Source organism: Podarcis muralis, chromosome 14, assembly GCF_964188315.1.
Source record: "Podarcis muralis chromosome 14, rPodMur119.hap1.1, whole genome shotgun sequence".
Taxonomy (NCBI): Eukaryota; Metazoa; Chordata; class Lepidosauria; order Squamata; family Lacertidae; genus Podarcis; species Podarcis muralis.
This window is the reverse complement of record NC_135668.1, coordinates 48,688,619-49,255,994: the sequence shown is the minus strand read 5'-3', so window position 1 is coordinate 49,255,994 and position 567,376 is coordinate 48,688,619. Positions and strand designations below refer to the sequence as shown.

The window sequence follows — 567,376 nt, the reverse complement described above, 5'->3', positions numbered from 1 at the left end:
CTATAGGCCGAGGGAGCCAGTGTTTGTCCGCAGACAGCTTCTGGTTCATGTGGCCAGCATGGCTAAGCCGTTTCTGGCGAACCAGAGCAGTGCACGGAAACGCTGTTTACCTTCCCACCGGAGCGGTACCTATTTATCTACTTGCACTTTGTGCTTTCGAACTGCTAGGTGGGCAGGAGCAGGGACCAAGCAACGGGAGCTCACCCTGTCACGGGGATTCGAACTGCCGACCTTCCGATCGGCAAGCCCTAGGCTCTGTGGTTTAGACCACAGCGCCACCCGCGTCCCTGGTCAATACTGTAGCAAGGGCTTAAACCTTTTGGGCAGGCAAAGCTATAGGGGATTCAGCCCCACAGTCTGATGAGGAAGCTACATCCTCGAGATGGGATGTTACTTCTTAATCCTTCTCGCTATGCTTGACCTACCTCACAGGATTGTTGTGAGAACTTAATGGGGGGTCATGTATACCATCCTGAACTGCTGGGGGACAGTGGGGAGGCAGGATAGAATGTCATTAGTAACTGTTCCCCTTGACTGTGCAAAGGATCACATCCTGAAAGTACCATCAGGTGCTGACTTAAACCAAGGCAACAAACTGGTTAAATTGATGTATTTTGTTTTCAGTTGACTTGTACCTAATCCTAAACACTTTTAGCTAGATTTAAGTCAGTCCAAGTACACTATACCCCAGGGGTCACGTTCCTGGCTCCCGCACACGTAAGTGAGATGTGCGCTAAGTGGGAGCCTGCAGAGGCCTTGTGGCTTGTGCAGAAACCCTTCCCAGGACCATGGTCACATTGAGGAACTCTTTATAAGCTTCAGAAGGAACGTCTGGCTTTCATAGAATACAGTTTTAAAATCCCTGTGGGAACTTATGTCAGGAGCTCGGCCTACACTCGAGTAGGACCCTGGCAGAGACACATGCCCGACTGGCATGTTCTCTCCCTCCTGGTCGATCGTTGGGGAGCTTCAAAAGCTTTCTTCAGCCCGAACAGCACAGCGACTGATGCCAACCGACACCGGCACACTTAGGGATCTGCAGAGTCTTTGCAGCTTGCGTCACAGACCTCAGCAACTCAGCATTTTGGCTAATCTATTTACATATAAATACACACGGAGCACTGCAACATGACTCCCTCTCTCTCTAGCATCAGACAGCAAAGAGAAAAAGAACAAGGACAATAGACCCACTTCACAGAACACAGTAACACAAACATCCTGTCTCCGTCACTTCCCACTTCCAAACATACACCGTCATGTGAAAGACAACAATCCTATGACTGCAATCATGGAGCAGGAATTCTAACAACTTAGTCACTGCTTCACATTCCCATTGTGTGCACCAGAGTATCACCACCACCACCAATAATGAATAAAATGAATTATTTCTGCCACGGGGCAACAGCTGCTAACCTTCTGTCTCTTGCTGAGCACACAGGTGATAGATACGATTCAGAACCTCAGCGACAACCAAGTTATAGAGATCAAACTGGCTGAATACAACTATGAAATCACAAAGCTCTCGGACGTGCTGATGAGTGAGGAGATGCTGCTGGTTGATCAGCTGGAGGTATGAACCTGGCAGAGCTGGACGTTCGGGTGTTGGGGACTCCAAGGCTGGATTACTGTACTGCACTCTGTGTGGGGCCTCCCTGTGCTGGATCAGAAGCTGCAGTTAGCGTGGTTGCTGGCAGGAGACCTGCACTGGCTTTGCCCATTTGATCCCAGCCCAAGTTCAAGGTGCTGCTGGTGGGCAAAAAGCCATTAATAGCGTGGGAGCAGTTTACTTGCAGGATCACTTTCCCCCATATGTACCTGCTCAACCACTTGGATCTGCGGAACTGGCGCTGTTAAAGGTGTCACGTAATACCTGTTCCATACTTGTAAGAAATCGATGTTTTGGTGTGATGGCAGCCTTGGAACTTCCTGCTGGTTGACATCAGGCAGGTGCCTTCACCATATTCTTTTTGGAGTCTACTTAAAACATTTTTTTTAGGTGAGCCTGTCCGGACATGTGGAAGTTACATGTGTTTTATGTCTTTTTAGCTAAAGCTGATTTTAGGCATCTTTTGAATGTTTTTAAATGCCTGCTGCAACCTGGTTTTTGCTGAGAATCTTAATGCTTCGTTTTCTATTTTTTGTAAACCGCTGTGAGTTTTTCTTATATTAAAGCGTTATCTATATATATATTTGGTTAACTACATTAATAAAAACAAATAAATTAAATAATCAGCAAAAATGACAGGCAAGTAGATTCTCCTGAGTGTTTCAGGCCCGATTTCCAAAAGTTGTGGGAGTCAAACTGTTTTGAGTCAAACTCAGCTTTGCCCTCTAACTTCCCACCCCTTTTCTTTTCTTGCTAAGGAAGTGATAAAGGATTTCGAAAGGAACATCGCTGACCTGGTGTCGAACTTTATAGAAAACGAACAAGGAATATATCCTTTTGTTGTCGCTTGCACAGAGCTGCAAATAATTGTGGCGGGCGCTTTGCTTCGGATCAACAGAGCTGGCTTGTCCACACTGTATGGCATTCGATTGCTTCTCAATACTGTGCGGTAGAGCCGGGATTGATTTCAGTTTTGGAAGCATTTCTCAGGCCCCTAAGAACCGCAGGGCTTTTCTCTCCATTCACTCTTTGTGCCAAGACCTGTCTGAAGAGCTGCTGCGGTATAATACTTGATGTAATAGCAGCATTTCCACCTAAAATCTTGGGCTAGCATTTTAGCTTTCCTGGAGGACAACCCTGAGAAGCAAGGGTGGTGAGCCTCTACACTTCCACCCCATAAAGGAAGTTCTGTTGTCGTGGGACCACTCCTGCCAACCAGAAGTACAAGAAGCTTGGAAACTGGGGCTGGGGTGTCCAAGCAGCATCCCTGGGGAGTGCATTTAACTCGAGGACCTTTGTTGGGCCATGAAGGGCTGAGTCCTTGCTATCACAATGAACACAAACTGAGGCTGGGTGCACATTCTCATGTGCTCCGCATCCAGTGTGCTCCCACCACTGGTTTGGGAATCAGTGCACTCACAATGTCATGATCCTTGTCTCTCCTGGACCTACCCGTCGCATCTTACGAAATACTGAATGGATCTACACTCATGGTTTTTAATGCTAAAAATGAGTTTTAAAATGGTTCTGATAACCGTATAGCCACATGACGTTCTTCTTAAACGTTAATAATGCATTATTAAAATGCGATACCATAGAGTATGGTAGAGTATACCATACCATAGAATATGTTGTTGTTTAGTCGTTTAGTCGTGTCCGACTTTTCGTGACCCCATGGACCAGAGCACACCAGGCACTCCTGTCTTCTCCATGGAGTTTCTTGGCAGGGATACTGGAGTGGCTTGCCGGTTCCTGATCCAGGTGGATCATGTTTGGTCAAAACTCTCCACTATGACCTGTCCATCTTGGGTGGCCCTGCATGGCATAGCTCATACCAGAGCTCTCCCCTTCCAGAAACCGGGTAGACCTTGCAGAAAAGGAAGCAGAGGAGAAACAAATATCTTGACGTTTTAGAACATGTTTAATATCGTTCAGATGACGTTTAAAAAGTGAGTGTAGATCCAGCCACTGTGTTTTGATGTGTTCTTCCCCCCAAGCCAGCTTAGATCTGAATTGAGAGAGCTGTTTTTTAAGCAGGCAATGTGTGCACAGCCTTAGTTTCCATCCTCTCGGCCAGCCTTCCCTGCCTCCTTTTGTTCAAACACTGGGCAGTAGGAAAGGGTTGCTGAGAGGCATCCCTGTTCTTTGCTTCTTAACCTTTTCTCCTACGATGGCTCAGTGCCGGGATCTAGAGAACCAGCACCACGAGAAGCTCCTGGAGATATCCGTCAACACACTGGAGAAAATAGTGAAGAGCGAGTTTGATGAGGAGATGCCGGATGACGTTCGTATGGTGAGATCCAACTCCACCTCTTCCTCCCCTTTCGCCAGAACAGGCAAAACCCTCTTGGCGTGACTCATCAGTAAGAGATGACCCTTTGTGGGATGGTGGTTTGTCTACAGCCAAAATAAATGGCCCTCCTCTCACCTGGTTTCCTTCCTAGCTTTTTGTGGACAAAGACACCATTGTCAATGCCGTCAACGCCTCTCACGACATTCACTTGCTGAAGATTGACAACCGAGAAGACGAAATTATCACTAAAGCCAATGGCTGGGCTTCCACACTGGTTGAGAATGTAAGTGAAGAGTCCCATTGCCCCTCTGCAGGAGGCCTTCTCACAGAAGGAAATAACCAGCATTAAGGACATGAGCGCTTTCATCTTATTGTTAACAAGGTAGCTGGTGGCAGTGGCATATTGGGGAGGGGGGGTCGGGGCAGTTGCCCCGGGTGCAAAATTGTTAGGGGCACAAAATTTCAACACCCGGTGCTGCCCGCTTCCATCACTGAGCTCTGTTGAAAATGGCTTCTCTATACAAACCAGGAAGTGACCTCTCCAGACAGCAACTATTTTTTTCTTATCCCTGTGCTTGCAATCTTCTGGGTGACGGGGACGTTATTAAGACAATTGAATGTGCATGCATACTCAGTCAGTTTCCTTCCCTCCCAGCCCTCTGTGTGGATTGGCGTTATGTGCAAACCCAACATCCTTCCTTAACCATGGTTTGTTTTAACATTCCCCCCAGGCACTCAACAAGCTACAAAGGCACGAGACCATAGCTGTCAACATTTCCCTTTTCTGAAGGGAAATTCCTTTATTCTGAATGGGATTCCTTGCAAGAAAAGGGAAACGTTGACAGCTGTGCACGAGGCAAGCACAGCTAGGGGGGGAAAACTCCAAAACAAAACACTTTGCAGAAACAAGCCATGATTCGTTTGACCGTCTGTGGGGCAATCTATGGCTAACTTGTGGTCTGTTAAACAAACCGCGGCTTAGCGCTAAGTGTGAACTGGACCAACTGTTTCAATCCCTGCAGGTTCACAAGACTGAAATTCAAAGAAACCGAAGTCGTGTGTTGGAAATTAACCAATACGTTGACCATCTCCGCAGTGAGCTGGACAACATGGACATTCTGGAGACGTAGCTGGCTTTCGACACTGAACTGCCCCTGCCCCCCCATTTGGGGATCTGTGACTTTCTGCTTGGGAAGGGAATCCGCCTGGAGGTCTCCTACCTACTGAAAAGACACCCTAAAAATATTCCTTCCTTACTGGAAGGAATCCTCTGCCCCTCCAACGTTTGATGATCAAAACAAGTAGACTAAAGCAGACAGTAAGGCATTTAAAAGCAAAATGAGTTGGCTTAAATTGGTGCCTTGTAGTTATAAAGCAATTATACAGGAAGTGGGTCAGTTCCATCTTTTGCATTAATTTCAATTACATAGGTAGTTGAACCTTCAAAAATTGTAGGCTAATGAACAAATTACCATATTTTTCGTCCTATAGGACACACCGGCCCATAGGACGCACCTCGTTTTTTGGGGGGGAAATGAATTAAAAAAATTATTTTCCCCCCCAGCCGCGGCTGCTGCCCCAAGCCTTGCGCACACCTGCCCGAAGCACGGGGCGCCCTCCGGAGGGCGCCCCTTGCTTCGGGCTGCAGCCCACAAGCCTTGTGAGCCCGCGGGAACTCCCGCCGGGCTTGCAAGGCTTGTGGATAGCTTCCTGAAGCTTGGAGAGCGAGAGGGGTCGGTGCGCACCGATGCTTCTCGCTCTCCAGGCTTCAGCGAAAGCCTGCATTCGCCCCATAGGACGCACACACATTTCCCCTTCATTTTTGGAGGGGAAAAAGTGCGTCCTATGGGGCGAAAGATATGGTAAAACCCTGATTAGAAGACCCAATTAGCATTGGCGCGCTGTCTAAAAAAATGGTTGGCTCTGACATTGATTGGACCCTCATTTCACAGCATGAATGGAACCCATAGATGGGGCAAGTGACTGGCCAGTGGTGAAAGGCCCAAGAAGAGGGGAGAGGGTCTACTCAGGGAGGGCAGAACATCTGCACTGCGCAGAGGAGCCTCTCCCCAGCCAGAACATTTCCAGATATAGTTCTTGGGCTTATGTGGGGCTTGCGCCAGCCCACTGAGCCTTACTGACGCTCCACTTGGAATGAAAGGATGACCTGGAACACACTGACACTCCTTTGGCAGCTGGGCATCTCAGGGGGAAATTAGGATTAGCATGCATGCTATGGTTTAGGAAGCGTGTTCAATGTATTCTTGCATAATGTATACAAAGGGAGAGCCCTCCTGTACTGCAGCTCCAAGCCCATCCCTGAGCAGAATCTCTCTCCATAAGACGCTCAGCTGTGAAATGAACGTGGGACCAGCTTCTCCAAATCTAGGCTCCTACAAAGGACATTTTCCACCTTCAGAAGGCAGATAACCAGCAGACAAAATAGGTAATAAGACCAGGAAACAATGTGAAGGAGGCTGCTTCAGGTGGCCAAAGTTCCCCTCCGTGAACAGAGAAAATGGATATGTCAGGCTACTGGCCGAGACTTCTTCTTGACATGCTAGCTTTCTGTGTGCAAGGAAGTTTGTTTCAAGATGAAGGAGCCCTTGGGAGAATGAGGGAGCTGGCCAAGGTACCACATATGGCCCCTACAAAACAGCTCACATCTTAAAACCGAGTCCAAGGCATTGCCAGAGATGGTTTAGTACTCTTGTTAGTTAAGGTTTGTTCCTATTTAAATTTCCCAGCTTTGCACCTGTGCCATGAATGTAAAAGGCAAAGAATCACAATTTTCCTTTCCACACCAACAGAGGGAATAAAGGGTGGTCGCAGCTATTTTAAACCCAGGCCAATTTGTAGGGGTGTGGAGTGCTTCTAACTTTTCATGTGGTTGACAGCCAACAAGGGGTACTGCTGTGTCTCCTGAAAAGCTCAGAATTCCCTCCCCAATGAAGAAGCAGACTGCAGAACAGCTGGGCAGAATCACAGCCCCAATTTTTTAGGGGTGACCTTGAACTTTTTCCTTAAAATTCATATCATCCTCGTTGTCATGTGCTTGGACTTTGCCATTATTTTTGTAAAATTCCCATTCCCGTTTTCCTAAAGGCAGGTGTATCCATCAACTAATGGACAAAGCTGATAACCCCCAGGTCTGAGAATGGCCAGAACCTACAGGGTTTTGACCACAGCTGCCTTGGCCGGCCCCCTCCACACAGTCCTGCTCTCTCACTGCATTCTCTTATAGGTCAACCTAAGCCCAGAAATCAGGTTCAGACCAGCTTTGCCTAGAATGGCCTTTACCCAGATTAGCTCTCCAGGGATCCAACTCTGCGACCCAAAATCTTTTCACTTTAGCTGAACTTGGAGCAGCTGCAAAGCAAATGTTTGGGCCAGAGAGATCTGGCACTGAAACCAACTCCTTTTAAACAAACAAATGCACACACACACACACAAATCCATACTGCATGTAGAGGCACCAAACAGGAATATTTAATCAAATTGTAAAGGAGGGGAGAAGAATGCTTTTTTTCTCTGCTGGGTACACAAAGGGGTGAAAACAACCGCCATAGCAGGCTCTGGCTTTCTTGGAGACATAGAGGCCAACTATGAAACTATGGGAGGACATGCAATGGTTAGGGGGATATAGGGAGACTTAATTCTGGTTCTGGCCTAGGTTCCAGCCCTCTCCAACTGCAGATAACTTGCTGCTGCAGCAAGGGGGGGGGGGAGGGAGGGAGCAAAGAGGGCAGGACAGTGAAAATGCACCAGATTAGCATCATACCACTTTTGCTATAAAAGCAGCCGTGATTCGCCTGCTGAGAGGTCAAATAGGTGCCTATGCCCCTCCATGCTGTCCAAAGTACCCAGCAGCCGTTTCACATCTTTGCCCCTTGTGCAACGGAGGCTGCCAAGACCCCACTTACTTCCAAATGGGGGAGCACTGATGCCCACAGTGGAAGCCATTCTCGTTTGGAGAGAAGCAAAGGGATTGACTGCTCTCTCTTGATTTGCCAGGAGCCCCTGGTGAGGCACCACCTTGGGTAAGAGGTGAGGCTGCGCCACAACCGCCCACCACTGACTGGTCCAGATTCCAATCAAGCTGGGTGGTGGGCAGCATCAGCCCAGCCGAAATGAACATCCTGCAGCAGCTGTGCTTGAGAGGCTTGCCTGCCTGTGGAAAATGTGCATCCTGCTGGAAAAGAAACTGGGCTGCTGCTAGTGAGCCTGGGAATCAAGGGGAATAGGGGCCACAATGGTACAAAATAGCCGCAGCTGGACGGTGCCTGTCACTTTCAGGAATGAACAGATTTCCTCCTTGGAATTCACAGCTTGGGGTCATCTAAGGGTCCTGGCAGAAGGCCAGGACTCTCAGCCTGGAAGGGTTAGAGCAGTGTTTCCCAACCTTGGGCCTCCAGCTGTTTTTGGACTACAACTCCCATCATCCCTAGCTAGCAAGACCAGTGGTCAGGGATGATGGGAATTGTAGTTCAAAAACAGCTGGAGGCCCAAGGTTGGGAAACACTGGGTTAGAGGACAGGGTGTGTAGTATAAGGAAGGGAAGTCTGCTTGGATGTGCCAAGGGCTAGGTTCAGGATGAACAGAAGGAAACGGATGCCAGGCATTCCTGCCCCCTCGTTCAGGGAGAATAGCCACACCCAGTCAGTCTTAGGGCTGTCAGCATCACCGCTATCACCAGGTCAGCCTTGGATGAGTAGTGCGATTCCATCACCCCACCAACACCAGCTCCCTCTCTTCTCCACCTGCCACTCAGTCGGTCCTGGATGTTCTACAGGTCTGCCCAGGGCCACCGGCGCCCGTTCCTTGTCCGCCCCAGAGTCTCAGTCCTGCAGCAGCTTGTGCTTGACCGTGGAATTCTCTAAGCAAAGCTGAACAAAAAGGGCAGCAGCAGCCGTGCGGGCCCGAAGTTCGTACATGTCATAGTCGTGGGCCCACTCAATGTTCCCCCAGTGCTGGATCTGAAGGAAGATGAGAAGAATAATCAGACCTGAAAAAATCACTGAAAATAGATCACAACACCATAGCTGGGGACAAAACAGGGCTTAGATTTGCCACATGTTTCTCTTTTTCTTTTCTCTCTCTTGCTGTTTTTGTTTTTATTTAGATTAGTTTATTTTATCTTACTGTATTATGAAAAAGCTTTAATAAAATCTTATTATTATTTTTTTAAAAATAGATTTGCCATGCTCTTGAGCAAACCCAGAATACCTTGATTTATTATGTAACTGCTGCTGTTTTCAGCCTCTGGGATCTTTTTTTAAAAATTATTTTTATTCAGTTTCCAATATAAAGTTTTAAACATACATTTTCAATATTGTCCCAGATACATATTTTGGCTTCCTTCAGCTCATCCGCAAATCTTCCGTTTCCTAATCTTCTATCCGCAATTCTAAATTTAACATTGCCTTTTATTTTAAATAAACCTATTCCCTTGTTCCCTTTTTTACGACGTTTCTAATACTTATTTCTTCACAAAGCTTCCTGTAAACCATTTTCAGCCTCTGGGATCTATTGCTGTGCTCAGTTTTGTTGCAACACTGATTTTATTGGGGGGGGGGGCCTTTATTTCATTAGGTATTTATTTTTAGAAAAGTCACCTTAGCTGTTTTTGTTAAAAGGTGCGATACAGAACTGAATCCATCAGTGTCATAAACATTTTTTCAGAGCCACAGGCAGGTCTTATCTGGCAGGCAAGCGCATAATGGGAGCAGACGGTCCCTAAATTAACTTGGCCCCAAAGCCCCAGATCTCTGTCACAACGAGGTTTACCTGGTATTCTTCCTCTAGACGAGATAGCAGGACAGCTTGCTCAACTGTGAGGTGTTTGTCAAGCAGGCTCATCGAGAGAACCAGGGACTTCAGCTGGGTGATCATGTATTCTATGCCTAGCAGGAGGGGGAAATGCCCCAAACCAGAAAGAAAGAGGGAAGGAAGCCTGTCATTTTCTTGTGCAAATCAATCTCGGGCGACAAGAAGAGCAGTCAAGAAAAGGTGAGGAGACACCTAATGCCCCATTATTCCTGCGTAAGAAAATAGGACCTATTCGGCTGCAGCATTCAGATTTCTCTCTTTCCTTTACTGGAGACCACGTAGGAAAACAAAGGTGGCTCAAATGGACACAGCAGACATTTTGTTAACATGCTGTGCTACCTGAAAAAAGATATCGTACTTTTCCGTGTATAAGACGAGGGTTTTTTTATTAAAGTATTATGTTTAAAATTTGGGGTTAGTGCATAGGGGGGACGTGGGATTGGTTGCTGCCGCGAGTCGGAGTTTGTCCGCGGCTATTTTGGCGTGTTATTGGTGGCTGCGGCAAGGGCTGGTGTGGATTGGCTGTCACTGCGTCAATAGGGTGGTGTGTTTGGTGGCTTCTGCCGGCGTGGGGACAGACTCTACAACTCTAAAAAAACTCTATAATCTGGGCAATCTCCCCCCGTTTTCTTAATTTTGAGTCCCCAAAATTAGGGGACGTCTTATACAGGGGGGCATGTTATACACGGGAAAATACGGTATTTTTTTTCTGCTTCCCTTGTAATACAGTGGTACCTTGGGTTACATACGCTTCAGGTTACAGACTCCGCTAACTCAGAAATAGTACCTCGGGTTAAGAACTTTGCTTCAGGATGAGAACAGAAATCACACAGCGACGGCACGGCAGCAGCGGGAGGCCCCATTAGCTAAAGTGGTGCTTCAGGTTAAGAACAGTTTCAGGTTAAGAATGGACCTCCGGAACAAATTAAGTACGTAACCAGAAGTACCACTGTACCAGGATTAAAATTGAGGGCTGTAGATTCAGGACCAGACAAAAGAAAGTTAATCCACGGGACACATAATTTAATCTATGGAATTTGCCTCCACAAAACATGCTGAGGGCCACCGCTGCTTAAACACAGAGCTGTCTTTCCTATTGGGCTTACTGGCGCGCTGCGCCAGGGCGCTGGCCTCTCAGGGGTGCCCCAGTGAGTGGGGGAGCTGCGTGGCTTTGCCGGTGGCCTCCCCTTTCTCTGCACGCCCGCCAGCTGTGGCCCATCAACCATAGGGCTGGCGGAAGTGCAGCTTCCTTCCCAAGCCTCCGCGGGAGGAGAGTGATCCCTGCAGAAGGCTTGGGAAAAGGTCGACAACTCTGGGAAACTGGGGGGCAGGGGGGGGCGGCCACGCCGGAGGGATCTTTGCACCTAGGCACCGGATATGCTTAAGACGGCCCTGCTTAAACAGCTTCAAAATAACAATTATTTTGTTTTTTTAGATTCGTATCCCACATTTTTTACTGTTGTGCTCACATCAGATTGGACATGGAGAAGGAAGAGGCCTGTCCACAGCCATCTAAATGCAACTTCCATATTCAGAGGCAATCTGTCCCTGAATACTCATTGCTGGGGATAAGCAGGAGGGGGCTGTTGTCTCTACATCCAGCTTGTGGGCTTCTCAGAGGCCACTAATTGGCCACTGTGGGAAGCAGGATGCTGAACCATATCCTGCAGGGCTCTTCTTTAAAAAAAAATTAAGTCTCTCTCTCTTAAAAATGCAGAAAGGTCCCCCAGTGTGCCTCCCCCGCTTGATCTCACATGGTGGGAAAGCAACCAAAGAATTCTTAACCTCAAAATACATTTCTAGCTAAAGCAGAAAACCGGCAGATGCAGGGTATGGCATAGGACTGACAGCAGACACAGTCCCAGGACACAGCCCTCCTTTTACCTTGAAGGGCCCAGCTGTTATATGATGCCAGGTGGCTGACAAAGGTGTCCTTCGTTCTCTGCGGGATGCTGGGACCCATGATGCTTGTTGATGAGCCAATCACAACATCGTACCTGCAAGCAGAGCAGAGCTTAGATAGGCCACACTCTTGAGCAAACCCAGAACGTCTTCATTGAGAAAAGTATCTCTGGCTGTTTTTTTAGCCTCTGGGTTTCTGGTCAATTTTGTTGCAAGGCTGATTTTTATTTATTTATTTGGAGGGGGCTCTGTATTTCATTTATATACATATACATATACATATACATATATATATGAAGTCACCATAAATACATTTGTAAAAAGTTGAGATATATACAAAGGAATCCTGTCACATCCAAGAACCTCAAAAACATCCCTCCAAAGCCACATGCAGCCTATGCAAAGTCTCTGTGTTTATGTAGATTTTTTGTGAGCACTCAAGATTAGGTACTCATACAGGAAACATGGGGATGGGTAGAAATGAACCCTCTAAAAAAATAAGCCTGTTGCCATTGTAAGAGCAAATGCACCTTCAGTTTTTATCTAGGACACACGCCCAAAAAATACCGTATTTTTTGCTCTATAAGACTCACTTTTTCCCTCCTAAAAAGTAAGGGGAAATGTGTGTGCGTCTTATGGAGCGAATGCAGGCTGCGCAGCTATCCCAGAAGCCAGAACAGCAAGAGGGATTGCTGCTTTCACTGCGCAGAGATCCCTCTTGCTGTTCTGGCTTCTGAGATTCAGAATATTTTTTTTCTTGTTTTCCTCCTCCAAAAACTAGGTGTTTCTTGTGGTCTGGTGCGTCTTATAGAGCGAAAAATACGGTACCTATCTAGCTAACAGAAGTTTAGAAAGTGATAGTCCTTCAACATACCTTTGGAGGAGGCAGTTGGCAGTCAAGAGTGTTGAATTCCTTTCTCCTCTCCACCTGTCTTCCCTAGGAAGGCTCAAAAATGGGCCTAAGAAATCTAAATGGCTCCGCAACCAACACAGTTTAACTTTCGTGCCCTGAGCCACAAGCATCCTCTGGGGACAAGGGTGTGTCTGTGCATCATCAGCAATTCCCTGGCACTGACTTCTTGCTTGAACTTACCTTTTCTCTGCCCACTCAATTATGGGATCCCACTCATTCTTCTGCAGTTCCACCAAGGCAGGCGGCTCTTCCACCCGGTAGCTGAAATACCATGGAAGCAAAGCAAAGCAAAAAAAAGGACCATCAAGCACAACAGGATTAGGTTCCACACAGCTAAGATTGCACATGTGCCTAACACCTCCCAAAATTCAATCCTGCTTTTCCAATTCCTGACAAAAAAAGCGGTGAATCCCAATTTTATTACGCACACAAATGCCCTCTAAAATTTTCAAGTTGACTATGCTGTCCCAACTGTGGCATGGTACTGTTACTCATGGTCCTTCCTGAGTAAAAGCAAGTTCTCCAATAATTCCCTTCCCGCTGCCAGCCAAGCCAAGGTGATGGTGGGTAGCAACATCGTGGGGCTCGGCTGATGAAGAGAAACCATCCTGCCCAGCCCAGCTTTGTGATGGATAAGATAGTTACTATCTGCTCTTCAGACTGATCATTGGAAGGACAGACAGTACAATTTTCCACCTCATGATGGGGAGAAAAGTATCCATCCCGCTTCTCTGCTGCTCTACATGGCTCAGCTGAGTAAAAATAATAATTTATTATTTCTACGCCGCCCATCCGGCTTCCAACAGGAGGTTAAAAATACATTAAAACATCAGTCATTAAAAACTTCCCTAAACAGGGCTGCCTTCAGATGTCTTCTAAATGTCAGATACTGTATTTTTCGCACGATTGGACGCACCGGACCATAGGATGCACCTAGTTTTTTGGGGGGGAAATAAAGGAAAAAATTTTCCCCTTTATTTCCCCCCCAAAAGCAGGTCAGGAAAACCGAACCAGGTCGAGGAACAGCGGGATAGTGGCGCTGCGCCTCCCTGCTGTCCCCCGAGCTTGTGGGGCTGGCTGATGTCTGCCTGGCGCGCGGGGCGCTCTGCTTCAGGGCGCCCTACCCGCCGGGCGGCAGGCTGCTATCCGCAGTGTGGGGAGCCCTGTGGGGAACTCCTGCAAGGCTCCCCATGCTGCGGATGTCTGCCCGGCGAGAGGGGCGCTCTGCCAGGCATACATCCGCAGCGTGGGGAGCCCTGCAGCAGTTCCCCACAGGGCTCCCCACGCTGCGGATAAGCCTGCTGCCTGGCGGGTGGGGCGCCCTGAAGCAGAGCGCCCCTCGCGCCAGGCAGACATCCGCAGCGTGGGGAGCCCTGCGGGGCTCTCCCAGGGCTAGCGAGATCTTGCCGGCACCCAGAAGCTTGGGGCGCGCTGAGCTCCGCACGCCCCAAGCTTCGGGATTAGCGCGGCGCTTCGCTAGCCCTGGGAGAGCCCCGCGACATCGCAGGGCTCTCCCAGGGCTAGCGAGACCTTGCCGGCACCCAGAAGCTTGGGGCGCGCTGAGCTCCGCACGCCCCAAGCTTCGGGATTAATGCAGCGCTCCGCTAGCCGTGGGAGAGCTGGGTCTCCCACGGCTAGCGGATAGCTTCCTGAAGCCTGGAGAGCGAGAGGGGTCGGTGCGCACCGACCCCTCTCACTCTCCAGGCTTCAGCGAAAGCCTGCATTCGCTCCATAGGACGCACACACATTTTCCCTTGCTTTTTAGGAGAGAAAAAGTGCGTCCTATGGTGCGAAAAATACGGTAGTATATTTCCTTGACATCTGATGGGAGGGCGTTCCACAGGGCAGACGCCACTACCGAGAAGGCCCTCTGTCTGCTTCCCTTTAACCTTACTTCTTGCAGTGAGGGAACTGCCAGAAGGCCCTCAAAGATGGACCTCAGTGTCCGGGTTGGACGATGGGGGTGGAGGCGCTCCTTCAGGTATACTGGACCAAGGCCATTTAGGGCTTTAAAGGTCAGCACCAACACTTTGAATTGTGCTTGGAAACGTACTAGGAGCAAATGCAGATCTCTATTATGTGTTATGTGGTCCCAGCGGCCACTCCCAGTCACCAGTCTAGTTGCCGCATTTTGGATTAGTTGCAGTTTCCGAATCACCTTCAAAGGTAGCCCCATGTAGAGTGCATTGCAGTAGTCCAAGTGGGAGATAACTGAGGAGAGCACACACCCTCTGGTGTGCTTGCACACTTGCGCATGTGAACATGCCACCACTTGGGTGATCACGTCTGGGATGTAATGGGGTGATGAGGCCCCATGGACCTAAAATGGTCAGCCAATCTTGTGTTAAGGAGATTATAACAATGAGGTAAAGGTAAAGGGACCCCTGACCATTAAGTCCAGTCATGGACGACTCTGGGGTTGCGGCGCTCATCTCGCTTTATTGGCCGAGGGAGCTGGCGTACAGCTTCCGGGTCAGCATGACTAAGCCGCTTCTGGCGAACCAGAGCAGAGCACGGAAACGCCGTTTACCTTCCCGCTGGAGCGGTTCCTATTTATCTACTTGCACTTTAACATGCTTTCGAACTGCTAGGTGGGCAGGAGCAGGGACTGAGCAACGGGAGCTCACCCTGTCGCAGGGATTCGAACCACCGACCTTCTGATCAGCAAGTCCTAGGCTCTGTGGTTTAAACCACAGCGCCAATGAGGATTTATCTGCACTAGGAGAGGTACTTCAGTTTCTACTTCAATGTGGCAGTGGATTTTTCATTCATACCCACTACACAGTGACTGCAGAAACACTGGTTTTCTCATTCCCTGATCAGATAATTTTTTAAGATCCAGCTTTTAAGGGAGCCCCTTCCCAGAATGCATTTCTACCAAACTGTGTCCGTCTCCAAGAATTTCACAGCTGCCTTGATGAGCTGATCTTTGCTTCGCTGCGACGGGTTGTCCAAAGCTGTGTTGCACAAGGTTGTCTGAAAGGCAAGAAAGAAGCTACAGAAATTGAGAGCTAGACTAGCAGAGTGACACAGCTGAAGCAATGAACAATGAGCAATTCCCCATTTAAGTCTCCCCACAAGCTTTGAAGTTGTAAAACAGCTTGTATCAATACAGTCATATTCCCTGTACAGAAGTCCTTGCAACGGCCGCCTTCTCCAACCTGTTGCCTTTCTGTTTTGGACCACAATTCCCATTAGCTCCAACCAGCACAACAATTTTGGTAGAGGCTGATGAACGCTATACAGTGGTACCTTGGTTTACAAACTTAATCTGTTCCGGAAGTCCGTTCTTAAACCAAGGCGCGCTTTCCCTAATGAGGCCTCTCGCTTGCCAGTGCCCTTCCACCATTCAGATTCCGTTGTTAGACCGAGGCAAATTTCGCAAACCGGGACACTACTTCTGGTCTTGCGGAGTTTGTAAACTGAATAGTTCGTAAACAGAGCTGTTCTTAAACCGAGGTACCACTGCAGTTCAAAATATCTGGAGGGCACCAGGTTGCAAAAGGTGAAACACAGAAAAATAGCACAATGTGGAGCTGGATGGGCCATCTATCCCGACATGCCACTTTGTAGGGTCTTAAAAAACACAAAGCAGAACATCCAGACATAGTTGAGTGGAGTACTCAAAACTGTATCTCCCACCTGCAATCTGATTTATACAGTTCAGTCAAACATTAGCCTGCATTAGCTACCAGGTGCACATCCTGCTCTGCCTAACAACTCAAAGAGAACAGATTGGCTGCAATCTCAACCCTCCATTTGCTTGTTCACATGCCCTACCCTCTCCTTCACACACCAGGTGCATTGTGTAGAACTTGATGGTGTCCTGCTGAGAGTCCCATTCGGTCGCCACAGCCAGAGCCAGAGTCTCGCTTGGCACCGTGAAGAGCTTGGCCTGGGGGGTTTTCAGTTTTCGGTGGTCCAAGTTGATTTCAAAGCCACCTGAAGAAGAAAGGTTAAGAAAAACCCACTAAGCCTGCAGCTTTTGAGATTCTTCTGGACACTATCTTCACACTGTCCAGTCACTCTTTGCAGTTTGAAGGACCAGTGTCTTGTGGTGGGTTTCATTTATTTGAGAAGTTGAGAGTCTCACAGTGACGAATTCTGCATCCAATATTAAATTCTTGAATGGTGCCGTGATGGAAGTTCTTACTCCAGTGTTTCTCAAACTTGGGTCCCCAGCTGTTGTTGGACTACCACTCCCATCATCCCAGACAACTGGTCTTGCTAGCTAGGGATGATGGGAGTTGTAGTCCAACAAGTTGGGGACCCAAGTTTGAGAAACACTGTCCTACTCATACCCTATCGCTGAAAACCAGTAAATAGCTTTCTTAACAATAACTAAACACTTCATTTATTGATTTAATTTCCCCCACCCTTCAATTTCAGCAAACAATACCAAGGTGGTCCAAAACAAACATAAGAAAAACAAAATGTTTCAATAAAAGAAGGTCAAGCAGTGACAGCAAAATTATATGAATGGTCAGAGAAATACCAGTGTAAACATGTGTGCTTTCAACTGCAGCGAAAACATCCTGACATTGGAGCCACATATGAAGGTATCAAAGTTTTCTACAGCCACCTCACAAACAGAACTCTCTTCCACCAAAGATTTGCCAAAGCCTGAGTAAAACTTTTCCTGAATGTGTTGCAATATCCCTCTTCTAGGTGCATTAGAATCCTTTGCAACACACAGGAGCCAGCGTGGAAGGTGTGGCTCTACCTGTTCCACTACAAAGCTCACCTTGGCAAAGTCTCTGCCTTTCACCTTAACATAACCTTGAGCTGGGATGGAGAAGAAGTCCAGATGAGCCTGTTCCAAACATCTGCATGACAGACAAACTACAGTACACAGAGGTGCTCACCTTCACCTTGGGAGATGCTGACATTCTGGTAGAACCTTTTCCTTTCTGCAAGAAAAATACATATCTATGTTTAAGAAATAAATAAAATATGTACATATCCAATGTTCACAATCCAGATAAATGTAGATATGTCTAGATCCATTGAAATCAATAAGGCCCAGGGGTAGTAATGTTTCTGAATACCAGTTGCTTGAGAACATAGGAAGAAAGAGTGCTCTTGGGATCAGATCATGCTTGAGGGTTTCCCATGGGCATCTGGTTGGCCACTGTGAGAACAGGATGCTGGGCTAGATGGGCTGTTGGCCTGATCCAGCACATTCTTCTTATGTTTTTTCTTTACATTGTATTGGTTTCTTTCCCCACTCCTGCAATTACTGAATCTAGATCAAGGGAAGTAATAGTGCCACTGTATTCTGCTCTGGTCAGACCTCACCTGGAGTACTGTGTCCAGTTCTGGGCACCACAGTTCAAGAAGGACACTGACAAACTGGAACGTGTCCAGAGGAGGGCAACCAAAATGGTCAAAGGCCTGGAAACGATGCCTTATGAGGAACGGCTAAGGGAGCTGGGCATGTTTAGCCTGGAGAAGAGGAGGTTAAGGGGTGATATGATAGCCATGTTCAAATATATAAAAGGATGTCATATAGAGGAGGGAGAAAGGTTGTTTTCTGCTGCTCCAGAGAAGCGGACACGGAGCAATGGATCCAAACTACAAGAAAGAAGATTCCACCTAAACATTAGGAAGAACTTCCTGACAGTAAGAGCTGTTCGACAGTGGAATTTGCTGCCAAGGAGTGTGGTGGAGTCTCCTTCTTTGGAGGTCTTTAAGCAGAGGCTTGACAACCATATGTCAGGAGTGCTCTGATGGTGTTTCCTGCTTGGCAGGGGGTTGGACTCGATGGCCCTTGTGGTCTATTCCAACTCTATGATTCTATGATTCTAATCAATATGAATCTTTCTGTTCAAAGATACACAACAGTCAGCGCTCTGGAATGCTTGACCCTCCCACCATGGTTTTCAACTATCTATGATGATCTTTACACAGTTAGGTTTTTCTTCTTTTCATCCATTGCTTAACTGCTAGCAATCTAATTTTTAATATGCATTTATATGTGCCAGTATATGTTTTGCAGAGGCAGTGAAGTACCACAGATAAAAGAAAAGGGGAGTGCAGGTAGCTCAAGAACCACCAATTTTAAATGTATCTCTTAGAAAACATCCTTTGGGATAAGATACTGTAATAAATGGTCAATGTATTTTACATACAGTACATGGTGTAGCTCACTGTCTAAAATGTAAGCGAGTGGAGCCAAGCACCCCAGAGGAGCTGCCACTCTTTCCATTGACTTTCTGCCTATCAGCTGCCAACCAACATCATTTTAATGACTTTGTCCAGCCCATTTTCTCAGTGAATTACATCTCCCAGAATGCACTGCCTGCAGATGTTAGATGCCATCAGATTGAAAGAGAGCTCCCTCTAGCTGCAAAAGAAAAAAAAGAACTTCTGCATCTCAAACCACTGATAGTAAGCTGCTGTTAATTGTTTGTAGAAAGCACATGCTGAGTTCTAAAGTCTTCTAAAGACATCATTTGTTATCAAGGAGGGTACATTTAAGCCTTCACGAAACAGAGAAACCAAACTTATAAGTAGCATGGCTCTGTCTTGAAGATCAATACAGCAGGATAATTGTCATCAGTGCGAAGGGAGATCAAAAAACCATCCAGGTCCTAAGACTTTATCAACTCTTAAGATTCTGTGAAAGGCTTAAAACCAGATCAGATCACACACTCGGCTTTATCACAACAGATACATCTATCAATGGATATGTGTAGAATGTGTGGTGCCAGAATGAAATCTGCAGGTTCTAAGGCAACATGGTGAATGGTAGCAGTTAAAACAGCAACAATGAGGGAAGCCTATTATCTTTATTATCTATTTTATGACCAACTTGTGGGCATCCTAGAGGCATTCTGTTTGCTACTGTGAGAAAATGACACCTGAAAACTATAACATACACTTTTTTCAGGGGGTGGGGGTGGAGAAAGATTTAAAGCTGGGGTAGCTAAATCCCCGTCTGAGGTTCTGTTGCAGCCTGCCCCCCCACAAAATTTTTCTTCGGGTGAAAATAAATTGCCGTCCAGTCACTCTTCCCTGTGTGGACTCTGCTGGGAAAAATGACCTGGCAGGATAGCAGAGTAGCAACAACGGTCCTGCTTCCGTGTGAGAATAGGGATAAATCACATCCAGAGACAGTTCGTTCTTATCTCTAGTAGCTTTATTTACAGAGTAATAAATCCATCAGACTCCATCGGAAACTTCGGCCATTTCTCTGTGCTTTCCAAAAGCACTCTCACAGCAGCTTCTAAACTGAGCTGCTTCTCTGTCCATTGCAGAGACAGATCTGAAGAGCGTCAGAACAACATCCTGTGACACACTTCTCTGCATCGAGCTCCTCCCAGCTCCTCCCAGATCCAGATACAGGACACCAGTGAGTTTTAACCCTGTCAGTTCCAAACTCCACAATTTTCTCCCCCACCAATCTTCAGTAGCAGTGATAAGAAAAAAGAATTAAAATAGGCATGGCACATAAAGTAGACTTCTGCATGGGTTAGCAGTTTGTTTGCACGCAGCCTCTTCTGGCCACCCCTACTTCTGGCATACAGGTCTGAGGGAACTGACCAAGGAGACCATGTAGCCCTTGGCCCAAAAACATTACCTGTTCCTAATTTAAGAAAGGCTATAGCTCCGAGGTAGAACACATGCCATACTTTAGATGCAAAATCTCATTCCATTTTGAATTCCCAGCAACTCCAGATAAAATTAAGAAAGACCCAACTGAAATACTTTATTGTTAGCAGCTGCCAGGCACCATAAATGGCACTGAGCTACATGTAACAATGCGCTGCCTCAATGCTGCGTTTCCTGCATTCCAATCCTAGCTATCAAAAAGTATGAATCCCAACCACATCAAACGCAGGATCAGCCTGCAACCTTAATTCTTACCTGCCTGCGGTGTGTAGGGTCGTCTTGACTCCACTTGCAATAACACTGGACCACGAACGAAGACAGATGGCCAGAGACGTCCGGCCACAAGGGAGTGTCTTGATGACAGGCGCTGTAAACCACCCCACCACATTCTGGTATTTGGTAAATTTAATAAATAATAATAATAATAATAATTTGGGGCAATGAGGTCAAAGAAAGGGACCAAGTAACTATGAGCGATTCTTCAGAAGTAGCTCCGCCTTTCCTTATGTGTTATGGATACAGGTATCATCATAAAAAGCTGACCTAAGTTTATAAACGTATATTTTAAGGACACAGCAAACTAGAGCTAGGCTCTCTAAACATGGGAAGAGGCCTGGAGGGTATTGTGGGGGGGTTGTTTTTAAAAGGGAGAGGATAAAAGGAGGTCTCGGCAGCAGGCTGCGCTAGGGGAAATTTATGTCGTGGGACCCAAGGACAGCCCCTAATGTAGACCCTCTCTTGGCTCCAAAGGAATTATAGTGAGATTTCCCTAGGCAGTACAAATGAGAAGCCTCCGAAGCCAACTCAATAAAGGTTAAAATAACAATAATTTAAAAAACCCTCTTCCTTTCCACCCTCAAAATCTTCCTTTTTTTTGCTCGCCCGCCCACTTCCTTATTCACCCACGCTCATGGGCGCCGCCATCTTTCTATGTCAGGGGGGAGCGCGGGGGAGGAGCTACCAGACGCGGCCAATCAGCATCACAAACGCGTTTTGTCCCCTGCGCCGCGCCATCTCCCCGCGACGCGGCGGAGCGAGCGAGGAGCGACTGAGGGAGTGGAAAGAGAAAAGCCCGGCGGCGTCTTGCCTTCCTTAAAAAAAAAAAACATCCCTTTCCCTCCCCCGCCCTCCTACCCCCCACGTGACGCCGGGCACCCAATGGGGTTCGAGCGCCGCCGCACGGCGGGCCAATCATGAGCGGCGGGAGGAAGAGGAGGCGGCGGCGACGCCGCTGAGGGGGAGGAAAGGGCTGTGAGGGGAAAACAGAGGCCGAGCCAGGCCGAGCCGCGTCGGAGGCAGGCCGGCCGGGCGAGGGGAGGAAGGCGAGGACGGTGCTCGCTGCCCGCGCCGCGCTGGCGCCGGGGGACCCGCCCGAGATGCCGGTGCGGAGCGCCTGCCGCTGCCCTCCGGAGGCCCCGGGAGGAGCCTCGTCCGCCGCCCGCCTCGAGCCGCCGCCGCCCATCAACACGGCGCAGCCCGGCGTCAGCACCAGCCGCCTCTACAGCGGCGCCAAGTTCCGCGGGCAGCAGCGCTCCAAGGGCAACGCCTACGAGGTGGAGGTGGTCGTCCAGGTCAGCAGCGCGGCCGGAGAGAGGCAGGCAGGCAGGCAGCGCCGCCCAAACCCCACACACCTCTCTCCCTCCCCACCCCCCACCCACACACTAGGACTGCGGAACTCCCTGCCTCAGGAGGCAGGGGCAGCCACCAGGCCGAGGACGGGGCTCGCTTCGCCAGCCCTGTGTGGTTGTTTGAGGAGAATGCCTAGGGGGCCGAGGTTCCTTCCCCCCCCGCCCCAATGAAATAGTTGAGGGAGCTAAGCCCCCCGAAATTCATTCAAATGGTGTGTGTGATGGGTTATGTGGGGCAAGGCTTACCTGGGAGGGGGACCCCCCCATTTATATTTTTTTCAAGTTGACAGCCCTGCCATAGTAGTCTCGCCCCCTGCACCTGCTTCCCTTCTCTGGCTTCGAAAGAAGGTCGGGCAGATTCACCAAGGAGAGGAGCCATCGGTGGCTACTAGCCACCATGGCTATCCGTGTCAGCAAATGCTTGCCAATACCAGCTGCAGGAGGGGCTCTTGCGCTGGGATCCTGCTTGTGGTCTTCCCTGTAATGGGCATCTACTTGGTCCATGGGATGCTGGAGACTTGGTGTGCCTCTGGCTCTTCTTCTGTACAAGGACAGGGCGCTGAGGACTAGCTGTGCTGCAGGCTCTTCTTGGCGTTCTTAGGACTTGGCAACCGGCTTCTTCAAATGGATGGCTTGTGGCAGATGGGAGGAAGGGTTTCTTCATGCAGCAGGAGCCGTAGAGTTTAGCTGGTGAACTCACTGCCACAGGTTGCCTTGACAGCTGACAGCCTGGGTGGCGTTTGAAAGGAGGCTAGGTGTACTTACGAAGGAGGATAAAGCTTGTCAATGGGCATTGTCCAAAATGTTCTGCCTCTGCTGTTGAAGGCAGTGTGTCTCAGTACGAGCGGCTGGGAATCGCCGATGGGGAGAGTGCTCTGGCATTTAGGCTCTCCTTGCAGGCTTCTTATAGACCTCTTCTTAGCTACTGCGAGAATAGGATGCTGGACTAGATGGGCCACTGGCCTGATGCATCCGTGCTTTGAGTTTTTGTCACTTTGCATGGCTTGCATATTATCAAGCTCGGCTGCCTCTAACAAATTTCTTCATGAGCAGCTTTCCTGCTCTCACTGCCTGGAGTAGCTTTTTCACAGAGGCAGAAGCAAAGCTGAGTGCTAAATAGAAATACGTTGGGACTGAGTGCGGTCCTCCGTTGGAGCGGAATGTTTGAAGATTCAGGACAGATGAAAGGAAGGACTTGGTCACACAGCGCATTGTTAGGCTGGGATCTGCTCCCACAAGATGTAGTGATTGCCACTATTTTGCATGGTTTAGGCAGTGGCTTGGATAAGTTGGTGGAGGTTAAGGCTGTCAGTGGCTATTGCTTATGACTGTGTACTATCTCCGGTATCAGAAGAGATGTGTCATTAAGTTCAGAGTGCTGAGGAACATGATTGGGGAGAGTGTACGGTTGTGCTCATTCTTGTGGGCTTCCAAGAGGTATCTGGTTGGTCACTGTGAGAAACAGGAGCCAGATACAATGCAACTTTGGTCTGATTCAGGAGGGCTGCTCACATGTCACTAGCGCAGCTGTGATGCACCTACTGCCCTCTGCCACATCTGAAAGAATGAAACCTCCCTCTCACCACAGCAGCTCTGCTGGTGTGGTGGTGGTTTATTTTTCAGTTTTTTAAAGCATTTTATTTTTATGCTGTCCATGTAGTATTGTAGTATTGTATTTATATGCCATTTTTCAGGGCAAAGCCCGTACCCCCAGTAGCTTACAAAAGACGATTACCCACATACATATTGTAATAATATACAGTGGTACCTTGGGTTACATACGCTTCAGGTTACAGACTCCGCTAACCCAGAAATAGTGCTTCAGGTTAAGAACTTTGCTTCAGGATGAGAACAGAAATCGTGCTCCGGCGGCGCTGCAGCAGCAGGAGGCCCATTAGCTAAAGTGGTGCTTCAGGTTAAGAACAGTTTCAGGTTAAGAACGGACCTCCGGAACGAATTAAGTACTTAACCCGAGGTACCACTGTAATATAGCTTCATATGCTAGCAAGAACATTGTGCTCCCAAATGACTTGCAGTTCAATCTGCCTATAATGCTTCCAGTTATCTTCCATTCAGGGTGGCTTGCAACATCTTATGATTTTGTTTTTTAAAAATCCCCCAAAGATGGGTTCAACAGTTTTAAAAATCCTAAAGCTTCATAAAATAAAATCCTGTCAGAATAAAAATGTCTTCAGTGGCTGACAAAAACAGGAAAGGAGGGCGGACACACTTTGCAAGATGAATTGCCCCATAATTTGGGTGTAGCCACTGAAGGACCCTTCTTCTGGCCCCACCCAGCTGTACTCACTCCTGCCCTCGCTGCATGAGATACAGAGCCTCTCCCTCTGATCTTAGGAGGTGGGCTGCCATCGTTCACAGACAGGCTTGCCCAGGAGCAGGTCTCAGTGGGAGTGCTTGCTCCCAAGCATACAGTTGTAGACCAGGTTTTTAAAGAAAGGTGTGTCAGCCCTATGTCTTCCTTCTGGAAATTCTACAGTATTTTGCTGCTACTAGGATGGGTAGAGGGGCAGTCTTCTCCCTCTCACTGAATTTGAGATTAATTAATCTCAGGGAGCTTGAAAAGGTCTTTGTCACTTGGTACTGCAAGAGGTAAACTGGGTGAGGAAGTAGTTGAAAGAGTAATGGGGCTGGAAGTGATGCTAGGGTACTCATTACACATTTAACTTGGAATATCTAAAGCACCGCCCAATAAATGCATTCTTCAAGGAAGCCACTCTAGTAGTCCTCCATGGCTTGGAGTTTTAATGGTTAATTTTATCTCTGTTCTGTTCTCTCTCTTTTTGGTAACCTTGTACCTCACCTGGAGATCGTGGTATTAGGCAATATATAAATTGTTGAAATAAAATAAATAAGCTCTCTGTTTCTCCAGTGACAAGATGTGTGAATAGCCCTTACCCATTCTCACTTTAGGCTATACTCACTGGCATGCGGCCCTGGCCACCCACCCACATACTGCCACATGTCACCTTTGGGTTCCAGTGAAGTCAGTGGAACTTAACTGCTGAGTAGATGTGTATAAGACTACATACACTGTGAGCTACAAATCTTTTGCCTTGCGTCTGGTTCTTGCTATATGCTCACTAGGTGGTGGTAAGTAAGAGCTGGTTCTCTCTGAGCCTGCAGCTAAGTGGCAGGGCACATGTTCTGTGTGTAAAGGCACCCAGATTCAATACCCAGCATCTCTAGGTAGGGCTGTGAAAACCCCCTGTCTGAAATCCTGGAGAGCCACACCCAGTCAGTGCAGATATTGCTGAGCTCGGTGGACGTGGACCAGATCTGACTTCCATACGTTCCATGAGGAATTAAATCTTCATTTCTAGAGGATGGGCCATAGTACGGTACAGTTAGCCCCCCCCCCCCATTTACACATGTTCAGTATGTGTGTCACCTGTGTATATGTTCATCACACCAAACCCAAAGTGACCCAGGCATGTTGTAAAGATGTCACTGAAACGTCACTTAAAAGGGCAGGGCATTTGCATACTTTTTCAGGGGGTTCCAGTTATACGTGATTTCACTGTTACACACAGAGCCTTGGAACATAGTAAATGGGGGGCTGCCTGTAATAAAGCTATGTTCTGCATGGAAGAGACCCCAGATTCAATCCCTGTAACTTCTTTACAGGGAAAGATCCCTGTTTCAAAAATGGGGATGATCCTGACCTATAATTTCTGGTTGTTGTAATAATTAATTCACAGTAATCACTTTGAATGCTCAAAAGTGGTGTGTAAATGAGTATTTATGAGAGTGGCTTTTGTTTTATTTCTCACCTTCCCAAATAATAAGATCCGGCCAGTAGCCCACCTAGTCCGGCATCCTGTTCTCACAGTGACCAACCAAATCTCCATGGGAAGCCTGAAAGCAGGAACTGAGTGTAACCCCCCTGTCCCTGCCTGTGATTTCTAACAGCTGGTATTCAGAGAAATGCTGCCTTCAACAGTGGAGGCAAAACCCAGCCATTGTGTCTAGTACCACTGATAGTCTTATGCTTCATTAATTTGTCTAATCCTCTTTTAAAACCATCCACAATGTGGCCCTCACTGCCTTTGTGTGAGTGAATTTCATAGTTTACTATGTGGAAAAATTACATCCTTTTGTCTGTCCTGAATCTCCCAACATTCGGCTTTCTTGGATATTCCTGGGTGTTAGTATTACCTCTATCTAATTTCTCAATGCCATGCATAATTTTATACGCTTCTGTCATGTCTCTTCTTAATCACCTTTTCTCAAAACTAAAGATCCCCTAGTGTTGGAACCATTCGTCAGAAGGGGGTCACTCCATCCCCTTGATCATTTTGGTTGTCCATTTCTGAACCTTTTCCAGTTCTACAATATCCTTCTTGAGGTGAGATGACCAGAACTGTACACAGTATTCCAAGTATGGCTGCATCATCATATATTTTGCGTAGTGGCACTGGCATTATATGTCAAATAAAGGGATTTTTGCCCCAATTTGCTTTTTTTACATGGAATTGCTTTTACTGTTTTACTGCCCATTCACTCAGTTTGGAAATATCCTATTGGAGTTATCTGCAATTCCTTCTTGTTTTAACCACCACAGACAATTTGGTATAATCTGCAAACTCACTTCTGATTCTAGATTTTTTCCTGAACAAATTAAAAATCACAGGTCCCAATAGCAATCCTTGAGGGATTCCATGTTATATATACCCCATTAGGAGATCTATCCATTTATTCCTACTCTCTGATTCCTATTTCTTAACCAGTTACTCATCCTCAAGAAGACCTCTTCTCTTCTAATTCAGTGCCTGCCAAGCTTACTCGAGTGTCTTTCGTGAAGTACTTTGTCAAAAGCTTTTTGAAAGTTTGCAGTGTCAACTGGATCATCTGTGTGCTTGTTGACACTCTTAAAGAACTCTAAAAGGTTAGTGAGACATGACTTAACCTTTGTAGAAGACACACTTGCTCATCTTGACTCAGAGGCACCTAGCATTATCTTATAAACACCTACATAGGAATGTGCTCCTCAAATTCTTTCCTCTTCTTTTGCATCCCTTATTATCTGCTTGTATTTATTTCGCCAAAGTTTGTATTCCTTTCTAGCCTCTTCATTTGAACAAAGCTTCCATGTTCTAAAGGACACGTTCCTGCCTCTACTAGCTTTTTTAGCATTGCTCATTAAACACGCAGGCATTCTCTTGGCCCTGGGTGATACATTTCTTGATCTGTGGTATAGATGAGCTTATAATATTGTGGTCTTAAACAACTCCCAAACATTTGGGGTAATTTGACCCTCTTGACTTTCCCATTCAGTTTCTTTTTCCCCAATCCCCTCATTTTGGGGAAGTTTCCTCTTTTGAAGTTGAATGATCAAGGGGACGGTAGCATGTTGCCAGGACAAAATTACTCTTAGGGCCCACAATGATTCTCTGGAAGAATCTACTTTGACCTTTCTGAATTTCTGTCACATATCCACAACTCCACACAGTTTGTGTCTCTGTACAAGCCATCAGGCTCAAACTGGGGATGGTCAAACTCTGCTTGTGAGTTTCCTAGAGTTCTCTGGCTTGCCGCTGTTAAAAATGGAATGCTAGGCCTAGTGATCCTTTGGTCTGATCCAGGAGATTCAGTTCTTCTGTTTTTAGATTACACATGTGCCGTTCTCTTCCTCCAAAGGGTTTGAAGTATGACTGTATGTGTCTCATGGGTAGTGCTTAGAACCAGACAAACAATGCTATTGTTTCAGCTAGAGAGCTGTGGTAGTGTGACTTCAGACTGCTGTCAAGGGGGTGGGGTGGGGGGCTAAGCACAGACAAACAATGTCACAGTCTTAAGGTCAGGCGCCGCTAATAGCACCCACTGGTCATTGTTTTTCATTGCATCCAGTGCTATATTTGTCGACAGGTCAAATTATGCTTTTATGCTTGGTACTTTCCAGTTCTGTTGCTGCTATGGCTTATTGATTTAAAAAAAATTATGAACTGCCCTCTCATATAACATCAAGGTGATGTACAACAACATATACAGGCAAAGTAAAACATTAAAAACAGTACAAAATGATTCATCATCTTGAAAACAATTAAGCTGAATAGACCTCTCAGTATAAAAAGGTCTGAAAGGGATGCCCAAAACGTCACAGCAATGATCCTTACTCCTCTATCATGTCCACCCAAACTTTTTTTTCTAAACTAAAAAGCTCCAAATATTGTAATATTTCATCACAGGAGGTCTGCTCCAGTCCCCTGTCCATTTTGAGAGGCAGAGACAAGGAGCAAAAAGCTGAATGGAAGGGTCAAGTTAATAGACACTTTCTAAGGCAAGAACCTGCAAGCTTGCAAGACTGAGTGGAGAGGACAGTGAAGTGTCTCAAGCTCTTGCCTTGACTCATCCTTTTCCTGAGCCATCTCAGTGAATCTGTGTAGTCAGCGTGGCAGCCTGTAAATCAGTAGAATGAGTCAGTTTCCTAACTCTGCTGCCATTCCCTTGGAAGCCAAAGAACCGTCCTCTACCCCAATCTCCTTTTCCAGATTAATGAAAGCCAGGGAGCGTGGGGAAGCAGTATAACTGGTTTTAGTGCTGTGGCATCTCAAAGTAGGGCTGGAATTTTCCTGGGTACCTAGAAAGCTGATGCTCATATTCAGAACACTTGGCCTCCCTGTCCTTGTAGGGATGGTTCCCAAGCAAATAAAAATGAATCCTAACCTGCTGTTGCTTGGAAACAAGTAGTATTGTTCAAAAATTGCCTTTAGAAAGCTGGCTGAGAGACTTCACTGTTCTCTCGTTCTGGAGGGTTCCTTTGAGTGGGGGATCCCAGTGGTTCTGTAGGAGCAGCCAGCAACTTGTATCCTATGACCCAAATTTGAATTGGATACATGCTTGGAATTAGATGTATCCATAGATGTTGGACATGAGAGCTGTGCAGGGGCAAGATACCTCTGAATACCAGCTGATGGAGAGTAACAATGGAGGAGGGATGTTGCCTGCAAGTGCTGTTTGTGGGCTTTCTGGAGATGGCCACTGTGGAAAATAGGGTGCATAGATAAAAGAAACTCCTATCACCTTCCCTCAGTTCCGATTAGTCTTCACATTGAGACACTAGGAACAGCAAGTGGTGCATTAGTACCACTTGAGTTTGTTGGTGTGCTGATTGTTCTTTAACTTGTCACAAAGTCATGGGTGGTTTTCTGCTTTGTCTTCCAGCACGTGGACATGGAGAACTCCTATCTCTGTGGATACTTGAAGATTAAAGGCCTTACGGAGGTATGTGCTTGAGGCAGAGTATTTTAGGCCAAAACTGATGTTCTGTGTGTTTCATTCCTTTACAAAGCCCTCTCCTAACTTCCTTGCAAAGGTAAGGAAACTTGCCTGGGACGGTTGTATGTGCTCATAATGCCCTTGCTTTGTTCACTTACAGGAATACCCAACCCTTACAACTTTCTTTGAAGGGGAAATAATTAGTAAAAAGCACCCGTTTTTAACGCGGAAGTGGGACGCAGATGAAGATGTGGATCGTAAACATTGGGTGAGTTCCTTGGGCCTAGCTATGTGCCTGGGCTGTGCCACTTCAGGCTGCAGGTGCAGGCTCACGTAGTTGGCAAATTCCCTCCATCTAGGCGCTGGAAAGAAGGGTTCTAATTTAGTCTTCTCCCTTATTTGTTCCCTTTCTACAAGAAGGAATGTGTTTTAAGGGTAGAGGAAGAGTCCCTGGTAGTCTGAGGTGGTATACTTCAAGCACAGGTTTACCAGCTCAGTGAGAACTACACCCATCTGGACAGCGTTGGGCCTTAGTTTAGCTGAATTAGGACTTCAAGTGAGGAACTACTCTTGGTGACTTTGGTTGGTGGTTTGTTGTTGTTTTTTTTGCCTCCGGTCTCTAGGGTAGGAATTGGCAGCAGGTTCTGGACAGCTTCTTACCAGATGTATCTGCGCTAGCCAAACACAGAAGGAAATTGACAAAGAACAACTCTTAAAAGAAATGACACATAATTACATAGCTCTCATTTTAGTGTTATTTTTTGTTCTTACTGGCTGCCTTCTTGAGGAAGGCTGTGATGTCGCTGCATCCCAGCTGTTTGGCGTGACTGAGGCTGAGTTTGTAGCTGCACGCCGAAGGCTGGGTTTTATGGGAAAGATTTCAATTCTGCCATGATCAGCAAATAGAGAGGGTGGACAGGGAAGAGGGAACTTTGGCATCCTTCTCTGGAAATTGATTCCTTTAGTGGGTGGCATCCAGGGTCTGGCTGGTGTCTGGAGTCATGCAGCACACATCTTTCCTCCGGAAGTGTAAGCACTGTGTGTCCCTTTTGCTTCTAGGGGAAGTTCCCAGCCTTTTACCAGTACGCAAAAACATTTAACTCTGATGACTTTGATTATGAGGATCTGAAGAACGATGACTTTGTCTTTATGAGGTGGAAGGTAAGTTCTTCATGTGCATTCACATAGGGTGTGTTGCTAGAGGGCCTGTGTGACAGTCTAACTGTCACTTAGCGCAGGCACACCCCTAGGAGGTATAGGGTAATCTATCTTAGTTGGTCTTGCTGCCTAATTGGGTTGCTGCAGGCAGGATGGAAGGATAACACAAGGTTTCCTTCCTCCTCCACATCCAGCAGGGAGGGCAAACATCTCTGAAATTCCTCAGTATAGTGTGCAGTGACAGCATGCAGTATAGAATTATAGAGTTGGAGAGGGAGAATCATCCAATCCAACCCTTTCAGTACAGGAATCAGCTTGTTTTAGACAGTCAGGCTTCCTGCACAGGACCCTACAAGGAAGGAAGAAGCCCCCTGCACCTCCAGTGTAGTCCTTGTTCTCTCTTGGCCCCAAGTCCAGAGCACTGCAGAAAACAAGAGCAGAGCAGCAGCACTCTTATGTCCCCTTTTATGCAGTCAGGCTGCAGGGTTGTAGTGTCCTGTGAAGAAAATTGGTGGAGTTTGATCCTGAAATTTCCCCAGAATTTTTCCGGACTTTTTTTGTGGAGTAAACAAAGCTACAAAAATACATTGTGCTTTCACTTGCTGTACCAATATCTCAAATTTTTGTTCATAGTTAAAAGTAGATGAACAGAAATATTTGATGAAAAAAATATAGTAAAGTAATACTTAATGTGTGTTAAATGCCATTTACTTTGAAATTATTTATATTGGAATATTTGTGAATATCTTTATTACTGGCAGTTCAGTGTGAGCTGTACTGTGTGTGCATGCAAACACTTAACTAGGGGCTGGTGCCCAATGAAAGCTATAGCAGACCAGTCCCGGGGGGGTTTCTATTTTTCTGTAGAAAAATTTCCAGCAGACGCTTGCTGCAGTGAAAAAAACTATCCCTTCTAGCTTTTCAAAATTTTGTTAACTCTTGTGCAGGAACAGTTCCTGGTCCCTGATCACACCATCAAAGACATCAGCGGTGCTTCCTTTGCTGGATTCTATTACATATGCTTCCAGAAATCTGCAGCATCTATAGAAGGCTATTACTATCACAGGAGTTCAGAATGGTAAGGGGCTGCCTCTGTGGAGCACTGGCTGGAGGACTTTCTTTTATTCTGCAGGGCAAGAGAAAAGGGCACTAAACTCAATAACTTTATTGTGGTAGCCGAAGGCCACGACACAGACAATATAAAATACAATATTGTTATTGCTTAAACAACTTTGCTTAAACAACTAGAATCGTGTATTGCAAGCGAGCCTATAAATGAGGAGCCTCCACAACCACATACAGTGCATTTCAATTTAGACCTCTGAATCTTCCTTACAAGTTACTGCTATTTTGTCCTATTCCTCCTCCTAAACTTTCTTGCTGCCAATGCAAAAAGAGTCACTTTATGCGACACTTAAGCATTAGACAACAGCCACTGAACCGTCTCCACCAAGGAGAGACTGCTTTCTTGAACAAACAGGGGAGTTAGAAACATCTCCTAGGTTCTGTGTATAACGGGAAGTATAATAAATAATAAAGAATGTCTTCTACCTGTGGTTGCCCACATACAGAGTCTATCTGCGTATGGGGTCTTGTTATAATGCCCATCCGGCACAGCTGAGGGCATTCCTTGTAAACGCAGCTCAGTAAAGGCAGATCTTAATGAAACAGGCAAGAGGAGAAAAGGGCAACAGGTTCTACTAGTGCTGGAAATGAAGAATTGGGAGTGCACTTGGAGAGTTCACCCAATTCTTCCTCTTCAGTGTGGCCCATGCTTAATTGGGGCTCACCAGCTGAAAGTTGCTCACTGCAACTTTACTGCTTTGCTCAGCTGAACTGGGACTGCTTAAGACACTGTGCCAAGGCAATCTACACGTTGGTCATGTTCAGACAATCCCATATTGGCCTAATAAGCTGGGATAGGAATGAGCCTCTTGCCTGCACTTGGTGCTCCTTCCTTCATGGTGCAAGCAGTGAAACCAGGAACCCATGGTTACCATCTTCTGAATAAGCCAGTATGTTAAAACTAGGCAAGAGTGCTGGGGCTGTTGAGCAGGGGTCTGCAGTGTGGCAACAAGTTCCCGGGTTTGAAAACTGTTGCCCTCATTAAGCAGAATAAGGGGTAGATTATATCATTAAAATCCTCTTTGCTTGTCCCCTCAGGTATCAGTCTCTGAATTTGACTCATGTCCCAGAGTACAGCGCACCCATTTACGAATTCCGGTGACAGCGATACCAAGAGTGGCGCCGAGAGATGGCCAGTGGGGCCAGGGGGAGAGAGAGAGAGAGAGAGCATGCTCTGTTAAGACAACTGCGATGTCCCTGTCAGGACAGGAGACTCCAGGCTCTTCTCCTGTCGGGCTACCGGACTGGTGTGAGAGCGTGAATGTGAAGCCTGAGGCTGCCGGAGCCTGACCCTTCCTCCAGCTGCGTGGCAAACTTGATACTTTAATCTGGTTTTAAAGCTACCATTCAAATGCACTTTTCTTATTGCACAGCTAGTCTCTTTACCACTGAAAACTCTTCTGCCCCTTTCGGAGGAGGAAATGGCTGCGCCCAGCTGGATTTCCTTAGAGTAGAGGAAACGTAAGCTGCTGCCGGCTTATGTCTCTCCGCACTTTGCTGCAGCTCATGGGTTCTACTTGAGAGCAAGTCATCCACAGATGCCCTTTCCTTTCAAGCCTCAGCATTGCATGAGGCTCTTGTGTGCATCACACCCAGCTGCGGCATCCACTACGGGAAGCAGTTGGCCAAGAGGAGGAGGGCCTAGCAAATTGCCCGTTCCTGTTGGCTAGCAAGGCTGCATCTCTCAGGAACGCTAGCCAGTCACAGAGGCGTAAGCCGTTGTCTTGGATTGCACCAAGGGGGGAATGGCTAACAGGCCATCATAGTGGGAAACATAATGATGCTTATGCAAAGTCTCAGATCTTAAAGGAAAAACTTTAAGGACTTCGTACAAAAAAAGAGAGACAGAGAGCTATTTTTATGGCCATCCCCCCTCAAAAAGACTCAATGGTATATGCAAATTGTCTCTCATTACATTTTTACCATGGCTGCTTTCCCTGAACCCCCTCATGGTGAAAGCAGTGAAAAGTCAGTGTTGGTTGATGGTGGTGATCTCTCTGTGCAACAATCCAGCAGTGTTGACACCCGCTCATCCCAGCGTAATTGCTTAGCGGTGGTGTGAATATTCAGCTCCATGCACATGCTCCCGTTTCTCATGCTACAGGAAACATTTGATGTTTGCTATGATTTCTATCAGGGAAAAACCTAACTCTCCATTAAAATAAACTGCTCTCCAAGGACTTGAAAATGTTCGGAAACATAAGGCTTGTGTGCCAAATTTTGTGTGGAGCTTGTGTGTTTGTGGTGGTCTAATACGTGTGAGAGTGAGTGAGTCTAAAAGTTGCTGGCCTGCTTAACATGGCACTCATCCACAGAGGGTTTTCCCAGAATCGTCTTGATTATATGTACCATTGGCTGGGCCAGGAGACGGAGGCAACTACCCTGTCACTTGGTAGATCAAGACTGTTGTGCAGCTGAGCCTTTTGCAGAAAAATGCCCAGCTCTTTTCAGTTTTTCCTTTATGCCTTTGTAGGCACTTGTAGGATTTACAAGGCAGCTTAAAGCAGGTCTGTGTGCAAGGAAGGTACTGGTACCTTTCCTGGGAGTCTGCCCAAAGTTAAGACTTACAGTGGCTGCCCCATTTGGGATCTGCTCTTGTCCTGTGGCATTGCTGTCATTCATAGTGGCTTGGATTTCAGAAAATAGTAATGGCACTTGGGGCTGAGAGATAATTTCTCTCCTCTCTACATGCAGGGCTCTGTGTGCTCTGCAATAATGAGGGAGCACAGGAGAAAGTGCAGATTGTTGTAAGCCATGTGGCTTTCAGTAGTTCAAGAGCGAATTTCTAGCCCCCATGGCTTTGATATGTTTGAAAGTGCGGGAAATGCCTAGGGACGGTTTGGAAGACAGAGTTGTATAAGGTTTCAGTGGTTGAGAGGAGGAGGGGGTGGATTTAGGGTAGGACTAGTGGTGGGGTAGTGCTATATGACTGTAGTTCCTTATTTCCTCCTCAGCCAACAAAGGCAGAATATATTGTGCAAAAGAAAAGAAATGGTGTGCATGCTTGCTCAATTGACATCTGCTGTGCAGACTGCAGAACTTTTGTCTGTCTTGGTGCAGAATTTAGATTGCCAGGATACAGAGTTCTAATACATTTAGAGCAGTGTACACATAGCCCTGCCTGTCCTGTATCTTCTGAAACAAGTTATTGAGCATTTTAAAGAGTATTTTTTGCATACAATGTACGGGAGAGAAAGCAAAGCCCCTTAACGGAATAGGGTTGAATCATTTTTCCCCCCTTAGTTCAGGCTTGCTCTCCCCCCCCCAACCATGTACTGTACATTGCAGTGGCAGATTTGCTAACTGAAGCCTTAACAGGAGTGTGTGGGAGTGCTCACATTAACCACGCAGGACACCCTTTCATGGAGACAAACATGGCAGAGAGGCCAATTTCTCCCTTCCCTCCCCTGCAAATCAGAGCAGTCTTAAGAAGCTGCCTGCTATTTTCTGGGGGACGGGAGAGATATGAAGAGCTTGAGGAAATGTGGCAAATGGGCTTTGGCTGGCACTGATCCTGTAGACTGAGGTTGGAAATGTATTCCAATGGATCTGAATGGCAGTGGGGGTTTTCCTCTTCACCTTCAAAGGAGACGGATCTGAAGTGCTTTGCATGGCCGCAGGACGTAATATGACATCCAGATACGTCTGTTAGCCTGACACAGAAGAGTGCAAGCTTGGATGCTGATAGGGAAGTGGATGGGGGAGAGTATGGCTGGGTTTGTGAACCTCTTCACTGCTTTTCCACCCTACCCCCCCTCCAGTTTTGATCCACGAGTTGACTGTCTATGCACAGTAATGGAGGTTCTTTGAGTGCTTTGGGGCAAATATCCCAGGCTGTACAAACAGCTGCTCCTTCGCTTAGGCTTCTCTCTCATCTTATGCCTAAGAAGATCTCGCACTTGGAGACTAGGAATTAACTGTGCCTTTGCTTTGCTTTAAGATAGGGGGGCACAACTTGCTTGGGAAAAGCAGTCCTTTCCTCAGCCTATTTCAGGAGGAAATAGAGTCTCCAGAGGTAACTCCAGGCCAATTGAAACCACCTTGTGTGTTAAGAACGCAGGAAGGCAAGGCATCTCCAGCATAGCCCACGAAGGGGTTAGGGTGAAGGAGAGCGTCTCCTGACAGCAAAGCACCATGGTCCTCATTTCACTTTTGCAAAGCTTTGCCTGCAAGAAGTACAGTGCAAGGCCAATACTAGCAATTTAATTCTGTCCCCTGTATTGTGATGCACAATCCACTGCAAGTGGCCAGGATCCAGCACATGCAATTGCCAGTTCCACATTCCCAGGAGGGCTTTGGGCCTATAGACTTATATTACTATAGATCTATAGGACAGTAGCGCTCTGTGCTGCATAGCAAAGTGGTCTTAAGTTGAAGGGAGTTGTCGAAAGCAGTTTAGGCTAATAGCACAAAACGGGAGAGGGAGGGCTTGGAGTCCAAAATCCATAAAGGGGTGTGTGTGAAGCACAGGTTCTCATCAGCTGGCAGACAGCTTGATTTTAATTGCAAGCTTCTTACCTTTTAAATGCTAAAATATTTATTCAGAGATGGACAGAAAGATTACCTGCTGTAATTCACCCTTCCAAAACAGGATTTCAAAATCATTTCAGAATAATAATGTACTGTAGTCCATGTTGTGTCAACAGTTTCTGCATTTGTGTTATGCAAACTTGGCATTTCATAGAAAACAGCCTTTAATTTGATACTTGGAAAGGGCTGCATTCGTTCTGAGGTCTACTCTTAATTTGGCAAATGCTTCTGTACAAGACCACCTACAAGTCCTTGCATTTTAAAAAGTGATGGGGAGTGGCTGCAGCACTACAACTCCCTTCATGCTTTGTTACTGGCTTTGCTGGCTGGGGTTGATGGGAGTTTGAATCCAGTAAAATCTGGAAGGCCACAGGTACCACGGGCAGCTTAAAAGGACACAGGAAGGAACAAGCATTTTAGAAATTGCTTTATTATTTAGCACTTAACACGCCCCCCGCCCCAGGTTGGCTTGACTTGCATTCTCCACACACACAAGCAAGCAACACACCTTTCCCTTATAAACTGTCAGATGCTAAAAGAAATGAGAGTATGAAGCATGGTTGCATTGTGCTTGTAGAGAAGACTAACAGGCTGGGGCTTGTCCCAGGCAGCGTGGCTTCCGAGGGTGGAATCTTCCAAGTCTTACTGAAAAGGTTTTATAAAGCTATCTTGTAAATCAGAGTATTAAAGAGTATTTATAGACAAATTGCAGAAAAGGAAGTTTTTCCAGAGTTATCAGTGTCCAAATTAAAAACATGAATTTAACAAGGATGTGTTGTGTGATGTTTCTCACTGTCCTCTCTTTGCTGCTGCTGCTGCAAGGGAACTATGGCAGGGCAGGGGTGTGGGGGTTGTGTGCTTTTTTAAGAAAGGCAAAAACTGACCAAGGAAAGCTAGAACCTGTATCTGCAGTTCTTGCGTAATTCTAATTCTGTAGGCAGGGAAGTATGTTGGGCCAAATCCTACCTTCAAAGGCAATCAGAAGTATGTTGGACACTGAAGCCTGTGATCATTTGCTCCTTAACTGCACCCTTTTCTTTCCCTGCCCATCTGTTGCATAGGTCTGTATCATAACTAAATTAGGTCACAGATCAACATGGGGCTCTCAGCAGAGCATTGCCTTTTGACCTACAGACACCTGCCAGGCCCTATCATGCCCTATACTGATGAGGCTTTGAAAATTAATAATTATGTTGCTAGCCTTAACTGATGTACAGTTGCTCTGGCCACAAACAAGCCCTTTGGTGACTGCTTCATTCTCACCAGTTTCCTGGCTGCCCATAAAGGACTCCCATCAGTGTTTATGGCCAACGTGCCATACTAGGGTGCGGTGGTGGGTTTCTTTGGAGGGGTGGAGGCGTAAAGGTCTTATAGGTGCTTCCTGGGTTAGAAAGGGATAAATAAATCCTATATAACTGTTACCTATGCCGCAGGTGAAGAGAGGTGAGCCTGAGAGGGTGGAGTGGGGTGGTTGTCTTACAACAGCCCAGGCCTTCCCAAGTGTCCCTATTTTCCAGGTATGTCTGTAATTTAGAGAAGCCATAACTGGTTTCTTATTTGATCCCGGAATGCCCCCCTTTTCTGTAGGATGGCCCTATTTTCATTGGATAAATGTTAGAGGGTATGGAGTTATCTAACCCCCGAGCCGTCTGAAGGTAATCCTGTACAGTATAGGGAAGGTTTTTTATGTTTAATGAAGTTTTATATATATGTTGGAAGCCGCCCAGAGTGGCTGGGACAACACAGATGTGTAGTAAATAGTAAAATTATCATTATGGAATGGGACATCCCTCTTTTCATTGGAGAAATGTTGGAGGGTATGACAGCCCCAGTCGGTGTTTTCTCTTTTTTTGCCGGGGGGCGGTGAGCTGATAATTGTACCACAGAATTGTAGAGTTGGAAGACACCACGAGGGGCATCTAGTCCAACCCTCCGCAATGCAGGAATCTCTTGCCCAGAGTGAGCCTCCAAACCACGACCTTGCGATTAGGAGTCTGATCCTCTACTGCAGCTTTTTAAAAAACTATGTTTTTGACACTCCCTCTTAGACTTTTTTCCCCGGAAGGTTTGGGAAAGTTTTCCACGAAGTCTGTCTCTCTCTTTGGTGAGTGGGGAGACAGGATCCTTCACCCACCCGGCCCTTTCGCCTAGCCCAGGGTGAGGGAGAGGACCAACAGCAGCCCTGAGATGCAGAGCAAGACCAGCTGAGGGAGAGGCAGCCAACAACAGCCCTGCAAGGTAGTCTTGGGCTCCGCAGCTCCTTCCACGCAGATACGGTGCCCTTCTCAGTTGTAAACCAGGGCTCAGCAAACTTTTCCAGCAGGGGGCTGGTCCACTGTCCCTCAGACCTTGTGGGGGGCTGGACTATATTTTGAAGGGGGGGGGGGGATGAACGAATAATAATGAACGAATTCCGATGCCCCACAAATAACCCAGAGATGCATTTTAAATAAAAACACACATTCTACTCATGTAGTGTAGGGTCCGGTAACAGTAGAAACACCAGGCAGTCCCCACAAATAACCGAGAGATGCATTTTAAATAAAAGGACAGAGTCTACTTATGTAAAAACACGCTGACTCCAGGACCGTCCGCGGGCCGGATTGAGAAGGCGATTGGGCCAGATCCGGCCCCCGGGCCTTAGTTTGCCTACCCATGGGATAGAGCAGGGGTCAGCAAACTTTTTCAGCAGGAGGGCCGGTCCACTGTCCCTCAGACCTTGTGGGGGGCCGGACTATATTTTGAAGGGGGGGGGGAATGAACGAATAATAATGAACGAATTCCTATGCCCCACAAATAACCCAGAGATACATTTTAAATAAAAGGACACATTCTACTCATGTAAGAACAGCTGATTCCCGGACCGTCCGCGGGCCGGATTGAGAAGGCGATTGGGCCGGATCCGGCCCCCGGGCCTTAGTTTGCCTACCCATGGTGTAAACTAACTATCGCCCTCTCTCTTCGACGCGCGGAACGGAAAAGCCGCCGGCTTCGGTTGCCGCAGGGGGCAAGAAGGCGCGTCGCACCGCTCCGGGATCACTTCCTGTGGGAGGGGCGGCTGACTGCAACCACTTCCGGGTTAGCGCTCCCTCTCTGCTCTCCCTGGCCAGCTGCGCTTCCCTTCCCGGAGTGCCACGATGGGGATCCTGGAGAAGATCGCGGAGATCGAGAAGGAGATCGCCCGGACGCAGAAGAACAAAGGTTTGCCTCCTCCTTAGGACGCGCCGGCTGAATGGAAGAGGCTACCCCTTGACTGGGGCCTTTGAAGCGCCTGCTCGGCAGGCAGAAGTTCGGCAGGTGTGGCTTTTCTCGGTGGAAAAGCTTCGCCTGCTGAGTTTTTGCCCCGAGGGGGTTAAAAACAATAATAGGAGCTCTAAGGCCCTGGGCTGGGCAATGGCAGAGGGTTGAGGCTGTTTTTGCGGGGACGGCAGGGTGTGGATTTATTTTATTTATTAGATTTATTAAGGGAGGGAATGAACTGCAGGGTTGGGGGCGGGCTGCTCTTCAGATGGGCTCCTACAGCACCTGCATGCAAAGTTTGTGTACCAAGTGTGTTGCATTTGTTTGCCCAGGACTGTCTTTTCGTTATCGCAATTTTGCTTAAGCACTTTCTGTGTCCCCCTTCGGTATAAATACATTTGGGGAGGGAAAACAAGTGCGGTTGCAAGGTAGTTAGGGGACTTTAAAAAGCGGGGGAATAGGACGGTGCATGGAGATTCGTAACATTGAAGAAGAAGAAGAAGAAGAAGAGTTTGGATTTGATATCCCGCCTTTCACTCCCCTTCAGGAGTCTCAAAGCGGCTAACATTCTCCTTTCCCTTCCTCCCCCACAACAAACACTCTGTGAGGTGAGTGGGGCTGAGAGACTTCAGAGAAGTGTGACTGGCCCAAGGTCACCCAGCAGCTGCAGGTGGAGGAGCGGAGACGCGAACCCGGTTCCCCAGATTACGTGACTACCGCTCTTAACCACTACACCACACTGGCTTGAAATTTTTTGTTACTGCTTTCAGGTCTCTTCACAACATAAAAACACAGAATAAGAACACAAAATACATAATAAAAGTAAACAAACCAGAAACTATCACAGGGGAACAGTTAAAAGCCTGAAGCTCTTCGTTTTCTTAAAGTTCATACCTAGTGTGTGGTGAAATCTGGCTCTTTATCCCTTTCCCCAGCCCAGCTGAGTAATTGACAGAAATACAGCCGGAGGTGCTTTTTGCCTTTAGAAAGGGGGAACGGTAGCTCTGGTTGACCAGGTTGGAGAGCTAGGCAAGAGGGACAGAGAAGGAGCCATTGGGAGAGTACAGGTGCACTAACTCATCGGTCACTTGATTTTGTTTCCTAGTTGTGTATGTGTGTGTTACTTTTTCTATTTCTGCTCTAGCCACCGAGTACCATCTTGGCTTGCTGAAGGCAAAGCTTGCAAAGTACAGAGCTCAGCTTTTGGAGCCTTCCAAATCGGCGGCGGGCAAAGGCGAAGGCTTCGATGTGATGAAATCTGGAGATGCCCGGGTGGCCCTGATTGGTTTCCCCTCTGTGGGTAAGGTCAGTGACACTTGGAGAATTCTTATTCCTGTGTCTGTTACTTGGTGTGCTTCCTTTTAAAGCAGGTGTGGTGAACCTGTGGCCTTCCAGATGTTGCTGGGCTGCACTTCCCATCAACCCCAGCCAGCATCGCCAGGATTCAGAAACGATGGGTGTCTGTAGTCTGGAGGGCCACAGGCTCCCCACCCTTGCTTTAAATGAAGTCTCACCCTCAAGTTTATAATTCAGGGCTCGGGATGTTGAGAGTCATTCTGCACAGAAACAGTAAAGATGTTTGTACGTTTAAGAACCGTTTTTGTGAGCTCTGGGCTGATTGGTTGCAGCTGGCCATGACTACAAAAGGAGAAAAGCTGCAGTTTGAACTTTGCCTGCAGGAAAAACACCCACAAGCTTTGCTGTTTGTTGTTTTGAAATAAAACCTTTATTTAATTTGGTTTTACACCTGTCTCATGGAGTCACAGTCTCTGTCATCTGCCACCAGTGGAAAATCTCCCTCTAGCATGGGAACCTTTATCCAGGGGCCAAATCTGTTCGAGCAGACCTCTCTGTCTAGCATTTGGGACTCTCCCCAGCAGTGTTAGAAACTCAGATATATAAGCTAGGCACCAAATGGCTCCTTAAACCAAGATTATAACCACCAAAACAGAATGTTTAGTTGCCATTTTGGGGCAAGACAGCTCTAAAGTCTTACTTTTCAAAGGATGGATGGATTGTGATTGATTTTCAGTGAAACAGCTGACTGGATTAAGAGCTTTGAGAATTTACAGAAGAAAAGGCACTTAATCCAGGGTCAGTCCACGCCTATTCTGACCTCTGTTTCTTTACGGTGACATTCATAACATAAGAATATTCTCCACAACTGTGAGCAGGGCAGTGGAGTGGGGTAAATGAAGACAAGCTACAACAATTAGCCATAATGTTGTTCACTACTCCTGCTCAGACTGCACTGTGAAAGTATCTGGGTTCCTGAAATTCATTCTGATTATGCAAATAAAGTATAACACAGGCATAGGCAAACTCGGGCCCTCCAGATGTTTTGAGACTACAATTCCCATCATCCCTGACCGCTGGTCCTGTTAGCTAGGGATGATGGGAATTGTAGTTCCAAAACATCTGGAGGGCCCGAGTTTGCCTATGCCTGATAGAACAAATAGAATGCTACAGGATAGGGTATTAGTGTATGAAAACAATCCAGATCCAATAATCCCCAGACATGCACCTCCAGATGTTATAATAATAATAATAATAATTTATTATTTATACCCCGCCCATCTGGCTGGGCCTCCCCAGCCACTCTGGGCGGCTTCCATAAAAACCAAAAATACAGTAAAATCACATGTTAAAAACTTCCCTGAACAGGGCTGCCTTAAGATGTCTTCTGAATGTTAGGTAGTTGTTTATCGCTTTGACATCTGCTGGAAGGGCGTTCCACAGGGCGGGCGCCACTACTGAGAAGGCCCTCTGCCTGGTTCCCTGTAGCTTTGCTTCTCGCAATGAGGGAACCGCCAGAAGGCCCTCGGCGCTGGACCTCAGCGTCCGGGCAGAATGATGGGGGTGGAGACGCTCCTTCAGGAGTTGTTGGAGTTGTCAGGCACCATCCTGGTACCCAGGCATCTTCACTTGGTTGCAAGTGGTCTAAAGCCAGGTGCAAAATGCGCCTGGCCATTTTCGAACACTGGTCACTGCCTCTCAGACTATCCTCCCTTGCAGGGTGATGGTGGGGATTAAATGGGAGAACCAAGCACACCACCTTGAGTTCTTTGGAGGAAAACTTGGGATGTAACTGCAAACAAGCAAACAAATAATACAATAAAATATGTTTTTACATGGAAGGTTCACGTCAGCACGGCTGCTGATTTGTCACAAGTGGGTGGCTTTCCTCTGCCACTGCTAACACACTCATCTTCCCTTTCAGTCCACCTTTCTGAGTTTGATGACTTCCACGGCGAGTGAGGCGGCTTCCTACGAATTCACCACATTGACATGTATTCCTGGAGTCATAGAGGTTAGCGCAGTTCCATTGGGTTACCATCTGCTGGGGCAGGAATGAAACCGCACTGCAGTTTTATGTGAATGCAAGGGTTGGGGGCTGTTGAATTCTGTTTCTTTTAGAATGGGAGGCTCCATGTATTTCAGAAGCAGTCCATGTTTGCCTTCTGAGGTTTGCCAGAAGTTAAAACTAGGAAGCCAATACATTAACGTTGGGTCCTCTCTCCAAGAATGCACCTAGAGTAGATTGGAGGCCCACCAGCTGTGTTCTGATAGCCACCAGGGACTTGATAAATGCCCTGGTTTAGCTGCTAGCTTGGGGCTGTGGAAATAGAAGGAAATAGAAGGTTGCCATGCTGACAGCAGGTCAGAATTTACAGCTACTCAGGGTGGTGGGTGACCTCAGGCTAAGGCCACACCCCCCTCTCCTCAGGACGTTCCCCCCCCCCCCCCCGTAGGTCCAGTTTCATACCCCCAATGTGCCCTTGAAGTCTCACATTGCCTCTTGCTCCTCTTTATGGAGGATAGAGTATAAAAACTAGGATGGAGTATAAAAACTAGGATAGAATATAAAAACTAGGATGGGTATAAAAACTAGTCTGCTGCAGAAAGGTAAAATTTACATTAATTGTTCTGTCTGTTTTTGTCTCTGGTCCCACTCGCTACTTTGGATTTTTTTTTTTTTTAAAAAAGCCTCTGGCATCAGAATCCAATTTTCTTTCTCATTTTTTTGGATGAACAAGTTTTAGATGATTGTTTTCACTCATCCAAGGAACTGTCCTTGTGGTCTCTGAGCAAAAAAAGCAGGCTGTGCAGTTCTAAATAAACCAGTAGATCCCCTGATGAAGTGTGTGTGTGTGTTTGTAATGATGATGATGATGATAATAATAATAATAATAATAATAATAATAATAAAATTTATTATTTATACCCCGCCCATCTAGCTGAGTTTCCCCAGCCACTCTGGGCGGCTCTCAATCGAGTGTTAAAAACAATACAGCATTCTATATTAAAAACTTCCCTCAACAGGGCTGCCTTCAGATGTCTTTTAAAAATAAGATCGCTGCTTATTTCCTTGACATCTGATGAGAGGGCATTCCACAGGGCGAGCACCACTACAAAGAAGGCCCTCTGTCTGGTTCCCTGTAACCTCACTTCTCTCAATGAGGGAACCACCAGAAAGCCCTCAGCGCTGGACCTCAGTGTCCGGGCTGAATGATAGGGGTGGAGACGCTCCTTCAGGTATACTGGACCGAGGCCGTTTAGGGCTTTAAAGGTCAGCACCAACACTTTGAATTGTGCTTGGAAACATACTGGGAGCCAATGCAGATCTCTCAGGACTGGTGTTATGTGGTCCCGGCGGCCACTCCCAGTCACCAGCCTAGCTGCTGCATTCTCTGAACATGCATGAAGTGGCCTGTAAGCTTAGGATATCAAAACATGGGCGAAGGGCGGGGTAGGGGCTGGAGGTGCTCTGTATCATTATAACCACTCCCTCCCTCCATGTGCCACTTCACGGTCTTCTCTTTCATCTTTTTCCAGTACAAAGGAGCTAACATCCAGCTTCTCGATCTGCCTGGGATCATTGAAGGAGCTGCTCAAGGTAGGTGGGATTGTCGCCTGTGTCTCATTCTGCCCAGAGCAGCATTGAGGTTCCCAGGACAGTCGCACTTTTGCACAGTGACAAGGGACCTTTTCTTCAGCTTGGTGGAGCACATTCGCTCCTGGGCAGCCTTCCAGAGGCTGTTCCCCCATGGTGTGTGGGGACTAGAGGCAAAGCAACACATCCTCGTTCTGTTTGTACAGCACCCTTCTGCAGTTAAGCCATGCCCAAGGTGGCTTAACAGCATCAAAATATGTACGTAGTTTATTCTGACAGTTACAAAATTGTAGCAGAATATAAATATCCCCGAACCCTAAGCTAATGGAAGCATCTCAGTAAGTCTTCAGAGAAATTAAGCAGTCCCAACACAAATAATAACAAGGCGTAACAATAAAAATACAAACAATAACAACAATACCCCCCCCCATCCTCTTGCGTATAGAAGGGGCGGGTTGGGACTAGAACAGGAGTTAAAACCCCTTTTTGATCTTGCCAGCTCCCCCTGCTTTTGACCCTGGCTCTGTGCAGCATCATCCCTTTGTATTAAGAACTGTTCCTCCCACCTTGATTGGCAGGCAGGTTAATCGTGCAGCTAGGCCTGCCTCCTCCCTCCCTGCCCTTGGACAGTGAAAAGTCTGGTGGTCCTTGGGGGATGCTCCTGGGAGAAGGATGCAGCCAAGCAGCGGGCTGCTGAATTGCAGGCATTTTCAGCGTGGGAAAGGGGTGTGTGTGAATAGTTGTCTAATGAGAACTGGCCTGGGGAGGGTGAGGAGAAGACGCTACCCGAGCACTACCCTGCGTTTGAAAGAGTGGGGAGCAGCACTAATGGAGCTGTATTTTTTAAAATAAGCCTCTTTGGGAAGCCTTCTGCATCAAAAGACAGGGTGGAAAGCAATTCCTTGTTTGCATGATGCAAAAAAGCAGAGATTCTGCTATTGCTTCTGCTACACAGCTTCTTGCTCTCCTGCTGTCACGGCAAGTAACTCCCATTTTCTCCTTTCCTTCACAGGAAAAGGCCGAGGGCGCCAGGTGATTGCCGTAGCCCGGACTTCTGACGTCGTTATCATGATGCTGGACGCTACAAAGGGGGAAGTGCAGAGGTTAGCACCTAGAGGGCAAAGCATCAATGTGTGGGTTGAATTATGTGCAGATCTGCCTGAGGATTTGGCACTTTCCTGGACTGGAAGAGAAAGGATCGTGGCTCAGTGGTTGAGTCTCTGCTTTTCATGCAGAAGGTCCTAGGTCAGTGGTTGGCAACGTGTGCTGCATGGGCCGGATGCGGCACACGGAGACCATTTTACCAGCCCATGAGCAAGCCCTGAACAGAGCCGCCTGCTTGGCGAGTCCTCCACGTGCTGCGCTAAACCGGTGCAGCGCAGCACGGGGACTCGTCAAGCAGCGCTGGAAATTGTGTCTGCGCATGCACAGATACTGGAAATCACGTCTGCGCATGTCCAGACCCCAAAATCGCTGCTGTGCAGGTGTGATTTCCAGTGTCTGGGCATGCGCAGAGACAATTTCTGGTGCAGCAGACATGCGCAGACACAATTTCCGGCGTCATGCTGTGCCAGTCCGGCCCACTGACGATCTCCGTGGGAGTGATCTGGCCTATGGCTGGTAAACCTTTGCTGACCCCTGTCCTAGGTGCAACCCCTGGCATTTTCGGGTAGGGCTGTATATGTCTCTTCCTGAAACCCTGGAAGAGGGTTTTTGGCGCTCATTTTACTGGGTTTATTTGGGTAATGGCTTGGCGGCTCTTTATGACCACATCCTCCCTCCCTCCTGCAGAGCTCTGTTAGAAAAGGAACTGGAATCAGTGGGAATCCGGCTGAATAAAGTCAAGCCCAACATCTACTTCAAGGTGAGGCACCGCAGGTGGGCGAATCGTAGGACTGACAGCTCCTCCTGTACAAAACACATAAATGCAGCAATCGCCAGCTTGGTGGCCTCCAGGTATTGCTGGGGTCCCCAAACCCATCAGCTGCATCCAGGTTGCCTGTGGTCAGAGATGACGGAGCTGTGGTCCAAGAACATTTGGGCACCAAGTTGACTTATTTGTGTCTCAATAAATAAACCTCACACATGGGAGACAGGACAGACGGTAGGGAAGACTAGCCTCCCACTCTTCTCCACCTTCCTTCCACCCCACAGGAAATGCTCCTTGGCTGTGTGTAGGAAGTATCCAGCTTTGTGAGATCACCCCCCGCTTCTCGAAATCGGCTCCTCAAATGGGTTGGGTCTGTCACTTGAAATGTGGTGGTGAAGCAGGCCGGGGAAACCGTTTGCAGGAGAGCCGCAAAGGTTCTTGCTTAAAATAAAGATGCTTTGGCTTATTTAAGTGTATTGCTGCTTAAGTGAGCAGCTGGGTCAAATTCTGCCCATGTGCTTTTCATTGTTTCTCTGCAAGCAGAGAGGACTGGAATAGGGTTGGTGGGGAACTTCAGGGCCAGCGGCCAAATGTGGCCTTCCAGGACTCTTTATGTGGCCCTCAGGTTTGTCCCCAGCCCATGCCCCTCACCAGTCCTGCTCTGCACCTCCTTGAGTGGTTTTGTATGGCTGGGATATGTCCTTGAGCTCTGATGATGCCTCTTGCTCAGAGGGGTGTGAGAGAAGAAGCCAGTAACATATTTGCATGGCTGGAATGTACACTAGTGCTGTACAAAGGTACGAATCTCACACTTGGCTCTTCTCGCTTTTACATCTGGTCCTGCCTGTCACTGGCATGCGGCCCCTGGAAGGTTGCATTTCAGAGAATAAGGCCCTTAGGCAAAAAAAAAAAAAAAAAAGGCTCTCCCTCTCTTTTAGAAATTAATAGTAAATAAAACAAAAGCTGGACCCAGGCTCCTTCGGGAGGAAGGACAGGGTAGAAATTGAATAAATCAATACATTGGTACCTCAGATTACATACGCTTCAGGTTACAGACTCCGCTAACCCAGAAATAGTGCCTCGGGTTAAGAACTTTGCTTCAGGATGAGAACAGAAATCGTGCTCCAGCTGCGCAGCGGCAGCAGGAGGCCCCATTAGCTAAAGTGGTGCTTCAGGTTAAGAACAGTTTCAGGTTAAGAACGGACCTCCAGAACGAATTAAGTACTTAACCCGAGGTACCACTGTATCCTGAAGCAGTCCAGGCCTCTTGCAAGTCGCTCTCTGACCATTGCTCTGAGTTGGATTTGAACCCAGAACAATTGTGTTCCAGTCTAGTGATTCACACATGCTAGTCTGCCACATCTGCCCCCATTTGGTCACGTAATGTAAAGGTCACCAAACTTTTTGGGCCCATGAGCATATCTGCAAACTGCAGGAACTGCTGAAGTCGCCATAAGGGCTTGCACTTTTGCTGCCCAGCCATTAATCACATCATCTATTATTATTATTATTATTATTATTATTATTACTGCTACTACTATTACTACTCTTACTAACACTCCAGGAATGTAGTTTCAAAGTACACAAACATCTGCAAATGTCAAAAGGATTTAGCCCATGCAAAATTGATGTGAGTGACCACTTTAGACCAAAATAAATATATCATGGGATATACCAAAGAGACATTCTCAGCAGTTCACCTTTCACCTCTGTCTGCATTAGGCAGTGCCATCCTATGCAAACGTTGTGGTGTCCAGTATACTCAAAATATTAATTTTTGCTGAATCATCTTGACAAAGCCTCTTTTCTGTCTTCCAGCCCAAAAAGGGAGGGGGCATCTCCTTCAATTCAATGGTGACGCTGACTCAGTGCTCTGAGAAGCTGGTCCAGCTCATCCTCCACGAGTACAGTATCCTTTTTCACGGAGATTCTTGGTGGCTACATTTCTCAGCAAAGCGATTCGGGGCACCAGCAGTAAAAGTGCCTTGTAGTGTTGTTGGTAACGCCCTGAGCAGTTGAGGGTGGGTGGTTTGGACCCAGGCGACCTGAAAGATCCTATCTCCCTGCCTGGGTGCTGAGATTCTCGGGTGAGCACCTTCTCTTGGTCCCATCAACATCAGAAGAACTGTTGGTTGTGACGCAGGAGACAGAGCCTTTTCTGTGGCTGCTCCCAAGTTACAGAATTCCCTCCCAAGAAAGCTTAGCCTGGCTCCTTCCTTGTTATCCTTCCGCTGGCAGGCTAAGACCTTCCTGCCCAGACAGGCATTTGGAAACTGAGATGCAGATGATGCTGATATCTAGGCTGCTGTCAGAGCTAATTGTGCTGTAATTGCTGGTTCTAAATGTGTTTTGATGTATTTGAATTTTGTTGTTGTTTAGCCGTTCAGTCGTGTCCGACTCTTCGTGACCCCCTGGACCAGAGCACGCCAGGCACTCCTGTCTTCCACTGCCTCCCACAGTTTGGTCAAACTCACGCTGGTAGCTTCGAGAACACTGTCCAACCATCTCGTCCTCTGTCATCCCCTTCTCCTTGTGCTCTCAATCTTTCCCAGCATCAGGGTCTTTTCCAGGGAGTCTTCTCTTCTCATGAGGTGGCCAAAGTATTGGAGCCTCAGCTTCACGATCTGTCCCTTCCAGTGAGCACTCAGGGCTGATTTCCTTCAGAATGGAGAGGTTTGATCTTCTTGCAGTCCATGGGACTCTCAAGAGTCTCCTCCAGCACCAGAATTCAAAAGCATCAATTCTTCGGCGATCGGCCTTCTTTATGGTCCAGCTCTCACTTCCATACATCACTACTGGGAAAACCAGTATTTGAATTAGTTTGTTTTTATTCTGCATTTTATAATTTTGCAAATGTTGTAAGCCACCTTGAATCCCAACTTGGGAGAAAGGCGGGATAGAAATATATTTAATCATCGTCATAATGTCCTGGTCCTGAGATATCGCTGGGCTCAGGAGCGAAGCAGTAGGCTCAGACCGAGAATGAGGGCGACCCTGGAAAGGCACTGTCAATCAATGTTGACAATACTGGACTCTATCAGGCGTATTTTCTTGCAGCAACCCTTCGGGGTAGGTTTGGCTGCAAGATTGTGCCTGGCCTAAGATTACCTGGCCAGCTTTGTTGCCGAATGGGGATTTGTCCTTGAGTTTCACCAACGCAAGCTGGATGCTCGTAACAGCACAACACACTGGCACTCTTAACAAACACAAAAGTGATTAACCTTGACTCTGCTCATCTAAGAAATATTTAATGCGGAGGTTCTGTTCAGGGAAGACTGCACACCTGACGAGTTCATTGACGTGATTGTTGGCAACCGGGTCTACATGCCCTGCCTTTATGTGAGTACCTTGTGAGAAGTTTTGTACTTTTAACAGAATGGGATGGGGGGGTGTATTTCACCATAAGCAAGGGGTTCTTTTCAGGGAACAAGTTTCTGAGGAACACAAGTGGCGGTGGGGGAGAGCGATTGCCTTCCCGCCCTGCTTGTGAGCTTCCCATGGGCATCTCTTTTACCACTGTGGGGACAGAATGCTGGACTAGATAGACCTTTGGTCTGACTCTCCAGGCTTTGCTTAAGTTCTCAAACACCCCTGTGGAACGCCCTCCCATCAGATGTCAAAGCAATAAACAACTACAGTGGTGCCTCGCAAGACGAAATTAATTCGTTCCGCGAGTTTCTTCGTCTTGCGATTTTTTCGTCTTGCGAGGCACGGTATCGGAAAAGTTTTGGGAAAGCTTCAAAAATCACCAAAGTCTTCAAAAACCTCAAAAAAGGCTACCACACCGCGTTCTATGAGTTGCTCCTCGAAGTCAAGTCGCAACTGTATTAACGGTGTTGAGAAAAAGGAAACAAACTTGCAAGACGTTTCCGTCTTGCGAAGCAAGCCCATAGGGAAAATCGTCTTGCGAAGCAACTCAAAAAACCAAAACCCCTTTCGTTTTGCGAGTTTTCCGTCTTGCGAGGCATTCGTCTTGCGAGGTACCACTGTATCTGACGTTTAGAAGACATCTGAAGGCAGCCCTGTTTAGGGAAGTTTTTAATGACTGATGTTTTAATGTATTTTAATGTGTTTTTAATCTTTTGTTGGAAGCTGCCCAGAGTGGCTGGGGAAACTCAGCCAGTTGGGCGGGTTATAAATAATAAATAATAATTATTATTATATGCTTCATATTGAGCGCGTTCAAGTTGCGCTCCGTGGCAACCCGGAAGTAACAGAGCACGTTACTTCCGGGTTTCACTTGCGCATGAGCAGACGCTCAAAATGATGTCATGCGCAGAAGCAGCGAGCGTGTGCACAGACGTGCCGTCACTAGTTACTTTTGCTTCTGGATGCGAACAGGGCTCCGGAACGGATCCTGTTCGCATTCTGAGGTACCACTGTATTATTATTATTATTATTATTATTATTATTATTTATTTCTACCTATAAGAGCTCTCATCTAGGTATTCTGAGTGAATTATGCATTGATTTGAATAAGCTTAATATCCAGATCTTTGGCATTCTAAGACAGAATCCCATATCCAGAAAGCATCCATTCCTCATGCAGTTAGGCCTGTTTGTTTATGGTATTTGTACTCCAACCTTTAGCCAGACAGGCTCTCAGAGGGTCACACAAAGATCAGTATTAAGATGCTCCCTGCTCTCCAGCCCACAATCAAAGCAAACTTGATGCACGAGGCAAAAAAGGGATAGGAGGAAGGCAAAAAAGGGATTGAGGAGGAAGCAAGCACAATATGCCTGCAGTCTGTACTGTGTGCAATCTGCATTTCCATGAAATTGTCAGTTAACCTGAGAATAAAGTTCATTCAAAAAATTGAACCAATCCAAGTTCATAGCCCCTATGGTCGTGGAGACATTGTCCAGACAGAGCCTTCTCTCTCTGAAAAGGGTGGCCAAAAACCATCTTGGGGGAAAGGGCTGTAAAGCTTTAGAAGAATTAGCCTGTTTTCCAAACAAATAAGCAAACCACCAGTTGCCTTCCCTGCCTTTTTGGATACTGGATTGGAGACGGATTACTGTTATAAACTTTTGCAGTGGAAACAAAATCGTCGGAAAGCTACAAAGGATAGCTGCTGCATGTAGTTTCTTATGAAGCCTGTTACTTTTTAATGTAGCACCATCAGGCATGTCCCTGCCCCAAGAGGCTTACGCTCCAAATGGGGCTTCCCCAACTTGGTGCCCTCCAGCTGTTTCAAACTACAACTCCTGTTAGCACCAGCCCTCAATTTAGCTGAACAGAGAAGGGGGAAACTGCCTCCTTGCACCATTAATATTCCTTTCCCCACCACCACATTTTGGATTAGGTTTATAACAAAGTCGATCAGATCTCCATGGAGGAGGTAGATCGCCTGGCTCGGAAACCCCACAGCGTTGTGATCAGGTAAGGTGAACCTCCCCAGCCCTGTGTCTTGTGGCCAGCATGCGGTTGGCTTAATCTCCAGAGCACGTGGTACGAAGAGCCCTTTGGAAGAAGAGTCATCTTTGGCTTCTGTTCTCCCTGTATACCTTTTGTAATTAATACTTACTAGATTTATTCTCGCTAGAAGCTGAAGCCTATGGGCAAGTGCATCTCTAATTATGTGATGGGATGAAGCAGTGTGTACCCCCCTCTCCCCACCCGGCCCAATGTGCCAGGAACCACTACCGTACTTGGTCCCTGAAGCAGCCCACCAACATCTTGCAGACAGACACCACTTTGAGCAGCACCACTCTAGAAAATGTGCACATTTTTTAAAAATCTCAGTGTGAACAAGACAACTATTTGCAGCAAGCCAAACAGGCTGAATATCTTCTCCCACCCCACCCCTAGTCTCCAAGAAAATGATCCCTGTTTGATTAACAGAGAAATGGGAACCAAAATAGAAAAAAGATGTTTCAAATGATGTAAAAGGTTTTAAAGGCCTGGGAGAGAGGAGGAAGGTATTTCCCTGGTTTTGAAATGACATTAAGGTGCCAGGCAAGCCTCTTTGAGGAGGAGATTCCACTGCCCAAGCCTTTTCTGTGTCCTTATCACCCTGCCACCCACTTTGTGTGTGTCCGCCTCTCTCTAGCTGCGGCATGAAATTGAACTTGGACTACCTGCTGGAGATGCTGTGGGAATACCTGGCCCTTACCTGCATCTACACCAAGAAAAGAGGCCGTGAGTAGCACAAGCAGGCCAGCAGGACTGGATGGAACTAGATCTGAAAATGAATACGGGCTTCAGGGGAGGAGGGAGGATCCGAAATTCTCATGCCTTAGTGACCTTGCTATTTTTTCTCTCTTTTCTCGGTCCCGGACAGAGAGACCAGACTTTTCAGATGCCATCATCGTACGGAAAGGGGCATCTGTGGAGCATGTGGTAAGCATTGAATTTTTGAGCTGCAGAAGTGCCCCCCCCCCCCGCTATTTTCTCCACACACTCTGCACTGCCAGCTCTTCCCAGGCTGAAACCATCCAGCCGGAGATTCAGTCTTCTTCTTTGAAAACACACTAGGGCAGGGGTGGCTAACCTGTGGCCCCCTGGATCAGCCCCCTGCCCATTGGCCCACTGACTGTACCGCCTGGGGCTTCATGGGAGATTGAGTCCAGGAAGATCGCACTGCCTTAGCTACCCTCTGCCTTTTGGCTACACCTCTTCTTCAGGAGCAGTTGTTGCCTTAATTGCTTCAATGTCCTGAGCTGGGAAATAGGATAGCCATTGTCCGGTGGTGCCTTCTGTTTGGGGACTGTGGGGAAGAGACCCATTTTGGGGGGAAGGGAGAAGCTGTTCTACAGACAGCTGTGAGCATGAAGTTGCCACTTTGGAATTGGGTATGTAATGCCAGGCTCATTTTTAAGAGCAGCTCCGCTTCAGAACCTCTGCGACATGACTTTGGAAGGGGATAAGGGGTGTCATCTGCAAGGAGTACAGTAAGTAAAACTTAGGGAGCTGAGATTGCAAAGCCTCACCTGATACATCTGAGCCTTTTTCTCCCTTCAGTGCCATCGAATTCACCGGACGTTAGCAAGCCAGTTCAAGTATGCGTTGGTTTGGGTAAGCATGCTATGACAAGAAAGTGGGGTGGAGCAGAGGCCTTGGGTGTCTTTGCCAAGTATTAGTGATATAGGCAGGAAACATGGGGGAAGCTTTTAGTGGCCTTTTTTAAAAGGAAGTTTGACAACTGCACTAAAAGGGACGGGAGAGCTATTAACAGCAGCTCTGTAGAACCTCCATGTACAGAGTAAGAATATCTCACGGCCAGCGAGGGCTGTTTCTTTTATGCCGCACTGGTGGGCTTCCCACAGGTATTGTCAAGTAATAATAATAATAATTTATTTGTACTCCACTAATAATTACCAACCTAGCAGTTTGGAAGCATGCAGTACAAGTAGATAAATAGGTACTGCTCCGACTAGAAAGTAAACGGCGTTTCCGTGCTCTGCTCTGGTTCGCCAGAAGCGGCTTAGTCATGCTGGCCACATGACCCGGAAGCTGTACGCCGGCTCCCTCGACCAATAAAGCGAGATGAGCACTGCAACCCCAGAGTCGTCCGCGACTGGACCTAACGGTCAGGGGTCCCTTTACCTTTACGTAAGCTGACTGGGTTGTGTCAGCCACTCTGGGTGGCTTCCAGCATATACGAAAATGCAATAAAACATTAAACATTAAAAAAACTTTCCTATACAGGGCTTCCTTCAGATGTTATAGTGCCCTCCAGGTGGTGGTGGACTTCAACTCCCATTAGCCCCTGCCAGCATAGCCAGGGATGATGGGAGTTGTGGTCGAGCAGCATCTAGAAGGCTCCTACAGGCTACTGAACTAATAGCTGGATCTTGTTGGCTCTGTAGTCTCCTCCAGCTGGGGTGTTCTTGCATAACCAGATTGGGGCTGACCTTCTTGCAACAGGTAGAGAACTGAGGTGGGGATGAATGCATGGAAAGATAGGGTGGCAGCCTCAAGGGGCAAGCTGAGGTGTCCATCACAGCATCCCATAGCTCCCAGGGGGATAACCTTCAGCTCCAGCTCAATTTCATGTGCTCTGATTACAACAAGGGGTGGGGGAACAGGGAAAAGAGGTGGCGGAAAGACGAAAGGAAAACAGGGGTGGTCTTCCCCACCTTCTCTCAACAGCAAAAAGAAGGCTCACCCCTGCTGCAGCTGTTGAATCCATTAGGCCCGGGATAGAGAACCCGTAGCCCTCCAGTTATTGCTGGACTCAAGCTCCCATCACCCCTGACCCTTGGCCATGCTGGCAGGGGCTGATGGGAGTTGGAGTCCCACAGCATCAGGAAGGCCATAGGTTTGCTTTCCCTGCCCGTCCCGGGGGCGGGAGTGCTCAGAAGGGACCCCTTTCTTGGAGACATTGGCAATCCATTGGCAAGTGGCATTGGGCAGTGGTAGGGGCACCTCCCTCTCTTCTTGCCAGAGAGACCCCCAAACCAGGGCTGGTGAAACTCTGTTGTTTTTTGGCTTTCAAGGGAACCAGCACCAAGTACAGCCCCCAACGAGTAGGACTCAGCCACTTGATGGAACATGAAGACGTCATCCAGGTTGTCAAGAAATAATCCTCGCCGCTGGTCCCTCGCCCTGCTCTGCTCTGCAGTATTTTCAACGCGACTCGGCAGAAAACTGTCTAAAAGCCAAAAAGAAGAAGAAAATCCTCTGTCTGTAATGGGAGGTTTTTCCTTCAGCTCCTCAGAAGCTTCCATGAAGCTTCCACGGAGGATAAGAGACTACTGTGGAACTTCTTGCAGGTTAGGGACATGGAGAAGAGAGGTTCTTGTCTTACACACTGACATGCTTAAGGGGCACCTTTCAATAGCATGGTCTTGGGTGCCTTTAAGATGCTCGGAGCGGGTTTGGTTGTGACTTGACAGCTGCCCAGAAAAGTGGCCTTGGATCCATGAGCTGAAAAACACAGGAAAAGAACCATCCATCCTCCTCCTGTTTCTTCCTCCCTTCCTTCCGTGTGTCTTGGTTCACGAGCAGAACAAACAGCCCTGTTCAAAAATCAGCACTTCCACTTGGACAAAAACGATTCCAGGCAACGCAAGGATTTGTTTACAGGTGGATCGCTTCGTCACGTTCACAGAGTGCCCCGTGGAAGTTCATTTCCACCCGTTTTCTGGCTAAGAGGGGTGGTGTTGATAACTTCCACTGGGGTTAATGGAAACAACGCCATCTCTTCCCTCTCCCATATCACCCGTTTGGCAAGACAGCAACCACGAAACAGCACACCTGCTGCTCCTGCAGCTCTGCTCGAGAAATTTACTCCAGACCCACCAGAAGCCATTTGTCCTTCAACTGAAATAAAGAATGATTCTCGTTTCTCTTTGGAACTCCTATAATGTCAAAGTTGTGAAGGATCATTTTCTAACTGCTGTGAAATATTTCCAGTGGTTCTCTTTATGCTCTTGTTCCTGAGGCTGCAGCTTTTCTTTTCCTCCACTGTAGGGCTGGTCCTGCCCGCTTTTAACAGCTTATTTTGAACTTCTATTTGGCTTTTCTTCTTAACAGTACGTTTTTACAATTTGGAAATCTGCCAGGGCTTAGGTGGTGTTCTGGCTGCTCCTGTTCAGCCCAGGGTTCTCTCATGCGTGGCTGGGCACACATGGCAGGGAGAAAAACTGTTGCATTAAGGGAGAGAGTTTATATTTCAAAACTTCCATGGTCTATATTTGTGGAATGTATTTGTAGGATATTGTAGAGTTGGAAGAGGTTCAGAAAAAGGCAACCAAAATGATCAAAGGGATGGAGAAACTCCCCTCTTAGGAGAGGTTGCGGCATTTGGGACTTTTTAGATGAGAGAAAAGTTGAGTAGGTGGTGACATGGTAGAGGTATGGTATAGGCATAGAGATTTATTTAACAACAATGTATACCAAGGAGGCCACAGATAATTAATGGCCAAAAGCCTGGCAAAAAGGAAATGTTTGTGGCTGGTGCTGAAAGCTATGTAATGAGGGCAAGAGGTGAGCCTCCCTGGGGAGAGCATTCCACAAGCAAGGGGCCACCACCAAAAAGGTCTGGTCTCATGTTTCCACCCTCTAGGTTTCCCGTGGAGGGGACCTACCAAGAAGGGCCTCAGATGACGATTGCAGAGTTTGGGTAGGATCATACGGGAAGAAGTTTCTGTCAATTGGGTTCCCTCCAGATAACCTCCCATCCAGCCAACACCAGGTTGGCAAGGCTTCTGTAGTTGCAAGTTTCTGACGGTAAGCAGGCACCCAGACTAGACCTCATAAAAAGCTTGCATCTGTCTTGTTACAGTCAGCCTTTTCAGTGGTAAGTGGGAATTTCTTCAGACTGTGAAATCTAACACGCCCAGGTTTATTTTTCTTTACCTTTATTACATTTAATATCACGAGTTTCCTCCAGAAAACTCCATGACTTTCTCCCTCCGTTCTATCCTCCTGACAACCCTGCGAGGTGGGCCAGCCTGAGAGCTAGTGATAGCTTTGCTATCTCTGATTTTCATGCAGAAAGATGCTACGCCTTCTCTTGCAGAAGTCTGAGAAGACTTCTGTGTAGACGCACACTACTTCTTCCCGAGTTGCTGATAGCTTGCAAATAATCCCTGGCCCCCTGTAGAAGAGAGCCGTTTCTTCCCCTCCCAGGCACAGGTGAGAAGAATAGGAGTCATCAAATATGCATGGGCCTATTGTAGCCGGCAAGAGCCTTGCAGCAAACATGGCGCTGTAGGCTCAGGAGAGGCATCACCTCGCCGTCAGCAGGCGCCAGCTGGAAGCTCAGCTTCCCCCAGGTTTTGGGGGACAGCGAGGGCATCCCCGCTGCAAAGGATGTCTCCAGGGTGCAGCTGCAGTACGAGTGGAGCTGCTGCCGTTCCGGCCCAGGTGAGCGACTCGAGGGGGTTATTCAATTGTGTCATCCAATCCATTTTTCACAGCAATGGGTCACTTTGCTAATGGAGGTGGGGCTCCGTCTTCTCGTTCGCTCCCAGCTTTTCTGATGCTCCAGGGCTTATGTTTAATTTTTGTTCCATTTCTAATGTTCTAGCTAGCTAGCTGCTCCTCCGAGAAGCTCAAAGCGGTTTGCAAGTCCTTCAAATTTGCCCTTGCTCTGTTTTGGCTCTGCACCAACTCTGTGAGGGAGGTTGAGGGAGCAGGGGTCTGAGTTATAGGATTTGGAGCTGAGGCTGGGTGCAATGTACCGTTTACTCCAGTTTCAGTGAAGCTCCCGCAGCTCGTGTTTGAGGCGGGGTGCACGTGACTTCAGCCACAATCCGTAAGTTCCCTGTACTTGCTTCGGAAATACTCCTGGGCGATGCATTTTCCCTCAAACCATTTAGTTTTAAAATGTAAGCCACAGCATAGGTATTCCTCACCCCCTTTGACCTGTGCAACAACCTTGCTTGGTAGCCTAGGCTGAGAGGATGTGACCAGCCTGAGATCGGCCGCTGAATGAGGATTTGAACCTGGGTCTCTGGGGTCAAAGTCCATAACTTTAATTGCTACACCACACTGGCTTGTAGCAAAAGCGTATCTGTTTCTCCAGAGTTTTCTGCAGAGATCTGTAGATGCCCTGAGCCCAGGCAGTTCCCAAAATAGCTTGACCTGGTAGCTGCTCTTACAGCTCAGGTGTCACTGTAACAAGTAGAAGATCCTGCTGAATTGTGTGCTGCTTTCCCAACCTAGCAGTTCGAAAGCACCCCCGGGTGCAAGTAGATAAATAGGGACCGCTTACTGGCGGGAAGGTAAACGGCGTTTCCGTGTGCGGCTCTGGCTCGCCAGAGCAGCGATGTCACGCTGGCCACGTGACCCGGAAGTGTCTGCGGACAGCGCTGGCCCCCGGCCTCTTAAGTGAGATGGGCGCACAACCCTAGAGTCTGTCAAGACTGGCCCGTACGGGCAGGGGTACCTTTGCCTTTGCTTCCAGTGTGATCTACACAGGGTTCTGGGATCCATAGATCTTCCTCAGTAGGACGTCTCCTAAGTGCAACTAGCTCTTCACAAAAGGGCATTGCCAATCTTATCTCGAAAACTATTGTGACATTGTTTTGCTCAGCAGGATATGTGGCCTTCTGGGCTCGCACTAGCAATTTTTCCATTTTTACTAGTTCTTTCCTGAAGAATTTCAGAATAGAATCATAGAATTGTAGAGCTGATGTTGAGCCAGAATCTCCTTTCTTGTAACTTGAAGCTACTGGTTCGGGTCCTAACCCCTGAGCGGGAGAAAACAAACTTGTTCGATCTTCCATGTGACAGCCCTTGAGATATTTGAAGGTGACTGGTTATTTTTGAAAAAAATCCTACTGAGTTCAATGAGTCCTAATGAGTTCAGTGGGGCTTTTGTTACCTAGGACACCTTTTCTTAAATAATACATTCCTGGAGCTGGTTCAAATGGGGGGGGGGGAGAGACACACCACATGGACATACGAGCAAGGAGGGAACTTTAAATAAAAAGATACAACAGCCTTGCAAAAAAAAAGCCTCAATAGTTCTTTGCCAGTCTGCACTGAACAAAGCGGTACTGGTGTTGCATTTTACCGCCAAAAAAATAGGATAAAAATTAACGGCATAAATTCACCACTAATTGGGCCTCGAGAAAGATGGAAAGAAACAAAGATTTAGCAACAGCTAAAAAGCAAGTGAGCAAAAAGATGGCCATTCCAGAGAAAGGGCCAGTGCTGGCACCACATTGGGGTGCTAAATCACCACCTCCTTCCCCAGTTTATGGGGACCGTCATCTCCAGCCTAGATGTTGTCCGGATGTGAAGTTCCATAATGAACCCAAGCAATTTGGCAACTCAATCTATATTTCTTAACCTACTAGAGCAGGAGTGGGGGTATCTCCCAGGCCCTGGGGGCCAAATGTGGCCCTCTGGGGATCTCTATCTGGTCCTCAGAACTGCCCCCAGCCCCTACCCCTCACCGGCCCAGTTTCACACCCTAAGTGGTTTTTGCCTGGCTGGAATGTGTCCTTGAACTCACGAGAACGGCCCTTGCTTATCTGGGCAGAGCATGGTCCGCTGTCCCAGTATGTATAGAAACTAAAAAGATAAAAGAGTTCACATTCATTGCTCCCCCCCCCCCCCCACTTTTGCCTCTGGTTCTGCTCTGGCATGCGGCCCCCAGACAGCTCCCCTGAAGGGAATGTGGCCCTCAAGATGGAAAAAACGGTCCCCCACCCCTGTAACTTGAGGAGTCGGGCAAGTCAGCTTCGGCAGGTTCTGTGGGTGGGGGACATGGCAGGTCGCGGTGGGCTTGTTTGGCCAAAAACATAGTGATTTGTGGGGCAGTAGGGATATTGAAAGGACGAGCAGTTGTTCAAAGGCTCTGCAGGGTGCTTGGCGGCCATTCCCTTATCGCGCACAATGCCTATTCTGAGGAGAAAAAAACCATGGCAACGGGCCTAGTCAGCCTGGCTTGCGTCAGTCGGTATCCATGGTGTGTGCCGAGATCTTCGCTTGCAACTTTTCTCTCTCTTGAATTTCGATATAAAACGAAGAAATAAAACAATTTAACACGAGAGAGGCAAAACCCTCTGAAAGGGGCCGAGTAGTGTTTTGGGTGCAGCTCAACCATTCTTCGAGCTATTACGTTTTATTCTGGGAAGACGATATTGTTCTTTTAGTTGGTTGGCTGTAAGACTCTTTGAGTCGCCTTGGGCAAAATTAAAGCTGCTACGATAAATTAGTGTTGCCGTATTTTAAAGAGCGAGAAAGAGAACTCATTTGCCGGCTTCTGCTTTTAACTATGGATCACTGTGACGACTCTACCTGTGAAAAAGAGGGCATGTGGCGATGCTGAAATAAATCATATTAAAACTGGTTTAAAAACAACCTATTATAAGGAGCGTCCTAAAACCAGCCACCTCAGGGCAAAAAAGTGTGCCATCCGTATTTGCCAGAAGCTGTATAGCAAAGGTGCCAGGCCTCTGTGGGGACTTAAACTGCTTAGGGGCCACCAAAGAGAAGGCCCTTTCCTGGGCCACCACAGATAAGCCTCTGAGGTGGAGGAACTGCCAAGAGGGGCCCCCCTGTTGACCTCAGCACCTGAGGGCTCTGTGGGGAAGGAGGTTGTATTTTGGGTATTTCAAGCCGGATTTCTGGCCACCCTAACTCGGTGGCAGGCCGGCATCTGTACAAGAAGCGATGCCAAAGAGGACCAAGAGGGATTTCTTCCAACCCTGTCAGGCTGCCTCATTGTCTCTCATTATTTACTGCTTGAGAGCTGGCACTGGCTGCGCCTGCCCAGCAGGGACTGAAGGGGAAGCAACAGTTGTCAAGAGAGTCTGGAGAGCAGCCATTGTTTTTCCAGGTGGGCCGGGGGGGGGGGGCAGACAGCACTCGATGCCGGTAGGCAGCATCAGACATCTTTAGCCCCACCACCACCACTCCCCACTCAGTTCAGACAAGGGGACTCAGGATGCTTAATGTAAGCTGCAATTTCTCCACCTGCCGACTCTGGGCTGGCGACTGGGTGGCAACAGCTCATCAGGAGACGCCACGTTTCTGGGGCTTTTGAGGCTTCGACTCCCAGATTTTCGGTTGTGTCCGGATGGCAGGCTTTCTGAAAGGTAAGCCATGCAAGGAGGACGGTCCCTCGCCCCCTGCTCCATATTTCTATTAGACACACACACACACACACACACACACACACACACACACACACTGCTTTTTTTCTTAAAAAAATGTTTAGGGGTGCTCTCATTTTGACTCAAGAAAACCACCGTTTTTTTAGTTCAAATCAGGAAAAATAAATACAACAAATGGACAATAGTCTGAAGATTCAAAAAATGTTTTGGGATATGTGTACCCCTGCGTACCCCCAGAAAAACACACACTGTGTGTAACAGTTTTCAGTGAGTGGTAAGCAACTAACTTTTACTCGGACCAAGACCCACTGAAATTAATGAACATGTTAGGCTCATTGATTTCAGTAGGTTACTCTGAGGGAACCTCAGTTGAATACCGCTCAGTATATTATAACCAAGAAGTATATAGCGATAGATGGATGAGCACGGGATGCTGCTTTCTACCAAGTCAGTCCACAAATTCATCTAGTTGAGTTTTGTTGACAATTGTTGGCAGCAGCAGCTTTCTGGGATTTCACGCAGGATTCGCTCCCGGCCCCTGGACTGTTCTTTGAGTCTGAAAATGCCTCTGTTGGCACATATTCACCACCCTGTTTATTGCTACCGTATCAGGGGTGCCAACAATAAAAAAATATTGGGGGGCCCAGGTAAGCCCCATCCTGCATAATGGGTCACATGATGTGGCGCTGGCGCGCGTGTGCACACACACATGTTAAAACTGGAGGAGGGAAAACACAATTACAAAAATAATAAAATAGTGTATAATCTCCTCTGCAAAGCTGGGTTCATTAGCTAGCACTGTGCAGAGATTGCGTTGTTTGATCGGGAAATTTAAATCTCTGCAGTGGACAAGCCAGAAAAGCGTTTTTCAGCCGTGATCCTCTCCCCACTATGTAATCATAAAACCACAGAACCATAGAATTGTAGAGTTGGAAGGGATCACGAGGGTCATCTAGCCCAACCCCCTTGTAAGGCAGGAATCTTTTTGTCCAATGTGGGGCTGGAGCTCAGACTTGAGATCAAGAGTCTCATGTTCTACCAGCTGAGCAATTGATCTCAGCTGCCTTGTTTTGGCTGTGTTTTATGAAATTGTGTGTTTCATTATTTGAAAGTGTGCTGTTTCTTCACCCATTCTTCACCCTCCTAGAGGTAAAAAATGGACAAGATGAAAGAAATACATCTGGGTAGCTAAGTACAGCTATGCATTGTTAGGAAACGCATTTCACAGACACTAGATGTCACTCCTTACTTTAGCCACTCAGGGCCAAACTGCAGGAGATGTTAAACAAGTCTTTGTAATTAGAGAACACCTTTTATTTTTAAATTTAAAAAACGTGTATATGAGTTCTTTCGAGGAAGGCTGATCACTGGGATTGCAGGAGGCAGGGAGGGGAGTTTAACCCTTTTCTCCTCTGACACAGTGCTGATGAAACTTGCTCCTTTGAAGCCACTCTTTGCATTTGTTGTTGTTTAGTCGTTTAGTTGCGTCCAACTCTTCATGCCCCATGGACCAGAGCATGCCAGGCACTCATGTCTTCCACTGCCTCCCGCAGTTTGGTCAAACTCACGCTGGTGGCTCCGAGAACACTGTCCAACCATCTCGTCCTCTGTCGTCCCCTTCTCCTTGTGCCCTCCATCTTTCCCAGCATCAGGGTCTTTTCCAGGGAGTCTTCTCTTCTCATGAGGTGGCCAAAGTATTGGAGCCTCAGCTTCAGGATCTGTCCTTCCAGTGAGCACTCAGGGCTGATTTCCTTCAGAATGGATAGGTTTGATCTTCTTGCAGTCCATGGGACTCTCAAGAGTCTCCTCCAGCACCACAATTCAAAAGCATCAATTCTTTGGCAATCAGCCTTTTTATGGTCCAGCTCTCACTTCCATACATCACTACTGGAAAACTCTTTGCATTAGGTAGGGGGGAAAACCCCTTCCCACTAAGCCAGGGTGGAAAGGGTTAAACCCCCTACCTGCCAGTTACAGTCCTGATAATTATAGGGCCCCTGCCCCCCCCCCATGACTGCTTTTTCCATTAAAAAAACAACAACACATGCACACTAATTGCAAAGACACATTTAACATCACAGGTAGTTTGGTTTGAACACAGGTGTCCCCCAAAAGACAAAAATGGGTGTGGTGATTTTCCAGAAACAGAAATTGAAACTGCCAATTGTAAACAGAAACACCTGGTGTTGCTGTGGGAACATAGTAACTCGCCTTATCCATGAGTCAGAGAGTTTGCCTATCTAGCCCACTATTCGCTGCAAACAGACTGGCAGTGGCTCTCCCAAGTTTTTGAGGTAAGGGACGTTCCCATCCCTACCTGGAGATGCTGGGGACTGAAGCTGGGACCTTCTCTATGCAAGGCAGATGCTCTCCCACTGCGCTTACGGCCCTATAAATGTTGCATAGAAGCACGGGGGAACAAGGGCTGACTTCACCCACAAGTAAATTTCCAAGGGCTGCATGCTGATTGCCTTAAGGGCCAGAGGCGAAAAGTAAGTGAAACAACCGAGGCAACTCTTGCCTTTGCACAGTAGATGACATTTGAGCCTTGCAGAATCCAGAGGTTTCTGTTTCTACACCCATGGATCTCTCTCCGTCTTCAGCCCAGGCAAGCGAGAGGTATTATCACAGGGCAAGGGCACACTCCAGTCAGACAAAACCAGTAGAGGAGGGTGTGAGGCAATGCAAAGGACGGATGTGTTCCCTGGTGAGAGTCCCAAGGGCCAGATTGAGATGCCTGGAGGGCCACATTCACCCACCCCTGCTGTACAGTGTATATTCTTTTTTTTCTTTTTGATACACCAAAAAAGAAAAAAAACAAGGCAAGAAATATACCAAACCATAATATGGACATTATTAATTACAAATCAATAAAACAAAAAGCGGTCCTTGGACTATAGATCCGACCTCCCGTCCATTCCTTATTTCAATTATCTATTGTTTGTTACCAATACACATTTTTGTCTTAAATTGACTAATTAACTAATTATTGATTTATCTAAGGTTTCAGGTCTTTCTTAAATCTACTACTAAAGTTATTCAAACGCTGCGACAGAGTTTAAACTACTGTGATTGTAGTTATATTCTAGTATGCTAATTATAATTTATAAATTATAAATTATAATTTATGTAGCTCTAAAACCCCATGGTTTTTCTGGTGGTTGGTTTTAGCGGATGTGTAAACTTTTATTCTTTATTACATATTGCTTTCAAATTTAAGGTTGCAGGTGGGCTTTCTGGTAGAGGAGTGGTGCAAGTCTGCCATTCTTTTTCCTCCTAATTTTATTGTTTTCAGAATCATTGCATATGTGTACCCAGGGGCAGAGGAAGGGGGTGCAGTGTGGGCGGGCTGCCCTGGGTGTCACCACTGAGGGGGGTGACAAAATATCCGGGACAGTTGATTGATATGATGTATGTATGTATGCATCTGTCCTGTTGAGGCAGTCTTGATGGAATGGCTGCTCTTAGGTAACAGCTGAGCAGAGAGGGAGCCTGATGGAGCTGATAGAGAGAGCTGCTCACCCTCATTACTGGAAGTAAAGGTAGCCCATAACCAGCCCAGCCCAGCCAACCCAACCCAACCCAGTTTTCCCTGGAGACCCCCAGAAAGTACCATATGTTATGAAAGCCTGTATTCCAGGACATACACCACAACTTATAAGAGTATCCATCTATAAAACATGTTCTTCTTATGTGATCTACAACAGTATAAATGGTTGGAACCGATACAGTGGTACCTTGGGTTAAGTACTTAATTCGTTCCAGAGGTCCGTTCTTAACCTGAAACTGTTCTTAACCTGAAGCACCACTTTAGCTAATGGGGCCTCCCGCTGCCTCCACGCCACCTCTGCGTGATTTCTGTTTTCATCCTGAAGCAAAGTTCTTAACCCGAGGTACTATTTCTGGGTTAGCGGAGTCTGTAACCTGAAGTGTATGTAACCTGAAGCGTATGTAACCCGAGGTACCACTGTATTTGGCTTTCAGGAGTATTTGTGAATGAAACAAGCTCTGCCATTCTCCAGCAATCGTCTCTTTGCTCTTTGTTCCTCTTGCCAGCCTCGATTTGTGCGCCAGCTTTTCTGTAAGGGCAATAGGCTAGGCTCTCTTGTATTCAAGTTTGTGCCTTCTAAGACCTTCCATGGTGTGGCTTATGTGCTGCCGCTAAGAGAAATCCAATGAGTGGTTTGGACATTGCCTTTCTAAAGGTCATTATAAATCCACTCTGAGGTCTGGTGGTAAAGCCCAAATTACGCAGTAACAAAAGGCAGGAACACGTCCCTTCGCCGGCCGTGGTGTGTAATTGTACCCAACATCCCTCACTTTATCTCGCTGCTTTGCTACCTCCTTCTCAGCGTCTTTCCCGGACTCCTTGCTGCTCTAAGATGCCCCGGGGTGGTTTGAGGAGGAGATAAGGTGTCAAATAGCAGAGAACTTTTCCCAAGATGCTGCATGTATCATACACACATGCACATAATGTAGGTATGTGTTAGAGAGTTTTGCTTTAAAGAACAGAATGGGCAGGCCCTTGGCTCAATTAGGCTGCATTTTTCAGAATCTAAATAAAGATTCCTGTCCCCTTGATGCAAAGAAGGCTACATTTTTGGTTCTGGACTGAGTGGATTCTTTTTTTTAAAAAAAACAACACATATTTTTTATTGATTTTCAAATTTTAACAATTATATAGTACCATAACATAACAGCCATTATCTCATTTGCTGTACCAAGCATACAACTTCCCCCTGTCCTTTTTCTGGTTTGTTTCTGTTACGTTTTATTTTGCACATTTGTAACATCTCCATCCTATATTTATCTTAACTTAACACTCTCTTTTATCTTAAATAGAGTGCTAATTCTTCTCACGAAGTGAGTCTTATCTCAGTCCTGCTAGTGTCTTTATATGTGTGCAATAAGTCTCTAAATACAGTGGTACCTTCGGTTAAGTACTTAATTCGTTCCGGAGGTCCATTCTTAACCTGAAACTGTTCTTAACCTGAAGCACCACTTTAGCTAATGGGGCCTCCTGCTGCCGCTGCGCCGCTGGAGCATGATTTCTGTTCTCATCCTGAAGCAAAGTTCTTAACCCGAGGTACTATTTCTGGGTTAGCGGAGTCTGTAACCTGAAGCGTATGTAACCTGAAGCGTATGTAACCCGAGGTACCACTGTATAGTATAAATTTAGTCAATTCTTTCTGGAACGCTTGGTCAGACTGGTTCCAGATACGTCCAGTCAGCCTTGCCATTTCCGCATATTCCATAACTTTCATCTGCCATTCTTCTATTGTTGGAAGTTCCGGCTGTTTCCATTTTTGGGCTAGCAAAATTCTTGCCACCCTTATAGTGTACATAAACAACTTCCAATCTATTTTTGGTATTTCCTCTCCAACCATTCCTAGTAGAAATGCTTCAGGACTCTTTGGAACGGTGTACCTGAACATTCTTTTTAACTCATCATATATATTATTCCAAAAGACTTTGACCTTGTCGCAGTGGACCGTGTGAATGCTTAATGCTGCAATCAATTATTCAGCATTCTGGGCTTTAACCTCTAAAGCTTAAGATGAGTGTGAGGGACCCGTGTCTCTCTAGATATTGTTAGCCTCCAACACTCAACACCCCGACTCATTGGCCATGCTGGCTGTGCATGGCAGTGCCCCTATTTTCCAGGGACAGCCCTAGATTTATGGAAACCTTCCAGGTTTCTGATTTGATCCCAGAATGTCCCGCTTTTCCTTAGGACGTCCCTATGCTCATTAGAGAAATGTTGGAGGGTATGCTCCATCTACTTCCCCCATAGTTTTATATACGTCTAGAGAAAAGGCATTTAAGCAGAGACAATAAACAAGAAGCCCCAAACGTCACAATGTTTTCTGCCTGTGCAGTTGCTCCATCCCTTGCAAGAAAATGGGCCTTTTTGTTTAGAGAAAAGGTGAGCAATAAGGGCAGATCCACACTATACATTTCAGGCTCATCCAGCATACATTTCAAACTTTCCCCAAAGCACCCTGGGAACTGTGGTTTGTTATGGGTGCTGGGGGTTGTAGCCCTTTGAGGAATAAATCCCAGCCCCCAGGGTCCTTTCGGGTGAGTCATGTGCCTGAAATGTGTTTCGGATGTGCTTGAAATGTATAGCGTGGATCTGGCCTAAGAGGGGACATGATAAAGGTGCCATACCTGTTGGCTGCAGTTGGATGGGGTTGAAAAAATGAAAAGAGTAGGGTTGGGGTTCTTTCCATTCTCTTCCCCAGTCCTTGCCCAACCTGGTGCCTTCTAGATATTGCTAGACTCCAATGCTCATCATCCCTGACCTTGGGCTGTGCTGCCCAGGGCTGATCGGCGGTGGGTCCAGCAATATCTGCAGGGCACCAGGTTGGGCAAGGCTGCTTTAAAAAAAAAAAAAGCTTTATTTCTCCTTTGGAAGGATGTATCCGTGGGGAGATGGAGCTGCCCAGTTACATTATTCATATGTATGTGAGCCCAGGAAGATACAGTTACATTCCAGCCTCTCAGTCAGTGACTATACCTTGACTTTTTAACTCCCGGCACCCTGGAGAAAACAGCAAATTGAAAAATCTCCTGACCGGCAGGTTGTTGTGGAAACCTGGAGAGGGGCTCTGAGGACAATTTCCCCACAGAACAATAAGGAGAAAGACTTCTGCAAGATAAGCCTCGGAAGCAACCTCTGCCATGGTCAGATCCTGCGTTAGTTCTTAACTTTCTTAGGGGGAATTAAAGAGGTCAACGTCACAGCATCCGAAGCATAGGAAAAAAACGCAGTGATACCTGCGGGGACTTGCCCAATCCGGTCAGAAGGTACAGTAAATTAAGAGAAGGCTGTTCTCTCTTTTTCTCTCTGCCTCTCCCCCTGAAGTTCTGAAGAGGGCAATTTTAATACGGGGGGAAATGTTCCCACTTTTGCTGCAAAGGTCTTGAGGCCGGGTTCCAGATCTGAAGAAGCACCATGCGCGTGTTGCCCTGAGAATTTCTTCCTTGCTTCTGTCTCCATGGGCATTCCTGTCTACCTCTGCCCAAGGGCAAACCCTGTGGCGAAGTGGCCGAGAGAAAGCAGAGGATGAGGCTCTTCCGACACCAAGAAAATGGTTAAGAAAGGGAAAGATGCCAAGAAGGGGAAGAAGGAGGTCGTCAGTGACTCTGAGGAGGTGTCGGAGGCTGACCAAAATGCCGAGGGGAGTGAGGTGGGCAGCGAGGTGGCGGAGGTAGCAGAGGTGGCAGAGGTGGCGGAGGTGGTGGAGGAAGAGGAGATCGAAGAAGACCCGAAGGCTAAAAAAGGGAAAGACAAGAAAGGGGGGTTGGCCAAATTTGGTAAGAAAGGGGCAGCCAAAGGCAAGAAAGGGGCAGCGGAAGAGGAGGCCGTGGTGGTGGAGGAAGAAGAAGATGCCTCTGGGAAGAAGAAAGGAAAGCCGCTGAAAGGCGCCTCCAAGCTGGTCATCGGCCTGGCGACTGACGATGCCAAGAAGAAGAAAGGGGCCAAGAAGGAGCAAGCCAAAGCCCAGCTGAAAGGGGCCACCAAGGCCATGACGATAGTCAAGAAGGAGGATCCGCCCCCTAGGAGGCGGAGCTTGAAGAGCACGTCCAAGTTCTTGATGGGCTTCAGAGGGCTGGGCCCAAAGAAGAGCCGCAAGAAAGGCCAGTTCAAGAACGCCTCCCGCTTCTTCTGGGGGCTGAAGAAGCACAGCACCACAAAGAAGTCCAAGAAGAACAAGGGCATCCTCAAGTCCACCTCCAACATCATGATGCGCTTTAAGTCCCTTGGGAAGAAGAAGAAGAAGGAGAGGAAGAAAGAGGCGCCACCTAAGACTGAGGGGAAGAAGTCGACCTTCATGCTGATACGCTTTGGCGGTGGGAAAGCTGCAGGCAAAGGGTTATTTGGCGGCCTGTGCCGGAAGAGGAAGGTGGGCAACTTCAAGCCCCGGGCAGAGATCGTCAGCAACGTTGCAGCTGCAACCAGCTGGCTGACCAGGAGATTCTTGGCCAAACACGGCCGGTGCACCTGCGACGGAAAGGTCACCAATGAATCCTGGCTGACCAAGATTGGAGCCAAGAAGTTGCCCTTCCCATCAGGGGATGAGGTTCTGAAGCACAAAGCTAACATGAGGAAGACCCCAGGAGGCAAGAGCACCCTCTATGGCCAAGCCCAGGAAGAGTTCGGCTACTGGGAAGATGTGGATTCTGCCACCCCACTGAATTTCTACGATGACTGCCAAGAGGAAGATTATTACGACCCAGAGGCGTGTGATGGTGAGCATGATGACAGGTGTCCAGCGGATGAAGAATCTGGACCATTTGAGGAGCCGGTGGAGTTCTATGAGCAAGAACAGTATGACTATCCTAACCGTGATGATCCTCATTATGAACCCTCTGCCAGCTATTCTCCGTACGAATCTTATGATGACTTCGGGAGTGGTTATGAAGAGGGTGAAGGGACACATAGGCCCCATTTTGCAGGGGAAGATGAACTATGCTATCCTGATGATGGCACCTACTCTCAGCACGAAGTCAGCTACAGTGAGCACGAATGGTCCCCTCAGACACAGTCTTCATACAACCCGTACGCCTATCCATTGGATGACATTGTGGAGACAGACGAAACAGAAGGAGCTGTGGAAGAACAGGGCCGCTACCCCACTGCGCTCTCCAATTCTTCCTTTTTTGATCAGCAAGGAATGGGAGAAAATTTGCCTTCCAAACTGTCTGTGAAAAGAGGCTTCCGGCTTTTCCCAAGGCCTCAGGTGAAACTCTTTGGCACAGACAAGCTTGATGTCTCCCTCCCTCCTTCGCCACACATTCCGCTTACCAGTTTTGATCTAGAGGAGGAGGAAGAGGAAGAAGAATCAGAGCCCTTGACATCTCCTTTTGCCCAGTTTGATGATCAGAATCTAGAGCCTCCCAGGTCACCGAGGACTTTCTCAAAGCTGCTCCCTGGCTGTTTCGTTCGGAAGCTTCAAAGGCCTCTCTCCCCAGACTCGCCCAGAAGGCATTTGATCCCAGCTGCGAATAATCCTAGCTTCTCCCCCAGAGAATTTGGAAGCCCTCTGGGGCAGTTCCTACAAAGATCTCTCTCACAACCAAAGCCCATACTCAAGCACCGCGGGAATGATGGACCAAGCAGGCCTACTACGCCATCTCCGACTAGGAGAACTCTGTCTTCACCATTAGGAGAGAGTAGGCGTATGGGGCCGCCTTCTCCTCAGCTGGGGGCAAGGCTCTCTCAGATGGTCAGTTTAGCATCTTCTCCTCAATCCATGAGGCGGTTTGGGGCTCCAGGGAGGCACGGCAGTGGCCTCGCTCCTTCTCACCCTGCAGCGAGACTACGAGATGCTCTTCAGGAAGAGCTGCACAACACACTTCCATTTGCCCAGTCATCTTTCCACACTAAGACACACCAAGAAGGCCCCAGCTCACCTCAGAGGGAATTCAGCCAAACAGCCAACTCTCCCTCTTCTCTAAAACAAAGTCCAAGGTCATATGGCTTAAATAGGCCTCAGACCGGCTTCCATGTTCCTGAGATAAGTAACCCTTATCAGCAGTTGTCTGGTGGCCACCAGCCCTCAAGGTCCTCCTCTTCTTCATGGTCAACAATCATGCATGGAAGTCCTTCCCTCCAGCGGAGGAACTCAGCTACTTCTGGGGCTCCTCCTCCTTTGAAGAGAGTCGTTTCACCGCCAGAAAATGCTACTCCATCATGGGGACATAGGCCGGCCGCCATGGGGAACCCATCAGAAAACGCCACCTTCCGCTCACCTTCATCCCCTAGACCAACAGCACGTAATCCTTTTATGAGCCAACGCACTCCATCCTCCTCTAGTTTAGGAGGAGTCAGTAGTCACAGGACTGAGGCCCCTTTGAGCCACCCTTCATTTCATGGCTCCGTCAAATCCATTACTTCCAAGTTCCAGGATGCTATGTCGAACAGGACCCCTGGAAGATTTGCCTCAGTGGGCTTCCATAATCCCACCACCGGGAGATTGAAAGCCCCTCCCTCACCTCAACCATCTCTCAGGAATTTTGGCTCGCCTCCCATCCAAAACCCTTTCCAGCCTCCAAGGAGAACGAGCCCCCCGCCCGTGGATGCTCAAGGCATGCTCCCCCAAGCTTGGAGCAGGCAGCAAGAGCCCCCGACCAAAGCTGTGAAACCGTTAATGAGAAACCAGTTCATGAGGCAGTTGGGCTCCCAGTCCCCCAATTTGTCTGCCAGGAGCTCCCCTCACATGTTTACGCAGCAAGGGAGCCGGAGGGTCACCATCAGGGAGTCTCCAAGAAACTCGTCTCCTCTCACCGAGGATTTTGATGGTGCCAATGGACCAGGAGAGGGTCAATGGCTACAGCAGCAGCAACAGCAACAGCAGCAGCAGAGGTGGGACCGTGTTTCTGGAAATGGAAGGCCGGCAGCCTGGAATCCCTCACCCAAGACAAGAGCCACTGGAAGCCTGAGGAGCCTTTCGAATCTGTCTGTGCCCTCAAGTCCTGTTCCCAGCACCCGGCAGGCCTACCTGCAGCGCGTCGGACAGCCATTAGCTGGGATGGCCCAGGCTGTTTCGTCCATCAGGCGTCCCCCTTCCCTGACAAAAAGCAGCACGAAAGATAGGAAGGCGTCCCAGGCACGGGCTGATCACATCCCTGGACAGTTGCCCCCCTTTTCCAGGAGTCTATTTTATGAGGATGTTCCTCCTCCACCGCCTCCACCACCGCCACCATCGAAGCAAGCAGGGTTGGCCGGCCACTCCCGGTCACCGACTCCTAAACTGGCCCGCAAGGCCTGGGATAGTAATTGGTCCTACGCCATTTCGGGGGGCAATCCTGGCCACTTGGGAGGGCCCAACCTCAGCCCCTTGTCCCAAAGGGCAGCTTCGTTTAAGGGGGCTGCCTACAACATGGGAAGGGGGAGCCCTCCCCTTCCCCGTTCCTCACCCTTTCGGAATAACCACCTGGGAAGCTGGGAAGCTGCCTATTCGCCCGCCGAGCTGCATGAAAACGACGCGGAGGACAGCTTTGGGAGGTACGCAGTCGTCATGCCCCAGATCCAGCGGATCGGCTCTTCCTTCAGGAGGAAATCCCGCATGCAAAACCAGAACAACCCCCGGCACCAGGCAGCCAACGATTGGGCCTCAGGGAGCTTGAACCCATCGACATCTTTCCAGGGAGGCAGTGGCTTGGCGTGGTACCTGACACGCGGGTCGACGATGCACCACACGGAATTTGGTGGGATGAGCAAGAGGTGGCGGTGCAAGGTAATTGAAGGGGAGCTATTTTGTGATGGGGAGGGGGAAGGGGAGTGGAGCGGAACAGGGCCGGCCCTATCGTTAGGCAGAGTGTGGTAACTGTCTCAGGCGGCGGATGTTCAGGGGAGGGCAGCTTCCCTAGCTGTCTCTTCTCTGGCCTCTTCTGGGAGGCAAGAGTTTGATTTGGCACAATACCTGTCTTGTCCCCCCATAACTAGCTGAGTGCCCTCAGGATCCTGTTGCCCCTGTAATTAAGTAAGATTCAACTGTCCATGAAATCTGTTTGTGTGGGGCGCATTTTGCCCTTCTCCTTGGGTTGGCCCTGGTCTGGGAACTAGGGGTGGATGGAAGTGGAAAGGTTATCCTGAACCGGACTTTTCTGTCCAGGTTCTCTTGGAATTCTGGATCAGTTTCACTCGCAAGGTCTCACTTCGGGATGGGAAGTAATTCAGTTAAGTTTGCAGTTATATGAGCCTGCTGGATGAGGCCAGTGGCTCCTGTTCTCACAGTGGCCAAACAGAACCCTCTATGGGAAGTTCACAAGCAGTGCCTGAACACAACAGCAGTCACCCCTCCTGCTTTTTCCAGCAACTGGAATTCAGAAACATTTGCTGCCTCTGACAGTGGAGGCAGACCACAGCCATCAGGGTTAGTAGCCCCTGTTAGAGGCACAAGCTGCCTGTCAGAGCAAGAGAGCGGTATGTAAATTTAGGGACCTGATCTCCGACATGGAGCTGGCGTGGAACAGGAGGAGAGTATTAATTAGAGCGAAGCTGACTCCTGCTGCCTTGAGCAGAGCTGCCTGAAGCGGATCATCGTTCACAGCCCAGCTTTGAGGAGCTTATCTTTTGATAAGTATTTGCTTACCAATCTTCTGCCGCTGCCTTTACAGACTCGATACCAACAAACAGGGCACCACGGCAGGCTTGAAAACGAGATGCTGCCTGTAAGCAAAGTCACTTAAATAACACAGAGCCCAGGGAGAAAAGTCTCGATAACACTTTACTGGGCGAAACTGAACAACAACAGTGTATGATTTGAGGAGAAAGGAATAGAGAGATTTTGTCTCTCTTAGTTTGGGCCTTGTGCATGGAGGGAGACATACAACCAAACATACGGAGGAAAACTCCCTCAGAAGTACTCAGCCAATCAGGGCACGTGTTACCTCAGTAAAGATCAGGCCACTCTGCGTGGTTGCTAAGCAACACCTCCTCCACCACCACTTTCTTGGGGATTATCCATACCTTTCCTAGAAGCAGTGGGAATGTTTATAGAGAGCCAGTATGGTATGAAGGTTAGAGCGTTGGTTCAGGACTTGAGATATCAGGGTTCAAATCCTTACTTTTCCATGAAGCTTACTAGGTGTTACAATGAAGCAGGAGGAAAATGATCTATGCTCCCTTGAGCTACTTGGAAAAGGGATAGGATAAAATTTTGCTTTTTAAAAAATTGTTTGGTGTTTCAAAAGCATCAGGGATAGAGCCAACTTGTGTCTAGGCTGGACTGGTGCAGGTGCGGGGCTCACATAATCATGTGAGTATATCTATCTATCTATCTATCTATCTATCTATCTATCTATCTATCTATCTATCTATATCTATCTATCATCTATCTATCTATCATCATCATTATCTATCTATCTATCTATCTATCTATCTATCTATCTATCTATCATCTATCTCTATCTATCTATCTATCTATATCTATCTATCTATCTATCATCTATCTATCATCTATCTATCTATCTATCTATCTATCTATCTATCTATCTATCTATCTATCTACCTATGCATAGAAATCTAGAATGTCAAGGAGGGGTCTAGGTCTGACATGCTAGTTTTCTATGGGTAGGGGTTTTTTGGGGGAGGGGGTTAGTGCATGCAAAATAATTCAGTCATGTTAATGGCTACCTGCAATCTGAAATGATTCAGCCGAGACACGGCATGACGACTTGAGTAAGAATTAGGACTTGGTAGCCCCTTACTCTACATACCTTTTAACCCTTTGTTGTTTTACTTACAGTCAAGGTGGCTAAAGGGTTAGGAATGGGGGGTTGGAGGGCACCCGGGGGTTCCTCAGGAGTTTCAATGCAACTATCAGTCACAGCAGGCTAATTTGCTCCTGCTCTTGGGACACATTCATGCCATACATTTAAAGCACTATAATACCACTCATGGCTTCCTCCAAAGAATTCTGGGAGATGTAGTTTGTGAAGTGTGCTGAGGGTTGTTAGGAGGCCCCTATTCCTGTCCCAGAGCTACAATTTCCAGAGTTCCCTGTGAAGAGAGGCTGGCTGTTAAACCACTCTGGCAATGTTCAGGCCACGAGGACGGGGCAGCTCCTGCCCCACAATTCTTCCCCCAGGCAGCTTATATACCCTCTCAGTCACTCTGTATGTCAGAACGGGTGTCAGGGTCAGGTCAGCAATATCTCACAAGATGTCGGTGAAGTTAACTCTTTATTCAAACAAACAAACAAACAAACAAACAAACAAACAGCTCAGGCCAAGTGAGCACCCCAACTCTTCCTGGTTGATCTTGTCCCAATGAGGCAGTTGTGAGGACTGAAGGTCCACAGCTCTCTAAGTCTATTTCTTCTTCAGTTCCTTTCCAAGCAATCTGAGACACCTACATCTTCTCTTTCTTTGCTCCACCCTCTTCATTCCTTTTTGTGTTCTGGGAGACAAGTGGGGATAGGAGCTTGTCACAGCAGGAGGGGAAGATTCCCTGGATTCTTCATCAGCCTGTCTCATCTCTGCCTCCTGGCCCCTCTCCTCTCCAGCCTCTGCTCCTGTGTCTGACTCTGGACTCCTCTCTACCACAGCCTCTTCCTGCTCATTAAACACTGTTACCTCTTCAGCTTCCAGCACATCCTCTTCCCAGTCTTCTCCCTCTTCTCCCTCTGACCACTCGTCATTGTCCCCTCACTCTGAGCCTTCTTCCTTTGGGGGTTCCCTTGCTGGTTCCTCCCACTGCTCCTTTGCATCCAACCAGCCCATGACAATATTCTATAAATCACTTTGTATATGGTGCCCTGTGTCTTGAACCAGCCACTGTCACAACCACCCCAGGTGCCTTATTCAGGAACAGTTTTGTAGTCTGTCTTTTCCCACCAGTTGTATAACTGCTCTCTTTTTTAATTGATAAGTTCCAATGCATTGATTGGAACTTAGGGACGCGGGTGGCGCTGTGGGTAAAAGCCTCAGCGCCTAGGGCTTGTCGATCGAAAGGTCGGCGGTTTGAATCTCCGCGGCGGGGTGCGCTCCCGTTGCTCGGTCCCAGCGCCTGCCAACCTAGCAGTTTGAAAGCACCCCCAGGTACAAGTAGATAAATAGGGACCGCTTACTGGCGGGAAGGTAAACGGCGTTTCCGTGTGCTGCGCTGGCTCGCCAGATGCAGCTTGTCACGCTGGCCACGTGACCCAGAAGTGTCTGCGGACAGCGCTGGCCCCCGGCCTCTTGAGTGAGATGGGTCCACAACCCCAGAGTCTGTCAAGACTGGCCCGTACGGGCAGGGGTACCTTTACCTTTACCTTTAATGCATTGATACTGTTTGCCATACAGGGGTACCTTGGTTTATGAACTTAATCCGTTCCGGAAGTCCGTTCTTAAACCAAAGCATTCTTAAACCAAGGTGTGCTTTCCCATAGCAGCGGGGGACTCAATTTACAAATGGAACACACTCAACAGGAAGTGGAACATGTTCTGCTTCCAAGACAAAGTTCACAATCCAAAACACCTACTTTCAGGTTTGCAGAGTTCTTAATCCAAGTTGTTCATATACTAAGCTGTGCTTAAACCAAGGTAACACTGTATTTTATTGCTGAAAGCCGCTTTGAGAACGGGCGTTACAAGCAATAAATAATACCCTGAATAATAAATGCATTGATCGCATGTATTTGCATACAAAAGATAGCCTGCATTTTCCTTGAGGGTCAAGTGCATGGGGCGTGGATCTGAGCATGTGCTGATTTTATTGCCTTTTCCTCTCTGCAAATATAGATGCACACCACCCACAGCTTGCAATGTCCAGCCCACCCACTGCAGCACGGGGATAATGCTGTGGAAGACATGACCCAGCTGGAGTAAGTTGACTGCTGTCAGATAATTTAATTTAAGGAACGCTTGGAATCTGGTGGCTTTCCAGGTGCAAATGCTGGGAATCCCAGACAAACATTGTGAATGTCCAAAACGATGAATGTGAATGTCCAAAACTCTCTGCCCCTCTGGACTAAAGATGTTGGGGAAATAGAGCGAAGTAGAAATTCCTGGTGCTTGCTTGTTTGCCCCATGTCCGCAATGGAAATTAATTCAGCGAATATGGTTGGTGTTTGCTCTTGTTGCTTTCTGTCTGCAAATGATATGCAATTGATTATGACTCAGGCTTCCTCAACCTCAGCCCTCCAGATGTTTTGAGACTACAATTCCCATCATCCCTGACCACTGGTCCTGCTAGCTAGGGATCATGGGAGTTGTAGGCAAAAAAACATCTGGAGGGCTGAGGTTGAGGAAGCCTGGATTTTGTCTTCCCCGACACCCCCCCCCCATGTGCACTGCATTTTCTTTGGGGTACAACAACCTAATGATAACATAACTAATACATAACAAATAGTCTTTGAAAGAACTCCTTTCTTTCTGTACACTGCAGAGACCTCCAGGAGAATGCGGTTCTTAACAACATCAGGTTGAGGTTTGACCGGGGACTAATTTATGTAAGTTGGTTGTTGTCCTTTCGCTTTTGCTTATTTCCGAAGCTTAATGAACTACTGGGAAAGAACCCAGCATGGTGCTGTGGATGCAGTGTTGGCCCATGGAGACCTGGGTTCAAATCCTCACTAAGCCACAAAGCACTCTGGGAGATCTTGGGATTGTTGTAGCAATAAATGTGGGAACTGGGGTTGGGAGGCAGAAAGTGAACTCTGTATACCAGCCATCCCCCAACCAACTAAGCTCCCATCAGTTCCAGCAACATATGGCTGTGTGCTGGCTGGGTCTGATGGGAGCTGTTGTCCAAAACATATGGAGGGCACCAGAAGGCGGGTGCATACCATCCAGCTCGTAGGGGCAGGGAAGGATGAAATAAAGATGCAATGATTAAAGTAAATTAAAAATATGGGATTTTTAAATTAACAAATGCATAAATGAAAGCAAAATATAGGAAGATGAAGGAAAAGGTTCTGGAGGAGTTCCAGATAAAGCTAAGGTTACATCCAGTAGGTTCCGTTCTTGCTTATTTGTGGTTTTGATACACAAAGCACCCAATTACTTTTGAGTAACCACCCAACCAAGTAAGTTGTGTTGTTTATGAATTAGTAACTGTGCTGCTTGGCAGGGTTCTACTTCACTTGACTGTGCTTGGTGTTCAATACACACAGAGAGAGAAGCCTGGTTTGCACGTAGTGCTAAACCATTACGGTTTGTTTAACAAACCAGGAGTTGTCCCACAGACGATCAAACAATCCATGACTTGTTTCTCCATAGTTTGTTTCGTTTTGCAGGATCTTTTGTCTTGTGCTTTTGTGGCTTTGTGAATGTCTTATCCAAACAAATCTTGGTTAAGGAAAGGTTCTGGGATTTCAAGCTGGACTTAAAACAAATCAAGGTTCATAAACCGACAGCAAACCATGGCTTCAGATCATGTTGTGGGGTTTTTTGTTGTTGTTTTTTGCAGTAAACAAATAATAGTTAAAGGTTCACGTGTAAAACTAAGCCATGGTTTAACAGGCAAGAATGGAATAAACCATGGCTTAGCATTATGTGTGAAGCAGGTCGTAGTGTCATGCATGCATTCAGAGCTTATCCCCTTCCGCCGAATTTCTCTCTTTCTCTTCCAGACCTATATAGGTAGCATCTTAGTGTCTGTGAATCCTTACAAAATGTACAACATCTACGGGACAGACCACGTGCTGCAATATGAAGGGAAAGCCTTGGGGGAGAACCCACCGTAAGTCTCTGCTGCTTACAGATTGGATCTGGAGGCAACAAGCTGTGTATTGTTAACTTCCAAAGAAGTGCATGCTTTATAAAAAGCATGGCTACAGAGGTATTCTGAAAAGTAATTGTATGTCTGCTGAAATCTCAGGAGCCAGAGCAGTGGCTAAGTAACACATAAAGCAGTCTTATCCTGAGTCAGACCATCACTCCATCTTGTCCAATCCAGCCTTCGCCAACCTGATGTTCTCTAGATGTTTTGGACTATAACCTCTATTAGCCCTGGTTACCATGGCAGTGCTAGCTGGGGCTGATAGGAGTTGTAGTCCAAAACCTCTGGACAACATCGGGTTGGTGAAGGTTGGTCTAATATGACATGAAGTGGCTCTCAAGGATCTTGGGTAGATAAATGTTCTTCCCAGCTGTTGAGGACTTGGAGGGGAAAGGTCAGTACAATAAAGGTACTTCCTGCATTTCAGTGTGTTGCCGGTGTCCTCTAGAACTGCTTCCCTCCAGGCACCCAGTCCCAGAAGACTGTGGTTCCTACTGTCAATGCAGGTGCGCTGAAATGTTAGCTTGGTGGAAGCACATCACTGATATCTGCATTGCAATTTACGCCAGATTTTTAAATCCTCTCTCTCTTTTCACAGGCACCTTTTCGCAATCACCAATATCGCCTACAGCAAACTGAGAGATGCCAAAATCAACCAGTGTATTATTATCAGGTGAGCTTTCAGTGCCACTTCTGAGTGCAACACCTTCCATCTTCCTGTTGGCAAGGCTGGTGCGTTCCGTTAAGGCGAGCTAGCCCATAACCTCCTCCAGTTCTGCAAGTGTTTGCAAGACTGATACATAACCTACAAGCATGTATGTTTTAGCATCGCAAGGAAGAGATGATAATAAATAACTAGGGCTGTCTTGTTCACCTGATTTCTTGTAGTGGCGAAAGTGGTTCGGGCAAAACGGAAGCCACCAAACTGATCCTCCGTTACCTGGCAGCGATAAATCAGAAGCACACTGCAACACAGCAGGTACAACAGCCCGACTGAAGGCAGCCAAGCCAGTCCAAGACCAGGGGCTCATTCTGACTTCCTTTTGCACCATGCTTCCCAGGCACAGATCTGGGCTTTAAAGCTTTGTGTCTGAATGCTGTTGAGGTTATCCTGTCCCGGTGTTTACCCAGGAAAACCCACGTTTCACTGCTGAACTGGAGCAAATGTCAATCTGTAGAAAACGTGACTGCTTTTTGCTCCAATTCACCAGTTTTCCCAGGGAAAGGACTGGGACCAAAAAACAAACCGCTTGGACGCAGAGCTTTGAAGGCCAGAAGGCCAAAGGTGCCTGAATACATGGCACAAAAGGAAGTCTGGATGAGCCCCTAAACTGATTAAAAGGTCTTGAGTCTCCATCTCCGGGGTGGCACTGCCAAGTTTGTTTGATGGGCAACTGCAAAGGGGATGGGTTGGAGAGTGTGAGCCATTCTGAGCTTTTTAAAAAACCTGATCAATTGCACGCTGATTGCCTCCCAACCTCTGCTTCCTTCATGCACTTCCGCAGATAGAGGTACAGAGAAGCCGTGTGCAGTGTGAATGTTTTGCCGTGATTTAACAGAGTGAAACCAAGGATGGATTAAATTGCATGCAGATTGGTCCCTCATTTGCCTTGGTCTAATCTGAGCTTAACCACTGAGGAGTTACTCTGCCCCTTCCCATTCCTCTGTGCTTGGGTTAGCTACCACTGATCTGGTCTGGATAATCAAGAATTGAGGGTCAGTTGCTCCTCAGAATGTGCTTGAAGGATGGTGACCCGTACGCAAGGGGTTGCATTGGAGGGTCCAACCTTCAAGTTCACTGTGAAAAGGCAGCTTCTAAGATTGCCCCATCTGTCCTACCCTATTTGTTTTGGGGTACTGGGGAATGATCTGAGTCAGCGCCAGATTTACGTATAAGCTAAACAAGCTATAGCTTTGGGCCCCACTCTCTTGCCCCCCCCCAAAAAAAAATGTAAAGGGGAAAAAACTGGATGTACATTTCCAAAATGTAAGAGAAAAACAAATAGAATAAAACCTACACACAGCAACAGTGTTTTGTGTTACGTAGGCTCCTATGATGTACATATTTTGTTATGTGCATAAATTGCCATATAGCATATATTCGACACAAAAAACAGTGGCAATTTGTTGTTGACAAAGGAGAGCTGGACATATAAAGGGCCCCATCACCTTCAGTAGCTTAGGGCCTCATCAAACCTAAATCCAGCCCTGATCTGAGTGACTAATGTGCACCCTACATTTCTTGTTGCAGGGTAGTTGGCCATAAAAATCGCACTCAGTCAAGGGTGGGTTGATTGTTCCAGGGGTTAAACTGCAAATGTGTGAGCCCTTAGCACATTGCATGTGTGCAGCCTTTGCCTTCCATGTGAATAGCCACATGTGCTGTACACCTGCAACCTTGCAGCTGATGGGTCAGTCTTCATTGCTGTGAAATGTGCGCATCTTGGCACCCTTGGCAGAGTTCTTGATCCTCAGATGCACCCAACTAAGCCCTGGAGCATAGACCACCTACACCTGGCCCTTGGGGTGCTCTTCAAGCCACTCCTTTGTCTGAGATGCACCCCTCACTTGCCCTACTGAGCACCCTCCTTGCATGATGGGTCTCCCTAGCATGGGGAGATGACCCCATTATTTGTTGTGGAGTTTGAGCTTTAAACGAAGGAAACAATATCCTCCCCCTCATTGTTGCATGCCGGTGTGCTTTTTCCTCCTGTTTTGTATTTCGCTTTATGCGGTGGTCGAGTCAGATCCTTGAAGCGACTCCTCTGCTGGAATCCTTCGGAAATGCCAAGACGGTGCGGAACGACAACTCCAGCAGGTTTGGGAAATTTGTGGAACTCTTTCTGGAGGAGTAAGTAAACCACATGCCCTGCGTCTTTCTGTAGTTTCTCTCCTCTGTCATGCCGCCTGCATACTTAATGCTCCCGTACGACCCTGCCTGAACTCTTAAAGGGCCCTGATCCTAATGCCCCTACCCTGGGAGTTGTAGCCAATGTCAGTCCCACTCAGAGTAGACCCATTGAAATTAATGGCCGTGGCTAACTTTGAACTACTAATTTCAATGTGTCTACTAACTTCAATGAAGCTACAACCCACTGGCAGACAATCCAGGCTTCCAGCCTGTGAGATATTGGGCTCATGTTAGGGGGTGGCCCAGAGGGCATGAGCCCAAGATCTTTTGCATCAGGACCCAGATCTCCTGCCCTTCTCCCTCCCATTTAAAACAGCTTTATTATTTCTTACTTGCTTGTAAGGCTGTTGTGTAAACTGCAAAGCACCATTCGCATTTGCCCAAAGGCACCTTATACAATATAAAATTAGCACATGCACAGGGGTCCTCTGCCCTGAGTAGGAATGAGCTGAGAAATTAAATTCAGTTCACATTTCAGTAATTCGCCCTTCCCAAAACGATCGGAGAACCAAAATGCAGCCATCCTTCAAAATGTGCACCTTTTCTAAATTTTGCAGTTCATTTCTCCACCATGTAGCCTATGCAAAAATGCATAGCGTAAATCTTTCTTGAAATCTTTCACACAAAAGTGAAAATAACGTATTAGGGGAAATTGCTTTGCAAAAAATGTGTAGTTTAGGGGAAATTGCATACAAATGCGTGTATTAAGAGAAATTTGCACTAAAATGTTGATTAATTTTCATGAGGACATACTTCTAAGGGGAAACATGCACAGGATTCTGCTGTTTAACCACTCCCGCCCCCCAAACCCAGTGCAGATGAAGGAATTGTAAGCCGTCCTACTACGCTGCCTTTGGGCTAGTTAATGGTGGTGCTTTGTAAGGCCAGTGGTGTCTCTAGAGCAGAAGCAGCCAATCTAGAGTCCTCCAGATGGTTAACTCCAAGTCCCATTATCCCCAGCCAGCTTGGCCAATTCTCAGGGATGATGGGAGTTGTAGTCCCAAACATCTGGAGAGCAACACGATGCCTATCCCTGCCCTAGAGTTGAGCATTACTTTCCCTTATTGATGTAAAGATGGGATTTTGTGATGTTTTAATGGTGGCATTGTGCTTTTTGGTATACCCAGCCACAATATTTTTCTCGTGAACTGGCAGTTAATTAGTTAATTAATTTTTTTAACAACTACATAAAATTGCCCAAAATGCTGTGGTCATCTTCTGAGACCCTTCTCCAGAGGTGAGGCAGTCAAAGAAAGGGCCTTTTCAGTAGTGGCTCCCTGCTTGGGAAATACTCTCCCCGATGGGGTTCACCTGGTACCAAGTCTCATGTCTCTCCAATGCCTGATCAGCAACTTTTTATTTACCCGGGCCTTTTTATAAAATCTCCTGCCAACCTAGCAGTTTGAAAGCACGTCAAAGTGCAAGTAGATCAATAGGTACCACTCCAGCGGGAAGGTAAACGGCGTTTCCGTGCGCTGCTCTGGTTCACCAGAAGCGGCTTAGTCATGCTGGCCACATGACGCTGGCTCCCTCAGCCAATAAAGCGAGATGAGCGCCGCAACCCCAGATTCGGTCACGACTGGACCTAATGGTCAGGGGTCCTTTTATAAAATAGCTATTAGATCTGCTTCAGCACTGCTGCTACTTATTTTACCTTGCTTTGCTGCTTAGCATCAGATTCTATAGTGTTTTGGGACGCGGGTGGCGCTGTGGCACCTATGCAAACCACAGTTTGTTGTTACAACTGACTCAGGCTTCTGGGAATTATGGAATTGGGCATGGCTGCCACAGCCCTGGGCTGGCCCTGTTGATATGTTGGTGCACAATATGCTCTTCCTTTCTCATGGCACCTCAAGTTTGAAATAATAGAAAGAACCTTCTACTGGGTCCAGGATCCTATAGTTGTAAAGCAGGCTGGATATTTATTTATTTTTCTATTATGTTTTTACTGTAATTTTACTGGTGTTAGCCGCCCTGAGCCCGGCTCTGACCGGGGAATAAATAAAATTATTATTATTATTATTATTATTATTGAGATTGTGTCTTGTCAGAATGTAGAAGTGTTGTAAGCCAAAAATAGCTGATCTCCTGAGTTTATGCCGATAAAACTCAGAAATGTGAGGAGTCAGGATTCCAACATTGTTTATTGCAAAGCAATAGGTTGCAGTCGGATCATTCCACAAAACTGCAACACCACCCGCTGGTCCAGGCAGTGGTGTTTATAAAGTTTCAAACAAAGTATTTCAATTTTCACCAGTCATATACATCATTACCTCATTTCATGATTAATATCCATGCGCAATAAGCATTGGCAATTTCTGCTGATTAAGTTCTGATTCCCACTGTGTTGTGTTACATTGTGTTTGTGTGCATGTTGGGAACCTGTGTTACGGGACGGAAAAGACCCAACACAAGTATTAAATTTTGTCTCTGCAGCAATGGGTTCATTTGTGGTGCCATTACTTCGCAGTACCTTCTGGAGAAATCAAGGGTCGTCTTTCAGGTGAGGCTCTGCACTTCTCCTTCATTTCCCCAGTAACCTTCTGTTGTAAGCAAGGGCCAGCTTTTAAAAAAGAAAGATGGTTCCTCCATCTACTTTGCAGGTGTCCTGTGGCCAAGCTACTGAGTCATTTCCCTGACTTGTAAAATGTTGCAAGCTGGGAGAGAACTCTTAGGAGAAAGACAAGCTTTTCTCAAGAGTTCTGCAAGAGAGTTAGGAAATAGCAGGCTAGTTCTAAATCTATCTTTTTATTTATTTATTGCATTTATATTCTTTTTTTTTTAATCCAAGGACCTCAATTTTTTTAAAAAATAATTGAATATGTATTGCACCCTTCATCTGAAGATCTCAGGGGGTGGTTCACAGTTGACATACATGGTTCTTCCTCCTTCCTCCTTCCAAGTCTTACACTCTAACCACTACACCACACTGGCTCCCATCAATCCAACAAAAGGACACCTGTCTCTTGGCTACATAAAATATTAGGCAGGCATTTTAAAACCATAGAATTGTAGAGTTGGAAGGGACCACGAGAGTCATCTAGTCCAGCCCCCTGCAATGCAGGAATCTTTTGGCCAAGGCAGGAATCAAACCCACAACCCTGAGATTAAGAGCCTCATGCTCTCTGGACTGAGCTATATTGTTTTCTATGCCTTCTAAAACATTTTTATTTAGGCAAGCCTACTGAGACATGTACTTTTATTTTGTGTTTGTGTGTGTACTGTTGATTTTTATCCATATTTTTATAATTTTTTGTTTGCTTTTTTATTTTTAAATGAATATTTTATACTATTATGTTAACCACTTAAGGTGCTTTTTTATTATTGTACTTTATTTCTGCATAAAAATATGTATATACTGCTATTCATTAAAAATATATGAGCAGCTTACAACAATTATGCATAAAACCATAGAATTAATATATATATATATATATATATATATATATATATATATATATATATATATATAAGTTTAAATTAGACATCAGCTATTCATACAAAAAAATTATGTATTGCTATTTAAAAATAAATAAATCAGCACATAAATTAAATCTGTCTCATGCTGTTTCTATGTCCATATTTGTCCTGGTAATGATTCCCTCTTGTATTCCCTGCCTTGCCGTGTAGTCCAATAACGAACGGAACTACCATATATTTTACGAGATGCTGGCTGGCCTCCCTGCTCAGCAGAAGCGGAAATTCGGCCTTCAAGAGGCAGAAACATACTATTACCTGAACCAGGTATGGGCCTCTCCTTCAAATGCCTATGGAACAGAAGGATAAAAGTGCTGGATATTATTCTTACAAATACCCAAACATTTAAATCAAGGAGGAATGGTGCTCTGTCCCAGGCGTTGGTCCCAATCAGACGAGGGTCTTGGCCAGGGGCAGAGAGCCTTTTTCACCCCAGGGTCTGCATTCCTTGGCGGGGAACAAATGCCTCCCTTTCATTGTATGTAGGGAGGTAACTGCGAGATTCCTGGCAAGGTGGACACTGAGGATTTTCACCGCTTGCTCGACGCCATGGAAATCCTGCACTTCACTGCCCACGATCAGGACAGCATCTTCCGCATGTTGTCTTCCATTCTACACTTGGGGAATGTCTACTTTGAAAAATACGAGGTTAGTTACTGGGATGGAAATGTATGTCTAGTGTGCATTCTAAGGAAAGGCTAAAAAAACCCCCAATAAACCACATAGTTGGCATTATGATATTGGCAGTTTTATTTTCAGTTCTTTTCCTAGTTAACCCCAGCATGGGATTTGCCTTTTTCACAGCAGCTTCAGGATGTAGTCTGGTTGGCTGCGTGGTGCCTTGATGTTTCCCCCCTGACTACGTGGTCCCTGACTGCCTGGATCATGTAGCCAGCAAGAACTTTTAATCGTATTGGTGCAAAGAGGGGGGAGCCAAGCAAGAGCGAACCAGTGTGAAAAATGTAAACTGGAGTGTGGGGAGGTCAGCTCCCATTTTCACACTGGTGATGTTGCCCCACGATAATTGGGCACAGCTGACCCAGTGTGCGGCTGCTGTGAGAAAGGCAAATCCCATGCTGGGGTTAACTAGGAAAGGAATTGAAAATAAAACTGCTGATATCATAATGCCGACTAAACAAATCAATGGGGCGGCTGCATTTGGAATACCGTGTACCGTTCTGGTCGCCTCATCTCAAAAAGGGTATTGTAGATGTATATTTTCAGGACCCACCTGGTTTTTATGAACATAGATTGCTTCAAACTGCTTTGAATATTGTTTTAATGTTGTAATCTGCCCTGGGACCTTAGGGTGAAGGGCAGGTAATAAACAGACAAATATACTAACTAACTAACTAACTAACTAACTAACTAACTAACTAACAAATATTACAATTGGAGAAGGTTCAGAAAAAGACAACTAAAACAATCAGGCAAATGGAGTGACTCTATGAAGAAATGTTGCAGGATTTGGGACTTCCAAGTATAGCAAAAGAGGTGGCATAATACTTACAAATTTATAAAATGATGCTTGTCATGGGGAAAAGGAATAGAGACAAGTTTTTCTCCTTCTCTTGTTGGACACAGTGCCAGATTGCCAAAGAGACAGAGTAGGCACCTGCCTATGGGCTCCAAACCTTTGGTGGGGCCCACGACAACAGATCAAAATAATATTGATTTGATTTTGAAACGGAGTTAAAAGTTCAAGCTTTCTTAGTTCAATGTTATCCCACTAGAACCTGCACACAAGGGCTCCCCTTGAGATTTCAACTGCCTAGGAGCCTCAACAGGGTTTGATCTGGCACTGGTTGGACGGCCAATGATGCTGACTGCTGAAAAATATAGGACAAATAAAGTAAACAAAGGACTTCTTATGCAATACAATGTTAAACTTTGGAACTCACTCCCACAGGAGGCAGTCGTGGTCACCAAATTGGATGGCTATAAAATAAGATTGGACAAATTAATGGAGGAGAGAGCTGTCAGTGGTTACTTGCCATGATGGCAAGAGGCAATAATGCTTCTGAATACCAGTTGCCACAAGAAGGGAATGTGCTGCTCTTGTGCTTGGTGCTCCTTGTGGGTTTCCCACAGGCACCTGGTTGGCTTCTGTGACAACCAGATGCTGGAGGAGGTGCTGCCTTATCCAGCAGCCTGTTTTTGCTGTATGTTCTTGAATGTCAACCATAAATAAATATAAGGTCGCCCAGCCTCTTTGCAAACATGCCTTGACTTGGTGCTTTGCAGACAGATTGCCAGGAGGTGGCTTCGGTGGTGAGCGCCCAGGAGATCCGCGTTGTGGCCGATCTGTTGAAAATCTCCCCCGAGGGCTTGCAGAAGTCCATCACCTTCAAAGTGACGGTAAAGGGGCAGGCAGCCCTGAGTGTGGAGCTGGGAGGATGGGCACCGAAGGGCAGGTGTCTGGTACTCTGCTTCTGGGCCAAGAACAGTTAAAGGGTTCAGGAGGCAGAGACCCTTTTATTCTGACCTGGAATTCTGAACTGTTTTTAAAAAAAACAAAAAAAATGTGGAGTGTTGAATATTTTGTGCTGCTTCTGTGCATTGCACCTATTTGTTGCCTTTAATTATAGAATCATATACAGTGGTACCTCGGGTTACATACACTTCAGGTTACATACGCTTCAGGTTACACACTCCGCTAACCTAGAAATAGTGCTTCAGGTTAAGAACTTTGCTTTAGGGTAAGAACAGAAATCGAGCTCCGGCGGCATGGCGGCAGCGGGAGGCCCCATTAGCTAAAGTGGTGCTTCAGGTTAAGAACAGTTTCAGGTTAAGAACGGACCTCCGGAACGAATTAAGTACTTAACCCGAGGTACCACTGTAATTTTAGAGTTGGAAGGGCCCCAAGGTTCATCTAGTCCAACTCCCTACAATGCAGGGCCTCCTGCTCAGAGCCGTTCCTGGGTTGGCTTGAACCACCAACATCTTGGTTAACAGCCAGATGCACTGACCCACAGGCGGGCTCTATTGTTTGCTGTTAGTTTTTAATTATTATTATAATAAATTGTGCTCTTAATATTTTGTTGTAAGCTGCCCAGGGAATGTTTGTTTATTATGGGCTTCTATATAAACGTCACCATAAATTATAGTAATAATAGGCATGGTTACTCAGCAGGTTGCTCAGGGAGGGACAAGTGCTTCCCTTTCCTTAGTGATGAATTGCTTAGACCAAAGAGTGTTGCTATGCCCTATATGTTACATTGCAGGAAGGAGAATGTGGTCACCTGACTTCTTGGTAAAAAGGTTCTGCCTAGAGGTATCTCATTGATTACTGCAGTCATCCTTGCCCCCCAGCCAGTTGACCTGGTGGGACAGTGGATGGACTCAAGAGCTTCCAGTTTGAGCCCAGCAGCACCTGTAGATTAGGACGGGGGATAGATAGATAAAACTTATTTGCATTAGCCAATGGCCATAGCAGCAATAAAACATTACAGTATACACAGAAAGGGAAACTTGATATTAAGAGCACAATTTAAAGTCCTGAATCAGCTGTCAGTTAGAGGCCCTTATTCTGATTGCCCCTGCTATGAACCTAGCAACCTTTGCTGTTATCTACTCATTTTGATCTGATAGCAGAAAGGACATTGTGGCAGTGGTTGAGCGCCCTGGGATGGTTAGTACGAGTGGGGTGATGATCTCGTTCCTCAGGTCTTTGTAGAGAGTGCAAGACAGGAGGACATGTGCCGCTGTTTCGGTGCTACCGTCTCCACAGGGGCAAAGACGTTTCTCAGGCAGGATCTTTTGGAATCGACCCTCAAGTACCGCAGATGGCAAAACATCCAGTCTTGCAAGTGTAAAAGCACATCTGTATTTTGGGATACAGTGGTGCCTCGCAAGACGAAAAGAATCCGTTCCGCGAGTCTCTTCGTCTTGCGGTTTTTTCGTCTTGCGAAGCAAGCCCATTAGCGGCTTAGCGGATTAGCGCTATTAGCGGCTTAGCGGGCTTAGTGGATCAGCTGAAAAGCGGCTTAGCGGCTTAGCGGATCAGCCGATAAGCGGCTTAGCGGCTTAGCGGATCAGCTGATAAGCAGCTTAGCGGCTTAGCGGATCAGCTGATAAGCGGCTTAGCGGCTTAGCGGATCAGCTGATAAGCAGCTTAGCGGCTTAGCGGATCAGCTGATAAGCGGCTTAGTGATCAGCTGTTAAACGGCTTAGCGATCAGCTGTTAAACGGCTTAGCGGCTTAGTGGATCAGCTGATAAGCGGCTTAGCGCCTTGGGAAAAGGGGGGGGGGAGGAAAAAAACCCTGCAGGAACTCGCAAGACATTTTCGTCTTGAGAAGCAAGCCCATAGGAAATTCGTTTTGCGAAGCACCTCCAAAACGGAAAACCCTTTCGTCTAGCGGGTTTTCCGTCTTGCGAGGCATTCGTCTTGCGGGGCACCACTGTAATAAGTTTGTGCAGATATGGGGCCAGAGAATCAAAATGGAAAGGTGTTAGGATGGGGGAGATTCCATGAGGTGGTGGTGGTGGGGACATGATAGTTTGTGTGACTGGCGCTAACCATCAGAGGGAAGCCATCTTTCTTCCTTCGCTTTCTCAACAGGAAACCATGAGAGAAAAGATATACACACCCCTCACTGTTGACAGTGCCGTTGATGCCAGGTAAACAGAAGCCCCATACATCTCCACAACCATAATGGAGAGAGAGCCATGTGTAAATACTGCCACTCACCCTCAGCACCCCTGCTTGTGGCCTTGTCTTCTTCCATTTCTTTGCCCACAGCGCTTGTGCATGTGTTCTTTCCTTTCCTCTTTCCCTCAGAGATGCCATTGCCAAGATCCTCTACTCCTTGCTCTTCAACTGGCTCATCGACAGGATTAACAGGCTCACCTACCCCAGGCAAGAAACCCTGTCCATCGCCGTCTTGGATATCTATGGCTTTGAGGTGAGGGAAGAAGCGTTCAGCCAATTACAACCGGGGCCTTCCCCAGAAACTGCTATTTGGTGCCCAACACAAATGTCCCTTGACAAAGGACCTAAGATACAGGGGAGGAGGAGGATAGGATAACACACACACAACCAGTGCCCCCAGAATGGTCCTTGTCACATCAAGGTGGCTGGTGCTCTCTGGAACTAACTGGGTGGAAGCAGGGCCAGATTGAGGTTTGAGGAGGCCCTAAGCTACTGAAGGTAATGGGACCCTTTCTATGTCCAGCTGTCCTTTGACAACAACAAATTGTCACTGTTTTTTATGTTGAATGTATGCTAGATGGTAATTTATGGACCTAATAGGTATCTAAAGACATTTGCACATAACAAAATATGTGTTTTATCAAAGCAATTTATTTTTTTCCTTATATTTTGGAGATGTACATCCAGGTTTTTTTCTTTAAGTTTTTTGGGGGGGGCCCTCAAGAGAGTGGGGCCCTAAGCTATAGCTTGTTTAGCTTATACGTAAATCCGGCACTGGGTGGAAGGCAGGGAGACTGACAGTAGATGGAGCCATAGTGAAAAACAGGCACAGGCAACTTATGCTCGTTTTGCATCCATCCTCCTCCTTGATGGTTTCTTCATGGGGCAGCACTGAGACTAAGAAGCCAGCAGGCAGGACCACTTACTGGACTTTAAGAAAGACAGGAGGCAGGTATGGGCTGGCAGAGGGCAGATAGAGACTAGTGGGGCCATGCCCTGCTTGCCCCTGATGGACCAGCCTCCAGTGCTGCAATGGCTGCTGCTTCTGATATTCCCGGAGGCAGGCTCAGTTCAAGAACGGCAGGCTGGGCTGTGGAGCTCTTCTTCTCAAGTAGCCTTTTGCTCTGCATGTACACATTTTTTTAACTTGCGGTCTGAATTTTGAATAGGATCTGGGCTTCAACAGCTTTGAGCAGTTGTGCATCAATTACGCAAATGAGTATCTCCAATTCTTCTTCAACAAGATCGTCTTCAAGGAGGAGCAGGTGAGGCCAGAATCCACTGTCAACCAGCATTCTTGGGATTTTAGAGCATCACATTTTTTGATAGATCTGCTGCTATGTTGCACTGTGTGTGTGTGTTTAATGCTGATACGTTTTATTTTCCTGTTTGCTCTTTTTGTTATAGCTTGCTATTTTTGGTCATTTGTTTTTAAATGATGTGTGCCCCCTTGGAAAATTGGTCATAGGCAGGATGCAAATATCAATAAATAAGTAAATGAAAGCAGCTGGAGCTGCAGGCGTCAGTTCATTTGGTGAGGGTGGAGGGGCAGCAGATACAAATCTAACTAATAAATACATTCTGTATTCAGGAGGAATATATCCGGGAGCATCTTGAGTGGAGAGAAATACCTTTCAATGACAACCAGCCTTGCATTGACCTCATTGCCCAAAGGCCTTATGGGATTTTAAGGATCCTGGATGACCAGAGCAGTTTCCCTCAGGTACCACTTGGTGCTGCATAGAATCCATGCATAATTTTTTTTTTTAAGTCTGTTCTAGTCGCAGGATGACAACTAACTGCTTTTGCTCAGAAGCACCTTCCCCATGTATTCATTTATGGAGGCAAGGGAAGCAATTAACCCCCTTTGAGGGGGTGACACTCTTTCTATGCTCAAAGACCCTTGGAATGAAAACACCAGAATTTCTGGAAGCAAGCACTGGCCAATGTTTCATGTCTTCATAAATACTGTGGTTGGATCATTCAATGACTCTCAGTGCAAAGGCACAGCGTAATGGCCTGTCTTTAAAAGAGTCTGACCCTTGCATCTCTGTTTGAGTCACCATTCTGGGCTCAAGCAGCTGAGGGACTCGTGCAGAACCATGGTGTTTGGCTCTAGAAGGTGGCCAATTCTTCCTCTTTCACACTCAGAAAGTATGCCTCGTCTGTCCCAATGGTAGACGCCACTGGCCTAAAATGGAAAGTGTTTGCAGCAATGGTGAACTTGAATGTCGTCCACTGGGTGGACGACATGGGGCACTGCTAGTCTGACCCAGTTATTTCTCCGCCTTGCCAGGCCACGGATCACACATTTCTCCAGAAGTGTCATTACCACCACGGCGCCAACCCGCTTTACTCCAAACCGAAGATGCCGCTACCTGAATTCTCCATCAAGCACTATGCTGGCAAAGTCACCTACCAGGTGAGACACCGGGTGGTTGGGAAGGAGCAACACAAAGAGGAAGAACAGGGTACATTCTGCACACATAAGGTGCTTGGTGCCCGGGACCCCCAGCCTCCAGCCCCTCCTATGCCACTGTCACCCTGTTTCCACTGCAAGCCTGGCAGACTGTGCTCTGTGCCTTCACAGCACCATCTGGGCTGCAGCTCCAGCCTGCCTAGGCATTGCATCAGCTGGCCCTGCCAAGATCAGGGTGGCACTGAGGAGCAGTTATTATCAGGGCAGCCGTTTCAGCCCCACGTAGCACAGAAAGTAAGGGCGCCTGGGCCAGACTTCTCCCTGCTTTGAATGGAGAGGTGCTGCACACATAGACTATATTTTGGCTCAGAAAATATAATGCATTTCTTAACCCCACTGCAGGTACACAAGTTCTTGGATAAAAACTACGATCAGGTTCGCCTGGACGTCCTGGAGCTTTTTGTCAACAGCAAAATCAAAGTAGGTGTTTTGGGATGGCCTCAGGTCGGCTGGCTCCAGTGAATCTGATGGCTTCTGTGTTTGGAAGAGTAGGGCGAAGCAGTGTGGTGTGGCTGTTGTTAGTAGCGTCATCCAAATAATACAGATGGAGTCCAGAGAGAAAAAAGACTGATAAAACTTAACTGGGTTAATTGAACTAACAAAACAACAACCACATAATATGAAGAGAAATAAACATAGAGGTAATGTCTTTCTTAATTCAGGCCTTGTTCATAGCGGGAAGACATACAACAACACAAACAGGAAGGAAAAAGCTTCCTCACAACTGCACAGCCAATGAGAGTATGAGTTACCTCAGCAAGCATCATGCCACGCTGCCTGGTTGCTAAGCAACACCTCCACCCATCCCTCTTCTTGTCTCTGTGACTTTAACCCTAACTGAATTAACCCATAAATTACACAGCAAATCAGAGCACAAGTTACCTCAGCAAGGCTTATGCCCCGCTGCCTGGTTGTTAAGCAACACCTCCACCTGTCCCCCCCCCCCCTGCTCATTGACTTTAACACTAATTGAATTAACCCTTAAGTTACACACAGAATGATCTCTGCTGTTGCACTTCCAACAGTGGTGGGGGAGCATAGGAATGGGGACTTGCAGTTACAGGTTGTCTAAATGGGTGATAATTAAAGGTCATTCCTGGCTTCAGTGATTGACCTTGGAGCAGTCACTATCTCTCTGCATAACCTACTCTGCAGGGCTGGTGTACATCCGGGTGATTGAACATTTTTTGTCCTGAGGGGCATATTGGCTGATCCATTCAGGGACCCCACACCAGGGGTAGGTATGGCCAAAATTGGCTATGGCCAACTCTCACACACAGACTTGCACTCATGCACACACAAACCCACACACCTAGGTCTCTCTGCTCAGCTGATCTGTGTATATTAGCTTAAGGAAACTTACTGCCATCTCTGTGCTCATCAAATTATGAATCCGATGACCAGGGAGGGGCAGATTTGCATGCCCATCAAGGTACAGTGCTGGATGGAGAGGTTTTAATGTCTCTGCACTCCCCAGGGGTGGCTTCCGTGTATTTGTGTGTGTATATATATATATATATATATATATATATATATATATATGACCCAGCTGCAAAAATAGATGAGGTATTAGGTAGGGGAGAAATATCAGACCTCTCAACCACTCCTGGTCTACACTATTCTCACCTAGGGATGGGGAAGGAATCCGTCCAATACAGCACTGATTCTAATGCTAACCTGTTTAATTAATACTTTCCAGACGAGTATGAGGATCAGAGCATAGCTTATCCTTTGAAAGTCACACTTCTCCTAACCTTGCAGTGCAGTTTTCCAGCCCCCAAAATGTGTGTATGCAGGGGAATAAATGCCTAGAAATACTGCACTGTACTACTTTATTGCAGTGTACTGAGGAAAATTGCTTGCTAATTGCACCTGCTAGACCGAATGGTGTATAAACACAGGTTTATCAGGAGAAATGCACAGGAAAATGAGTGCCAATGTTCATGCAAACTTTTTTTATATAAAAAAAATCACAGTCTGATCTTGAAATGGGGCGAACTGAAATTTAAGATGGGGTGGGGGGAAGAAACTAAGACGGACAGATCCATCCATCCTTATAATCTATCCCTGTTCTCATTTCATCCTCACGACAGCCATGCGAGGTAGGTTAGGCTGGCAGAGAGTGGCTTGCCCAAGATCCCCCAGCAAACATCCTCCATGCAGGGAGAGCTGGATCAAAACGGAATGAGTTGCGAATGTCCCACCGGCTCCCAAAATGCCCCCTACAAAATGTCTCCTCTGCTCTTGCCCCAGATGGTGGCCAACCTGTTCTACAGCCATGCCCAGCTGATAGCTCAGCAGAAGACCATGATGGGGAGAAGCAGCACCAGCAGGCGGAAATTTAAGTCCCACACGGTGGCAGCGAAATTCCAGCAGTCGCTTTCGGACCTCGTGGATAAAATGGAGAGGTGAGGAAGGTATAGGGGAAGCACTGTGTAAATAGCTTTTCAAATTGCCGACATGGAGGGCCCATGAACTGGATCAGGACCCTGGCAGGCTGGCAGGCAAGGGAGTCCAAAACCCTCTGTTCCGGGTTCTCTTCCAGCCCTGCCTGGAGATGTCAGGGATTGAACCTGGCACCTCTTGTTTGCAAAGCAAAGTCATTGAGCTATAGTCAATGACATAGGAACGTCAGAAGCTTAGCAATGTCTAACACTGACACACAGCAGCTGTCCAGGATTTCAGATGGTGTTTTCTCCCAGTCCTGCCTGGAAGTGCCAGGGATTGAACCTGCATTGAGCTAAGATCCTTCCCCTGAAAATTAAGTAAGATTCTAGTCCTCAGTGTTACAGGTTTTGTATAAAGGGACAGAACTGCCTCCTGTCAAAGCAGAACATTGGTACAGCTAGTCCAGAATGGTCCGTACTGTCTGGCAGCAGCTCTCTGTGGTTTCAGACAGGAGACATTCCCATTTCTACCTGGAGATGCTGAGGCTTTAACCTGCGTGCAAAGCTGGCGCTCTCCCACTAAGCTGCAGCCCTTCCCTAGAGGTGGCAAGGAATAGATTTAGGTCCTTTGCACATTTGTTGCTTCCCGTAGTGAAGCAGCGGTGATTTTGATACTGTATGCGGGTGGTTTTTTAATTGACCCATGACCTGGATCGGGACCATGGCTAGTTGTGGGGGGGAGCAAGGGGGTCCTGAACCTGCTGTTTGCATGAGCAGGATATTTCCCATTCGTGCCAGTGGGAGCTTCTTCCTTTATGCCAATAGCTGGCAATTCCATTCAATATGCACCACTTTCAGGATGAAGAAATTTTATAGTCCCATCGTACGTGTGTTTTTTCCTTCTTCTGCAGATGTAACCCTTTCTTCGTCCGCTGCATCAAACCCAACAATAAGAAGGTATGGACTTGCTGTGTCCTAAGGGGAAAGGGACATAGGAAGTGGCCTTTTTGCAGAGTCAGGCTGCTGGTCCATATAGCTCAATGTTGCTGTCACTGACTGGCAGCAGCTCTGCAGGATTTCAGGCAGAAGTCTTTCTTAGCCCTTCCTGGAACTGCCAGGGGTTGAACTTGAGACCTTTTGCATGCAAAAGCAGGTGCTCTACCACTGAATTATGGCCCTCCCTCAAGAGCGTTTTCATAGAATGGTAGGGTCATCTGGTACAATCCCCTGCAGTGCAGGAAATTTTGATCATGACATTTAATGGCTTCACTATCACCCCACCCACTTGCAGTGCCAACACAGCTGCAGCCAAGCCTCTCCCTCCTTGCAGCTTCTCCTGTAGAACCGCAGCTTCTACAATGCTGCCTTATGGTCTCTAAACTATTTCTCCTTCTACTGCCCTTCCATAACCCCCACTCATTTCCTTCCAATTGTCTCCTCAATAGTATTTTGGCACCTGCTGAGTCATCCAGAAATTGATGGATGCCGAGTCATCCATCACAGGTAAAGGAAGGCCTGTCACTAAATGGTGCTTCTTCTGGCCTGAAAACCCAGTGGTCTTGAGTCGTCCAGAGAACTCCTCTCTCACACTCTGTCAGGCTCGTTTCTCCTATCACGATATGAATCCTGAATCAGTCAGCTCATTTACTATCCTATCCAATGCTCTCCTTCGCTCTTCCTCAACCAGAAGCCAGGACTTTTTGAGCCGGACGTAGTCAGCAGCCAGCTGCGGTACTCGGGAATTCTGGAGACCATCCGCATCCGCAAAGAGGGCTTTCCCGTTCGCATCCCCTTCCAAACGTTCATTGAAAGGTATGGTCAACAAGGGCTCTGACCCAGGAAGGCAAGGAAGGGGAAGAGCAGTTTCAGGCTCTGACAGGCAGGCTTGGCTGCAGTATTCTTGCTAATTTTGCCCGGGAGCCTTTGGTGGGGAAGGACTTTGTCAAAAGCTTTATTTAGTGTCCCAGGTATACATTGTCTACCAGGGCTCCCCTAACCACATGCTTATTAGCAGAGCCAGCCCAAAACGCTTTCCTGCTGTGTTCGCCCCTGTTCCATAAGCTGACCAGGGTGGCAATTGACTTTTTGTTCAGTTGTGGCACTATCTTAGTATCCTTTGTTGGGTGAGAAGGAAAAATAAAACTGTACAGTGGTACCTTGGATTAAGTACTTAATTCGTTCTGGAGGTCCGTACTTAACCTGAAACTGTTCTTAACCTGAAGCACCACTTTAGCTAATGGGGCCTCCTGTTGCTGCCGTGCCGCCGGAGCACAATTTCTGTTCTCATTCTGAAGCAAAGTTCTTAACCTGAAGCACTATTTCTGGGTTAGCGGAGTCTGTAACCTGAAGCGTATGTAACCTGAAGCGTCTGTAATCTGAAGCGTATGTAACCCAAGGTACCACTGTATATAGAAAGGATTTTTGGACTTTGACTCCCATAAGCCCCAGCCAGCATAGCCAAGGATGAGGGATGATGGGAGTTATAGTCCGGCAACAGTTGGAGGGCACCTAATCACACCCTCAGCCTGTCTCTTTAGGTACCGCTGCCTTGTTGATATCAAACAAGGCATGATCCCTGATGCGTGGAACAGTGCGGTAGTGCTGAAGAAGCTATGCGCAGCCACCCCTGATATGTACTGCATTGGAGCCACCAAGGTACAGCCACCATTTTCCTTGATAATCATGGTTGTAAGTAACTGTTGGGCAGCTTGGAGCGTGGAAATTCCCACCCCTGGATTTTCTGTCTTGGGGTGATGAGCCATGGGGTCTCTCCACCTCTCAGCTGACCAAGGTGAATGGACAGTTCACCTGCCTGCATCTGAGGGAGAGGGGAGGCAGCAAGGCCACATCCATTGGCCAGGCTGGGAGAGCTAACTGCCACAGAGCTCCTCCTCTCTCAGAAGTGTCTCCATCTGTAGCCATTCCACTTGGTTGCATCTGAGGGAGAAATGAGATACCTAAGCCCCTTCCACCAGCAAGGCTTGGACACTGGCGAAGGAAGGGGGTGCGGTTGGTGCAACCCGCCCTGGGTGTCATCCCTGGGGGCGTGACATCACCCCCACCCCCCTGGGGTGCTCACCCCACCCCTGGGTGCTATCTCTGCCTCTGGGCTTGGACCAACTCCCATTAGGCCAAAGAACTGCCTCTCCCATCAGATGTCCAAGAGATAAACAATTATGCAACCTTCCATAGACATCTGAAGACAGCCCTTGGTAGGGAAGCTTTTAATGCTTGCTGTATCTTGTGTTTTCTTATATTCTGTTGGAAGCCGCTCAGGGTGGCTGGGGCAACCCAGTCAGAGGGGCAAGGTATGAGTAATAAATGATTGTGATTATTCCGCTTGCCCATTACCACTGACCTCATCACAAAACAGTATGAAAAAGTCTGTGGTATTCTCGTGGGGCCTACCTGAATGGATTTGTTTGGCTCTTCTTCTTTGCCATTCCTGTTTATTACTTTCACATGATGTCTCTTAGATTGTAATGTGTTATTGTAAAACAGAAACTACCCCCCAGTGTAGGAGCCAACTCCTAGGGGCCAAGGGGTCTTCAGCCCCCCCAAAATAAAATATTTGAGGAGGGTGCCCCCCAATTGATGGGCATTGCCAGTCAAATGGTGTGCGTGCACTTCATCATGTGATCAATTATACAGGGCAGGGCTTACTTGGGGCCCCCAATATTTTATTGAAGTTGGTCCTCCTGCCCCTCAAGTGCTTTGACGGGAAAGCTGTTGTATAAATGTCATGAATAACTGAATGCCAAGGAAAGTTGGGTGTGGGTAGCAGCCACCCAGAGACGCCGCAGTGGGTTGGTTAATAATAATAATAATAATAATAATAATAATAATAATAATAATAATAAAAAATTTTATTTATATCCCGCCCTCCCCAGCCGAAGCCGGGCTCAGGGCGGCTAACAACAATAAAACAGTACAAAAGTACAGCATAAACAACATTCTAAAATCATTCATTATAAAAATTAATTAATTCAAGCCACTGGCAACCATTGGGCCAGAGCTCCGCGAAGATTGCCGAGGGAGGGAGTCAGGCTGTGCCCTGGCCAAAGGCCTGGTGGAACAGCTCTGTCTTGCAGGCCCTGCGGAAAGATGTCAAGTCCCACAGGGCCCTGGTCTCTTGTGACAAGAGTGTTCCACCAGATCGGCGCCACAGCCAAAAAAGCCCTGGCTCTAGTTGAGGCCAGCCTAACTTCTCTGTGGCCTGGGACCTTCAAGATGTTTTTATTTGAAGACCGTAAGTTTCTCTGTGGGGCATACCAGGAGAGGCGGTCCCGTAGGTACGAGGGTCCTAAGCAGTATAGGGCTTTAAAGGTTAAAACCAGCACCTTAAACCTGATCCTGTACTCCACCGGGAGCCAGTGCAGCTGGTATAGCACCGGGTGAATGTGATCTCGCAGCGAAGACCTCGTAAGGAGTCTTGCTGCAGCATTCTGCACCCGCTGGAGTTTCTGGGTCAGTCTCAAGGGCAGCCCCTTGAGAGCACTGGACTAGGACCTAGGAGAGACCAGGGTTCAAATCCACACTTCAGCTGTGAAGCTCACTGGGTTACCTTGGAAGCTGCTTCTCGGCCTAATCCACCTCACAGGGTTGTTGTGAGAAAGAATCAGGAGAGGGAGGACTGTGTACGCCACCCTTGATCACCTTGGAGGAAAGTGCAATTAATTAATTAATGAGTTATTCTGATGCTCCCCTCCCCCTCCTCACCCCAGCTCTTCATGAAGGAGAATGTCTACCAGCACTTGGAAGGGAAGCGAGAACGGATTGTCCACATGGCAGCTCTAACGCTGCAGCGGTACACGCGCGGCTTCTTGATCAAGAAACGCTTCTTCGCCCTCCGCCACAAGATCATCCTCTTCCAGGCGCGGGCCCGAGGCTATCTTGTCAGGTGCACAGCTGCAACATGCTCTCCGCGCTAGAGATAGAGGAGGACAGGCATCTGTGTGCGCTTGGGGAGGGTGTGTGAGAACATCGGCCAGCATCAGCCATCGCCATTGTGGTTATGTCTGACATGGCGCACGTGGAGTAACCTCGCATCTTCATACGTCATCCCCACCCCTGCCTTGCACGATGGATTGTTGGGGCAGAGGAATAGGCAGCGTAATGACATCACATCTTACACTGCGCAACACGAGGCTAGGGACAGGGAGCCACTGGCCAGTGGGTCAGCCTCGGCCCATCACGGGGTTCGACCACAAAGCCTTTTTAAAAACCACGTCCACCTGCCAATCAGGTGACACCAGTGACCTGTGGGAGGTTGGCGTTCAATTCTGCATTGGTCCAACCAGCATTTGGCCCAACCTACTCCGCAGGATTTAGCCCCTGCTCACCAGCTGATGATCAGAGGTTGAATCCTGCGAAGTTCCCTGCAGAGAGTAGGACTCTGTTCATCAGGCAGCAGTTCTGCTGGGTGCTACTTCAAAGGGGAGTGTGGGGCTGTTTGAAAGCCCTTTTGCAAACAGACCTTCACTGCTCTTTGAAGTCCCATCAGGCTGCAAAGCACAGCACTACCTGATGTCATCTTGACAACAGGTGATTGACAAACTGACAGGTGAAGAACACTAGGTGTGTCTCAGCATCTGAATTTTGATTTGCCTGTTTCCTCTGCATGTTAAACGTGTGCCATTTGTGTCTGGTCTGTTTGTCCGTTATCGTCTTTTATTTTGGTTTTTTGCCTTGGGTAGGAGAAAGTGTTGTTGAGGCTGGGTGTGATCTTTCCCACCTCCGTACCGGGGGGTTTCCCGTCCTGCAGGCAAAGGTACCGGAGGCTGCGTCGAACCCTCATCAAGGTCAGGTGCCTGGTACGCATCTATGTGAATCGCAGGAGATACCTTAAGGTGAGTCCCGTCTTGTCTGGGCACTGGTAGAGAAGGTGTGGGAGCCTGGAGGGTGGCAAGGGAAGGGGATTTTGTAGCAGGCAAAATGAGACGAACGGGACACCTGCCAGCAGGACTTGAGTGCAACTGCATTCTCTCTTCCTGCCGTTAAATGGGGAATCTGGGCTGAGTTGAATGTGCAATTTCACCTGTGTGCTCCATCCAATTTTAAACATTGCATTTTGTGTCTAAGCGTCACGTAATGCACATCCTCCTCACCCCACCTCCAGTTGTTCAGAGGTTTGCATAATAAGGGCAGCAGCTTGGCTTGGCTTGATTGTTTGAAGCAGTTTAGACTCACAAAGATGCCCCGCTATCCCCGAATGAATAGATCCAAACCTGTGTTACCTGTCTGGCAGGAGACTCTGAAAGCCTGCTGTATCCCTGCCCCACCCTTAATTGATGAGATGCAGGTATATTGTGCTTTTTATAAACTTACAATTTTTCATTGTTGGGTTTTCAAAAATTAAATCTTCCAGTGCAGATTTAAACTTCCAGTGAAGTCCACAGCCTCCCACTGTTGAACAGTTCTTACTGTCAGAAATTTCTTCCTGATGTTTAGCTGGAATGCACCTTGTTCACTTTTTTTTGAGTAGGAGAACGACATTGCAAAATTCAGAGAAGTGCAAATTTCGAAGGATTGTTGTGTTTTGGTTCATGTCTTGTTTCGGGAATCAGGGATCATTTCCCCTCAACCTTAGTCAGAGCAACGAGAGAGGTGTTAGGAAGAAGTGAAAAAGTGAAAATAAAAGGAAGCCGTATTGGCCCCCAAGAAAAACGCCACATTCCATATTAGCACGATGCCTTTATTAGTTCGCACTGTTTTGTGACCTCTTGGTTGGCCCTTAAGGATACCTGTCCTGATGTGGGTAGAAGCAAAGAGGTTGAAGGGAGATGGTGGAGGACCAGATAAGAGAAGCATGCAGTAGTTGAGGGGGGTCTCTGTATTACTAGCTGATGGTCTCTCATATTTTCATCTGGGTTTCAGCACTTGCATGAGGTGCACTGGAGGCTGGACCATTAGGGTGAATGGGGCCCAGTCCGCCTTATCACTTACAACCAATTGGGAGGAGGGAGCTGCCTGTCATTGGCACTGGTTCCACCTATCATTGGTCTCCCTGCCTTCATCCATACCAGTTCTAATGGGCGCCAGCCACCACGGATGGGGCACTGAGCCTTGCCTAGGGATGGGGAAGAGATTAGATTCAGCTTGCATTTTAACTTACAAAATTTGCCCTTTCCAAAACAATCTATGAACTGCGACACAGCCGTCTTTCAAAATGTGCCGTGCAGTTCTCCAGCCAAATAACATGTACAAAAATGCACATGCTTCTGTAAAGCGTGCCTAAAAATGTGTACGTTAGTGAAAGTAACATGCAAATATGCCTTTTCGTTAGGTGGATTTGTTTTGCAAAGAATGTGCTTATTGGGTAAAATTGCATGCAAAAATGTGTACATTAGGAGAATCAGAATAAGAAGAATCTTCATTGGCATCAGCTGTTAGCCATAGCAATAAAATAAAATGTACTGAAGATAGAGGTAAATACTTAACTATACAAAATGTATTCTAGAGGTTTACATCAATGATCAGATAGATCTTGTTCTAATTGCCCCTGCGAAAAATGTGGCAGTTTTTGCTGTCACCTGGTTATCTTGATCTGCTAGGAGAAAGGACACAGTAGCAATGGTTGAGCGACCTGGTATGGTAGAGGGGCAATAAACTCAAATCTTTTATAAAGAGTGCAAGCTAAAAGCACACGAGCTACTGATTCAATACTGCCATCTCCGCATGGACATAAGCGTTTTCCCAGTGGGATTTGTTGAAATCGGAGAAATCTGTGCTAAAATGCTGGTGGGTTTCCATGAAGTCTTAAAAGCAGCAGCAACTATTTTTTTGCAAAGTGATGTGAAAATGTGGAGAACTGATCTTAAGACTGGAAAAATGGAAAACCCAAACCGGTGCATTCGCCCATCCCTAGCTTTACAGAGGGGATGCTGAGTGTCAGTTTCATGTGAAGGGTTAACGCGTGACTCAGCCGTATCCATAAGCAAACAACGGTAACTGGAGCAGCTGCCTGGCAGACAGGGTTATAGCTGGCACATGCCCCAGCGCTCAGGCACAGAGGCAGCAGCCCAACGGACACCATGAAGAGCGTCCGCTTCCAGGTGGATGGGGACGAAGAAGCAGTGAGTCATGGCAGGGTAAGGTTTCCCAGGTAGAGTGATGCAGGGGTTAGGAGCAGAGGCATGAAAGGCCACTTGTGGCATTGCAGCTGCCTGCAGACGTTTTTAAACGCAGGCGACTAGCCCTACCTTCGGCGCAGAAGGTCAACACACCTTTGGCAGCAGCGTGATAAATACTCATTTGTAGCAAGAAAGCCTGCTAAGAATCTCTTGGCACTTTGACAACTGCATGGAAGGGCCGTGGCTGAGTGGCAGAGCGGCTGCTGTGCGTGATGCTCGAGGTCCAATCCGCAGCATCTCTGTGCTCTCCCTCTACTGTCAGAGTCAGTACGCCTCTAAATGCCAGTTTGCTGGAGAGCATTCCTGTGCTTATATCCTGCTTGTGGGCTTCTCAGGGGCCTCTGGTGGGCCACGATGGGAGCAGAGGAATGGAATAGATGGGCCTTTGGCCTGATCTAGCAAAGGCTCTCTAGTTCTTACTGAATTGCTATGGCTTCCACTCATGGGCTTTCAAAATGAAGGGAGGCAAGAGAGTCTGAATCAAGTGGTGGACATGCAAATAGTCACCAGTCAAAATTGTTATGAGATTGTGGGTTTTGCGCCCAGGCTCCAAAATGCCTTGCACTTTCCCAGGAAAGTGTTGGATTTGGGCTAAGTGCTTCACTGACCATGGAAATGCCCTCTGCTTTCAGAGAAAGGAAGAGGAGCGCCGGAGAGCTGAGGAGGAGAGGAAAAAAAATGAACAGGTAACATGGTGGGCACTGCCCTCATGCCAGGCATGGATTGGAGTAGTTGCTCGGCTGAAGTAGATTCTGAACACACACAAGAATGTGTGTGCTTGGCACTTTGAAAAGAACCGAATTCTCCATGCAAATATAGTAATTTTGCATAATACAATGATTGCTGTTCCGTCCGGCCCCAGGAAGAAACAAGAAAGCATACAGAGCTCTGCAGTTCTGCCCATTCTGACCTCAGGTTAAGGTCCTATTCAGACACACTCTGTTTTCCAATGTTTTATCAGGCGTTGTTGCTTATAGGCTTTTTTTCTTGATATTTAGTCAGAATCTTATTTCTTATAACTTGAATCCATTGGTTCGCGTCCCACCCTCCGGAACAGAAGAAAACAAGTTTGCTGCACCATCCATGTGAAATCCTTTAGATATTTGAAGATGACTATCATATCTCCTCTTACTCGCCCCTTTCCCAGGCTAAACATACCCAGCTCCCTCAACCATTCCTCATAAGGCTTGGTTCCCAGACCTTTGATCATCTTGGTTGCCCTCCTCTGCACACCTTCCAGCTTGTTAATATCCTTCTTAAATTGTGACATCCAAAACTGGACACAGTACTCCAGATGTGGTCTGACCAATGAGTCTGAATAATGCCATAAACTCATTATTGTGCTAAGCGAAGAGGTCTAAGAGTGACTCTCTATTTCTCTGGGTCCCACCAGGTACTGAGCAGACGGGAAGTGATGAGAGTTGCAAACCTGGAAGTGCCTGCAGAGTTGGTTGGACTCTTAAACACCGTGGCTGGTACGCTAATACAATTGCTGGGATCCTTCCTCTAGGGGGAGTTAATCCAAACCGGTGGCAAGGTGGACAACTGGCCTTTAATTTCCTCTGGGATATTCCAGAACCTTTGCTTGAGATCCGTTGAAGGTATCTCACCGCAGTGGCGTAGCGTGGGGGGTGCAGGGGGGGCCAGCCGCACCAGGCACAACATCTGGGGTTAGGGCAAATCCATGGGTTAGGGGGCGCAAATCCACAGGTTAGGGGGCGCAAATCCACGGGTTAGGGGGCGCAAATTACTTGCCTTGCCCCGGGTGCTGACAACCCACACTACGCCACTGTCTCACCATAATAGGTATCTTTGCAATAGAAGGCTTAAACCCATCCAACCCTGCCTATATATGATGAAACAAAAAAAATTCCTTCCAGTAGCACCTTAAAGACCAACTAAGTTAGTTCTTGGTATGAGCTTTCGTGTGCATGCACACTTCTTCAGATACACAGATCATATATATATGATGAGCAATTCTTCAGATCATATATATATGATGAGCAATTCTTAACCCCACATCAAGTGATGGATGAGTATGTGGGGAGACTGTCACAAAACGAGCCGTACAGGGTTTCTACTCCATGCAAAATCCTGCCTGTCAGGCTACAGGGATATTAGGGCTCCATCTGCCCCATCCATTCTAAGTACTTTAAGCAGTCACAGCTTCCCCCAAAGAATTCAGGGAAGTGTAGTTTGTTAAGGGTGCTGAAAGACACCTCCCTGTTCTCCTCACTGATCTACAATTCCCTGGGTGGTTTAATAATCAATTCCTCTTTCCCCATAACAATACCCCTGCTTCTTAGGGTTTTATGAGAGGGGACGTGAGTAGCGCTGTGGTCTAAACCACGGAGCCCCTTGGGCTTGCCAATCGGAAGGTTGGCAGATCAAAGCCCCACAACAGGGTGAGCTCCCGTTGCTCTGTCTCAGCTCCTGCCAACCTAGCAGTTTGAAAGCACACCAGTGCAAGTAGATAAATAGGTACTGCTGAGGCGGGAAGGTAAATGGCATTTCCGTGCACGCTGGCACTCGTCACTGTCCTCCGTGCACCAGTAGCAGTTTAGTCATGCTGGCCACATGACCCAGAAAGCTGTCTGTGGACAAATGCCAGCTCCCTCAGCAAGATGAGTGCCACAACCCCATAGTTGCCTTTGATTGGACTTAACCATCCAGGGGTCCTTTACCTTTATGAGCCAGTCCTCTCATTTATAATGTGGGAATTCTGCACATCTCTTTCCTCTCTGTTTCCGGCAGTTCACAAGCAGATCAATGAAGACTGTGTCACTCCCATCCCCCCTCCAAAGCTACAGGCGGACCCCCAATTCACTCTGCCCCTTGACATCAACAATTACCCTATGAGCAAGTATGTGCAGACCCACTTCAAGGTAAGGGTTTGGGTGTGTGCATTGTGTTTCTTATATGTCTAGGGCAAGTGACGGCAACGTTCACATTCTCATAGAATCATAGAGTTGGAATAGACCACAAGGGTCATCGAGTCCAACCCCCTGCCAAGCAGGAAACACCATCAGAGCACTCCTGACATATGGTTGTCAAGCCTCTGCTTAAAGACCTCCAAAGAAGGAGACTCCACCACACTCCTTGGCAGCAAATTCCACTGTCAAACAGCTCTTACTGTCAGGAAGTTCTTCCTAATGTTTAGGTGGAATCTTCTTTCTTGTAGTTTGGATCCATTGCTCCGTGTCCGCTTCTCTGGAGCAGCAGAAAACAACCTTTCTCCCTCCTCTATATGACATCCTTTTATATATTTGAACATGGCTATCATATCACCCCTTAAGCTCCTCTTCTCCAGGCTAAACATGCCCAGCTCCCTTAGCCGTTCCTCATAAGGCATCGTTTCCAGGCCTTTGACCATTTTGGTTGCCCTCCTCTGGACACGTTCCAGTTTGTCAGTGTCCTTCTTGAACTGTGGTGCCCAGAACTGGACACAGTACTCCAGGTGAGGTCTGACCAGAGCAGAATACAGTGGCACTATCACTTCCCTTGATCTAGATGCTATACTCCTATTGATGCAGCCCAGAATTGCATTGGCTTTTTTAGCTGCCGCGTCACAGGTAGAATTCTACCTCAGTCAGGTAGAATGTCCAGTTCCTGCCAGTGCTGGGTGGTGTGGCTGGAAGAGCTGTCCAGCAAGGCAAAAGGTCAAGGCAAGGTGTGCCTGAAGCAGCAGGGGAGTCAGAAGGACACCGCAAGGGGCTTGCTAGCAGGAGCTGTTGCTTCAGCAACTGCCAGGCAGCAAACATAATGTTCTAATAGTTGCTCCTGCTGCCTGGTTGTAAGCTGCTTGTGCTTCCTTGAGCAGCCCCAGGGCCCCGATCAGGAGAGTGACGTGGTTCTTGTTTCCTCTGCTAATTTCCAGATTTAATCAACGTGCTCACCCAAAGCTAAAAAGTTTGAAGCAGTGGTGCACTGGGCGGGAATTGTCAGATAAATGCTAATGTTGATTGGACCCCCAAATTAACATCCTCCTCCTGAGTAGGCTTCATAGATGGAAGACCTTGTGCTATCAGAAATGCACAAGACCCTCTTGTTTGAGGTTCAGCTTGGGTTCCTTGCTATCTCTATTCCTGGGGCCTGGGAGTGGAGGATTTGGAGCTGAGATGTCAGTTGGGGGCCAACAAGTCTCTTGATTCTGCAGACAGCCCACCCAAGAGGTGACTTCTGGGTTGGCAGTTTCAGGGTTTGTTAAGCCCCCTCTGTCCAAATACAGGCCTTTGAAAATTAAGGTGCGGATGATGAAAATTGAAAGTGCAGAATTACTAGGCTGCTGTCAGAGTAAACTGTCTTTTAATTACTGGCTGTAGATGTATTCTGATGTATTTTAATTACTGTTTTTAACTGGTTTGTTTTTACTACTTTGTATTTTAGAATGTTGTTTTTAAATGCTGCAAGCTACTTTGAATCCCTACTTTGGAGAAAGACTGGCTATAACCTTAAATAATAATGATGATATTAGTCGTTTTATTTGCATGCCACCTTTCCATAGTTAAAACCATATTCAAGGTGGCTTACAACATAAAAAGAGTGATATAGTTACAAAAGTAGTCATAAACAATAAATAAAACAGCTCAAAAAGGACACAACAAAACTGATCGAGTTCCACAAAAAACCATAAATTATAATAAGATCTAAAAATAAAGAAACAAAGAATTATTATCAATAACAGAAGCAACCCCCTGCCCCAACAACAACCTCCCACTAAACAATACCCCAGGCCAGAAGACTCAGCTTTTGTAGCTGGAGTCAGTCAGGGCCCTGCCCTCCTAGGCCAGGTGGAAAAGGCTTGCAAGGCAGAGATCAGATCTTCTAGGAATCACAGCCAAGATGGTCTCTGGCCTCTTCAGTATCCTCAGCCTTTGTAACTGGAGTCAGCAGTAAAGTATTCCTTCTATAAGGAGGTCTCATCTGCTTCAGGGTGTGGTCCTGACACAGCCATTCCCCAGTCCTGATACCGGAGATCTTTTTTGCCCAGATAAAAAGTGGCAACTCTTCTAGTTGGTGGCTTGAGCACACCGTCATTCTTGTCAAAAGAATAAACTGGTCCTTCCCTTGACCTGCTTTTGTGGCTCTGCCAAAATACGTAGCTAATCAGTGAAGCAAGGCAGCTGTTCTTACTTAAAAGCATTTCCCCCTGCTCTTTGACTGAAAAAGCTTACAACAATCACTGCGAAGATGAGCCCTGCCCTCAGGCTTACAATCTGAAAGTCGTGGCATAAATGGAAAATGAATTGGGGGAGAGGGAGGGAGCAAACTCAGGTCCTACTTTTTAGTTACCCAGCAAATGTCTAGAATGGAGGGGCGAAGCAAACTCCCTGCAGTGCTTCCTCTCTGATTGACGGCTGGGGCAAGGCTGGCCTCCCCTTTGCCATGAGTTTCTTCCTGGGAGAGGGCAGGAGCAGCTTCTCAGTGGCCCTTGGTCTCTGGTCCAACGTCAGAGGCCAGAAAGTGCAGACATAGTTAACATTCACTTCCACTCTTGTCCCTCAGGAGCCACTCTTTGGGATGCTGACAAGGACTCTGGCATCCTCACTGACAATGATAGACGAGAGCCTGAGAGGAGAAGCGGTCTCCCTTTTCAAACTGGTAGGTGAAGAGGAATCTTCCTGATCAAATAAGGAGTGTGAGTGTCTGTGTCATCGTACCAGCGGAGGAGAGGGATAGGGAAGAAATATGGCTCAGTTCGCATGCAAACATGAACCTACATAATTCACCAGAACGATATGCAAAATTGAAAAACAGCCATTTGGAAATCTCTGGATTTGCACATCTCCAAATTTTGCAATGCAATTCTACAGCCAAGTAACACGTACAAAGATGCTGGAGCAAGGAGTCTGTAAAAATGCATCTATGTTCAATGAGCTAGTTAAGACTCATAATTTCTCAGTAGTTTCTGTTACATCATGTATATGAGAGCCAATTCTGACCCATTTGCATGCAAGAGCTTTAAGACTGCAGAGTAAGGAATGATGAGAACCTCAGGCTTATTGTAATAGTAGTAATAGTAGTAGTAGTAGTAGTAGTAGTAGTAGTAATACTATTAAAATTCCTATACCACTCTTCATCTGAGGATCACAGGGCAGCTGGCAATATAAAAACACAAAAATGCATAACATAGTAACAAAGAAAAAACAATGTCCCCCATGGTATTTATTATTTATTTATTGAACAACAAAAACAGGCAGTACGCACGTAGAGGAAAAAAAGAAACATTAACAACAAACGAATATAAACTAAGGCTTTCATAACTTTCTACTCCCCCCTCCACAGAAGTATAAGACTCCTCTAGACCAGTGTTTCCCAACCGGTGTTCCGCGGCACACTAGTGTGCCGCGAGATGTTGCCTGGAGGGAGGCGGGCGAGTCGGGCGGCGAGAGGCGGGGCGGCGGCGGCGAGGAGAGGCCGCCCAGCGCGGGGCTCTCGCCGTCTGCCTGCCTGGCTGCCTGCGTGGCGCTGACGTCACGGGGCTGTAACGTGCCCCACATAGGCACACGCGGGGTGGCGAGCGAGCTCCCTCCCACATCCCATCGCCGCTCGCTTTGGCTGGCCTACTGGGCTGTCGCAGGCGGAAGGCCTGCGCCTGCGCGAGGTTTTTGCGCCTTCGGGATTCCCTTCACGCCTTCCTCCTCCCGGGTCCTTGAGAGCGCGGGAAGCGGCAGCGCGAGACCGGCGTTGAGCCTGGTAGGTATTGCGCTTGCCAAGGCAGTCATTTGGGAAATGAAAACTTGCAAAGCAAGCAACCAGTTCAATCTGAAGTACGTGTATGCTTAATATCCTGTATCTGAAACCTGTTCTGCCCCCTCCCCCACACTTGGTGCCATTTTCATCTACACATGCAGCAGAGTAAGTTGACCCAGAATAGTACCAATTCAGATGGCAGATGGGAGAATGACAGTGCTGAATGCTTTCCCATGTAGAACAGTCCCTGCAAATAAAAACCTAGCATATTTGGAAGAGGGATGCTAGCCTAACCATTACCTTCTATGCTGTTACTATTTTTTTATTTTTTTTTTACATAAGTAAAAAGTGACCTTTCCCCATCTGGCATGGTGGTGTGCCTCGAGATTTTTTTCATGAAACAAGTGTGCCTTTGCCCAAAAAAGGTTGGGAAACACTGCTCTAGACCACAGTGAATTCTACCCCAGAGTTTTAAGCTGGAGTTTGGGAGCTTTCAGCCCATCCTTTCTAACCCAAAACAATGATAGATAAATAAATGATACAACTGTCGTAATTAAATGTTGCACATAATAAAGTCACTAAGCTATGCATAAACCATAGTAAAATACATCAGAGTACTGTAAAGAGCATATATAATCAGAAAGGTTTGTCGAGCTACATTTTTCATAGGGTGATGTGAGGTTAACATAAGAACATAAGAATGGAGAGGAAATCAGAGGTGGGGTAAAGAAGAAAGGAAAAGATGGGGTAGGAAAAAGTGGGGGGAAATAAATAACAACAGTAATAATATTTTGAAAGTAAGATGCAGGCTGACTGCATCTTGTGTCTTATCAGGGTTTCAGTTCTGTACTTCTGGAATTGTTTCTGGATAGGAATTCCAAAAGAGTGTTCTGAACTTCTTCTTGGAGGAAACTGAAGTGCTCAAATTGTAAGAGAACCCATACAAGTAACGCTGACACAAAACCCCACACATACACTTAATAGAAGACTAGAAACATAACCACCCGACCCCACCCCACTCACCTTTCCCTCCCCCTCTTTTCTTCCTAACCTAACATTGTATGTAACACTAATGCCTCACACCAGATGAAACTGAATTGTAGAAAACACAACTTGAAAAAAGAGACAACACACGTGTTTTGGTACACCAAGAATTCTATAATAATATATATACAGTGGTACCTCTGGTTACATACTTAATTCGTTTTGGAGGTCTGTTCTTAACCTGAAACTGTTCTTAACCTGAAGCACCACTTTAGCTAATGGGGCCTCCTGCTGCTGCTGCTGCTGTGCAGCAGCGGCTGCGCAATTTCTGTTCTCATCCTGAAGCAAAGTTCTTAACCCGAGGTACAATTTCTGGGTTAGTAGAGCAGACTTGTTTCCACTTCCGATGAGCCACATGGGCAAACACGTGACTCATATGTAACCTGAAGCGTATGTAACCTGAAGCGTGTGTAACCCAAGGTACCACTGTATATATATATATATATAAATTGCAGCACCTCTGATCCAAAATCTCAGCCTTTAATGACCCTCACAAGGAGAGGGAGGAAGAGGGTGGCGGTTCTGTTGTGGCATGTGGGGTGTGTGTTTCTGGTCACGTCCTCTCTCCCTGGCAGATCCTCCGCTTCATGGGCGACCCCCGCCTCAACGGCACACAGGAGGTCCTCTTCGGGAACTACATCGTGCAGAAGGGGCTGTCGATCCCAAGCCTGCGAGACGAGATCCTGGCCCAGATCGCCAACCAAGTGTGGCGCAACACCAACGTCAACAACGAGGAACGGGGCTGGCTCCTGTTGGCCTCCGCCTTCAGTGCCTTTGCCCCTTCCCACAGCCTGGATAAATACTTGCTGAAGTGAGTGGCACTGGCTGGGAAGAGCAGGGAGAGGAAGAGAAGAAGGCTACTGGGTGCATTGGCTGAGGTCTGCCTCCAGTGTGGAAGGCATTCTGCTAAGGTTACCAGACGTCCCCGTTTCCCAGGGAGAGTCCCCAGATTTACCGTATTTTCTACTCCATAAGACACACTTTTTTCCTCCTTAAAAATAAGGGGCAATTTCTGTGCGTCTTATGGAGCAAATGTACTGGACGGCAGAGGGATCCCTTGGCTGCCGCTGCAGTCGCAAGCTGAGGGATGCCTCTGAATTCGGAGCCATGGCTCCTGTCCGTTGCTCGCTGTAAAGCTCTGCGCAGCTCTCGCTTTTCTTGCTTTAAAGTAAGAGCAGCAGAGAGTGTGTCAGCGGCTCTTGCTCTGCTGGCTTTACAGCGAGGCGGGAAGAGGGACGGACGGGAGCCATGGCTCCCATCTGGCCCTCCTCCCACCTCGCTGTAAAGCAAGCAAAGCACCTGTCCCAGTGTCTCCTCCTCCTCTTCTTGCTCCGGCGTTGCTGTGCTTTACAGTGAGGCGGGAGGAGGGATGGGCAAGCAAAGCGAGAGCTGCGCAGAGCAGGACAGAAGCCATGTCAGCGGCTCTCGCTTTGCTTGCTTTAGCCTGGAGAAGAGGAGGTTAAGGGGTGATATGATAGCCATGTTCAAATATATAAAAGGATGTCATATAGAGGAGGGAGAAAGGTTGTTTTCTGCTGCTCCAGCGAAGCGGACACGGAGCAATGGATCCAAACTACAAGAAAGAAGATTCCACCTAAACATTAGGAAGAACTTCCTGACAGTGAGAGCTGTTCGACAGTGGAATTTGCTGCCAAGGAGTGTGGTGGAGTCTCCTTCTTTGGAGGTCTTTAAGCAGAGGCTTGACAACCATATGTCAGGAGTGCTCTAATGGTGTTTCCTGCTTGGCAGGGGGTTGGACTCGGTGGCCCTTGTGGTCTATTCCAACTCTATGATTCTATGATTATATGCTCTGTGCAGAATATTTTCCTCCTCTAAAAAGTAGGTGCGTCTTATGGTCGGGTGTGTCTTATGAAGCGAAAAATACAACGCAGATCAGTCCCCATACAAAATCCATTGAAGTTGAAAAGTGTCCCCAGATTCATTGAAAAAAAATCTGGTAACCTTACATTATGGCCCTGAATACCAGCTGCTAGAAATCAATCATAGTTGGGGAGAGTACTCTTGCACTCAGGTCCTGCTTGTTGTCTTTCGTCGAAGACATGTTGGAGGGTATGAACTTGTCATTCAGCTGGAAAAGCTTGTCGGAATAAAAATATATTCAGTTGTTCCTAGAAGGTACTAGCTTCTAGTGGGCTCCCAACATATCTCAGCCGGGGTTATGTTCCACAGAACAGGGGAGCCACACTGAAAGCCCTGCTCCATGTTACATTTGAGCACGCTTCTGATTTATTTATTTTATTTATTTATCATGATTGATTAAATCTGTTAGTCGCTTGAACTCTCCTTCCTTGGAGGGTTTTAAGTAGCGGTCGGATGGCCATCTGTTGTGTATTATCTCGTTGATAATTCCTACACTGCAGAGGGTTGGACGAGATGACACTCGGGGTCCCTTTCTGACTCTACAATTCCATGATTCTATTATTCAAACAAACAAACAAACAAACAAACAAACAACCCCACATAGATACATTAAAATCAATAGGGAAAAGAAATATGTTAAAAACATCCCGATTCACCACAGATAGTTAAAGGCCAAAGGCCTGCTTATAGAGGAAAGATTTTGCCTGGCATTACATTTTTTTGCCATTTTGCCATTACATTTAAGGAAATGTAATGAAGGTGCCAGGCAAGTCTTCCTGGGGAAAGCGCTCCACAAATGGGGAGCCACCACAGAAAAGGCCCCGTACTCATGTTGCCACCCTCCAGACCTGTCAGAAAGGGGACACACAAGGAAGGGGCACACAGATAGTGATTTTAGGCTTCAGTTCAGACTTGGCCAATCTAGCTCAGTATTGTCTACGTACCATCCTTCTCCAACCTGGTGCCCTCCAGATGTTTTGAACTACAACTCCCATCACACCTAGCCAGCATAATTGTGTGGTCGGGAGCCGTGGGCCCTGCCTGAAGGTGCAGGATCCTAGCACCAGGCTCTGCTCCCCGCTTGGCTTATTTATTCTCCCAGGATCTCTGTTTTTCCTCCCCTGCAGATTTGTTTCTGACTACGCTTTTGACGGCTACAAGCCCATCTGCCAGCACAAGCTCATGCAAGCCATGGCTCAGGCCCAGGACGGTGCTGAAGGCGCCCGGGCCTACCCACCCACCCTCCTGGAGTGGGAAACCAGCCGCGACAGAGTCAACATGGCCCTGGACGTTTACTGTTTCAATGGTGAGAGCCCTGGTTATCCAGGAATCAAGAAATAGGCTTGGATTATGAGGACAGGGAGGTGATAGCCCTGTCTAAGGCACTGAGCTCAGCCCCATTGTCTCTTTCGGCCTAATGGGAACCTAGGAGGCTGCCTTATGCCTAGCAATGAGGGAGAAACAAGGTCCTATCCTTTGAAACTCACACTTCCCTGGATATTGCAATGCTGGTTCCCAGCCAGGTAATGTTTACGAAAATGCGTATGTGCATAAAAACACACATATATTAGCAAAAAATAATAAAATACAAAGATGCATTATATTAGGGAATATTGTATTGCAAACGTGTCTACACTGGGAGAAATTTGCACTAAAATTCTGGTGAATTTTCAGGAGGGCTGAAGAAAAAGAAGAATTCAGAATCACCCACCCCTATTTATAATGAGTCAGGCCCTTGATTCATCTAACTCAGGGGTGGCCAACTTCCAGGAGACTGCGATCTACTCACAGAATTAAAAACTGGAAGTGATCTATCCCCGTTTTATTGGGGTTCAGGGGCGAGAGTTCTGTTTTGGGGGAATTCTGGCAACAATGAAAGGGGAGGGGGATTAGTTGCTCACTAGGAGCAATCTGCTTCACAGCAAAAACTCCATCTTACGTTCCAGAGATAATGCAAAAATGGAGGGAGGGGCCAGGGCCGGATCCTCTTACGCTAAAGCAAAGGAAAAGGAGCTTGCTGGACGTCCCTGATCTAGCTCAATATTGTCTACACTGATTGGCAGCAGCTCTCCAAGGTTTCAGATGGGACATTCGCAGCCCCACCTGGAGATGTTGAAGACTGAACCTGGGACATTCTTCATGCAAAGCAGATGCACTACCACCGACCTACACCCCTTCCCCAAATATTATTATTACAGTGGTACCTCGGGTTACATACGCTTCAGGTTACAAACGCTTCAGGTTACAGACTCTGCTAACCCCGAAATAGTACCTTGGGTTAAGAACTTTGCTTCAGGATGAGAACAGAAATCGTGCTCCGGCAGCACGGTGGAAGCAGGAGGCCCCATTAGCTAAAGTGGTGCTTCAGGTTAAGAACGGACCTCCGGAATGAATTAAGTACTTAACCCGAGGTACCACTGTATTATTATTAGTATTAGTATTTGAATTTATATACACAGGGGTCTCTCAGGGCGGTTCACAGAATAAAATCAAGATACAAAACCACACCCAACAAAAATAAAACCACAACCCAATAGCCCCCCCCAAAAAACCCACATTTTAAAAGGGCATAGGATGTAAATTGGATCAACCAAAGGCCTGGTTAAAAAGAAATGTAAATAATGAAGGTGCCAGGCAAACTTCCCTGGGGAGAGCATTCCACAGATGGGGAGCCACTGCAGAGAAGGCCCCGTTCTCGTGTTGCCACCCTCCAGACCTCTCGAGGAGGAGGCTCACAAAGGAGGGCCTCAGAAGATGATCTCAGGGTCCGGGTAGGTTCATATGGGAAGAAGGGGTCCTTGAGGTATTGTGGTTCGAAGATGGCGCCCCTTTATTGCTTCCCCTTATCTGCTTCTTTCTCTCTCTGGTTAACTGGGGGAAGGGAGAACAGAGGCATTTAGAGGAACACATTGATCCTTTGGTGTTAACACTGGATCACAGACTTGTGCCAGAGATTTCAAAAATTCTGCCACTTAAAGCCAGCAACCTCTGATCACGCGCAGAGTTCTTTTCTTTTTCTGATTAAAAAACCCCCATTTCCCATCAGAAAAGAAAAAGCACTCTGGACATGATCAGAGGACAGATTGGCTACAAACCCATGTGAATACAGTGATTCCTCTGAAAGGGATCTTCTTTTGAAAACAAAATAAAAACAATACTATCACAGTGCTATCCAAGGATCAATTTGTCCTGAGGATAGGAGCAATCCAGCTTTCAAAAAGTGTTTTTTCCTTTGCTGTTTGTCCCTACCGACTTACTAGATAGTTTAAATTGATGCTTATTTTTTAAAATGAAAACCACTTGCATTAAATAGCTCTTTGTTTTTACCGCGACAGGAGATCACTTCTGTTGCCCCATCCATTCCTGGACCACCGGAGAAAACCTTGCTGAAAATGTACTGAAATACAGGTACAGTAGAAGGAAATGAAAATCTTCTTGGGGGGGGGGGCGGTGGCAGGGTCTGCTTGTTGGTGTCCCCATTCCAGGGGAACTGTCTAGCAGAATCAGAAGCCAAAGGACCTGATACAAAACAGGAAAGGAGCTGTCCAGAAGGCAGCTAGACTAGGAGCAATTGCAACGAGAGTTGGAGGACTGTGCCTGGCTGCTCCAGGCTTCCTAGGGTCCTCATCCTGACCATTATTATGGCACCAGTTCCTCCTTCTGCACAGAACTAGGACAGAGGATGCCTTGTGCTGCCAAATGAGTACACACAGGTCCTGCTTTCTGAATGTAATCACTCGTTAGGCGAGCGTTCGCATAAAGAGCTGTCAATTTCCATTATTCCCTAAGGGAACATTTTGAATCCATTTGTCCAGTCTCTCTCCCCGCGCCCTGCTTGGTTTCCCCCCCAGAAATGGCTGAAGCCAACCAAAGAGAGACAAAGGGAAACCTGATTTGTCTGATCTCCCTCCTTCCTTGCATGGTTTCTGCCCAAAAATGGTTGCTGCCTACCAGCAAAATATAAGCAAGGCAGTAAGGAAGAGGGCAAACTCTGGCTGTTCAGATACCTGACTTAGCTGTTTGTGTAGCAAGGTTTGGGGCATAATTCTTTGCGTTCAGATAACTGAATTTGTGGCTATTGCGCCTTCTGATAGCAGGACCTGTATATACTGTACCAATGGTACTATGACCAATAGAATCTGGAGAGTCAAAAGTTGATGAATAAATCCAGGCTGGGGCACATTAGGTCCCCCGATCTGAATATTCGCTAAGTAGGGTATTGCCCTGGATTATGATGTCAGGGGTTCCCTCTCCCCACCCACCCCACCTCGGCCCTCTAATGGGGTCCTCCCATCAGGAGGTCTCGTCTGATTCCAGCTCTGGGAATGAACTGCTCCTGACAACTGGGCATTCAGTTGAAGTTACCTTTTGGGATTTTGATCTCTGCTGATCCCCAGTGCCCTACTCCTTCCTGGATTTTAAGCACCCAGGGCGGCTCAGGACTGATCCTTCTTCACAGGGGGCTTGCAGAGGGATGGCGAGGCTGGTCAGTCGCCATGAAGGACGGCACCCAGTGGGCTGAGCTGGCCGGCCACGACTACGTCTTAGATCTGGTGTCCGACCTGGAACTCATCCGTGGCTTCCCAAAGCATAAGTCCTACTTCATTGTTGCCTCAGAAGGGCCAGAGAGAAATATTGGCAGCAAAGCGTAAGTAGCAGAGGCGACTGGCTAGCTCTTTGTCTGAACAGTTCAGTGCAGTTTCAAGTGCACAATATAGTGGACACAGGTTGCGGAAGATTGTTGGAAGGGCAGGTCCTGCAGAGAACAAGACTGGGTGCCATCTTAGCATGGAAGTGCCAAACCCTTGTGCTTGGGATGCCAGAGATTAGGGACTGCACTGCTGACACAAGCTTGCTTTCTGTTTTCCCTGAGGGATAGCTAAGTTGGTAGAGCATGAGACTAAGGGCTGTGGGTCCGAGTCCCACGTTGGGTGAAAGATTCCTGCATTGCAGAGGAAGCACTATAGGATCCTTGCGGTCCCTTCCAGCTCTACGGTTCTGATTCAGTACAGATGTGAAACTGCCCTGATGTTATCCTGTTGTTGTTGTTGTTTAGTCGTTTAGTTGTGTCTGACTCTTCGTGACCCCATGGACCAGAGCACGCCAGGCACTCCTGCCTTTCACGGCCTCCCACAGCTTGGTCAAACTCATGTTCGTAGCTTTGAGAACACTGTCCAACCATCTCGTCCTCCATCGTCCCCTTCTCCTTGTGCCCTCCATCTTTCCCAACAGGGTCTTTTCCAGGGAGTCTTCTCTTCTCATGAGGTGGCCAAAGTATTGGAGCCTCAGCTTCACGATCTGTCCTTCCAGTGAGCACTCAGGTCTGATTTCCTTCCGAATGGAGAGGTTTGATCTTCTTGTAGTCCATGGGACTCTCAAGAGTCTCCTCCAGCACCATAATTCAAAAGCATCAATTCTTCGGCGATCGGCCTTCTTTATGGTCCAGCTCTCACTTCCATACATCACTACTATGGTAGAGATAACTATGATGTTATCCTAGTTGCTGCCATAAAGGATGTGGCTTTTGGTTTTGATGAATCTATGGCTTTACCTTGAATACCAGTCAGATCTGCACACCGTCAGGATCTTCCCATTTGCTAATCCAGTCTTAGGTAATATTTCAATATGCCCACTTCCAAAAATATAAACAATATTAGCAAAAAAGGGGGGGAAGGTACTAGTAATAAAGGCTGTTCAGCAACAACAAAACTATTTTAAACATGTCAGAAAAACAGAGAACCCTTTAAAATATGAGGCTCTTTTAAAATCAGTGGCACAGCCAACAACACTACCACTACTTTCAGCCCCCCAGGCACGCCCTTAGCAGCAGGGGTTAAAACCCCCCTATGCCACTCACAAGCTGATTTTGGAACACAACCCAAAATGGGAAGGAAAGGGATCCCAAAGAGCACAGCACCCACATAGTTCTCTGCAGAGTGTACCCACAGCTCTCCCTGGACAAGGGTTCATGACTTGCCCAGGGAGGGCAATAATCTTTTGCCAAGCAATGAAAGGGAGGGGCCACGACAGGCAAAACAAGGCAGCCCATTCCCTTGTGGAGAACCTTCCAGGGTGGTGGGTGGAGCCAGAGAGGAAAAAATGGGCGGAGCAACAGCTGTGACTCTTGCCTTCGTACAGGTTACATTTTAGCATGCAGAAAAGCAGAGGTTTTGACACGCACCCCTCCACTCAGGCATGCAAGAGGCATTATCCTAGTTTAGGGACATGCTCCTGCCATGCAAAAAACACTTAAGGGCACAAAGCAGGGCTCCTGATGGGGGCGCTCTCGGGTTGGGCTTAAGGAGAGTCCCCAGGGCTGGATAGAGAGGTGTGAAGGACCACAAGCAGCCCCTAGACTGGAGCTTCCCCACCCCTGTTTTAGAGTTTAGAAGAACAGTGTGCAAGCATGAAACTGCTGAATCCGCCCTGCAAATAATAAATATTTCCAGCTGGAGTTTTATTTTACCTTGACATTTCCTCCTCTGCTCACTCTCTCTTCTCTTCTTGGTGCCACCCCCAATTTGAAACATGGTATTGTCTGCCCTCTCTCTCCTCCTCCTCCTCCATCTCCCATTGCTCTCCTTCCCTTTTATCCTTAGAGTATTCAGACACAGTTTGGATTCTGGTGAGAAGGTTCCTCCTCCTCCACTTATGAAGGCCCCTACGGTGGCCCCCACCAACCTGCCAGACTCAGAAGGATATTGCAGCCATGGTAAGGACCAAGGGTTCGTCCACCCTTCACTGGTCCTGCGCCTAGAAAGCAGGTTTTCTTCTTGTTCTGTGCTTTCTAGGCATGGATCCAAGTGGTTTTACATTTGCCCTGCTGCTTTCATTGTGAAAACCTGCTCTTTAGCGCTGAATCGGAGCAAACATCAATCACAGAAAACTTGATTGACATTTGCTCCGATTCAGCAGTAAAGAGTAAGTTTTCCTGAAGAGAACTGGGAAGACGAATGACTGTATGGACAAGCCCTGAGCTTGCCTCTGTGTGTGTGTGTGTGCGCGCGCGCATGACAGAAGATCATAACATCGCTCATAGAAAAATGTCACACACACCCCCTGCCAGCCACCTGATGTCACCCATTTTTGTTAAATTATTTGAGGGCATTTGCCCCCTGCTCTTCAGCCAAAAGGACTCCCAGAGTGACTTCCATGCAGTCAATTAAAAACCAGGCAGTCCCTGCTTTGAAGACTTGCAAACCAAAAAAGAAAAGAAAAGCACAGTACACAAGGGTAAAAGCGATGGAGAGGGTAGATCGGGAATCAAACTCAGGCACCAATTCTTAAACAGGTGCTCTTATAAATGACCAGCTGGCATTGGGCAGGGGCAGGACCTAGGCTTTTGGCAAAGCTGAGTCTTCAGAGTCCCATCTCTCCCACTGAGGCAGCCTGATGGAATGGCTGCCCCCAGCTGGCAGCTGAGGGGAGAGGAGGCCAGATGGAACATTTTCCTTTGCCTGCATGGTTCAAACTTTTTGTGCTGCCTCTTTGCGAGCCACAACAATCAGCTGACGGCCACAACAGTGTCTGGGTGGCAGAAGCAGCATCTGTTGAAAGTCCCTCTTTGCCCACATCCCCCCTCCTTGCCCTGTGATATTTGTTTTATTGGATTTGTACAAACTAAATAGAACAATAAAAATAAAGAAATAACACTCAAACCCAAATGGGGGCAAACTCAGTTAGCCAAGACCCCTTTGCTTCCATTATGAAAGTATCGGTTATATAAAAGATGGGTTAACCCTGGAGGTCATTCCACCGTGATCTGTGTGGGGCAGGTGGTTGGTAATTACGTTCCTTCATCACAGCAGATGTTAAAAATATCTGCCTGTCCACATCAAAATGATCTGCTTGAATAGTGTTCACCTGTACCTTCCTTTGTGCAGTCAGTGTTCCATCAAAGCCACAGACCATAGTTGTGGGTGCAAAGTTTCAAACGCATTAGAAACCGGGGCTTGCCAACTCTTCTACCCAGCTTACAGGAGCCTCATCCTCCATTTCTGATTAATCACCCTGGCAACCCTGATTTTTGGGCTGAGGGACCCCACGGGAATCATCATATTATGAGGACTGCTTTTTGGCTAATTCCCTTTTATTTGTCTTTCTGAACCCGGAAGCAGATTCGGACACGTTCAGCGAGCCCCGAAGCCAGAAGGGGTTGGATCATTACCTGGACAGCCTTTTTGACCCTGTTCTGTCCTATGGGAATGGGGTAAGGAAAGTGCCGTCCCCTCCCCAATCCCCAGACGCAAAGTAGATGCTAGACAGTCAGGCCCAGTGTCCTGTTTCTCAAAGGACACCTAATTCTCAGTATGATGGGAGGGAGAATTCTTCTGGTGTTAGCGGCCAAAAAAAGGTCTCTGTCCCAAGTGGTAAAACAGATTGTTCTGAACCTCAGATTTTAAAGAAAGAAAAGAAAAACGAAGCAGGAGGTGAATGCACGAAATTCTGAGGTGTGCCAGGCAGCAGTGTTGTCTGGCTTCTCTGTCAAACGTGGCAGCAAAAAGGACAGCAATTTCCAGGCTCAACAGCTAGTGAGGGAACAGTTACCCAGAAGCAAGACAAACTCTCCCATACACAAACCATTGCACCAAATGTTGGCATGATGCAGGGACAACATTTGCAACAAGGCAGTATGAAAATACCTAGATAGGAAGACTGGTTCCCATTCAGATCTTGGATTTTGTCATGCTGGGAAAAAGCCTAGAATTTAGGCCTTATTTCATTTGCGCCACCCTCCCCCCCCCCCCAAGTGCCAACGCTTATTTGTTCTGTCCTGGCCCAGGAACTGGAGAAGCCGGCTGCCGTCTCCCACAGGATGAAGGGAGGAGGCCAGATCGGAGCAGGGAATGGAGGCCAGAACGATGGAGACGGTGTACCAGCTGAGGGACCCCAAACAGCTGGTGAGTGTAGGTAGAGCTACCTTCCATGGCCAAACAGTGATCAACCTAAGTGAGGTCAGCTGTGAAACAATGGATGTGGAATTGTTCCCTTGGAGAGAAATTGAGAGAAAGCTTCCTTTGGCGATTTCTTCAAAGTTTTCCTAGAGCAGGGGCAGCCAATCTGGTGCCTTCCGGAATCTTCCAGAAGCTGTTGGACTGTTTGTCCCAGTTGGCATCGCCAGTGGACAGGGGGCTGGGAGTTGTAGTCCAACAAGATCTGGAAGAGGCACATGTTGGCTACACCAATCCTAGGGAGGGGTGCTCTCTGTCCTCGGACACCTTTGAAACATCCAAGGAACATCAAAATGACAACGATTCGTTTCGTTTATGAATCACTTCCCATTAGGCTTCCCAAAGCAATGTACAATGCAATAAAAACTTATTTAGAATAATTGGATATAAAAGAAAAAGCTGAAACATTTACATATGCAAGACATTTAAAAACCACTTTGTTGTTGTTGTTGTTTAGTCGTTTAGTCGTGTCCGACTCTTCGTGACCCCATGGACCAGGGCACGCCAGGCACCCCTGTCTTCCACTGCCTCCCGCAGTTTGGTCAGACTCATGTCTGACCAAACCACTTTATGGATAAAAACCACTTTATGGATACAAAAACAACTTTAACCACACATATATAAAATCAATTCAAATTTGATCCAGATATTAGCTGGGATTAAACCTACGACCTTCTGCATGCCAAGCAGGTGTTTTTGCCCTGAGCTATATCTCTCCCTGACCACAGCACCTGTCACCCCACCTTTGTAAAAAAAAAGTCCTTATTAACAGTGTCTGTGTACCACACAATAACTGACCTTGTTTCTATTCCCTGCAGCAGCAACAAATGAGGCCTTGCTGTTGGCACAGCAAGCTTTCCGTAACCAGCAGGAGTTGCTTCTGGTAAGTAAAGGCAGGAATCAGGAGTCATACATGGGGGACGATGGCATCGTTCAAGGGTCTGGATAAGGAATGAGCTATCTAATAGAAGTGATGCTATAAAAGGGCCGTGCATTCCTACGTTTTATGAACCGTGCTTCCAGTTCTGACCCAGTGCCCTGTCCTGCTTTCTGTTTCCCCATGTACAGCATTCACAAGTGACATGCTCAGCAAACAAACAGTCTTCTTAACCTCATTTCTGTGACATCTAAGCGCACCCACAATGGTCCTTCCTTCCTTCCTTTTGCTTTTTCTCCCTGGGATCATAGGATGTGCCTTTTAAAATTGGCCACTCTCTCTTTTCCGTCAGGGTTCCTGCACCTTTAACTGCCACTTGGCGCCCTGCTGTTAAAAGCACAGGAGCCCTGCTGGAAAAAGAAGGGTGGCAATCCTAACCCCTGCCCTTTCTCTCTGGGGCAGGCTCAACACATGTCCCAAGTGGAGGCTCTCCGCCGACGGCAGCAGGCCGCTGTAGCAGCGTTGGCCGGTGCAACCTCACTCAGTGCAAACCAGTACTCCAGCCCCAGGTCTCCCCAGCACAGAAGCCCTTCCAGGACCCAGAAGAGCGGTACCTATGATGCCGGGCCTCAAGGGGGTCTGCCTCCCCAGGTGAGTCTCTTATGCGTACAGGTGATGAGACACGAAGAAGATGCCCGCGGTCCTCCGTTCTCTGGTCAGTGGTTAAATACGAGGTGGACGGCCCTCTGGGCCCCCTGTTACCCAGAGATGGTTGTTGAGCGCAAGACATAGCTGGCAGTGACACAGGGCTGCATTTCCCCCCAGTCCATCACTGGTTGCAGTGCCTCCTCCAAATGTTGGAGTGGCCCCCATCCTCTGTCCGTCTACCTCATCACTGCCATTATTAACAACTGCTGCCACCGCCGCTGCTCCCCCTCTTCATTTCTGCCACCTACTTCCTTACCAGACAGAGCCACTAAGGAAACAGGCAAGGACAGCTACTGTGCCTCTGTCTTGCCCACAGCTGTTTCTTCCTTCTTTTTATATTTTTTATTTATTTTTGTGTAATAATTTTTATTAGTTTTCAGTTACAATAACCCAATAAAAGCCTCATTGTCACAATACCAAATTATAATACAATTAATAATGCCAATTGTTCAGATGCCAAATTATATTATTTTGTTGGCCCCCTGCATGCTAGAATTGATTATTTGATAATTTACTTTTAACTCTGCATTCCAGTTACACACCAGTCAGAATAACAAACCCTTCTAACCTTCCTTTTTAAAAATAATAATAATACTGCTTTTATTTATTTTCTTAATACCGAAGATAAATTTTGAGAAAACAATTGTTACAACAGTAAACAACAAATAACCTGTCCTAATAAAATTACAGACTTTTATCATGCCATGTGTTAAAATTTCAATGGATTGGTCTAAAAGAACACGCCACGTTTTCCCATGAGTGCTGGGTGGATTCTTGCCACAGTCTGAACCATTTATGTATTCAATAAACCTTTGCCATGTGTTATAAAAGGAATATGGATTGTGTTTGCCCTTTGCTACTCTCAGCTGACATGTTAGTTTCTCAGCCATGCTATTGACCATACTCTATTACACCAAGAAGCAATCTTCAGCCCAACACCAGATTTCCAACACCAGTATGGAAACGGTCAATAGAAAGGTTAAGAGGTCATTTTTAGGATAGTCGTGAGCAGACGGGATCCTAAGCCCAAGTAGAGCCAGTGCAGGGGACATTTCAATTGTTTTGTTGTATATCAGGCTTATTTCTTTGAAGACAGCATTCTTCTTTGAAGATGTTACAACACCACCACATATGGTAATACGTACCTTTGACTGTGCATGACCTCCAACGATTGGGATTGACTTCCTTGCATGTTTGGGATAGCCGCACCGGTGCATAATGCCACCCTTCTAATCCCTGCCAAGCCAGAACAAGGGCCAGGGGAGCAAGCGGGTTGTAGTGGCGAAGAAGAAGAGCAGGCGCAGGGGGGGTCGTGCCAGTGGGTCCCCCTGCTCTGGTGCGTCTCCTCGACAGTTATGCCAGCCTTTGATGACAACCCTAGAAGGTTGCACAGGTCTGGCTTGTGCCCTGTCCTTGGTGCCCTCGCGGCCCAGAGGCTGCTTCCCTCACCTCTTCTGAGACACTGCGTGCTTTTGCTGAAATCTTTGTGCCCTCCTTTAGGTGACCTCGAGCTGCCCGACACTGGATATCTCTCTGCCCGTATTCATTTCACTCACCTCCAAAGCTGGCCTGGCCATCACCGCTGGGTTTTGTTTGTTTTTTCCAAGCTGCGTGCCCAGTCGGGAACGGCAGGTCTTCAAATCCACAGTTCTGTGGTAGAGCAATGGACCAGGTTTGGTGGAGCTGGGGAGGGGAGGGAGCAGTTTCAGGAGGGGCTCTGGGCACACCCAAATATTCAGGGAATGGCTTTTAAGTGTGGGGAGAAGACCCAAGAGAGAGGGCTTGGGAATGGTCTCAGTTTGGACTAGGTGGCTCAAGAGTACTGTTCTAGATTTTGTTCTAGCTCCCAGCTCCAGAATTCTGAGGCTGCGACTCATCCCAGTGTTCAATTTCACCCCCTCCGTGGCAGAGAGAAGCCGAGAAAGGGCTGGTAGACGGCACTGCAGCAGCACCGAGCCTTACACAAGACATGCCGTTCTTTCAGAAATCTGGTAAGGAGTTTCTGTTTTTGCCAGTGGGGGCTGGGGCCAGAGGCAAAAACAGGCAGAGCAACAAATGCCATTTTTACCATTGCACAGTAGACACTCACCCCCACCCCTGTTCAGGGAAGCAGAGAGGCATTCTCAGAGTTGAATGACGCATGCCAGCCAGGCAAAAATATGTGGGGTGCGTGGCATGGCTGGGTGTGGACTGGGGAGAGTTCAGAGAGCCAGAGAGAAAGGCCTGGAGGCCAACATGTGGCCCCTGGAGCCTGAAGTTCCCCAACCCACAACTTACACAAACAGGCCACTGTTGTCTCGCTTCTTTTTCTGTCCCTCCTTGCGCAGATCCCGCCTCCAGGCTGCGCGCTGGTGAGCTTGTCCGCCACTCCAAGCTGAACTCGGAGTACATTCCGGAGCCGACGCAGAACATCCGCAACATTATCAAGCAGTATCAGCAACCTGCACGCATCCCAGAACCCATCAGGTCAGATCCAGGCTCACGAAAGCTGGAACCTCTTCCAATCTTTAGGCCCCGGACAGACGCAGTTGTGCCAGCTCATGCTAACCTTTAACCTACATGTGCAAATAATGTCAGAGACTGGCAGGACACTGGAGGGTGCACACCAGGGGGAAGGGGGCTGGTGTCTGACTTGGGAAAGGGGGCCAGTGATTTGTGGGGATCTGTCCCGGCCAGGAGGCAAGAGTCAGAGGCAGGGGAAGCTTCAGAGCTGGAGGGTGGAGCGCAGGATGGGTCGGAAGAAGAGAAAGAGGAAGGTCAGGCAAGTGAAGGGCTGGGTGCTTCCTCACCCTCTCCCGCACCGCTGTCTCGCAGAACCAGGAGGGGATTGAAAAGGGCGGAGCAGAGGCAGCTACCACACAGGTGCGGTCTCCGGGTGTGTGCATGCAGCCCATCAGGGGAAGGTACATAAATTTGGTGGAGGGGGAGTGCTCCCCTGCTTTTGAAGCTGCTCCATAGAGCAAAGACCTGGGAATAGCTGCCAAGACACTAAACCGGTTTGCATGGGTATTCAGAGCTGCGGAAACCGCTGCAACTGTCAGCTTTGACAATAAATGCTGTGTGCATTTTCTTGGCTAGGGAGTGTACTTGAGAAATAATATTACCAATAAATAATAATAGCCGTACAAGTTACCATAGGCCCTCCAGGTGTCCAAATAAACACCCACCTGAAATGGATGCCTATATGAGATATGTCTGAATGTGGCCGGGAGCAGTGAGGTCCATGGTGTAATAGACGGCTGGTGTTTATTCTTCCAGCTTTGAAGTTCAAGTCTCTCAGTGCAGTCGCAAACCACCGGCTTGTTTCACAATCTTGAACTCTCAACACGGTGCTTGTGGGGGTTCTACAGGGTGAGTCCTTTAAAGCCCCATGGAACATGTGTACTCTGTATCCACAGGGCCTCTTTTAAAGGATTCACCCTGTATTAGGGAGCTGGAGATGAGTGCTTGCTTGCATGAATCCCTTGGTGGTTCTATACACCTCCATTTCTTTGCAGGAAGGAAGGCGGGAAAGTATTTGTGAAGAAAATGGATCCCCACGAGGAAGCCTTGATGATCCTGAAAGGACAGCTGGCAGCCACGGAGGCACCAGCGCGGCCTGCTCCGGTATGTTTGGGGATGACTGAGTACATGCATCACAGGAAGGCAGGGCCGCCTTGCGGATTAGGGAAACAGGATGCTCTTTGAGGAAGTATCAGTTGCCTGTATCTATGCAGTGCCAGACAGCCCAACTGGGCTGGACCCACCCTGAGGGTCTGTTTCAGGATGGGGATAGGAAAGCCAGCTGTGCTGCAGGCAGTGGCCTGGCCCGTGATGGGCCAACATCAGTGGAAGTCACCTCAAAGGTGAGACACCAAAGGGACGTATCCCTCTGCTGTCTCCCCTTCTGGGACGCCACTGAGGAGCCAAGGACTGCACCCACATGGAAGTGGTAGAGAGCTGCTGGAAGGACCGGGAGTGAAAGGCAGGGAAGCGGAGATCTCCCAGGGTGAGGAGACAAGGAGAGGAAAGCTCCCGGGGTGGGAGAGTGGGAGTCTCTGTCGTTTTCTGTAGGTGGCCAGGACTAAGAGCTCCCTTGAAGAGAAGATTCTGTACCTGTGTGCGGCCTTTATATTTTGGATACCCTGCTGCAGATTTTCTCCTACTTCTGTGCTGTTGCTGCCAAGAGAATTTGTATTTTGTTACATACTCCTTATTGTAATTGTTGCTGCTTTGGTTTTCCTTTTGCCCTACTTTTCTGACTGGGTTGCCCCAGTTGTAATTGTGCTTACGTAATTGTTTTTTGCTTTTATGTTGCATAGGTTTTACATTAAGCAGTATATTTCTGTTGTGGGTTCTAAACTGCCCTGTGGTCTACTGACAAAGGGTGGTATATAAAGTTTAATAATAATAATCATAGCTGTCAACCTTCCCTTTTTTGGTGGGAACATCCCTTATTCCAGCGCTGTTTCCTGCTGCTTCCCGCTGCTATCCCGGATTGTTATATATCCCGTAGACTGTCCCCGGGACAGGTGAGGCTGCTGGTCCCTTATTTTCAAATCTGAAAGTTGGCAGCTATGATAATAATAATAATTAATAATTCTTGTTGTGGATGTGCAAATGCAGCCCTCCAGTCCTCTCCATCTGGTTCTTGGGATTCTGTCTAGACTACCCCTCCACACACCAGTCACTGTCATAGATTTACATCCCGTTGAGTGTTTTAACCTGGCAGGAATGTATCTTGAACTCAGATAACAATGCCTTTTGCTTGCCGGGATGGAGAATAGAGAGCTGTGTGTGCAGAAACTACATCTACTGCACCAAGATGAAATTTGTATCCCTTGCTCCACCCACATTTGACTCTGGCCCCACCCACCACTGGCACCTAGCTCCTGGAAGGCTTCCCAGAAGGGAATGTTACCCAGTTCTGATTTAGGGACCCACCTACGAAAGAAGACAGTAAAAGTGCCAGCCCTGTGTGTGTTTCTTGTTAAGTGGCGAGTTCCTGACCCCCCCCAGGTGGAAATAATGACACATGACGCAGTTCTTAAGGTTAATGGGCTTAAAAAAGCCACAACTTTATTGGTTATAGGTGATGAGCGGTATTGGCTTAGGCATTGGTCCTAAACGACTAAATCTGACTCCAGCCCGTCTGCTTGAAGTCTGGGAAGGGTTAACCACCAGTAGGGGGAGTCCTGCTCAACTAGGAACTCCCCCGGGGTCACTGATAGGGGGCCTGCCTTAGGCCCTAACCTCCCTAGGCTTCGGACAGGGCCATGCCCCCCGGAATCCTTTAACGGACTACCCTTCAATATGTGGGGCAGGTGATGGTGCTACCTCCCCTCTTCCATCTACAGAACAATACCAATGCCTAACTGCCAATTCCCAGAAAGTTGTGACGATTTGCCACGAGGTAGGCGAAAACCAAGTGGCTGGTGCCAATTTGCCAAGTGGAAAAATTCCTACCAGGCCCCTCAACAGCGACCAACCAAGTTCTATAGCACCTTATAGGGTGGGAGGGTGGGAAACAGGAACAGCTGGCAGGCAGCAAAGAGGGAGATCCCCGGCCGCGTCCTGCCTTTATAGGGCAGGCCACGCCCCCGAACCAGCCGATTGGCTGGCTAGGGGGTGACTTGGGGAATCCCCCCAATCAAGCGGGGCTGGCCTCCACCCACTACGCATGTGGAGGGGCCATGAAGCCCGCAACCCCACCTCCTCCTTAAGGCGGAAGTGGCTTTGGCAAACCAGGACTGGCAGTGTTCCTGCTGAACATGCTCTGAGTGCCAACTCAGGTTTGCGGCTGTGTGATGTGGGGATTGGCTTGCTTGCAGGTCATCAGGGAGTTGGGAGCCAAGGAGGCAGTAGCCATGGTGAAGCCTGTGACTTGTGCCAAGGTGGCTGTGCCCTCTGCCATCCGCCTGCCACCCGCCATCACCAGATCTTTCCCTGAGGCCTCTCCAGGTAAAGAATGGCTTTGTGTTCTCTGTGCTTGATTCCTTGACTGCCTCTTGGGCTGCCTGAGGCCTGGTGTTCACATGCAGCAGAATGAGGTGGTGGACTCTGAAGTAAGTTCAGGTGGGAGGTGCCATCTTTTACTTCTCCCTCCTGCGTAAATGCTCTGTTTTTACTCATGCCTCTGTAGCTTGGAGAGCACCTGGAGTGGGGGTGGCCAAACAAACAGTGGTTAAGCAAGGCTATTGGTTTCAGACATAATGCTGAACCATAGTTAAAACAAACCGTGGTTTGTGAGCCAACAGTAAACCATGGCTTTGTTTGTTGCCAGAAAGCAAGCCATGGTTAGTCTACTGGGCTGGGTTTGGACATTCAAACAAACCATGCTTTGGCTAAACCAGGCCTCAGACATGATACTTGTGTGATCTACCATCGCTTCTTTGGTGTGGGATGTGGCCTTTCCTTAACAGAGAGCCCTGGGGGGCAGGCTGTTCCTTCTCCAGCACAGCTACTGACCAATTCCTCTTTTCTAGTGTCGGTCTCACGTGAACTATCATCTGAGGATGAACTTATCCAGACGCGGCTTCACCGTCGTTGCAGTGAGGAGTTCTATGCATACCGCAATGTCTCTTGGAAAATCTATCTCAGGAAAGAGGTATTCCCCCTGAGTAAGGCTGCTCTCTCCTTTTCCTCATTAACAAGGCGGGGTTGGAAGAGATATGATAAGGGAAGATACAGGGAACCAGGTAGAGAGCCTTCTCAGTAGTGGCACCTGCCCTGTGGAGCGCCCTCCCTCTACATAAGCTGCAACACGTTTGCTTGGGTGGAGAAGGGTGTATAAAGACTGGAGAAAAATAGAATGTGAATTTGTTCCTTCCCCACCCACTTTCTCTTCTGGCCCCATCCACCATTGCCATGTGGCCCTGTGAAGTTCCATCAGAAGGGAATGCAGCTCTCTGGCTGAAAATGTCTCCCCGCCCTTGGCTTAGATGAACGCACCTTGGTCAGTTCCAGCAGTTCTCTTAGGGTGGTTCTGGTCTCTCCCTGATCACCTTCTGCTCTCTTTCCTGGCAGGTTTTCTACCCAAAGGACAGCATCAACAACCCTCTTGTGCTAGATCTCCTTTTCCGGCAGGTGAGATTCTGGTTCTGCTTCCGGCTGCTTCGGCGGGGCTGTTCCTCAGATCTTTCCTTGCGCCAAGAGGTGCACCCCAGATCCCTTGCAATGCACACAGCCACACATGACCTGAGAGAGTTCTACCTCGGCATCCTCTCTGAGGATGTCCTTAATATTGTGCATTCATGGTTACTTGTGCTCATGATGGTATTGGGGCGGTGATGTGTGATCTCACGTTGTTGTTGTTTATTATTATTATTGTTATTGTTATTGTTATTATTAAATTTATATATTGCCCTTCATCCAAGGATCATAGGGCAGTTTGCAGTATAAAAACACAAAAATGCATAACGTAATAAAATACAAAACAATACCCCCCTGGTTTGAAAGGTAATACTTGATGGTTTACTCGGCAAAAGGTCTGGGAGAAGAGGAATGTTTTCGCCTGGCACCTAAAGAGATGCAATGAAAATGCCGGTCGAGCCTCCCTGGGGAGAGCATTCCACAGGCATCTGGTTGGCCACTGTGAGAACAGGATGCTGGAGTAGATGGGCCTTTGGCCTGATCCAGCACAGGGTTGTCTTGCGTTCTTACGAGCTTTAGTACTTCTAAAGGAGCCTTCCTGGTGCCCTTCAGATGTTTTGGGTGCCGGCTCATTGGGGCTGATGGGAGCCGGCGTCCAAAACATCTGGAGGGCACCAGATTGGGGAAGGCTTTCGCAATGCGTTTTTCCTTGCAGATCTTCAACGATACCTTGTCCGAGGCCTGCATACGCATCACTCAGGAGGAGAGACTCCGCATGAAGGCCCTTTTCGGTAAGCCTTGTTGTTTCAGTTGGGTGGCTCGTTATCTTTGGCTCCTCCCTCCCCAATCCTGCCCCAGGGCAACATAAAGCTATAGATCTGAAAGGAGTTCCAGAAAAAAAAGGTCAGGCCATGTATTCAAGAGGATCCATGGAGGGACAAGGGAATAAACATTTATATGCAGATAAATTATGTGTTTATAATAATTTGCATGGTGTGGAGGAAGTGGCGGGGGGTGGGGGAGAGAGAGAGAAATAAGAAGGAAGGAAAAGAAAGAAAGAAAGAAAGAAAGAAAGAAAGAAAGAAAGAAAGAGAAGTTATTTTCCATTTCTCATAATGCAATAGCTATGGGGTCATCCAGTGATTGGGTGTAGATTCAGGACAAACAAAGGTGTGTGTTGTTCCCACAACACCTACTTAATTTATGGAATTCACTGCCACAAGGTGTGCTGGTGTCTGCTTTAGAAGGACATGAAACAGATTCATAAAGTAGGGATGGTCCCCTGTGGCCTTCGAGAAATGGTTGAATTTTCTCGTCCCTGGCTGTATTGGCTTTGCTGGCCAGGGCAGATAAGAAGCAGAGCCCAACAACATCGGCAGGGCCAAAGTTTCTCTATCCCTGTCATAGAGGCTAGGTCTGTTAGTGGCAGCCAGCCACAAAGGCTAAATGGAGCCTCATGTTCAAGGGCAGTGTATCTTTGAATGGTAGTTGTTTTGGCCAGACTCTGGCCTCCCTGTGAACCTGTGGACTTCTGAAACCATCTGGTTGGCTGTTGTGGGAAGGATGTGTGGCTAGATTAAAAATGGGCCTCCTGTAGCCTGTTCCAACAGGGTTCTTCCTCAAAGGCAGGACTTATTCTTGCCAGCCAAAGTCCTGCCATTAACTTAGCCTTGCCCATTCTCTCACTCACAAGTAACTGAGGGATCCTGTGGGATCCGAGAGTGGTGTAAAGCCAGCCTCTGTTTCTTTCCTCAGCGGAAAACAAGCTGGACTCCTTTAGTCCGGTGGCCGATGAAAGCGTCAAGAAAGAGATCATCAGCGTTGCCCGGAATGGCTGGGAAGTATATTTCTCTCGCCTTTTCCCTGCTACGGTAAGAAGCATCCACATGTGCACCCTTATTGCAGAAAGAAAAAAAACACAAAAAAAAACAACTTCTGTGGGAGCTGGCAAACTGAGTAGACAAAACAGGGATGGGGAACCTGGTGCCTTCAGATGTTGTTGAACTCCAACTCCCATCATGCCTGGCCATTGGCCATGCTGACTGGGGCTGATGGGAACTGGAGTCCAACAACATCTGGGGGTCCATAAGGTTCCCCATCTCTGTCATAGGACAGGATCTGCTGCTTTAGCCACTGCTTGTCCTGCTCCCACCCAAGACATGCAGACAGACCCTCTTGTGAGCAAGAAATATATCTTTATTCAGTAACAGTACAGGCTCAGCATCAGAAACAGAGTCCAGAAGCCACAATTCAGGAGTTCAGAACCAGGCAGAAACTGGAAAGAGAATAAAACAATTTAAACATTCTGAAGAAATGTGCATGCACACGAAAGCTCATACCAATAACTTAGTTGGTCTCTAAGGTGCTACTGGAAGGATTTTTTTTAAAAAAATTATTTTTTATTTATTTTATTTCTACAACTTAAAAAGCCAGCATAAAGCCAAACTTTGGAGCTCACGGCACATTGAAACTGGGCAGGCACCTTTGCTGTACTGCTGTTGGTATCTGTTAAAAATAATTTTGTTTAAGCAGTCTAACCAGACATGTACATTAGACATAATATATTGTAATATTTTACTGCCTTGTGGGTGCTGTCATAACTGGCCCTTTCAGCCTTTGTTTCTTGATGGCTTATCCCCAGCCAGCTATGTCAAGATGGGCTGGCTTGTTATCCTTAAACCAGCAGTGTTTGCTGCAGTTTTAACCAAACCTTGATTAATTCTAACTTTGACTAATTCCAGAAATTATGGGTTTCCCGACACCCACAAACTCTGAGGGCCCAAACACATAACAAGGGAACAACCTGCTCTCTTTTTATTTCTTTTGGCTAACTTCTTTTTAACATCTGATTCCATCTGCAATTTTAGTGTATATTTTCTGTGCTTTTAAAATTATTTACTTAATTTATTATTAATTATTAAATTTGCATGTTGTCCTTCATCCGAGGCATTGCTCTCTCTTAGATGCCCCTCGCTCTCCAGGCTCACCCTCCCTCCGTAAGCTGAGCCATGCCACGCCTAACGGCTCTGTCTTGCTCCTTTCAGGGCAGTGTGGGCACCGGAGTGCAGATCCTGGCTGTGTCTGACACAGGGATCAAACTGCTGCGACTGGTCAAGGGCACCAACTTACCTGGGGAGCAGCTCCGGGTGCTGCGGGGCTACAGGTGAGGCTGCAGGATTGGCCAGGATCCCTGGGAGGAGATGGAAAGGTGAAGGACAGGGAAAGGCGAGTAGGTTTAGTGAGGAGTGGGTCTCATCAGCTGGCAGCATCAGGGAAGGGGCTGTAGCTTGGTGGTGGAGCACCTGGTTTGCATGCGAAAGGACCAATCCATGGCATCTCCAGGTAGGGATGGGAGACCCTCCTGTCTGAAACATCCTGGAGAGCTGCTGCCAATCAGTGTAGGCAGCACTGAGCCAGATGAACCAAAGGTCCAACTTGGCTTGGAGGGGAATAGCTATAGCTCATCGCTGTGGTCTAAACCACTGAGCCTCTTGGGCTTGCCAATCAGAAGGTCGGCGGTTCGAATCCCTGCGACGGGGTGAGCTCCCGTCGCTTGGTCCCAGCTCCTGCCAACCTAGCAGTTCGAAAGCACACCACTGCAAGTAGATAAATAGGTGCCACTGCGGCGGGAAGTTAAACGGCGTTTCCGTGCGCTCTGGTTTCCGTCATGGTGTCCCATTGCGCCAGAAGCAGTTTAGTCCTGCTGGCCACATGACCGGAAAGCTGCCTGTGGACAAATGCCAGCTCCCTTGGCCTGAAAGCGAGATGAGCGCAGCAACCCCATAGTCGCCTTTGACTGGACTTAACCGTCCAGGGGTCCTTTACCTTTTACCTTACCATTTAAGAGGTGGGTAGCTGGGGATCTCACCAGCAGTCCACACTGCAGTGCAGCCAGCTGCCCTGGGAGGAAAATGGTCAGGGCTTCTGGGGCCCCAGCACAAAAGGCCCTGGCCTTTCGCCCTGGGCCAGTCCCTGACAATGCCCTCAGTCCACAGACGGAGTCTCCCTTTGCGGCAGTGCCCCCCATATTCCCCTCTGAGAACCCTGGAGGAAGGGCATCAGTACCATCGTCCAAATGCGCTGTGTGTCCGCCTTTCCTGGATCCACTTTCAGCACCACTGACCTCCAAGCTTGGCAATGAACCCCATTTTCCTTTTTCCACAGCTACGGCGATATCCTCTTTGTGACCACCGGCTCGAAGAACATGCTGGAGGTCAACCTCACCAATGAGAAGCTCATCCTTTTCTCCCCCAAAGCTGCCCAGATTAAGGCACTGATTGACTATTTCCTCAACGAACTCAAGAAGGTAAAAAGACATAGCAGAGACCCTTTCTTTGGAGCACCTTGTACCCCTGCTCCCCCAGCCAGACACACTTTGTCTTTTCCCCCTTCTAGGATTCACAGTACATGGTTGCAATCAAGAACCATATTACAGACGATAAAAGCCTCTTACGGTTCCATAAAGGAGACATCATTTGCCTGCGGCCAATGGAAGGCTTGGATCAAGGTGAGAGACCATCATCAGGAAGTCTGTGGGGCGAGGATGGGAAGTAACACAAAAAATCTTGAGCATTTCAGTCTATGTTTCTCTTAACATACAGCCTTTTTCCATATGAAGTTTTGCACAATCTACACGTTTTTGCAAGCCATTTACCTGGCGCAATCCATTTTTTCTGCATTATTTTCACTAATATATGCAGACTTTCCCCGAATACATCCACATTTTTTTGTACACACCTTTTGGGACGGATAACCATTCCGCAAAATTTGGAGCAGCACAATCAGTTCAAAAGGATTTCAGTGCGTGTCTTCTCCCGTGTTGCCATCCGAGCCCAAGCCAAATTTCTCCTGGGATGCATGCAGCTACAACATATGAGGGGCTATTGCAGATTGCAGGTGGATAATAGCAGGTGCAACAGAGGATTAAGGCTGGTCCCCGGTTCACCTGCTCTGTGAATCCGGGAGCCTGCCCAGGGCTAGGTTAAGAGGGTCTTCCGTGCCCTCCTTTGACACCGCCGTGACTCTCCCGTCCCCACAGACCGCTATTTCGGCTGCGTGGTGCGGAAGAAAGTGATGCTCCTGGAGGATGTGAAGAAGGGCACCCAGGATTTTGGTGGGTGGCTCTTGCGTGTGGTGATGTGCCTTGTCCCCCTTTCTCCTGCGTGCAGTGGCCTTTCTCTCTCTCCTGTGCAAACAGACTCCTACAAGCTAAACAGCGGCCTATGCATGCTGCTCTTGCTCAGTGGCAGATCACAGACATGGTACAAGGCAACTTTGCATGTTCCTTCCCTCAAGAGCAGGGTCCCATCTGCACTATACATTTAAAGCACCCTCATGCCACTTTTAACAGCTGTGTCTTCCCCCAAGGATTCTGGGAGCTGTCAGTCATTAAGGGTGATGCGAGTTGGTAGGAGACCCCTATTCGACTTGCAGAGCTGCAGTTCCCAGCGTGGTTCACCAGTCAATCCCTCTTCCCAGGGAGCTGTGGGAATTGTAGCTCTGGAAGGGGAATAGGCATCTCCTAACAACTCACATCTCCCTTAAGGCACTCTACTTCCCAGGATACTTTGGGGAGGCCATGACTGTTTGCCAGTGCCGGATTTATGTATAAGCTAAACAAGCTATAGCTTAGGGCCCCACTCTCTTGAGAGCCACCAAAAAATTTAAAGGGGAAAAAACCTGGATGTACATTTCCAAAATATAAGATAAAAAACAAAATAAAACCTACATCATTTTAAGTTAGAGCTTATAATTATTTCACTATTAATATACTTCTTCTTAATTGTATTTCACTATTAATATACTTCTTAATTGAATTTCAGTTCAACAATTACTTTGATAAAATACATATTTTGTTATGTGCAAATGGCTTTAGATGCCTATTAGGTCCATAAATTACCATACAGCATATATTCAACACAAAAAACAGTGACAATTTGTTGTTGACAAAGGACAGCTGGACATATAAAGGGCCCCATTACTTTCAGTAGCTTAGGGCCTCATCAAACCTAAATCTGGCCCTGTTTACAATAGTGCTTTAAATGTATCGTGCAGACGGGGCTCCCAGTTGCTCAAACTAATCTGACCTGGAGCTCTGACCAGTGACTATCACATGACCTACTTTGGCCTATTTGATGCAGTTCTCTTCTTGACCAGAGGCAGTATAAAAGCTGTATGCCCACTTGCCATCCCTAAGGCTGGAGGTTCAAGACTCACTGCGAAAATCAAAATTAAAAGGGGGGGAGGGGGAGGAAGAAGAAGAAAAAGACCCACTGCAGACCTGAGCCCTGAAAAGAAGGCTTTCTTCTTCCACTGACTGTTAAGGGCATAGTTCTCCTCTGGCTCCTTCTATCTGTCTCCATTTTCTGTCATGATAGATGAAAGCCCTTGACCTGATGTTGCGAGGGAGCAGCAACAGCTCTACCACCATGAAAGGCGGGGGGGGGGGGGGAGAGAGAGAGATTGACAGCATATAACTCAATGCCTTCTTCCTGGTGTAGGCTGGAAGTTTGGTGCCATCTATGGGAAATCGGGCTTCTTCCCTGCCGATTGCGTCCAGCCGGTGGCAGCGCCAGATTTTACCCACCTTCCCGCGGAGAAGAAGGAGGAGCCCAAGGACAAGCAGGCCAAAGTGGCTGTCCCGGCCTCGGTGGCTGTGGCTGTTGCATCCGCAGCCGTGGCTCAGGAGCTTGACAAGACGACTGAGGCGAGTGCAACGTGGAGGGGGTGGCCATGTTTCTCATGCCAGGCCTCAAAGCGAGGTGGGAGTCAGGATTCGGGGCGAGGAAGGAAGCCCCGGGAACGTTGCAACGTCCACCACTCTCTCACCAAGGTGACCAGAGAGGGAAGACCGCCAGGAAGCTGTCCCTAAAGCACCACACTCTCTTCCTCCTCGCTGTTCATCTTGGGAGAAGAATTGCAGGGCAAGTCCAGCCCTACCATTAGACATTTGCCTCAGGTGGCAGATACTGGTGATGCAGCCACAGTAGCCCCTTGGCAGTTTCCCCTACGTGCCCTGGACATTCCTCTCCATTAGAGGGGTGCAGCCTGGAGAGAATTATGAGGGCCAGACAGAGAAGACAGGGTGGGAAGGGGGGGCTGCATCTGGGCCTCAGGTTTTAATTACCGTATTTTCCCATATATAAGACTAGATTTTTCCCCTTAATAAATTATGTCAAAAATTAGGGGGCGTCTTATACACAGATAGCGCCGAGGCCATTTTCTTAAATCTGAGTCCCCCAAAATAAGGGGCGTCTTATACATGGAGGCATCTTATAGATGGAAAAATACGGTAATTAATTTAATTAAACCTTGCTGTGCAGAGTGGATGCCTCTTCCTCTGAGCCACTGGACCCAAGGGGAAGTTGAACCACCCTGGCACCTGCGTTATAAGGACAACCGCACCTGTTATCTCCCTTGCGTGGCGAGTTCCTGCCCCCCCAGTGGAAATAATGACATGTGACACAATTATTAAGGTTAATGGGATAAATAAGGCCAAAACTTTATTGGTTACAGGTGATGAGCAGTATTGGCTTAGGCATTGGTCCTAACCGACTATATCCGACTTCAGCCTGTCTGCTTGAAGTCTGGGAAGGGTTAACCACCAGTAGGGGGAGCCCTGCTGATGCACATCAACTAGGAACTCCCCTGGGGTCACCGATAGGGGGCGTGCCTTAGGCCCTCACCTCCCCAGGCTTCGGACAGGACCACGCCCCCCGGTATCCATTATCTGACTACCCTTCAATATGCGGGGCAGGTGACGGCGCTTCCTCCCCTCTTCCATCTACAGAACTATACCAATGCCTAACCGCCAATACCCAGAAAGTTGTGACGATTTCCTACGAGGTAGGCGAAAACCAAGTGGCTGGTGCCAATTTGCCAAGTGGAAAAATTCCTACCAGGCCCCTCAACGGCGACCAACCAAGGTCCATAGCAAGGTCAAGGAACGAAAACCTTATAGGGCGGGAGGGTGGGAAAAGCAGGAACAGCTGGCAGGTGGCAAAGAGGGAGATTCCCAGCCGCGTCCTGCATTAAATAGGGCAGGCCATGCCCCCTGAGCCAGCTGATTGGCCGACCAGGGGGTGACGCGGCCGGGAATCCCCCCAATCGTGCAGAGGGGCCATGAAGCCCGCAACCCCACCTCCTCCGTAGGGCGGAAGTGGCATTCCTGCATGGGTATCCCCTCTTCGAAAGCCACCCAAGCCCTCTGCCACCAAACCCATTGCCACTGTATTCAGGGAACTGAGAACTGGAAGGAGCAGGCAGAGTCCCAGATCCACCTGGGCTGCAATAGGTCCTTGGCCTTATCAGAAAGACTGTGCCCGCACACTCCCGACAGAATCAAGAGACGAACACCCTGGGCCTCTCCTTTCTTTTCCCCCAGGTGTGTCTGGCAGGCAGCGAATTCGCAGAGAGCGCAGAGGGCTTTCAGGGCGCCAAGGACATCGGCCCACGAGGCGGCCCCTTCAACATGCTGGAGTTTTCCAAGAAGTATTTCCGAGAAGGGCAGAGGGCAAAGATGTGAGTGCGTGCGGACAGACGGAGCCCCCTAAGGGCTTGTTTGCCCTCGAGAAACGGAGGCCGTCATCTCAAGTTTGGTGTGTCAGAGTTGGTGTCCTGAGGCTGCAATCCCCCGTGTAAGGAAAGCAAAGGAATTATGGGGTGCTGCAACCGTGCCCCTCCACCCACCTCAGCATACCAGTTAGTTATAACACCCCTGCTAACGTTTACGGGGTGCGATCATCGCATGTCTTGGGATGACCAAGAGGTAAGTCAAGATGGCCCCCTCTTTGCCACGGGCAGTTGGCTCTCTTGCAGCATGTCAACCACCGCGATTCGCGCAAATCGTTTGCCTCTCAAAGAAGTAAATTGCATCAGAGGTTGAAGTGAGATAAGTTGGGGGGTCGCCTGAAGAGGAAAACAGACCCACAAGCTACTGCACCCTATAGCTGGATATGTGTATGTGTGGCAGGCAAGACAGCATGGGATGGGTTTTAACGGGTAGGAGAGGGTATATTAATTGCAATTTCATGTGCCCACATGTGTGGGTTAAGCAAAGTTTCAAAACCCCATCCTTGGCAGCAAAATTAAACGCATAGGAATTAGGCTGTGAATGTTAGGATATTTCCGTTCCACCTTAAAAGGGAGCAGGCTTTGTGAGTCACAGAGTCTGCGTATTTCCTGTTCACAGGATGTTTATGTTTTTGATAGAGCTGTTGTCTCTCTCTCGGTGCCTGAACACTGAAGCAGGTGGTCATGTTTTTTCTTTGTTCTGACCAATGCTGAATAAACTTAAATAAGGCTCTCCTGCGTGCATCTTTCGCTGTGCATTATCTGCTGATAAGAGCGTGCATCAGCTCTGGAATGTGGCAAGCTATTTCTGGAGCTCGTGTCGCTAATTGCTGATACTGCGTGTCTACGGGAGATCGATGGACGTCCGGAGGCCACGTGGGGCCATGATGGTCTTTGTCTCCCTGGCAGTATCCCAACAGTGAAACCTTGTTTTGAGCGAGACCAGCTATGGAGTAATCTGGCTTCCCCCTTCTTCCCCTGCTTAACAATGAATCAGGCAACAACTTGTAAAGTAATTTTTTTAAAAAAAAAAATAAAGATTGACTTACTTTATAATCATGCATTGGTTCACAGCAAAGGCAGCAGCAAATCCATGCAGGCAAAATGCTTATGGTATAACCAGCTTCAGGCACGGGAATAAGGGTTCTCCTAATAACTCTCAGAACCCTCAACAAACTACAGCTCCCATAACTCTTTGGGAGGAAGACCATGGCTGTTGAAAGTGGTATCATAGTGCTTTAAATGTATGCTGTGGTGGCGGCCACACACACACACCAATTGTCCCAGTTACAGCCCCTCCTGTTTACTCTATTTATTAGCATGTGGAAATGAGGTGCAATTTGGGAAATCTTTGTGAACGAAATGCCCCCACCCCTGACAAAAAGGGCAGGGAATGGTTTCCCCCCCGATGGGCTTGAGCTGGTCCCTAGGGGACCAGGCAGTCACAGATCCCAAGGGAAGAGGGAAAGACCTCGTCCGCCTGGAACCTTCCCTGAAAGGCAGGTTGTAATTCATGTCTGGAATTAATTTCAGGGATCCCAACAAGCAGAAATCCAAAAAAAGTGGTGAATCGAATGGCATGGCAGATATTCTGAAATTCACCAAGGTAATACAGATAGTTTTATTGAGCAATGATAGTTTTCTTCTGACTGGCTGCCTCTCTATATGTGCGTATTGTGGACTCTAATGGGACCCCACTGAAGGGTGCCCGGAGGTCTTAAACTTTGGTATGAATGGTAGGAGGGCCCATTCATTTTAAGGAATGAAACTTGATTTTTCAAATTTATTCAATGAGGGGGTCTTTAAAATATGTTTTTGGGTGTGAGGAATTCAAATCTGCTATTATTTTTGTGGCTGGACAACATTTAGCCTGGTAAACTGTTTGATGAAGAAGCACATAAACTGCTTCTGGAAAACCAAAGAATTTTAATTTTAAAACGTCAGGTAATGCCTAATAATAATAATAATAATAATAATAATAAACTGCAAGTACTTAGCAATCCGTTTTAATGATTTCTATGCAATTCTACACACATTTTACTTACCCGGCAAAACTAAATTATATTAATTTAACCAAAATATATTTTGAATTCCCAAGTCATATTTTTTTATTGCTTTCATTAAATATTTTCTTGAGTTACATGTTTCAACTTTTTAGTACCCCTCACTTGGGGGATTTGAAAGTTGAAAAATTCGACATGCCCCCATGTCACTGAGCCACTGATAATTGTTTGGCTTGCACCGGGGAAATCCCTGCCCACTGCATCCCCAAACAGTTATTTATGTTTAGCAACATTTATGCACCACTTCCTCCCCATCCAAAAAAAAGACCTCTAAATGGTTTACAAAAGGAAGTGTAAAATATACATTTTATAAATACATATAAAGACAAACATTAAAAACTAGTTGTATTTTTATAAAATTGGTTTGTATCCAGTATTAGTCATACTCAGAGTAAACCCATTGAAATTAATATCTAAAAAGCTGTCATGCAGCACGCTTGCTTTTTCCTTCTCTGGAGGGTAGCACTCGAACGAATGGATTCAAATTACAAGAAGGAAGATTCCCTTCCAACTCTATGATTCTATGACTTACTTAGGTCCATTATTTTAAATTGATCCACTTTAAGTACAGTGGTGCCTCACAAGACGAAATTAATCCGTTCCGCGAGTCTCTTCGTCTTGCGGTTTTTTCGTCTTGCGAAGCACGGCTATTAGCGGCTTAGCGCCTATTAGCGGCTTAGCGGCTATTAACGGCTTAGTGGCTGTTAATGGCTTAGCGGCTTAAAGAAAAAGGAAACAAACTCGCAAGAACTCACAAGACGTTTCGTCTTGCGAAGCAAGCCCATAGGGAAATTCGTCTTGCGGAACGACTCAAAAAACGGAAAACCCTTTCGTCTAGCGAGTTTTTCGTCTTGCGAGGCATTCGTCTTGTGGGGCACCACTGTAAAGCTTAGCTGGATACAACCCATTAAATAAAATGTCAGCCTCCACTTCTATGTTTCGTTAAACTAACGCAGTTCAGGTCCAAGGGGTTTTATTCAAGTGTGTAAAGCATTGTGTGCAACTGTCACACCCCTTTGCTTGCCCCAATTCCTTTGCCCATTGCCTATGGAACCAAACCTCTTCCTTCCTTCCCTGCACAGGCCCCCATCCAGGAGTCACTCATTGAATTCACGGACAGCAGCCTGAACAAAATAGCTGCAGAAACTTTCCAAGGTGAGGAGCCGGGAGGTCCACTTTAGGAAGGCACAAGCAGGACCCGGGCAGAACAGCACGCTTCTCTCCTGCAATTCCCAGCAGCTGGTAATCAGAAGTATCACTTCCTCTGATCGCATGAGGAGAAAAGTGATCAGGCATGATGGGGCAGGATCTTTTTCTCGTAAAGTTGTAGTTCCGTTCTGTGTGTGTGGCAAAGGGAAGACTCCAAATGACCTTGGAGCACATAGTGTGCTAAGGAATTCTCTCTCACAAGGTGGGTGGCTTTGAAAGAGAATTAGAAAAAAATCACAGAGGATAAAGCTGTCAGTGGCTACCAGCTACAATGTCTGGGCCAGGGGTCAGCAAACTTACCGCGCCTCGGGCCAGTGTCTCCAGCGCCGATCGTGCGGTGGGGGAGCGCGTGCCCATACGCATGCACACACACTATTTCCCGCACACTTCCGGGTTGGAGGAGCACCGGAAATAGCTTGCGCGCATGTGCAAATAACGCTTGCGCATGCGCGCAAGCTATTTCCGGTGCTCCTCTGACCTGGAAGTGGGCAGCTGCGCAGCGCAGCGCCGGTAAGAGCGGGCAGTGGGAGTTGCTGCGGGCCGGATAAACGAGTCCTTCAGGCCTTATCCGGCCCGCGCACCTTAGTTTGGGGACCCCTGGTCTAGGCTATTTCTCCACTATCAGAGATTGCATGTCTTTCTGAATACCAGTGGCTAAGAACTGCAAGTGCTTCTGTGCTCTGGTCTTGCTTTTGGGTGTCCCAGGGGCAATATGTGGGAAAGAGGACTCTGGGATAGATGGGCCACTGGCCTGATCCAACAGGTTCTTCTTAACTTCTTATCTGGAGTGTCTTTCTGTGTGTGTTTTATCTGCATCTGCTTTTCCAGCTGTGATGAAGTTTATGGGCGACCTCCCCCTCAAAGGACAAACTGAGCTAGAGGTGGTGTGTTCTCTTCTCAAGGTAATCAAGCTTCCTCTCTTCTTTTCAGGTTTTAAAACTGAATTTTAATAGCAACAAGCAAGTCACGGGGGGAAAGAAATGAAAGACAATTTCGTTTCAAAAAAAGGGATAAGTTGTCTCAATTGTCAGTAAGAAAGTGCAGGGTACAGAGTCAATAATTAAACATATCAAGAAGGAAAGGATGCGTGGTCTCTAATTACCAAAGGATTCCATGGTCTAAATTAAAACAATTACCGGTACATATTTCCCCCCCCAAAAAGGTTAAGAATTACATTCAACTGTGCTAAATCCAGACTCTCGCATAGACCCATTGGGCCTGGCATCTCTAAGCCACTTGTATTTGTATATAAGATAGGTAAAGGTAAAGGGGGCCCCAACCATTAGGTCCAGTCGTGGCCAACTCTGGGGTTGCGGCACTCATCTCGCTTTATTGGCCGAGGGAGATGGTGTACAGCTTCCGGGTCATGTGGCCAGCAGGACTAAGCAGCTTCTGGCGAACCAGAGCAGCGCACGGAAACGCCATTTACCTTCCCGCCGGAGCGGTACCTATTTATCTGCTTGCACTTTGATGTGCTTTCGAACTGCTAGGTGGGCAGGAGCAGGGACCGAGCAACGGGAGCTCACCCTGTCACGGGGATTCGAACCGCCGACCTTCTGATCGGCGAGCCCTAGGCTCTGTGGTTTAACCCACAGCGCCACCTGTGTCCCTTGTATATAAGATAAAATTAGGGCAAATGGCAAAAAGTGGTCTCAAGCACTGTGGCCCTTGGGCAATTTTGGCTTATGCAAGATTTTTTCAAGAGTAAGCTGTTTTCTGGCCCTTGTGGGGAATGGAACCTGTGGAGCCAACGCAGAAACAAGCTCCAGCGAAGTCTGGAGCTGATGGAACTCCCTCCTGGGCTTATATCTGCACCGGGGCTGCACTCGCCAAGCCAGCCTGGTTGCTCTGGCCTCTCCTAGTAAACATTCTCATTCTCGAGTGCAGCTGCTATAGTCCAGAGGTCACCATTGTGGCACCCGCAGGTGAACATGCACTCACAGCTTCACTTCCTTCCTCTGAAATCAGGCTTGCAAGAAGCCTTCTGTTGTAGCCAGTACAATAACATTACGTCTTGCACTCCATTGCAGCCTTGTGCGTGCATTGTGCGCACAAAGGTTTCTCCAATTTCCACATGTGCCCACAGGCCCCAACACGATGGTGACCCCCTTTTAAAATCCAACAACATATCAAGGACACAACATGGGCTGCCCCTTAGCCCTAGTGCAGCAGCCTTCAACCTTCTCTAACCTGATACCTGCTTTTAAGCCAAACATCATGCTGCTGCAACCGCCTTAGGCCAGGCTGTGACCAATTAACCAATTAATGACCTGTAGTCTAAAGCATGCTCTTCTGATTTGCAGAGCTGCTGAGCTTGTCAGAGCCATGGCGGGCTACAGGGCCAGATTTAGGTTTGATGAGGCCCTAAGCTACTGAAGTTAATGGGACCCTTTATTTGTCTAGCTGCCCTTTGTCAACAACAGATTGTCGCTGTTTTTTGTGTTGAATATATGCTATATGGCAATTTATGGAGCTAAGAGGTATCTAAAGCCATTTGCACATATTGCCATGCAACCAGCCCATGCAGAATGTTGTTGTTGAGTCGTTTAGTCATGTCCGACTCTTCATGACCCCATGGACCAGAGCACACCAGGCACTCCTGTATTCCACTGCCTTCCGCAGTTTGGTCAAACACATGCTGGTAGCTTCCTTCACGGATCACTGCCTTGCCATGGCGAAGGGGCTTGAATTACTCAGAGAAGCTATGAGCTATGCCGTGCAGGGCCACCCAAGATGGACAGGTCATAGTGGAGGGTTTTGACCAAACGTGATCCACCTGGAGCAGGAACCGGCAAGCCACTCCAGTATCCCTGCCAAGAAAACTCCATGGACAAAGACAATAGGCATGCAGAATGTAGGCACCCTATATATAGAAATGAGCAAACCAGTAATATTTTAGGGATCAGGCTAGCAGGCGGGGCCCATTACTTACATCATAGGAGCCTACACAACACAAAACACTGTTGCTGTATGTAGGGTTTATTTTATTTGTTTTTTATCTTATATTTTGGAAATGTACATCCAGGTGTTTTTTTCTTTAAAAATTTTGGGGTTCCCCAAGAGAGTGGGGCCCTAAGCTATAGCTTGTTTAGCTTATACGTAAATCTGGCAATGGCAGGCTACTATGGCAAACTCTTCCATCACTTCCCCAGGCCAGAAGTCTTTGTGGGGAGAGAGCAAGTGGTGGCTGCTACGAGAGCAGCCAGCAAGGGCTGGGACTCCCCTGAGGCATGTATAATTCCATACTTGTTCCTGGTTCTCCACTAGCTCTGCGGAGACCACGAGGTCATTAGGGACGAGGTGTTTTGCCAGATCATCAAACAGATCACAGACAACACCAGCACCAAGACGTACGTGAGTCTCTGGTAACAACTCGCAGGCCTGTGCACAGTGATGGCTGGGGCGGGGGGGAGGCTTCTATCCAGTAGAGGCACACAGCTTGTAAACCACCAGAAAAATGCAATTATCAATGTTTCTAACCTTAAATTCAGTTATCTTCCTTTCAACCTGTTTGAGATTGAAAGAATAATTATGTCCACATGTAAATTCATCATTTCCGTGCACATTTATCATAATTTACACCTTTTTGTATGCAACCTTCCCTAACGTAGCACATTTTTTAAATGTTCTTTTCCCCGATATTTGCATTTCTGTCTACAACTGTACCCTACTAAAGTGGTACCTCCGGTTATGAACGCTTCTGGCTACGAACGCTTCAGGTTACGAGCTCCGCTAACCCGGAAGTAGCTGCTCCTGGTTGCAAACTTTGCCCCAGGATGCGAATGGAAATTGCGCGCCACAGGCCCCATTAGCGAAAGCGCCCCTCGGGATAAAAACGGTGTCAGCTTAAGAACGGACCTCTGGAACGAATTACGTTCATAACCAGAGGTACCACTGTATATGCATTTTCACATAGCTGCAGAATTTGGAGTACTGCCAGTTTTGAAGGATGGCTACGTTTCAATTCGCACCTGGTTTCAGAAAGTGCAAATTGGGCAGGTTTGCTGTTAAAGGTGAACCGGATAGCATTTGTCCCGTCCCCATCCCCCCCCCCCCGTTCCTAGTGATGAGTGCCCACCCCACCCCCCGGCCCCCATTGCACCAGGAGTCTCCTCTGTCTGCTCTTCTGACGCTGCCACCCTCCCAACTCATGCTGATTCAGAAGTCCTCACATCAGGGATACAGTGTGCTTCCGATGTCAAAAGGTCCCTACATATTGTAGGAGGGGAGAGGAGGAAGGAAGGGGGAGGAGAGAGGGATAGTACCACTCTAAACTGCATCCCAAGTGAGGCATGTCTTTGGTACCCTGTTCCGTTTGTGCATTTCTTGCATACTATTTTAACAGCCCCCAATTCCCTTCTTTGGGGGGTTTCACACAGGGACAGCTGCCAGAAAGGTTGGAGGCTGCTCTACATCCTGAGTGCCTATTACAGATGCTCTGAAGTCCTCCGACCATATTTGCTGCAGTTCCTCCAAGAAATCTGCAACAGTCCCAGCTTGCATTTCCAAGGTGAGATATTGGGAGATTCGCCCCTGGAGACCATCCGGTCAACCAGTCACAAGGTTACGTATGCGCTGTCCTGGCTGAGAAAGAGCCACGCCTCAGTGGTGGAGCACCTGCTCTGCATGCAGAAGAACCCATGGAATCATAGAACTGTAGAGCTGTAAGGGATTCTGAGGGTCATCTAGTCCAACCCCCTGCAATGCAGCCCCAGATTTCAACCCCAAACATTTGCAGGTAGGATTGAGAAAGATTCCTGGTCTGAAACCCTGGAGAGTTGCTGCCAGCCGCTGTGGACAACATTAAGCTATATCAGCCTTTCTCAACCTTGGAGCCCCAATATTATTGGACTACAATTCCCATCATCCCTAATGAGAAGGATCCCCAGTCAGGGATGATGGGAGTTGTAGTCCAACAAATGCAAATTTTGCCTTTGTTCAGTAGACTAGTTTCTACACACACTTTCCCACTGGCTTCTCTGTCCTCCACCCAGGCAAGCACAATGCATGATCAGAGTTCAAGGATACATTCCTAGCCAGGCAAAAACGCTCAAGTGGGGTATGAACTAGGCCTGGTGAGGGGCGTGGCCTTATGAGGGGTGTGGCCTGCGGAGACCCTGTGTGGGGAATCCTCGGGGGGCTCCATTTGGCTCCTGGATCTCAGGTTCCCATCCCCCGCCCTACAGCCAGCTTTTCCCCTATTGAGAATGGCTGTGCTGGAGATTTGCAGAATTTTATTTACTTATTTACTTACTTATTTAGTAGCTTGCTTCCCAAGATAAAAAACTAGGTTTGTGTCAAATGCCTTGAGAGTGCTCCCGTTTTCCTCTAGCAAATGTTATAACCGTTTTCGCCTTAAACTGCTTTGCATCAGGACTGCTCATCCGAATTTAACATTTCACAACTCCTGGGGCAGGGAAAGGGGTTAGATCCCAGGAAGTAAACGGTGGCTGCTTCTGCCTGCCCTCATCCATCAGGCTGCCCTGTTTGGGACGCTTTCCTCGCCGCTGCCCATCGCTCATTAATGAATGGAAATGAGCCCATCTGCTCAGCTCTCAGAAGGCAGCTTCAGTCGGAAGGCAGCTCACCTGTCGCAGCCGGTGGTTATTTCCTCGTGAAAAGACGCAGGTTCCAAAACTGGCTCCAGTGGCTTCAGAGTGGAAAGGAATATTGGCAAAGATAGATGACTCCCCGCTCCCCAAACTAGGCTGTTAGCTAGGGATGCCAGCTCACTGCATGCCCCCTTAGAATGGTGTCTGCCCCACAGATGGTCTTTGTACCACAGAGGTTTGGGAGCTTGGAAGATGTGGAACATGAAAAACTAGGCAGAGAGTTTTTAATCCATCTGCCAGTGCACCAGGGTGAATTTCAGGTTGCGGTGGCCTGCCAAGTCTTGAATGCACCTGATGGTAGCAAATATATGCCATCAGCTCAGCACAAGCTGAATCAGCTAGAAGTTGGCACTGGGCAGGGTTTCCCCCTGGCTGCTCTATGCCAAAGCAATCATGTGCATCCACACTTACTGCTGAAATCGAGTCTTCCATATAATGAAGCGCAAATAGCCGTCCCAGGCTGCCCCCAAGCCAGCCTTCCCCCCTCCCTGCCATCTTTGTTCACTCACTCCAAGTGACAGCAATATCAGTTGCGCTTCAGTGTTTTCTGTGTTCTCCTCCGGCACGTTTTCTGATCTGCTTTGTAGCATTTGGGTCTGGTCAGTTCTATTGTATATAGCCAAAGGCCTTTACAGTGGACAACAGAGAAGAAAAGGAAATTTTTCCTCTAAGATCTTACAACGTAGCCTGTAGCAGCTTGCAACATAAAAAGAAATTCACAGCATTAAATATTAAAATTGGAATGCATTCCCATACCTGGAACGGAGCTTCTTGGCTGCCAGCGCAAATTTGGCTCCCTGGTGGGTAATATATAGATGTTTATCTGCTAGGAGTTCAACTATTGCTTCTGTGCGGATCGACCTGGAAGCCAATTAAGAATTGGCGATATAAATTTTCCTCTGGGCATTGTATACAGGGGGCAAATCAGCAGATACTGTGTGATGTCCTCTACCTGATTGCATTCATTTATGCATTTGCAACACATATGGGGAATTCCCCTCTAAATATAACAATGGCATCTGTTGGAATCTTAGTTCTGCAAAGGCCCTGCATAGTTGTGGGAAGGTCAGAGTCTCAAGGTAATGGAGCCTTGAGTGAGTGGTCTTAATTTGGGGGTACCAAGTAGAGTAACGGGCAGCAATGATGGATGCTCTGTCTTGGTTGGCAGCCTCATCAAAAATCCAGTTTCTAAGGTCACGTGGGCTAAGGGCTAAGTAGTTCTCCGTTTGAAGATTCTAAGCATTTGGGAGGCTCCTGAAGGAGCGTCTCCACCCCCATTGTTCTGCCTGGACACTGACGTCCAGCGCCGAGGGCCTTCTGGCGGTTCCCTCGCTGCAAGAAGCCAAGTTACAGGGAACCAGTCAGAGGGCCTTCTCGGTAGTGGCACCCGCCCTGTGGAACGCCCTCCCATCAGATGTCAAAGACAAAAACAACTACCAGACTTTCAGAAGACATCTGAAGGCAGCCATGTTTAGGGAAGCTTTTAATGTTTAATAGACTATTGTGTTTTAATATTCTGTTGGAAGCCGCCCAGAGTGGCTGGGGAAACCCAGCCAGATGCGCAGGGTATAAATAATACATTATGATGATGATGATGATGATGATGTGTGTGTGTAAATAAAATGCAGTTGCAGTGCCAGCCTCTCCAGTAAGCACGGGCAAAATGCTACTGAGGCTTTTCAGGGCTGCTGTACCTTTAACTAAAAGCTTCCTGTTCATTAGTTCTACCCATTTTATTTCTCCCTGTTCAGTATTATTATTATTATTATTATTATTATTATTATTATTATTATTTTATATTTAACGCTGTACTGTTTTTAACACTTGATTGGGAGCCGCCCAGAGTGGCTGGGGAAACTCAGCCAGATGGGCGGGGTATAAATAATAAATTAAATTATTATTATTATTATTATTATTATTATTATTATTATAGCATTTGAGAAATCTGGAGCCCCACATTTCACTTCTCCTCTCAGATACTTCCTCTCTCTCATATTTGTTTCATGGTCTCCATCAGGCATCGCCAAGGCATGTGAGCAGAACCTGCAGAAAACCTTTCAGTTTGGTGGCCGCTGCGAGTTCCCCAGTAACATGGAGCTCAAAGCCATGGTGGTGAGTGCCCTGCAAGTCCCACAAGGGCTTTGCTGGATATAATGGGGGGGGGGGGTCTACACCAGAAGAAGAATGGCTTCCAAACAGGGATGGGTGGTGCTGTGGTTTGTATTTAAGAACTGTTTTCTATTACAGTATTTGAATGCTGTAAATGTTGATGGGCCTTTTTTTAACATGCTGTTTCAGTTATTGGGCACACTGCTGGTGTGCCCTATGGACAGGTCTGCTGGTGGTGTGGTGGTGTGTTTTGGGAACTGGGAATGACCCACCAGGAGTCCGCTTTGGGGGCACATGCATTCAAATCGCAGTTCAAATCCATGTTGTGGTTCACAGCAGGTTCAGATCCCCAAGTAGTCAACTTTCAGGTCTGTTATCTGGCCTGAGTGGATGCCTAGCATAGTCTAGGGCAGGCATGGGTTCATTTCCAGAGGAAACACTCAGGTTCTTGACTGTCCGGGTTCTGGAACCTGAAGGGAGCTGGCTGTCAGCCCTAGCAGGAAAAAGCAAGTGTGGACATTATATCAGGAAAGAGCTGAGTTCCAGAGTAAGCACCAAATGAGCATTAGAGGGGCAGCCATGTAATCACAGCCAGGTACTGGAGCAGGAGCTGATGTCATGACCTCATACCAGCAATGAGTTGTTCTGACCAAGCAGGGAGCTCTAAGACCAGGGCTTTATAGGGCCTGGTGGGCAAGGATTGGCCCTGGAGCGTCAGCTGACAGATGGCTCAGGCAGGCTGGTACTGCAGTCCAGAGGGCACCCTTGAGGCACAGAGCTAAGATCTCCCAGATTTGCAGTGCTGATGGGATGCAAATACGTTTCTGGGGTTGAACCTCCTCTAAACATGGCTTATGATTAGGGGTGGGTTCACCAGCCTCTTTCCATTCCATGCCAATTTTGCATGCCCACAACAATTGTTAAGTCTGTTCCATCCTGTTTTCTCCTTAAAAAAAAAAAAAGATACACATTTTTAACCATTTTGGTATGCTTTCCTTAAAATATGTGTTTTGTATATTATTTTATATACATTTTCCTGCATTTCCCCCTATGCTTTTCAGCACATTTCCCTCTAAAATACACATCCCATCCCCAGTAAAATACGCGTTGTTGGGTGCACATTTCTGAAGCAAGAGTGCACCGCAGCATTCGGAAGAGTGTACGATCTGATGGTTAGCTGCTTCTCACTTTGCAGAGATAAATGCAGAGATTATGAAATAAGTTAGTTTACTTTAAAATGCAGAATTCTCCTCCATTTTTACTTATGACCCATGAACTTTGTCTTTCCTTCCTTCCTTCCTTTGCCAAGGCTGGAAGGAGCTCCAAGCGGCAGCTGTTCCTCTTACCAGGAGGCATTGAGAGGCACCTCAAGATCAAAACTTGTTCGGTGAGTGGAAGAGGAAGGATCTCTCATCCCCATAGATCAGGGAAAGGGAATTTCAGGCCCAGGAGCCAAATGTTGACCCTCCATGCCAACAGAACAGTTGTGACTTAATCAGCTTGCAAGAGCTTCCTTCATTACCATCTTCAAATGTTAAAACAATTCAAGGTGGGGATTAGTGTCTTGCCCTTTCTCAGAACCATCTTTTCCTTCCATCTTCTTAAAAAAAAAAATCTAGCTTGCAGAAGAGATCTGTATGGTTTCAAAGTTTGTATTCCTTGCTTATGAACTTTGGCATTATTTAAAGCTAGCAGAAAGTGCCCGGTGCCGCCCAGGAATTCTAATAAACCTATTGTTATTTTTAAATGGATAGTATAAATTAGAGTTTTGGGGCTGTATGTGCACACACTGTATCTCTCTCACATACAGCAATATATTGCATCTGAAGGCACCAAACATAGCTAAAAACTACCTCCTCCACCTCAGGAAACCTCATTTGTAACTGCCACGTCCGTTTGGGTGAAGTCATGGCGAAGTCATGTTTTGGTCCACCATCTTGTTTCAAAATGGTGTCCCGCATCCAAACACAGACAAAGACCGCATTGGGAAGCCACATGACAAGTTTGGCAATGATACGAGATACATAGCTGTCAACATTTCCTATTTTTTAAGGGAAATTCCCATATTCCGAATAGGATTCCTCACAAGAAAAGGGAAAAGTTGATAGCTATGACGAGATATCGTCTAACCAAAGACACTCTAACCCATAGCGAACAGGCAGGCAGACAAGCAGACAGGCGAACCACATTCCAGAATATGTACCTGGTCATTTGTGACTCAACTTCTCTGTTCCTCACCTGCATTTCCAGGTTGCGCTGGATGTGATAGAGGAGTTATGCTACGAGATGGGACTACGCCGCCCTGAGGCCTTTGACGAATACATCATTTTTGCTGTCGCCAACAGAAGTGAGTCCCGCTGGGCCCCAGAGGATGGAATCCCTCAGTCCAAAGACCAGGATTAAACGTATCGTTCCACTCCCTGTATTTTGTTCTGTAATAAACAAAAATCTGCACTTATTCCCTTATGGGGGACACAAGAGCCCTTATAGAGTCCTTTGTGGGTTCTCCATCGGTCGGAGAAAAGAACAGAGGCCAACCAGAGAATATTGAGAAGCAAAGCAGCTAATAAGCCTGATCTTTATTGAACTGTTGCAACAGGGTGCCCCCTTCACACGCAAGAGGAGGACCCAGAACCTAGGTGTGCCCCCCCCTTATATAGACATTTTAAATTGCCCGCCCTGGAGTCCAAAACCACCCCCATAAACATCATACATACATCACAGAAGGGGTGTAGCTCAAGACCACCCCCCAGACACATCATGCCTACATCACAGAAAGGGGTGGTCTACAACAGAAAATCTGAGTGCACTGTTTACCAGAAATCTGAGTTGTTTACCTCCTGTCTGGCAGGTTACCTGTTAATGCTTACTCGATTGGATACCGTGGGGAGCCTGGCCAGTCTTTTGTAATGATAAATACTTAGTTCCTGAGCCAGCTCACAGGCTCACCCTATTCAAACACAGACATGCCCTTAAGACAGGATTTGTGAAAGAAAAGACAATGGGGAGGCTTTTCCATTTTCCTTTGACTTTGCAGAGAAAACATTTGGTCAGCTTGGGAGCCAAAAATGGCTTCATGGCTGTTTTCCTGTGCTGTTTCAGACATGTGGTTTACCGTATTTTTTGCCCCATAGGGCGCACCTAGTTTTTTTTTGGGGGGGGGGGAAATAAAGGAAATTCCCCCCCTTTATCCCCCCCCAAACCAGGTCGGGGAATCCAAAGCAGGTCGGGGAACAGCGGGATGGCGGCGCTCCGCCTCCCCGCTGTCCCCCGAGCTTGTGGGGCTACCCGATATCTGCATGAAGCCCGGGGCGCATTGTGCAGCGCGCCCCAGGCTTCGGGATGCAGGCTGCTATCCGCAAGCCTTGGGAGCCCGACAGGAACTCCTGTGGAGCTCCCAAGGCTTGTGGAGAGCTTCCTGAAGCCTGGAGAGTGAGAGGGGTCCGTGCGCACCGACCCCTCTCGCTCTCCAGGCTTCAGTGAAAGCCTGCATTCACCCCATAGGACGCACACACATTTCCCCTTCATTCTTGGAGGGGGAAAAGTGCATCCTATAGGGCGAAAAATACGGTATAGATTTTTGTACGTGTTTGCGTGGTACATTTATGAACATTTATTACATATCTAAGACCTTAATTTTTTATTTCAGTTCAAACTACCGATGTCAGGATCGGATCACATTGCCGACTTAAACTAGGTTTACTAATCTCCTGGTGGACTATAAGCGCCTGAGAAGAGTCTGGCTGCTGGATCAGACCAAAGGCCAATCTGGTCCAGCACCCTCCTTTCATAGGAGCCAAGCAGACGCTTATGGGAGCCTGCAGATGGGATCTGAGTGCAACAATGCTCTCCCCCACTTGTGTTCCCTACAACTGGTATTCAGAGTCATACCACCTCCAACAGCAACAGCAGAGGTGGAACACAGTCTTATCTTCCATGAACACACCCCGAAATTACCCAACCCCCCGAAAACTGACCATTTCAATAACTTTGCTATGAGGCTTCCTAGCAGCACCCCAACAATATGTGCATTGGCTTTCGTGGGTGGATTTGCACAGACACCTGAGTTCTAAAGAGTCACTGCACAAAAATGACCAAATTCGGATAAATTTATTGCCTGTCATATGTTGTTTCAGTAGGACAACAGGCGTATAATTTTGTAGGCATTATTATCATTCTTGCTTGTGAAAATTCACCCGGTTGCACCTGAAATGTTATTTCTTTTTGAGATGCCGGACTTTATCTGGAAAGTGTCTACCACCACCTGTTGGTAGAGGGCTGTAAAACCATCCTTTTGGCTGTGTAGGAAAAGAGCAGTTTGCACACACACCCCTTTAGCAAATCACCAGTCTATATTTGGAAGCTGGGGGGCCAGACTGTACACCAGGTGAATGCAGCCATCCACTTCACCAGGAAAACCAGGCTGCTTTAAAAATCTGATCCGTGCCATTTCGCCCACGCAGATCAGAATGTCCGGCCTTTGAACAAAAAGGAGTACATCCTTGATGTTGCCTTGGAAATGGAGAACGTGGACAGCGGCTTCATGTTCTGGTATCGGCGCGTCATCTGGGCCCAGCCGCTAAAGTTTGACAATGAGCTCTATGTCACCATGCACTACAATCAGGTGAGACCTTTGCAGCAAAGAAAAGGGAAAGCTTTCAGAGCAGCCGAGTGCACGTCTTCTTCCTTCTCAAAATGACCCATAGGTAGGTTTCCTTCCAAGTCTTGGTGATGGTGACATTTGTTTGGGCAGGAAGACCTTTTTGACTAGGACAGGTCGACCAGTGACTCTGCAGCCTATTTTTACTTGGTTCGAGTTGGTCAGAGACTCTGAAGTGGCCTTTCTCCCCCCGCTAAGCCTTCTATAAAATGGGTGGTCACAAAAATAAGACAGGGTCTTAAAGACTGACAGGTTTCTTGTGTCAATAAGCTCTAGTGGAGTAGAGCCCAGATTATGAGAGCCAGGGTGGTGTAGTGGTTAGAGCAATGTTTCCCAACTTGTTTTTGGACTACAGTTCCCATCATCCCTAACCACTGCTCCTATTAGATAGGGATGATGGGAGTTGTAGTCCAAAAACAGCCGGAGACCCAAGTTTGGGAAACCCTGTATTTTTGTGTTTTGATATTCTAAACTGTCGGAACTGTGGGATGAAAAGCCAGCTGGCTTGACCCCAGCCGGAGCGTCTCCCTTCTCAGCCTTGCCGCTGCGGAGATCCATCAGTCATCCTCCCCCGACATGCATCTGCAACTCAAGCTGCTGTGCATGCAAGAGCACACATTACTCAGCAGAGTAAACACACAACAGATCAGCCTTGAGGCGTGGATACTGTACTATACTACGCATTTATTACACATAAATCAGGACAAAGAAAAACGTGGCTTCTCTCCTTGTCATTCTTCTCGGAGAGAAGGAAAACAAAAGCAATACAGAGCGGATGTTCCGCTCATGGGACTCCAGCAATCTGTGCTGGGATGTAAACAGACATGTGACATGTAACAATCCCACATATCTGCAGCACGGGAGGAGTGTAATCCCAACATAAACCACCCTGTGATCTTCGGATGAAGGGCAATATAGAAATCTAAATTAATAATAATAATAATAATAATAATAAATACACATAATGTATGCACACATGGCTATAGAGAGGAAGGAAGTATTTCAAACAGTGATTAGAAAGATTTATAACTCAATAAAATTCCCGAACTGGGTGCCATGTCAATGCAGGAAGTAGTCTCTGACATTTCTCAAGGTACATGCTAAGGAACAGCTCCTCTGCACGGTAGTGGAATCCATGAAGATTCCACCTTACGAGATCGTAGTATATACAGCATTTCAAATATTTGGAAGCTCCAAATGCTACTTAATTATTATTCGTATTTATGACTCCTCCTCTCGTTCCTTCAGGTTCTCCCTGATTATCTCAAGGGGCTCTTCAACACTCTCCCTCCCATGAGGCCGAGTGAGCAACAGTTCCAGCAAGTCTCCAAGCTGGCTGCTCTGCAGCACCGAGCAAAGGACAGCTTCTACCTGCCTACCGTGTAGGTGCCCTGTAGGTTAGGGGGCTGCGGGGACAGGGCAAAAAGGGGACATGTCCCCCCTCCAACCAGGAAGCAATTCTGAGCTGGCAGGTGCTAGGGGACTGCTTCCTATGCTCTGCCTCGATCACCAAGGCATAGCTGTCAACTTTCAGATTTGAAAATAAGGGACCAGCAGCCTCACCTGTCCCGGAGACAGTCTATGGGCTATCTAACAATCCGGGATAGCAGCGGGAAATGGCGCTGAAATAAGGGAATTTCCCGCAATAAAAGGGAAGGTTGACAGCTATGCACCGAGGCCCTCTTGGATGGCTCCCCAAGCCCCTGAGGTCTGGTCGGCCTTTACTCAGGATCAAGCCATGGTTGTGGCAGGTTCTGCCCTGTGGAACTTCCTGCCAGTAGAGGTTTGGCAAGATGCCTTCCCCTTCTCCTTTTAGACCTCCAGTGGAAGACAGGAGTGCCTGGCGTGCTCTGGTCCATGGAGTCACAAAGAGTCGGACACAACTAAACAACAACAACAACATAACTGCACAGGCCTTTGCAATATGCATTTCTTTTTACCAACCAGGCCACCCTGATATTTGTTGGACTCCAACTCCATCAGCCCCAGCAAACAAGACCAGCAGTAGTGGATGATGGGAGTTGGAGTCCAACAACTTCCGGAAGCCTCCGGGTTGGGGGAAACTGTCCTGACTGAAATAATTTTAATTGCATGAAGCATCTTGTTTTGAAGCTGTCTAAGACAACCTTCTCCATTCTGCTGTCCTCCAGATGTTGTTGGACTCCAAATCCCATTAGCCTCAGCCAGAATGGCCAGTAGTCAAGGATGGTGGGCGCTGTAGTCCAGTAACAGCAGGAGGGCTTCTGGTTCTGCAGTCCATCCGAGGTGGTTTATGACTTCTTCTCTTCTTCTGTTTCTGCTTCCCCATCCCAGGCGGGAGGTTCAGGACTACATCCCGCCGCAGTTCTACCATCTGCAGAAGGCCCAGTCCTGGCTGGACATGGTCATGCACCACCTGCAGCAAGCCCAGGCCTTGAGTGCCCACCAAGCTCGGGCGCAGTTCCTAGGTAAGATGTTGCCTTTCAAGGAAGTGGCATTAATTGACCCAGGGCATGGCACTGGGAAGGTCTTGCCCACGTAAACAGTGCCGACCGGCTAAAGTTAAAGAAATGAGCCATAATAAAAGGGACCGGCTGCCTTGGTTGAACCAGTGCAGTAGGGTGGAAGCTTTTTCGAGCCAAGGGCCACATCAGTCCAGTAGAAAGCTATCAGGGGCCACGTTCAATTAGTGGCAGGCCAGACCCACTCACATACACAAAGTTATTTCCCATTGTCACAGAGGCATTTATTTATTTATTACCTAGCAACTCCACTCAAGGTTCACCTTCCATTTTCTTCAATTCTTTCTACAAAGTTTGTTTGTTTAAAAAAAGCAAAATAAATAAAAAGCTCACCATTCATCTGCCCCGACTGCACAAAAGGCACAAAAAACTCAGCAATCCCAGCAGAACGCTGCACATCTGAGCTGCAAGCCCTGCCTTACAACTGTTTAAAGCCTCAAGCTTCAAAATGCACTTGCATCCCAAAAATCATGTGCATGCAATTGCAGAATGCATGAGCTCCTTTTTGCAAGGAGCACAAATCTGCTGGAATGATCTCCTTGCAACAGATCCTCCTGCAGAGAAAGAAGCTACAGTACAGTTAACTCACATAGTACAGCAGCAAAGCCCTTTTCTTGCCACACTGAACAGGTAGCATTAGGACCCAGAGAGCAGGTGGAATCTAGCTTAGAGCACCTTGCCTACTGGATGGGGTGCGGGTGGGGTTCTCCACTCCTGAACTTGAATAAAGAAAAGGCCCTGTTGGATTAGACCAAGGCAGGTCCATCTGACACAGCACCATTTCCAAGAGCAGCCAGTCAGATACTTCCAAGAAATCCCAGCCAGTCAGATACTTCCAAGATAGTATATGAAGGAGGCAACAAACTGAGTTTCACTGCACCCAAAAGTGAAAGTTCTATTTAGGGATCATGGTAAATAGGTGCTGTTAAATTTCTTCCTCCTTCATGGATTGTCTAATCTCCTTCTACAGTCGTACCTTGGAAGTTGAACGGAATCCGTTCCAGAAGCCCGTTCAACTTCCAAAACGTTCAAAAACCAAAGCGCGGCTTCTCATTGGCTGCAGTAAGTTCCTGTAGCCAATCGGAAGCTGTGGAAGCCCCGTCGGACGTTCAGCTTCCAAAAATCATTCGGAAACCGGAACAGTCACTTCCGGGTTTGCAGCGTTCGGGAGCCAAAATGTTCAAGAACTAAGCTGTTCGCAAACCAAGGTACAGCTGTAAAGCCATCTTAACTAGTGACAATCATTGGCACATCTTGCAGCAGTGAAAAAACACACATGCACGCACACACACACACACAACAAAGCTGCCCCTCCACTGGGAGAGCCAGTGTGGTGTAGTGCTTAAGAGCGGTAGTCTCGTAATCTGGGAAACCGGGTTCGCGTCTCTGCTCCTCCACATGCAGCTGCTGGGTGACCTTGGGCCAGTCACACTTCTCTGAAGTCTCTCAGCCCCACTCACCTCACAGAGTGTTTGTTGTGGGGGAGGAAGGGAAAGGAGAATGTTAGCCGCTTTGAGACTCCTTAAAGGGAGTGAAAGGCGGGGTATCAAATCCAAACTCTTCTTCTTCTATCAGGTGAGCAAAATCCTTCCTCTAAGGCAGCTGGTTTTGTTCCAGCACTGCCCAGAATGTGCTGGAAATGTTTATAGTAAAACATGCACATTCTGCTTTATAATTGAGGCAAGAAAAGTTACTGGCCCACAAGAAGTTATGTAGTCTAGCTGCAAATCTGGTTAGCCATCTGAGAGCAGGTCGCTGGGCTAGAAAGGCCATTGTCTGAATCCAACAGGCTTTTCTTACACTCTTAATTCCAGAAGGGGGGGAAAACCCTTTTCTCCAGTTCAATCTGAAGTTGAGCAAAGGACCCCTTTGTCTCTTGCCCCAGTAATACCGTATTTCACAATAATGGTGGTGTTGCAGTTCATTCCAATTCCGCTCCCCCCCCCCACCTCCAGGGCTCCTGAGCGCTTTCCCCATGTTCGGCTCGTCCTTCTTCTACATCCAGAGCTGCAGCAACAACACCATCATCTCCCCCTGCATCCTGGCAGTGAACCAGAATGGACTCAACTTCCTGAACAAGGAAACCCACGTAGGTTTTGTGGATTGTCCGGCCCCCTTTCAGGCTGCTGTTCAGCAGGCGAAGCTGACTCCTGGCCCACGACAGCAAGTCCTGTTGCAAGTCCTGATGCTGTCGGGGTCTGACTCTGAATCTGTGCGAGTCAAGGGAAGAGGCTGTGGGTTTTGCACAGCAACGTAAGCTAGCATGGTGACTGTTATGTACTGAAGTTCTCACCCTGGGCCAGCAGGGGGATACTGTAGATAGTTATGCAAATGAAGGATCGAAAAGTGACGTTCAGTGATTGGATAGTTTGTATGCAAATGAAGGATCGAAAAGTGACGTTCAGTGATTGGATAGCTTTAGAAAATGGCAACAGTTACATTGTTCTGGAGCTCTATATAAGCAGGCTGCATGAGCTCCTCAGTTAGTTCTGTTCCAGCTTACAATAAAGAGCTGCTTTGGAAGAATCGCTGTGTCGTCTGATATGTTCGCCCACCACTTAACAGTTGCAGTGTTAGTGGATCTCTGTACATATATGTGTCTTTACTTCAAAGACCAGAAGAACTGTTTATAGTAGATAGCAGGGTTCAGCTTTGTCTTGTGTCTGGATACAGAAAACAAAGCATTCCTTTGAACTGCAGGGGAAAGGAGTTTTTCTTTTTTAAAAAAAAAAAATGCGTTTTATTAAGTGTATATGAAGGGAAAGGAGTTTTTCCATTTACCAGGGACTCTGGAAGAAGCTGTGTTGCTGGGAGCAGGAAATCTCTGAAGACTCTGCTGGGGTTTCACATACTCTACTGGTTGAGGTGTGGCGAACTAACAGCTGACTTCCACAAGTCACTAGCAGCTACAACACGGCTCTTTCCTTCCTCTTCCAGGAACCCATTGTGACATTCTCTCTGAAAGAGATCCAGTCCACACGCACCCAACGGCCCTCGGCTGGATCCAGCTACCCCTACGTAGAGATCATGCTGGGGGGCTTGATGTCCCAAAGGATCACGCAGCTGCAGCTGGAGCAGGTAAAGCAGGGAAATGCCTGTCCTGATACAGCATAATTCCCCCGCGGCCAGTGGTTACTGGTACCCTTGGAACTGCCAGGGTGGAAGGCAGGGAGTCCAGGCAGTAGGCGGAACAACAGGAGGAGCCAATTATTTCTGGATTTGTCCCTATCCTCCTCCGTTCTGCAAAGGCAATACTGATGCCGAGGAATAACAACAACAACAACAACAACAACAACAACAATAAATTCTTATTTATACCCTGCCTATCTGGCTGGGTTTCCCCAGCCACTCTGGGCGGCTTCAAACAGAATATTAAAATACAATAGTCTATTAAACATTAAAAGCTTCCCTAAACAGGGCTGCCTTCAGATGTCGGCTGTTGTTCTCTTTGACATCTGGCGGGAGGGCGTTCCACAGGGCAGGCGCCACAACCGAGAAGGCCCTCTGCCTGGTTCCCTGTAAATTGGCTTCTTGCAGTGAGGGGACCGCCAGAAGGCCCTTGGCACTGGACCTCAGTGTCTGGGCAGAATGGTGGGGGTGGGGACACTCCTTCAGGTATACTGGAAGAAGCTGACAAGGAGATAGTCAAGGAGGTAGTCAAGTGGAGCTTGGCTGAGGGAAGCTGAGCTTGGTGGGGCCTCGGGTACCGAAATGTATTGGCCCCATTGGCCCAAAGAGATACGCCTGTACTGCATTCGTCCTAATGAGCCAGCCTCATGGCATGAGCCAAGCAAGATGCACTTAGACAGGCCTGAGGAGTTAGGGGCAACACCGAATTTTCACCTGAAGTTAGATCTGTGGTGACTTTGAGAATTCCACCTTGGGCAAAACATCCTAGGAATTTTGAGGGAATCTGGAGCTGATTTGGTGAGACTCATAGCATTTCTCAAGGGAGGGAGGGTGGCATCCATACATCCCCGAAGGTGTTACGGCAAAGCAGATTTTACCCCACAGCCGATTTTCAGGGTCCTCCTTTGCCTGAAATCCTTTGGAAAGTCCTGGAAAAAGCAAATAGTTGTGAGAATTCTAGCAAAATGTATCGGTGGGGTGACCTTGCATCTCACTTTGTGGATCTGTCGCCTTTAAATTCAGACTGGCAAGCTCATTTGTACAAAAATCTGATTGGGAAAATATTTGAGTAGGGTGTTTAGTTTTGTTCTTTGCATCCAGAAAGCATTTGTTCATTTGGATTTTATTTAGACTCCTGGCCTAAATAAAAACTCATGGCACCTTACAGTGCTGCGCACCAGAGCTTCTTGATCGACATTTTCAGAATCTAGCATAAGCTTTATAATTTATTATGAACATATAGACTTTGTTGGAAATATGATGCAACTCTGCAAATATGCTTAACTCACATCATTCTCCTCCCCTCCCCTCTCTTTCTGTCTCCTCTGTCTTCTCCTGTCTCCTTCCACTGGCTCTGTGAAGCTTAACCTTCCGATGGTAGGTAGCATGCAATTGGGATGATAAAACTTATTTTTTAAAAATACCAGTGTATTGCATTTTCATTTGTTCAAAGCACTCTGCACAAATTATTTTGTAATATTTACAACAGCCCTGCAAGGTAGGTAAATATATGCAAAAGATGGGATTCAAACGGGTGACTCGTAACTTCATCTGTTAGCCACCACAATTGCACCATGCAAAGTTGGTATTCAGATCTCGAAAAAGCCATACACAAGTTTGCTGAGCTCAGGTTGTTCCTTGGCCTTTTAAAGCTTGGGAGTAGTGAATGCCATTGGCAAGGAGGTATCAGGCTATTAGGGCAGAGACATAAGGGGAGGGCAAGGCCATGGAAGGCTTTGAAAAAGTAAAGATGAGGATCTGAAATGACTTTGTGCTTAAATTTCTCCAAAATAGATTGGATGGGCAGGACATGGTCAACGACACCCTCTGAACGCCTTCCTTATCATTTCAGCGTTATTAGAGTCTCTTAACAGAAAGATCAACTTGAATCTGTCTGGTTCCCTCATTTTAAATTTTGTAAACAGGCAGTTTCACTGTGCAGAGGTTTGATAACGCCAACAGATAGTGATGGCTAAGAAGGCGTCTTGCGCAAACCTTTAGTATCTATGCATCTCATAATTAGTATTGTTTTGGTTTCTATGGATCTACTGTTGAATTTCTTAGAATGAACTGCCTTGCTACCTTAGCGAGACCATGTTAGGGGACCAAAAAACCAAAAAGAATTAACGGGGAGCTTTTGCTGGATCTGACACCCATCTAATTCCTTCTAAGCCCTGCTTAGTGGAGCTAGTAGCTTTTATGGCAGCGTCTCAACTAACGTCAAATCACCATCCACCTTCTTGCTTTCCTTTCCTCTCCAGGGCCTGGAGCTTTGCCGAGTAATCGCCACCCACATGGAGAGCTTGCTGCACGCCCGCGAAAAGCGACTCACGCTCCCTCCGAGCGAGATCACGTTGTTGTGAATGGACTGGCCACACACCTTTTCCTCTCTCTCTCTCATTCTCTCTCTCAGGGCTGGCCCAATGCATTTTGGTACCTGAGGCAAGCCACAAAGTGGTGCTTCCCCCCAGGAAGAAGGTGTGAGTGAATAAGGGTGTGTGTGTGTAAAGATCTATGTTGGGAACAAGGGTGGGAGACCAGCAGCACCTCCTATTCACCAAGAGGTCGTGATAGAGGTGGCATTGGGGAGGGCTGCCGAGGAGGAGGCAGATATGGCCTGGGAAAATAACTGGTGAATACCAATTAATCCTGAACTCCCACATGCAAAAACTGCAAAAGGAAAATGGATGTCTGCCTGAATTCAAAAAGCATGCGGGCCTTGACTCACTCTCTAGCCAAAAACCCTTTCAGCAGAGTTTAAAACAGAAATACATGCAGTGTTTGTAATGTGTGGGGAAATCTAGGTTGTTAGACCTTTAAAATGTCCCAGTATTAAGTTTGCTTCTAGGAGTGAATAGACCACAAACTTAAGTAAGCTAAAATGCTTTATTTACAGTAATCAGCGGTTTCACTCAATGCTACAGCAGAAACAACACAGATAAAAACTTCATGAGTACAAAAATATGAAAAGTATCTTCAAACATGGAGTCTGGGCTTAGGAGCTCCAGCCTTATGCATCTGGTCAGTTATATGGTTCAAAAATAAGAGAGAGAGAAAGGACAGGAAACAACCTTTATTTTATCCCTTGCCATAGGACCAATCTGAAACTTCTTTAGCATTTAAGAACTCTGTGATCCTTAACACATTTCTTACTATTATGCACAATTTATGCAGATTTGGCTGCATAAATCTCCTACAAACATCTGGTGTGTGTGTGTGTGTGTGTGTGTGTGTGTGTGTGTGTGTGTGTGTATGCCAGGTTTGGGAAGACTGCACTCATCTATCCCTATAGGCTGCTATATATGAGAAGCCCTACTAGACCAGCAGTTGAAGCCTGAGCCCAGATTCTCCTAATAAGAAATTTGAGGTGGGTGGATAGAACCTATGGAAGAAATACTGAGCTGGACCAGATCAAGATGCCATCTGGCCTAGCACTCACTTTGCAACAGCTGTCAGCCAGATGTGTCTGGAAGCTTCCGAGCAAAGCATGATGATGAATCATCCGCTGTTTGTCCCCAGCCTCTGTCTGTTTACGTGCACAAGTTGTTTGCAAAGTTATTCACAAGTTCTGTTGTTTTTTTAACATACTTTGGTCCGGTTTCAAGAATATGGCTTTTTCTGCAACTTCGTTCTTTATTTTTTATAAAAGCAACCAGTCTTCAGAAGAACTGGTATTGTGCTATTGGGGGAGAGAGAGAAAGAGAGAGAGAAGAAACAATAGCTCACACCCTACCTGCTATATTTTGTAATATTTTTGCACTCAAAATTGCGCTTTTTTTGAGGGGGGTTATATTTGTTCACAATTTGAGCAAAATTAAAAGTGTCATTTTATGTCATACGTTCATGGGTACCTGGTCTTTTGCTCTTTACCTTTGAGGACAACAAAATCGCATTAGTCAACATTTGAAACACACAGGCCAGCAAGGGTGTGTGCCTGCCCCAGCATAAATGCAAAATAGTTATTGAAGATGCAATTCTACACAAGAGAGGTGGGAAACCTTTTTCAGACTTAGGGCCGCAATCCCTAGGAGTGTTCCTTTCCTTTTATTTGGTAATCCATCTCGCTCAAAAACATCTTGGAATACATGTTGACCTAACAGAGGAGCATGCCAGCAAAAAGCACAGGAGCTTGTAAACACTTCTAAGCCCCTAACATAGATGGGACAGGTAATTATATCAGGATGACTGCGTGGCTTATTCAACGGTTGGATCTTTCTGTGCCTCTGCCAGCATTTGGTGGCAGATGTTAGACAATCACTCTTACTTATTGCACCATCCGTGCCTCCAGGCCCTTACAATCTAGATATCATCAGAGATGAACAGTGTCTGTCGCAGATTTTGGGGGGCCCTTGGGCAAACCACCTTCTATGAACCACACCCCGCCTCAGTGAGACAAACTCCTCACTGCCGTTATCTGCCTCTCCTCTTCCTCATTTCTACCACCCATTGGCTTGCCAGGCAGAAAGCTGTTGAGCAAGCAGGCAACCTTTAGGTCCAGTCGTGGCCGACTCTGGGGTTGCGGCGCTCATCACACTTTATTGGCTGAGGGAGCAGGCATACAGCTTCCGGATCATGTGGCCAGCATGTCTAAGCGGCTTCTGGCGAACCAGAGCAGCACATGGAAACGCCGTTTACCTTCCCGTCGGAGTGGTACCTATTTATCTACTTGCACGCTGACATGCTTTCGAACTGCTAGGTTGGCAGGAGCTGGGACTGAGCAACGGGAGCTCATCCCGTTGCAAGGATTTGAACCGCTGACCTTCTGATCGGCAAGCCCTAGGCTCTGTGGTTTAACCCACAGCGCCACCCGTGTTCCTCGGGCAATGGTAGAACTCCGAAAATTTCTGAAGTGTTGATTTGTTGGTGAATTTTTTAAAAACAATAGCTCAAAAGCAAAAAAAAAGGTCAGCAGTTTTGACAAAAACACCCCCACCTGCAGGCAGCGGAATTTCCTGCACCTCCTCGCCACCCCTCATTTCCTGGGCCAAAAGGTAGGCAATTAAACAGGTGGGTTGCAATGATGCTGATGCAGAGGAGGTCCAAGAGGCTTTTGGCAGTGAGCATCCTCCTGGCATGTGGGACCTTGGCAGATGCCCAATCATTGTAGTGGTCCTTGATACCAACCATAGAGGCAACGGGAAGGAGAAGGAGGTGGAGATTAACAAGGTGTTGCAATCATTTTGGTTAAACTTAGTTATAATGCAGGGATGGGGAGCCTGTGGGGCCCTCCAGATGTTACTGGACTCCATCTCCCATCAACCAGTGCTCAGCAATGGTGGCAGATGGGTCCCTTTAAAAACACACACACCCTAATGGGGAAAGTTGTGTTGTCTGTTTAAAGGGATTGGAAGACAGCAAGAGAAGTGGCATCAGGCAGGCATTTTTCCATATGGAGACGACAAAATCCATTCCAATAACTTACCAAGTTCCAAAAAGGAATTGACTGGTCCCTTCATTAATTGACTTGGAAAAGGAGTAGGAAGGAAAGGAGATTGGCAGGGTTCAGTAAAGGCCTCCAGGAAGACATTAATGAGCCACTTATACCTGGCGCTTCCTGTTTTAAGGCCAAGGGCTCCCAAAGCGTAGGAAGAAAGTAGGTCAGAGAGCTTTGTCTTATTTGCTGGCTGACTTTCTATCCTCTTGCCTCGCACAGATTTTGCTGAACGAAATGCAGCTTGGGCACAAGACACCTAACAGCCCAATGCCATGATTTGCCTCCATGGGAATGTACTGTGGTGCATCCTCCAAAAGGGATGATCTCTCCAGCTGCTTCCCCCTCCCTTTCTTCTAATCTCCTTCCTCTTGTCTGCATGTTTTTGCCCCAGAAAGACAGCATAGGAAGAGAGCTAAAAAAAGGGTGGGAGAAGCCATGGCTGAAGGCAGTTAAAAGGAAAGCATGGCTATCCAGGTTGTGATTTGGTAGTTCTAGTATATTTATTTTTTTTAATTCAGTTTTAGAATTGAAAACAGCTGCTCACTTTTGGGTAAGGATTGCCTCCAGGTGAGCAGTGGGAGGAGCTTTGCAAATTTGCCTCTGCCCTCCCCACACTTTCAAAGTTACTAACACCACTACATATGGGCAGGCAGGCAGGCAGTAACTTTTTGCTAATAACTTGCAGGTTTGTGGAATAATAAAGACTTTTTCTTTATTATTCTGAATCGGAATTTTAAAAACCTCTGTCTTTGGTGTGTATCATAAACTCAGGCATTTGCTATACCAAGAGGCTGAGGAAAGCAGATTATCCCATGATGCACCAGTGCTGGCCCTGGTTGCGTCAAGGGGAAGCAGAGGCTCAAGGGAGATATTCTGAGGAAAGCAGATTATCCCATGATGCATCAGTGCTGGCCCTGGTTGTGTCAAGGGGAAGCCGAGGCTCAAGGGAGATATTCTGAGGAAAGCCAATTATCCCATGATGCACCAGTGCTGGCCCTGGTTGTGTCAAGGGGAAGCCGAGGCTCAAGGGGGATATTCTGAGGAAAGCCAATTATCCCATGATGCATCAGTGCTGGCCCTGGTTGTGTCAAGGGGAAGCCGAGGCTCAAGGGAGATATTCTGAGGAAAGCCAATTATCCCATGATGCACCAGTGCTGGCCCTGGTTGTGTCAAGGGGAAGCAGAGGCTCAAGGGATATATTCTGAGGAAAGCCAATTATCCCATGATGCATCAGTGCTGGCCCTGGTTGTGCCAATCAGTGGTTCCCTTGATGAACCCTGCCGTGTAATCTTTCTCCTTCAAAAATCACCACAGCAAATTTTAGAGTGAGACTCTTAAAAACCTCACGCTTCTGTTGTCATAGAAAATTTCACCATTGTCCGAGGCGTCTCATTAGCCACTCGCCCGCCGATCCTTGAAAGCGCCTGTTTCATTTCTGCAAATCAGCGGGCAGGCTTGTCATTTTGAGCCCGCCTCATAGGGTCAGCATGGCCAATCCGCGCTGAGGTAGGCGGTGAAGAAAGGAGGGGGAGACTGTTGAGTTGGCCACGCCCCCTACAGTAAACCAACACAAGCGTCTATGCATAAACCCCACCCTACGCTCGCGTACGTCATTGCGAATGACGGCGTGGAAATGGCGCTTCGTGTGCGCGTGCATGCGCAGAGAACATTAAAGGCCCTTAAGGAGTCCTTAATATAGAGGTAGAAAAACAAGAGTTTCACACGCACAGCTTTCACTTCCGGCTTCCATTCCAACGCCGTAATATAAAGGACATTGTTACATAACGGATAATGAGAGCGCCACTCCACCCTTCCACGTTCCAATCTCTATAGTGCCTTTTATAGCTACGCACTTTGTTCAGCGCATGCGCCATTAACTGCCGGAAGTGTATATTTTATATACGCCTATGACTTTCTTTTTTTCAAAAAAAAATTTTTACTGCGCCTGTATAATATTAGTTTGACCTCTCTTTTTTTTTATCCTTGTGAGAGAATCGAAAACAGCCAACGGCCTGTTCCGATGTTCACCGGAAGCAGCCGCTCTACCATTCCCCATCTCTATGGCGATGAAAAAAACAGGGAGCGGTAGAGGAGGAGTTGGAAAGAGCGTCGGCATGCGGCGCGTGCGCAGAAGCGGAGTCGCCGTGGCGAGGACGCTCTTTAGCTGCAAAACGAGAAGCCGCTCGGCTCTCGGAGAGCGGGGGCGGGGCGGGGCTACCACGCGCCTGCGCAGTGCGCGCCACTCCGAAGCGTGCGCCTGCGCAGTGGCCGACTCTTGCGCCGTGAGGAGGAGGAGGAGGAGGATGCCCCTGAAGTTATTTATAATGTCGGGCCGGCCGCTGGTGACGTAGCGAGGAGTTCGGGCAGCGGCGGCGGAGGAAGCGGCGGCAGCGGCGAGGCCTCTTCCCTTCCTGGTCTCCCTCCGTCCGCCCGTCCTTCCTCCTCGGCCCCCGGGCCTCCGCTGCCATGGAGGGAGCCGGGCCACCTCTGCCGCTGACGGAGCCGGACTCGGGCGGCGCGTGCTGAGGGGCCGGAGTCGGGCGGCGCGGTGAGCCGGGGCAGTTGGTTCCGGGGCGGACGCCCCCTCCCAGCGCTTTCCGTAAAGGGCGAGACCGGGGGAGGGGGGAAGCAGCCTCTCTCTGCCCCCTCGTGCCTCTCTGAGGGGGAGAGACCAAGAGGTTCGGGGGCGCCCGCCCTTGTCAAGTGGGATAGGTGCTCCCGGAGGGGGCCGGAATGCGGCCCTGAGGCTGCAGAAGGGCTTCCCAGCTCTCTCTAAGTTCGGCGGCGGAGATGCAGCGCCAATAGGCTCAGGGGCGGAGAAAAGGTGCCACTGGGTTCTGGCCCTGCCCTGTTAAGTGGGTAACTAACTACCTCTGCCTTTTCTCTCGCCTTCCTCCGAGGCAGTGATAAGCCGAGAGGTCAATAGGTTTGGGGGCGAGCCGCGGTCAGAGGCTTTTTCCTTCCTTCCTCTCTTGCTCTTTCTGCCTGTTTTGCTTGGGATAGTGTGCTGAGCATCAAGGCAAACATTTGGGGGCGGAGAGGCTTTCTTCCCCCTCCCTATGCCCTGTTACCTGGGAGGACACCATGGCTCCCTCTTCCCTTTTCTTGAGGGGAGAGGCAGGTTGCTCCCCTCCTGACCTCCTGCTGCCCATAGAGGGGGGCCTTGTGCCTCTTGGCGCTTTCTAAGAGGGGTCACAGAGATCAATAGGCTTGCAGTGGGGCCGAGACTTTTATTTTTAGCCCCTGCTTATATAATGGGCCTCCTGGCTTACCCCCCCTCCCCGTTTTCTTTCAGTTCGTGTGATTGGCTTTGAGAAGTGGGTTTGGGGATTGAGGAAAGAGGCTAGGCCTAGTTATAGAGGGGTCCTCATGTCTCCTCCTGAGTGGGAAGCCAAGAGCAGTACTCAATGCAGGAAAGAAGGTCTTTCTTTTCAAACTCTGACTAATTAGGTATTGGTACATCCCCCCCACACCCCCTTCTCTTCCTGCTGGAGAGGATAATGGATCCAGGTGCATAAAAATGGGCTCTCCTTCCTGTCTCTTTCCCCTTCTTCTGAGAGGGTAACAAAGAGAGAAAGAAGTATAGAGACAGGCAACATTTCCTCTGCCACCTTCCAACCTCTAGCTGTATGAGAATTTTCTGGACCTTCTGCCCTTTTGCTTGGGAGAAAGACAGCAATAGGTATGGGGGGCAAAGAAGGCAGTTATCCCCTCAGTGCCATACCTCTGTTTTTGGGGAGTGCTGCACCCCAGCCAGTAGGTAGGGGGGCAACGAGCAGCAGAAAAGCTGTAGAGGAAGGTTCTGGAAGGGGGGAGTGCCTTATTAGCCTCTCCTTTATGATGTGTGGGCCTGGTTCCTTTTCTCCTGGAAGGAGTAGGTGATGAACAAGGAGCAGGGGTGGAAGGGGGATGCACTCACCATTCCCACCTGTTAACACAGGTCACCTGCTGGCCTCTCCTGTATTTCTAGTTGATGAGTGAGTTAGGGAGGAGGCAATATGTATAGAGGGAACAAATAATGCAGCTAAGTGAACTTCTGGTCTGTTGATTGACCCTGTGCTTCTCCCTGCCTTTAATTGCAGCCACTTTTCCTGCTCTTATCCAGGTCAGGCTTGGCCTGGAGTGTTTCCAAGGATACAGCTTGGAGGGGGGGTTGACTCAGGTGGTTTGCATGCCTGGGAAAGGGGCTTCCCAGCTCTTGGTGTGGTGGGCTCAGATAATGTATCTTGCTTGTTTCTTTTATCTGCACTTTTCCTCCTTGCTCTTTGCTTACACCATTTTCTCCTCCCACAGATGGAGTGTGCTTAGTTGTCCCGGCACTCACCTGCAAAACAAGATTGGTACCACTGGACGAGGAGACCTTGCATTCATCTGTCCGTTCCGTATCAGTACTGGAATGAAACTGAATCTGTAACATTCTTCTCATTCTCGCAAGGATTTGTTTCCCCTTGCCCCTCCTGCAGGGACTTGGGGCGGGGTGTCTCGGAAGGGTGGAGTGCCTTACCCATCAGGAAGGGCACCTGGTTTGGTTTGCTCTCCACTTGTGGAAGCTCAGCTGTAGGATTTCTTGGGTTTTCCTCTGGGAGTTTATTCCACTAGGATAGACAATGCCTTGAACGGGGACAGCGCTTTCCCACTCACCAGCCCTACAAACCGTTCACCGGGGAGTTCAGCAGAGGTGGCGAAGGCGACTGGGGAACTCACCATGGCTGGGAGTGGCTACACAGACCTGCGAGAGAAGCTCAAATCCATGATGCCTTACCGGGACAATTACAAGGGGGGCGGCACTCGAGACCCTGCCGAATCTCCCTATGGAGGCGCAGGCGGAGCTGCAGAGCGCAAGCGGAAGTACCACGAGGATTCCGAGTCGGAGCCCAGCGACTGCGAGGAGCACCAGCGGGAGGAGGAGGAAGAGGCCCAGAAAGTCAAAAGCGGCATCCGGCAGCTCCGCCTCTTCACCCCTGAGGAATGCGCCAAGATCGAAGCTCGCATTGATGACGTGGTCTCCAGGGCTGAGAAGGGCCTTTATAAAGAGCACACGGTGGATAGGGCCCCTCTCCGGAACAAGTACTTCTTTGGGGAGGGTTATACGTACGGGTCTCAGCTGCAGAGGCGAGGTCCCGGTCAGGAACGGCTGTACCCACGTGGGGAAGTGGATTCCATTCCCGAGTGGGTCCATGACCTCGTCATCCGCAAGCTGGTGGAGCAACGGGTCATTCCCGAGGGCTTTGTGAACAGTGCGGTGATCAACGACTACCAGCCTGGGGGCTGCATAGTCTCCCACGTGGACCCCATCCACATCTTTGAGAGGCCTATTGTCTCGGTGTCGTTCTTCAGTGACTCGGCACTCTGCTTTGGCTGCAAGTTCCAGTTCAAGCCCATCAGGGTCTCCGAGCCGGTCTTCTTCCTGCCTGTGAGAAGAGGGAGTGTCACTGTGCTCAGGTAAGGAAAGTTGCAGGAGGCCTTTCCGAGTTGTTGGCCGGTTTCAGCTCTTGAATCGATAGCTGCACATCCAGACATTTGTGTATTGTTTGTTGATTTTGTATAGCATGTTCCAAGTGCTAAATGTTTTGTGATCCTTGCTTGTCTTTTACAGTTGCCGTTATTCCTTCCTTACAATTTCTGGAGCAGAACCTAAAAGAGCAGGTGATTTGTGTGTTGGGTCTGCAGGTGACCTTACAAAGCAACTTAAGTGATTCCCACTGACTACCAGCAGCTTTCAAACCTGTCTTCTAGTCAGCCCTAAAATGGTTTGAAATCCCATCCAGGACTCCTCACTGATAAGATCTGTAATGATAGGACAAGCATCTGAGTTTATCGTGCATTATTAATCTTCTCTGCTATATGCAGATGCAAGGACTTTGGGGTTCTACGAAAAATCCTCAGCTTGTGATCGGCAAAAGCAAACCATGACAGCACAGCCAGCACAAACAGAGCAGACAGTGCAGAATGCAGCCTGCAATGTGCATGGGTTCCTCAGCACACAAACTTGATGCAAGAATGCTTCCCAAGGAACTATTGAGGCAAGGTTCATAAGAGCTAGGAGGAGCTTAGCTGGAGAGCACATCAGCCGTAATAGCTTGTGATAAATGCCACCCAGTTTCAGGGGTTCTGCCAAAACAAGCCTCCGTGGTTGGAGAAACTGCTTCTCTGCATGCATTAACCAGGGATTGGGGGGAACCCCTGGCCCTCCAGGTTTGGCTGGACTACAAGTCCCATCAACCGTGACCAGACCATGCCATCTTGTAGTTAATGGGAGTTGGTGTCCAGCCATATTTGAAGGGCCACAGGTTCCTCACCCCTGCTAATTAATGTGAACTAAAGCAGGGCAGGTGGCTTTCCTTATGATGAAGAGTCTCCCTCTCATCCCAGAGAGAAGGAACTCCAGAGAAGGGCAATGACTGTGTGCTGGAAAAGATAGAAGGCTTCGCTTCAGACTCCTGACAACAGGAGTCCACACAAAAGAAGCAGCAAGTCTGATTGGAAGGAGTGCTTTTTTCACTCTGCCTTCCACTCCAGCTAGGGCACTCTCAAGCCACAGTTGGATGGCTTGCACCTTGTCTGGGAATTTTCTTTGACTCACTGGGGGCGCCTCTGCCCCCCTCACAGCTTGAGAAAAACGTGTTAGTGGAGCAGAGTAATTGTATCTCCCATGCAAACTGGCTTGAGAGCTCTCTGGCTGCAGTTAATTCTCCGTAGTAGTATCATTCTGAAAGTAAAAACCCAATACAAGCAGTAGCAATCCTCCTAGGAGTGAGTTAAGCCCTGCATGCAAAACCAGCAATTGACCTTTCCTGTCTGGAATTGGGCAGGGAGCCCTTGCTGACTGTACTCCTGAATTGCCGCTGGTGGTAGTGTTTTGTCATTTCTTGTCCACTGTCCTGATACCATACAATAAGGAAAGCTTTCATAAGGGGAAAGCTATCTCAAGCATGCCAACCCTTTAGGACTGAACTAAGTATTAGCGTACCCATTTTTCTACAGGTGTTTCCATGGGTTTCTCCAAGCCCGTTTTCTGTTGGCTGTAGAGCCAAGACTGTTACTTTGCAATATGCAGTGCTGATGTTTTCTGTAGCGTTCTCCTCTTCAATTCCTGGCTCTGCTTTTTTCTCTGAAACTGTGTTTACAGTGCAAATACTTGCAGGTAACCCTAGACAGCATTCCTTGTGGCGTTAGTGCCTGTGGAAGAGGAACTTCTCCAGGAGCAGAGTGTGAAAGGGCGCGAAATGTTGGGTCAGGATAAGCCTGTGACAAACTGTATTTATAGCCGTGTAAGCCAAAGCCAGCTCTCCACCAGGATGAGTCAAACATCCCTAATGGTTCCGCGTTGCCATGGCAAAAGGAGGGCAACCAACATTTTTTGGTCTGAGGAGTGAACACTTCTGCCAGTCTGAAAGGCTGCTTGAGGGGGTAACGTGATCCCCTGCTTACATTTGTAAAGCGATCTCCGCATGAGCCAGGAAGGAAAATCTCTCCTTCACATAAACACGGCCTTGCACAATAGTCCAGGTGCATCAATAATAAAGCAGCGTAAGGACTAAGCATTATCTCTAAAAGTGCGCACATTAACCAAGGCTCACGCAGAATTACATGTGGCAGGAACTTCCAGGAAGGGGCTGAGCAGCTGTGCACTCTGCAGCTGAAATGAAACTCTGCCTGATGCAGTTTCATCAAGCAAGGAAGTGCTAAACACGGGAAATAATTTTGTCAGTCTAACGAAAGGTCTGTTGCAAAATCTGGATGGCTCCCACCATGGTGTATGCAGTAAGAATTGTTGGCCCTACCCATTTTTAAGGGAGATATAATTTATGCATAATAATGGAGGCAGCCTGCAGCTTACACTGGTTGCTAAGCCTGCTGAAGCCACCCGCTTCTGCTATGGAGTTGCCATGTGTGACTAGCAAGACTAACAGGACTCTTGGCATGCACCTGCCTCCCTGGCTGTTTCAGATAGCTGAAGACAGTGGCATCCCTTCAAAAAGATGACTATCTCTTCTTACCTTGCTCATCTGTGGTAACATTGCAGGGATGCACCCCAAAAGGGGAAATTGGTACCCTAAGACTTGTCCCAGGTGAGCAGGCAAGTGGCTTTTCAGAAGCCTTGCTTTGTATTCATGAATTCTTTGCTTTAAGGGGGCAGTGGCTTTTCCTTTTGTCCAAAGCTTTCTGCTCCTGATTCTGATAGAGAACCAGCTGCCCTGTTACTTTTGCTTTGCGGCAACTATGTCAAATGTGAACCTAATTCATTAAGAAAGGAATGGCTGAAAGAACTTCACCTGTGCTTCAGAGTTGCCAAGTTGGAGGGAAGGAGTGGAATGGAATTCCAGATTATTTGACCATATGAGCTTTTCACGGATGGATGGGTGAAGTCCCCTCTGCATAGAGCAGCATGGGTCTACTGCAGCCTACAGTGTCTGAGTCAGTTCCTCACGGACAGAAACAGCATTTCCACAAGTCTTTTCTAGTAGCAGAAATCTTCTAGAATTTCAGTAAGCCTACGGGTGGGTCACCATGCAGCCCCTTCACTGTCCTGTTCCAGCTTGCCTGGTTTCCAAGAAAAGAAGGCAGCGTTAAGCAACTAGCACACTTTAAACGCAGAAGTTACTTCAGTTTGAGGGCAGCAGCTGCTAAGCTTTTGGGCATTAACTATAAAAGGGCACCTTTCCAAGGGAGGTTGGCCTGAGCAGAAAGTCAGCACTGCCAGTGCAGCGCCCAGCACTCCTAGATCTGCTTGGCACTTCCAGAATGGACTAGGCCAGTGCTCCAGTCACGTGGGCCAGCTGGGTATAAGAACCTGGTCAAGAAGGGAGGGAGTAGTTCTAAATACGGCTGCTGTCGAGAGGGCTGGCAGGGAGAACCTAGCCAAATAGAAGCAGCATGCTTGTTATGGCAACATGAGTCTTAATATCGCTTGGTCAGTGGCTTTTGCTGGTAGCGGAGAGGTTGATGCAACAGTTTGCTTTCTGTTTACAGGAGTTATGTGGGCAGGCACTTACGCTTTGCTCACCATCCTTGTTCTTGAGTGTCTTAAGAATCCAGCTTCCCAATTCTTGCCTCCTGATTCTTCAGCACATGACTGCTGTACCGCCCTAGCTGATATTTATATGCTTTTTGCATGGGAGGAGAGAATCTGTAAGGGCCACTTCAAATGTTACGAAGAAATGCAGGGAATGGGAAGCGCAGTCCGTTGTGCTTCCTGTTCTCTACAACCTGGTTGAGAGGGGGGAGTCACTTTGAACTCTCTTGAGAGGCCTTAAAACAAGTTGATGAGATGCCCTTTCACAGAGACAGTTTCTCCTTCCAGAAGACTTACCTGCTCCTAGTGTAAATGATCAGGGTTTTGCGGCCCTATTGGGAATTTCTACTCCTGTGAAATAGTGTGCAACTAGTTAGGTATGATGCTGTACGTAGTTTTTGTAACACTGAACAAGCAAAATCCCATTCTCTCCCCCCCCCCCCCATTTTGGCAACGATTGCTTTCAGGCATGGGCTGGTGGCCAACTGGGGGAGCCCACCATACCTGACAAAAAATTTTGAAATCCGTAGCTGTCTGAATTTGGTCGCTTTCGTACAGGTACTCTTTGGAACTCAGACGTCTGTGCAAATCCATTCATGAAAGCCAATGCACATATTGTTGCCGTGCTGCTAGGAAACTTCATAGCAAAGTTATTGAAATGGTCAGTTTGTGGGGGTTGGGTTGTGCAGGCAAGGTTCGAGGTGTATTAACAATACAAACTTAAACTGGTTTTAATAGTCAAGGGTTTCTCAGTGAACTCTGGGAATGATAGTCCTGTGAGGATGTTAAGAAACTACGTAGTCTGCTAATATCCAGAGGAGAAGACAAGCCAACCTGGACCCTGAGATCGTCATCTGAGGTCCATTTCTGAGTGTGTCTCATTTTCCAAGGCAAGGCAGATGTAGGCAGGGCCTTTTTCGTGGTGGCACTCAGTTTGCAGAATGCTGTTGCCCAGGTCTCTCGTATATCAGGGCTACTGATACTGGGATCTTCACAAACACATGGCTTCTGTTCGTGGCTAATGATAATGGTAGCCAGGGAATAGAAGACATTGCTTCAGTATTTCCTAACTGCAAGCAGTTCATTGTAGCCTTCTGCAAAGGATCTTGTTCACAGTCCCTCTGAATAGGAGATAGAGTGCTTTGAGTGCCATTAAGGTTTTCAGAATTACCCGGTAGTCATGGGTCTGGAACCAGGGAAGTGCTGTGTATTGAAATCTGGTTGAGCCCTCATGGTCTTTGCAGCTATGCTGTAATGCAGATCCTGTCAAGGAACTCAAATGGAACAAAAATGCCCCCCCCCCCTTTCCCTAGATCTTGGGCACAGTTGTCAGAATATAGTTATTGAGTTTGCTCACGTTGCTGCCCAAGCAAGCTAGACTTCGTCCTGTGTTCTCCTTTCCCCCACATCCACCTTCCTGCACCAGCATTCTACCTGTTCAGGTAGATGCTTACCTGAGCCACTGGTCTCTGCAGCCCGAAAAAGAACAAAGTTGACTCTTGGGGAGGGAAGGTGGGAAGTTTCTTACATTGGGAATTTGAAGACTCCAGCAAAGCTGGCCCATGCTACTGCATTTGATCTGTGGCTATGGGTGGCAGCGAGGGTTTGGAGTAGGTGGTGGAACCATGCAAGCAATGGTCTGTGTGGCAAATATTTTTACATGGCTTTCTCAAGAGCAGGGGTGGGGAAGCTGTGGCCTTCCTGGTGTTGTTGAGCTCTGACTGTCATCATTCCCTGCTGTTGGCCACACTAGCTACGGCTGTTGGGAGTTGGTGACCCCTGCTCTAGAGGATATCAGGGCAGGATGGTGTTCCCAGGTAATATGCAATCAAATCCCTGATATCTCGAGATAGGACTGGAAATGTTCTCTGTCTGAAATCCTGGAGAGCCACCACTAGTTAGCAATACTGAGCTACCTGGGCCAATGGTCTGTCTCTGTATAAGGCAGATTCCCACATGAACCTGAGAAAACGGCCTTGTCTGCTGTATTGATGGTGAGCCAGTGTGGCATAATGGTTAGAGTGCCCGCATAGGACCTGGGAGACCAGGGTTCAAATCCCCACTCCCAAAACTTGTTGGGTGAGCTTCGGCCAGTCCCTGTCTTAAAATACCTCACAGGGTTGTTGTTTGTATAAGCTGTGGAGGGAGAGAGCATTGCGCGCCACCCTGAGCTCCTTAGGAAAAATGGTGGAATATAAGTGAAATAAATTTAAACGGTGGGCAGAGATGTTATGAAGGGCTATAAGTTTTGGCTGAAGTTATAGACGGAGCTGTTTGATCACCAGTATGGCTGAACTGGGGCTGAAGAGAAGCGGGAACAGATACAGCCTTTTAAAACTTAAGTTGGCTTGGTTTGAAATCCCTCTTGGATCTTTCTCTTCCACAGTGGTTACGCAGCTGATGAAATTACACACTGCATTCGACCACAGGATATCAAGGAGAGGAGAGCAGTCATCATCCTTAGGAAGTAAGTGGTGAAGCATCTTTGAAGAGAATGTAATTTGTATATGTTTCTAAAGGGGAAAACATCCTTTCACATTCTTGCTGCTGCCAATACTCTGAGCAGCTAAAACTGGTAGCCGCTAACGCAGATGATTCTGTCCTGGCTAAGCAAAATCACTCTCGAACTTTGTGAGACATAGCTGTTTCCTTGCTCCCATTTATGAGGCCCATGGTTTGTTTGTTTTTAAAATGTTAAGCCGGGCCTCCTTGAGAAGATGCAGGGAGGAACCTGGGGCACCTCTTGATGACCCAGTAAATCCTGGGAAACCGTAACTCTGCTGGGAGGCCAAGGAAGTGTTTTCTTAGCATTCTCAAAACATCCTGCCCCTTCCTAGCACTTAACTGGTAAAACACATTGTGGTCTGTTTTGAAGGCACGCAGCCAGGAAAAGTGGAAAGAATGGACTAGCCCCACTAAATCTTTCTTAAAGTAACAGCGCTTCCTGCCCTTTCCATTGGCTCGCACACATACACCGGTAGGAAGCAGAGACTTGGCTTTGCAAATACAACTCAGAACAGCAGGCTTAAGAGGCCTCGAGCAGTTGTGTGCTCAATGTGGTTTTGGTGTGAGAGAGTTTGAACCCCACACAATTGGCTTAAAGCTGAAGGTAATCGCTGCACAATACAAATTTCGAGCTTCTCACGGTACATTCTATGCTACAGAGCAGGATCCCCAAATTTAGATCTCCAGGTGTTTTTGGACTACGGTTCCCATCATCCCTGACCCACTGGTCCTGCTAGCTAGGGATGTTGGGAGTTGTAGTCTAAAAGCAGCTGGAGACCCAAGTTTGGGAAACACTGTTTTAGAGTAATGGTGGGCAACCTGCAGTCTTCCAGGTGTTGTTGAACTCCAGTTCCATTAGCTCCAGCCAGCATGGCCTGCGGTCAGGGATTGATGGGAGTTGTGATCCAGTAACATCTGGAGGGCCCAGTTACAGTGTGTGCTGCTTTCCTTATAGAATCATAGAATTGTAGAGTTGGAAAGGAGCCCCGAGGGTCATCTAGGCAAAGCCCCTGCAATGCAGGAATCTCACCTTGATCATACATGACAGGTGGCCATCCAGCACCTGCTTTAAAAAGGAAGGAGAGCCCACCACCTCTTGTAGGAGTCTGTTCCACTGTCAGAAAGATCTTCTTGATGTTTAGTCGGAATCTCCTTTATTGTATCTTGAAGCCATTGGTTTGGATCCTAGCCTCCGTAGCAGGAGAAGACAAGATTGCTCTATCTCCCATGTGACAGCCCTTTAGATAACTGAAGATGGCTATCTTACTCCTCAATGGGACGCGGGTGGCGCTGTGGTCTAAACCACTGAGCCTCTTGGGCTTGCTGATCAGAAGATCGGTGGTTCGAATCCCCGCGACGGGGTGAGCTCCCGTTGCTCGGTCCCAGCTCCTGCCAACCTAGCAGTTCGAAAGCACATCAAAGTGCAAGTAGATAAATAGGTACCACTCCGGCGGGAAGGTAAACAGCGTTTCCATGCGCTGCTCTGGTTTCAGTGTTCCATTGCGCCAGAAGTGGTTTAGTCATGCTGGCCACATGACCCGGAAAAACAAATGCCGGCTCCCTCGGCCTGTAAAGCGAGATGAGCGCCGCAACCCCAGAGTTATCTGCGACTGGACTTAACTCTCAGGGGTCCATTACCTTTTACCATTTTACTTTACTCCTGTCAGTTTCCAACAACAATTCCTCATAAAGGCTTGGTTTCCAGACCCTTTCTTATCTTGGTCGCCCTCTCACAGGAGTAGATTAACCCCAATGCTGCCTTGCAGGCTGGGTTTGCATCTCCACTCGAGAGAGTTGGAATTGTATCCATGATTTGTGGAATCCTTGGCAGGGAAATGGGAGAGTGTCAGGTTGCTAGTCTGCTAGTGGCCCTGGTTGTGAGCGGTGTCTCCAGTAACGTGCATCGGACAGGGAGCTCAGGGGCTCCAACCCTTGCAAAACATGGCGGCTAGGGTCAAACAATCCTCCAGCAGTGTTCATAAGACTCTGGGGAAGGTTCTTTTTCATGTCTCGCACTTACACCTCTGATAACTCAGTACTTGCTTGAGAACAGAAGTGCGTAATGAGGAAACTAGCTCTGATGCACTTTGAGTGGAATTTTCCTGAACAGTCTGGTAACTGGCGTGGTCATAAAAACTTCAAGGCAGTGGAAGCATAGCAATATTTATGGATCCTTCCTGCATGCTCTGGGCTGCTGCGGAGGGTGGCTGCAGAACAGCCTGGCGATCTCCAAGGCGGAGTTGGTGGAGCAACCAAGAAAGAAATTGGCTTTCAGCTTAAGAGCAGATGGAAAAACACGAGGCTGTAGCTCAGCTCCCAGCTAGTTTCAGGAGCAGGTTGCAAGATTATTTTACCCCTGTCCTGTTAGTTTGGGACAACCTCCTGAGCTACTTTGCCAACAGTGTGACGCGGCAGCTAAAAAAGCCAATGCAATTCTGGGCTGCATCAATAGGAGTATAGCATCTAGATCAAGGGAAGTAATAGTGCCACTGTATTCTGCTCTGGTCAGACCTCACCTGGAGTACTGTGTCCAGTTCTGGGCACCACAGTTCAAGAAGGACACTGACAAACTGGAACGTGTCCAGAGGAGGGCAACCAAAATGGTCAAAGGCCTGGAAACGATGCCTTATGAGGAACGGCTAAGGGAGCTGGGCCTGTTTAGCCTGGAGAAGAGGAGGTTAAGGGGTGATATGATAGCCATGTTCAAATATATAAAAGGATGTCATATAGAGGAGGGAGAAAGGTTGTTTTCTGCTGCTCCAGAGAAGCGGACACAGAGCAATGGATCAAAACTACAAGAAAGAAGATTCCACCTAAACATTAGGAAGAACTTCCTGACAGTAAGAGCTGTTCGACAGTGGAATCTGCTGCCAAGGAGTGTGGTGGAGTCTCCTTCTTTGGAGGTCTTTAAGCAGAGGCTTGACAACCATATGTCAGGAGTGCTCTGATGGTGTTTCCTGCTTGGCAGGGGGTTGGACTCGATGGCCCTTGTGGTCTATTTCAACTCTATGATTCTATGATTCTACTTAGAACTTTAAGGCCTGATGAGAAATGTTACCTGGCAACGTGTTGAGGGGCAGGAGGTAAGCAGAGCTCCACCTCTGGTTTCTGAGCCTCCGTTAAATGCTGCCTGTAGATAACAGGGTTTGGTCCAGCTGAAGTAGATCAACTGACTGATCAAGAACTGGGCAAGTGTGTCAGAAGTGTTGGTTTTATTTGGGCAGTTAAAAAGATAATCTTCATCAGACTTGTTACTTATGCAAATTACTTATCAGTTTGGACAAGTAACTTCTAAGACATCTTTAGTTTTGGGAGTGTTTGGTAAGGTTGCTATAAACATCAACAAGTCTCTGGATGGTCCACCCCTTTTGGCTTTTCTCATGGAATTGCAATATCTCCGTTTAAAAATAATAATCATGAAATGCAAGCCAGAAGGAAGCAGAGCAGCAGCGGAATACTAAAACGCAAAACGTCTGTTTTGAAAAAGTAGTTGTGCTATGTTGACAGCAGGCAAGCATCCTCTGGCACTGAGACTTCTTGGAATATTTGACAGGCCTCTTGACTGGTGTGCCAATCCTACAAGCTTGGATGCTTTTTTCTTCTTATGGAAAGATTGCTTCACAAATGCTGGTTTCTGCTCCAGTGCCAAACGCTCTGCTTGGAATCATGCAGCGAGAGAGGCCAGCGGTCAGGGGTGCTGGGAACTGTAGTTCAGCAACATCTGGAGGGCCACAGGTTCCCCATCCCTGCCCTGCAACCTGCTATGGATAAAGGACATGGCTTCCTTTCTGCGAGCCTTGGACCACCTGTCCCCTACCAATTCCACTAGCCCATGTAGCCATTTGGCACCTGCCAATTCAGTTCAGCATGTGGCTTCTAAGACAAATGGGCAGAAGAAGCAGGGTGGGCCATGCAGAAAGCTCTAGTCCCATTCGTAGCCCCAGGAGCAGCGTTGCCCTCTGAGTGCATGTCTCAGGTCCCAGTCAAACTTGTGGCGGCAGAGGAGGGGTCCTGTGGGCAGGTGTAGCTGGGGAAATCCATAATTCTATCCTAGAAAGCAGCTTCTGCAGATCAATAAACAGACGGCTTCTGCACATGCATGCCAGAGTTCAAGCTGAAAGCATACACGCTGCTTTTTTTCTGTCATGTGGGCTATGGAAGTCTGCTATTCCTGGGGCATCTGGGGTTTCTTTCAGAAGAAAGCTGGGAAAATCCAACTAGTGTGTTCAACTGCATATATATCAGTGAACTGGCGTCAGATTCAATTTAGGTCAGCATTTCTGTAAATGTTAACTATCATGCTAGGCAGGAGCTCTGGTTGGTGCCCAGTCAAGATACATATGAAATACGGATTTCGGGGAGGGGAGAGGCACTTTTAAGTTTCTTCTAGCAACAGATAGGGAGGCCTGACTTTTGCTCATCAGATCACATGTGTGGCATGTGGCCGCCGCCTCTCGCCTGCACCCCGGGGCAAATGTTGAATGTTGGCACAGTGTCTCTTAACACAATGTTCCAATGCATGCGGTAGAATTAGATGAGCATCATTTTTGTGTCTTAACCCTTCCAGGACCAGGCTAGACGCTCCCCGGCTGGAGACGAGATCCCTGAGTAGTTCTGTGCTGGTGCCAGGGTACGCCTCTGACCGCCTGTCAGGAAGCAACAGGGACCCCATCCTGAAGCCAAAGAGGTCCCATCGCAAAGCAGACCCAGATGCTGCTCACCGGTAAGTGAATCCGCAATGGGACAGGGCAGGAGGATGGCAGCTGCGCATCATAGAGAGAGGCAGGAGAGCTGCTGAGTTGTGTGGATCTGTGGCATGAGGAAGGAGTGACCTCTTGCTTGGCTTCTGCTGGTTTTTGCATGTGACTGTAACCCAGCCCTGCGGGTGTCAGTCTTTGCACTCAAGTCCAAGTGCCACAATTAATGGAATTGTGCAGAAGCAGTGGCTGCTTCTGGTTGCAAAATGAGGCTTTGGTTTGGAATCTGTGAGTGGAGAGGCAGGGATTGGCACAAAAGAGGCAAACCTATTACCTCCACTCCTTCTGGGTGTGTGCTTTGCAGGTGGGGCTGTCTCTACCCTGGAAGTAAGGCTTAGATGCTTCCACAGAGACACCCATCCATAATTTCTGGCCAGTGTGTGTGGATATAATTGGGCTTAGGAGTGGTGTTGAACTCTTCCCATGTGGTGCAGGCATGTCAACCGCTGTTTGCAATACAGCGTTTTGGGGTTAGGTCAAGGGTTCAATGAAGGGGAGAGCCCAAAATGTTACTGGAGCTGCACGGCCTCCAGGTGTGCCTAAAGTATCTGTTTGGCTCTTCACATTGTTCATCTTCCCTTAGCCTTTGAGGTAGGGTAGACAGTGAGCCCCAGTGAAAAGGTCTTGGCGTACTGTGCACCTTGTCACTTGCATGGGGGAACCTGTGGCCCTTTAAATGTTCCTCGGCTCCTACTTCCATCATTCCCATCCAGTTGGGCAGTGGTCGGGGATGATGGGAGTTGGAGTCCAGCATCATGCAGAGAGCCACTGATCTCCCACCTCTGGTGTAACTGTTCCAGTGAAAAGCAGCAGTTATGAGGTAGTGCTAGATATATAATCTAATTCTCAATGGCACCTTAGACCAATGCTACAGTCGCCACAAGGGAATGTCTAGGTACTGTTTTCCCCCGATGTTGTTGTCGATTTCGTTTCAAACAATACACTAAAACATCAAATAAAACAAGCTGGAATAAAACAAATCGAAGCTTCAAGGAAAATATTTTAGATCCTTTTCTAAGTGACATTTTGCTTTCCCCAGTCGCCAGCCGGACATCCAGAGATCTCCACGAGGTCGCAGTTGGTCCAGCCCCAGTTGCAAAATGAGCCTGACTAATTTCTAACACTGCCCCGAATCCTCTCATTGGTCTGTCTGTCTGTTTTTCTTTCCTCTCCTCAGACCTCGGATTCTAGAAATGGATAAAGAGGAGAACAGGCGCTCGGTCCTCTTGCCCAAGCACAGGAGGCGGAGCCATTTCAGCTCTGAGAACTATTGGCGGAAGTCTTACGAGTACACGGAGGACTTTGACGAGGAAGAGGAGGACGGCAGTCCAGCTCGGAAAGTGAAGATGAGGCGGCACTGAGGGATTCTGTTCTTTCACCCCCCACCCCTTCCAACAGAGATATTTGAGCTGATGAGACTGGCCTTCAGGCTGTGAAATCGCATCTTCCCCCACCCCTCCTCCCTCCCACCCCCCTTGGCTATTTCTCATCTAGCTTCAAGGTTGTATTCTCCCTCGCCCTCACCCCCCACCCCTTTTACGCTGAAGAATGGATCTGGAACGGATCTGGCTTTTTTTCCCTTTTTCCTTAAAGAGAGGCAGCGGTGCTGACCAGGTTGTATCTGCAGCCACCTGCCCTCTTCCCCTCTGCTCCCCCACCCCCGGGCAGTCGCTCGCGCCCCTCGAAAGCGTGGGGCAGCAGCTTGTCTTTAAAGGGGCGGGGAGAAAGCTTATGTTGTTCTTTGAGGTGTTTGGGCTGGAGTGGTTTTTGAAGATGCCAAAAAAAAAAAAAAAAGTGGTGCGTTGAGTTTGCTGAAGGAGTTGAGAATATTCGTTTATGCTCTTGGCGCTGCTGCTTCTTGAAAACGTTACAAATACAGCGTTTCTCCTTCCCCACCCCAATCCTCACACTACCAACTGCGTGGTGAAATGCTCTCCGTATCGGCACCCTGCTCCGCTCCACACCAAAGGGCTCCTGATTTCTGAAGCCGACGGCCATGTGAATTTATTTTCCTCGCAGTCATTTCAAAAGCCGCCTCCCTCCGGCAACTGGAAATCTAAAGCTTTGCGAACACCTCTTCTTCTTCTTAATTTTGTTTTTTTGGTGACACCGGATGACAAAGCGTTTAGGACGTGTTGCACTTTAGTGTCAGGGTTTATCGCCCCCTCCCCTTGAAATGCCATATAATTCCCCCCCCCCCTTCCCCAAAACCCTTACTTGCTTGGGCTAGCAAGCACCTGTGTTTTCTGCGCTGCTAATGGAAAAAAAAGGATACAGTCGTGTTTTCTCTTTCTGTGAAGGATGCACAGTGGTTCCACATTGGGGCTGCTGCTTGAGGGCTCATTGAGGGGCGGGAGGGGGGCAACTCTTGGAGGGGGAGGAGCTGCTTGGCTGGAAACCTCAGATTCTGCTGAATCCCTCACACTAACAGCATAGGGCCCATACCTAGCATTTTCTGTATAAACATAGTTATTTTGAAGACATTTACCCGCTTTGTTTCGATTGAGGCTTTCCTTCTCCCCGCCCTCCTGGAAAACCAGACTTTCCGTCTCTCTTGACACTTGAAAACGATGCTTCTGTGGCGGTTGTCCATTCTTAAAGGTAGATGGCTCCGGGCAAACGCTCACCGTCAGGAATCCAGACTGGGCGGGAGCTGTGTCTGTGTGGGGCAGCCCTCCTCCCTTGGTTCTCAACATGGGCAGACTCCCAGTGACTTGGGTCTTGGGATCAGTGAAGCAGGAACGTTTAGGCTGCCCCATGCAGAAGGCGGGAATAGTGGGTGAATTGGCATCCTTTTCTGCTTCTTCAGTGACTTCAGGCGATGGGCTCCCCCGGCTCCTGGTCTTGCACCAAAAGCATCTTGCTAAAGGCATGTCAAGACCTCATGTTTGGAGCTGCCAGCTGGCCTCTTAACGTGCTTCATGCTTCTTTCCTGCTTGAGGCCACACCCAGAAAAGCACATCCTGTTGCCCCCAAAGAGTTCAGCTTTTAAATGTTAGGTCTTCTCCCCAATGGCTGTAACCTCTCTCTCTCTCTCTCTCTCTCTCTCTCTCTCTCTCTCTCTCTCTCTCTCTCCTTCCTGCTTTGTCCCAGCCTGGAAGAGTTTTCAGTGTTCAGGAACCAGGTCAGAACCTGGGTTCAAATCGCCTAAAAATCACCCTTATTTTTTTAAACTACACACGAGAAGCCCAGCTTTCTGAACCAAAAATCTGTGGTTCAAAACGTCCGCTCTTAAGTATCTTGAACTTCATTTGTTCTTCTCAATTCTCATACCTGAGGAATTCTCTTTCTCTCCCCGCCAACCAGGTCGCACGTGCCTTTTTGCTATGATCTATATACCTCATAACCATCAAATTACCTTATGCTTTTGACGGGCGAGGAGGTTTAGACCCCAAATCCCCAGACACTCATTGCCTCCTGTGCTTTATTCAACAGGGGCTGATGCTCACCTCCTCTAGAGCTTGCTCCGCTGGGATGGGGCAACCCACCATATTGCTACAACACGTAATATAATTATTATTTTTAATAATTTGTCTTCGCTCCTGACTTGCCACCAGAGTGGAACCTTTTTGCTTTCAAAGTTATGGCTTCATCATAACACCAGTTTTCCTTCAAAGTTCCTTTGGGTGTGTGGGCTGCTCCCGCTTGCTAGTTTGGTGGGGCAAATGTGTTGAGCTTGGCTGTTCCTTGCTCCTTTGCCACAGGTGAGGAGGAAGCAGGATGCAGGTGGGACGCCAGATTGCCAAAAGTTCCCAAAATACCCTGGTCTGCAATGCTAGGCTGTTTCTGCGACTGGCAGTGCAAGAAACATCAATGCTTTTTTTTGCCCCTGTGAAGGGAGCACATCAACCAAGAAAATGGATGTCGGTGCTTTGACTAATCTTAAGGACTGAAGGGCTTTAGTAGATTTGCAGCCTTATAACTTAGCATCCCTGTCAGTTTAGTGTGTTTCAGACCAGAATTTGGGTTTTATTTTACTGCAGAGTTTTTTGTCGACATCCCACACGACTAGGTTCGTTTGACCCGCTCCTCTTAAGTGTTAGAAAAGAGGTTTCAATTTTTGCTTTGTGATTTGCCATAACCGAGATGATGTTGACTCGTGGGTGAGCATTCCAGATCCGATTTTTCTCCCGTAAAGAAGGCCTTTTCTTCTCTGCGCCCCTGCTGCATCGGCACTGAACCGACCATACGGTGAGCAAGGAGGCAAATGGGTGAATCTTCTTTTCTCTTCTTCCCCGCATCCCACCTTTGGTGCCAAGCACCTGGTAACCTTGGCGGAAAGACATATAGGGGAAAATGACGCCGCAATAGTTCTGTTGGCACTTTCTGGTTCTTGCACCTGTTTTAAAAGTTCTGGATTTCCCTGTCCAGAAAAACCACTGAGGCCAGGGCACTTGCCAGCTGCCTCCCGAAAAGTTAGATTTTCCTGGAATGTCGCGAAGGAGGGTAAAAGCCAGGGGCTGGCAGGTACTTTCTCCCACTTCCCTGCAGTTTGCTTTTCTCAGGCACCATCTGCTGTGGCGATTGACCCAGTTCTAAGGCACAGTCTGATGGGATTAAACAAAAAAATGAAAAAAGCTACCCCGTTTCTGAGATTGAAAAGTGTTGACGGATGCCTTGGTTCCTTGTTTCTAATGCTGTTAGTGTGAGGTTTGATGGCAGCCAATCACTGGTAACAGGATCCAGCCACAGCCCCTCACCCAGGGTCAGGCTGCTTTTGAAATTTTGAGGTTTGTGTGGTTTGGGATCTGTTTCCAGTGATTAGCTGGGGGTTTTTTGTTTTGTTTTGTTATTTTAAAAAAGCACCAAGTACGGATGTGCTGGAGCCTGAAGGCAAAACTTGCTCCAGAGCGTTCCTGGGTTTCTCTCCTCCTTGCACCTCCACCCCCCTCTCTTCCCAAGCACACACTTAAAAAAGAAAAAGGAAAAAAAAAAGTTCTGGCTGACTTTTTTGTGTTTTTTTTAAATGGAAAAAAAATCTAATTTTTTGTTACAAATAAAATAAGTGGCAATATTTTTTTCTGTAATTTTTCATAGGAAAAAAGTGTGATTTGTAAAACCAATTGTACAGTTCTGAAGTTTGAAATACACAAAATCGCCGTACTGCGTGGCACGCTGTCAATGGGGGAGGGAGGGGAAGGGAGAGATTATTTTCCGTACAGTACAGTGTATTTGGGGAGAAATCTTTTAATTCGGGTTGATTTAGGAAGAGCTATAGTTCCCTGTCAGGGTTTGAAATTTTTTTTTTTTTCTTGTATAGAATGCTGCATTTAACTAAATAAAAGCCGAAAGCATCACTTGACTGAGTTAAGGTGTTTCCATATATATTTGCTTTTAAAAAACCGTAACGGTGCTTGCATAATGCTGCTGCTGTTGCAAGTGTCAAGAAGTTCTTCATATATTTTCAGTAATCCTTAACAGAACCCCAGAAGGTAAGAGCAGTTTTATCCCCACATTGCTGACGTGGGGGGGCGGGGCGGGTTTGAAATGTTTGGTTCGATGCCGTGAGAATAACGGTGTGCTTAACGGTGAAATTAGATGCAACGTTGGCTACTTAATGAGCATTCATTCTGATTTTCTTGCAGGATGATGTAGTAGAGCAGGCTTCCTCAGCCCTCCAGATGTTTTGAGACTACAATTCCCATCATCCCTGACCACTGGTCCTGCTAGCTAGGGATCATGGGAGTTGTAGGCCAAAAACATCTGGAGGGCTGAGGTTGAGGAAGCCTGTGTTAGAGCATGGCCCATCTCCCACTTTCCTTGCTGCAAGAAATCCAGTCTTTCCGGGAAATGGCCATGCTCCACAAAAGCACCCCACCAGCTGCAGCCAGGATTGGCCCATATGTGATTTAATCCCACCTAAAAATTGCAAAGAGACTTGGAAGTGCCCAAAGTCAATCAGAGCCGTGGGGCCACTTTCTGAGGGGGTTCTGATACCTATGGTGGGTTGTGGCAGGTTGAGTTAACACATCACAGCCTTAGGATGTTATGGTTTGAGGCAGGTCTGGGTTACAGCTGAGCTTTTTTGTCTTCACAAATGAGAGCGGCCATTGCTCTTTTATCCGCAAACCAACAGGCATGCAGCTTTCATGGCTTGCTTACCATATTTTTCACTCCATAAGACGCACCTGACCATAAGACACACCTAGTTTTTAGAGGAGGAAAACAAGAAAAAAAATATTCTGAAAGAAACCGTGGATGTATGATTTTTGTGGTTCATGCTGTGGCCACAGACATGTGATTTGACGGTGAATTTAGGGTAGCCAATGCAAAAATCCTGAGAATCCATGTGGATCCGTGCTTTGTAACCACGTTTGTGCGCCATTGTGGCCCCACGAAAGTGGATATGTGATTTTTTTGGTGCAGGCTGTAGCCATGGACATGCTATAGGATCTGATGGTGAATTTGGGGTGACCCAATGCAAAAATCCTGAGGATCCATGGGCTTTTACCTCCCCCCCTTCCAGGCAGCCTCTTTTATCGCTAGCCTCCCTTATCTCCCTCCTGATCACTTGCCGATCAGCTGCTCAGCAGCTTCGTTTCAACACCCCCTTCCCTCTTCCTAAATAAACCAAAAAAACACAATCTGATTTTTGCCCCTGGGCAATTCGGCTCCAGGGACCATGCATTCGCTCCATAAGACGTATAGACATTTCCCCTTACTTTTTAGGAGGAAAAAGGTGTGTCATGGAGCAAAAAATACGGTATGTTCTCTGCGGTCTGAGGTAGCAGTGCTTCTGAATGCCTGGTTCTGGCAACCACAGGAGAGCAGAGTGCTCTTGTGCTCAGGGTTTCTCACTAGTTGGCCACTGCGAGAACAGGATGCTGGACTAGGTGGGCCATTGGCCTGATTGGAACAGGCTGCCCTTATGTCATTATGCCCACGCACCTCCTGGCGAGTTCATGTCCGAGGCGGGATGCGAGCCAGATTCTTACTAGCTCGCAGCTGTAACCACTGTGCAACACTGCCTTGGTACACAGTACTGGCCTTGCTTTTGTGCCAGAGGCTTATTTCCAGACCATGGCCAACGCAGGGAATGGGCTCTCCTTTTCTATGGCATGTTCTATCGTTGAGTTGGGAAAGGTCAACCAAAACGATCAAGGGGCTGGAGCAATTCTCTTATGAGGAAAGGTTACAATATTTGGGGGATTCCCGGTTTAGCAGGGAGCGAAGTAAATATTTATTATGCCACCCATCTGACTGGGTTGCCCCAGCCATTCTTGGTGGCTTCCAACAAATTAAACACTATTAAGCACAGTAAAACCTCAAACATTAAAAACTTCCATATACTGGGCTGCCTTCAAATGTCCTGTGAAAATCAGGTGGTTGTTCATTTATTTGACATCTGGTGGGAGGGCGTTCCACAGGGCAGGTGCCACTACCGAGAAGGCCCTGTGCCTTCAATAAAGGTAGGAACCTGGGAAGATTCAGGACTGGTATACAGGAGGGTGGATAGTGCATAGCTAAACCACAGAAATGTTGTTGTTTAGTCATTTAGTCGTGTCCGACTCTTCGTGACCCCATGGACCAGAGCACGCCAAGCACTTCTGTCCTCCACTGCCTCCCGCAGTTTGATCAAACTCATGCTGGTAGCTTCAAGAACAGAAATGTAGCAACTACCAATAACCTGGGCAGTTATGGACGGATTCCTGGAGGATAAGATTGCCAGGGGCCACCACTGGGTCTCTTATCCCATCCAGCCGAGCTCCGATGTTTTTAATTGCCTGTTAGCAGCCTGGGGCTAGCAGAATTCATCAGCGCTACTCATTTGTGTCTCAATAGGGACAGCGGTTTCTTTTCCTGTTACAGATGTTAATTAGCTACGCATTGCCAAGTTGATTTGCTTTTATTACCTTTCACTACTGTTGTTTAAGGCGCCCACTGTGTAGCGCACATTTTATCTCTAATTAAATTGTCACTAGTTATCGGTAGGTAGCCGTGTTGGTCTGCCGTAGTCGAAACAAACAAACAAAAATTTCCTTCCAGTAGCGCCTTAGAGACCAACTAAGTTTGTTATTGGTGTGAGCTTTCGTGTGCATGCACACTTCTTCAGATACTATTTGTCACTATTTCTACTTCCTACATTTCATTTCCCCCTCCCCACTATTTATGCCTCTACACTCCTCGTGCCCCCTCTCCCGCCACCCTGTGTGTGTATACATAAAAATAAATTAAAAATAAATAGAAAATCTCCAGCTGCATGTAACCTGTCATGCATCTGTGGTGGCCTGGACCCTAGTCCACAAAAAGTATACCATAATAAAATTTTGTTCGTCTTTAAGGTGACATGGGATTTTCTGCTCCAGCTAGCGGCTGTTCCCCACCCTCCACTGCCTGCAACAAAGGCTACGAATGTGCAACTGAAATAAATGCATGCTGTTATCCTGCCTCTTGCCTCCTTCCCTTTACTGTCTATTTTGTATGTTAGACCGAAAGGCCCTCCATGCCGGAATCTGTCATCTTTGCAAACCACCCTCCGGCTTGATGGTGCTGTGTTAATAAGGGTCGTCACACTACCTCTCACTTTGTTTAAGCCAGGGCAGGCAATTTTATATTAGTTTTCCAATAAGAACATCCAATTAACAAATCCATCAAATCATAATCCAATTAAAAATTAAATAAAAAAGCCAATAAAAAATAAAAAAGCCAAATTAGAATCCAAATTATTAATTATTAATTTTTGGGGCTTCCCATACTCTGGACCTCTGAGGCATATCTCCAATATTTTCATTTCTGCCTTCCTTTTGTTTTCATATTTTCCACATTCCGATCTTAACACTTTAAAGTTCCCTGTCCCTGGCTGTGCGATTCTCAGTCATGTCAGAGATCATATATCTTTTCATCCATCGGGTACAGTTTTATTTGTCAGGGCAGGCAATTTTTGACACATGGTTCTTTTTGGAGGGCTGTGGGCTTAGAAAGTGAGAGCATGAGATCTATTGAAGTGAGTTGCCAGTAGGCTTGCCAGGGGCATCCTAGGTTCTGAGTTTTCAGGCCCCAAACTTGAGACTCAGGGGCAGGCCCTGGTGATGGGGGTTAATTGGGAGGGTGGAATGGAGGAGAGCAGACCCCCCCCCAAGCTACAATTTGGGCTGAAGCTTGCAAACTGCACAAATAATTGTCTTATTGTTATAATAAAAGGTACTCTTCCCCCCCCACCAGGAGATTCAACCCCCCCCCCTCCATGTCACTTGGAGGGGGCCAGGCAAATATGAAGATTTCATGTCAGACCTGGAGATCTTGCAACCCCTAGTTGTCAGTAGTTCTTAGCCAGCCTTACCCCTGTGTGGTGTTCTGAGTTGCAAGGAACAAAAAAAGATCTTGTCCTATGCATTGAAGGACTGATGGGTGCTGCAGGAAATCAGGGTTGAGTCCCTTCCAATTGATGTCCGGGGGGGGGGGTGAATTTCAGAAAAGCTCAACAACTTTTGTGGTGCCCTGGTTTTTGCTTTTTGAAATATGGTGACCCTACTTCCAACCCTTATGATTCTATATAAGACTCTTAAGGTCTGTTGCAATACCCTAGGAATCCACAAGATGGTACAGGTTGCAAAGTTAATTAAGTAAGGGAGCTACAGTAGGAAAGTTGGCTGGAAGGAAAGTGAAAGAGATGTTCAAATTTCAAGCTGCAAGGAAGATACAGGAGGCTGATGGGGGAAAGAAATGTATCCCACTGGTAGGTTTCATGCAAAAGCGCCAAAGGTTGGGATAGGAAAGACCTCTGCCCGAGACCCCGGCTTAGCTCAACGGGGTAGGGCAATCAGATTTATGTTCAGAACAAACCTGGTTCAATCCCACCATTTCCAGAGTAGGGCTGGGAAGGCCCTTTGTCTGAATTAGGTATCCTATGAACCTTTGAATGAGGGTGAAAGAGGAGAGCGCAAAATATGGTCTGAAGCTCAACATCAAAAAAACGAAGATCATGGCCACTGGTCCCATCACCTCCTGGCGAATAGAAGGGGAAGAAATGGAGGCAGTGAGAGATTTTACTTTCTTGGGCTCCATGATCACTGCAGATGGTGACAGCAGTCACGAAATTAAAAGATGCCTGCTTCTTGGGAGAAAAGCAATGACAAAACTAGACAGCATCTTAAAAAGCAGAGACATCACCTTGCCAACAAAGGTCCGTATAGTAAAAGCTATGGTTTTCCCAGTAGTGATGTATGGAAGTGAGAGCTGGACCATAAAGAAGGCTGATCGCTGAAGAATTGATGCTTTTGAATTCTGGTGCTGAGAGTCCCATGGGCTGCAAGAAGATTAAACCTATCTATTCTGAAGGAAATCAGCCCTGAGTGCTCACTGGAAGGACAGATCCTGAAGCTGAGGCTCCAAGACTTTGGCCACCTCATGAGAAGACAAGACTCCCTGGAAAAGACCCTGATGCTGGGAAAGATGGAGGGCACAAGGAGAAGGGGACGACAGAGGATGAGATGGTTGGACGGTGTTCTCGAAGGTACCAGCATGAGTTTGACCAAACTGCGGGAGGCAGTGGAAGACAGGAGTGCCTGGTGTGCTCTGGTCCACGAAGAGTCGGACACAACTAAACAACAACAAAGAATCTCACTTTAAAAAAGGAGGTCCTAGGCCTTAAGTCTTCCAAACATGAGCAATGCCTAGTGAATAAACTCAAGAGAATGGAGAAGAACTTCCAATGGATGTCCGCTGCGACAAGTGCAGTTAATTATGGAGATAAAGCAAAGATGCTAATAGGCTTAACTTTGCAAAATAGAAATAAAAATGGCAAGCAATTTATTTTTAAAATTACCTGTATCTTGCCTTTGGCTCCCAAGGTGACCGCTCTGCTTTTCCTCTCCAAATCTTCCTTTAATATTCGTCGTCAATAACTCACCGGTGAACTTCCAGGCTCTCGGATGTCATTAGCAGTCATTTGAGAAAGTGTTAAGCCTGCATTTTTAACCTGCCCATCTGCTGACCCAATGAGTGGTCAATGGGGCTGTGAGGAGCTGAAGGATTGATGGGTGCTGTGGGAAATGGGGCTGGGGGGCCGGGCCAAAGGTCAAGCGTCTTTGATTATGGCAATGGACTGCAAATTAATGAGGGCCGCTGGCCCTTCTCATCATGAGGAACAGAGCCTTGGGGGATTTAAAGCACATAGAGGTTGCCAATACCTGTTCTGTGGGAAGAGACAATTCTTGGAAGACCTGCTCCAGTGCCAAATTTACGTATAAGCTAAACAAGCTATAGCTTAGGGCCCCACTTTCTTGCAGGCCCCCCAAAAAATTAAAGGGAAAAAAATGTACATTTCCAAAATATGAGATAAAAAACAAGATAAAACCTACATACAGCAACAGTGTTTTGTGTTGTGTAGGCTCCTATGATAAGGTTACCAGATTTTTTTCAATGAATCTGGGGACGCTTTTCACCTTTAGTAGGAATGATAGGATTTTGTCAGGGGGCTGATTTATAAATCTGGGGACTGTCCCTGGGAAACGGTGACATCTTGTAACCTTATCCTATGATGTACATATTTTATTTATGTGCAAATGGCTTTAGATACCTATTAAAGGGACCCCTGACTGTTAGGTCCAGTCGTGGCCGACTCTGGGGTTGCGGCGCTCACCTCGCTTTATTGGCTGAGGGAGCCGGCGTACAGCTTCCGGGTCATGTGGCCGGCATGACTAAGCCGCTTCTGGAAAACCAGAGCAGTGCATGGAAACGCCGTTTACCTTCCCGCCGGAGCGGTACCTATTTATCTACTTGCACTTTGACATGCTTTCGAACTGCTAGGTTGGCAGGAGCAGGGACCGAGCAATGGGAGCTCACCTCGTCCCGGGGATTTGAACCGTCAACCTTCTGATCGGCAAGCCCTAGGCTCTGTGGTTTAACCCACAGCGCCACCTGCGTCCCAAACACCCATTAGGTCCATAAATTACCATATAGCATATATTCAACAGTGACAATTTGTTGTTGACAAAGGACAGCTGGACATAGAAAGGGCCCCATTGCCTTCAGTAGCTTAGGGCCTCCTCAAACCTAAATCCGGCCCTGGCCTGCTCCCTATCTTGTAGGCCTTCCCACCTGCAATGGAAAGTGATGGGAGCTGATTGACTCCAACCACAACAGCTGAGGCTTCTGAAGAGGCTAGAGGCCATCTTGGCTGTCTCTGAAAGCTCATCCACACTTCCTCTTGTCCCTTGCCTAGAAAGTACGGGTCTGAGCGGTTTCCCACTTGAACCACACTTTCTAGGCTGGGATCCAAGCAGTTTTCCCCTTGCCCTGCTCCTTTCCTAGGAAAAACCCGCTCTTTCGCTTTAAATCAGGGCAAATGTCAACCCAGAGACATTGTCAATTGCGCTCTGATTGAGTGCCAAAGTTCGGATTTCCCTGGGGGAATGCGCAGGGCAAACGAAGTCTGGATCAGTGCCGATTCAGGTCATTGAGGCTGAGCTTCCACGGCTGCCACTCGCCATGAACCACCGTTGGCATAAGTGGCAGCGACAACAGCAGATATTACCATACCTTTTGATAATATTTTGTTCTCTTGCTAATTATGCCATTTTAAATGTGCATTTTATCTTTGACTTCTTTTATGTTTTCTTTTTAGAGGAAAAAAGTTAGATTTGCTGCACTGAATGTGCATTCTGCACATTTGTACTGTTTTATTGTGACATCTTTTAAAATGTTTTGGTTTCCTGTTCATTGTGTTGCTTTGAATGTGTACTTTCTTCAGAAATGCTGGATTTTGTCTTATGTTTTTCATGTAGGGTGTAAACCGCTTTGAGGTTTTTCCCCCTTTTTAATTTTTTAAGCAGTATAGAAATGAAATGAATAGTAATAGTAAGGAATAGTGGTAGGCTTGTTCTGGAGGCTAATATGAGAAGCTTCTGCTGGGCACATCTAGTCCAGCTTCCTCTTCTGACAATGGCCTTGGGATGCAGGTGGTGCTGTGGTCTAAACCACTGAGCCTCTTGGGCATACCGATTGGAAGTTCTGCGGTTCGAATCCCCATGGTGGAGTGAGCTCCTGTTGCTCTCTCCCAGCTACTGCCAACCTAGCAGTTTGAAAGCACACCAGGGCAAGTAGATAATTAGATATTGCTGTGGCAGGAAGGTAAATGGCATTTCCGTGCACTCTGGTTTCCACCACAGTGTCCCGTTGCCCCAGAAGCGTTTTGGTCCTGCTGGCCACATGACCCAGAAAGCTGTCTGTGGACAAACGCCGGCTCCCTCCAGTTCAAATTATTTGTTCAGCAAATCCTTATCTCAAAGCATTACATATAAATCCCTATCTCAAAGCATTACATATAAAAACACCTTATTTTCTATCCAACATCTTAGGTTATTATAACCTTAAATTTTTACTTATAAAAAGCCATTTTTCCATATTCCTTTATACCATTACAGCTAGAAACCACTTAATTTCAATCCAACATCATTCAACATTCCTTAATTTTACAATATTTCTGTAAATAGTCCTTGAATTTTTTCCAATCTTCTTCTGCCGACTCTTCTCCCTGGTCACGGATTCTGCCAGTCATTTCTGCCAATCCCATACAGTCAATCAACTTCATCTGCCATTCTTCCAAAGTGGCTAAATCTTGCGTCTTCCAATACTTTGCAATAAGTATTCTTGCTGCTGTTGTAGCATAGGTAAATGGCATTTCTGTGTGCTCTGATTTCTGCCACAGTGTTGTGTTGTGCCAGAAATGGTTTAGTCCTGCTGGCCACATGTCAAATCATTTCAGGACGAGGTGGTTGGGAGCCAGGTTGCCCCGAAACATTTTGCTGACTGAGGTATACAGAAGACGACTAGACTGGCAACAGGATGATGTCTCTCACTACAGTGGTACCTTGGTTCTCAAACTTAATCCGTTCCGGAAGTCTGATCCAAAACCAAAGTTTTCCAAAACCAAGGTGCGCTTTCCCATAGAAAGTAATGCAAAATGGATTAATGAGTTCCAGACTTTTAAAAACAACCCCTAAAACAGCAATTTAACATGCATTTTATCGATCTGTCCAGACCACTGATCTATAAAATGAAAGCAATAAACAATGTACTGCAGTCACACAATCAATCAATCAATCAATCAATCAACAATCAGTAGCTGAACTGGGTTCCACATAGTCACAAAAACAAAACTAAACAAAAAGAGCCGCAAAATCAAAAGCGCAAAATAAATAGCAAAAACAGGCAGACCTCAGCGTAACACTCAAATCAGAAGCGTAACACTCAAAATGGAGCACATTCGGCTTCCCAAACTGGAACACTTACTTCCGGGTTTGCAGTGTTTGGGTTCCAAGTTGTTTGCGTACCAAGGCGTTTGCAAACCAATGCACCACTGTACTTCGCTTTATAGTGCAAGACTAGTGAGCAGGGTTGGGTCACGCTATGTGACGCATAAAACTCTGTCCTCCAACAGATGAAGGAACCAACCATGGTGCTGCTTCTGCTGCCCTCTCTCCGCCTGAGGCAGTTGCCTCATTCTGCCTAATGCCAAGGCCGGCTCTGAGACGGGTAGCTGTGTTCGTTTATCTAAACAGCTGAAAGGAATAACCTTCTGTTTTGTTTTGAGACTAAGGCCACCGAGGAGGAACGGACGGCTGGGCAATGCTACGTCAGAAGTTTGGCCACAAAGATGGAACACGGAGGAGGAATTGCTGCATTTAGCTCCCAGAAGTTTTTGTGTGTGCATGTGTGTGAGAGAGAAAGTTGCTGTTATCGTGGTGGCTGACCTAATCTCTCAAAACTGGCTGCAGCGAGAGAAGGTCACACCCTTGGCTCACGCCTGCTCCCAAGCCCAGATAATAATAATTATTACTACCATTATAGGGTTTTTTTCTTAGTTGCTTTACTCATAAAGATGACTCTATAAACATATAATGTATATGTATATTCAGTACCATAAAATATATCCTTATGCTATTTTTCCTTTTGCATTTTCATTTTCTCTCTCGTTTCTCCATTCTTTTAAAAAAGATATTTTTAAAAAATTGACTCAAACAGATTTATTTATACACCGCCCTCCATTCATAGATCTCAAGGCAGTTCACAAGATTAAAAACACAAGATGCAGAACAAGAAAACAAAACAAAAAGACCCCCTTACAAAGACAACAAGAATACTAACGGCAAAGACAGTAAACAAAAACAAGCAGAACACAGCTATACAAATAAAAGCGAGGTCTAGCGGATCCTGCTCCACCTTGGGAGGCCACAGATACTTATAAACCCTGCAAACTAAGGGCCAAAAGTCTGGCTGAAAAGAAAGTTTGTTTGCCTTGTGCTGAAAACTAGACAAAGAGGGTACCAGGTGAGCCTCCCTGGGGATAACATTCTGCTGGGAGCCACCACTGAAAAGGCCCTTATTGTGTTTCAACCCTCTAGAGCTGGCTTCCTCCACCTCAGCCCTCCAGATGTTTTTGGCCTACAACTCCCATGATCCCTAGCTAGCAGGACCAGTGGTCAGGGCTGATGGGAATTGTAGTCTCAAAACATCTGGAGGGCTGAGGTTGAGGAAGCCTGCTCTAGAGGAGAGGACACATAGAGAAGGACCTCCGATGACAATCACAAGGTCCGGGTCGGTTCATGTAGGGAGAGGTATTGGAGTCCTGAGCCACATAAGGCTTTATAGGTCACCACCAGCACTTGACTCCAAAGCAATTGATACTTCTGAATTCTGGTGCTGGAGGAGACTCTTGAGAGTCCCATGGACTGCAAGAAGATCAAACCTCTCCATTCTGAAGGAAATTAGCCCTTAGTGCTCACTGGAAGGACAGATCCTGAAGCTGAGGCTCCAATACTTTGGCCACCTCGTGAGAAGAGAAGACTCCCTGGAAAAGACCCTGATGTTGGGAAAGATGGAGGGCACAAGGAGAAGGGGACGGCAGAGGACGAGATGGTGGGACAGTGTTCTCGAAGCAACCAGCATGAGTTTGACCAAACTGCGGGAGGCAGTGGAAGACAGGAGTGCCTGGCGTGCTCTGGTCCAGGGGTCACGAAGAGTCGGACACGACTAAACGACTAAACAACAACAACAACCAGCACTTGAGCCTGGAAAATAAACGGCTTTTTGCAGAGGTCTTCAACCCCACCCAAGTTGCTGGGTTTTCCTGCTTCTTTCTCTCTGCCTGCCCCCTTCCTCCCCCAGCTGTCAAGCTTCATCCATCAGAGTCTGAGGCCAGCTGTGGCTGAATGTGGCTCAGCTCCTGCCATTGAAACAGAAACACTGGTCTTGAGAGACCTACATGGGCTCCTAGTACATTTCTGAGCACAATTTGAAGTGTTGGTGTTGACCTTTAAAGCCCCAAATGGCCTCAAAAGCCTAGTATACCTGAAGGAGCGTCTCCACCCCCATCGTTCAGCCTGGACACTGAGGTCCAGCTCCGAGGGCTTTCTGGCGGTTCCCTCCCTGCGAGAAGTGAGGTTAAAGGAAACCAGGCAGAGGGCCTTCTCGGTGGTGGCGCCTGCTCTGTGGAACGCACTCCCATCAGATGTCAAGGAAATAAGCAACTACCTGACATTCAGAAGACATCTGAAGAAAGCCCTGTTCAGGGAAGTTTTTAATGCATGACATTTTAGTGTATTTTTGGTCTTTGCTGGAAGCCTCCCAGAGTGGCTGGGGAAACAAATAATAAAATTATTATTATTATTATTATTAGGTATCATTTTGTGTTTGTTAAGACTGTGATGATTTTTAGCATCCACACTTTGACGAAACTCTGTAGGGTACTCAAAGATGATTCTCCAACTGTATGCAGTTGTTTTATCTTTGCTTTAAATAACATTTGAACAAAAGCCATTGTCCGATTCCAGTCCTGCTCTCCTGTGTAATGAAGTATGAGCCTCTCCCTCATCTCTGTGCCAAGTGAGGTCACGTGACCAAGAAAAAAGCCGCCTCTTCAGTTCACCACCTTGTCCATCTTCTCAGGCCAATGTGGGTGGGGTTGCCCCCCCCCAGGAGTAAAGAGGATGGAGAGGGTGCGATAGCGAAACAAAACAAAACAAAAAAACCCCACTAGGGCTCTGACCCGATCAGAAGGAACACCGGCAGCTGCCTTACAGTGAATCAGGTCATTGGTTCATCTAGGTCAGTAGTGCAGACACTGACTGGCAGCAGCTCTCCAGGATTTGAGAGTTGTCTCTCCTGGCCTGACTCGGAGACTGAGGGTTGAGCCTGAGACCTTCTGCATGCAAGGCACGTGTCCTAGTCCTTTCCCCACAACAAGAGCAGCACCCTGTCGCAGCTGCACTGCTAGGCCGGTCCTCCTGAACCTTCTTGCATGCAAGGCATGCTCTATACCACTCAGGTATGGTCCTTCTCTAAAGTTTCTAGTCCTCAGGGTCCTCAATAAGCAACTGGTTATGAGCAGGGACCTAGGAAGCAGCCTTCACCGAGTCAGACTGTTGGCCCAGCAAGCTCACCTAAGTGCTGCCTGGATAGAGTTCAGCTGGTTAGAGCATGGAGCTGATAATTGCCAAGGTTGAAGGTTCGACCCCCCTATGGGACATCTGCATATTCCCTGCCCTGCAGGGGGTTGGTCTAGATGCCCCTCAGGGTCCCTTTCAACTCTGCAATTCTACGATTCCTCTGGTGCCTTTCAGATGTCAGGTGAAGTCCTTTTCGTTCCCCAATGTCAGTCTTCAAAAGTCTGTTCTAAGCTACTTTCACTGCCTTTTGTCTCTGTTTTTCAAATGGCTTTTACTTTCGTACTGTCCGTAACGTACCCGTAAAGTAGGGAATAGTATCCTATTTCGTGTCTGTAATGTGGGAATAGCTGGAGCAAGGCAGCCAGTTAATGAATGAAGAGGGATCGGGCAGCTGTCCTGGAACTGGAGGTGGCTGCCATCCTTTTCCCTCATCTCTTGCCATAATGCACCATCCCTTTTTTATATATATAACAATTCATTAATTTTCCAAAAATAACAAAAATGAATAAACGATAACAACAATAATACATGGGGGGCGGGGAGGGAAAACAACAAGGGAAAAAATCAAACACATTTTTAAACCATAATTTTGTTTGACTTCCCTCCACTCCCCCTCTTGGTTCCATTGTTTAATGCTTGTTCATGCACGTCCATAAAACCTTATATTCTTAATAATTCAATTTTAAAGCTTCTTCATCTTATTTCAAGTGAGTTTTAAAAGTTATACCAATGTAAAAATCTATACACAAAGCTTAAAGGATATGCATTGAACGTTTACCTCCTTTTTAAAATTCAAAGTGCTCTTTCTTGCGTGGGTTTCAGGTTAACTAATTAGCCCTGCATAGTTCAAAAAAGCAGAGACATCACGACAAAGGTCCTTATAGTTAAAGCTATGGTTTTCCAAGTAGTGATGTATGGAAGTGAGAGCTGGACCATAAAGAAGGCTGATCGCCGAAGAATTGATGCTTTTGAATTATGGTGCTGGAGGAGACTCTTGAGAGTCCCATAGACTGCAAGAAGATCAAACGTATCCATTCTGAAGGAAATCAGCCCTGAGTGCTCACTGGAAGGACAAATCCTGAAGCTGAGGCTCCAGTACTTTGGCCACCTCATGAGAAGAGAAGACTCCCTGGAAAAGACCCTGATGTTGGGAAAGATGGAGGGCACAAGGAGAAGGGGATGTCAGAGGATGAGATGGTTGGGCAGTGTTCTAGAAGCTACCAACATGAGTTTGACCAAACTGCAGGAGGTAGTGGAAGACAGGAGTGCCTGGCGTGCTCTGGTCCATGGGGTCACGAAGAGTCGGACACAACTAAATGGCTAAACAACAACTGTTCAAAAATTTATTTTGCTAATCTTCTTCTTCTTTGACGGAGGCTTCTTCCTTCTGAAGGAGCTGGCTGGTCTAGGCCTGGCATCCACTCTCAAGCCAAAGTCTTTCACTCTCCATGATACATCGTCCTGATAAAGTCAGGGTGCAAGGAGCCCTAGGAATGAGGGGACAGAGAGGCGATTGTCACCCAGTCTTTCCCAGCTGCAGCATAACAAAAAAATAGCATCTCTGCATGTGCAGGCTGATGCCCGGTGCCGCCACGCAGCCGCTGGCTGTGCCAACGATCCCTGGCACTGCAGCATGACTGGGGATGTATGTGAGCTTATTTTGCTCTTGGGAGCAGCACCGCTGGGGCAAATTCAGAAGTGCAGGGTCCCCTTGTGATCGTCACAGCCAGACACCCGCCTCCTAAGATCACACAACCTTCTTGGATTATGCAATAATCTCATAATTATTCCAATAATAATAATAATAACAACAAGGGATGTAATGATCAGTGCAGATCTCCATGTGTTGGCTTTCAGCCCTTGTCTACTATTTTCTGTGCACATACATGGGCAAATCATAGAATTGTAGAGTTGGAAGGGACCCCTGAGGGTCATCTAGTCCAACCCGCTGCAATGCAGGAATCTCAGCTAAAGCATCCATGACAGACGGCCACCCAACCTCTGCTTAGAAACCTCCAAGGAAGGAGGGTCCACAATTTCCCAGGGAGGTCCGTTCCACTGTCAATCAGCTCCTACTGTCAGAAAGTTCTTCCTGGTCTTTAGTCGGAATCTCCTTTCTTGGAGCCTGAAGCCGTGGGTTCGAGTCCTACCCTTCGGAGCAGGAGAAAACAAACCTGCTCTATCCTCAAATAACCCTTTAGATTGTTGAAGATGGCTATTGTATCTCATCTGAGTCTCCTCTTTTCTAGGCTAAACATACTCAGCTCCAACAACAACAACAACAACAACAACAATTTATTATTTATACCCCGCCCATCTGGCTGGGCTTCCCCATCCACTCTGGGCAGCTTCCAACAAAATATTATAAAACAGTAATGCATCAAACATTAAAAGCTTCCCTAAAGAGGGCTGCCTTCAGATGTCTTCTAAAAGTCTGGTAGTTGTTTTTCTCTTTGACATCCGGTGGGAGGGTGTTCCACAGGGCGGGCGCCACTACCGAAAAGGCCCTCTGCCTAGTTCCCTGTAACCTCGCTTCTCACAGTGAGGGAACCACCAGAAGGCCCTCGGAGCTGGACCTCAGTGTCTGGGCAGAACGATGGGGGTGGAGACCCTCCTTCAGGTATACTGGGCTGAAATATACTCAGAGTCGCAAAGTGATTTCATGCTCTTTATTCAGCTCATAGTGGTGAGGAGGAATGAATGAAAGTCCCCTCAAAGTATCTGCTTTATATACGTTATTTACACAATGGGCTGCACACGATTGGCTAATTCCGGAATTCTACTGTAAGCCAATCAGGTTGTGGATTCACTTCTATCTGGAGCATGATTGGGTAGTTCCTGCCAACCAATCATACTGCTGCATTGTTCTAGGACCAATCAGACTGCCGCATTCTGAATCCTATTGTTCTAGGACCAATCAGACTGCTGCCTTTTGGATCCTATTGTTCTAGGACCAATCAGACTGCTGCAGTTTGGATCCTATTCAACTCAGTACATAACACCCCTCCCCTCTAAGTTCCAGTCCTGCCCGGGAGGTCGCATTCATAGTCCTTGAGGTATGCCGGCGGCCTACGTGTGCGTTGCGGCCTAGGGTGTTCCCTGGTCCGGGGTTCAGGTTCTGGCTCATGTTCCAAGGATGCTGGCTGTGATGGGGCTGTTTGGTCTGGCGCAACCGGCTCGCTCAGTCGTGGTTCTGGTTCCGGTGTCCTTTCGGCCTCGCAGGTCCTCTCTGTATTTACTGATTCTGCCTCTCCTGCTGGCCCCTCGTGCTCTATGGGCCTCACTGCCCCTCTGTTCCCTTGGGACTCCTCTGCCCTTTCCTCCTCCTGGTTTTCTCCCGGGAATCGTCGCCGTATCTGGTCGCAGTGGCGGCGCCAGCATTGTCCCCCATCCGTTAGCACCTCATACGACACGGGGCCAGTGACCCTGGTGACTGTGGCGGGTACCCATGCTGGGCCTGCCCCAAAATTCTTTGCGTACACTGGGTCCTGAGCCTCGAAGGTCCGGGGGTTCTTGCCTTCCCTCACCACTACCTCATCTTGAGCTCTATCGGGGTGAAGGCGGTCCAATCTGATTGCAAGGCGCCGACCCATTAGTAGTTCAGCGGGGCTCCGGCCAGTCGTTGAGCTGGGGGTGCTGTGCTGTGCTAGAAGGAATGTGGCAAGGCAGTACTCCCAATCCCCTTGCGTCATGCGGCGAAGGGTGTCCTTGGTGGTCCGCACCATGCGTTCTGCTTGGCCATTGGTGGCAGGGTGGAATGGCGCCGAACGGATGTGGCGGATGGCGTTCTGCGCTGTGAAGGTTTGGAATTCTCCTGACGTGAATGCAGTCCCGTTGTCTGAGACGAGAGTGTCAGGGAGCCCGTGGGTTGCAAACAGCCTGCGTAGTACCCGGATGGCTGCGGACGTAGAAGTGGACGGTACCAGTGCGACTTCCAGCCATTTGGTGTAGGAGTCCACCACTATGAAGAATGTTTTTCCCTGAAAGGGGCCAGCGAAGTCCACATGCAGGCGTGACCATGGTGCTCGGGGGGACTCCCAGGACTGGAACTGGGGCCCTTGGGGGATCCGGGCGGGATTCTTGGCAGGCCTGGCAGTGTTTGACCCAGGCCTCTATCTCTCCGTCGATCCCCGGCCACCACACATAACTCCTGGCAAGGGCCTTCATTCTTACTACCCCTGGGTGTGTCTCATGTAGGGCTGTGAGGACCCTTTTGCGGAGGGGCTGGGGAACAATGACCCTGCTTCCCCATAACAGGCACCCCTTGTGGGCCGACAGTTCATGTTTGCGGGTTGTGTAGCCGGCGAATTCTGGCCCGGGGCTGCTGCTGGGCCATCCCCTCCACACCCAGTCCAGGACCCGGGAGATGACCCTATCTTTCTTGGAATGGTGTGCAACTTCTTGTGCCTGAATGGGGCGGTCGGGAAGCAGCTCCAGGCTCATAACCTCTTGTGCAGGTGCTGGGTCGGGGCCTGTTTCCGGTAGTGGTAGCCTGCTGAGGGCGTCCGCATGGCCCATCGCCTTCCCCGGACGGTGAATCAGTGCATACTGGTAGCTGGCAAGGAAAATTGACCACCTGAGGACGCGAGGAGACAGCACTTGGGGGGTCTGCTTTTCAGGGGCAAACAAGCCAAGCAACGGCTTGTGGTCAGTCACCACGGTGAAGGGCCGCCCGTACAAGAAATCATGGAATTTTTTTTCTCCCTTCACGATTGCCAGACCCTCCTTGTCGATTTGCGAGTAGTTCCGCTCAGTTGCGTTGAGTGTCTGGGAAAAGTATGCCACTGGTACCTCTCTTCCATCCGGGAGTTGGTGTCCCAGGACAGCGCCAATTCCATAGGGCGAGGCGTCGCATGCTAGCACCACCGGCAGCCTCTCGTCGAAGTGTGCCAAGACCGAGTTTGAGACAAGCAAGTCCTTGACTGCCTGGAATGCGGCCTCCTGGCGCTGGCCCCACACCCAAGGGGCCCGCTTGTCCAGGAGTCTGTGTAGGGGCTCCGCTACCGCCGCCTTGTGGGGAAGGAAGGAATGGTAAAAGTTCAATAGTCCCAAGAAGGCCTGAAGTTCAGTCTTGTTCTTGGGCGCTGGGGCATCACAAATGGCCCGTACCTTGTCCCCAGTCGGGTGGACCCCTTCTGCGTCCACCATAAATCCCAGAAAGTCCACCTGAGGCACTCCTAGTAGACATTTTTCCCGCTTCACCTTGAGACCCGCCGTCTGGAAACGGTGCAGAACGGTGCGGAGGCGGTCCTCAAACTCCTCTGGTGTGGGCCCGGCAATCAACACATCATCAAAGAAGGGGGTGACGCCAGGGATCCCTTTAAGTAGAGAGTCCATTAGATTCTGGAATATGCCTGGTGCCACGCTGACACCGAATTGCAGCCGCTTTACCCTGAATGCTCCTCTGTGCGTCACAATCGTCTGTGCCTCTGCTGTGGCCTCATCTACTGGCAGCTGTTGATATGCTTGGGCCAAGTCCAGCTTGCCAAAAATTTTCGACCCAGCCAGGGTGGCAAGAACATGGCTGACCACTGGCACTGGGTATGCATGGGCCGTGAGGGCCTTGTTTATGGTACATTTGTAGTCTGCGCAGATGCGGACCGAACCATTAGGCTTGACGGGTGTGACGATTGGGGTTTCCCAGGGGGCATTAGGCACCGGCTCCAGCACTCCTTGCTCCACGAGCCGGTCCAATTCCTCGTCAATACGGGGTTTCAGGGCGAACGGGACCCGGCGGGCCTTGAGCCTGACCGGTCGTACTGCGGGGTCAAGCTGTAGAGCAATGGGGGGGCCGGTATACTGTCCCAATTTCCCATCGAAAACCCCCGGAAATTCCTTGCATATGGCGTCCACGTCCACTTGTAAGCTAGTGTGGTTCACCCCAGTGACGGCTAGTCCCAGTGGTCCAAACCATGCCAATCCCAGTAAGCTAATGTATGGGCCCTTGACCACCAGCAAGTCCAGTTGCCGCATCCGCCCTCGGTATTGCACCCTGAAGGTCCCCACCCCCATTGTGGGGACCTTACGTTTCTGGAAGTCCCGGAGGGTGAATGGGGCCGGCCTGAGTTTGGGACCCCCAGTAGGACACAGTTTCCTTAAGGTCCTTGCCGAGATTATGGATAGAGTTGAACCCGTGTCAAGCTCCATGCGGCATGGGGTCCCCTCTATCTGTACCTCTACATAAATTTTCTCTACGTTGGGGTGGGGCAACTGGTATACCTGGAAGTCCGTGAGCTCTGTCGAGTTGCCTTGGTGCGTTGGGCCCCGGGACCTGGGGCTCTTGGATTGGTCATCTGATGCCTGGCGTCGGGTGGGCCGAGCCCGACACACCCGGGCGATGTGTCCCAATTTTCTGCACTGCCTGCACTCTGCGTTGCGGAAACGGCAGGTCCTCCTCTCGTGACTTTCTCCACAGCTTGCGCAGTTCCCTCCTTCTCGTCGAGGCAGCTGTGGTGTGTGGGCTGCTTGAGTGCGCTGCTGTACTCGGTGCACCTCCTCCCTGTTGGATCCTGAGTCGTCGGTGAGGTCTTCATGGTGGACCCTCGGTTGGGACGGCTGGCTCGGCCGTGCCTCTTGCGTCAACCTCTCGGCAGCTTCCGTTGCCAGGGCCTCCTCCAGAGCGACCTGGAACGTTAGGTCCTTCTTAGCGCAGAGGCGTCGTTGAAGCCTCTCATCCTTCAGGCCACCGACGAGGCGGTCACGAAGCATGTTCTCCAGCTCTGAGAAGTTGCAGAACCGGGCGGCTTGGCGGAGAGAGGTCACGAACCCAGTTATGGTTTCCCCAGGGGCTTGCCGCTTTGCGTAGAAGGCATTTCGACGAGCCACCACTGAGGGCTGTGGCGAAAAGTGCCCCTTCAGCTGTTCCATTATTGTTTTGTATGGAACCGTAGCGACGTCTTCAGGTGCAAGGAGAGCCCGGGCGATTTCAAACGTCTCCTCTCCGCAGACGCTGAAGAATATCGCCCTCTTCTTGGCGTCTTCTTCGTCGGTGACCCCTTTGGCTTCTAGGAGGAAGGTGAAACGGGAGGCGTACGCTTCCCAGTCTCCAGATGCTGGGTTGAATGGCGAGAAGCTGTTGTCGGTTGCCATTCTGAGTTCCTTGTGTCCCGGAGCTGAAGCCTGGATACACGGTGCGAGGCAGCGGTGCGGCAGGTGGCGGTGCTGCGGTGCTGTGTGTGGCCGTCAGCTCAGCGGGATCCCACCTTCGTCGCCAGTGAAATATACTCAGAGTCGCAAAGTGATTTCATGCTCTTTATTCAGCTCATAGTGGTGAGGAGGAATGAATGAATGTCCCCTCAAAGTATCTGCTTTATATACATTATTTACACAATGGGCTGCACATGATTGGCTAATTCCGGAATTCTACTGTAAGCCAATCAGGTTGTGGATTCACTTCTATCTGGAGCATGATTGGGTAGTTCCTGCCAACCAATCATACTGCTGCATTGTTCTAGGACCAATCAGACTGCTGCATTCTGAATCCTATTGTTCTAGGACCAATCAGACTGCTGCCTTTTGGATCCTATTGTTCTAGGACCAATCAGACTGCTGCAGTTTGGATCCTATTCAACTCAGTACATAACATGGGCCAAGGCCTTTTAGGGCTTTAAAGGTCAACACCAACATACTCAGATGATTTGCAGTGCTCCGATGTTGGAGTGACTTGCTATGCCCCCCTTTCTTCCAGTACAGCCGCCATCCCCAACCCGGCATCTTCCTGATGTTGTTGGACTACAACTCCCAGCTAGACAGGGCAGGGAGGTTGGTAGGTCTAGCTCACGCCATCTGGAGGGCATCAAGTTGGGGAAAGCTACTCTCTCGGAAAGGTTGGCTGGGATTCTTTAGGGTTGCACCAATACAGGTTGGGTATGCAAAATCCCTAAATGGGAGATAGATTCCTAGCTGAAGGCTCTCCCTCTGTGCTTGCAAGAGGCTGGTGGCTGCAGTGGCAGTGTGCCTTGATCGCTGCCGGCCTGGGTGGCCTTGCGGGTGGTGTGGTTGCTGAAGGACACAGCCTTGGGGAAACAGCCTGAGTTTTTCTGGAGAAAAGCTCTCTCATGCCTTTCAATGCCGTTTTGGAAAGGAGAACGGCGGGTGTGCATTCCTGCTTCCGCCTACGCGGGCGGCACGTGGTTGCAAATAGGCGTCTCAAGTTTCTAGTCCTCTCTCCTCGAAATGAAACTGCTGGTGCAAAAGGCTGCCCTACCTAGGATTTCCAGTCGCCCGGGGAAGTTTGAAGCATGAAACAAGCTCCACAGTGACAATTTATTGAAAGGGTTCTTTTCCAGATAAGTATGGCTGACTCTCGCATCCTCATCTGGTCTGCAAGTGATTCCAGTCATCTTTCCGCTTCCCTTCAGAAAACACAAGGACCTTCCTTGCCGGATCAGACCAAGGCCGCTTTGACTCCATTCAGGCTGCAATCCTGTTCACTTTTATCGCTCAACATTTACCCAAACTCAGAAGCTTAACTGCTGAGTAGACAGGCAGAGGATTGCACTGTCACTTTCAAACAGCAGCCAGCTGAGTGTGTGCCTCTGAGAAAGTTCACAGGGAACACATGAAGGTGACCAATGTCCCCACTTGGCTTGCTGCAAGAATCTGGCATTTTAAGCTAGTCTGCCTCTGTCAATGGAGGTTCCAGACAAGCTGACAACCTATTTTTCCAAGCTAGGGTCATTTACAGGTGAAACTTGGAAAATTAGAATATCGTGGAAAAGTTCATTTATTTCAATAATTCGACATGGCTCCCCAAATCTCTTTTCTGATGGGAGCAGCTTTTGCATCTCATTTGGAAACCAAGGACCCAGAGTCTGGAGGAAGAATGGGGAGGCACACAATGCCAGATGCTTGAAGTCCAGTGTGAAGTTTCCACAGTCTGTGTTGGTTTGGGGAGCCATGTCATCAGCTGGTGTTGGTCCACTGTGCTTCATTAAATCCAGGGTCAATGCAGCCGTCGACCAGGAGATTTTGGAGCACTTCATGCTTCCTTCCGCAGACGAGCTTTATGGGGATGCTGACTTCACTTTCCAGCAGGACTTTGGCACCTGCCCACACTGCCAGAAGTACCAAAACCTGGTTCAATGCCCATGGGATTACTGTGCTTGATTGGCCAGCAAACTCACCTGACCTGAACTCCTTAGAGAATCTATGGGGCATTGCCAAGAGAAAGATGAGAGACATGAGACTGAGCAATGCAGAAGAGCTGAAGGCTGCTATTGAAGCTTCCTGGTCTTCCATAACATCTCAGCAGTGCCACAGGCTGATAGCATCCATGCCACGCTGCATTGAGGCAGTAATTGATGCAAAAGGGGCCCAAACCAAGTACTGAGTACATATGCATGCTTCTACTTCTCAGAGGTCCAATATTGCTCTATTTGCAATCCTTGTTTTGCTGATTTCATTTAATATTCTAATTTTCTGAGATTGTTAATTTGGGGTTTTCATCAGCTGTACGCCATAATCATCACAATGATAACAAATAAAGGCTTGACATATCTCGCTTTGCATGTCATGAGTCTATCTCATATATTAGTTTCACCTTTTCAGTTGAATTACTGAAATAAATGAACTTTTCCACGATATTCTAATTTTCCGAGTTTCACCTGTAAATAAGGATTGCTTTATCTCTTCCCTACCAGCCTCGTACCTGACTCCCTCGAGCTTGGTGTGTTTGCAGCACCTCAAAACTTCTGAAACTCTTACAGAGAGAAAGAGATTGGTCTCCCTCCTCGTTTTGGGGTCCCTGCTGCCAGTTCTGCGCAGGAGGCCTTGATCTGACCCCCAATGACACACGTTAGCAGTGTTGTCTCTTTATCTGACTGCTGACACAAAAGTCAAGCACATTTGTGAATCAGAAGCTGGAGTCTTGCTTTGCAAATGGGGAGGGAAAGGGAGTAGTGGCTTCGGGGGGAAATCAGGCGAAGCAGACATCCGACGGGAAAGTCAGATGGACTGGAGTAAACACAAGCCTGAGTCAGGCAAATGCCGCAATCTGGACCATGTTGAAACAGCCTGAAAATCAAGAATGATGCCGTGTTGATTAAATGCCCCTGCTATTTACTCTTTCGGGTTGACTCAGTGTTTGCAAAGCGGGGCCAGAGTTGCGCCATTTTAAGGCCGTTTATCGGGAAGGCTTTCGGAAATACTTGGAAAGCTGTGCCAATCCTGCTTTGATCTTTTTCGTTTTGTCTATTTGCATATTACGCATTTGTGCCTCGGCTTCCTGTAAGCAGCTCAGTTACAGTCTGAGGATGTCCCATTTTATTCTCACAACGTCCCTGCGAAGCCAAGTGCCCGAGAGAGGCGAACTTCAGGTCTCTCATCAGCCTTCAGGGTCGGAGCAACAATCTTAGTCTGTGTCTCCCTAGCCTTCATCTAACACCTTGCTTGCACTGTGCTGCACCTTTTTAATGGCTGCCCAAAAGGAAGAATGGGGACACGAGTGGTGCTGTGGTCTAAACCACAGAGCCTAGGGCATGCCAATCGGAAGGTCGGCGGTTCAAATCCCCGTGACAGGGTGAGCTCCCGTTGCTCGGTCCCTGCTCCTGCCAACGTAGCAGTTCAAAAGCATGTCAAAGTGCAAGTATATAAATAGGTACTGCTCCGGCGGGAAGGTAATCGGCATTTCCGTGATCTGCTCTGGTTTCACCAAAAGCGGCTTAGTCATATTGGCCACATCACCCGGAAGCTGTCTGCGGACAAACGCCGGCTCCCTCGGCCTATAGAGCGAGATGAGCGCTGCAACCCCACAGTCATCTGCTACTGGACCTAATGGTCAGGGGTACCTTTAAAGGTAAAGGTAAAGGGACCCCTGACCATTAGGTCCAGTCGTGACCGACTCTGGGGTTGCAGCGCTCATCTCGCTTTATTGGCCGAGGGAGCCGGCGTACAGCTTCCGGGTCATGTGGCCAGCATGACTAAGCCGCTTCTGGTGAACAAGAGCAGCACACGGAAACGCCGTTTACCTTCCCGCCGGAGCGGTACCTATTTATCTACTTGCACTGGCGTGCTTTTGAACTGCTAGGTTGGCAGGAGCTGGGACCGAGCAACGGGAGCTCACCCCGTCGCGGGGATTCGAACCACCGACCTTCTGATAAGCAAGTCCTAGGCTCTGTGGTTTAACCCACAGTGCCACCCGCGTCCCTAGGGGGTACCTTTACCTAAAAGGAAGAATTCCAACAGGTAAATTTTCACCCAGTTAGCATGATGGGGGAGTGCTGCACCTGTTGGGTGTCTGCCTCTGAGGCTTCTAAGCAGGCCATAGCAGAGCGTCGAAGGACCAGTGCTGGACCTTGAGTGGAGCATCATGGGTAGTTCAGTGGACAGGGGCAGGATATTCACCCAACAAACAGGTATCAGTTTGGTACCTGTTCCGCTGGCTCCCTCCACCCCACGAATCCCGGGAACTGTAGTTTTGACGAAGATGCTGAGATTTGCCGCTCAGAGTTCTTCAACTCTGATCTTGGACTACCATCATCCTGAGTCAGCCTAGCCAATTGCCAGGGATGATGGGAGTTGTAGTCCGGCAACATCTGGGACCCCAGCCTTCCGCAACCTGGTGCCCTCCACAACCCCATCTGACATGGCCATGCTAGTTGGGGGGCTGATGGGAACTGTACAATTGTGGGGAAGGATGCCCTAGTCCCTCCCCTATAACTCAGATTCCCTGGGAAGAAGAGGGAGCGACTCTTCAGCCTATATCCGTGGTGCAGATATACCCTTGAGAAATATGCTTCTCGGTTCTTTTTTGGCTTTAATTCCTTCCATGCCCGTGTTTTGTTTGGGCTGCATTCTTGCCTGGCGCAACCTCTCTGCGCCGGGCGGCCCTCCCTGCGCCAGAACGGCCGCGTCTCCCTTTGGAAAACCTCCGCTTGGGCTGAAGCCTGAACAGCTTGTTGTCAAACTGGTTGCTCCATCAATCCAGCCGCCTGAATCATTGCTTCCTGTCACCTCCTCCACACGCCATGTGACTCTCTTCCCTCCCTCATTAGGCGCTTGGCTAATTGCAAGCAGCTTGGGCCTTGGGGAAGACGGGCTGTAGGAAGAAGGGTGAGGGAGCTGAGAGGGATCAATGGAGGGGATGGAGGACTTTTTCGGTTTGGAGAAAACGCAAGCAAGAGGCGGCAGATAGAAGTTAACAAAATTATGGATGGCATAACAGAGAGATGTTTTTCTCCACTTCTCCTAACACTAGAACTCAGGGGGGATGTCCACTGAAGCTGAACGTTGCAAGCTTCGGGACCAAGAAATGACCTCTTCTTTTTTTAAAAAAATATTTTTTATTAAATTTCTGTTTTACATTTTAGAAAATTCGCTAAAACAACTTTAAAATATCAATGACTTCCCTTCCTCTCTTTCCATGGTTCATTTTGCACAACATAAATCCCTGCACATTTTATATAAACGAAACCATTCAGTATTCCATTATGACATCTGTCAAAACTTATTTACACTGTTGAATTTATCTTAATGCTGCCCACGTTTTCAAATATACACAATTCTTTTCTTACATTGCTTGAAAACTGTGTCAGAAATGACTGCTTCACCCAGGGCAGAGTTAAACTGTGGAACTCAGTCTCGACCACCAATTGGGATGGCTTGAAAAGAGAATTGGCCTCCTGCAGTTTGGTCAAACTCATGCTGGTAGCTTCAAGAACACTGTCCAACCATCTCGTCCTCTGTCGTCCCCTTCTCCTTGTGCCCTCCATCTTTCCCAACATCAGGGTCTTTTCCAGGGAGTCTTCTCTTCTCACGAGGTGGCCACAGTATTGGAGCCTCAGCTTCACGATCTGTCCTTCCAGTGATCACTCAGGGCTGATTTCCTTCAGAATGGAGAGGGTTGATCTTCTTGCAGTCCATGGGACTCTCAAGAGTCTCCTCCAGCACCGTAATTCAAAAGAATCAATTCTTCGGCAATCAGCCTTCTTTATGGTCCAGCTCTCACTTCCATACATCACTTCTGGGAAAACCATAGCTTTAACTATAGGACCTTTGTCAGCAAGGTGATGTCATTTTCCATCAATGGATGCATTTATTTAATGCACACTTCACCCTAATAAATGCATTTTTTGTACACGTTACAGTGGTACCTCGGGTTAAGTACTTAATTCGTTCCGGAGGTCCGTATTTAACCTGAAACTGTTCTTAACCTGAAGCACCACTTTAGCTAATAAGGCCTCCCGCTGCCGCTGCACTGCTGGAGCACAATTTCTGTTCTCATCCTGAAGCAAAGTTCTTAACCTGAAGCACTATTTCTGGGTTAGCGGAGTCTGTAACCTGAAGCGTATGTAACCCGAGGTACCACTGTACTTGACTGGAGAACTGGAGACGTGCAGATTTCAATCAACGGCTGTGCTTCGCTTGCACTGTTTGGGGAAAGCGAGAGTTATAGGTAGGCTGACCTTCATTTGTGAACTGACTCAAATTCCTCCCCTGCCCCAACTCTTTGCGTCAGCCAAGCCCTGCTCCCGCAGAAGCAACCCCCTTCATCAACATTTGCAATTTGCACCAGGTGTCGATTTGGCCTGCTGCAAAGAGCCGCACACCAGATGCTCGCCCGTCTCCGAATGCAAATGTTCCTAATTATACTTTTTTCCACTGCAAAGTAATTTAAATTCCTTCCCTCGCAACGGTGGCCTGCTGGTGCCAAGGAGCCTGGGAAAGAAGCCACAGGAACCCAGTGGAAATCGCGGGATGCCTGCAGGACTCAGCGGCTGCCAGATCTGAACTGAAGAATCCTGGGACTCCGGGGGTCAGTGGAAGAACGCTGAGGAACCCGGCAGGTTTCTGGGGGAGGGAGCCAGGATCAAATCTGAGAGCGCTGCAGAGGGGAAACTGCAGGATCCAGAAGACCAGGGGTGCCAGTGTGGTGTGGTTAAGAGCGGAGGACTCGTAATCTGGGGAACCGGGTTCGCTTCCCCGCTCCTCCACATGCAGCTGCTGGGTGACCTTGGGCCAGTCGCACTTCTTTGAAATCTCTCAGCCTCACTCACCTCACAGAGTGTTTGTTGTGGGGGAGGAAGGGAAAGGAGAATGTTAGCCGCTTTGAGACTCCTTCGGGTAGTGATAAAGCGGGATATCAAATCCAAACTCTTCTTCTTCATCATCTTGGCGTGGTCTGATTGCACCAATTGTGCAGGCTCTAATACCGGTCACTTTTGGAAAACTTGCAGTATTTCAAGAAGCTTCTAAATACACCATCAGACCAGTGGTAGGGGAACCTCTGGCTTGTGGGTCAAGCATGGCCTGTCAGGTCTCCCCCTTTGGCCTGCGAGGCCATTTTGGGCACCCCCCCAGGTCTCTCTATTCACCCCTGGCAAAACTGCCCAAACCACAGCCCTCGCTGGCCCTGCAGAGGCAGATTTAGGGTAGATCCACCACACTGGGTGCTGAGCCTAGGGGCACCGCAGGGCACAGCAACTATGACGTACTGAATTGAGCAGAAGGGAAGGCAAAAGGTGGGGGTATACACTGAATTTTGGCCTTGCCCTGGATGTCGATGAAATTTGAAAGACCAAAGTTTGCCCGTGTGTCCTGCTTTGCACCTAGAATGTTTTTCCCTGGCTGGGGCAAGTCCTTGAACTCTGATAATGCCTCTGGATGGAGACTACTGAACAGTGTGTGTGTGTGTGTGTGTGTGTGTGTGTGTGTGTGTGTGTGTGTTTAGAAACTAGCCTACTGTACAGAGGTGAACTTTGCATCCATCGCCCCACCCACTGCTGCCTCTGGCCCTGCCCACAAATGGTATGTGGCCCCTGGAAGGTTGTCTGCAAGGGCCCCTGGCTTGAAAAATGACCCCTTTGCTGCTGCCCTGCCTAACGTCTCTGAACAGCATCTTTTCCTGCTGCCTGTGTGTAGAACAGGAGGGTCAAAGCTGGGAGCTGGACCCTGAAGGCTGAGGTCCAAAACCAGCGGTGGAGCTTGGCACCTCAAATTCCAGCAGGGCCCTGTGCAATACCAAAATCTGGTCCCCGCCCCCTGCCTCTTGTATTCCGTTGGACTTCATAGTTGTGGCTCCCAGTGCTACCAAACCGGCCACGCTCCCCGAGATCTGCCTTTGCCAAAGCACACTTAACTTAGCAGCAAATCTCACTGGGTTCAGAAAAAGAAGACCTGCCTCTGAGTAAACCGGGTTCGGCTTGCTCTGTGACCAGCTCACATCTGCACAGAGAAATGAGCATCTCCCAAAGGCAAAAAAACCCAGAAGTTTGTCTTTACCAGAAATGGGGAACAAATGCATTCTGTCCCTGAAAGGTTGCCAACTTCTTCCAACCAGCCCGGCTTCTGTGCCTTTAATAGCAGGCTGGCCATAGATGCTTAGCAGGCGGAGAGTGCAAGAAATAGAATCATAGAATCATAGAGTTGGAATAGACCACAAGGGCCATCGAGTCCAACCCCCTGCCAAGCAGGAAACACCATCAGAGCACTCCTGACATATGGTTGTCAAGCCTCTGCTTAAAGACCTCCAAAGAAGGAGACTCCACCACACTCCTTGGCAGCAAATTCCACTGTCGAACAGCTCTTACTGTCAGGAAGTTCTTCCTAATGTTTAGGTGGAATCTTCTTTCTTGTAGTTTGGATCCATTGCTCCGTGTCCGCTTCTCTGGAGCAGCAGAAAACAACCTTTCTCCCTCCTCTATGTGACATCCTTTTATATATTTGAACATGGCTATCATATCACCCCTTAACCTCCTCTTCTCCAGGCTAAACATGCCCAGCTCCCTTAGCCGTTCCTCATAAGGCATCGTTTCCAGGCCTTTGACCATTTTGGTTGCCCTCCTCTGGACACGTTCCAGTTTGTCAGTGTCCTTCTTGAACTGTGGTGCCCAGAACTGGACACAGTACTCCAGGTGAGGTCTGAGCAGAGCAGAATACAGTGGCACTATTACTTCCCTTGATCTAGATGCTATACTCCTATTGATGAGGCCCAGAATTGCATTGGCTTTTTTAGCTGCCGCGTCACACTGTTGGCTCATGTCAAGTTTGTGGTCAACCAAGACTCCTAGATCCTTTTCACATGTACTGCTCTCAAGCCAGGTGTCCCCCATCTTGTATTTGTGCCTCTCATTTTTTTTGCCCAAGTGCAATACTTTACATTTCTCCCTGTTAAAGTTCATCTTGTTTGTTTTGGCCCAGTTCTCTAATCTGTCGCACCAGTGTCCCGTCCCCCCAGTAATTGGTTTTGTAGCCATTCCTTTTCCTCTACAGAGAATCCTGGGAACTGTAGGTTTGTGTGAGAAGCTAAGGGCTCAGCTGTTCTGCCTTTAATCACATAATCACAGGTGAAGCTTTTCCAGGTGTGAAGATAACCCTAGGTGGGAGCTACACCTCCAATTAAAGGTACATGAGCCATTCAGGTGGCATTACTGAGCGCCAGGCTGTTGTTTCTGTAGATGTCACCTAACCAGGAAAGGCGGCCTGGCACGCTCTTGATTTGCTGAAAATCAACAAGGGGAATCTTTTCCACAGCACCGAGATGGATGCGATCACCTCCTGCTCTCCTGCAGCCAAGCTTTTGTCGGCTGGTTGGAAAGATGGCAGCGCCTGTTGCCTCTAGTTTGCCCATTTCTGATCGCTCAGGAGGTTGGGAGCCTGGAAAAGCTGAAAAGGGAGACAACAAGAAGCTCTCCCTTACCAGTCGCAGAGGTTTTGGCAGAGCGGCAAACCTGTGATCGGCGTCAGAAACAGGGATCAGAGTTTGCAGAGGCAGGCCGCGTGGTAAATAAACAAAACGCCTACGGATTTTGCAAAACGGCAGCCGGTGCCAAGGCATTTTGGCAATTAATCCAAGGAGTCTCCCTGCCTGAACCAGTTCCCCACCTGCGGCCCTGATCCTTTAAATGCACACATTCAAAGAGTCGCCTTGCTTTCAAGGAGGTCTGGCTTGCCAGCTAAATCAGCTAAGTGCTACAAACGGTTGCCAAGATTTGTTTTCCTGGTAAGGCTCCTTCCCCTACGCTGGTGGCCTGTAGCAGGCAGAAGTTCAACAGGTTATGTATGCACTGTCTCCAGCTTTGCAGTGCTGGAGCCGGGCTGCGCCTGTCTCTGTGCTGCTGTGGTTGCCTACCTGAAATCGAATGATACTGTATATCTCAGCAAAGCGGTGAAGCTGTGTGCTTCCTCAGTCTGTGTTGATGAGCAACTTCAAGCCCCACCTTTATCTTTCAGACTTGGACCACCCAGCCCATCAAACAAAGGACAGTCTTCTGTGGTGTAATGGTGAAAGTGTCTGACTAGGACTTGGGAGACCAGGGTTCAAATCTCCACTCGGCCACGGAGCTCACTGGGCGCCAGCCTCGCAGCCTAACCTACCTCATAGGGTTGTTGTGGGGGATTAAATGAGGAAGAGAGAGAACCATGTTTGCCACCTGAAGCTCCTTGCAGGAAAAGGTGGAATATAGATGCAATGAATAAGACTGGACCGTCCTACCCCAAGCAAAAGGCTTGTAACCATTTGCACACTTATTTGCAAAGAAGCCCCATTTAACCCAGCGGGACTTCTTGGCACCCTGTGGCGGGATTTCCCCTAAGATATGTCCTGTTTCAAGGTGCCAGTCTTGTTTAACTCCTGAACCAGGCTTTTAAGAGAGAAACTCCTGCGTATTTTATCCAAGAGCAAAGGATTGTGCAAACATGTTGCATGTTTACTTGGAAATCAGTCTGACTGTATTCATTGGGATTGGCTCAAAGGCAAGAATGACTGTCCTTTTTTTTGGGGGGGGGGGAACCCTGCCCTATGCAGAGCCAGACTATTGGCTCCGTATTGTGTGCACCAGAGGCGAAATGGGGCTGGGCCGGAGTTGTGACGCTCATCTTTGTACAATAGGCAAGATTCAAGCCACATGAAAGCCAGGGCTTTTCTACAGGTGCCCACACCTAGCAAGAGGCACCATTCAATTTCAAAGGCACATTCCATTCCTGTGCACATGCCGAACCTTTAAAATGCATCCAAAGCACATCCTTTCCGCCAAATAATTCTGAGCGCTGCAGCTTTACCCCTCGCAGAGTTCCAGTTCCCAGCAACCTTTCACAAACTACAGCGCCCAGAATCCTTTGGGGGAACATACGTGCTTTAAATACATAGTGTGCGGACAGCCCAAAGCACTCAAGGAGGGGAGGGGAACAGGCTGGCTTGGAGAGCATTCCGGGGGCCAGGTAGAGAGCACCCTAGGGCCATATCTGGACTCTCCACCCTTTGTATATACTGACCAACTGCGTCTCTGCAAGGTTTTAGACCAGCAAACTTTTTCATCAGGGGTTCATCACTGTCCCTCAGACCTTGTGGGGGTTGGACTATATTTTGAAAAACATAAATACCCTGCAAGCTGGTCCTGCAGCTGACCTGGACCTGGAGGAGGAACGCATTCTGCACGCGCTCAGGAGTGTGTCTTGGCACTGCCCGCTCACCGGCATTGTTGACAAGCAGCAGCTGTTCCACTGGCCCGTCCGTGCAGAGCTCCCAGGTGGCATGCACCACGTGGGGACTGACCGAGCCTGGGGGGCCGCATCTGGCCCCTGGGCCTTAGTTTGCCGACCCCTGTTTTAGACAGAGGCTCTCACAGGCCGGGCTGGAGATGGCAGGACTTGAACCTGGAACCTCCCGTATACGCAAGCACATGTTCTGACGCTGAGCCACAGTCCTTCCTCTGCCCTGCCCAGTAGCAAAACAACTCCACACTCCAGAGATCTGGAACCTGCTCCTTTGACTCCCAGCTGGCTTTATCTGACGAATCTTGTTTATGAAAGCAATGCAGGATTACGCGGCAGACACGAAGAACCTGATTCAACCATTGCTCACTGCCAAAGTGCCGGATTGGCTGCTACATCCTGAAGGCCCAAACTTCCAGCGGGAGCTATTTCAGACGGACTTTATTGCAGGCTGCCTGGAGAACACTTTGTTACGGGTTCAGCATGCAGATGCCATAATACAGTGGTACCTCAGGTTACATATGCTTCAGGTTACATACGCTTCAGGTTACAGATTCCGCTAACCCAGAAATAGTGCTTCAGGTTAAGAACTTTGCTTCACAATGAGAACAAAAATCGTGCTCTGGCGGCGTTGCGGCAGCAGGAGGCCCCATTATCTAAAGTGGTGCTTCAGGTTAAGAACAGTTTCAGGTTAAGTATGGACCTCCGGAATGAATTAAGTACTTAACCCGAGGTACCACTGTATTTGCTGCTGAGTAAAAGTGAGCCTTCGGCAGAGGAGACAATCGATAAGCCCATTGCAAAGAAGTGGGCAACTGGTGGCCCTCAGGGCTAACCTGGCCACTGGAGCAGTTTCATTTACAATTTCCAGCACCCGTAACAAACTATGGTTCTGGAAGAACCGTATTTCAAGTGGCATAATTGTGCTTTGAATTTATGGTATGGATGTGGTTGTTTTAGTATTAATAGTAGAACCTCCAAGTGTCCCTATTTCCCAGGGACAGTTCCCAGATTGCAGAAGCCATCCCGGTTTCTGATTTGGTCCCGGAATGCCCCGCTTTTCCTTAGGACGCCCCTATTTTCACTGGAGAAATGTTGGAGGGTATGGAGTTATGCGACCCCCGAGCCAAGGAGCTAGGAAACTATGCAACCTTCAGAAGACATTTGAAGACAGCCCTGTATAGGAAGGTGTTTTTTTTAATGTTTAATGTTTTTATATATCTTTGAAGCTGCCTAGAGTGGTTGGGCAACCAAACAAGATGGGCAGGGTATAAATATTATTATTATTATTGAATAAGATGTCCCTATTTTCACTGCAGAAATGCTGGAGGGTATGGAGTTATGCGACCACTGAGCCAAGGAGATAAGTAATTATACAAGTTTCAGAAAACATCTGAAGGCAGTCCTGTTCAGGGAAGTTTTAAAATGTTTAATACTTTATTATATTTATGTATATATTGGAAGCTGCCTAGAGCAGCTGGCGCCACCCAGTCAGATGAGAGGGATATAAATATTGTTATTCTTATCAGTGCTTTGTTTTTTCCCCTGGGGGTACTCAGGGGCACGCAGTACCGGCACCGGTTTCCCCTAGAAGAAAAGCACCGGTTAAAATGTGGCATTTACTGTAAGCATTTCATGGTGAGTCCCGGCACCCCTCTTTTTCTAGAAGCACAGATTTTTATTTTTATTATCATTTTATTATCATCATAGGACATCCCTATTTTCACTGGATAAATGTTGGGGCTCGTCTGTACGCAACTTGATCTGCAAACAAGCCACACCCACCCACCCAAAAAACCCTCCCAACTTTTTTATATAAAAAAACTACATTTCCCAGCAGGCTTCGGTCCCGCCGCGCAGGCGCAGAGAGGCGGCGCGGGAGGGGTTCAGAGCAGCTGGCGAGCAGCCGCCCGGCCTTCCTTCGTCTGCTTTCCTCTGGGTCTCTCTCTCTCTCTCTCCCTCCAAGCCCATTGTCCAGCCGAGCTGCCCGCGGGGTCTCCTCTGATTGGCTGCGGCGGGCGTCGCTCGGGCGCCCCCTCCCCTGCCTGCCTCCCTCGCGCCCTCCCCGGCGGACCAGCCCTCTCTGCGCTGTTGCAACCTGGGCGCATCTGCCGCGCTCGCTCCTGCTGGATGCGGAGGGCGCCGCTGCCGCCGCTGCTGCCGCCGCCGCCGCCTCTGCTGCATGGGGGAAGCGCCGCCCGCGCGGCATTGTTCCCCCCTCGGCCCAGAGCCCCCCCGCCGCCGCCCCCCCCGGGCAAGATGATGAAGTTTCGCTTCCGCCGCCAGGGCCACGACCCCCAGCGGGAGAAGATCAAGCAGGACCTCTTCGCCTTCAACAAGGTAGAGACCCGAAAGACCCCCCCACCCCACCCATCCACGACCGATAGCCAGGGGTGCCTGGCCAGAGCTCCCCCCTCCCTCCCCCCCAAATGGGGCTGGGGTCCGCCTCGCTCGCCCCGCAACTTTTGCAAGCGGTCTCGGCCCTCTGCTGAAATGGGGTGGTGGTCCTCATCTCCCTGGGCTCAAATGACTTCAGTCTCTTTATTTTTTCCCCCTGGGTGGGGGTCCTCCCTGCCTCTTGGAAGCAGCGAGAGGAAGAACTGGGGGGTGTTTTATGATTTATTTCTTTGGGTGGAGGTCAGTTCTGTTGGTCACAGCTTGGTGTTTGGGAAACACCCCCCCTCTCAAAAAAACAAACCCCCAGAGTCTTTGGTGGTGCACATCAGTTTGGGGCGTCTTTTGGAAGCGGGGCTGTGTATTTGTGACCCACTTTTGTTGGTCACAGCTAGGTGTTTGGGAAACACCCCCCCAAACAACAATAACCCCGAGTGTGTCTTTGGTGGTGCACATCAGTTTGGGGCGTCTTTTGGAAGCGGGGTTGTGTATTTGTGACCCACTTTTGGGGGGAGGGGAGAGAGATTTCCCCCTGGGGAAGTAGCAATATTGGGGTGAGGGGCCAGCCCAACAAGCCATCCTTTGAAAATGGGGTGTGGGTGCCCGGTTTAGCTACCCCGCTTTTTGAAAGGCAGTGTTTGGGGCAGGCTGGTTGCTAGCTAACTTAAGAGTGGTGTGTGTGGGTTTGCACCTTCCCTCTCTGGGAGAGGAGAGAGAGAGAGAGAAATGTTTGAATGGAAACAGCTGCACCCCCCTTATACCTCTCCCCCCCCCCCAAATAATCTCATTTGCATCTGGATAAGGTGCTCTTGTAAGACAATGGAGCTTCTCCCTTTGAAGTGCAAACAGTTCCCAAAAGTAAGGACCAGGATGGATATCAGTGGTTGGGGGTTTTTTTGGGTGCGTGTTATGTGAAAAGAAGAGTCAGGTTAAAGAAGAAAGAATGGATGGGACACTTTTGTGGAGGAAATTTTGCTCTCCTTGGCGTGGAAGGAATTGCCAGAGGGGTCTCCCCTTTGGTGCAATTCGGGAACACCCAACAAAGACTCCGGATGGCACCTTGCAATTGTTTTGTGTGTGTTCCTGTGTGAGCACAGATTTCCTTTCCTCCCACGCTCACCCCCGGCAAAGATTAGGGTGCCTCTTCTTCTTCCTCCTCCTCCTCCTCCGAATGGGAGGAGTTGGCCAAAGAATGGATCTGCTTCTTGTTCCTTTTAAATGCCATTTATTTACTTCATGTTGCAAATACCACCATCCTTGCTTCAGCAGAGCTCCGGGAGTGTGATGTTGAGTTCGTATAGGAGAGAATGGTGTGTGTGTATTTGTAGACTTGGCAGGAGTTGTTCGCCGCACTGCTGGGTTGCATTTCATGCAAAATATCCCCTCCCTCCCACTGCACCCCACCACCCCTTCTCTCCTAGTCTCTAAAGATTGGTCTGGGATGAGAGAGGATTAAAAACAAAATCTTATTTCTGCCTCTCTCTCCTCTTCCCCTCCCTCCTCCCTTTTTTTATACTTTGCAGACCTAAATGATGCTTAATGCTTTGTAAACGGCTCCCTGCCTTTTCACCACCATTTGTCCTGCCCTCTGATTTTGGTCCAGGGAGAAACTGGGGGTTGGATTTGCTCTCTCCCTCCCCCCTTTGAGATGCTGTGGGGTTTCTCCCTTCCCCTCCCCTTGGCACCTGCAGTAACACACACAAACCCTTTAACATCTTCCTTATACAAGGATGGAAGCAATAAAACTCTTGCAAGGATAGTTCGTTGCAGTTCTGGGAAGCCAAACTTCCAAAAAGAATTAAGGTTCTTTTTGCAGTAAGTCTGCTGAAAAGCCCTTTGTGCGTGTGTGTGTCTTGTGGGTTTTAAAAAGCAGAATCTTTCCTCCTATTTAAATGACTTTCTCTCTCTCCCTCCCAACATCCTAATTCCTCCTTCGACTCTTTAAGTAAGACATCCATTGTATCTTGGAAGTTCACATTTTGAACTGTGTAGCCCTGGTTTCAGTGCTAAATACGCAGGAAGTGTGAAGAAACTGTACTCTGCTACCCTAGCTTTCCTGGAATTTTGACTTTTAATTTTGCACACCGCTCAGCTTTGTATGTGACACATGAGTTGTGCTTCCTTTTAAAGGAAATTTTACAGAATGTTTCATTATTATTATTAGTAAAACCATTGGATTTTTGTTACATTTAAGTGGATTTTTAAAACCCCCAAATAAATAAGAAGTAACAATTGCTTCTGATTGCAGGGATGGGGGGCTCCACACCCCTCCAGATGTTGGGCCTCTCATTCCCATCACCAGCCCTGATCGCTAGCCGTGCTGGCAGAGGCTGATGGGAGTTGTAGTCCAACAACACCGGGAGGGCCAAGTGTCCGCTTCCCCCGACTTAAGGGCCGGGAAGGGGAAAATGCTGTTCTCAATTTTATCTGCAAGCTGCCTTGGCTTCCTGTCAGGGTGGGGATATAAATAAATATATGATAATAATTAGATCATCTGGGGATCATGGATCTTCCAGCGGTTATGCCTGGGGTTCTTGCCCACCTTGTGGCGTAAATATTTGCATGCTCACTTGCAAATACCACCCGTAAGACTTGGGAACAAGCAGGGGTCATACAGGCCCCTTCTCTTTTAAAAATGCTAAATTATTCCCAGGCCTGCTAGCTTATAGGCTGTTAATAATTGCGCCAAACGACACAAATAAAGGCCAAGTTGGTTTTATAAGACAGAAGTCTGTTGCGCTCCTTATCGGGCGACCTCTCAATATTCTTTATTGGGTCCAACATTGTTCAGAACCAATGACCGTTCTAGCTTTAGATGCTGTCAAGGCATTTGATCGCCTTAAATTGGCAATACCTCTTTACTGTTCATTTGGTATAAGTGAATCCTGCAGTATTCATTCATTCATTCAAGATCCTGCGGTCTTCCTTTCTTTTCGCCGTATTCCAAAAAGCCATATCTAGGCCGGGGTGTCCGTTTCCGGTGGGTTTTATTACCTAGTTGCGCAGGAAACCGCCTTATCTCATTTATTTGCTTAGTAAATTTCATTCTGGGGTCGGAACTAAGCACTTTCCCCCCGATCATTTTATCCTCACGACAACCCTGTGAGGTAGGTTAGGCTGAGAGTGAGTGACCGGCCCCTGAGGTCACCTAGTGAGTTTGACGTCTGAGTGGAGATTTGAACCCAGGTCTTCCGGGCCCTAGTCCAGCACTTTCACCGCAGCAACACCACCCCTGGCTCTCTCTGTATCAAGCCGCCATTGCCCGCACTGGCTGGCAGCAGCTCCTGCAGGCGTTTTAGGCAGGTCTTTATTTATTATCTTTTCAAAACTTATTTATTGATACTTATTCACAAAAATACATGACCATTACAAAGTATCTTTTTGTAATAAAGAGAAAACAGCTACTTAGTCTAAAAAAGAGAGAGGTCAGAAAAGAGAGACCTGAGAAAGATGGAGAACAGCGGGAGAAAGGGCGAGAAAAAAACTAAAGAAATATAGAAAGAATAAAAGGACTTCTGGCTCTCTGTCCTGCAGCTACATATAATATTCATTCCTTAAAATCCAAGCATTCTGTCTTCTATAAACGATTATTTTTTCAGCCTTCAAATCCCGATATTACTTGGATGAACTTGAATGAACTTAGGTGGGGCTGGAAAGGTGTTGAGAATCAAACCTGGGGTCTCTGGCAGTTGCTGTAGTGCAGGAGTCAGCAAACTTTTTCAGCAGGGGGCCGGTCCACTGTCCCTCAGACCTTGTGGGGGGCTGGACTATATTTTGGAAAAGAAAAAAGAACGAATTCCTATGCCCCACAAATAACCCAGAGATGCATTTTAAATAAAAGCACACATTCTACCCATGTAGAAACACACTGATTCCTGGACCGTCTGCGGGCCGGATCCGGCCCCCGGGCCTTAGTTTGCTTACCCATGCTCTAGTCTAGCGCCACTGAGCTAGAGCAGTGGTTCGTTTACTCGCCTGAACTCCCAACTGGGCAACAAAGAGATCAAACCTCACTGTTCTTCTGCTTCACATCTCAAGCTCTGTCTGTTTCCAAGGGGAGGCTTTCGTCCCTCAATCCTTGATTTACAGTCTGTCTTTATCTTCCTTCTTTTGGTCTTCTTTGTTGTGCAGGCTTGATGAGTCTGCTGGCTGCCTCTGCTTGACTGTTTCAGTGCCTGAGTTAGGAGCCGGGGGAGAATTTAGCTTAACTGCGTCAAGCTGGTATCCCAGGCGCATCAATGTGCTTATGCTCTCTAGGTAAATATCTCGCAATCTCTTCTACCTTTGTGTCTACTTCTGTGTTCTGCCCTCCTGTATTTGCAGAGGATTTCGGAGCAGAGAAAGGCAGAGGGATATTAACTGTTTCAGGTTAACACTGAGTGCTGCATTTTCCATGGGAAATTTCCTCTCTTATCTCCTCTTTCCCCACCCCCCAATTCCCCCCTAAATTTCCTGATTTAGGGATGTGATGATAAGATTTCTCCCTTCTTGCATGAGGAAGAAACCGGGCATATTCCTGAAATGATTTTGCACCTGGGCTGGAAAATGCAAAATGCGCTGGGAATTTTTTATCTTGCCCTTCCTCCACAGCGCTCATGAGGGCATGCCCAGTTCTCTTCTCCCTTCATTTATGCTCGCAGTAACCTCCTGCAAGATAGGGTAATCTAGACAGTGGCTGGCCCATAGTTGCCTGACGATCTTCACAGCTGCGTGAGGATTCGAACCCAAGTCTCTCCAGTCCTAGTCTGACCACTGCATGCCACCACTGATAAGCTGTGTGGCTTGACCATTTCTTGCAAGGGAAGAATAAGTCCGTGATAAGTCCCTCTCTCATCATGCTATATTAATAATAATAATAATAGTAATAATAATGCCAAATGATTTCTCTTGTTTAAGGCCTCTACTCTTCTGTCTCTAACATAGCCTTGGATGTAAGAATTTATAAGGCAAAGCGATGGCAAAATCTCCAACCCAAGAAAAGTTTCACCTGTTAAATGCACAAGAAGCAAACTGTTTTATTTTTTAAAAGGTGGCAGGCAAACCTTACTTTTTTGCAGGTCTCTGAATCCTCCTGCATTTTTCTCTCTTTCTGTTTTGAACTTTGGCAAGGGAGGCAAAGCTTATTTAATTTGGATAGGCCCCCTGACTGGTCCCACGGGGAGGGGCTGCTTCTTCGGCATAAACATCTGTGTGGCGAGGAGAGCAGGCAGATGGCCCAGTGATGGAGGACAATGAGCTCTTCTTAATTTGGAGGCTCTGGGGGCCTCTCTGCGCATAAATTTAATCCTGGGTATGTGAGGTGACATGATAGAAGTTCATAAACGGAGGAGGCGGGGAGATGGAAGTTTTTCTCCCTCTCTCCTAACACCAGAACTCCGGGGGCATCCGAAGCACAGCTGAATGTTGGACGATTTGGGGCAGATAAAAACTGTGGAACTCCCTCCCACTTGAGGCAGAGATGGCCGCCAACTTGAATGGCTTTAAAAGAGAATTGGACCAATTCAGAGGGCTGTCGAGGACGGCTATGTTCTGAGCTCCAAAGTCAGAGGCAGTGGTGCTTCTGAATACCAGTTGCTGGAAACCACAGGAGGGAAGAGTTGTTCTTGCATTTGAATTTTATTTATTTACTATTTTTTATTCATTAGATTTATATACCGCCCTTCGGCACAAGATCTCCGGGTCGTTTGCAGGATAAAATACAAGATAAAAATACAAGTACAGTGGTACCTCTGGTTGCAGATGGGATCCGTTCCGAAGCTTTGGTCGGATCCTGAGGTTTCTGCCACCGGAGGTGCCTGTTCTGCATGCGACATGATAGAGCACTGCTGTGCATGCGCACGGCATGATAGAGCATTACAGTCATACCTCGTGTTGCGTTTGCTTCAGGTTGAGCGTTTTTAGGTTGCGACCCGCAAGTACTGGAAAGGGTTACTTTCAGGTTTCACCACTTGCGCATGCGCAGACACTCAAAATGACGTCACACGCATGCGCAGAAGAGGCAAATTGCGAGACGCAGGTTGCGTTCTGCTCAGGTTGCGAACGGGGCTCTGGAATGTATCCTGTTCGCAACCAGAGGTACCACTGTACTGCGCATGCACGCGTGACGAACCCCAGAAATATACTTCTGGGTTTGCTGCGTGCATATCCCAAAGGATACGTAACAAGAGGGTCACGTAAGTAGAGGTGCCACTGTAAATACAGTGCTACCTTGGGTTACATACGCTTCAGGTTCAGACGCTTCAGGTTACAGACTCCACTAACCCAGAAATAGTACCTCGGGTTAAGAACTTTGCTTCAGGACGAGAACAGAAATCGTGCTCCGACGGTGCAGCGGCAGTGGGAGGCCCCATTAGCTAAAGTGGTGCTTCAGGTTAAGAACAGTTTCAGGTTAAGAATGGACTTCCAGAACGAATTAAGTACTTAACCCGAGGTACCACTGTAGTTAAAAACGAAAGCGACAAAACAATAACCTCTGCTTCTCGCAAACACATTTAAAAGGCTGCAGAATATTAACCAGCTGTTTGGCCCCTGGATGCTGGTCCAAATGAGCCATGGGCCTGATCCACACGGCTCTTACGTACTTTAAGACGTTCAGTGTGGATGCAACCAGGAAGGGGTGTCTGCAGACGTGGATCAGGCAACCTTTTTGCTCCAAGGGCCGCATGGAAGCAGTCTGGGGGGCCACACAGCAGTGTGTGTGGCTGGGGTCTACAGTCTCCTTGCCCTGTTCACTCCTGAACACACACAAACAAACAAACATACTCTCTGCATAGACAGAAACATGATTTTGCCCTTCCCATACGCTGACGCCAACCCCCATGCCAACTGCGTTCAGATCAGTAAGAGTAGAAGCTTTGACTTTGCCCTTCTGACAATCCCCATGCAGCCAAGCTTTCTGTGCTGGTGTTGCTCAGCTGTGGAAGACCAGTGACCTTTCCCCAGTTACTGGCTGATCTCCTGGGGTGGGTGGGAGGGGGTGGAGGCTCCCCAGATCCTGGTGGGCTGCACAGAGAGTGCCTGTATGTTGCTCACATGTGGCAGGAAATATTAATTTTGGGAGGTAGGATGGGTTGCGGCTTTTCCAATGTGGGCAGCAATGCTGTCGGGAAGGCATGCTCATCGTGCAATCCTATGTGTGTGTTCTTCCGGAAATGGTGATGTCTGGTTTCTAGGACAATTTCGAATCTGGGGAGCAGGGAAAAACCGAAGGGCAAAGATTAGGTTTGGGGCACAGGCCGAAGAGGCAGCAGGGAAGAATTGGGCGGGTTCCTTTGGAAAGAACAGAATCTTTGGGTGGGTGAACAGAGTTAAAGGTAAAGGGACCCCTGACCGTTAGGTCCAGTCGTGGCTGACTCTGGGATTGCAGTGCTCATCTCATTTTACTGGCCGAGGGAGCCGGTGTACAGCTTCCAGGTGATGTGGCCAGCATGACTAAGCCGCTTCTGGCGAACCAGAGCAGCGCACGGAAATGCCGTTTACCTTCCTGCCGGAGTGGTACCTGTTTATCTACTTGTACTTTGATGTGCTTTCGAACTGCTAGATTGGCAGGAGCAGGGACCGAGCAACAGGAGCTCACCCCGTCGCGGGGATTTGAGCTTTGAAGGACGAGCTCTGAGTAAAGGTAAAGGGACCCCTGACCATTAGGTCCAGTCGTGGCCGACTCTGGGGTTGTGGCGCTCATCTCGCTTTATTGGCCGAGGGAGCCAGCGTTTGTCCGCAGACAGCTTCCGGGTCATGTGGCCAGTATGACTAAGCCGCTTCTGGTGAACCAGAGCAGCGCACGGAAACACCGTTTACCTTCCTGTCGGAGCGGTACCTATTTATCTACTTGCACTTTGACGTGCTTTCAAACTTCTAGGTTGGCAGGAAAGCTCTGAGTATAGAGATGGGCAATTCTGTGTTTGCTGATTGCATTTATATTCTGCCTTTTCTCCAAGTTGCTCAGGGTGACGTAGGGGGATCTCTTCCCTTACGTCATCCTCTCAACACCCCTGGAGGTGCGGGTAGCATAAGTTGATGGATGGTGGCTGGTTCAAGGAGTGGAGATCTGAACTCCAATCTTTCCCAGGTCCCAGTCTGACACCTTAACCCAGTGGCTCTCAAACCTTTTTCTCTGGGCTAAACTTTCAGAATAAAAAATTCTAAAATTTGCACTACATCAAATCTCATACAGTCGTCCCTTGGGTCTCGAACGCCTTGGCTCCTGAACAAATCGGCTCCTGGACAATCGAAACCCAGAAGTGAGTCTTCTGGTTTTCGAACGATTTTTGAAAGCCAAACATCATTTGGGGTTTCCATGGCTTCTGATTGGCTGCAGGAGCTTCCTGCAGCCAATCCGTACCCGCAATTTGGTTTCTGAACATTTTGGAAGTCGAGCGGACTTCCGGAATGGATTATGTTCAACTTCCAAGGTACGACTGTATTGGTAAGGAATACACTGGAGAACAAAAAGGAACAGGCACCTAGCGGTGCTTGATTTATAATGTAGGATAGAACTACTTTATAACATGATCATAGGACATGCAGAAGATATAAAACAATGCAGCTACGTAAGAACATGAGTCATTCCCAAGATATAATTATAAATGAGCTGCTTGCCTATGTGCCTTAAGTTTGTGTACAAACTCAGCGAGAGGCGTGGGCTTGATTTTGCCGGGTGATCTCATTCCTGCAAGGTCTAATTGGAGGCAAACAAACTCTCATCTCCTCATCCACACCAAGAAGCCTTTCTCTTTTCTGTTCTTTCATATTTGTCAGAGTTGACAATTGCTGTTCACAACAACATGCCGTGGAGAACTGCAGAAGAAGAGCCAGTGCTCTGGAATATCTAGCCGTATTCCGCAAATTAAAAGAAATGTTTTGATACTGTGGCTCATTTGGTTAGAGCGTGGGGCTGATAATGCCAAGGTTGCAGGTTCGATCCCCGGATGGGACAGCTGCGTATTCTCGCAATGCAGGGGGTTGGACTAGATCAGGTATCCCCAAACTCAGCCCTCCAGCTGTTTTGGGACTACAACTCCCATCATCCCTAGCTAACAGGACCAGTGGTCAGGGATGATGGGAATTGTAGTCCCAACACAGCTGGAGGGTTGGGTTTGGGGAAGTCTGGACTAGATGATTCTTAGGGTCCCGTCCAACTCTGTGACTCTATACTACACTGCACTGCACTGCACTGCACTGCACTGCACTGCACTGCACTGAAATGTTTAAATGATTCTTGGATTGTCCCTGAACCTTCTTGCCACATTGCCAACCTCTCCTGCCACACCAGTGTGGCGCGCCACACCTTTTGAGAACCACTGCTCTAACCACCAAACTGCTGGAGCGGTTCATGGTGTTTAGGAAGCCAGCGGAGGGAATTGAGAAGGAGGCATTGCCTGTCCTGAGCTGAAATGCATAATAATAATAATAATAATAATAATAATAATAATAATAATAATAATTTTTTATTTATACCCTGTCCTTCCTGGTTCAAAAACCGGGCTCAGGGCAGCTAACAACAAAAAAAAACAATTTAAAACACTTTAAAACACTTAATTATAAAAACAACATAAAATACAATATAAAAACATGAATGACAATAAAATTCAAAAATCAAAAATCAATTAGATAATCCTCAGGGCTAGCTGGCTGAATTGGTCCTACTTGGGCCAGTGAGGAGGCCAGGGGAGAATTAGCTGTGGGGTCTCAGAGTGGGTGATCTTCATAAAAGGGGAGGGGGAGGGAAGAGAAGGGAAATAAAAGATCAGGCTGAATTCAAATTAAAGGCTAGGCGGAATAGCTCTGTCTTACAGGCCCGACAGAAGGAGATTAAATCCTGAAGGGCCCTAGTCTCATGGGTCAGAGCATTCCACCAGGTCGGAGCCATCACTGAAAAGGCCCAGGTCCTGGTGGAGGATAGTTTGACTTCCTTAGGGCCTGGGACCTCTAAACTATGGTTATTCATGGACCTTAAGGTCCTCTGCCCTACCTCCCTATCTCTCTGTTGCTGCTTCTCCGATCAAGTTTGGGGGAGGCTGGATCTCAGAAGCAACATCCAAACGTTCTCAGGCACCCCGTCTCATTCAGACATCCCCAGGCTGTGTGCTGAGGAAGAATTGGTGGTGCCCTAGGAGAGCAAAAACTAGTTTAAAGAATGTGTGAGGCCCAAGTGCCCAGACCCAGAAGAGCTTTCCCGAGGTTGCTCTCTTGTTCTGCCCTGATGGATAAATTCCTGGCATCCCACCCTTGCCTTGGGGGTTGAGCGCATTGTTCAGTTCTATTGAGGCAGGGATGCAGCAGGGTTACCTGCTGAAATCGGGGCAATAGGTGTCTCCAGCCCATAATTCCGTTTCCTGCAGTGCCCAACAAGGTGCTTCCTGCGAAATGCAGTTGAGAGGCAGAATGCCTCTGGTCTTGGAGGTTCCGCTTAGCCAGGGGTCAGCAAACTTTTTCAACAGGGGGCCGATCCACTGTCCCTCAGACCTTGTGGGGGGCCGGACTAGATTTTTTTTGGGGGGGGGAATGAACTCATGTAAAAACACTAGGCAGGCCCCACAAATAACCCAGAGATGCATTTTAAATAAAAGGACACATTCTACTCATGTAAAAACACGCTCATTCCTGGACCTTCCGCGGGCCGGATTGAGAAGGCGATTGGGCCGGATCCGGCCCCCGGGCCTTAGTTTGCCTACCCATACGCTTAGCCACCCATAAAGAAGGCTGGTCGCCGAATAATTGATGCTTTTGAATTATGGTGCTGGAGGAGACTCTTGAGAGTCCCATGGACTGCAAGAAGATCAAACCTCTCCATTCTTAAGGAAATTAGCCCTGAGTGCTCACTGGAAGGACAGATCGTGAAGCTGAGGCTCCAATACTTTGGCCACCTCCTGAGAAGAGAAGACTCCCTGGAAAAGACCCTGATGTTGGGAAAGATGGAGGGCACAAGGAGAAGGGGACGACAGAGGACGAGATGGTTGGATAGTGTTCTGGAAGCTACAAACATGAGTTTGACCAAACTGTGGGAGACAGTGGAAGACAGGAGTGCCTGGCGTGCTCTGGTCCATCGGGTCACGAAGAGTCAGACACAGCTAAACAACAACAACAACGCTTCGCCATCATGGCTAATCAGTGTCTGTGCTGTGGGAAGCTGCCTTGACGCTGAGCCAGGCACATTGGTCCATCACTGCCTGGCAGCAGCTGACCAGGGTTTCAGGCGGGGGATATTCTGGGGATTCGAACCTGAGACTGCATTTCCTGCCCCTGAGCTGCAGCCCTTCCCCAAATACACCCGCTTAAAGCCACCCAAACCAATGGTCATCGCCATATCCTGTGGCAGGGAGTCCCACAGGCTATGCAGTGGTGCAGCTTCTTCACTTTGGAAACATCTGCCTGTTGATCCCACTGGGAGTCCTTGAGTTTTAGTGTTATATGAGAGGGAGAGAAGCTCTGCAGAATGAGGATATTAAAAAAAACACACCAGTCCTTTAAGAAGAAGTCTCTCTGGGATAGAGCAAAAACTCTCCTGGTTTTATCGTGAGCCAGGGCAGAACTCCAACTGGAGAGAATTAAATCAAAGCTAGGGGCAAGTGTGTGTTTGTCTTCTGATGCTAATTAATCCCGGAGATTGTTTCTGGAAGGCAAACTGAAGATTACCTGACAACAACAGTCCAAAGAGGCTTTTCTTACTGTAAGTCGCTGTAATTGGGAGCAGTTCCTATAGACACCTTCCCTAATGGGCCTTCTTCCAGGTGTTTGGGTCTCAGGGACATCCGGTGATAAACTTCACAGGGCTGAATTTTCCAGTGAAACTTTTCTCAGAATGTGTCCTTGGATTTCGATAAGGTCTCTCTCCCTTGCCTGGAGAGGTGTGTGTAGAAACTAGCCTTCTGTAGCAAGGGGGGGGGGGATTCCTTGTTTTGCCCACTTTTGCCTTTGCCCACTGTAAATTTGCTCAGAAGGAAAGGGGGGGGAGTCACCCCTAACCTAGAGCGTATCTCATCTAGCATGTTTGTTTAACTTGCATTTAGTAAACAGTTGGTAGATATTTATTTGCAGCCGTCACTCCTTCACGAACTCTGTGAAACGGGGATTCTTTTCCTGCGGAAAAATTAAGTGCTGGGGATTTTGCCGCCGCCTCATCTCTGCAAAGGGGCAACTGATGTGGTTTCTAGCGCTTCTCACCCCATTGCTATTGTTTTAAAGTTTTTAGAAGGGTTCTGATGAAATATATGCGCTATCGCCCCTGCGATTGCCCAGTCGTGATGACTTTGCGACACTTGGGACAACCTGTGTGGGTCCTGTATCCACGTGCCTCTATTTCTAAGTTTGCCTGATTCTTGCAGAATAGATGTACTTGGGGGGGAAATGTAGCTGTCTTAATCTGCCCTAGCCCGCTGCTCCCTTCCTTTAAAAATTTGGGAATGAGAGATTCCAAGATGAGATGCTTTAGACTAGGGGTCAGCAAACGTTTTGAGCAGGGGGCCGGTCCACTGTCCCTCAGACCTTGTGGGGGGCCGGACTATAGGGGGGAAATGAACACATTCCTATGCCCCACAAATAACCCAGAGATGCATTTTAAATAAAAGGGCACATTCTACTCATGTAAAAACACGCTGATTCCCAGACCGTCTGCGGGCCGGATTTAGAAGGCGATTGGGCTGGATCCGGCCCCTGAGCCTTAGTTTGCCTACCCATGCTTTAGACCAGTAGTGTCCAAACTTTGATTTGATGAAGTGAAGGGCCGTGAGGGCCGATCAAAGTTGTTAACCATTTTTTAGGGTTGAAGTTGTTGAGGGTTTTTTGTTTAGGATTTTAGCCCAGGAAATAAACTGCCACAGGGGCTGGATTAAACCGACCGGCGGGCCGGATTAGGCCCCCCAAACGGACTTTGGACATGCCTGCTTTAGACCCTCAAATGCCACCCTGCTCCGATGGCCTGGCACCCCACCAAGCCCAGGAAAAAAATCTGCGTCCATGTGTCAGATTACATCTCTGCTCCCTTGCTCAGAGAATCTCTCCCGCGTGGCTCTCCTGGTGCTGTTGATTCCTTCCGACTTTGTCTCTTGCAATGTGGAATGTAGAGGCTGATTGGAAAAGGCAAGCGATGTGCTGGCTTGGCCAAGCTCTCTTTCTAGGGCTTTCTGTTTCTGAAACTCCTTTTTCCAGTCCTGTTTGAAAGCTGTGCTGCTGCCTGTTCATTAAAGATGTTGTGCTCAACATTGTGTGTTGTGGTTCAAAGTAGGAGGAACGTCCCTGGCTTATTTTTAAATTTGTGGGGGGCTTTCCCCCTAGTGTTTATGTGTGAATAAACAAAAATAAATCAAAGATGAAGGCCATAAAGAAATGTTCAGAATGTTACAGCAGGTCAAAAACTTCATAAGGTTGGACATTAGCATTGAACTTGTTGTTATGAAACGAAACGCAAAATACCAATTATTCCATAAATCTCTTAGGCTGCTTCATATGTATTCTTTAGTAATAAGTTAGCTAAGCAATTTTATATGCATTCAGGTGGAGAAACGTCTCTTCTCTACCTCGTTGGGGAGGGGGTTGCTTTTCACTGCAGATGGTAGGGATTTAACCTGGGACGTTCTGTGTTACAGTCGAACCTTGGAAGTCAAATGGAATCTGTTCTGGAAGTCCGTTCAACTTCCAAAATGTTTGGAAACCCAAGTGCAGCTTCTGATTGGCTGCAGGAAACCCCTGCAGCCAATCGGGAGCCACGGAAGCCCCGTCAGACATTCAGCTTCCAAAAATCGTTCGAAAACCGGAACACTCACTTCCAGGTTTGTGGCGTTCGGGAGCCAAAACGTTCGAGAACTAAGCTGTTTGAAAACCAAGGTACGACTGTATTTCAATACACGATCACAGTGGCAAGACTTTTACAGTGGTACCTCGGGTTACATACGCTTCAGGTTACATGCACTTCAGGTTACAGACTCCGCTAACCCAGAAATAGTGCTTCAGGTTAAGAACTTTGCTTCAGGATGAGAACAGAAATTGTGCTCCGGCGGCGCGACAGCAGCAGGAGGCCCTATTGGCTAAAGTGGTGCTTCAGGTTAAGAACAGTTTCAGGTTAAATACGGACCTCCGGAACGAATTAAGTATTTAACCCGAGGTACCACTGTATATGGAAAGATACATAATTATCTACAATGGAGGACTGGTTGTTAAAATTATTGGACTTGGCTGAGATGGAGTTGACGTGTCTAATCAGAAAAAATCATTGTCAATATTTACTAAAGATTAGAAACTCCTTATAGACTTTTTGTGTGAAAAAGGAAATGAACTTATGATACCTGGATTGGAGGATTGGAGAAGATATTGGTTTATACAAAGTGGAATTGCTGGGTGCTGTATTGGGAGTGGATGTTTTGAATACTTTTCTATATATACCTGACAAACAAAGAATCAGAAGTCCCCCACTTGTTTTTCTTCTTTCTCCTCCCCCTTCCTCCTGTTGGTTTGTGTTTTTATTTAGATTAGGTCTTTTTTAATCTTCGATTTAAAAATTGGAATATTTTCTTTACAAGTTAAAATTTATTGGTGGTGGTGGGAGAACCTGGAACCTTCTGTATTCCAAGCAACTGCTCTTCCCTCGGGCTCCTCCACTTTTGTCCTCAAGAGTGGCAGAGTGGGCATATGAGACCATGCCACATATTGAGAACTGATTGAATTGGTGCCCTGTTTTCATCTAAACACGTGTGTGCATTTTGTCCCGGATCTGATGGATTGAAAGATCTGGACAGGTGCTTCTTGGAGGCTTAGAGTGGGCAGCAGGCCAGGCAGAGGGGCACTTCGTACAAGAAGGGGCAGCACAGATATTGACCTGCGTAATAGCCACCCATGAAGCTTGTGAGTCACCAGCCAAAATGGACTCTTGCCAGTTTTTTTAGCTTCGCAGGAGAAGCGGAATCCATTCATTGGTGGTCTCTCGCTTGGGACACTCTCCCCTGGAGAACAATATTAGATTTTCCCACCCTATAGAGCCCTCTCCAGGTGATTTGGATTGTACTAGGGCACCCTATTGGCAAAGGCTGGATTAGTTGGGGGTTTCTTACTGCCTCCGTACCTGCAGTACTGCAGGGTAAAAGCTCACAAAGGCATAGAATATTGGTGGTTGAGAGGCATGCTTGCAACTCTGGCTAGCTGCGTCTGGTCGAGCAGTAGAGCAGCAAGAGGCAGGAGCAGTCTATCTGAGTGGTTCGAAGTTTGGAGTCTTCAGCAGCTGGGGCGCCCATCTAAGACACACAGCAATTTCTGAGTTGTCCAGATCAAATGCATATTGGGGAACCAACACAGGGGACCATTTTCTCAAAGAAGTAGGGTGGTATGATCTGTTTCAGTGGGGCGGAGGCCTCTCGACAGCTCCCAAAGGAGCACATGTTATCCCGTTCCAAAACCTGAGTCAGATAACTCTTTGGAAGGCGAACTGCACTGCCCCCAACAGAGCAGGGTCCCATCCACACTATAGATTTAAAACAGGCATAGGCAAACTCGGCCCTCCAGATGTTTTGGGACTACAACTCCCATCATCCCTTGCTAACAGGACCAGTGGTCAGGAATGGTGGGAGTTGTAGTTCCAAAACATCTGGAGGGCCGAGTTTGTCTATGCCTGATTTAAAACATGTTACAGTGGTGCCCCGCAAGACGAATGCCTCGCAAGACGAAAAACTCGCTAGACGAAAGAGTTTTCCGTTTTTTGAGGTGCTTCGCAAGACGAATTTCCCTATGGGCTTGCGTTGCAAGACGAAACATCTTGCGAGTTCTTGGGAGTTTGTTTCCTTTTTCTTAAAGCCGCTAAGCCGTTAATAGCCGCTAAGCTGCTAATAGCCGTGCTTCGCAAGACGAAAAAACCGCAAGACGAAGAGACTCGCGGAACGGATTAATTTCGTCTTGCGAGGCACCACTGTATTCCTTTTGTTTTTAATGTAGTAATGGCTTCCCCCAAAGAAGCCTGGGAACTGTAGTTTTACCCCTCCCGGTGCTATAATTCCCGGCCCCTTTAACGAACTACAGATCCCAGGGTTCTTTGGGAGAAGCTTTGACAGTTAAAGAAGTGGGACAAATGACCTTTAGATGCATGAGGCTGGTGTGACCTAAGGAAGCAGCCATTTCTGACTGCTGGTCTTTCCTGATCCATAGGATCCTGGCTGGCTCTCCCTTGTTTGTTCAAAGCTTGCCTGGAGAAAAGCATGTCTGATATTGCCTCCTCTGCCTTCCCCTTTACTGTGATCCTCTCGTGGCGAGGGTTGACCCATCCTCTGAGGCCTTCCGCCCGGTCACAACCCTGGTGAGCTGACAAAACAGCCATGACTCGCCCGGTTGGCATTTGTAGCCCAGTTGCCAGGCTCTGTGTTCGAGAAGCATCTGAGAAAATAATAACAAACCCCACATGCAAAGATGGGTAAACACAGAAAGAAGCACAAACCACGGCTATCTCTCTTTTCCTGCGATGAACGAAGATCTCAAAGCTGTTCTGTCTGATCAATGGGTTTTCCTTTTTGGGCAGGGGCCCTATGAACACCTTCGAAACCATCCTTTCTCTCAAAGAATTCTGGGCGCCGTAGTTCACTGCCCATTTCTGGGAATAGTAAACTACAATGCCCAGAATTCTTTGCGGGAAAGAACGTGTTTTGGATGTGCTTTAAAGGGAGAGAGCGACACAAATGCAGCCCTGTGACTGATTCGCATGATATGTGTCTATATTTAAAAGTATTTCTTTTAGGTTCTGGTGAAGTGGGCCTTGGATTTGAAATGGGGGACAGTCTTCTTCACTTCTCTCCAGCAGATGGAAAAGGGGGAGAGAGATTGTAGCTCTGCGGCAGAATGTGCCAGCTTCAATCCCTGCAGTCTCCATTTAGAAAGAGACTGGGCTGCAACAGATGGGAATGATCCTGCCTCCCGATTTCCCAAAGAGCCACTGCCAGTCAGTGTAGACAAAACTAGCCTAAGTTGACATAAGCAGCTCCCTGAATCTGTTTGGACTTCCTGATTTGCCAGGATACAGCCTTTGGTAGAGAAGGTGGACTCTTTTTCTTTGCTCTTTCGTGGATGAGTTTCCAGGTGCCGTTTGCCAGCGGTGTCTGGGGCCAGAGGTAAAAAAGTGGGTGTGGCCAGATGCAAAAGTGGGCAGGGCAATGGGTGTGACTCCTCCCTTTGCACAGAAGGGTGCAATCCAGCTGTGCTTCTACACACTCACACAAGTCTATCTTCCATACAGGCAAACGAGGCATTTTCTCAGTTCAAGGACCCCCTCCTAGCCAGGCAAAGGGATAGAGGAGGGTGCAGAGCAGGGTCTGTGAGGGGGCGTGTCCTGGAGAGAGGGGGAGTGGCCTTGGGAGACCCTGGGGCCAAAGAGAGAAACCTAGGGGCCACCAGCTTCCCCACTCTTGTTTCAGAGCATCTAAGACTGCGAGCCGCTCAGCTTGGTTTCTCTGTTGGAAGCCGTACGCTGGGATTCGTAACTTGACAACCCGAGTGCTCTTGTTTCGTGCCAGTGCAGGACATTGGATCCTGCCCGTGATCTTAAGCCTGTGGCCCTTGCAACTTAAGAGAGATGAGCTGTGTTAAGTTGTGGGTGAACATATCAGACGACACAGAGATTCTTCAAACAGCTCTTGTTTATTCACAGGCCTGAACAGAACTGAACAGAAGGGTTCAGCCAGCCTGCTTATATAGAGCTCCACTACAACGCAACTGTAACCATTTTCTGTAACTATCCAATCACTGAACATCACTTTCAATCCCTTATTTGCATATGTGGACCTGAGTGAAAACTATCTACAGTATCCCCCTGCTGGCCCAGGGTGAGAACTTCAGTACATAACAAGCTGGACGAAAGGGCAGCATCGTGCTTGACCAAGGGGCGTTCTGATCCTGTGAGGCTTTAGTGCAAAGCAGGTTGTGTGCATGACTTGGAGCGATTGCAGGACACAGAGATGTGGGACTTGCTGTGTAGGGCTGATGGGAGTTGGAGTCCAGTATCGTTTGCAGAGACCCAGGTTCCCCATCCCTGCTAGGTAGTGTGGCCTGCTTGTATAAATCTGCTTCTTGAGGAATGTGTCTGTCTTGTGTGTATGTCTATCTGCAAATGCATACACACACACACAAAAACGTGCACACACAATGCAAAATCAGTCCCTAGTCGTCTTGTTTACAAATGCAATTTGCAGAGCTTGCAAGGCACTGTCTGGTGACCTAAGTGATAAGCTGTTTAGTTCTCTCAATTAATGGCTCTTTTTCTGCTGGTTTGGAACTGTGAGAAATGGTTGGCTGAGTGGTTTGTTAAATTATAGGTGTTGCAGTTTGCTTTTTGAAATCCCGATAATTGTATCCTGTGTTTTATTTTTAAACTGTGTCGTAATTGTGCGCAGCGTTGCCTTTGTCCTGAACGGCAGCCTGAAGATGCCCAAAGCAAAAATAAATTTGGAGGGAAGGAGGGGGCGAAAGTGTCGTAGCAATTATGGGAGCCAGAGGAGCAGCTGGACACGGCTTCCAGATTTTTGTTTTTCGCAGTCTCGTCTGAGGATGATCTTGCTGCCTCGTGACTCCCGAAAGCAAAAGAATTGGTAGCCTGTGTAGTGTCAGGAGACCTGGGTTCAAATCCTTACTCTGCCATTGGGCTCGTCGCCCTTTTCCTCTCTCTCTAATCTAATTCGCAGGGTTGTGGTGCTTTTAAAAATATTATTACCAATGTTCATTCAATTTATATACCGTCCTTCCTCCCAAAGGAGCCTGGCACAGCAAACACATAATTAAAACAACATCATTGAAAACATTCCGAAAGCAATCTAACATTCTAATTGCGTTATTTCAGCCAATGATTTCAAGGTACGGAGGGAACAGGTGACAAGCACTTTGTGACATGCTGAGCTCCTTGGGGGCAGAGGAGGATAAAAATCAATGCAGTCTTTTATGCTCGTTTCCCTTAATCCTGATTTCCTTGATGGCACGTTTTGAATTGCCTTTGTGTTCAGTTCTTCACTTTGTTATGCCAAATGCGGCCCCACAGAGCTCTAGCCAGGCCACGCCCCTTCAACATGTGTGTTTCTGTCCTTGAGCGTTTTTTGCCTGGCTGGGATGTGCCCTTATTTATTTATTTCATAAGATTTATACACCGATTGATTGTAAAAACCAAACAAAACTTCGAAGCGGTTTAGGTAAAGGTAAAGGTACCCCTGCCCGTACTGGCCAGTCTTGCCAGACTCTAGGGTTGTGCGCCCATCTCACTCTAGAGGCCGGGAGCCAGCGCTGTCCGGAGACACTTCCGGGTCACGTGGCCAGCGTGACGAAGCTGTATCTGGCGAGCCAGCGCAGCACACGGAAACGCCGTTTACCTTCCCGCTAGAAAGCGGTACCTATTTATCTACTTGCACCCGGGGGTGCTTTCGAACTGCTAGGTTGGCAGGCGCTGGGACCGAACAACGGGAGCGCACCCCGCCGCGGGGATTCGAACCACTGACCTTTCGATCGGCAAGTCCTAGGCACTGAGGCTTTAACCCACAGCGCCACCCGCGTCCCTCTTGAAGTGGTTTACAAGGAGCTAAAGCAGGGAAATCAAGGAAAATGCACACCCCTGCTTTAATACATACAAAAGTTAAAATGCTAAAAGAGATTAAAATTACCTCAGCTTCTGAATCATCTGGGCATCACAGAATTGTAGAGTTGGGACCCCGAGGGTCATCCAGTCCAACCCCTGCGATGCAGGAATCTTTTGCCCAACGTGGGGCTCAAACCCACAACCTTAAGATTAAGAGCCTCATGCTATGCACAGAGATAGGCTTGTCTGGGGAAGAAATGTTTTTAGCAGGCTCCAAAGAGCGTACAGTGGAGGTGCCTGCCTTATGTCAAAGTGCAGACGCCGAAGTTCTTACAAAGGTGGAATGGGTGTTACGTGGTGCTTATAGGAGTTCCAATTCCACCAGTCGAAGTGGTCGAGTGGGCACCTGTGGGGTAAGGCGATCTCGTAGGTAAACTGGTCCCAAGTTTGTTAAGCTCCGATCTGCTTGAGCTCTGAACACGGAACCCTAGAAATGTCATTTTTTGGGGGGGGGGACCTCAAGGGCCATGTAGTCCAACCCTCTGCAATGCAGGAATCACATGCCTTTTGCTTGCCTGGATAGAGGATAGAGCAGGGGTCAGCAAACTTTTTTTTTTTTTTAATAAATTTTTATTAGTTTTCCAAACACATAATAAAAACAAACAATACACAATACACAAACATACAAACATATAAATATGTATAATTTCATAATCTTATTTTCATACACCTTACTTCCCGGGCTTCCCCATACCTCCCCTTTTCTGCATCCTTGTTTTACATTTCTTCAGCAACTCCTCCATTTAACTAATTATTCAATTCACTTTCATTTAGGTTCTTTTTTTTTAACTTATTGATTACAGCTGCAATTCTCTATTTCCTAATTCCTTGACATCTTAACACTCCTCAATTTTACAGCAGTTTTTAAGATATATTTTAAATTTCTTCCAGTCTTCTTCCACTGTCTCTTTCCCCTGGTCCCGGATTCTGCCAGTCATCTCCGCCAGTCCCATATAGTCAATCACCTTCGTCTGCCATTCTTCCAGCGTGGGTAGTTCTTGTGTCTTCCAATACTTTGCTAAAAGGATCCTTGCTGCTGTGGTAGCATACATAAAAAACGTCCTATCCTTCCTTAACACCAATTGGCCGACCATGCCCAAGAGAAAAGCCTCTGGTTTGGTCAGCAAACTTTTTCATCAGGGAGCCGGTCCGCTGTCCCTCAGACTTTATGGGGGGGGCCGGACTATATTTTTTTTTGGGGGGGGGAATGAACAAATTCCTATGTCCGACAAATATCCCAGAGATGCATTTTAAATAAAAGGACACATTCTACTCGTGTAAAAACACGCTGATTCCCTGACCGTCTTCTACTCATGTAAAAACATGCTGAGTCCCGCTCCGTCCGCAGGCCAGATTTAGAAGGCGATTGGGCCAGATCCAGCCCCCGGGTCTTAGTTTGCCTACCCATGGGATAGAGTGCGTCTCTCTGTGTGTATAGAAGCTAGCTCAGGCATAGGCAAACTTGGCCATCCAGATGTTTTGGGACTACAGCTCCCATCATCCCTAGCTAAGAGGACCAGTGGTCAGGGATGATGGGAGTTGTAGTCCCAAAACATCTGGAGGGCCAAGTTTGCCTATGGCTGAGCTAGCAGCCTATTGTACGAAGGGAAAGCTAGCAATCATTGCCCTGGTCCCACCCACCACTCACATGTGGCCCCCAGTAGGCCGTGCGGCCCTCTGGCTGAAAAGGATTCCCTGCCCGCTTCTCCGTGAGCCAAGTCGGTGTGATTCTGCGGTTCTACCTGGGTGGAGAATGTGAAACACGAGCTTTGGTCAACCTCTTCGTTCTGGCTTCCTTTTTCCGGGTGGAAGGAAATGTAAGCCCCTCTTTGTTTTGCAAGCTGGCAGGTGTCCAGCATGGCCTCCCCGTTGCTCTGGGATCATTCCTTTGCTTAGCTCCTAAGCCAGGGCCATGTTGGATTTCTCTTTTCTGCCGCCTCCTGTTTTTGTGCCGTGAGGAGAGAGGCCTCCTTGTCAGGGCACCCTGGCTTCATTTTCTGTGTGGTCTGCTATGGGGGCTGAGCAAGGAGAAGAAGCTGGAAACTCAACTGCTCGATAGCCTTTTCCATATATATATATATATATATATATATATATATATATATATATGCAGATTCTTTCTCTCCCTGCCTTCCTCTCTCCGCTGAATGTCCGCTTGCATTGACCTCTGAGCCCGAGAGACGCGAAGCTGGAATTGGCTGAAAAGATTCATTTGTCTGTCGGGTCCAAGGAAGGGAGAAAAATAATAACGCAGCCCTTGGCTGAAAACGTTCTCTGGGGAGATGAGGAAGGAGTGGCTGCTTTGCGCCAAGCTCTCGGCCAATTTTTATATATTTAAAAAATATTAATCTGTTCCTCCTTTCTGGCCGCCCTCGAGCGTCTCCTCCCAGGAGCCCGGATAAAAGTTGGAGAGGGCCTTCCCACCTGCAATGTGTGGGCTGGCTTGGCTTTCCTTAACCTGCTCGAACCCAGCTCTTGGCTGCTAAAGGGAGCCCACCAAAGCGGCCTTGGTTGGGGGGCTGAGATGGGGCCTGAGGGACAAAGGAAGCTGCCTTGATGCTGAGGCCATCTCCATGCCGTATACAGTGGTACCTCGGGTTACATACGCTTCAGGTTATATATGCTTCAGGTTACAGACTCCGCTAACCCAGAAATAGTGCTTCAGGTTAAGAACTTTGCTTCAGGATAAGAACAGAAATCGCGCGGCGGTGGCACAGTGGCAGTGGGAGGCCCCATTAGCTAAAGTGGTGCTTCAGGTTAAGAACAGTTTCAGGTTAAGAATGGACCTCCGGAACGAATTAAGTACTTAACCTGAGGTACCACTGTACTTTTGAAATACCAGAATGTTAAAAAGGCATGGCTTCCCCCAAAGGATTCTGGGAAATGTGGTTTGTTAAGGGTGCTGAGAGTTGACCCTTATTCCCTCGCGCAGAAGACCGTTCCCAGAATTCCCCGGGAAGAGGGGCTGACTGTTAAAACCACTCTGAGTTTCCCAGGAAATTCTGGGAACGGTCGCTCTGTGAGGGGAATAGGGGTCTCCTAAACAAGCCCATAGCCCTCAACAAATGGCTGTACTCAATATTTTCTGAAGGGAGCCATAAGGGCCTAAAGTGGTATGATGATGCTTTTAAGTATATCGTGCAGATGGGGCCACAGGCAGAGCCATGATAATGATGATAATGATAATAATACTAATAATAATTGCATTCCGCCCATCCAACTGGGTTGCAGCTACTCTGGGCGACTATACAAACACTGGCCTGGCCTAGGCCACATTTGGATGGAGGATAGAAAAGGGTCTGTGAGTGTGTCTTAAAACTAGCCTACTCTACAATAGTCTCATTTGCATGTGTTTCCCCACCCACTTTTGTCTCTGGCTCCACCCACCACTGGTCTGCGGCCCCTGGAAGGTTGCCTTTGAACAAGAGGTGGCCCTTGGACTGATGAATCTGCTCCTGTGATTGGGCTCTTCTGCATGTCTTCGGAGCATGCGCAGAGTGATGGGATCTGTATGGGCCCAGCTATCGCCTTTCTTGAGATGAACAAGAGGATTCTGCAGATTACCTTTGCGATATGCAGTGTGTCTATGGCAGGGGAACTCTCTCTGTGTGTAACACATACGTATATAAACTTCTAATTCTTGCTTCTCGTTCTGCGTTCTGATTGTGGAATAGCAATAGTTGGAAGGGACCCAAGGGCCATCTAGTCTCAACCTCCTGCAATGCAATTTATATACAAAATATAAAACTCCTGAAGCAATACATGAATTAATTTGGAGGAGAAACTTGTGGCAGAAAGTCACAGTTAATAGCCATGGGGGGGGGGGGAGGTAAACAAAATACTGGATTCAAATGTGTAATACATTATAATTCTCAATATTGAGAATTCACTGTGGTTCCCTGACTCTCCATAACAATTTCCCCTCCAAATTAATTTGTGTATCGCTTTGGATGTTTTATATTTCATATATAAATTGCGTTGCAGAGGGTTGCACTAGAAATCGGTGTTTCCTAACCTTTGGTCTCCAGCTGTTTTTTGGACTACAACTTCCATCATCCTTAGCAAGACCAGTGGTCAGGGATGATGGGAATTGTAGTCCGAAAACAGCTGGAGACCAGAGGCTAGGAAACACGGGGTTAGACGACGGTTGGGTTCCTTCCAGTTCTACTATTCTGTAATGCCATAAATTGTAATGTCCTTTGGCTGCCTGCAATAAAGTTGATTGGGTCGACAGTGAGAATTTCAAGAAACAAGCATATGCAGCGTTTTTCGTTTAATCTGTAGGCATGCGTTCTTGCTCTGGAGCCCCGCCAGCTTCTCATTCAGCTCTCCATTCTGGAAGAGATTCCTATGGAGCCCTTTGCCGCACCCACCCACCCCCGACCGTGGTGTAACTAAAACATATTTTTCTCCTCTCCCTTTCCAGACTGTGGAGCATGGATTCCCCAACCAGCCCAGCTCCTTGGCCTTCGACCCCAAGCTACGAATCATGGCCATCGGCACCAAATCGGGAGCGGTGAAAATGTATCCTTTTTGCTTTAGCCTGGGCATCCCTTCCATGACACCAGAGGAAGGGGAAGGTAAGGGTTGACTTGCATCTACAAAGCTTCCCAGTGGGCACCCTGTTGGGAATGGCTGTCTGATCTGGAAATGCGGTCCTCCCAGGCCTCCCTGCTCCCCTTTCTGGCCCACAGAATTCTTCCCAAACCGCACACCCTCCCACCGCCTTGCATCCTTCAGTTGTCCTCCTTTGCACCCCAAGTGTGCAGCTGGATTGTGTCCTTGAAGAATGATAACGCCTCTTGCTTGTCTGGTTAGAGAACCAAGAGGGTGTGTGTGTGTGTGTGTCTGTGTGTGTGTGTGTGTGTGTGTGTGTGTGTGCTCAGGATCTGACCTACTGTCCTCTTTCCCTCCCCATCCCTTCCTTACTCTTTCCCGACCCAGTTTTTCCCTTCTGTTGTGATTTCATTATTTGCATCTATATTTGCATCCTGTTTTGAAACTAAAGTGCCTCCTCAAGATACACAAACATAATTTGGTTTGCTTCCTTTTTTTTTGGAATTTTCTGTTTCTGTGTTTTCGAAAACAATGCAAAAACAACAGAACTGACCTGCTGCACAAAGGTAAAATGTGCATCGATTGCTCTGCTTACTTAAAAAAAATTAATCTGTTCCTCCCCACCCTCGATCGTGTGCTCCCAGAAGCCCAGATAAAAGTTGGAGAGGGCCTTCCCACCTGCATTGTGTGGGCTGCCTTGGCTCTCTTTAAACTGCTCAAACCCTGGTCTTGGCCGCTAAAGGGAGCCCCCTAAGTGGCCGGGGGGGGGGGGGGGCCTGAAATGGGGCCTGAGGGACAAAGGAAGCTGCTGCATGTTTAAAACACCACAACTTTTAGAAGGCATGGCTTCCCCCAAAGGATTCTGGGAAATGCGGTTTTTTAAGGGTGCTGAGAGTTGACGCTTATTCCCCTCATGGAAAGACTATTCCCAGAATTCCCTGGGAAGAGGGGCCGACTGTTAAACCACTCTGAGATTTCCAGGGAATTCTGGGAACGGTCGCTCCGTGAGGGGAATAGGGGTCTCCTAAACAACCCCAACAGGGACGCAGGTGGCGCTGTGGGTAAAACCTCAGCGCCTAGGACTTGCCGATTGCATGGTCGGCGGTTCGAATCCCCGCGGCGGGGTGCGCTCCCGTTGCTCGGTCCCAGCGCCTGCCAACCTAGCAGTTCGAAAGCACCCCCAGGTGCAAGTAGATAAATAGGGACCGCTTACTAGCGGGAAGGTAAACGGCGTTTCCGTGTGCTGCGCTGGCTCGCCAGAGCAGCTTCGTCACGCTGGCCACGTGACCCGGAAGTGTCTCCGGACAGTGCTGGCTCCTGGCCTATAGAGTGAGATGGGCGCACAACCCTAGAGTCTGTCAGGACTGGCCCGTACGGGCAGGGGTACCTTTACCTAAACAACCCCAACACCCTCAACAAATGGCAGTTCCCAATATTTTCTGAGAGGAGCCATAAGAGCCTAATGTGGTATGATTATACTTGTAAGTATATCATGCAGATGGGGCCATAGACAGAGCCATAATAATAATAATAATAATAATAATAATAATAATAATAATAATAATAAATAATAATTTTATTTGCACTCTGCCCATCTGACTGGGTTGCAGCCACTCTGGGCAGCTATGCAAACACTGGCCTGGCCTAGGCTTTTGCTTCTGGCACCACCCATTTCTGGCATGTGGCCCCTGGAGCTTCTCCCGGAAGGGAATGTGGGCCTTGCATTTTTTTAAAAAAAGGCTCCCGATTCTTGGCCTTCCTATTACCTGCCCTTTACCCTGAGGTCTCAGGTTGCAGCAATTAAAAAAAAAACAGGTTAAAAACAGTGTTTAAAACAACTTGCAATCACAGGAATAAGGCAGGTCCTAAAATATCCACCTCAGGTGTCCAAAGCCAGGGTGAAAAGGTGTGTTTTCAACATTTTCCGGAAGCTGTATACTGAAGGTGTCAGGTGCAGCTTTGTGGGAAGGGAGATTCACAACTTAGGGGCTGCCGCAGAAAATGCCCTCTCTGCCTGGACCACCCACCCCCGGCTTCTGAGGGCTGAGGAACTACCTCTGCTGATCTCGGTGCCTGAGTGGGTCTTTAGTGAGAAGGCGTTTTTTTCAGGTATCTGGGGCCTGCATTGTTTAGGGCAGGGCTGCCCAAACTTTTTTCAAAGAGGGCCTTCTTTTAGGATTTTACTCCAGGAGATAGACTGCCACAGGGGCTGTATTAAACCGACCAGCGGGCCGAATTAGACCCCCGACTTTGGACATGCCTAGTTTAGGGCTATTAAGCCAGCTAACCGAGTAACTAATCCCTGAGATGCAAAAATGCCGCTTTGAGCAGAGTTCAGATGTTGTGTGTGGCCAGGGCTCAGGGTTGCAAAGATTTGGCACATTGGTTTAGAGCTGCAGATGCAGAGCGATCTAAGCCAGATATTGGAACTTTACAGCTCTCTACATTTGTATATTTTAGAGCAGTGTTCCCCAACCTTGGGCCTCCAGCTGTTTTTGGACTACAACTCCCATCATCTCTCGCTAGCAAGACCAGTGGTCAAGGATGATGGGAATTGTAGTCCAAAAACAGCTGGAGGCCCAAGGTTGGGGAACACTGTTTTAGAGCAAGTGAGAAGCCCAGGGCCCTCTCTTGCCTTACCGTTCTTGCTACTGATCTTTTTTTGGGGGGTGGGGCTGCTCAACAGGAGGTGGGTAGGGCAGTTCCATACTGCAGACACCCCTCTGAAAAATGTTCCTGGACTCCAACTCCCATCAGCCCCAGCCAGCAAGGCCAGTCGTCGGCGACGATGGAAGTTGTAGTTACGCAGCATTTGAGGAGCTGCAGGTTCCTATACCCTGATCAAAGCGTTTGTTTCCTAAAAACTGTGGACCCAAGTGCGATAGCTTGGAAGTTCCCATGAAAGCCCCTGGTGGTTTTATCGGAAAAGAAGTATGGGCTCTTACCTAGTGGGTTTCAAGTGCAATATTCATAATCCTCCTTACGACCCTGCATGGTAGGCAGGTAAACAGAGGAGAGGTTTGGACTGGGTTCATAGCTTGCTGTTTGGCCTCAACTTTTAGAAGGATGACAGCAGACCATTTGCAACGACTCAGGGTCGTCTGTGAAGTTCTTGGCAGTTGTGCTTTGGATCGAGTGAGGCCCTGAGATCTGCCAGGGACTTCCTAAACCTCAACACGCAAGGCTTGGTTTCCTTGCTGGTGGCCTTGACATAGGCTGATGGCAAAGCCAGGCTTTTGTACCAAGGGAGGCCCAGTGTTCAGTTCTCAGCGTCACTGGCAAAAAGAATCAGATCGGAGGTGATGGGAGAGACTTTTTCTGCCTGAGGCAATGGAGACCGTTTGCAGCTCAGAGTAGACTTCACTGGGCCAGGCGAACAAAGAGTGTGAATCAGTGATGGGTTCCTTTCTTTCACTTGAAATGTGCAGAGCCGTGATAATGCTCAACTGTCAGAGATGTTGCCTCTTCTGCATCTCTCCTTCCATCAAATCTCCTTTCCCCTGTTACAAATGAGAGAGAGAAAGAGAGAGAGAGAGAGAGAGAGAGAGATGTGGTATTCAGGAACCTTCCTATTCTCGGAATATAACAGATCCATAAGGCAGGGAGATGTTTTGCAATTCTTCTTAACTCTGGGTGGAATTCATTGCAATGCTAAGGAGGTCATTCCATCAGCACAAGAGTTTCTGCTTGCTCAACAAGGCCATCTTCCCTCTCCGCCTGACCCCATGCCATTCTGAGAGGTTCACCCCTCCAGAGCAGATTTGCGGGGAGGGAAAACCCCATGGCGTTAGTGGGAGTCCTTTGGCTGGCTTCCGTTAGCAGAATGAGGTAGTTGAATCTGACCCTTTGTGTCAGGAATTCCCCGGAGCACTGGCCTTCAGCTGGTGGTTCGGGACTCACTTGTGAGTTGTGGCCTGATCCAAGGTTGGGTTCCAACAGGACCACTGCCACCAGGAAAATATGTTGTAAGAAATTAAGAAACGGGTCCCAAGTGCATGTTTGGGTCCTGTGTTTTTGGAAAGGGTTGACAATACCTGCTCATCACAAAGTGAGAAACAGATCCTTTCATTGTCTCCACCTTTGCATGTTTGGAACTCGGGGTGTGGGGCTGTGTATCGATTATCAAGCCACCTTACTTTTGGTGTTGTGTTTGTTCCTCCATTGAAGCCAATGGAAAACCCATCTGCTCTTCTTCTGCTTGTAACTTCAGTGTTTTCAGTCCCATAGAGCATACAGTTTTCAGGCATGTTCCTATCCCTCCAACCCTCAGACATCAGACATGCCGATTTTCAAGTTTTCTGTGTGTGTGTGTTTTTTTAAAGAGGCAATTAAAAAAACATAAAAGTTTCCTACATTCCTTTTCTTCCTTCGTCTTACCTGCTCGTAGCTGTGACGTTGCACCGGCTAATGAGGAGGAGTGCCACCTCTGAGGGGTGTGTGCCCCAGACAGGATGATGGAGTTGGTGCAACAGGTGTAATCCTCGTGGCATCTCCTCTCTGGCCTTCCTAAATTGCAGGTGGAGGTTTAAATTACGGGGTCAGGGCTTGGGAGCCACCTGTTTGTGTCAACCACCTGTTTTTGTCATTCCCCGGGCAGGCGGGGAGTAGCATGGAAGTTTTCTTGCTTTGCTTTGCTGCTACTGGCTTCTGTGGGGGAGAGGATGAAAGAGAAGCTCTTTTCCTTTTCATCACCTTCCCTGGAGGTGCAGAGGCAGCCAACGCCCATGGGACACCTTGGGTGCAAGGGAATTTAGAGGGAGGAAAGTCACGAGGGGACTGCATTCTCCTAGTTCTTGAGCCTTCTCTGCCAACCAGAAAGTGTCTGAGCCTGAGTTAAGGTGCCAGTTTTGATCCGTACAAATGGATTGGGATTTGGTAAGGCTGGAGGAGAATTCATGTTTTAAGAAAACAGACTTTACCCCGCACCTCATGGACTAGTGCATGGCAGGAAACTAATTGGTCCTCTTTCGTTGTGCATACTTGGCCAAACTTTGTGATAGCTTTCTTGGCACGTGCCTGCAAAACGTGCTGTGATGCGTTGAAAGATGCCCGCCTTTAGGATGAAGTACACTTAGGAATGTGAACAGAGCAGAAAGGAAAGCTAACAGGCAGTCAAGTTCCTGGTTCTGGTTTTGCCGCCCTCCAAGGAAACCGGAGCAGTTGCTCCTGCTATTCTTAGGGAGTGCTCGTTTTTTCTAACGCTTGTGATTTGATTTTTAAGTTCCTGTTGTGAACTGAGGTGGAAAGCTGGGGTGCAGAATTGGAAGGGCAATTCTGGACCCTTCTAACCGGGTTGGTGTCAAACGCAGTTGATGATTTGGATTTGGGGTGTGTGTGTGTTTTGTTTGAAGTTGCAAACAAGGGCCGGGAAGCCTTAACTTGGTGCAAAGCAAGGAGCAACACCCCCTCCCACTTTCCAATAAGGGTCTTTCCCTGCCCTTTTGGAAGGAATCTGAATAGATGCCGTTTTTCTCGGAGGGCTGCAGGAATCTTGGCTTCTAAAACAGGCTCTTTTAAAGCCTCGGCACTGGCATTGCTGCTAAGATGTGCCGTCTCCATGGAGTTCAGAAGCTCAGGAATAGAATGCAGGGGAACATTCTCCCTTCTCTCTCCCCCCCCCCCCCAGAGCCTCTGTCTTATTTGCTCTTGCACCCCACGTTCTCCTCTTCCCCTCTCCAGGAAGGGCTCAGAATTGTCAATATGTTAAAAAAAGAAATAAAACACAACGTGCATATTTAAAACGCATGGTTTTGTCTTTTTAGCCCCTTCCCCCCCTCCCCAAGTAAAAAGTTGAGGCGTGACAGTAAAAATTAAATATCGGCGTGGAAGCTAGTAATCCAGTCTGGTTATAGCAGCAGCCAGACTAGCTGACCCATTGCACCACATCACCTCTAAGATGATTCCTGTATTTCCGGGGCTGGACTAGATGACTCTTGGGGGGCTCCTTCAAACTCTTATCATTCAATGAACTGTAGGGGTGTGTGTGTGTGTGTGTGTGTGTGTGTGTGTGTGTGTATTTTAATGACTTCTATTGGTTTTTTTTTAAAGTGCTGCAGTTCAGATGTACAGACCTCGTTGGGAAAGTGGGGGACGCAGACGTTCTCTCCAGGCAGAAATGTGGTGCTTTCTGAACAGCGGAATTTGGGGCGTCCAATTTTTTTTTGTGGTTCTTTGTAGTCGCAGCCCCCTGCCGCTTGGCTTTCTCTCTCCTCTCCTCTCCTCCCCCCCCCCCGCCCTTTCTGGGGCTGTAGTTGTGCTGGAAGGGCCCAGCCGTGCTGGCTTCAGTTCAGGACATGTGTGAGTTGGGAAGACAATGGGGGAAATGGGCTTAAGAACAGAGGATAAAAGTTCTCAAGTAAGTTGGGCTGGGGGGCGAGGAGGGGGAAGTTCTCTACATCCCAGCCAGGCCAGGGGAGGAAGCAGCTGAAGGGGTAAAAATAAAAGCCGACACTGGTGCCTAAAGGGAGTCTTCCTCTCCTCCGGAGAGGTCTTGGTAGGGAATTGCTCTTCCCAGGGATGGCTGCCAATGAGAGCTGGTGGGAAGGTTGAATGCTGCAAAGCACCCCTACAACCCATAAAAAATAAAAATCCTGGTTGTGGTTGGCTGCTGATGCTGGCTTGGCAAAGACTGAATACGCACACAATCTCTCTCTCTGCTCTCTCTCTCTCTCTCTCTTATTCTGCTAAAGAGATGAACATTTGCGGCCAAATTTCTGAACAGGCAGGAAACTTTCCCTGGTTTCCTTATTGTGTGTTACCCATTGCTGAATACTGTATTAGATTGATTTCTCCGCAGGTAAGGGACGCAGGTAAGGGACGCGGGTGGCGCTGTGGGTTAAACCACAGAGCCTAGGACTTGCCGATCAGAAGGTCGGCGGTTCGAATCCCCGCGACAGGGTGAGCTCCCGTTGCTGGGTCCCTGCTCCTGCCAACCTAGCAGTTTGAAAGCAGGTCAAAGTGCAAGTAGATAAATAGGTACAGCTCCAGCGGGAAGGTAAATGGCATTTCTGTGCACTGCTCTGGTTTCGCCAGAAGCGGATTAGTCATGCTGGCCATGACTAGACCTAATGGTGGTCCCTTTACCTTTAAGGTGGTCTCTGACCCCATTCGCGCCGAACATTCAAAGCACTGCGATACCACTTTTTAAACAGTCATGCTGAGAGGGTGCTGAGAGTTGTTCGGAGACCTCCCCTTGCCCCTCACAGAGCTGCAATTCCTGGAGTGGTCTAACAAACTTTTTTTTGGTGTGGTTTTTTTCCCATTGCTGAATTTTCAATTGGCTGCTCTGTAGGGTTGGGCTCACTCTGACCACATTCACACCATGCCTTCGATTTACTGTGATGCCACTTCAAAAACACTCCCAGCTTCTCCCAAATAATCTTGGGAGATGTAGTTTGTTAATTTCTGCTGGGCATTAAAGGTAAAGGTAAAGCGACCCCTGACTGTTAGGTCCAGTTGCGGACGACTCTGGGGTTGCGGCGCTCATCTCGCTTTACTGGCCAAGGGAGCCAACGTTTGTCCGCAGACAATTTTTCTGGGTCATGTGGCCAGCATGACTAAGCCGCTTCTGGTGAAACCAGAGCAGCACACGGAAATGCTTCCCGCCGGAGCGGTACCTATTTATCTACTTGCACTTTGACGTGCTTTCGAACTGCTAGGTTGGCAGGAGCAGGGACCGAGCAATGGGAGCTCACCCTGTCGCGGGAATTCGAACCGCCGACCTTCTGATTGGCAAGCCCCAGAGGCTAAGTGGTTTAGACCACAGTGCCACCCGCGTCCCTTCCTTACCTTATTAGAGGAATTGTAGCTCCATGAGTGGGGAAAGGTGTGTGTTGGGGGGGGGGAGGTCTTGTAATGGCTCATAGCATCCTTAACAGGCAACAACTCCCAGAATTCTCTGGGGGAAGCCATGGCTGTTTAAAGTGGTATCATAGTGGTCTGAATGTGGCCTCCCTCTCCCTCCCTCCTTGGTCTGTCAACATAGAATTGTAGAGTTTGAAGGGAGGACACAGGAGTCATCTAGCCCAACCCCCTGACATGGGGCTCGAACCCACGACCTTGAGATTAAGAGTTGCATGCTCTCTGTCCTGCTTGGGTCAGTTACAAGGCAGAATGCAGGTCAGCCGAGTTGTATCCCTCACCCAGGCCTAATGCAAGTTCCCCACTTCTCGCCCCTTGATCATACCCAGATATGCACGGTTCCAGGCTTGGTTGCCAAGCACCTAGTTCTGCACCCTATCCTAATGGATTATTGACTATAAGCACATACTGCTTTGATTGGGCTTTGCATAATTGCACCTTGCAGATATTGCTCCCTACGAGGATGCGGGTGCAGGCAGCCCAGTGCTTTCAGGGGACGAAACCCCCCCGCCACCATCACCCCTCTTCTGACCTCAAGAGTGGAGCTGGATAGGTGGGGGTTTTCTGTCCTGCCCTTTCAGGGGGGCGTGCTGGTTTAATGGGCTACAGCACGGTATAACTTTTAGATGCCCCAGGAAACCAAGAAATGTGTGTGACCGACTTTATTGAGGTTGCCTGGACCCAGGCTTGCAATATCTCTGAGGCAAGCTTGTAGTCCTTTATAAAAGTCTCTTTTAATGGCTGGTTTGCGTTGGGTCGGATTGTTATATTGTGATCTGTGTTGTGTGTCTTGTTGCTTCTTCAACTTGTCAGTGTGCCTTGTGCATGGCAATACAGGAAGGCGAACGAAAAGGGGAATTAAAAATTAAATGAACATTAAGAAAGGGAATTGAGAAAATTCCAGACGTCCTTGTGGGGGAACAGAATGGGGATAATCTGATTTTCCATTCATTTTTCCTCTGGATGCTTGGCAGGTGAGCTCCTGGAAGAGGGGCCTCTCAGGAAGAAAAACAGCCCTAGCACTTTCCCCCTTCATGGGGACTAGAAGCTTGGTCTTTGTCGATATGTAAGATGTAAGACAGCCGAGATTCTTGGGATTCTCTGGAGGTTAACTCCATTAACATTCTCAAAACGTTTGCAGGCCTCTTGGATCAGACACAGGCGTTCAGTAGAATGCGAAATTCAGGCCTGGAGGAATCTGTGATCAAAATTAGCTTTTAATCTCTGGAAGCATCAACTTCTATTCTTTCACAATAAAACCAAACCCGGACCCTACAGTTTACCGCAGTGACGGGTAAAATAAAAATGCCCCCTGTCACCTCCTGTAAAATAAAAATAAAAAAAAATCCTCTGCCTTCAGGGCTCATTTTTTATTTTTTTAAGTTCACCCAAAAAAATAAAATTAAGCGGGCCACTTTTCCTGGTATCGGGTCAACGAAGTGTCTCTTCTTATGAATGGGGAGCCTGTCTTGCGTCTGTTACTGGTGGCTGCAGTGCAGGAATTTGCCCAGTTGGTCAGCGCTGTCCGCCTTTGACCCAGCCCCCCTCCTTGCCAGCCGCACGTAGCCAGAGGTCTAGGGAGCCGGAAGTGGGGGGTGATGGCTAAAAGGTCTTTGGTTGGCGTGAATGTCTGTTGGCTGGATTTTGGAAGCCGCTGTTGCTGGGAGGCCCTGGCTTGGCAAGAATTTGAGGGGGCGTTTTGATGTGTGGGGCAGGGTGTAGGGGCAGAGGGACTTGCGTTGGAGGCGAAACAGCAAAAGGAAGAAGGGTGATGCATCTTCATTTTCCCTCAGGAGAGCTGAGCTCAGTCCGAGGGCCGGATTCCCTCCTGGGCAAGCTTTCGGAGGGCCACCTGGTCAAAAGGGGTGAAGTAAGCCAACCTCAATTTTTTTGCTTTCATACAATGGGGTAGTTTCTGCGCCCCTCTCTGCCGTTCATTCGGGCAAGCAGATCTGAACTCCTCATGCTCAAAAGCATATTTTCGGTCCAGTATGCCTGAAGGAGCGTCTCCACCTCCATCGTTGTGCCCGGACACTGAGGTCCAGTGCCGAGGGCCTTCTGGCAGTCCCCTCACTACAAGAAGCCAAGTTACAGGGAACCAGGCAAAGGGCCTTCTCGGTAGTGGCAACTGCCCTGTGGAACGCCCTCCCACCAGATGTCAAAGAAAAAAATAACTACCAAACTTTTAGAAGACATCTGAAGGCAGCCCTGTTTAGGGAAGCTTTTAAAGTTTAATAGGTTATTGTATTTTAGTGTTCTAGAATCATAGAATCATAGAGTTGGAATAGACCACAAGGGCCATCGAGTCCAACCCCCTGCCAAGCAGGAAACACCATCAGAGCACTCCTGACATATGGTTGTCAAGTCTCTGCTTAAAGACCTCCAAAGAAGGAGACTCCACCACACTCCTTGGCAGCAAATTCCACTGTCGAACAGCTCTTACTGTCAGGAAGTTCTTCCTAATGTTTAGGTGGAATCTTCTTTCTTGTAGTTTGGATCCATTGCTCCGTGTCTGCTTCTCTGGAGCAGCAGAAAACAACCTTTCTCCCTCCTCTTTCTTCTTCCTCTTCTGTTGGAAGCCGCCCAGAGTTGCTGGGGAAACTCAGCCAGATGGGCAGGGTATAAATAATATATTATTATTATTATTATTATTATTATTATTATTATTATTATTATTATTATTTATTAAGAACCCTCGCTGAAGAAATCTGCAAAAATTAAGTTTCGCCTCCTAAAATGACACGCCCTAGGGGTGCAATGCACTCACACGGCCTGTTTTGTGGGAGCTCCTGCCTGTAGATTTCTCTGTGTCTCAGTTCATGGTATTGTCACTTTGAGTTGCTCGCTGCTGTTCCTTAGCTCGCAAACTTGTCATTTTGGGGTCACGGTGAGGACCTCATCTGCCTCCCGTGCTGTCTGCCTGGGTCTGCTACAAGACGATGGGCTGAGCGGGTTTTGCACGCATGGTTGAAGCCCAGAAGCCATGGCTGTTCCAGGGTCCACCTGCACGATGCAATCAAAGCACCGCCACACCACATGGCTTTCCCCCAAAGAACTCCGGGAGCTGTAGTTTGCTAAGGGAGAGACTTCTAGTCACCTCGCAGGGCTACATTTCCCAGTGTTCCCTGGGAAAGAGGGATGCAATTGTTAAACCGCTCTGGGAATTGCAGCTCTGCGAGGGGAAGGGGGGTGCAGAGTCTTCTAATGGCTCTCAGCACCCTGGACAAAAGTATAGTTTCCGGGATTCTTTGGGGGAATCCACGGCTGCTTTAAGGGGTTATGACACCGCTGTGAATGTATGATGCCCATGGACCTTGGACAGTGTTAGAAATTAGCCAGGCGCCAGGTGCCTTTTTGCCCCTGACTTCTGACCACTTGCTACCAAGTGAGGATGCCTGGGCACCAGAATGGTGCCTGACATCTCCACCATCTGGAAATCCTTGGATCTAGACCAGCCTTTCTCAACCTGTGGGTCCCCAGATGTTGTTGAACTACAACTCCCATCACCCCTAGCTAGCAAGGCCAGAGCTCAGGGATGATGGGAGTTGTTTTCCAACAACATCTGGTGACCCACAGGTTGAGAACCGCTGATCTAGACTGTTTTCACACACTTAATACCCCATCCTGTAGGATTCTATCTGTTGTACTGTATTTTTATCTGCAAAATTGGGATGAATTTCAGGAAGCAACGTGCTTTTTCTGTGAAGCCTGAGCAGGAACAGTAACTGTTAAGAAAAAGCGTTAGGAATAGGGCAATATATATGTGGGCCAAGTGACTCTTCTTCTTTTGAGTTCTAAGTTCTTGACCTAGATCATGGTTGTCATCTGAACTAGCCAGATGTTTAACTGAGAAACAATCACTGTCAGTCCATCCTTTGAAAAATAAGACTTTAGATCTGTCTTGCCCCAAAATGGCAACTAGCCGTTCCGTTTTGGCGACTGCAACCTTTAAGTTTAAGGAGCCATTTGGCACCTAGCTTATATATCTGAGTTTCTAAACACTGACCCCAAATGGTGACAGATTTCCAAAGTCTCCAACTGAGAACACTTTTTCTTCTTCTTCAGCCTTGGTCCCATTTAGCTCAGTGATGGAGAATTCTGTGGCCCTTGAGAAGTTGTTGAACTACACCTGCCATTGTCCCTTACCATTGGCTAGGCTGGGCTGGGGCTGCTGGGAGTTGGAGTCCAACAACGTTTTTGAGGGCCACAGGGTGTCCCCACTCCCGCTTTAGCTGGAAAGCCAAGAATTCCCAGTTTGGTGCAGTGCCTAGATTCTGCCGTTGAGTTCTGGCTCCTCTTCATATTAAAAAGGCAATAACGCCACAAGAGTTGTTTTTAAAGAGCAGCTTTTGCTAACTTGGTACATCATCAGACTTCAGTTACTGTAAAAACCACTTGCGCCTTCGACTGTGCACCGCTGTGGTTGCAATGGGGAAGGAGGGGGAAGTTGATTGGTAGGAAGGATCAGCCAGTAAAGTGCTAAGTATCAGCAGAATGGCTTTGTGTGTGTTTGCGGTGGTGGGACATTTGTGATTTGTGAAGGCATAGATATGCCCGCGATGATAAGCTTTGTGCTTGAGTTGCTCTGCTTCTGAGTGCAGGCTTGGGCTCCTGTGTATCGATGGGTTCCCCCAACTCACCCTAAAAATGTGCATAGCATCATAGAATTTTAGGTTCATAGTCCAACCCCCTGCAATTCAGGAATCTCAGCTAAAGCATCCATAACAGATGGCCACCCAACCTCTGCTTAAACCCCCCGCAAAACGTTCCAAGGTCGTCCGTTCCACTGTCGAACAGCTCTTGTCCTCAGAAAGTTCTTCCTAAGGTTTAGTTGGAATCCTGTAACTTGAAGCCATCGGTTCAAGTCCTACCCTCCAGAGCAGGAGAAAATGAGCTTGTTCTACCTTCCACATGACAGCCCTTGAGATATTTGAAGATGTCTATCCTATCTCCTCTTGGTCTTCTGCTATCCAGGCTAAACATACCAGGCTCCTTTGACCGTTCCTCATAAGGCTTGGTTTCCAGACCCTGGATCCTCTTGGACACCCTCCTCCGCACACGTTCTTAGATTTCAGCCTAACCTACCTCACAGGGTCGTAAGGAGGATAAATCAAAACAGCATAGCTCCTTGGAGGAGAGGCAGGAGATAGATGTTAACACGGGCCAAACGCCCAGTAATAAATTAAGTTAGCCGTATGCTGCATTCTTTGATCTTTGCAAATAAAGCTTCTTTCCGGCGTCTGAGATGTGAGGATGTGCCTGACAGTTTTTGACAGATGTGCTTGACTGTTGTGGACTCTGCTTCCTTCAAGGTTTCTAAGCAGAGGTTGGGTGGCCGTCTGCCATGGACGCTTCAGCTGAGATTCCTGCATTGCAGCGGGTTGGACTAGATGACCCTCAGGGGTCCCTTCCAACTCTACGATTCTGCAATCATGTCTGACCCAAGGTCCTCCAACAAGCTTCATGGCTAAGTGGGAATTTGAACCACATCGCTCTGTTTTGGGGCTCAGAAACCACTGCATTTTAGCTGCCTTCCTCGGGTGGGTGGGTGGTTGGGTGGGTGCAGGGTGCTCATTCTGTTTGACGTCTGATTCAAGCAGCAGCTCGCCCTGTGCCTGTCTATTTAAATGCAGGTCTTAAAATGGCCAAACTCCAGTGGGAAAAAACACACAGATACGCAACTATTTTTACAGACCTGCTGTCGTGTGCAGTTAGAGAAACCTCCTGTCCCAGAGCACAATGCAAGCTCCCTCTGCCTCCCTTCCTTCAGATACACGTTGTGTTTACATAGGAAGGCTGTCATTGCGGGACCACAATCCTATAGATAGCAATGGGCCATCATAGCCCCCCCTTTTTTTTGCTATGGGGATGTGGCTTGGAATCACCTCTTGCAACTCTCTGTCTTCTCCTTACCTTATTAGGGGAACCCAAAATGTAAAGCAGGACGCGGATGGCGCTGTGGGTTAAACCACAGAGCCTAGGACTTGCCGATCAGAAGGTCGGCGGTTTGAATCCCCGTGACAGGGTGAGCTCCCGTTGCTTGGTCCCAGCTCCTGCCAACCTAGCAGTTCAAAAGCACGTCAATGTGCAAGTAGATAAATAGGTACCGCTCCGGCGGGAAGGTAGACGGCGTTTCCGTCCGCTGCTCTAGTTCGCCAGAAGTGGCTTAGTCATGCTGGCCACATGACCTGGAAGCTGTACGCTGGCTCCCTTGGAGAATATAGCGAGATGAGCGTCGCAACCCCAGAGTCGGTCAAAACTGGACCTAATGGTCGGGTCCCTTTACCTTTTAAAATGTAAAGCAGCCTCACGTATCCCACCCATTTGGAAACTTTGGGGAGTATTGCAATGCAAGAGATGGCATACACACAAAGCCCTGGCTGGGGGTGTAAGAGGACTTCCTGTTGCGATTTCCTGGAAAGCAGCCTTGAATTAATTTTGAAAATGCTACTCTCGTTCATTTCCCAAAAGCTGAAAACGCAGGAGAGTCGGGTCGGAGAACAGGAGCAAGCTATGTCGGAGCGCTGGCTCCAGCCGCCCCCCCCCCCCAGCAATCAATACCACTCTGCTCGCAGAGGAATGACACCAGTGCGTGAAAGCTTGCACAGCAAGATTTCTGCATTTCGCAACAAGGTCACAGCTGCCCAGGGGAGATGAGAGGGAAATTGGCAAGAGGACGATGACACCCTCAAACAGTCCTGCCAACAGATTCATTTGCCTGCCCTGGATGGGGTTGCACACACATGCATGTGCACAGAAAACCCGAAGGAGCAGGTTTGCAATAGGGCTGGGGATACACACACACACACACACACACACACACACACACACACACTGGTACCTCGGGTTACAGGCGCTTCAGGTTACAGACTCTGCTAACCCAGAAATAGTACCTCGGGTTAATAACTTTGCTTCAGGATGAGAACAGAAATTGCGTGGCAGCTGCGCAGCGGAAGCGGGAGGCCCCATTAGCTAAAGTGGTGCTTCAGGTTAACAACAGTTTCAGGTTAAGAACGGACCTCCAGAACGAATTAAGTTCTTAACCCGAGGTACCACTGTATATAGAAATATTGTCCGAAAGTGAACTCTGTATCGTGATATCGGTTTCATCATTTTTGACCCGGGAATATACCGTGAATCGTGATGTGTGTTCTGATGCTCCACAGCAGGGGTTAGGAAACTCGGGGCCCTCCAGACCTCTCTCTGTGGCCCTTGTGAGTCTCTCAGGCCACATGCATGCTCACCATTCCAGCTGTATGCCCTCCGTGAATGCTTTGGACCAGCCAAAATGTTCCCCTGAGCTGCAGTGATGCCTTGTGCCTGCACAGGTAGAGGATGGAGAAACAATTGTACGTGTGCATAGATACTGCACAGTTTTGCTTGGCTGGCATGTAGCCTGTTAAAGTACAAAGTGGTTTTTTTGTTTCTGTAGCTCTGCCTACTTTTGCCTCTGGCCCCGCCCACCAGCGGCATGTGCACCCCCCCCCCCAAGGTCACCAACAGGAAATGTGATCTTTGAGCTTCCCTGCTGCTGCCATAGAATAAGCCCGGCTCTGCCATTGCCCTCTGGACATCTGGCCTCCCAGGTGCTGCTGCTGCTGCTTCCTAGGCTCCATTCATTGCCTTTGGAAGCCAACACTCTTGTCTTTGCCCTGCTGGAATGAATGGAGATGGCAAAGCTGTGAATCCCATCCATTGTCTTGTGTTCTTTGTGTGGCTTTTCTGTGTGTGTGTGTGAGAGAGAGAGACAGAGACAGAGAGAGAGAGAGAGAGAGAGAGAGAGAGAGAGAGAGAGACACTAGGGCAGCATAGAAAGTGCATCCCTGAAACAACATGCTTAGATGTTTGAAAATTTAGCCAGCCCTTTCTCTCAAAAAAAGGAAGAGAAAAAGAAAGCCAGTTTTTGTTTTAAAATGGTACTATATTGTCTCTCTTTTTTGCATCGGGATGTAGGACTTGCGAAAAGTTCAGTCTCAGAAGCAGTCGCCTACCAGGTCGACTGTGGAGAACCTTTTTCAACATCTTCAACCATAAAAGCCAAACTCGTTTATGAAAGAATAGTTTTGGGTTTTGTTTTGTTTTTTAAAAAAAGCAACGTATCTGGAAAAAAACAAAAGAATAGAGATAAAAGGAATGTACTTCCATAACCCTTTCTTAACTACCATTGTTCATACGATTTAATATGAAGACTGCATGGGAATTTATGGCTGTAATTTAAAATTACAGTTTTTGTGCTGTTCTGCCATATGGAAGGGAAAGGTGAAAAAATACCATTCAGCAGGGAACTCTTTTCAGACCAAGGGGCAGCGTCCATCTACCTCAATACAGTGGTACCTTGGGTTACATACGCTTCAGGTTACATACACTTCAGGTTACAGACTCCGCTAACCCAGAAATAGTGCTTCAGGTTAAGAACTTTGCTTCAGGATGAGAACAGATATCTCGCGGCAGCACAGCAGCAGCGGGAGGCTCCATTGGCTAAAGTGGTGCTTCAGGTTAAGAACAGTTTCAGGTTAAGAACGGACCTCTGGAACAAATTAAGTACGTAACCAGAGGTACCACAGCGACAGGCAACTACTCTCTAGCGGGATCATTCCAAACCATCCCTGAATCTAGGACCTCCTGCATGCCAGGTTGCGCCCACTCAGGATTCTGTACACTAGGCCACGCCCCCACCACCACCCCGCTAGGCCACTGTGCCAAATCCAAGCATGCTTTAACCTTGGGACTTTTGATTGTGGGGCCTGGGAGCCAGAAGAAGCTTCAGTCTCTTTTTGGTGAGGCTTGTAGGCCTTACCCAACTCGTTCTCCTCACTCCTCCTCTTCCCCGCTGCCTGTCAGCTCCTGAATTTCTGCTGCAGAAGTCTTTGAGCAGGATCCCCGCCTGCAAGTTTAGGCCCACGGCCAGCTTGGGGTGCATCTGAAACCCTCTTTGCTCCTGGCATCCTCTGGCTTCCCTTTGCAGAAAGTGTAACCGCAGCGAGCGAGGCTTGCAGCGCATGCTAGAATTCTGCCTCTGCAGCAATCTCTGGGTCCCTCCCTCCCTCCCTCTCGTTTTTAGCAAGACAGTTTTTATTCTTGGTGCACCAAGAGGCCTCTCCTAGAATACTGCGCACTCCCTTTCACCAAGTCTTCCTTTCTTTGCCTCTTTTGTAAGAGTTCACAAAGGGGTGGGGGGGCGTCTTCCAGTGAAAGCACCGCTTAGTTAACGCCTGGTTGCTGAACCACTTAATCCTTTAACTGGTTTGGTTTGAAGTCGGAAACCAGAATCGACCCTCCCCTCCCCTCTCCTTATTCGCCCCCGTGTACGTATGGAAGGTTTCATTTTTGCACTTTGTGTGTGGGAGGAATTTATCCAACCTTTCTTCTAAGTGTTTTATTTTCGTTCCGTTTGCATACTGCCCTTCAATAAAGCAATCAAGTCAGATTGGATTGCAAACCGGAGAGTAAAAATACAATAAAGGGCATGGAGGAACCCGCAAGTGGAAGAATAAACGGAGCGGTAAAAAATCCATGCAGGTGTCGGAAAACCCTGGAAAATAGAAATCTGTGCCCAGGAATGAGGGACATTCAAGAAAGGGGCAGGCAATTAACCCTTCCTAGCAAGAGGCTTCAATAAAGAGGCCTCTAGATTATAACATGTGGATTAAAACGACCCTTTACAATTTATTCTCCTATGCTTCCCCACTACCAGAGCTTAGATTGTAGGCTCTTCAGGGCAGAGACCCTTCTCTATGGGCAGTCTATTGTGGAGTAGATCAGCTGAAACCAATAAAGTTACTTAGTTGCATGGATTTCAGTAGGTCTCCACAAACATGCACCCATGGCTGCTAATAATAATAATATAAATAAATTTATACCCCACTCATCTGGCTGGGTTTCCCCAGCAGCTCTGGGTGGCTCCCAACCGAATATTAAAAACACAATACCTCTCTACTTGCATTGTTTGGTAAATTGCCATAGGCTGATGGCATCTACTTCCGAGCCAAGTTATATCCAGTATGGTTTCAAATTGGTGGGGGACCATTTGTTGAGATTCCTGCATTGCAAGGGGCTGGACTAGATGACTCACGGGGTCCCTTCCAACTCTACAATTCCAATAGTTCTATCCCATCTCAATCACTGAGCTCGCTTGCCAGTGCGTCATTCGTCCCCCGAGTTGGTGAGGCTCATTTGGCAGCAACAAGAAGCCGAGCCTTTAATGTTGTTGACTCAGTCTTGTGGAACTCTCTGCCAATGGAAATTCAACAGACACCTTCTGTTTCAACTTTAAAACTCCTGCTGAAAACTTTACTGCTCAGCCTGTGCAAGCCATTAGCAATACATCGTTCCACAATGGTTAATTGATGTCTGTGTTTAACTTTTTATAAGGCTTTTTACTGCAATGTTTTACATATTTTTGTTGCGATTTTTAAAAAATGAAATAGTGGTATAAAATAAAATGGCAACATACTAAGAATCTGAAGGAAAAACTAAAGGGGAGATCTTTGGGGTACATGGCTCGTCAGTTAAAGAATGCAAGTTGGGCGGCTCCTTTTGCAGTTCTAAAACATCTGTAAGGCACCCAGTTGGTAATGGTTGTAATGGTTGGTTAGCTATGGTTTGTTTTTGTCTTGTGAACCATGGTTTGCCATTATCTCTGTAACCAACAGCCTCGCTTAACCGTGGTTTGGCCATCCTGGGCCGGATGCTCACCAACCTAAAGAGGCGAAAGACAAATTAAGCTTTGAGGAAACAAGCCATTGTTTGATCACCTTGTTGGCTGAGCCCAAACCATGGTTGGCACGAATCACGGTGTGGTATTATGCGCAAACGCAGTCCTTATTCGTAGGCCTCTTCCAGCTGTGTCAGCTGTTTGTTTTCTTTCCTTCCCTAAAGCCAGCGGATGTGCACAGTTTGGCTGACCTGCTGGTGGGCTTGAAATGTTTTGATCCAGATGGGGCATCAGGCTGGGGAATTACAGCTTTCCCCCCTCCTGCCGCCCAACAGTGACACATCAGAGCCCCTTGGAGAGCTTTTAAAGACTGTTTCTCGTCACTTGGCAGCTCTTTGCTAAATATTAGCAGCTTTATGGCCGGTGGGTCCCTGTGGCTTTCGAGCCGTTGCCAGAGAGATGTTGAAAAACATCTCCAGTCTGTCTCCCACCAGCGAGGAATCTCTGTCCATCTGTTTGAACCCAGTGAATGGCAGACACTCTGGGGAGAATTAGGAGTCTTTATCCAGAAGACCATCCCCTCTTTAATTCCAGACAACGAAAAAGGAATTATCCTGTGCTGACCTAGTCGCGCCTTGCAGTTGCTGCCTTACTCTTTATTTGGCTTTATTTCTGCACCAAATCTTCCACATTTATACCATGTAAAAGCACCATGTGAAGCACTCTTAGAATCATGGAATTGTAGAACTGGAAAGGTTGCCAAAGGTCATCTAGTCCAGTGTTCCCCAACCTTGTGCCTCCAGCTGTTTTTGGACTACAACTCCCATCATCCCTCGCTAGCAAGACCAGTGGTCAAGGATGATGGGAATTGTAGTCCAAAAACAGCTGGAGGCCCAAGGTTGGGGAACACTGATCTAGTCCAACCCCCTGCGATGCAGGAATATGCAGCTGTCCCGTGCGGGGAATCAAATCTGCAACCTTGGCATCAGTAGAGCACCCCGCTCTAACCAACGGAGCTAACCGCTTCAAACAGTCACGGCTTCCCCCGAAGGATTCTGGGAGCTGTAGTTTACCGGGTGCTTTTGTGCTTACTCCCACCCACCCTGTTTTCCTTCAGAATTGTGATGCACGCACAAATCCTGCTTGTTAACAACCGTTTGTAGCAGGAGGCGACAAAGCCCAGCATCTGCACTGAGCCAATTCTGGGGTGGGTTTTTTGTTTTTGTTTTATTGCGGCTGTAAATCTCCAAAAGCATTTCGCCCAATAAAACGAAGCTAATCCGCCTTGCGGTGGCGGCGGACTTAGCGTTTAGGATGGGCACTGCGTGTGTGCTGGGGGTGAGCAGGAAACGCCAGACGTCTCTTGGTCTGAGCCTTTATAAGGAGAGGGATAATGCTCCCCATAGCATCTGCATGAGATCACGGACTTTCCTTTTGGACCCGGTTGACCTGATGGCAACACTGCCTTTTCAGGGTGCTGGTTTGCTACGGATTGTGCCCTCTGCAGTTATTGTGTCCTTTGGTAGTTGATCTTTTGCAGGAAAAGCTCTGTTGTATCGAGTGTGCATGGAATCGACTGTAAGAGTGCCATCATAATGATGATAGATTAATTATGGGGCATGTATTGCGCTGGTTGGGACGCGGGTGGTGCTGTGGGTGAAACCACAGAGCCTAGGGCTTGCCTATCAGAAGGTCGGCGGTTCGAATCCCTGCAACGGGGTGAGCTCCCGTTGCTCGGTCCCTGCTCCTGCCAACCTAGCAATTCAAAAGCACGTCAAAGTGCAAGTAGATAAATAGGTACCGCTCCGGCGGGAAGGTAAACGGCGTTTCCGTGCGCTGCTCTGGTTTGCCAGAAGCGGCTTAGTCATGCTGGCCACATGACCCGGAAGTTGTACGCCAGCTCCCTCGGCCAATAAAGCGAGATGAGCACCACAACCCCAGAATCGTCCGCGACTGGACCTAATGGTCAGGGGTCCCTTTACCTTTATTGTGCTGATAGGGGGCATGCAGGTGTTTGTTTTGGCCTGCTGACCCACATGTGTGATGCTCCTTGTAGAACCATCGAGTTGGAAGGAACCACAAGGGTCATCTAGTCCAGCTCCCTTACAGTGGCGTAGCGTGGGGGGTGCAGGGGGGCCGGCCGCACCGGGCGCAACATCTGGGGTTAGGGCAAATCCACAGGTTAGGGGGCGCAAATCCACGGGTTAGGGGGCGCAAATTACTTGCCTTGCCCCGGGTGCTGACAACCCACGCTCCGCCACTGCCCCCTTACAATGTAGGAACCTCTTGCCCAATGTGGGACTCAAACCCACAACCCTGAGATTCAGAGTCTCATTTTCTACCGACTGAGCTATCCCAGAGGTTCTCTTCTTCCTCAAAGCTCTTTTCTTGTGTTTAAGCTGGATATCATAATTTTATAAGGCCCCATCCACACCACGCATTTAAAGCAGTTTCATACCACTTTAAGCAGTCCTGTCTTTCCCCCAAAGAATACTGGGAACAGTAGTTTGCTAGGCATGCTGAAAGTTTTTCGGAGATCCCCATTCCCCTGCCAGAGCTGCAACCTCAAGAGTGGTTTAATGATCAGGGGATTCTGGGAATTGGGGTTCTTTGAGGACTGCAGCCCATTTCCTCCCCTCCTATAAACTCTCAGCCTCTTAACAAACTACAGTTCCCATAATTCATTGGGGGAAGCTGTGGCAGGAAGAAAGTATTTTCAGATAAAAAGGTATTTCAGCTTGCAAGCTCGTTGTCCAAACACCTGAAAATCCAGCCTCATTTATTGAACTGATACTTGTTATACCCTTAACGGGTCCTGATGCCCTGCAGGCACCAGAGAAACCTGAACTGGACAAACTGATCTGTGCTTTGGACACGAGAAGTGGCAGCTGGAACACCTCTGAGCATACGCAGAGTGCCTTTTCTTCTCTTGCTCCTGAACAGCCTCAGTTGGTTCCTTCATCCTTGGGGCAAGGGGATGTGGCTATAGGGCAGACTTCCTACCAGGACCATCTGGGGTAGGCATAGGCAAACTCCGGCCCTCCAGATGTTTGGGTCTGCAATTCCCATCATCCCTAGCTAACAGGACCAGTGGTCAGGGATGATGGGAATTGTAGTCCCAAACATCTGGAGGGCCGGAGTTTGCCTATGCCTGGTCTGGGGGGGAAGCCAAAATTGTAAGCAATCCACGCTACCCTAGGGCAGGCATGGGGGGGTGGAGAGATGAACCCGTGAGAAAGTTCAGGGGTTCTTGCAGCCCCGCTGCCGCTAATGCTATTGTTCATACTTAAAGAAGCAATGCCTAATTGCAGCCCTGGACTGCCTATTGGGGGGGAAGACATGGGGAGGATCAAGGATTTTTATAATGTAGTGACTCGCGTCTCTTTCTGCTCTTTCCCTGCTTTCTGAGCCTCTTTCTAGACCCCGAACTTTCCTGTAGCCAGGCCAGCTTGAGACAAAACTTTTTTGGGGGGTGGAGGATCTGGGTTGTACAGAGAACTTTACTGTTTGTGCGACTGTAAAAGTGTCAGAAGTTGTTCTTGGCTCAAAAACTTACAAATGGTATGCCAGGGTTGCATCCATGCTCCCTATGAAAAGCACATTAAGGGCGGTATCCAGCCCCCTCATCCCGCCAGCATGGAAATTCCTGTTCAGTGCGACTTGCCCATACCCAAATCTTCTCCTGTGGGTTTGGGGACCCCTAAAACAAATTTAAGAGGTGCACAGGGGAGGAGAGGGGGGGAAGTCCTCTTCTGCAATTGGAAATCTTTTCACTGGTAAGGCAGTTATTTGATGCTGCGTGCAGGACTTTTGACGGGCTCCCGTGAGCTCAGTGCACCCACCCGCCGAGAAGGGAGCCTGTCGTGTCTCTGAATGATCCCCTGCTTTGGTGTTTGCCTCCCTCCAAGTCAGCTGCTGATGGGTGTTTGGCATGGTTAGAAATTAGCCGGGTGCCAGGTGCGTTTTGCGACTAGATCGGGTCCACGTGGAGCGACCACGTGGAGATCTCTGGGTGCCAGACGTCCCCATCTGGCTAGCTCCTCCAGCTTTCTTAAGCAGCTTAATTATTGCATTTTTACCCCACCTTTATCTCCAAGGGTTTCATGGTGTGTCCCCCCCCCAATGAATCCCTACAACGACCCTGTGAGGTAGGTTAAGAGGCTGGTGTGTGGCTGTGTGATTACACAATGTAATTATTTCATGGGGGGGGAACCACCCCCGTTCAGAGGAGGCTTCTGTCGTCTCTGCATGATCCCCCGTTCTCATCTTGCGCTCTTTGAATCCACCTGTGATGGGTGATCTGTGATCCATTCCCACCTGGTTCGAGGACTCAGCGGAACAACCTGCCTTGACCTTCTGGACGTGCCTAAAAGCTAGAGGGCAGGTTGAGTCCCCGTCCAAAACACGTCCTTCAAAATCCAGGCCAGAGAGAGAACCGTTGAATTCTCCCTTCTGTGCACGGTTCACTGCTCTGAAATGTGTGCCGCCGTCGCTTGCGGAGCAGAGAGCTGGCCCGGCTCTTTGAAAACTAGGTCACCATCAACATGGAAAACAAAAGCAACAATTTCGTGCCTGCAAGTGAAAGGAAAACTCCGATGTGGGACAGAGTGCAGGGCCCACGTCTACGCCACGTTGAAAGCAGCAACGGCTAGCAACTCTGAAGCAGAAAACTTGGTTCAAAGATCCAAATTATTCCCCAAGAAAATGCAGCTCCCGTAGAAATGGTGCTAATTGTGCTAACGCTCTTCTGGTTCCTTTCCTTTCATGCCTTTGCGATGTTTGAACTGCTTTGCATAATATTTTTGTTTTGCTTGCTTGGGGAAATTCAGGGATCTGCAGCTTCTTCTCAGTCTGTCCACCTCCACCTTCTGAGATGAACAGACCTTGCTCACCCCCTCCCCCCAAAAAACCTTCCAATTTCATCCATGAGAGCTAGAAACTTGCTTTGCGTGTCCTCGTTTTTAGAGCTCGCCCTTCCTAGAAAGCTGGGCTTTGCTTCCGCTTCTGTAATAATAATAGTAATAAAAATCATAATTATTATAATTACTATTAATTAACTGACCTTCACCCTGAGGTTGCAGGACTGGTGACACCATTAGAACACAATATTAAAAACAGTGTAAACCAGGGGTCAGCAAACTTTTTCAGCAGGAGGCCGGTCCACTGCCCCTCAGACCTTGTGGGGGGGCCGGACTATATTTTGAAAGAAGAAAAAAGAACGAATTCCTATGCCCCACAAATAACCCAGAGATGCATTTTAAATTAAAGGACACATTCTACTCATGTAAAAACACGCTGATTCCTGGACCGTCCACGGGCCAGATTTAGAAGGTGATTGGGCCGGATCTGGCCCCCGGGCCTTAGTTTGCCTAAGTAAAGGTAAAGGGACCCCTGACCATTAGGTCCAGTCGTGACTGACTCTGGGGTTGCAGCACTCATCTTGCTTTATTGGCCGAGGGAGCCGGTGTACAGCTTCCGGATCATGTTGCCAGCATGACTAAGCCACTTCTGGCAAACCAGAGCAGCGCACGGAAATGCCGTTTACCTTCCCGCCGGAGCTGTACCTATTTATCTACTTGCACTTTGGCGTGCTTTCAACCTGCTAGGTTGGCAGGAGCAGGGACCGAGCAACGGGAGCTCACCCTGTTGCGGGGATTCGAACCGCCGACCTTCTGATCGGCAAGTCCTAGGCTCTGTGTTTTAACCCACAGCGCCACCCGCGTCCCTTTTAATTTGCCTACCCATGGTCTAAATCAAGTTACAATCACAGAATGGAGCTGGGTCCTAAAATCAAAAGCCAGGGCGACAAGGTATGTATTCAGCATTCTCCAAAATCTGGAAAGTGAAGGTGCCCAGTGCATCTCTGTGAGGAAGGAATTCCACATCTTAGGGGCTGCCACAGAGAAGGCCCTGTCCTGGGGTGCCACCACCCCAAATCTCTGAGGGAGGTGCAACTGTTTTGCTGTTTGCCACCCGGGTTCTATCAGGAAGAAGAGCAGGATTGACGTTTAATAAAGAGTGCTGCCACAAGCGATTGTCAGTGTCTACTACTCCCAACGGGTAAATGTAGCCTCCTTGTTCAGGAGCAGTCTATCTCCAAATAACCAATACCTGCAGCAGTTGGGAGAAGCCTGTAGCCTTCTCAACTTGGACTTCCCATGGGGGCATCTAGTTGCCCTCTGCCTGAAGCAAGCTGCTCTTTGAGCTGTTCCAGCAGGACTCTCTCTGATACAGGTAACGCGCAGTTGGGGAGGAAGGGGCCTGGTAGAAGCTTGGATTGCAACTCTTCCTGTGTGTCTCTCTCTTCCTTGACTCTGTGCTTGCCTCAGATACGGAGCTCCTGGCGTGGAATTCACAGGCCTACATAGGGAAACGGCGACGGTCACCCAGATGCACTTTCTACCTGGACAGGTAAAAGAACGGCACCTTTTGGTCCCACCTTGACGCTGCCCGCAGGTTGATATCCCCTGCCTGTCGGTATTAGGCAGCTGCCTGCATTGTATTGTTTATGACCCTGTTGGGAACTTTTCTGGGGTGTGTGTGGGGGGGGTGCAAAGTCAAACACTGAAACGGCAGAGCAGGTCACTTTCTCAAAGACAATCGAGAATAATAGTGCCTGTCTTGTATCTCAGGTTCTACAACTGCTAGGAACTTAATTGGAGGTTCTACAAATGCTAGGAACTTAATTGGAGTGCCGTTAAAGAGGGGAAAGGCAGCAAAAAGCCCAGAAGAGAATTTGTGGTGCCCAGCTTAAGAGGTTTAGACAAATCTGTGTCAGCAGCTACTAGCCATAATGGCAGTGCTTCCTAACACCAGTTGCAGGAACTTGACTTGTGCTCAGAACCTGCTTGTAGACTTGCCACAGACATCTGGTTAGCCGCTAGGAAAAGAAGAAGAAGAGTTCGGATTTGATATCCCGCTTTATCACGACCCGAAGGAGTCTCAAAGCGGCTAACAATCTTCTTTCCCTTCCTCCCCCACAACAAACATGCTGTGAGGTGAGTGGGGCTGAGAGACTTCAGAGAAGTGTGACTGGCCCAAGGTCACCCAGCAGCTGCATGTGGAGGAGCGGGTGCTGGCGTATAAATGGGCCATTGGCCTGAGCTAGCCAGGTCGCCTTCTGTTCTTAACTACACACTTAGATGGTTTTCCTTTCTTTTCCAGGGCCGGCTGCTGTCTCTCCTTGACGACAACACCCTCCACCTTTGGGAGATTTACCAGAAAGATGGCTACTCTCACTTGGAGGAGACCCATAGCTATGTCCTCCCCGGACGGCCAGGGTTCGACACCGCTAAGTACTCATTGCTTGCTTGCCTCCTTTTTCCTCCTTTTTGGGGTGCTGTGGGTTCTTGGGAGATGATCCTCTGCGAAGATGCAGGGACCGCTTTCTCGATCTCGTAGATTACTCAGCATCTAGAGGATCCCTCCTTTCCTTCTTAGCCACCACCTGCCCTCCTGCTTCGTAAGCTGTCTCCCAATGCCGGCTCTGCTGTTAGACAAAGCGAGGCAGCTCCTAAGCTCCTCAAGATCATTCGCCTCTGTTGAGAGTAGGGCTGGACAATACCTGTTTTTCAACATTGCGATATATCACCAGCTAAACATCGCAATATACATCCATAACTTGACTTCCAAACAGCTTAGTTCTCAAACGTTTTGGCTCCCGAACGCCGCAAACCTGGAAGTGAGTGTTCCAGTTTGCGAACTATTTTTGGAAGCCGAACGTCCAACAGTTTCCGAACATTTTGGAAGTTGAATGGACTTCCAGAATGGATTCCATTCAACTTCTGAGGTACGACTGTACTGATATCTAAGGGTGGAGCTATGTAGAGATTTTGGCTGGCTTCACGGTTTCCCTCGCATCGTGATTTTTGCGTAGCACACACAATCACATTATGATTTGTGATGTATTGCCAGGTCAAAAATTATGAAACCGTTATCACAATATGGATTTGAATTGGTTTTGGCCTAGCCCTAGTTGAGAGTATATGCTACATGGCCACCCCCCAGCCTCCAAACTATCTGTGGGTGCAGTGGGGACAGCTCTCCCATCAACAGTGGCCAAGTGAGAGTCATCTTCCAGTCCAATTGGACTCTGTACATGGAATACAGACGAGGCAGAACCGCCTCGGCCCAGTATACCCGAAATAGCGTCTCCACCCGCATGGTTCAGCCCGGACACTGAGATCCAGCTCATAGGGCCTTCTGGCGGTTCCCTCGCTGTGAGAAGCGAGGTTACAGGGAACCAAGCAGAGGGCCTTCTCGGTGGTGGCACCCACCCATCAGACGTCAAGGAAATAAACAACTACAGTTGTACCTCTACTTATGTATCCCTCTGGATACAGAATCTTCGGGTTACGGCCACAGCAAACCCAGAAGTGTATACTTCCGGGTTTCACTGCGCACGCATGCCCAGAAGCGCACAGCCGCACCACACGTGTGCGCAGAAGTGCGCCTCTATTTGCATAATTTTCGGTGTGCTAATGGATTCCCGGAACAAATCAATTTCGTATCTGGAGGGTCCACTGTACCTGACTTTTAGAAGACATCTGAAGGCAGCCCTGTTTCTGGAAGTTTTTAATGTTTGATGTTTTATCATGTTTTTAATATTCTGTTGGGAGCCGCCCAGATGGGCGGGTTATAAATTAATTATTATAATTATTATTCTTAATTATTATTTGTGCAAGACCTGCTCTTGGCATGGCAAAATTAGAGGGCAGAGATGAGAACAGGCAAATAATAATAATAGTAGTAGTAGCAGTAGTAGTAGTAGTAAAATTCTACCCCGCCACTCTGGGCTGCTTACAGTATGTATTAAAACATAGTGAAACATCAAACATTAAAAACTTCCAGAAACAGGGCTGCCTTCAGATGTCTTCTAAAAATGGCATAGTTCTTTATCTCCTTGACATCTGAAGGGAGGGTGTTCCATAAGGAGGATGCCACTACCGAGATGGAAGCAAGACAGTCAAGCTTTTGCGCAGAGGTAAATTTCAGATGCTGTGGGTTAAACCACTGAGCCTCTTGGGCTTGCCGATCAGAAGGTTGGCGGTTCAAATCCCCGCGACGGGGTGAGCTCCCGTTGCTCGGTCCCTGCTCCTGCCAACCTAGCAGTTCGAAAGCACGTCAAAGTGCAAGTGGATAAATAGGTACCGCTCCGGCAGGAAGGTAAACGGCGTTTCCGTGCACTGCTCTGGTTCGCCAGAAGCGGCTTAGTCATGCTGGCCACATGACCCGGAAGCTGTACGCCGGCTCCCTTGGCCAATAAAGTGAGATGAGCGCTGCAACCCCAGAATCAGCCACGACTGGACCTAATGGTCAGGGGTCCCTTTACCTTTACCTTAAATTTCAGACAGAACTGCCATCAAGGAGACCTATGGTGGTAGAATGTCTGCCTTGTTCAATCCCAGGTTGAATCCCCAGCCTCCCCTTCTACCTTGGAGAGCTGCTGTCAGCTAGTGCAGGCAGTATAAGGCGTCTTCTTCTGTCACTGTGTCCAAAACCCAATGCTCTGGGAACAAGCAAGGGTTTGTCAAGCACATTCCAGCTTCTGCTCTCACTCTGCATGTGCACGGGAGCCGCAAAAAGGACTAGCCGCTTGCCACGTGCGGTGACTTTGCACCCTTCGCTGGCGCCTGCTTCCCTCTCCTGGTTTTGTCTCCCAGCATCTGTAAGCTTGCATCTCTCGCAAGCAGGTGTTGCCGCTTCTCTGTGGTCTCTGCTTCTTGGGTCCGAGGCTCTGAGCTGGCAGCGTGGCTTTAAAAGAGCATCACGGGAGAGGGAAGAAGAGCAGCTTTCTCTTGGACTCCTCTACTTGGGTGTGCGGCCTGTCAATCTTCTTTAAACAGCTACCTGGTGGCGGTGGGTGGACAGCATTTGCCACTGGTGTGTAGACTTTCTCCTTGAAATGCGTTGGCTCTTTTGGGGGTGTTGACTATTCAGATTGGTTTTCCATTTGTGGGTGCGTGCAGTCTAGGACAGTGGTTTTCCAGCCGTGTTTCTGCCATCAGAAATGTGAAACTAGCTTCCCAAGCCATCAGAATCTCAGGAGATTGCAGGGCACAGGGGGTCTCCGTGCTTGGCCTTGACCAGGCATAGGCAAACTCGACCCTCCACATGTTTTGTGACTACAAGTCCCATCATCCCTAGCTAACAGGACCAGTGGTCAGGGATGATGGGAATTGTAGTCCCAAAACATCTGGAGGGCCGAGTTTGCCTATTCCTGGCTTTGACCATTGCAGTGGAAAGACCCCAAGGACTCAGGTCTAGTGCCCCACACAAAAGGAGCAGGTACTTTTTATTTTTATTTGCAAAAATATCTGTGCTGCGAACATCAACAATAAATGTTGCATTTGCAAAACTAGTACAGGGGTCTCCCCGCTTACGCCGGGGCTACCTTCCCGGGCACTATGTGTAAACGTGAAATTGCCTATACAGTCGTATCTTGGTTTTTGAACAGCTTAGTTCTCAAACATTTTGGTTCCCGAATGCCGCAAACCCAGAAGTGACTGTTCTGGTTTGCGAACTATTTTTGGAAGCCGAATGTCTGATGCTCCTGCAGCCAATTAGAAACGCACTTTGGCTTCTGAACGTTTTGGAAGTCGAACGGACTTCCGGAATGGATTCCGTTCGACTTCGGAGGTACGACTGTAGTGGACAACACCATCTAAAAAGCCAAACTCCACCAAAAATCAATAAAAATCTGCCAAAGTCCATCGCAGTCACTCTCTCCAAACCTCTTTTTCTCAAACTCCCAACTCTCCACAGGCTTCAAAGGTCGGCGTAAAGGCTCACGGCTTTGCAGTTGCAAAGGCTGCTGGGATTGCTATCCGTTTTCCTGCCCTTTTGGGGCCATTTTTACAGTTTCTCTCCCCCCCCCCCGCTCTTTTAGGGGCCATTTTTGCTCTTTTCATGCCTCTGCGCCATTTAAATAGATTTATTTAATTATTTCCTGGCACCGCACAGGAGACAAGTACACGTGAGTGGGGAAGACTCCTATATAAGCTGCAACACAAATCAGTAGAAGGGTCTCAGGATAGCTGGATCCCTACTTAGGGAAAGCCTGGGTGAGCAGATGAGTCTTCTTCAGGCGCCTAAATGTCAGCAATATAGGTGCCTGCCTGTTCTTTCTGGGAACGCATTTGAAAGGGCTGGTGCCACCACCCTTAAGGCCCTGGTCTTTGTGGGCGCAAGACAAATCTCGGGGGCAAGCAGCCTTACTGAGAGCACCTCTCCCTAGGATTGAAATGACAGGGCAGGGGTGTGACGACGCAAGGCATTCCTGGAGGTAAATTTGGAACTCGCTTCCTTGGCAAATGCCCACGGCGAGAGGGTGTCCCAGAACACCTTGGAAAACCATTGGCCTGGCGATTGAGCAAGGCTGGCTCCTGATCGCTCTCTTCTTCCTGACAGCTCCCCTCCCAGCATCACCCGGGTGACGGTCATCTTGCTGCGGTCAAGCTGTGACGTGGCCTACCTCGGCACGGAAGGGGGTGGCATCTACTTCCTGGAACTTCCCGGCTTGACGCTGCAGGAGGACAGGACTCTGTACCAAGACGAAGTCCTGCAGAGGTGAGCTCGCCCCGGCGATGCATTCAAAAGGGTGGGGAGTGCAGTTCTCAGAGTGGAAAGGAAATAGGGGTCTTTCCTAACGACTCTTAGCACCTTTAACAAACTGCAGCTCCCAGAGTTCCTTGAGGGGAGCCATGACTGCTTGAAGTGCCATCATAGTGCTTCAAATGTATGGTATGGATGCGGCCTAAGTTGAAGTACCATGTACCATGTTCATATGGTGTGGTGTTTTTTTTCTTAAAAAAGCAATAAAAATATTTGAAAAGAAGGGCTCGATGACCACAGGGTCCCTTCCATGCCTGAAATTCTATTGTTCTCCATCCCTGCCTTTTTATCCTGCAGCGTCCCCGAAGACTACCGATGTGGGAAGGCGCTTGGTCCGGTGGAATCTCTGCAGGAACACCCCAAAGATCCTGCCAAGATCCTGATTGGCTACAGCAGAGGCTTGATGGTTCTTTGGGATGGAAGCACGAGGGAAGCTGAGCACCTCTTTCTGGGCAACCAGGTAACTCTTTTTATTTCCGTTTCTGGGGATTTTAAAAATATCCCGTCTTTCTAAAGAGCTCAAGGTGGCACCCATGCTTCTCTCCAATCTCATTTAATCCCCACCACAACCCTACGAGGTAGGTTAGAGGCAGTGGCTGGCCCCCAAGGCCATGCCCAGTGAACTTCATGGCCGAGTGGGAGATTTGAACCCGGGTCTCCCAGGTCCCCGGCTAATTAACATTCTATGTCCTTTCAAGTGGGGGAGGGGTTACTGTTTTGTTCTTGTACTTATTGTGTATTTTGCTTTTTCGTTTTGTATTTTTACGCTGTTCTTCATCCGAAGATCTCAGGGTGGCATGCAGATTAATTAAATAAAATATACGAATAATAAAATGCCGATGACCCGCCCCCCCTGCTCTAACACGTTCTCTCCCCCTCTGCATTGACCGTTCTGTTGTCCAGAGGCCTTTTTGCCCTTCCCTCTCTCTCTCTTTCTCGCCATTGTGTGTGTCCCAAATGCCTCAGGCCTCATGTTTTGGGTTTCCGTCTTTTGCAGCAGCTGGAGAGCCTCGGATGGGAGCGGAGCGGCCAGACGGTTGTGAGTTCTCACAGCGACGGAGGCTATGCCGTGTGGCCGGTGACGGGCGGCTCGCCAAAGACCCTGCAGCCGGCCACCTCCACTATCCCTTACGGTGAGGCTAATGGCTATAGGGCCTCTATCGGCGCTTGGTCCAGGCTCTACATCCAGGGAACTTGTAAAAAAGGGGGAAACCCTCCTTGATGCACATGTCAAAATCACTTCTCTCCTAACTGTGGTGGAAAAGTGGTGAAAGACTGACTCGTGCAATTTGATGTTTTGCTTTGTTGGGAGCCGCCCAGAGTGGCTGGGGCAACCCAGTCAGATGGGCGGGATATAAGTTTGTTGTTGTTGTTGTTGTTGTTGTTGTTGTTGTTGTTTTGTTAGTATTTCCATTTATCTACCACCTTTTATTAAAAGCTCTCAGGGTGTACAACATTAGAAACTGGCAGCAGAGGCTGGTCTATTAGGGTAATTGGAAGCGACCCTGAGGGTCGTCTAGTCCAACTCCCTGCAATGCAGGAATCTCAACACGCGGTCCCCCATCCAGTTTGAAACCATACCAGAACCTGCTTAGCTTTGCAAATGTGCTAGCGGTTTTATTGCTGCCAGTCTGGGTGGTGGTCTTGGCTGTCAGCTTCCTCTTCCTTAGTCTCAGAATTGCCATTATAGAATTCAACAAGAGAGGAGGATCAGAGCCAAAAATCAGAACATGTTGGCTCTGGATCCTGGGGCAATGAATCCCACAAGTTCCTCCTACTCCTTTTGCCTGTCCTAAGCCTTACTAGTGTCCTCATATAGGTCCCACATTCTGGTATTGTTTGTGAGGAAGCGGGGGGGGAAACACCCCTCGGCATTTTCATTGTTGTTGTTGCTGCTGAGTGTGGCTAGCCCAAAGGGGCTTTGTGAGCTTCACTGGCCTCAAGAAGACCTTTGAATCGGGGGGTGGGAAGAAATGAGCCAGGTCTTTTTCTTCTGCTTGCGTCTTACAAAGCGAGAGCGTCACTCCAAAATCTTCCTCTCCCGTTCTAGGTCCGTTCCCGTGCAAAGCTATCAACAAGATTGTCTGGCAGACGTGCGACTCAGGGTAGGTCTCATGTCTGGATTAAGAGTAGATTTTACTCCTTGCCTGTGCACCTCCTGTGCCCTTGGATTTTGCAACCTGTGCGATATTAACATCCTCTTGGCTTCTTTTCGCCTACGGAGCTTTTCTTTTGCGATGGGGCAACCTGGGCGGGCTCAGAGGACGTTGAAGTTGCATGGCCTTGTTGCCTGACTGTTGTTTCTAACTCCTGTCTTGTAGGAGTCCCTACATCATCTTCAGTGGGGGGATGCCCAGGGCCAGTTATGGAGACAGGCACTGCGTCACCATCCTGCAAGGACAGACCTTGGTCACCCTTGATTTCACCTCGCGTGTCATCGACTTCTTCACCGTGTGCAACACAGAGGTAGAGGGTAAATACCTTTTGATATTTTCAAACACCTCTCTATCCCGCGAGGATATGTTTAGACAACAGCAGCCAATCTGATTTGTTGCATGTATATATCTCGACTTCCCTCCAGAGACCTCAAAGGTGACTTGCACACTTCTCCCCTCCTCCCCCTGCTTCCCCCTTCACCACAACATCCCTGCGAGGTAGCCTGGCCCGAGAGACAGCGCCTGGCCCTAGGCCACCCAGTGTGCTTCATGACCCAGTGGGGATTTGAACCCTGGTCTCCCCAACATCCTAGTCTAGTTCTAATTTACAAATCTGCAGCGTGACTGCGTTTGAAGTATGTTGTGCCGTTCTGGTTGCCCCATCTCAAAAAATGGGTATTGGCGCTTTTAGAGAAAAGATGAGAAATCCCCATAGAAGTTTATAAAATGATACAGTGGTACCTCGCTTCAGGTTACATACGCTTCAGGTTACATACGCTTCAGGTTACAGACTCCGCTAACCCAGAAATAGTGCTTCAGGTTAAGAACTTTTCTTCAGGATAAGAACAGAAATCGTGCTCCGGCGGCACAGCGGCAACAGGAGGCCCCATTAGCTAAAGTGGTGCTTCAGGTTAAGAACAGTTTCAGGTTAAGAACGGATCTCTGGAACGAATTAAGTACTTAACCCGAGGTACCACTGTACATGACCCAGAAAAAGTGGGCAGAGAAAAAAGTGTTTCCCCTTTTTCTCACAACACTAGAATTTGGGGACCCCCCGTGAAGCTGAATGTTGGCAGATTCAGGAAACCTGAAAGAAAGGACTCCTTCACTCAGCATGTGGTTAAACTGCGGAACTCTCTCCCACAGGAGGCAGCTGCCGACTTGGATGGCTTTAGAAATAGGATTAGACAAATTCATGGCTTATTAGCCAGGATGGCTCTGCTCTGTCTTCACTGTCGGAGGCAGCAATGCTGGAAACCACAGGAGGAGAGAGAAAGCTCTTGTGCTCCCGTTCTGCTTGCGGGGTTTCCCAGTGATCCACTGTGAGAACAGGATGCTGGACTAGATAGACCATTGGCCAGATCCAGCAGGCTCTTCTTAAGTTCTTAACCACTGCACCACACAGACAAGAACTCCATCGTTCTCTCCCTCTCTGTTTCCTCCATCTCTGCCTCTGTTCCTAAGTGGCCCTCTCTCCTTTCCTCCTCGGTCCTCCCCAAAGTCGATCTGTCCTGGCACATCTTAACAGGTGCTTTCCTCTGTCTCCCATCCAGAGTTCGACAACCCAACCGCCTTGGTGGTCCTGGTGGAGGAGGAGCTGGTGGTCATTGACCTGCAGACGCCGGGCTGGCCCACCATTCCTGCCCCGTACCTGGCCCCGCTCCACTCCTCGGCCATCACCTGCTCCTACCACATCTCCAACATCCCCCTGAAGCTGTGGGAGAGGATCATCAGCGCAGGAGAAGACCAGAGCCCTCGCCTCCCCTTTGTGGTGAGTTGGCACAGGGACATCCCTCTTTAGGGAAGCTTTTAATGTTTAACGGACTATTGTATTTTAATACTTTGTTGGAAGCCACCCGGAGTGGCTGGGGAAACCCAGCCAGATGGGCGGGGTATAAATAATAAATTATTATTATTATTATTATTATTATTATTATTATTATTATTATTATTATTATTAAAGCAGCCTCGCCCCCTTTGACCCTCTTGCATCATGGCCAGAGGGGGGTCTCGCTTCCTTTGACGACCCCCCTCCCCCAAAAGAAACATGGAGCTGTGCCTAAAGGTAAAGGGACCCCTGACCATTAGGTCCTGTCGTGGCTGACTCTGGGGTTGCGGCGCTCATCTAGCTTTACTGGCCGAGGGAGCCGGTGTGCAGCTTCCGGGTCATGTGGCCAGCATGACTAAGCCGCTTCTGGTGAACCAGAGCAGCGCACGGAAACGCCGTTTACCTTCCTGCCGGATCTAATGGTCAGGGGTCCCTTTACCTTTACCTTACTACTACTACTAATAATAATAATAAAGGTAAAGGTACCCCTGCCTGTACGGGCCAGTCTTGCCAGACTCTAGGGTTGTGCGCCCATCTCACTCAAGAGGCCGGGGGCCAGCGCTGTCCGGAGACACTTCCGGGTCACGTGGCCAGCGTGACAAAGCTGCATCTGCCAAGCCAGCATAGCACACGGAACGCCGTTTACCTTCCCGCCAGTAAGCGGTCCCTATTTATCTACTTGCACTTTGACATGCTTTCGAACTGCTAGGTTGGCAGGTGCTGGGACTGAACGATGGGAGCGCACCCCGCCGCGGGGATTCGAACCGCCGACCTTTCGATCGGCAAGTCCTAGGCGCTGAGGCTTTAACCCACAGCGCCACCCGCGGCCCTGACACTACTACTACTAATAATAACAATAATAATACAAGGGCCTTTGCACTCTTTGGCCACAGTTCTCTTTTCCCACGTTTGTCTCTATCTCTCTCTCTTAGCAGAACTGGCCCATCAATGGAGGAAGGAGCCTCTCACAGGAACCCACCCAGCGGGGGCTTCTCTTGACCGGGTGAGTTGTGTTTTGGTTCCTCCCCAGGCTGTCCTCCTCCCATGTAATGTTGTTTGTGCTGAGTGCGAATTCTTTTGCATTGGAAGGCAGAAGGCAGCTGAGGCAGGATGTTGGAGAGCATCCTTCTTCCAAGCTGGGGGCCCGTCAGGTGGTGTTCAGATGCTGTCAGCACCTACCAGTGTGGTGCTGATGAGAGCTGTGGTCCAGCAGTTTCTGGAGGGCACCAGCTCTGCAAGATTGGGGAAGGGCCACAACTCGGTTTGCTAAACATCTGCCTTGCATGCAGGAAGTCCCAGGTTCAGTTCCCAATAGCTTCTCCTGTTAGGACTCGGAGCGACTCCATCTGAAATCTTGGAGAGGTGCCGCCAGTCAGTGTGTAGACCAGGTTTCCCAAATTTGGATCTCCAGGTGCTTTTGGACTACAATTCCCATCATCCCTGGCCACTGGTCCTGCTAGCTAGGGATGATGGGAGTTGTAGTCCAGCAACAGCTGGAGACCTGAGTTTGAGAAACACTGCCCTACAGCTTTGGGGGCTCCCAGGCCTCATCTGCACTGCACATTTAAATAGAGGGAATGTGAGATCATACCCTTTTTAAATATATAATAAGCAATTCCTTTTCATTGCAGTTTATCTGCTTTCAGACCAATTTAAACAGCTTAAGATTTCTTACATTGCTCAGGTCCCCTCTGCACTTTGCGTCTTCATTTTATTTGGGGTTTGGTTTTTTTTTACAATTACACATCACTATTAATAATAATAGTAAGAAAACACCTAGCGGTTTATAACAGTGGTGCACAAAATCATACAGCAAAACCCATGTAAAAATGTGTTATAGTTTGAAATCAGCTAACCGTAAGGGACAGATGCAGTCTTAACTGACGGAACAGAAGAACTTTCAGCAGTTTTAAGAAGTTGGAATGCAAGGTGCACCTTGTGTATAAAGCAAGCATAGGCAAACCCGGCCCTCCAGATGTTCTGAGACTACAGTTCCCATCATCCCTGACCACTGGTCCTGTTAGCTAGGGATCATGGGAGTTGTAGTCCCAAAACATCTGGAGGGCCGAGTTTGCCTGCGCCTGGTATAAAGCATTGTTTGGTTTGTGGAAGCGCAAATTTGGAACAGGAAGAGCCCCCCCTTCTCCTTGGATGTAGTGAGAATCCCACCCCCCCCCCCCTTCGCTTCTTTTGCTTTGGCTGCCTCGCAAGAATGCATCAGTTGTCCTTGCTGAGGGCTTCCCCTCTCGTTCTCCTCGCCTTCCTTCCCTCTTGGCAACTCCTGAGCTGCTTGGTGTCAAGCGTTACGTGGTCCAGTCTTCACTTTCCCCCTTGGGGAGCGCAGCCAAGGTTTCGCTAGCCAGAGGCAGCAGATGTTCTGGCCTGAGCGGAGGCTTCAAAGGCAGGGAAGTCGGAGCAAGCCGGCCAGATCCTGGCTCGCAGCCAACCTGCGGTGGTCTCTCTGGGCAGGAAGCGGCCCTTTCAGTTCTCGCTTGAGCCGTGAGTTGGGGTCTTTTGGCCACCACACACAAGCCGTTATTCTCTCCGCCCTCCCACCTGCGAAATGGGGATAACCGGTGCAGTCCTACCTTACAGGCATGCTTGCAAGGATTAGAGAGGCCATAATAAACAAAGCACTTCTTACAACTGAAATGTGCAATGAGTCACTTGTTATGGGTTCTTTTTTCCTGGTTGAGATAGCAGAGTGAGGGGGAGAAGACCAGGGAAATCTATTCCAAAGGGGTGGTTTCTCCTCCCTGTATTTTGCTTCTCCTTCCCAACCGCTGCATTTCCCCTCGCCATGTGGAATGGACTGCTATAAAGCCCTCCAAAATGCCGTTGCCAAAACCAATTGCAACCTGATCTCGTTTTCTTAACTCGCTCTCTTTTTCTCTCGCCCGCCAAGGGCAATCTGGTAATATTTGGCATCTGCGCCTCCCGAATTCCTTCAGTGTGCGGAAATAATAAAAAACTGGACTTTTCAGGTTTTGCTTTCGAGGGGCAAAGGAAGAAGTCGGGGAGGAATCAGATGATTGGAAAAGTGTGTTTGCAAAAAGATTGCATCTCCTCTTTGCGCAGGACAGAGTTTGCTTTCATAGTAGGGGTGTGAGTTAGCAGAGCTGAATATATTAGCTGCAATACTGTCAAGGACAGAGTTGTGAACATATTGGCAACCCCAGATTCTTGCAGCCAGATTATTTTGTGGGGAAATCACTTTTCTTCTGCCAGTGAGGTCATTTGTGCACCAGTCTGCAGGACGTGTGGGGTGGGTGTGTTGTTGATGCTGCACCACATCAGCTGTCATCCTTGACCACCGTTAATGCTGGCTGGACCTGATGGGAATTGTAGTGCGACAGTACTTGTTGAGCCAAAGGTTAGCCACAACCGGCCTAGGCGTCAGATGAGAGTCTGTCCCTGCGCAGGAGGAGAAGAGTGTGCAATTTATCCCTTGCCATTTGTAAAATAATAATCATAAAAATGCTTCTGGCAACAGGTTCTGCTAGGTTGTGCCACAATAAGCATGCACACCAGGTGTGTGGGGGGGGGAACCTCTGGCCCTGCAAGCATTACTGAGCTTCCACTCCCAGCACTCCACTCACAGCAAACATGCCCAGGGATGATGGGAGTTGTAGTTCAGCAGCGCCTGGAGGCCGAAAGGTTCCATGCAGCTGAAACAAGTTGCAAGTACTAGTTACAGGTAGGTAGCTGTGTTGGTCTGCCATAGTCGAAACAAAATAAAAAAAATCCTTCCAGTAGCAGCTTACAGATGTTGTAAATAAAAATATGCCCTTTTCCCTTATGGGGTATCCAAGAGCCCATATAGAGTCCTTACATAGGTTCCCTATTGGTAGGAGAGAATAACAGAGGCCAACCAGAGAATATTGAGAAGCAAAGCAGCTAGTAAGCTTGATCTTTATTGATCTGTTGCAACAGGGTACTCCCTCACACGCAGGAGAGGAGGAGGACCCAGAAAGATGGTGTGCAAGACCTTATAAAGACTTTTGAAATTCCCATTCTCTAGATCAAGCCCATCCCAGAAACATTATGCATACATCACAGAAGGGGTGTATCCTAAGACCACCCCTCAGATACATCCCACCTACATCACAGAAATTTAAATGTTGTTTTTCTCCTGTCACAGTTTATCTCCTGTCTGGCAAGTTACTTGATTGGATTGCCTGGGGAGCCTGGCCATTCTTTTGTAGTGGTAATGGTACTTATTTCCTGGGCCAGGTCACAGGCTCACACCTTATTCAAACAGACATATCCTTGAGACAGGATTTGTGAGGAAAGAGACAATGGGGAGGCTTTTCCAGTTTAACCTTGCAGAGAAAGGATTTGGTCAGTTTGGGAATCAAAATGGTTCCAGGTTGGCCTTCCTGTGTTGATCTATGTATGTGCGGTTATGAACATTGCCATATATCTAAGACCATAAAATTCCCATCACACAGACCAACTAAGTTTGTTATTGGTATGAGCTTTTGTGTGCATGCACACTTCTTCAGATACGAAGTGTGCATGCACACGAAAGCTCATACCAGTAACAAACTTAGTTGGTCTTTAAGGTGCTACTGGAAGGATTTTTTTTAAAGTTGCAAGTATTCTGCCTTGTAGGATATCTTTGGGAGAAGCAAAGGCTAAGGCAGTGGTGTCCAAACTTTTTTCAAAGAGGGCCAGATGTTATGAATGAAAGGGCCGACCAAAGTTGTTGAGCTGGATTGGGACTGGATTGCACCGACCGGCAGGCCGGATTAGGCCCCCAAAATGGACTTTGGACATGCCTGGGCTAAGGAGTCAACCCTACACAAATCCGGAGTGGAGTCCCTAAGGCGGTTGGATGGTGCCTTGGATGGTGCCTTCCAGCAACTCCTGCAGCCAAGTTGGCACCAAACGTCTTGCTCTGCTTTCTTTTGGACCCCATCAGCGAGGCCGGGGGGGGGGGAGGCTTGACATCTGGGCTGCTCAGGACCTCCTTATACACTGCCCAAGCTTGCACCCTGGGGAGGTCACTTGGGTGCTACTAACACAGCAGTTTGCCTTCACCCTCGGAGGCGCACTCCATTGCCTCTTGAGACAGATGCCGACAAATTCCTTCTCGGAACCCAAGCTAAGAGAGTCCCAGGTCAGAAGACGAGAAGCTGTGAGAGCAGGCCCATCTAGTTCAGTTTCCTGTTCTCCCAAGTGCCTCAGCTCCGGGGATTCACCAGCGGTGAGATGGCTCTTGTGGGGTCTCAGGCCTTGCTTGTGGGTTTCCCAAAACGGGCATCTGGTTGGCCACTGCGAGAACAGGAGGCTGGCCTGGCCTGGCCTGACCAGCAAGGCTCTTCTCACAATCTTAGGGATATTTTTCACAACCAGCCTTTGCCAAAAACAACCTTCCTCTCCACAGGCATGAAGACGGCACCGTCCGGTTCTGGGACGCTTCGGGAGTCTCCCTCAAGCCGCTGTACAAACTGGGCACGGCCAACATTTTCCAGACGGACTGTGAGCACAACGACAGCCTGAACCAGTCTTGCGAGGAGGACTGGCCGCCCTTCCGGAAGGTACCAACCCCCCCCCCTCCAAATGCCTTTGCACCGGTGGGTGGGGGGCTCTTTGCTCATTGGGGCAGAGTGACTCCTCTCGTCTCACAGTAGCTCTGTGTCTCTTGAGCTGTGCGGTTCAACAGGTATAGATAGAGATCTTCCCATTGCCTTCCACCCCCATTGTTCAGCCCGGACACTGAGGTCCAGCTCCAATGACCTTCTGGCGGTTCCCTCACTGCAAGAAGCAAGGTTACAGGGAACCAGGCAGAGGGCCTTCTCGGTGGTGGCACCCGCCCTGTGGAACACCCTCCCGTCAGATGTCAAAGAGATAAATAATTATACGAGCTTCGGAAGACATCTGAAGGCAGCCCTGTATTGGGACGTTTTTAATGTTTGATGTTTTAGTGTGCTCTTTTATCTGTTGGGAGCCACCCAGAGGAACTGGGGCAACCCAGTCAGATGGGTGGGGCACAATCAACAACAACAAGAGCAACATTAACAAAACAAACAAACAACAATTGTTAGTTACCTTGCTTAGGGAGAAATCTTTGTTTTATGCCTGCAGTCCAATCGCAGGTTACCAGTAAGTCCCTCTTCCCTGGGAGTTCTGGGAATTGTAGCTCTTTCAGAGGAATGGGGTGTGTGTGTCTCTGCTCCCTTAACAAACTATAGCTCCCAGGGTTCTTTGGGGGAACTAGCGTCTCTTGCAAGTGGTAGGGTACGGCTTTGAATGCACAATGCTGATGGAGCCTCAGAGTAGAGAAGCAGCTCGCTCTGTGTTGATTTCTGCTACGTCGGTACTCGTCTCCCTCTTTTCTAAACAAATTCAGCAATGCATCTTTTAAAATCAGTTCTCTTTTCTAAAAAAGATTTGGCTATTGCTTGTGGAATTGTGCCCCCAAGTGGAGGAAGGGAGTCATTGCAGCTTTTGAGCTGGATGGAAACTTTCGTAGTCTGAACCTCATCTACTACGTAAAAGTATTTATTGCCTTTTTTTTAAACAATTTTTTTTTTAAACAAACATTTGCATGCTTGCTCATTGAGTGCAAGGCATCTTTCCCACCCCACGCCCTTTTCGACCCATGGACTGTGGGGAGAGGGGGCAGTGTTTTCAGTATCAACCAGTTTGGGAAACTTTGTTCACGCGGTCTGATGAAACACTGCAGAAAGATACCCGTTGTGATCTTCTCTTCTACTCCCACCATATGAACACACACTCCAATATATACAGCACTTGACTGCTTTCTTCTTACAGAGGGAATTGTGTGGCTCTGATCTTCGTATCCTTTGCTTCTCTCTCTCCCTGGAAATGAATGCATGAATATCTGTCTTCCAGGTTGGCTGCTTCGACCCTTACAGCGATGACCCCAGGCTGGGGATTCAGAAGATTGCTCTGTGCAAATACACAGCTAAGATGGTGGTGGCTGGCACAGCAGGGCAGGTAACTGGGAAAGGCGTAATTTTTCTGAACCCTGTGATGCAATCCCTCCTAACCTGCCCACACCTGCATGGCCCGGAAGCTGCAGCGGCCGGGCAAATGATGAGGGCAGGTGGTCAATAGCATGCCAGACCTCTGCTTAAGCAACCACACTGCCATGCCGGGTTCCAGGTTATTGTGCTGCTACAGTGGTAGCTTGGTTCTCAAACTTAATCCGTTCCTGTAGTCCGTTCCAAAACTAAAGCTTTCCGAAACCAAGGTGCGCTTTGCCATAGAAAGTAATGCAAAATGGATTAATCTGTTCCAGACTTTTAAAAACAACCCCTAAAACAGCAATTTAACATGAATTTTACTATCTAACAAGACAATTGATCCATAAAGTGAAAGCAATAATCAATGTACTGCAGTCACACAATCAATCAATCAGTAGCTGAACTGGGTTCCACAAAAGCAAAACAAAAAGAGCCGCAAAAACAAAAATGCAAAATACAGTGGTACCTCGGGTTACATACGCTTCAGGTTACAGATGCTTCAGGTTACAGACTCTGCTAACCCATAAATAGTACCTTGGGTTAAGAACTTTGCTTCAGGATGAGAACAGAAATTGTGCTCTAGCGGCCCGAGGGCAGCGGGAGGCCCCATTAGCTAAAGTGGTGCTTCAGGTTAAGAACAGTTTCAGGTTAAGAACGGGCCTCCCGAACGAATTAAGTACTTAACCTGAGGTACCACTGTAAATAGGAAAAACAGACAGACCTTAGTGTAACACTCAAAACGGAAGTGTGGCACTCAAATCGGAAGCGTAACACTCAAAACGGAGCATGTTCGGCTTCTGCAAAGGGTTCGCAAACTGGAACACTTACTTCTGGGTTTACACTGTTTGGGTTCCAAGTTGTTTGAGTACCAAGGCATTTGAGAACCAAGGTACCACTGTATATACCGTATTTTTCGCTCTATAAGACGCACCAGACCTCAAGACACACCTAGTTTTTGGAGGAGGAAAACAAGAAAAAAAATATTCTGAATCTCAGAAGCCAGAACAGCAAGAGGGATCGCTGCGCAGTGCAAGCAGCAATCCCTCTTGCTGTTCTGGCTTCTGGGATAGCTGTGCAGCCTGCATTCACTCTATAAGACGCACACACATTTCCCCTTACTTTTTAAGAGGGAAAAAGTGAGTCTTATAGAGCAAAAAATACGGTACAAAGCCCTGAATTACATGGGTCCAGTGTGAAACTGAGAAGCACCTTCCTCTTGTCCCTGATCCCTGTCTTTCTGCCCCCCCCCCCCCCCCGTGGCAGGTGCTGGTGATGGAGCTCGCCGACGAAAAGTCGGAGCACCTGATCAACGTGGCCGTGGTCGACCTCCTCCAGGACCGCGAGGGCTTCACGTGGAAGGGCCACGACCGCCTCGCCCCCAAGAACGGCTCCCTCGCCTTCGCCCCCGGCTTCCAGCCCTGCGTCCTTGTCCAGTGCATGCCCCCGGCGGCCGTGACGGCCGTCACGCTGCACTCCGAGTGGAACCTGGTGGCTTTTGGGACCAGCCACGGTTTCGGGGTGTACGATTACTACCGGAGGAACTCTGTGCTGGCCAGGTAGGGGGCGGGGGGTGGGGCAGGGCGAGTTTTAAGGTGAAAGCACCTTCATTTGAATCCTCAAGCAATTCGTATCCGGGCTCAATTCAGAGTGCTGGTTTTGACCCTATAAAGCAGGGGTAGTCAACCTTTTTATACCTACCACCCACTAATGCATCAGATTTTTTTAAATTTAAATGGGGTTTTTAAAATAAAAGGCTTTTGGAGGAAAAATCTTTCTAAAGATAGTTTTCTATTTAAGTTACATTATAGTCCAAAGGCTATTCATCGGGAAATAAGGATTTGTTTTAAGTTTTGCATGTGTGCTGAAACTTAGTTTTAAGTTTTTTAAAATAAAAAAAAACATTTAACCACATCAGTTAACAAACATGGATACATATGCTATAATGTTACTGTTTTAGTTAAATAAGTTGTTTAAATTGTTATTGAGGAAATGATTATTTTTCTCCTTCCAATAAAGTACAGCAGAAAAGTTGTCCTAATATTAACAGTTAACTTATTAAACCTCACAATAATGTCACAATTATCCGTCTATGTATTTCTAATAGTATAACCAAATCAGATTTTTTTGATATACAGTGGTACCTCGGGTTACATACGCTTCAGGTTACATATGCTTCAGGTTACAGACTCTGCTAACCCAGAAATATTACCTCAGGTTAAGAACTTTGCTTCAGGATGAAAACAGAAATTGCACGCTGGCAGCGCAGCGGCAGCAGGAGGCCCCATTAGCTAAAGTGGTGCTTCAGATAAGAACAGTTTCAGATTAAGAACAGACCCCCAGAACGAATTAAGTTCTTAACCCAAGGTACCACTGTAACTGTAAAAACTACTCTGAAAATTTATTATTCCAAAAATGAAACCTTCATCTGCTTGTAAATATTAAGATTATACCAGCAAGAATGAGTCTTTCTGTAAAAAAAATTTATTTAAATCAAGTCTTACTGACTAGTGATTTCAATTGTGATTTAAATCGATTTGATTTAAATCAAATCCACCCTTCTGCTGTCTCTCAAACAGGTGCACGCTGCACCCCAATGACTCCCTCGCCATGGAGGGGCCTCTTTCTCGGGTGAAGTCCCTGAAGAAGTCTCTCCGGCAGTCCTTCCGCAGGATCCGAAAAAGCAGGGTGTCCGGGAAGAAGAGGGTCAACACCAGCAGCCCCTCAAGCAAGGTGAGTGGACTGGGGCGCGTGCCCAGTTAGGAAAGCTGCGGGTTCGAGTTCTGGGTTAAACCCTAACAAAGGTTTAGGACGGAAGGGAAGGAGGGAGGAAGGAAGGGAGAGGGAGGTTGAGGTTTTGGGACTGGTGTGTAAACATGGCAGCAGAAAGGGAAGGGAGCCTTTACGTTTCCCAGTTTCGGGGGAGAGATGCTTCTTGGAAGGGGCTGAACCTCAAAAGGCCCTGATTGGAGAAAGGGGAAGGTCTCCCGGTGAAAAGGAGCCTGGCAAAGGCAAAAAATGGAGTGCAGAATAAATAACAACAACAACAACAATTTTATTATTTATACCCCGTCCATCTGGCTGGGCTTCCCCAGCCACTCTGGGCGGCTTCCAACAAAATATTAAAATACAGTAATCTGTTAAACATTAAAAGCTTCCCTAAAGAGGGCTGCCTTCAGATGTCTTCTAAAAGTCCGGTAGTTGTTATTCTTTTTGACATCTGGTGGGAGGGTGTTCCAGAGGGCGGGTGCCACTGCCGAGAAGGCCCTCTGCCTGGTACCCTATAACTTTGCTTCTCGCAGTGAAGGAACCACCAGAAGGCCCTTGGCACTGGACCTCAGTGTCCGGGCAGAACAGTGGGGGTGGAGATGCTCCTTCAGGTATACTGGACCGAGGCCATTTAGGGCTTTAAAGGTCAGCACCAACACTTTGAATTTTGCTCGGAAACGTACTGGGAACAGCTGCCAGTCAAGATAAGCAGCATTGGGCTAGATCAGGGGGAACCCTTTGGTTGTTGCTGGCCTCTGACTGACTCCCAGTGACCCCCAGCCAACAAGGCCAGTGGTCAAGGGTGAGTCAGAATTCAGCAGTCTCAAGAGGAGAACAGAATAAAAAGATAAACGGAAGATAAAAATGGGGCCATAAGTCCTAGTTGAGGATGGATGGGGAATGTGATATTGTAGAGCAGGGTGGCACGGAACTGTTTTTGAAGCATCACTCGAACTGTTTCTCATCCCTGGCGATGGCTTGACATGAATCTGCCTCCTCTCCTCTTGCCCCCGTCAGGTGCAGGAGGCAAATGCCCAGCTGGCTGAGCAGCCCGGCCCCCACGAGGTGGAGATGACCCCCGTCCAGCGGCGGATTGAACCCCGCTCGGCCGACGACTCGTTGTCGGGAGTCGTGCGCTGCCTCTACTTCGCCGATACCTTCCTCCGAGACGGTAAGGAGGAGGAAGAGGTGCAACGCGGGGGGAAAGGGACCGGAGTCCGGGATGGTTGGGACTCTACTGCCCAACAGTCCCAGACACCCATGTGGATGATGGGAGTTGTAGTTTGACAGCGCCTGAAGGGCATCTAGTTGGGAAAGCCAGGCAGCATCAGTCCTGGAATTGGTCACTTGCCACGTTTAAAAGGCAGTTTATTCCGCTCTCACTACATTTCGCTAACTCTTAGTTCTATATTTGAGCTTTCATGCGATGCAAAAGCCACTTTTGGAACTTACAGTGAAGTAAAGCGCAACTTTGGTGCTCGTTTTCGTGTTACTTGCCTCCAGAAAAAACACAATCATTTGCAAATACAGTGGTACCTCTGGTTAAGAACTTAATGCGTTCTGAGAGTCTGTTCTTAACCTGAGGCACCACTTTAGCTAATGGGGCCTCCTGCTGCCGCCGCACGATTTCTGTTATTATCCTGAAGCAAAGTTCTTAACCCGAGGTCTGGGTTAGTGGAGTCTGTAACCTGAAGCATCTGTAACCTGAAGCTTTTGTAACCCGACCACTGTAATATGGAAATGAGCGCTAAACTTGTACTATGTTCCACTATAGTTCCACTATTATTACTATTAATAATAATTACATTTCTATACTGCCCTTCACCCAAAGATCACAGAGTGGTTTGCAATATAAAAACTCAAAAATAAGGTTCTTGGCCCTTAGAATCGTAGCACTGAGAGGGACCTGGGAGGTCATCCATCCCAGCCCTCAGCTCATTGCAGGATGCCTTCTCTCACTGCCTGTCTTTCCCCTCCCCTCTTCCCCCCCCCAGCTGCGCATCATGGGCCCACCATGTGGGCCGGCACAAACTCTGGCTCGGTGTTTGCCTATGCCCTGGAGGTCCCTTCGCAGGAGAAGTTTTCCGAGCGCTCGGTGGAGGCGGTCTTGGGCAAGGAGATCCAGCTCATGCACAGAGCGCCCGTGGTGTCGATCGCCGTCTTAGACGGCCGGGGGAACCCTCTGCCGGAACCGTACGAGGTCTCGCGGGACCTGGCCAAAGCCCCCGACCTGCAGGGCAGCCATTCAGTGCTCATCGCCTCAGAAGAGCAGTTCAAGGTAATCCCGAGGGAGGGGCAGAATCTCTAGCCATGTGAGAAAGTTATTTGGGTATCTAGTGCCCTTGGGGGCCACTGGCACCTCAATCTTACGAGGGCTGAGTCGGGGAGGTTCATGAAAAGTGTCCTCAGCAGTCCTTTTTTTTTTTTTTTTTGAGAGGGGGTGTGCTGAGTTATGAACAAGGCCAAAGGTGACCGCTCATTCAGAGTGAAGGCAAAGCATTGCCCTCTCTCCCAATTGTCTGCCTGCCAGCTGCTTCTGTCTCCACATCCTCTGTGTCAGTGCTGCCCTTGTAGAGCGTGGCAGCGAAGAGGATAAAGACAAAACTGGAATCGGTTGGCTCTGCCTGTCACTGGTTCTCTGGCGCCACCTACTGTTGAGCTCCCTGCCTTCTGCCCTACCAGTAGCAATAGGCACCAGGCTGATCCTAACAAAACCTGGGTGGGTGCTGTTGTCCTGCAAGTTTGGCAAGGGGGCTGCTATTTTGCCTTGAGCTTCTGGGAACGAGAGAGAAGATGCAGTTCTTTCAGGGGAAATAAATTAGTTTTCTGAGAACCAGCTCCCTCCTGAGCCAGGGAGGGCGGAGCTTCGGCTGGGCGGAGCTAAAGCCTTGCACGTCCTCCTTGCGCCCTCCCCCCACTCACTTCCCGCTGTCTCCCACTCCAGGTCTTCACGCTGCCCAAAGTCAGCGCCAAAACCAAGTTCAAGCTGACGGCCCACGAGGGCTGCCGGGTACGGAAAGTGGGGCTGGTGAACTTTGTCAGCGCGGCGTGCGAGGACTACGCAGAGAACTGCCTTGCGTGCCTCACCAACCTGGGGGACATCCACGTCTTCACGGTGCCCGGTCTGCGGCCGCAGGTGCACTACGACTGCATCCGGAAGGAGGACATCAGTGGAATCGCCTCGTGCGTCTTCACCAAATACGGGCAAGGTGAGCCCGGAAGGAGCAAGGAGGCGACGTGGGGCAGGAGGAAGACTTAGACCCAGAGGGAAAGAGGGGGCACCGTGGGGCAGGGACACTGAGACCTGGAAGAAGCTGGGAATGATGAGGCACTATGGGGTTGAGCTAAGGTAAAGGTAAAGGGACCCCTGACCATTAGGTCCAGTTGCTGACGACTCTGGGGTTGCAGCGCTCATCTCGCTTTACTGGCCGAGGGAGCCGGCGTACAGCTTCCGGGTCATGTGGCCAGCATGACTAAGCCGTCTCTGGCGAACCAGAGCAGCGCACGGAAACGCCGTTTACCTTCCCGCCGGAGCGGTACCTATTTATCTACTTGCACTTTGATGTGCTTTTCGAACTGCTAGGTTGGCAGGAGCAGGGACTGAGCAACAGGAGCTCACCCCGTCGTGGGGATTCAAACTGCCGACCTTCTGATTGGCAAGTCCTAGGCTCTGTGGTTTAACCCACAGCGCCACCTGCATCCCTAGGGGTTGAGCTAGTTAGAGCTAAAAAAAAGCAGATTGAGAACTTGCCCCTGGGGTGGGGCAAGTTAGACCGGGGTGATCGAAGAGTTGGAGCAGGTGAAGGGGCTGGGGGCTGTTTAGGTTGAAGCAGCCTTCCAGGTATTCTGGACTTCCAACTCCTATCAGCCCAAGCCATCGCAGTTCTGAACACTCTTTTTCTTTTAATCTTTTGGGATTTATTTGGTTTTTCAGATTGAAGTTTTACAATCACATATCCAACATACAACAATAAAACAACGATTCAAGGAATCTCCTGGACTTCCCTCCTTCCCTTCGTGGGTCCTGTTGTCAATCATTTCCTCCTGCATCTTTTGTTGTTGTTGTTGTTTAGTCGTTTAGTCGTGTCCGACTCTTCGTGACCCCATGGACCAGAGCACGCCAGGCACTCCTGTCTTCCACTGCCTCCCGCAGTTTGGTCAAACTCATGTTGGTAGCTTCGAGAACACTGTCCAACCATCTCGTCCTCTGTCGTCCCCTTCTCCTTGTGCCCTCCATCTTTCCCAGCATCAGGGTCTTTTCCAGGGTCTTTCCTTCTCTTCTCATGAGGTGGCCAAAGTCTTGGAGCCTCAGCTTCAGGATCTGTCCTTCCAGTGAGCACTCAGGGCTGATTTCCTTCAGAATGTATAGGTTTGATCTTCTTGCAATCCATGGGACTCTCAAGAGACTCATTCAGCACCATAATTCAAAACCTGCATCTTTTATGATAATCCAAATCTTTTACATCTTCATTATGTTCATTAAACTACAAGTGTTATTCCAATCCTACAAAGATTTTAGCTGCTTGCAATGGTTTTTAAGATAAATTATAAATTTCCCCCATTCCTTATTAAAACTTTGGTATTCCTGATCTCTGATTCTTCCGGTCATCTTAAGCCATTTTGGCATAATCCATCAATTTACAGTAATCTGCCATTCTTCTCTGGTAGGGACTTTTATCTTCTTTCCAGCTCTGGGCCAATAACATCCACACAGCCGTGGATGTGTGGTAGTCCTTTCTGCTCTCTTGGGATTTCGGCACCTAAAATTCTTTAAAAAAAGGCTTTGGGTTGTTTTTTTTTAAGAAAAGGTTATTTTAAACATTTTTTTTCAACTCATGTATCATTTCCCAATCATTTCAGTTGTGAACGCTTTCATTTGAACCGTCAGATTTTTAAAAAAGATCAGTGCGCTGCAATAAAAGCTGTCCTGTTTACCCATAAAACCGGAAGGAAAACCTACAGTCAGTGTATTATGCTGTGCTAAGGAAGTGGATTCTGCTGGTGGGGCCACGTGACTCTCATCGGAAACAGAGACTGATCAGTGTTGGCTCCCCCATCTCTGTTTTCAGGCTTCTATTTGATCTCTCCGTCGGAGTTTGAGCGATTTTCCCTGAGCACCAGGAATATCACGGAGCCACTGTGTGGGCTGGACACAAGCCGTGTGCACGACTCCACCTGCCTCGGGTAAGTGCAGCTCTTTAAACAGCAACAGTGGCTTTGAAGGAAATGATTGGAGTACCACCGTGACTTCAAGTGCAGGCAAAATATTTCATGGTAGAGGGAAAAACTTGTTTTATACATAGCTGGGCTGTCTGCAAACCTGAAGGGGAAGCTTTGTGTATACAGTCAGGATGCTGTTGCTTTGCTGAACTGCAGCGGGCACAGAATTCTGCTTCCTGAGAATCTTGGATCCTTTTAAAAAAAGAGAGTCAAGTTTCTAGTCCTTAAAGAGGAAGATGCTTGGAAGTGTTGAGTTATAGAAATCAGTTAACGCCGAAGGGGGAGAAATCACGCAAGTATGTTCAATTTGCATATCTTGTGCAGGCTGCAGGATTTGGCGTGCCTCACTGCAGAAGATTTTAATTGTCTTTGCTATTGTGATCAGATGTTTGTTGTTCCTTCGCATGCAGTAAACACAACCTTGGCTATAGACAGAGCAGCGTGCGTGTTAAAACGTTGACCCTCGGTTGCAAACCTGAGGCGTTGCGAAGTCTGCATGGTTGACAATTGCTCTGTCCCAGCTCCTGCCAACCTAGCAGTTTGAAAGCACGCCAGTGCAAGTAGATGAATAGGTACCACTGTGGCGGGAAGGTAAATGGCATTTCCGTGCGTTCTGGCACTTGTCACATTGTCCCGTTGCACCAGAAGTGGTTTAGTCATGCTGGCCACATTACCCGGAAAGCTGTCTGTGGACAAACACCGGCTCCCTCAGCCTGAAAGCGAGATGAGCGCTGCAACCCCATAGTCGTCTTTGACTGGACTTAACCGTCCAGGGGCCTTTAGCTAATGCCTCTCACTTTCCTGAATGGAGGCTGAAGAGTCTCAATTTTTGTTGGGTGGGATGTACCACATTGTACGGAGGGAAGAAATCACCTCTTGCTCCACCCACTTTGCTTTTGGCCCCACCCACTTCCCCCTCTATCCCCGCCCACCAGCGGAATGTGGCCCCCGAAATGTTGCTGAAGAAAGGATGCGGTCCCTGGGACGAAAACTCTTCCTCTCTCCCAGTTTAAAGCCTGCCTTTCCTCCCTTCATACGACAGTTACTTTTCGCTTGAGGGGTCTTCACCGTTGCTATTTTGATTTTAAAACGTGCTATTAACTAATTGTCTGAACGATGTCATGTTCAGCCTGGTAACAATAAAGGTTTCTCCCTTGTCATTTCAGGAACAACTTCACAGCAATGCCGAAACTGAACCAGGCCAACGGGACTCACGTCCTCCAAGGATCAGAGGCCAGCCATTCCCTTGCCAGCAGCGACCGTAAGGGAACAGCTCGATTTCCTAATCAATATCAGGGAATAGTGAACAAAATGGCTTCTTCTGATTTTGCCGCCATTGCTGCAGTTCTGATGTAACCTTTCCCAATAGCTTGAGGGGAAAGTTCAACTGCTCGGTTTCAAAACTGCTTTATCCTCGCCAGGCTGTTCCCCTGAAAAACGTGAATTCCACTCTTTGAGAAAATTGCAAGTTTTTGTAAGAAGTTTCATTTCTCTAGGGTTATGCCTGCACCATACATGCAGAGCGCTATGGCAGTGCTTTATACAGCCGTGGCATCCCCTGAGGAATCGTGGAAATGTAGCTTATTAAGGGTGCTGAGAGTTGTTTCCCTCACAGAACTACAATTCCCAGAGTTCCCTGGGAAAAAGGGATTTATGGTTAAATTGCACTGGGAATCGTAGCTCTGTGGGGGGAACAGGGGGGTCCCCTAAACAACTCTCAGCACCCTGAAGAAACTACAGCTTCCAGAATTCTTTGGGGGAAGCCATAACTGTTTTAAAATGGTATACTGCTTTATTTATTTGTGGTTTTTAAAATTATTTATCATTTTCATTTTACAATAAGAACAATGAATGATTGTCCAAATGCCAATTACACATTTAATTTCAACTTCCCTCCACTTTCCATGATTCACTTCACGATTTTCTTTTCCACTACATATTACAATGAATCCCTGTCTTTTCATTTTCTAGTTCTCCATAAGTCACTACGGGTGAATTTACTCTGTTCCTGTTTACTTGGGAAATTACCATAAGCATATTAAAAAGTTATCTACGAAACCTTTCCAATCTTCTCTCTCTCTCTCTCTCTCTCTCTCTCTCTCTCTCTCTCTCTCTCATCTCAACCTCTTATTCTATTCTATTCTATTCATTTCTGTATATTTTACCACTTCCATCTGCCACTCTTCCTTTGTTGGCATTATACCCTCTTTCCACCTCTGGGCATATCAACTTCGAGCTGCTGTAGTTGCAAACATAAAGAGGGACCATTGAGCTTTAAATATATGGTGTGAATGGCCCAAAGTGGGGCTGGTGAGTCCAGAGGCCTGATCAGGTCCACAAAGCCTGTTTTTTTTCTTATTAGTAGCTAGTCAGAGCCCATCTTCCCCCTCACAGTGCTGAGGTGAGATGAAAGACTGAAACCCCTTGTGTTGACCCAGTGCTGCAATTGTGGGCCTGTATATACCTATGCCTATCTATGTATGTGTGTATGTGGTGATTCAGACATCCAAGTGTGTGTTTGGTGGCCATTTTGTCCTCAAAACACCACTGGCATGTGGCCCTCGGACAGTTGGCCATCCTTGAATGCAGCCCCTCTGGCTTGAAAAAGTTTGTCCACTCCCGCTCTGGAGATACTTTATTTGACGGAAGACTACTCTGTGCAATTAAAAACAAAACCAAAAGCGATGTATCGGGGCATTGTGGCTTGCCCTTTGTAGTAAATGGTCCATCAACAAAGTGCTCAATGGAAGACAACAGATGGTGTGATTTTCTAAGATGATGCTGACTGGTGCTTCCTAGGGGATATGTCTGTGCTCTCTGCTCTCTGAATGTCAGCTGCTGGGAGAGCGCTGTGGTGCTCAGGTCTTGTTTGGGGCAACTGGGGCAAACTCAGGTCTTGTTTGGGGCCTTCCACCTTTGAAGGTGACCCAGAAACTACAACTAATCCAAAATGCGGCAGCAAGACTGGTGACTGGGAGTGGCCGCCGGGACCACATAACACCGGTCCTGAAAGACCTACATTGGCTCCCAGTATGTTTCTGAGCACAATTCAAAGGGTTGGTGCTGACCTTGAAAGCCCTAAACGGCCTTGGTCCAGTATACCTGAAGGAGCGTCTCCACTCACATTGTTCGGCCTGGACGCTGAAGTCCAGCTCCAAGGGTCTTCTGGCGGTTCCCTCACTGTGAGAAGTAAAGTTACAGGGAACCAGGCATTTGGCCTTCTGGGTGGTGGCACCCGCCCTGTGGAACGCCCTCCCACCAGATGTCAAGGAGATAAAACTACCTGACTTTTAGAAGACATCTGAAGGCAGCCCCTGTTTAGGGAAGCTTTTAATGTTTGATGTTTTATCGTGTTTTTAATATTCTGTTGGGAGCCGCCCAGAGTGGCTGGGGAAACCCAGCCAGATGGGTAGGGTATAATTAATAAATTGTTGTTGTTGTTGTTTGTGGGTTTCTGCTAATGGCCGTATGGTGAGGACAGGAGACTGGAGCAGATGGACGGGCCTTTATTCTGATCTGTCAGCGCTCCTCTAAGGTTCTTCTCCCTTTCTCCAACCCTCAGGGTCTCCAGATGAACACCAAGCTTCTTTCTCTCCAACGCCAGTGGATTCACCCAATAACAGCATCGACACCCCACTGGATACCACCGGAGACATCACCGCTGAGGAAGTGAAGGATTACTTGGCGTAAGTCTCCACCCTTATTTTAGACCTATCTCTATCTAGCCATTCCATCAGACTGCCTCTGTGGGAGGGAGAGAATCAATCACAGAATTGTAGAGTTGGAAGGGGCACCAAGGGTCATCTAGTCCAACCCCTTACCATGCAGGAAACATTTGCCCAACGTGGGGCTTGAACCCACGGCCCTCAGATTAAGAGTCTCATGCTCTACTGACTGAGCTATCCCAGGCTCGCTCCCATCAGCTTATCCAAAAGCCCAGCCCCTGAACTGTGCCAGCTTGTCAATAGAGGAACAACTGTTTAGAAATTGGTGTCTGGGTTTTGGTTTTTCCTCTTCCGTCCCTGTCCCTTTCCCCTTGTGTGTCATGGGTTTTTTCAGATTGTAAACCACCTTGTTTTGATTGTATGTAAGCTGCCCTGGGGGCCTTTTTGGCTGAAGAGCCAAATGCTCTAATATATATATTAGAACAAATGTTCTAATATATATATGTTTATCTATCTATATATAAACTACATGGCATGATGATGGGAAGACCTGATAACTTCGCCTTAAAATCTGTGAAATGGGCGAGGAGTAAACCTAAACAAACCATTCCAGTGATTGTTATTTAGTTTAAAATGTCTTTTTTCTAATTAAAAAAATGTTACGGTTGATAATGCTTGGTTCCCCTGATTTGGATACTGAGAGGAAAGTCTCCCTGTTCAGTTGCAGTATATCCCCAAATGCTAGGGACAAAACGATAACCATCTCTGCCATGCCCTGGGTTCTGTGAGGCAAAAGCACAGACTGAAAACATTTTAAATAAATAATGTTAAAACCCTGATCTCTCGCAGGCCATCGGAGGAAGCAGAGAGAAATCTGAGGAACATAAATGAGGACGAGGCTCGTTCCCCAGGGATCTTGATCAAATGAGGTACGTCCTGTGAAGAGGAAAGAGTCAGGTTTCTAGGCCTCAGGTCTTGCCTACATAATTTTTAAGCCTATTTTTTGTTTTCAGAGGATAAGGTTGAGGGGTCTGAGCAGAATGGGGGTTCTGGTTTAGACTTCAGGGCTTAGCATAGGTCAGCGGCAAGAAAGAAACCACATTAGATCTGCAAGTCCCCTGGATTTGACCCGGGAGTCCATTTTGGGTGAAACACCTTCGCCTTTCCCACACCTGACACCAGCGGTGGCGGCAAAGGCAGGTTCTTCCTTTGCAGCTGCAACGGGAATCTTTGCTGCCCTTAATGGGAAACGCCTGACATCACGTGACATGTCCCTGAAGTCATATGGCAGTCAGGTGACTCACTGCCATATGACTTAATGGTGTGCCTGCCTGCATGTAACCCTCTTTCAGTTAACAGCAGCAGAGCAAATTTTGCAATGCTAATTTGACTTAAACCTAATGCAGGTTTGGATAGGGTTGCCATATTTCAAACAGTGAAAAGAAAAACTTTTTTTGGCAACATTGTTGAGATTTTTTTAGTTTTGCCCAAAATGGTTGAGCTTCTTTTCCGCCAAAAAATGCCCTTTTCTGCCATACATCCAGATTTTCCCAGACAAAAATCTGGGAAATTCCAGATGTATGGCAACTCTAGGTTTGGATAACGTTTTGATCCTACTGATTCAGTTTCTTATTCATTTTATTGCCATTGCATTGTTTTGGGTTTTTACTACGCAACTTGAAAACTAGGCAGAGAGTGTAGGCTTTTCAAAATAAGGAAACTGAAGTTTTGTAAGTGGATGTGTCTAGTTGCAGAATATCCAGCTCATAATTCTGTGTTCCTTCTGCAGATACCACACAAGGTCCCATTGGCCTGTTTTGGCGCTCAACACCCCCCAGGGACAAAAGACTTTTGACTGTGTGGTAACAGACCGTTGGTCTTTCCCATTCCTCTCCTTCCAGAGACCCTGTTCTGCATTTTCTTCCTTTTTCTTAATTACAAAGAGTCATAACGTTTTTCTACCGCACGGCCTGGAAGTGGACTCATGAGGAAGATTTCTTCGTGTTGGGGGTCTCCCCTATCACCTCTTCCTTGGTACCTCTCCCAAGTTTGCAATCACCAACTTCTTCTTTTTGGGAAAAAAATGAAGAAAAGGAAAATGTGCCAACCTCTTCGACAGGACCAAGTTGTCTCTTCCGTTGCACAAAAAACACACACTAAAACTCTTAAAACCTTTTCCCAAAAAAGCAAAAACGAGACACAGGGTGGGCGCATGGGAGGGGCCTGCCTGTGGCGTCAGGATCCCACCGAGACTGAACCAGCCTCTCTTTGGCCGAGGTATCAGCATCAAACTTTGCACGAAAAAGGAGCCTTTTTAGATATATACAGACACACTTGACGGATGGTTTTGTTTCTGCTTCCTGGTACACCTCTCTGAAACCTCTTGGGATCGAGTGGCTGAATTGCTCTGTTTACATACTTCCAGATTCTCCTTTCCCCCCTTTTTCTGAGAGCTTTCCCACCCCATCCCACCCTACTTCTGGCAACTTCTTGCATCAGCCGGCTGGGGAAAACAGGCCTTGATCTTATGGCAAAATGCCTCCCACTTTTGTGGTGCTAGCGGGGAACTCTTTGGAGAAGAGCCCAACCTGAAGAAATTCTTTTGTAATACTGGCGGAAAGTTGTTATTTTGTTCTTGGCTTGCAGAGAACATTTTGTCTAGTTGGGCAGAAGGGTTTTCTTTCAGCGGCGCAGCTGTACAAATTGGGTGCGCAAGAGGCAGGTTTTCGGGAAACGGATCTACGAGGAAACCCACCTGCAGCTGCACATCTTCCCTCCATGTGGTTGAAGTTCTAACCAGCCGCTCAAGAGAGCTCTTGTTACCTCTGCATGGCTGCAAGCTTCGCACCGAATGAGAAAACGTCCGAGTGAATTTCCTGCGTCTCCTGTTTGATGGCGTCCCCTGATCCTCCTTTTCTAGGAACTGTGCATTTTTTTAGGATGGGGGGAAGGAGGAGAGGTGCATGAAGGGACACTGGAAATATGGAACTCATAAAGTACAGGTGTTTGCATCTCGCACTGCAGTGCTCTTTAGGAGCTGTGCCATTTGCTTTCTCAGCCTTATCTGAAAGGATGGCCTTCAAGGTGTTGTGAGACGACATCTCCCATCACCCCTGACCCTTGGCCTTGCTGGCTGCTGGGAGCTAAGAGTCGAGCAATATTTGGAGGGTCACAGGTTCACACGCTCCCCGACCCAAGGAGCATTGGGTCCAGTAATTACCACAAGGCGGCAACTTCCTTCCTGAAATTTTGGCTTGCTAATTTTGACACCTTCTGTTTGATGCCAGCCCTGTGACCCATGTATAGAGCAATGACGTGGCAAAATACTCAGATGACATGCCTTTTATTTCTTGCCGAGTGATCTTCAGGTGGGTTTAGGAAGCAGGCTGGTATGCCGTGGGACTTTGGCGGCAGGTTCAAAAGTGTACTGCTATGCACACGTGGCCCTGTTGTGACACATTTATCACATTTTATTTCTGCTGGTTGGTTGGCGAGAGTTATGATCATGCACTGGTGTTTGAAGCCAGTGAGTTTAACACAAGCAGCTAGATCTGTTTTTGTTTTTTTGTTTGCCTAGTGTGTTATTATTTACTCCTTGTCTCCTCCTTTTGCCGCCTCTTAAAATCTCCCCCCTTAACAGAGAGAGGGGAATCTGTGCCTTCCAGATGTCCAGCCAGCATGGTCAGGGATGATGGGAGTTGTGGTCCATCGACATCCGGAGAGCCCAAGCATCTTCGGTGCATCTGTCAGGCAGAGAGGCTGCGACGCCTTGCTTCCCCCACCTGATTCTGTCCCTCGTGTCACATTTTCATTTATTTATGAATCCTGAACTCGAAAGGGCTCCAAGTCACCAGCTCCAGGCCACCCTCTGAAAACAGCTGCCGAATCCTGTTTTGCCATTAAAAGGCAGCCTTTCTTTTCCAGCCAAGCGTGGGATGTTGGAAATCTGTAGGACCTTATTTGTGTCAAAAGGTGGGACTCTCTTCCCAGCCCCTGGATTTTTGTAATCCGCTTGAGGTTTTTTGGAGAATGGATTTGGAGATGGTGTGCAATGACTGGCAAGTCGTGCTCTCTGTGTTTGGGTGAGCCACCTAAATCATCCAGCTGCATCTTGCAAGGGGCTACGCCTGGACTTACCCATCTTCCTTTGCCTGTGGAAAGCATGTGCTTCTCGCAGGTGGGCAGAGTGTGTCAGGCAGCCTTTAATACAGGGGTGGGGAACCAGCATCCCTCGAGATGATGTTGCACTCCAATTCCCATCATTCAGCATGGCCCTTGCTCAAGAATGATGGGCGTTGCAGCCCAGCAAACACTTGGAAGGCCGAGTTTCCTCCTCTACCTCTGCTTTAATAAGCAGTCATCTCTTACCTGTGTTTCTTTGGCATTACCTCCTGCTGGCAGAAGCTCTGGGCCTTTGTGGCCTGTCTTGTGGCCAAGGTAACCTTGGCAACGACAAAGCGCTGAGTTCTGGTCTTGGCTTGTTCTGTTTCTTTCTTCTTTCGCTGAGGTCTTACAGTACGAGTTGTTTCCTCGTTTTTTGTTCCCACCGCTGACATTTTGGTGCCAAGAAAAGTTTGGCCAAGTGGGGAGAGAGGGGAGCCAGCCGCTATATATATTTGTAAAATTGGATTTCGGACAGGTACAGATGCTGGCTCAGGCCTGGAACACGGAGCAGCTTTCTCCAACTGGGGCTTCTGGGAGTTGTAGTCCAGAACATCTGGAAGGCAGCAAGTTGGCGAAAGCTGGTATTAAGTCTTAAAATAGTGTGGGCTCTGCCTTAGATTGTGGCTGTCTGTTCCATGCGTGGGATCATTTCCTCACTGCTTAATGCCCAGATGTTGCCTCCTGGATAATGATGTTACAGGAAACTCTTTGTCAGACTTTTTTTTTTTTGGTACGGTTTGATTCCTCGCCCCCTCCCCCCAAAACCCAGGCGTGCATGTGTGAGTGTGTGATTTTGCACGGGTGCGCATGTTTGTGAGCGAATGACAGAGTGGAGTTCTATAGTGGAAACGTGCCATTGTGTGTCTTAATATTTTTTTTTGGCAGACTTAATTGTGGAAGGGAGTTGGGGGGGGGGTTAGTTTCCTTGGTAGAATGTACCCTCTCTGTTGGGACCTTCTTTGTTTTGCTCAGATGACGGATTTAGCATTGTTTAGTTATTAATACAGGTTTTTAATAATGGAAAAAATAAAGCATTTAATAATATCTTAAGCTTATGTGTGGCTTGTTGTTCCAGGTTCCCTGTGAATTGTGGGTTCACGGTGACTTTGTGCTCATGATGGTATTGGAGGAAGCTAAATGTGATCAATATTGTTTTGTGTCTGCAAAGCATTCACAATATACAGCTTGGTTTCCAGTCCGTTCATAACCTGTAGGTCCCTGCAGAAAATACTGCAGCTGCTTATGCCAAAAACATTCTGTTTTATTTTTAAAGTCTCATGTTTTGTTGTGCTAGGGTGCCCTTCCAGATGGGAGTGATGCAATAGCAATGGAGAAAACATCACAGAACAGCTAAGCGAGTGGAATGTGCGGACAGCCATGTTCAAACGCACCTTGAATCATGATGTCAGGCCACTGATAGGTGGGATCCAGTTCCCCAGCCCCATTTCACAGGGTAGTTGCTGTCATCCGAGGTCACAAACGTAGCCAGAGCGTACCTCTGGGTTTCTCTTTGCCTAATGGCCTCCTGATAAGTTTTGAACTCCCATCAGTCCCAGGTAAGCCTGGGCGATATCAGCTTTCCAACATTGTGATGTATCAGCAGCCAAACTTCGTGATTATACGGACACGTCGTTGAAAAGCGTAAGGAGGAACAAGCAGCGCCAGCCCCACGAAGGACCGGGGTATTACTGCAGCTGCCAGTCCCCGGTACAGGGAGGAAGAAGGCAGTGGGAACTTCCTGCCTTCTGAAGGGGGCAGACAAGGGTGGCTTTGAAATGGTGGAAGTCGTCTCATGTCCTGCTTAGGTTAGAGGCTGTTTGCAGCACCCACTGAAGAGACAAGCAGATTAAGGACCCACCTTATAATATGGAGATTAGCATGGACATGACCTAGAACAGGCCAAATCCTTTTTGGGGTGGGGGGAAGCTTTTGCAGCTGAAAAGGTTCTCCCTTTCTGACACAGAAAATTCAGTGTAAAGGGGGCAACACTTAAAAACGTTACTCTGCTGGAAATAAGCAATTTTATGAAAGACCAGGCCAGTCACCAAAACATGAATGTAAAATATCCACTATTTCCTCCTCCCGTACAGGAATTCTGCAAGATACTAACCTATAAAAGGACAACTGCAGCGATTGCATGGTAGGTTTTTATAGATAAAAGGTATGCCTGCCTTTTCCTCAAAATGCACAAGTCACCATACATTTCAAAGGAGACATTTTTTGCATCCATGAGGTCTAGCAGCAGATAACAACTTTTAAAAGCAATAAACTTGATTTTATTTCATCTGTTTTTTTAAAATGGACTTCTCCGTCACGGTTTTTCCTGAAGTCTTTTAAGTGCACTGCGAACTCTTTTGCCCAAGTTGAAGGCGCCAGTCGTCTCGCTCCTCTGCCCTGCCTAGCACAACTTACTTCAAAAAGAAACAGGCCATCCGTTTGCAGGAGAGAGGTTGCTGTTACAGACTTCAAACTGGGTCCAGGCTGCAGTGCTCTCAAAGAGCAGAATAAGAAGTCGCAGCTCACGTGCGCTCTGTTAAATATACTATATAAAAAAGATCTCTGTGCAAGTGGGAAAAACAACATAGTGATGCTGTAGATGTGGGAAGAGTCCCAGCGGCAATGTTTTCGCAAGAGTGGGTCCAGGCAGCATCTATTTCACTGCCCCAAGGTGGTGAGGAGAGAGAAAAATTGAGGTGAAAAGTGGTTTGTAAAGGGGGGGGGGGGGAGCTTAATAGGCTGGTGCTGTTTCTTTAAAAGGGGAGGGGCAAATTCTAGCTCCTCCTCTAGTAACATTTTGTCCAATCAGCTGGTCTTAAAAAAACACACCAGGATACAGCTGTACCGCCCCTACTTGAGCACTGAGGTCCAGCAGGTGCCATAGAGTCCCATGGAGAGGCCACCGCCATCAGCGAGCGGCTTAGGCCGGAGGCTTCCGGAAAACGCTCCAGGCATGGAAGCAGCGGGTGAAGGCAGGCGGTTCGTTGCCTTTCCGAACCAGGCGCAGTTTCCGCGGGTGAGCTGTGTCCTTCGAGCGCATGTGCTGGATGTATACCTGCAGAGAAAACGGGGGAAAGTTCAGAGGCAGGAGACAACAGAATGCTGGTTCCCTACACCACACGTATAAAAAGGATGGATTAGGCCGCCAAGGGCTTGCCAGCCCCAATACTACCTCTGCTGAGCCTGTCCCGCTATCTTCAAGTTTAAAATTTGAATTTAAATATTTTCATTTCTTTTTATTTTAAGCATTGCTGCTCAGCCAAAAAGGCTCCCAGGAGCAGCTTAATGTATAGTCTAAACAAGACAGTTCCTAAAAGCCAATCTTTTTATTAAAAAATACCAAAACATTAAAAACACATCACGCAAGGACAAGGGCAAGGGAGGGAAGAGGAAAAAATGGTTGCATTTCCACTTCAACCTTTTTCCCTAAGGGAGTCCGGGACCGAAAACAATACAAATCAAAAGTAAATTAAAACACGTTAATGACCTAAAAGCACTTGTGATATAGGGTAAATGCTGTCGTGTTCAGGCCCCGCTTTGCCATTGGCCTAATCCAGCTCTTAGAGCGCTCTTGCCTGTCTCTTAGGTTTGGCATTCTCCTATCAGCCGGGTATAGGCAAGGCACAGGCCTCACCCTGGTTTCGTGGGAGGGGGAAGAGGTTGGGCAAGGAGAGAGAAAGGGGATTGGGTGGTTGAAAAAGGAGGAAGGGGCAGAATGAAAGGGGCTGCCCTGCTCTCTTCTAACTCTGGCACCAACCCACTGCCAGCATGTGGCCCCTGCTGGCCGATTCCAAACAGAAATGCGGCCCTCGACTGAAAAATGGTCCCCTGCAAATAGCCAAAAAAGGGAGGATGCTGCGGTCCCTGCCCCAAACCACAACACAACCCCCATGATTAATTGGACTACACTCCAGAAGCAGAGCGATCTCAACGATGAGCCAGTTTCAGGATTCGTGGGAAACAGCAATTATCCCTGCCTGGATAGCTCCGTCGGTTAGAGCCCGATGCTTATAAAAGGTTGCAGGTTCGATCCCCGTGTGGGGCGGCTGCCTATCCCTGCATTGCAGGAGAACCCCTGCCAACTATACAATGCTATGAATGAAACGCAATTTGCTCTGAATCAAGTTTTTTTGGGGGTGGGGTCCCTAGGATTGTTGGGCAATTGTGAAATTCTTCCTTACCTGGCAGGCTTTGAGACTCAACTTTATCTCCACTTGGCTGGTCTGTGTTCCTACCCACATGTATACCTGCCGGGGTCGGGGGGAGAAGAGAAAAAAGTCAGAATAGGTTAAAAACACAAGTTTAATAGAAATTAAAATTAAAACACGTATCCCAAAATAATCACTTGGCAAGGGGAAGAGTCTCCTCTCATGTCCCGATTCACAGATTTTGCTCCCATTTTCTATCTGCCTCCCCCCTCCCTCTTTCTGAGAGGCTGGGAGCCCCCAAACTCCCCATCATTAGGGTGTACTGAATTTTTCAACTTTCAAATCTCCCAAAATGAGGGGTGCTAAAAAGTTGTAACACAACTCGGGAAATCAAGAGATAATCTTGGTTAAATTACCAAAATTTAGTTTTGCTTGGTAAGTAAAAGGTATGCACAGATATCATGAAAAATGACTGCCAAGTAATTACAGTTATATATTATTATTAATTACGTGATGTTTTCAGAAGGCAAAAATTAAAATTATTTGGTTTCCCGAAAGCTGTTTATGTGCTAGTTCATCAAACGTAGACTTAACCAAGCTAATTGTTGTCCAATTGCAAAAATAGCAGATTTGAATTCCTCACACCCAAAAACATATTTTTAAGACCCCTCGCTAAATACACCCCCCATGCCCAAAACTTTACCTCACGCCCATTGTCTAGGAGCATGATGTCGTCGTCTGCCAAATCGTCTTGGCAGAAATCTGAGCATTTTTCAGACACGGCAAAATAGCCCTTTTCATTGGAGCACCTGAGAGACAAGGCCAGAAGTGAATTTCAGTAAAATGGGGAAGGGCTGTGGGCTCAGTGGCAAAGCACCTGCTTTCATGCAGACGGTCTTGGGTTCAATCCCTGGCAAAAAGGAATCTCCAAACTATCACCACCCTTAAACTACAGTTTCCAGAGTTCTTCGCTGGAAGCCGCAATAGTTAAAGTGGTATCATTGTGCGGTCACGGAATTCTGGGAGCCCCCAAAGAATTCTGGGAGCTGCAGTTCTTTCACGGGTGCTGAGAGTTGTTAGAAAACCCCTGTTCCCCCTCAAATAACTCGTGAGTCCCACAGTTCTTTGGGCAGAGAGAGGGATTGTTCAACCCCTCTCTGGGATTTGTAGCCCTGTGAACAGGCTAGGGCAGGAGTCAGCAAACTTTTTCAGCAAGGGGCCGCTCCACTGTCCCTCAGACCGTGGCTGGACTTTATTTTGAAAAAAATAATGAACAAATTCCTATGCCCCACAAATAACCCAGAGATGCATTTAAAATAAAAGGACACATTCTACTCATGTAAAATCACGCTGATTCCCGGACCGTCAACAGGCCGGATTGAGAAGGTGATTGGGCCGGATCCGGCCCCCGGGCCTTGGTTTGCCTACCCATGCATAGCAAACTACACCTCCCAGAATTTTCTGGGGGAAGCCATGGCTGCTGTATGCTAGTGCTTTAAATGTTTGGTGTGACCGTGGCCTTTGATGGAACTGAGTGACCTCTCTGGAAACAGGACTAGCTATTACGCTTCTTATGAATGGCTTGAGGTTTTGTTTTTTTTAATAAAAAAAACCATCAGGTTTATAATGCAAGTTGCTGGAGTTTGTGACTTCATGGAATTGTGTGAAATTGCATGTCGGAGGGGCGTGAGATTTTAGAAGCTGAAGAAAGGGCACAATAACATTAAAGGTAAAGGTACCCCTGCCCGTACGGGCCAGTCTTGACAGACTCTAGGGTTGTGCACCCATCTCACTCAAGAGGCCGGGGGCCAGCGCTGTCCAGAGACACTTCCGGGTCACGTGGCCAGCGTGACAAAGCTGCATCTGGCGAGCCAGCACAGCACATGGAAACGCCATTTACCTTCCCGCTAGTAAGCGGTCCCTATTTATCTACTTGCACCCGGGGGTGCTTTCGAACTGCTAGGTTGGCAGGCGCTGGGACCGAGCGACGGGAGCGCACCCCGCCACGGGGATTCGAACCGCCGACCTTTCGATCGGCAAGCCCTAGGCGCTGAGGCTTTTACCCACAGCGCCACCCGCGTCCCACAATAACATTACCAGCAGTCATTTGAGTGGGGCTTCAGTGCCCAGGGGTTGGGAAACCTGCAGCACGGCAGGTGCCCTTGTCTCCAACGCCCCCTGCCCCCCCACGGTGACCGTGTAAGATGGGACTGATGGGCATTGGAGTCCATCAAACTCTGGAGAGCCACAGGTCCCCCATCCCGTTCTGCGATGCCCCCCTCCATGGTTTTCAAAGCTTACGCTAATGGCACCTGAAGGAGGTAAAATATTTTCCATGAGAAGGAAGAGAGCGAGGGGAGGAACAAGAGGAACAGCGCCCACCTGAACAGGCGAGAATACTTCATGTAGTCTGCATCTCCGTCATAAGGCTTCTGTGCACCAATCCCAACCCAGAAGAAGTTCTCAGGCTCCTCTCCCTCATTGATCACCTGGAACAAAAGGTGGAGTGGCCATTGCGAGGCAGGTAAGACAGGGCTTCTGGGTCAAGCCAGTAGCCCACCTAGTCCGGCATCCTGTTCTCACAGAGGCCAACCCAGATGCCCCCGGGAAACCACCAAAACCAGGACTGGAGTGCAAGAGCCCTCTCTCTCCCTTCCATTTTTGCCTCCATCTGTGGAGGCAGAGCAGAGATGTCCCGGCTAGCGGCCTTCGGTGGTTCTCTCCTTCAGATGTGATTCAATTCAGGCTCACGCCAGCAGAAACCCCTGCAGGCTGCGTGAACACCCAGAGCAAACCGTAAGTTCCCCAGAGGTCATCCAGCCCAACCCCACAAATTACCTTCCCCAATCTGCCTGATGCCAGCGATATCTTTGTAACCAGGGCAGGCTGCCAGCAGTGCCAGATTTAGGTATAAGCTAAACAAGCCACACTCTCCCCCCCCCCCCCAATTACAAGTCTGTGCAAATTGTTTTTAAAGGAACTTTTGTTATTGCCAAATGCCAATGTGTTTGCATTATTAAGTTTGTTGTGAATTAAAAAATCGTTTTAAGTTAGAGCTTAATCATTATTTCACTATTAATATACTTCTTAATTGCATTTCACTATTAATATACTGTATTTTTTGCTCCATAAGATGCACTTTTTTCCTCCTAAAAAGTAAGGGGGAATGTGTGTGCGTCTTATGGAGCGAATGTAGGTGGGAGGCTCTGCTCAAAGCTTCCTTTAAAGAGCCGCGCCTAGCGTGTGTGTGGCTCTTGGGGGCTTTTCCGCGAGGTGGGAGAAGGGACTGACAGGCTGCCCTCTGTCCCTTCCCCCACCTCCCGGAAAAGCCAGCAAGAGCCGCTGCCAGGCTCTGCTCAGCGCTCCCTTGTAAGGGCTCCCTTTTGTCCCTCATCCCGCTTTGCTGGGAAGCCAGCAGAACAAGAGGCGCTGCGCAGGGTTCAAAGCAAGAAAAGTGAGAGCTGCTTACATGCTCTGTGCAGAATATTTTTTTTCTTGCTTTCCCCCTCTAAAAACTAGGTGCGTCTTCTGAAGCAAAAAATATGGTACTACTTCTTAACTGTATTTCAGTTCAACAATTAATTTGATAAAATACATGTTTTGTTATGTGCAAATGGCTTTAGATACCTATTAGGTCCATAAATTTTGTTTTTGTTGTTTAGTCGTGTCCAATTCTTTGTGACCCCATGGACGAGAGCACGCCAGGCAGTCCTGTCTCCCGCAGTTTGGTCAAACTCATAAATTACCATATAGCACATATTCAACACAAAAAACAGCGACCACTGTTCGACAGTGGAATTTGCTGCCAAGGAGTGTGGTGGAGTCTCCGTCTTTGGAGGTCTTTAAGCAGAGGCTTGACAACCATATGTCAGGAGTGCTCTGATGGTGTTTCCTGCTTGGCAGGGGGTTGGACTCGATGGCCCTTGTGGTCTCTTCCAACTCTATGATTCTATGATTTGTTGTTGACAAAGGACAGCTGGACATATAAAAGGCCCCATTACCTTCAGTAGCTTAGGGCCTCATCAAACCTAAATCCGGTCCTGGCTGCGAGGAAAGAGGATGGGAAACGGGTCCGCTTCACCATCTCACGCGCAGTCGTCCCCCCCCCTCCGGCCATTGTTTTCCTGCTCTGACTCACCTGCTTGCTGTAGGAGTCATCAAACATGCAGTTCATCATGTCCTCAGCCAGCTTGGCTTCGTCGGGGTCGGCAGCCCGGCCCACCCAGGTGTACACAATGCCTTGGTTGTCTGTGCTTTCAAAGGGAACCTGGAGAAAAAGGGGGGAAATGTTCAAAGGGAACCCTATAACCTCCTGGAGAGTTTCCGTACATAGCGAGTTCCGTGTGTCCGGCCAAAGAGTGGACTTTGGCTGCTGCCATCGCACACAAAGAGATGCTTGCAGAGCAAGAAGACGATAGTTTATTATTGGAAGCACAAAACTAGGATGGGAAAAGGTGTCTAGTTCCAACCAAACTAACTTAACTGGAGAAAACAAAGGCAGCCAGGCTAGTTCCTCTGTTCTCTTGGGGGATCATTAAAGGTGACCTCTCGTCTTGAGGTCCGAAGAGTTAGGAAGTGGTAAAAGAGGATACAGGTATGGGTCTAAATACCTGTAAGATGTATTGGCCTAAACCAGTGGTTCTTAAACTTTTTTCTCTGGGCCACACTTTCAGAACAACAATTTGCTTGCACCACGTGGAATTTTTAATTAATAAGAAATACACTGGAAAACAACTAGGACTGTCCTAAGTATCACTTGATGCTCTTGCTCTCATTTTGAAAAGATATCTATCCATATTCTGCAAATAAAAAATATATTTTGATACCATACTACACTGAAATATTGAAATGTTGGATTGTCCTTGAATCTTCCTGCCACACCATTTGAGATATAGAGGTCAAAATACAGGGAATTTAGAGATCTCTGACTCCGTTTTAACCATTCACAATAAGCTGCCCCCAAACTTCCAACACAACCCCCCCACCATCAGCGTTGGGGGACAAAAGTACAGAAGGATGTCATGACAGGGACCTTAATTTCCTGTTAATTTTTTGAGGGTTGAATTGGATCTACTCATTTATACATATTGCTGTTGAGCATTTCAGGTTGTTTTACTCTTGTTTTCAAGTGTTTGTTTCTGTAAGTTGCCTTGAGTCAGTTTTGTGGGGAAAGCGACCAAGCAATTTTTTATTTTTTTATTTTTATTATTATTACTGCTGTTAATAAGAATGTTAATAGGAAAAAATATCACAGCTGTAGGAAGGTTGACCTGGCACCATGGTTGTGGCCAGTGACAGATCAATATTAGTTTTTCCTGTTCTGAAAAGGGTGCTCTTGAACAGAATGCTCTCTAAGGAAGAACTGTTAAATACAATCCAAAATGGTTTCTTAAATCCAGGTTGTAGACTTCTGAATGACATATTCCTTAATCCAGGAGTGTGTGCAAGTATGTGCATCACCAATCACAAGAAGCAAGGAAAAGAGGCCCCCAAAATTTCCATTGCACCTTTTAAAAGATGATTAGTGAGTATGTTGCACAATATAGGTTCTGTGACTTGCCAAATGCAAGAAAAGTCACAAAAATTCAATTTTTTCAGGCACCTCGTTTTCATGAATTCATTTTAAAGAACAAGTTGCCAGCCCTTATGAATGCTGGACGTTTATACATTTCCTCAGTGCCCCCCCCCCCCGGAACGCATACCCCTAAACATTTTGTGAATCGTTTGGCCTCATTGAGGGGCAGTATTTCAATATGAGAGGAAAATGAGAGGACCCCTAAATTTTTTTTTAGAAAAAAAGCACAGCATTTCCTACAAGAGAGACACAAAACTTTTGATTCCTGAGTATGCTAAAGCTATCCCATATTAGAGAAAGCAGCAGTATAAAATCCTATAAGGAGTTTAATTCCACTTTAAAATGTGAACAAGAGTTGAAAACCAGACTATAAAGTATTAGACCTAGACCATGACAAAGAGGTTACCTTCAGGATAAAACAAAACTCGGAGTTGAGAAGGCTGGAGTCTGTGTTGATCTGGATACATCTGGGAAGAAAAGGGGAAGAAAAAAAGGTCATCAATCGCAATCACAGAAAAGGTGAAAGTCAACACCTGTCATTGTGACTATGCCCATTTCTGAGAAGAACAACCAGGAAGTTGGCGAGAATGCTGGAAACCGTCCTCTGAGGAACAAGTGAAGATGCAGAGTATGTTTAGCCTGGTGGGAAGAGCCACTGTTCAGTGGGCTACAGCATCTGCCTTGCGTGCAAAATGTCCCGGGTTCAAATCCCCAGCACCTCTGGGTTAGGGCTGGGAGAGACGCAGGAGAGCTGTAGACAACACTAGCTTGGAGGAGACAATACTAGAATGGTCCGACTCTGCATAAAGCAGCTGCGTATGTTGTTCTTTGCAATGACAGCGTCCCTCAGAGAGAGCTGCCCGTGGTACCAACTCAGTTATAGACGATTCTACGTTATAATTTGGTCATGGGTGTAATATAATCTCTAAAGATTCACATTGCAAACTGCTCAGAGTGCCTTGAGTCAGCCGCTGTACATGCTCTGTTCAGACGGGACTAAACCCCAGGGATTCCACTGGATTGTCATGAGTGTAAACTCTCTTTACAGGGTGGGTGTTTATGTCTCTCTCCACACATACAGGTGAAATTCGAAAAATAGAGTATCGTGGAAAAGTTCATTTATTTTAGTAATTCAACTTAAAAGGTGAAACTAATATATGAGATAGACTCATGACATGCAAAGCGAGATATGTCAAGCCTTTATTTGTTATAATTGTGATGATTATGGCGTACAGCTGATGAAAACCCCAAATTAACAATCTCAGAAAATTAGAATCTTGAAACTAATCTCATATATTAGTTTCACCTTTTAAGTTGAATTACTGAAATAAACGAACTTTTCCATGTTATTCTAATTTTTCGAGTTACACCTGTATATGGGGGGAGTTACTGGTTTGTTCTTGTTTCAAATTATGCATTTTGCGCTTTTCATCTCGTATTTTTATGCCGGAGAAGCGCCCTGAGATCTTCGGATGAAGGGTGGCACACAATTATTATTATTATTATTATAATCAACTAATTTTTTACTCAGGGCAGACGCACTGGAAATGACAAGAGCCAGGTCAGTCATGCCCATTCATTTCAACAGGACTAATGAATTATAACAACCCAAATAAAGCTAAACGTACTGGCTCCCAGTACGTTTCCGAGCACAATTCAAAGTGTTGGTGCTGACCTTTAAAGCCCTAAACGGCCTCGGTCCAGTATACCTGAAGGAGCGTCTCCACCCCCATCATTCTGCCCGGACGCTGAGGTCCAGCGCCGAGGGCCTTCTGGCGGTTCCCTCATTGTGAGAAGCAAAGCTACAGGGAACCAGGCAGAGGGCCTTCTCGGTAGTGGCGCCCACCCTGTGGAACGCCCTTCCAGCAGATGTCAAAGTGATAAATAACTACCTGACATTCAAGAGACATCTTAAGGCAGCCCTGTTCAGGGAAGTTTTTAACATGTGATATTTTATTGTATTTTTGGTTTTTATGGAAGCCGCCCAGAGTGGCTGGGGAGGCCCAGCCAGATGGGCGGGGTATAAATAATAAATTATTATTATTATTATTATTATTATTATTATTATTATTATTATTATTATTATTATTATTAAATGGCCCACAATTCCTAAGGGAGGGCCTTTGTATCCCAGAATGGGTGTTAAAAGCTGGCAAAGCCCCTGGGTCCAGAAAGGAAGAAAAATGACAGATAGATTAAGAGAAAAAGACAATAGCGATTTCGAAAAAGAATGGGAACCATTTATATTATATTTGCAGAAACAAAGAAAGTCAATAGACTTGATGGCAGGATTTAAATAAACATTCACATTATTAGTATGAGAAAATGTTTAGAAAATAGTGAAATATTCTAGTGTATTTACTTCAGGTTTTTAGGCTTGATGTTATGTTATTAATAACTTTTTCTGTTAAAAGGTAAAGGATCCCTGATGGTTAAGTCCAGTCGTGGCTGACTCTGGGGTTGCGGTGCTCATCTCGCTTTATTGGCCGAGGGAGCCGGCGTACAGCTTCCGGGTCATGTGGCCAGCATGACTAAGCCGCTTCTGGCGAACCAGAGCAGCGCACGGAAACGCCGTTTACCTTCCCGCCGGAGCGGTACCTATTTATCTACTTGCACTTTGACGTGCTTTCGAACTGCTAGGTTGGCAGGAGCAGGGACTGAGAAATGGGAGCTCTCCCCGTCGCGGAGATTCGAACCGCCGACCTTCCGATCGGCAAGTCCTAGGCTCTGTTGTTTAACCCACAGCGCCACCCGCGTCCCTACTTTTTCTGTTAGGAGATAGCAAAGTGAGTGAAAAGAAAAACAAACCAGAAGCGGAAGTTGGGGGAAGCCCTGGAGAGGAGGGAGGGAGGAATATATAATATATGTTAAGAAATTGAGATGTATGTAATGAATGAAAAAGAAAAATGAATAAATAATAATAATTAAAAAAATCAGAAAGGAAGACTCCTAAGGCGGGGGCCTATAGGGGTCAGAGGCAAGAGACGCTCACCGGGTGCAGAGGGTGCTGCCGTTCGTACGGATGTGGTAGAGGCTGGGTTGAAGCCCATCGTCTCTCGCTTTCCTCTTGCCCTTGTGGACGATGAATTTCCGCTTGAAGTGGGAGAGGAACTTGGGGTTCTCCTGCTGCTGCGTCATCCGCACGACCTGAAACGATAGAAGAAGGAACAGAGGAGGATTACCGTACGTTTCCGTGTATAAGACGCCCCCTTGTATAAGACGCCACCAATTTTTGGGGACTCAAACTTAAGAAAATGGGGGGAAATTGCCCAGAGTTGAGCTTTTTTCAAGGGGGTTGGCTGAAAATCACATGTCAACAATATGCGCTGAACAAGTATATCCCTCCCCCTTTAACATGATCTGGTTTTTTTGGGGGGGGGGAAACCCTCATCTAATACACTGTAAAGTACATTAACATCTATGGCCACGGTTCCTCTTATATTAAGTGGTTGACTCAAATAACCACAGTGCAGAGTGCCTTTGTTCTGGGTTCCAGCCGGCCATGTACCCTCCCTTTTATTTATACTTTTCAAGCTTATACATTTCATTAGTTTTATAATCAATTTAACATTTCTTTATAATGAGTGCAAGCCAGAAGCACATGAGCCGCTGACTCAATACTGCCGTCTCCACAGGGACATAACCGTTCTCCCAGGGGATTTTTTTTGAAATCGACCCTCAGGTACCACCGAAATTGCTCACCTCCAGCTTCCCAGGGAAAAGGTTCTCAAATTTCTTCTGGAGGCTGAAAGTGAATGTGAGCCAGCCCATGTTGGAGGCCTCCCTGCCTTGCCAAAAATAAACAACGCACTGGAAATCTTCCTCGGGCTGCTTCTCCTCTTCTTCTTCCTCCTCCTCCTCCTCTTCCTCCTCCTCTCCCTCGGCAGCCCCTTCGGGTCTCTTTTTCTTCTTCTTCTTCTCCTCCTCTTGCTCCTCGCTCTCCACGGGGACCCAGTACCTTTGAAGGCGCAAAGCACAGTGAATCGCTCAGCGAGGGAGGCAGCTTGCTCCCTCCTCCCGAGGAAGCTTCAGTGCGGATCGCAAGCCCCATCTATACTGCAGGGCTCAAAGGCGTAGCCAAGCAGGACCAGCGAGGGGTGTGGCCTAGTGAGAAGGGGTGTGGCCAAGGGGGCGTGGCTTGGGGAGAGCCTCGAGGGCCAGGTTGAGAGGTGTGGAGGGCCCAGGCGGACCCGTGGCCTGGTTCGGTCTAAGTCAGCTCCGTAGGCTTGTTTTCCAGACTCAACGGAAACACTCTCATTTGGTCCAAATCCTGCAGTGTTCGGGGTTGGACTAGATGACCTTTGGGGGGGACCCTTCCAACTCTACAAATTCCATGATTCTGCATTGGATCAGACTGGACAGAGAAGGGAAATAAAGAGGGAGGCAATGCCTGCGGAGGTGGGTGGGTGAGTGACAGCAAGGGCCTGCTTACCGGCACAGGAAGACGTAGCAATCCTGGGTGTGGAAATGCCCAAATTCCTCCTCGGGTAGGCGGGCGAACTTCTTGCCTTCCAGGACAAAGCCCTCCATGCCATCCAGGTCTTCGTTCCATTCCTCCATGAGCTGCTCCGCCTGCCCCGCAAGAAAGAAAGAAAGAAAGAGTTAAGCTGCAGGGGGGCTGACAGCAGAATTAAGAGGAAGACTGAACATAGCAGTGAGGAGGTATCACTTACTGTATGTTTCGCTCCGTAAGACGCACTTATTTCCTCCTAAAAAGTAAGGGGATGTGTCTGTGCGTCTTATGGAGTGAATGCCTATGGACAGCGGCGGGATCCGGCTGCATTCATGAGCTGAGGATCTATGGCTCCCCTTCCTTCCCTCCTCCGTGACTCACTTTGAAGCAGCAAAGAGGGAAAGGAGCCGCTTACATGAGAGGAGGCTGCTGGGGTTCCTGCACCGGCTCCTTGAGTGCGTACGGTAAAGAAACATACAGCTCCTGTCCCCCCCACTCTGATATACAGGTAGTTTATTACTAAAATAGTTTAGTACATTTGATTCAGAAATTCCCCCCCCCCCCCTGTTTTCCTCTTTTAAAAACTGTCTTATGGGCAGATGTGTCTTATGGAGCGAAAAATACGGTTAATAATAATAGACCACCCCCCTTCATCTGAAGATCTCAGTGTGGTTCACAGCATAAAAATACTGTGGGAAAGCCATCTCCCGGACTGCTGATATATTTCTCTGCTGTAAATAAACGCTTCTTAGATTAGAAAGAAGCTGTGTACGGAGTGTTTTTCTGCATGGGTGAGATTCCTCAACACAGGCTACTCCGCTGATCGCTATACTCTGCTAGACGCCGGGAGAAGCACTGAGTTGCAGCGGAGGTGTGCCGGACGTTAAATCTCACAAATACAAGATGAAAACCCAAAATTCCTAATAAAAACAAGAACAAGACAAAACCATAACCTCCCCTCTCCAAAATGGGGGGAAAGGAGACCCACAGACAGGGCTGAACAATGGGGCTGGAGATGCTCCTTCAGGTACACAGGACTGAGGCCTTTTAGGGCTTCCAAGGTCTGCACCAACGCTTTGAATTTCACAAACCTCCGGGGGGGGGTGTAGGGGCTCACTGGTGGAGTCTTCAGATTACAGAATTCCGCGTAGGAATTTTCTCCTTGGTTTGACCAAGGAGTTTGGGGTCGGACGACGACTGGGGCAGGAAGCAGTAGGGCAGATTTTAGACCGCCTCCACTTCACGTGAGGTGACTCTGCAGAGGAGAATCTCAGCCCAGCCACCCGCTCCGTCCGAGACCTACCTCGCTTAGCGGCATGGGGGGCTGGCGCGGCAGGAAGAGGGCTGTCAGGTCAGCCTTCATCTGGTCCTTCTTCTCAGAGTCTTTCTGCACTTTTCCTGAAAGGCCGTCCGCCTGCTTGACCGACTCTGCGTTGCGGGTGTAATCCACCTTCAGCACGTCATCCCAGTTCTTGAATTTGGACTTGAAGACCTGGGGGGTGGGGAGCAAAAAAGGACAGACATCACTAAAGAATTGATGCTTTGAATTATGGTGCTGGAGGAGACTCTTGAGAGTCCCATGGACTGCAAGAAGATCAGACCTCTCCATTCTGAAGGAAATCAGCCCTGAGTGCTCACTGGAAGGACAGATCCTGAAGCTGAGGCTCCAATACTTTGGCCACCTCATGAGAAGAGAAGACTCCCTGGAAAAGACCCTGATGTTGGGAAAGATGGAGGGCACAAGGAGAAGGGGACGACAGAGGACGAGATGGTTGGACAGTGTTCTCGAAGGTACCAGCATGAGTTTGACCAAACTGAGGGAGGCAGTGGAAGACAGGAGTGCCTGGCGTGCTCTGGTCCATGGGGTCATGAAGAGTCGGACACGACTAAACGACTAAACAACAACAACAAATGTGGGTTTTTAAAAAATGAATACACTGGTACCTCAGGTTACAGATGCCTCGGGTTACGCGTTTTCAGGTTATGGACACACCGAAACCCAGAAGTACCGGAACGGGCTACTTCCGGGTTTCAGCAATTGCGCTTTGCGCATGTGCAGAAGCGCTGAGTTGAGTCACGCGCGTGCACAGATGCGGCGCTGCGGGTTGCGAACGTGCCTCCCCCACGGATCACGTTCGCAACCCGAGGTTCCACTGTAAATACATACCCGTCCACCCACCTACCTGGCACTCAGTGCCCTCCAGGTTGCGGGTCACCATGGCGTGTTTGGGGCGATGCAGCATGCTGCAGAGCTCCTGGCCCAACTTGAGGGCAGCGGCGCGCACCAGGCGAGGAGACTTGCGGCCGATCCAGATGAAAACGTCAGACCAGCAGTCCAGGATGTAGACCGACTTGGTGTCCAACAGACTTTGAAGCTGAGGAAGGGGAGACAAGAAGGAAGGGTTTCAATTCACCCTGCTCAGCTGCCAAGATCAGTTTCGGCGGCTCCTCAAGGCCTGGTGCCAGAGTTTCCCAAAGGGCCCGTCGGAACAGCAGTTATTTGGAAATGTGCTGCCCCCATTTCAAAGCAGCTGTGTAAGCTGAGGGCCTTCTCAGTAGTGGTGCCCACCCTAATAATTGCCCTCCCTTATGTCTAAGACATAAGTAACTATGGCTGAATCAAAACAGATACAAAAAACGATGTGAAAACCATTTTTGAAATAAAGTTGTAAAATATATATGGAATTTGCCATTAGCTCATCAGCACAATCTAGTGCCACATTTGTATAATGCACTTAGGTAAAGGTAAAGGACCCCTGACAGTTAAGTCCAGTCACAGACGACTCTGGGGTTGTGGCGCTCATCTCGCTTTATAGGCCGAGGGAGCCAGCGTTTGTCTGCAGACAGTTTTTCCGGGTCATGTGGCCAGCATGACTAAGCCACTGGCAAAACCAGAGCAGCACACGGAAACACCGTTTACCTTCCTGCTGGAATGGTACCTGTTTATCTACTTGCTTTTGAACTGCTAGGTTGGCAGGAGCTGGGACTGAGCAACGGGAGCTCACCCCGCTGCGGGGATTCGAACTGCCAACCTTCTGATCGGCAAGACCTAGGCTCAGTGGTTTAGACCACAGCACCACCCACGTCCCTGTATAATGCACTTAAAACACACTTAAATATATACAAACATAATAAAACATCAAACATTAAAAACTTCTCGATACGGGCTGCCTGCAGATATTGTCTTAATGTCAGATTGTTGTTTATTTCCTTGACATCTGAACGGAGGGTATTCCACAGGGCGGGCGCCAATACCGAAAAGGCCCTGCGCCTGGTTCCCTGTAACCTCACTTCTCGCAGTGAGGGAACGACCAGAAAGCCCTTGGAGCTGGACCTCAGTGTCCAGGCTGAATGATGGGGTTGGAGACGCTCCTTCAGGTATACAGGACTGAGGCTGTGTAGTGGTTAGAGTGTTGGACTAGGACCTGGGAGACCAGGGTTCAAATCCTGACTTGGCCATGAAGCTCACTGGGTGACCTTGGGAGCCAGTCACTGCTTCTCAGCCTAACCTACCTCACAGGGTTGCTGTGGGGATTAAAGGAGATGGGGGAGAACTATGAAGCTTCTTGGGGGGGGGGGAATGGTGGGATAGAAATGAAATAAATAAATAAAAATAAATAGGACCCCTGATGCAGTTGTGTTCCTGGGAGAGAGTAGAGCTTCCTGCTCTGTTCCCTCTCCCCATCCCATTCCTGCATTGTAGCAGGGTTGGATCCCATCCAATTCTACAACACTCTCTCTCTCTCTCTCTCTCTCTCTCTCTCTCTCTCTCTCTCTCTCCCGTATTTTTTGCTCCATAAAACGCATTTTTTTCTTCCTAAAAAGTAAGGGGAAATGTCTGTGCGTCTTATGGAGTGAATGCATGGTCCCTGGAGGCGAATTGCCCAGGGGTGAAAAGCAGATCATGCTTTTTTTTTTTAAGAAAGAGGGAAGTGGGTGTTGAAACAAAGCCGCTGATTGGCAAGCGATCGGGAGGGAGATAAGGGATGCTAGCAATAGAAGAGGCTGCCTGGGAGTGGGGAGGTAAAGACAGCAAACTTGCAAAGGGGGGAAACAGGAAGACTAAAGCAATAAGGAGAGAAATTAGAAGGAAAAGAGGAGCAAAAAACTGCTCCAGCTAAGGAAAAGACACTAAGGCAAACAAGAGGGAAGGGAGTGTTGAAAGGAAGCAGCTGATCGGCAAGCGACTGGGAGGGAGATAAGGGAGGCTAGCGATAAAGGAGGCTGCCTAGGAGGGGGGAGGTAAAAGCCCATGGATCCTCATGATTTTTGCATTGGGTCACCCCAAATTCAACATCAGATCACATAGCATGTCCATGGCTACAGCCTGCACCAAAACCACACACGCATCCACTGTTTCGTGGGGCCGCAGTGGTGCAAAAGCATGGTTACAAAGCATGGATCCACATGGCTCCTCAGAATTTTTGCACTGGGCTACCCCAAACTCACCGTCAAATCACATATCATGTCTGTGGCCACAGCATGGGCCACAAAAATCATACATCCACTGTTTCGTTCAGAATATTTTTTTGTTTTGTTTTCCTCCACTAAAAACTAGGTGCTTCTTATTGTCAGGTGTGTCTTATGGAGGGAAAAATACGGCATAGATAAACACAGAGGGGCGTACCAGCCTCATTTCTGGCAGCAGATCCACTTTGGGCCTCTTCTTGTGTTCCACAGAAAGCTTGTAGTTGATCTGGGGCAGCTCCAGGTAACCCAAACCTAAACCGACCTGTGGGAGAACAGGAGAAGGAAGGAGAAAAGGGGAAATGGGTGTTAGCAGGGAGAAGGGAGCAATCAAAAGCCCACCTGGCAAGCCTTTTCCTGCTCTGGGGTCTCTTCTGCCCCATACTTTTAAAGCAGCGTCATACCGCTTTATATAGCCCGGGCTTCCTGCAAAGGATCCTGGGAACTGTAGTTTGTTATGGGTGTTGAGAGCTGTTATAAGTGTTTGGGTGTGACCAGCCTAGAATTGATTTAAATCAAATCGATTTAAATCACTAGTCAGTAAGAGTTTATTTAAATCATTTTTTTCTTTACAGAAAGACTCATTCTTGCTGGTATAATCTTAATATTTACAACCACATGAAGGCTTCATTTCTGGAATAGTAAATTTTCAGAGTAGTTTTTGCAGTCATATCAAAAATTACTGATTTGGTTATACAGTGGTACCTCAGGATGCGAATGGGATCTGTTCTGGAGTCCTGTTCGCATCCTGAACAGAACATAAGACGCAACGGTGCGTCTGTGGGTCGCGTTTTGCCCCTTCCGCGCATGACATCATTTTGAGCTTCTGCGCATGCGGCAAAACCCGGAAGTAACGCGCTCCGTTACTTCTGGGTTGCCGTGGAGCGCAACCCAAAAGCGCTCAACCTGAAGCACATTCAACCCAAGGTATGACTGTACTATTAGAAATACAGAGACAGATAACTATGAAATTATTGTCAGGTTTTTAATAAGTTAACTGTTTATATTTGGACAACTTTTCTGCTGTATTTTACTGGAAGGAGAAAAATAATCATTTAAGCGTTTTATTTAACTAAAACAATAACATTATAGCATATGTATCCATGTTTGCTAACTGATGCAGTTAAACAATTAAAAATAAAAAACTGAGACTGAGCTTTAGCACACGTGAAAAACTGAAAACAAATCTTTATTTCCTGGTGAATAGCCTTTGGAGTCTGGACCATAATGTAACTTAAATAGAAAACTATATTTACAAAGATTTTTCCTCCAAAAGCATTTCATTTTAAAAATCTAAATGAAAAATAAAATCCAATTTAAATAAAACAAAAATCCGAAAAAAAATCATTGATTTTTATCCACCCTGGGTGTGACTGGTGTCTGCACCAACTCACCTTGTAGAGTTTAGGTCTGGGAGGCTTGAAGTCATCTGGGACGTTGGGCTTGATCTCATCTGGCTGCCCCCCCAGGACCTCCCAAAACTCGGGCGCCTCCTGCGTCTGACTGACGGTCAGGATCTCTGCCTTCCCCTTCCTCTCATTCTTATTGATCTTCTCTGCGAAAAGCCTAAGAGGGGGGAGAAGAACGGAGCGGAAGACTGATTCAGGGAAAGACAAAAAGGAGCTCAGAGGAACAGATTTGCATTGTAACAAGGCTTCAGCTCCAATTAGTATTCGGTTTTTCATTTACTTAATACATTTCCACCCCTTCCCTCCCAAAAGAGTCCAGGGTGTCGAACGCCGAAGCAGCAAAACAATACATCTGAACCACCAAATGCTTCAAAACACCTGGAATCAACATTTAAAAACAGATGCTTATCCACACAGGTAATAGTAACCTCAAGGTGGCCAGGATATAAAAATGGCACATAACCAGTTTTCAGGAAGCACAATCCATGGCAAGCAAACCAGGAGTGAAAATCCATGTATTATTTGTCTATGGAGCCCTTAAACAACTTGGGGGCAGTTTGCATGCGAGATGACATTAACCCATGACATGCCCACTTGACCGCTGGCACGGTTGCAGCTGCTGCATAATATCTATTTGTATGAAATCAATCTTATATGCGCTCTTTGTGGGGCTACCTTTGAAGGTGACCTGGAAACTGCAATAAATCCAGAATGCGGCAGCTAGACTGGTGACTGGGAGCGGCCGCCAAGACCACATAATACCGGTTTTGAAAGACCTACATTGGCTCCCAGTACGTTTCCAAGCACAATTCAATGTGTTGGTGCTGACCTTTAAAGCCCTAAATGGCCTCAGCGCAGTATACCTGAAGGAGCGTCTCCACCTCCATTGTTCAGCTCGGACACTGAGGTCCAGCTCCAAGGGCCTTCTGGCGGTTCCCTCACTGTGAGAACTTACAGGGAACCAGGCAGAGGGCCTTCTTGCTAGTGGCGGCCACCCTGTGGAATGCCCTCCCATCAGATGTCAAGGAAATAAACAACTCTGACTTTTAGAAGACATCTGAAGGCAGCCCTGTTTAGGAAAGTTTTTAATGTTTCATGTTTTGTCGTATTTTTAATATTCTCTTGGAAGCTGCCCAGAGTGGCTGGGGAAACCCATCCAGATGGGTGGTGTATAAGTAATAAATTTATTTTTATTTTTATTACAGTGTGGCAGCATCTACACTTTGGAACTCCCTGCCTATTGATATCCGGCAGGCATCTTCACTGTACACATTTTGGCACCTGCTAAAAACCCATTTTTAAAGGCAAGTCTAGCCAGATGTCTGGAATGCTGGTATGTGTTTTAATTTGTTTTTAGTTTACTGCTGGTTTTAATTTCTTTTAAAGTGTTGTTACTCATTTTGATTGATTTTTTTTTCCCATTTGCAAACTGCCTTGAGGGTTTTTGTTGCTACGAAGAAACGGTGCAAAAATTTTAGGAAATAAAGTATAAATGAAATAAACAAAAAATGATAATGGCATCGGCAGTTCAAATAAAGTTTACCACAGACACCACCCAAAGGCCCAAAGCTACTGACATCAACTACAACCCTCTCCTTGCTTGGGGAGTTACCTGGCTTTGGTGGTGCCGCTCAGAGTGGCCTGGCTCCCCCTCCAGATGTAGATCTCAAGGCCGTGGTCCAACAGGAAGACGAACCTTGGAAAAAAAGTCCCAGGAAAGAGGCAAGTTAGAGATAAAGAAAGAAAAAGACCCTAGAGACAAAGTCAGAGTCTTTTTACACGCAACAGCGGCTGCAAGAGTAAAAAGGTAAAGGTAAAGGTACCCCTGCCCGTACGGGCCAGTCTTGACAGACTCTAGGGTTGTGTGCCCATCTCACTCAAGAGGCCGGGGGCCAGCGCTGTCCGGAGACACTTCCGGGTCACGTGGCCAGCGTGACGAAGCTACTCTGGCGAGCCAGAGCCGCACACGGAAACGCCGTTTACCTTCCCGCTAGTAAGCGGTCCCTATTTATCTACTTGCACCCGGGAGTGCTTTCGAACTGCTAGGTTGGCAGGCGCTGGGACCGAACAACGGGAGCGCACCCCGCCGCGGGGATTCGAACCGCCAACCTTTCGATCGGCAAGCCCTAGGCGCTGAGGCTTTTACCCACAGCACCACCCGCGTCCCCGCAAGAGTACTTGTGGCCAAAAACTGAAGAGCAAAGAAACTCCCTCAATGTCAGAGTGGCAAATCAAATTTTGCGAATATATTGAACTATCCAAGATGACAGCATCAATTAGAGTGCAATCAAAGCAAGAATTAAGAAAGGAATGGAAGCGTGTTGAAGAATATATTGTAAAATATCACTTCAGTGGAAATCTTTGGATAAGTACTGAGTGAGTTCATTAATGCAATGATTCTGGAATAGAGGACTGATTAATGTGATGAATAAATGCGAACACAATGATAGAGTTTTAACGTAGCGAGAAGGACGTCTTGCACGTGGGTGAGGAAGGTCACATGGGTATTTGGGTAAATGGTCAATAGGGTATAGGGTTAGATGTGGGGAATCCATATATTTAATATAACACGTTATGTACAGTGCTGAAATTGTACGGTAACTAACGTGTAATATGAATTTAATAAATAAATAAAGGATTAAAAAAGAAAAAAGAAAAAGACGGAAGGGGCCATTTTTCCCAAATAGCTAGAAGCTGCTGCAGACCTCACTCAAAATCAGTGATGGGGCTTTCCTCTAACCCCTCAGGTTTTATGGAACTACAACTCCCAGAATCCTCCAGGCCAGTGGTTCCCAACCTTTTTTTGGCCATGCCCCCCCAAGCATCTCTAAAATCCTGATGCCTCCCTGCCTCCAATGACATATAATTCAAAAAGTGAACTCCTATTCACGTGGAGGAAGCCTAAAAGGCCATTCACTGTTAATAACTCATTCTTGAATTGCCCCCCATTAAAAATCAAATTGCCCCCCTGTGGGGGGGGGGGAGTGCCCCACATTGCGAACCATGGCTCCAACCCTTAGAGTTTAAGAAAAAAGGCTTCTTATAAATCATACCCCCCCCCCCACTGCAGGATTTCAGAACACATTCCTTCCAGGAAATAAAATGAAACAGTTATCAATTAGTGCAGGAGGCACTAAATACCTCATGTATCGTTAGCATCTGTCTGTCTCAAGAGACAATGGAGTCTGCCTCTGGGGGTGAAGTCAAATCACTGCATTGGCAGCATCAAAGTGACCTCCCTGGGGCGCAAACAGTGCCAGATTTATGTATCAGCTAAACAAGCTACAGCTTAGGGCCCCACTCTCTTGGGGGAACCAAAAAAATTTAAAGGGAAAAAAACAACTGGATGTAATTTCCAAAATATAAGATAAAAAACAAATAAAATAAAACCTACAAACAGCGTTTTGTGTTGTGTAGGCTCCTATTTGTTATGTGCAAATGGCTTTAGATACCTATTAGGTCCATAAATTACGATACAGAATATATTTAACACAAAAAACAGTGACAATTTGTTGCTGACAAAGGACAGCTGGACATATAAAGGGCCCCATTAGCTTCAGTAGCTTAGGGTCTAAATCTGGCCCTGGGTGCAAGCCTGGGCAGTGTGCATGGAGGTCCTGGGCTGCCCAGACGACAAGACCCCCCTCTCGGCCTCACTGATGGGGTCCAAAGGAAAGCAGAGCCAAATGTTTGGCACCAGCTTGGCTGCAGGACTTGCCGGAAGGAGGCGAACAAGACACCATCCAACTGTCTTAGGGACTCCAGATTCATCTAGGGTTTATTCCCGAGTCTTTTCTTCTCCCGAAGATATCCCACAAGGCAGTGGAAGTTCAGGATCAGAGTTTTCCTTCTCCTAGGTGGGCTACCTTCCCAGGTGGGTGAGCCCCATCGGCCCCTCACGTCCCTCTACAGCACATGAAGAAACTGCCTTCTTGGCCATTGGACCCCCTCTTGATCTCATCTGCTCAATCCACCAGCGTCTATCTTCACATGCAGAGGAAGTCTCTAACTCACTGAGAGTTTGAGACCCATCGGCTACCCTCACCTGGCTTAGCCGGCCAGTCGAAGCCATTCCCAGGGTGTGGCTGCTGTCACATGCTGACAGCTTCTAGGAGCCACAGGTGGGAACTGAAAATCATCTCACACTTTCCATATTTCTGATGCTGCTGTTGAGAGATGCCCTTCCACGTTATCACAAGATGTGGATGAAATAAAGTCTTCCCGGGTGGCATAAAAGGTCTGTGGTCCTTCTTTGCCTTGCAGGAACCGGCTATATTGTGCCATTTCCCCATCTGAGAGTGCAACAGTCCTAACATCCCTAAGCCAAGCAGGGATTGTCTAAATTTTCCATCTCTGAACTCCAGATTGCTGTGCGACAATCAATAAAGAACAAACCAATTCCTTGCATTTAATATTATGGTTTACTCCCTCAAATATGGATAGCAAACAGTAATGCGGAGTTAAAGTTCTCTCATTCTTTAAAAGAAATTATTGGTGGACCTTAAGAAAATAATTCCTTAGCCCAGTCCAAGGATGCCTTTGCAAGTACAACTCCACCAATGTAATGAATTGATTGAGGACTTCCTATGAGACAGATGACCTAGAATGTCAACTCAGCTATACATAATATTTTAGGGATTCGTTTCCCCCAAAATTGCTGATTTTAGAGGATCCCGTTTCCAAAAGAGAATCACCCTAAATATTTACCGAGGGTCCAAAGATGCTGCCTTCAGAGGTACCGGTTCCAACTTTATGTTCTTCTTTCCATAAACACGGTAAAGCCTACATTGAAATTGGGGGGCAAAAATGTTAGATGACAGGGGGAAACTTAAATCCACCAATGGGTCTGTTGGCCAAAGGTCTTGGAAGTTTTGCAATTCATGAAGATTTCCCCTACTTCCTTAAAATAAGAGAACATTCAAAACGGCCAGCACGGAAGAGGAAATGGATTGACACTAGATAAAGAGAGGCTGTACCAGGACTAAAAAACTTGGCGGTTTGGAGCCCTCTGTCATATAATTTTTGCACTAGAAAGATCTAGGCAGAGAAGACTGGTTTATCAGGGCACTGCCCCACCAAGGGGAATTGCAAGCTAAACAGTTTTCCCCAAATTCAAAACAATCTCAAAGTCACAAATCTTTCCTGCATCCCACATTATTTATTATCCTGCTGTCAGAACTTGAGACATTCCTGCCAATCTCCTGTTCTCTGGCCAAATCAGTTTTTTGTACCGCTGAATCAACCCCAATCCAAAATTACTGCTATGGCCCAATGTTCCCTTCCATCTGCCTCTAGGCAGAATAATCAAATGAAAAAATCGAAATTTACTAGTGTTAGCCCCCCACAATTAAGAAACAGAGGGGAACAAGGAGAACAGCCAGAAGTCATAAGTAGGAGCATCTTCCAAAAAAATAAATAAATCTGGATCCCCTAAATTACAAGTGAGTCTTTGGAGAGGCAGCGGATTGGGGCCCATTCAGAAGGGACAACCTTTGACCTGAAAGTTGCACCCAGTAATCCCAAATGCTCTGGGGCTAGCAGAAAAAGAAAAGGACTCTGTATGGGCTCAGAAGCACCCTTTCTTCACACAAAAGCAAAATAAGATTTGGGTGTTGTGCCCCGGATAGAATTTTTTTAAAAAGAAGTAGTATCAAAAGGGGACCATTATCATCATTTCTTACCTGGTGACATAGTGTGTGTCTTCCACTGTATAAAAGCCACTGGCCGTCCCACCTTCAATGTAGGAGATCTCATGATCAAAGACCTGCCAACAGCCACGAAAGTTATTTTTTTAACATTTGGATGAGATACCAAAAGAAGATGAAAAACTATTTCTGTATGAGACAATGGCGGCCAGAGCTTTGATAGCTCAAGGATGGAAACATCAAGATCTGCCGACTATTGAGGAATTACACAAAACAAATGAAATACTGTGAAAATCCTTGAAACGAGAAGTAATCGATTAGAAATATTATTTTATAGAAATAAACTAAATAATAAAAATCAAAAAGTTTAAGGAAAAAATTAGAAAAACCTAGAACTGAACAAAGCCTTAAAGGGATGCCGGCTACAAACCTCGTTTCACTGAACCATTCAGTTTCCTCAGAAGGAAATAGAGAAATCATAAACCTTAAATGACCAAATTCAAAGAAAGGGGATACAACTCCCAAAAATTCTGAAGTATTATAATCCTAGCTCGACCTAGGGGAAGCAAAGCGCAGTAATAAAGCATTGAGGACTCAAAGGTACAGTTTCTAAAACTGAGTTTACAAAAAAGTTTGAAAATCTAAATGGCAAATTTTAGACACAGCCCAACTTGAAGAAAGCCAAGCACAGTAATAAAGAGTTGAGGACTCAGCTGTGAAATTTTTTGTATTGAGGAATGGCAAACAAAGATGGTAGAGTACACAGAATTAGCCAGGCTGACGGGATGAATTCGTGAGCAACAATTGCAAAACAATTGCAAAAAAAAAAGTTATTTTTTTAAAAAGCCGAAAGGGGAAAGATAGATATATCCAGCAACCTGCAGAGAGGAAGGCGCTTACCTGGCTGAACTCGTCGCTCTCGTCTCCCATCTCCTCCCGGATGCTGCGGCATTCGGCACCCAGATAGTTGCGCAGGTTGACAGCATGGATGGCAGAGCAGGCTTTCTTGTCGAGCGTGGCTTCCTGGCCAATCCAGTAGTAGATCTCCCAGTTCAATGAGCCGTTATCGTCTAGGAAAGTCTGGGGAGAAGCAATGTTTGCAGCTGGACCAACGGGCAAGCTTAAAAACAAACCTTCCCTGCCCTCCAGGTCGCTTTGGGTTAGGGACCTGCGTATGGTCGCATCAAACCAGGCACAGCTCAACTTTTGTCTACTCCCATGGCAAGGGCAGGGCATCCGTAGACCTCCAGATGTTGTTGGACTCAAACTCCCATCAGCCCCAGCCAGCAAGGCCAAAGGTACGGGATTATGGGAGCTGTATGTTTCCGAGCACAATTCAAAGTGTTGGTGTTGACCTTTAAAGCCCTAAACGGCCTCGGCCCAGTATACCTGAAGGAGCGTCTCCACCTCCATCATTCAGCCCGGACACTGAGGTCCAGCTCTGAGAGTCTTCTGGTGGTTCCATCACTGCGAGAAGTGAGCTTACAGGGAACCAGGCAGAGGGTCTTCTTGGTAGTGGCGCCCGCCCTGTGGAATTCCCTTCCATCAGATGTCAAGGAAATAAACTATCTGACTTTTAGAAGACATCTGGAGGCAGCCCTGTTTAGGGAAGTTTTTAATGACTATGTTTTAATGTATTTTAAAACTTTTTTTGGAAGTTGCCCAGAGTGGCTGGGGAAACCCAGCCAGATGGGCGAGGTAGAAATAATAAATTATTATATATTATTACTATTAATTATTATTATTATTATTATATTATTATTATTATTATTATTATTATTATTATTATTTAGTCCTGACAACATCAGAAGGGTCACAGGTTCCTTATCCTTGGGAGATCATGGCCACCTTCACAATACACACTTATAACACTAGAATGTCACTTTAAACAGCCATGGCTTCCCCCAGTGAATTCTGGGAGCTGTAGTTTCTTAAGTGTGCTGAGAGTCATTAAGAGACTCCTATTATAGCTATAGCTCCCAGAGTTCCCTGGGGAGAGGGACTGATTGTTAAACCATTCTGGGATATATAGCCCTGTGAGTGGGTGAGGGCACCCCTTAACAACTCTCAGCCCCCTTAGCAAACTACAACTCCCAGAATTCTTTAGGGGAACCCGTGACAGTTTAAGGCTCAGGACTGCAATACCTCAAGGTCTGCCTCTTTCCCATATGAACGGACCTGGACCCTGCAATCATCTTCCGAGGCCCTTCTGAGGACAGGAGTGCAGCAACATGAGAAAGGGCCTTTTCTGTGGTGGCTCCCCATTTGTGGAATGCTCTTCCCCAGAAGGGTTTGGCTGGCACCTTCGTTACATATCTTGAGGTGCCAGGCAAAAATATTATTCTTCTCCCACACTAATTAAACAATCTATAGCCTTTTAAACTGTGTTGGGGGTGTTATTGTTTATTACTTTGCTAAGTATTTTTGTGTTTTCATATTGCAAACCGCCCTGCGATCTTTGGATGGAGGGCAACGTAGAAATCTAGTAATAATAATAGTAATAATAATAGTAACGAAAGAAGAATGGCAAGCAAAGCTGATGGAATACACTGAAATGGAGAAGTTGACTGGAATAATCAGAGATAAGGACAACAGAGACTTTAAAAAAGAATGGGAATTGTTTATGATGTATTTACAGAAACATTGTAAAGAAGTCGACTCACTAGCAGGGTTTGAGTAAACACTTACAATTAAGAAAATGAGTATAAACGTTAAAAGGTAATGACTGGGCAGATAGCAAAACGTAAGATGTAATTTGGATATATGGTATGCTATAAAGATAAGAAGAATATAACAATATTTAATTAGAAAATTAAGGTAGAGCAAAATAGGAGAAGCAAATATTTAAAGAATCAGAAGAGGAAGTTGGGGGAAGTCAGAGGATATTTGTGATAATGTTTTTTGTGTTAAATATAAAATTGCAAAATAAAATAAAATAAAATAAAAATAATAATAATGTGGCATCCTAGCACATCCTAGTTTGGTGTGAGTGAGGCCCATGAAGCGATGGACAAGCAAGTCTCCCACCTCGCAGGGGTGGCTGTGAGGATAAAAACAAGATGTCTGCCCCCCTCACCTTCAGGACAATGTAGCAGTCGGCCTCGTAGAACTTCCCGTGAAAGGTCTCGTCCACCATTGTGGGCACAAAGTTCTCGATCTGCCAGACGGTGACGCCAGGGAGCTGCCCCACGTCCTCCGTAAAGAACTCAGAGTAGTTGAGCTGAGGCTTCTCCAAACTCTGATCCCAGCGGCGGGTTTTCAGGTCCGTGTACTTTGGGTCTCCGTTCTCCTAGAGCGGAAAGAAAAGGGAGGGAGGGAGAGAGTTAGTAAAGGATCCTAACGGCAATAAGAACAAAGAATAAGGGATCCTGGTAGCGGAAAAGGAAGGGAACCTAGAGTGCATTCAGAGATGGGGATTATTGCATTGCATTTTCCTGATTATAACGCTACTGCGTCTTTAACCGGATTCTAACATTCCTTTGACAATGCAATACCTGTTGCTTTCTGGGATGGTGGCTTTTTATATATTGCCGTCCCGTGCTGAACTTGTTTTTTTTTAAAATAGTTTTTATTAAGATTTTACATTTTTAAACATCAAAGTATCATAACATACAGTGGTACCTCGGGTTAAGTACTTAATTCATTCCGGAAGTCCGTTCTTAACCTAAACTGTTCTTAACCTGAGGTACCACTTTAGCTAATGGGGCCTCCTGCTGCCGCTGCACCGCCGGAGCACGATTTCTGTTCTCATCCTGAAGCAAAGTTCTTAACCTGAAGCACTATTTCTGGGTTAGCGGAGTCTGTAACCTGAAGCGTATGTAACCTGAAGCGTATGTAACCTGAGGTACCACTGTAACAAAAATACCATCCCCCAATTTCCCCCTCCTCTCCACGACTTCCCTCAGTTTCCCCTTCTGGTTTTTTGGCATATTATCTCCTATTCTTTGATTATTATTTTTAAAAGGTATAATTCTTCTCTTTTCATTGTAATATCAACATTCTATTTCCTACATTTGCTTTGTTAATTGCAAGTGTTTAATCCAGGCATTGGCAAACTCGGCCCTCCAGATGTTTTGGGACTACAACTCCCATCATCCCTAGCTAGCAGGACCAGTGGTCAGGGATGATGGGAATTGTAGTCTCAAATCATCTGGAGGGCTGAGTTTGCCTAAGCTTGGTTTAATCAAACCCTGCAAGTGGTTTAATCAAACCCTGCAAGTCCATTTCTTTATATTGATTCTGTAAATATGACATGAATGGTTCCCCAGTCTTTCTTAAAATCTGTATTGTCCTTATCTTCCCATGCTGAACTTTAAACGGCCATCACAGCCTTTTGTGGAAGTGAGTTCCCCAGATTAACCCAGAAATTCTTTATTTTATCTGTTCCAAATTTCCCATCCCACTGGATGCCCACAATTTCTTGCATTAAGAGAGAGAGGAAGATAATCTTTTCTTCCTCCACGCCATGCAAAGTTTTATAAACGCCTCTTCTTTGCCTTTTCTCTAAGCTAAAGAGTCCCAAGCGCTGCAACCTTGGAGTCACTCTCCATCGCTGCATGTGTTCCTACCTCCATCTTCTTGTTCTTCTCTTGCGCCACGTCCGACATCCCCTTCAGCACCTGCTTTGCCTGATCATCCTGCGACGAGTCTTTGCGTCTCCGTAGACGCATCTTTCGCGCCATGGGGTCCTTTGGGCTGCTCCCTAGGAATAGAAAGGGGTGGGGGGTAAGGAAAGAGAGAAACAAATAATTTTAGGGGATGGAAGATAGCTTTGAAGCTCCCACAAGAATTGCTTGTACACGCAGTTTCTGCTCTCCGAACGCAATGTGTTCTCAGGAGATGGTTTATCAGGTGAGTGTTCACAAAACAAGTCAACGATCCGCACTAATTCCTATGGGGAAATGTCTAATGTGTTCCTGATCGCAGAATTTTGGCCACAAAATGATGGAAAAAACCCCAGGGAGAATTCTCTGAAACATTGCAGAAGGCAAACAAGGAAGGGAAAAGATGTTCTCTTCTTCATTCAGTCTGTCCCCTTTTCTCCCCTCCCCTGCTCCTCCCCCCCCCCATGGTTTCCAGTGGACCAACAAGACACACAAAAGTAAAGCTTGTTTAAGGCTGCTTATTTCTTTACAGTACTACACACAGGTCTGGCTACTTGGATCTCTGAATCTGAGAAGCGTATAAGTGAGGTTTGGGTACTGATCCCTCGTGTTTGGATAAGTGAATTTTTGAATAACAAGTGTTTGGATACTGCACGTGTGGATAGATATTCAACGCTCAACTTACACAGGGGTTATATTCCGGAGTAGTGCATAGAGCCAAAATTGTGTATAGTCAAAACACACTTTCTCTGATCAGCCCAGAACTGGCCCTACTAAACATATTCCAAGACAATAATGCCCACTCACATAACCTACCTACTCTCAGCAGCCAGAAACAACATAGCCAGACACTGGAGAGACCTGTCAGGAGTAAGCATGGACCAATGGTACCAAATAGTATGGGAAACAGCCTTATTAGAAAAACTAACCAATAAACTGAAACTGACACGGGGACAAATGGAAGAAGACGCCTTCACACCAGTATGGCTCCCCTTTATCACATACACAGCCCGACAACGACAAGAATCCACCAACAGAATACGAATCAATATGGCTAACCTGATTCAAAAACACCCACCCCACTCACACATGAAAACAAAGTTCACCGCAGCCAATCACAAACAAACAACCACACCCTAGGTCAACCCCAATTTCTCTCACCACCAAAGGAACACAAGCGAATGGCAAAGAGAACCCGCACAAACGATGCGGACACAAAACCCCACACATACATTAAGCAAATTAGAAACATCGCCTCCCGGCCCCACCCCCACTCGCCTCTCCCCCCTCCACCTCTTCCCCCCTTTTTCTTCCTGATGTAACCCTAATGTCTCAGCAAATGAAACTGACCCATGGAAAATGTAACTTGAAAAAAGAGACATTGCGCATACCTTTGTAAACCAAGAAAACTTTAATAAAAACAACACACACACACACACACACACACACACACACACACTTTGCACCTCTAAACACTCTCCCAGGTGAGTGCAATGGTAGGTGGGAGGGATGACTGACTCCCCACTCCCATGGATGTCCCCCCCTTTTTTTAAAAGTTCAGCACTTTTTTTCTGACAAGCACGTAAAGCTGAATTTGCACAACTTGAATGTGCCTAAGTTGTGAGTTGACTGTATATTTTAAAACTCCTGAGTCTTTTAAACCAAACCGCCAATTTTTTTTAAAGAATCTCCCAACTGGTAACAGGCCTGCTGAAATTAACGGACCTACAGTAAATTGCTCAGGTTTTAACACTGGATGCAATTCACTGGTAGGAAACAAGGCAGTTTATCATTTGCCAGGAAGGCTGGGAGTGGGGAAATCGCAAGGCCAGGATAACCCGCAGTACCAAACTCACCTGCCCCGGCAGCTGCTACGGTAGCAGGGGAGGCCCCCGCCAGTCGCAGCTGGTTCTGCAGGGAGAAGTCGATGTTGTACCACTCGGAGGTCCTGTCCACAGGCTTGGGGGGCATCACCAGGTTGGGGTTCTCACGGACATCCAGGATCTGCAAGAAGGAAGGGCAGGAAGGGGAGATGGATTCAGAGCCGGAAGCAGAGTGGGGGGAAAGGCCATTCAGGTCAAAGGCAGCTACAGGAACGAGAAACACAGGAGCTCATCCACATCCTGCTAGGGACCACTTTGAACAGTCATGGCTTCCCCCAAAGGATTCTGGGAAACGTTCGTTAAGGGTGCTGAGAGTTGACCCCTATTCCTCTCAAAGAGCTACAGATCTCAGAGTGATTAATCAGCCACTGGGAATTGTAACTGTGAGGGGTTAAATCAACTTCATATAGGATTTTAGCTTCTCACTTTTGGTCCATGAGGGGCCAAGTGGAGTCCCACAGCATGAAATATGATAATAATAATAATATTTTTATATATATACAGTGGTACCTCAGGTTAAGTACTTAAATCGTTCCGGAGGTCCGTTCTTAACCTGAAACTGTTCTTAACCTGAAGCACCACTTTAGCTAATGGGGCCTCCTGCTGCCGTTGTGCCACCGGAGCATGATTTCTGTTCTCATCCTGAAGCAAAGTTCTTAACCTGAGGTAATACTTCTGGGTTAGCGGAGTCTGTAGCCTGAAGCATATGTAACCTGAAGCGTATGTAACCCAAGGTACCACTGTATACATACACACACATATACACACACACACATAAACTCATATATACTACGAAAGCAAATATATATATATATATACACACACACACACACACACACACACACACACACACACACACCGCCCATCTAGAAGGGTTTCCCAGCCACTCTGGGTGGCTCCGACCAGATTATTAAAAATTTCCCTAAACAGTGATGCCTTCAGAAAGTCAGGTAGTTGTTTATCTCTTTGACATCTGGTGGGAGGGCGTTCCACAGGGCGGACGCCACTACCGAGAAGGCCCTCTGCCTGGTTCCCTGTAACCTCACTTCTCGCAGGGAGGGAACCACCAGAAGGCTCTCGGAGCTGGACCTCAGGGTCTGGGCTGAATGATGGGGTTGGAGACGCTCCTTCAGGTAAGATGTTGATCCCCTTTTCTTATGCGCGCCCCATCCCAACTCCCAGGCCCTTCTGTCAGCAAGGACCCCCCCGGCCTCACCTCAATGTCTGTCAGAAAGTGCACGGCCTCGGGTAAAGTGACCAAGCGGTTCTTGTTCAAAACCAACTTCCTGAGCTTGACACACCTGTGGAGAGAAAAAGAGGTGCTTACTGTCTCCCTTTGAACCAGTTAAGTCATATGGGGAAGGGCTGTAGTTCAGTGGTAGAGCATCTGCCTTGCATGCAGACGGTTCCGGGTTCGAATCCCCAGCATCTCCAGGTAGGCCCAGGAGGGAGCTCTACTCAAAACTGAACATGGCAATAATTCTGGCATCTGGCAAATCACATAAGGGCAGCCTGTCAGATCAGGCCAATGGGGCCATGTTCTCATAGGGGCCAAGCAAGCAGTATCTGAGCACCAGATCCCTCTACCCTTGTGTGGTTTCCGACGAATGGTACCCAGAAGAATTGCTGCCTTTAATTGTGGAGGCAGAGCTTAGCCCAATCCTCTTTTAAAGCCATCCAAGTTGGCGGCTGTCACTGCCTCCAGTGGCGGTGAGTTCCATATGCACTATGTGAAGGAGGACTTTGTGGTCTGATCTGAATGGACATCCATTGGACGTCCACAAACTCTAGTGTTACGGGGGTGAAAAAGTCTCTCCATCCATTCTCCAACGCCATGCATAATTGTACAAAGGGCAATCACGTCAGCTCTTTGATGCCTTGACCCTAAACTATCTTCCCTCTGGGGAGCTCAAGGCAGTGTATGTTGTTCTCCCACCCTTCCCTCCACTAACAACAGCCCTGTGAGGTAGGCTAGGCCCTGAGAGTGTGTGTTAACTGGCCGAACGTCACCCAGCAAACATCATGACCAAGGGAGGGACTTCAACCCTGGTCTTTGAGGCCTGAGGTCCAACACTCTAAGCATTACCGCACCACTGGCTCTCATTCCAGGCTTTAAAACCACTTAACCTTTTAAGCCTCTGAGACTCAGACAAAACTGCCCTTCCTATTTATCATATTTTATCAACTGTTATTTGCTGGGGGGGGGGATCCAATGTGGCGGTCTTTCGCTTTTATTGCTCAGCTCCTTGAGAGAAGCATGTGTTGAAGGCTGCGCGGCAGAAATTGAATAAAGGAAAATAAATATTAGAGGCTTTCCCCAAAATTGATGAATTACAAGCTTTGGGTTCATAGGTAGGTAGAAAGAGACATTAGAGTGATACCTCTACCTATGAACGCTGTTCGTACCCCGGAAAGTTGGCAAGTACAGCACTGCTTCTGCACATGTGCAAAGTGCGATAGAGCGCTTCTGCACATGTGCAGAGTGCGCGGATCGCTTCTGCGCATGCAGTGAACCCGGAAGTAAACACTTCCGGGTTTGCCACGTTCGTAACCTGAAAAGCCGCAACATGAAGCAAACGTAACACAAGGCATGACTGTAATTGTTTCCAAGGTAGCGGCAGAACAATGCTGATTTACAGGAATCGTCTCAGCCTGGAAGCAGATCGGCCAAAGCCATATAAAACCATGTCTGTGTGCACAGCCTACCACGCAGGTAGTCCTCTGGGAGGAAATTCTGCCCCTCAAGGCGACTTGGAGGGCTTGGCATACCTGCAGAGGCTTTCTGGAATCAGTTCCAAGTTGTTGTTTGCAGCCATGAATTCCTCCAGGGAGACCAGCTTCCCGATCCCCGAAGGAATGCCGTCAAAGTCCAGCTTGTTGGAGTTCAGGTAGAGTTTCTTGAGCTTGGTCAGCTTACAGATGGCCGACTAGGGTGGAAACACGTGCAAAGAGTCAAGCAGAGCAAGGGAGATGTGCTCATGAATTCATTTGTTGATCCATTCATTAACTCGCTCATTTTAAACAATGATTTTCTGCAAGGTTGGGCACTTAATATGAAATATAAACAATAGTGAATCCCAAAATTTTTATTTTTCAAAATGAAACCAAACCTACAGTAAGATGGAAAATAATGTTTATTTTTGTATACGTCCACTTCATTTATATTTGAAAAATGCTCTCTGACTTTTTCTAATTGCAAAGTCTTAAATCAGATCCTCAAAACTAATCTTACGTCATGAGTAGGCAAATCCAATCTCAATCCAGCCCACGAAGGGTCTGGGAATCAGGGTGTTTTTAGAATGTGTCCTTTTATTTAAAATGCATCTCTGGGTTATTTGTGGGGCATAGGAATTCGCTCTCCCCGTCCCCAAATATAGTCCAGCCCCCCCACCAGGTCTGAGGGACAGTGGACCGGCCCCCTGCTGAAAAAGTTTGCTGACCCCTGTCTTATGTAATACACCTCCTTATATACTTAGCACAGATAAGGAAACCAGCCTGCCTTGTTGCATAGCTGAATTTTTAACATACTTCAACTGAGAAAAGGAACGCTTGGCCATTAATGACCGCTGATGTTAAAAATCCAGAAATGGAAAGTTTCTGTGGTTCCGCCCCTTCACTTGATGCATGGGCTTATTTTGCATAATCGTTAATCCAGCGCTGCTCAGACTCTCCCTGCTCAATAAGCCCTGATTCCAACACCTCTTCCTTGTCTTCTCCCTCTCACCATTCATTGTCATCCCACCGCCAGTCCCCCGGGCTCTGAGCCTTCTTCCCTTGGGGGGGTTCCCCAGCTAGCTCCTCCCACCATCCCTCTGTGTCCAACCAGTTTGTGGCAGTCAGAACGCCTCCCTGCTAAAATATGAAACACCTCCATCAATATCGGCATACCGCCAGCTCCTGAAGACACACCTGTTTAGGCAAGCATCTCTTCCTGATCTAATTATTTGGACTGCTTTTTCAGCTTCTTCAATTGCTATGTGTTTTAAGTGGCTGCCACAGACTCCCAGCTCACTAAGCCCTGTTGCCCCTTCAGCTTCCGAAAACTCCTCCTTGCAGTCCCTAAAACTTAGGGAACAAGCTGTACTACTAAAATGATTAAGGTTTTAAATGATAATTTTAGGTTATATTTTAGTGATCAAGATTTATCATATTTTTTGCTCCATACGATGCACCTGACCATAAGACGCACCTAGTTTTTAGAGGGGGGATGCAAGAAAAAAAATATTCTTTAAAGGGAGCTCTGAGCAGAGTCTGTATGCATCCCAGGCTCTGCTCAGCACTCCCTTTCACGAGCCGCGAGGAGTGTGTGTGTGGCGCTTGCAGGCTTTTCCCCAAGGGGGGAGAAGCCCCCAAGAGCCACACACACGCTCTGCACGGCTCTTTAAAGGGAGCGCGACTCTTGCGAGCTTTTCCGGGAGGTGGAAGAAGGGACTGAGGGGCTGCCCTCTGTCCCTTCCCCCACCTTCCACAAAAGCCAGGGATAGCCGCGCCAAGCCTCCTCAGGGCAGCAGGATGAAGCCAGAAGCTAGAACAGCAAGAGGGAGTGCTGCACAGCGATCCCTCTCGCTGTTCTGGCTTCTGGGATAACCGCGCAGCCTGCATTCACTCCATAAGACGCACACACATTTCCCCTTACTTTTTAGGAGGGAAAAAGTGTGTTTTATAGAGGAAAAAATACGGTAATATATTTTTTAAACTGCCACTATATCTGTATTGCTGTTATAAGGTAAAGGTAAAGATACCCCTGCCTGTATGGGCCAGTCTTGACAGACTCTAGGGTTGTGCGCCCATCTCACTCTATAGGCCGGGGGCCAGTGCTGTCCGCAGACACTTCCGGGTCACGTGGCCAGCGTGACATCGCTGCTCTGGCAAGCCAGAGCCGCACACGGGAACGCCGTTTACCTTCCCGCTAGTAAGCGGTCCCTATTTATCTACTTGCACCCGGGAGTGCTTTTGAACTGCTAGGTTGGCAGGTGCTGGGACTGAGCAGCGGAAGTGCACCCCGCCACGGGGATTCGAACCGCCGACCTTTCGATCGGCAAGCCCTAGGCGCTGAGGCTTTAACCCACAGCGCCACCCGCGTCCCTTGAATTGCTGTTATACCCAATTGCAATTCAACGTATTCCTGTTGTGTTTTATGATTTTCCTGATATTGTAAGTGACCCGGAACTGGTCTGTGACTGGTAATAATAAAATTCTAATTCTTCCTCGCAGTCTTCTCCCTCGTCTCCCTCTGACCACTCATTGTTGTCCCACCGCCACTGACCCCCTGGCTCTGAGCCTTCTTCCCTTGTGGGTCCCCAGCTGCTTCCTCCCACCATTCCTCTGCGGCCAACCAGTAGCATGGCAGAGCTGGTGTCCCAGTTGCCTGGACAGGGAACGCCACCTACCGGCAAGGAGGTAAGCTGGTTCCTGGACAGATTGAGGGTCTCCAGCTGGCACCACTGGTCAATGCAGAGGGAGAGCTCTCCAATTTGGTTGCTGCTGAGATTGAGGCGCCGTATGTTGGACAGGGTGTAGAGACACTCAGGGACGCGGGTCAGGTCATTACAGGAGAGGTCCACATCTGAGCGTAAGAGGAGGAGGAAAGAATTAAAGTGAGGCAGAGTCAGAGTTCAACAAGGGTGGGTTCTGGAGGCAACCCACGTGGGCTACAGGGTCCCAGAGGAGCCTCCCCACAACCTGGTGCCCTCCAACAATTCTCTGAACCCATAACACAGTACATCTCCCAGAATCCTTTGCAGGAGGCCAAGCCGGCTCAAAGTGATACCTAGTGCTTTAAATTGGTTTGGTGTGAATGTGGCCCCAGTCTATGAATTTAATTCAGGAACCTATACGTTTCTTTAGTGGTGCAACCCTAGGCATGCCTACCAAAAACAATCCCATCAAGTATGTATGTATGTATGTATGTATGTATAAATAAATAAATAAATAAATAAATATTAGTAGTAGTAGTAGTAATAGTAATAGTACCCCGCCCATCTGACTGGGTCTCCCCAGCCACTCTGAGCGGCTCCCAACAGAATATTAAAAACATGATAAAACATCAAACAGTCAAAACTTCCCTAAACAGGGCTGCCTTCAGATGTCTTCTAAAAGTCAGATAGTTGTTTATCTCCTTGACATCTGGTGGGAGGGCGTTCCACAGGGCGGGTGCCACCACTGAGAAGGCCCTCTGCCTGGTTCCCTGTAACCTTGCTTCTCGCAGGGAGGGAACTGCCAGAAGGTCTTTGGAGGTAGACCTCAGTGTCTGGGCAGAACGATGGGGGTGGAGACGCTCCTTTGGGTAGTTCCATGAAACTTACTTCCAGGGAAACATGCAGAGACCTGCAGCCTCGGGTTCTCCTTCTCAGGCCGCTCAATGCACGGAGCTGAGTCCATTCACACATTTCCTTGAGAATCATACCTGAGAGATTTGACAAGCCTTCCAAGCTTGTAGGAAGGTTGCTCTGGGTGCGTTGCGTGTTCCTGAGGTGGAGCGTCTGCAAGGCCACCATTGCTGGGAGTTGCCTTCAGGTGAAAGAGAGGGGAAAAGAGGACAATAACAAGACGAAACCCTGAAGGATTATCAGGTGTTCCCCATTCTTGCCTTAAAAAACTAAAACTTATTGTGGCATAAGCTTTTTGTGGACTAGGGGCCACTTCTTTAAATGCAAGACAGGGCTATTGTCTCCTTCAAAGGTAGCCCCACGCAGAGCGCATTGCAGTAGTCCAAGTGGGAGATAACCAGAGCATGCATCACGCTGGCGAGACAGTCCATGGACAAGTGGAAAGTATACACCTTGGTGTGCCTGAGCTTTGCCCCCTCCCTGCCCCGATCACACTTTCCCATCTACATTCCCAATCATGAGGACTAAGCACCTTTGCAGTTTGAAAAGCGCCAAAGGAAACCTGGCAGCTTCAAGGTGCTAAGAGCCTGCCCCTCCAACCCCAGTTCCTTTGCTCGAACAGGCAGCAAAAGGAGCGCGGCTGCAGCCGCGGAAAGACTGCAGAACGCCTGCTCTCGCTCTCCTGCCCCAGCTCCCAGCCGCCTCACCTGAGCTGCGCATGCAGGAGAGGGTTGTTATTCAAAATCAAGGTCTGCAGGTGCACCAGGCGCCTCATCTGGGGGGGAAGGCTCTCCAGCTTGTTGTCGCTCAAATCCAGGTAGAGCAGGTCTGTCAGGTTGATGAACAGCTGGTTGGGGATGTTGTCGATGCTGCAGGGAGAAAGGGAGAGGAATGGCACACCTTGTCAGGCAGGTTCCAGCAAGGACGCTTAACCACAGCTGGAGATTGGAGAGATCAAGGGTGGGCTGGAGGGGACCTCATTCTGCACCAGGCCTTCGCATCTGAACAAGAAGCTCAAAATGGACAGCTATGATGGTATCACTGCCACCTCATCACGGAGGGAGAATCTGCAGCCCTCCAGACGTAGCTGCAAGCCACCTGCCATCATCCCCAGCCACTGGCCATATTGGCGGGGGCTTATGGGACTTGGGTCCCATTCATAAGGGCAACCGGTTTAGTCACTGCTCGCTAGGATTATGTTCTTGCAACTTTTAATTCAGCAAAATAAGCAGGAAACTCTGGGGTGAAACAACAAAAATATTCTCCATTAGAATACATTGGTTAAAACTAGTACAGTGGTACCTCAGGTTACAGACGCTTCAGGTTACAGACTCTGCTAACCCAGAAATAGTACCTCGGATTAAGAACTTTGCTTCAGGTTGAGAACAGAAATCGCACAGCGGCGTCACGGCAGCAGCGGGAGGCCCCATTAGCTAAAGTGGTACCTCAGGTTAAGAACAGTTTCAGGTTAAGAACAGACCTCCAGAACGAATTAAGTACTTAACCCGAGGTACCACTGTACTAAACTCCTAGATCAGGCATAGGCAAACTCCTGCCTCCAGATGTTTTGGGACTACAATTCCCACCGTCCCTAGCTAACAGGACCAGTGGTGAGGGATGATGGGAATTGTAGTCCTAAACATCTGTAGGGCCAGAGTTTGCCTATGCCTGTCCTAGATTTTCAATGGTTCTCCAAGCTCCAACAACAAACTTACTCAGCGCTCTTGAAGAACCAATACATGTTTCACCTTAAGGGCAGGCAAATCCCTCCCACACCCATTTCTGGATCTGCTATTAGTGTGGTTTCTGTGGCAAAACTGCCACACTCGCTTTTTTTGTAGGCTTTTGAGAATAGTTAGGGATTCCTTCACTCTTCAGATTAAGGTGTGCATTTATTTGCTGCCTGATTTCATTGTAATTTTGCTGTCTGAAGCAGCATTTATCTACAGTGGTACCTCGGGTTACAGATGCTTCAGGTTACGCACTTTCGGGTTGCGCACTGCGCCGAACCCGGAAGTACCAGAACGGGTTACTTCTGGGTTTTGGCGCACGCGCAGAAACACTAAATCGTGTTTTGCACATGCGCAGAAGCGCTGAATGACCCGCATGTGCGCAGATGCGGAGCTGCAGGTTGCGAATGTGCCTCCTGCACGAATCAAATTCGCAACCCGAGGTTCTACTGTATTTGGTTCCCTTCATTATAAACAAAGCTTTCTTTCTGCCCCCCCCCTTTTTTTGCGGAGTAACTTATTGTGGGCATGAGACTAATTTAATGGAATATGCAGAATTGGCTAGACTGATGGGAAAGATCAGAAACCAGGAAGATCAAGCATTCCTAAAAGATTGGAATAACTTTTTTATATACTTAAAAAAACCACTGTAGACAGTTAAAATCATTGGCAGGGATACAATGACATTTGTAATGTGAAATGAACTTTGGTAACTACGATCATATAACAGATGGACAACGGTAAAAGATGCAGGGGAAAAAGAAGAAAAGAAAACTTTCTTTGAAAATGGAACCCATGGAGGGAAGGGAGGAGGTCCGAAGGTTTGAAAGAACCTTTTTATTTTGATGTATTGGAATGGTTAAAGTTGCTATGTACAAATTCATGTAAAACCAATAAAAAAAGTATATGTGTGTGTGTGTGTGTGTGTGTGTATTTTTTTCGCTCCATAGGGCGCACCAGACCATAGGGCGCACCTAGTTTTTAGGGGGGGAAATAAAGTGAAAAAAATTATCCCCCCCCCAGCCCCAAAGAGCAAAGAAGCCAAGACAGTCAGCGGGATCCATCCCGCTGTCTGTATTGGCTTCCTCTTTAGCCATGCACAACTGGGAGAGGCTGTGCGCGGCTTCGTTTTTAGTCGCAGGGCTGGGGCGGGGGAAGCCCGAGCTTCCCCCGACCCCAGCCCCCAGAACAGGTCCGGGAGCGGAGGCAAGGTTGCACAGCCTTGCCGCCGCTCCTGGAGCTTGTGGGCTGGGGGAGAGCTCCGAAGGCTTGCGGATAGCTGCCCGAAGCCCGGGGTGCGCAGCGCTGCACTCCCCGGGCTTTGGGCTGCAGGCTGCTATCCGCAAGCCTTTGGAGCCCGGCGGGAACGCCCACCACGCTCCGAAGGCTTGCGGATAGCTTCTTGAAGCCTGGAGAGCGAGAGGGGTCGGTGCGCACCGACCCCTCTCGCTCTCCAGACTTCAGCGAAAGCCTGCATTCGCTCCATTGGATGCACACACATTTCCCCTTCATTTTTGGAGGGGGAAAAGTGCGTCCTATAGAGCGAAAAATACGGTATGTATAAAAGAGACTAAGGGAAAATGCATATTCATAGCAGACACATGTGATAACTCTAGCAAAAGATCCTGAACATCTTGGTAGCATGCGTATGAATACGTGTGAGCGCTGGACACACATGTTGGTTTAGACACATAGTTTGTCACACCAGTTACTGGAAACCAGAGTTATTTGGGGGGGGGGCAGGGGATGTACTTTGCTCTCAGGTTCTGCTTGTTTCCTAGGGGCATCTGGTTGGCCACTGTGAGAAGAGGAAGCTAGACTAGATGGGCCATGGGCCTGATCCACCAGGTTACTCTTATGTTCTTAACACCCCCATTTTACAGAAATGTGAACCAACCACTCCCAACACACTCGGCCCTCCTGGGAAGACCCAAATGTTTTCTGCCCATTTTCTGGGGAGGAAATTCACCCCCAAACTTACCTGTTATGTTTCAGGTTCAGCACGAGCATGTTCTTGGCGTTCTCAAGCTCCCGGGGACACTCGGTCAGCTGGTTGTAGCTCAGGTCCTAGGACAAAACAAAGAGAGATGAATCAAAGGAGGACCTCTGCATTTGGGCTGACCAGCAGCTGCCCCCAAGGTGTTCCAAGCTTCCCAGGGGTCAGAGGATTTGAATAGTAATTCATAAATAAGCTTGCAATTAGCAAGATAGGTGGCGACTCACAAACTGCATCAATCAAGCATTATTATTATTATCATCAATCAATCAGGGTCTCTGCCATGGGAGCATATTCACCCAGTGCTTTTCCAGCTGCACTGGCTCCCAGTGGAGTACAGGGTCAGATTTAAGGTGCTGCTTTTGACCTTTAAAGCCCTTCACGGCCTAGGACCCTCGTACCTATGGGACCGCCTCTCCCGGTATGCCCCACGGAGAGCCTCAAGGTCCATAAATAGCAACACCCTAGAGGTCCCAGGCCCTAAGGAAGTTAGATTAGCTTCAACCAGAGCCAGGGCCTTTTCAACTCTGGCTCCAGCCTGGTGGAACGCTCTGCCTCATGAGACCAGGGCCCTGCGGGATCTGATTTCTTTCCTCAGGGCCTGTAAGACAGAGTTGTTCTGCCTGGCCTTTGGCTTGGAGTCAATTTGATTCCCTCCCCCTCTTTCTTTTTTCTTTTTCCTTTCTCCTCCTGTGATGAGGCTGCATTTTAATATTTTAATGTTTCAATGTTGTATTTTAATCTTGTTTTTAAGTTGTATTCATTCAACTTGTTTTTATTATTGCTTGTTAGCCCCCCTGAGCCCGGCCTTGGCTGGGGAGGGCGGGGTATAAATAATAATAAATCATCATCATCATCATCATCATCTTCCTTGATCTAAAGAGCTCAAGGAAAGCAAACCCCTTGCTTTTTGCAATGGACTCAAGTTCTTCCCACGTAGCTAGGAGCCAATCCTGAGTGTCCAACTTGCCTCTTCTCACTTTGATTGGCTTCAATCGGCACAAAGGGAAGAAGACGTCTTCTCAGTGGCTAAAACCCACTAAAATCAGTTCATGCTGATTGGAGGGCTCCAGGATGCCAGAGGCAGAGACCCGTCTGCAGAAATAGTAACGGGTCTTCGACCCCCTGTGACCCCGAACCGCTACACCAATGTGCCCATCGCAGCCACGGAGCAATTGGGCCCAAACATACCAACACCGAGAGGTCGTCGAGCTGGAAGATGTCATCAGGAACCCCAGAGTTCTTCAGGCAGTTGGCACGAGCGACAATGGCCTAGAGGAATGTCGAAAGAGGTCAGGAAGAAATAACAAGGATACAAGTATTATATTTACAGCATCTGAACCAGACCACCAAGTCTATCACTCCGAATAAAAGATATCGGCTTCACGGACCACATTTACCATACTTACTATGCCTAACTTGGTCTCCCCCTAACAAATGCACGTCATCGCTCGATTTTCTAACAATACCCAAGTACCAAAGAGCATTTTGTTGTCCCATTTTTAACATTATAGGTGCACAGATTTGCTAAAAGCTCCCTTCAAGGAGAGGTGCTGTCCTTGCAATCGGTCTCAGGATGGTGGGTTTGAACCCCACATTGGGCGAAAGACTCTCACATCGCTTCGACGAGGTCCTTTCCAACTCTACAGTTCTATGATTCTACGCGTCTTTCTGCTGTAAATCCTAACAGGGGCCAGGGAATGCATAAGGCAGTTTCCTGGCCAATTTTTAGAGACCCGTTGGGGCCCAGAGGGGCTGTGGCGACCCAGTCAGATGGGTGAGGTACAAATAAAAAGTATGACGATACAGTGGACGCTCGGGTTGTGAACGTGATCCGTGTGGGATGCACGTTCACAACCAACAGCATTAGCAACCTGCATCTGTGCACGTGCGTGTTGTGATTCGGCGCTTCTGCGCATGCACAAAGAGTGATTTAGCGCTTCTGCGCATGCGCCGAAACCCGGAATTAACCCGTTCCGGTACTTACGGGTTTCAGCGGTCCACAACCTGAAGAAACGCAACCTGAAGTGTCTGTAACCCGAGCTATGACTGTACTGATCTTCCTTGAGGATCAGCAGGTCTAATAAGTCCATTACTGAACAGATGGTGATATATCTGAGCATTGCCATATTTCTTAGACCTGCTACGGCCGCTAGCTCTAAAAGGGGATAGGACAAATTTGCAGAGGACAAGGCTCTCAATGGCTACTACAGCCTTCAATATTGGAGGCAGCAATGCTTTCGAAGACCAGCTGCAGGTGGAAAGAGTTTTGCTCTTGTGATCGAGTTCTTCCTATGAGTTTCCCACAGGCATTTGGTTGGCTGCCTTGAGAACAGGACGCTGGACTGCGTGGGCCTTAGGCCTGATTCTTTTTTGGCTCATCGTATGTTCTTAACTTGCCCCTTTTGTTCTTCCGAGGCCGCAATTATGAGGTGGTTTGTGGGGGGGTTGTTTGCATTTGAATGGCTGGCTAACGGTTAAAGACATTTGACAGGACTGAAACCAGAGCCATCAGAGAGGACAAGATGAATATAGTCATACCTCGGATTGAAGTAGCTTCAACTTAAGTATTTCCGGGTTGTGCTCCGCGGTGACCCGGAAGTAACGGAGCGCATTGCTTCTGGGTTTCACCGCTCGAGCAGACGCTCAAAATGAGGTCACACGCATGCGCAGAAGCAGCAAAACACGACCCGCGCATGCGCATACAGTGGTACCTCGCAAGACGAATGCCTCGCAAGACGAAAAATGCGCAAGGCGAAAGACTTTTCCGTTTTTTGAGTCGTTCCGCAAGACGAATTTCCCTATGGGCTTGCTTCGCAAGACGAAACGTCTTGCGAGTTCTTGCGAGTTTGTTTCCTTTTTCTTAAAGCCGCTAAGCCGTTAATAGCCGCTAAGCCGCTAATAGCCATGCTTCGCAAGACGAAAAAACCGCAAGACGAAGAGACTCGTGGAACGGATTAATTTCGTCTTGCGAGGCACCACTGTATTATGTTTACTTCAGCATGCAAACTGGGCTCCGGAACGGATCCCTTTCCTATCCATAGGTACCACTGTACGAGGAGCAGGCCAGCTGCACTGTTCTGAGCTAGCAGGGCTTCTGAGCAACAAAGACGAGGATTTCAAAAAAGCATTCGGAACTTTACCCGGAGGCAAGGCAGGCCGGAGAGTTCTCCGTGGAGAGTGGTGAGGCTGTTGTGGCTCACGGAGAGATGTTCCTGTTTGGAAACAAAGAAGGAAAGCACAACAGGTGAGATTTGTGGACTTGCCTTCCTTGGAAGGTTTTGAGCTGAGGTCGGGTGGCCATTTCTCATGGAGGATCTAGTTGAGATTCCTGCATTGCAGGGGTGGGTGGGTGTGGTTGGACTAGATGACATTTGGTGGTCCCTCCCAACTCTACAATTTGCTGCAGTTGTTCAGCTGAAGAAATGAACCTGTGCTGCCATTTCTCGTAGTAGACCAGTATGAAGTAAGCAGCACATAAGCGGCACACAAAACACCACCAAACCATTCTACTTCGTTTGATCAAACTTACCTTTGTTGGGATCTACAGGAGCCTGGCTAAAGGAACTTTAAAGACTGAATTTTCCTTTTCCACAATTTGAATGAGTTTTTTTGTGGCTTCTGTAGTAGATCTTGTACCTTGTTCTCTCAATTTTTGGATTTTTGGAAGATTCAGAACGTAGAATGCTTTGGTGGTGTTTTGTGTGCTGCAGTTGTCCAGCTGGCTATGCACCGACACAGAGACTGCATTCAAACATTGTGTGAATTGTCAAAATAAAAATAAACGATACATAAGCAGAAGGCATGCACAATTCCCAGGTGGCACCCCACTCAGACCCAAACCTGCTCTGCAAAGTCCCCTGTGTGGGGTCTCCATACCCTTGTTCCTTGAGGAACGAAACCTGAGCCCAAAGCCCCGTCCTTCCAACCTTGCACATTTGGCACACATTTTTCCTTTTCTGAAACGGAAAGAGCAACCCACCCGTTTGAGCTGCTCTCGCCTCCCCTTCCCTTTTCCTAGCACTGCCTGGGTTCCCCCGCCCCTCTCGAGAAATTCTCAATGCTCCCCAGTCAGCAGAAAAGCCCCATCCATTCCTGAGCTGCCGGCCAGGGCAAGCTCCTCACCAGCTTCTGGAGAGAAGACAGCTCTTCGGGGAGGTAGCAGAGGCCGGTGCGGTTCAGCTTCAGCCATCGCAAGCTGGTCATCGACTTGACGTGCTCCGGAAAATAACCGCCCTGCAGGAAGAGGGGGGGGGACACAGGAGACAGAGACTTAGTTATGCTCTAGAACAGGGACTCCTAATCTCAAGGTTGTGGGTTCGAATCCCACGCTGGGCAAATATAAATCCCTGCATTGCAGGGGGTTGGACTAGATCAGGGGTTGGCAAACTACGGCCTGTGGGCTGGATATGGCCCAAGGGGGTCGTTAAACCACCCCCGCTGGCCCTTGCCACCCGCTCGGTCATTCCCTGCCGGTGGAAAAGTTTGCCAACCCCTGGACTAGATGTCCCTCCAACTCTACAATTCTATAATTCCTAGGGGGAGGTGAGCCTTCGATATGTCATTATATTTGTACAGTGGTACCTCGGGTTACATACGCTTCAAGTTACATACGCTTCAGGTTACACAGTCCACTAAGCCAAAAATAGTGCTTCAGGTTAAGAACTTTGCTTCAGGATAAGAACAGAAATCGGGACTTCCGGAGGCAGCGCGAACGACAATGGCGGTCCTCTTCGCGTTGTGAAGGGGAAGCTCTGCAGAAACGGGTCGTCCGCTACGGCGAAGCGGAGACCCAAGTCGGAAACCCACAGGCAGCGAAAGCCTGTGGTCATGGGACTCGGCGGGCACCAGAAGCGCCCCCCGAAACGAAGAAGGGACCCCGTAAGGGGCTCCGGAACGTGGAAGGGCTGGCGCGGTGCTGTGAGTCGATCGCTCTTTCTGTGGAGTGAAGCCGCATAGCTGCTGTCGGTGAGCGCTGACCTTTTTTTCTGGGAACATTCGACTAGAAAAACAACAACCCGTGAGTAAGAGGGACTGAAGGATTTGGAGACTAAATTAATTTTAAAGAAAAAAATTCGGCTAAAGCAGGAGACGCAACCAGGAAGTCCGTCTCCCGGCTCTGCTTAAAGACTTAAAGCAAAGGACTTTTTTTGGAGCCTTTGAAGTGGTGATATAAGTTAACAATCCGTGCATCTTTTCAGCTGTTTTTATTGAGATTAATGACCGGACTTTTCGTGTTTTCTTTTTTTCTTGGTTATGGACTTTGCTTTGCCTCTCCCTTTGGATTTACAAATCTGTTAAGAACTGTTAAGAACAGTTTCAGGTTAAGAATGGACCTCCAGAACAAATTAAGTACTTAACCCGAGGTACCACTGTATTTCCAGTTTGATTTGGTAAACCTCCCCTGGAAAGGCTAATGTTTGATGCAACCGGTCTGGGGAAATTAATGAGCAGACGCTTAGACTTGATTTCATCGGAACTGAGTAAAGATGGCGGCTGCCAGCAGCGAAAAAACCTTTGGATTGATTCGGCAGAAACACCAGCGTGTGAGGAGATGCTGCAAACTTATAGAGGGGAATCACAGACAGAAAATCCACACAGAAACACATCATTGCTTGTTTTAACTCGCTTGTGGGAACAACTCAGAGGCCGTGAAAGAAGGAAGGTTAACAGGAAGAATTAGAGGAACCATTGGAAATGACTATGAAAAGCATATGAGATATGAGATGATCAGACCCCTCTGAACTTGAAGCATGGGAAGTCCTATCAAAAAATTTATAATCTGGCAGAATATTTGGATTATTTGATATGTATATGTATAATTTGGAGTATTTAATGTGATTTGATTGGATTGTTAAAGTGGAAAATTTAATAAAAATGAATTTATAAAAAAAAACAGCTGTATAATTCTATGATTCCAGGGGTAGCGATTATTAGACCCGAGGAGCAGAAGGCCAGAAGCAATTGTTCTTACAACGGCCACCCAGATGCCTCTGGGAAACCTGCAAGAAGCATGACCTGAGCACACAGAAGTCTTTCCTCCTGTAGAAGCCAGAGTACTTGGCTGGTAGCCATTGATGACCTTCTCCTCCACGAATTTGCCCAATCACTGCCTCTTGTGAAAGTGAGTTCCATAGTTCAACTAGGCCCTGCATGAAGGGCTATCCTGAATCTTCCATCTCCGAGCTTTATTGGATACCCATGAGTTTTGTGTTACGAGAGAGAGAGATCCTTTTACCTGTAGACTCTCTGCCTGCCATGCATAATTACCGTATTTTTCACTCCATAAGACACACTTTTTTCCTCCTAAAAAGTAAGGGGAAATGTGTGTGCATCTTATGGAGCGAATGCAGGCGGGAGAAGGGACTGACGGGCTGCCCTCTGTCCCTCCTTCCGGCTCAATGGAAAGCCAGCAAGAGCCGCTGCATTGGGTCACCCCAAATTCACCATCAGATCACATAGCATGTCCATGGCTACAGCCTGCACCAAAAAAACCACGCATCCACTGTTTCGTGGGCCCGCAATGGTGCAAAAACGTGGTTACAAAGCATGGATCCACATGGATCCTCAGGATTTTTGCATTGGGCTACCCCAAACTCACCATCAAATCACATATCATGTCTGTGGCCACAGCATGAACCACAAAAATCATACATCCACTGTTTCGTCCAGAATATTTTTTTCTTCTTGTTTTCCTCCTCTAAAAACTATGGAGCGAAAAGTCTTATGGAGCGAAAAATACGATATATGTTGCTTGCCTTTTCTCTAAACTATAAAACCCCAAACACTGCAGCGTTTCCCCCTGGCGGAGTCGCTCCACAACCTTGCAATCTTGCAACTAGATGGCAGGGACAGTGTTTTAGATATTGAGGAGGGGGTGACAGAGATCCAAATTCTTTCCAGCACAGATCACTCGCACACCCGCTGTTCACAGGTTAGTTAGATCACGGTTTATGAGCTGGGCCTGCGTGTCACTGCAAGAACATTCTCAGCCTCCAACCCTATCTCAAAGCGAAGAAACACACCCAAAAAACACAGCTCATTACCAAATATGACTCAAACGTTATTGCCAGCTCGAAGGCAGCCACACAAAAGTCGGGAAAGACAAACAAAATTGCAAATATAGAAATGGAAAGTGGATGGATGGAGGGGAGACAGAAAGAGTGTTCTGCAACATTTATTTATTTTTAAATTAGCGTTCTGGCGGAAAAGCTTTTGAATCATTTTGAATCTGTACAGGCCTTTATGACAGACAATTTTTTTCCAACAATGCTCCTCTGAATTGGCTTATTTTCCTCCTCTATCCCCTTTTCCTTTTCTGTCATGTCTACTCAGGTTGTAAGTCTGGGCAGGGCAGGGATTCTACTGTTTTTATCAATCTACACCCCTTTCTGTCTGAAAGGCAGGGTACAACGTCTTTGAATGAAATGAACAGGAACAAGACCTCGCCAATTCACAACCATCCTTCTTAATTCATTCCCTGTTTAGGGAAATTTTTAATGACTAATAATAATAATAACAATAATTTATTATTTGTACCCTGCACATCTGGCTGGGTTTCCCCGGCCACTCTGGGCGGTTTCCAACAAATATTAAAAATACATTAAAATGCCACACATTAAAAACTTCCCTAAACAGGGCTACCTTCTAAATGTCAGGTAGTTGTTTATCTCTTTGACATCTGGTGGGAGGGTGTTCCACAGGACGGGCACCACCACCAAGAAGGCAGTCATACTGCATGTTACGTTTGCTTCCTCTTACATTCTTTCAGATTATATCCCGCGGCGACCCGGAAGTACCAGAAAGGGTTACTTCCAGGTTTTGCCGCTTGCGCATGCGCAGAAGCGCCAAATCGCACTGTGAACCTGCGCAGATATGGCGCTCCAGGTTGCGCTCTTTTTATGTTGCGAACGGGCCTCCGGAACGGATCCCGTTCGCAACCAGAGGTACCACTGTAATATCATATCATATATTTTTAATTGTTGTTGTTGTTGTTGTTGTTGTTGTTGTTGTTGTTGTTGTTGTTGTTATGGGCTTCAGATAGCACGGCAAGGAGAAGGTCCTCTCTCTGCTCAACAACTTGGAGAGCTGCCACTGGTCAAAGCAGACAGAAAATGGCTGGATGGCTTGCAATGAGAGCCTCTTCAAATGCTCAAGCAATTACTTGTTTGCACCGATGAACCATCACAGATCAAGCCTGCCTTGACACACTGCCTCAGAACCGTGTGCTGTCTATTGATTCAGTTGATATTTACAGGTATGAGTCACCGCATTAGCAAATGGGAAGAAATCAAAGCGATGAACATGCAACCTTAAAAAAGGATGGGAATGCGTAAGTAAATTGCAGGTTTTGGCCACAGGCTTCCAGTAGCATTTGGGCGGCACAGGGTTCCTCCTGCCTCTGGGATATGAAGGAGCAACTAGACCTCTTGCCCAGGTGTTTCCTAGGGTGCTCTGATACTGGTGCAATTCACAGGTGCAAAGTACTGTATTTTTCCATGTATAACACACCCCCATGTATAAGACTACACTGGTACCTCGGGTTACATCGCTTCAGGTTAAATACGCTTCAGGTTACAGACTCTGCTAACCCAGAAATAGTGCTTCAGGTTAAGAACTTTGCTTCAGGATGAGAACAGAAATCGTGCTTTGGCGGCGTGGTGGCAGCGGGAGGCCCCATTAGCTAAAGTGGTGCTTCAGGTTAAGAACAGTTTCAGGTTAAGAACGGACCTCCGGAATGAATTAAGTACTTAAACCCGAGGTACCACTGTATTTTGGGGACTTCAATTTAAGAAAATGGGGGGAGATTGCCCAGAGTTGCTGAGTTTTTTGAGGTGGGGCAGAGTTGTTGAGCTTTTTTCAGTGGGGATTGTCGCAGGTGTCACAAAAGCCACTTATCGTCTGTCCCATCGCTGGCAGAAGACGCCGATCGCCCGACCAATAACCACAGCGACAGCCAATCAACACCAGCACTTGACGCAGCCACCAATAACACGCCCAATAGCGGCTGACCATTTCCAGCTTGCGGCAGGAACCAATCCCACGTCCCCCCAGCCACTATCCGTGTATAAGACGACCCCCAATTTTAAACATGATTTTTAAAATAAAAAAAGTACGGTATTTCAGCACTGCGGATCCTACATTCAGCAGAGGGTTCCGATCCAGCACAGGTTTTCCTATGTTGTTAGAAAGCGCTAGGTGCACCGACAGCAATATGACATCGCTACGTCTAATAAAGAGGAGCCTGGATTCTCTTTTTAAAATCAAATATTCATTAGAAGAGGCAATTGTTTGCTAGTCAGCGTTGTGCAAAAATTAAGCAAGGAGGCAAGTTTTGCAAAGAGGCGACTTGTAGGCTGTAGGCAGTGTTAGAAACTCAGATATCTAATCTAATCGCCAAACGGCACCTTAAACCTAGGCTACGGTTGCCGCAATGAAATGTCTCGGCGCTTTTTCCCAGTGGAATTTATTATTATTCATTTCTATGTCGCTTTCCGTTGCAAAGAACAACCCTCAAAGCAGCTGACAACGTATTAAAACATCAAATAAAACAATTCAGAATAATTCAAGCTGCAGGGGAAATACTTCTGACATTTTGCTTTCCCCAGTTGCCCACCTGGCGATCCTCCACACGATTGCAAGTGGACCTGTGCCAGTCGCAAAACGTGCCGGGCGTATTTCTGACACTGGCTGTAGGAGTAGGGTTGCCACGCCGGGAGCATCGCAGACCCTGAGATTTCAGAGCCCCAACCTGAGACCAAGAGGTGGACCTTGGAGACGGAGGTTAATTGGGAGAGGGGAACAGAAGTGCGCAGACCCCACCCCACCCCCACTATAACTAATCCAGAATGTGGCAGCTAGACTGGTGACTGGGAGCGGCTGCCGAGACCATATAACACTGGCTCCCAGTACGTTTCCAAGCACAATTCAAAGTGTTGGTGCTGGTCTTTAAAGCCCTAAACGGCCTCGGTCCAGTATACCTGAAGGAGCGTCTCCACCCCCACCGTTCTACCCGGACACTGAGATCCAGTGCCGAGGGCCTTCTGGTGGTTCCCTCACTGTGAGAAGCGAGGTTACAGGGAACTAGGCAGAGGGCCTTTTCGGTAGTGGCGCCCGCCCTGTGGTACGCCCTCCCAACAGATGTCAAAGAGATATACAACTTCCTGACATTCAGAAGACATCTGAAGGCAGCCCTCTTTAGGGAAGCTTTTAATGTCTAATAGGTTATTGTATTTTAGTGTTTTGTTGGAAGCCGCCTAGAGTGGCTGGGGAAATAAATAAATTATTATTATTATTATTATTATTATTATTATTATTATTATTAAGTGGCTGTGCTATCATTTGCAGCCTCCTCCTGCTGCGCTGAAGCTTGTAAAATGCATGCACAGACTTCAGTATATAATACTATATTATTAATTAATTACTTAATTAATTAATTAATTAAAGGTACTCTTGCCCTCCCTTTGACACCTGTAGCGGACCAGGCAGTCGTGGAGACTTCAGGCCATACCTGGAGGTCTGGAGACCCTATTGACGGAAAATCAGCCACATTTCCACTATGCAACACACACACAAGCAGAGAGATGTGGCGAAAGACATACCCATGGAGAAGGGGGGTTGAGGTGGAGGCTTTAGTTGAGATTCCAGCATTGCAGGGGGTTGGACTGGATGACCCTCGGGGTCCCTTCCAACTGTTATGATCATTTTCTGGCTTTGCAAAGCTCCACGGAAAGGCCAGCCCAAGGTGGGCTCCAACCGCTTTTCTCTTCCCCTGTTTGCAGGTGGCTGGGGAGGGTGGGGACATGATTTTATCATGTTAACCGCCCTGAGACCTGCGGGTATGGGGCGGTATATAAATTTAATAATCTAATAATGATTCACCTAAAAACTGGGTGGGGGGAGTTTATGGATTTCATTGAGACCTGTTCTCTCCCCCCCCCCCCATTTTCCTATAATCTGGACGTTTTGTGTATGCGTTTGCGTACAAACCAGCGTTATCGAGCGTCAAACCTGGGAGAGAGCAGAGTTCAGATATTCCCTTCGGCCATGAAGCTCTCACTGGGCGATCAATCGCTGCCTCTCGGACTAGCCTACCTCGCTGGGGGTTTGTGGGAATAAGCAAGGGAGTGTGTTTGTGTGGCGGGAGAGAGAGCCATCTATGCCACCTTGGGAGAAAAAGGTGAGCTACAAATGCAGTATACCTGAAGGAGCATCTCCACCCCCATCATTCTGCCCAGACACTGAGGTCCAGCTCCGAGGGCCTTCTGGCGGTTCCCTCCCTGCGGGAAGCGAAGTTACAGGGAACCAAGCAGAGGGCCTTCTCGGTGGTGGCGCCCGCCCTGTGGAACACCCTCCCACCAGATGTCAAGGAAATAACTACTGTACAGTCATACCTCGGATTACAGACGCTTCAGGTTGCGTTTTTTTGGGTTACGGACCTGCCAAAACCCGAAAGTACCGGAACGGGTTACTTCCGGGTTTCGGCAGTCGCACATGCACAGAAGCGCTAAATCACACTTTGCGCATGCGCAGAAGCGCCAAAGTGCAACCCACGCGTGCACAGATGCGCCGCTGCAGATTGCGAACATGCATCCTGCACGGATCACGTTCGTAACCCGAGCGTCCACTGTATCTGACTTTTAGAAGACATCTGAAGGCAGCCCTGTTTAGGGAAGCTTTTAATATCTGATGAATTATTGTATTTAATATTTTGCTGGAAGCCGCCCAGAGTGGCTGGGGAAACCCAGCCAGATGGGCGGATAATTAATAAACAAACAAACAAACAAACAAACTTTATTATTTATACCCTGAATAATAATAATAATAATAATAATAATAATAATAATAATAATAATTTATTATTTATACCCTGCCCATCTGGCTGAGTTTCCCCAGCCACTCTGGGCGGCTTCCAATCGAGTGTTAAAAACAATACAGCATTAAATATTAAAAACTTCCCTAAACAGGGTTGCCTTCAGATGTGTTTTAAAGAGAAGATAGCTGCTTATTTCCTTAACATCTGAAGGGAGGGTGTTTCACAGGGCGGGTGCCACTACCGAGAAGGCCCTCTGCCTGGTTCCCTGTAACCTCACTTCTCACAGTGAGGGAACTGTGCTGGATCTTAGTGTCCGGGCTGAACAATGGGGGTGGAGACGCTCCTTCAGGTATACAGGACAGAGGCCGTTTAGGATATTATTACTATTATTGTCATTATCATCATCATCATTATTATTATCATCAGAATCATTATCATCATCATCTGCATCACGAATGTCCAATAATAGCACAGTCTCTTCTAGAACGTTATGACGACGAAGAACTCTGTGTGACTCAGGAAGCTGACCCGGCGAGAGCTGATTCTGCCGCAGCCCAAAAATAAAAAAACACCTTGCCAAGTGTGCTCGTCGCCCTCCGCCCCACCCCACGTCCTGAGGACTAGGGCCTTAGTCCTGGACAGGAACAGGCATTGTTTCAGGCTTCCACGCCCCGGCCAGGAGGGTGGGATGAGCGAAAGTCTAAAATTAGCCGCAGCCCCGCCAGGCCAGGCCGGCCTCCCTCCCTCCTTGCCTGCCTTCCGGCTCTCCCCACCGGCCACGGAAGGAAGGCGATCCTCTCTTCCTCTCGGGGCCCAGGACTTACCTTGAAGTCGTTCCCGCTGAGATCGACCCCCCGGATGAAGGGGAGCACCCCGGTGGCAGCCATGGCTCCTTTCCACGGGGGGCGGGAAGAGGAGGGAGAGCAGCAGCAGTAGCGACGCCTTGCTAGTCTCTAACTCCCCAACTCTGCGGCTTCTGCTCTCCCTCGGTGACACAGCCCTAAACAGGGAGGGGGAACAATTTTTTTTAGAAAGTGGGGAGGGGCGGTGGAAAAAAGGAGGGGCGTGGCCTTTTGCGAGCTCGGGGAGGGCCCCGCCCCTTTTAACTCCTTCGCTGCCGGGCGCGCATTAGGGAAGGGGTGCATTCGAGGGGGGGTCCTCATACGGCTACGCTTGGGTCACATCCGCGCCATGCATTTGACGCACTCTCGTTCCACTTCAAGCAGCCCCGGCTCCTCTCGCAGCACCACCCCCTCCCGCAACTCTCCATATAACCCTGGGAATTGTAGTTTGCGGGTGCTGATCTACAGTTCCCAGCATCCTTAACACGCTGCAGGATTCCCCACGATGTCAAAGTGTTTCGAGAGCTCTTGAAAGGTATGTTGTTGTTTTTAAACACTCTACTATAGCTGGCTACAGTTAGCCGCAATCCCCTTCTGTAAACCCTCAAGGGCGCTGTCACGGTTTAAGCGTCCGGAGGGTTTTCCTGAAAGTCTGAAAAATAAAGTCAGAGCGGGAGAAAACCTCTACGCTCCTCTACATGTCGGTAACCACGTCAGGTGAGTACGGACGAGGAGAAAGGAGGACGTGTAAATGGCTCATTATCCACCCACCACAAACCACATTTTTTTTGTACTCCGCATTAATTAATTCGAAGTAACAAGCACATGACATTGCTGGAGCGTGCCTAGGTGTTTGCAAGGACTCTGGACCCGGGTCCATAATGACTCGCCCACCGTTATACCCAATTGCAATTCAATGTACAGTGGTACCTCGGGTTACATACGCTTCAGGTTACACACGCTTCAGGTTACAGACTCCGCTAACCCAGAAATATTACCTCGGGTTAAGAATTTTGCCTCAGGATGAGAACAGAAATCGTGCTCCGGCGGCGCGGCAGCAGCGGGAGGCCCCATTAGCTAAAGTGGTGCTTCCCGTTAAGAACAGTTTCAGGTTATTAAGTACGCACCTCCGGAACGAATTAAGTACTTAACCCGAGGTACCACTGTATTCCTGTTGTGTTTTATGATTTTCCTAATACAGTATTGTAAGTGAGCCGGAACTGGTCTGTGACCGTAATAATAATAATAATAATAATAATAATAATAATAATAATAATAATAATAATTCAAATCCACATCATGACACGGCGCCAGGAATTTGCTTTTTTCCTTGTTTGTGGTACTTTGCACCACTGGCATCTCCAGGCAGTATGGGGGAGAGACGCCCCCTGCTGCGCACTCTTGAAAACCCGGGGAGCTGCTGCCAGTCCGTGTAGACAATACTGGGCCAGATGGATTGGTCTGACTTGGCTGAAAGCACTTTCCTATGCTGCTATGCGCACATTGGACAGATTGGAAGAGGCGGAAGGGAGAGAAAGGACGAAAGCGACGCTGTCTCTTTAAGGCGGAGGAGGAGGAGCCTCGCGGCACCTACGCAGCCTCAAAGAGGACAGGAAGCCGAAAAAGATACTCGGCGTTCTATGTCGGAACGTTGAGAGGCGAGCCGCGCGCTGCCATTGGTCGCTCGGCGGGGTGTTTGGCGTTCGGCTTCGGCCGACGTTCCATCGCTGGTGCTGAGCGTTTCCTGCGCGGTGGCGTCGGGGTGCTGGGTGCCCGCTGCTACAGCAGCAGCGACCTCTCCGCTCCCCCCGCTCCCCCGGGTCCGCTTCCAGGTGCAGGGACAGGTAAGTTGTAACTGCGCTACTAACCTCCACGGAGCAGCCTCGGTTCCAAAGGTGGAACCGCCGGAAGAAACGAAGGGATCTTATTTTTGTTACGTTTTAGGGGGAGGGGGAAATTTTGCTTCATTTTTAACCTCTAAGAGGGGCGGATATTCAGCTTTCAGGGGAGGTGGTGAACCGCCTTAGTTATTTAAATAATTCGGAGCCCCGTAGCAGCAGCACCGTGAACGCTTAATCCTCTACATTTATTGTAGTAAGGTCGGGAAACGACCCCCCCTCCCAAAAAAAAGGGTTTAGAGGATCTTCAGATCCCCTCTCTGAATGGTTAGAAGGGAAGGCCTTAATTAAGGAGAAAGGGATGAATCAATACAGTAATGGAGGTGGAAGGGACCCGAGGGTCATCTAGTCCAACCCCGCAGCATGATCCCGTGGCACTTTTTAAATAGTGAAGCAATTGCACCATCCCTCAAGATGCCACAGGACTGTGTCTCTGTAGACCAGGGATAGGAAGCTGTGGTCCTCTGGACGTTTATGAAGTGCCAACTCCCATCAGACGGAGGCAGCGTAGCCCAGTGGTCAGGGATGGCGGCAGCTGGAGTCCAGAAGCTCACAAGTTTCCAGTCTCTCTTTAGACCAACACAAGCAGCCATTTGTAGTTTGGTTGTGGGTTGATTACGACCACCTTGCCCTTCGCCCCTGCTGTTGACCCACAAGCAGGTTGATCTGTGGTAAGCTTGTGCACACCATACATTTAAAGCACCTGGGAATCCTGGGAACTGTAGTTTGTTAGTGATGCTGTGGTTGCAGCTTAGTGAGGGGCAAACTACAACTCCCAGGATTCTGAGGTGGGGGTGTGGTTTAAGCGTTTGGTGTGCGGTTTCTCCCCAGGGGTTGGTTGTCCAGTTGGCATCCGTCTGTCTTGGGAGACGATGGAGAAGTGCGCCATTGTGGGTGAAGGCAAACCAGTGGAGAGCTGTGGCTGTAGAGACTGATGCAGTAGAGACATGTTTTCTTGCAGCTGGGGAAGATGAAGGCGTCTTGCTCTATTGCTGGTTGGGTGGGGCTATTTCTGCATTTCTACCATAGGTGCTGGGGGGTTGGGGGGCAGGAGGAGATGGATGCCTGAGGCCTGGATCTCTTGCATCAGGCCCCAGATTTTGAGACCTTTATTTAAAATTTTGTTACTGGATGTGCCATTGAGACCACACCCACCCGCCATTTTAATATGATACCCAGAGGGACCTATGCATCTAAGTGAGCATATTTTTTTCATTTTTATTTTGTAAGTTTTGTAAATTTTTAAATATTTTTAATTTTTTTCTTTATATAATGTATATTATATTATATTATATTATATTATATTATATTATATTATATTATATTATATTATATTATATTATATTATATTATATTATATTTGTGTGTGTGTGTATTGTAGGTATTCTATACCTTATCTTCTCTCCTGTTTTCAGATAAAATTTACTGCTGTTCTTACTCTAAAGCTACTTGCGTTTTAACATATTTGCAATAAGCTTTTAAATAGTTCACAAACATTTTCCAGTCCTCCTTAAACTCCGCCTATTTCGTTGTTTGTTTGTTAAGAAAAACCTTGAAGCCGTTTGCAAAGAGAATAAAATGATAAAATTATCGGTAAAAACACACAAAGACAACTCTTTAAATAACCATTGCTAAACTAAAACGCGGGTGGCACTGTGGGTAAAAGCCTCAGCGCCTAGGGCTTGCTGATCGAAAGGTCGGCGGTTCGAATCCCCGCGGTGGGGTGCGCTACCGCTGCTCGGTCCCAGCGCCTGCCAACCTAGCAGTTCGAAAGCACGTCAAAGTGCAAGTAGATAAATAGGGACTGCTTACTGGCGGGAAGGTAAACGGCATTCCGTGTGCTGCGCTGGCTCGCCAGATGCAGCTTGTCACGCTGGCCACGTGACCTGGAAGTGTCTCTTGAGTGAGATGGGCGCACAACCCTAGAGTCTGTCAAGACTGGCCCGTACGGGCAGGGGTACCTTTACCTTTAAACTAAAAGCGGAATTAAGACATGCACCAACATTCTACACTGCTAATGTTTTTAGCAAGCACCAGAATACGGCGAAGGCTTGTTGTCAATAGGCAGGGAGTCCTACTGGCACCCTGTTAACCAGGCTTCCTCAGCCTCGGCCCTCCAGATGTTTTTGGCCTACAACTCCCATGATCCCTAGCTAGCAGGACCAGTGGTCAGGGATGATGGGAATTGTAGTCTCAAAACATCTGGAGGGCTGAGGTTTGAGGAAGCCTGCTGTTAACAGATTGCAGTAAGGCGATATTGCAGGTAAACTGGTCTCAAGTTGTTAAGGACTTTATATATGAATAGTAATACCCTGAACTTTGCTCTGCAGCAAATTGGCAACGAGTGCAGATCTCTGAGCACAGGTGTTGCGTGCCGACAGGGGCTCACTTCTGTCAGCAATCGTGCTGCAGCATTCTGTACTCACTGCAGCTTCTGGATCATATGCAAGTGTGTGTAGATCACGTCTCGGCAGCACCCACTTTGCAGGCAAAAGTTCCTGGGTTCAGTCCTCATGCAGCCTAGGCGTAGGGTTGCCATATTTCAAAAAGTGAGAATCCAGACACAAAAGTTCTTGAGCTGTTTGGGTTTTTTTTTGGGGGGGACAAGGTTGTTGAGCTTCCTTTTGCAAAATCTCAAACAGCTGACTTTTCCAGCTATTTTTAAGGGTATTCGTCAAAAAATTGACACTTCCAACATGGGTTGCCATTTGCCCAGGCTTTTCCAGACATTTTACCGATTTTCGGAAATTCCGCCCAGACGTTATTCACAACGGACGAATCCCGGACACATGGTAGCCGTAGTCTAGGGAGAAGGAGTATAGTCTGAAGGCCAGATAGCTACAACCTTTCCAACTATGGTGGTACTTTGGTTCTCAAACACCTTGGTACTCAAACAACTTGGAACCCAAACACTGCAAACCCGGAAGTGAGTTTTCTGGTTTGCGAACTTTTATCGGAAGCCGAACGTGCTCCGTTTTGAGTGTTATGCTTCCGTTTGGAGTGCCACACTTCCGTTTGGAGTGCCACACTTCCGTTTGGAGTGTTACGCTGAGATCTGTCTGTTTTGGCTATTTGTGTTTTTGTTTTTGAGGCGCTCTCTCTCTCTCTCTATCTCTCTCTCTCTCTCTCTCTGTGTGTGTGTGTGTGACTGGTTGATTATGTGACTGCAGTACATTGTTGCTTTCAATTTATGGATCAAAGGTCTCGTTAGATAGTAAAATTTGTGTTAAATTGCTGTTTTCGGGGTTGTATTTGAAAGTCTGGAACGGATTAATCCGTTTTACATGACTTTTCATGGGAAAGCGTGCCTTGATTTTGGAACACTTTGGTTTTGGAACGGACTTCTGGAACGGATTAAGTTTGAGAACCAAGGTATCACTGTATACCTCACTGTTTGGCCCTACGTGGAGTTGCTGAGGAACGAACCTGGGACCTTCTGCATTCAAAGCACCTCTGCTCTACTACTGATCCTAGCCAACCCCACCCCATGTGGTTTGGTGAAAAAGAAAAGGCACTCTGCACATGCTTAGAAATCCCTTCTTCTCATGGCAGCACAACTGCTGAAAAGTTCTGAGACAAATCTAGGAAGTTGAGTTCTGCCTCTGATCATATTCTGCCTGTGTGTCTGGGACTGGTTAGATGTGTTCCCTTGCAACCACTTTTGGACTCTGGTGCCCAGAATAGAAAAGACTGTCCTGGGAGAAGGGAAACTGGCAGGAAGATATTGTTACACGCCTTCAAAATAGCAGCCGGAAATCTGACTCCTCCTCTGTAGCCCTGGGGAATTATTATTATTATTCTCAAACCAGGCAATGAGTTGTCCTCAGAAGTGTGTGTTTGGCAGTGTGGCTGAGTAGGTTTTCCCCCAGTGGATTTTCAGTAGCCCCATGTGTCAGCGGTGGCGAAATAAGGCCACGCCCCTGCTAATATTATATATACAGTGGTACCTTGGTTTACGAACTTAATCCATTCTGGAAGCCTGTTCTTAAACCAAAGCGTTCTTAAACCAAGGCGTGCTTTCCCATAGCAGCGGAGGACTCAATTTACAAATGGAACATACTCAAGAGAAAGCGAACACACACACACACACACACACACACACACACACGCCTTTATGAAAAGATCCCAGTGCAGTGTACAGTGGTACCTCGGGTTAAGTACTTAATTCGTTCTGGAGGTCTGTTCTTAACCTGAAACTTTTCTTAACCTGAAGCACCACTTTAGCTAATGGGGCCTCCTGCTGCCGCCGCACCGCCGGAACACGATTTCTGTTCTTATCCTGAAGCAAAGTTCTTAACCTGAAGCACTATTTCTGGGTTAGCAGAGCCTGTAACGTGAAGCGTATGTAACCCGAGGTTCCACTGTGCAACATTAGGAGCACATTTTAAAGAGCATAAAAAAAAAAAGCATAAAAATTGACTATTATTATTATTTATTAGATTTATATATCATCGTCAAAAGATCTCAGGGCGTTTCACATGGTAAAAACATAAATAGCTAAAGCAGAAGCAACAAAACAATACCCCCCTTTCACAAACACAGTTAAAAGGCTGTAAGGTAAAGGTAAAGGTACCCCTGCCCGTACGGGCCAGTCGTGTCCGACTCTAGGGTTGTGCGCCCATCTCACTCAAGAGGCCGGGGGCCAGCGCTGTCCGGAGACACTTCCGGGTCACGTGGCCAGCGTGACGAAGCTGCTCTGGCGAGCCAGCACAGCACACGGAAACGCCATTTACCTTCCCGCTAGAAAGCGGTCCCTATTTATCTACTTGCACTTAGGGGTGCTTTTGAACTGCTAGGTGGGCAGGAGCTGGGACCGAACGACGGGAGCTCTCCCTGTTGCGGGGATTCGAACCGCCGACCTTGCGATCAGCAAGTCCTAGGCACTGAGGTTTTACCCACAACGCCACCCTCGTCCCCTTAAAAGGCTGTAGAATATAATAAAATTATCATGATAACAGCCCCCTTTCCCTCTTTAACTGTTTATTTAGTGGCCAGAGGCCTGGCGCCTGAGAGTTAAGAGTTTCATTCTCTACTAACTGAGCTGTCCCAGCTGTCCCAATTTGCTATTTTGCTGCCCAAATTGCCGGTGGTTGTGAAGCCATCTAGCAAAATCAGCTTGGGGGCTGGGTGGACCAGACCCCCAAGTTGGGTGGTTAGCCATTCCGCCGCACGCATATTTGGTACCAAGTAACCTGGGACGCGGGTGGCGCTGTGGGTTAAACCGCAGAGCCTAGGACTTGCCGATCAGAAGGTCAGCGGTTCGAATCCCCGTGATGGGGTGAGGTCCCGTTGTTCGGTCCCTGCTCCTGCCAACCTAGCAGTTCAAAAGCATGTCAAGTAGATAAATAGGTACCGCTCTGGCAGGAAGGTAAATGGCGTTTCTGTGTGCTGCTCTGGTTCACCAGAAGCGGCTTAGTCCTGCTGGCCACATGACCCGGAAGCTGTACGCCAGCTCCCTTGGCCAATAAAGCGAGATGAGCGTCGCAACCCCAGAGTCGTCCACGACTGAACCTAACGGTCAAGTGTCCCTTTACCTTTACCCTTTAACCTCCTCCAAACTCAACGGGAGCTGCTTGTAGGTCTATACGCCTTCAGTCAAGCGGTAAAAATGGTCCAGGAAAGTGTTTTTTTAAAATAATATTAATTGTTAAACCAGTTTATAGACCGTTTCACAGCAGTAAAGCCCTAGAAACTGTGTAGGAGATGAAAGCAGAGTAGAACACAATGACCCTCCAGTCTGAGTATGTTGTTTGCTTTTTGTTCCCATGGCAACACTGTGGCTGTTAAGTCGTATGTTGGGAGTTGTGACTCATGATGAATGCCCGTTGAGTGTTTTTGGGTGAGGAGAAGAGGAAGAAGTTGGCAATGTCAGAGCTAGCGAGCCACTGAGGTTTTGTAGGGTTCAGCAACGTGACACCCTGGAACCAAACCTGCCCAACACCAGTACCTAAGAACGACTAGCAGCCCCCTTTCTTAACAAGACAGCTCCTTTCCCCTTTTTATAATGTTTTTTACTGTAACTTTTCAACCTACGATGAAATAAATACAATACAAAAAAACAAAAACAAAACAACAATGTATTTTTAATCTGTTGGAAGCTGCCCAGAGTGGCTGGGGGTACAAATAATAAATTATTATTATTATTAACAACAACAAAGAAAAGAAAGAGGAAATAAAATAAATTAAGAAAGCTCTCTCCCAAAGGTAGATCTTGTCTCACACAGAAAGAGGTTGACCCTCCCAGCTAGGGTTGCCATATTTTGGCAAAATTCCTTAGAAGTAGCTCAAAAACTTCAATTTCTTTTGAGATTTTGCAGAAAAAGCTCAACTTCGGCCAAAAAACCCCCAATAACTTTTTTTGGGGGAAAGAGTGCCAGCGGTCTTCCCCCTCCCCGTGTTCTTTCCTACCCAGCTTTGGGGAGGACATGACAAGAGCAATATTGTAAAAGCCCATTTTTGGAAGGTCGCGAATTTAAGCTGCCCTTTAAATTTTCACGGTCGGAATTTGGAAAAAAAAGAAAGGTGCGGCTTATATCCGGGCCAATAGGAGTGTCAGTTCCGCAGGTTGAAGTGGGAAGCTTATTACCGAAACCTCTCAAACTTGATTTCTTTCCCTCCAAGAAGGTTAACAATGGCGGACTACGGCCACAAGCAGGGGAAGAGGCGGAACGAGAGCAACCTGGGCAGCGTGGTGGACTTCCTGTTGGCCAATGCCAGGTTGGTCCTGGGCGTCAGCGGAGCGGCTGTGCTGGCGATCGCGACGCTTGCTGTGAAGAGGGTGAGAGTGCCTTGTTCTTCCTTTGCGTAGCTGCTGCTAACATGCTTTAAATGTGTGATGAGGAATTACTGTTGGGTAGTCTTCCTTTTATATGAGCAACCATCTTTATGACGTTTTCGTTTTATTAAGGGGATCATAGTCTGTGTCTGGATCAGGGGTGTTGTTTGGGAGGAGGCGACTAGCTCTTGAGTCTCAGTAATATTTGGTCAAATTTTCAAAAGTTTCACATGTACACTTCAGTACAGAATAATTTTTTCTTTCGTTTTGTCGACTTCCCACCCCATTTCCCATGGGGTTTTTAATCCCCCCCTTGCCCTCCATCTTCTCTTTCTTATTCCATAATAATAATACAATAATCTCTAATTCCTTCTGTTGCTCACAGTTCAAATCCTGCTTGCAAATTCATACTGTAGGACAGTGGTACCTGTAGTTGCGTTCATCTCCGGTTACGTATCCTTCGGAATACGTAAGTGGCAAACCTAGAAGTATTTTTTCGGGTTTCGCCTTGTGCGCATGCACAGAAGCGCTAAACTTCAGCGCACGCATGCGCAGGAGTGGCACCTCCAGTTGCGAATTCCTTGGGATGTGGCCAGACCTCTGGAACGGATCCCATTCACAACTGGAGGTACCACTGTATTTATTTAATTAACTACCCAAGCCCAAAAAAGTGTGTGTGTTTTTGTTTTTAAAGAAGGGGTAGTGGATCTGTAGTTTAAAGCTCTTGAGTCTTTCTCTTCGGGCCCAGATCCACTACCCCTTCTTTAAAAACCCCATTTTTCCTCCTTGCATGGTGGTTGGGTGTACGGCAAATTGCAGTGCTGGGTGGACCTCGGTCACCGTCCACCTTAATTTGCCCAAAGGTTAAATCTCTGTTATGGGCTTGTACCCCGATTCTTCTAAATTATTAGCAATAATAATAATAATAATAATTTTTTTTATACCCCACCCTCCCCGGCCAGAGCCGGGCTCAGGGCGGCTAGCACCAGTAAAATTACAGTAAAATCATAATAGGGGGAAAAAACCCAATTTAAGATACAGGTTAAAATGCAATTTAAAATGCAGCCTCATTTTAAAAGTAGCCCATAGATCAAGACCATAAGGGGAGGGAAACATAAGGGTCAGACTGAGTCCAAACCAAAGGCCAGGCGGAACAGCTCTGTCTTGCAGGCCCTGCGGAAAGATGTCAAGTCCCGCAGGGCCCTAGTCTCTTGGGACAGAGCGTTCCACCAAGTCGGGGCCAGTACTGAAAAGGCCCTGGCCCTAGTTGAGACCAATCTAACCACCTTGCAACCTGGGACCTCTAAAATGTTATTTGTGGACCTTAAGGTCCTCTGCAGGGCATACCAGGAGAGGCGGTCCCATAGGTACGAGGGTCCTAGGCCGCATAGGGTTTTAAAGGTCAAAACCAGCACCTTAAACCCGACCCTGGACTCCACCAGGAGCCAGTGCAGCTGGTATGCCCCTGGCATAACTAGTTCAAGACATTTTGGCACCTGACATGCATCCCAAAATGGTGCTCCTCTCCCTGCCAGGGAAGAAGGGTTGGGCGAAGATCTACATCAAGAACAAGTAGGGAAAGAAAGATCTACACTGGGATCAGCTGCCCCAGTGGAACCTGCTGCCTGAAGCAGTTGTCTCACCCTGCCTCATGGTTTGGCCGGCCCTGGAGCCTGGATTTGTATTTGGGGTTCACACTCAGCAGGTGTCCCTGCGGCAGAGCAGAACTGGGCCTAAAGAAGGCAGAGGAGCTCACGCTAACTGTTTGGGTGGGTGTCTGTTCTTATGCAGCTCATCGACCGGGCCACCAGCCCACCGGATGATGAAGATGACATCAAAGCCAAGCAGAAGTCCTTGGACGAAAGTTGGCAGGAGATGAGCTTGATCAAGACGGTGCCCAAAGTGCGGCAGGAAGACCTTGAGGAGCCACTGCTGTCTCCAGTCGTGGGTGGGACCGCGCAAGGTCAGGAGAGACATGCTACAGGCGGGTTCTGTTTCCTAATGGCAAACTGTGCTTGTATGTCCAATAATAATAATAACTTATTATTTATACTCCGCCCATCTGGCTGGGTTTCCCCAACCGCACTGGGTGGCTTCTAACAGAAGATTAAAAATACATTAAAACATCAGTCATTATAAACTTCCCTAAACAGGGCTGCCTTCAGTTGTCTTCTAAAAGTCAGATAGTTGTTTATTTCCTTGACATCTGGTGGGAGGGCGTTCCACAGGGCGGGCGCCACCACCGAGAAGGCCCTCTGCCTGGTTCCCTGTAACTTGGCCTCTCACAGTGAGGGAACCGCCAGAAGGCCCTCAGTGCTGGACCTCAGTGTCCGGGCAGAACGATAGGGGTGGAGACGCTCCTTCAGATATACTGGACCAAGGCCGTTTAGGGCTTTAAAGGTCAGCACCAACACTTTGAATTGTGTTCCTAAACGTACTGGGAGCCAATGTAGGTCTTTCAAGAACGGTGTTATGTGGTCTCGGCAGCCACTCCCAGTCACCAGTCTAGCTGCCGCATTCTGGATCTCCCGTTTTATCTTCACAACACCCCTGGAAGGTCAGCTAGGCTGAAAGAGAGAGCAACTGGGTCCTGACACTTTGCCAAGCCTGTGAAGATTGTGTTCCTGCTAATAGTTCACTGCAACTTTGAACGGTGTGATTTACTGCCAGCTCACTCTGTGACGCAAGTCCAGGTGGCAGCGGTCCCTCCTGGATTCATCATTGTCCCTGGAGACACAAGTGATGTTAGTAACTAGGCCCAGTTTGGTTTCAGCGCCAGCTATAGCCATTCCTGGCTAGGGAGATCCTGGCCACAGTGACCCATGCGTTGGTGAACCTTCAGCCTAGATTACTGTAATGGGCTCCACGCGGGTCTGCCCTTGATTCTGCTCAGGAAGTTACAGCTAGCGCAGAACACAGTGGCTTGGCCTTTGAATGTAGTGGGCTCCTACATCCATTTTGCACTGAGTGGCACTGTGGGTTAAACCTCAGAGTTGCTGATCAGAAGGTCAGCAGTTCGAATCCCCGCAATGGGGTGAGCTCCTGTTGCTCGGTCCCTGCTCCTGCCAACCTAGCAGTTCGAGAGCACGCCAAAGTGCAAGTAAATAAATAGGTACCACTCCGACGGGAAGGTAAACGGTGTCTCCGTGCGCTGCTCTGGTTCGCCAGAAGTGGCTTAGTCATGCTGGCCACATGACCTGGAAGCTGTACACCGGCTCCCTTGGCCAATAAAGCGAGATGAGCGCCTCAACCCCAGAGTCGGTCACGACTGGACCTAATGGTCAGGGGTCCCTTTACCTTTACTGAGCCAAATATAAGGAAGGTGCTTGCATTGCAGCGCTCTGCTATAAGCATCTTGGGACCTCTGCTTCCAGGGATTTCTGGAGGTCCTCAGGTTGGTGAAGCCTGTCCAATACTCCTAGCCCAGCCATCTGAAACGTTTGTTCTCTCCTCCTTTGCAGACCCTGAAAGCGGTGTCGTGCCCTCCGAGGCCCCGCTGGTGGAACCGAGGGCTCGGCTGTGCCTGACGCTCCAAGAGAAATTTCTCTCCTACTACAGGGACCATGTCTCAGTCTCTGAGGAGGAAAAGGCTGTGGGGAAGCAGCTGGCAGGAGACATCTGCGGAGAGCTGCAGAAGTTCCTGAAGAACAAGTACCCAGAGCTGCCCTTTGGACACGCATTCCTCAGCGGCTACCTTTGCGACGACCTCATCAGCAGCGACCGCCTTGAGGTGGCCTTCATGCTTCCGTTGATGCTGGAACCCAACCTTTGGCTCCTGATCCCCGGCGAACAAACAGTTGTGAATGACCCTTGTTTCGGGATGCTAAGGCGGACTGGCCTGGAGTATTTCCCGCGCGGAAGCAGCTCGTGGGACAGGTTCGTGGTGGGTGGGTACCTCTCGTCCAGCGCCATCAACAAGACCCTCCATAATATGTTGGTGGCCTCTATTAATTGGCCGGTGATTGGCAGCAGTGTGGAGTGCGTCATCAGGCCTGTGATGGATCCCAAAGAGCTTAAGTTGGAAGTCCAGCACGCCCAGATCCGCCTGGACATAAACCTCTGCCCTATGGTAGAAGTGGGGGATAAAATCCTTCTTCCTCCATCCTTTGTAATACCGGTGGAGAACCTCTGGCAGCGGAGCTTTTACGCGGCCGAGGTCTCGGCGCTGAAAGACCTTGATGCCAGAGATCATGGCGTCCGGCAGGGTTGCCTCAACATCTTGAAGGTCATCTTCGAAAACCATCCCTTCTGGAGCAAGCTGGGCAGCAGCCACTTGACTCACGCCATCCTACACCTGAGCGAAACTGAAACCGATTGGTCAGAGGCAGCGTTAGCAGACAGGTGCCAGCAGGTGCTGGAGGAGCTGGTCCGGTACCTGGAGATGGGTTCCCTCCCTTGCTTCTTCGACAGCCGGATAAACCTTCTCGGCCACCTGGCCTCGGAGGAAATCGAAGAGATCGGCTACACTTTGTACGAGGCTTTAGCGGAGCCAGATCTGGCAGCCGGACTCTGCTTATGAACAGGCGACTCGGTGGCGAAAACTGCACTCGTCTCCTTTGGGGGTCAGATGGCTTGGGAGCAGCTCCCATCGATGCAATTCTTTGCACCCTAATGGAATGGAAGTATTCTCAAAGTAAAAAAGGACTGGGTTGAAAAATGGGAACCTTTCCCTGTGTCCTAGATATTTCTGAAATCTAGGGCCAGTAGTGTTACTTTCCAGTGGTTGCATCCCATAGTACTCTGTAGGATTGCTGAACCAGGGTGGAAGGGGGTCTTTGCATTCTCCTAGCTGGTTTATCCATCCCTACGTAATTGGAGCATTGTGAAACGGACCTATTGGGGCCCAGTATCCAACAGCACCCCAAATGTGAGGCTCCATTATATGTAATTTGTATCTATTGGGGCAAGTCTGCTTTATTGCACTATGTGGAAGTCCTGGAAGAGATGTCTGGGGTGGGTGGAGACTTCAGTAGGCTGAATCAGTGAGGATCTCACCTTTGGTGCTAAAGCAGCTGCTTTTCCCCATCACCACGCAGGTAGCAGAAGGTCCCCACCTGCGATTTCCAGGCCTTTGAGTGCCTAGAATGAGCACCCCAAGGAATTGAATCTCACTATCTGCAAATGGTTGTGGCTATGTTCTTTGTGGCACAGTGTGACTCAATCACTGTTGTTTTCACTCTTTATTTTTAAATAGCAAGTGGCAAAAAATAAAGTGATTCCCCCCCCCCCCAGTGGCCTTTCCTGCTCAGAGCACATCCCCAGACTGAAATGGTGGGGCTCCCTTCTCTACCTCATGGGGCGCAAAACTACACAACTTTGTCCCCCACCCCCACCTGTTAGATATACTTGACGCCAGCGCTAGAAATTTAATCAAGTGCCAAAGGAAGGTTGGGGTGTGGAGAGAGAGGTCTCTAAATCTTGGGTATTCTTAAACTCTCTACTTGGGTAAACTGGAAGGTGCAATCCTCTCAGCCCTAACTGTTCATTTATTGAGGTCTGGATTCCCATTGTAACGCCAACTTGAAGTGTTCCTGCTGAGGCTAACCTGTATCCAAATCAAGAGTTTGCAATTTGTAGGTGTGTAACTCTGTATGCCTTGCTTAGTTCTGCATTTGCTGAAACGTAGAGAGGTCCTTGCTGCTGAGAGACACAACTATAGTCATGGGTTTGGGCATGGCACAAGGTTTAGTGAGCCCCTCAAGGATTTGTGTCTGTTCCCTGAGCATAAACCATAAACCATCATAGTCTGCAGTATTTTTTTAAGGAGTGTGTACATTCCCTGTAGAACGCAAAAGGGAAAGGTACCTACCAACCGTATTGGCTGTAACTGGGAGTACCAACAGCTCATATCTCTCTCTCAAGACTTAACTTTTCAGGACTGTGTTTCTCTAGAGATCCTTGCCTATACTCTGACGTATAGAAAACCACAATTAAGTCTTGCAAAAAGCCATATACAGAAGAGTGCTATTCCTTTCCCCCTCTGCTCCTACTCTTAACTGGAACTCATGATCCTATGCAGTGGATTTGCACAGAAAATAACTGAAGCTGGGGCAGAGAAGCTGTGGTCCTGGAGAATTTGTTGGGATTCTAACTCCCACTGTGCCTGACTATGGGCTATGCTTGCGGGGGCTCATGACAGTTGGAATTCAACATCAGTCAGAAGGGCAAAGGTTCCCTTGTTCCAGGTCTGAATGTACAGAGTGATTCTTCACAAGCAGAAGTTGCCCTGCTCTTCCCTTACAATTTTCCTGCGATTTAAATTTTTATGTGAAGCTCCAGCCTTTCTGGCTAGAAGGAACAACCGCAACTAACTTAAGGAAACTTTGCTGCTAAAATGTGTTTATATAGTGGCAATATTAATCGGAAATGTGCAAGGGCTTGAGCTGATGTCACAAATGAAATAAAGAATGAATGATTACGGGCAAAAATTGCTGTATAGTGAGCTTTTTGTGAGTGAAACACAGCTTAAATTCATCCCTGGAACTTGCAAAGGAGGCTGATAATAGGAATTTATTGCTGAAATCTTGCTGATCTGATCGTAAGACGTGAATTGCTTTTATAGTAAGGAGCCTGCAAAATTTGAATAAGAAAAAGTGAATGATGTTTTTTTAGCAATGTGTGAGAAACATTTTCCCATATGCTCCAGGTAAAAATAAAGGCAAAGGCTATATGCAAAAAATCTGTATCCTATTTACAGTATATTTTAAGCCTGATTCAATTCCTGAAGCTTTGCAGAAATGTTTTTGACCACACCTTGCAAGAGGAAGAACGAACAAATCCCACAAAACCAGACTGTGTCAGCACTATGATGTCACATGTTAGTTTCAACACTTCAACATACTTAGCATTCCACCACTGGAGAACAATGGAGGGGAGGGCAGAGCTTGCATCAATGGCTGATTTGCAGGCCCTGCTCTCTTGAAGCAAAAGGGAAGGAAGCAACCTTCACAGCCCAAAAGGGAAAGAGAGAAAAGGGGGAGCTTTGCACTTTCAGAGTAGTGAGGAAAGGCTTGAAAGTAAGCAGGCAGCATTTTAATAGAGAGACAGAAGCTAGTCCCGGTGGTTCCCGCCATAGCTACGTGCCTCACTCTTCCTTCCCTGGAGAGGTGGCGAGTTCTACACCATCTTTCAATGTGCAATCTGTGATACACTGGCTGTTGGTTGTAAGACGAGGCACAATACTAAAACATCACACACCACATGTCTTAAGCTAATATATATATATTTAAAGCCCATAAATTACCCAAACCAGTTTGTAATCAGGCAGCAGCTTGCTTTTAATCAGAACGTTTACCAGACAACAAAGTGAGTTGGAGAGATGTTGTCTGCATCCCATATCCTCCTTCCTCTTATATAAGGTGCTGAGGCTTGCTGTCCTCATTTGGAATAAGTAAAGGACTTCCTGGTAGTCAGCTGGTGTACCTAGTGGTGTTCAGTAAACAATGGTTCTCCACCACTGTTAGTCCACTGACCTTTAACATTTTCTAGGGAAGAAAAGCAGGCTCTACAGCTCTTTCAGTCACAAAACCTTTGTACTGGTGGCTATTGCTTTGGAAAAGCAACATACACAGTTCAGGACCCATGAAAAAGTAAGATGAGGGTTCGTAAATCACAGCCGCAGCCTGCACCCCAAAAAACAGTACAGCTACGCTCTGCAGTCTTGTTTGACGTCTCTTCTTGAGGTTGCGTTTGGCCCAAGGTCTCGGACCGCACACCTCTTCAAGCCAGTGTGTGACACTGGAAAGAAACAGGCACTTCAGGCGAATTATCTTTCCTTCACAAGAATTCTGCTCACAGATCCGTAAAGAGTTTGCTCCTTCCAAAGAATATACGGATTATAGAATAACTGACAGGAAAGAAAAGTCTCTTGTGCTTTCTGCTGTTCAGGTGTGGGGGGGGGGGAGACTTATTGAAAGATAAAAATGGAGATCTGTAGGCTGCTGCATAAAGAGGGGTTAGCGGGAAGACTTCCTACTGCCTCAAAATCGTCTGACTCTTGAATGCATTACAGCTAAGAGATCAAAGACCTGTGCTGTGCCTGGCTCATAGAAAGCAGACCTGACCTTCCACCAGCACTGGAAGAATGTGAAGGCCTGGCCACAAAAGGAACCATGCTTGCAAGAAGGCTTCCAATATTCCAGGCAAACACTTCCTCATTGCATTGTAAGAGTTCCCTCTCATCCCTCATCCTTCTGAAGGGATGTCCTGGGTCAAATTCTGGGGGCTGGGCTGCTTCAGTGATTCTGTGGACATGTCTTCCTGGTATGGCCAGGTTGGTGGCAAATACCGCAAGTCCGTGGCCTCTTGGTAGTGGGCGCCCTCACGGAAGAATCGCTGTCTGATCTTTTGGTCTTAGTTCCTGAGCCTCTCGTGTTCCCTTTGTTCGTGAAGTGGTTTGAAGGAAAGGCGGCGTCTGGGGCTAAAGAGAAGGAAAACATTTGAGATTACTTCAAATGACAGAAGTGTGCCATAGAAGAGGGGTTGCCACTTATTTATTTTTTTAGGTCTGTGGACACGTTGGAAATTTTGAGTGTGTATCTCTCCACTCCCCCACTTTGAGACAGAGAAAGGACACACATGCACACTTTCCGTTTCCAAGGGATCTGGGTCAATACTGGATCCTATAGAATTCAATCTGAGCCTTTGAAAGGCAAATATTGCTGAAACTGGAAGTGGCAGAAAGCTGAAAAAGGAAGTTGGAAGAGTGACGCTATTTTACATATTTTTAACAGAGAAAAAGGTAACGACGCGCACCACAACATGACCAAGGGGTTAGGCATTCATGGACACCACAGGAAGACTTCAAGGGTGTCACTGCCCCCAAAAGGTGGCCATGTTGTTAGAATATAAGCAGCCAACTTATACAAGGCAGACCAAAGTATATTGTTGATGGCCCCCCTTTCTCAGCTCTGTGAGGGGTGGCCTGCTGCACTGTGAGAACTGAATTTTCCAGCCTGTTTACTCTAGTTCAGCTACACCTACAATAACCGGGGGGGGGGGGGGACCTCTTTAGGGATTTGCCCTTTCCCCATCCTTGCTAGCCCAGGGCTGGTTAAACGGAGAGAGTGAGCAGCTTGAATACAGGACCTTTTGTCTGCTGAATTTCCCTCTGCTGCCAGCTGTGTGCTAAAATCTCAGAACAGGCAAATACAGTATTTTAAAAAGTGGAATCTTCGAGGATCTAGCAGATCAGCTGGAACCTACTTGGGAAGGTAAGTTTGCAAGCGAAGCCACATAGGATATTGGCAATTCCCTGCCATTTCAATCCAAAAAGGCACAGAGCTTCAAGTTACCTGCCATTTGTATCCCACCATTCCTGTAAAGAGCTCGGGGTGATGCAGGTGTGATTATTCATCTCCTTCCCCTGCCAGCTTTTCTCCTCCCAGGAAGCCTCCACACACTGGGCTGATTTTAACCCGACTCTCCAGAGTCGTCCCCCGTCCCCCAAGCCATCTAGACCCCTTTCCTTACCTGGTGCCGTGTTTTCATCCGCCCACTGGAAAAAGCCACACTGCTGTTCCCTTGGCTTGGAGCAGGTGTGGAACTGACGTCCTTTGTTGGGTCCTTCTTTCTGAACAGTCCTGGTGACAGCAGGCTGGCCACACCTGCACACAGCTCCTTGCCCGCCGCCGCCTCCTCCTCCAGGGTCGGAGCCGTCACTCCAAGAGCGCCCTGAGCCCCTTTCCCCTCTATCAAAGGGGCCTGGAGGGGGTGCAAAGCCTCTGGGCATCCCAGTGTCCCTGCTGTCCGGTTGCTGATCGGCCCACAGGAAGAAGTTGCAGCTGCCAGCGCTGCATTTATAGAACTGCCTGCCTTGGTTGGGTCCTTCTTTCCGGACGGTGAGCAGCACAGCCTCCTCCCCACAGTTGCATACCACTGCGTTGTTCCCACCAGAATTGGCAAGCGCAGGGGGAGGATTTCGGGCGGCCCATGCAGGGGGGCCTTGGGGAGCATTCGGGAGTGCCCTGTGGCTGTTCCAGTTGCTGTCGGTGCGGTCAGAGGAACGGTTGGCTTGTGAGAGGTTGCTTGCTTGGCTGGTCGTCTGCAAAGGTCTTGGTGGCCCTTGAAGGTATTTCAGATCCAGGATCTCCCTCAGGGTTTCATCGCAGCCTCCGATGCAGCCAACAAACTCCAGGGGCATTATGGGCGGGAGGCTGCCCCTCTTGAACTTCATCTTCAACCTAAAGAACAGAGGTGTTATAAGTTAACACTGGGCTTCATCCTGGCCAGTGTAGACAACAACAGCTAGTCCGGGGGGGGGGGGGGAGCTGTGGCCCTCTGAACATTGCTGGACTACAACTCCCATCATCCCCAACTCTTATTCATTCGTGCTGGCTAGGGCACCTGGGAGCAGGAATACAACAACATCTGGAGAACCACAGGTCCCCACCAGTGAACTAGACCATACAGTGGTGCCTTGGTTCTTCAACTTAGTCCATTCTGGGAGTCCGACTCCCGAAACCGTTCAAAAACCAAGACGCGGCTTCCAAAAAACGTTTGCAAACCGGAACACTTACTTCCGGGTTTGCGGTGTTCGGGAGCCGGTTTGTTCGGCAACTAAGCCGTTCGAGAACCAAGATACCACTGTATTGTGTTATTTACTAGATCACAGTTCAAGCAGTTGCCTCCAAGTTTTTAATCATGATAGTTGTCTTTAAGCAACTGAAGGCCTGCCAAGCAATAGATGGAGCAGTTATCCTCTGCTGTTCCAGAGGCCAGGACTAAAACCAATGTTTGGAAATTTCAGAGAAGCAGATTTTGGCTGAACACTATGGAGAAGCTTTGTAATTGTAAGAACTGTTCAACGGTGGAACAGACCTGTGGGAAGCGACGGGATGTTTGACGGGGATATTTGCATACTGCACTGTAGATCCTGTACTTAGCAGATTAGACATTCTAAGGATGCCTTGCCAGTCAGCTCCCAAGGTCCTGCAAAGAGGGCACTCTGCCTATTACAGTGGTACCTCAGGTTACATACGCTTCAGGTTACAGACTCCGCTAACCCAGAAATAGTACCTTGGGTTAAGGACTTCAAGATGAGAACAGAAATCATGCTCCAGCGGCACAGCAGCAGCGGGAGGCCCCATTAGCTAAAGTGGTGCTTCAGGTTAAGAATGGACCTCCGGAACGAATTAAGTATGTAACCAGAGGTACCACTGTATCTTCAAAAATGTGCAAGTAAAGGTCTTGCTCGGGAAGGAAACCTAACCCACATAGCGCAGGCCAGTTGGATTGTATCCAATGTTAGTTTGCTCAAAACAGACCTCGGCTGGTTAGCTCATGGTGCTGCTAACGCCAAGGTTGCAGGTTCAATCCCCGTACAGGCGACCTGCATATTCCTGCATTGCAGGGAATTGTACTAGATGACCTTTCCAACTCTACAATTCTATGGTTCCATTGTGAGTAGAAGTTTTTTGGCTATTATTATTGTTAATTAAATTTCTATACCGCTCTTCATCCGATGATCACAGGGCAGCTTACACTCAGGGTGGATTTGATTTAAATCAAATTGATTCAAATCACGATTTAAATCACTAGCCAGTCAGACTTGATTTAAATCACTAATTAGTAAGACTTGATTTAAATCTTTTTTTTACAGAAAGGTTCAACCTTGCTGGCATCCTCTTAACATTGACACCCAGATGAAGGTTTCATTTTTGGAATCATAAATTTTCAGAGTCGTTTTTACAGTTCTATCAAAAATGACTGATTTGGTTATACTATTAGAAATACATTGACAGATAATTATGAAATTACTGTGAGGTTTAATAAGTTAACTGCTTATATTTGGACAACTTTTCTGTTGTACTTTTTTGGAAGGAGAAAAATAATCATTTCCTTGGTAACAATTTAAACAATTTATTTAACTAAAACAATAACATTATAGCATATGTCTCCATGTTTGTTAACTGATGTGGTTAAACGGGTGGTGTTTTTTAGCACACATGAAAAACTTAAAACAAATCCTTATTTCCTGATGAATAGCCTTTGGACTAGAATGTATCTTAAATAGAAAACTATCTTTAGAAAGATTTTTTCTCCAAAAGTGTTTTATTTTAAAAATCCGATTTAAATTTAAAAAATCCAATTTTTTAAAATAAAAATCATTGATTTTTGTCCACCGTGCTTACTATATTTAACCACAAAAATACACACCGTGATAACAAACAAAAACAATACCCCCCACTGTCCGCAGCTACGACCCGGTGTCCTGATTTTGCAGATTTGGCTGAGCATTTGGAAAACGTGGGACACTTGAACAGCCTGTTTTACAATGGAGGGGAATATTGCAACTCGCCCCCCGCATCTCCCTCTTTAATAGCTGCTGCTGAACATGGGTCATGCGCCACTCCATAGCAGGCCAGCCTCCTGCTACCATTCCCTCTAATGTGTCTGAGGAGTGGATCTATTACTTGACTGAAATGCAAGCCCACTTCTCCTGCCTCTCAGGAGAAAATTCCACCTGAATCTTCAACCACTTCAAAAACCTGCCGCTAGGTATGCACCCCAAAATGTGATGTGAACGGAACCAAAGCGCCTCCCCGTCTTTAGGAAAACACTCACATGTGCACCGGATGTGGTCTGCACACTTCGCAGATGGAGTCGTCCTTGCTGACTTCCAGCAGAGAATCGGGGAACCACACAGCAGATTTACAGGTGGGATAGCCCAAGCAGCTGAGGAAAAACCTGGGGATTTTTTTTAAAAAAAAGAAAAAGCATTAGAAGGAAACGGCAGAATGGGGGAGGAACTATGGGAGGGGCTGTAGATCAGTGGCAGAGAGTTTGCTCTACATGCAGAAGGTCCCGTGTTCAAATCCCGAGAAGTCTATGTCGGGTAGAAATGTCAGGATGACTAGCCCACAGAAAATTAACTACTCTTGATTCCCCATAGATATTATCTGTGTGGCCAATTGCAGTATATGGACTCTTCAGAGGCAGGGCAGGGAGTGGGGAAAGAACCCAAGTGTCTTCCCCTGATGAACGCATCCCTGTCTGGTCACCTAAAGGTAATTCTTGCTTGTCCCAGGTGACCAGGCAAGTGGTTATTTGCAGACTTTGACTTTGTGGGTTGGCATCACACTGTGCCTGTAATTAGGGGCATAGGAAGGTGCCTTGCGAGGAGTCAGACCATTGCTTTGGTATGGTCTACACAAGTCATATTCAATATTTTCAGACTCAGGGCCTGCCTTTAACCCATTTGGGGACCTGCTTCTCATTCAAAACCCAGCCAGGGAGTTCAATCCTGCTTTTCAGCCCAGGATTCAGCTGCTTCTCTACCCATCCCACACCTGATGTCAGGTGCGAGACAGGTGAGTGTGGCTTAACAAAAACAGTGTGGCAGGCCAAAGGGGGAGGCCTGGGGAGCCAAAGTTTCCCCAGCCTCAAACTCTGCAAATATTAATCAGCAGAGAAGGAATACTGTCCCTCGGCTGAATTTCAAGGGAACGCTCTCTAAGCAGGTCTGGGAACTGCTACCTATCTGGTCGCCCATGGTGAGTAACAATCACCTCCAGATGACCAACAAAGGCAATGGGCTGCCCCCCCCCCCAATTAAGTCCCATAGTGACTTGCAGGTATTTATTTACAGACTGACTAGTAAAGCATTTTTTGTGAACAAATATATTTGCAGACTCGTTTGTAAGCTGGGTGTTGTTTTAAAATGTCAGGTTGTTTACTCTCATATTGACCCAGAGCTGGGTTATTACAGTGGTGCCTCGCAAGACGAAAATAATCCGTTCTGCGAGTCTCTTCGTCTAGCAGTTTTTTCGTCTTGTGAAGCAACCCTATTAGCGGCTTAGCGGATTAGCGCTATTAGTGGCTTAGCGGCTATTAAAGGCTTAGCGGCTGAGCGGCTAAAAGGCTATTAGCGGCTTAGAAAAGGGGGGGGGAGCGAAAAAAATCGCAAGACTCGCAAGACGTTTCCGTCTTGCGAAGCAGGCCCATAGGGAAAATCGTCTTGCGAAGCGCATCGAAAAACGGAAAACCCTTTCGTCTAGCGGGTTTTTCGTCTTGCGAGGCATTCGTCTTGCGGGGCACCACTGTATTGGGCACACTGAGGGGGCTGCTTTGGATCTTGCTGGGATCCAGACGTGGCAGATCCCACCGCCATGCCTGCCTGCCTGCTGCCCAACCCTCCCACTGCTGCCACCGCTTCTGGTGAGCTCTCACTGCCGCCACCACCTCTCCTCACTTCCTGGTTACAGGGGGGGGGGATGCTTCCCTCCTCTGCCACCAGAGCAGCAGAGGAGGAGGCAACAGCAGGACCCCAGCTTTGGCAGGAGGTGGCAGCTTCTTGTTTCTCTTCAGGTGGCAAAACAGGATGGGCCACCCCTGTACTGACCCTCCATTCTTCTTGGTCTTCAAGACCATGTCGCTGTTGCACTGTGGACATTTCCTAACAGGATCTGGCATTGCTGGGTAGATCTCTTCTTCTTGTGCAACGTGGGTCACTTCCCCAAAATACTGAGACAGAGCCTCATCCAGCCTGTAAAGACAAACAGACAAAGCTGCACTTGTTTCCCCCGGCTGCCAGCTGTTTCGGCTCAAAGGATTAGTGGGTTTATAAGTATTTGCACAGAAAACAAAACACAAGCAAATCAGCGTTCGTTCCTTAGCAGGAAAGATTGTGGAAGGCCATGCCAGAGACAGTTTCTGAAGGGAGGGGGAAGACTCCTTAAAAAGGCAAAGGGAGAAAAATTCTAGAGTAGGCACAGGGAACCTATGGCCCTCCAAAGGCTGTTGGACTCCAGCTCCCATCATCCCATGCTGGCTGAGGATGATGGGAGCTAGAGTTCTGCAACATTCAGAAGGCACCCCCTCCCACCCATCCCTGTGCTACAGGAAGTGGCTCTTGCCAGGGAATAAAAGTAGAAGACAATAGAAAATGATGGGTAAAAAGAGAAATGGGAGGGAATGAAATAATAAAAGTAATAGTCTATTTTATCAGATATATTAACTGCTCACCTAATTTGGGAGGTATGAGTAAATACAGAAGAGCGTAATGCAGAATTATCTTTCCTAAGAGAGGCTAAAAGCAGTTTGAGAGGGGACAATAGGTGCCTCACATTATTACAGAAAGGGTGCACACACGAAAACAGGCAGAGCGAGGCACTCCTAGTAGACTGCCAATGTTATGAGCGGACTGGGAGTGCACAGCTCACTCATAAAATAATTGCACTTCTTCCGGTATTTATTTACGCAATTCATCTTGTGCGAATAAATACCTACAGTAGTACAGCAACACTGACCACACCCAGTCTATATTCCATTATCCGCTTCAGGAGTGGACGACCAGTAGCACTTGGCCTGATTTCATGTAGATGGCACGGGTGGGGGGAATTAGGGGAGAGGGGTGATGGCAGTGGCAGAAAGACAGAAAAGGGTTGCCCTGCTCACTTTTTTGTCTCTGGCACTGCCCACTGATAGCATGTAGCCCCCCAACACACGGGTAGGCAAACTAAGGCCCGGGGGCTGGATCCAGTCCAATCGCCTTCTAAATCCGGCCTGCACACAGTCCGGGAATCAGTGTGTTTTTACATGAGTAGAATGTGTTATTTAAAATGCATCTCTGGGTTATTTGTGGGGCCTGCCTGGTGTTTTTACATGGGCAGAATGTGTGCTTTTATTTAAAATGCATCTCTGGGTTATTTGTGGGGCACAGGAATTATTTTTTTTTCCTTTTCCAAAATATAGTCCGCCCCCCCCATAAGGTCTGAGGGACAGTGGACCGGCCCCCTGCTGAAAAAGTTTGCTGACCCCTGTCCCAACGGGGGGGGGGGGGGAAGGTTCCCCAGCCCTGACAAAGGCACCTTTCATTTACAAAATGTATATTCCCGACTGTGAACACAAGGAGCCAAGACTAATTTATTGATGACTCCATGGGAAGAAGATATATTTGAACCCAGGTTTCCTGTGTGTGCCTCATGTCTATTGGAACCACGACAGTAATAAGAGCCACCACAATGTTGCAAAGCAATGAGATACGGAGGAGCTCAGCTGCCTCTCCTGGCTTGGGCACTGCCGAGTCCTAGAGAGGCAGGAAATGACTCACTTCTTTGCCTTTGCGACAGCTTCGATGAAGACTCGCTTGTACTTCTGGATCTGCTCCCTCAGCACAACAGATTTCTCCTTCCTCCCCTCGCAGATCAGCTTCAGGTCAGCTTCCAGTTCGGCTCGGAGGTCAGGCTTAGACATCTCGTAGCCCATGGCATCGTAGCCTGGAGGGTGGGAGTGGGGTGAAGACCTTGTGGTGAGGGAAAGGATGTGAGGAAGAGCAATCCTAAAAGCTCACTTAGAAGGCCCATCCTTACCTTCTACCAGCCCCATCCCCAGCTCCCCAGGAAGGAACCTCTGCTCTGGGGTGAGCCCCACGTACATGCGGGACTTGATGGTCTCAATGTGCTCCGCGTGGGTTGCATCTGTCCCTGAAAGTAATCATTTCGGTTAGCACTCATCAGCCATGAGGGACCTCCTGCCATTATTTCTTGCACAATACTGACGGAGAACTGTATTCACTACTCAAACGCTGGCTTAAAAGACTTGCAAACTGATGCATGTAATAAGAGGGATACTGCATTTTGCCACTTGCAACACTTACAGCACAAATCAACTCCTGTACCTACTGTTCACCAGTATCCCCAGAATTCACAACTCCTTCCCCATTCACTTATCCTTCACTGTCCCCTTTTATCACTAAAATGCCCATCCCACAATACGTGGAAGTTCTCCGCACACTGCCAAAGGTTTAGGTAGCTTTTAGGCAGTGTGGTGTACAGAGCGTCTTGAGACATGTGATTACATTTCCCTTGAACTGCCTGTAGGGAACTAACCAATGCCGTGCTTCTCCATGAGGGAAATGAGGTCAGCTTCTGTAAGCAGCTGGGGCGGGCTGGTCTCCCCATCCGTCATCTCCACTGTGGTGGGCTGAAAGCGAGACCCCCTCTCATAAACTGGGATAACCTGTGGGGCAAGGGGAGAGGGGGAGAGAGAGAGAGAGAGGCAGACAGACAGAGAGAGAGAGAAACAAACGACACAGTGAGAGAAGTCTACATTTGGAGTTGCTTAACTTAGAAAAAAGGGAATAAGGGGTAGGGCTGGGGAATATCTGGTTTTCAACTTTGCTATACATCACGATATACTGAAGTCATTGCGGATCAGTGCTTTATTGAGTGAGATCTTCCTTTGCAGCATGGCTTGAGCTCACATGGTGCTGCAACAAAAAAATGAGCCAGCTGACATCATGCTGATCTCAGGTGCTTGACAGGTGAGTGGGGAGCTCAGGATCTGGCCCGCTGGGTTGAAAAGGTTCCCTGCCCTCGTAATAATGAAATACTGAAGGGTTTAGTTTATATATACCGTATTTTTCGCTCTATAACACGCACCCGACCATAACACGCATGTAGTTTTTAGAGGAGGAAAACAAGGAAAAAATATTCTAAACGAAACAGTGGATGTATGATTTTTATGGTTCATGCTGTGGCCACAGACATGTGATCTGACAGTGAGTTTGGGGTAGCCCAATGCAAAAATCCTGAGGATCCATGCTTTGTAACCACGTTTTTGCGCCATTGCGGCCCCATGAAACAGTGGGTGCGTGTGTGTTTTTTGGTGCAGGCTATAGCCATGGAAATGCTATGTGATCTGATGGTGAATTTGGGGTGACCCAGTGCAAAAATCCTGAGGATCCATGTGGATCCGTGCTTTGTAACCACGTTTTAAGTAGGGAGGGAAGGAAAAGAACTCAAGGAACAAGGAGCACGCGTGGGGTGGGTGGAGAAGGAGCTTTTCTGCGAGCTGAGTGGGGAGGAGGGAGGGAAAGAGCACTGTTGCTTTAAAGGTATACTTAAGGTATTTGCCCTGTGCCTGGGTTTTTTTCCATTTAACAGTTTGCAGCCTTTTCCTTCCACTCCTTGTTTTGAGGCAGAATAGATTTGAGCAAGTGAGGAGGACTTGGATTGCAGGGGATTCGCCATTAGCTGTGTAAAAGCGCTCCTCCTTGCAGCCTGAATGATAAGCAGCCACCAGCAGCAATAGAATGGAGCACAAAAAAGCGATTGGGGCACTAGGACCCAGACAATGCTCAAATCTATCCTGCCTGAAAACAAGCTGCTCCCTCCCAGCGGATCAGCTGAGATGCGGAAGTTTTCCCCTCTCCCTCATGCCCTCCCCAGCCTTTTTTTTTTACTTCCTGGTTTTCACTGCGCTGGCTCAGAGCTCGAGGTTGGTTTTATTTTGCTGCTGGTTGCTTAAATTTTATCTTTCCTGCCGTCCCTCTGCAGCCTCATTGCTCTGTTTAGAGAGCGCACTGACTTTTGCTAGCGTCTGTCCCTCCTCCCTGTAAGCGGCTGCTGCCGGCTTTGCTGCCATGGCTCTCCTTCCCTCCCTCCTCTCCGGCTCCAGGTCGCTTTAAAACAAGCAAAGTGAGAGCCTCGTAGAGCGTGTAAGCGGCTCCTGCTTTGCTTGACTGACGGCAGCCATGGCTCCGATCCGTGCATTCGCTCCATAACACGCACAGGCATTTTCCCTTACTTTCTAGGAGCAAAAAAGTGCGTGTTTTGGAGCGAAAATTGCGGTTATATGCAATATGCTGTGAAAAGTGAACCATGGAAAAAGAAGGAAAGTCATTGATATTTTAAGGTTGTTTAAGTGAATTTTCTAAAATGTAAAACAGAAATTTAATAAAAATTATATATTATATAATACGAAAGAAAAGGTTCCCTATTCCGTCGGCTGGGCAGACGTTTGGCAGGATGGTTTTCTTGTTTTTAAAAATCATGTTCTTATGAAAAGGGAGTAGCCAACATATAGCTACCACCGGTCCTAAAAGCTCTGTTGGCACACCATACTGTTTCCGTAAGTCTTTTTTTTTTTTTTTGCCTTTGACATTTACAAATGGAGGGGCAGATTTGGCCCAGGGGATCTCTGTTGCTGACCCCACTATTGAGTCCAACCATACTGAACAAGTCCCACCTCACCTTATCGCTCCACTTCTCGTAAGGATAGACATCTAAGTAATTTCTGGCCAGGATCATCAGCCCATGAGCCACAAAGCGCTCGTTAGCAATGTCAATCTCCACGGTTGTTTCCTGTCCCTTCGCATCTTGTGAACAGCAGGCTAGGAAGTGGCGCACAATGAATTCATAGAGTCGCTGGTCATTCCCCTATTAACAGAGTGCAAAGGAAAATGCATAATATGTGAATGGAATTTGAGAGGACAACACAGCTTCTGGTTCAGTTCAGGGAGACAGCTTTGGGCAGGGTAGAAAACAGGTATACTGTATAATAAACAAAGATTTCTCTTTCTACAGAAAGAAGCAGCAGCAAAGGATTCTAGAGTCTTTCACAAACTTCCGATAGCCACGGCACTTTAATCTGAATGGGAAACTTGCATGCCTTTGCACCTGAAATGGCCTGCTATTTAAAGCATGATAAGGTTGAGATTACTGTAATGTGCTCTGTCTGGGGCTGCCCTTGGCTTTGGAAGCCCCAGCTGGTCTGCAGGAATATCTTTGGTCATTCCCCAAGTTGGCGAGGCTCATTTGACAAGGGGAAAAAAGCCTTTAGTGTTATCGGTCCAGTCCTGTGGAACTCTCTGCCAATACAGATTCTGCAGGCACCATCTGTTCTTAAATGCCTGCTGAAAATGATTCCATGCTGCCAGATCTATGCAGGCAATGAAGAATACATCCTTTCACAAGGATTAATTGATGCCTATTTTCAACTTTTTTTTACATTTTCTACTGTATTTTTTAATGGTTCTGTGTCTATAAATTGCTTCGATTTAGTTTTTATGACACACCACCATAGAAATTAAAACGAAGCTGCACCATCATGTTTCTCAATGGGGATAACCTGTCACGGCTCCTCTGCCAAGTGGCAGTCAGAAAAACAAGCCAGCCAGTCAGATTCTTAAGAGTAAACAAAGCAGCATATGGTGTAATAAGCAAGAAAAAAGCGACCCCGGCCACATGGGCTCACCTGCAAATTTCCCGCGTATTTTGTAGGATGAATAGGGGGGTGAGCCTGATCTGATTTAGTTCCACTACGTGGGGTCGGCCCACCCTGGTCTAGAATTCTTTGTGCAAAGGCTCCCCAGTGAGGGTCTTGTGTTTGAAGCTGCACCAAGTTGGGGAGGTTTAGGTCTTTAGGGAAAATGTTGGTCTCTGTTCGAGGATAACTTATGTACCTTAAAAATAGGAAATAAAGGGCCATTAAAAATGACAATTTATAACATAAAATAAGCATTACTTTTAAACAAATCTACACCTAATTTTCTTAAAAGGTCGAATGTTTTTTACTAGCAGATATTAGCACTCAACAAGCCACAGACTGCTTTGGCCCTGTATACCTGGAGAAGAGTTTCTGGCCCCATCCTCCAGCCCGGACACTGAGATCCAGGTCCAAGGGCCTTCTAGTGGTTCCCTCACTGCGAGAAGTGAGGTTACAGGGAACCAGGCAGAGAGCCTTTTTGATAGTCATTTGCGCCCTGTGGAACGCCCTCCCAGCAGATGCCAAACAGGTAAACAGCTACGTGATTTTTAAAAGACATCTGAAGGCAGCCCTGTTCAGGGAAGTTTTTAGTGTGTGATGTCATATTATGCCTTTATTTTTAGTTGGGAGCCTCCCAGAGTGGCCAGAACAACCCAGTCAGATCGGTGCCATATTATTATTAATAATAATAACCATTAGGACTTCCATGTGATCCTGATCCATCGCTCATCTTCCATTGTGTCTGCTTCTGGAAATACTAACCTGAATGTTTTATACAACAAACAGGCACAAACTACTGCAATTTTTACCCCTGAGTGTAGAGCTTCTCAGCAATTTTCATGGTTTCTTTGGCATTTATTTTCAGCTTACGGGAAGCCAGCTTCTCAAGTTCCTGTATCAGAGGCAGATGGGGAAAATATATGCTCAATGACTGCGCCGCCAGATGGTCAATGTGCAATTTGACATTAAAATAAGCTGGTCTATTAGCTTCAGAAAGACCATAACACGTCTGAAATGCTAGTGAGGGCTTCCCCAACCAAGTGCCCTCCAGATGTTGTGGGACTGCAGCTCTCATCAGCCCCAGCCAGCTTGACCAACAGCCAGGAATGATGAGAGTTGTAGTCCAGCAACATCTGGAGGACACCAGGTTGGGGAAGACTGTTCTGGTAAACACGCCAAACTCTGAAAATTGTAGCACTGGTGTCTCAGCTCCAAGAAACAGTAGGCCTGATGGTCACATATTTCAATTAGTAAAAGACAGAAGCAGCATCTTCCAAAAGCTTTGCAAGTGGCTTAGGGCATTGTCAGAGCTTTTCAGACTTATCAATACTTCCCTGTTTCTCCTGTATGTTGTACTTGATAAATATTCCACCAGTTCTAAAGCTGAGGAATTCAAGGGTTTAGCCTAAGGAACCCAAATCTTTCATACATTCAAAAAGAGAGTATTTGTAGTGAGCCTCTTTCTATGAGGCTTTCCAAAAGGACATTGATTCAGAATACGAAGTCAAGTAAGAGCTCTTGATTAGTTGCTCTCTTGAGAGCCATTTCCATTACGTCCTAATGCCAGGACCCTCTTTTCATCAACACACCACGGTGTCTAGTGGCAGGGGTCTCCATTTGCTCCTTGGTCTGCTCCCAATCTCCACAACTGTGGCAACAGGATCCTAAGAGAAAAACAAGCAGCAAGAGTGAGCTCTCTCCGGAGCCTTGGAGAGCTAAGAGAATGCAGACTGGACTATGTAGTTTCTTACCTCCATGCACATTTGGTAGAGAACAAGGCATGCTGTGTGGTTGAAGAGACGGTTCCTCTTCCAGCTGAAGTCCACAGTGCCTTCCTCATGGTCATGGGTCACTGAAGAGAGAAGGCAGATCACTTTTAAGACCCAGTGTCACAAAGGTCATACAACACAGAAGCAACGCACTCAAAGCAGGAGTGAGAAGCTTGTGGCTCTCCAGATGTTTTGGACTACAACTCTCATCATCTGTGGCCATTGGACATGCTAGCTGAAGTTGGTCCAACATCTGGAGGGCCACAGGTTCCTCATCATACAGAATTGTGCTGGGGAAGGGCGATTCCACTCAACATCAACAGAGCACAAGGTCCAAAATTATGAGGAAGACAATACATTTATTTGTGGATAAAAGCAAGCTCCTATTGTGGCAGACAAATGTTTTGACAATGCAAACAATTTTTATAAATATAAAAAAGTTTTTGCAATTTACATTAATTAATAGTAAAAAAACCTTTTTTAAAAAATGTTTCACTTTCTGCCTTTGATATTCTGAAACATACCTTTGATTTTGTAAAACAACTCAGGAACAAAGGCCTGAATGGCTTTAAACCTTTCCACCACAAATCCCAGTGTTGGGAACTGACAACTTCCATAGCTGATCAGCTGTTCTGCTAAAACGTTGGGGAAGAGTTTCTGGAACCTCAAAGTCTGGAATCGGGTGAAGGCAGCACCTAGGCAGAGAAGAGAAAATAAGCCAAATGGTCGTGCATCCATCTGTACTGGAGAGACAGGTGTTACTGCACAGGACTAGCCATGAGAGTATGTTTCTAGTACTTAAGTTTTTTTAAAACAACAACAACAATTGAAAATATAACAAGCAGTGCATTACCAGAAAGCTCACAATTTTTGGAAATACACCACATGCAGAGCAAATACCTATGCTTTGAAAGACCTTTCCCAATAATATGCTAGTATCATCTTTATACTGACATGCCACAATATCCATTGTGACTCAAGTATATACATAGCACGAGGGGTGTTTCTATGCGGATAAACTACCCCTTATGCCTTTTGCTCCCATACCTATCCTGAGATCCAACTCTTGTCTGACATCCACAGCATCGCTAATATTCTGATTGGGCTGGGTGAGATTCTCACAGGCAGTTCTGATGGCACCAGGCGTGATCTCGGAGAAGCGAGCTCGGAATACCTGGAGGCTCGGCTTCACTGTCCACCAGAAAGAGAGATTAATGGCAGATTTAGACTGAGGAAGCAACATGATTAAAATATTTTAAGAAATCTCAATAACATCCCAGTGGTCCACAAAACATAGCTGACATCTTTTATCTCATAGTGCTATTGTTAAAGAAGGTGTTTTTAAGTCAATTTAATAGGCCATGGTAAGAGATAGGAGAGAAAATACTTTTAAGGCATGTTGGGCTCAAGGCCCAATAGATGGGGAATGCTTAAACTGTGGCTTGTGGACCACCACTGGTCCAGATGTGCTTTTGGGTAGTCCATAAGACCATCTCAAAAACAGGAAATACTGCTGAAGGTAATTTCCAAAGACAAACTAAATAAGAGTTTGTATCTATTCCTTTGTTCCACAAATACGATTGATTCATGCCAAATTCTGAATTAAAACTCAGCTCCTTCTACACTCTGAAGCAGCTGCATTTGCAAAGAGTAAAGGGGAAGCATTGCCAGATGGCAAGCAGATGTTTCTTCCTATTCACATGCTTTGCAGCACAGATACTATGAATCAGGACCAACTCTTAACTGAAGCACACGGTATAGCTGTGTCAGAATGCATAAGGAGCCAAATTCCAGAAGCCTTGTCTATGGCTTCCCAGGTAGATATCAGAAAATGTGATGGTCCACAAAATCCACAGCAAACTAGAACAACAGGGGCACAAAGGGTACACTATAAATCCCAGTGCTGCGTGTATCACTGTGCAAGAGTGGGAGAATTCGGTAGCAGGCTCAGAGGCCTAGATTATTAGGCACCACATTCTCTGCTTTTGGTCCACTATAATACAAGCATTTCAGGTGGAGGGGAGAGGAAATCACTGCATTGAACAGACTGGGCTGCATCTGGGAAGACTCTGCTTGAAGGAAGAGGTTTGGTCTACGTGCATTTCACTGACCTAGGATTCTGTTAAGGAGGGTCACATTCTCACACCACAACCCCACACACCTGCTTTGCAAACGTTAATGATCTCGAAGCCAATGTTCTCTCCTTCGCGATCGCAATCTGTCCAGATCACCAGAGCCTGGCACTGCTGAACTTCTCGCTCAAGTGTTCGCTGGAATAAGTAGTAGGACAGGATGAGAGAACAGGGAAACAAGCCACCCACAATGCTGCTGGTTTTAATTGCTGCCTGCCACGTAATCAGCAGGTGGCAAGGACACAGAACACATTTCTACAGCTAACAGGCAAGACACACCATGCTCCGAGGCGTAGGCCAAAAACAATGGGACTTACTTCCAAGTACACATGCGTAGGATTTTGCCACAATGAAAATCTATGCACGCCTACATAATCTCACTGATTTCAGTGGGGATTGCTCCAAAGCAAGAATGCACAGAATCAGGCATTTCAGGGGGCATTTGAGAACAGAAGACGCCAGTTTTCCCATTGCCTTCTCTGGCTTTAGTATTATTATTTTTTACTGCTGTATTGAAGATTTCATTTTAACCAATTAGCTATTTATGTTTTAAGTGTTATTGTTTTGTGTCAGCTGCCAATCTGGTGCCCTACAGGTGTTTTGGACTACAACTCCCATAATACCCAAATGGTGCTTCAGCTAAGATGTAATCCAAAACTGCTGGAGGGCACCAGATTGGAGAAGGCTGTTCTACATAACTGTTAAGTTGTGGAGGTTGCGGACTCTCCTTCCTTGGAGATTTTTAAGCAGAGGCTGGCTGGCCATCTATCATGGATATTTTAGTTGAGATTACAGCATTGTAGGGTTGGACTAGATGACCCTTGATGTCCCTTCCGATTTTACAAGTTTACGATTCAAAGTTGCCTTGTGAGTACTAATGAGTGGAAAGATGGTGCATATACATTTAAAATAAAGAGGTCCCATGTGCCTTAGACTCTAGAGTATGCAGTACAGTTGTACCTTGGAAGTCCGTTCGACTTCCAAAACATTTGGAATCCAAAGAGCGACTTCTGATTGGCTGCAGGAAGGTCCTGCAGCCAATCGGAAGCTGCGGAAGCCCCCTTGGATGTTTGGATTCCAAAGAACGTTCGCAAACCAGGTTTGTGACGTTCAAGAACCAAAACGTTCAAGTACCAAGGCGTTCAGGATCCAAGGTACGACTGTACAATGTTTTACCTGCCTCCCAATCGCCTACTAGCCAGTTTTAAAGGGGGAAATTGGAGCCTGCTATATACAAGCCTGGTGAGGAAGTTCAGCCCTGATTACAGACTAACATGGTTTTACATCCCATTGCATGGATTTGCAAGACCCAACATTTCTGATCCACAGTACAATGCGGAGGCAACAATTGTGACATTTATGGTGTCTGGCCTTGGGGTAGAATGCCTTGAGCCATAATTTGTGAACAAGAAAGTAGCCAACAATACTGCAGAGTGCAACTGCAAGTTCAAGCTATCGTAACAGTTTGCAAAAAGGCCCCTTCAAAAAGCAGGCAAACCTGCCCCTGCTGAAGGCACAAGGGATGCAACTGGAAAATATTACTAGGCAAAGATCTTAGATAGATGGTAGAATGGTAGAGGATAACAGCAGTTCCAGCAGAAAGCATTGCAGCAACACAAACCTTAATGTCCATATAGTTTTCAGGGCAGAATGTCTCAATTTCGGCATCAAAGAGGACAAGTGGATTGCAGCTGTGCCTGAGTGTCAGCAAAATATACAGTCAAACAACAACAGACAAGAGCAGGCAGCAAGTCTAAAGAAATGCCTTCCACTTTCTAAACACATCTGCTGCGGTAAAGGTAACAACTTCCTACAGCTTCTATTCAATCTCTCAGCATGTAACTGCAGAAATATGAACTATCCTCAGAGATCCACTCATACATACCATTTTCGAAACGGAATCTTAAAGTCTTGAGCCAGCAAATGTCCAGAAACAGAAGTCATCACCACAGCTACATTCTGCAGAAGCCAGAGGAACAAGGATTATTCCCTGTCAGAGCCAAAGAAATGCTTAAAACCCTCCGCCCATAGTGGGCTTCTAAGATAAAGTCCTCTCAGGCTCATTGTAAAGAGATCAAGAAATAGGGTTCGTGCACAAATGAATCCAGCTTCCTAAAGAAGAACCAGAGACACTTCCCAAATTCAAACACTTTCAGTTTGTGTGTTTGCGTGTGCATGTGTATGTACACACACATATACACATACAAATGTGATAAAACGAGCTTCACAATTACAAGGGGAATTTATGAAAAATACTTATTCTATATTGGCTCGGTCACTTCCACAGAATGGAAATTGGCAGAATCCCCAAGGACATGTTCCCAAGGCAGGCTTCCTCAAACTCGGTCCTCCAGATGTTTTGAAACTACAATTCCCATCATCCCTGACTACTGGTCCTGCTAGCTAGGGATCATGGGAGTTGTAGGCCAAAAACACTGGAGCGCCAAGTTTGAGGAAGCCTGCTCTATGGGGAGCTGGCTTCAGGTACCAGGCCCATTGGCAGACTATCCCTGTGTTACAAAAATGTCTGCAAATGTGACGTGAAGGCAGGCAACGTCAACGCCACAGTGCGGGAATCTCTTGCATGAGACACTAGTGCCTGGAGACAGACTGTCATGTTGTGTATCCATAGAAAGTGACCAGAGGAGGAATAACCACTGGGAGGAACAGAGAGAGAAGAACCACTGTGGTGCATCTGCACTGATTCGTGGGGTTGACCTCACTTACCTAAGTAAGCCTCAGTGAATTCAACAGGACAGGACTTACTTCTGCGTAGACATGCTTCAGATTGTGCAGCAAATCTGTGTAGTAACTACCACTATCTTTTGATGTGGATTAGAACCTGCCTCTCTTTCTCTCTCACACACAGTTTCATCAGATCAGTAGCAAAGCACAATGGTAAAGGATAGCTGGATACATACCTGGCCAAACATATGATACTGGCATTCGTAGATCTTGTTGAACCTGGAAAACCCTTCTCTCTAAAAAGGAAGAATTCCAGGACATAACAAATTAGATCAACATATAGCTAAGATGTGTAATGTTTAAAATGAGGGTAATCCTGTATAAAATTATTTCCATCTGTAATTGTCAGGCACCGCTGAAGTCACGATAAGCATACATTCTGCTGTGTGTTCAATAACTGGGAAGACAGATATTTGGCATCTTTTGAGCATATCTACATGCAGCAAAATACATGTCTGCAGTTGTCACAGGTTGCATACTATGCTCAGGTTGGATATAGGTTTTTCCATATGGGAACACTGCCACACCGGAACCAGTCCTCAGCTGCCTCCACACACCTCTTCAGGTATTACAGTGTCTGAATAATCTCTATTTTTGACCAGCAGCACTGTACAGCCTTTCAGTTTGTGATTCTTTTTGTGGACCAATATTTCATCAGAAGTGCTGTGCTTTAGCGGTATAGAGTTTTACTCCCCTCCAACCAAACCTCGGGGTGGGGAAGAAAACATTCAAATAAATAAATATTATATCACTATTGCGCACTCCTACCCTCCTCATCCTGCTGTTGGAAAGAATGTCTGCAATCCCCCTGGCAGCATCATTTTTCTCTGCCACGCAGAGAACCTTCTGGATGTTTCGGACCATCGTGCCCTCAGCAGCCTGAGAGAAGCAAAGACTCCAGGACCGGAAGAGCAATCCAACTCCACAGCGGGCAAACAGTCTGCTCTGACCAATCATCCTGAGAGCTGGGCCCAATTCCCAGCCTGCCAAGCCATGACGGAACCTTCTTCGCAAGGCTGCTTTGTCTGTTTATAAAGCCACCATGGAAACAATGGGATCAGCACCAAAAGTTGGTTAATACGGGATTAGAACCCAGTTTCGGATACAGAGGACGACAGCTCAATTGGCACAGGTGAACCGTGAAAGGTTGCAAAAACAGCTGGATGTTCTGATGTGCACAGGTTCCCATTTCTTACAAACGTGGACTTGTAAAGGGATGGAGTTCTTTGACAACCCAAGGCTGTTGGACTAGGAACTGGGGGGACCTTCTACACCGGAAGGCCTGCCAACGGGCTCCGCAGCAGGAATTCCCGTTTCAAGTGGAGACCATTCAAACCAGCACCAGACTGCGTTTCCCTCAGTGTCCAAGGCGGAGGAAATCCGTTTCGCAGCTTGTCCAAAGTCAAAGCACGATTCTGAACTTAAATGACCACTAGATCCTACTCCAGAGTGCAGACCACCAGGATTCAGGCATGTAAAACCCACTGGCTGCCTTTTAACTCCAGAGCCAGCACTGCCTCTCCCACCTCAAGGCCAAGCCCACCCCTCCATCCACTCAACAGCTGCTTGGCCTCAAACAACACCTCCCCACGATGGTCCTTTCCCTACCTTTCTGCCCCACCTTTCTTTTCTTCCCAAATCCAGCTTTTTCGCTCATTTTATTATTCCCTCCCCCAGCAGAAATAAATGCCAATCCTACGTTGTTGTTGTTTTAAAAGCCTCCCTCTCTCTTGAAACCTTTTACTCATACTTTTTAATAACCTCCTACCAAAAGCTCGCTCCCACCCCCAATTTTAAACAAAACAAAAACGTCAAACTCCCCCTCCCCCCAAATCCCAGAGCTTTTTCTCAGGGGTCCCCTTTCTCTGCCTGCTTCTCCCCGCCCCCTTCAGTTCCTCCTCAGAGCTCCCACTCGGGTGCTTTGCCCCCTTTTTCTTCCTCAAGGTCTCCCCCACTTTCTCTCTCTCTCCTCAGGCTTCCCTCACTCTTCCCTCCTTCACAGAAGAGGAGCTTTCCCGCCTGCCAGCCGTATTCCGCGCCGTCGTAAACGCACGACGCGAAAGGGAAGAGGGCAGGGCGGGTTCGTTTCCCTTTCTGTGTTGCTTTACGGCTTCTCCGAAACAGCCGCGGGGGAATACGCAGCGGTAGCAGAAGTGGGAGGCGGTTGCGCGCGCTTGAGAACTACCACCCCCAGAATGCCCCGCGGTGGCTGCTGACGTAAACAACCGAGCTACCTAATTTTTTTGAACCGAACTTTTTTTTTTAACGCTGTTTTCAAGTAGTATTACATTCGCCAGTTCTGTGCTGCCTCTACTTTTGCTGTTTTTAAAAAGGGGGGACGAAAAGCAGTGAGGGGAAAGAGGGAACTGCAACACCCATGATGCACCGCGGTCGCGCGACCTCTTTCATAGTTTAAAATTTTTATATATCCGTGCCTTTGCAGCACGAACTAAACTACCCTGCTCCTCCTATTATTTTATTTTATTTTAAAGTCTAAGTTGTGTGTGAAGGGAAAACGATTTTTTAAAATAGAGGAATCGCTTCCGGGGTCACCCGGGTCGCTTCACAACAGGTCATGTGACTCCAAGATGGCTGCCAGGCGGCGGCTGTGAGGGGGAAGTGACGGTTCGTGCTGCAGGCGCGGGGCAAAGGGAGGGGGAGAGACGGGGCAGGGGGTGTGCGTGTGGAGGGTCGGGCTGGTCCTAGCGCCCACCTTTTTGGTAAGAGGGGAGAAGGGGGGAGGGGAGGAAGATCCGGAGAAGGGCCCATTTCCCAGGGAGGGAAAGTCGAGGGGTTGGGGAGAAAGAAAGGGGTCCCCTTCCTTCCCTGGGGAAGGAGGCGTAATAGATCCTGGGAGGGGAGCCTGGAAATCGAGGCAGCTAAACCAAGGGAGGGAGTTGGAGGTGTGGGGGATCTGCCCCCCCCCATGAAAGGGCATGCCTCACAAGGCCCACTGGGTGAACAGGATTGGCGCCCTGTCCTTCATCTGAGGGGCAGGTGACCCCTAGTCAGAAAGGGAAGTGCCACAGACTCCGGAAAGTGCCCATCTCTGGCAGGGAAGTAAAAGGGAGAGTGCAATAGGTTTCCTTGGGTGTGCAGGAAGCGCCACCACCCCCGACAGTCCGCCAGCGGAATAAGCCCGGGAGAGGAGCCCTCATTCTCTGCCAATGGATTCCGGCTGACAACTGGTGAGGGACCGGCCCTGCTTTCTTCATGCCCCTTCATCGCCCCCACCTGGAAATATGATCAGCGCCCCAGATGTGGTGGCGTTTACCAAAGAGGACGAGTACGAAGAAGAGGCATACAGCGAGCCAGCCTTGCCTGAGGAATACTCTGTTCCGCTCTTCCCTTTTGCCAGCCATGGGGCCAACCCCTGGTCCAAGCTCTCAGGTGCCAAGTTCACCCGGGACTTCATCCTTATATCCGAGTTCTCAGAGCAAGTGGGACCCCAGCCTTTGCTCACCATCCCGGATGATGCCAAAGTTTCCGGCACCTTTGATCTCAACTATTTTTCCCTCCGCATCATGTCGGTGGACTACCAGGCTTCCTTTGTGGGGCACCCTCCTGGATGCCCTTACCCAAAGCTGAACTTCGTGGAGGATTCTAAAGTAGTGCTGGGCGATTCCAAGGAAGGAGCTTTTGCTTACGTGCATCACCTGACACTCTATGATCTCGAAGCGAGAGGCTTTGTCCGGCCTTTCTGCATGGCCTACATTTCTGCCGATGAGCACAAAATTATGCAGATGTTTCAGGAACTCTCTGCGGAGTTCTCCAAAGCATCAGAATGCTTAAAGACTGGCAACCGAAAAGCTTTTGCGAATGAACTGGAAAAGAAACTGAAAGACCTTGATTACACTAGAACTGTTTTGCACAATGAGACTGAAATCCAGAAGAAAAACAACGAGAAAGGATACTATACCACACAAGCCATTGAGAAAGCCAATGAACTGGCTAGTGTTGAAAAATCTATCATTGAGCATCAAGATCTTTTGAAACAAATCAGATCATATCCTTACAGTAAGCTGAAAGATTCTGATTTTCACCCTTATGAGCCAGAGTGTGTGACAGAGCAAGTTGATGATAGTTCCGAAGAAGGATTTACTACCTCGAAATCTGACGAACCCAGTGAAACACACCTTTATCCTCGCCAGTCCTCTTACATCCCGAAACTTATCAAGGCAAAATCTGCCAAGTGCTTTGACAAGAAACTCAAAACCCTTCAGGAACTGTGTGATGTTTATTTTTTCACCCAGACTCTAGATCAGTTACATCAAATTGAGAAAACGTTCAGAGGTGACGTTTGCTACCTCTTGACCAATCAGATCAGCAGAGCACTTTTGCAGCAGCAAACTATTACCAACTTCCTTTTTGAAGACATGTTCCTTGTTGATGAGCGACCATCTGAAAGGCATTTAAATGGCTACCAGGGACCTAACGTAGACAGCCCCAATCCCAAAGGTTTGGAAGTCTGCCTTATTCCTAAAACATTAGTCAGCTTGGGATCTTACAAATCCAGTGTTGAGTCTGTGCCTATAAAGATGGAACAGGAGATTGAAGACACGCAGGAAGCAGAAGTCACTGACCCTGTTACTTATGACCAGCACGACAATCTTGAGTACCTCGATGCAGATCTTAAAGGAAGCGTTAGTAGTGGTGAAAGCATTGAGGTTTTGGGGACAGAAAAGTCTGCTACTGCCCTGAATCAATCTGAAACCCAGGCAAGCATGCCGCAAGCCCGCCTGAGTCCACAAGTGGTGAGGAGCAAAGCTGTCAGCCGAAGGACCATAAGTGAGGACAGCATCGAGGTCCTCAGTACGTGTCCCTCAGAAGCTCTGATTCCTGATGACTTTAAAGCGAGCTACCCAAGTGCCATTAATGAAGAGCCTTATGCAGACGAAGATGATGAAGGTTTTCGCTTTAGCCCTGTTTTAAATCCAGACAACACTGAAGGCAACCCTGAACCAGAAAACCTGCTCCCTGTGGACTCTGCCTGTTGCATTGGAAAAGAGAGTCCAAATTTTCTCGAGCCTCCGTCCAACATGGTCCCCAAACATTGCGATGGTGACAGTGTGGTCAGTATCCCGCCCCAGCCATACCGGCAAGGGGACCAGGGGTTTCACGTGAATTTCACGGACTATTCTTCCCATGATGGCGTCTTGGGAGGCCTCCTCACCTACGAACTCGACCCACATTATCTCTCGAGCAGCAGAGAGACGAGTAAAATGAGCCTGGACAAATGCTCGGACTCCACAAGCTACATCAGCAGCACAGCCTCCACCAGCTCAGACAGGACTCCTTCCCCTGCCCTTCCTGCTGGTCATTTCGGAGAAAGGCACAAGAAGAAGTCGGGGCAAAATGCACTGAGGTTCATCCGGCAGTATCCCTTTGCTCATCCTGCAATATATTCGCTACTGAGCGGCAGGACTTTGATAGTGCTGGGGGAAGACAAGGCGATCGTGGAGAAGCTCGTCACCGCACTCTCTATTTTTGTTCCAAATTGCGGTGCGTACGCCAAGCCGGTGAAGCACTGGGCCACATCTCCTTTGCACATCACAGATTTTCAGAAGTGGAAGCTGATTGGATTGCAGAGGTAAAAAAAACCCACCACCACCACAGCCTACCCAGATCTTTCAAATGTCTGAACACAGGCCCATCTAGTCCAGCATTTTGGACTGTATACAATGGGTTGCATCCAGCTAACTTTTGTTCAGAGTAGACCCATTGAATTTAATAAGATCTAAGCCTTCCCATTAATTTCAATAGGTCTAGTGTGAGTGGGACTGACATTGGATTTAACCCGTTGTTAGTCCTACTCAGAGAAGGCCCACTGAAATTGACGAACAAGGCTAACGCAGTTCCATTAATTTCAGGGGGTCTAACTTTTGAGCAAAAGTTTGATACAATCCTAAGTTCCCATTGTGACTATCCAAATGCCTCTGGAAAGCCCATGTTCTCCAGCAGCTGGTACTCAGAGTCATACTGTCTCTGATAGTGGAAGTAATAACAGAATAATAATAATAATTTATTATTTATACCCCACCCATCTGGCTGGGTTTCCCCAGCCACTCTGGGCGGCTCCCAACAGAATATTCAAAACACGATAACATCAAACATTAAAAACTTCCCTAAACAAGGCTGCCTTCAGATGTCTTCTAAGAGTCAGACAGTTGTTTATCTCTTTGACATCTGTTGGGAGGGCATTCCACAGGGCAGGCGCCACTACTGAGAAGCCCCTGTGCCTGGTTCCCTGTAACCTCACTTCTCGCAGTGAGGGAACTGCCAGAAGGCCCTTAGAACTAGACCTCAGTGTCCGGGCTGAACAATGGGGGTGGAGACGCTCCTTCAGGTATACTGGGCTGAGGCCGTTTAGGGCTTTAAAGGCCAGAACAACACTTTGAATTGTGCTTGGAAACGTACTGGGAGACAATGTGGGTCTTTCAGGACCGGTGTCATATGGTCTTGGCGGCCACTCCCAGTCACCAGTCTAGCTGCCACATTCTGGATTAGTTGTAGTTTCCGGCCATTGTACAAGTGCCAAATACAGAACCCTCACAACTCTGGTCCCTGGCAGTACAGTTAAATGACAATTGATTCCCATTGACAAAAGAGGGGCGCAGCGGTCAGAAATGTGCCCCGTTCAGTCACCATTTGTTCTGCCATGGTGGGGTTTGGCGGTGATCATTTTCATGTCAGAGGCTTCCATACTTAATCAGAAACCTCCCCCGCCCCTTCTAAAGGTTAGCTACGAAAGCACCATTTAGCAGGAAACATGACCTGCCCATTGATTTCCTCTGGTAGCGCAGCAGGGGTGTGCAATTGCCAGGGGGGACGCTGGTGCAGGAATGATATTTCCTGCTCTGGGTCCCAGAGAGAGATGTGGCTGAACTGAGACGTCCTGGCTCCCAATCTCTGCCACTTCACTTCATGATCTCTCAGAGACAGAATGCCTCCATACCTGTAGTTATTCTACCTTGGAGTTTCAATGTCAGCATGTTATCTCCCCCCTTCCTTTCCAGAGCATCTTCTCCGTCGGGTGTCAACATGATGCACTCCCTCTGCCGCTACAGCCGCTACATCAGTATCCTGGATGCCGACAGCAAGACTCTCCGCTGCCCGCAGTACAAAGGGACCCTGATCCCCAGGCTCGCTGACCACCGCACGCAGATCAAGCGGGGAAGCACGTACTTTATGCACGTCCAGACCATCCTGACCCAGCTGTGCTCCAAGGCCTTCCTGTACACCTTCTACCACGACCTGCACCTGCCCATCAAAGAGGGGGAGACGGAGGAGTCCGTGGCAAACCGGCGGCTGAACTTCCTGAAAATCCAGCTGGGGCTTGCAAACGAGGACAGCAAAGTGGTGCAGTACCTTGCCGAGCTCCTGAAACTGCAGTACGTTCAGGATCCCGTCCGAGGGGTCAGCCCGGTCCTCAGGTTTGATTACGTGCCCAGCTGCTTGTACAAAATTTAAGTTGTGCCCAGCCCGCCCTGCTGCCTCCCCTCCTCGCCCGCCGGCTCACCTGTGGCCATCTGCAGGCCTAGACGATTCCGCGATCGACACACTAGTCATTGAGAACCTGTAGGACGATATGGAGGACCCCAGCGTGGCTAAGCCAACCTCATTAAAATGAGACTTCCTAAACCTCGGTCACACCTCTTTGGAAGAGGGGAAGTTCATTATCATTTGCTGCTTAAAGTGGGGAGCGTGGTGTGTGTGTGTGTAGCATCTTTAAGGAGCAGTGGGATATCTTGACTATAGGGGATTTGCATGGCACATGGTCGGTGCTGGTTACGTGTGAGTGGCACCAAAGACTTGTGCGCATTTTTTAGAAACTACAGTGAGCCACAGAAACATATTTCAGAAGTGTATGGGAGTGAATTGTAGAAGGTGGAGGGGTTTTGTTTGTTTTTTAAGCTAAACATAAGAATTCAGCTGTTTCACAATAGCCAGACATTGACCCATCTCTCCGGTCTTTTTGCGGCATCGGTGGTTGCAACGACTCCTTGCATTGTGCATCCCTGGGGAGTAAAGGGAGGCCCTCCTTGGCTCTTGAGGTCAGAGGTCTGGTAAAGGCCTTCTGAAGCCTGGAAAAGCACAAGGGGGCCTTGGCGGGGTGTTACGCCGAGCACTGTGTCTCTGTAGTCCACTGCACTTGTCTTGTCTCTCCCAGAGGGGAAAGGGACACCCACAAATCCTTATAGCTGGCCCTGTTTCTGCAGTATGGGGGAGAATGTGAGGGAAGATGGAGCTGGGGAGGGTGTGCTTCGGACCTTGTCACAAAGGCCAGTGCCGTTGCTCCCAAGAGCATGGGAGGTCTCTGGAATCGCCCAGTGCCCTTAAACCTTAGCACTCAGGTGTCATTGGGATTGAATGTACTGGATTAGGCCTTCCCTACCCACCCCATGCTTTGTTTGCTACAACCAGCCCCTGGCAGGGATGGAGGTCAGCGCTGGGATGTGCAGCTTCCAATTTGGCCTCCCCCTTCCTGAACATCCAGGCTTTGCAACCGTTTTACTACCTCTGCTGTCGCTGCGCATTGGGGTGGTTGCCGGTCACGCAGCTTGGACTGGATGTTGGGGCTCCTCCTGAGTCACAAACTCTACCGGGTGCCATCAGTTTTGAGCCTTTTAAGAATCTGTCGTTACTCTGATTGAATCCGGTAGAGGTAGTTCCGCTTTATTTCTTTCGTCCTGTGAAAACTTGAGGTCTCCGATGGGGGCCACATCTCATCTGCGTCTTCTCCCTAGCTGCAGATAAGTACAGCAGCGGGAAATCCCAAGCAGGCCGGCTGGCTGATAATTTTAGAGGCGGAGGAACGCCTTACTAGTTTTATTTCCTTTTCTTTCTTTCTTTTTGAAAGTTCTCTTTCCGTTCGCTGTGTGTCAGGAAGCTGGTGACAAGACACACGTTTTACAAGAGTAACTGTAAAACTGGAGTAACTGGACTTGTGATATTTCAAAACCTCTGTTCAATGCAATTATGTGTGACAGAGTTCTGGAACTGAATGTACCACCAGAGGAAACTTCAAGGGCGAGTGTCAAGTTTGGTGTTTTAAGAGTACTGGAAAACTTGATGCAAAGCTGCACTGTGTGTGTGTGTGTGTGTGTGTGTGTGTGTAAGTAATGCTGCACTTTTTAGTTCCTCAAGTAATGGGTTGGTAGAGGCCATCTGTATGACACTTTGCTGCTTTGTATCAGAGAAAAAGGATCTTGCGGGAACGGTACAAACCTTGCTTGAATCTTGCCCTGACACTCCATTGTTCTCAAATAGGGCTGGGAAACCCAGCTAAGTTGTCAGCCACGATGGAGTTGCGGGCAAAGCTTTTCTACGAGAGCGGGTGGGCGGGGTCCCACCTTTTGATGCAGACAGCCCCATGGTGGCTTCACAGCAGCCAGGCTTCCAAGGCCTGACCCCACCTGTCCCTCAGCAAAGTAGGCAGATAAGTTTCAAAGCTTTTTGGAGAGAATATAGCACTCCTGTGCTGCTTTCTACCCCCCCTCCAAAAAAGTCTATTGGGTGGCTGTTCGTTCATGAAGATGGTGGAGGGAAATCTGTTGTGCTTTGCAGTGAAATCATAGCAGCGTTATGCAAGGACTCCCAATATCCAAGATTTGGAAAAGGCCTTCCTGAGCAGAGTTGCTTTACCGCATCTGCAAGGCAAGGTATCTCTTTAAAGGGTGGGACGCAAGAGCCATGGGAACCGTGGACCTATCTCCTCGAATGCTGTCACTGAGTCTAGTTCTCCCCCTGTACAGTTTAGGAATATTTGCCCATATTGTGACATCATCACACTGGTTTTCCCCTTCCCCATTGGTGGTTGGGAGCCACAGTATAGTGAATGTCTCTGGATATTTCAGGTAGTCAACCTAGCCAGTGGGATGCCATTGTTGGCACATCTAGGTCAGTGTTCCCCAACCTCGTGCCCTCCAGATGTTTTGGACTACGGCTGCTATAGCAGCCAGCGGTTGGGGAAGGCGGGTCTATCCCAGGAAGCCTCTCCAATTTTAGATACTTTGGGTCCTGGTTTGTCAACTCCATTTGGCAGGCTTTTCTTCGATATAGACTTTTCCTCCTTCAATGGTGGGAGGCAACACTTTCCCGAATTGCTGAAGGAATGTGTGTGTCCCTCTGAAGAGTAGCTTTTTCTTGCCTTCCTAAAAAGCCTAGTTTGCACATTAGCCTTGTATTCAGATATTTCTCCCACCACCACTGCCAATACAGAAAAGGACACCTGCAATTTATTTGGGATTATCCCTGTCACGGAGACATAAAATCTCACAAGGTCTTCTAGGTGCCCAGGCTTGGGCCCACCAGAGACTTTTGTTCTGATTTAGCTGAGCAATGCCTTTCCATCTGAACATCTTAAGAATTTGCCTTTTCAAAGCTTGCACTATAAGCAGAAATACATGAAGGATCCCTGAGGAACTGATCTAGCTTCACAGGGGTCCTATCTACTCTGCCTTTCAGACAGTGTTCAGGGCTTCGGCATTGCTTCTTATTATTTTTGCAGGTGCAAAAGGGACCTGTTACACTTGCAGGTATGCCTGACATCTTGCCTGATGGAAGCAAGATCTGTGAATCACAAGGCTCTGGAATCGGTCTTGGCGGTTCACGAGCATGCCATAGAGTCAGTAGTGTGGCACTGATGACTTTTTTAAAAAAGGGTTCATATATATGTAGATACAAGGCCTGCTAGCGAGAACCTTCCTTTTCTCAAGAGCCAAGACTTTGCCCAATCACCTGCAGAGCCTAGTAACGTGAACTAGCTTTCTGCTTTCGTGTCCTTAGCCAATCCTTAACAGATTGCCAACACCCCACAGGCTCAAACGTCCTCTTCCGCCCCTTGTCAGTTTTAACAGTGGTATTGCACCCTAGCAGCGCCAACCAGCTTCAGATCCTGGTTACAAGCTAATCCTAGCCGGCTATAAGCTCCTGGCAGATGTGGTAAAAAAACCCCCATGATTAATGCTGGCAGAGAGAAAGGGGAAATCCATACAGGACAGAGTGGGGAGATTGGAGGAGCTGGGGAGAAGCTCCCCCCTCTTTCATCAGTGGTTCTAGCATCAAGAGGAAGGCAGATCCTACGCTTGCCCCATTCCGCATCCTCTCAGTATGAGCTGCTTCCATAACGGAGCTCATCTAGCCATTTGGCAATTGAGGTGTTTGCATATCTCTGCTGCTTTAATCTTGAAAATATAACCATAGGCTGATCCATGGGAACATCACACACAGAGGATGTGAGTGGCCCACAAATTCAGCAGCTTAGGTACAATCGGCCCCTTGAGACATGTGAATTGGTGTTGGCGCACTACATGCGCGGAGCTGGCGCTGGCCTGCATGTGGATGCATCAGGCGGGATCGCAGTCCCTCTGGGTGCTGTGGAAAGCCCAGACGCTGGGCCCCATAATTCTGCATTTTCTTCTTATCAACCAACTACTTGACCTTTCTCCATCTCGACTGGACTGGGCTAGCAGCTCCCTGGAAGTAACAACTCCCCCAAGTGATCTTCCTAACTGCATGTTCAGTTTCTTGTCCGCACTTGTAGGAACACAACACTTTTCGCTTAAGCAGTAGTTAAGAGAGGGAGGGAAACGTGAGCGTCTTCACTGAAGAAAATCTGAGCAGCATGCCTTCCATGTCTTAGTACCGTTAAGGTGTGTACTGCACAAGCGCTTCACCAACAATACTCAACACCCAGTGACTACAATGATAAAATGTACATTGGAGGCAGGGGGAAGAAGAAGAAGAAATTATTTATTTGGGCTCAAGATATTTTTGAAATACAATATATATATATATACTGGTTGTATTTTTTAAAGCTTATATAACCCTTGGCATATATTGTGGTTCAATTCTTGATTTTATTGTGCTTAGTAAAAAATTGTCCTGACTCTATTTCTGAGCTCCTGTGTCTGATACTAAAGTGGAGGGGGGGAAGAGGACTGGAGAATGGCAACCACAAAATTTTGGGAGTTGAGCAATGCAAGAGGCTAGCCATGGGTGGATCTAAACTGGAAAAAATGCTGTAAGTCAGAAATAAGATCGCTTTAACAAAAGAAAAAAATCTCTATGGAAAATCGTGTTTTAAAAATTCCTGGTCTCTGGCGCCATCTAGTGTTGCATGTTTATAGTGCATCCAGATTGCCGTTTCTTTGCTAATGTAGCTGAGAGTCCCATGCCTTGGATTTAGAAAGACAGAATTCTGCCTTGCTATGTTGTTTTCAAATACCCATTGCTGGAAGCCACAGGTGGGGAGAGCGCTCTTGTGTTTAGATCCTGCTTGCAGGTTTCCAGCAAACACCTGGTTGGCCATTGTGAGAAGAGGATTCTGGACTAGACTGGCCACTGGGCTGACGTGTCAGGACTTTTCTTACATTCATGGTAGGCCCGCTCTGATAATATCCGAGACGGTTTGCTTAAACTCCCCCCATTCTCCAGCGATAGGAAACTTGTGCCAATTGCTATTCCACAGCGATGTTGGTGAATGGAGAAACGTTATCTTCGCTCTACACGGCTGAAATCTTGGTAGTCTAGAGATGACATCTCAGGCACAAGCCACCTAAAACAGCTGGATCCGACTGGAAGATTCGTCTAGCCTTGTTTCCCGCAGTGGAATAGCTGTGTGGTTCTGAGAAACCCTCAACCAGGCCACAAAGGCAACGGCCAGCTGCCTAGCAGATCAGTGAGGGTTCAGTGATCTCTGAAGGGGAGGATTCTGTTCAGCTTTCCAATTTTTAGGTGTGAGCACCCTGCTCTAGTAGCCCAAAGGGCAATCGGCCACAGAGGCAGCAGGGAGACTCCCCAAGCTTTGCAGAAATACAAGAAATCTTTTAAGAGGGAAAAAGTAAAAAAGATGGGGGGGGGGAGCCCCATCGCAGCAGGGTGGGAATGGAAAACCAGGTGGGATGAAATGTATCCCAGAGGCATAACTATCTTACTGGAACAGAGGAGCGTTCCACACTGCAGCACTTTGTTACGGGTTGCACATTTCATGACTGATCCCTATTGACAGATCTGTGCTCTTAATACCCCTGCTAAATGCTCACAGTCATCCATCCCCAATCCTTGTGGCAGGGGGTTCCACAAACCAAAGCAAAGGAAGACTTTGGTTTGAGTTTTCCTGAATGAAGAAAACTCTGGTTTGAAAGCGGCTCAGCTATGCTGGCTGAAGACACCTCAGCACAAAGGTCTATCTTTTTGTTGTTTCTTGCTTAGACTTGGAGTAAATCTGTTTTCTCCAACAGGCCAGCTTTAACGAGGAAGCTCAAACCCGGCAAAAAATCAGATTCATTCTTCCTCGTGACCCAGTTTGACGTTTATTCAAACCTCGGGGGAGCTTCGAGTTGCTGTCGACATTGCATTTCCCCCTTCCGCCATCTCTCAGCCTCTTCCATTTAAGACCTTTGGGTAATAGGTTGATTCCATATGCAATATTTTTATCGCGATTTCCATTCGCAGCAACTGTGTGGCACATCTCTCTCGGGGCCTCTTTACCACTGCCAGGGGTATAATTCTGGGATGTCCATTAATACGGCCGTTAACCCCACCGATGGAGGATTTTTAAGCTTCGTTTGGCCTGTGCCCATTTCCTCCTGGGGTCCATATTCAATGCAACTTATTTTTTTAAAAGATGGGGTAGAGGTTGGTTAAAGAGCAGGTTTCAAGAGCAGCTCTGCTTGTAAGAACAGTAAAGAAAAGGGGACACTGGAGATACCTCGATTCCTCCTAAATCCCTTTTACGGGAGGGCAGCTTGATGAGACAACCCACACTTCAAAGCAGCCAAGAAGAATTGCGGCTGTTCCAGGCAGGAGTTTCCTTCTTCTGGCGTGGGGGGGGGGGGGAACCGTGACTTTTATAGAACAGGCAAGCCAGGGAGGGGGAAGGTATCTGCAAAGGCCTCCACCTCCTGCCGGAGGGATCTCAGGGGAGCTTGGTACTTCTCATCAGACACCAGCTTCTCCTTAAACTCTCGCAGCGTCGCTTTGGGACTCATGTCGCTCTGGACCTGCAAGGTGAGCTCAATACCTGCATGGGCAACACAGAAATTTCCTCGTTTGGCGGCTGAGTGGGCTACTGGGTGATCAATTACTACTTTGGACAGCAAAACCTCATCAGAGGGGGAGCGGGGACTGTGGTTCAGGGGTAGCGTACGCCTTTCGCATGCAGAAAGGCTCCAGGTTCAATCCCAGATGCCTCCCCTTTAAAGGACCACAAAATGTCTCTAAATGTTGAGACGCCACAACCAGTTAAGAACCAATCACTCTGCCCAAGAAGAAGAAGAAGAAGAAGAAGAAGGAGGAGGAGGAGGAGGAGGAGGAGGAGGGGAGGAGGTTTGGATTTAATATCCCGCTTTATCACCACCCAAAGGAGTCTCAAAGCGGCTAACATTCTCCTTTCCCTTCCTCCCCCACAACAAACACTCTGAGGTGAGTGGGGCTGAGAGACTTCAAAGAAGTGTGACTGGCCCAAGGTCACCCAGCAGCTGCATGTGGAGGAGCGGGGAAGCGAACCTGGTTCACCAGATTACGAGTCCACCGCTCTTAACCACTACACCACACTGGCCCAAGTTGACCTGGTGGCCAAATTTGGTATAGGGTAACTCCACGAGTGGGATGCGGGTGGCGCTGTGGGTTAAACCACAGAGCCTAGGACTTGCCAGCCAGAAGGTCAGCAGTTTGAATCCCCACGACGGGGTGAGCTCCCGTTGCTCGGTCCCTGCTCCTGCCAACGTAGCAGTTCAAAAGCACGTCAAAGTACAAGTAGATAAATAGGTACCACTCTGGCGGGAAGGTAAATGGCGTTTACGTGCACTGCTCTGGTTCGCCAGAAGCGGCTTAGTCATGCTGGCCGCATGGCCCGGAAGCTGTATGCCGGCTCCCTCGGCCAGTAAAGCGAGATGAGCGCCGCAACCCCAGAGTCGGCCATGACTGGACCTAATGGTCAGGGGTCCCTTTACCTTTACCTAACTCCTCGAATGTGCCAGCCCAAATCCTCTGAAGGGCGGCCCTCCAGATGCTATCGAGCTCCAACTACCACCAGCCCAAGACAAGCATGGCCAATGATCTGGGATGAAGGAAATAGTGGTCTAGCAAGAGGCAGAGTGGTGTAGTGGTTAGAGGGTCAAACTAGGACCTGGGGGAGGCCAGGGTTCAAATCCCCACTCAGTCAGGAAGCTCCGGAAGTGGCCTTGGAGCAGTCACTGCCTCTTGGCCTAACCTACCTCACAGGGATGTTGTGTGGATTAAACGAGGAGGGGAAGAAGCATGGGCGCCACCTTGGGCTCGCTGGAGAAAATGGTGGGGTGTAAATAAGCAAGATAATGGGGGGGGGGGGAGAGCACAGGTTCCTCACACCTGAAACAAGGTGCAAGCCTAGTCTGAATTTGCATTCGAAACAAAACAAAAAAAATTCCTTCCAGTAGCACCTTAGAGACCAACTAAGTTTGTTATTGGTATGAGCTTTTGTGTGCATGCACACTTCTTCAGATACATATCTTATCTGAAGAATTACTTACCTGAAGAAGTGTACATACACACAAAAGCTCATACCAATAACAAACTTAGTTGGTCTCTAAGGTGCTACTGGAAGGAATTTTTATTTTTATTTTGTTTCGACCAACACGGCTACCTACCTGTAACTGAATTTGCATTGGCACTCCCAAATCATTCTGCAAATAAGTGAGGGGATGAAACCAGCATTCACCTAAGGCAGAGGCTGCTGGCGAAGATGAGGTAGAAAGCAAATCCCAGATCTCCAAAAACAGTGCTTGCTCCCATGCCCACAGGCACTTTCCTACCTTTATGGATGAAGTGAGCGACTTTCCGGAAGTCCTCTTCCAAGAATCCCCTGGAGGTAAGGGCTGGTGTTCCCAGCCGAAGACCGCTGGGGCGCAGGGCACTCTTGTCTCCTAGGCACGAGGGAAGAGGCCGTGGGTTGAATCCAAAGACATGGGCAGCTGGCCAGTTTTATACATTGCATAGATAAACTGCATAAAAACTGAAGCCTGTTATTTAAATCCTCAGTTTTCCTACCCAGCAGTCTTCTAAAGTTGCTGCTTAATAATAATAATAATAATTTATTATTTCTAATTTATTATTTCTCCAGCCACGCCAGGCAGCTCCCAACAGTTTAAACCCTGAAAACTGGTGACTCTAATGGTTTGGACAAGGCTTCCCCAAAGGAGCCCCACGTTGTGTGAAATATTCCTGCACTGCAGGGGGTTGGACTAGATGACCCTTGTGGTCCTGTCTAACTCTACAATTCTATTCATAATAATAAAAATAATTTATTACTTGTACCCCGCCCATCTGGCTGGGCCTCCCCAGCCACTCTGAGTGGCTTCCAACAGAACATTAAAAACACAATAAAACATCAAACATTAAAAACTTCCCTAAACAGAGCTGCCTTCAGATGTCTTCTAAGAGTCTGATAGATGTTTATTTCCTTGACATCTGACGGGAGGGCATTCCACAGGGCGGGTGCCACCACCGAGAAGGCCCTCTGCCTGGTTCCCTGTAACCTCACTTCTCGCAGGGAGGGAACCGCCAGAAGGCCCTTGGAGCTGGACCTCAGTGTCTGGGCTGAACAATGGGGGTGGAGACGCTCCTTCAGGTCTACTTTCCCATCCTTCCTGAATTCCTCCCCAAATGGGAGGGGTAGTGACTCAGAGGAAAAAGCCCCTACTTTGTGTGCACAAGCTGCCGAATGCCACCCCCTGGACCGCTAGTTAAAGGGGTCTCGGGTCCCGGAAAGATCCTTCTCTGCCTGGTAGAGTGATTGCCAGGCAGAGTGGGCAAGATGAGGCCAGAGAAATCAGTGGGCAGACTAGGCCTGTTCATACCCAGCTAGGAGGATCCGAATTCACCGACAGAGGGAATGACAAGGGAACGTACTCTGTAGAGCTCCCAAATGTGAGTCAGGAAGGGTGACATCTAATAAATATATCCCTCTCCTAGATTCAATACAACCCCCTACACCAGGCATTTCTGAAAACTGGTAAACCGCAGCGCCACGAGGGGGATGCTTGGCCATCACTAAGCATTGTGAAGAACCTCTTCAAGCTTGGCCACTCTCACCTGGGCAGGTGTTCTTGTTGCATGCAATGGAGCAGAGCTCAAGGACCCGTTCGGCCCGCCCTCCGTCCGTGCCTCGGCTGCGCAGGTCCACCAGGATCAAATGGTTGTCGGAACCGCCTAGGAGAAGAGCCAAACTCCAGCAATGACTCACTCATGTCACCCCAAATTTGCAAGGGCGATGGGGGGGGGGGACAGCAGAGGGAAATGAGGAGCATGGCACCTGCCAGCAAAGTTTGCAAGCTTCAAGCATCAGTTCAATAGGACAAGCCAGATAAGAACTGGCTTCGTGTTTGAAGCGTCTAGAACAGGTGATCCTGATGCTGCTAAATCACAAATTAATATGCCGTATTTTTCGCTCTATAAGACGCACCCGACCATAAGACGCACCTAGTTTTAGAGGAGGAAAACAAAATATTCTCTCCCTCTCTGCGCAGCACCTCTCCAGCAAAGCGAAGTCAGAACAGCAAGAGGGATCGCTGCGCAGCGATCCCTCTTGCTGTTCTGGCTTCTGGGATAGCCGTGCTAAGCCTCTTCAGGGCAGGGGGAGAGCGTTCCTCCCATTGCCCTGAAGAGGCTTCGCGCAGCTATCCCTGAAGCCAAGAGAGGCATCGCTGTACACCGATCCCTCGCTCTCCTGGCTTCAGGGATAGCTGCGCAGCCTGCATTCGCTCCGTAAGATACACACACATTTCCCCTTACTTTTTAGGAGGGGGAAAGTGCGTCTTATAGAGCAAAAAATACAGTAAATTACATCATCCCTGGCCATTAAAACAACCTGCACCCTTTGATCTTGGGCTCTTGCCTGGCCTAGACTTTGGAACATCTTTTGGACCTGGACTGAATCTCCATTCCTTGGCTTCTTGAGACTTGAACCTTGCTCTCTTTGGCAAGTGTTTTGCTAGCCAGTGTGGTGCAAAAGTTTAGAGTGTTGGACTAGGACCTGGGAGACCAGATTTCAAATCATAGCTGTCAACTTACAGATTTGAAAATAAGGGACCAGCAGCCTCGAAAATAAGGGATCAGCAGCCCAAATAAGGGATTTTCCGGGCACAGGTATATTCAACTTCTGAGCCCCTCCGAGCCAAAGGCAGAAAGCCCAGCCAGCAGCCAAACAAAGCCTCATCAATAAGGGACAGCAGCGGGATACAGCACTGGGATAAGGGACTGTCCCGCCAAATAAGGGACACTTGCCAGCTATGGTTCAAATCCCCCGTTTGGCTGGTCACAGTCACTGGGCGACCTTGGGCCAGTCGCTGCCTCTCAGCCTAACCTACTGCTCAGGGTTGTTGTACGGATTAAATGAAAGGGAGAACGACGTATATCACCTTGAGCTCCTTAAAGGGGGTGGAATGGTGGTATATAAAGTGTAATGAATAAATAAAATAAAAGGCTTTTAAGCTTCTGGGACTGAGATATCAGCCACACACACACACCCCGGCATCCCATGGAGCAAAACAAAACTGTTAACGGTGGCTCAAGCGTACGATCCAAGCTACATTCTCTAAAGCAGAGGTGATGAACTTGCAGACTCTGTCCCCAGACAAAACATTGCAAAAGCCTCCAGCCAATTCACCTGGAAGCAACACCAGATATTAATAAAGGTGCAGAGGTTCGCAATCACAGCCTCACTTGTAAGGAAAAGCAGGGGTGACTCTTCCTTTCATTTTCTCTTTCTTTCTTCCAATAATAATTTTTACTAGTTTTCAATTACAACAATCCAATAACAGCCTCATCATAACAATGCCAAATTATAATACAGTTAGTAATACCAGTGCTTTTGTTTTCTGGGGGTACACAGGGGCACACATACCCCGAAACATTTTGTGAATCTAAGTGTGTCCTCATTGAGGGCAGTATTTCAATATGAGTAGGAAAACGAGAGCACCCCTAAACATTTTTTTAGAAAAAAAAGCACTGAGTAATACCAATCATTGAGGTCCCAAATTATACAATTTAGGTCCCGGTCCCCCCGTGCTAGAAATGATGGTTTGGCGATTTACTTTATTTCTGTTCCAAAACCTTACAAATTTCAGTTACGCTCCAGTCAAAATAACAACCCCTTATATCACAACAATCCCTTATATTGCAGTTTTAACACCTTCCCTTCATATTGCCGCATTAAATGATGTATACAGCTACAGGTGAAGAATTCAAACTCCTTGGTTCTTCCTGTGTGTGGCAATGATTCTGTCCGTAATGTTTCTTCCTGACAGAGCCGACTCTGTGTGTGTGTGTGTGTGTGTGTGTGTTTGTGTGTTTTGTGTCCTAGCTGTTCCTTACCGGTAACAATGTGATATCCCAAGCCAACGAGGGCGTTGGATAAGGCCTTGCAGTTGGCGACAACCTGCCTCTGGTAAGCTTTGAATTCCGGAGTCATGGCTTGCTTCAGAGCTACCGCAATTCCTGGATGAAAAAGAAGAGAGGGGGTGGGCAGGGGTGTGTGGAACAGGGAAAGATGTCTCATCAAACACCTCCATCTTCTCGGGCCTTTTCGGTGGCTGCTCCCAGATTCTGGAACTCCCTCCCTCCTTGTTGCCCTTCCACCAGATCTATCGCAGATCACTCATAGACAGGGTGGATTTAAATCACAATTTAAATCACTGGTCAATAAGACTTGATTTAAATCAACACACCACACCCCTGAAAACTCATTCTTGCTGATATAATCTTAATATTTACAACGAGAGGAAGGTTTCATTTTTGGAATAATAATTTTTTTACAGTAATATCCAAAGCTACTGATTTGGTTATACTATTAGAAATACATAGACAGATAATAATGAAATTATTGTGATGTTTAGTAAGTTAACTGTTTATATTTGGACAACTTTTCTGCTGTACTTTATTGGAAGAAGAAAAATAACCATTTCTTTAATAACAATTTAAGCAGTTTATTTAACTAAAGCAATAACATTATAGCATATGTGTCAAACTAATTTAGACTGAGTTTTCGCACTTATGAAAAACTTTAAACAAATCCTTCTTTGCTGATGAATAGCCTTTGGACTATAATGTAACTTAAATAGAAAACTACCTTTAGAAAGATCTTTCCTCCAAGAGCATTTTATTTTTAAAATCTGATTTAAATTTAAAAAATCTGATTTAAATTTAAAAAATCCGTTTTAAATTATTTTTTAAAAAATTAAATCATTGATTTTTATCCACCCTGCTCACAGAGCTAGCAGCCTACCTCCAGCCTCCCTGTTTTAGAGAGCCTGCCTCACCTGCAATGGCGTGGTTGTGGGGCCCTCCCTGTAGCCCAGGAAACACTGCTTGGTTTATCAGGCTTTCATAGTTGTACAGGATTTCTTTCCCCGTTTTCGGATCCACGCTGCGGGCACCTGGGGAGAACAGAAAGGAGGAGGGCAATTTGGGGCAGGAGTTTTTGGGGTGCTGCTACTGCTGCTCTAGGCTAATCTTTCCCCTTGGCTTCAACTCTGCAGTCACCTAGAGCCGAACGCTCAACTCCAAACGCAATCAGCTACTGAGAGAGGTTGCGGCTCAGTGGCAGAACACCCGCTTGAAGTGCCGAAGGTCCTGTGTGCGATTCCTGGTGTCACCAGTTAAAAGCGCAGGCGATGGGGGAGCTTCTCCCCATTAGAGTAGAAAGCACAGGGAGGCAGAGCAATGGTGTCTCTCAGTTCAAAAGGACTTCAGTGGAGGTGTAGTGGTTGGTGCGTCAGATTAGGACTGGGAGACCAGAGTTCGAATCCTGACTCAGCCATGAAGCTCACTGGGCAACCTTGGGACAGTCGCTGCCTCTAAGTCTAACCTACCTCACAGGGTTGTTGTGTGTGGATTAAATGAACCATGGACAAAAAGCTGGTCTATGAATGCAATAAATAAATAAATACAGTGGTACCTCGGGTTAAGTACTTAATTCGTTCCGGAGGTCCGTTCTTAACCTGAAACTGTTCTTAACCTGAAGCACCACTTTAGCTAATGGGGCCTCCTGCTGCTGCCACACCGCCGGAGCACGATTTCTGTTCTCATCCTGAAGCAAAGTTCTTAACCTGAAGCACTATTTCTGGGTTAGCAGAGTCTGTAACCTGAAGCGTATGTAACCTGAAGCATACGTAACCTGAAGCGTATGTAACCTGAGGTACCACTGTATAATAAAACCATTACAGTCGTACCTTGGTTCTCGAGACGCCTTGTGACTCAAACGTTTTGGCTCCCGAAGGCCGCAAACCCGGAGGTGCGAGTTCCGGTTTGCGAACCTTTTTTGGAAGCCGAACGTCCAACACAGCTTCTGCTTAAGTCTCTCCTGCAGCCAATCAGAAGCCGCGCTTTGGTTTTCGAACAGTTTCGGAAGTCGTATGGACTTCTGGAATGGATTCCATTCGAGAACCAAGGTACAACTGTATATAGAGTTCCTAGAAATTTACTTAATTACAAAATAAGAATTGATAGCATTGGCATTACTTGGTCATATGAGAAGGGCCAAATGAAGTTGGCTTGGAGAACAAATTTATTTATTCTTAGCTGCCTATATTGGGACACGGGTGGCGCTGTGGGTTAAACCACAGAGCCTAGGACTTGCTGATCAGAAGGTCGGAGGTTCGAATCCCCACGACGGGGTGAGCTCCCGTTGTTCTTCCCTGCTCCTGCCAACCTAGCAGTTCGAAAACACATCAAAGTGCAAGTAGATAAATAGGTACCGCTCCGGCGGGAAGGTAAACGGCGTTTCCGTGTGCTGCTCTGGTTCACCAGAAGTGGCTTAGTCATGCTGGCCACATGACCCGGAAGCTGTACGCTGGCTCCCTCAGCCAATAAAGCGAGATGAGTGCCGCAACTCCAGAGTTGGCCACAACTGGACCTAATGGTCAGGGGTCCCTTTACCTAGCTGCCTATATTAAGTCTTAGCAGCTCCTTTCTCCCCATCACAACTGAGGATGCTGGAGAATAAGCACTGTAAAAGGTAAAGGGGACCCCTGACCATTAGGTCCACCCACTTCCTGATGCATGTGGCCCCTGACTGCCCACCCCTAAGTTCGCCCCCTTCCTGGAAAAAACAGGCAGTTGTTCTACGCCGCAATCCTCACCTTTCCGGAAGAAAATCATGCCCGCCCGGCACCCCCGCAGGGTTTTGTGCGTCGTGGTCGAGACCACGTCGCAGTGCTCGAAGGGGGATGGCACCACGCCGGCGGCCACCAAGCCGCTGATGTGAGCCATGTCAGCCATCAGGTATGCCCCGTTCTCATCGGCAATCTTCCTCATGCGAGCATAGTCCAGGTTCCGCGAATAGCAGCTGACCCCTAGGAGAGAAGAGACCATTCAGAATGCCCAAGACCAGCTGGGAAATTTAAAACACTTAATTGATGCAACAAAAAACAGCATAAAATACAGTATAAAACGTGAATAACAATAAATTCAGAATTCAAAAATCAATTTAGGGGGAAAATCCATCCAATAAGCATTAGATGATCACCAGGGCTAGCTGGCTACATTAGTCCTATTTGGGCCAGCGAGGAGACCAGGGGAGAATTAGCTGTGGGATCCCAGAGTGGGTAATCTTCATAAAAAGGGGAGAGGGAGGGAAGTAAGGGGAATAAAAGATCAGGCTAAGTTCAAATTGAAAGCCAGGCAGAATAGCTCTGTCTTACAGGTCCTGCAGAAGGAGGTTAAATCCTGCAGGACCCTGGTCTCATGGGACAGAGCATTCCACCAGGTTGGAGCCATCACTGAGAAGGCCCTGGCCCTGGTGGAGTGGGTGGATTGTTGGCGATTACAGAACGTTAGTAAGGGTACATCTCCACCAATCGTCTTACCTGCGATGATCAGCTTTGGGTGGAACAAGCGGGCATTCTCCTCCAGCCTGTCATAGTCGATGTAGCCAGTTTCAGGGTTGACCTGGTGAGAAGGAGGACCAAGAAGAAAAGTTCAACAGGAGCAGCTCCTCCAGCTTCTGGTGTTGCCTGGGGGGGGGGGGCACACTGCGGTAGACACCAGAAGAGGAGATTGGCAACAGAGACACCAGCAGGCACCAAGGAAGGGTCCAAGCAGAAAGTTCTCAAGCTTGCATCTACAAGGCGAGGGGCTGGCTCATACTTGGTGCCTCACACCTCTCACTACACAACTACAAGCTGAATTGGCTACCAGGATACCGTGCCAAGGAAGAGCTGCGGCAAATAAACTTCTGACCGCATTCTTCGGCAGCCAAGTGCTCAACCACCACACACTTAAAAATGGAAAGCGTATACGGCCTAGGACCCTTGTACCTACGGGACCGCCTCTCCTGGTATGTCCCACAGAGGACCTACGGTCTTCAAACAAAAACATCTTGGAGGTCCCCGGCCACAGAGAGGTTAGGCTGGTCTCAACCAGAGCCAGGGCTTTTTCGGCCGTGGCCCCGATCTGGTGGAATGCTCTGTCACAAGAGACTAGGGCTCTGCGGGACTTGACATCTTTCCGCAGGGCCTGCAAGACAGAGCTGTTCCACCAGGCCTTTGGCCAAGGCACAGTCTGACCCCCTCCTTCGGTAATCCTCACAGAACTCTAGCCCAGTGGTTGCCATTAATTTGACTCTGAATTGATTTTAGAATGCATTTTAATTAATTGATTGTGATTTTATGTAAACTGTGTTACTTTTATTGTTGTTAGCCACTCTGAGCCCGGCTTTGGCTGGGGAGGGCGGGATATAAATATTTTATTATTATTATTATTATTAATGCTGGTGGTCAACAAAAGAGGTTCAAAGACTCTCTCAAGGCTAATCTGAAAAAATGTAGTATAAACACCAACAACTGGGAAACAGTGGCCTGTGAGCACCCCAATTGGAAAGCAGCCTTTACCAAAGGTGTCATGGGCTTTGAAGACACTCAAACTCAGGAAGCAAGGGAGAAACGTGCTAAGAGGAAGGCACGCTTGGCAAATCCACAACATGGTCAACTCCCGCCCAGAAACCTATGTCCCCACTGTGGAAGGACGTGTGGATTCAGAATTGGCCTCCACAGTCACTTACGGACACACTGTTAAAACAGTGTTTATGGAAGACAATCTTAATGGACTACGAGTGATCACCAAAGAAGAAGACGACCCAACAAATAGCTGCATTCAGAAGAAGGACAGAGATCCCTCGACACGGAACGCGGCTCACCTTGTAAGGCATGGACTCAAAGAAGATGGAGGTGGCAGAGATCTTCTTCTTGTCCGTCATGAAGCCGTGGGTCAGGTGGCCTCCATCTGGCAAATCCAAGCCCATGATCCTTCCGTGGGGCTCTACGAGGGCCGTGTATACTGCAAAGTTCGCTGGAGACCCTGAAAATGAGAAAGGGGGGGGGGGGGAGAGACAAAACCTGAACATATTGTAGCATATGTTCTGAGGTCCAGCTCCGAGGGCCTTTTGGCGGTTCCCTCACTGTGTGAAGCGAGGTTGCAGGGAAACAAGCAGAGGGCCTTCTCAGTGGTGGTGCCTGCCCTGTGGAACGCCCTCCCATCACATGTCAAGGAAATAAACAACTATCTGACTTTTAGAAGACATCTGAAGGCAGCCCTGTTTAGGGAAGTTTTTAATGTTTGATGTTTTATCATTACAGGTAGGTAGCCGTGTTGGTATGCCGTAGTCGAAACAAAAAATAAAATAAATGAAATAAAATAAAGAAATATAAAAATTCCTTCCAGTAGCACCTTAGAGACCAACTAAGTTAGTTCTTGGTATGAGCTTTCATGTCCATGCACACTTCTTCAGCTAGTTTTATCGTGTTTTTAGTATTCTGTAGGGAGCCACCCAGAGTGGCTGGGGAAACCCAACCAGATGAGCGGGGTATGTATGTATGTATGTATGTATGTATAAATATATTATGATTATTATGATTATAGCATACTGCTTTCTAAATATAATGGGCTACAGTTCCCGTTAGCATGACCAATGATAGGGTTGATGGAGAACACTCCACTGGTTGTCCCTGCTCCAGATGTTTCTGCATCCCTCAACCATTGACTACTCTGGCTGGGACTGATAGGAATTGGGAACCCAGCAAAGACATCCATGTACACACAGTGCTTTATAGAGGGAGAGGCCAGGCCTCTGATCCAAGGAGCTTACAGCAGGCTTCCTCAACCTCGGCCCTCCAGATGTTTTCGGCCTACAACTCCCACGATCCCTAGCTAGCAGGACCAGTGGTCAGGGATGATGGGAATTGTAGTCTCAAAACATCTGGAGGGCCGAGGTTGAGGAAGCCTGGCTTACAGCTTATATCGCTAGATTCCCACAGAGGAACCAGCCCTCTCCACAGCCCTCCATTACCAGTTAGATGACAGGAATACCTGAGTAGGGCTGAACATTGACTCCCCACTTCTGTGGGTCCAGCCCGTAAGCCTCCAAGGCTCTTTTCTGACACAGCCTCTCCAGCTCATCCACAAACTCCGTCCCACCATAGTACCTAAAACAAGGAAGGAGAAGGAAAGTTTTGTGTGTGCATCTCCATTTTCATAACCGCAACACTGACTCATAGTCTCTATTCTCGCCAGAGGTGCATCATACGATTGACAACAGACATAAACTGGGTGCCATGGGGTGGAGTTAAGAGCTATTGAGAGCAAGGCAAGGTCATCACAACCCGTGTCATTGACTGGTTGGGTGCAGAGGAATGGTGGGAAGAACCAGCCGAGGAACCCCCAAGGGACGAAGGCTCAGAGCCTGAAGACTGGTGGGGGACAAGGAAGCGGGAGAAGAGGTAACAGGGCTTAGTGAGCTGGGGGAGTCTGTGGCAGAGGGAAGTGCAGAATCAGTGGTAGAAGCTGAAGCAGGGGAAGAGGGAGATCAAGAGGCTGAGAGGAGTCAAACTGGTGAAGAATCAAGGATGCCTCCCCCTTCTACTGCAAAAAGCTTGCCTGCCTCCCTTGTCTCCCGGAACCAGAAGAGGCATGAAAAAGGGTGGAGGAGAGGCTGGCTGCACGCAGGCTCCATCTCAGATTGCTTGGAGAAAGCCCTGGGAAAGAGGGGACTCAGATGGCTGTGGAAAGGCGGGGACTTTCAGTCTCAGCAACCGATCCGTGGGGCAAGACCTACCAGGGATGAGTTGCTGCACTCCTTAGGCCTGACACTCAGCCAGGTCTGTGCAGATTGTGTGATTTACTGCCGGCTCGCTCCTGACAACGTGTCACTGGAAGCCTTATCAACAATGAGACACAGACAAGTTTGCTTGGCATGGGGGGAAAGGATCTCATCCGGGCCTGGAGCCCAAGTCCTCTGGCCCCTACCTTTGTCCCGGGTATCCCTCCGAATATTTGTTGTTCATGCAGGAGCCCAGGGCCTCCAGAACCGCCCGGCTGGCGAAGTTCTCCGACGCAATCAGCTCCAAGCCAAGCCGCTGCCGCCGCTTCTCTTTCTTGATGATGTCATAGACCTTTGCACGAAGAAGAAATGGATACAGGGACAGAAGAAGCTGCCTTAGACCCAGTGAGACCCATTGGGCCACTGAGCTCAGTACTGTTGGAACTGACTGGCAGGGTCTCATGCAGACAGTCTTTTCTCGCCCGGCCTAGAGGTGCTATGGACCTCCTGCATGCACACCTTTCCCCCAAAGGTGTAAGGTAAAGGTAAAGGGACCCCTGACCATTAGGTCAAGTCGTGACCGACTCTGGGGTTGCGGCGCTCATCTTGCTTTATTGGCCGAGGGAGCTGGCGTACAGCTTCCGGGTCATGTGGCCAGCAGGACTAAGCCGCTTCTGGCGAAGCAGAGCAGCAAACGGAAACGCCGTTTACCTTCCCGCCGGAGCGGTGCCTATTTATTTACTCGCACTTTGACGTGCTTTCGAACTGCTAGGTTGGCAGGCGCTGGGACCGAGCAACGGGAGCTCACCCCGTCGCGGGGATTCGAACCGCCAACCTTCCGATCAGCAAGTCCTAGGCTCTGTAGTTTAACCCACAGCGCCAACTGCATGTAGGAACACAGTAAAATGTCATGCTGTGAAACACAGACCACTTATAAACACCATCTCCAACTCCTCGAACGATTCCATAAACGGTGTCTCCGGGGAAAAATTACACATCACTTGGGAAGACAGGCGAACTACTGCCAGTGTACTGGAAGAAGCAAAGATCACCAGTGTTGAAGCAATGATTCTTCAACATCAACTTCGTTGGACTGGTCAGGTTGTGCAAATGACTGATTATTGCCTTCCAAAGCAACTGCTCTATTCCGAACTTAAAAATGGAAAGCGTAATGCTGGTGGTCAACAAAAGAGGTTTAAAGACTCTCTCAAGGCAAATCTAAAAAAAATGTAGTATAAACACCAACAATTGGGAAAAAGTGGCCTGTGAGTGCTCCAACTGGAGAACAACCTTTACCAAAGGTGTCATGGGCTTTGAAGACACTCAAACTCAGGACGAAAGGGAGATACATGCTAAGAGGAAGGCATGCTTGGCAAATCCCCACCGTGATCAACTCCCATCTGGAAACCTATGTCCCCACTGTGGAAGGACGTGTGGATCCAGAATTAGCCTCCACGGTCACTTACGGTCCCACTGTTAAAACCGTGTTTATGGAAGACAATCTTACTCAGCTACAAGTATCGCCAAAGAAGACGACGACAACAACAACTGGGTCAAATGTCCATTGGGACATTTAGCTCAGGGTGGCCCACACTGGCTGGCAGCAGCTTTTCAGAGTTTTAGGCAGCAGATGCACTATCACTGAACTATGGGTGTTCTCAAATAGGTAGCCCAGAGTTAGATGTGACTAGTTAACTGGGCGTAGGACTGCAGGCTGAAACATTTCTAATTGGGTGACTTCTTTTCAACAGAATTTATATCACTTGTTTCAAGTGTTAAAGGTGTTCCTTGCACACCCCTCAATATTCCCTATTTCCCCAGGCTTTTTAAACATGTGCTTTTCCTCCAGTGGTTGGTTTTTATGCTGCTCTTGTAAGTTTTTGACATTAGGTTGCATTTATAGAACTTTATGTATTAGTAACAGTTATTGCTACTATTCACCAGGGTGAAGGACAGAACGTAAAGCAAATAACAAAACAACACACCAATTGAACAACAGCATTAATAATTCATTGCTTACTACCCCTCAAACAACTTAACAATATTTAAAAAAATATATAGACATGCCATACCACAAAAAAATTTCATTGACAACAAATAAAGTCAGGTGAAAACAACAGCGCGGGCAAAATAGCCACCACTTTTTAAATGTATAGATTGAAGAAGCACATTTTAACCTGGCCCCAGAGTGCAAACAACGTCAGCAGGACAGCCCCAATCTGAAGTGCCACAATGAAATTAAGAGACGCTCTCAGTATGAGAACAGGGTCTTTTCTGCTGTGGTTCCCCTTTTTTGGAATGCTCTCCCCAGGGAGGCTCAGCTAGCGCCGTAGTTCTATATCCTTAGGTGCCAGGCAAAAGCTTTCCTCTATAACCCAGCCTTAAACCATCTGTGGCCTTTTAGAAGTGGGTGGGAATGTTTTTAAGGCATTTCTTTTCCCTCTTGGTTTGAATGCATCTATGTGGGGTTTACTGTCTATTTGCTTGGTTGCAAGTCGCTTTGGGTTCCCCGGACCTAGATAAAGAGACAAACTCTGAGTTTGTAGAAATGGCAAAATTGATGGCAATTATTAGAAGCCACTCAATCAGAGAATAATTAGAGAGTGGGATGGAGTGAAGGAATACATGGAAAAACATGGTTCTGGAATTGAAATATTAATAGAGAATGTGTAAAACATGCAGGGGTAAGCAAGGAAATAATAATAGAATCAATTGAATAATTATTAAATTATAACAACACAACAAGATGGAAGAAGTCAAATATTGAGATCACACATGGGTGAAGGGGAGTGGGGGGTATATGGAAACCTATAATATCATTTATAATATAATTTGTTAACTGCGTTGTATTTACATATAGCAAAGGGAAGCCTAGAGCAATTAGATATATTTTAATTTAGGTAATCTATGTAATAGGCTTATGTTAGAAAATGAATATGGATTTTGAATTTGATGTTTGTAATTTTTTTGGTTTTGAAATAAAAAATTTAAAAAGAGAGAGAGAATTGGACTCCAGCAGAATCTGGGAGGGCCCAAACAGGCCCCCTCTCTGCTGCAGAGGTAGGAAGGTGGGAAAATCTGAAAGGGTTAAGTGTAATTTTCTCAATGAACGTCACTGAGCCCGTAAAGGTGGGAAAATCTGAAAGTGCAATTTTCTCAATGAACGTCACTGAGCCCGTAAAGGTCAATGACCTGCTGTCCCCTGGTTGCTCAAAACCATTGCCGACGAATGACAGCTGTCCCTGCCCTCCGGTTTCTTCCGCCAGAATCAATACTACCCTCTCCTGGTTGACGTCACTGTCCAAACAAGAAGCCCTCTTACCTCTGGGTCGTTGGTGTCTAGAGGTTCCATCACCATCTTGTTGTGAGAGGTCCACTCCTCCTTAGTTATGGGGTTTCCATTTGCTTTGGGGAGGCTGGCCATGGCAGCAGAGGTCTGCAGCAGCTCAGAGAGAAAGCACGGCAGAGGATTGGCCGGAGGGCAGGCAAAGGGGATTCCCAAAACTTTGGAAGCTGAAATTGAGAAAGGTTAAGTGAGCTATCATGTCTGTATACTCTGCTTTGTGGTCCTTAACAGAGCCACCAAGGAGGTTTATAATACAGTCGACGATCGGGTTGCGAACGTGATCTGTGCGGGATGCACGCTCGCAACCCGCAGCGGCGCATCTGCGCACGTGCAGGTTGAGATTCAGCGCTTCTGTGCATGCACAAAGCGCGATTTAGCGCTTCTGTACATGCGCGACCGCCGAAACCCGGAAGTAACCCGTTCCGGTACTTCCAGGTTTCGGCAGTCCGTAACCTGAAAAAATGCAACCTGAAGCGTCTGTAACCTGAGGTATGACTGTATAGTGGTACCGTGGTACTCAAACTTAATCCGTTCCGGAAGTCCGTTCCAAAGCCAAAGCGTTCCAAAACCAAGGCACGCTTCCCCATAGAAAGTAATGCAAAATGGATTAATCCCTTCCAGACTTTTTAAAAACAACCCCTAAAAGAGCAGTTCAACATGAAGTTTACTGTCTAAACAAGACCACTGATTCATAAAATGAAAGCAATAAACAATGTACTGCAGTCACACAATCAATCAATCAGTAGCTGAACTGGGTTCCACACAGCCAGAAAAACAAAAAAAAGAGCCGCAAAAACAAAAATGCGAAATAAATAGCAAAAACAGACAAGACCTCAGCGTAACACTCAAAATGGAAGTGCGGGACTCAAAACGGAAGCGTAACACTCAAAACGGAGCATGTTCGGCTTCCGAAAAGTGTTCGCAAACCAGAACACTTACTTCCGGGTTTGCAGTGTTTGGGTTCCAAGTTGTGTGAGTACCAAGGCGTTTGAGAACCAAGGTACCACTGTAAAATAAATACACATGTAACTATACAGTCGGCGTAACAACAGAGATATTTAAAAACCACAAAAGTGTATTCAAAGATCGGGAAGTGACACCCTACCCCACGGACCCATTCAAACAGGGGCAGGGAGCCCTTTCCAGATCAAGGGCCACATCCTCTTGCAGAGAGCCTTCTGGGGGTCACTTGCAAGTGGTGGGCGGGGCAGAGGCAACTGTGGGCGGAGCAACGCACTTTTATACCACTTTAACAGGCATGGCTGCTCCCAAAGAATCCTGGGAGCTGCAGTTTACCCTCGCAGAACTATAATTCCCAGCACCCTTAGCAAACTATAGTTCCCAGGGCTCTTTGTGGGGAAAGCCATGTGCTTTAAATATATGGCGTGGCTGCAGTGGACCCCTGCTTCTGAGCTTGGGAGGTGTGGAGCAGGGCAGCCGCCCTGTCTGGAGCAAGACTGACAAGCCAGCCTGCCCAAGGCAACAGATGCTTCTCATCTGCTGACCTCCGTGTGACTTGTTGGCAGGGCTGGAGCCTTAAACAGGCACAAACTACAGCAAGAACAAAGCTCAGGCTGTCTTAACTGGGGAAACTCATCCCGAGTTATTCGTTAACTCCTCAAGGATAGCAAAAAGGCCGTGTGCAGCTAATTGGGCAACTGCAGGCAGCTCGCAATCGCCAAACAGCTAAAGTCCATTTTGAAATACTGCCTAGCGTCCAAGAATGTCCTGGGCATCAGAGGGGCCAGAGCTAAGAATGTCTGGCTTTAAAAACTGCTAACCCAGCATTTTAGGGGGCAGGGCTACATGACCCTCTTTCAGGGTTCGAAATTAGCAGGGCGCCAAGCACATTTTGCGCCTAAAGATTCTTCATTTGCAAGCACTTCAAAAAGTCTGGGTGCTATTTTCTGCGCCTGGCTGACACTCAAGGATTACTGAAACGTATGTGCTTTGAAGCCTCGAAGTACAGTGGTACCTTCAGATTACATATGCTTCAGGTTACACACTCCGCTAACCCAGAAATAGTGCTTCAGGATAAGAACAGAAATCGGGCTCCGGAGGCGCGGCAGCAGCAGGAGGCCCCATTAGCTAAAGTGGTGCTTCAGGTTAAGAACAGTTTCAGGTTAAGAACGGACATCCGGAATGAATTAAGTATTTAACCCGAGGTACCACTGTATATGTTAAGGATAGACAATATGTTAAGGAGTTTAACAATAGAGGGTAGAGTGTTTTGAAAACTGAAATATGGGACCAATAATTTTATTATCAACACCAAATCAAACATGTATTAACCATTTCTGATAAAAACGTGATGTTAACAACGTGTCTCTTATGTGAATTGTGTATTGGTTCATGCTTATAAAAATAATAAATAAAGTGTTGCTGACCTCCACCCTCCATGGCAAGTAGACCAGGGGTCGGCAAGGCTTACCGGGCATAGGCCATATTACTATCGCAGAGATCCTTCGTGGGCCAGACCGGCACAGTGCAACACTGGAAATTGTGTCTGCTAATGTCCGCGGCACCGGAAATAGCTTCTGTGCATGCCCAGACACCAAAAATTGTGATTTCTGGCACCACAGACATGCACAGGCGTGATTTCTGGCGTCTGGGCATGCACAGAAGCGATTTCCGGAGTGGAAGAGAACTAGACATTCTGTTTTGGTGCCCACAACCCAGGTCCCAGAAGCCATTTGGCTCTAGCTTTTCTATCCCAGTTTCTAACACTGCCCTCGTGAAACCCTTCCAAGTTCAAGATTATCTCTCTCTATATGACTCCCGACATGGGTGGCGCTGTGGGTTAAACCACAGAGCCTAGGACTTGCTGATCAGAAGGTCGGCGGTTCGAATCCCCGTGACTGGGTGAGCTCCCATTGCTCGGTCCCAGCTCCTGCCCACCTAGCAGTTCGAAAGCACGTCAAAGTGCAAGTAAATAAATAGGTACCTTTGTGGTGGGAAGGTAAATGGCGTTTCTGAGTGCTGCTCTGGTTCGCCAGAAGCGGCTTAGTCATGCTGGCCCCATGACCCGGAAGCTGTACGCTGGCTCCCTCGGCCAATAAAGCGAGATGAGCACCACAACCCCAGAGTCGGGAACGACTGGACCTAATGGTTAGGGGTCCTTTATATGACTCCCATGAGCATCAACTTCAGAACTTCACGAAAAGTTACTAGTTCCAGCATAACCTGGGGGCCACTTTACATACCTTTCGTACCCCAAAAGCACCTCTGTGTAAGAAACAACACACCCACAATAGCCACACATGACATTCATAGGCGTCTTTTTATTATAATTTGTGGTTTATTCTGCTGAAAGCTATGCACCCGTCCTCTCCCAAGCTGAAACACGCAGCTTAGCAGGATTCGTTAAAGCCAGGGGCTAAGAAAATCTCAGCCAATTAATTGTGTTTCTTTGTTGATTATCGGTAATTCACTAATTACATTTACCTAAGGGTAAAAGGGACGTGGGTGGCGCTGTGGGTAAAACCTCAGCGCCTAGGACTTGCCGATCGTATGGTCGGCGGTTCAAATCCCCGCGGCGGGGTGAGCTCCCGTCTTTCGGTCCCAGCTCCTGCCCACCTAGCAGTTCGAAAGCACCCCTAAGTGCAAGTAGATAAATAGGTACCGCTTTCTAACGGGAAGGTAAACGGCGTTTCCATGTGCTGCGCTGGTGCTGGCTCGCCAGAGCAGCTTCATCACGCTGGCCATGTGACCCGGAAGTGTCTCCGGACAGCGCTGGCCCCTGGCCTCTTAAGCGAGATGGGCGCGCAACCCCGGAGTCGGTCACGACTGGCCCTGACGGGCAGGGGTAACTTTACCTTTACTTTAAGGGTAAAAACAAACACTCTGAAGGAGGCGCTCCCTGTTTTTAGATGATGCAAACATGCAAGAGAGAAAAAGTGGGGAATGCTTGTTATAAAAACAATGCCCTGCCACCTACAGTTTGTAATTTGTATTCATTATAATTTGGTTAAGAGGTGTACGCCTTTTTTTTTTTTTTTAAAGAGTTGAATCAGTTACCTAATCCAGTTTATTTACTTAAGTCTATTTAGATTCTGTTGCACATCCACAGGGCTCTGGGTGACTAACAATATAACTGGAACAAAGTCATAAAATGCAACGGGACAATAAAAATACAATATAAACAACAATTGAAACCATTTCAGATTGCAGCCTGAGTGAAAGGCCTGAGTGCTCAGCCGCATTTTAGCCTCTAAAAACCATCAGCGCAGGCACCAAGTAGATTTCAAGGGCCATGAAGTTCCAAGGATTAGATGCCACAGCAGAAAGGACCTTCCCTCCTGGACTGATGTGCAGTTTCTGGCGGTGAGACACCATGAAGGTTCTCTCACCCTTAACTCCAAGGTAGGGACATACTGGGAGAGGCTCTCGCTCAGCTATTTAGGTCCCAAGTGGTTCAGGGCTTTGCAAGTCATTTGCAAACCCTTGACTTTGGACTGAAACAGTATTGGCAGCTGGAGCATATTTTAATAGCTGGAATAACATCGCTCTGGCTGGTGGCCTCGTGCAAGACAGGCCGTACAGGTCACTGTGGGCAAGTTATCCATATTCAGGAATGGGTCATAGCAGCTGAACCAGCCAGTGTTGAGGAAAAGAACTCAGTTTAATCATTACATTTTGCAGCCCTTGTTTAAAGGGGATAAGCAGCAGCTTGACTGCCTGCCTGCTATTGGCATTAAAATGAGCTGGTTGGCATATCACAGAAAGACGAGGGGCAGATCCGCACCATACTTTTACGGCACACCCGACACGCTTCAAAGCACAAGACTTTCCCCACAAAATCCAGGGACCTGCTGTTTGTTACGGGTGATGGGAACTGTAGCTCTTTGAGGGGAGAACTACAGTTCCCAGGATTCCTTGGGGGAAGCCATGGGTGCACTTTATATGTGCTTAGGACTGCAATCCTGTAACACTTAGTCATGAGTAAGCTTCTGGCTTTTGCGGAACATCTACGAATAAAGATGGTTAGCTCTGAACTTTATGGCACATTTTTGATGATCGGCATGTTAATTATTATTGTGTTTATATCCTCTCCCCGTTTTTCTCACAAGTCTGTGATGTTGCCTGTAACACAGCAAATATAGCAAAGCATAACAACACTCCAAACTGTGCTGGATGACAACTTCCAACATCCCTGTATGAACTGATGGAGAGTCCAGCAACTTCTTGAAGGCTGCAGGTTCCCCGTTCCTGGAGGACAAGATCTAACTGCTAACATGCTCTAAAAAACGTGGCTGCAAGTATTTACAGGGGACTAAACGCCCTCAGGCCTCATTCTGCCCAGTCCTCTGAAACAGTGAAAACTTTATGCATTTCCACCACTCCCACAAGCTAGGGGTTACAAACCTTTCACCTTACTTTCACCAGGTCTCCTCTGCCTTTTAAGAGCCGTGCACAGGGCTGCAAATGCAACAGGTGCAGCTTCTCCAGGGAGAGAAAGTGAGGCTTCACCTGTTGGATTTCTGCCTGCCGCGCAGGAGGAGATAAAATATGGGTGGACAGCCAAGCACAGCACTAGCACGGAAAGGGGGGAAAGAGTCTGCAAACCCACATCCTCAATACTTACCGGATTCCTCAGTTCCCCGCCACGTGCTGGAGAATCCCTCGAAAGAAAGGGCAAGTTTCCCCTCGACTCCTAGGCTTAAATCCTCAAGGCCCAGCGCGCTCTGCGGAATGGAACTCTCAGCACTTTCTGCCTCGGTCCGCAGCCAATCGGCGCGATCCGCTTGCCAGTCCTCCGTCTGCGTCACAGCCAATCGGCGGAAAGCGGTCCGGGCCTCCCTAACTTGCCTCGCACGCTATTGGCTGAGAGCGTTCGAGCTCCCTTTAGAACGCACAAGCTCTGCCCCCTCCCCATTATCAGAGCTGCCAGTTTTGATCGTCAGTGCTTTTTTGCACCTCGGGCAGAGTGCCTCTGAGCATACGCAGAGTTCCTTCCTTCCTTCCGGCAGCCATTCCACCAGTGGAAGAGAGGGGAAGCTGGCGGCTCACTCCGATCATCTTTGCAAAACAAAAACAAAACATCCCAGCTCCATCTGGCACCTCCTGCCTCTGAACCGCGCCAGCTGGTCATTATAGGACCTGTTTAGAAATTTGGGCTCGCGTTTTGTTTTTCCGCTTCCCTCTCTGTCCCTTTTCCTCTGTGTGTCTTTTAAAAAGAAATAAACATTGTAAGCCTGTAGGGCAGAGCCTGTCCTGTGTCGACTGGCTTGTATGTAAGCAGATCGGTGAGCCATTTTGACAGAAGAGCAGGATACAACTGTTCTCTCTCTATATATTTATTTAAAGACATATTGAGAAGGTGTACCTGAACGTGTGTAAGCGTTTTTTAAAAAAGCCTTTTCATTTATTATTTACGAATTGACCATTTCCCCCAAAGAGGGGCCCTAGTATTAAAATACAAGAAGCAAACAATGGTTGAAACAAAATAACAAGTTTAAATAAAAATAAAACACTAAAAAACTAAACCCAAGAAACAGAACTGAACCCACCAGCAAAAGTAGTGTGTCTTTGGTATTAACATGTTTATTTATTTACATCTCTCCATTCCTACAAGGTGCCCAATGTAGCATACATGGTTCTGTTCCTCCCCATTTAATCCTCACAACAACCTTATGAAGTAGATTAGGCTGAAAGGGAGGGACTGGCCCAAGGTCACCCAGTGAGCTCTATGGCTGAGCGGGGATTTGAACCCTGATCTTCCAGGTGCTAGTATGACACACTAACCACTATGCTATATACCCTTGGCAATTTAAATCAATACATACTTTTGTAGGTACAAGTCTACTTCATCCGATGCAAGGTTTTAAAAACCACTCTCCATAACATACAGAAGAGTCCTGCAGACTGCTTTCTTCCCTGAAGAATACCACCTTTCCTCTAGTGAAAAATAAAAAATGTTGAAACACTGGCAATACCTGGTGACAGGTGGAAACAGCAACAAGCAACTCTCAGTCTTTTCCTAGGGAGGATAAGCAGATCAGATTGACAGCCTAGAGGGCTGCTTCACACACATTTCCCACCCAGAAAGCATTTCAGTGTAGGAAACAACACATAACATACATGTAACTGTCCTATGTGATGGTCTTATAGACATATAGTGAATGGGGTATACATTCCTTGAACAAATCATCAAATCTATTTAGCTGGTGACTTTGGAGGTAACATAGCAGAGAGTATAATCGGACTATATCAATCTTAAAAAGCTGGAAAGACTGAATGGAGCTTTTGGGACGCAATTCATCTTCAACATATGTTTTCATAAGGTTGCTACTTTTTTTCCTCCCCACTTGCCTTTCTCCTGTGCTTTTAGAAGTTGGTGGTCACACGAAAAATAAAACTGCAACCCTATGTGTATTTTCTCAAGAGTAAATCCTATAGTGGGACTTATACGTGCCTGAAATTGGGACTGTAGGCAGGCAAAAGATAAGTATATCTCCACTGTTCAGTATCCCATTTTCTAATGTTGTTGGCATCTGTCTGTCTTGAGAGACAATGGAGTGCACTTCTGGGGGTGAAGTTCAAACCACTGTGTTAGCAGCACTGAAGTGACCCCCCCCCCCTTAGGTGCAACTGTCTTAGGGTGCTCCATCCTGGATTTGCGTAGGGTTTACTCCTGAGACTTTTCTTCTCCTGAATACTAATACTATTTTATTATTTTCATTTTATTATTTATACCCCGCCCATCTGGCTGAGTCCCCCACCCCTGCATCCCACAAGGCAGTAGCAGGGCCAGATTTAGGTTTGATGAGGCCCTAAGCTACTGAAGGTAAAGGGGCCCTTTCTATGTCCAGCTGTCCTTTGTCAACAACAAATTGCAGTTGTTTTTTTGTGTTGAATATATGGTAATTTATGGACCCAATAGGTATCTAAAGCCATTTGCACATAAATAGGAGTCTACACAACACAAAACACTGTTGTTGTATGTAGGTATTATTTTATTTGCTTTTTATCTTTTATTTTGGAAATTACAGTGGTACCTCGGGTTACATATGCTTCAGGTTACATACGCTTCAGGTTACAGACTCCGCTAACCAGAAACAGTACCTTGGGTTAAGAACTTTGCTTTAGGATGCGGCGGCAGCAGGAGATCCCATTAGCTAAAGTGGTGCTTCAGGTTAAGAACAGTTTCAGGTTAAGAACAGACCTCCAGAATGAATTACTGGTAAGTTCTTAACCCGAGGTACCACTGTACATCCAGTTGATTTTTCCTTTAAAATTTTTTGGGGCCCCCGAGAGATTGGGGCCCTAAGCTATAGCTTGTTTAGCTTATACGTAAATCCGGCACTGGGCAGTGGAGAATTAGGATCAGAGTTGTCCTTCACCTAGATGGGCTACCTTCGCAGGTTGACAAGCTCCATCTGCCCCTCACTTCCCTCTAAACCATGTGAAGAAACTGCCTACTTGACGATTGGACCCACTATTGGTCTCATCTGCTCAATCCACCGCAGCCTGTCTCCTAATTCTCAAAGGGTTTGAGACCCATCGGTTCTCCTCTCCTGGCTTAGCAGGCCAGTTGAAGCTGATTCTGAGCTGCGGCAGCTGTCACATGCTTCCAGCTTCCAGGAGCCACAGGTAAGAGCTGAGGGGTCTACTAATAAACTACAATTTCCATGATTCTTTGAGGGAAGCCATGACTGTTTAAAGAGGTATAAAGGACCCCTGACCATTAGGTCCAGTCGTGACTGACTCTGGGGTTGCGGCGCTCATCTCGCTTTATTGGCCGAGGGAGCCGGTGTACAGCTTCCGGGTCACGTGGCCAGAATGACTAAGCCGCTTCTGGCGAACCAGAGCAGCGCACGGAAATGCCGTTTACCTTCCCGCCAGAGTGGTAGCTATTTATCTACTTGCACTTGGACGTGCTTTCAAACTGCTAGGTTGGCAGGACCAGGGACCGAGCAACGGGAGCTCACCCCGTTGTGGGGATTCAAACCGCCGACCTTCTGATCGGCAGGTCCTAGGCTCTGTGGTTTAACCCACAGCGCCACCCGCATCCCTATTTAAAGAGGTATAATACTGCTTTAAATGTATAGTACAGCTGAAACTGTCATCTAACTTCCCAACAAACAAATCAGAAGGAATGTTCCTTAAATAGTCAATACCATCTACTCTCCTTGAAAACATACTGCTTGTGACAATGGAGGGAATACACAGCCTTTGTGATTAGTAGTCATTAGTAGTCATTAGTAGTTCATGAATTTGTCCAATCCTCTTTTAAAGCCACCCCAGCTGGTGACCAAAATAAAAACATGCCGCATATTACAACTAGTCCAAGGGTTAAATTCCATTAATAACATGTAGGGGAAGAAGAGGTTGGAATAAATTAGATTCTCAAAATTCCCCTAAACAGAGACGTGTGGAAAGAAGAAGGAAAAGATTCAGGCCAAGATTATTCACCGCTGGGAAGAACACTCCGTTAAAGTCTTCTAGAGAAAACGTGTTAGATTGCTCCAGGAATTGGAACCAGCAAGGACATCTGTTGGAAGAGGCAAAAAGAAGGGGTGAGTCTTCCTGATCCCTGTCTTAGCCAGCAATGTAAAATAAAGTAAAATAGAATTTTTATGTATTTTTATTAGCAGCTAGAGAGATGGGGCAAAGATATGGTCTGGTGCAGGGGTCTGCAACCTTTAAGACAAAAAGAGCCACTTGGACCCGTTTCCGAAGAAAAAAAAACTGGGAGCCGCAAAACCGGGAAGGTGACGTCGGGACGGTGCGTGACTAGCGTACACACCGCCCCCATGCGATGTCACAGCCAGTACAGCGCCCGCCACAGTGGGGAGTGTCGGGGCGCACAATGCGCCTCCTCCCCTCGCTAGTATCCGCCCCGGAGCCGCGGCAAAGGTGTAAAAGAGCCACATGCGGCTCCGGAGCCGCGGGTTGCAGACCCCTGGTCTGGTGGAACTGGTGTAGTGGCGATAAATTTCATTTAGCTATAATGAAGAAGCCTCAAAAGCTTGCCAAAATAACAACACAAGTAATATATAAATCGGAATGATCAAGGAGCAGAAATATAACATCAAAGCTTGAAAAGATGAACAGCAATATTTCACCCACTCTAGAAATATTTAGCAGCAAATACCCAAATTTCAATACACTCCTTCTTAAAAAGATCATTGTTTAAGGCCAACCGAAGCAAAGGTTGCCTTAGTTCAATTAAACTCTTTAATTTGCCACAATAAATTCCAATTTCAGCTGGACTGATGTTGCAGACAGTTGCAGTAACTAACATAGCTAACCCTGTATTTTCCTGAAGTTTATTTTCTCAAATATTTGGATGATTTTTATAAGATTTCAGGAGGATGAATACTTCACTGGGAATGGAGAACAGCTCTTCGTTGACCTTCCGGTCTAATTTGACCTGGTGGCAGGAGAACACCACCTCTTCTCACACCGACCGCTATCTGGGCCTCCAAAAACGCATGCACCTCCTGTCCATAGTGATTTACAGCGTTTCTTGTCTCCTCGGGGTGACCGGGAACGGCCTAGTGATCTGGATTGCAGGCTTCAAGATGAAGAAGACGGTGAACGTAGTCTGGTTTCTCAACCTGGCCATTGCGGATTTCGTCTTCACGTTTTTTCTGCCCTTCAGCATCGCCTACACATCTCTGGGCTTCCACTGGCCTTTTGGGAAACTTCTGTGCAAGCTGAACAGCACCATTGCCTTCCTGAACATGTTTGCCAGTGTCTTCCTCTTGATGATCATTAGCATGGATCGGTGTGCTCTGGTCGTCTACCCAGTGTGGTCCAGAAACTACCGAACCACAAAGCTGGCGTATGGCATCGCTCTGGTGACATGGGTCACAGCTTTCATCATCAGCTCTCCGTACCTCATTTTTCGAGACACCGCAACGAACTCCAGGAACGTCACCAGCTGCTTCAATAACTTTGCTCTGTCCGACAATTACAATACTGAGGAGACACGAAGGCTTTGGAGGATGAGGCACAAAGCTATGATCATATCCAGGTTCCTGTTTGGTTTCCTCTTTCCCTTCACTGTGATCCTGGTCTGCTACAGCATCGTGGCAGTCAGGATGAAACGGAGACGTCTAACCAAGTCCACCAAACCTTTCAGGATCATCATAGCTGTGACAGTGTCGTTTTTCCTCTGCTATTTCCCGTATCACATATTCTCCTTGCTAGAGATGTCCAAGGGTTCTGCAAATCATGAACTCAAGATGGCTTTGTTCTTGGGAATCCCTTTGGCCTCCAGTTTGGCATTCTTCAACAGCTGCATCAACCCCATCCTTTATGTGTTTGTAGGGCAGAAGAAGTTCCGTCAGTCGGTAATCGTGGCCTTTGAGGGGGCTTTTGGAGAGGACTTTATCCTGTCTCTATCCAGCAAGAGAAAATCTAGATCCATCTCTCAGGCAGAGATTCAGGTGACTTCTGAAGTCAGTAGATGATTGGAAAACATCTGCTGCCAATTAACCACAAAGGGCCATTATTCAGTCAGTCCTTGTTTATGTTTCATATGTACATCCATGCACACAAACTCACTGGGGTCTTCTTGATTTTGCTGGGTTTCCACAATTTGGAATCACATTGCCCTTTCTTTGCCAAAACAGTTACTAGCACAAGTGGTTACTGTGTGTGTGACTCTTCCAAATAACGTTTTCTAGAGGCATTTCCAGACTGTTGCTAGTTTGGAAGTGGGATTCAAGTGCATACCACAAATTCAGGTTCTGCAATTAAAGCTGATTTGATATTCTTGCTTAACAAACCTGTTTTCCCCTCCCCACTAAAAAAAAAAACCAAAACCAAACTTTTTGCCATAAGGAAAGCGATGGAGATAAAGCACTGCAAATTTTGGGTTAGCAATTGCTTGATACAGCATCATATAACTTCCCCCAAATCAAATTAGAAAGAATGCTCAGTAAAAATTCAGATGACCTCCTTGAAAACTTTGTTCAAATGTATGAATGTATACTATTATTTAATATTTTATTTTGTCTTAATAAAGGTATTGCCTTAATGTGGATGTTTTTCTTAATGGGTCAACACAATGGCCTATGATTTTCTTTTTCTTATGGCTTCTTCAAATGGTTGCAACCAGTGGATGGATATCCCAATGGCTTCGCAGAGGGGAGGGCCGTAGATCAGTGGTAGAAAATCTACCTTTAATGCAGAAGGTCCCATGTTCAATCCCCATCATCTCCAAGCAGGGCCAAAAGAGACTCCCTGACTGAAACCCCTCAAGAGCTGCTGCCAATCAGTGTAGACAGTACCATGCAAGATGGACCAATGATCTGATAAGGCAGCTTCCTAGGTTCCTAAGATTCCATTATCCTGCAAGTCCCATTCACAGACAATAGTGTCATAGTTAATGTATTGTTCACACTACCCAAATCTTTGAGTGGTACGAGATTCCAGGGGTTCCAGGCGCTTACCCAGGGTTTGTGTTTTCTTTGGAATGAGATATAGCAGAGACTGTGGTGTCTTTAGGATATATGGGGTATTTATACATATATACAACCTGACAGAGGGGTTCACATCATTAACACCCCAAGAGGGTCTTGCCGCAGCCTTGGATTCCAAAAGAAACCAGGCATAGCTGTGTCTCCCAACTGCCTAACCTGCAGCCTGCCATCACTCAGCTCTCAACTTTGCCCTGTCTTTCTAACTATCAGCAAGTTGAGGAAGGGGGGAGGGCATCCATTTGCCATCTGGCACACAGCCACTTCCTTTGCTACATTAATACCATATACTTAACAACCATGACGTCACCAGGAAGCTAGCCTGGCTATTCCAGGAATTGAATCTGTGCTGGATCCAGAAATTAGAAGCAGGGGTAAGGCATACCGCTTACCCGCCCCCCGAAACTCGTAACAGTATATTACTATAACTCTCAAAAGTACCATTTAGTTGCGTCTCTCATTTGTTGGTTCAAAGAAGAAACACATCTGTACTTTTATTAAATACTTAACAATCTTTTAACAAACAGCTGAATTTCTCATTGGCCTTCAGGTGATGACAAACATATTAAGCTGCACCCCAACCTATCACTATATTCTGGAGCAAACGATCACTATTTTCTTTAATTGTTACTGTAATCTAGGATTTTCAAAGAGGATAGAATATAAGAAAGAGAGGAAGAGTGGTGAATGAATTGTGTGTGGGGGGGAATACAATTAAAATACTTGGGTCTCCTGTTGCTGTGTTAGGGATTTCTGTCCCTAACATTTCCAGGTAAGTCTGGAAAGGTCCCTTGCCTGAAACCTTCGTGAGATGATGTCAGCCAAGGTATAGACCATGTTGAGCTAGCTAGACAGACTAGGATAAGGCAGATTTCGATGTTCCTAAAGACAGCTCCAGAGAAATTCCTTTCTTGCTTCCCTTGTGCAACTCATATTTCAAGGTCTTTTAAACTTTAACATATGACTTTGAAAGGGGTGTGGAGTGGGTGGGAAGGCTTTCACAAAGCTCAGGGCAATTTTGTCCTGCAAAGCTGTTTGCAGTTCTTGAGAAACCGTGTTCAGTCCTGATGACTGGGAAAGTTGGCAGGAGCCTGAAGATGGGAGCGGTGGTGGGGCGTTCCCGGGGGTTGGCTTTTGAGAGGATAGACTAGTAGTGTATGAAAAGGAGGGCCGCATTCAGCAGTGGCTGCTGCCCCTTGATTGGGTGGAAAGCAGTGAGGCCAACTAAACTTGGAGCCAGAGCCAATGACAGGGGGAGCCCTCCAATTCTAGATCTGCCCTGATCTGGTAGTGGTTGGTGTCCACCGGGACTTGGCAGGGAGAGAAGCAGGGAAAGCTATTGCTCATGACAGACAGAGTCAACTAACTCTAGTTTTCTCCCCATCTTTCTCCATGTTGAGCAGTGCATGAGACTCTTGATCTGAGGGTCATGGGTGCCCAAGTTGGATGATAGATTCCTGCGCTGCAGAGCATTGGAGCAGTCGATCTTCGTGGTCCCTACCAACTCTACGGTTCTGCGAGTTCTGCAAAACCAGCAATGAGACTAAAGATGAGGAAGTCAACAGGCATTGCCACTGCCTACACTGGTTGTAAGCAAGAAGACAGGCAGGTGGAGCCTGGCTGAGGGAAGGGTGAGGTTGGTGGGGCAGTGCCAACTTCTGCTGTCCCCATCTCCCTTCCTCCCAAGTTCTACAAGGGCGAAACTGAGACGGAGGAGGAAGAAGCTGACAGCCAGGGGGACCTCTTGGGATGGATGAAAGTAGGAGGGGCTGGCTAAGGGCAGACTGAAGCTGGTGGGGCAGGGCCCCATTCACCCTAATGGACCACCTTCCACAGGGGTGCGTCAAACGACTCGGTGTCTGTAAAAAGCAAGCATCAGTAGAGGCGAGCATGCGAGGAAAGATACTCTGCCAGTAGGACAGAAAGAATGAGTGGCGATTTGATGCGCATGGCAGGTCTGCTGGATCCTGCAGCTTCTGTGCATTGCTCCACAATAAATGTGTGGCCGTGTTACTCAATTGCTGCAGAGGACCCAGACGTCTTTGCTCAAGGGAAATCAAATTTCCCCAGCATTCAAACCGTGGTTGCACAATTGTTATTGACACAGCCAGGATTTGTTCAGTAAATTCACCAAGTATTCTCTTCTCTTCTCTTCTCTCTCTTCCCACCTGAAAGTAGTTCCTATAAATACTGAGTGAACTGAATATGATTTAAGTTCCTTCTGCAGTGGAATTTTAAATTCAATTCTGTTTTAATTTTAATTCAATGTTTCATCACACTTAAATCTCTGTTTGATTGTGGTCATTGCATTTACCATTTTTACCTATCTAAGAAGTGGCCCTACTGTTTAAGCTTTTCCATTGTTACACCCCCCCCCCCCGCAAATTATTCACACAATATTCTGTGTGTGTTTCAATGTCTTCTTAAGTATATTTTATACTTCAGCACAGCAGCTTGTAAAATTCTGAAGACTGCGAAAAAAAAGCTGATGACCACGTGAATGAATTGTGAATTGAACTGGAATGGAGTTAGTTCCCATTTGGAGGGGGCAAACTGGAACTGGAACTAATTCATTTTTGGAGGGAGTAAACTGGAACTAGTTCCTTTTTAAAATGAACTTTCCAAGCACTGTATCTTCAACTTCCAGAAAAGTATTTAAAGAAGCGTATACAACTGACAGATTAATGAATTAATCAATCAATCTATCCAAGTGTTAGTGGGAACACACACACACACACACACACACACACACACACACACACACACACACTGCTGAACTACTTGGAACACAGATGAAACTGAACATCAGGTCTATAGCACCATAATCCATTTCTTAACAACAACTCTGTTATATTATCTAGTCATATTATCTATTTCAGCTTCATCCTGACCAATTCCTTTCTATGTGTCTTCTCTACAATTTAGTTTGCAGCTGAATGCTTTTAAACAACCCACTTCTGGGCAGAGTTAACTGGCAGCAATTGCAAAAACAAACAGTGGGATGGAAAATTGATTTTCTTTTTCTCCATAGAGCTGCAAGGTTCAATACAGGACAGAGCTTCTGGGGTCTGTCTTGTATTTGAACAGAATGAATAAGTGCCATGACTTCCTGCCTAGACTAGAAGGTAGGAATTCCCCACCCAAACATCTTCAAGGTTGGTAATTGCTTGGGATCAGTGATGAATGCAGCCTGCTCTGTTGGGATGGCAAAGGGATCAGGACCAGAGGAGGCAGCGTTTCTGGACAGAAACAATCATGGACAGAGCCAGCCTAAGGCATTTTGCTTCCAGAGAAAAAGGACAAGGTCTCTCCCACAGTCTACGTACCAAAGCAGAGTGGGCTGGCAGTCAAATTTTACTTCCACGCTAACATAGGTGCCAACTCCCTGGGACCTTGGGCACCCACAAAAATCCCCATGAAGGCGCCAGGCACCCACAAATTTTGGTGCCAGGGCCATGCACGCTGCATGGCACCCACGGCCCTGGGCACCCACAGTTGTGGGGCCAAGCTGCTCTGCTCAAGTATAAAATATACTTAAGAAAACACTGAAATACACACAAAATATCGTGTGAATAATTTGTGGCAGGGGGGCGTGTAGCAATTGAAAAGCTTAAACAGTAGGGTCACTTCTTAGATAGGTAAAAATGGTAAATGCAATGACCACAATCAAACAGAGATTTAAGTGTGATGAAACATTGAATTAAAATTAAAATGGAATAGAATTTAAAATGACCTAAAATTCCAACGCAGAAGGATCAGTTCACTCTGTATTTATAGGAACTACTTTCAGGTGGGAAGAGAGAGAAAAGAAGAGAATGCTTGGTGAATTTACTGAACAAATCCAGGCAGTGTCAATAACAATTGTGCTAAGCATCCTAACAAATGCGCCTGAGAGCTGCATATTAGTTCAGGGCATGCATGACAAGGCTGTGCAACGCTCATAGATTTCCTACAGAAGGAGCTCAGCAGAAGCAGCGCTAAGCATCTTCCGCCTGAGGCAAGCGCCTCACCCTGCCTAACGGTACAGTGGAGGCCAGTCAATTGCGTGGAGAAACGTAGTGGAGTTTCCTTTCTGACTCACCCCCAGCAAACACACATTTATGATGGGGAGATGTAGGGAAACGGCTGCAAGCCAGCAATTCCTCCTCCTCCTCCTCTGTCTGTTGTTGCACTAGGCATAAAACCTGGGAAAAGGGAGAGATGCTACACATACGTGTTTGGGAGCGGTTGTGAGGAAGCGCATGTTGGGGAGGGGGAGAAGATGCTGAATACATGTGAGGAATGGCAAGGGTTGAGGGGTAAAGACACACTTATTTGAGAGGTTGCAAGAAAGGGCAAGCATTGATGCCAAAACACGTTTGGTGGGTCGTGTGGAAGGGCAAAACATCAAGGGGGACAGTCTTGGTAGTAATAAGGGTTGAAGAGTGATGCATATTTGGTGGCTCGTGAGGAAAGGCGGGCATTGAGGGCTGTGTGTGAAGAGACGCCAAACACACGTGTTGTGAGGGCCCTAAGGAAGGGTAAGCAGGAGAGACGCTGAACACACGGATCGTGAGGAAGGGTGGGCGTTGAGGCGTTTGTGTGTGTGCGCGAAGAGACGCCAGCCACACACGACCTGAGGGCTGTGTGAGGAAGGGCCAGCGCCGAGGCGTCGGAACGCGCGTGCTCGGCGCATCGTGAGGAAGGCCAAAACAACTCGCGTGTCGCGGAGAACCCGGACCGCGCTGAGGGAGGCGTGGAGCGGCGGCTGCCATTAAGGGAAGCGAGAGGTAAGGGGAGGGGGAGGCGTTCAACACGCGCGCGCTCGTGTGAACGGGGGTCTGAGGCTGGCGGCGAGAGCCTCGCGCGGCCGCTCCGCCCACCCTCAGGCCTTTTCATCCCCGCCGCCATTTTGCAGCTGGACGGAGTTGGCTGTGTGGTGCGTCGCGGCGGGAGCAGGAGAGCCTCCGACAGGGACGGGCCTGCTCGAGCGAAGACCCCGCGGCCTCAGTCTGCCCTGAGCCCAGGAGGCAGGTGGGCGGGCGGGCGGGCGGGCGAGGGAGGGAGCGGCAGGGTCCGCGGAGGTGGATGCGCCGGCCAGGTCCTCCTCCTCCATCCATCCCTCTATCCATCCTCCTCCCCGCGTGGCTCCTCCTTCGCCTTCTCCCGAAATTCACTGGGGGTCGCGGGTGGGTGGGGAGCGCCTTTGTGTGGGTGGGGTGGTGGGTGCTCTCCATCTTTTAGGGCGCGGGTGGCGGGAGGAGGAAGGTCGTCCTAGCGTGCCACGTTGTGCTGGCATTTTTATAGATCTATCTATCATCTATCTATCATAATATATTTATCTATCTATAATAATAATATATAATATAAAGATATAGACAGCTTTGCTGTGTCTAACCAGGTGGCAGCAAAAAATCCAACTACTGCAATTATTATTATTTTTAATAGCAGGGGCAATTAGAATTAAGATCTATTAATTTGATTATTGATGGGACCCTCCAGAATGTATTTGTTTGCCTAGGTAAGTTTTTACCTCTTGTCTTCAGTGCATTGGTGTTTTCTACTTTATTGCTACGGCTAGTGGCTGATGTCGATCAAGATTCTTTTGATCCTGCGTGCAATGTGCGCGTGTGTATATACGCACACGCACGCACGTGTCTGGGGCGGGAAGAGCGCGAACTCATTTATATCGATACCTCGGTGCTCTGTATTTTTAAGCACTCTTCATTAGCGCTGCTTCCGGGGCGTTTATTATTTGGCAGGAGTTTGTATTCGCTGCCGGTTTGTGGTCGGAGATGCTCGGGCTGCTCCTTCTGTTTTGCGATGGCCTTTAGAGCCGCGGACAAATGAAATCGGGTCGCCGTCGCCTGTAGGTTTGTATACATATGCACACTTTTATAGAGATAGCGATATATGTGTGCGAGAGTGCACACTCAGATTTGTGCGTGTGTATCTGCGTGGATAATAGCTTGCATGTATACACTCGTATATGTTATGCTCCGTGTGTGTCTATATAATAATGATAATAATTTTTATTATTTGTTTCCTGCCCATCCGACTGGGTTGCGCTTTTTATCTGCGTGTGTTTAAACACATTTAAGCTATCAGCCGTTCAGATCCATCACCAGAAACTTAACTTGAGCTTTGCATCAAACCTAACAGATCCTCCTCAGTCTAAAGCAGCAATATTTAGATATTTTATTGTAGTCGCTCTCTTTTTTTTGGGGGGGGGGGGTGACTGAATGTTATAAACTGCCTTGAAGCATTGCATTTGGAGGCTGGGTTCAAAATAGATTTAGTTCAATGAAAGTGTGTATGTGGGGGTGTCAATGTAGAGGGAGTGGTTTTGTGCTGCTCCATCACACTGGGTGTTTTTATATGTGTGTGTGGAATGACATTTCCCTGCTTCTAAGGCAACCACCCTCTTTTTGATTATTTATGTGATTATTTAATTTCTATACCACTTAGTATATTAAATATATATCAAAGCGGTGTCCAGAAAACTGAAGCAAAAACCGACAACTTAAACAAAATATTACAAAAATGCAGAGTTGCATATAAAAACGTTACATTAGTACAAAGTTATTAATATATACAAATCAATCACTTTCCACCTGATGGAGGTTGTTGTTAAATAAATACCTGTTATTTTGCAATTTGCGTTGGGATGCTTGCATGCTGACAGATCCTAAATCTTTATCTGTTTAAAGCAACACTTAATAAGGAAAAAACAAACCTTGACGTGAGGAAGGGCAAGGTTTCTTTACAGCGGAGCAGAAAAAGGGGAGTGGGTTGTTTGTCTCCAATCTTCACATCATGTGTTTGTGTGGAGGGGGGAATAAGAGTTTTCCATGTGATGAGTGAGACATTGACATGTATATACATTCAGCGCATTTCCCCCAGGGCTGGGTATAAGGCCTTCTTAACTCCTCTGTTGTTGTTATTTTATAAAAAATGATGATTTGGGATTGGGGGGGCAATCTCCCCACCACCATAAGGCAAAAAATGTGATGCTGTCAATTTCTCCACCCCTCCCTCTTTCCATGCTGAACCCCCCCCCCCAGCTCTGTCGCAAAGGCAAATACAATTACTCTCGGTGTTTTCTTATGATATACACAAGTGTGTGACCATACTGGATTTTAATGCACATACACAAACTCGTTGGAGGGGTGTGGCGAGAAACAATTTAATTTAATTGATGTTTCCTGAGTTTTTTAAAGTACGTAGAGGTTCCCCCAGTTTAGGCCACCGGAGTGAAAAAAGCTTTATTGATCATCTGGAAGACTAGGTGGGGTGAGTGTTTCTTAAGCACACACTCCTCCCATCCTCCATCTATAAGGGAGACCTAGGGGTGTGTGTCTTTTCCTCCGTATTCGCTAACCTCCATGTGTCTCCTTTCCTCCCCAAACTGCAATTAATTGGGTAGATCTTTATTCAGTATTCACCTCTGTCCTTTAGCAAGGCTACAGAAAGCAGGAGTGAACTTCTTGTTGCTCATTTTGAGTGGTGCTGGAATGAATGCACGATGTTGATCCCCTGGGCTGATGTGTTTGGTTCATCTCCATTATACTCATCCTTTCAGCCGCACGGTAACAATGGCGGAGGCCCTAATGCGCAGAAGCTCTAACTGGGAAGCTTTATCCTTTGGGAATTGTGGTGTGTGTGTGTGTGTGTGTCTCCCCCCTCCCTGCTGCCCATCTCCCTTCAACTGCTGAATGCCTTTGTGGTCCAGAACCTATCAGGACCCCAAAAGCTCTTAATGGATAGGATTTAGTCCAGCAGTTTGCTCTGTGCGCTAAGGGTGTGGTATGTAACTAGCCAAAGCATCATAACAGTAAGAATTGGCTTTCTGTGGTGCTGCTTGCTCTTATGGGCTTGTGAAGCAGAGTGCAAATTATTCCCACTGGTCTAGATTGTGTGCGGTAATTCAGAACCAAGTCCCAAGAGAGACACTGTGTAAAATGCACCCCATAGCCTTTCTCTGTTTTCCCTGTTATAGTTGTTGGTAAAGCTGTGTGGTGCTTGTTTTGCTTCCCTTAGGTAGAACACAATGGATGCTCTCTGTCTGTTGCTTCTGAACCGTAATGTGGTCTTTATTTGTGCTATAATGAGCTAATGGATATTTATGGAGCGTATATGCACTCTGGTTTTGGTCTAGGTTCAGAAAAAGATTGACGCTTTGTGCAAATTTGTTCATAGAGTACTTGCTGAATTAGGGCTGCATTTCTGTGTCTTAGTTTCGGACAGTGTTCGAAACTCCCATTCTAGGCGCATTTTGCGACAGGGAATTTCATTAGCGCAAGCAGTCTCTCTGAGCTTTGGGCGCAGTACTGCACTTATGATTTCAGATTAAAACTGCAGAGTGGAAGGAAAGGAGAACCTTTTCCTGCCTACCCACTTCCAGTTACTCTCTGAAGACTGGAGAAGAGACCCTCTTAAGAATATTAGGAGGGTGGGCAGGGGAAGGACTATAGCTTGCGAAAAGTGAACATAATGTTTTAGCTGCAGTTCATTCATTCATTTTCAGCTTTGTATTCTTGTTTTTAAAAAAATCGCACCTAGACATTCCGCTGTTGCACCCATAGCCTAGGTTTAAGGTGCCATTTAGCTCCTAGCTTTCATATGTCAGTTTCTAACACTGGTTTTGGAGTTTTCTCGTTCTGAGCAGGCAAAGTTCCATGCCTGGCATAGTAGAATTTCCCCACATGTGGTGCTTTAGAATGTTAATGATGCCTATAATTCAATCCTTACAATGGATAAGAGTTCCTTGGGCGTGTCATTGGTTTGTAGTGAATGAGGTTGTTTGAAGTCCTTCTGCTGTACACTGGGTTTGAGTCCCAACCCACAGGTCACCAAGCATGTTAGGCCTGTGGGCACATTTGGAACTTTTAGTTAGTATGGCCTCTCTGCCCCCTGGATCAGTGCTTCCCACTGCCCCATGCACACACACACACACACACACACACACACACAGAACGCCAAGACCTCACTTTCCCAAGGTACTGTATCTGGAAAAGAGTGGCAATGCTAGCTGGGGCTGATGGCAGTTGTAGGCTAATACATCTGGGGTGCACCAGGTTGGTGGATTCTGCGTTAGTGAATGATCACAAGAGAAAACTTTTGCTTGTTTGGATTGTGGTTTTCCTGCCTTCGCTGTGCTGAATTTTCTGCCCGCCTTCTATTTTGAAAAGGCCGCCTCTGCTTTTGACGGTGCGTGCTTGATCGTGTTGTTAGTTAATTCAATGTCTTTTAAACAATAATTTGTAACATTTCTTCCTTCAAAAAGAGCTTCTCTGAAATGAGCATGGTTTATATTAATGAGAATGTGTTGTGATGGTAGAGGCTCTGCTACAAGTGAGGTTTGCCATCCTCCTTTCGGCTGTGAAATTCCACTATGTCTGGACGAATAGAATGTGGTCTGTTTGCAGAGGCTGGGAGAAGATTTTTTAATAACGGTGTTGCCCAGTATTAGTCACAACTATGACTAACAGTATTTTTATAGATGCCACCCTCCAAAAACAGGAGAAAGCACCATTCTTGACTGTAGTCTGTATGTACCACGTTGCTCTTTCTCTTTGATTGTGTGACACATTTTTGAAAGATAGCTGGTAGTAGATAGAAAGAAACTTTTCTTTTTCTTAGCTATATACCGTATTTTTCGCTCTATAACACGCACCTGACCATAACACGCACATTGTTTTTAGAGGAGGAAAACAAGGGAAAAAACATTCTGAATGAAACAGTGGATGTATCATTTTTGTGCTTCATGCTGTGGCCACAGACATGTGATCTGATGGTGAATTTGGGGTGACCCAATGCAAAAATCCTGAGAATTCCTGTGGATCCATGCTTTGTAACCACGTTTTTGCACCATTGTGGCCCCAGGCAACAGTGGGTGCATGATTTTTTGGGTGCAGGCTGTAGCCATGGACATGCTATGTGATCTGATGGTGAATTTGGGGTGACCCAATGCAAAGATCCTGAGGATCCATGTGGATCCATGCTTTTTAACCACGTTTTTGCACCATTGCAGCCCCAGGCAACAGTGGGTGCGTGATTTTTTTGGTGCAGGCTGTAGCCATGGACATACTATGTGATCTGATGGTGAATTTGGGGTGACCCAATGCAAAGATCCTGAGGATCCATGTTGATCTATGCTTTGTAACCACATTTTAAGTGGGGAGCGAAGGAAAAACAAAGAAGGGACATGAGAGGGGTGTGCAGAGAAGCAGCTGGCTAAGAATGCTGGAGAGGGATAACGGGAAGGAGGAAAGAAAGGCAAAAGTTCCCCCCCAAGCCAGCCATCTCTCTCTCTCTCTCTCTCTCTCTCTCTCTCTCTCTCTCCCTCCCTCCCTCCCTCCCCCCTCTCTCTCCCTCCCCCCCTCCCTCTCCCTCCCCCCCCTCTCCCTCCCCCACTCTCTCTCCCTCTCCCCCAGCAGCACCGGAGCACAGAGAGGAATTAGAAAGAAGGACACTCTGCTTGCCTGGAGGGGAGGGGCTTTCCCTGCTCTTTGTTCCGTTTGAGCAAACACAGCAACGAAACAGAGGAGGGTGGGCAGTAAGACCCTGAGGCAGAATGCAGGAAAGCAACCACTTCCTCTTTTCAGGTTTCCCTTCTCCGTTCGTGATTTGACTTTTGCTTGATTTTTTGGCTCCAGGGACCACACATTCGCTCTATAACACGCACAGACATTTCCCCTTCCTTTTTAGGAGAAAAAATATGCGTGTTATAGAGGGAAAAATACGGTATCTGCATTGGAGCTTGGATGAAGGGACAGGTGTTTATTTTTTAATAGGCAAATGTCAATGATTTGGCACTTTTTCTGGTTAATAATCAAATCATTGCATATTGTTTAATACCGATGACTGAATTCCTATTTCTCGGTTTCATTAGAGTCCCAAACGTATAGTTTTCAAAAGGTGCAGCAAAGGGTGTTTGTTCTTATTATTGCAGAATAAAGACCTTTGGGATAATCTTTACCATCTGCTCTTACTTCCCGTATCTCTTAATGGTTATATTCTCTCCTCTGTTTCCACAGGTAATTTTTTTGAAAGGATGCTAGTGGCATTGTCCTCAGGAGGAGAGTAAAGTGCAAGAGAGCTTCAGCTCTGTGTGCCAACTTCGCACAGCTCTCAGCCGCAACCTTTATTTGTAAGTGCTTTCTCTAAGAACATTAATCAGACCTGGGCACTGGCTTATATTAGCAAAACTGTCAGAGGTGGTTGGTATCAAGAGTTACCCTGAACCAACAAACTTTTGTTTAAGATGGATAAGGCATCAGGGCTGGAACTGGGAGCAAGCTCTTTTTTGTTTAATGCAGGGGTGAGGTAATCCTTCTTTGCTAAAGGGTCATACTTATTTGGGGGGGGGGGGACCTTCTGGGAGCCACATGGGCAGGGCCAGAAGCAAAAGTGATCTGAGCCATGGATGCAACTCTTACCTTTATAGGGTAGGCGGTGGAATAAATCACTGAGCCTCTTGGGCTTGCCAGTCGGAAGGTTGGCGGTTCGAATCCCCGCTATGGAGTGAGCTCCTGCTGCTCTGTCCCAGCTCCTGCCAACCTAGCAGTTTGAAAGCACACCAGTGCAAGTAGATAAATAGGTACCACTGCGTCGGGAAGGTAAACAGCATTTCCATGCGCTCTGATTTCCGTCATGGTGCTCCGTTGTGCCAGAAGCGGTTTAGTCATCCTGGCCACATGACCCGGAAAGCTGTCTGTGGAGAAACGCTGGCTCCCTCGGCCTGAAAAGCTAGATGAGTGCTGCAACCTCATAGTTGCTTTTGACTGGACTTAACTGTCCAGGGGTCATTTCCTTTTTTTTTTTTAAAACCCCACTTTATTTCAGTTATGCAATAGTTGGAACATTCTATACACACCATCATTCATCCAGGTATGAAAGAGGCAATATTCAATACTCAGTGTTCAAGGGCACATTCCAACCAGGCAAAAAAATGAGGGCTGAGAGGCAAGCTAGGGAGGGATGTGGTTTGCGACGGGCAATATTTTATTTATTTTATTTTATTTTATTTTTCATTTCATATTTCATTTCATTTCATTTATACCCTGCCCATCTGGCTGGGTTTCCCCAGCCACTCTGGGCGGCTTACAGCTTATATAAAACATAGTAAAATATCTAACATTAAAAACTTCCCAGTACAGGTCTGCCTTCAGATGTCTTCTAAATGAAGAAACCTGGAGAGTCACATTTGCCTCCCTACGGACCTGAGGTTCTCCCCCCCCCCCCCGACCAAGGCATCTCAGTCACACATACATGTCTTCACTACTATAGGTCCCTGTGTTCTTGCGTAAAATTGAATTCTCACTTCTGCACACCGTTTTTATTGTACGCTCATAAATCGCCATGAGATAAATGTGAAAGTTGATTCGTAAATAATATATGACAGTTGCAAATGAGTCAGGAAGAAAAGTCCAGCCTGCTATTTTACTTTTAACAGCATCTTGATGTCCGGAAACCAGCAGACAAAACTTTTGTCACAGTGTGGATATGGGTGTTACCACCTATTCACACGCAGTTGTAAGTACAACTGCAGTTTCGGGTTGATAAACTGGCAACCCTAGTGGTAGTCTGATCATTGCTGAATGGGGCGAGATGTCTTAAGTTCCTTCAGATTGGTACTTGAAGGGTTAAACAGCATGGGCAGAGCATACAAGGGTGGCAGAAAATATTGAAATTTGGGTCTTCATGCTCCACGTTGCCTATTTAGATCTAATGTGCTTTTGATCTTCTTGCAGTATTTTAAAAGTGGGAAGACAAAGGAGGATTTGATGTTTTGTGTGGCGCCCAATGGTACAGGATCCGTCATGAATATAACGAAGGGTGGGCTGGTGCTATTTTCAGCCAATTCCAACCCATCGTGCATGGAACTATCAAAGAAAATTGCCGAGTAAGTAACAGCCGCTGTATTTTTCTTCCTAAGCACTCTGTGCTGCCTCTGTTTCAATGTGGGGTGTTGGGTCTGGCTGGTATGAGCATAATGTACGACTCTCAGCAAGATTATATTGTCAAGTTACTTAGTAATGTCTCACTGCTGTTTTTGCCAAGAGAAAGTTACATTTAAAGGTGCAGGGTCAGTATAATGCAGGCTTTGTTCTAACATGATAAACCCACGTATTAATGTCTGCTGGTCTTAAAGCATTACCTAATATATATATATATCTGGCTTTCCTAGCCGGAAAGTTTAAGATAAAGGTGGTCTGAGGATTATCACTGGGTCCTGGTGCACCTCTTAGGTAGCCCCTGCAATCCCTCACACCAAAAGCAAGTTTGAGGTTTATGATGCTTCTGTTACGTGCTGAAGAGGCTAGCCATCTTTTGGTGTAGATTTAAAAGTTTAAACTGAAGATTAGCTTGCCTCTTCAGCAGTAGTTCAGTGGAAACTCAAAATAATGGAACCAAGTGAGTGGATTCAAGTTCTAGAACTGAAGCAGCCGAACAAGACCTTTCTTAATAGTTGTACCACATTCCTGATTCCAGGAATAACAACATGGTGGCCCATGAAGAGCAGGCAAATTTTAAGAGCGAATGCTATGAGAGCAGTTTTATAAGGCTTGGAGACTAAGGATACATTGCTCCTTCTTCCCTTCCCCTTCCCCCACCCCCAGTTCTTGCCCATCCTGTTATTTAAGCTTGTGTTCTCTCAAGAGAGCCACTCATCTTAGTGTTTCTTACAGCCAGAAGGTCTCTTGACAGTTAGGTCATGCTGTGCACACTGGCTGTTTTTCAGATTCATTTTGCAGAACGATCCTTTGAGAACACTTATTTCGGGCCAAGCCTGTTCAGCCAATGCTTAGCCTCCCCAAACACCTAATGTACATTGAGCTGAGCCAATGATAGTCAGAGCGTGACTTGTGTGATTTTGTTTCCTCCTGCCCTTGACAGTTGCTTGCCCAGACCAGAAAGGGAGTAATGTGGATGCTTAGAAATGGAGATGGTCTGTTGATGGCTGGAAGAAACCCAACAGGTTATGTTGCAGAAAAGGTTCTAGTTTTGGTTTGGCACTGAATGAGAGAAGTAGCAGAAGAAGTTTATGGGGGAAATTTGCCCAGGAAGGAGTAATGGCAAAGTGAGCTGTGTGCTATTTTCCTCAATGACAATACATAAGATTAACAGCAAGTTGGGATTCTGTTACCGCTTCTTAAATTGCAAAAAGACCCACAGGTATGGCACCTGTGGTCTACAAACCAGAGCAGCAACTCATTCCTGTAAAGTGTGACATCTGCATGGCAATTGTTCCTGCAGTTGGAGAAATGGCAATTGTTTCTCAAAAGTGCATTTGTAGGCAGATCCTTCTGGATGTAACAAGTGAGCAGAATCTGTGCTGTGGCAGGAGTTGGCAGAAGCTACCTTTTGATATTGGGGACATTGAGTCAAGTCTTAGCAAGAACCTGCTTAGAGAGTTCAGTGATCCAGGGTTTGTGCTGCAGGCAGGCTGCTGTTAGGACTATAAGCAATTAGGGCAAGAGGGCTTCCCAAACTCTCCCCACCCTCCATGGACCGCTTAAAAAAATGGCAAAGGGTCTTGGCAGGCCACTTAATTTTTTTTTTTTTGCCTGTTGTAGCAATTGTAATGTGCTGTGTTAGATGCTGTATGACTTTTAATTCTTTTTGTTGCTTCTTTTATCTCCTATATTTATTGTATTGCCGTTTGCATTCCTTAGAATTCAAGTTGAAATACAACGTAAGAAATAGAAGCAGTATGAATACAGTTATAAATCGGTGTGGGTATTTAGTGCAGACCCACCACAGACCATTTGAATGAAGCTTTTGGACCACTGGTGTTCTGCGGACCATTGTTTGGGACGAGAGTACAAAAAACTGCTAAGTGATTTCAGCCTTCACCAATTTGGTGCTTTCCATATTGAACTGCAACTTCCATCATCCACACTGGCTGGAACTGATGGGAGTTGTAGTCAAAAACCTCTGGAGGGCGCAAGAAGAAGAAAGGCTGCCCTCCCTGTTGAAAATGTTGTTTTCAATCCCAATTCTAATCCATCCTTGCTTCAGTGAGCTTTGTCTTGTCTACCTTTCCAGGCGCCTGGGGGTGGAGATGGGCAAAGTCCAGGTTTACCAGGAGCCGAACCGAGGTGAGCATCTTCCACTCAAAGCCCTTCCTTAAAGCGTTCATCGCTGGGAGCTAAAGGAAAAGGATCTAGTTTATTAAGCACCTCCCATAACAACCTCTTTCCTCTCCCTTCCCCCTGCCTCTTTTCCCCTGGAGAGTTTGTCCCTTTAGGTGATCCATGTGTCAGCTCTTGCCGTTTCCTTAACTAAACAAGTGTAAGAGGCCACTTCCTGGTTTTCCTTCCGCAGCATCTTCCTGTTCTCAGCCTGTCCTTGCAGTTCTGAGACAGGCATGCAGTGTTGGGCTTTCCTGTCACTTGCCTGCATTGAACGACAGGGTAAGGAAGAAGAGCAGCTGCATTTGGCACAGCCCAGCCAGTACATTATACACCAAAGAAAATCCCCTGTGTTGCAAAACTGAACGCTCTGAACAACAGCAAGCATCACGCCGGCTAATAATATACTGACAATATTTTTATAACACGATACTGTTTCAAAATTCATAAACAGAAGACATATAATATGTGCATGGAGTCACAAACTAATAAGAATCAAGTAAATGTTTCATGAACAGGAATGGTAGAGGAGTGGTAAGTCACTGTCAAAGATCACTGAAATGGAGGCAGAATGCCTTTCCACAGTCAATATCCTACAAACGTGAGATGATGGGTGCTCTGAACGCCGCAATAGGCTTACTACACTTTTTAGTGATAGCTGATCCATGGCCATTTGATGTACCTTTGGGGACTATTAATTTGCTGATGAACTGTACTGTCTGCTGCTGTGCTTGGAGCACCCTGGAAGATCTTTGCTGAAGAGTAGATGTCAGGAGTGCATGCAAGAGCCAGGCCCTGTGACCAGTAGGACTTTGCAGGACTGGGGCCTTCCTAAGTTTGTTCTGAAGAAGCAAGGCGCGGCCACACAGGTGAAGCCACTTGGTAACTCACTGCACCTGGTGGCAAGAGCTGGGAAGGGATATAAGGTCAGCATTTCCCTTCGGCTCTTCGCCACAGCAACACATTCCCTGCCTTGCTGCGTTTGGCTCCTTGACTCCTTTCTTCTTGATCCTCGGACCCTTGACTTTGTGACTCCTTGCTTCTTAATCCTCGGACCCTTGACTTTGTGACTCCTTGCTTCTTAATCCTCGGACCCTTGGCTTCTTGGCTGCTGATTCTCTGACCCTCGGACTCTTGGCTTCCTGGCTTCTGGACTCTTGTTCCTACTCCCACCCCGCCATCTTGTCCCCGGTCCCGACGTCCCCAGCCGGAACTTCGATCGCCTGTGAACTGGACTGTGACAGTAGAGGCCTTAACCTGTGACCATACAGGTGTTGGCCTCTGTTATGGGCTTTCAGAGGTTCTCTAGGATCCTGCATCATAATCTATTATTATTATTATTATTATTATTATTATTATTATTATTATTCATTATTATTGTTCGTCATGTTTCCTACCAAGGTAGCTAAAGGCAACTTACAATATATAACCAAGTACGTACATTGAGTCCAGCATAACAGAAAAAGAAAAACCTAAAAGAGAATCATGTTTCTGTAAGACAGGATTAAAATGTCACACCCACTGAAGGAGTTCACAGACCCAAAGGCCTGGTGGAAAAGAAATGTTTTTGCCTGGCATCTATGTAATGATGGTGTCAGACAAGTCTCCCCAGGAATAGCATTCCACAAGTGGGGGAACCACCACCAAAGAGGTTTGTTCTCGTTTCACTGCCCTCTGGACCTCCCGAGGAAGGGGCACACAAAGAAGGACTTCAGATGGTGATGTGAGTCGGGGAGTGGCAAATCTTATTTGCTCTTTGAATGTTTCTCATGGCACTGTGACCAAATAATGTTGGCCTCTGGTGGTTTGCTACTGGACAACCACCTTTAGACCTAAAAAAAAAGAGCAACTTGTTATACAGCTTTCTTGAAGAGCTGACAAGCGCACCCTAGAAAATTTAATGGAGGACAAGGCTATTTATTTACCTCCAGCTGAAATCCAGCAGGGCTCTTCTGTGACCACCGGGAGCGGTGTTGCTGTAAATCTTTCTCACTCCAGCTGTAATGTTTCTGAGTATTTGTCATGTGGATTGGAACTGTTTCCACGTTCCTTTTCCAAGTGATTGTGGTAACTTTTAAGGCACCAGTTTACACGGCCAGGAGCCCTGCAGCATTCCTTACTAGCCCTAGGAAGCTGCATTGCACCAGGTCACACTGTTTGCCCAGTATTGCTTTGCTCTGATCGGCAGCACCTCTCCAAGGTCTCTGGCAGAGCCCTTTCACATCACTTGCTGCCTGATCCATTTAACTGGAGAGGCCAATAACTTTAAATGGGATCTTTGCATGTGGAGCATGTGCTCTGCCACTAAGCTACAGTCCTGCTGCTGCTGCAAGTGAAGGGGAAACAACAATGTTAATATTTTCCTTTGAGATGGGTTTTCAATATGGTCTCACCTAATGATTGGAGAATGGACTGAACTTCAGGCTTAACGCTGATGTACTTTGCAAGCATGTGTCGACACCAAGTGCATGTTTTCTTTTGGCAGAAACGCGGGTACAGATTCAGGAGTCTGTGAGAGGAAAAGATGTCTTCATCATCCAGACTGTCTCAAAGTGAGTACAAATGTCTGCTCAGAATTAAACCCCAGACATTTCCGAATTTGGTTTTGATTGAACTGTATCTATGTAATGCGGGTGGTGGGTAGAGCTTATTAACTTTGTCTCTGTTCCTTTTAAAACCTCCTTGTTAGATGTCTGTGGTCTTCTGCCATTCGCTGTCCATTATGTTCCCTTTAAGAATTTTTCAACCAGCATCAATTTTAAAGCAAATGTCTCTAACCCCCTAAATGATTTGGCAGAGTTTCCCTGAAAAGTCTGGCCTATATGCTTCCCTCTGCTTTTTTCTTTTTAACCATGGTATATAAAAAGGGATGCTCTAAATCCATTCTCTTAAAACCCCACTTTCCATCTTGCATAAGATGATACAGGCAAAACATGCAGATATCCAAAGCTCATTGAAGAAGCTGTGATCAAGGGTAGCTGTACCAGAGTTAGACAAAGACGGGAACTATTTTAAGCACCTGTAACTAGGTTATGGAGGAGTTGTTGTTCCTGCACTCTAATTTTATCTTGCTTTCTTATGCTGTTACTAACTGGTACCTGTCAATTTGAGAGACACTCCCCACTGCAACCTCTTTGATTCCCCAGCTCATCTCTGCTTTCGGGGGAGAGGGAAGGAGCATGCTGTTTGCAGGTCACTATGTTGCCTTCCTGTAATCGGTGTTTGCCCCACTGCAAAGACGGATAGGTGGCAATGCTAGCCCACCTCTGGTCCAAAGGAAGCATAGTAGGGAGGGAAAAAAGCCATTTATTGACATTTATTGGGGAACCTTTTTTCAGCTGAGGGCCATATTGCCTTCTGGTCTGCCTTCTGGGGGCCACATGCCAGTGGTGGGTGGGCTCAGAGGCAAAAGTGGACAGAACCTTCAATCTGAATCTTACCTTATGCAGCAGGCACAATCTCATGCTCCTCTCGAATATCATCCATATGGCAAGGCAAGCAAGAGTCGCCATCATAGTTCCAGCCAGGCAAAAACGCTTGAGAGAAACCAGTGGCACTAAGGAAAGTGCCAAGGTCCAGATAGAGAGACTTGGAGGGTCCCTCCCAGGGGTGGAGGTTTCTACCCCCGCTCTCTAACCATGGCCTTTCTTTCCTCCCCAGAGAAAGGGCTCAGGGATGTGGAGCCTCTACCATTCCTCTCTTTTTTGGGGGGGGTAACGAATGCTGCACACGCAGTTGAAATCCATGGAAGCAGAGGTCCACAAATCTTAGCTGGCCTTACCCCAGAAAATTTGATCTTTCCAGAGGGAGGGGGCAGAGTCTTCCTGAGCGCAGGACCCAATACAGCTGGGGTATGTCTTTGAGTGATCCCGTACTTCTCCACAGCTGGGGAGGCAAATGAGAGCCTGCCCCAGATGCTAAGCCTCAGGGAGTGGCATTCCAAGTGCATGTGAGGTTCAAGAAGGAGCCTTAGGGAGAGACGTGACCAGTAGTGAGCTGGCAAACACAATAGCTCAGCTGGTAACCTCAGGGTCCTGGGTTTGAGCCTCATGTTGGGCAAAAAGATTCCTGCATTGCAGGGGGTTGGACTAGATGACACTTGTGGTCCCTTCCAACTCTTACCATTCTTTGATTCTGTCTGAAACGCCCTTGCGGACCAATGATAAGAAGGAGGAATAGTTAATCTTCCCGAAAACAGGTGTGGCGGCAATGATTTGAGAGTGTACATCAAGGTCGAAAGCCCTGCATAATGTCCTGTTGCTCTACCTGCCCTCTCCGGCGGACGAAGGACTCTATTGCGTCAGAATGCAATATAGGGCTTGTTGTCGAGTGAAGTCCCGATACAGAACCAGCGCCCTTCTCATTGCAGGGATGTGAATACGACCATCATGGAGCTCCTCATCATGGTGTATGCCTGTAAAACGTCCTGTGCCAAAAGCATTATTGGCGTGGTTCCCTACTTCCCATACAGCAAGCAGTGCAAGATGAGGAAAAGGGGCTCCATTGTCTCTAAGCTTCTGGCTTCGATGATGTGCAAGGCGGGTAAGGACAGAGAGCAGCGGGCGAGGCCATGGCGGGACACGCCCACCCCACCCTGGCCGCTCTAAGTATGTCTTCAGGCAACGCTGTAGACTATAGGCCTTGGCTCTCCTCTAAAGTTCCTTTCATGAGACAGTGGTCACTCGCAAAGGGAGGCAGCGCCTTGCTGAAGCTCAGTGGTTAGAGCACATCCTTTGCATGCAAATCGTCCCAGATTTAGGGGTGTATCCATTGCTATTCCTTGAAGTAGCCCCATAGGAGATGACGCAGCTCAGGCCCAGTGGGTCTACTCTGAGCCGGATTTTGTTGGAAACAACTCGTAGCCCCTGGCATCTCCAGGTGCTGCTGGGAAACAGCTCCGCCTGAGATTTGGAGAGCTTCTGCCAGTCTGCGTAGACCAGGGTTTCCCAAACTTGGGTCTCCAACTGGTTTTGGCCAACAACTCCCATCACCCCTAGTTAGTAGGACTGTGGGTCAGGGATGATGGGAAATGTAGTCGGGGGGGGGGGGGAGCTGGAGACCCAAGTTTGAGAAACCCCAATGTAGATAATACTGAGCTAGATCGTCTGACTCTTTTATAAGGCAGCTTCCTTGGTCTGTGGGACAAAATTCTGTACTTGGACTGCTCTCTAGCCAGTTCCTTCTATTTCCTAAATTCTCTCCTGTTCACACATGCTGTCTCTTTTCTTGGGTTTTGGGGCAAATAAATCTCTTCTCGTATATTGAGAGACATGCCCAGTTTCATCTGAATCCACTTAGACTGGCAGTCCTGATTTGACTCTTGGTCAGTAGTGGGTTTTTGGCTGTTAGCTTTTGGGATTAATTTTCCTTGTTAAAACCTTACAGAGTTAGTTGATGTTTCTGTAAGGAAATCCTCATAAAGTTCTAACAATTAAAACAACTGCATAGTAATTAACGGGCCAAAATATTAAATCGATGAGAATTGCATTATATAAGGGTCATGCATAATAATTAAGAAATGCATCTTTGAACAAAGGAAATGTTACAGTCCATGAAACAAAACACCCTTAAATAGCCAGTCTAAAATATTATTATCATTATCTACTACACTTCACCCAAACAGCACAGTTCACAATATAAAATTACAAAATATGTAATAAAAACAATATCAAAACCAAGCCAATAACCTCCCTCCCATCAAACGGATGTAAACAGACACAGAAAGTTAGTTATTATTATTATTTATTAAATATGGGGGTGGGGACAGCTAAGGACACAATTACAAAGGAACAAATGGGAGTTCAAAGTGAGTTTCTGATAGTTACTTGGGAGCTCTCACTGGGATCAGCTGCACTCAGGATCTCCCCGTTGGGAGCTGCCGTATTGCCGCCTAGGGAGGCCTGCTATAAAATCAGCTGATTGACGCTGTCACCAAGCCCAGCTTTGCTGCCAGGCAGATGCAGTTTGAATCCAAACTACACCTGCCAATTGGCACCTCTTTCCCTCTGCAGATGCTGCAAGCAACTTAAAGATGCCCTGCTCTGCCTGCACTTTGCTGTTTTGGCAGGCGCTGCTGTCGCTGCCATAGCGCAGCGTGGCTTGGCCTGCTTCCTCCTCTGGAGACTCAGTGCCCTTGGGGGGGGGGGGTGAGTGGAAAGAATCTGAGCCACCTGTGAAGCTGGCCTGACTATGAAGCAAAACCGCCCTGAGCTGTCGGCATCCAGTGGTTCCATCCCCCCCCCCCGCTTGCTGCTGTGAAGGGCTAGTGGGGGGACATGACTGCTGTGTGTGGGGCCACAACATCCTGCAACTGGCCAGGCCCTGTGGATGTAGATCTCCAGTCCCTGCCAAGCCACAAAGCTTAGCCTGGACTAGGAATGTCCAAAGTCCATTCCGGGGGCCTAAGATGGCCCGCCAGTTGATTTAATCCAGCCCCTGTGGCAGTATATGTCCTGGGGTAAAATCCTTAAAAAAAGCTCAAAAGCTGAACAACTTTGAGGTGAAATTGTAAAAAAAGCTCAATACCTTTGGGTAAAATTCTCAACAACTTCAGTCCTAAAAAAAGCTTAAAAACTTTGGTCAGCCCTCACACATGAGCAGATCATCAAATCTGGCCCTCTTTGAAAAAAGTTTGGGCACCCCTGTTGGGCAGGGTGGTGGTTAGAATAAAATTTGGGAGTGACAATCCTTTTGAGGAACGATGGGATATAAGAGCACAAAAGAGACAGAATTTTATTTGGCAGGTATTTTATTGTATTATAATTTATTGAATTTACCGTATTTTTCGCCCTATAGGGCGCACCGGCCCATAGGGCGCACCTAGTTTTTTTTTGGGGGGGGGGGATAAAGGAAAAAAAAATTTATTTCCCCCGACCCCAGCCCCCAGAACAGGCTGCTATCCGCAAGCCTTGGGAGCCTGGCGGGAACTCCCGCGGGCTCCCAAGGCTTGAGGATAGCTTCCCGAAGCCTGGAGAGCGAGAGGGGTCGGTGCGCACCAACCCCTCTCGCTCTCCAGGCTTCAGCGAAAGCCTGCATTCGCCCCATAGGACGCACACACATTTCCCCTTCATTTTTGGAGGGGGAAAAGTGCGCCCTATAGGGCGAAAAATACGGTATATCCTGCCTTCCCTACTGAAAGTGCAAAGTCTCACACTTCCTATGGGTGTTCGGGATAAGCATTTCCTAAGTAAAAGCTTCTTTGGGAACCAGCTTTTAACAGCTGCCACGCATCGAATGCGGGTTTCTTGTTCTTTGTTGGTGAAGTGACCTTAAAGCACTGCTCCCCTTGGTCTCCTCCCAAGGTCTGACTCACCTCATCACCATGGATTTGCATCAAAAGGAAATCCAGGGCTTCTTCAATGTCCCGGTTGACAACCTGAGAGCATCTCCATTTTTGCTACAGTACATTCAAGAAGAGGTGAGCGAAGTCGTGTCATTTCATTCCAAGCCAGGCGGATTGGGTGCTGAAAAACAAGCCAGTCCATCCAATCCTAAGCTAGGCTGGCAAGATGAGCAATGCCTTGTTCTTGATGTCCAGATGAGGACTAAAAATGAGGGTTGCGGGGGGAACAGTTAAGAACATGAGCTTACAACTAACAGTCCATTGTCATTGGAATTATACCACATAGGACTTGTAATATCTTGCTGCTGACTCTTACAGAAATGTTCCTAAGCCCTGTCCTCTCTGGGCAGGGCAAACTCTCTGAAGGGGAAAGGTTTGTTGGGGGAAAGGGGGAAGCAGTGTTTTTGCTTCTGTGTTGGGGATTAAAAAAACTAACAACATCACAAGAATCAGATCAGACCAAAGGCACACACAGCCCATTTCATGTGTTTGTGTTTGTTTGTTTTTTCAGATTCCAGACTACAGAAATGCTGTGATCGTGGCCAAATCTCCGGCGTCTGCAAAGAGGTGGGTGGGTACTCCAAAACCATGTTCCTGTGTAGCACCAACTTATCTTCTTTTAACACCTGAAGTTTGAGTCTAGATAGGGGTCGATATCATAATAATTTGCAAGGCTGGGCAGCGGGTCTTGGCTCCGAACCAAGTTGTGTGCATTTCTGCTTATTAAACTAATGCCGGAGCCACCAGCTGTTCTGGACCAGTGGGCACTTTTCCAATTTTGAGAGAGTGTCAGTCACAAAATAGCTGCCATATTTGCTGGGTCTGGGGGTGGGGAGTCCTTTAGTGAAACTGAACGGTGGGCGATTATCAGGACTTCAAAGTATATACACAAAGTATCAAATGTGGTGACATAATAATAATCATACAACAAAACAACAACACCACAAACTGGCTTATAAGTATAAAACCAAATTCACTAGAATAATAGCTAGAATAGAGATAGACTGTTAACCATTCAAACAACATACATACTAAGGTGCCATGTGCAAAACAAAGCCTGGAGATACTGTATAAACATGGAGTGGATAATTATACAACTCCATCTTAACAAGTTACATGTGCAGTAAACGTTATACAGACTGGATAAATGAACCGTTCAACAAGTAGCCTAAGTCCAATCACAGAATGGCAACCCCGTGCCGCCACAACGGCAAGGGTAGCACACTGGAGAATATGAATAAGTTTTTCAAAGCTGTTTTTCAAAGATTGAACTGGATGTGATGTTCTTCAATGGGTCTTGAGATGGAAACACAAAGCCGTATGCATGGATCAGTCACAGGAAGGCAAATCAAAGCCACCACCCTGGTGAGAATAACGCAAGTGAGCAAAAGGAGACCTGTTCTCCGGATATATTACAGGTTTCGCTACACGCTTCATCAGTCCGAAAAGCCAGCCATACAAAACGGTTTGCTCAGGAAGCATTTCACAGAGCACATCCTTAAACCAATGGAGCTCACCGCAAGGTGTGGTGACTCCCACCGGCTTAGGTGTCTTTGAGAGGGGATGGGATAAATTCATGGAGTGTGAGGTTGTCCACAGCTACTAGTCAGGGTGGTTAGATGCAGCCTCCAGGTTCTGGGCGCCATGCCTCTTAAGTTACCAGTTGTTGGAGAATTGGCAGCAGGAGAGAGCTGTTGTCCTCAGGTCCCCATTTGTGATCTTCCCAAAGGCGCCCAGTTGGCCACTGCAGGGAATGGGGATTCTGGACTTGTAACCTTTGTTTACAACAAACAGCCATAATAAGAACTTGCTTTGTCAAGCCAATGGCCCATGTAGTCCAGCATCCTGTTCTCACAGAGGCCAAAGCTGCTGCTGTGGGAAGCCCACAAGCAGGGTGGAAAAAAAAAAATCAATTTTTTTTAATTTTAAAAAACCCAGATTTTTAAAAAAAATTTAAATCAGATTTTTAAAATAAAACGCTTTTGGAGGAAAAATCTTTCTAAAGATTTTCTGTTATAGTTACATTATAGTCCAAAGGCTATACATCAGCAAATAAGGATTTGTTTTAATGATATGTTTAACCACATCAGTTAACAAACATAGATACATATGCTATCATATTGTTTTAGTCAAATAATTTTTTTTAATTGTTATTAAGGAAATGATTGTTTTTCTCCTTCTAATAAAGTACAGCAGAAAAGTTATCCAAATACAATTAACTTATTAAACCTCGCAATAATTACATAATGATCTGTCTATGTATTTCTAATAGTATAACCAAATCATTAATTTTTGATGTAAATGTAAAAACTACACTGAAAATATATTATTCCAAAAACGAAACCTTCCTCTGGTTGTAAATATTAAGATTATACCAGCAAGTATGAGTCTTTCGGGTGTGTGTGTGATTTAAATCAAGTCTTACTGACTAGTGATTTAAATTGATTTGGTTTAAATCAAATCCACCATTCCCACAAGCAAGACCTGAGGGCACCAGTGCTCTCCCCACTTGTGATTCACAGCAGCTGGTATTCCCAGGCGTAGTACAGTGGTACCTCGGGTTACATACGCTTCAGGTTGCAGACTCCGCTAACCCAGAAATAGTGCTTCAGGTTAAGAACTCTGCTTCAGGATGAGAAGAGAAATCATGCTCTGGCGGCGCGGCAGCAGCAGGAGGCCCTATTAGCTAAAGTGGTGCTTCAGGTTAAGAACAGTTTCAGGTTAAGAACGGGTCTCCGGAACGAATTAAGTACTTAACCCGAGGTGCCACTGTACCTCCGACAGTGGAGGCAGAGCTTGGCAGTTATGGCTCGTAGCCACTGATAGCCCTCTCCATGAATTCGCCCAGTTCTCTTTTAAAGGCACCTGGGTTGCTGGCCATCACTGCCCCCTGTGGGAGCAAGCGCCACAGTTTAACTATTTGCTGCGTGAAGAAGGTCTTTCTTTCGTCCGCCCTGAATCTTCCAACATCCATCTTCTTTGGATGCAAAGGCAGCAGTGGCGATCGATGAACCCTGCTGGCATTTATTTATTACTTGCACCTTAGGAACTAGATCAGTGGTTTCTCAAACTTGGGTCCCCAAGCTGTTGTCGGACTACAACTCCCACCATCCCTGACCACTGGTCCTGCTAGCTAGGGATGACGGGAGTTGCAGTCCAACACCAGGTTAGGAAATGCTGAACTAGATCAATTTGGCACCACCTTGCCCTGATCACCTGTCAGCTTAACACTCTTGGGAGAGGACTGCCTGCCTGCCTTCCCTCCTCTGCTTGTATGGCTGTTTCTCTGCCGTCCTTTGCGTTGGGGACGGACGTGTTTTCTAACGTCCTTGCCCCTTGTCCGCAGGGCTCAGTCGTTTGCAGAGCGCTTGAGACTGGGGATCGCCGTGATACACGGGGAGGCTCAAGATGCAGAGTCCGACCTGGTGGACGGCCGCCATTCGCCCCCGACGGCTAAAAGTGCAGCTGCCATTCACCCTAGTTTAGAGATACCCAGTAAGTAAACTCGCGTGAGAGGAGGGCCCCTGCTGGTTGGGGTGGGTGTCCTTAAAAGGAGACGGGCATTCACAGTGGGCATCTCCCTCTCTTGAAAGTTATATCCACACCATACAATGTAAGCACATGTCTTGCCCCCCTCCCATGCAAAATAAATAAGCTTGGGAACTGTAGATCATCAAGGGTGCTGGGAGTTGTAAGCTACAGTTCCCAGCATTCCTTGGGGGAAGCCACGTGCTTTGAATGCTGTGGATGTAGCCTGAGTTACAGGGTTTGGACATGGGTTTGCTGCAACTTCTTGTGGATAATCCCCTGCCCCTTCCCTGTTATGCTTGAGACTTTGCATTTAAAGTCTTTCTCTTTCTGGTTATGGAAAACTTGGGCCTATTTCATGCCCCCTGTTGTTGTTGGGTGGTACCGTGATTTGCAGCATTTGGCATCATCCTTGACCCATGCCCAAGCCCTCTTGTGTCTCTTAGTGTGGTGTGCCACAAAACAGGGTACATTTGTATTGCAGCCGGTTGAAATGTGCTTTTGATTCCTGCCCGCCCCCCCAATCCTTTTGTTCAAAACTGTGAAAAAACTGCAATGAACTTATGAGTAAAACTCGGTGCCCCCTCTTGCATGACTAGAGGGCAAGCAGTTACAAGCAAGCAAGGCTCTCCCAAGTGCCACTAGACTAGCAAGGAGGGACACCGGTGGCACTGTGGTCTGAACCACTGAGCCTCTTGGGCTTGCCGATCAGAATGTCGGCAGTTCAAATCCCTGTGACGGGGTGTGAGCTCCCGTTGCTCTGTCCCAGCTCCTGCCAACCTAGCAGTTCGAAAGCACGCCAGTGCAAGTAGATAAATAGGTACCACTGTGGTGGGTAGATAAATGGCGTTTCCGTGCGTTCTGGCACTTGTCACGGTGTTCTGTTGCGCCAGAAGCGGTTTAGTCCTGCTGGCTCCATGACCCGGAAAGCTGTCTGCAGACAAACGCCAGCTTCCTCAGCCTGAAAGCGAGATGAGCGCAGCAACCCCATAGTCGCCTTTGACTGGACTTAACTGTCTAAGGGTCCTTTACCTTTTACCTGGTGTAGCCCATCCACACTGTGCCCCTGAGCATCTCTTGTGACCTTCTCCCATACTATTGAAAGCCTGTCATTCATTCCTATGGGGAAAATTGGTTGTGTTGCATTTTGGTGCTGGTGGTGGTGAAATCAGCCCTCTGTCCTTGACAGTGGATAGCTTGGCTTCCTATGGTGGGGATTCCTGCAACGGGGAAGCCACGTGTCTCCATTCAGACTGAGCAGGTCTTGCCGGAGGACCCTTCCTGCCTCCTCAGATACCCTGTCTGTCGCAGTGATAGCCATTTTAAGATGCTCCATGTATAATATGGGTAGGCAAGCTAAGGCTTGGGGGCCGGATCCGGCCCAATCGCCTTCTAAATCCAGCCCGTGGACGGTCCAGGAATCAGCGTGTTTTTACATGAGTAAGAATGTGTGCTTTTATTTAAAATGCATCTCTGGGTTGTTTGTGGGGCATAGGAATACGTTCATCCCCCCCAAAAAATATAGTCTAGCCCCCCCCCAGGTCTGAGGGACAGTGGACTGGCCCCCTGCTGAAAAAGTTTGCTGACCCCTGACATATAGGGAGCTCCTGGCCTTGCAGATCCTGCCGGATCCCTGGCTCCTCTCATCCCTGAGCCTTCAGGCCCTGCGTGCTGGGAGTCTGCCAATAGGCGGAGGACCACAGGACCCCCACCCCTGCTAAACATAATCATGGGTAGCACTTGCTTTATGGAGCTTGTGATTCCATAAGGCCTATTGTGCAGTGCTCTCTCTCTTGTTCCCCTAATGGTTTTGCTGTAGGGGTTGTTGTCAGCAAGGACAGCTTTTGGAGTGACCAGCAGGGGTCGTTGCTGTCAGTAGGAAGTGGAACCTGGCCTGGTTTGCTGGAGTCACGATGAGTGGGGAAGCATCTACCAAGACAACACCCTGTAACTAAGATGAATGCTAAAAGGCAGGAGGTCTACTGCAACATTATAAGACTCCTTTCTTTCTCCCCTTTTTAACCAGTGTTGATTCCAAAAGAGAAACCTCCCATCACAGTTGTCGGAGATGTGGGCGGAAGGATAGCCATCATCGTGGTATGTAGCTGCCGTACTACAGCAACCTGTTGATTCTGAATTGCCTTTTACGGTTTGAGAACATCACATGGAAAGATGCTGTCAAGATGTGCATGTGTTTGTGTCCCCCCCAAATCAATTAAAAAAATAAAAACCTGGTCCACGGTATACTGCCACCATCTACTGACTTACGAGGCAGCAGGGGTCCACGTTCGGGAACCTGTCTTCCAGGGATTTCTGCAATACCTGCAGTCCCCCGGTAGAAAAGCAGGAGGGGAGGGGAACTCGGTGTTTGTAGCCTTAGTGACCCAAGATGACCTAGAATCAGGATTGCAGAGTTGGAAGGGACCCCAAGGGTCATCTAGAACAACCCCCACCTAAAGCAACCACAACAGATGGCTATCCAACCTCTGCTTAAAAACCTCCAAGGGAGGAGAGTCCATTACCTTCCAAAGGAGTCCATTCCACTGTCGAACAGCTCTTACTGTCAGAAAGTTCCTCCTGATGTTTAGTTGGAATCTCCTTTCTTGTAATTTGAATCCGATAATTCACACCTATTATTATTATTATTATTATTTGCATCTACACCCCACTTTTCTACCAAGGAGCTCAAGGTGGCAACCCCCCCCCCCCCATTTTATCCTTATAGCAACGCTCACTCATTAGGGCTGAAAGTGAGTGACTGGCCGAAGGCATAGCTGTCAACGTTTCCCTTTTTTAAAGGGAAATTCCCTTATTCTGAATAGGATTCCTCGCAAGAAAAGGGAAAAGTTGACAGCTATGGCCCAAGGTCACCCAGTGAGCTTTCACAGCTGAATGGGGATCCGAACCCTGGTCTCCCAGGTCCTAGTCCAGCACTCTAACCACTATGCCACACTGGTCCTTATAGCAGCAAGATTTATTTGAACTAATAAGAGACAGCAGAGGAGATACTGGAACACAGTGCAAAAAAAATATGATTTCCAAGAAGAAAGTTGTAAAAGTTCAGGAACGTTTGAATTACAGAACCAGCCCGCACTGAAAATAAGAAAGACTTGACTAGCTAAAGTTACAATACCCAACCTCAACTCCCCTCCCCGACACAACACGGTTTGAAACCCAGGCATCTGCAGTTAGCAGGAGAGGAAGACGAGGGCAACAAACAAGGAAGTAAAAAATGTTTCAGACCCTTTTGCATGGAGACAGCCCACATGTTATTCCACAACCGAATACATGGGCAGACAAACCAGACTCCCTAGAACTAGTCTAGAGATGAAAGCCTGGGACGGGCCCAGCTGCAGAATATTGCCAATTAAGAATGGGTGGGTGTTTTTGGGAACTCTAATGCCAGCCTCAAGATAAGGGCTGTAACTCATCAAGCAGCTGATAGTGATTACATGAGACGCTAAATTCCCAGGCTGTCCTAGATCTTCCCAGGAACCCCAGCTTCTGTACTATTCTATTCTCTTAAACCAAAGGTAGGGAATGCGATTCTAGGCAAACGTGCTTGCTGGCTCAAAGATACTTCGGGGAGCATTTCTCAGCTGCTGGGATGTGTCATTCACATGGTGTGGCTGCAGTTTTTGATGCCTCTTTCCCACTCAGGGTCACTCAGATGAAGAAAGATCCTAAGGCAGGCATGACCAAACTTGGCCCTTCAGCTGTTTTGGGACTACAACTCCCATCATCCCTAGTTAACAGGATCAGTGGTCAAGCATGATGCGAGTTGTAGTCCCAAAACAGCTGGAGGGCAAAGTTTGGCCACCATTGTCCTAATGGGCCTTATATATTCTTCAAGGGGGAATTATGGACCCAAATCCGTAATTATTGCTTCTGCCCATGGCCCAAACTCACACCAATGGAGGTTTTTAGTGTGTACTTTTTCCCTTTGGGAGAAATTTGAGGAGGGTGAGGTCTTGATTGGCAGTGATCTTAAGTGGCTGGGGAAACCCAGCCAGATGGGTGGGATATAAATAATACATTATTATTAAATTATTATTATATGTTTTGGCACCTGTAGTAGTGCCAATTCCGCCGATCGAAGCAGTCGAGTGGGCACATGGGGGGAGGGAAAGGCGAGCTCGAAAGTAAAGTGGTCCCAGCTTGTTAAGGGCTTTCTATACTAATACATGATGATTGTGATTTGTGGCATCTGCATTTCGCAAGGAAATCCAGCAGTCTGAAGCTGAACGTGCCACTCGGCTTCATGGCTCGCAGCCTATGCTAATACTGTGCTGCTATTGCGCTGGTGTTTTTAAATGGCATCTTTCCTTACTGTGTCACCTGCTTGGAGGTAATTGGGTTCAAGGTGCCGCTGAGTAAATCTGGGTCACATTTATCAGGTTTGGCTGCCGAGGCTGAAGAGCTGCTCCTCGTGAGCACACCAGACTGCTCTGAATTAAAGGGAGCGCTTCCCCGGCTTTTAACTGGAAGCTGAAATTCCAGCCATTGATTCCCATTCCATGATTCAGATCAAAAGGCTTCAAATAGTGGGAGGAGACTAATATTTGCCTTTAACAAGCAAGCGAGCTCTTCTTTTTCTTCTTCGTTTAACTTAATCTTTCGTCTCCTGTTCAGTCTTCCGGTTTGTTTAAAGTTAACACGTTTTCAACAACGTTAAAGTGGCTAATGATTATTCTCCACCCCTGTGGTTATTAGCTGAGTTGCTCATCCAGTTCTTGCATCAGATAACAAACTCCAGTGATGGCTGCTTTTACTGACAGAGGCAACCTTCATATCCCTTGCCGCGTGGGAATGGAGAGGCTGCGGAATAATCCAGCGTAACAGCTGTTGAAAGATTTGTGCGTTGGCTGGAGGATTTAGTTTTCCTAGGAAGGGTGGACTTTTAAGATGCTTGTAGGGAGAGATTAGAGTATATCTGGTGATAGGAATAAATAACCTGTGCAGTTGAGGCCTGGGTCTTCCAGATGTTTTGGACCATACTTCTCATCATCCCTGACTGTTGGCCTTGCTACCTGGGGCTGATGGGAGTTGTAGTCTAAAAAATACATTGCGTTTGCCAGATTGGGGAAGGCTGAGTGCTCTGTCTGTTTCCATTATCACGTTTGCAAGTGTGAAAAGCAAATCCATTATGTACCTCATTAAGCTTCACAAAATCAAAACACTTCGGGCCTGTGGGAATGCATATATCCCCGCTATGTCTCGCTGTGACCTGCTTGGTTAGAGAAATTGCCTACAGTGGTTTGTCATTTGGGACCCGGCGGCTGTTATCGCTGGAAATGCTTTGCAATATACAAATATATTCTTTCTTTGTTTAGCCAAAGCCATTGCAAAAGATAAAATACGTCAAACAGAATAAAATACATTCCACAGTTAAAATAATTATTAAGACCAAATGTTTTGTCAGTTGCTTCCCTGAAGAATTTACACTTTCCATCCCTACAAACTTTCTCCTTAAAATTGTCGCTCAAGACAAAACAGGCCACTTTTCAGAGGTGTAGGTGGACCTGCCCCAAATTAAAAGTTAAATATCCAATCGATCTCCCTACTGGGAGATTCAAATCTTTGAACAAGGCTGCTCTTAAGTCCTTGTGGTTTGGGCAAAACCAGTGAGTAGCAGGGTAAATATTCTACATGGGCAAGCTTTTTATTCATAAGGGATCCAGGGAGAGCATCCTGCAGCAATGGCAGGGGCATAGACTGGAGCCACAGAGCTGTAAAGGCTGTTTTCCATTTGTGATGCTAGTTAGTAAGGGTGAGGAGTCTGAATGGGCAGTTTGGAATGCTAAGAGGCACATTTGGACGGGCGGGCGGACAGAAGTGAGATCAGCACAAAAATCATGCCTTGAAATGGGAAAAAAGTTTGTGGTGTTGCTATTAGTACATCTAGCCCTTAACAACTTGGGACCAGTTTACCTATTAGATCGCCTTAACCTACCTGTAGCCAATCCACTGCTTCATTCTGCGGAATTGGCACTGCTGCAGGTGCCACATAATGCCCGTTCCACATTGGTAAGAAATCAAATCATTTTGTGTGGCAGTACCTACACTTGGGAACTCTCTGCCTATTGATATCAAGCAGGCAGCTTCTCTGCACTCTTTGTTGGCGCCTGCTAAAATCTTTCTTGTTTAGACAACCCTGGCCAAATGTTTAGAAAGCCGGAGTAATTTTAATCTGTTTTAGTACTGTAACTTTTGAATGTTTTAAAGCACGGTTGTAAACTCTTATAATGTCTTTTCCTAAAACACTTTAAGGGTTGTAGTTTTTTGTTGGGGTTTTTTTTGCAACCAAGCGATGTCTGATAAATCAGTTATATGTTCCCTCTCTCCCTGCTTCACACTTGGGGCATCGGGGTAGGGCACTGGCGGAGGACTGGGGGGAGCGCATTGCCCCTGGCACCATCAGGGAGGGGGGTACCATTGTGGCTGCCCCTCTGACACGTGCCATGTGCCACGCCCCTGTGGGCGGCATGCCACGCCCCCAGGACGCACGCCACACCCCACGGGACGTGCGCTAGCGACACCCCCGCCTGCTCTCTGCCCCTGGTGCTGGAGCATGCAGCTTTGCCACTGGGGTAGGGGACAGAAAAAAGTTTGGAATTATTACCCCACCCACTTCTGGCCCCACCCACCAGTGGTATGTGGCCCCCGGAATATTGCCCAGAAGGAAATCTGGCCCTTAAAAAATGGTTCCTCCCTAAGTGGCTCTAGAGGGCTTCCACTTCCCTCCGGCGGCCTCGTTGAGGCAACACTGATAATCCTCTTCTCATGTCCTCTTGGCCAGGACGACATAATAGACGACGTAGACAGCTTCCTGGCTGCTGCTGAGACGCTCAAAGAGAGAGGCGCCTACAAGATTTTTGTCATGGCCACCCACGGCCTCCTTTCCTCGGATGCCCCCCGGTTGATAGAGGAGTCTGCAATCGATGAGGTAAGCTAGCAGAATGGGCTCGTTTCCCCCAAAATGGCAGCGTGTGCCTACAGATGCTAACTTTGCCAACTGGATGAGCCGTCGATCGAGAGGGTCTGACTTGGATTCTGTAGCCACAAAGCTCCTAAAACTACCCGTATTTTTTTCCTGGGAACAGTGGGGGGGGGGGTACTTTCGCGTTTAGTGTGGGATGAGGCGCTTGAGACAACAGCTCTTGGTTGCGAAAATGACAGTGTGAGGGGATCTTGCAGGGAGCTTCCAAAGCTGAGGGCCTTAGGAAAAACTGCCGACATTTGTCTCGCGCAAGTGAGGTGGTGAATTGGATGTGGGAAGGGCATTTTTGTGCCCCTCTGAAAATGGCAGAATTTAGCATTTTTAAGCCAATTTACACACAGAGAGAGCAAAAAAGGAGCATCAAGGTAACTTAAAAACCACCAATAAAAGTATACTGATAGAACCAGCCGAGATCTATAGATTATTGTGAGCCGCCCTGAGGTCTACGGATGAAGGGCTGTATACACATTTAATAATAAGTAATGATAAGAACAATGGAAAGGTTGGGGAACCTACTGGAAATAAATGGAAACGGGGTCTAGCAAAGCCATCAGTCTTTTTTCCAGAGACCTAAAAAACCCATTTCCTCACCTGCTCCAGCCATGATGCTCTTCCTTGCTGGGCCTTCAGGTGTTCTGTAGCAAGCACAATCTGTGGCTACACAGACCTGCCTGGAAATGCGTGGGCTTAGGCCCTGGCTGCTGATTCAGCAGCTGCTCCCCTGTTCAGACTTCTGATTCTTGCATCCTGCCCTTAAAGGTCAGCACATAGTTAACCTTTGGAACATGCTGCCACAGGAAGAAGTAGTGGCGGCTACCATCTTGGATGACTTCAAAAGAGCATTAATTGCTAAAAACTGGAAAAAAGAAACTGTGCCACCAAAAAAGGAAAGGCAAGACAAACTGTTAAAGTATATTGAACTGGCTACATTAACAGAGATCACACTAGACAAGAGTTTCAAAAAGCATGGGGAAAATGCAGAGAATACTTCACAAAACAGTGCCCTAAAATACATATCTGGACTTATTTCGATTAATGTCTGCAGGAGACTTTGTGGATATTTAAGTTCTAATTAGAAAAACCTTAATAATTATTCATAAAGGAAACAGCTTATAAGAAGTTAATAAGGAGGCCAGATACGGGATAAAGGAAGTCTTTTATTTGCTGGTTTGTATTGTTGTATGTTATGCTCACTGTATGTTATGTTCACATTTAATGAGGGTGGATTTCTGTATTGGGGTGTGTGTGTGTGGGTTATGTTGTAAATAAAGTTCCAATTTTATTTTTAATTTTTAAAAAGAGCATTAAGACAAATTCCTGGAGGAATAAGGGGTATTGTGGCTTGTAGCCAGGATTACTGCGCTTTCCCTCCACAGCCAAGAGGCAGCAGTGCTTCCGAATATCAGCTGCTGGAAGCCACAGGAGGAAGAGATGCTCTTGTGCTTGGATCCTACTTGTGGGTTTTCCACGGGCGTCTGGTTGGCCACTCTGAGAAAAGGATGCTGGACTAGATGGGCCAGGAACCCAGGTCCAGCAGGCTGATCGGATCAGATGGGGCCAGAAGGAAGCTGTTAAGTCCTACAAGATCCCCAAGACATAGGTCTGGCTGAGTGTGGCTGCTGAAAGGTCACAGTGGCTGAGTAGGGGATTTGAACACAGATCACCCTGGTCCAAGTCTATTCAGCATCTCACATGGTCTCTCTGGCCCCTCCTCTTCCTTCCTTACTCCCAACACAATTCTTATAGTCTTTTATCTATAAAGGTAAAGGGACCCCTGACCATTAGGTACAGTGGTGGCCAACTCTGGGGTTGCAGTGCTCATCTCGCTTTGCTGGCCGAGGGAGCCGGCGTACAGCTTCCGGGTCATGTGGCCAGCATGACTAATCCGCTTCTGGCGAACCAGAGCAGTGCACGGAAATGCCGTTTACCTTCCCACCGGAGTGGTACCTATTTATCTACTTGCACTTTGACGTGCTTTCGAACTGCTAGGTTGGCAGGAGCTGGGACCGAGCACCGGGAGCTCACCCCGTCGCGGGGATTCGAACCGCTGACCTTCTGATCGGCAAGTCCTATATATACCTCCTGTTTTAATAATTTTTAGCTTTCCAAAACGTCCTGCAGATTTTATTTGTTTATAAGATTTCTATACCGCTTTATACATTTAATAAAAATCTCAAAGCGGTTTACAGCATATTAAATCAATAAAACATTAGCCAGGCGATGTTCCTCTGGCCTCATGAGGAGCCTCTTCAGTAGGGCTGGTGAATGTGGGCCTTGCCCCCTAGGCCAGGTGGAAAGGGCCTTGCAGGGAGCGGTCTTCACACTCACAGCCGGGCAATGTTCCTCCGGCCTCATCATTTTAAATGTGTACGTATGCTGGTCTATGACCGTAATAAAGATTTGATTTGATTGACTCCCAACACGAAGCAAAATGGGATCAGCTGAAAAACGGTTAAGTCCAGTCAAAGGCGACTATGAGGTGTGGTGCTCATCTCGCTTTCGGGTTGAGGGAGCTGGCGTTTGCCCGCAGACAGCTTTCTGGGTCATGTGGCCAGCATGACTAAACTGCTTCTGGCACAACAGAACACCGTGACAGAAACCAGAGCACACGGAAACGCTGTTTACCTTCCTGCTGCAGTGGTACCCATTTATCTGCTTGCACTGGTGTGCTTTCGAACAGCCAGCAACAAGCTGCAAGGAAGATGTACCACTCTCTCTTTTGCAGCTTTGTTTAGAAGTGATCCCGAGGTGTTTGTGGCTGCGACTCTTCCTGCCACCTTCTTAATTTCCAACCTCCCCCCTCACTCTCTTTGCCTCTCTTCCCAGGTTGTGGTCACCAACACAATCCCTCACGAGATCCAAAAGCTCCAGTGCCCCAAAATTAAGACTGTGGACATCAGCATGATCCTTTCGGAGGCCATCCGCAGAATCCACAACGGGGAGTCCATGTCGTACCTTTTCAGGAATATAGGCCTGGATGACTGACTGCTACCTTGGAAGGCTTGGAGGAGGAGAAGAAGAAGAAAAATATTTTCAGGGGCCAAACTGGACATCTACACAGAAAACCGAGCTGTGAAGCATCGTGGCTTAAACGTTGTCCTTCAATGGAACCCACTTTGTTTAGTTGCTTCCCTTCCCCATGATTTAAATTTAGTAGATGAAATTTCCAGAACTTTTTTCTTCTTTTTTTGCAAAAAGACTTTTATTGGGGGGGGGGGGGGGAAGAACAAAAATCTAGTCTGTTACGTTTAGCTGCACTGTTGGTTAAGGACACGGTCCTTTTTGAGAAGTTATTGAGCCTCCTTGAAATGCATTGGGGGCTGTGCAGGAGAGCACCCTGCGTCTCTTGAGGGTTTGGGTGACAAGGGGGCCCAACCGTGTTGTTTTGAAAGAGAAGCCCTATCCCCCTGGGCAATGACTCCCCAGGCGTGGGATTCTCCTGGTGAGAGACCCGCAGGGCCTGTTCCCATAGAACAGGTTATCCTCATCTGCCTGTAAGCGAAAACTGTAGCCTTGCGCCCTGTGGGAGTCAGAGGACACGGGAATGGCAGTCGTGGGCTGGAGCAACAGCATGCTCCGTCTCCTGCCTCTCCTGGTCATTTCAATGAGGTTCACGCAGGAGAACTTCCTGGGAAATGGAGCTCTAAGGGTACAAATGTGCTTGCGCGCGCACACACACACACTCGGAGAAAAGGGTCACGGTTCCTACGTGTTCACATTCCTTTCCTCCACGAATCAGCTTGCTTGCAAGTGCTTTGAAGGGTTAATTACATACGATTCTTTTATCTCTTTTTTTTAATATATAAAAAAGCTACTGTATAAAGTTCGCATCTGACAAGCCAAAAAAGAAAAAAAAAAGTTGTACTGTTGTATGCAGTTCAGTGACATTTTTTGTAGAAGTGCTTTTATAGGAAAAGCATATGGAGTATGCACTGGTATTTATTTTCTGCAATGAGAAGAATAAATGACTTTGTTTTTGTGTGAGCTTCTTAGGAAATATTTGTTCGCCGGTTGTGCTCTTTTTGTCAGCGGAACAATATTCCAGGTGGTGAGTGTGTGCGTGCCGGCAGCTTCCTGCGCTCCTTCAGTCTCCCCCTCTCCCAAAAAATAGCTTGTTTCGACGTTTTTGCAAGGCTTTTCCCACCTTGCAAAAGGGCAGCAGTGGGCTTCATCTCACCCTTCTGGAATCTTTTTAGCCTTGCTTGCAAACTTCCATCCCCACACCTCCTAATATGCTGTTCAACTGGGCACTCTGCAGAAACAAACCTCCTTAAACCAGCTCACACATGAGCAACATTGACATGCAAAATCCACACCTCAAGAGTGTCAGGTTGGAATTTGATATCTCTTCAGCTGCCCCTGTGTTGAATGCAGAACGGGCTTCAGGAACAGCGTTCCTGGGTTAGGCTTTAACGGAAGCTGCTCATTAAACAATGCCGCTAGCTAACGAAAAGGCTGACACATTAACAAAAGAGTGTCAATGTTTAGGAGGAAGGGTGGACAAGTTGGCCTGTGAGGGGACAGACATTTGAAGGGAGAATTGCACAAAAATGTCAAGGTGCAAGTTCTGCCAAGCCAAGGACCTGTGGAGTGAGGGTGGGGGTAGGATGGGGAGAAACTCGATTCAGTTAGCATTTGAAGGCAAAACCCATCAAATTCACCTTTTCTAAAAACGATGCAGGAACTGAAACACAGCTATACTTCAACATTCAACCTTCTCTGAATTTTGCAGCGCAGTTCACAAGCCAAAATGTGCTTACATTCACACATTAGTGAATGTATCCTACAAAATTTTTATATATTATGGGAAGTGGCTTTGTGTGCATCAGGGGAAATTGCATGCCAAAATGCATACAGTGGTACCTCGCAAGACGAATGCCTCGCAAGACGGAAAACTTGCAAGACGAAAGGGTTTTTTGTTTTTTGAGCTGCTTCGCAAGACGATTTTCCCTATGGGCTTGCTTCGCAAGACGGAAACGTCTTGCAAGTTTGTTTACTTTTTCTTAACACCGTTAATACAGTTGCGACTTGACTTCAAGGAGCAACTCATAGCACGCGGTGTGGTAGCCTTTTTTTGAGGTTTTTGAAAACTTTGGTGATTTTTGAAGCTTTTCCAAAACTTTTCCGACACCGTGCTTCGCAAGACGAAAAAAATCGCAAGACGACAAAACTCGCGGAACGAATTAATTTCGTCTTGCGAGGCACCACTGTACTACGAGAAATTTGACCTAGAACGTTGATGAGTTTCATGAGGAAGTCACAGATGTGCTTAAGACTGAACTTAAGACTGGAAAAATGAGAAACTTAATAATAATAATTTATTATTTATACCCCACCCATCTGGCTGAGTTTCCCCAGCCACTCTGGGCGGCTCCCAATCAAGTGTTAAAAACATTACAGCGTTACATATTAAAAACTTCCCTGAACAGGGCTGCCTTAAGATGTCATCTGAATGTCAGGTAATTGTTTATCTCTTTGACATCTGATGGGAGGGCGTTCCACAGGGCGGGCGCCACTACCGAGAAGGCCCTCTGCCTGGTTGCCTGTAACCTCACTTCTCGCAGTGAGGGAACCGCCAGAAGGCCCTTGGCGCTGGATCTCAGTGTCCGGGCTGAACGATGGGGGTGGAGATGCTCCTTCAGGTATACAGGACCGAGGCCGTTTAGGGCTTTAAAGGTCAGCACCAACACTTTGAATCGTGCTTGGAAACGTACTGGGAGCCAATGCAGATCTCTCAGAACCGGTGTTATGTGGTCCTGGCGGCCACTCCCAGTCACCAGTCTAGCTGCCGCATTCTGGATTAATTGCAGTTTCCGGGTCACCTTCAAAGGTAGCCCCACGTAGAGCGCGTTGCAGTAGTCCAAGCGTGAGATAACTAGAGTATGCACCACTCTGGCGAGACAGTTTGCGGGCAGGTAGGGTCTCAGGCTGCGTACCAGATGGAGCTGGTAGACAGCTGCCCTGGACACAGAGTTAACCTGCGCCTCCATGGACAGCTGTGAGTCCAAAATGACTCCCAGGCTGCACACCTGGTCCTTCAGGGGCACAGTTACCCCATTCAAGACCAGGGAATCCCCCACACCCACCCGCTCCTCAATCTGTTAGCCGCCATCCATCCTCCAACCGCCTCCAGGCACTCACACAGGAAACTGAAAACGACAAGATCCACCCATCCCTGGACAGTCATGGATGGATCAAATACCTTTAGCTGAATAGTCCTCTTGGTTTCATGTTGGATTTATGTGAAAGAGACCCCTGACCCCTCCAGTGTTTCCCATCATCCCAACATAACCGAGAAAGCGCCACTGTTTTGCGTTGGCAGGGTTTATCTGTGGCTGTGGCCTTAGGAGGGATCGGAGATGTTTTTTTTCAGTTCTACAGCGGCACATGGTTCAGAAGGGCGCACCTTAGGGTTTTGAAGAATGATCCTAAAACACCTGAGTGTGAGCAGGTCGTGCAGCCCTGGGGCCCCTCAATCATGGGGGGCGAAGGTGGGGCGTGTGTCCTGAGCCATGCCCATTGGTTTGGGTTTTTTTGCAACGTCCACGCAGCTTCGTCGGAACAAAAATGCCAGCCAGCATTCAAGTTTGCAAATTTAGCAGCCCACCCACCCCTGTAGCTCTGATTAACCCTCAGTTCATTCGTATCCGCTGAGAAAGGGGGCAGACTCTGCCCTAAGGCCAAGACAGCTCACCCACATGTACTGCTTCTCGAATCACAAACGGCCTACCCCCAGGCTGTTTAATGATCAATTCCTTGACTCTTGAAAGCAGCTGGCCTCTCCCTCTTTGTTGCTGGGTCCAGGCACGATGTCCGCAGAAGACTTTCCTCCGGCTGAAATGCCCACTCCTTCGCCCCACTTCAGCGTTACTGATGTGATCGTCGTGGTGGCGTATTTCCTTTTGAATTTGGCAGTGGGGATATGGGTAAGGTGGGCAAATCTTTAATCGGTTTAACGGCCCGATCGACTGTGCGACGGCCTCAGTTGACCAATGGGACTGAGCATTCGGGGGGATGCCAGCTTCTTAAAAGAAGCAGTTTGGATTCTGCTGCCTGGGCACAGAACATGCTCAGCCGTATTGGGATGTTTTCTCTCCCCACACCCCCTAGGTCCCCCGCCACCAGAATTCATTTGCATTTCTGCAAATCTAGTTGCTCTGCCGAACCTGCCGATATCTCCCTGTTGCACGTAACTGGTGCCATTTTGATTGAGCGCTCATGCCTGAATGTCAGAAATTAGAGGGAATATTATTATGGTTATTATTACCCATCCTGCCTCTAAAAATAAAGTAAGATTCTAGTCCTCATGGTTTTGATGAAATTAAATAAGAATCTGCTTTGCACCGAGCCAGAACATTTGTCCATCTAGCTGGGTGGTGTTTGCAACAGATTCCAACAATCTTTTGCTGAGGTTTTGAGCCCCAGGCCTAGGTGGCTAAATCCGACCCTCTAAGCCCCCTCTCAGCTGACCACACCTCTGCTTTGCACCCTCCTTTAGTGTCTGTCTTGAAAATGTCTGCCTGCAATAATTATTATCATCTTTCTGAATCAGAATTTTGTTTATTGCCTGCATCCAAAGGTCCCAGGGTGGGTCAAAGCAATTTAAAACACAACTTTTTAGGAAGCAGCTGCAGCTTGCAAAGAGTTCCAGCTTCAACCCATGGCATCTAGGGCTGGGAATGCACCCCCCCATCTGAATTCCTGGAGAGCTGCTGCCAGTCAGTGTAAACAAAATAGAGTTAGATGGGCCAATGTTCAGACTAGGAGTGGGGCTGCTTCCTATGTTCAAAATGAGAAGAGGGTGGGTCTGAAAAATATGCAGCCCAACTGAAAGGCCAGGGAAAAGAGGCGTATCTTCAGAGTATGATGCAAACCATATAGGGAAGGAGCCAGACATGCCTCTGTGGGGAGGGATTTCCACAATTTAGGGGCTGCCACAGAGAAGGCCCTGTACCCGGCCACCCCCTACCCTACTTCTCAGGGTGGTGGAAATACGAAGAGGGTGCCCTCTGCCGATCTAAAGACCCAGGAGACTCTATAGGGAAGGAGATGGTCTTTCTGATACTTGGGGGCTATATTGTGGGGCAGGAGGAAATCTCTGTCCGGTTTCCACGCTCTAGGCACAGTTTGTCTATCACTCATCCCCTGCTTAGTCGTCTTTTTGCCTGTCCAGTCTTCCTGCAGGGCAAACAGAAACACTTTGAGTGGATACTTCCTGGCTGGGAGGAACATAGCCTGGTGGCCGGTAAGTAGATGCAACTGCCTGTTTGATTTTGGGGCTCCACAAGGTTTCACCCAAGCCTCACAGAGGGTGGTGAATTACATGTATTGTTGGAAAAAGAGCAAGTGTTGTCCCCACTTCCCCTCCAAAAAACCAATAGGGCACAAGAACATGCAGATCTGCACAAAATGTGCACATGCTAATTTATATTTCTAGATGTATGTTTAGAAAGTCACTTTCGTGCAAAGCAGACCCATTGGAAATAATAGCTCCAAGTGACTCGTGCATTAATTTCAGTGGGTCTACTCAGAGTAGGACTACCGCTGGGTACAAGCCAACTAGGTAAAGTTAAAGGTACCCCTGACCACTAGGTCCAGTCGCGGACGACTCTGGGGTTGCAGCGCTCATCTCGCTCTATAGGCTGAGGGAGCCGGTGTTTGTCCGCAGACAGCTTCCGGGTCATGTGGCCAGCATGACTAAGCCGCTTCTGGAGAACCAGAGCAGCACACGGAAACGCCGTTTACCTTCCCGCCAGAGTGGTACCTATTTATCTACTTGCACTTTGATGTGCTTTTGAACTGCTAGGTTGGCAGGAGCGGAGACTGAACAACGGGAGCTCACCCCGTCATGGGGATTTGAACCACCAACCTTCTGATCGGCAAGCCCAAGAGGCTCGGTGGTTTAGGCCACAGCGCCACCCGCATCTCGCAAGCCAACTGCTGCAGTGCTAATGCCAATACCATGCAGTTGTTAGTTGGAGTGTCAGACTGGGACCTGAGAGACCAGGGTTCAAATCCCCACTTGGCCATGGGCCAGTCCCTGCCTCTCGGCCTAATCTACCTCGCAAGGTTGTTGTGGGGGATTAAATGAGAACGGGAAGAGTTGGAAGGGACCACAAGGGTCGTGCATACCAACCGGCTGCGATGCAGGAATCTTTTGCCCAACGTGGGAATCGAACCCACGACCTGAAGATGAAGAGACTAATGCTTTACCAACTGAGCGATCCTCGGAGGGAAAAAAGTGATATATAAAAACAATAAATGAATGGACCAGGTGACCTGTGTGCCTGCTCAGTCAGGGCCGTCTTTACCTGGGGGTGCAAATTCTGGGGGGTGCCCAGCACCTGCCGCTGAAGCCGCCTAAGCTCTTAACTATCTACCTGTTATGAAATAATAAATAATTTTGATCAAGCTAGAAAAACAAAATACATATATACCTAGGTATTACCGAAATGTATACCTACTATTTCACTAAAGGACTATCAACTTTGTGCGCTCATTTACCAAAGACATGCTGCGCCAGCGCCGCCACTTGTCATTCACAGCGGTGACGCTTGTCAGACTCAACGACGCTGCTTGCCATTGTCAACGGTGCCGTGCACGTGAAATTAACTAAATTTGTGGGCGCTGGGCAGATCTTTGCACCCCGTCGGCGCATATGCTAAAAATGGCCCTGCGCTCAGTCCAAACTCTTCTCTGTCCTCTTTCTTTCTGGCACCCGCAAGTGACTGCTGCTTTGGGAGATAAGTTTAAATACCTGATTTTTAACTCTTTCCAATCGATAATTTTAATGCTTTATTGTTGTTTTTTTGTAATTTGCTTAGGGTTTTTGCAATTTGATTGGAATAATAATAATACTGCTTTTGGCCTGCAGATCGGTGCCTCGCTCTTTGCCAGCAGCGAAGGATCGAGCCTTTTCATTGGACTGGCTGGCACAGCAGCTGCAGGAGGGGTAGCAGTGGCCGGCTTCGAATGGAACGTGAGTAGTGCCGGATTTATGTATAAGCTAAACAACCTATAGCTTAGGGCTCCACTCTCTTGGGAGCCCCCAAAAAAATTTCAAGGAAAGAAAACCCTGGATGTACAATTCCAAAATATAAGATAAAAAGCAAATAAAATAAAACCTACATACAGTTAGAGCTTAATAATTATTTCACTATTAATATACTTCTTAATTGTGTTTCACTATTAATATACTACCGGTGATGAAGAAACTGAAATTGACCAATTCTATGAAGACTTACAACACCTTCTAGAAATGACCACAAAGAAGGATGTTCTTCTCATTATAGGGGATTGGAATGCTAAAGTAGGGAGTCAAGAGATAAAAGGAACAACTGGATGGTTGAACCACTTTGGAAATTTCAGCTAGTGCTTATATCCGAAGCACAAATCCCTTTTCTTTTACACATATGCACCAATGTGCAGGGCCACACTTAAGTGTTTTTATATCTCTTTCCAGGCCACCTTTGTCCTTCTGGCGTTGGCCTGGGTGTTTCTTCCCGTCTACATCTCTTCAGGGGTAAGTTAGGAACCGGGTTTGGTCCCGTCCTTTGGTGTGTGGCCTTCCTGTACCGCCAACAGCTGCTTTTTACGACCTCTCCCGTACCGATTCAGTGCAACCTACCCAGGTGGCTGAGGCTCACGGCCTTCTCTGTACTTGGCAATTCAAATAATAATAATAAATACCTTGCAAGGCTCCTGGGTGAAAAGCCACCACAATTTATTTTAACGTGATTCTAATGCTGTGTTTTACGTTGCCGTAACCTGCCCCGGGACTGTCAGATAATAAATGGTGCGACTCCCCAGTGAGGCAGGTTTTCCACATTTCTGCAACAGTTTGTCACCATGAAAATTCACCTGTGTTTTAGTACAAATTCCTTTTTGGTCATACAATCCAAGTGGAAAATTGGGAAAGGTTGTGGAAGGTGGATATCAATTTCACAGCCTGTTATACGATAAAAGAGAACATGATTTTACTGCTGGTACCTCACTCTGGAAAAATTGGCTGAGATTTACAAAAAGCAGTCAAACTTATGCTGGAGATGTAAGAAGGAGGTGGGAACCTTTTATTACACATGGTGGGGATGTAAAATTGTAAGGAAATTTTGGAATGAGGTATACGAGGAGCTGAAAAAATTATTCAAGATTTCGTTTGCCAAAAAGACAGAGGCTTTTTTCTTAGGCCTAATATCAAATGACATTTCCAGAGATAAGAAATATGCATTCCTTTACCCAATATCTGCCCCCCCCCACTAATATAGGCATTCTTATCCACACTTTTCGCTAAGATGTATTTTTTGTAGACATTATTTGGCTGGGGAACAGCAGCACAAAATTCGGAGAAGCGCAAATTATGTTGTGTTTTGGTTTGCATGCAAAGTGTAAATTAGGCTAGGCTCACGTTAAAATCTGAACGGAGATGGAATTTTTCCCACCCCAAATTATAACACTGGCGTCTGGTTCTTTCCCTTCCTTTCCCTTCCTCCGACCAGATTGTCACCATGCCAGAATACCTCCAGAAGCGTTTTGGCGGGGAGAGAATTCGGATATACCTCTCATCCCTGTCTCTCCTGCTTTCCATCTTCACCAAAATATCGGTGAGTGGCTGCTAGCCAGTGAAATAATGCCTCTCAAATACGGCGGGGTGGGGGCAAAAATATAAATAAAACCAATAAATGAAGTAGACAACCCTTCTGGGGTGTTTAAACCTCTCTGCCCTGCCCCAGCCCCCGAGGCAGACGCCAATTACCCAATGCAAAATTGGGGACGGGGCAATAACCTCCTTTATTTAGGAAATACGCACAGATCTGCTGAGGAAGTGGGGGGGAGGGTGTGTGGAATGTGGGGGGGCACCCCTGGCTTGCGTCCCCCCCCCCAAAGTTTGTTCGAGGGTCATTGTGGCCCCTGGGATTAGCCTCCTGTGTTTTTAAATGGCTTGGTAGCCCAGTCGGTAAAGCATGAGACTCTTAATCTCAGGGTTTGGGGTTCGAGACCCATCTTGGGGCAAAAGATTCCTGCATTGCAGAGGGGTTGGACTAGAGGGCCTTTGTGACTCTGTGATTTGAAATTATATTTAACTGATTACTGTTTTGATGTGCGTTTGGACGCTGCTTTTGGACTAGCGCCTTTTTAGAAAGCAGGTTAGGAAACTTAGACTAAAAAATAAAATAAACATGGATCCCAGATGTTCATATTGCAAGGTAGAGAAATGACCTCTGCCTGTGACCTTCCCCAATGGGTCAGTGGGGCCTAATCTGACCAACCTATTGCAGATGATGGTTCAGGCGTCATACAACTCTTTCGTCAGCAGGAGGCGCTGTTGGTCAAGTTGCTGTCCCGACCCAGAGCTTCCTGTGGCCTGTTTTCTTTTGCTGAATATTATTCTGCCTCCGTCTGTTTGACATCGGCACACCCTTGCTTGTTTCCCAGAAAAGCCTTTGGGCAACAGATCTGTGCTCCAAGAGGAGGCTTAAATATACGAAGCAAGATCAGGACGAAATTAAGCCCTTTTACATCCCTTTGAGTTAAGAGTTGAAGTGCACGCTTAACTTTCCTTGTCGAAACCAGTGGGAATTAAACGAGTGCAATGTTTCTTTATAGGCCAATTTTGAAAGCAATAAACTTCAGCTGAGTCATGATGTTATGGGGACAATTATTGCTGTTTGGAATAAGTATATATAATGAATGACCTTATTATCTTGTATAATATGGTACAAGGAGGGGAGGTTGATTAATGGCTACTGGCGCGTGATGGCTTTTTCGAACTTCCAGCCTCAGAGGCAGTCTACCTCTGAATCCCACTTAATAGATCGGGTGACGAAAGAGATTCAGCCAGTGGACTTAGATCCTTACCTCCCCTCCCACTCCCAAGGGCCAGCTTTGAAAGCTGGTTAGGGCTGTTCACCTGGCAGTCACATGACATTACAGTGAAGTCAGGTGACCTGTGCGGTTTGAAATCTAATCGCACTGTGCTTTGCAAGCACTGGCGATCAGCTGGCCCTTGGCAGGGCTTGGGGAAGTGGCCGGGCTTTCCAGGTGTCGATGAACAGCTGATTGACAGCACCTCCTTGCGGCCAGCTTAATGGTGTAGATAGCAAATGCCACTGTGGGGTTTTTTTTGGACCAAACTGGGGAGAAGAATTTACGGTGTAAGAAGGTCACAGCAAGAGGTTCTGAGGGACACAGCAGGTATAATTAATTAGTTGTAAAGTGGCTAAGCGTCTTGATCACACCGCATCTAATAAGGTACTTCCTGGGAGGAAGTGTTTAATTAGGAAGAGGAAGGCTCATTAGATTACTGAGAAGATCTGAATGGAGAACCAGGTTCTCAACAACCAGGTTGATTCCCCAAGGGGACACAGGACCCAGTCCAAGGACTGAATCGTCCTTGTCTGCTAATAGCATTTGTCACCTCTCCGTAGCTCTTGCTCAGGAGTCAGAATAAATGTGGGCGTACCAAAAGCTTGCATATCTAAGCTAACAGCCCGAATGGCTTATTTAAAAATTATTATTATTACTATTATTATTAGTATTATTAGTATGTTTCTGCGTTCCTCAATCTTGGCTCCAGGCCAAATTGGCAAAGCAGTTTAAATGGTTGTGACCAGATGAATCCTTGTTTATTTATTACAGTGGTACCTCGGGTTACAGACGCTTCAGGTTACAGACGCTTCAGGTTACAGACTCCGCTAACCCAGAAATAGTACCTCAGGTTAAGAACTTTACTTCAGGATGAGAACAGAAATCGTGTGGCAGAAGCGGGAGGCCCCATTAGCTAAAGTGGTACCTCAGGTTAAGAACAGTTTCAGGTTAAGAACGGACCTCCAGAACGAATTAAGTTCTTAACCAGAGGTACCACTGTATTACATTTATATACCACCGTTATCTTCCAAGGATCTCAAGGTGGTGTACATGGTTCTCCTCCTCCCCATTTCCTCCTCACGACAACCCTGTGAGGCTAAGAGACAACCCATGCTAAGAGATGGCGACTGCCCCAAGGTCACTCAGTGAGCTTCATGGCTGGGTGGGGATTTGAACCCTGATCTCCCAGGTCCTGGTCCGACACTCTCACCCAGGCACCCCCAAACTCAGCCCTCCAGATGTTTTGGGACTACAACTCCCATCGTCCCTGACCACTGGTCCTGTTAGCTAGGGATGATGGGTGTTGTAGTCCCAAAACATCTGGAGGGCTGAGTTTGGGGGGTGCCTGCTTTAACCATTAGGCAACGTTGTCTCTTGTGTGAGAGGTGTGGCCTGGAGGGAAAGTGTCCGAGGAGGAGGTGGAGCCTGGGGAGAAATATAAGTGCAAAGTGTAGAGGCCAAGGAGCGTCATATTGTTCCCCTGGCCCTGAGCTTCCTCGCCCCTGTTTAATGTGTGAAACAACACATTTAAACAATAAGGAAGCTCTGAACTATCCACCTTCATCCCTTTGCTGCTGTAGATTCTTGCAAAGCACATTCAAACTTCTGTTGTCATCTTGGGCTCCCCGTCACACCTAGGTGTGACTTCCAGACTCCCGTCCATTGTTATCCCCACGCCCCTCGTTGGCCCTGCCTGGGATCTTTCTCGGTTCCCCAAAAGGACATGCTGCCTTGCGGCCGCCTTGCAAAGCCTGGTCCCTATTCTTTAATTGCATTGCAACAGCTCTCTGAGTCACTCCCTATTCAGCCACGGAGTGACTGGTCCTGTCCGGGAGATTAAGCCAGCATCTCACCCCCTTCACGGGAGATTTGGATAATCTTTGTTGACAGCGAGTTATTGAGATGAATGTCTGCAGACACGCGGGATGGTGTGAAGAGGTGGGGCAATTTATTCAGGCCAGGTATTTTGCTGACGGTAAGCACCTGCAGAGGTCGGGTGCTTGGGAGGCAGCTGGGAGAAATGGACTCAAGCCAACGGGAGAGGCTTTTCCAAGTATGGAGACAGTCAGGGTTAATAGAGGGGCAAGATGTTCCTTTGGGTATCCTGGTCCCTATACAGCAGGGGAGGGGGACCTGTGGCTGTCCAAATATTGTTGGACTCCAGTTTTAAAATGTCCCATTGATAGGGTTGTCAGGTCGGGAGCTTCCCAGATCCTGAGCATACCCTCCAACATTTCTCCGATGAAAATAGAGACATCCTGTTCAATAATAATAATAATAATATTTATACCCCGCCCATCTGACTGGGTTGCCGCCCCAGCCACTCTGGGCGGCTTCCTACATATATAAAAACACAACAAACTATTAAACATTAAAAAAACTTCCCTACACAGGGCTGCCTTCAAATGTCTTCTAAAGGTTGTATAATTTATCTCCTTGGCTCAGGGGTCACATAACTCCATACCATCCAACATTTATCCAATGTAAATAGGGACATCCTAAGGGAAGGCGGGGGATGTGGGTGGCACTGTGGATTAAACCACAGAGCCTAGGACTTGCCGATCAGAAGGTCGCCGGTTCGAATCCCCACAACGGGGTGAGCTCCCGTTGCTCAGTCCCTGCTCCTGCCAACCTAGCAGTTCGAAAGCACCTCAAAGTGCAAGTAGATAAATAGGTACCGCTCCGGCGGGAAGGTAAACGGTGTTTCCGTGCGCTGCTCTGGTTCGCCAGAAGTGGCTTAGTCATGCTGGCCACATGACCCGGAAGCTGTACGCCGGCTCCCTCAGCCAATAAAGCAAGATGAGCGCCACAACCCCAGAGTCGTCCACGACTGGAACTAATGGTCAGGGATCCCTTTACCTTTACCTTTAAGGGAAAGCAGGATGTTCTGGGATCAAATCAGAAACTGGGATGGCTTCTGTAAATCTGGGATTGTCCCTGGAAAATATGGACATTTGAAAGGTCTGAGTTTTCAGGGCCCAGACCTGAGACCTAGGAGATACCCCTGGGGAAGTCATGGGGAGGGAGACAGGTGCTGGCCGAAGGGTTAACCAAGTGAGCTTCATGGCTGAGTGGGGATTTGAACCCAGGCCCAATTCCAACACCTCTCAGCCTCGCTTACAGAGAGGCAGAGCTGGAAAGTTTTTACTATTATCCCGATAAGATGGGAAATTGGAACACTGCATGCTTTGATTTAAGAGTCTTCCTTTGGAGCAGTTCAAAGATAACTTTCCTGGAAAGGATGGCTAAAAATCTCACCCCACCTTAGAAGTCTTGCTTCTGCTGCCAGCCCCAAATAAGTGTAAGGTTTTCACTGACGAACGCAAGCAACTGATGTTCCTCCTCCCGGGAGCTGTTGAGACGGACTTCAAAGGCTTTTTATAGCTGCTGTTTTTCTTTTATGAATGGGCCAGGCCTGCTTCTCCTTCTCCCCCTAGATTTATTTTCAAAATGAGTCTCTTGTTGTGCTGAGAAGCCATCTTAACAAGCTCCCTCGCCCGTCCGTCCCTGCCGAATAATACGAGAGGAAGCTGGAGGGGCCGTGTTTTGGTATTCCAAGAAGAGGAATGATGATGGTTTCTTTAATGGGATGCAGATGGCTGCCAACACCTTAAACATCCTCCGCCCTCTCTAAGTAATTATGAAAGCTTTGCTTTCACCTGCCATTGCAGCTTGCCAAATTGCAGCTTGCCAAAGCAGGGAGGAAAGGCGAGGTGAGAGGGATGTGTCTCAGGGAATAGAGACCCCCTGGTCCTCCAGAGATTGAGGGACTCCAGCTCCCATCAGACCCGGCTAGCATGGCCAATGGCCTGGGATGATGGGATTTGTAGTCTAGTAACACTGGGAGGGCTGCCCGAGGGAGGTGGGCTTTCAACAAAGCAGGGGAGATGGGACTTCTGCTTTGCATCTCTCCCACCGAGATAGTCTGGTGAAATGGCATACTTAGGAACGATCCATGAACACTGCAGATCCATGGGCTCCATGATCACTGCAGATGGTGACAGCAGTTACAAAATTAAAAGACACCTGCTTCTTGGGAGAAAAGCAATGACAAACCTAGACAGCATCTTAAAAAGCAGAGACATCACCTTGCCAACAAAGGTCCATATAGTTAAAGCTATGATTTTCCCAGTAGTGATGTATGGAAGTGAGAGCTGGACCATCAAGAAGGCTGATGGCCGAAGAATTGATGCTTTTGAATTATGGTGCTGGAGGAGACTCTTGAGAGTCCCATGGACTGCAAGAAGATCAAACCTCTCCATTCTGAAGGAAATCAGCCCTGAGTGCTCACTGGAAGGACAAATCCTGAAGCTGAGGCTCCAATACTTTGGCCACCTCATGAGAAGAGAAGACTCTCTGGAAAAGACCCTGATACTGGGAAAGATGGAGGGCACAAGGAGAAGGGGACGACAGAGGATGAGATGGTGGGACAGTGTTCTCGAAGTTAGCAACATGAGTCTGACCAAGCTGTGGGAGGCAGTGGAAGACAGGAGTGCCTGGCGTGCTCTAGTCCATGGGGTCACGAAGAGTCGGACATGACTAAACGACTAAACAACAACGAAAGGAACGATCCTGAGTGTGGCATGGTAATCTTGGTGACCAAAGTGGGGAGTAGGGTCTCCACATGGTCCCTTGAAGCTCTTGGAAATCTGTCTCCACAAGTCTCTGTTCAGCAATTGATTTGGTGCCCTTTTGGTCCACGGTGAAGCTGAACCTCCATGGGCAGGGGCAGTCTTGCTCTGAATAACAGCTGTTTGCAGGGGTGGGGGAAGAAACAGTGACAGAGGAAGGCTGCTGCCCTGCCTCTGCCTCATCTGCGGATTGCCTGGAAGGATCTGGCTCCTGTCCCACCCCTGGACCTTTGGTCTAATCCAGCTGTTGTTTTCTGAAATGAAGCAATGGCTCTCTCTCACACAGGGAACTATATGCAACACTGGCAAGCATGCTTTTATAGGGCGTTGGAGAGGGTCACACGACTTGCTCTGGCCAATGCAGAGGCTTTCTTGCTGGCCTCCCTGCAACTGCCTCCTCTGGCCACTTGGTGGCAGGCTCACAGCAGCTCTTGAACCCTGGGCTGGAGCGGTGCTAGACTCTGGCGCCACCGCAGAGCTCTGGCCGGAAGGGGGAACTACAGGGTGGTGTACCTCTCAGACCGCAGCAGCTTATGGGATCAGGCTTGGTTTGGTTCCCCGGTAAAAGTCAGGTTGCTCCCTGATTTAAGCAACAATGCTCATCTGCAGCTGCTCTTCAAGGGTGCAGGACTCCTTGTTCTGTCGCTTTCCCCCCTGCGATGGCCCTGTGGAACTGGTGGTGCCTTTAAATGTCAGATCTGTTCTCAGCATCCCAGGGCAAGAGGCTGAAGTAGGTCACCCCCTTGTCAGCCTCCTGGGCCTCAGCCCCGGGGCATTGCCATGCCAAGAAGGGGCGAGGTGCGTGCCGCGCTTGGGTTATGCCAGAGCAGCCCGTAATCCTGCAAAGAATGTAAGGTCTCACCCCGTCCCGCTGCCTCTGATGTGGTCCAGGTGTGTGAACCGAGAACAGGAACTGAGCTCTGTAAGCAACAGCACCACTGGGGTGGCACAAGCGCTTGTGTGTTTCGAAGGAGGCTCCGAGATCTGCACTCGGTACCGATTTGCTACCAGGCCACATTCAAAGGGTTGCTATCAGAATAGAAAGTCCTTAACAACTTGGGACAGGTTTAACTGCGAAATCGCCTTGCCCCGGTTATACCCACATGGCTGCTTTGATGGGTGGAACTGTCCCTGTTACAAGTGCCCCATAAACCCGTTCCTCATCGACCATTTAGTGTAGCTAAACTGTGGAACTCCCCGACTCTTGACACCAGGCAGCCGCCTCCGCTGTGCTCTTTTCGGCGCATACTAAAACATGTTTCTTTAGACAAGCCTATGCATACATTTAGAAAGCTGGCCTATGTTTCTATCTGTTTTTAGTTCATTGCTGATTTTGTTTTGATTTAAAGAGTCGTTGTTCTTTCCACTGACAGAACTACAATTCCCAGAGCGCAGTTGATCCCTCTCTGCAGGGAACTTTGGGAATTATAGTTCTGGGAGGGGAATAGGGGCCTGCAAACAACCCCCAGCACCCTCAATGAACTAAAGCTCCCAGAATGCTTTGGGGGAAGCCACGGCTGTTTAAAGTGGTGTTGTAGTTTAAACGTATGGCGTGAATGGGGCCATGATATGTTTCTGAATACCAGTTGAAGGCAATTGCATGTGAAGAGAGGTCTATTGCAGTAATGCTCTGCTTGTAGCCTGTCTATCGACATCTGGTTGGCCACTGCAAGAATCTGGATGCTGGACTATCAGACAAGCCCTTGATCTGATTCAGGAGTGCTCTTTCTTTCTGCAGCCCCTGAAGAATGTTTTTAACCAGGCTTCCTCAACCTCGGCCCTCCAGATGTTTTTGGCCTACAACTCCCATGATCCCTAGCTAGCAGGACCAGTGGTCAGGGATGATGGAGATTGTAGCCTCAAAACATCTGGAGGGCCGAGGTCAAGGAAGCCTGGTTTAAACCCTGAAAATTGGCGACTCTAATCGTTTAGACAAGACTTCCCCAAAGGGCAGCAGCAGCGATAAATTAAAGGGCAGTCAATCGATAGAGCGTGAGATCTCAGGGTGGTGGGTTTGAGCCCCACGTTGTGTGAAAGATTCCTGCATTGCAGGGGGTTGGACTAGATGACCCTTGTGGTCCTTTCTAACTCTACAATTCTAATAATAATAATAATAATAATAATAATAATAATAATAATAATAATAATAATTTATTACTTATACCCTGCCCATCTGGCTGGGCCTCCCCAGCCACTCTGGGTAGCTTCCAACAGAACATTAAAAACACAATAAAACATCAAACATTAAAAGCTTCCCTAAAGAGGGCTGCCTTCAGATGTCTTCTAAAAGTCAGATAGTTGTTTATTTCCTTGACATCTGATGGGAGGGCGTTCCACAGGGCGGGCGCCACCACCGAGAAGGCCCTCTGCCTGGTTCTCTGTAACTTCACTTCTCGCAGTGAGGGAACCACCAGAAGGCCCTCGGAGCTGGACCTCAGTGTCTGGGCTGAACAATAGGGGTGGAGACACTCCTTCAGGTATACTGGGCCGAGGCCATTCAGGTAATTGGCCAGGGACAGATGTCTAAGGAATTAGGAACTGCTGGAACGTATGAGGAAAAATAACAGAGCAAAGCTTTTGTGGTTTTTAGCCGGCCCGGGAAAACAGCACAGCATTCATATTTCTGGGTGACCTAATGCTGGCGTGATCTGACTTGGAAAAGGCTGCTGTGTGTGAGGGTGAAGACTCATGAGGAGAGAGAAGGGAGGGCCCCGGACGACTTGTTTGATGCCTCCCAAGTTGCTGCAGGAGAGGGCGTGGGGCAGGGCAAGCTCCGGCGGGGAGAGGGAACAGGTTGTAGATCCATTTGCGTTGTTTCCTTGCCCAGATTGAAACGAGATCAGACAGAGCATGAAACAAGGGCGCCTAGGTAGTTTGGGGCCCTTGCGCTGCCTCAGAGAGGGCAGGCGCCAGCAAGAAGCACCACTGGGTATCCGTCAAGGACCCCCCAGTTCTGCAAGGGGTCCACAGCTGGTCTTGTTCCTTGCTGTTGCATCTTCCTCGCCTGCTCTCTCTGAGCAAGGGGGACGGAGGTGCTCCTTCCACTTGCCATGCGCTCTCCCTCTGGGTGGGTGTACGGATCGGGCCCAGAGGGGGGGAGAGTGAGGGAAGGGGTAGCTGTGTCCCTTTAGGGCAGTGGTTCTCAACCTGTGGGTCCCCAGATGTTGTTGGACTACAACTCCCATCATCCCTGAGCTCTGGCCTTGCTAGCTAGGGATGATGGGAGTTGTAGTTCAACAGCATCTGGGGACCCACAGGTTGAGAAAGGCTGCTTTAGGGCATATGGACTGAGGACACATTTATACCTGACATTTAAAACACTTTGGTACCACTTTAAGCAGCTGCAACTCCCCCCAAAGAATTCTGGGAGCTGTAGTTTGGGAAAGGTGCAGAGAGTTGCCCCGTAACTCCCCTCACAGAGCAACAATTCCCAGAGTGTCTAACACAATCAATCCCTCTTCCCAGGGAACTCTGGGAATCAAAGCCTTTTGAGGGGAATAGAAGGGCCTCCTATCAACTCTCAGCAGCCCAGTTTCTTTCAGTTTCCCCCTTTTCCAATCTTAAATTCGTTTATTCACATTTCTGCAGAAATTTGCAACTTTCGTTATTTGAAAAACAAAACAATCCTCATGGAAATTCACCAGCATTTTAATTTGAAATTTTCGTACATTTTTTTGCACATAGCTTTTTACTAATGTCCATATGATTGTAGGCAATTTTCGGCAATATAGTGCATTTTTGTATGCTGTTTCCGCTCATGGTCTTCCTCCAAACCTTTGTAATTCTATTAACATTGGCCAGAGAACTAGATTGCAAAATTCAGACACGTGCAAATTTTGAAGGAAAGCTGGGTTTCACTTTGCATATTGTTTCGGAAACTGTAGATTTGATCGGTTTCCCTTTCGGTGTGAACTGAACCAAATTTCCCCCCAAGTCTCAGGTGGGAGGCCCCTTGCTGTTCTGAGTGACTCTCCAGCAGAGGGAAATAGCCAGGAGATCAGAGTTGTTTGTGTGATCCATGGCCTGCCATTCACCTCCTTAACTAGCCTGCTGCCCGCAGTGGAGGACCGCTGTTGAAACAAAAGTTTTTTAAAATAATGCACAGCACAGAGAAAGCAGAGAGAAAAAAAAAAACTTTTCTCCCTTGCTCCCAAAATCAATGAAGCTGAATGCTGGACAGGTAAAATAAAGTACTGTATTTTTCGCTCTATAAGACGCACCAGACGACAAGAAGCACCTAGTTTTTGGAGGAGGAAAACAAGAAAAAAAATATTCTGAATCTCAGAAGCCAGAACAGCAAGAGGGATCGCTGCGCAGCGAAAGCAGCAATCCCTCTTGCTGTTCTGGCTTCTGGGATAGCTGCGCAGCCTGAATTCGCTCCATAAGACGCACACACATTTCCCCTTACTTTTTAGGAGGGAAAAAGTGAGTCTTATGGAGCAAAAAATACGGTACTTTTTCATGCAGTGCATCGTTGAACTGTGGGACTCCCTTCCAGAGGAGGCAGAGATGGCCACCAACCGGGATGGCTTTAAGGAGGACTGGGGAAATTCTTGGAGGATAGCACTATCAATGACTAGCCACAACAGCTGTGCTCTGCCACTGGAGGGGAGAGTTGCTCTTGTGCTCTCCCCCTGGTTTACTATCCCTAGTACTTCAAGACTCCCATAAAAGTGCCTGGCTTAAAACCGTCTATCAAAAACTTCACACTTGTGGCCCATCCCCACAGCACCTACTCACTTTGGGCCCCACTAAAGCAAACAGTCTAACTGGTCAAAATCTAAAAGATATCGAGCATCAGAACAACCTGGCCACTATAAGGAAATTTTGGTATGTTCAGTTTCCACCTCTCCATTTTGATTCTCTGGCCCCATATCTGCACAAACTTATCATCCCAAAATACAGACGTGCTTTTACACTTGCAAGACTGGATGTTTTGCCATCTGCGGTACTTGAGGGTCGATTCCAAAAGATCCCGCCTGAGAAACGTCTTTGCCCCTGTGGAGACGGTAGCACCGAAACAGCGGCACACGTCCTCCTGTCTTGCACTCTCTACAAAGACCTGAGGAACGAGATCATCACCCCACTCGTACTAACCATCCCAGGGCGCTCAACCACCGCCACAATGTCCTTTCTTCTATCAGATCAAAATGAGCAGATAACAGCAAAGGTTCATAGCAGGGGTGATCAGAATAAGGACCACTAACTGACGGCTGATTCAGGACTTTAAATTGTGCTTTTATAGCAAATTTCCTTTTCTGCGTATACTGTAATGTTTTACTGTCGCTGTGGCCATTGGCTAATGCGAATAAAGTTTTATCTCTCTCTCTCTCCCCTGCAAACTGCTCTTGTGCTCAGATCCTGCCACAGGCATCTAGTTGGCCAGTCTGAGAACAGGATGCTGGACTGAATGGGCCGTTGGCCTGATCCAACAGGCTATTATTCTGTTCTTTTGTTAAATAAGATTCAGCTGCCAGTAGTGGAGTCATCTGTACCCGAGTGGCAGTGATAGTTGGCATCAGCCAGCAAAGCATTCTGGCCTGGCTTTGCTCAAAATCGGAACATTTTCAAAAAATCGCTGGCAGCGTGGACAGAGCGCTGTCTTGACCAGAGCCCAGGATCCTGTCCAAGCTGCTTGATGTCGATCTCTAACCTAATTTCCAGAAAAAAGCAAATATTCTGCATTGCCCCTTTGAACTTGCTCAGGATTTTGCAGTCTATCTGCTCCTCCAGCAAAGTGAGCTCGTTCCTTTCTGACATCCCTTTTGCAACCTGTCAGATATTGACCAACAAGTGCACACACACCCGGGTGGCGTCTTGATAGCTGCCGCCAGATTTATGGATCGTCCTTCTCTTGGAAGAGGGAGTTGAATCATGCAGATTGGAGTGAGAGGCTCAGACAGGGAATAGGGTATGGAGCCAGAGTTGCAGAAGAACCTCCAGTTGCCCTTGTGCAAGGCAACCCAGGTTGGAAGCAATTTTTTAAAAAGCACTATTTCTAGCACGTTTCAGGTGTTCCATTTTTTTAATCTACTTCATCCTGGCAAACATCCTGCAGGCTAATGTGTTATCCTCATATTGCAAGCGGAAAGCTGAATGTAAGAAGAGCAGGATCAGGCCAGTGGCCCATCTAGGCCAGCCTCCTGTTCTCAAAGTGGCTAAGCAGAAGCCTACAGGCAGGATCCAAGCACAGGAGCCCTCTCCCCTCCGGCGGTTTCCAACAATTTGTATTCAATTTGCCCCTAAAGAACCAGGTGTGCAGCCTGGAAGTCACTGTGGACTCACAGCTGTCCATGGAGGCACAGGGCAATTCTGTGTCCAGGGCAGCTGTTTATCAGCTCCATCTGGTACGCAGGCTGAGACCCTACCTGCCTGTGGACTGCCTCGCCAGAGTGGTGCATGCTCTAGTTATCTCTCACTTGGACTACTGCAATGCGCTCTACGTGGGGCTACCTTTGAAGGTGACCCGGAAACTACAACTAATCCAGAATGCGGCAGCTAGACTGGTGACTGGGAGTGGCCGCCGAGACCATATAACACCGGTCCTGAAAGACCTACACTGGCTCCCAGTACATTTCTGAGTGCAATTCTGAGTGTTGGTGCTGACCTTTAAAGCCCTAAACGGTCTCAGCCCTATATACCTGAAGGAGCATCTCTACCCCCATCACTCAGCCCGGACACTGAGGTCCAGCTTCAAGGGCCTTCTGGCGGTTCCCTCACTGTGAGAAGTGAGGTTACAGGGAACCAGGCAGAGGGCCTTCTTGGTGGTGGCACCCGCCCTGTGGAACGCCCTCCTGCCAGATGTCAATGACATAAAGAACTACACAACGTTCAGAAGACATCTGAAGGCAGCCCTGTATAGGGAAGCTTTTAATGTTTGATGTTTTCTTACATTTCCATATCTGTTGGAATGGCTGAGGCAACCCAGCCAGATAGACAGCATATAATTAATAAAATTATTATTAGTAGCAGTATCTAAGCTGCGGGCCATCACTGCCTCCTGGGGCAATGAGTTTCATAGTTTATGCGACTCAGAGAGAAGCTTGTGAAACACTACATAGCGAGCTTGCGGTTGTGTAGGACTGGTTGTGGACATACAGTTTATTATATTTTTCCGGGAGCCTTTTGGGGGGTTCTGCATGCTAACCACATTGCTAGCCCTCATGAGGAACCTCCAGTTTCTGAAAGGTCTCTCAGCAGTGAACTAAGATACTAAGGTCCAGTTGACCTGAGCGTGGGGAGGCTCCTGTGCCCCCCAGGCTTGTGAGATCCCTCCCAATTTAACCATCTCTTTTTGCCACACGTGTCTGCTCGGCCTCGTGGCCCACCCCTTCTCTGAGGACAGCTGGGGAGTCAACAGAAGCGCTCTCTCTTTTTTGTAGCCAGAGTGTGCAGCTGGCTTTGGAGCCAAGCATGAAGAAGCGACTTGGCAGGCGATTCAAAGGCGGGGCAGGTGCCAAGAGAACAAATCTGTTCAAGTTGAAAGAGTGAAAATGCCGGGCAGCCCCACCTGCCGCCTTCCGCGTTGCTGCCTCCGTCGCTCTGCCTGGAGGGGACAGGAGGCCAGCAATTTTTTATTTTATTTTTGCTGAGCTGGCAAAACAACAACAACAGAGAAAGGAATTAGAATCAGCCTTTTTCAACCTGTGGGTCTCCAGATGTTGTTGGACTACAGCTCCCATCACCCCTAGCTAGCAAGGCCAGAGCTCAGGGATGATGGGAGTTGTAGTCCAACAACATCGGGGGACCCACGGGTTGAGAACCTCTGAATTAGATGAAAGCAATCGCCCTCCCCCCCTTGCCTGTGTGATTTCGGAGGAGGCAGGTTTTAGGGATTGAGAAAAAGCTCATTAAAATTCAGTGCAATGAGGCTGAAGGAAGCTTATCTGTAGCCATCTGGCTAAATGAAGACCACCTGCTTTGCTGGCTGATGCCAGAGGCTGGCATGATCAGGCATCTGCTGAGAGGGTGCAGCCTAGCAGGGCAGTGGCATAGTGCGGTGGGGGGGGGGCTACATGGGTGCAAAATTGTTAGAGGTGCAAAATTTCAACATCCGGTGCTGCCTCAACACAGCTGCATGCTTCCGTCTTTGGGCTCTGTTGAAAACGGCTTCTCCATGCGAACCAGGAAGCGACCTCTCCAGACAATGGAACAACTCTTCTTTCCTTGTCTCTGTGGCTGTGATCTCCTGGGGGTTGTAGGTACCGTTAGGCAGTTGAATTCGCATGTGTACTCCATCCATTTCCCTCCCACCGGGCGCTGGCAATCCATGCTATGCCACTCTAACAAGGCCCCCACTACAGAAAGCCCCCTGGACCTGCTGCAGTGAGGATGGTGCCTGTGAAGACTCATATGCCCAGGGCTCCTCCAGAACGCGGAGCCATTGTTCTAGTTAAGCTGGTTTGACCCCCGAGCCAAGGGGATAAATAACCTTTAGAAGACATCTAATGGAAGACATTGGGAAGGGAAGTCCCCCTCCCAATGCTATATGTTTTATTATGTTTTTATATATGTTGGAAGCCTCCCAGAGTGGCTGGGGCAACGTAGTCAACCTAGTCAGATGGGCAGGGTACAAATAATAAAATTATTATTATTATTATTATTATCATGATTATGGAATAGGACGTGCCTATTTTCAGCAGAGAAATGTTGGAGGGTATGCACTTCCGTACTGGAAGGAGAGGTCTATACACACACAAACGCCCCAGTTATACAATGGGCAGAAGACATGACTCAGCCGGCAGCTTATGAGAAGGTGGTCTTTGCAACCAGCAACAAGTTCTGGGTAACCACCGTTATCTTCTTCAACGGGGTTTGTTCCATCACACCCTTACAACATCTGTGCTACTGACTCCAAACTTGGGGATTGCTGAAATATATACAGCAACAAAAATCAATCCATTTGACTCAATTCCATGTGGCTCAAATTGGGTCTACTACACCCAAAATGTTTAAGCAATGTGGGCTAAAGTCTCTTCTGGGGCCCCTCTGGTTGGCTTCCAACATATATCAAAACACATTCAACATTGAAAGCCTTCCCCATACAGGGGTGTCTTCTGAAGGTTGTATAGTTATCTCCTTGGCTCAGGGGTAGCATAGATCCATACCCCCCAATATTTATTTGATGAAAATAAGGACGTCCTAAGGAAAAGGGGGACATTCCTGGATCAAGTCAGAAACCAGAATGGCTTCTGTAAATCCGGGACTGTCCCTGGGAAATAGGGACACTTGGAGGATCCGATGTAAGATGTTTAGTTACCATGAGTGCCTTTAGCAGCCAGTTATATCGCCCTCTTTCAAGACCCAAAGAACTCGTCCTCTGTGGTGCAATGGGCAGTGCATCTGGCTTTTAACCAGAAGGTTGGTGGTTCGAACCCACCCAGGGATGGCTGTGGGCAGGTTCCCTCATTGCAGGGCATTGGACTCAATGACTCTCGGAGTCTATTCCAACTCTATGGTTCTGTGAGTTCAACAGATCATGAGCACCAAAAGACTGCAGCTTTGAGACACAACCAAATCATCCAGAACTTCTGGTCCTAACCACAGTGGCTAACAGCTTTTAACACAGCTTCTCTTTCTCCTCTGTGAATACGTCCAGTCCTCTTTCACAGCTGTTGAAGACACCACACCTTGTGGCTGTGAGTTCCGCAAGTTAATTTGCTGCTGGGTGAAGAAGACTTTTTCTCACACCTGCCCATGAATCAACAGTTCCCCCATTTTGTAGGGTGGCCCCTACTTCTAGGGATATCGGCTGAAGGGGATTTGCAAAGGGGCCTGTCACCAGACCCGATGGTTCTGGCCCACAGCAGTTGTTGGCAGTCAGTATCGCCCGTACCCTTCTGCGTTTGGAATCCAAAGCTCTGAAACTCCCCCTGGGTTGGGAGACAGAAAGGAATCTCATTTGGTGAGCCGGTTGGTTTCTCAATGGTTTTCTTTGTGCCTACCTGCCGTTGGGCGTGCCTCTCCTCCCTGCCAAGCCAGATAATGAGACTGAGATGTCGAAAATCTCACCTGGAATTTCTTGCTGCCTCAAAACTGCCCCTTAAGTCTTGTTGACAAGCAGGCCTGTGTAAGAGTATCAACCACTGAGTACTTGGTCTCAGTCATATCTCCCCACCCTGGACTCCAACTCCCATCGGACCCAGCCAGCTTCCGCTCACCAAGCTTTCCTCCAAAACAAGTTTCTAGTTCTCATTGTTCAGGTGGAAACATGTTTATCCCTTCCCAAATGTGTTGTTGAGATGCTCCAGCTCCAGGTTTATTTTTTTTAAAAAAAAACTTTATTTATTATTGCATTTATACCCCATCTTTCCTAAGAGGAGCTGAAGACAGTTTGCTCTTCTCCTCCCAATTCTATCACCACAACAACTCTGTAAGGTAGGCCAGGTGGAGAGAAGAGATTGTTGATCTTCCACCCTGGTCCTTTCTTTTTTCTTTTTATACACATTTTTATTGATTTTTTAACATATCAGTTCCAACAGTCATACAACATATCTTCTCACCTTATACAATGTTTTAGACTTCCGTCAACACCTCTGATGATTTTCCGTTCTTTATCACTTATTCTGCATTTCTTAATTTCTATATTACATTTAATTGTCCTTAACTAATAATTCTTTTCATCGTCTTCCTTGTAATATTTCAAATAACCCACCTTACAAAACTTCTTGCAGTCCTACCAGCGTAATCTGTTCATCACAATTACTTTTCAAATAGTTCATATATTTACTCCAGTCTTCTAAGAATCTCTGATCCCGCAGGTTTCGAATCCTTCCTGTTAATTTATCTAATTCTGCATAATCCATCAACTTCATCCTCCATTCTTCTTTTGTCGCCCGGGTCCTTTCTTGAGGGTTTCGCACAAACAGCCGGTTGGTCAGATGTTGGACCAGATGGGAAATTGGCCTGATTTAGCAGGCGTTTCTTATGTGTCAAAATATGATGAGTCCCTTATCAGGTCACATAAGAGGCTGGAAGTTAACACATGCAACTCCTCCACTCCACCCCAGTGATGGGAATCTGTTGAATTTCTAGCCATCTTCTGGTTTTAAGACCTGGTCTCTGCTTGTGCTACAAACACAGGGCTAAGAGTGCTGATCACCCCTCAGGAAGGAGCCCAGCAGAATCTGACCAAAAATTACAGTCAAGTTTTGTGTTTTCCACAGTGGGGCAACCAGATGTCCCCATTGGGAAGCTCTAGGCTGCGAACGACACCTTGGCAGGGAGAATTCAGTAGGGCGGACCTTTGTACCTTAATGATGTCCAGCTGTTAAACGGCACAAGAGCCTCGGTCTGCAGAAAAAGTGGCAATCTAGGCCTATTGCTTCCCGTGCTTGTAACCCAATATTGAAGGACAGCTGGAAATCTATCAGACGAAGCAGCTTCCTTCACTGTGGGCTGATGGTACCGAAATAGCTATTAAAACGAATAATTCAGGTGTTAGTTTAAAGCATGGGTAGGCAAACTAAGGCCCAGGGGCTGGATCTGGCCCAATCGCCTTCTAAATCCGGCCTGCGGACAGTCCGGGAATCAGCGTGTTTTTACATGAGCAGAATGTGTCCTTTTATTTAAAATGCATCTCTGGGTTATTTGTGGGGCCTGCCTGGTGTTTTTACATGAGCAGAATGTGTGCTTTTATTTAAAATGCATCTCTGTGGGGCATAGGAATTTGCTCATTTCCCTCCCCAAAATATAGTCCGGCCCCGCTCAAGGTCTGAGGGACAGTGGACTTGCCCCCTGCTGAAAAAGTTTGCTGACCCCTGGTTTAAAGCATGGCAAAGCTCTGAAGCGGCTTTTGCCTGTCCTAGCTGAGCATCCCACCCTCCCCCAATAACCTGATGTTGCCTCTCTTTACCCCTGCAGACAGACTTGTATTCAGGAGCCCTATTTGTACAAGTGTGCCTAGGCTGGAATCTCTACCTTTCCACCGTCCTGATGCTGGTCGTCACTGCCATTTACACCATTGCAGGTAAGATGCCCGGTGGATCATACCCTCCAACATTTCTCCCTTGAAAATAGGGACGTCCCATTCCTTAATAATGATTCTATTATTTATACCCTTCTCATCTGAATTGGTTGCCCCAGCCACTCTGGGTGGCTTTCAACATATAGGTAAAGGTAAAGGGACCCCTGACCATTAGGTCCAGTCGCGGACGACTCTGGGGTTGCGGCGCTCATCTCGCTTTATTGGCCAAGGGAGCAGCTTCTAGGTCATGTGGCCAGCATGACTAAGCCGCTTCTGGTGAACCAGAGCAGCACACGGAAACGCCGTTTACCTTCCCGCTGGAGTGGTACCTATTTATCTACTTGCACTTTGACGTGCTTTTGAACTGCTAGGTTGGCAGGAGCTGGGACCGAGCAACGGGAGCTCACCCCATCGCGGGGATTCGAACCGCTGGCCTTCTGATGGGCAAGCCCTAGCCTCTGTGGTTTAACCCACAGCGCCACCCGCGTCCTTTCCAACATATAGAAAAACATAATAAAACATTAAACATTAAAAACTTCCCTATGCAAGATTGCCTCCAGACGGCTCAGGGGTTGGATAACTCCATACCCTTCAACATTTCTCCCATGAAAACAGGGACATCCTGGGGGAAAGTGGGACATTCCGGGATCAAATCAGAAACTAGGACGGCTTCTCTAAATCAGGGACATCCCTGGAAAATAGGGACGCTTGGAGGGTGTGGTGGAACTTGCTTCACACATGAAACATGGTCCCAGGTACCAAGCAAGCTGTGGGCAAAAACTCTGGTTTGGCAAGAACCATCCCTTGCTTCCTTCAGACAACTTTTTAAACCCTTTCTGGTTCTGCAGGCCCTTGTAAGATGGATCTTCTTTTTCTAATCCAATTGGTATTTGCTGATGTTTTATTGATGTTTTTATGGAAATCTTGGTTGGTTTTTATATGTCATATTCCACTTTGCTTTTTTTTTAAATGGATGTGCAGATTAGAAATCTGTAAACAAATAAGCAAACGAACACCTGGAAGGTCGTAGGTCTCCCTTCCCTGTCATGTGCTCTCCAGTTCCCCCCTGTTTCCAAGGCACCATCTGTTTTCTGGTCTCCCCCTTTGTCTTTTGGGGAGAGCCTTGTGCAAACGGCGTCAAAATTATTTGTGTGCCGTTTTTTCCTAATAATTCACATATTGTGAATTTATCTGAATTTATCTGAATTTATTGTTAATCACGTTTTATACTGTATTTTATGCTGTTTTTTGTTGCATCAATTAAGTGTTTTAAATTTGTTGTTAGCCACTCTGAGCCTGGTTTTCTGAACCGGGAAGGACGGGGTATAAATAAAAAATTATTATTATTATTATTATTATTATTATTATTATTATTATTATTATTGTATTCTGCACACAATCTCCCCTGACAGAATGCATTTTTTTCATGTTACACTCATGTAAATATTTCCTTAATATATGCATTTTGCAAACACCTATTTTTCAGTGCAGTGCAAATTTGGGATGGGTGTGCCAGGATGCACGTTGCTTTGGGAACTGCAAATTAGGTGAATTTGCACTAATGTGAACTGACCCCAAATTTCAGCCCCCTCCCCAAGTTCTAAAGGGCTCCCTCTGTTAGAAACATGGGGAGGGACTGGAAGCACCCCAAATTGTGCTGATCAAAACTCAGCTCTGCAATTCAGATCTGCTCTCCCCGGTCTACTGTCCGCAGGTGGGCTGGCGGCTGTCATCTATACAGATGCTCTGCAAACTCTCATCATGGTCATTGGAGCCACCATCATGACAGTAACAGGTAAGGCCTGCCTGTGGGGGCCCAACTCTGCTTACTCCCCCCCCGCCTAAGGAAAGATCATAGGATCTCTTCTGACTTGCACCAGAGTGGTGCACCAAAATACAGGACATTTCGGGATCCAATCAGAAGCCGGGATGGCTTCCGTAGTTCCGGGATGTCCCGCTCAAATCAGGATGCTTATGCATCTCCCACTTCCTCCATTGCCTGTTTTCTAAATTGTAATCTCCTTGGGGCAAGTACTTGTCTTCTGACTCTTCATATATATATATGGCACAGCACTAAATAGACAGGGAAAGAGTGAGAGTTTATAGAATGAACACAGATGCAACTTTCCACCATTTTTGGAACATTATAATTTTTATTTTACCTTTTTACATTTGTAAACAATTTCTTTGGAGGCTGTACAATGAGGCAAACTCCTGCGCCAACCGCAGGAACCAGTTGTGCTGGAGTGCGTATCTAGTTAGATTTTTAAAAGAAGTCTTGAGAACAGCAGCACATCTTTAACCTTGGGGGAAGCTTGGCTATTTCCTGTTCCTTATGGGTGCAAAGGACATTGCATTTACACATATACGCCCCTAATGTCCTGATTCCCCAAGGGCAGTTGTTCTTTAGCTTTGCTATTTCCCCTATGGAGTCAGAGTGGTTTAGTGTGTAGTTACTGGGGTAGGAGATCTGAAAATAACGCCAAGATATTTCACACCTGGCACAACCTGCCACAACCCTTTGGTTTCATGGGTAGATGAGTCTAAAAAGCCTGGGACAAAATTTTCCATGACCCCTCTAGCGCAGAGCTTTCCAAACTGTTCATGCTGATGACACACTTTTTAGACGTGCATCATTTTGTGACATGTCAATTCAGTTTTGCTAGCAAACCGGAGGAGCATTTGCGCAGCACACTTACACATTGCAGCCGACACACTAATGTGTCGTGACACACAGTTTGAAAAGCTCTGCTATGCGGCTCATTTACCAGAGATAATGTATTTAGCTCAAACTCTGAAAGTGTATACTCAAGTGTATACCTCCGGCTTAGTTTGTTCAGAATTGTGTATACAGTTCCAGAGTTCATGCTAAATGCAGAATACAACCATAGATAATGCGGTTGTAAGTTCACTACCACGATACGTCACTGCCCAAGTTAAAAATGAGGGGAAAGAAAGAAAGAAAGAAAGAAAGAAAGAAAGAAAGAAAGAAAGAAAGAAAAGAGAAGGGCTAAAGTCATCTGCCCCTGTGGAGACAGAGTTCCTCTTCTATCTTTCTGGGGGTGGAGGGAAGAAAGAACCAAAGGGGAAATGGATGACACTGTCCTGTGGGTGCCCTGTATATAGAAACAAAGGAAACAGGGAGTTTCCATGCTAAACCCCTAATGAGGAAGAACTGGACTGTGGTGCATGGCTTTCTCTCTCTAACCCCCCCCCCAAGAAAAAAAACCTCATGATGTTTAGTATATACTATCTGAATTCAAATCCATGCCACACAAGTAAAGCACACAGCTCCTCCCCTCTCGCCAAGAATAATGGGAACTATAGTTTGCTTGCAGTTTGTGCAAAAAGGTAAAGGGACCCCTGAACATTAGGTCTAGTCGTGGCTGACTCTGGGGTTGTGGCGTTCATCTCGCTTTATTGGCCGAGGGAGCCGGCGTACAGCTTCCGGGTCATGTGGCCAGCATGACTAAGCCGCTTCTGGAGAACCAGAACAGCGCTCGGAAACATTGTTTACCTTCCCGCCGGAGCGGTACATATTTATCTACTTTGACGTGCTTTCGAACTGCTAGGTTGGCAGGAGCAGGGACCGAGCAACAGGAGCTCACTCCGTCGCGGGGATTGAACCGCTGACCTTCTGATCGGCAAGCCCAAGGCTCTGTGGTTTAACCCACAGCGCCACCCGCATCCCTTGCAGTTTGTGTAGGCTGCTGGAAATTGTATCTTAGTGAGGGATAGACTACAGTTCCTGGAATTCTTGGGGAGCAGAAATCCACGACTGCCAAAGGGGTCTAAACGTGCTTGAAACGTGCGGTATGTGGACATGATACGAGTGGGTTTGAGCTGCAGAATAAATTAAGAAGGTTCCGAGTAAACCAACACGCACCGTTGCTTTTGTTTGTGATAATCGTTTTAGTGAAAAGCTTGTGCAGAGAAACTTCTTGTGTCCCAGGTCAGTTAATGGGTTTGGGCGCCATTTTGGCTTTCTGACCTCAGTCAGCCCAACGCCTTGAACCGGCCCCCGCAGCCCATTAAATCAGCCGATACTCTGGAGCTTACATCTAAAGCCACCATTGAAGGGGGACGGATCATGTGGTAATCCTGCCCACGCCCTGGTTGGGCGGCTTGCTGCGTGGTTGCCATGACGAGGCTTTGAAAAGAACCCGGCCACTAATTCCCGTTGACGCTCAAGACAAAGGCCACAAATCCTGCCCCCTTTGCAAACTGCTTCAAATCATTAACTTTCCCGAGAGAGCGGCCTTAATCTGCGGTATTTGTGGGCGCTTGTTTTGGTTCGGGACACAATGTCTTTGCAAAAGCGGGCTTTCGTCTGGGGAAGCTGTTGGCTCACCCTGGAAGGGTTGCAAACCCCGGGGTGACTCAGTCCTCATCACCATTGTTGCAACTTTTTTTGGGGGGGGGGGCAATCTGATTCAGCCTTTGCTAACCTCCCTTGATGATCAGGCAACATCCGAAACAGAATGCTGATTCGGGCAATCGATTCCCTTTGCCCAGGACTGCATAGCCCAACTTGCAGTTGCTCTTCACCGTCTCAGGGACGAGTGGTTCTCTTTCGCATCACCTGCTATCTGTGATCCCTTTAACTGTGAAGGTGTGAATCTCAAAACTTGTACATATGAAGAATACGTTTATCCGCTTGTCTTGTGCCAAGGCCCAAGAGGCTGTAGGACAGGGTGAGATCCGGGCTGGTTACAGGGCAAGGTGGGACAAAATACAGGCAGGACACAAGGCAGGTTCTGTCTCTGAAGTTGGCCCAGGAACAAGTTGCAACCCAGCCCATAATGGAACCAGGTGTAGCCTGATTCTTCTCACCAACTTTAATTCAATTTAATAATTCAATAATTAATTTAATACTTGACTTAAAGGGACACAGCCTTTCCCAACCATCTCCTACTGCAGGCACCCCCAAACTCGGCCCTCCAGAAGTTTTGGGACTACACCTCCCATCATCCCTAGCTAACAGGACCAGTGGTCAGGGATGATAGGAATTGTAGTCCCAAAACATCTGGAGGGCCAAGTTTGGGGATGCCTGTCCTACTGTGACGGAGCAGGGAAGGTTCAGGTCTTCCAGGGTCTCCAGAGTCCTCTGAGTCAGAACACATCCCTGGTGTGTGTGTGTGTTTACCCCACAGGTTAAGTGGGTAGCAGCACTTCTGGGGCTGGCCCTATATAGAATCATACGCCCGTCCTCTTTAGGTTCAGAGTCCTTAGCTTCATCACCTGGTTGAAGAGGAATCCAACTCCTAGTCCCTGACCCTAATTGGCTGTACCTCTCTGCCCAAAATAAACCCAGAATCTCCTGCTTAAATGGTTTAGGAATTGCCTTGATTGCCATGTGGGCCGCCTGTGCCCAGTGGGCTGTGTGTGGCCCTCAGTCACCCCCCAGCGCGGCCTTTAAAGTCCTAAACAGCCTCAGCGCAGTATACCTGAAGGAGCGTCTCCACCCTCATCGTTCAGCCCGGACACTGAGGTCCAGCTCCGAGGGCCTTCTGGCAGTTCCCTCACTGCGAGAAGTGAGGTTACAGAGAACCAGGCAGAGGGCCTTCTCGGTAGTGGTGCCCGCCCTGTGGAACGCCCTCCCGTCAGATGTCAAGGCAATAAACAACTCTCTGACTTTTAGAAGACATCTGAAGGCAGCCCTGTTTAGGGAAGCTTTTAATGTTTGATGTTTTATCGTGTTTTTAATATTCTGTTGGGAGCCGCCCAGAGTGGCTGGGGAAACCCAGCCAGACGGGCGGCGTATAAATAATAAATTGTTATTATTATTGCTCCCCGACCGCTGGGTGGGCTGACACAGTTGTAATGGGGAGGACGGCACGGGGAGAGACGGCCACCTCTGATGAAGACGAGGGCCAGTGTGCAGTGTGTGTGTGTGTGTGAATGGCCCCACCCACCATTGACTCTAGCCACACCCACAGGCTTGCAGCCAGAGGCGCCAACTTGAGCAGAAGATTGGGGGGCCGGTGATGCATACATGACATGTGTGGGATGCCAGGACATGCCAGGGGTGGAGCTGAACATGATGTCAGCGAGGCTTCAATGGCTGGAGGCTCCTCTACCCTGGCACTCAGTCTCCTCCTCCTCCTCCTGCTGCTGCCACAGCTGGGGGCTGCTCCCCCCTCCCCTCCCCGACAGCCATGGAAGCTGCGCTGCGCCTGGCTTTGCGATCAGCCTCCTCCACAACTGATTGTTCTCAACACTGGGGATGAGCTGGCCCCCCCCATATTTTGTTGGGGGGCGGCAAAGTGATCTGGGCCCCTTAGAGTTGGTGCCTATGCACACACACACAGTTCCCTACCTGTACCACTTAGGGGCAAAAAGCTTCCCTCTCCATGCCTTATACCAAATCCATCCAGGCTAGAGTGTGCCTACACTGGCTGGCAGCTATTCCCCAGGGCTTCAGGCCAAGGATATTCCCATCAATTACTTCTAGCTCCAGCCAGTCTAACCAGCAATGGCAGGGACCAAACCTGCAACCTTCTGCCTGCAACGCAGCCCCTGCTCCACCAAAGGGAGCTAGAGATTTCAGGAAACGCAGCACACCCACCGTGCTTGCGAGTTACACTACCAAATCCCCACTCCCGGGTGCTGGAACAGGAAAGCGTGCCGACATTGCACCAAGGCGGTTGTTTTTCTTGCAGCGCTAAAAGTCGCGGTGGGAAGCGAAGGAAGAGGTGAGCCTTTGTTCCTGTTTTGGTATATCTATTTGAAATCATTGCCTCTCCCCACCCCCTCTATCCCTTGCAAAGCTTTCGGCGAGATCGGCGGCTACCAGAACCTGGAAGAAGCTTACTTAAAGGCCGTGCCGTCTAAGATCATCCCCAACACAACCTGCCACGTGCCCAGGCTCGATGCGATGCACCTCTTCCGGGATCCCGTCTCCGGAGACTTGCCCTGGACCGGAATGACCTTTGGGCTCTCGGTCGTGGCCACGTGGTACTGGTGCACAGACCAGGTAAGCCCCCCTCTCCCCGCCGGGCGAGCGCACTGTTGCAAAGCAACCCCACTTTCGTGGGGGGTCCCTCCCCGGACCCTGGCAGGGCTCTTTCTCAGCGTCCCAGGGCGACCATCTCCCGTCCTATTGCTCTTTGTGGTTGCTGGTTCCTGGCTGCCTCCTCTTGGCATCGGACCAGGGAGACACCTTGTTCTTTAGGTGCTTGGATTCCGACAGTTTGGACAGCGGGATGCCAAAGGGTGTCCTTATTTCTTCCGCCGCCCTCTGGGCTTCTGTGGCGGAGATTGCTCGTGAGGGGCTGCTCCTTCCTTGGGAGAAGCGGCCGGCTTGTGCGTTCTTGGAGGTGCCGAAACCTTTGCTCTGCCAGTACGGCTGGCTGGCTGGGCCTGGGGGTTGCTTTTTGGCCCGGCTTCCATCCTGCTGGTATTTGCCGTCTCCCGGGGTTTTCTGCTGCGAGGAACCGCTTTTGCCTCTTCCCACGGACATTTGCACCCTGGACCCGTAGCAGAGCAGTTGTGGTCCCTGTTTATGAAACACGAAAAGGGGAAGAAAGCTGTGAGCAGTCATGCTTTGGGTATTCATTAACCCTGAAAATTTATTATCTGTTATTATTTACATCAGGGGGAGAGGAACTTCGGGTTCAGGGGCTAAATGTCCCCCTCCAGGCCTCTCTCTCTGGTCCCCAGGACTCCACCCTAAGCCCCAAACTCTTAACATATTACAAGCACACCAGGATCCTCTTTTCTGAGTAGCTGGCAGACCTCTATTCTCCTTGCCTCTTTCCCCTACTCCATGGGGGTGAATAATCATATCCTACCTTACATCTTGTAAGGATGGCTCAAATAAAGCAGGTGAAATATGCTGAATATGCTACAAGCCCTGTGTAGTAATAATATCGATAACCACCAAAATCCATCACTGTAGTTATTTTATAGCCAGGACTATGGGTGATATATTTTTCTTAATGCTGGTGGTTCAGAAATTTTTGCATATAAATAAAAGGAAATGGAAATAGTTAACCCTGGATGGCCATCTGTCATGGACGCTTTAACTGAGATTCCTGCATTGCAGGGGGTTGGACTAGCGACCCCCAGAGTTCCTTCCAACGATACAATTCTACGATTCTGTAACCAGGTACTGCCGTACTTTGTCCTGGATCAAGGAGTCTTGCTGGCTGCCAAAACCTTTGAGCCAGAGAGACTTTTCAACATGTTGAAACAACCAGGCAAAATTGCAAATATTTAGACAGCGACACAGACTTATTAGGGTGCCACACCTGATCAGCAAACAGGATCCATGACAGATGACCTGGAGAGGCTGGGATATTGCTAAGAAGCTTTCTTATATCGGGACTTGTTGACACAGCACAGCAAAACCTAATTAATGAGTTTCTGCGAATGCACCAATCTGGGCCATTTTTGCTCTTCCTCACCACGATTCTTGGCTTAGCCCACAGGTGGGGAATCTCAGGCTATTGCACCAAATGCAGCTTTCCAGATTTCTGTATATTGCCCTCTGTTTGGGACCCTCCCTTGGCCAAACCCTCCTTGAGTATTTTTTGCCTGACTGGTGTGGGATGTGAAACACATAGCAGTCAAGATTCAGGTGGGGAGCCGTGTTGGTCTGATGCAGTCAAAATAAATAAACAAATTGCCCAGCAGCACCTTGGAGACCAACTAAGTTTGTTCTGGGTATAAGCTTTTGTGTGCATAACACTTCTTCAGATACATAGCAGTCAAGTACAGTGGTACCTCAGGTTACATATGCTTCAGGTTACATACGCTTCAGGTTACAGACTCCGCTAACCCAGAAATAATGCTTCAGGTTAAGAACTTTGCTTCAGGATGAGAACAGAAATCGTGCTCCGGCGGTGCAGCGGCAGCAGGAGGCCCCATTAGCTAAAGTGGTGCTTCAGGTTAAGAACAATTTCAGGTTAAGAACAGACTTCCGGAATGAATTAAGTACTAAACCTGAGGTACCACTGTACAACATTCCTAGAATGGACATGCTAGGAGATGCTTTGCACCAGCCAGGAGAAAACTTCCTGTTTCCTCCTGAGCTGAGACAAACTTCCTCTGCATGTGACTAGTGTGTGTGTGGCCTAATCTGGGGAAGAGGAGCACACCATCTTCTTTTGCTCCTCTCTCTTCTCCGGTTTGTTTTTCTCTATGTGTGAGGAGAAGTGAATGCTTGTTCGCAGTCACTTAGGTGCTAACTCCCTTATGGGATAGTTCCACATGTTATATACTTTTGTAGCCTAAGTCTGCCTTCAGGCATCTAACTGTGAACTGAATGAATGTGAGTAAACTGCTTTTATATTCACTTTAATAAGATTGTCGTGTTTATTCTTCTTAAAAGGGATAAGAGGCTAAAACTAGCCTGCAACAAGCAAACAGCTGTGCGTTTAAACTCTGCTAAGATATGGAACTTGCTAACACAAGTTAGGAAAGATACCATTAAACAATATACCCTCTCCTGCCTCCCTGAACATTCCCACAGTTGGGACATGTCCATGAAGTGTAATAACGCCGTCTGCTTGCCTGAATGGAGCATGGAGAGATGCAACATGTGAGAATGTAGAAAGCTTTGACTTTTGCACAACTGGAAAGCAACCTAATTTGCAAAGCCAAGAGTTGCATATGTTGCTCCACCCACTTTTGCAACAGGGCCCTGGAAATTTCCCCATGAGGGAATGTGGCCCGATATAAGGCTCCTCAGCCCTGGCTTAGCATTATGTCTGAACTGAATACTATCGTTTGCTTCTCTTCAACAAACCATAGTCTGTAAAGCCAATCAAACCTTGGCAACAGAGTGCGGCTTCTCTGAAGTGAGACAAATGTACTTTCTCCAACTATGCACATTTTTTTGTATGCAGTTTTTCCGTTTACATTTTTAAAAGTAATTTCCCCTGATATGATGCGTTTTAGTGTGCTAATTTCACCAACATTTGTATTTCAGTGTGCACTTTCTTGTATGTATGTATGTATTTGTGTAAATTTCTAGTTGGAGTAATGCATAAAAAGGTAAATGTACCCCTGACCATTAGGTCCAGTCGCGGACGATTCTGGGGTTGTGCGCTCATCTCACTCTATAGGCCGAGGGAGCCGGCGTTTGTCCACAGACAATTTTTCATGTAGCCAGCATGACTAAGCTGCTTCTGGCAAACCAGAGCAGTGCATGGAAACGCTGTTTATCTTCCCACCGGAGTGGTACCTATTTATCTACTTGCCCTTGACGTGCTGTCGAACTGCTAGGTTGGCAGGAGCTGGGACTGAACAACGGGAGCTCACCCCGTCCGTCGCGGGGATTCAAACAGCCGACCTTCTGATCGGCAAGTCCTAGGTTCTGTGGTTTAGACCACAGCGCCACCCGTGTCCCTGACAAAGGACAGCTTGACATATAAAGGGCCCCATTACCTTCAGTAGCTTAGGGCCTCATCAAACCTAGATCCGGCCCTCCTGGCGCCCATCGTCAATTTCACACTACAGGACTCAAGCATCCCACAAGTGATTTCTCATGGTCATTTCCAGCCACGTTTTGAAACAAGAGTTGAGGCCTCAGAAGAAACTGGAAGTCCCATGGGCCTCTCATGTGACCTCAGAAGTCGTATGAGAGGCCTCCCAGGCACCGCTGCGACGCATGCGATGTTACATGACATCATGTTACATTGTGGGTACCATTGGGCACCCATAATCTGGGGCCAATGTTGGCGCCCCTGACCCTCATCGTTCAGCCCAGACACTGAAATTTAGCTCTGAGGGCCTTCTGGGGCTTCTTCATTGTGCGGAGTGAAGCATCAGGGAACCAGGCAAGAGGGCCTTCTCAGTAGTGGCGCCCGTCCTGTGGAACGCCCTCCCATCAGATGTCAAGGAGATAAGTAACTCTACAATCTTTAGGAGACATCTGAAGGCAGCCCGGTATCAGGAAGCTTTTGATGTTTGATGTTTTGTTGTGTTCTTTTATACAGTGGACACTCGGGTTGCGAACGTGATCCGTGCAGGAGGCATGTTTGCAAACCGCAGTGGCGCGTCTGTGCACATGCTGGTTGCGATTTGGCGCTTCTGTGCATGCGCGACTGCCGAAAACCGGAAGTAATCTGTTGTGGTAATTCCGGGTTTTGGCGGGTCTGTAACCTGAAAAAATGCAACCTCAAGCATCTGTAACCCGAGATATGACTGTATTCTGTTGGAAGCTGCCCAGATTGGCTGGGGCAACCCAGTCAGATGGGCAGAGTACAAGAAATAAAATATTATCATCATCATTTCCAAGAACTACAGTGTCCTTTTACCCCTCTTTGAGACAGTCAGAACGGTGCACTTTTATTCCAAATTCAGCAGCATCATAGATTAGCAAAAGTGCATTATGAAATTAGTGGGTGCCCCTCATTTCTTTAACACTGGAACTTATCAACGGCTGCAAAGATTCCCATTTCTCTCTCTCTCTCTCAGCCAACATGGCATGCAGGGAATAAAGATACTGGAGAATTCTACTGAAAACAGGAGTAGAATTTTCTATGTTCAGAATGGAAATCGATCCAATGAACACAATGGTTATTTCCAGCTGTTGTTTTCAGTCCACCAATGAAATATAATTGATTATTTCCCCCTCCCACGGTCCTTGCATTGCATCTCCTTTGCATTGAAACGAATGGGGTGGAATATCGTAATGACAAGGTAACTTATGTCATTGCATAAATTACGTAAGCGATTTCACCACAGCAGGCAGCGAGGTGAATAACATAGTTTTTTGGCAAAAGGCAAACTGCAGCGGTACGGAAACAACCCTGCATGAGACAAATACAGGGAGGAATGAAATGCAATGCCTTCTTACGTCCTCAGCTGTGAATCATCTGAGATATGCTTCATTGCCAGGAAAAAGGCGAAGGCAGGGCTGGCTGTTGCCTGATCTTGCACCAAGCCAAGGTGAATCATGCACTTCCGTTGAGTCACAGGAGTGCCATCAAAAGTCATTCTGCATTTCCCCCACTTATTGGATGCAGGCAAAGGAAAGCGGAAGACTTAGTTTTCCACTTCTGTGCAATGGGAACAATAGCACAACAGCCCTGTGAATAAGGCCTGGGCGGATTGACTTTAATAGATAATGAATAGTTACGTTCTGCTTTGAAGATGATGAGCCTGCTGGAGCATCCCTATTTTTCCCCCCTTCAGCTTGCAAAAGCTGAATTTTCACCTGCGTTTGAACATTGCCTCCCTGCTGCTGCTGTTGCTTTTTTGATGTCCTTTTTTGATGTTGGGAGTCAGCCTTCCTGGTGTTTGCTGTTATTATTCAGCACACTAAAATCTATATACCGCTTCATCGCGATTGTCTCCAAGTGGGATGCACCAAGCTCAACAAATGCAGCAAAGCTAAATCCAGTTAAAAAACCCTAACTTATGACACCTGTGGCTTTCAAAACTCCAGTTGTCTGGAAGAGAGTGAGAGGAGTTTAACTTCCGGGTAAACTTGCACAGGGCTTTAAGGCTGCCACTGAGATCTCATAGGAAGAAAAGTTCTGCCCTGTTATTCTGCAGGGTCTCCTGTGCCAGAAATGAAATTTACATGCTGATAAGAATCGTGGATTCAAAAAATACCGTATTTTTTGCTCTATAAGACTCACTTTTTCCCTCCTAAAAAGTAAGGGGAAATGTGTGTGTGTCTTATGGAGCGAATGCAGGCTGCGCAGCTATCCCAGAAGCCAGAACAGCAAGAGGGATTGCTGCTTTCACTGCGCAGTGATCTCTCTTGCTGTTCTGGCTTCTGAGATTCAGAATATTTTTTTTCTGGTTTTCTTCCTCCAAAAACTAGGTGCGTCTTGTGGTCTGGTGCGTCTTATAGAGCGAAAAATATGGTAGTTTGCAAAGCTGAGAAGCCAGCTGGAATCGAGGAGAGAGATGGGGATGAACCAGGAAAGAAGAGGGATCCTGTCCTCCTCAGTCTATTTTTATTGTTCCAAATAAAAGGCCCAAACTAGACTTGTCTTACCTGTGCATCTTCTCTCTGCTTGTTCCCTAGAGAGGTCCAGTGCTTGTCCATGTTAATTGCTCTGGACTAGTGCAGGGGAGAAATTCATTCTTTTGCATTTAATGGCAACCCACCAAATTAACCCTCCCCAGAGTGTGAAACATAGCTCTCCTTTGCAATTTTTGCTTCTCCCGATTGCAGTTCTCCAACCAAAGAAGGCACATGAAATTCCATGTGCATTAGGGCACACTTCCTTTGTACCCCGGTTTCTAGGCATGGGTGTGAGAAGTTTTTCTTTTGCACCACTGCAGCAAACCTGATAAACGTTTGTTCCAATTCAGCAGTGAACGGCAGGTTTTCCTGGGGCCAGATGAAAGGAAAAACCTCTGGGTCCCATGCTTAGAAATCTGGGGCAAACGGGAGTGTGGAAGAGCCCTTAGTGCAGCGGTTCTCAACCTGTGGCTCCCCAGATGTTGTTGGACTACAACTCCCATCATCCCTGAGCTCTGGCCTTGCTAGCTAGGGGTGATGGGAATTGTAGCTCAACAACATCTGGGGACCAACAGGTTGAGAAAGACTGCCTTAGTGGAAAGGGACGGATCGCTGGTCTAACTCAGCTTTCTACGCTCCTGTGATTCCAGCTAGCAGCATCGCTGGCTGAATTTCATTTCTAGGACAGGAGACTAGGAATAAAGGTAAAGGGACCCCTGACCATTAGGTCCAGTTATGACTGACTCTGGGGTTGCGGCGCTCATCTCACTTTATTGACCGAGGGAGTCGGTGTACAGCTTCCAGGTCATGTGGCCAGCATGACTTAAGCCGCTTCTGGCGAACCAGAGCAGCGCACGGAACCGCCATTTACCTTCCCGCCAGAGCGTTACCAATTTATCTACTTGCACTTTGACGTGCTTTCAAACTGCTAGGTGGGCAGGAGCTGGGACCGAGCAACGGGAGCTCACCCCGTCATGGGGATTCGAACCGGCGACCTACTGATAGCAACCTGCAATACTACAGTGTGTTCTGTGTTGGGAGCTCACCACCACTTCTTCAGCCTTGTATATGTTCGAAAAGGGCAACACAGACGATCAAGGGGATTGGTGCAATTTTCCCATGACGACTTTTTCATTTAGGGAAAAGGCAAGTAAGCAGAGACCACGGTTTATAAATTTTTTTGCATGTCACAGAGAAAACGGGTAGAGAAAAGTTTTACTCCTTCTCTCCTAACACTGGTGGGCTCAATGATTGAGCTGAATGTTGGACGATTCAGGACAGATAAAAGAATGACCTTCTTCGTACAGTGCAAGGTTAAACTATGGAACTCCCTCCCACAGGGTTTAAAAGAGGGATGGACAAATTCATGGGAGGTAAGGCTTGCTGATCGGAAGGTCGGCGGTTCGAATCCCCGTGACGGGGTGAGCTCCCGTTGCTCGGTCCCTGCTCCTGCCAACCTAGCAGTTCAAAAGCACCTCAAAGTGCAAGTAGATAAATAGGTACCACTGTGGCGGGAAGGTAAACAGCATTTCCATGCACTGCTCTGGTTTCGCCAGAAACGGCTTAGTCATGATGGCCACATAACCCGGAAGCTATACACCGGCTCCATCGGCCAATAAAGCGAGATGAGCGCTGCAACCCCAGAGTCATCTGCAACTGGACCTAACGGTCAGGGGTCACTTTACCTTTACCTAAGGCTATTGATGGCTGTCAATCACAATGGCTGTGCTCTGTGCTTCTGAATCCCAGTTGCTGGAAACCACAGGAGGGGAGAATGATGCTTTTGAACTCGGATCCCACTTGTGGATTTCCCCATAGGCATCTGGTTGGCCACTGTGAGAACAGGATACTGGACTAGATGGGCTTTGGCCCAATCTAGCAGTGTTCTCCTTACATCTTATGTACATATCCTTTGCATGTTGACTTGGAAGTATGGATGGAAGAATCTGACCATTTTGGCTTCTCTCATACATGTTTCTCATTCTTCCAATCCTCTCTCCACGGATCTATATCTGTGGAGGTAATGCTCCACTTTGCGTAGGCAAACCTCACACCAGGCATGCAACAGTATGTCAAGGAGTGTTGTGCCTGCTCTCCCTGACCTTTTCCCTTCTTGGCTAGAAAATAGGGTTTCCCCCCCTGACTGTTTGTCCTCTCACAGATTTGTTTACTAGACATAACGCTTGGCTTGAGCATGACCAGGGACGCAGACATAATCAAGTGTCAGGGGGAACATTTTAGAGAAACACCTGCTGACACGTGTATTTGCTAATGCTGGAAATGTGCGTAGATGGAAATACGTTAAGTTCAGGGTGGTTCAGATGTTTCACTACTGTTTCCAATTGTTGACTTCTGCTAATAAAAGGAGCCTCGACAGAGCTAGCCGGCAGCTTGCTTGGAGCATGCTTGCCAGCGTGCTTCTGCACAGCTCACCTGCATCCAACCTCCTGTTGTCTCCATTATTCCTACATATATCAGTTTGTGCTTTTTAAAAGAAAGTTATCCTGAAAATTCACAAGAATTTGCAGATTTCTCCTAACGTGCACGTTTTTGTCTGCAATGTTTTCATAATACGCACATGTTTGCAAAGCAACCCCTCCTTATAAATGCATCTCTGTATGTTGTTTTCAACAACGTAGGCATTTGGGTGGACACTTTTACCCGGCATTTGCATTATTGTACACATTATTTGGCTGGCAAAACCGGACTGCAAAATTTATGGAAGTGAAAATTTTGAAGGATGGTTGAGTTTCAGTTCATGCATTGATGGAGAAAGTGTGAACTTAGGGTAAAGGTAAAGGGACCTCTGACCATTAGGTCCAGTCGTGGCCGACTCTGGGGTTGCGGCGCTCATCTCGCTTTATTGGCCAAGGGAGCTGGCGTGCAGCTTCCGGGTCATGTGGCCAGCATGACTAAGCCGCTTCTGGCGAACCAGAGCAGCACACGGAAATGCCGTTTACCTTCCCGCCGGAGCGGTACCTATTTATCTACTTGCACTTTTGACGTGCTTTTGAACTGCTAGGTTGGCAGGAGCAGGGACCGAGCAATGGGAGCTCACCCCGTCGAGGGGATTCGAACTGCCAATCTTCTGATCAGCAAGTCCTAGGCTCTGTGGTTTAACCCACAGCGCCACCCGTGTCCCGAACTTAGGGTAGTTTGCCTTTAAATGTCGACTGAATTGAATCCCCCCTCCATCCCTATGTGGAATGGAGCCCCACCCTGCCTAGTGGAGCTTCATCCCTTGTAATGGTCCAAAAGACTGCAGCCCCCAGCTCTCTGATGAACCTGAGAAGGTCACCAACATGCTTAGTCCTGCCCATCAACAGCAAAGTGGGAAAATATGGACAAGACAGGCTTTTGTAAGCAGAATGCTCAGACACCCACGTCACCTTCAAAGCAGGATGCATGCACTCATTGTCTATTAAAACAAACCCTCCCAGGCTTTACTCACGGGGCACCGTGCAATTTAAATCCTCCCCCCTTAATATTAATCACCAGGCAATTGCTTTTTGCATGTGAACCAGTCTTTAGCTACCCTAGGAAGAAAGTTAAGAAATATGCCGTATTCTGGACATACCTGTCCTTGTGGTTTAAAATGGGCTGAAGGCTTCGTGCATATTATTATATATTGAAGTGTGTTGAGAGAGCAACACTTTGGGGCAAATTTTAGGGAGAGGTGGGGAGAGGCCTGACCGCGAGCCTGTAATTTATCTGCTGGATGGACAAGATAAATATGTAACTGCAGAGGCCGTGCATTTTCTGTCTGTAGTAAAGCGAGGAGAGGAGAAAATTATTATGTTGTATCTTGCCAGGAAGATATTTCAGAATCTTCTACTTGTTTTATGCCAATCTTCACTTAGGTTTCACAGAGGTTTATTCAGATTGGCATCATTTTGTTTTATTTCATTTTAATATTTCATAACAGTGGAACAATCTTTTCGTTTTAACGGAGCATGTTGTGATCTGCCAAGGATGGTTGGCATTCTAAGAATGTTTATGTTGCAGTTCACCTAACTTAAGAACTAACTTCATTCTATTTAATACTGTATTATTTTTTTTTATGGTGGTCTGATGACTGGACAAAAATGGATGAATCAGAGCTGAACTGAACCATTCTCTAACGAGCTCCAGGTGGCAAAGGAGGATGGGGGGCAATTTAATTAAAAGTGACCCCCTTTTCCCATAGGGAATTTGCTGCCATCACATGTAGTTTGGTCCCAAGTTCACAGCAGAGGCACAACTTAATTAGCGATTTATTGCTTTAGAACACAGTTCAGTACTGGGCTTCAGTGGATCATAACCACAAAGTTTTATTCTTAGGGCAAACGAGGATATTTGTTTTTCAAGCAACAGCTTCCCTCTCCACGTATGATCTGCTCTTGAAGCAGATTTTGATAAGGATTTAGGGTGGAGGCGCTGTTTCAAAGGAGAGAATGTTGAAAACAGCAACAACCAACCATGGTTGCTGTTTCAAGCTCCTGGTTGCATCAGAAGCAACTCTTTGCACCCTGGCAGGATTTGGGACGCTGGTGAAATTCTCCCAAGGCAGGTTCAGGAAAAAAACTTTGCGAGTTTGTCCATGCCTGACTCAAAGGAGAGATGAGCTTTAACAAACCCCAGAGTTATTTTCTGGCTCAGATTGAAATCTGAGCCAGAGAAGGATTTCTGGTTTCTCCCCTTATCCTGCCTCTCCCCAACTTGATCTTCTCCAGATGTTTTGGGCTACAACGTCCAACTTCCAGCCAGCTGTTGGGAGAGCAGATGCAAAGCTCGAGCCCGATAATGGATCTGGAGGTGGAAGCGGTTCTCCTCACCTAGCGCCACTGATTTTTGTCCTTGCAGCCTTTTAAATTCTCCCTGTACTCAATGAAACAGAGCAACGTCGCTCTATCACATTGAATGGTGGAATATTTTAGAGGCTGAAATTTGAATCATTTTTCTGGATTGGCTTGTAAACAATGATCTGGGGGTTCCCAAGATCTCAACCCTTTCTGAATTAATGCGGGATGAGCTTGGGAGAGCTCATCCATCTTTGTTCAGGATTGTGTGCATGCTGCAATTCTATTGAAGCTCAGCAAAAACAAACAAACAAACACCCCCCAAACCTAGAATTAGTTGTCAAAAACCGCAGGATTCAGCTTCCTGAAAATACAAACTTCTATTGGGTACATTTCAAAAAATCAATTTGCTAGCTTTTTTTTATTGTACTAGAGCATAATTTAAAATGCTTAGTGGCAAGCGTCATTTAGCCCTGCCTATATTGGTTTTATAAAACATACAATCAGCCCTATTGAATAAATAATAGGATGCTTTGGTTAAGTCTCTCTCGTCTACAATGCCATCCACCTTTGTGGGAAAGAATTAAGGGAATCGACCGTAGGTAGCTACTTGCATACAAGATCCGCAGCTTTGATGACAATTAATTAAGGCTGCAGTGTGCAATTGGCTAGATGCGTTGATTTTTATCAAACAACCTTTTGATTAAAGCAGGTGTCCTTGATTTGGTAGTAGATTTTTTAATGGAAGAATTAATAGTAACTGCAGTTGATGGGCACCATCTTAAAATGTATAGAAACTAGCCTGCTGTTGAAAGGGAAAATCAGCATGTGTTGCTTTGGGCGCCACTGGCAAGCGGCCCTCAGAAGGCTGCAGAGAAGGGAATGTGGCCCTTATGCTGGAAAGGATTCCCAATCCGTGAGGTACCGTATTTTTCGCTCTATAGGACGCACTTTCCCCCCTCCAAAAATTAAGGGGAAATGTGTGTGCGTCCTATGGAGCGAATGCAGGCTCCTTGGCTTCAGCGATAGCAACGGGAAGCCTCCAAAGCGCAGAGGGAGTGCTCCCTCCGCACTCCAGAGGCTACGCATTGCTTTCGCTGAAGCCTGGAGAGCGAGAGGAGTCAGTGCACACTGATTCCTCTTGCTCTCCAGGCTTCAGGGATAGCCGCCTGAAGCCTTTGGAGCGCAGCGGGAACTCCCGCTGCACTCCGAAGGCTTCAGGTTCCTTTTGCTGAAGCCGGGAGAGCAAGACTCTCCTGGCTTCAGCAGAGAGGGAGAACTGCGCAGCGCCCCTTCAGCGAAGCGGGAGGAGAAATGGAAGGGCCTCCGTTTCTCCTGCCGCTTCGCTGAAGGGGCTCTGAGCAGAGAGGAGGAGATTTTTTTTTCTTGTTCTCCCCCTCTAAAACAAGATACGTCCTATGGTCAGGTGCGTCCTATAGAGTGAAAAATACGGTACATCCTTTTCTCTCTCTCTTTCTCCCAGGTCATTGTCCAGAGGTCTCTCTCAGCAAAGAACCTCAATCACGCCAAGGCCGGATCCATCCTAGCCAGCTATTTAAAAATGCTTCCCATGGTTGTCATCATCATGCCTGGAATGATAAGCCGGATCCTGTATCCAGGTAAGTTGCAATAACCCCGAAGAAGGAAACACAGGGACCCAATCCTTACAGTTTTCTGATACAGTGGTGCCTCGCAAGACGAAAAGAATCCGTTCCGCGATTCTCTTCGTCTAGCGGTTTTTTCATCTTGCGAAGCAACCCTATTAGCGGCTAAGCGGATTAGCACTATTAGCGGTTTAGCGGCTATTAAAGGCTTAGCGGCTTAGCTGCTAAAAGGTTATTAGCGGCTTAGCGGCTTAGAAAAAGGGGGGGAAGCGGGAAAAAAATCGCAAGACTAGCAAGACGTTTCGTCTTGCGAAGCAAGCCCATAGGGAAAATCGTCTTGCGAAGCAGCTAAGAAACGGAAAACCCTTTCGTCTAGCGGGTTTTCCGTCTTGCGAGGCATTCGTCTTGCGGGGCACCACTGTAATCTTGAGGCACCACGGAAGGAGGAGCTGTCACGGAGGCCACAGGCCTCTTCTTCTCTTGCCTTTAACCATCAAGTGTTACTCTGAGGTAGACTTTCCCTGGACTTGGAGGTTCCATTGAGCCACCATGACTAGTAGCCATGGATAAATCCACCCTCCGTGAGCTTGCCCAGTCTCCTTTTTAAAACCAGGTGTGGGGAAGCATATTTGCTGGCAGTTCAACAGCAACAAGTTTTATTATACTTTTAAGAAATATGTAAAGGGGTGGGGGCACGTGTTGGCCTTGCGTTCTTCCTCTTAAGTAATAGGGAGGGTTCAGTGGAACATGAGGTGATAACCTCGTATATGATGACGGTGGCAAGAAGATTATATTGCAAAGAAATGGAAGCAATGAAGAAAGCAGACAACGAAAGAGAATTGATTTCATAGTAGCGTTGACAGGTCAGGAGCACCCCAGAATCTAGAATTTCAGACCTCAAACCTGACACATAGGGGGTGGGTGCTGGTGATGTCATGGGGCAGATCCTGGTTATCCTTCCTCTGCACTCCCTCCCAACACTGAGCCCTGGAGACGGAAGTTAATTGGGAGAGGACTCCACGAGGGTCCATACAACAATTTGCAGCCAGGTCTTTCCAGGCTGAAGAAGCTTGCATGCTGCACACATTGTCATCTTAATCATTTTTCAGTATTAGAGGGACCCTTGTTCGCCTGGAGATTCAAGCCCTTCCCTTGCTACCTGGAGGGGGCCAGGCAGACCTCGGGGGCTTTCGGCCAGTCCTGGAGAACTGGCAACCCTGTTTGGTAGGGTTTGCAATCAGAGGCGATTTTGAAAGGGCCTCTGAGCTCTCAGTGGCATTGGGCAGCTCATCCGAGCAGCCCGAAACACCTGGCCTGTTTAAGCATCTTGCAAGCGTAACAGAAACCAGTCTGACCCAGTCAATAATAGCATGCCAGGTCAGGGGACGCGGCTGTGTCAAGACTTCAAAGGCATCGGCACGCCCAGCCTTGCAAAAGTCGGCCGGCCCCTGGGAGAGGGAAGGCGAGTTGAAAGTATCATCAGCATCTTAAGTGGCCAAGCGCAGGCAGATAATGTGTTGTGCTTGGCTCAGATAAGTTTTCTTTCATCCAGAGAACTATGTTCTTACATCACCCACGGCTTGCAAGCCTCCTAAGCGCAGCTACTCAGAAGTAAGGGTGCAACCTATATAAGGATGGATAGATCTGGCAATTTAGGCGCTCTCAGTTTCTCATGTCCCCAGTCTTAAAATCAGTTCCCACATATTTCCGCAACAGTCCGCAATTACTATTTCTTTAAGGGGAAAAAAAATAGAATCCTCATGAAAACCAATCAACATTTTAGTGCAAGTTTTTCTTAATAAACACATTTTTGTATGCAGTTTTGAACAATATGGACTTTTTTTTACAAGCATCTTCCTCGTTAAGCTATGCCAAATGTAAAAGACCCCATAGCGATACCCCCCCCCCAAATGTGTATTATTCTAACAGGAAGAACAATGAAAATAGAAATAATGAAGTTTTATATTTCCATATATACACATACATAGGCGAGGATGCAACTGGAAACGTACAACTCGGCAAAAATATGTAACTTGCCATGAGCCTATTTATTTCTTGCTGGCTGGGCAAAACCTGAAATTTAGCCAAATAAAATTTATTGAGAGGCCCCTTGTTATCTAAGGCTCTGAGCTGCAGCCTACTTAGCCTGTTTGCAAATCCAACAAAGCCAGCCATTGCAATGTTGACGAACAGATGCCGCCCTCCCTGTTTTATAGCGTGTTTGTGACGCTCCTCTCGTGTGAGAATGTGCCCAGGCATTTATGCTTTTGATGACCGCGTTTGGAACAAGGAGAGACAGCGACGCAGCTTAAGAAGGGTGTGTTTTCGTGGGCAGGCCGGGCCATGCCTCACTCCGCTTTGCATAGGTGGCAAAATCCACACACACTGCTCTCGCTCAGGTGCCAAAGAGGCTGCAGCGATTTGGGACGGCAGAGGCCCGAAATCCCGCAGGCCTGGGGCTGTTCCTCTGATTTCCTAACGCGGATCAGCTTCCCCTCAAAATGCAGCGGTTTGGGAGGAGCGGAGGCCATGTTAAAATGTCAGAGTCTGGCAGACGTATCGCCTCTGGCAATATGAAATTAAATGATTACGTGTGGGGCCTGCAACAAAATGTTGCAGCGGTGAGTCCTCCTTCTTAAAGAGCTCCGTCCCATTTTCTCTTCCACCTGTTGTTCTGTCTCACTCCACCTCTACCCAGCAACAGCTACTGAAAGTGGGCGCGCAGTCCTTTGGTGGGCACCCCCCCTCTCCCCTCACCCCCAAAGACTTGTTTTTCTAAGTACCGTATTTTTCGCTCTATAGGACGCACTTTTCCCCCTTCTGGCTGGAGAGGTAACGCAGGGCTATGGCAGGAGCCTCCATAGGCGCGCGTCACCTCTCCAGCTGGGAGAGCGCGCGTGGGGCTAAAGAAGCCATAGCCCCGCGACCCTCTCCCAGCTGGAGAAGTGACGTGTGACTATGGCAGCAGCCTCTCCGCTGCGCCTTTCCGCTGCTCCCTGACCTGCTCTTTGGGGCTGGTGGTGGGCTTCCCCCCGCCAGCCCCAAAGAGCAGGTCGAAAGGAACCTGAAGCCTGAAGAGCGAGAGGGGTTGGTGCGCACCGACCCCTCTCGCTCTCCAGGCTTCCAAGGTAGCCGCCTGAACGCACCTTAAACGGCACCTTGTTTTAGAGGGGGAAAACAAGAGGGGGGAAATTCTCCCACTCTCTGCGCAGCGCCTCCTGCCGCTTCACTGAAGGGGCGCTGGGCAGAGAGTGGAATAATTTTTTCCCCTTGTTCTCCCCCCTCTAAAACAAGGTGTGTCCTATTGTCCGGTGTGTCCTATGGTGCGAAAAATACGGTATTTATTTGTCAGGGTGCGGATATCTCTCTCTTGTCAGTGCGTAGTTTTGTTACAGCTGTATAAGAACCAGCGTTTGGAGAACTGAGATCACTCTCACTTGCACCCAGTATAAGGCCCGGTGTGCTCTATCCGTTTGAAGTATCCTTTCACTTTAAACAATTGTGGTTTCCTTTGAAGAATCATGGGAAGTGTCGTTTAAGGATGCCGAGAGTTTTTAGGGCACCTCTTGTATTCCTCCCCAGCAGAACTACCAGAGGGGTTAATAGGCCAATGCTTCTCCTTAGAGAACTCTGGGAATTGTAGCTCTGTGAGGAAGGGAACAGGGGTTTCCGAACAAGTTGCAGCACTCTTAAAAAAAAACTGCAGCTCCCAGAATTATTTGGGGGAAGCCACAACCGTTTAACGTGGCATCAAAATGCTTTAAATGTATTGTGTGAATGTGACCATGGTTCTCCGAGTCGTCTGCCATTTTGGAATGCACAACCAAACCAGCTTTTTGGCTAAGATCTTTTGATGACTGTCTTGGCGTCTCTTACGCCAGAGTTCCCACCTCCAGAACCCGGTGCCTTCCTCCCATCTGCCCCACCCAGTGAAAAATACAGATTATCAGGTGACAGTCGCAGTCATTAGCACAGCAATCACGCATTGGGATCAAAGCTATATTATTACAGGTTTGATCCTATATAGGTTTGACCTATATTAGCTCTCAGCTGTACTTCGTGTGCCGTCTCTTGTTACGTTACAGAACTTTACAACAAGCTAAGTGTAAAAGGGTACAACAGATAATCCTACCTGTGGAGCATTGCTCAGACAGGTATTGTAGCCGTCGGGCAAAGCATGCGGATTACGGTCCCTTCCCAAAACACACCTAATCTCCTCCACGCTGTCGCTTCTCCTCCTCATCTGGCTGGCCATCCCCAGGCTTAGCAGCGGCTGGGGGCTCCCCAGAGGACTGGGGAAGGTGCCCCGACTCATGTAGGGCTCACTCAGCTTCCTCTGAAAGTCTGGGTGGTGCTGAGGGCTGTGGCCGCCTCCGTTGGGGAGGAAGTCGGAATTGGTCCTCCGCAGAGGCCCGCAGGGCCGCCTCCCCTTGCAGTATTCATCGGAGACGGAGGACGCGTCGGAGTGGAGCTGGCTGTGGTTGGTGGCGGAGCTGCCGGACAGGCTCTCGTGGTCGCTTAACGTCACATAGTCCTCCTCTTCCTCTTCCTCCTCGGCCTCGCCCCCTTGAACCCCGTTCATGGGGAAGGGGGCTACGTCCTCATAGATGGACGCCTGCCGACTGAGTTTGCAGCTGCTCCTTGCATCGGGACCCTGTTCGGGACTCTCATTCTGTGTTGCGTTTGTGGCCCCGGTCCCCGCCTGCTGCGTTTGGGGGTCCTCTGCCGAAGCAGCCCCATCCTCGGCACGTACAGTTTTCGCGGAGATTAAGTCCGTCACATGGACTGTCCGTGGTTTGGGGACCGGGGGCGCGGCGCCCTTGCTGTCCACTTGGCCTTGAGTTTGTGCGTCCAGCGGCTGCTTCAAGTGCTGACTGTCGGCCAGAGTGGCGAACGTCTCTCCATTACTCGGGTTTCCTGGAGTCTTTTCCGTGGGGCTGGCTGTGGGGTTTGGACGGGCCTCCTGGGTTTGGGCCGGGGCAGCGGCGGCATCGAGCTGTTGGCAAGGCGTCGCGGCAGGCTGGTTGTCGTGGCCTCTTTTAGCCTCTTGAGATTTTTGCCTGAGCATCTTCTTGTGCGGGGCGTTGGCTTTTGAGATGTCGCACACCTTGATGCGGTTCATCTGTGACAGCTGGATGTTCTTGATTTTGGGGTCGAAAATGTTGATGTAGCCCAATATCTCGCTCCCGGGTTCTGGGTCGGGTTCAACCCAAGTTGGCAGGTATTCAAACATGTTGGCTTTCTCCAGGTTGAGGAGACCCGGGTGAATAGGCGGCGCCGTCTCGACGATGTCGCTGGGCCTCTCGGATACCCGAGCCTCCGGGATGGCTTTCTTCTTCGCTTCGGCTTTCTGCTGCTCAGCGACGTTCTTGTCACTGCTGGCCTTGCTGTTGTTAATCTGCTCGGCGCTCTTCGCCTTGACGAGGGCGTACTTGGGGTTGAACATTTTCTTCACCACGGCTGGGTTCACGGGGGCGAGAGTGGGTAGTACGAGAGGCTCTGGTTCTGGCTCCTCTTCCATGGGGATAGATTTCAGGCTGACCCCCCGAGACATGAGGTACAGCTCCTGAAACTGCTTGTCAAATGCCTCGACCACCTGTCCTGTGAGGACTGAGATGATGTTCCTGTCGGTTCTCGCAGCGGACCAGGTGAAGCTGGGTAGGAACAGATACAGGAGTTATTAAGGACTTGGTGCCTGCCCCTTCCTGTATTTAGATGAAAACAAAAGATCTGCTAAAATTTGCCTCCCAATGGCCTAGTTTGCACTCAACGGCAAACCATGGTTTGTTTTCCTCTAACTATGGGAACTGTGGGTTTGCTGGAATGCACAATCCCAGCCCAGCAGACCAACGATGGTTTGTTTTCATGGCAATAAACCATGGTGTGAAGCTGTCCTACAAACCATGGCTTTAAATCAGATTTGATATTATCCCCTAATATCTGAGACACCCTGTCTCAGATGCTCGCTGAGCTACAGAGGCTCAAGACAAAAGCAGCTGGGAAACAAACCAAGCTTTGTAGAAGTTATACCCAGTCTGTGAGATTATTTGTGGTTTGTGGAACAAACCATGGTTAAAACAAACTATGGCTTAGCATTGCTTGTGAATGCAGCCGTCGTAAAGGCATAATTCTGAAGAATAAAAATCTTACAATAGGTGTGTGGATTTGTAGGCTCATCAAATCCTGCTCTGTCCTGAAAACAGACCCCCCCCTTAATTTCTAAAACTCTTCACCTGCCTGCCTCCTTCCAGTCATCTGAGGCCGAAAGAAATTCGTGATAATAAACAAAGAACTGATATAATCATCAAAACTGAACAAAAAATGCAATCACATTTGCCATTACAATGGGAAAAATGTAATCAAAATGTCAACCAGATAATAAGAACATGGATGGAGCACTTATGCTAATTATTGCTCGACTCTAGATGCTCACTTTTGGTCTTGACTTTTTGTTTTCTGGTATGGAAAGCATAACAGTCAGTGATGCGGCACTGTGTGTGTGTGTGTGTATATGTGTGTGTATTTATTCTAACACATTAAAAATATTTCTAGGCCACTTTCCTATTGAAAGCAACAGCCAAAGCGGAATGTTGATGTTAGTTGCTGGCCATGCAAATAGGACTGAGATGAAGATGTGGATTGGTGTATTGGCTGCAGAGGTCACAAAGGCACCAATGGCTTTATGGCATCAGTGGAAGCAGTGGAATACAAGTGGGATGTGCAACAAAATGTCGCAAAGGGTTGCCACGTCCTAACAAAAGTGTGTGGCGCCTGTGACTTGCCTGTTCCTCAGGTCGAAGCAGTTGAGTGGGCCTATTTGGGGTAAGGCGACCCCCCCCAAGTAAACTGGTCCCAAGCTCTGTCTCCACCCCCATGAACTGCTTCTGCTTAAACTACTGAAAGGCCTGCCGGAATGAAAGAGGCTGTGTGAATTTTTACATTTGTGTCCACTGTAGAACCATAGAGTTGGAAGGGACCATGCGGGTCATCTAGTCCAACCCTCTGCAATGCAGGAATTTTTTTTTTGCCCAAGGCGGGGTTCTCAAACTCATCACCCTAAGATTAAGAGTCTCACACTCTGCCAACTGAGCTGTCTGGTTTCAAGCGGCACTGAATTCCTTATCAAAAAACTGCAAGCAAAGCGGCAGATTCTCGGCTGGTCTCTAAAGGGCGGTGTCTAGGAAGTCCACGTACCTGTAGGAGCCACTCATGGCTTTGTCTCCATCCACAAACATGAACTTCTGTGCCAAAGCGCCCTTAAACTTTGTGGCCGAGCGGGTGAAAAACTCGGTGCCTCCGGTTGTGCGGACTCTGAGATTCTGTAAATGTAGAGGAGCAAGGAAATGAATGAACGAACATCTTGGGGAAGCTACAGCCCCCCAGGTTTCTGTGTGGGAAGCCTTGTGCTTTAAATGTTCACTGGGTGAACTTTAAAATATATGCCCATTCTCCCCTTGTCCACCCACTCCTCCATTTCCCCCTCCATCTGTTGTTTCCTTGTGTATATTTTTTATTTTCAATAAGCACATTTATTTTATATCAAAACAACTCCAAGCAATACATTTCCCGCAAAATCAAGAGTGTTTATTTTCGATTGCAAGCCCCTTGGGGGCAGAGGGGGTCTTTTCAAAGCATCATAAAGAAAAGGTGGCACTAAATGCATAGATGAAATAGAACGACACTGATACAATGCAACACAACAACTGGGGAATCAAAAGAAAGGTTAAGGAACAAGCCAGCCGAGGCAATCATTGTCACAACATGTGACATGCCAAAGGCTATAGATAGAATCTCCGGGAGAGTCGGAGAAAACAGACCTCTGGATTTTCCTGCCTTTCCTGCCTTAAGTGTTTCCCAGTTGGATTTCTTAACTCCTAAAACAGCCACTTTCAATTTTGTAAGTCCCAGATTTGAGGAGAGTGATGGATTTATGGATTGTAAAAATACAACACCGGGCCAACTAAGAACATGACATTTTACACCTCTTGACAGCTTGGCAAACATTGGCTTGAGGGGGAGCTGCAAAGTTGTGAATGGAAAGTGTGGGGCTTGGCTTGGTTATTTCCTCATCGCCCTTGTTCCAAAAGCGTTTTCATTCTTCCGACTCAGGCTGATAGTCTCTTTTGCTGAACGTGACTTTTTGATCAGAAGCCGGCAAGTGGTAGAAACTGTATGGCTGTTCTCCTCCCAGTACAGTGGTACCTCGGGTTACATACGCTTCAGGTTACAGACTCCGCTAACCCAGAAATAGTGCTTCAGGTTAAGAACTTTGCTTCAGGATGAGAACAGAAATTGTGTTCCAGCGGCACGGCAGCAGCAGGAGGCCCCATTAGCTAAAGTGGTGCTTCAGGTTAAGAACAGTTTCAGGTTAAGTATGGACCTCCGGAACGAATTAAGTACTTAACCCGAGGTACCACTGTAATATGGTATTGGTAGCAGTCCTAGCAATTGACAGCATCGCATTGGCTGTTGCAGATATGTGTGTCAAGACAGCAGGAGGTTTCAAAATGCAACCAGATCGTCCAGAAAGAAAAATGTGACTAAGGCTGTAACCTTATGCACACTTACCTAGGAGCAAGCACCACTGAAAACGATGCTGCTTGCTCTTGAGTAAACATGCACAGGATTATGTTTTTAATGAGGAAGCCGATAGCTCTGGTGGATGATGATTAATAGTGATTTAGATCTGAGTTATACGGCTTTGAGCAATGCCTCTACTTTTGAACGGGAAGCATGACATCCAGTCAGGCCACTTGCTGGCAATAATAACATGTACCTCCTCTGAAACAATTATTTGAATCTGTGTTGCAAAACCACGCATTTGCCTTTATGAATAGTTGCGCCAAACATGCAGCGTCAGCATGTGAGAAAGCAGAAAGCTCTACTGAGCTTAAAGGGACAGGTTTCGGACAGCCCTGGTCTTTCTTCTCCAGTTGTTCCACAAGTTCTGCTGTCAGGGCTAGAGTCAGAAACAGGTCAGCACAAAAGATGCAAGGCTCCGTTGTCAGTGAAGTTAACTCTTTAGTCAAGGAAACGGCATACAACTCAGCAACGCTTCCCAGTTGGTGGTGTTCCTGTGGAGAAGTTGCTGGGACTGAAGATCTTCCCACCTTTCGCCTGGATGTTTCCCAAGCAATCTCAAACTGCGCCTCTGCCCCTCTGGCCTCTGTTCTGCTCTCCTGATTATTCTACACATTATTGGAGACCAGGAGGGGACGGAACTTGTCGCAGCAGGAGAGGGAGACTCCCTGGAGTCTTCAGCAGCCTCTTGACCCCCCCCTCTGCTTCAGCCTCAGAATCTGAACTGCTCTCTGTCACCAGCTCTTCCTGCTCACTAAACCCTGTTGCCCCTTCAGCATCCAGCACCTCCTCCTAATCTCCCTCTGACCTCTCCTCTGTGTCCCACCACCAATCCCCTGGCTCTGAGCCTTCTTCCTCTTTGGTTTCCCTTGGGGGTTTCCCAGCTGTTGCCTCCCACCCCACCCCCTTTGTCCTGCCATTCCTTGACACCTCCATCCTACTCATTGTCCCCAAAGCAGTTTTAAGGCAGACAGTCTCCTGACTAATAGGTTAGGCTTGTTTTTGGTTTTGGCTGCGTTTTTGTCTTCCACAAAACAAAGCAAGGAGGGCTCCTCTCTGTTGAGGTTTCTGACATTCCCCGGTTTCTGCCGCAGCCAGATGCCATTTGGCCGACACATCTCTACTTGGAAGAAGAGTTGTCTGACCCAAAAGTGAGGGCCGGCCAGCATGCGTCATCCGTTTTCTCTGTCTGGGCCTTCCCTTTTCAGAAAAGCACAAAAGGGGAAAAGGCGTTCTTTGGGCAACACCCATCTAAGAAAAGAAGAAGGGAGAAAAATCGCTGAACGCTCTTGCATCAGCCAAAAATGCCCAGCTTCCTCCTCTCAGGGATGGCATCATCGTTAAGGAAGGCCTGTTTGTTTAAGCACCCAATAGGAAGAACAACAGAAGCAAACACCCGCAGATGAATGAGTGACCCGGGAACAACACAATCTCCGCTTCTGCAAAGGGGTGACTCACTTGGCAAACACTCTCTCGTTTGATAGGGTTTCTCATTTGATAGGGTTTCCTGAGGTGCTGTGTGTTGACCCATTGCACTAGCTAGTCGAAGCTTGCCTGCTGCAGAAATCATTGTCAGGGTGGCTCAGGGATAGCATTGCTTCCACCTTGCTTTAATGGGCAAAGGTTTGCGGAACTAAGAATGCAAGCACGCGATATGTAAGAAGGCCAGTGGCTCAGACCAAAGGCCTATGCAGTCCACCCTCTGTTTTCCAGCCAATGTTATACAGTGGTACCTTGGGTTAAGAACTTAATTCGTTCCGGAGGTCCTGAAACTGTTCTTAACCTGAAGCACCACTTTAGCTAATGGGACCTCCTGCTGCTGCCACGTGATTTCTGTTCTCATCCTGAAGCAAAGTTCTTAACCCAAGGTACTATTTCTGGGTTAGCGGAGTCTGTAACCTGAAGCATCTGTAACCTGAGGTACCACTGTAATAATAATAATAATAATAATAATAATAATAATAATAATAATAATAATAATTTATTATTTATACCCCGCCCATCTGGCTGGGCTTCCCCAGCCACTCTGGGCGGCTTCCAACAAAATATTAAAATACAGTAATGCATCAAACATTAAAAGCTTCCCTAAACAGGGCTGCAAGAGACACAGGTGGCGCTGTGGGTTAAACCAGAGCCTAGGACTTGCCGATCAGAAGGTTGGCGGTTCGAACCCCTGCGACGGGGTGAGCTCCCGTTGCTCAGTCCCTGCTCCTGCCAACCTAGCAGTTCGAAGGCACATCAAATTGCAAGTAGATAAATAGGTACTGCTCCGGAGGGAGGGTAAGCGGCGTTTCTATGCACTGCTCTGGTTCGCCAGAAGTGGCTTAGTCATGCTGGCCACATGACCCAGAAGCTGTACGCCGGCTCCCTCAGCCAATAAAGCGAGATGAGCACCGCAACCCCGGAGTCAGCCATGACTGGACCTAATGGTCAGGGGTCCCTTTATCTTTAAACAGGGCTGCCTTCAGATGTCTTCTAAAAGCCTGGTAGTTGTTGTTCTCTTTGACATCTGGTGGGAGGGCGTTCCACAGGGTGGGTACCACTACCCTTTGACTGGTTCCCTGTAACTTGGCTTCTCGCAGTGAGGGAACTGTCAGAAGGCCCTTGGCGCTGGACCTCAGTGTCTGGGCAGAACAATGGGGGTGGAATATCCTTCAGATATTCTGGACCGAGGCCGTTTGATCCCAAGTTTGATCCCTGGCATCTCTGGGTAGGATGGCGATAAAGACATCCCCCCCCCCCCGGGATATATCACGATGCTGAAAGTTGGAAGCTTCAGAACAGAAGAAAGCATTTCTCACACATCACGTAGTTAAACTGTAGAACTTGCTCTCGCAAGAGGCAGTGGCCGCCACCAACTCAGATGGCTTGAAAAGAGGAAAAGGCAAATTCATGGAAGATAACGCTCTCAATGGCTACTAGCCAATATGACTATGTTCCGCCTCCAGTAATGCTTCTGATACCTGTTGCTGGAAATTTCAGGAGGGGAAAGTGCTCATGAGCTTGAATCCTGCTTGCTGGTTTCCATAGACTCTCTGAACCACTGGAAACCCTTGGAAAAAACCGCCAAACCATCCACCAACTCCATCACAATTGCTCCCTCCAAACCTACTTTCTCAAAGTCCAGCTCTCCAAAGCAGCCCTTCTCAACCTGTGGGTCCCCAGATGTTGTTGAACTACAACTCCCATCACCCCTAGCTAGCAAGGCCAGAGCTCAGGGATGATGGGAGTTGTAGTCCAACAACATCTGGGGACCCACAGGTTGAGAACCGCTGCTCCAAAGGCTTCGAAGGTCATTGTAAAGGCTCGTGGGATTGCTAGCTGCTATTTTCGCTCCATTTTCACGCTCTTTGGGGGCTGCTTTTGCCCCTTTCTGTGCCACTTCCAGGTTCGCAAAGATACGTGCGTAAATGGGGAGTTTCTTGTATTCATTTACCTGGCTGTATTCATCAGAAATAATTTCCTTGGAAAGGTGCGACTTTTACAGCCATTCATATCTCCAACCCTCCTTTTAAGCCGCCTTTGAGTTTGTCAGTCGCTGAGCCTGTTCTCCCTGCTGCGATCGCTTCCTCAGAACTGGCTGCATCCTAAAGTAATTCCTGGGAGAGGTGTGCCATTTCCTGAGCAGCGCAATAGATATGGATTGCAGAATAAAACAGCTGAACGGGGAATGTCAAGTATGCCTCCTTTTTCCTTGAACCAGCTGAGTCTAGGTCAGAGGCTGTGGTGTTTATGAGACCCACGGGTTAAAGTACGACTGCGGGCTTGAAAACGAAACCACAAACTCTTGACTTTGGCACAGCTGACGTTTGACATCCAAAAGGGCAAAATGTGTGGCTCTGATTCAGCAGCTGAGTCCCTGAGTTTCCCCGTGGTTGCTCTTTAACAGCCTTCCCCCACCACACATGGCCTTTTCGGCCTGTGATGGAGAACACCAAGAGGGTTCTTCCTCTGTTTTCAATACTCTTATGCACCATGATCATGGCTACGCCAGAATAAGATTTCTGGCATTGTGGATTGAGTCAGCACTGTGGCTGAGAATGTGAGCTCAGAGCCAGGAAGTCTCTGACTTTATTATTATTATTATTTCAATTAATATACCACCCTTTATCAAAAGATCCCAGGACAGTGTACAACATTAAAAACACATTACAGAACTTCAATGATAAAAACATAATAAAAAAGCGTACGGACAGACAGCCTAAAAGTAAAACTTTCATAATAATAATAACAGTCCTCTCCTCCACACTTTTAAAGGCACGGGTTTATTTAATAACCATAGGCCTGGGTAAAGAGGAATGTTTTTTGCCTGGTGCTGAAATACATGTAAAGAGCCTCTCTGGGGAGAGCATTCCACAGCTGGGGAGCCACCACAGAAAAGGCCATACTCTTCATCACGTTGCAAGGGACCTCAGAGGCCATGTAGTCCAACCCTCTCATCCAGGATTTGTAGTGCAGGATCTTTCGAGGGCACAATCCCTTACAGCTGGGCCTTCAGTCTCCGCTTAAACACTTCCAGTGAAAGTGAGGCTGCCACCTCCTGAGGCAGGCTGTTCTCCTGTTGAACACCTTCACATGGTTAGGAATTTTCTCCTAAATCTGCTTCTCTACTGTTTCCACACATGTGGTTCTAGATCTTTCCTCTAGAGCAACAGAGAATGAGCCCACTCCATCTTCTGAGTGACACACCTTCAGATGTTTGAAGGATGGTTCAAATCTCACTGTGTAGCCATTCTCTCTTAGCCTCAGTTTCCCCCCTCTGCAAAATGGGGATAATAATTTTCAGAGATGCATACGCTTTCGGCTAAACGAATTGGAATTATGTGCCAAGGACTGTTGTATTCCCTGAATGTTGTATTTTTTAAAAAAATGCATATATTCTCTTCACATAATTTATTCTGCCATCTTGACTGTTTTCTACAAATTATGCTGGCTTTGCTGCTCACAAGAAAGGATAAGTAGCTGCGCGGGTCACTGACTGAAGTGTTTGTACTGACCCCTGTGAATTTATTTTACCTACCTCTTTGGCATCTGAGATCTTACTCTTTCAAGCATATATTTACATTCATCAGTCCTAGAAACTTTGTGTTGTTGTTTTTTTTAAAAAAAATAATTCTCAGGAAGTTGAATTTGATACCAAATTTTGCAGGTTTCCCGGTCCTGTGTGGCATATACACAAACCATCAGCCCACTTTCCGGGGTTGTTGAAAGGATTGTTGAGAGAGTGTGATGTGAAACTCATCAAAGACTTTACTAACAATAAATACATATTGGGTTGTACCTTCTCATATTGGGAGAAGGCTGGTCCTTCTCTGACTTAGACCCGTTGCAATTGATGGGCGTGACTAGGGATGCGGGTGGCACTGCGGTCTAAACCACTGAGCCTCTTGGGCTTGCCAATCAGAAGGTTGGCGGTTCAAATCCCCACGATGGGGTGAGCTCCTGTTGCTCTGTCCCAGCTCCTGCCTATCTAGCAGTTTGAAAGCACACCAGTGCAAGTAGATAAATAGGTACCACTGCGGCGGGAAGGTAAACAGTGTTTCCGTGCACTCTGGCTTCCGTCACGGTGTCCCATTGCACCAGAAGCAGTTTAGTCCTGTTGGCCATATGAACCGGAAAGCTGTCTGTGGACAAACACCAGCTGCCTTGGCCTGAAGGCGAGATGAACGCTGCAACCCCATAGTCGCCTTTGACTGGACTTAACCATCCAGGGTTCCTTTACCTTTACCATTCATTTACTCTGGGTAGAACTGTTGAATTTGGTTGGATACAGTCCATTCATAAAATCATAGAGCTGGGACCATGGGGATCATCTACTCCAACCCCCTGCAAATGGAGGAATCTTTTGCCCAGCGCAGAACTCGAACCCACAACCCTGGGATTAAGAGTCGCATGCTCTTACTGACAGAGTTGCTGGCAGAACTGGTGCCATGGTGACTGCATGCAAACCCAGGACCTTCCTACCTGGATATAGAAATGGATGGTGAGTTCTTCCGTCTTCTTTAAAGCAAAGAGCATGGAATTTGGGAAAGCTGCAATTTCAGTAATGAGAAGCTAGTAATGGGAGGAGCTACTGATTACACCTTTGGCTCAGAGAGATCGCTTTGTGTTTAAGGCGCTGCCAGAGGTCCCTTTTTTTCTACAGAAATCTAACAGGACGACTCTTAGGGATCAGGGCTAGGCCTTACCTTGAGGTGTCCGGCGTGCATCTGGGCTCGCTCGCACATCTGGAGAAAATATTTCAAGTTGGTCTCGTCCAAGATGATGTAGATGCCCACTTTCCGCTTGAAACCCGCGTCCAGGAGATCTTTGAAGATGTCTACATCCGTGAACATGTCCATGACCACAGCGACAACCTGTGGAGAGAGGCAGAGCACTTGATCACACACTTTCAAGAGTATCCTTGCATTCATGAAGGCTAGAAACTTGATGGTGTTAGGAAGCAAACTTCCACTGGCAGGCTAGGGTGAGCTTAGAATAATAGGTGAATTGCGTTGGGGATTTACCGTAGCTTGGTAACAAAGGCCTTCTCTGCCTCAGTTTGCACTTAGTTGGAGTGGCCCTTCCTTCTTGGTAGAAAGCAGATTGTACCTCCCCCCCTCTTTGTTTTGCATATTCATCCTGATAATCATCCTGATTATATTGCGTTTAGAGCCTTTAATTCCAGCATATCAGTAGGGTTCCTTGTGTAAACCATTAATTTAGCATTGCTTTCACACACACACACACACACACACACACACACAATTTTCTGTTTTACAATTTAGAATATTCATTTAGACAACCTTAAAATATCAATGACTAACCTTCTCTTTCCATGGTTCATTTTGCAAAGCATAAATCCCTGCATATTTTATATAAACTAAACCATTCAGCATTCCATTATTACGTCCATCAAAATTTATTTACACTGTTGAATTTATCTTAATGCTGCCAGCGTTTTCACATTTTCAATAAACACTTTCCAATCTTCTTTAAGCGAATGTTCTTCCTGTTCTCTTATTCTATAAGTTAGTTCCGCAAGCTGTGCATATTCCAACAGTTTAAGTTGTCATTCTTCTTTGGTTGGGACCTCACTCATTTTCCATTTTGGGGCTAACAAAACAGTGATGTACATAAATAACCTTTTTTGACACCTGGGAATTTCCATCTGAATTCTCCCCAGCAAAAAAGACTTTGGGTTTTTTTTTTGGAAAGGTCCTTTTAAACATTTTTTTCAATTCATTATAAATTATTTCCCAATACTCTTTTACCCTTTTACAGGTCCACTACACATGAAAGAACATATCCTCAACCTCATTGCATCTCCTTACTTCCTCTCATTGCTTCCTCTTTATGGGAGGTAAGGATGCTCTCACCTGACCCATTTCACAGATTGGGAAGCTGAGGCACACATGGCTAAGTGGCATGCATATGCCATCAATTCAATCCACTAAATGCAGATCTATCGATCAGGCAGTGCCTCTCGTCCTGACCTACTTAAGCTTCCCCTCTGTGCAGCCGGCCAATTTGCTGGCTGCCTGACGTCACAACCCTCTCATCATCTTCGTTATCACCTAATAATGATCTGTAGCAGTTTTCTTTATAAAGCTTATTGCTATTGTATAAAGCACTTTGTAATTATTATTCATATATAGCCTTTCTAAGGGACGCGGGTGGCGCTGTGGGTTAAACCACGGAGCCTAGAACTTGCCGATCAGAAGGTCAGCAGTTTGAATCCCCGCGACGGGGTGAGCTCCCGTTGCTGGGTCCCTGCTCCTGCCAACCTAGCAGTTCGAAAGCACGTCAAAGTGCAAGTAGATAAATAGGTACCGCTCCGGCGGGAAGGTAAACGGCGTTTCCATGCGCTGCTCTGGTTCGCCAGAAGTGGCTTAGTCATGCTGGTCACATGATCTGGAAGCTGTACGCCAGCTCCCTCGGCCAATAAAGATGAGCGCCGCAACCCCAGAGTCGGCCATGACTGCACCTAATGGTCAGGGGTCCCTTTACCTTTATAGCCCATTTCTACTGCCCATTGCAAATGTGTGACGCACTTCATGCACAGTTTATTGACTTCCTTATTCTATTTACATAGCACCTATCCTCCAAGCAGCTCAAGGTGCCATGCATGGCTTCTCCCCAGTCCCATTTTATCCTCACAACAGCCTTGTGAGGTAGGTTCAGCCTGATGCAGTGACTGGCCCCAGTCACAGAGGCTCCCTGAGCCCGTATAAAGTCCTTACGTGGGTTCCCTATTGGTAGGAGAAAATAACAGAGGCCAACCAGAGAATATTGAGAAGCAAAGCAGCTAGTAAGCCTGATCTTTATTGATCTGTTGCAACAAGGTCCTCACCCACCACACGCAGGAGAGAGGAGGAACCCAGAACAATGGTGCGCAAGCCCTTATATAGACTTTTGAAATTTCCACCCTGTAGATCAAGACCCCCCCCCCCCCATATATCATACCTACATCACAGAAGGGCTGAAATCTGAGTGCTTTGTTTACCTCCTATCTGCCAGGTTACCTGTTTAATGGTCACTTGATTGGATTGCCTGGGGAGCCTGGCCAGTCTTTTGTAATGATAAATACTTAGTTCTTGATCCAGGTCACAGGATCACAGCTAGTAAGCCTGATCTTTATTGATCTGTTGCAACAGGGTGCTCCCCTTACACGCAGGAAAGGAGGAAGACCTAGCACAAAGGTATGCCTGCCCTTATATAGACATTTTTAATTCCCTGCCCTGGAGCTCAAGACCACTCCTCCATACATCATACATACATCACAGAAGCGGTGTAACCCAAGACCTCCCCCCCACAAACATCATACCTACATCACAGAAAAGGCGGTCTACAACAGAAATTTGAATGACGTTGTTTTTCCTGTCTGCCAGGTTATCTGATAACGCCTTATCTGATTGCCTTTCCTGGTAGTCTGTCACCCTTTGAAATGGTGATTACTAAATTCCTGTAACAATGGGAAGGCTCCCTGACCCCCCTCCCTCCTTGCAGAGAAAACATTTGGTCAGTTTGGGAGTCAAAACGGTTTCAGGTCTGCCTTCCTATGCTGATCTATGTATGTGCTTGGTTGGTACATTTATGAACATTTATTATATATATATAAAAGACCTTAAATTTTCTTATAGCACTGTTTAACCTGGGTTGCTATAAGGAAATGTTTGCGTCCATGCTGGCAAGAGGCGGGTGGCAGCTTCGCTGGAAAACTGCTACAGCACACAAACAGTTTGGAAAGTGGCAACCACTGTCAGAAAGAGGATTAACCTGGAGGCAGGGCTAAACAAATGCAGTTAGATAAACAGTACCCTGCGTCTGCTTGCTAAGGCAGTTCTGTTTGCTTGGAGGCACCGGTTGGTATCTGCTGCCTGGCTGGAAGCTAAGTTGCCTTTGTGCAAGCTCCAAAGGCATCTTTGAAGATTTCCCTTCCAAAGCAACGTTCTCAGCTTATATTTTTTTCCTTTCTCAGTCAGGGTTGTTTTGCAGCATTTCTCCGCCTAACATGGAAAACATGCAGAGCTCTGTAAATCCAGTGCTGCAGCAATTTTGTAGAATTGTGGAGCTGGAAGGGACCCAAAGGTTATCTAGTCCAACCCCCCCCCAAGCAGGAATCTCAGCTAAAGCATCGGCCACCCAACCTCTGCTAAAAAAACCCTCCAAGGATGGAGAATTCACAAATCCTCACATAAAATGTCAGGAATCAATTATAAAATGTATTCTGTCTAAAAACTGGGCAAAGAGGACCTCACCAGGGAGAGTGTTCCAGAATTGTGGGGCCAACACCAAGAAGGTTTCCACCAAAGGTTTAGCTTGCATCTTGCTATGGTTTCATAAACCCCTTTCTGTTTCCTTAGTAAGAAAAGATGTCTACCTATTTCCCACTGCCAGATATTATTTTTTCCATACTGATCGGTCTTAAGCATAGATTCCAGCCCCCCCCCCCTCTCTCTCTCTCTCTCTCTCTCTCTCTCATTGTCTTCTGCTTCTTTTCCCTTAGATTTGAACACACCAGCTGGGTATTCAGAATATGTTGTCATTCTGCATTTCTGAATGGATTAGAAACAAAGGGCCATTAATGTCACTGTGGTTCAGATTCCTTCCAGGCTGTTTATGGAAGTGGAGAGGCTGCGTGGCCCTTACTTTCCTCTTTTAATTAGCGCGTATAAAATGTCAGGTCATTTCGGTACTGGAGAAAAACAGGGGCATTATTAATTCACCTGTTTTCCCACCTTCTCAAAGGTGGCTGCTGGTCTGCGTCCAGAAACACACAATTAAGAGTCGGACGGTTAACTGTTGGGAAAGCCAGAGGTAGGAACAAAGTGAATTTTGCTAAGCACACCTGTTTATTCTCCCTCTCCTTTCATCTCCAGGACGCCAAGCATTTTGCATCCTGCAATTACTAGCGAGATTCACGGTTTTGGGGGGAGGTGCGAGTGTGGGGGAGAATGGGATTGTGCCGTAGAGAAAGGAACCCATTGGAGGTCAGATTGCAAAAGTATATTTTAGGAAGCTGGTTTTAAGCTGTAGGTTTTAGGTTGTTGAGAAGCAGCTGAATTGGTGTGAATTGTTGCCTTTGAAATCTCAGAACCCCTTTCAGCACAGGCTATGCTACTGAGGGGTGGCGCTGTGGGTTAAACCACAGAGCCTAGGACTTGCCAATTAGAAGGTCAGCAGTTCGAATCCCCACGACGGGGTGAGCTCCCGTTGCTCGGTCCCTGCTCCTGCCAACCTAGCAGTTCGAAAGCACGTCAAAGTGCAAGTAGATAAATAGGTACCGCTCCGGCGGGAAGGTAAATGGCGTTTCCATGCACTGCTAAGGTTCGCCAGAAGCGGCTTAGTCATGCTGGCCACACGACCCGGAAGTTGTACGCCGGCTCCCTCGGCCAATAAAGCGAGATGAGCGCCACAACCCCAGAGTCGGCCACAACTGGACCTAATGGTCAGGGGTCCCTTTACCTTTACGCTGTTGAGCACATCAGGACAGTCCTTCAACGGGATCAGACCAAAGGCCCATCTTAGCACAACATCCTCTTTCTCACAGTGGCCAACCAGAAGGTAGTTGGGAAGCCCCAAAGCAAAACAGGAAGGCAACAGCCCTGCCTGTTGTTTGCCCTCAACATTATGACTCCCAGGTACACTACCCCTGCAGGTGGAGGTTCTGTTTCACGCTCATGGCTCCCAGCACTAGGAATGGAGGGTTTCAAGTTTCTGGAGGTTGCTTTGCACTGGCCAAACTATTGGATAAATCTGCGGATCCTGTAGCTTATCCTCCTTCGTGTCAGAATGTGACAATCCTGGATTTTTTCCTCTGATGCAGTTTGGCAAAAACATTTCTGTAGCTCATAGAATGGCTAGGAATGATTCCATCCCACTTGGATTGCAAAGTGGGCTCACTTGATCCCGTGTGGCAGGATCACGATCCAAATTGGATCCGTGGCCCAATTCAGTATCCGCAGCCTGGTGGACTCCAGCTGCTCAAGACTTGCCACTATCAGCTCCAGTTTGCACTGTGACTCTTTTAAGCCTCTCTGTCTCTGCCTCCAGCTCCTGGCGGTGCCCTGGCAAGTGACATAATCAAAACGTGCCGCCAAGCTCAGAACTGACCGCCATGTTGCGAGGGGCAGAGAGGCAGGATCCGCTGCTGGGGCAGCGCTGTGAGGGGGGTGGGGTGGGGCCAAGCCTAAAAAACTGGGATGGCCGATTTCAAGTCAGAAGCTGTGATCAGTCTTTAACATCAGCAGTAACATCTAGACCATGGGAGCGTTTCAGCCCTGTACTTGAATTTGTTCAAAATCTAAAACAGCTTTATCTTGTATTCCTTTCTTTGAATTTGTGCCATTTAGGTTTTTATACCTTTTCGTAAAAGTAGCACTAGAATTTTCACAGTTGAGTCTTCAATCCCTTATCATTGTGCTTTGCCACCTTCAAGTTTGGGTTTGTTTAAAACTTGCTATTTAGTTTTTCAAACCTTTTTTGTAAATTCAGTATTAGAAACTGTACTTTTGAGTCTTCAATCCTTTATTACTGTGCTTTGCTTGTTTGCAAAGGTCGGGCTAGGATTATAATACATCAGAATTGTTGGGGTTCTACCCTTGTTTGAATTTTGGTCATTTAAAGTTTATGATTTTTCAATGTCCTTCTGAGGAAACTGAATAGTTCAGTGAAACGAGGTTTGTAGCCGGCATCACATTAAGGCTTTGAAAAAAAACTTTTCCTTAAACTTTTTGATTTTTAATATTTAGTTGATTTCCATAACGTAATATTTCTAGTCGATTACTTCTTGTTTCTGGGACCTTATGACATGGCTGACACCCAACAGAGCTTGTGCAGATCTGTTGTCACTCAGAGTTCCATCTAGAAGCTTCTCTCGCACACTCGAATAGGATTTTGTTGAGTCTTTCTCCCCACCACAATTGTTTGTGCCACAGACCTCTTATGTCATCTGCGCAGATGTGAGAGGTGATTACGCTGAGGGAAGGTATCTCCAAAGAACTTTGCCCTTGTGTTTGCTGCTCTGCTCTACTTTATTGTCCTTCTACACAGTGTGTTCAGCTCAGTGTGATCCTCCTTTGATCCCGGCTCTGACCAAGGTCCATTCCCACACAGGCCAGGTTGAATCAGTGTGAGGGGAATGTGCTGCTTTCACAGAATGTGAGGTAACAGGCTTGCAGCCCAGTGCCAGATTTACATATAAGCTAAACAAGCTACAGCTTAGGGCCCCATTCTCTTGGCCCCCCCCCCCCAAAAAAAAAATTAAAGGAAAAAAAACCTGGATGTACATTTCCAAAATATAAGACAAAAAGCAAATAAAATAAAACCTACATACAATAACAGAGTTTTGTGTTGTGTAGGTTCCTATGATGTAAGTAATGGTCCCTTCCTGCTAGCCTGCTCCCTCAAATATCACTGGTTTGCTCCTTTCTATATATAGGGTGCCTACATTCTGCATGTGCAAATGGCTTTAGATACCTATTAGGTCCATAAATTACCATATAGCATATATTCAACACAAAAAACAGCGACAATTTGTTGTTGACAAAGGACCCCTGACAGTTAAGTCCAGTTGCAGATGACTCTGGGGTTGCGGCGCTCATCTCGCTTTGGTGGCCTAGGGAGCTGGCGTTTGTCTGCAGACAGTTTTTCCGGGTCATGTGGCCAGCATGACTAAGCCGCTTCTGGCGAACCAGAGCAGCACACGGAAATGCCGTTTACCATCCCGCCGGAGTGGTACCTATTTATCTACTTGCACTTTGATGTGCTTTTGAACTGCTAGGTTGGCAGGAGCAGGGACTGAACAACGGGAGCTCACCCCGTTCGTCGCAGGGATTCGAACCACCGACCTTCTGATCGGCAAGCCCTAGGCTCTGTTGTTTAGACCACAGTGCCACCCATGTCCCTGACAAAGGACAGCTGGACATATAAAGGTCCCCATTACCCTCAGTAGCTTAGGGCCTCATCAAACCTAAACCTAAAACTTGTTCCTTAGTCAAAGCTGTGCACAAGAATCGGAGAAATTTGCATCAAAATTCTGGAAAATTAACCGATGGGGTATTTTGGGGGGGGGGGGGGGAAATCGCAGATTGCTGCAGGAATGTGAAGAGCTGAACCGAAGATTAGGAAACTGAGAAACCAAGGGAACAGCAGTGGCAGATCCTCCCATTGCTCGTCTTGAGATATGGGCCGTTTAGGCTGTTGCATGCATGCAGAGATTAGTTAAGAAGAAAGAAAGAAAGAAAGAAAGAAAGAAAGAAAGAAAGAAAGAAAGAAAGAAAGAAAGAAAGAAAGAAAGAAAGAAAGAAATCTGCAAACTGGCTAAGAGCAAGAGTGGGGAACTCTCTTCAACGCTCCTGAAGGAGTCACTAGGGGTATATAATGAAATACAGATATATGAAAATACCCTACAAAAATAAGCTTGTGCAGATGTACTGTAAACCTCATTGGAATATTGCTTGGCTGCTGTGAAGGAACGCATGGAATGAGCCCAGGCAATGCTTGTCTGTAGCCTCTCGTGCATGCTCAAAATGGGTTACGTTTCCCAAACATCTCTTCAGATAATGCTCCTGACCTGCCATTTACAGTTTCCCACCTCTGCTACGTGGAGAAGGCCTTGAACGTGCTTGCTGATGGAGAAATGGCTCTGACTTAGCCGTCAAGGTGATTGCCAGTCTTGAGAGATGGGGAAATGCATGAAGTGGGGGCAATAGCAAACACTCACCGCTAAGAGAGGACAGAGAGGTCAAGCCAGCTGGAGGTGGATCTCAGAAGGTTAGATCCAGTTATCAGAAGCATTGGGGTTCCTCCACACCATCCAGAAACCATTAAATTTAGAATATATGTTATGAATGGTGTGGAACTCATCAGTTAATATGCATAATGACCAGCCATTGTGCACATTCGCCATGGAGAATGTGGACAGTCCACAAAAGCTTGTGTCATAAGCAAGGTAGCTCAATGGTAGAACATCTGCTTTGCATGTAGGAGGTCCTGGTTTCAGTCCCCAGCATCTCTGGGTAGGACGGAAACCTTGGATAGTCTCTGCCAGACAGTGTGGACAATACTGAGCTAGCTGGACAACTTCCTGTGCTCCTAATAAATTTGTTGGCCCTCAAGGTGCCACACAAGACTTGCACTAGCCAGCCTGGTAAGCCCTGAAGCAAGACATGAAGTCTCCTCCTGCCAACAGCCCAGAGGTGGAGTCCCTCTGAACCTGGAGCTTCCATATAGCCATGGTGACTAATGGTGACCATCCTGCCTGCCTCTGATGAATGTTCCAAGCTAGCGAATGACAGTATGGACTAGGGATGGTGTGACTGTTCCACAGTCATGCTTTGTAAGCCATTCAGCCACACATGCATGGCCACCCATGTCGCTGCATCTCCAGAGGACGCTTTGTCCACCTGACACACCACCGCTGGGCCACAGCGAAGCCTCTAAAGCGGACACTTCAGGTGTTATGAATGTTGCAGAAGGGGAACAAGCATCCTTCTGTGTGTCCGTTTTCGGCCAACAGGGAAACACAAAGCGAGTTGAAGCTGGGAGCTCATTGGACATTCGGGAAGATGCTAAATCCCCCCAAAATTATTCCCAGCTCCAGAACAAGTTGCCCTAGGAGTCAGATCCTCCTCTATTTTCCTTTTTTTGATCTCGTTAAAGAAAAGTTTGGGCAGAGAGGCCTTAAGTACAACACGTCCTACATCAGAGCCACAAGATCTTTCCTACCTGGTGACCGTAAGAGTTATTTCGCCCACTCTCAATGAATCCCTCTGGAAAGGCTTCCTGGAGCTTAAACCAGCCTCCCTAACCTGGTGCCCTCTGGATAGCTTGGACCACAACTCCCATCAGCCCCAGCTAGAATGGCCGAAGGTTGGGACTGATGGTAATTGGAGTCCAACGGGGAGGATGTAAGAAAGCATTGATTTCTGTTCCAACCCAGGTTTGTCGCATGCAGCGCTGTTTCTCTTCTGCTGCAGTTTGGCTTCCGATCAAAACTGCGCTACTCATCTTGTGGCCTGCTGTGGTGGAATTTTACACAAGGAACTACGTTATCATGGCGTTACTGTGCACCATCCATTTCAGTGCAAAGGAAACAAATAGGTGCTGGTTCTGAGGAAAGCCATCAATTGCATATTATTTGCGGGCTGAAAACAACATTGGCAGCTACAAACGCCAAGCGTATCTGCTGGGTTGGTTTCCATTCTGAGCACCAGCAATTTCCACTCGTATTTCAGCTGGAATTCTTCCAACATTCCCAGGTCCAACAACATGTGGAGGGCACCAGGTTGAGGAGAGCTGGCTTGCAAACAAAGTGGAGTCGCTTCTGCACACTAGGTGAGACGGTGGTGACCTAAGATAGGAGTGCAACCTTTGGGGGCCAGCTTGGTATCCTGCTAGCCCTGGTCTAGTTTGTCCAGCCAGCCCTTAGCGGAGTCAGCCTGGTCCTTTCATGGAGCATTATTGGCTCTGACTCTCTCTTTTTTAACTGAGCAAATTATGGAGCCACCCATCCCTTTGATGGTGCAATCGAAGGAGGACTTCAAAGTGCCTTTCTGTGACCACAGATTTGATCATGGGTTGACTGTGCCTAACGCTCATTATCTTTCCTTATTATTTGATGCAGCATAGCTTTAATTCTCAGCACAAGCTCGCTAGGAACTCCTTGCTGGATGGGAGCAAGGACCCTTATCCTTCAGTTTCCAAAGCAAATGTAACTGAGAGTGTCAAATTGCAAGGGAGAGTCTTGCTAGCACCTTTAAAGGGACCCCTGACAATTAGGTCCAGTCGTGACCGACTCTGGGGCAGGGTGCACGGCGGGCCTCTTGAGTCTGCCTGCCTCCTCCCACTCAGCCACCCTATAGCTGGGGAGAGGCAGTGGGAAGACCATTTGGGCAGCACGGAGCCTGTGTGTGCCCAAGCCAGGGCTTGGGCACACTGCAGGCCCTGTGGTAAGGTAAAGGTAAAGGGACCCCTGACCGTTAGGTCCAGTCGTGGCCGACTCTGGGGTTGCGACGCTCATCTCGCTTTATTGGCCGAGGGAGCCGGCGTACAGCTTCTGGGTCATGTGGCCAGCATGACTAAGCCACTTCTGGCAAACCAGAGCAGCGCATGGAAATACCGTTTACCTTCCCGCCGGAGTGGTACCTATTTATCTACTTGCACTTTGATGTGCTTTCGAACTGCTAGGTTGGCAGGAGCAGGGACCCAGCAATGGGAGCTCACCCTGTCGCGGGGATTCGAACTGCCGACCTTCTGATTGGCAAGTCCTAGGCTCCTTGGTTTAACCCACAGCGCCACCTGCGTCCCTTGCTAGCACCTTTAAAGACCAGTAAATTAATTGTGGAATACTCTTTCATGGGCCAGAGTCCACTTTGTCAAAAGGTCATCACATGCTAGCTGTTTGCAGCATCTCGTGCTCTGATATATGCTGCCCCGAACATGGATAGTGTGTAAGCATGGCAAATACTTACAGACCGAGCTATCCTTTGTGGTTATATTCTGTTATGGTCTATATCAGGGATGGGGAACCTGTGGCCTTCTAGTTGCTGTGGGACTCAAATTCCTATCGCCGCCAGCCAGAGTGTCTAGTGCTCAGGCACCATAGGAGGCAGACAAGCTACATCTGGAGGGCCACATGACACCCGTCCCTTGGTATGTATTCTAACAAGCCAAGCACAGTAATAATATGCATGATGTTTCTGCGGAAAATAAACCTGGGCTCTATAATTTAGTTTCTCATCAGCACCAAATGACTGGCAGCTGAATGTGTGAAGTGACCGTTGTGCCAAAGCAGAATGTGTGAGGTGACCTGGGATGCTTCATTTTCATGCGCAAGCAGCCCTTTGACGCTCCAGTCACCAAGTGTGAGGGGTGTACATGTGAGAGGGCTTCTCCACCCTTACATTTTGCCCAGGCATAGGTCTGCCCTCGAAAGCTCTGTGTTCTGAGTGTTTGGTTTTATTTTTGCCCTGTGGAATCTCGTTCCTTAGTGCTCATTCAGAACAAACGTCAATTGGGGTTTCCCACAGATAGCTATTTGCTCCGATGGAGCTTTAAAGACCGGGTTCTCATGGGGAAAATCTCTGGAGGGGAAAAAGAAAGAGTGCTCATACACGGAGCTTTGAAGTGCAGATTGTGTCTGGAATGAGCAGGTGAAATTTAAATGGGACGCGGGTGGCGCTGTGGGTTAAAGCCTCAGCGCCTAGGACTTGCTGATCGAAAGGTTGGCGGTTCGAATCCCCGCGGCGGGGTGCGCTCCCGTCGTTCGGTCCCAGCGCCTGCCAACCTAGCAGTTCGAAAGCACCTTCGGGTGCAAGTAGATAAATAGGGACCGCTTACCAGCGGGAAGGTAAACGGCGTTCCGTGTGCTGCGCTGGCTCGCCTAGTAGATAAATAGGGACCGCTTACCAGCGGGAAAGTAAACGGCGTTCCGTGTGCTGCGCTGGCTCACCAGATGCAGCTTTGTCACGCTGGCCACGTGACCCGGAAGTGTCTCCGGACAGCGATGGCCCCTGGCCTCTTTAGTGAGATGGGCGCACAACCCCAGAGTCTGTCAAGACTGGCCCGTACGAGCAGGGGTACCTTTACCTTTTACTACGCTGAGTAGGGCTAGCACTGGACACCGCTGGAAGGGGTGGGTGGGAGGGAAAGAACTGCTGCCCAGCTCATTTGTGGCACCCTTTTAATTAGAGAGACTTTTCAGCCAACCAATTAAACAGTCGAACAGCACAGCCTTCATTATATGAGCGCAACTACTTTAACCATCAATCCCTCTTCCCAGGGAACTCTGAGAACTGTAGTTCTGTGAGGGGGAATCAGGGTCTCCTAACAACTCCCAGGGACGCGGGTGGCGCTGTGGGTTAAAGCCTCAGCGCCTAGGACTTGCCGATCGAAAGGTCGGCGGTTCGAATCCCCGCGCCGGGGTGCGCTCCCGTTGTTCGGTCCCAGCGCCTGCCAACCTAGCAGTTCGAAAGCACCCCCGGGTGCAAGTAGATAAATAGGGACCGCTTACTAGCGGGAAGGTAAATGGTGTTCCGTGTGCTGCGCTGGCTCGCCAGATGCAGCTTTGTCACGCTGGCCACGTGACCCGGAAGTGTCTTCGGACAGCGCTGGCCCCCGGCCTCTAGAGTGAGATGGGCGCACAACCCCAGAGTCTGTCAAGACTGGCCCATACGGGCAGGGGTACCTTTACCTTTACCTTTAAGCCCTGAACCAGCCTTCTCTGCCATGAGTTAAAACACCCTTAACCACCCATCTTGGTTTCCTAACAGTTATCCTCGCTGCCCCATCCCTTTACAAAATGCCGCTGGAGTAGCAGCCAATGGCGGTGCTCTCTAGAGGTTAGAATCATAGAACTGTAGAGCTGGAAAGGGACCCCTGAGGGTCATCTAGTCCAACCCTCTGCAATGCACTCCCGACTCCCATTAGCCCTAGCCAGCCTGTCCAATGGGAAGGGATGGTGAGAGGTGGAGTCCAACAGTATCTGCCTCCATGGTTGGAGGCAGTAATGCTTCTGAAATGTGGTTGCTGGAAACCACGGGAGGGGAGAATGATGCTTTTGCGCTCGGGTCCCACTTGTGGGTTTCCCCATGGGCATCTGGTTGGCCACTGTGAGAACAGGATTTTGGACTAGATGGGCCACTGGCCTGATTTAGCAGGTTCCTCTTATGCTCTTAACCTATGGAAGGCACCAGACTTATTACCCCTGTAATATAGTTTTATTCCAGCTAGATTTGGCTAGGTTACTGAGAGCCAGTCTTCCCTAAAGTTTGAAGATGGATTTCAGGCACTGAGGTTATTCCACCCCCACACTGTTACTATCCAAGCTGAAACTGATCAAGCAAAAACAGGAGGAGCTTTTGGAGTGTGATATCAGTAAAGCTCAGGCACGACGAGACTGTTTCTGTTTCCTGTGGGTTGCAGCATGGATTGAAACTGTTCGCGGTTGAAGTCGGATTTTACATGAGCAGCCGTTCATCTTGCCCGTGCTTGCAGCAGCCTGAGAAGTAGGTCACTGTTACTCCCATTTTACAGATGGGGAAACTGAGATGCAAGCTGCCCCAGGACACTGAGCCACACTGGCGCTCATCGGCTGCATACTGATGCAGAAAAGGCCGGGGATGAAAGGCTGCCCTTCCTCCTCTTCCAGGCTTCACATGCCGGATTTTCTAATTGCAACAAATTGGGCTGCTTCTGTTCTGTGTTCTAACCTTGTCCCGTGACCTTTCCACAAGGAAGGAAGGAAAGGACGGTTTGATTTCAACCATCATTTAAGCTTGGAACCGTGGCTGGGGTTCTGGCTAGGGCTGTGTGAAGAGAGTACAGTGGTACCTCTGGTTAAGAACTTAATTCGTTCTGGAGGTCCGTTCTTAACCTGAAACTGTTCTTAACCTGAGGCACCATTTTAGCTAATGGGGTCTCCTGCTGCCGCCGCGCCGCTGGAGCACGATTTCTGTTCTCATCCTGAAGCAAAGTTCTTAACCTGAGGTACTATTTCTGGGTTAGCAGAGTCTGTAACCTGAAGTGTATGTAACCTGAAGCGTCTGTAGCCTGAGGTACCACTGTACTAGCGATGACATACAGCACGGGTGTCCAAACTTTTCTCAAAGAGGGACATGCGTGAGGGCTGACCAAAGTTGTTGACCTTTTTTTAGGATAGAAGTTAAGCTCCCCCCCCCAATTAAGGACTTTAGGATTAAACAGACTGGTGGGGGCCAGATTAGGCCCCCAGGCTGGACTTTGCACATGCTTGACATACAGAGTGCCTTTCACCACCGAATAACCACGTGTATCTGCTCTTGGGGAGCCACGTTTACAGATCAGAAGCTGCCCCTTTCCTGATAGGTTTGTACCCCAGAATTCTGAGCACTGAACAGAATGGTAAAGGCTACATAAATGACTTTCTGGGGAGCTCCTCAGATGGTCAAAGTACCAGAAGCAAGACTGAGTCTTCTCTCTGCCATCCATCCCACCTCTCCACTCCATTTCATAGAATCATAAAACTGTAGAGTTGGATGGGACCACAAGGGTGTAGGAATCTTTTGCCCAAAGCGGGGCTCAAACCCACGACCCTGAGATTAAGAGCTTACAGCTTTCAGTGGCCTCATTGACCAACATGCGAGAGGAGGGAAACCCCCCCCCCCGGCATAGTGAACTCCTGATCAGCTATGTCCCCATTTCCCCGTCACTTTGAACCAGCAGCAACTGCCCCAAGTGACTTGCTCCCCCTCTCATTCCTCGGGCAGATTGGATCAGTGCCGCAGAGCTTATCTGCCACCAACACCGGCGATAAGTACAGACAGGATGAGCTCATTCTGGAACAGACCAGACTTGCCTGTGCATCATCCTCTAGGCAAACCTCTGGAGGAGACAAAAGGGATGTTTCGGCTGGGCAAGAGGGGAGCGCTCTAACCACCCACCCCCAAAGGCAGCACCCAGAGGGCAACTCTCACCTTCTGAGCCTGGAAGATCATCTTGCGGACGACTTCCTTGATGTGAGGCTGGCAGTCAATAGGCGGCTGCATGTAGACGGTAGCTCTGGTCACCCCACGGTAAGCGATGGTCTCCGGCCACCCGAGGTCCAGCTGTGGAATGGACCGGTCGGACCTCTGCGGCCAGTATTCCAAAGAAGGGACTTCTTCTTGCTCGCCGTTCTGACTGCTGAGGTCGACCGCACCACCACCCCCTCGGGGGATGAACTCCGAGCCGGGGTCGTAGGTCTCCAGCGTATCCAAAATCTTCTTGAGCTCCAGCTCCGAAAGGAAGTCCCTGATGTTCTCCTTCTTGAGGACCTCGTAGAAGGCATCTGGCCCTTTCGACGCCAGCGCTTCCAGCGCCAGCCTCTGCTCTTCGCTGTAGAAGAACTCCGGCTTGGATGCGCTGGAGCGCCAGTTGACATGACTGTCATCGAGGCACTGGACCTGAGAGAAAGCCATGATCCCTGGTCCGAGGAGGAGGGGAACGCCCGCCCAAAATAAATAAATAAAGGTGGATAATTTAATGAAATAATTTAGCGAGGTGTATCCCTGAGTTTAAGGGAAAACTAGCAGCAAATAAGGCCCCTCCTAGCTTCTTCTCAATTCCTCGTGAACGGTTTCCCTTTGCGACTTAAAGAAACAACCACCACCACCCAAGAGTCCTTAACTGTCTTTAAACACTGGCATTCAGTTTCTCAGCTTACCCATCAGCTCATCTCAGTGGAGTAAAAAAAAAGAAAATCCTGGATAGGACGAAAAAAGTTTGCTCAAGTTTCTTTCCTTCCCCGAACTTTCAGAAACAGGCAGGGAGCAGCGGACAGTGGCGTTCAAGCTTAAATGCTTAAATGTTCCGGCGGCTTTGAAATCCCGGCTTGGCTGATGTTTTCCCTCTAGCCTTTGGACAGCCGGCTTCCTTCACCTCTGCCCTTGACCTTCCAAATTTCCATAAGGAAATAAATGGGAGCAAGTGAGACGCTCCCCAGAATCAAACAGGAGTTGGAACCAGGAATTTTTCTTTTTTGCCGGACAGGATTCAGAAGGGGTAGTTTTTCATTCTTTCCAGCTCGTAGATTACTCTCTCAGGTGGAAGGGGAGAGTGGGTTTCGTTCGAGGGTGTATTTATTTATTTTTTGCTGGTCGGCAGCCTGGCAGCTCAGCAGGTCTCAGCCAGAAATGGAAACCTGGAGAGCGTGAGCAGAGCAGAGGAGAGAGAAAAAGAGAGAAAAGCAACAGCTTGAGTAATTTGCTCCTCCCTGCACCACCTGCCGTCACATGTCTCCCCGCCTTCGGAGAGTCCCTGCTCCTACCTGTCCATTAACTCCTTCGGCTGCATCGCAAATGCGTGCTGCTTCTGCCCGGATCTATTGCATGCGTGGAAGGCCGGAAATTGACTCACCCGTGAGAAGCCGGTGTCCCTAGATTTCCTTATCAGGCTGAGGGAGGGAAGGAGGGAGAGAGAGAGGGAAGTCCTGGCCTGGCTGAACTTTAAGTTTGACGTTTTGTTTGTGGTGTGTGTGTTTTTTCCTTCAAAAAAAATGCCTCCAGCTCCTGCCTTCCCAGTGGAGCAGAGCTGGTGGAGCTTGTTTGATTCTCTCCCACTCTAATCTTGGAAGGAAGCCCCACACTGTGTGCTTTAGGGCTCGCTCTCCTCGCGAGTAGGTTTCAGAGGGCAGCTTCTCAGCATCATCCGCTGGGAATCCAGGGCCTGGTTTCCTTCTTTCTCTTGCCGCAGCACCTTTTGTCTTCTGGCTCAGGTCAAAGGTCAGTCTTGGAAAGCACCTGTGGCCAGTCAGATGCTTAAGCGGGGCTGGAAGGCAACAGCTTTCCTGTGCAGCTTGTGTCCAGCAACTGGGACTCAGAGATACACTGCCTCTGAGTATGGAGGTGTGTGTGAAACTTCCTTGGAGTTGGAAAGAGCAAAGAAGCCCTCTGCTTGTGTGGGTACCCATGAGCTTTCCAGAATCTTGTGAAGCTCTGGGTTGAAATGAATGCCATTTATTTATTTAAATATCATAGTCACTGTTAATATCATCACCATCAGTGGGGGCTGGTGCCCATTGGTGCTGGTAGGGCAGATCAGTAGGTGGCGCCAGAGTCAATAAGAGGCTTTAAACCTCTCTGCCCTCCCAGCCCAGCTCAAAGGACAGGTGAATTTTTGGCTTCTCTCACGTTCCTCATTTTTCCTTTCCGCTCTCCACATTTTCACCTCAGTGGTTGTTTTTTCATGAAAATTCATTAGCATTTTTGGGTGAATTTTTTCTGACACACACATACACACGTATGGAATTTCCCCCTAATATACGCATTTGCGTGGCGATTTCCTGCCCCCCCCCAGTGGAAATAAAGACACATGACACAATTATTAAGGTTAATGGGCTAAATAAGGCCAAAACTTTATTGGTTACAGGTGATGAGCGGTATTGGCTTAGGCATTGGTCCTAACCGACTATATCTGACTTCAGTCCGTCCGCTTGAAGGGTTAACCACCAGTAGGGGGAGTCCTGCTGATGCACATCAACTAGGAACTCCCCCGGGGTTACCAATAGGGGATGTGCCTTAGGCCCTCACCTCCCCAGACTTCGGGCAGGGCCACGCCCCCCGGAATCCTTTAGCGGACTACCCTTCAATATGTGGGGCAGGTGATGGTGCTTCCTCCCCTCTTCCATCTACAGAGCAATACCAATGCCTAACTGTCAATACCCTGAAAGTTGTGACAATTTGCTACGAGGCAGGCGAAAACCAAGTGGCTGGTGCCAATTTGCCAAGTGGAAAAATTCCTACCAGGCCCCTCAAGGGCGACCAACCAAGGTCCAGGAATGAAAACCTTATAGGGCGGGAGGGTGGGAAAAGCAGGAACAGCTGGCAGGTGGGGAAAGAGGGAGATCCCTGGCTGAGTCCTGCCTTAAATACACAGGCGCCGACTCCATGGGGCTTGAGGGGGCCCGAGCCCCCTCAAAAATTCGTTTGGGGGGGCTCCGCCCCCCCAATAATCTCCGGCGCCCCTCCAGCAGAGCGCCATCGCCGCCCCTCCCCCAGCCCAAAATGCACAGGGAGGGGCGGGCTGCATGCCTCCTGCCCTCCCTCCCGAGCAAAAGCTCCACCCAATTTCCTTTGGAGCTGATTAATAGGCGCAGCACGCTCTCCCCTATTCGCTCACGAGGAGGCGGCGCCACTTTATTTGCATATTCATGAGCTTATTTATTATTCATGAGCTTTCCCGGGGCCCCCCAATATTTTTTATAAGTCCGCGTCCCTGCTTAAATAGGACAGGCTACACCTCCAGAGCCAGCCGATTGGCTGGCTAGGGGATGACGCGGTCGGGAATCCCCCCAATCGCGCAGGGCTGGGCTATGAAGCCCGCAACTCCGCCTCCTTAGAAGGGCGGAAGTGGCTTTTTGGCAAGACCGTTTTCCCTAATACAAGGTGTTTTTGTATGTTATTTTCCCTCATGGATGCATTGCTATGCACACTTTCCTCTAGCGCATGCACTTTTGCACACACACCACTCGGCTTGCCCAAGTGGAGAACCCTATTCATACACAGACATACCCTTAAGACAGGATTTGTGAAGGAAAGGACAATGGGGAGGCTTTTCCATTTCCTTCAACCTTGCAGAGAAGGTTGGGTGTCAAAACGGTTTCAGGGCTGTTTTCCTGTGCTGCTTCAGACATGTGGTTTATAAATTTATGTACGTGTTTGCCTGGTACATTTATGAACATTTATTATATATATAAGCCCTTAATTTTTTTTATTTCACAAGCAAGCAAGCAAACACAGGCACCCAGAAAGTCAATGGTTGCTCCCCAACCACTCGTTCTTTGTGTCTGTTTCAGATGCCGTTGGCTGTGTCGACCCCGAAGAATGTTCCCGAGTGTGTGGGTCCGAGGTGGGCTGCTCCAACATCGCTTACCCCAAACTGGTGATTGAGCTTATGCCCAGTGGTAAGAGAAGCCGAGGCAGTGCTGCCTTCCTATTGGCCGGTTGGGTGTTGCTCTAGTCCTGCCTTACTCCCTAACAGGCAACAGCTTCCTCTTTCCACTTACATTCATTTAGGGCAGCCTTCGGCAACCTGGTGCCCACGTGGCTGTTTCAGACAGCCACTCCAGAAGGATACCATGGTTGGTGGTACCGAAAGTTGCTGAGAGGTCGAGGAGAATTAACAGGGATGTGTTTTCCTTGTCTGTGTCTCTCTCGACAGAGGTCATCATACAGGGCGAACAAAGCGGTTTCTGTGCCAAAACCGGGCCGGAACTCCGACTGAAATGGATCCAGGTTAAATCAATTTCTTCCAAAAGCGCCTGGATCTGGTCTGCGACCACTCACTCTAGAACCTTCCTCAGGAAAGGCAGATTAGCAACTAGTTTATCTAGGGCAGCCATGTTGGCAAAGCCAGAAAGTAAACAAAAACCGCTTGGATTTATCCTGGCATTTCCCAAGAATTCCACCCTGCCATCTGAACGAGGAACCACAAACCATTACTAATGGGAGAATTAGCACAGGTGTCTCTTGGTACAAATGTGATTATGGGTGCTGCTGTGTTCTTTGCCCCCCCCCCCGGATGTTTGTTCTTAAAGGGGAATGGCTGTGCCTTTTGAGGCTTAGGTAAAGGTAAAGGGACCCCCAACCATTAGGTCCAGTCGTGACTGACTCTGGGGTTGTGGCGCTCATCTCGCTTTACTGGCCGAGGGAGCCGGCGTACGGCTTCCGGGTCATGTCATGTGGCCAGCATAACTAAGCCACTTCTGGCGAACCAGAGCAGCACACGGAAACGCTCCTTCCCACTGGAGCGGTACCTATTTATCTACTTGCACTTGACGTGCTTTCGAACTGCTAGGTTGGCAGGAGCAGGGACTGAGCAACAGGAGCTCACCCCGTCGCGGGGATTCGAACCGCCGACCTTCGGATTGGCAAGTCCTAGGCTCTATGGTTTAACCCACAGTGCCACCCGCGTCTGCTGTGAAATCGAGGAAGTTCAGAACCCTGTGGGGGTGAGGCTGGGGGGGGGGTAGCCAGGACCTCATATTATCCAGGACAGCAGCCCCTCAGCCCCAGCCATAAGGGCAATGGTCAGCGGTGGTGGGAGCTGACGTCCAGCAACACTGGAGGTCCACATTTTCCCCACCGTACTTTTCTCCATTGCTGATAAAACCGCTAGCGCATTTGCAGAGCTAAGCAGGGTCTGGTATGGTTTCCAATTGGATGGGGGACCGTGTGATGAGATCCTTGCATTGCAGGGGGTTGGACTAGATGACCCTTGGGTCCCTTCCAATTCTACAATTCTACAAAAGGTTCAGCTTTAGAAGCTGGGTCTTGCTCAAGTATTTTCAAATTTTCTGCCTTCTGCATCAGCTGGGAATACCCCTGACTGGGGGACGATTTCGGGGTGCAGGCCAGCCCTGTGGGGTCATATTGTTACCCTGCATGAACTCAGAACGTGTTTTGAGATTATATCAAACAGTCCCTCTTGCAGGAGGTGTGTTACAGGGGAAAGAGCCATATTTTTGGGTGGGGGGAGCTGCCTTTCAGAGAAGTTTGTCTGCCATTTACTGAGGAATCCTTGATCACATTCAGATAAGCCTCAGGGTGCCCTAGAAAAGTGACCTAAGGAAAGCGACAAGATGCTTTGAATGAGGCCTTCTAAATCTTGCTCCTTGACTTGAAGACTCTAGTATAAGGAGAGCTTATAAGGCAATAAACAACTATTTTACTTTTAAAAGACAACTGAAGGCGGCCCTGTTTAGGGAAGTTTTTAATGTCTGATGCTGTATTGTTTTTAATATTTGGTTGGAAGCTGCCCAGTGCCGAGAGCCTTCTGGCAGTTCCCTCACTGCGAGAAGCCAAGTTACAGGGAACCAGGCAGAGGGCCTTCTCGGTAGTGGCACCCGCCCTGTGGAACGCCCTCCCGTCAGATGTCAAAGAGAACAACAACTACCAGACTTTTAGAAGACATCTGAAGGCAGCCCTGTTTAGGGAAGCTTTTAATGTTTAACAGACTATTGTATTTTAATATTTTGTTGGAAGCTGCCCAGAGTGGCTGGGAAACCCAGCCAGATGGCTGGGGTGTGAACAATAAATTATTACGATGATGATGATGATGATGATGATGATGATGATGATGATGATGCAAGGCTTCCTTGTCTTGCCTCTCGTTGCTCCTCCCTCTTCATTTCTCTGTGTGTTCTGGGAGACCAGTGGGGAAAGGAGCAGGAGGGGGAGACACCCTGGCTTCTTCACCATCCAGCCTGCTGTCTGTATCTTGGCCTCCCTCCTCTCCTGCTTCAGCTTCTGCCTCTGATTCTGGACTTCTCTCTGACACAGACTCTCCCCGCTCACTTAGCCCTGTTGTCTCTTCAGCTTCCAACCCCTCCTCCTCGCAGTCTGCTTCCTCTTTTCTCTCTCACCACTTGCCGCCGTCCCACCACCAAACTGCTGGCTCTGAGCCTTCTTCCCTTGGGGGTTCCCCCAGCTGCTGCCTCCCACCGTTCCTTGGCACAGAGCCAGTGACATGTAACCAACAGGGTTAAAACAAAGTGGCCATTGGCCTTTCTGGTTCCTACCTCCAGGTCTGCGAGGGTTAATGATCGCCGTCATGATGGCTGCTCTGATGTCATCCCTGACCTCCATCTTCAACAGCAGCAGCACACTCTTCACCATGGACATCTGGCAGAAGGTGCGGAAGGAGCCCAGCGAGAAAGAACTGCTTCTGGTTGGAAGGTACCAGCCTGGGGCAGGGCAGTATCACTGGGGCTGGCTCTACCGTTAGGCAATGCAAAGGCAGTTTTTTCGCATGTCGTGAAAGGGCAGTGCTGGCGGTTAGTTATTTAATTCATTATTTTTGGATCTATTACTTGGCCATCTTTAGAAGAACTTGTGGGATTTTTCTGGCTCAGGAACCTTTGTTGCCCCTGGATGCTACGCGCCATGACTAGGGGGTGGGGATGAACGGGAGAGAAATTTGGTTCAAGCTGAATTCGAATAAGGGGCTACCCATTTCACACTTTTCAAAATTATGTGCAAACTGCATGGATTAGAGTGGTCCAACCTCTCACACCAAGTGGGCTGCAAGAGTAGCTTGACAGGGAACCTGCGGGCCACACGCCGAATTCAATTTCCGCGTCTTAAATTAAAGATAAGTATTTAATGTACACAAATTATATATTTGATTAAATATATATAATTAAATACACAGTTAATAGCTTTAATTGTTAAACAAATCTAATTGACAAGGAGATGCATGTGCTTTCGTTAACAACACATGGCACACACAAAATAAAAATTTAAGGCTTTAAAATGTTTTTTTCCTGAATGTGGCCAAGGGCTGCTAAAAAAGGGTTCAATCAAACTGGATTAGGTGAAAGCATCCATCAAAATGCACATTTTCTTTTGCAAAAAAATATATGCAAAAATGCATCATATTCAGAAGATTTGCTTGCAAAAATGAGACTTGAACACTAAAATGCCGACAATCTTTCAAAAGGCTTTTTAAAAAAATGCATTTTATAAACCCATAGTGCAGGTGCTGCTGGCTAGCCGTATGTTGCTGGACTACAACTCCCATGATCCTCAGCCAGTATGGCCAATGAGCAGGGATAAATGGGGGTTGCAGTTCAGACACACCTGGAGGGTCAAGGGCTCATTGTGTGCTGCTGTTTCATAATAATAATAATAATAATAATAATAATAATAATAATAATAATAATAATGGGCACCCTGTCGGATCTTTTCCTTGCACCAGCCAGGCACGGAGATTAACTTCCCCTGTTTATGCCTCCGTAGTCCTGCTTTCTGAATCATTTCCCGCCGTCACCAGCAACTCAGTTTATCTGCCTGCACAACAGACCTAATGATGCAGAAATCCTGCTTGCAAGCGTCTCCACATTTCAATTAATGAGCATGTTTGTGTAGCCGAGAGAGGACTGATGGCCAGCAACTTGAATTTCATATGGGTGATCCAGATCATTAATTAACCGAGTGATCCGCCAATTTATTGGGCTGCATTTCTGAACAGCCCAAGGAATGCCCTGTAAAAGTTGCTGTGTATCCTGCTTGACCTTCAACACAGTCTCCCTTGTCCTCTGCTGTGCCTTTAACCGTATTGCTAAAAGCTCTGCAGAATGACTCGCCCCTGCCCCTCACGAAAATGCTAGCCTGCATTCTTTGTGTTGCTCACAGTGACAGCAGGTTGCCTGGAGGGAATTCCTCACTCACCCTGCCTTATTGACATATTTGGCCATGTGGGTCAGTGCCGGCTGGTTCAAGGCATTTTGCTGCCGGAGGCAAAAGGCACGATCATCTTGCCCTGTTCCATATGCATAAACTCAATTTGGGGGAAGTACTCTTTGCTGAGAGAACCCCAGCGGAGATTTAAAATCACAAAACATGCAGCAGAGCAAAGCATGAAAATACAGTCTGTAAAACCTAAAAAGGTGCCCTTTAAAGTGAGTTCCGAAATGTAATGTCCCCTTAAAAAGTTTCTTTCCACAGTTTCCCACTTCCCCTAGCATAGAAAAACACCACACATTTGGGAAGTTAAAAATGGTTTACTTACAAACTCTCCTGAGGTCAGATTCATGTGCTTTAGAAAGATGCACAGGCAGTAAAACTTGGCTTAGTTAAGAAGTGGCAAAAGTTCCTAGATTATTGATATAGGGACTCAAGAGAAGCCCTTTACACACCAGTCTTCTCAGGTAGACAGGGGGATAATATTAGACCTGATTACCTGTTTCCTCCCAGGGTAAGGGACATAAACATAGCTAAATGTAGCAGGACAGCTTACTCTATGGTATTAACCCCTTCGTGCATTAATTAGACTTAAGCATGTTGGTTATATGAGGCTGGTTACCCTATAAATAAGGCAGGATCTGCTGAGTAATGGTGGAGATAGAGAAGGGAAGGATAATTAAGTTATAACCCCATCCCTCATTTTGAAGCCCAAACAATTGACCTTCCACTTTCTTTTTATTCTTTTATTCTTTAATAATAATAATAATTTATTATTTGTACCCCGCCCATCTGGCTGGGTTTCCCCAGCCACTCTGGGCGGCTTCCAACAAAGATGAAAGATACACTAAAATGTCACATATTAAAAACTTCCCTGAACAGGGCTGCCTTCAGATGTCTTCTGAATGTCAGGTAGATGTTTATCGCTTTGACATCTGATGGGAGGGCGTTCCACAGGACGGGCGCCACTACCGAGAAGGCCCTCTGCCTGGTTCCCTGTAACTTGGCCTCTCGCAGTGAGGGAACCACCAGAAGGCCCTCGGCGCTGGACCTCAGTGTCCGGGCAGAACGATGGGGGAGGAGACGCTCCTTCAGGTATACTGGACCGAGGCCGTTTAGGACTTATTGAATTTATATACTGCCCTATACCCGGAAGTCTCAGGGTGGTTCACAGAACAAAATCAAAATATTGTTTCTTCACACCAAATGTGCCAGTGATCAACATTCGTATACTGGTCCTTCCCTCTCCCAGCAACATTGAGACTGCTCATGAAGTCAACTTTCCTTTGCTGGTCCTTGCTTCTCCCGTGACAATTAAGAATGTGTGGATTTTGTGATGTCACAGCAGCTCAACCAATGTAGGAGACTGGAGGCAGCTAATGGCTGACAGGGCTTTTTCTTCTTCTTTCTTGATAATATTGTTGTTGTTTAGTCGTATCCGACTCTTCGTGACCCCATGGACCAGAGCACGCCAGATAATATACACATATTTAAAGGTAAAGGACCCCTGACAGTTAAGTCCAGTCGCGAATGACTTTGGGGTTGTGGTGCTCGTCTCGCTTTACTGGCCGAGGGAGCCAGCATTTGTCCGCAGACAGTTTTTCCGGGTCATGTGGCCAGCATGACTAAGCTGCTTCTGGCGAAACCAGAGCAGCGCACAGAAACGCCGTTTACCTTCCTGCTGGAGCGGTACCTATTTATCTACTTGCACTTTGACGTGCTTTTGAACTGCTAGGTTGGCAGGAGCTGGGACCGAGCAACAGGAGCTCACCCCGTCGTGGGGATTCGAACCGCCGACCTTCCGATTGGCAAGCCCAAGAGTCTCAGTGGTTTAGACCACAGCGCCACCCGCATCCCCCATGCACATATTTATCCACAGCTAAATCTGGAACGCAGCCTCTTGCTGCTAATTTATGTGACGTGTCTGGTCCCTGCGTTCGATTGTGCAATTTCAATTGCCATAGAGTAGCAATTTGGGGACACTCCCCTGATGATTCCAGCCAGCCAGCCTTAGATGGCATTTGGCAAGGCGGGACACGCCTTGACTTAATTGTTTTCCTCCTTTTGTCTCTTTGGGCTTAATCGATTTGCTTCGATGTGTGAACACAGAATGAGAGAGAGCAAGAGGGAGAGGTAACCTGTCAAATGAGCTGCAACGAAGCAATTAAAAACAACAACAACAAGGGAGCTTGCAGGAATGAGCCCTCCCAAACTCTAACCTAATTCTTCAGCGATTTCGCAATGCTTCATTTGTCAGTAATAAATCCAGCTACTAGGCCGGTGATTTCTTTTAAGCAGCAAATCATCAGCTTCCCAGGCCCCTTTGGCTCCATATGTGGAAAGCAGGTATACCACTTTAAACAGTCATGGCCTGCCCCAAAGAATCCTGGGAGCTGTAGTTTGTTAAGAGTGCCGTGAGTCATTGGGAGACTCCCCCATTCCCCTCACAGAGCTTCATTTCCCAGAGTTCCCTAGGAAGAGGGATTGATCGCTAAACCGCTCCAGGAATTAGAATCAGGGGTCTCCTGCCAATTCTCAGCACCCTTAATAAACTACATCTCCCAGGATTCTTTGGGGGAAGCCATGGCAATTTAAACTGGTACGGCGCTGCTTTAAATCTATAGGGCAGATGGGCTCCCAGATAACTAAATGACATGGTTCTGAAATGCCGCTGCTTCTCTGCTTAAAGGGGAATCTTCAGAAATGCTGATGGTTAACTAGAGAGAGGAGTCACTTCTGTGTCCCTGACTTTGATTCATGGGGACATAATGATACTGTCTTATCTCACTTTACCCATTTGTGAAAGAGGGTGGCTCCTCTTTGGGGTGGGACTGTGTGGCGACTTTATCAGGACGCTGAGATCTCTCAGCGAAAACAAAGCCATTCATTATTACTGGATGTCGGCGTGTTTGTTCACTGAAAATACTTCTTCAAACGACAGGCCCTACAAGGCAGCTAGCAGCCAAAAGAAACCACAGAACACAATTATTAAACATCAAGCCAGATGTTACAAGAACGATGGAACTGGCACGGTTTTCTTCTGGCAGAGCGAAGTATGATAAGACACGTGGCATTTATAGCATTGCGTTGTACAGGGCTGTTATCAGGGGTGACCCTGGGTCTTTTGCACTGGGGTGCTAACCAGGGCCCGATTTAGGTTTGATGAGGCCCTAAGCAACTGAAGGTAAAGGGGCCCTTTCTATGTCCAGCTGTCCTTTGTCAACAACAAATGGTCACTGTTTTTTGTATTGAATACATGCTATATGGTAATTTATGGACCTAATAGGTATCATTCTAAGGCCATTTGCACATTGCCCTGCAACCAGTCCATGCAGAATGTAGGCACCCTATATATAGAAATGAGCAAACCAGTGATATTTTAGGAAACAGGCTAGCAGGCTTACATCATAGAAGCCGACACATCACAAAATACTGTTGCTGTATGTAGGGTTTTTTTTGTTTTTTATCTTATATTTTGGAAATGTACATCCAGTTTTTTTCCCCTTTAAATTTTTTAGTGGCCCCCAAGAGAGTGGAGCCCTAAGCTATAGCTTGTTTTGCTTATACGTAAATCCAGCACTGGTCCTAACATCTGTAGCTGCTACCTCCTTCCTTTAAACTTAAAGAAAGAGATTTGCTTACAAGGTTATCTGGGCGCAGTGCAGAGTACAGTCTCAGTGAGACCCCACCTGCCATCATAGTTTGTAGAGGGCCCAATCCGCTTAAAGTATCCTGAGCCCAGCAAATCCTCTTGGCACTCCATGGTTCGGAGTAAGCCTTGCCGCTTCAATTTGCACCTGCGCATGCAAATGAGAAAATGCAAATGTTATGCAAAAAGTGGGTGGGGCTGTGGATGTGCCAGGAGCCCTGTAGAGACATCTTGGCAGGGCTGGCCAGAGGGGAGTGAGGAGGAGCCACAGGGTGAGAATCAGGACCTATCTGTCTCGTAACCTGACTTATCTACCACAGCGATCTACTAGGCATTAAAGCCTTTGGCAAAAACCAAGCTGGGAGTCTGAGGACCGCAGGGAGGCAGGACACCCTGGCTTCGGCCTCTCAGCTTCTCAGCCTGCCTGCCTAACTTCGCCCTATATTTCCAACTTCCTTACCTACGTGCCGATGAATGCATTGAGACGCAACAGATTACCATGGGGAATGAACTACTAAGAGAAAGAAAAGGAAATAATAAAGTGTGTAGGAACGTCACCGCACAGGAAGTTGGCTTCAGTCTTCCCTTATAAGGATATCATTTCCCCCTCCCTCTTTACTTGGGTGTAAACTCTTCCTTTTCCCTGGCAGCTGCCTGATGATGAAGGCTGCAAGAGCTCTCCTCGCCTCTTTCTCTTTTCTGCACAATATCTCTTGCGCAAACAGCCGGGCGATTAAGGAAAGGCAGGCGGGGGAGACTGACACATGGAGCGGGATTCTTGGAAGTGAATGGGTGGGCGTGACTCACCCTGTGCATTTGATCAATGACAGGCGTTATCTTGTGAAGAGGGGTGGGGGTGGGAAATTGACACACCTTAGCTCCTGCTGGCCGTGTGTGTGTCAGGCATTTGGAAAGGCATTCTCATTTTCCATATGACATCATCCTCCCCCTTTATAATTTATACAGGGCCAGTGGTGCAGGGGTAAATTCTGAACTACAGTGGATGCTTGGGTTGCAAACGTGATCCGTGTGGGAGGCACGTTCGCGACCCGCAGTGCTCGTAACCCGCGACCCGCACTTCTGCGCATGCGTGGGTCACAATTCGGTGCTTCTGTGCATGTGCAAAGCATGATTTAGTGCTTCTGTGCATGCGCAAGCACTGGAAGTAACCTATTCCGGTACTTTTGGGTTCGGCGCGGTGCGGTGCGCAACCCAAAGCGTCTGTAACCCGAGGTATAGAATCATAGAATCATAGAGTTGGAAGAGACCGCAAGGGCCATCGAGTCCAACCCCCTGCCAGGCAGGAAACACCATCAGAGCACTCCTGACATATGGTTGTCAAGTCTCTGCTTAAAGACCTCCAAAGAAGGAGACTCCACCACACTCCTTGGCAGCAAATTCCACTGTCAAACAGCTCTTACTGTCAGGAAGTTCTTCCTAATGTTTAGGTGGAATCTTCTTTCTTGTAGTTTGGATCCATTGCTCCGTGTCCGCTTCTCTGGAGCAGCATGACTGTATTATGTCCTGGTTTATTTATATGCCACTTTTGGGGCAAAGCAAGCCTGGATGATGATGATGATGATGATGATAACAACAACAACAACAATAATAATGATGTTGAAAAATATAACAAAACAATATTGTTTGTTTGTTTGTTTATACCCCACTCTGGTTTTCCCAGCCACTCTGGGCAGCTCCAAAAAGAATATTATCAATCATAATAATAAGCAATAAAACATCAAACATTAAAAACTTCCCTAAACAAGGCTGCCTTCAGGTGTCAGATAGTTGTTTATTTCCTTGACATCTGATGGGAGGGCGTTCCACATAGCGGGCGCCGCTACCAAGAAGGCCCTCTGCCTGGTTCCCTGTAACCTCACTTCTTGCAGTGATTGAACCACCAGAATGCCCTTGGAGTTGGACCTCAGTGTCTGGGCTGATTGATGGGAGTGGAGACGCTCCTTCAGGCATACTGGGCTGAGAATCCACCTGAACACGTCTGCCCATAACATGACTTAGGTTGAAACTGGCTGTTGAGAAAGAACTTGAGCAGAGAGAATTTGGCTGATGCCTTTGCATTGTTTTGAAAAAAGAGTCGTGTCAAGGCAGGGGTGTGTGTCTGCCTGTCTGTGTGAGGCCTGACTCAGACATACTGCCCTGAGATGGACAAATCCTGGATCTACTGCTGCCACAGAGAAGTGGTGCAACATGTACTTCCCATGACAGCACCCTCCTTTGATGGGGTGTCATCCTGGGACAGCTGTATGGTTTTGCTTCCGGGTCTGCAGCCATTAAAATGTTGGCTTCGGCTGAGAAGTGCCGGAATAATCAAGAGTTGACCGGGGTGCTATTTTCCCCGCTTCCTGTTTTAAAAATTGTTTAGTTTCTTTATTTACATAATAACTGCACGGGGATTCTTTATTTAATTAAGCAGATCATCTGTGGCCTCGGGTGTAAATAAACGGTTTTCGAAAAGCAACACACAAGCGCAACAGGCTGAGACCTGTTTCCCCTTATATGATCCCCTATTACCCTGATGCTTGTAAAGGTTTGCTTTTGCAAGGCATTGCATGCATCTCAGTGTCTGCCAACTCCTTTCGTGCTGGCTTCCCAGAAGCTCTTGGGGCCCCTTGGTAGGACTCGCTGGCAAACCTGCAGTAATCCCACGTTGCAGATCCCACCATACCTGTCTGCCGCAAAATCTGGTTGCGTCAGTCGAGGTGCTGAGTGAAGCCCAGCCCACGGGAACAAGTTTTTCATCTCAGTTCCTTTCTCGGTTACCTGCAAAGGCAATATAACCCTGCATGGACACTGGACCGCTTCCAGATATGCATAAAATGCACAGATTAGACTGGCCTGCGGTGCAATTGAGGAGCATTCGATTTTGCTTGCTTGCAAAACTCTCTCTTATTTTATGTCTTGCGTCGATGACCCTCTCGGGGTGTGGGCGGCTGATACTTTCCTGTGCATGGAGAAAGCGAAGTCTTGCACACAGCCTCTGTTGCGCATGACTTCTTTGACACAGGCAGGGTTTTTGAAACGCCGTGCCCTGGACTGCCATTTGCTTGGTATTTGTGTGAACAAGACCTCACTCGCCCCTCCAGGGTTCTGGTGGCCTTTGGATAAGGTTCTTGTTATGTACTGAGTTGAATAGGATCCAAACTGCAGCAGTCTGATTGGTCCTAGAACAATAGGATCCAAAAAGCAGCAGTCTGATTGGTCCTAGAACAATAGGATTCAGAATGCAGCAGTCTGATTGGTCCTAGAACAATGCAGCAGTATGATTGGTTGGCAGGAACTACCCAATCATGCTCCAGATAGAAGTGAATCCACAACCTGATTGGCTTACAGTAGAATTCCGGAATTAGCCAATCATGTGCAGCCCATTGTGTAAATAATGTATATAAAGCAGATACTTTGAGGGGACTTTCATTCATTCCTCCTCACCACTATGAGCTGAATAAAGAGCATGAAATCACTTTGCGACTCTGAGTATATTTCAGTTCTTCTCCTGTAACCTAGAACATAAGTCCTCATGGAGCTTGTCCACACTTCCGCTGTTTCCATGAGTTCTAGCCACAAGTCTGAGAGGTTTTCCCTTTGCCTCTCTGCTTTCCCCCAGAAAACCCACTCTTATGATGATGATGTTTCACTTGTGATATTTTTTTATCGCTAACCTTGCAGGATAGTCACTATTGTCCTAGTTGCTGTCAGCGTGGTTTGGATCCCAATCCTGCAGAGCTCCAACAGCGGACAGCTCTACATCTACATCCAATCTGTCACTAGCTACCTTGCCCCACCCGTCACGGCTGTCTTCCTCTTGGCCGTTTTCTGGAAGCGAGCTAATGAACAGGTATGCTCATATATAATAGCTGATAATGATAACAAGAGCGTTATTATTTATATGCCGCCCATCGAACTGGGTTCCCCTGGGCGGCTCCCAACAAAATATTAAAAACACAACAAAACCTCAAACGTTAAAAACTTCCCTGCACGGGGCTGCCTTCTAAAAGCCCAATAGTTGTTTATTTCCTTGGCATCTGATGGGAGGGCATTCCGCAGGGAGGGTGCCACCACCAAGAAGGCCTTCTGCCTGGCTCCCTGTAACCTCACTTCTCGCAGTGAGGGAACCACCAGAAGGCCCTCGGCGCTGGACCTCAGTGTTTGGGCTGAACAATGGGGGTATATAAACTAGAGACTTCTGCCCTTGCGCACTTTGCTCGCCAACCCCATGGAATCATAGAATTGTAGAGTTGGAAGGGACTATGAGGCTCATCGTGACGAAGCCTTCAATGCAGGAATCTTTTGCCAAGCATGGGGCTCAAACCCACAACCCTGATATCAAGAGTCTCATGCTCTACTGACTGAGCTATCCATCACGAGCCATCTTGCCAGTCCATTAAACTTCCTACACCCTAGCCACGCCTACTCTCTCACAACTCCTTGACCCCCCACTCACAGCTTCTTCGGTACCCCATCCCCACCTCCCTGACATTCTCACCCTACTCCACACAGCCATAGCTGTCAACTTTCAGATTTGAAAATAAGAGATCAGCAGCCTCACCTGTCCTGGGGACAGTCTATGGGATATCTAACAAAGCGGGAAGCAGCGGGAAATGGCGCTGGAATAAGGGAATTTCCTGCGGAAAAAGGGAAGGTTGACAGCCATGCCCACAGCTCAGCCCAAACTCCCCCAACAATTCACTCCAAACTCCCTCTGCCAACAGCTTGCCCCAAACACAATCCCCCTACTGCCGCTGTTGCTACCACTTGCGGAGGAGAGGGGAAAGAGGAGGAAAGGGCCTTTCTCCCTTGCGCTCCGCGCTGCAGCTGGCAGGCAGTAAGCATGCATTTTGAAATGCATGCTTCCTTCTGACGCTGATGGAGTACTAGGAGCATGCAAAGACCTGCCAGGCCCACCCACCTAGTTGCCTCCCTAGTTGCTTACTCTGCCGGACCACCTGCCCATTCGCTTTCTCGCTCAGCCAGACCACTCGCCCCCTCTGATGCTGGGCTTGCCTTGCCCTGCTGTGCCTGCGAGCGAGCAAGTGGGTGGCGGTGGCCATGACAACAGGGTGAACGGGAAGCCCCTGTCTGGACCACCTGCCAGCCTGCTTGTTTGCTCGCTTCCACTACCATCCTGCTCACATGGCCCCCTACTGGTGACCAGGTGAACTGCAGCGTGATGACATTTCCTTGCAGTAATATTATATAGTAAGATATAGTATATGTTTTTAATAAATGACTTAAGGGGGGACATTGAAAGTTGCCTTAAGCTCAGTCAGACTGTTGAGCCACCTCTCAGCAATGTCTGCACAGGATGGCAGTGTTCACCAAGGTCTTGAGTTTGTCCCATTCCCACCTGGAGTTATCAGGGACTGAACATGAGATCTTCTGTGCGCAAGGCAGATGTTCTGCCCCTAAGCATCAGTCTTTCCTAGCCCTGCAACTTGAGATGCCCCTTAAGTGGAGAGAATCTGCCAAAGAGAGAATCTGAGCCTTGGGCTCTCCTTGTTGTATTATTTTTTTAAAAAAAGAGAGAAGCACTATTTAAAACATAAATCCAGGAACTGGTGGGTGGATATGCAATGTTGCCCATAGTAGAACAGGTGCATTTTTTAAGGTCAGGGGACTAACCCACCAGCGTCTACCCTTGCCTCATTGTTTCCTACCCTCTCCTTTTTTCCTGTCCCTTACAAGTCTGTCCCCAAATGGGAAAACCCCATGATAATATGTGCAATGTGAATCACCCAAATTTGCATTGCAATCGTTTGCTTTCCTTTTGTGAAAGCCACACCTGTTTGTAAACTGTAGGTCTCTGCTACAAATGTATACGTGGGCTTTATACCACTTTAAGTGAATGTGTGGCTGTGGTCCTTTGATGTTACATTGCGTGGTTGTGTTGCAATGCTTTGTGGATGTGGTGTTACGTTATCTTATGTTGGTATGGTGTTCTGTTCTGTGGATGTGGCATTATCATCTGTTACGCAAACGTGGTGTTCTGTTGTGTAGTGTGTCCTGCATGTTTGCATGTGTCACTATGTTATATGGCATGATTTGTGGATATGTGGATGCAATCTGTATTCTGTTGGGTTGAGTTACACGCATGTGTGAATGTTGATGTTATGTTTATCCTGCATGGAAGTGGTTTGAGGCTCAGGCTTCTAATTGCGCTTTTATATGGTGGGATATAAGCGGCTTTCATTTTAACTGTTTCCATTGGGAATTTGAGTTTGCTTTCTTTTCCTTAGCCACCCTGGGAAACCTGCTGAAGAGCAGGGAATGAATAAAATTAATTAAATAAGTCTGGATGAAGCCTGAAGGAGTCAATCACAACTTCAGTACGATGAGGGAAGAGGGTGGTTAAGTCTGGCATTAAAAGGAAAGAAAACAACTTGCTCCTTGTTTCTGGTTCCTTCTCCTGAAATTTACCTGCTTTCTCCAGAGGCCTTGACCAAGGAGGTTAGAATTTCAGTCTTTTGGGCCCTGTCTTTATCTGCAGGGGGCTTTCTGGGGCCTGATGGTGGGGCTGGTCATTGGCCTGAGCCGGATGGCCTTGGAGTTTGCGCACCCCACGCCCCGGTGTGGTGTCCCGGACAGGCGCCCTTCCCTCGTGAAGGATCTCCACTATCTTCACTTCGCCACCCTCCTCTTCCTGCTGACTGCCATGGTGGTGGCGGGTATCAGCTTGCTGACTCAGCCCCCCGCCGAATCCCAGGTGAGTAGAGCTTGTAAGCAGGTAAGCCGAGCTGCCCCAGTGGAGTAGAGGAGGAGAAGCAAGAGAATCACAGAACTGTGTACAGTCATACCTCGGGTTACAGATGCTTCAGGTTGCGTTTTTTTGGGTTACAGACCCGCCGAAATGGGTTACTTCCAGGTTTCGGTGGTCGCAAATGCACAGAAGCGCTAAATCACGCTTTGTGCATGCCCAGAAGTGCCGAATTGCAACCCACACGTGCGCAGACGTGCCACTGCGGGTTGCGAATGTGCATCTTTCACAGATCACGTTCACAACCTGAGCGTCCACTGTATTTGGACGGTACCCTGAGGGGTCCAGCCCCCTGGAATGCAGGAATCTCAGCTAAAGCATCCATGACAGATGGCCATCTAACCTCTGCTTAAAAACCTCCAAGGAAGGTGACTGTACAACCTCCCAAGGGAGACTGCTTCACTGTTGAACAGCTCTTCCGGTCAGAAAGTTCTTCCTGACGTTTAGTCGGAATCTCTCCTTTCTTATAACTTGAATCCATTTCCTACCCTCCAGAGCAGGAAAAAATAAGTTTGCTCCATCCTCCATGTGACAGAGCAATGATGGCATCTGAGGAGAGAAGTACCAGGTGCTCTTCGGCTGAGTCACGGCCCTTCCGCAAAATTTATTTTAATAATTCATATTATTAATTAAATGGCAATTATTTAAATACGTTTTCATAGCTTAGGTTCCGCCTGAACACCGTAGTTTCTGAGCATTTTACAATAGGAAATGCCGTGTACGAAATGAAATCAGCTGAAATTCACCGGGAGGGTAAAACTCACTGTTTTTGCCTTCAGAAATAAAGCCCTCATTTCTTTCTGGAACAGGGGGAGAGGAACAAGCTTTTTAAAACAAGGATCGTTTGCTTTGCGTTGGCAAGGGAAAATGGCCTCCTGGCATTGACACTCGATAGATTTTCCTTGCTCTGATAGTGACACAGGCCCAAACCGATTGCTCCCTTTGCTTCTGATCGGATCAATTGCCCGAGGCAGAATGCTTTCTGTTAAACCACCTTTGAAGGAAAAGAAAGAAAGAAATAAGTCTTTTCCACTCCACCCAGAGAGGCCGAGCCATGCATGTGCCACCTAACCACCACCGCTAGCTATGGAAGACTGCCCTTCCTTGGCACCAGGGCCCTCTCAGACGTATTGGGACATGCCCAGCGGAGTGGTTTGTTCTGATGTGTCCCCAGAGAGAATGGACGGTTGGGTGGCACGAGAAAACACGGTGGGCGTTGCCTGGATCTCTCTGCACCTGGAAGGTGGTGCCAAGGAGACACCTCTGACAGGGTTCAGGGCAGGAGGCTGGCACGAGCGGAAAACATCAAGATGGGGGGCAGGTCAGGGGTCAGTAGAACAGGCCTTCCTGTTAGGGTTCGTTTTGCATCTTGACTGTTAATTTGCATTTGGGAGGGTCTGATATTACAGGAGTTTCTCTGACCCATAATATTGGGGTCTCTCTCTCTCTCTCTCTCTCTCTCTCTCTCTCTCTCTCTCTCTCTCTCTCATTTGAATCCCCCAAATTCCTCTTTTTATTTTATCTGTTTTGTTTGTTAATTATTTATTTCATAAAATGTATATACCGCCTAATGGTTAAAAAAACCCCCAACAATCTCAATCAGTTTACAAAAAGATAAAACAATTAAATCAAGGGGTGAGGGAGAAATCACTACCCTACTTTAAAACACACAAAAGTTAAAACACCGAAACGGATTAAATTTGCCTCAATTTTCTAAGCATCTGGGTAGGCTTGTCCATTTAGCAGTTTCGTTTTATCACCTACTTTTGTTTTAATAAAATTGTTTATTGTTTTTATGTCGCACACGAGTTAGAGATTTTATTTTTGTATGAAGTGTAAAAAAGATTTAAAAGCGTTAGCAAATTTACAGATTCGTTTAAATGAAATAAAATGCCATTTTAAAGACCTTTAGTTATTTTCTGTATGGGTTTATTTATTTTTTTAAAAAAACCCTATCATAGTTGTTTTTACTCTAAAGACTACACTGCCTTGAGACTTATGCAAAAGGCATGTCAATAATAATAATAATAATAATAATAATAATAATAATAATAATAATAATAATAATTTCATCCAAAAGCTACCGCTAGAGTGTAGGGGCTTCATCCAATATTCGACATACTCAGAACAGAGACATTGAAATTAACTGACACAGAAAACTTGGGACTGTGAATTTTCACAAGTCTAATTTGAGCGAAACTAGAGTCTCTTGGGCCTTATCTGTGGCCTCAAACTAGGAATTGCCTGAGTACAGAGCAACCGCGGAACCTTCCAGAACTTCTCCTGGATGCGCTACTTCCCTCAGAGTCAAACTCTTTCCTGTACACTGAAGGATGGAAGGTGCAAATTTCACCCATTGTTCCTCTCCAATATCTCTGCCGAGTGAACATATCCCTTGTTTTTCTGTCAGGAGGGTTGCTTTCCTATCAGCGGCACATTTTACCTCACAACGTCATGCTTTGGCTATCAATGGTAATGACGCTCATAAGCAAATGCAACTTTCTCTGCTTGTAATTCATTGGCTTTCTCCCTCCTTTTTTATATTTGCAGGTAAAATTTGTGACTTGGTGGACTCTTCGTGAGGAGGAGCCCTTTCCTCCCCAACTCCCCAACCCCAAATCGCTGCCTGAGGACGGCTTTTCCGGCACACAGAACGATGGTAGGCCCCAGGCACGATTTGAACATCCTCTCTCAGAGGGGCAGGGAAAAAGAAAAGCCCATTGGAATATGTGGTTTCATGTGAACGGCGGGTGCTGAAATATCCTGTGATCAGTCCGTCAACTTTACTGAATGTAGCCGAAGGACTTCACAATATAAAAGATGTCAAACTCCCAATTAAAATTAAATACGGAATCACAGAACAGCCATTAGTACCCATGTGCACCAACCTCCATGGGTAATGAAACATTGGGTTAAGATTTATAATACCATGTATTTTATAATTCTTGATATGACTAGAATGCAGCTTCTAAGCTGGCAGTGGAAATTTGGCTACCAAATGGACAGAACTGAGGAACCATTGAGAAGTTGTTGGCCGTTAGATCCAGCCAGCATGGCCGATAATGGTCAGGGGATGATGGGAGCCCAGCCCCATTGGAAGGGCTCTAGGTCAGTGGGCGTTGACCCTTTACGGCCAGCCCAATAGATTTTGGCACCTGAGGCACACCACAAAATGGCGACCCTGCTAGGGAAGAAGGGGCGGGTCAAGATCTATATCAGAAAGAAGTGGGGAATGGAGATCTACATCGGGATCTGCTGCCCCGGTGGATCCTGCTGCCTAAGGTGGCTGTCTCACCTTGCCTCATGGGTGGGCCAGCCCTGCATGAGGGAGAAGGGGACAATGTCCCACCAACCTCAGTCTGCCATCAGCCAGCCCTACCTGGCTGTCAGCCTCCTCAACCTTAGACTCAGTGTTGCCCATGAGGAACTCAGAGAGGAGGAGGAGGAGGAGGATGGGGACAAAACTGGAATTAGTTGGCTTTGACGGTCATTGGCTTTGGCTGCCCTTACTCTTGGGCTTCCTGTCTTCCACCCCACCAGTTTCCATGGGCACCAGCTGTTGCTGCTCTAGGTTCCCCATCCCTGCTCTAGGACTTTGTCTAATCCTTTTTTTTTCTTCTTCCATGAATAAACCCTTTGCTCTCTCTCTTTCTCACAGATCTCCCGGAAAGCCTCCCGTGGAGTTGCTTTGGCAACGGAAAGGCCTGCGCCCCCTGCATCATGAAAGCTGGAAACCCCCCAGGGAAGCCCCCTGGGGGCAAGACAGAGTTCCGCTTCTGGGCTCAGATCTGCTGTGCAAATGCCCTTCTCCTGATCTGTGTCAATGTCTTTTTCTATGCTTATTTTGCTTAAGGGGTGTCTTCTGGAAAGTTCCTCAAAGAAGACAGGGATGAGTTTGGGGTGGGTGGGGAGGGGAAGAGAGAACTGGTGTGTACGTGGAAGATGGGAAGTATTCTCTGATACCAGTGGATTGCTTTATTTAAATATTATATTTCAGCTACTGATGGGGCCGTACTAAGCTACCAAGAGGAAGAGTTGTAGCTCAGTAGAGTAGAGCAGCTGATCTGCATGCAGAAGATCTCAGGTTCAATCACCAGGTAGAGCTGGGAATACCCCCCATCTGAAACCTTAGAGAGCTGCTGCCAGCCAGTGTGTACAGTACTGAGTTAAGATGAGCAAATGGTCTGACTCAGTAGAAGGCAGCTCCTTTTGTGCATTAATCCAGGGTGGGAAACTTTGGGATTTTATAAGGTACTCCACTGGAGATGACACTGGACCTTTGGGCTAGCATATGCAGATTTATTTTTTATTTTTTGCAACCAAGGGGACTAGAATCTTTCTTAGAAAAAAATTAAAAATAAACTGGCAGATTTCGTTTGCAGAAAAAGGCCCTGATTTGTAAACAGCCCATAAATACTGAACTCAGTTCAGCTTGGCCATTTTACATGTTCCACAGGGCACTTGTAGTTGGGCATGGTAGCTGTTTCTGGCTAGTCATGAGAGCGGCACAGGAACACCCCCATCTTCTTTTGCTACCTCTGGTGCAATTGAGCTGAAGACTCACCACAACTCTCTTTTGACATTGGCCCACTGGCAAACAGAGGAAATTGCTGCAGCACCTTCACTGCAGATGGCCACAGGGTGGTCTTGCAGCTTCTAGCCCAGAAGACATCCTATTGGCTCCTTGCATCGTGTGGTTTCTGCTACGGCATCACTAAGGAAGGGTGCTGGCCCAAGTAAAGACAAGGCAAGGGTCAGCACCTTGGAGAGAGATCATTGTGATGGTCAAACATCTAAGTTGTCTCAGCAAGGTCCTGGAGGATCTCTCAGGGCTCTCTCGATTCCACAAGGGTTTGTGGACCAGCCACCAGAGTCTGGTGGCAGAGTTGTCCCCTTGGGGCTCTGGGGAGGGGGACATCAGAGTCTAACGACCCATGCAGGATTGGGCAGAACATGGATCCGTCCCTTCCTTGGAGTTGTGTAGAGGTAACGCTCTGCTTTGCGAAGGCAAACCTCGCTCCAGAAGTGCAACAGCATGTCAAGGAGTGTTACGCCTGCTCTCTCTGACCTTTTGCCTTCTTGGCTAGAAAACAGGGTTTTTCCCCTGACCTTTTGCCCTCTCACAGTTTGTTTGTTAGACATAACGCTTGGCTGGAGCATGGCGGGGGACAGCAGACGTAATCAAGTATCAGGGGAACATCTGAGGGAAACACCTGCTGACACGTGTATTTGCTAACACTGGAAATGTGCTTAGATGGAAATACATTAAGTTCAGGCTGGTTTCCTACTGTTTCCAATTGTTGACGTCTGCTAATAAAAGGAGCCTTGGCAGTGCTAGCCGGCAGCTTGCTTGGAGCATGCTTGCCAGCGTGCTTCTGCACAGCTCACCTGCATCCAACCTTCTGGTGTCCGTTATTCCTAGGTACCCCTGCCTGTACGGGCCAGTCGTGTCCGACTCTAGGGTTGTGCGCCCATCTCACTTAAGAGGCCGGGGGCCAGCACTGTCTGCAGACACTTCCGGGTCACGTGGCTAGCGTGACGAAGCTGCTCTGGCGAGCCAGCACCAGCGCAGCACACGGAAACGCCGTTTACCTTCCTGCTATAAAGCAGTACCTATTTATCTACTTGCACTTAAGGGTGCTTCCGAACTGCTAGGTGGGCAGGAGCTGGGACCGAAAGATGGGAGCTCACCCCGCCGCGGGGATTCGAACC

The 567,376-nt window shown here is 47.7% G+C and overlaps 16 protein-coding genes, 1 long non-coding RNA gene and 1 other non-coding gene across 37 annotated transcripts in view; 13 read left to right on the top strand and 5 right to left on the bottom strand.

Moving 5' to 3' along the window:
* Positions 1-5,291, top strand: part of DRC3 (dynein regulatory complex subunit 3) — a 19,869-nt gene extending 14,578 nt beyond the window's left edge. For all 5 annotated transcript variants that reach the window (XM_077918672.1, XM_028706367.2, XM_077918675.1 and 2 more), the window contains 5 exons: positions 1,439-1,570; positions 2,365-2,435; positions 3,776-3,899; positions 4,051-4,182; positions 4,922-5,291. In XM_077918672.1, coding sequence (XP_077774798.1) covers positions 1,439-1,570; positions 2,365-2,435; positions 3,776-3,899; positions 4,051-4,182; positions 4,922-5,029 — 567 coding nt within the window. In that variant the 3' untranslated portion in view covers positions 5,030-5,291. The remainder of the gene's footprint in view (positions 1-1,438; positions 1,571-2,364; positions 2,436-3,775; positions 3,900-4,050; positions 4,183-4,921) is intronic.
* A 2,381-nt stretch (positions 5,292-7,672) lies between these two features.
* On the bottom strand, positions 7,673-21,206 carry ATPAF2 (ATP synthase mitochondrial F1 complex assembly factor 2). Its single transcript, XM_028706368.2, has 8 exons — positions 20,413-21,206; positions 17,409-17,453; positions 16,340-16,485; positions 15,422-15,519; positions 12,724-12,804; positions 11,613-11,725; positions 9,687-9,802; positions 7,673-8,875 (listed from the first exon to the last, which is right to left on the bottom strand). The coding sequence occupies exons 1-8, from the start codon at positions 20,543-20,545 to the stop codon at positions 8,738-8,740; spliced, it is 870 nt and encodes a 289-aa protein (XP_028562201.2). The 5' UTR covers positions 20,546-21,206; the 3' UTR covers positions 7,673-8,737.
* Positions 21,207-21,377: 171 nt separating this feature from the next.
* GID4 (GID complex subunit 4 homolog) lies at positions 21,378-36,605 on the top strand. Of its 2 annotated transcripts, XM_028705462.2 has the most exons (6): positions 21,378-21,728; positions 28,968-29,027; positions 29,182-29,289; positions 30,081-30,182; positions 31,127-31,257; positions 32,343-32,463. In XM_028705462.2, exons 1-6 carry the CDS (start codon positions 21,534-21,536, stop codon positions 32,404-32,406), a joined length of 660 nt encoding a protein of 219 aa, XP_028561295.1. In that variant the 5' UTR covers positions 21,378-21,533; the 3' UTR covers positions 32,407-32,463. The 2 variants fall into 2 exon arrangements, with proteins under 2 accessions (XP_028561295.1, XP_077774804.1); XM_077918678.1 differs by lacking the exon at positions 31,127-31,257 and having other exon boundaries at positions 32,343-36,605.
* A 2,272-nt stretch (positions 36,606-38,877) lies between these two features.
* DRG2 (developmentally regulated GTP binding protein 2) lies at positions 38,878-55,137 on the top strand. Of its 2 annotated transcripts, XM_028706171.2 has the most exons (13): positions 38,878-39,035; positions 40,219-40,379; positions 42,295-42,384; positions 43,911-43,971; positions 44,981-45,071; positions 45,760-45,832; positions 47,657-47,747; positions 49,080-49,177; positions 51,145-51,221; positions 51,892-51,980; positions 52,123-52,181; positions 52,803-52,856; positions 54,281-55,137. In XM_028706171.2, the coding sequence occupies exons 1-13, from the start codon at positions 38,972-38,974 to the stop codon at positions 54,365-54,367; spliced, it is 1,095 nt and encodes a 364-aa protein (XP_028562004.1). In that variant the 5' UTR covers positions 38,878-38,971; the 3' UTR covers positions 54,368-55,137. The 2 variants fall into 2 exon arrangements, with proteins under 2 accessions (XP_028562004.1, XP_077774802.1); XM_077918676.1 differs by lacking the exon at positions 38,878-39,035 and having other exon boundaries at positions 40,237-40,374.
* A 3,978-nt stretch (positions 55,138-59,115) lies between these two features.
* Positions 59,116-162,801, top strand: MYO15A (myosin XVA). Its single transcript, XM_077918666.1, has 65 exons — positions 59,116-60,340; positions 75,596-75,678; positions 76,242-76,305; positions 77,428-77,537; positions 78,175-78,249; positions 78,465-78,555; positions 80,324-80,427; positions 82,924-82,990; positions 84,118-84,231; positions 84,451-84,612; positions 86,209-86,322; positions 88,527-88,585; positions 88,746-88,869; positions 89,786-89,881; positions 90,208-90,339; positions 90,913-91,038; positions 91,438-91,515; positions 93,349-93,503; positions 94,394-94,439; positions 95,170-95,294; positions 96,020-96,137; positions 98,207-98,382; positions 99,247-99,331; positions 102,247-102,300; positions 103,008-103,089; positions 104,369-104,499; positions 107,120-107,215; positions 109,927-110,162; positions 112,360-112,538; positions 114,568-114,640; positions 115,692-115,880; positions 117,832-117,944; positions 119,350-119,441; positions 120,015-120,132; positions 121,002-121,066; positions 121,523-121,661; positions 123,658-123,759; positions 124,096-124,234; positions 125,266-125,374; positions 127,579-127,708; positions 128,233-128,354; positions 128,774-128,833; positions 129,555-129,630; positions 130,595-130,710; positions 131,884-132,002; positions 133,004-133,145; positions 133,235-133,346; positions 133,878-133,952; positions 135,340-135,545; positions 137,223-137,359; positions 138,944-139,016; positions 140,556-140,628; positions 141,511-141,584; positions 143,950-144,032; positions 145,062-145,192; positions 148,312-148,406; positions 149,713-149,790; positions 150,654-150,750; positions 152,867-153,027; positions 154,312-154,445; positions 155,377-155,510; positions 157,520-157,653; positions 158,502-158,642; positions 160,056-160,070; positions 160,955-162,801. The coding sequence occupies exons 2-65, from the start codon at positions 75,596-75,598 to the stop codon at positions 161,054-161,056; spliced, it is 7,041 nt and encodes a 2,346-aa protein (XP_077774792.1). The 5' UTR covers positions 59,116-60,340; the 3' UTR covers positions 161,057-162,801.
* Positions 162,802-166,386: 3,585 nt separating this feature from the next.
* Positions 166,387-185,702, top strand: ALKBH5 (alkB homolog 5, RNA demethylase). The gene is made up of 5 exons (XM_028705638.2): positions 166,387-166,675; positions 168,421-169,569; positions 175,530-175,610; positions 180,216-180,371; positions 181,583-185,702. Exons 2-5 carry the CDS (start codon positions 168,833-168,835, stop codon positions 181,764-181,766), a joined length of 1,158 nt encoding a protein of 385 aa, XP_028561471.1. The 5' UTR covers positions 166,387-166,675; positions 168,421-168,832; the 3' UTR covers positions 181,767-185,702.
* A 32,442-nt stretch (positions 185,703-218,144) lies between these two features.
* Positions 218,145-300,719, top strand: LLGL1 (LLGL scribble cell polarity complex component 1). The gene is made up of 23 exons (XM_077918664.1): positions 218,145-218,561; positions 242,624-242,721; positions 267,598-267,679; positions 268,433-268,563; positions 272,678-272,836; positions 273,179-273,341; positions 273,879-274,014; positions 274,932-274,986; positions 275,203-275,354; positions 276,591-276,808; positions 277,798-277,868; positions 282,255-282,408; positions 283,727-283,831; positions 285,124-285,416; positions 286,437-286,590; positions 287,644-287,797; positions 288,621-288,904; positions 289,571-289,835; positions 291,696-291,810; positions 293,013-293,107; positions 295,409-295,532; positions 296,361-296,440; positions 297,301-300,719. Exons 1-22 carry the CDS (start codon positions 218,352-218,354, stop codon positions 296,437-296,439), a joined length of 3,297 nt encoding a protein of 1,098 aa, XP_077774790.1. The 5' UTR covers positions 218,145-218,351; the 3' UTR covers position 296,440; positions 297,301-300,719.
* Positions 300,545-354,749, bottom strand: FLII (FLII actin remodeling protein). The gene is made up of 30 exons (XM_028706595.2): positions 354,551-354,749; positions 346,037-346,147; positions 345,055-345,126; positions 343,103-343,183; positions 341,897-341,982; positions 338,893-339,054; positions 338,263-338,366; positions 337,247-337,422; positions 334,626-334,783; positions 333,073-333,157; positions 331,830-331,977; positions 329,938-330,071; positions 328,446-328,658; positions 326,270-326,449; positions 325,406-325,488; positions 324,432-324,506; positions 321,337-321,420; positions 319,710-319,881; positions 318,476-318,580; positions 316,032-316,223; positions 315,152-315,340; positions 313,828-313,967; positions 313,098-313,353; positions 312,388-312,542; positions 309,802-309,862; positions 307,959-308,087; positions 306,203-306,309; positions 304,524-304,629; positions 303,854-303,919; positions 300,545-302,727 (listed from the first exon to the last, which is right to left on the bottom strand). The coding sequence occupies exons 1-30, from the start codon at positions 354,611-354,613 to the stop codon at positions 302,593-302,595; spliced, it is 3,828 nt and encodes a 1,275-aa protein (XP_028562428.2). The 5' UTR covers positions 354,614-354,749; the 3' UTR covers positions 300,545-302,592.
* Positions 354,750-354,904: 155 nt separating this feature from the next.
* On the top strand, positions 354,905-368,983 carry MIEF2 (mitochondrial elongation factor 2). Of its 3 annotated transcripts, none has more exons than XM_028706604.2 (4): positions 354,905-355,103; positions 363,091-363,244; positions 365,033-365,204; positions 366,703-368,983. In XM_028706604.2, the coding sequence occupies exons 2-4, from the start codon at positions 363,098-363,100 to the stop codon at positions 367,758-367,760; spliced, it is 1,377 nt and encodes a 458-aa protein (XP_028562437.2). In that variant the 5' UTR covers positions 354,905-355,103; positions 363,091-363,097; the 3' UTR covers positions 367,761-368,983. The 3 variants fall into 3 exon arrangements, with proteins under 3 accessions (XP_028562437.2, XP_028562436.2, XP_028562435.2); XM_028706603.2 differs by lacking the exon at positions 354,905-355,103 and adding an exon at positions 356,164-356,412 and having other exon boundaries at positions 363,088-363,244; XM_028706602.2 differs by lacking the exon at positions 354,905-355,103 and adding an exon at positions 356,165-356,412.
* TOP3A (DNA topoisomerase III alpha) lies at positions 368,292-391,703 on the bottom strand. 2 transcript variants are annotated; one of them, XM_028706597.2, is made up of 19 exons: positions 390,645-391,703; positions 390,053-390,112; positions 389,017-389,090; positions 388,753-388,828; positions 387,161-387,269; positions 386,047-386,190; positions 385,524-385,694; positions 384,982-385,082; positions 384,820-384,894; positions 384,040-384,122; positions 383,219-383,426; positions 382,216-382,401; positions 380,071-380,200; positions 379,552-379,665; positions 379,293-379,458; positions 377,583-377,726; positions 375,806-375,928; positions 372,713-373,422; positions 368,292-371,660 (listed from the first exon to the last, which is right to left on the bottom strand). In XM_028706597.2, exons 1-19 carry the CDS (start codon positions 390,831-390,833, stop codon positions 371,476-371,478), a joined length of 3,048 nt encoding a protein of 1,015 aa, XP_028562430.2. In that variant the 5' UTR covers positions 390,834-391,703; the 3' UTR covers positions 368,292-371,475. The 2 variants fall into 2 exon arrangements, with proteins under 2 accessions (XP_028562430.2, XP_028562431.2); XM_028706598.2 differs by having other exon boundaries at positions 368,292-371,654.
* Positions 391,704-392,465: 762 nt separating this feature from the next.
* Positions 392,466-401,771, top strand: SMCR8 (SMCR8-C9orf72 complex subunit). Its single transcript, XM_028706600.2, has 2 exons — positions 392,466-395,466; positions 396,893-401,771. Exons 1-2 carry the CDS (start codon positions 393,119-393,121, stop codon positions 397,344-397,346), a joined length of 2,802 nt encoding a protein of 933 aa, XP_028562433.2. The 5' UTR covers positions 392,466-393,118; the 3' UTR covers positions 397,347-401,771.
* Positions 401,611-425,099, bottom strand: SHMT1 (serine hydroxymethyltransferase 1). Its single transcript, XM_028706601.2, has 12 exons — positions 424,881-425,099; positions 419,273-419,463; positions 416,157-416,302; positions 415,221-415,336; positions 414,052-414,212; positions 412,724-412,805; positions 411,998-412,210; positions 410,177-410,293; positions 409,233-409,355; positions 406,953-407,069; positions 405,674-405,784; positions 401,611-403,902 (listed from the first exon to the last, which is right to left on the bottom strand). The coding sequence occupies exons 2-12, from the start codon at positions 419,372-419,374 to the stop codon at positions 403,730-403,732; spliced, it is 1,461 nt and encodes a 486-aa protein (XP_028562434.2). The 5' UTR covers positions 419,375-419,463; positions 424,881-425,099; the 3' UTR covers positions 401,611-403,729.
* Positions 423,526-424,960, top strand: LOC144325446 (uncharacterized). Its single transcript, XR_013390604.1, has 2 exons — positions 423,526-423,658; positions 424,366-424,960. It is a non-coding gene; the product is annotated as an uncharacterized LOC144325446 (long non-coding RNA).
* Positions 425,100-428,631: 3,532 nt separating the features above from the next.
* Positions 428,632-433,504, top strand: LOC114584707 (chemerin-like receptor 1). The gene is made up of 3 exons (XM_028706748.2): positions 428,632-428,814; positions 429,602-430,692; positions 433,415-433,504. Exons 2-3 carry the CDS (start codon positions 429,613-429,615, stop codon positions 433,502-433,504), a joined length of 1,170 nt encoding a protein of 389 aa, XP_028562581.2. The 5' UTR covers positions 428,632-428,814; positions 429,602-429,612.
* A 2,636-nt stretch (positions 433,505-436,140) lies between these two features.
* Positions 436,141-468,695, top strand: PRPSAP2 (phosphoribosyl pyrophosphate synthetase associated protein 2). Of its 6 annotated transcripts, none has more exons than XM_028705596.2 (12): positions 436,141-436,247; positions 442,746-442,858; positions 444,462-444,613; positions 446,761-446,813; positions 449,332-449,398; positions 451,216-451,388; positions 454,148-454,263; positions 454,700-454,755; positions 457,535-457,683; positions 459,743-459,813; positions 464,516-464,662; positions 467,543-468,695. In XM_028705596.2, the coding sequence occupies exons 3-12, from the start codon at positions 444,495-444,497 to the stop codon at positions 467,699-467,701; spliced, it is 1,110 nt and encodes a 369-aa protein (XP_028561429.1). In that variant the 5' UTR covers positions 436,141-436,247; positions 442,746-442,858; positions 444,462-444,494; the 3' UTR covers positions 467,702-468,695. The 6 variants fall into 6 exon arrangements, with proteins under 6 accessions (XP_028561429.1, XP_077774787.1, XP_028561426.1 ...); XM_077918661.1 differs by lacking the exon at positions 436,141-436,247 and adding an exon at positions 436,475-436,496; XM_028705593.2 differs by lacking the exon at positions 436,141-436,247 and adding an exon at positions 436,522-436,740.
* A 2,665-nt stretch (positions 468,696-471,360) lies between these two features.
* Positions 471,361-567,062, top strand: SLC5A10 (solute carrier family 5 member 10). Of its 5 annotated transcripts, none has more exons than XM_028706755.2 (15): positions 471,369-471,642; positions 472,890-472,961; positions 474,591-474,695; positions 475,179-475,238; positions 476,212-476,316; positions 494,074-494,179; positions 495,891-495,971; positions 500,947-501,152; positions 513,366-513,501; positions 546,860-546,967; positions 549,590-549,740; positions 558,580-558,748; positions 561,398-561,613; positions 564,215-564,323; positions 565,323-567,062. In XM_028706755.2, the coding sequence occupies exons 1-15, from the start codon at positions 471,526-471,528 to the stop codon at positions 565,514-565,516; spliced, it is 1,935 nt and encodes a 644-aa protein (XP_028562588.2). In that variant the 5' UTR covers positions 471,369-471,525; the 3' UTR covers positions 565,517-567,062. The 5 variants fall into 5 exon arrangements, with proteins under 5 accessions (XP_077774785.1, XP_028562591.2, XP_028562589.2 ...); XM_028706759.2 differs by having other exon boundaries at positions 471,558-471,647; XM_028706758.2 differs by lacking the exon at positions 476,212-476,316 and having other exon boundaries at positions 471,364-471,642.
* On the top strand, positions 491,526-491,599 carry TRNAK-UUU (transfer RNA lysine (anticodon UUU)). The gene has a single exon. It is a non-coding gene; the product is annotated as a tRNA-Lys (tRNA).
* Positions 496,310-543,685, bottom strand: FAM83G (family with sequence similarity 83 member G). Of its 2 annotated transcripts, none has more exons than XM_028706753.2 (5): positions 543,003-543,685; positions 528,255-528,422; positions 520,681-520,805; positions 517,619-519,140; positions 496,310-501,674 (listed from the first exon to the last, which is right to left on the bottom strand). In XM_028706753.2, the coding sequence occupies exons 1-5, from the start codon at positions 543,483-543,485 to the stop codon at positions 501,276-501,278; spliced, it is 2,697 nt and encodes an 898-aa protein (XP_028562586.2). In that variant the 5' UTR covers positions 543,486-543,685; the 3' UTR covers positions 496,310-501,275. The 2 variants fall into 2 exon arrangements, with proteins under 2 accessions (XP_028562586.2, XP_028562587.2); XM_028706754.2 differs by having other exon boundaries at positions 517,695-519,140.
* Positions 567,063-567,376: the final 314 nt, after the last annotated feature.

Coding starts and splice junctions, on each gene's coding strand:
- MIEF2 (XM_028706604.2), top strand. CDS start 363,098: ATGGCGGACTACGGCCACAAGCAGGGGAAGAGGCGGAACGAGAGCAAC. Junction 363,245..365,032: donor CGACGCTTGCTGTGAAGAGG/GTGAGAGTGCCT, acceptor GTTCTTATGCAG/CTCATCGACCGGGCCACCAG. Junction 365,205..366,702: donor CGTGGGTGGGACCGCGCAAG/GTCAGGAGAGAC, acceptor CCTCCTTTGCAG/ACCCTGAAAGCGGTGTCGTG.
- ALKBH5 (XM_028705638.2), top strand. CDS start 168,833: ATGGCTGGGAGTGGCTACACAGACCTGCGAGAGAAGCTCAAATCCATG. Junction 175,611..180,215: donor GCAGTCATCATCCTTAGGAA/GTAAGTGGTGAA, acceptor TAACCCTTCCAG/GACCAGGCTAGACGCTCCCC. Junction 180,372..181,582: donor GACCCAGATGCTGCTCACCG/GTAAGTGAATCC, acceptor TCCTCTCCTCAG/ACCTCGGATTCTAGAAATGG.
- LOC114584707 (XM_028706748.2), top strand. CDS start 429,613: ATGAATACTTCACTGGGAATGGAGAACAGCTCTTCGTTGACCTTCCGG. Junction 430,693..433,414: donor TCTCTCAGGCAGAGATTCAG/GTGACTTCTGAA, acceptor CTTCCTCCCAAG/TTCTACAAGGGCGAAACTGA.
- ATPAF2 (XM_028706368.2), bottom strand. CDS start 20,545: ATGTGGTGGGGTGGTTTACAGCGCCTGTCATCAAGACACTCCCTTGTG. Junction 15,520..16,339: donor AGTTCTACACAATGCACCTG/GTGTGTGAAGGA, acceptor CTTGCCTTTCAG/ACAACCTTGTGCAACACAGC. Junction 9,803..11,612: donor TAACAGCTGGGCCCTTCAAG/GTAAAAGGAGGG, acceptor CCCTCCTGCTAG/GCATAGAATACATGATCACC.
- PRPSAP2 (XM_028705596.2), top strand. CDS start 444,495: ATGTTTTGTGTGGCGCCCAATGGTACAGGATCCGTCATGAATATAACG. Junction 444,614..446,760: donor CTATCAAAGAAAATTGCCGA/GTAAGTAACAGC, acceptor CTACCTTTCCAG/GCGCCTGGGGGTGGAGATGG. Junction 457,684..459,742: donor CCCTAGTTTAGAGATACCCA/GTAAGTAAACTC, acceptor CTTTTTAACCAG/TGTTGATTCCAAAAGAGAAA.
- FAM83G (XM_028706753.2), bottom strand. CDS start 543,485: ATGGCTTTCTCTCAGGTCCAGTGCCTCGATGACAGTCATGTCAACTGG. Junction 520,806..528,254: donor TGCACGCCGGACACCTCAAG/GTAAGGCCTAGC, acceptor CTACATTTACAG/AATCTCAGAGTCCGCACAAC. Junction 501,675..517,618: donor GTCTGAGCAATGCTCCACAG/GTAGGATTATCT, acceptor TTTCATAAACAG/GGACCACAACTGCTCTGCTA.
- SLC5A10 (XM_028706755.2), top strand. CDS start 471,526: ATGTCCGCAGAAGACTTTCCTCCGGCTGAAATGCCCACTCCTTCGCCC. Junction 494,180..495,890: donor TGCCATTTACACCATTGCAG/GTAAGATGCCCG, acceptor TACTGTCCGCAG/GTGGGCTGGCGGCTGTCATC. Junction 561,614..564,214: donor AGCCCCCCGCCGAATCCCAG/GTGAGTAGAGCT, acceptor TTATATTTGCAG/GTAAAATTTGTGACTTGGTG.
- LLGL1 (XM_077918664.1), top strand. CDS start 218,352: ATGCGGAGGGCGCCGCTGCCGCCGCTGCTGCCGCCGCCGCCGCCTCTG. Junction 277,869..282,254: donor CGGGGGCTTCTCTTGACCGG/GTGAGTTGTGTT, acceptor TCCTCTCCACAG/GCATGAAGACGGCACCGTCC. Junction 285,417..286,436: donor AGGAACTCTGTGCTGGCCAG/GTAGGGGGCGGG, acceptor TCTCTCAAACAG/GTGCACGCTGCACCCCAATG.
- TOP3A (XM_028706597.2), bottom strand. CDS start 390,833: ATGATTGGTCAGAGCAGACTGTTTGCCCGCTGTGGAGTTGGATTGCTC. Junction 389,091..390,052: donor AGTATCATATGTTTGGCCAG/GTATGTATCCAG, acceptor TGGCTTCTGCAG/AATGTAGCTGTGGTGATGAC. Junction 385,083..385,523: donor GTTGTTTTACAAAATCAAAG/GTATGTTTCAGA, acceptor TTCTCTCTTCAG/TGACCCATGACCATGAGGAA.
- MYO15A (XM_077918666.1), top strand. CDS start 75,596: ATGCACACCACCCACAGCTTGCAATGTCCAGCCCACCCACTGCAGCAC. Junction 120,133..121,001: donor TGAGGGACCCCAAACAGCTG/GTGAGTGTAGGT, acceptor TATTCCCTGCAG/CAGCAACAAATGAGGCCTTG. Junction 133,953..135,339: donor GAAGGGCACCCAGGATTTTG/GTGGGTGGCTCT, acceptor TTCCTGGTGTAG/GCTGGAAGTTTGGTGCCATC.
- GID4 (XM_077918678.1), top strand. CDS start 21,534: ATGCCGGTGCGGAGCGCCTGCCGCTGCCCTCCGGAGGCCCCGGGAGGA. Junction 29,028..29,181: donor AGATTAAAGGCCTTACGGAG/GTATGTGCTTGA, acceptor GTTCACTTACAG/GAATACCCAACCCTTACAAC. Junction 29,290..30,080: donor ATGTGGATCGTAAACATTGG/GTGAGTTCCTTG, acceptor TTTTGCTTCTAG/GGGAAGTTCCCAGCCTTTTA.
- FLII (XM_028706595.2), bottom strand. CDS start 354,613: ATGGCTGCCACCGGGGTGCTCCCCTTCATCCGGGGGGTCGATCTCAGC. Junction 345,127..346,036: donor TGTCTTCTCTCCAGAAGCTG/GTGAGGAGCTTG, acceptor GTTTCCAAACAG/GAACATCTCTCCGTGAGCCA. Junction 316,224..318,475: donor TGCTGCCAGAAATGAGGCTG/GTACGCCCCTCT, acceptor CCCCTTCCTCAG/CTTCAAAGTCTGTTGGACAC.
- DRG2 (XM_028706171.2), top strand. CDS start 38,972: ATGGGGATCCTGGAGAAGATCGCGGAGATCGAGAAGGAGATCGCCCGG. Junction 40,380..42,294: donor GTTTCCCCTCTGTGGGTAAG/GTCAGTGACACT, acceptor CTTCCCTTTCAG/TCCACCTTTCTGAGTTTGAT. Junction 49,178..51,144: donor TCTACATGCCCTGCCTTTAT/GTGAGTACCTTG, acceptor ATTTTGGATTAG/GTTTATAACAAAGTCGATCA.
- SMCR8 (XM_028706600.2), top strand. CDS start 393,119: ATGATCAGCGCCCCAGATGTGGTGGCGTTTACCAAAGAGGACGAGTAC. Junction 395,467..396,892: donor AAGCTGATTGGATTGCAGAG/GTAAAAAAAACC, acceptor CTTCCTTTCCAG/AGCATCTTCTCCGTCGGGTG.
- SHMT1 (XM_028706601.2), bottom strand. CDS start 419,374: ATGGCCAGCCTCCCCAAAGCAAATGGAAACCCCATAACTAAGGAGGAG. Junction 415,337..416,156: donor GAGGGATACCCGGGACAAAG/GTAGGGGCCAGA, acceptor TCCTTGTTTTAG/GTACTATGGTGGGACGGAGT. Junction 412,806..414,051: donor TTGAGTCCATGCCTTACAAG/GTGAGCCGCGTT, acceptor CCTTCTCACCAG/GTCAACCCTGAAACTGGCTA.